At 46.2% G+C, this 499,978-nt stretch overlaps 2 protein-coding genes and 1 non-coding gene across 19 annotated transcripts; all 3 read right to left on the bottom strand.

The window, feature by feature from the left end:
- Positions 1-32,939: 32,939 nt before the first annotated feature.
- On the bottom strand, positions 32,940-103,010 carry ASAH2 (N-acylsphingosine amidohydrolase 2). Of its 3 annotated transcripts, none has more exons than XM_047702952.1 (21): positions 102,860-103,010; positions 100,136-100,267; positions 97,152-97,357; positions 95,388-95,537; positions 88,244-88,420; positions 86,720-86,847; positions 84,576-84,653; positions 70,550-70,670; positions 68,765-68,890; positions 64,215-64,301; positions 62,458-62,562; positions 62,240-62,321; positions 55,171-55,286; positions 54,022-54,116; positions 52,399-52,438; positions 51,532-51,627; positions 48,419-48,514; positions 46,239-46,385; positions 41,001-41,056; positions 37,374-37,466; positions 32,940-35,541 (listed from the first exon to the last, which is right to left on the bottom strand). In XM_047702952.1, the coding sequence occupies exons 2-21, from the start codon at positions 100,260-100,262 to the stop codon at positions 35,352-35,354; spliced, it is 2,316 nt and encodes a 771-aa protein (XP_047558908.1). In that variant the 5' UTR covers positions 100,263-100,267; positions 102,860-103,010; the 3' UTR covers positions 32,940-35,351. The 3 variants fall into 3 exon arrangements, with proteins under 3 accessions (XP_047558908.1, XP_047558906.1, XP_047558907.1); XM_047702950.1 differs by having other exon boundaries at positions 37,374-37,462; positions 40,996-41,056; positions 102,860-103,007; XM_047702951.1 differs by lacking the exon at positions 102,860-103,010 and adding an exon at positions 100,408-100,520 and having other exon boundaries at positions 37,374-37,462; positions 40,996-41,056.
- A 32,296-nt stretch (positions 103,011-135,306) lies between these two features.
- On the bottom strand, positions 135,307-135,413 carry LOC125085350 (U6 spliceosomal RNA). Its single transcript, XR_007122881.1, has one exon. It is a non-coding gene; the product is annotated as a U6 spliceosomal RNA (small nuclear RNA).
- A 14,041-nt stretch (positions 135,414-149,454) lies between these two features.
- SGMS1 (sphingomyelin synthase 1) lies at positions 149,455-418,780 on the bottom strand. 15 transcript variants are annotated; one of them, XM_047703349.1, is made up of 14 exons: positions 418,503-418,780; positions 390,075-390,165; positions 334,149-334,239; positions 331,951-331,998; positions 293,048-293,088; positions 285,797-285,942; positions 259,605-259,753; positions 257,977-258,057; positions 187,906-188,688; positions 184,302-184,379; positions 171,319-171,436; positions 155,116-155,269; positions 151,791-151,957; positions 149,455-151,184 (listed from the first exon to the last, which is right to left on the bottom strand). In XM_047703349.1, the coding sequence occupies exons 9-14, from the start codon at positions 188,508-188,510 to the stop codon at positions 151,005-151,007; spliced, it is 1,302 nt and encodes a 433-aa protein (XP_047559305.1). In that variant the 5' UTR covers positions 188,511-188,688; positions 257,977-258,057; positions 259,605-259,753; positions 285,797-285,942; positions 293,048-293,088; positions 331,951-331,998; positions 334,149-334,239; positions 390,075-390,165; positions 418,503-418,780; the 3' UTR covers positions 149,455-151,004. The 15 variants fall into 15 exon arrangements, with proteins under 15 accessions (XP_047559305.1, XP_047559310.1, XP_047559307.1 ...); XM_047703354.1 differs by lacking the exon at positions 285,797-285,942; XM_047703351.1 differs by lacking the exon at positions 331,951-331,998 and having other exon boundaries at positions 259,517-259,753.
- Between the last annotated feature and the right edge of the window lie 81,198 nt (positions 418,781-499,978).

Raw genomic sequence — 499,978 nt, 5'->3', positions numbered from 1 at the left:
CCAACTTCTCTAGGTCTTTAGGCCTCTCACCAGGAATATCTCATGGGGATTCCAGAGCTACAAAAACTGGGATAGAGGGAACAGAAGGCATTACTTTCTTGCCATACTTGTAAATGACCACTTTTTGCTCAAAATTAGAAATAATTGAGGTCTGAACTCCAAATACCTATCACCACTGCTTCTGTCTCTTTAGCAGCTTAAGACATACAGAACCAGAATTTCCAGTTTAAAAAAAAAAAAATCCCTGTGCACTGGTACAATTTTACAGGACTCGAAGGAAAACATAAACCCAAAGACAGAAAAATTTGTCAACTCTTGAACAGAATCCTGTGATCCGACATCAGCCCAGATTCCAGTCAAAATCAGCTAAATTTCAGTAACAATGAAAAGTCCCTATAACCTTTTAGTTCTGTTAACTCCAATCAGACATCAAAGGCCTCGAGGCTGTAGCTCACACTCTGAAAGGCTTGGTGCTTTTGGCTTTGCATGTTCCTCATAGTCCGTAGGCCAGTGGTTCCCAAACTTGGCTGCACGTTAGGAACACCGGAAGGGCCTTTCAGACCACCAATGCCAAAATGGTGCCCAATCCCCATTACATGAGAATATCATGGGGTGGGAGCCTGGCCCCCACGTTTAAAGATCTTAGATGATTTCAGAGTGTAGCTAACTTTGGGAATGGCTATAGTCTTTCTATTTCAATGTTCTGCCCTAATGTTTTCTTTATTTATTTTACTTGCATTAAATAGAAAAATGCAAAAAATAAAATTTGTCCAAGTTAAAACAGATAGTCAAATCATATTTTTATAAATATTCATCTCATTAAAAGTAGGGATTTGAATTCATATTGGCTTCAAACTAACTCTTGGCCCAAACTAATTCTAAAAATGAGAAAGTAAAAAATTCCTCTGTCAGCAATTCTTAAGGTCCAAATCAACGTTCCCCTACAGACCTGCTTTTATACTCAAAAAGAGTAATGACATTGGGTCAGGCAAGTTCCTACTTAGTCCAAAAAAGCATTCCAAATTCCAAGAGCAAAAGTTTTCATGTTCTTTAAAATCTTTGAAAATAGAAAACAGTGCTCTGAATGTCTAGCCAATGCCAAGTGGAAGGTCTGATCCAGAAGAGTTTTAAATGTAATCAGAATGAATAGTTAGTTAATACAGGAATGTTTTATGAGAAAAATCTTTATTCCAGATTAAATTATTATGATTTTTTTTAAAAGGCTCAGAACAGAAACCTAAATATACAAAAATTGGCAAAGTGTCAAGAAAATTGCCCCCAGAACACCATCTCATTTCTTGCTTAGGGAAACACAAATATTTGTACATTTACCTCCTAAGGACTGATTTTATTCAAGTGAGTAGATGTGGTTTTACTCTATTAAAATCTAGAGAATACTTTGAATTCCACTAGAACATATTCATAGAAAGTATCAATGTGTCTACTGTGTCATCTGTATTTACTTTGCCCAAATTAAGTACTGTAGGGCAACTACACAGCTCTACAACTCAGGATACAGCTATACTGAGTGTGAAACTTTAAAAAAATGGGATTTTTAAAAATCATGTGTAAAAGCAAAAGTTTATTTTGCATGATGTTTATATTTTTAGACTTCGGAAATTAGCACCTACTTATGACCTATTATATCTTGCGCATCAACCTCTATTTTTTTGTTATTTGTTACTTCATTGTTTCTTAGGGAAAAAACTCTTTATATAAAGAGGAAATTTAAAATGAGTCAACCAACCAAAAATAAAAATAAAATGAGTCAACCAACCAAGTGATAACAGAATACCCAAATCAAAAATTTAGAAGCATCCAGCAAGTTAGAACGGCGTTTCTAAGTTTCGGTAATTAACAGCTTAGTGAACATTAAAATCAACCACTGTTACTTAGGAAGAAATGGACAAGCAGTGAGACTGGACATCTATCTTCGTACCTGTAAAAATGCTGTCTGTTCTCAAATTCCTATACTTCTCTCCCAGCCCATTACTGTAGCTAGAAGACCACCTTTAGCTGTAACAAAGTGACCATTCCCCTACATAGCTAGTTTTCTCCTCCTACTCCTGCCCAATCCTGGTATCATGCCAAACCACACTGTGTTTGGATAAAAACACCCAAAGTGCTGCTAGAAAGCTACCTCGTGTGAGGAAAATACTGACTTCAATACATATCTAACAAACCAGAATTCCTTAACTTTTTAATGGTGGATGGAAAGCACAGTATAGCTATGTATAGATAATAGTTGCTTGGGAAGTTAGTTTTAGTTTTATATAAAAGTTTTAAGAAATACACATTCCTCCGATCACATAGATTAGCTTTTCATAAATATTGCCTCAATATAATTTTCAATTTATGCTGTTTTCACTGTATTTTTCAATGACTGTTTTATAGCTCTGCCTTGGACAACTGAGTCACGATTTGAATCCATGGAGGACAGGGGATTCTCTAGGGTGCCTTTTTAAGAATGAGGGTTAGTAAAGAAAGTTATTTTGAGTAAATTGTCTTTCCAAAGCTACAAAGTTTGATAAAATCTATTATTGCTGTCCAACTCCAGGTCTATCCAAGATTTCCCAAAAGTAACTTACAACTAAAATTGAACAATGTGTCCCAGGATCCACAGGAGGCTATGATCTCTTATCCCCTTCCTTGCATTCACACAGAAATTCCCAGGAGATGAAATGTACCTACAACTTAACCTGGACATTCGGTACTTTTTCTATCTTATGGATACATTTTTACCTATTGTAGATGCATCTGTCCAAAATGAAACTTAAGTTTCAAAGGTGACACCTTAAGTGAACTTTGTGATAAATTTTTTTTTTTGGTTTTTAAAGATTTTATTTATTTATTTGACAGAGAGAGATCACAAGTAGGCAGAGAGGCAGGCAGAGAGAGGAAAGGAAGCAGGCTCCCTGCCGAGCAGAGAGCCCGATCAGATCCGGGGCTCAATCCCAGGACCCTGGGACAATGACCTGAGCTGAAGGCAGAGGCTTTAACCCACTGAGCCACCCAGGTGCCCCTGTGATAAATACTTTTAAAAGAAAATATTAATAGCAAAATTTAATGTACTTATTGGAAAACAAGAGAAAGTAGGAAATCAATATTCCTACTTGATGGGTAATAGTTATATGTTTCATTAACATGATCATCAAATTTGAAGCTGAGATTTTACTTCATTCTGGTGATGTCTTGAAAATGCTTCAGGCTTTGCAAGAACATAGCCATAGAAATGTCATGTGCCCACCAGGATATATGTTTATATTTGCCAACATTAGAACAAAGCAAAGCCAATGAGTAAAACCATAAGAAAAATGAGATTTTCTGACCCCCATGCCCTATCACTTTACTTACAGAGTGAAACATTTTTTAAAAATTTCATTCAGTAAAAACATGGATACAGAATATTCTATAGTTCCCAAAATGCCCATTTTAAAAAGCCATCTAGTTCGTACAGTGTTTATACGGAAAGCAAAATATGTGAGTTTAATAGGGACAGCTGTGCATGCCTTGAACAGACAGGCTCATTTATGGGAGAACGCAAACTATATGCATCCCCAGGTCACCTCCGTTCTGTAGGAAAGTTAAAGAAAATATTAAACTTCACCTAATAGTGAAGAGAAATTAGTAACCCATAGAGAAGTGAAAAATAATTCACTTATTTTTCTGGAAATGTGCCTGGAATGAAATCTAGAACACTTCTGCATCTCCCCCTCTCACTTTTCTCCTATTGAATATGCCTTGTTCACTTTTCACAATTGTTACTTTGTCTAAGGGGAGGGGAGATGCCAAGAAACCGTGCTTTAAAGAAGGTAAGCTCCTGGACGGAACTTCTTGGAGCCTGAAGAATGTCAACCCCACCCAGGGTTCAGCAGCCTCTCTGGGGTGACGGTCCAATCCAGCTGGCAGGGATAGCCCCAGCTTATGTCTGTGGTCCCACTTTATCTATTTTTTTTAAAGATTTCATTTATTTATTGGACAGGGAGAGACAGCGAGAGAAGGAACACAAGCAGGGGAGTGGCAGAGGGAGAAGCAGGCTTCCCGCTGAGCAGAAAACCTGACTCAGGGCTCGATCCCAGGACCCTGGGATCATGACCTGAGCCGAAGGCAGATGGCTAATAACTGAGCCACCCAGGTGCTCCCCACTTTATCCATGTTAACGATAGCCCTTGGTAGTCACAAATGTGTCCCAATTCCAATATCATACAGTGACCCCATCTTTACGGCTCCTTTTTATTTTCTCTCTTTTTAAAATATTGTAGAATTGGGTTTATCCTCTCCAGAGCAAGTCCACCTTAAACAAAGAGGCCCAACAATTTCTTTCTGACAGGGATGGGAGCCTCACGAACAGAGGAACACATCAACTTCACCTTCACGATCACCTTTTCCCTTCCATGTTTCACAGGTTTGCTCAAACTCTCCCATCTCACTTCATTGTTATGGTTGCTCATGAACTGTTCCCTACAAAAACCCTCATAGAATCTCTTATAAAGTTTCAAATATTTCTTTTTTTTTAAGGATTTTATTTATTTGACAGAAAGAGAGAGAGAGATCACAAGGAGACAGAGAGGCAGGCAGAGAGAGAGAAGGAAGCAGGCTCCCTGCTGAGCAGAGAGCCCGATGCGGGGCTCAATCCCAAGACCCTGAGATCATGACCTGAGCTGAAGGCAGAGGTTTTAAGGCACTGAGCCACCTAGGTGCCCCTTCTTTTATTTTTCTAAGATTATATTTATTTATTTGACAGAGAGAGAGAGTGAGAGAGAGAGCACAAGCAGAGGGAGAGGGAGAAGCAGACTTCTCACTGAGCAGAAAGCCTGATGCAGGACTCGATCCCAGGACCCTGAGACCATGACCTGAACCAAAGGCGGAGGCTTAACCCACTGAGCCACCCAAGCGCCCCAGGTTTCAAATATTTCTTAATAGAAAATAAGATTGACAGATATTTTCCTTTTTTATAGAACTTCTTTTTCATTATTTTCATTTATTTTCTTCACTAAGATTAACAAACAAATCATGATCCCTCCCTCTGTAAGCCCACAAGCCTCTACTTTGTAGAATGCGTGATCAGTCTGCATTTACCATGCACCTTCTCTTATGCCAGAAACTGTGAATGTGTGTGCATGTTTCCTCAGTGGGGTTCACAGTCTAGCGTTTTTATAAACTGCGTTTTTATAAACTGAGTATAATTACACTTGGTAGTTTGTTTCACTTAGCTGGAATCCCCACAGTTAAACCAATTCTCTAAATTTTAAGCTTCAGCTATTATTGCCAACTGCTAGGCAGGCACAGTGAGGCTTTTTAAAGATTCATGTAACTCTTCACCTGTAATTATTGCTATTCACGTTAGAGGAGTTTTCAAATATGCTCCCCAGGAGAAATACACAAGACAGTGCAAAGAATAAAAAAGAATTAACAATCTTCCTTAACAGTCCAGAAGCTTTAAAATATGCTTGAAAAGGTGGAATCGGCAAGTTCACATACTCACTTATGACATTAAAGAACAGGTACCTCCATGGTTTGTCATTCACTTGAAAACACTGTGGTTAACTATTTCTGTTTTCTAAATACGCCCATGTTTATAAAATTCCAAAATCTTTTTAACAAACCTTATCTACACCTAGTGTTTGGCAATGAATGGCATGCAATGAGGCATACATGCCCCTAACAAATGTCCATTTTATTTTGAAATTTGGTACTTTGTACTGTAATTCCTAAGAGATTTGGGGGAACTGAGCATCTGAGAAGAAGAGCCACAGATAAATGTATTTAAGATCCATCTATCATTGTCCCTGGTTTAAATGTTTCATAGAATTATTGGTATTTTTGTTTCTATTCCTTCATGAGGTCTTTGTTTTCCCCTCCCTACTTTTCTAACTACAGCAGAGCCAGACATCACTGTCCGCTGTCAATGAAAACGATGCTGTCAGCAAAATGCGTTTCTGGTTTCCACGTGATAAACCATCTCTTGCTTCTCCTTGTTATTATTAATGACTTTATTTATGTGAAGTTAGTTAGCTGAGGTGCCAAAAAAGAGGGAGAGATTAAAAACAGTATTAAAGAATGTGCATTGGGCACTTATTTTTGTACCGTGAGTACAGTATTTTCTAGAACTCTGATCGATCTAAACATACCGAGTAAAATCACAACATCCGTTCATTGGGAAAACGATCATGGGTTTGGAAGATGCAAACATAATGGGACCACATAAATAAATCATAAATCACGTGAAATAAGCCATAATACCGTGTAATTTCAGTGACAAGTGTAATTTCAAGATGACAACATGGTTTCGATTGAATTTGGAAGTAACATTATAAAGTTTTAAAAAGTACCAATGTGAGTTGATTTCTTTTTTTCCTCTCCTGAACACCACATTTCTACTCTTTTTTGAGTAAATACCTCAATATTAATGACCTATAATTGCAGGTATCCTTTGGTGACTTTACATTTGCATCTTTTATAAAAGTTCCCGCTGGGGCATCTTCTGAGAGTAAAGGTAACATTTAGTAATTAGGTGCGTTATTTTCCAATCAACAAAGAAAACAAGAGAAATACCTAGAGGCTACAGATAAAGAGAAAGTGTGCCTACAGAAAGGTCAGTGAGCACTGAGGCCAACATTTTCCTATCCTTAGTGGACAAGACCAGAGGTCAGAAACCATCCCTCAAACCCCAGAACCAGCTGCCTTTGTGAGCTTTTCAAAGGACTGAGCTAAGACAGTTTTTACATTTTAAAAGGCCGTTTAAGCTTAAGGGAAAATCTGTGTCAAGACCATGGATGGCCCACAAAGCCTAACATAGTTACCCTCCCGCCCTTTACAATGAGTTCGCCAACCCTGCATAGGCCACACCTCCTATTTTGGCTTCTGTTACCGGTGGCACCCCACTTCTAAGTACTAAGTTCCAAATGCCCTCAGATTGGGTTTGGCGGCCAAAGACACTACCCAAAATGGCAGTGGTTTAACATCAGATAACAGTTTACCCTCCCCCACCCCAGAAGTCCCAGCAGCTAGTACGATGGTGGTATAATGCTTCAAGGCATCAGGAACAGAGGTCTTTCTTCTCATCCTTACCAGTAGGCTCTTGATCTCATGGCTGAGATGGCAGCATGTACATTCCAACTAGGAAAGAGAAAGACAGAAAGGAGAGGGAGGGACCCCTAACTAGCCTTCCCTTGAAGAGACTGACTGCACAGTACCACTCTTCACAGTGGCTGACACCCCACGGGGCAAAACCTAAGCACATGGCCATGCCCAGGCATAAGAGAGGACATGATCTGGGAAACCATAAAAAATCATTTTGCTATAAGAGAGTGGAAAAATGCATATTGAGAAATAGCGGAGCCCCGCACCACACCAACCCCCCCAGGAAAGCTTCAAGGGTGAAATGAGTTTATAACACATTGTGCTTCCCATCGCTCCAGCCTCTCACTGGGTCTTACCTGCTCACTGATAAAGCCAGCTGTTGGGGCCATGCAGTGAGCTGTGCAAAGGCCCAGAGGTCAAGGAAACAAAGGCAGCCTCCAGCCAACAGCCAGTGAGGAACACCTGGCTGCCTACAGCCACATGGTTGGGCTTTGAAAGCAGGTCTGGACTCAGGAGAGACTTGACTGACCACCACCTGGGCCAACACAGCCACTGCAGAGGGGGAGAGCTCTGAGCACAGGCCGGAGCCATAGGCCCCCCCCGATGTCTGCCCTATAGAAGCTGTGGGCATAGTGAGTGTTTTCTGAAGTGACTGGGTTTCAGGATCATGTGCTGTGAACAATAGACAATGGATACAACAGTAAAGAGGTAGAAGGTCACAGGGAAAGCAAATGTGTTTGTCAGCAGACTTACAGAAGCTATTATGCAAAATCAGAAAAACCACCCCAATTTTTTTTTTTAACTCCAGTGAGTTAATACAGTGTTATGTTCGTTTCAGGTGTATAGTACAGTGATTCGGCACTTCTGTACAACACCCTGTGAAATCAACCCGATTTCTGAGTTTACGAATAACTTGCTGGTGTCAGTATGTGGGGCCATAGGCCCAGCTCAGAGGAGAATAAAAGCTAAGGAAGTTGTATGCACCTGGTAGGAGGTGCTCAGAAATGCTGATGGAGTGGGAAGAAAAAAGAAGGGAGGGAGGGAGGGATGAGAGCGAAGGATGAAGGGAAGCAGAGAAGGAGGGAGGGAGGGGAGGAGAGAGGGGAGGAGGGAAGGGAGGTGGGAGGGAGGAGAGAGGGAGGAGGGGAGGAAAGGGAGGAGGGAGGAAATAAGGGAGGAGGGGAGGAGCAAGGGGAGGGGGGAAGAGGGAGGAACGGAAGAGGAGGGGGAGGAAAAAGGAGGAGGGAGGGGGGAGGAACAGAAGGAGGAAAGGGAAGGGAAGATACTAACTTACGTCTATTGTCGCCATATCCTCCTCCTTTCTCAGCAAGCCCATCTATCATTGCTTCTATGGAAATATCAGGCCAAACATCAAATAGACTCCATGCAAGCCTTTCTGGCTCTGGTTTTTCCAAAAGCTTTAGCAATTTAAAGAATTCACAGGGTCTTGGGAGGAAGTTAAAGAGTCAGAGAAAGTGATTTATGGTAGAGACAGAGTATCATGGAAAAGCAAGGGGAAGACAGCACATACCTCATCCCCCAAATGGAATGGGGACAGAGAGAGAAGAAAGACATCTGAAAAACTAGGGACATAGGGAATCTAGATCCATTCCCACCATTATGTCAAGTCATGTTAAAGAAAAAGAACATTCAACATCCACCTCCCTGTAGATTGCTCTTCTGGATCCCACGCCCCCTGGCAGAGTGGCTGGGAGCGGGGGCTTGGGAGCCCTTCAGACCAGAGTCTGTTCCACCAACCACTAATGGCCGGGAACGTGGGAAAGACAGACACTGCTGGATTCTGTTTCCTCATCTAAAGAGAAATTATTGTATCTCTTTTACAGGGTATGACAAGACTTTATTGAGATCACGTACATTAGAATGCTCATCCCGGTGTCTGACATGGTAAAAACCAGGTAAGTAGAAATCGTAGTATTACAAAGATCTGCAAAGAGCACATAGGGCTCTGATGGAAAGTTCCAGGCTCACTTCTCTAAGGAACGAGGCAAAAATCAGGCTCACAGACTCCTGGTGTTGTACAAACAGTTAAACCAGCAGCTTTCTATTTTCCTCCATTGATTACAACAGAAAATGCTAGCAGGCACCATAGGCTGGAAAGGCAAAACATGAGGACTGATCCAAATGGTAGTGACTTTTCTGTTTTGTTTTGTTTTGTTTTCTCTCTCTCCTTTATTTCCTTAGGATTTAATGTGAGGGTGACCTGAGTCACAAAATTTTACAAGCACAAACCCTAAAATCTCTAAGAGAATTCCCCTTTCTAACCAGAGGCCCAAGAAAGGAAAAACCAGACAGTGTGGGGAGGGTGAAGGACTGTCTTCATTTTTTTCCTTTTTTATTCTTTTTTTCTCTCCCAGTCCTTCCCTCCTTGCCAGGATGCAGTGGCAAGAATGACGGCAACAGCGGCACACAGCTGCCTGTTCCCCACACCCCATCTCCTCCTCCCTGACCCCAAGAAGACTCCTCTATCCAGGCAGAAGAGGAAGAGTAGGAAAAAAAACTTCACTGTAATTATTTTCTCTGGCCACTTTACCCAGAGAGCAGACCCAGTGGTATGGAGATGCAGGAGAACACAGGAAGATAAGACTCAGAGAGAAACACACACTTTTAGCCCAGGGGACAAGGCAAGGAGTCCCTGGAAACGGAAAATAAGAGAAACCCCAGAATGGAGAGCGGGGAAGGGAAATCCCTCAATCTGAGTATTAATGGACGTAAGTTCCAGGTTCACCCCAGGCTGCACATACTCAGGAAAAAATCTCAAAAAGGCATGTCAAAGATTATGGCCAGGGATCGAGACATCTATTTCGTAATGATAATGGAGTTAATGTGAAGAAGACAGACGATCTTGAATGTTTATACACTTACTAATAGAACTTCGAGGTACATGAAGCAGAAACTGAGGGAACTGAAATCATCAACAAATTCATGGTTGTACATAGAGATCGAAATGTACTCAATAATTTATGGAATAGAAAATCAGTGAAAGTATGACAGATTTGAAAAACGCTGTCAACTAATTTGACCAAACAGCAGAATATGTATTCTTTTCAAATGCACAAAGAATATTTACTCAGATGGACCATATTTGTGGCCATAAAAGAAATCTTAGTGAGGGGCGCCTGGGTGGCTCAGTGGGTTAAGCCTCTGCCTTCGGCTCAGGTCATGATCTTCGGGTCCTGGGATTGAGCCCCACATCGGGCTCTCTGCTCAGTTGGGAGCCTGCTTCCCTCTCTCTCTGCCTTCCTCTCTGCCTACGTGTGATCTCTCTCTGTCAAATAAATAAATAAAATCTTAAAAAAAAAAAAAAAAGAAATCTTAGCGAATGTCGAAGAAGTCCTGTCATACAGAGTACATTCTAATCACAATAGAATCAGACTGAAAATCAGTAATGGGAAGATATCTGGAAGGGACATCTTGTTCGTTCAGTCAGTATAGAGCATGTGACGCTTGGTCTCAAGGATATGCATTCCAGCCCCACATGGAGTGTGGAGCCTAGTTTACAAAACAAAAAAGCAATTTAAAAAGAGCCAAGCCTGGGGCGCCTGGATGGCTCAGTGGGTTGAAGCCTCTGCCTTCAGCTCAGGTCATGATCTCAGGGTCCTGGGATCGAGCCCCACATCGGGCTCTCTGCTCAGCAGGGAGCCTGCTTCCCCCTCTCTCTCTGCCTTCCTCTCTGCCTACTTGTGATCTCTGTCTGTCAAATAAATAAATAAATAAAACCTTTAAAAAAAATAAAAAATAAAAATAAAAAGAGCCAAGCCCCCCCCACCCCCCGACAAAAGAAAGTACCTGGAAAATACCAAATATTTAGATACTGAGTAATATATTAAAAAAAAAAAAAGAGTCAAAGAAAAATAATTAGGACATAAGCTGAATGGAATGGAAATGAAAACTCAACATATTAAAGTATCTGGGATACCACAAAAATGTACGTAGGGAGAAACGTATAGCAGGAAATACATATATTAGAAGCCCTCAGATCATTTTTTAATATAGAAAAAGAAGGCACACTAGAGCATGCAGAAGGAAATAATGAAGATGAGAATGAAAATCAATGAAACCAAAAGGCAGCTCTTTGATAAAATCAGTAATATTAATAAACCTCTAGCCAAATTGATCAGGAAAAAGAGGAGAAAAAACAAATGAACTAAAACGCCACAGATTCTGCAGATATTAAACAGATAATAAAGAAATATTATGAACAAATATGTTAAAAGAAATTAGGCAGTTTATAAAATAGGCACATTCCTTGAGAGACACAAGTTACCAAAGTCTAATCAAGAAGAAATAGATAGCATGACTTAGTCCAATGGCTATTAAAGAAATTAAACTTGTAAAATAAAAACAAACCCACAAGAAATCTTCATGTCTAGATGGCTTTGCCAATGACCTCTACCATATATTTAAGAAATTCCAATTCCACACAAACTCTTCTGGAAAATCAAAAAGGAAGGAATGTTTTCCTGCTTCTTCTGTGAGGCCAGCTTTGCCACAATATCAAAATCAGACAAAGAAACTCTAAGTCCTTATGATCATAGTAATGTTAACCCCATAGGAATTAAAGAGAACTTCCTCAAAATGATGGAGAGCATCTACAAAAACATCTACGACTAACTTGATATCAGTGGTGAAAACTCCAGGCTTTCCCTGTGAAATCGAGAACAATTCTATCACTTCTTTTCAGCACTGTGCTGGGGAGTGGGGGCGGGGGGGTCCTTGCCAGTACAATAAAACAAACAGAAAATAACAAATAAGATCTGTATGTGAATGTTCATCACTGCTTTATGCATTATAGCCAATAACTAGGGAAAGGTTTTATTGACAGATGGATAAAGGAATATATTGGGTTTATACAAGGAATGTGCTCAGCAGTAAAGGATCAACTATGAATACAATGTATTCTCTATGCAATGACATAGAGGAATCTCAAAATAAGTGTGCTGCATGAAGAAAGCCCAAGAGAAGACACACTGTGTGATTCCATTTATAGAAAATTCCAGAATATGCAGTCCCTCCTGCAGTGAGAGAAAGCAGATCAGTGGTTGCCTGGGGATGGAGTCATGCAGCAGCAGCAGCACATTCTGAAGGGGTAAGACATCTTCTCAGCTGCTATGTTGGTTTTGTGAGGATATATATGTCAAAACATCAGATTATGCCATTGTGTTATGTTTTTATTTTTAAAAATTTTTTTTTAAGATTTTATTTATTTATTTGTCAGAGAGAGAGAGGGAGAGAGAGCGAGCACAGGCAGACAGAATGGCAGGCAGAGGCAGAGGGAGAAGCAGGCTCCCTGAGGAGCAAGGAGCCCGATGTGGGACTCGATCCCAGGACACCGGGATCATGACCTGAGCCGAAGGCAGCTGCTTAACCAACTGAGCCACCCAGGCGTCCCATCATTGTGTTATGTTTTTAGTTTATGATGTCACCAAGACCCCAATATAAAAGTTTTTAAAAACAAAATAAAAAGTAAAAAAAAATAAAGAACAAACAAATGCATATAAAAATAGTAAAAGCAACAGGATAATTAGAGAAGTCAAGAATTGAAGATTCTGGTAATTTGGGTACAAGAAAGTATATTAGCAGAAAAAAAAAAGAAAAGAAAGGGGAAAATATTGGCTCAGCTAATTGTGACCACCTGTAAGTCCTCTGTCACCTATGGACCTGCATTTTTGGTCCTGTAATATGAGATGGCTGGACGTGATGGTCTTCAATATTTGTTCTAGAAGCTCTGCATCTTCTTTCATTGATATCAGGATTCTTTGATAGCAGGCTTTAAAAAGACTGCCAGTGTGCTTTCTTAAGAATCTTCGCAATTCATGTCAACTAGCGAGATAGGCATGGCTCATCCTTCACATTTCCAGCCCCCCAGGAAGGCACTGTATCCTCCCCCAAAATGTGCGGAATGGTGGAACGAGTGCCCTGGGTAATAAAACGTTTTCAAGGGAAGCCTGATTTCCTCTTATCTTGGTAGATCCTTCAGGCGATTGGATTCTGCTGACATAATCCCAGAAATAACCTTCTGCTGTCCTAATGAGAACGCAACCAGGGAAATCTCATTTTGGGAGATAATTGCCCTCTCTGACCTGCTCTTTCCCAAGGCAGTGGGTAGCGTGTGAACACTATTAGCTTATCCTCCATCTGGTAGTTAAGAAAGAGAGAGAGAGAGAGAGAGAGTGTGTGTGTGTGTGTGTTTTACATTGTAACTTATTAGTACCCAGAGTGAGTTCCGTTGGATTGCTTTTTCTGATAAGAGCTGGGATAAATGATGACCCTTGGCTTGTCTTACTGGTTTCCTGTTAGAGGTTGTGGACTTTGTTAGCCTAACAGATCTCTGCTACGTGCCTTGGGAAACATGCTCTAGTGTCCAATCACAGTCCCATCCTCCCAAACAAATTCATGGGCTAAAATATTCATTCTAACACCGATGCTAAAGCCAAGATATTCCGAAGCTCGTCAACTGGACAGAGCTTAAGACAGAACGTCAGCCCGACATGGTTGTTTCTCCCCTGCTTCTGCACAATAGAAATGTCCTCAAGGTGCTTCTTCTTGATTTAGTCAGAAAGTGTCGGGCACCATGTCAGGTGCCAACCTGGGAGTCAAGTGACAGCAGTTCTAGTCCCACAGCTGTGAACTTGGAGCCTGTGTCTTTGGTGAAACCGTGAAGGCAGCTGGGTGGTGAGTTTCCTCAACTATAAAATGAGGTCAGGTGCTCCTCACGTTAATGCCTCGAGCCCACATGAGTGAGGAGCCCAAGGAGGACTGTGGACTGTGGGGAACAGGACAGAGTCTTAATGCATTCAGGTTTCATTAAAACTGAAAAGAATAAAACATGCGAAACAAAACTCGCCTGTGGCCTGCAGCTGACTCTGGTTTCAAGGATCACCACGGTGTACTCCGCCTAGAGGAGCCCAAGACCGGCCCAGCCAAGGTGCACCAGACACTGTGTGGGAGCTAACTTAGACCAAGTGTGACATCCAGTGGTCTACTTGGCTAATGACACTTCAAGACTTTGGACCAGCCTGGGGAATTCTGACCTCAAAGGCACCCAATCTTACTGAAAAGACTTCAGTTGAAGAAAGAGACTTGGAACGAACGAGTATCCTCTACTCGGTTGCCAGACCTTGCGAGGGGAACTTCCCCCTTGGGTCCTACCCACACTCCACTGCTACAGCGAGCCCTACGTCACTATCCACCCAAATGGAGAAGGAAACAGAAAGGCTTGAAGAAGTTCACTAACTCATGCAGCTAACTTGCCAGCTTGCAAGACAAGACATGAGGGAATCATAAACAGTCTGGGACCCCAGTCTGCCTGCATTCTGCACTCTGGGACCTCAGGTTTCTAAACATCTGTTTTCTAGATGCAGAAATTAGTCTGACAAAGGTTGTGTGATGCCAAAAATATTATCTACTTGGGGACGGGACTGAGGGCAGAAGCCAAATCTTGCTAAAGACCGACCTGTTCATTTCCCCATAATTAACTGTCCATGCTAGAAACCTCCTCTAGCTCCTCCCAGGCTTCTGAAATACAAACTTACCACAAAGATGCTTTGCTTTCATTCAAAGACAAGCCCCCACCCTGACAATTGGCATTAGCACTGACCTTACTAGTAATGACCTTACTGCTTCCTATCAAGAGTTGGCAGCAGCAAGGACACAAACAAGAACTAATAATAATAATTTTAAGGAACTTGAAGGTGTAGGTAGCACCATTAGTCCAGGGGCATAAGGTCTGATGCACTTTATTTTTATTTTTTTTTAAAGATTTTATTTATTTATTTGACAGAGAGAGATCACAAGTAGACAGAGAGGCAGGCAGAGAGAGAGAGAGAGGGAAGCAGGCTCCCTGCTGAGCAGAGAGCCCGATGCGGGACTCGATCCCAGGACCCCGAGATCATGACCCGAGCCGAAGGCAGTGGCTTAACCCACTGAGCCACCCAGGGGCCCCGGTCTGATGCACTTTAAACTCCAAACGTTTCACTCTGTATAACCCGGCCCGATAATTAATGTCCGTGGTGATGACCCTGAGCCATTAAGAACAATTCAATGATTCTTAGAATCCTACGCTTAATCAAGTAAGGAAATATGTAATCTAATTTAGAAAGATTTACCCTCCAAAATGATGAGCGTGAACATTTTCTGGATAGTTAAATAGCTTATCTAAAAGATTGGTGTGGGTTTGCCATACTCGCAACCCTGGAAGACTGTCTGCAGCTGTAGCCAGGGGACATGTCCCCTCTGACCAGAGATCCTCCTACCTTCTGTCTCTAGTTTATGCCACAAACACGGGGGACACTGTCAGCAATTGGCGCTATTGCCAATAAATAAATAAACCTGGCCCTAATAAAACCTCGTTCTGTCTCCTAGCAGAGTCACATTCAAGAAACAGCTTATTAGGAATTCCATTCACTCTCTTTCCCAAGTGACTCTGAAGGGCATTCAACAAGTCCACAGGACCTTGGTAAAAAGTATCACCTATCCTATTTTCTTTGCTTACACACTGCACTGGCTCTGCGACTCACCTATTCAAAACCCCCAGGAAAAACTTTCCCTGCCTCTCTATCAGTCAATCTTGTCTTCCCCCTGGAATTTCTCCCCTACACCTACCTTCCTTCTTGTCCTCCTTATCTTGTTAGCTATTCCCACTTTAGGGTTTAGGGTTCAATTCAAATACAGTAAAACCTCGCCCTTGGAGAGCTCCCGGATCCTGTCATTGAAAAAAGTCCCCTTCTGCTGTCTGTATCTGCATGTTCTGTTCCCGCCTTGCCCATTCTCTCATGTTCTCTCAATCATGCCTTATATTTCTTTTGTCTTTTTTTTTAATTTTATTTATTTGACAGAATGAGATCACAAGTAGGCAGAGAGACAGGCAGAGAGAGAGGAGGAAGCAGGTTCCCCACTGAGCAGAGAGCCTGATGTGGGGCTCGATCCCAGGACCCTGAGATCATGACCTGAGCTGAAGGCAGAGGCTTTAACCCACTGAGCCACCCAGGCACCCCTTCTTTTATCTTTTTAAGATTGTATTTATTTATTTGACAGAGAAAGAGAGAGAGCACAAGCAGAGGGACAGGGAGAAGCAGACTCACTGAACAGGGAGCCTGACACAGAACTCGATCCCAGGACCCTGAGACGATGACCTGAGCTCAGGGGAGACATTTCACTGACTGAGCCCCCCAGGCACCCTCAAGCCTTCCATTTCAATTATTCGTCCTATCACTGTATTGCCCAGTTAGAATCTGAGTTCCCTGAAAGAAGGGGAACAAAATGAAACGGACCCCCGCGGTAGCCACACATTCAGAGTCTAAGAGGATTTCAGAGAATTCCCAGAACATTCCTGAGTGACCTGTAAGATGGCACCACAGGATCAGCCAAGTTGTACAGTGCGCAGAGGGCACTCTTAGAATCGTCTGTCAGGTGTCTGAAGAGGAATAGAGTGGACACCCTCCCGGATTTCCTAGAGCAATGGGTAGACTCACAGAAGAGAACAGGTTCTCGAGCCTCCGATCCTGTTTTGTTGATTGGTTCAGCCACCGCTTCTGACAACCCTGCTATGCCCCCACGCTGGGCCCTATGCATTTTCCACCGTGGCACTCATTTTAGCCTCAAGGCTTGCGTGTGAGACAGGCACTCTGAGCTACATGATCTGAGAGGTGACAGCTAGGGCTTACAGAAATTGATCACAAAGGTATCCTGGGTGTATCAGTGGGTTAAAGTCTCTGCCCTTGGCTTGGGTCATGATCTCAGGGTCCTGGGATCGAGCCCCTCGTTGGGCTCTCTGCTCAGCGGGGAGCCTGCTTCCCCTATCCCTGCCTACTTGTGATCTCTCTCATCCTGTCAAATAAAATGAAATCTTTAAAAAGAAAGAAAGAAAGAAGGAAGGAAACTGATCACACGACTACTAAGCGGCACTGTCAACTTTCAAACCTGGCAGCTTCCCTCCAGAACGGAGGACATTCACTTCTGCAGTGGCCATGGAGGCAAGACCCTCAGACCTCCTGTAAGGGAGCAGCAGCCACAGCGGGACCTGCCAGCTGGCTCACGACAGGGCCACACTTCCCCAGAGCTGCTCCCAGACACTGATCAAGCCCAGCAGGAGGCGAGGGCCAGACCATCACTGCCAGCAGGGGAGTCACCTTTCCAGCAAGCTTTGCCCAGTATTTTCCATCAGCCTGATGGAGACTTCCTCAAGATGCGCTGTGATCTTCAGATCTTCGGATGCAATCCCTCTCTCCCCCTCCTCTCCTTTCATAAGCACCAGATTGGCCCTGCGGTCTGCAGCTTCTCCTTCCGGTTTCTGCTCCCTCCCCTGGATCCTCAAGGGATGGTCTCTTGTGTTAGACACACAGGTGATCCCAGAAGCGGGCAAAAAAACCCCACTGTTTTGCTGGTTTGTTCAGCTACCACTGATGATGCCCTTGCCGTGTGCCAATATTGTGAGGTTTCAGGACTGGCCCCATCGTGACCCGACGGACAGGGAGGACTCCATCCTCAATGGCCATAGGGCACAGAGTGTCCCTTGCAGATGGCAGTCTCCTCGATGAAGAGTTCACTTGTGTAACCCTGGGCAAATGCCCTGATGGAAGCGAATGCCTTCGACAGTCCAGTGACCCCGGCATTTGCAGGATATTGGGGAACAAGTGTTGCACAGACAGGAGAGTTGGTGAGTCCTTACCAGGTTGTATTAATGCTGTACAGAAGGACAGGGTGAAACTGAGGCTGGGGGACCGACAGCTCTGGGCTGAGAGAACCCAAGGACCTCGTCAGTAGCTTATATCTCGCAGTGGAAAAGCAAGCAGCTGAGGAACTATTCCAAACGCCCGAGAAAACTGCCGAATTCCAGAGACATTTCAATAATAACGCAGGATTAGTGGCTCTAGAAGCTGTTCTCGTCTTTTCTCTGAGCATACCTATGGCTCTTGGACTATTGTAGAGTGTCCCTTCCTCCTCTTTACCTCACAAACATTAACTGAGTCTACTGTGCACGGTATATGATTTTGCTGGCTCTCGGAGTGCTGTCCTTGAATCCGCACAGTGACTCACATTTAAATACTCACCCAAAATAGATCAGTTGAGCTGAAACCATGTCTCTGATCAGGAAAACATAGGACCCAGGAATATGGGATGGGGACGTCTGGGTGGAGACCCCCAGGGCTCTCGGTCTACAGGTCCCCTCCCCACCTCAACAAAAGTTTGCAGCAGTGGCCCACCCTCCACAGAAGAACTAGCATGTCCCCTGTGTGGAAAGACACCTCGGAAACTTCTGCACCAGGCAACGGGCGTCCCCCTAAGGAGATGCCCCCACCTCCTCACCTGCCTGACTTTCAGGCCTATAGAAAGGGTCAAATGCAGCGTGACTTGGCTTTGGACATGCTGGGGCTGATAGGAAAGAAGGTGCACCCCTACAAGGAGTGGCAGAAGTTACCCAGCAGATACAAGCAGAAGCCAAAGGAGAACCCCTGGGGTTGGACTGTGTGGGGGCCAGTGAGTCAGGCTGCAGAAGGCAGAGTCCATTGACTTGAGGCACTTTGGAGCCAGAGGATTTAACACTGTGGGACGGGTCCCAGAGGAAAGGGCGACCTCACGGCGGGGGCTGTGTTAGCGCTCTGCTGCTCTAACAGATCGCCCCAGACCGTAATGGCTTGAGACAACACAGATCTCATACCTGACAGCTGTGGAGATTACAAGTCCGAAATGGATCTGACTGGCGAAAATCAAGAGATCGGCAAAGCCGTGCTCCTTCTGGAGACGAGGCAGAGATCTGTTTCCATATCTGCTTCTGGAGGCTGCTAGTGTTCTCGAACCCCCCGCCGTGAGTAGCACCCTACCCCCCCCATCGCGCTCTCCAACCATCCGCTCCGGCTTCCGCTAGTAAGGACCCTCGTGATCACGTTGAGGCACACGTGGACAACTGAGGCTCTCCTCCCCATCCTCAATCTTAATCAAATTAAGGTCCTTCATCGCAGCTGTGAACTGCCCGTGGCTAAGGAAGGTAACATTTTCACAGGTTCCAGGGATTGGGACACAGACATCTTTTGAAGGTGGGGAGGGGCATTATCCTGCCTAATTCAGATGACCTTTTTTGGACATATAAATTACATTAATTTAAGGTGTACAACATAATGATTTGGCATATGTATATATTGTGAAATAGTCACAACAGACCTCGTTAATGTCCACTACCTCACACTGTTACAATCTTCTCTTGCGATGTGAACTTACAAGACCGAATCTTAGCAACTTACAAATATGCAATATGGTGTTCTGACCCACAGTCGCCGTGCTGTCCCTTACAGCCCCAGAACCCATTCCTCTTATAACTGGGACTTTGTGGCTTTCAACCACATTAACTGACCTTGCCCACACGCCACTCTTCACCTCTGGTATCCTCCCATCTGTTCTCCAGATCTAGGAGTTCCATTTTTTTTTTCCTTTAGATTCCATATATAAATGAGATCAGACAGAATTTGTCTTTCTCTCTTTGGCTTATTTCACTGTCAAGATCCATCTATGTGGTCGCAAATGGCAGGATTTCCTGCTTTTTTTGTTTTGGTTTGGTTTTGGTTGGGTGATCTTCCATTGCATGTAACAGGTGGCTCTTTTTTTTTTTTAAGATTTATGTATTTATTTGACGGGGGAGGGGCAGAGGGATAGGGAGAGACAGAAACTCAGGCAGTCTCTGAGCTTAGCACAGAGCCAGACACGGGCTCCATCTCGTGACCCTGAGGTCATGACCTAAGCTGAAATCCAGAGCGGGACACTTGACTGACTGAGCCGCCCAGGTGCCCCTCATGTAACAGATGACTCTTGAGCCTCGAGATGATGGTGACTCACTCCGATTGAAATAGAAAGGCCTGCATTGCCCTGGAAAATGCTAGAGGAAATCAAAAGGTTCAGAGGGGTGGCCTGCCAGCTGGAGATACTATGGGTCCAAAGTCACAGCAGCAAAGGGCCCAGAGCACGCACCGTAAGGGATATGCTAGTGAGTGGTCCTCCTCTGCCAGCCAGGGCTCACGGTACGGTACAGCAGGGTGAAGGGTGATGGGCCCCGGAGCGACAGAGGCCAGGAGACCGTGCTCCCACACCCGAAGCCAGGGAGCTGCCTTATCTTAATAACCAGCAACGTCCAACAGGCAGCCCAGAGACCCTCAGCCACACAGAGTTGTGGAAATGGTTAATAGGATATTCCTCATGCTGATCGAATATTCTCTTGTGTCCCCTCAAGCAAACTAGGCAGGTAGTGAGGGTGTAGAGGAGAAGGAGGCCGAGAGCCGTTGCCTCAATAACAAGTCAACATCCTTTGCTCAGTTCCGAGATGAGAAAGAATTTTCAGATCCAAGACCCACTGACCGAGGAGATGGCCAGATCCCCAAAAGGAAAGACCCCCGCAACACTGTGGCCAGAATTCGGTGCAAGGATTGCCTTCCCAGAAGAGACCTAGCTGGCTACTGGGTGACTGCCGGCTGGCGAGGGGAGAACTCAGAGGTTCAGAAGATGATTGCCCACCGGTCTGCCAGGACACTGATGCCCAGACTCCCTGTATCATCACCCAGTATCATCACCAGCTCCTGTTAGAGTCGGGCTTGTGGAGTGTTAGGTAATAAGCAGAGACGGACTCAAGTCTGGCTTACCGGGGCTCTCCCCTATCCACAGGCCATCCTCTGGCCACTTCCGGTCATCTGAGCCTGTGGCGGTAAACACCTGCCTCTCTAGGGGGAAAACATGATGCCTGCCAGGCCTCTCGGGTTCTGGAGCCAGTGCAGCCCACGCTCAGAAATAACATCCTGGCCCGTGAAGATGAACCGCCCAGCACCTGCTTCCGTGGCCGGAGCAGACGCAATCCCTGTGTTCACGACGATCACCAGTCACAGCGCCTGTCCTCCCAGACTCAGGATGGTCCCAGGAGGCTGGGATTGGGTTTCAGTGACTCCCTCAAGACAGAGAGGGGTTTTGTGGAGAAGCTGAAGTCCAAGAGTCAGTTCTCCCTTCCTCGAAGCTCCTGGACTCCTCACGCAAGTAGACCTCTGGCGGGCTTGCCCGTCCATCCCCGGGAGCTGAACCTTTGTTCTGGGGCCCCTGGGGTAGGTCTTCACTACTCCACCATCTGATGCCAGGAAGCCCAAATCCTCCCCGCCCGCTCTCTGTCAAGGCAAGAGCAGCTCAGAGACGGGTTCTGAACATGGAGGGTGACAGGATGACCTTGAAAGTGAATGTGGGCCAGTTCACCCCGAGCCACATGAATCCATAGCTTCTCCCTGAGAGTGTGGGAGCAGAGGATGTCTTCTCACTTGGGTACCCTGAAGGGAAGGGAGGCACCAGCTGACCCATGTGGGCACCTAGACTCAAACCAAGCACACAGTCTGGAGGGAACATAACACACACACATCACTTATATAATACAAGTTTATTTTCGTGATGTGCCGTAATCCTATTTTTTTAAATAATTATTATTTATTTATTTGACAGAGATCACAAGTAGGCGAGAGAGAAGGGGAAGCAGGCTCCCTGCTGAACAGAGAGCCTGATGCGGGTCTCGATCCCAGGACCTGAGCCGAAGGCAGAGGCTTTAACCCACTGAGCCACCCAGGCACCCCCGTAATCCTATTTCTAATCCACATGAAAAGTCTGGCTTTCCTCCTGTCTCCTCAAACTTCTTAAATCCACCTTCTTTTTAAACCACAGTTTGAAGAACGGGGTGGTGGGGAATCCAAAATGTTCTCTAGAATGCGGGTCAGACACGCAGTTTTCCACATCCACTTCAACATATCTTGTCAGCCGCTTTTTTTTTTTTTTAAGATTTTCTTTCTTTCTTTCATGGAGAGGGAGAGAGAACACAAGCAGGGAGAGCTGCAGAGGGAGAGGGAGAAGCACACTCCCCGCTGAGCAGGGACCCTGACTCTGGGCTCGCTCCTAGGACCCTGGGATCATGACCTGAGCCAAAAGCAGACGTTTAATGCACTGAACCACCCAGGCACCCATTGTCAGCTGTTTTTTAAGTGGTTGTCTTTGTTGGGTTTCGTGGGCTTGTAACAATTTGGAACAAGAGAACAAAGATACTCGGGACCTCATCTGGTCCTCAGTTCAGCCTGAAGAATGAGGTACATTTGCCTCCTTTGGCCGTGTGACAAAACCAAGACTCAGGGTCGCAGAGTGTGAGGGAGAGAGCCAAGTTCAAAGAGCCCATCCCGCCCTGCGCCCTCTCCAAAAGCCCTGCTCTCATTCAACTTTCATCTATAAAGCACCCAAAATAGTCTGCCTAAAAATAGCTTCTGGACAGGTGACCTTCTGGAACAGCCTGTTCTTTCACAGCTGCGCCTTGTTGGTAAGGTACAAAAATCTATAATCCCTGCAGGAAATGCCTTTGAACCTGAATCTCAGAGAATCCGACTATAAATTCTGTTTTCATGGCCAAGAAACCCAAGACCAGTACAGACCTGGGAAGGAAGGGGAGCATATGTTGCACAAATGAAAAATTTCCGGAGACATCCTTTCTCTCCAGATACCTTCCAAAATGAGGCCAGCTTTGGAAGGAGATGGCTGAGTTTGCCAAAAATGACACAATGCACCTGTCACAGGCAGGCCACGTCTAACACCCAGGAGAAGCAAATCACTTGCTTCTCCAACAGGAGATTTTAAAGTGCCCCTATCCCAGGGAAAGGCCAACCGAAAATGGGGGCTCTTGTGGCCAGGCTTCACCTTGCCAAGCAGAAGATCCTGACCTCAGCCATGTGGAAACTGCAATGGTGTGTCCAGAGTCCATGTGGTGAAGTTGGGGACAGCTTATACTTAGGCATCAGGCAGGCCTGGCTTTCGGTTCCAGCACTGTTGCTAACAATGTACACTGCAAAAGTCCCCTCAACCCTCAGCTCCTCCTCTGTAAAATCACAGGCTGTAATGAAGTGTCAGTCAGCTCACGTATGCAAAGCACCTGGCACTGCGTCCGGCATGTGAGAGCCCCGTATCTGAAGTGTTTTAAAATAACTAAGTTGTGTTCAACTAAGCTTAGGAAACATTGAATTAGAATTAAACAGACTTCTCGCCATCAGAGAATTTAAAAACCTCTACTATGCAAACATGCATTGTGAATTGGCAAGAAAGGGATCAGTACATAGTAATTCTCAAATTTACTAGATCATGGGACTCTTTTGTGACACCGATGTCAACAGTCCTGGGAATAATAACTTGGAGAAAAATATAATAGACGTTTGACAAACACCACTTGCCTTTTGTTTCTCCCTCCCAGACTTGTTTACTTCCTAAAACCAACATCCCGACAATGATAAGGACATCAGAAGTGTACAAAAGGGGCTTGGGGTGCTTAATCTTCAATTCTATCATTTAAATAATCATTTTTAAACACGAAAAAATGACTCAACAGGTATTGACAACCTACTCACGATTGTTGTTCATATTGAATTCAAAATGTAACAGCTTCTCAAAAGGATTCACCTATTAAAAAATTATCATGTCCATGCAGCTCAATTATGAGCCCAAAACATGTGGTCTTCAGTATAAAGCAAAAGATTTCCCCTCGCTGTGATTGCACATCCTTTCACAGGCTTGGCATTGTTTCCTGGCTGCTTCAGTAGGTGGCACTGACGATTCAGGGGAGAAAAAAAATCCCACAGAGTCCACGTGGATTCATCTGGGGATGACTATCCAGTTTGTTTCGTACCCTCTGAAATCTCTGATGCTGTCCATCAGCCTGGAGGAAATTGGTCTATTTTGCTGGAGGGACCAAGAAGTAAAGTAGTGTCCAAAATGTGTCTCTGTCCCTCCTGAAAATTCTGCCTGTGTATCTAATTCCCTTGAAAAGGGGGTTGGGGAGGGAGATCTGTAGAATTCTGGAGATCAGGAAGGGCAAACGCTGAGCCATCAGTTAGGCACTGGCCCCCATCATGTCAGCGAGTGTTAGTGACTCAGAACACACTTTGCCCGGGACCCAGACACGGCTTTCAATCTTTTCCAACACCCTTCTCCAGCAGCTCCTGTGTGAATCAGGCGATAGAGACGCCCAGTGAAATCCACATGGTTCTGAGACTTGGAAGATCAAATCATTGACAAGAATTAGAGTCTTTAAGAAATGTATCCCAAATTCACCAGATGCTTTGCAGGAGAAACAGGATGGGGACCCAAGGCTTCGGAGTCCCACAGAAGAATTCTGAATCCACCACAATTTGAGCCTCTATCACTGGGAGTCAGGTTGTTTAAACAGAAGCCCTGAGGACAGGCCCAGATGATGGAACCTCGAGGGTCTGTCTGCTGTCTCGTGGCCCCTTCCTCATTTGGAGAAGGGGCAGGGGAGGGAAGGTGCACATTAAGTCCAAAAGCTGTCTGTTGCAGGCAGGGGAAGGCTGTGTCATTTGTGCAAGCTGCCTGGTATGTCAACTTTACTTGGAGAAGCAAGTCCCATTCTGCTGGCCCAGAATGACCCAGTCCTCCCAGTGCTCCTGCCCCAGAGCCCCACCTCCACGCCGAGGCTTTTCACACTTGGCTTTGAAGCCATTCGGGTACCCATCTTGAGCTAAATGGCAGGTCCCTTCATCAATATTGTATTTTTAGGAACTTTTGTATGTTTTTCCCCCATGGTGTTTCAGCTTCGAAATTGTCGCTCTCGAGTGCTGCAGGTAAAGCTGAGCATGAAGCCCGTACACCACGTCCTGCTACTTCTCTTCTCAAACCTACTGAGGATGCAGAATGAGCATTCCTAATGGGCTCAGGGGCACTCGTAGATGACTTCCAGCCAGAATTCCAAATGCCATGCACCCAAAAGCATGGCTGCCACCCTCCGGCTCCTTCCTGATTTTCATGCAACAAGTGCAACTCTGCAGGGCACTGCCATTCACGGGTCACCCAGGTCTGAAATCGCAGCCCTTCTCAGCCCCCTCCTCCCCGCACCCCATTCTCACAGTCACGCTAACCCCCATCTGTTCTGCATCCACTCCTTTTACAACTGCCAGTGCAATCCTTCAAACATACGGAAAAGACCAAAAGAATAATAACATGATGGAACCCCATGTCTCCACCATCAGCCTCTAGCAAGTGGTTGTGCTTTCCCATAATTAGGTCACGTGTCCTTATTTTTTTACTTTAAAATAAACTTTTAATTTTTAAAATTTTAATTCCAGTGTAGTTGCCATAGTGTCCTATTAGTTTCTATAGTATTATATTCGTGTATTATAGTGATTCAACTGTTCTGTGCACTACTCCATGCTCAACGGGGCAAGCGCACTCTTCATGCCCTTCACCTGTTCCCTCCATCGCCCCACCTGCCTCCCCTCTGGAACCATCAGTTTGTTCTCTATGGTTAAGAGTCTGGTGTTTTGTCTCTTCTTCTCCTCCTTTGTTTCTTAAGTTCCACATATGAGTGAAATCATTTGGTATTTGTCTTTTTCTGACCGACTTATTTCACTTGGCATTATACCCTCCAGCTCCATTTACATTGTTGCAAATGGCCAGATTTCACTCTTTCTCATGATTGAATAACATCCCATTGTATAGATGTCACATCTTCTTTACCCATTCATCAACTGATGGACACTTGGGTTGCTTCCAGATCTTGGCTAGTGTAGATAATGTGCTACTATAAACATAGGGGTGCATGTATCCCTTTGAATTAGTATTTTTTTCTTCTTTGGGTAAATACCCAATAGTGTGATTATTGGATCATAATGTAGCTCTATTTTTAACTGTTTGTTTTAATCTCCATTCTGTTTTCCACAGTGGCTTCCCCAGTTTGCGTTTCCCACCTACAGCGCACGAGGGTTCCTTTTTCTCCACATCCTTGCCAACACCTGTTGTTTTTTATGTTGTTGACTTGAGCCATTTTGACAGGTGTGCGGTGATATCTCATTGTGATTTTGATTTGATTTTCCCTGATAAGTGATAATGAATATCTTTTCCTGTGTCCACTGGCCATCTGTAGGTCTTCTTTGGAGAAATATCTATTCATGTCTTCTGTCCATTTTTTAATTGGGTTATTCATTTATGGGTGTTGAGCAAAAGAAGCCATCAAGAAAATGAAAAGGCAACCTACAAAATGGGAGAAAATATTTACAAGCCATATCTCTGACAAATGGTTAATATCCAAAATATATAAACACTCAAAGAACTCATCATCATCAACAACAACAAAACCAATTTAAATTAAAAATGGGTTGGGAAGCCTGGGTGGCTCAATGGGTTAAGCCTCTGCCTTCAGCTCAGGTCATGATCTCAGGGTCCTCGGATCGAGTCCCGCATCGGGCTCTCTGCTCAACAGGGAGCCTGCTTCCTCCTCTCTCTCTCTCTGCTTAAAAAAAAAAAAAAAAAAAAAAAATGGGTAGAGGAACTGAGTAGACATTTTTCCAAAGAAGATATGCAGATGGCCAGCAAGTACATGATAAGATACCACCACCAAGGACAAATTAAAATCAAAACCACAAGATATCATCTCACACCAGTTAGATGACTATCATCAAAAAGATGAGGTAATTTGGCAACAAATGTGCAGAAAAGGGAACCCTCACGCACTGTTGGTGGGAATGCAGACTGGTGCAACCACTGTGGAAACCATTATGGAGGGTCCTCAAAAACCTAAAAATAGAACTACCGTATGACACTGCAATTATACTTCTGAGTATAGATCCAAAAGAAATGAAAACATGATATCCCAAAGGTATGCACCTTCTCATGTTTATTGCAACATTACTCATAATAGTCAAAATACAGAAAAAATCGAAGTGTCCATCAATGGATGAACAGATAAAGAAGATGTGGTTGAAATATGCAATGAAATATGAGTCAACAGTGAAACAGGAGGAAATCCTGCCATTGGTGACAACATGGATGGACTTGGAGGGCATTACTCCAAGTGAAATAATCAAAAAGGGAGAGACAAATACCACATGGTAGCACTCATACATGGAATCTTAAAAACAACAACACAGAAACAGAGTGTGGAATGGTGGTTTTAAGATATAAACAAAAGTCCAAAAGTCCAAAAAGATTCCTTTTTGATAATCCTTAAAGCATTCTCTTATTCACAAAAGCATGTCTTGAAATAGAAAGCATTCATTTATGTCAATATTAAGTAAAACATTCATAGAGAGAAAATCTCACTGCTCCTACTTTTTGCAAAATAACCTAATACACAGAAACAGCCATCTTCTGCCTTGATTTGAAATTGGTACTACCAAATTCTTAAATTATATTAGGATTCCTTTCTAGCTGTGTCTCATGTAAACAGGAAGATAGACTCCATACTGACATGTCTCTCATTTGCTACAGATCTCGTCATACTTGCATAATAGATTGGAGATGAAAAAACCCAATTTAGTTCAATAAGAACTGAGAATAAATATGCATAATTATATTTGTCCTGATTCTGTCATCTTATAAATATATGTAATAGATATTCCTAGTCTCACCCACAGTCCATAAAAGATCAATTCCCAAAATTGAAGAATGTTTACTCTCCATAAAATTTTAGTTAGAGCTGCATCATAACTGATTGATTTGGCTTTTTATGATATGGAAATTAGTTTTAGAATTTACTATAGTCTTTGACAGTGACAGATGAACTCAGAGATAACCAAAGACAGATGAGACCAGTTGCCATAAAATGACCGTATTATCCAAAAGAGTAAAGAACAGATATAATTATTACGTCTTCTAAACTGGATGGCACCCAAGAATCTCTTCTGATGGCATCTATAGTGGTAGAAATTAATCCATTGGCCAGTATGTTCATTTCCCAGGACTGCCATAACAAAACGCCACACACTGGGGGTTTAAACAACAGTAATTTGTTGGCTTACTGTTCTGGAGGCTAGAAGTCCAAGACCAAAGGGTCAGCAGGTTGGTTGGTTCTGAGGGCTGTGAGGGAGAATCTGCTCCATGCCTCTCAACTTGGTTCTGGTGGTTTTACTGCAATCTTTGGGATTCCTTGTGTAGACACAGAACTCAGTTCTCTGCTCCTTGTTCACATTGCATTCTCCTTGTCTGTAGCTCTGTACATGGCATTTTTAAAATAAAGATAACTTTATTAATATTAAGTCATATTGGATTAAGGGCCTTCCCTACTCTACCATGACCTCATCTTAACTAATTTCATTTGCAATGAGCTTATTTCCAAATAAGGTCACATTTGAAGCACCAGGGGTTAGGAAATTTTGGGGGACATGATCCAACTCATAATGGCCAGAGATTCAAAAAACAGACAGAGGTCACCCTACCATTTTCTCTAGGTCAGTTAGTAGAGATCTGCTTTCTAATTTTATGTAAATATGTTGATATTTATTCTAGCCACTGTAGAAGAAAGTGTCTCAATCATAGCCTTTGTGGAGACTACGATCAGTGTAGTAGTTAGAATACAGGTTTCTGCTGTTCTAGCGATGATGTGAATAGTAAAAGATGAGATGGGAATTTACATCCCCTCAGCTCATCATCTGAAATGAAGCCGTTAAGGAATGATTTGACTCTCAGGGACTAGCAAGGACCCAGACATCTTTTATAGGCTTGCCATCCTTGACATGGAGCTTCCATTTCCAGACTCAAGATGGCTGCTCCGGCCCTTGCTACCTTGTCCATTACTAGGAAGGGAACTGGGAAAGGGAGGATAAGACTATCCTTTCTGAGGGCACAAGTAGGGAAATAGAACATACCATATCTATCTTCCCACTGAACAGAACCTAAGTAGGATGGTTATTCCCAGCAGTCAGATTCAGTCCTGGGATACACCCAGGCTGAGAAACAGAGCCCTGCCCTGTGACCAGCGCAAACTCTCACTATGGATAGGAGAGCAGATACAGAATGGCCACTATTTGCCTTTGCCACATCCCACCAACCCCGTAGATAACCACATTATCTCTTGTATATGCCTTCCACATTCTTAAGAAATTGCTTCTCTCAAGTATTAAAGACTTAACTCAATCCTTAACCATTTTAGCTTCTCTACAACCTTTACCAAATTGACCTTCTTGGAGTTCTCTCTTCTTACTCTATGAATTCTACTAATTGTCCTTCTTAGTAATACTATTTTCTGGTCCTCCTTCTCCTCCCCCTTCCTAAAAGTACGTGTTTCCCACAGGCCTGTCATCCGGGGTGTCTCCACCTCTTTGTTCTCTTTCTTGCAAGTCATCAACTTCCTTGATTTCTGCTGTTTGGTTGAAATGGATGTTTCCCATATCTCTTTTACCCTACTTTCTCTGCAAAAGCTGAGCTCCCCCATTTCTCACTGCGCATTGGACTTTGCCACCTGGACACCTTGTCAAGTCCCAGACATACAAACCCAGATCCCTCTGCAACCCTCTTCCTTTTACTATGGTGCTTGTTTCTACTGCTACTGTCACCCAAATGACATTTTAGTGTTTTAAACTATTAAAGCTGTCTTTCTTCTCCTCCCCATCCCATCCATCAGTAAGGCATTTTAACTGTAGAGTTTCATACACTTCCATGTTCTGACACATTCCTGAAGCTGCTTCTGGTTCCACTGACCTCCACTATCTCTCAGGCTACACAACTCTCAGAGCCTCAGTTCTCATGCATTCTGACTCTTCCCATGCTGAGATAAGAGAGTCAAAAGATCAGGAGAAGTATAATGTCTCCCGGGCAAATGATGGATTCAGTTCACAATGGAGGATTCTTTTTTATTTCCTACTCTTTTCTAGATATTTATATGCATAATCTGACATAATACTTAGCGACAGCTAAGTTAATTAGCAGCTAAATAAATAAATTCAGCATATTCCATATGCCAGACACTCCACCAATAACTCTACCTTATTCTAATCTCATAAATAAAGACTGTATGTGTTTTTGTTGTTCTCATTCATATATTAGGAAATTGAAATGCATTAAGAACCTGTGGCTTTAAGAAATTGAGTAAATTACTCAGAGTTGGATATTGGGTAAATAATAGTAGAACTAAGATTTAAACCAACTGATCTCCAGAATTTGTTTCCTATTAGTTTCCAATGAGCTTCCTCTCTCTTTTTTTTTTTTTAAAGATTTTATTTATTTATTTGAGAGAGAGACAGTGAGAGAGAGCATGAGTGAGGAGAAGGTCAGAGGGAGAAGCAGACTCCCCATGGAGCTGGGAGCAATGAGCTTCCTCTCTTAAACATAAATTACTACAGCCCAATATCAGTCATAGAAAGGCATTAGTGTTACACCATTTTATAAACCAGGAATGCTCAGTAACCTTCCCAAGGGCACAGACATAATTCAATCCAAGCTGACAGGACTTTAAAACCTAGGTTCTCTCTTTCACATTATACAAGTTCTCAGTTATATCCCACGGTTAAAAGCTACCCCTTAGTCTCCCTGAGATGCTTTACATCTGTGGACTTGAGACTAAGGGAAACTTACCAGAGTAGCAATACATCTGCAGGGTACCATCCACAGCTTCAGAAAGACAAAGTGCATATTCTCTGCATTGTGGTGATGACAACTTGATAAAATCATACATGCCAGTTGGCTGAAATTTCACTCAGCAATGTTGTGGGTCCATGTTGGACACTTTTTTGACGTTACAATGTCTGGGATGTTAAGTTCTTATGCTCATTCAGCTTACCCTGGTCTTGTATTGAATAAGGAAGTTCCAAGAGAGGGGGGAATATGGTCATGTCACTCTTTCCGGAAAGTGGGGATCCAGAGGGTGGGGTGGGAGATTTGTTTTCTCCTGCTAATGTTAAGCCAATATCCTAGGTTTCTGATAGCTCATTATCCTAAAACACAGCCAAAAAAGAAAAAAAAAATCAACACAGGCTCAGTCTCCGATAACTTAAAATTATGCACACCAAGGTAATTTTGAAGTTCATGTGGGTGGGACAGCTTTTTGGTAGTAAGAAGTACTTACAAGACATAGGCTGGAACTCTGGACTCCATCTCAAGGGAGAGAGTGGTCTTTATTGGCTACACTCACCCATTTAGTAGGCATAAAAAAGCAAAACAAAATCAAGATTTGGAAACATGAGATGGACAGAGCAAAAGAAGTCTTAATAAATTCAATTCCAAGAAATAGTTCTAGCCTATGAAGACAGAAAGGTGATACCCAATGTCACTGGAGACTGGGAACCAAAAATCAGTTTCCTGAGTTCTAAAAGTTGAATCTTACTAGTTTAGCAAAGGGAAAATACATTCAAGTGCATTCATACTATAAGTGAAGGGTCTTAAGGGGGAAATGCTAATACAAATGTAACTCCAAATTGCTTTTATTGAAGGTGAAGTTCAGGGTTACATCTCTAACCATTCCTCCCTTGCACTGTAACTACAGCCTTGATAAACTATTTCATATTCCCCTTACCTGGAAAGTGTAGTCATCCTGCAACCATGCATGGAAACACACACACACACACACACACACACACACACACACACACACACTACCTTCCTTCTAGCTAATATCTTCTGGGTCTTAGCTTAGATGTTATTTTCCTCAGGTCGCCTCCTGCAATATCACCAACACCATCTCCCACAGATTCAACAGCAGCAGTCCAGGTCACTCTGTATGGAGTTGCCTATCTACCTGTCTGCATCTTCTGCCTAAGACTCGAAGTTCCTTGATGGCAAGAGCTTGCTGTCTTGACCATTACCGTATCCTTAGCGGCTAGCACAATGCCCACCAAGGATTCAGGGGCTCCGTGTAAATCTGCTGAATGAACATTGGGATTTTGCTGTGTAGAGCGCGCGTCCTGTCGCCATCAAGGTTCCAAAGTGTGTTCTTTCCTGAAACAGATTTGCTAAGGGAAAAGGAGTGCCGATTAGGTCGAAGAGCTGTGAAGCTGGCTCTGTGACTAGTGTCGCTTGCTTGTCATGGTAACTGGGAGTGTGGCTCACAGAGTGCACTGACCCTCTTACACAGCAGCTACTTGCCCTGTCTCTTTCTCCCTGCTGATCAGAACCTGCCTCCCTGTCCAGAGGCAGAAAATGCCAAATATTCTCTTTCTCAGGCTCCCCTGAAACATGTGACTCAACTGTAAACAAGGAAATGTAAGGAGAATTCTACTAAATATTTTTCACCTTCCAAACATGGATTCTGGGAACTCTCCTCTTCCTTCTTGCTGCTGTAAGACAGGAGGGAGCTCTCTTTAGATGGAGGCGACAAGCCTGAGAATGAAAGTTAGTATGTTAAGGGGGAAAAAAGCCAGTGACATCATAGAATGGTTGTGGGAAAGCTGGCTCTGTCACCTTAAGAATTACTGCTACATCTGATTGTCTATGTCTTTACTATTTGGACCCCTGTTGATCAGGAATGTTTTATAACTTACAGATGAACACATTCTAACTATATCACTAAGGAATATGCAAACTTTCCTCTGTGACATCATATAAGACACAGTATTCCAAAAACCAGTTATAAACAGGCAGGTGGGATTGGGACAGCCAGGAGCCAAAATCTTTATTTGAAGAACTAAAGACAGGAAAGGATCATCTAATGATGAAATCTTTTGGATAAAGATGAAAACCATGTGCTCCTATTAGAGAAGGACAGTATGTTTGTCTACATTGGAGGAGAAGCGTGAGAGGGTAGATCGGAGAAGGATACTTGCCTATTCATTCTTGGCATCTTTATTTGGAATTGGCTAATGAAATGATTTTACGGACAACTACCTGCCTAGGAAGCTCTCAGTTGTCTGGTGGTAAAAAGAAAAAATGTTCGAAAACCATATGTATTTTTCCAACAATAAATCTTTGGAGGGCAGGAAGGAACCAATGAAGGGGACCCCTTATGTCTGGGTGGTTACTTACAGACGCCATTCATATCGCTTTCCGACTTGACCTACGTGGAATCCAGCCCCATTCACTCCATCTCTTAGAAAAAACAGTGTCCATTTGTCCGCACCAGTTCTCAACAGAACATATTTTCCCCATTGTACTTACTATTTATTATTAAATATGATATTGCATATTAGCAATTTGACACAATACTCATTGAAAAGTATAGAGACATCATTCAGTACTTTCTGAGGAAAGTCACAGCCTCCTTCAAACCAGAGAGGACAGATTACAGCAACAGAACACAGATACATTGACATGAGACACAAACCACCTTCCGCAGACACCTTCTCCACCAACAATACTCCTTTTTTCCCATGTTCCCCAGCAGTTTCAGGAGGTTTTGCCACATGGTTTGGCTCCAAAGAGCCGCTCCCAGCCACAAAACAGCTGGGATGTAGGTTTCTATATATTCACAGATCGGATCTGACTCTTTGTGGTGTTGCGTAGTGCAGGTGTGAATAGCTATGGTTTATGATCATGCGGATCTGGTCTTATTTTCCTACACAAACCGCAGAGCTAGGACTGCATGGCTTGGAAGAGACGGCAGCGAGTGAGCAAACATGTTTCTGTGGGTTGTTTGGGGCCAGGGGTCCTGGTGGACGGAGGATGGGTGCGGAAGGTTCAGCACCAAAGCAGTGCCGTGTCTGGCTCGGCACCGTTGCAAGTCATCAACAGGCAATCACAGACCCATGGGGAGCGTCAGTGGGAGGCATTGAGGTAGTGAGAAATAATTCAAAAGCTCTTCTGAATCATGAGACATGCTTTTAAAATCTTATCATCCGTTCTAATGTCATTATCTGTCTAAGGTCAACTACTTTCAGAATTCCCTGCTTCTCAAAGCCTCTGAACTGTTTATACTAAACACCGTGTGTGCTTAGGGGAAATGACCACTATTCTTTGGAATCCCGATTAGCTAATTCTCCAGCAGGGAGCCCCACAGAACCAGAACCCTGGCCCATCAGAGTGTCCCAGGTCCATTCCAATGCGATACAACGTGTCGGTCATATATCAGTGAACACCAGGATTATGGTTCTTAGTATCAGGACTATTTTCAAGCCCTAAAGTTTGTTTTTGAAATAGACGGTGATTTTTCCCCCTAAAATTCTAAAGCTTTTACATACATACAAAAGCATGACTTGGTTTTTGGAAATTACTTGGTAGCCTGGGAGCCAGCGTCTCATTAACTTGGATAATTTAAACAGAATCGGTACTTCTGGGCAATCAATATCAGATTGTCATATCTCATTCTTCCAGACACTGGGCTGGGTATTTCATAATGCCCCCAAATACTATGAAAATAGCTTTTTCCAAATTGTCTGGAGCCTCTTTCCCCTTAAATTAGAGCATCCAACCCAGATTATATATAAACTAGCACTTGGAGATTATGGCTTTTTAAATGTCTTCCAGAATTTTTATACTGAATGAGTGTATTGAATTTTATATACTAAACATTCCCATGAAACAGTCCCCTTTTGACACTTACACATTCATCCCAAGTATGATCAGAATAATTGTCAAGGCCGGGCACTAGTACAGTACTGGGTATGTAGGTCTTAGTAAATATCCTGTGATTGAACAGGTCCCTGAGTAAGTGTGTGATAAAAGAACAGATAAATGAATTTAGAGCTTTTGCCTTTTAAGGACCCCCTTCCAATCCAGTAACACTTTTGTTTTAAATATCTCCACTAATGGCAAATCTTGTGTTTTGGGGGTGAATGTGATTAGTGAAAACAGTCAAAATCCCTTAGAACCAGTCTTGGGAATAGGAGACACAACTCGAAGGGATAAGGGCAGTGAGGGAAACACAAGATCTGAACAAAATATTACAGGTCTGACTTTCTCGTGATTGGCCTCAGAAGGCAATGCCAGAAGGAATTTACCAGCATTACGAGTCCCGGATCAGGCACACTGACTCCAGGATAATGTCTTTGAGAGGCTATGCTCAAGATAGAAGAGGTGGCATGCTCATTTCCGCACTAATTTTCACTAATTGGGCATATACATTGATGGTCAGTATTATATATTTTTAAGCGTGATGGGGGCAGGGGGCGGGGGGAGGTCCTGGACACTTTGATAATCTTAAATCCACGAAACTTCATTGCTCCCATCTGCAAAAGAAAGAATCAAAGTCCACAATCTCTTAATCTTCCCCAGCACTAACAGTCAACAATTCTGTACATAAATAGTTGTACTATTGTTCACGCATCTGCAAGCACTCTCCCTCACTTTTCAGAGGCTTTCTACTGAGGGGATGTGTTTCTTCAAACAGACGTAAGGGAACTCATGCATTAGGGTTAGACCATCAGGCATGCAAAGCTCCTAGAGCAAAATGAACGGGACCCCCGCACACACCCACCTCGGTCCTACTCGCCGTTAACTACCTGTCCCCCAATAGGGACAATTATCGAAGTCATCATCACAGTGTACATTCATGTGAAATCATTTTTATAAATCAGCGAGTGTAGCTGCTGTTTCAATGACCTCTCAACTGTTCATCAAGCAGTTACTACTTGAAAGGTAGAGGAAGCACTTTCAAATGGAAGGATGACCGTCGGCTTGAGAAATTCCTGCTTCCGACTGTGTCCAAAGTATCTTATTCTGTAGATTCCAGGCTGGGTGGTGTCTGGAATGTGCCATTGTATCGTGACATTGCTGTGACCCAGCAGCCCCTTGTGCCAATAGAAACTGTTGGTAGAAAACAAACAAGCCAACAGAGGTTTACTCTTAAAAATGTGTGATTTGAAAAATGAATGAACACTCGGGGAGTACTTAGCCTAACCAAGGCACTAGCCCGGGTATTGGGAGTATAGCAAAGAACAAAACAGGGACAAATACTGACTTTCTAGAAGGGACCTTTTAGGAAATATTCATTTGTAGAAATAGTTCCACTTGTTCTACTTTTCTAACTACCCAAACACTGTCCATCCCAAGGAGCCTCCCTCGCCTGATACTCAGAATATAGGACATCTCTTGTGTGAGAACTGATAGAACATTCTGTTTGCCCTTGTCATCCTGTGTCAACTGACACTGAAAACTCCCATCTAGATTCATTTGTTAAAAGTGTATATTAATGACTGCCTATGCCAGACTATTCTAGGTCTGAGAATACAGTAGTGAGCAAGAGGCATGGCCCAAGTTCCACGGAGCGTCTTCTCCCTGGGGCCAGGCAGGGGAAGAAAAGGCAATAAACCAGAAATCGACAAATGATCTTAAAAGTGCTAGGCAATGAAGCAAGTGGGTAGTAAGCAAGTAAGTAATGAAGCAAGTAAGGCAGAGGTATCTCTATGGAGATGTTATTTAAACTGAATGCACAGTGCCCGGAGGAAAGACATTCCAGGCAGAAGGAACCGAGAGGCAAAGTGGCTTCAGCGGGAAAGCATGGGGTACGGTAGAGGAACAGAACCCTCTGGTAGGATCAGAGCGTGGTGAGGTGTGGCACAGTGGCTGGGTTTACAGAAACAGATGGAGTCAGCTCCTATGGGTCCATGCAGACCACAACACGGAGCTCAGATAACCCTGCTAGTGAGATACAACCGGCTAACTGACTGAGGTCCCCAGTGTGTGCCGAGTGAGTGCTCTGGGCAGAGACGGTGTTCTCAACCTTCTGTGTTTTTCAGGGATGGGCCCAGTGCTCTCACGACAGGCGCAATGATACTGCTGCTGGTGAACAGGACGGAAGCCTATCTGTGTCCTCAGGTTTCACTGCTATTCTGATTTGGGGCTTTTCAAAAAACCAAATCATTTTTTATTAACTGTATGGTCCTCTTTTAACCATAAATATGTATTTATTATTAGTTTAAAAATGACCTATGCCCTAGAGTCCTAAAGATCAGAAGAAAATATCTGCCATATTTATGGGTGATTATCAAAGGGGCGACCGTGTGGTCAAACCTGGATTTCCGGTTAACCGTGGGAAGGAAACCAACATGCAACCCGTCACTTAGCTGAAGGTGATCGGAATTCAACACAAATTCCCCAAACCTCTGACCACTTGTGCAGTGTGAAATGTAGACAATTGGGAGAAGAAATGTCTCTTATTTCGGACAACAGTTTGCAAATCTCCAAAATATGCCTTTGGCTCAAATGAAGGATCCTTGGGCAGGTGTATACAGAGGACACACTTTGCGTGTAGACTGGTGATTGTCCCAGAAGGAGCATCAGGCTCTGTGAAGCCACAGCCCACCCCCAGCGCCTTTCGGCCAGTGTGTAGGAAGCCTCGGCAGTCTGCAGGGGCAATGTCTGCGGCTGCGGAAGGAAACCGAACTAACAGATGTTTACAAAGATGGAGGCCATAACCTCATTAGCACCTAATCTGCCAGAAGCACACACCACCATATTTTGCAGAAAAACAGAATCCAAATGAAGTCTAATAAATCAACTAAATATGGCCAGAAGGATCCTTGGGATTTGATATCATAATATCATGCATGGAGGTGGGCTTCCCATTTGTCTTCCCTGCATTACTAACCAGCTGTTGTCAAGGCTTGAAAGACAAAATATCCAACAGACATGCTCACCGAGTCTCCCAGGAGGCATCGTTATGCACTGTCCACCATGATGCTGAGGTGGCCTCGTACTTCTCGACAGTGAGGAAGGTCTGATGGGTCTGAAATACAATTAGTTTAACTGGTGAGACCCTGCACGGTCATGGAAGGAACTTGTCTGCAAATATGTCCCTTGTGGCGTGCAGGCACACCTGCCAATATCATGTGTGAAAATGTAGTAGAATTCCATCCACATTCTTAGGTGTTTCTCTTACATTCCAGGTAATGTCTTCAAATGTGCGTTTATCCAGGCTATTACAACAACCATGACTTTTTTTCTTTTTTTTAGATTTTATTTATGTATTTTGACAGAGAGAGATCACAAGTAGACGGAGAGGCAGGCAGAGGGAGAGAGAGAGAGGGAAGCAGGCCCCCTGCTGAGCAGAGAGCCCGATGCGGGACTCGGATCCCAGGACCCTGAGATCAGGACCTGAGCCGAAGGCAGCGGCTTAACCCCACTGAGCCACCTAGGCACCCCCACACCATGACTTTTTTAAATTTTGTTTTTTTAATTGTGCTATCTTAGTCCCTATACCAGCACGTCATTAGTTTTTGAATGTAGTGTTCCATGATTCACTGTTTACATATAACACCCAGTGTTCTGTGCACTACATGCCATCCTTAATACCCATCACCAGGCTCAACCATCCCTCCATTCTCCCCCCCACAAACCTCAGTTTGATTCTGGAGTCCACACTCTCTCATGGTCATCTCCCTCTCTGATTTTCCCCCTTCACTTTGCTTTCCTTCTCCTAACGTCCTTAGAAAACTGGGTGATCTTATGGTAGAGTTGATAGCAAATTTTGCCAATGGGGGTGGAGAAGAGATAGAAAGAACTTGACATTTTAAGAAAGGCATAAGTCAAACCTTCTCAAGACATGTTTATTGATGTATATTCCCAGACTTTCTCTAGTTACCTCAAGACTGGGAAGGAAAATGGAAGAGTTTCTTCATCTCTCCTTCTCTGGGTAAATGAATTATGAGTAAATATACCTCCTGAGTAAAAGAACTGAAAAGAATGCTACATCTTCCCTGTCCTCGGCTGCTAAAAGCAATCCCTATACTTTGTCATAATGGATTGCTAGAAAGCACGTCAAAAGCAGGTTATATTTTTCCCATTGGAAAATAGCTGTAATAATTCAGTTCAGACCAAGAATTCTGGTCAAGTAAATCACAGATTTGAATAATATAACAATTAAAAGATACAGAGGCCATAAATCTCCAATTTTCCTCAAAAATCTTTAGATTGTGGGCCCTTAAGGGCAGGACTTGTGTCTGATTCCCTTTACCCATTAAAGCCCTTATATCTGTCACTTACAGGTCTAAAACTTTGCTGAATGAAAAGTTTTATACTTTCCATTACTTATACCTGGGCCGTGGGATTATTTAAAACTCAAATTACTCAACTGATAGGTTATAGTCAATAACGTTTTCATGATTGATGGTGACTTGTGAAGAGAAGGGTTTCTGGCCATTTAGGGCAGAGGGACATTGGAGAGGCTGTGGATGAGTAGGAGATTGGGTGAAACCTCATGGACAGGTGTAGAGTGTAGACCACAGAATGAGTCTAGACCACTGCATATGTGAACTATGTGGCTATCCTTTCCCCCCTCCCAACCCTAATCTCTACCCGAAACACATTAGTTAATCCTAGTTACTTAATCTTTCTGGCCTCACTTCCTCATCTGTAAAGTGGGGACAATAAAATGTAAGTAGTAGGAGTATAGTAGGGAGGATTAAATGAGATTAACATAATGTATGTAAAGCGTTTCACCTGGTGGCTACAAAGAGTAAACTTTGATGAATAGTGGTGAGGATCACTAACATAAAAGGGAAGAAAAATTGTTGTATGCCGAGTCCCAGAGCATTTCTTAGCAGCCAATGCCTATTCTTGTATAGTGCTTTAGCATTTTGTTCTCCCGCTTCTCCAAGGCAATACGATGATGGCATTTCTCCAGCCTAAGGGTATCAAAGGATAGCTAATCCTGCAGTTTTGCCATAATGCTTTGAGATCTTCAGGAAACAATGCTATAAACATGCAAATATTATAGCACAGTTTGACTGCCTAGAGAATTATTTCCATAGGTGCATGTTGAATTTCCAAGCAGGAGAACATTTTTCCCCAGTGACATATTTGACGATGTCATATTGCCACAATTGTTAGCAGAGCATAAGGATATTTCAATGACAGAATGGAAGGCTCGTTTGGGAGAAGGGTGGTTGGGGTTCTAAGTAACAGTGGTCCCCGGGAAGAATGGCTCATGGATACAGAAAAAACAGCCTCTGCCACACTAAAAAATCTGACCTTGAAATCACTTCTGTATACTTTCTTTCTCATCTACATATCTCTTTCTTGTCTGAGTTTTCACAAACAGAATATGCCTAGTTATCTTGTGGACTTATAAGAACATTCTTTTTTTCTTTTTCGAGAGAGAGTGGGGGGAGGGGCAGAGGGGGTGGGAAGAGACTCTTACGCAGACTCCTTGCTCAGCAGGGAGCCTGACACTGAGCTCCAGCCCATGACCCTGAGATCATGACCAGAGCCAAAATCAAGAGTCGGATGCTTACATGACCGAGCCCACCCAGGGACCCCAGTTATAAGAACATTGTAAAGGAGCTACAGAGGAGCAAAATTGATTCATTTATTGATAGCTACATTACCTATGTATACTTTATATATGATTAAAACAGTGAAGTGTGAATTGATACATAACAAACTATGAACAGTTATTACCTCTGAAAAGGTTTATGGAAAGAGAGGCACTTTCACATTCTATTTTAAAGCTCTTCTAGGGGCACCTGGATGGCTCAGTGGGTTAAAGCCTCTGCCTTCAGCTCAGGTCATGATTTCAGGGTCCTGGGATGGAGCCCGGCATCAGGCTCCCTGCTCAGTGGAGAGCCTGCTTCACCCCGCCCCCGCCTGCCTCTCTGCCTACTTGTGATCTCTGTCTGTCAAATAAATAAATTAAATCTTTAAAAAAAAAAAAAAAAAAAGCTCTTCTACATGGTCTGTTTTTACATCAAACATGTATTTCTTGTGTCATTTTTTTTCAAGATAAATAAATAGCCCTTCAGTGCCACAGTCAAGGGTCAGGAAAGGGCAAGATGCGAGATAAAGCTCCAGGGCCAGGGCCCCAAGCCGTGGAGTAACCCCCGCAGGCGCCCATGATCACTCTGGAGGTGGGACCGGAGGCTACCATGCTGGAGTAAGAGGGGAGGCAGAATTGGGGTGGAAGGAACCAAGGATACATTTTATTCTTGGCCCTTTGCTTATTTTACCCAATTTAGTAGAGTTTCTAAATTGGAATACATAAATGAGATTGTGTTCAAATTTCTATCTTCTCCAGGGACAGTGTAACTCTTGATACCTCGTGCAATATGTGATTCTGGCAGACCCTATTAAATGTTTCCTGTGCTTTTTTCCCCCCAGACTGAATTCCATAGTACTCGTCCTACGGAAAATTTCCCCCACACCTAAAAATACGATGAAAAGCAAATTGGAGCATTTTATCATTATGTCATTAATCTCCATAAGGCTATTCAAATGACAACTAAAAGTGGATTTAAATCTGTCAAAAGAATCATTGATGCTTACCTGGTTTTCCTGCTGAGTTCTTCGGGTTGGCGCCTACGAAGGTAACTTCAGCAACTTCTCCCTGAAGATAAAAACTTATCTTATGAGTTTGTTCTTCATCATGCTCATATTTGGGCCATGATTTATGAAATGTTCAAGATGCTGGGCACCCGTGCAGATTCTACCTACTTAATCAAATGAGTTATCTTCGGAGAATATTAGAGAACACACCTTGCAACCATGGGCATGGGAATTTTGGGCTGAGAAATTACTCAAGAATTTTTCACCAACGAATTCGCTTTTAGTACATTCAGAGATGAAGACAATGCATTAAAAATAGCTTTTTCAGCCTTTGATGTTGTCTCACACTTCCCTCTGACACACCTACAGGAAGTGGACTGACTCAAATCAAAGCAGTCGACACTTTCCCTGAATGACTTACACTTACACTGATGCTGGCTCGTGTGAAGTACAAAGTGGAATGACAGGATGTGTACCTACCTCCCCACCTGAAACAACAAACGAGCTGGGCAAATACATATTAAACCATGGCTCTACAGACAGCAGAGCAATGAAAGCAACCAAACGATGAAAACAGTGATCCTGGGGCGACAAAAAACAGACAAAAGCGGCCCTGCCATGGCCCCAGCCTAATGCCCTCAGAGTGCACGTACAGCGTGAGGAGGCAGAGCTTAAGCAAAACCAGGAAGCTGATCGAAGGTAAGGAATAGATGTGGGAGTCCGTGAAGGCCAAAGAGTCTCATATTCACAAGGCAAAGTCATAGAGAGAAGAGCATACCAGAGAGAGGAGAGCTACATACAGAGGGAACACTCTGGAGATCTGCAGAAGGTTCCCCTCAACTCTGCGTGCAGAGAAGAGGACCACCTGAACCCAGGAAAAGAACCTATCAGCAGAGACTGAAATCCTTACTCCCTGAAGCATCTAAGCACACACTCTGGTCAATATTGGGCTGGACATTAAGTTATTTAACCATAGGGACAACACCTTGAGAGCCAGACTTAAATGTAAAATCAAGAACAACAAAAGAAACAGAGAAGACCCAGTAGCCACACATTGCAAGAGAGATAGACTTGACTGACTTGGTCCAGTCTAGTTTTCAGGGCGCAAACGAACAAAAACGACAACTCTGGGGGTGGGGGGGGGGGGCTAGGATCCAGAATTGGTACAATGTACCAAAACATATCCAGTATTCAACAGCAACAAAATGATGGGATTTGCATACATGAAAAGGTCACTCATACTAAGGGAAAAAAGCCCAGTCAAAACTGCCCTTCTGTGTCCTCGGATGTTGTAGTTAACAGACAAAGACTTCAAAGCAGCTGTTGTAAAGGTGTTCTAAGAACATTATAAATCACGTTTAAAGAAAAAAATTAAAGTCTGATGATAATTACTTTACATATAAAGAACCTCAGAGAAGAGACTTGTTAAAAATGGATTGGATTCTAGAGCTGAAAGTCACAACTGACATGAGAAATTCACTAGAAGAACTTAATAGCAAATATGAGATGACAGAAGAAAGGATAAGTGAACAAGAATTTATCAATATAAATTATTAGCCTGATGATGGGTATTAAGGAGGGCACAGATTGGAAGGAGCACTGGGTGTTATACACAGACAATGAATCATGGAACACTACATCAAAAACTAACAATGTAGTATATGGTGATTAACATAACACAATTAAAAAAATAAAAATAAAATCAATTATTGGTCTGAAGAATTGACAGAAAAACATGAAGAAAAATTGCTAGGACCTCAGAAATAAACAGGACATCAAGTATACCAACGTTCACAAACCACAAGTCCCAGAATTTGACGGCAGAGAGAAACAAACAAACAAAAAAACAAACAAAAAATTTGGAAGAAATAACAGATGAAACTTTCCAACTTGATAAATATTACCTGCTGACCCAAGGAACTCAACAAATCCCAAGTAGGATAATCAAAGAGTGCTTCTCATTCAGATACATTGTAGCAAACTGGGGGCAGGCAGAGGCAAATAGAGAATCTTGAAAGCAGCAAGAGAAAAATGATGCATTACATACAGGGAAACTCCAATAAAATCAGCAATTGACTTCTCATTAGACAGTGAAGAACAGTGGCAACAAGAGAACATATCCAAAGTGTTAAAAGAAAAAGTTTCTCCACGAAGAGGGAGCAAAACTATCCTACAAAGATAAAGGGAGAATAAAGCTATTGCAGCTGAATAAAGCCCGAGGGAATTTGTTCTTAGCAGAGCTGTCCTCCAAAAAGAACTAAGGGAAGTTCTTCATGCTGAAAGGAAATGATGCTAGATGGTAATAGTAGTTCAAATTCCTAAGGAACAATAAAGATCCTCAGAATGGTAAATATGTGGGCTGTTTAAAATATTCTATGACTATGCTTTTCCATATCTTCTCTTAATCTCTTCAGAAGGTACGAGATTGTATAAGACAATTAGTTATAACACTGTAGTATTGTATGTATATATAGATTCAACATATGTGACAACAATATCACAAAGGATGGGAAAGGAAAATAGATATATTGGAACAATCTTTTTATATTTTTTGGAATTGTTAGTATTATATTGAAGTAGGGTACAATTAGTTAAGATGTATATTGTAGACCTGTGATAAAATACATATATATTCATATATATATATAGACAGACTAGATAGATAGTCTCTGTCCCCATCTCCTGGTACATAGCTTCTAAAACTCTTAGAATTCCAGAAGTGGTGTGTCTTTTTGTATGTAATGAAATGACCAGTGGCTGAGGGTTTCTGGGTAACATTGGGATGGAGGCTAGTTGTCAGGGAAATCAACCTTGTGATTAGAGGGTTGGAATTATCAAGTCTAACCCCCTGATCTCCAGGGAGGGAAAAGAGACTGAGGGTTGAGTTAATCATCAATAGCCAATGAGTTGATCAATCGTGCCTATATAATGAAGTCTGCATGAAAGTCCCTAAAGTCTGGGGTTCAGAGAGCTTCTGGATGGGTGAATGCATGAAGATTTGGGGAGGGTGGCTTTCCCGGAGACCTCATGGAAACTTGGCCTTCCCTTTCCCCATATCTGCCTCTCCTCCAACAAACAGGCTGTTCCTGAGTTGTAAGCCATGTATAATAAATCGATAACCTAGTAAGTAAACTGTTTTCCTGAGTTCTGTCAGCCTGTTCCAGCAAGTTATTTAGCCCAAGGTCGGACTCCTGGGAATCTCCAATTTGTAGCCAATCAGTCAGGAGCAGAGGTGACAACTTGGATTCATCACTGGCATCTGAATTGTGTGAGGCGGTGGGAGTGGAAGGATACAGTCTTGTGGGACCGAGCCCTTAACCTGTGAAGTAAATGCCAACGCCAAGTAGATAGTGTCAGAATTGAACTGAATTACAGGACACCAAGATGACATCTGCAGAGAATTGGAGAACTGCTTGGTGTGGGGGAAATGTCCACATATACCACTGCTGCCAGAAGTACTGAAAGGAGGGAGTGCGGAAAGGAAATTCAGAATTCTTTTTCCTTTTCAATTCCCTAAAACAACTACTAGGAAAATAATAAAAAATATATATAGAAAACAAAACAAAACAAAACAAAACCAAAAAAACAGAAGAATAAAAAAGGTACACTAACACGTAAGAAGAACCTAAGCTTCCATTTTAAGAATGAGAAGAGGAAAATAAAATCTAGGCAGTCAGAAGAAAGAATATAAAACACCAGAGCAAAATCATTGCAATTGAAACAGGAAAAATGATAGATAAAATCAAGGAAGCTAAAAGCCAGCTCTCTGGAGACACAAACTGTCAAAATCATGAAGAAAGAAGGGTCATTGTTGTTGACCCTATAGAAATGAAAAGGATTGTAAGAACATATTGTGAACTTTATCCAAACAAATTAGACAACTAACATAAAACAAGCAACTTCCTAGGAAGATGCAAATTTTTAGGAAGATGCAGATTCCTCAAGACAAACTAAATGCCAGGAGGGATACATAATGACTCAAGAAAAGAAAAAAGAAAAAACAAAACAAAACAAAAACAGAAAGTCTGAATAGGCTTATGATAAGTAAAGAAATTGGAGCAGTAAATAAAAATTTTGCCAGAAAGACAAGCATAGGTCCATGTGGCTTTGCTGATAAATATGACTGAATATTTAAAGAAATAACACCAATATTTTCCATGAACCTCCAGAAAACACAGGAGGAAACACTTGCTAACTCATTCTTTGATCCGAATGTTATCCTGACACCAGGGGCAGCAAAGAGAACACGCGAAAAGAAGACTGCAAATGTCCCTCGTGGGCATGAGTATAAAACTTCAGCAAAATATTAACAAACCCAATTCAACAACAGATAAAAAAAGATTCTATACCATTAAGGAAGGGTATTTATTTAGTATCTGAAAATCAACTAATACAATACACTACCTTAATAGAATAAAAGACAAAATCCTACATGATCACCGGAGCAGACATGAAAGCATTTGGAACAAATCCAACACCCATACTTCATTAAAAACAAACAAACAAACAAACAACAAAAAAAAACTTGGCATACAAGGGAACTTTCTCAACTTGATTGATTAAAGTCATTTATAAAAATCCTAAAGGAAACATCATACTTAACAACTGAGTCCTCTTCCTCCTGATTAGAAACAAGAGAAGGATGCCCAGTCTCACAACACGTCTTCTACACTGTACTGTAGACTCCAGTGCATTAAGGAAACAGAAATTAAAAGCCTCCAGAAAAGTAATCCACAAAGGAGCAAGTAAGCTTGCTTTTATACACAGACGACATGATAGTGTACGTAGGAATTTCTAAGGAATCCACACACACCCCCAAATCTCGTGGGACTAATAAGTGATTTAGCAAAGTGGAAGGACACAAGGTCAACATAAAATTGTAGTAGTTCAAGTCCTGCCTCATTGCTACGTGCTTTTCTTGTCCTTGATCTAAGAGAACTTTCTGAGCTCTAGTAAATGGTTCCACGACCAAAAATTTGAGACAAAAAGAAGCACTTGGATTTTAGAAATTTGATTTTACATCATCACCACCTGGAAAATAAATATTTCCCCATTTCCACATCTGCAGAGCTCTGCAGTGTCAAGAACAACCATTATCAAATTGTTAGGATTTATCATTGCTAACAGCAACTTATCATTGTCTACAGCATGATTAGAAGCAGGGGTTGACATTAGACAGTGTCTTTTTCTCATCCTCAGACACAGGCTTCTGGAAGATTGCAAGATCTCTTGGGGAGTCTTACCACTCTGTATGTAGGTTGCGTGGGCTGCAGAACATCCCCAAAATTTTTGCCTATTGGTGTTCTATCCGCGATATTAGGAATTAAGGATGCTATCAGATGTTTGAAAAATGGAGGCTCTGGACCTCTGCTCAGGTTGGCTACTGTATCCTAGAACAGAGAGCATTTGCTTAAGGACCACACAATGTAGAGTCAAAGCCCCTTTCCCCAGGCCCCCACCTCCCAGAAATGCCTTCATTAAAGGAAATATGCACACACACACAGCGCCTCTCTAAGAGAGAACAGCTTTAACAAATGTGGGGCAACTTTGCTAAATGTGAGTCTAGATGTCCACAATTCAAACTTTTGTCACTAGAGGAAAGTTCAGGTCATAGACAACACTTTCACTCCCCCAGACCATGCAGTCCTGAGATTGGAGTGTAATTACTATACAAGTTTAGATTCTGGGACAGTCATTTTTTAACTACATGACTCTGGATAGGAGCCTAATCACATGGTAAGCCTTCGTACCATGACATCGTGATTATTCTTTTAATTTTTTAAATGTGCTGACTCTTACCCAGAGTCAACACCAAGCTTTATTTCCCCCTAGATCCTTCTCTGTGCTAATTAAAAATACATATAATAAATATACTTTTAACTTAAAAGTTAAGATCTGAGTATGCCCTGACTGGTTTAATCTATGTTTTCCACAAAATTTGTCATCTTTAATGGTGTCATTACAACATTAATCTCAAATTTTAGGGAATCCTTCATAATGGACACTGATCCTTACTTTTAATAATTTAATCTTCTCAACAGCCATAACATCGATTTGCTGGCCTTCCCTTTCCACAAATGGGAACGTAAGCTGGGAGATACTCAGTATTCTTTTTTGAGATCTCATAGCTAATCTTAGAGAGAGAACCATAACACTGGCTGTGACACAAATTTCTACAAAACGAATCACACTTTCTCCCTACGTGTCACTATAAAACTTGAAGACTATTTCCGTGGGAGGAACTGTAGACATACAGTCATAATGCAAGTAAAGTCTGAGCCTATCCCTTGTAATGGGTTATATGTTTATTCTTTACTGTGTAATCAGAATATTCTAGGAGGAGTTACAGCTCTCACGATGAAAATTAAAGCAGTTCTACTTTGGTTAAAAAAAAAAAAAAAAGGATCAGACCTAAAATGGAGAGGAATGTTATGATAAAACAATCATCAGGCAATTAAAATACATCTTAAGTAGATACCCTGTAGTGAAATTTCCTATGGTCAGCAATTAGGTAGAGGCATATGGAATTGCCAATATTCAATTGTTTCGACCCACAGAAGCAGCTGTATCATTTGTTTCCACTCGATCTAACCAAGCTCTGTCTCTGAAAGGGCTTTGTTGTCTTTGCTATGCGGCAATCGTGTCCCAGGCTTTACTGGCGCTTATAGGGTATTATATAAAGATCTGCCAATGATTTTAAGCCCTTTATCCTGTCTACTAGCTCATCTGCTGAGGCCAGAGTCAGCTTCATTGATACCCGCACTCCCAAAGAAAGAGATCCACAGATGGGGTGCTTCTAATTCAACATGTTGGGGTGTATGTATTCTAGATCGATGCAAAGTGTACGCATTCCACAGTTACACTCCATCATCTCTCGGCCTCTAGTGCTCACAGCAACTGCCTTATTTTTGAGCCACCAAGAAAGTAAAAACATGTCACTGATTATAATCATAAATTTCCTCTGATGGGAAGATGCATCCTTGTTTCAGAGATGCTGCGGTATGGGAAATAGGCCTCTCAGAAGAATGACCTGCTCAACTCATGAAGTGATTGGAGAGACTCTGGCCAGGACCGGAGAACACTGGTCCAGACCCCGGCTACAGTTAGAATAAGCCCAATGACTCGCATCTCCAAACCACTTCACTCATCTGAAAGATGGGGAGAAAATGATACCTCCCTACTTTCACAAGATGATCACGAAGATAATATGAGATCACATATGTGAACAAAGCTGTCACCACCATGAGATGTTAACGGCATCTGAATTCACTGATGGTTTTGTTTCTTAGAGCTATGTTGTAGCTACAAACTTTTTAAATACAAGGGGTTTGAAAGAAACTGAACGTTGGAAGCTCAAGTTTTCTTTTGTTTCGCTCTGCATCTCCCTTCTCCCAAGACACACAAGCATATGAGTTTTGATTACCGTAGCAATGGCCTTAGCAAGGCCTCGGAAGAGCTGGATATAAGCAGACAGAGTGTGTGGTCCATAAATTGTAGATGCTGCCTCATACCGCTGAGCCTGCAGGAGACACAGGACTGAGTCTTACACCATTCTGTGTATCTCCACGCATTCACAGAGGTGCAATGTCCTAGACGAAGGGTGTGAGGTTGGACATCTCACATAATTCAAACAAGATTAATCATGACAGGGCGCCTGGGTGGCTCAGTGGGTTAAGCCGCTGCCTTTGGCTCAGGTCGTGATCTCAGGGTCCTGGGATCGAGTCCCGCATCGGGCTTTCTGCTCGGCGGGGAGCCTGCTTCCCTCTCTCTCTCTCTCTCTCTGCCCTGCCTCTCCGTCTACTTGTGATCTCTCTGTCAAATAAATAAATAAAATCTTTAAAAAAAAAAAAGATTAATCATGACAAAGGACGGTGGGCATTTCCACTTACCAGCTCAAATAAATGACTCCCATCAACAATGGGTTCTCCTGGTTTATACCATGGGGACTCTTGGTCCATCCAATCTGAGAGAGGGGAATAGCTCCTGAGCTTAAGTCTATCTTAAATCTATCTTAAAATATAAATACTGGCCTTCAAGGAGCACAGCAAGAGGGAAAAAATAAGGGAAGTGAGGGTCTCAGTAACTCCTGAGGAAATTGGGCATTGATGGTTCTGTCTGGAGAAGGACATTTAACCATCATACAGCTATAAAACCGAACAAGATACATCTCCTTACACTGAACAGCAAGCCTCTTGTTGTTCCACAGGAATCCTAGACTCATCAGATCTAAAGTGGAACTCATCACCCCAAAGACACCTTCTCTCCCTGCGACGTCCGTCATCCCAGCGAATGCCAACCTTCTGCCATCTTAGACTCTTCCCTCTCCCTCATCCTATATCCTGAAAGTTTCCAAGCGACCATTACTTGGAATCTCTTGAATTCTTTCATTTTCCTCTGTCTCTCCTGATCTTACTGTGGCCAGACTCTTGGCTCTCACCCAGATAAGGACAACTTCCTAATCAGTTCTTTGCCCCCACACTTGGCCTTCTAATTTGTTTTTCAACACTGTCATCCTAGTGACCTTTTTAAATCAAAATTTGATCAGAACACTCCTTCCTTGGAATTCTACTGCCATTTTCCAAAACGACCTCCTTCCTTATTGAGGTCAAGCTTGTAGCAGAGCATAAAAGGTGCTCTACCAATGAAACCTCCCCATCAACCAGCTCTCATCTCCCTACTCTCAACTACTCATGGCCCCTCAAACATACTAACTCAGCACCCCAGACCACTGCACGTCCAGCTTCTTCCTTATGGATTCCTCCCTCACTTTTATTTCCCTAACTAGTCCTACTCATTCTCAAGAACTTAGACAAGAGTTACATCTTCCCAAAAATCTGCAGGTCTCCATTCTCAAACACCCAATAAAGACTAGTGCACTTTCTCTTTCTTTTCCTATTACCTTATGCATCCCTTTTACAGTAATGAGATTACTTGCTCTTCTCTGCCTTTCACTAGATCCTAAATCCTAGTACTCTTGAGGGTAGGGGCGGATTTTTACTTATTGTTATGCCCAGATAGTGCCTAGTACAGTATCTGTCTCAACCCATATCTGTTGGATGAATCAGTGAATAAATTAATATTAATCCTTGAAGGAACATGTCCCTGAGAGACATTATAGGCATTCCTAACCTTATTTGTGCCCTGGACTCCTATAGCAGTCTGTGGAGCCTGTGAACCCCTCTCAGAGTAAATGTTTCTAAATGTATAAAATGAAATACATTGTTGACAAAGGAAATGAATCAGACTGAAATATATTTAATCAAAGAAAAATAAACCATGTTTGTGATAAGATAATGTTTGAAGAATAATGTTTGTCCTTCTTTACTGAACAAGAAGTAATGTTTGTGCTTCTTTACTGAGTAACAAGATCTAGTAGTGGATCTAGTAACTACTATGATTTTAAAATAGTGATGAGAGGGGAGTTGTTTCCAAATCTGCAATAACTCTCTGTGATATAAAAAGTATCTGTGGTTCCTATTGGTGACAAAGTCAGAGCTACTGTTAATATTATTGCCATTTGTTACCTACATTCCTAATTGAAGGAAATTCTACATAACAGTTACAGAGAAATGAAAAAAAAATGGATAAATGAAAAGTATTCTCATCCAAGTTTGCCTCAGTTAAGAACCTTTGTTCAAGAGAATTTCCTAGAAGGCAGAGAGTTTCAGGAAATTCAATAGGGGCCACAGGGCAGATGCCACTGTTGGCATCATGGGACATTTGTAAAAAAGTAGATTGTATGCCTCTGTCTGGACTGCCAAGAGATTCAAGCAGATATATCAGCAAACATGAACTATGGGAACTAGACGGTTCCCTTGCTTCTGACAACTACTGTTAAAAAGTACTTGGGGACACCTGGGCGGCTCAGCAGTTCAAGCCTCTGCCTTTGGCTTGGGTCATGATTCCAGGGTCCTGGGACTGAGCCCCAAATCGGGCTCTCTGCTCAGCCAGGAGCTTGCTTCTCCCTCTCTCTCTGCCTGCCTCTCTGTCTACTTGTGATCTTTCTCTCTCTCTCTCTCTGTCAAATAAATAAATAAAATCTTAAAAAAAAAAAAAGTACTTGAGCTACTGTCTGCACTATTTGCAATCAAAGAAACATCACCTCTCCTAAATTCTCTGAGACTTTGTTTCTTAATTTATGTCATGGATATAATAAAACCCTACTCCAGGGCTTGTTGTGAAGATGACTGAAGATAATATTTGCAAAGTGCTGAGCTAGTACATTCAATAAATAGTAGTATCAGCAGGAGTTTTCTCTGCTTCAGGCACTAAAAGCACTATGGACAGTACCCCTGATGAAATACTTTATTTCAGAAAAAGTCGACATCAGTAAGACCCGAATTCTGACTTGAACTTGGAAAGGGCAAACCTAGAACGCCCTAATACAACCTCTGGCTTATCATCCTCTCCTCTTCCCCAAAACAAAAGCATCTCTCAAAAACACCATTAAGGAAGTCTAGAAGGAAAACCTGCATTTGACCCAAGAATCTTGATGAGGGGGTAGTTCATTTAAACACCGAGAACTTTCCACCTTACCTGGTATTCTTCAAAGGTGGTAATATAATGTGTGTACACATTGCACAGACCCGAAATCACGATGGTCATATTCTCCATCCCATTGGTTGCAAATTCCTAGTGGGGGAAAGGTAGAGCCTGATAAAATTACTCTCCATTGTAATGTATATTATCAGCCCAGTTAAACTTAACATATGATCCTAGATGTGAGCAGTGGTGGTGGAGGGTGTCTCTCCTAACATCACTCATAATGATCAGAACTACCAATGAATGTAGAAGTACAGTGAGTCCTTGAGGAAAAGTTAGAGCCATAACTACACTACAGTTGAGCAAGTCAATGGACCTATGAACATCTTAGTGATTACATTTGCAGGTGGAGAATTGTCTTATTACTGAATGACAGATATTTTATCCATCTCCTAAATGGATACTAACTAACCATAGTAGTTATTTCCAACTCCAAGTAAAAGATCTCTGTTGATTATGTCATTCTAGAACCACTTGGAATGTTTCCTGAATATAAGTAAATAGAGATAAGATACAGAACTCTTAACATGTGTTAGATTTTATTTAGACAGGACTTCACGATATTAAGGTACTTACGGTGATTTGGTATTTAATCCATAAAACCATCATCAACTTCTAAATTGTTAATATATAAAGAGCAATAAATTATTTAAACCTGATTCTAGTTCCTTTATAATCTTTAAGCTTGTTCTTATACCACTAATATTTCATATTCACCCCTAGGTATTACTTTCAGGAACTGTGAAACTCTGGTCATCTCAGCAAAGATTAATTTAAAAGGTATCAGATTACAGGAATAGGGAATTCTTTTCTCTTCATCAAATATAAACGCATAGACATTTAATTTCATTTTTAACTTACAGCTTGAACTGCCTCTCGAAGTCTCCGTCCAGACATGGTCCTGAGTCAAGAAAACAGATTTATCTAAGTGTTTTCCTACTCAGATTGTATGCAAAAACTCAGAGTGAGAGACGGGTGTGATCCTGGCTCATAATACAATATGGTAAGTTTCATAGGAGCTCTACGGCAAAGCAAAGCAAAAATTGAGCTTTTTGTCCCTAACTGTCCTATCTTGAAAATAAATCCCAAACTGAAAACAGACAACTTGTAGCGGGGAAAGGGAATCAATAAATATCACTGGCAAAGACCACAATCATTTTCCATTCTTTGTTTCAGCAGAAGTAAACTGTTCATGTTCTGTTAGTAAAAACTGAGGCAGGTAGAGAATGCATCGCTCCTGCCTAGGAAGAATGTATCATTTCTTTCCTTCATCGAAACCTTCAATAAAACAGAGCACTTACTACGGAAGAGGCCCACTTTGAAATGTTAAGGATTCAACAGGAGGAAACTTACATCCCAGAGAGGAAGATGGTCAGCAAGCAAATATAAGAAGTGAGAGGACAGCAGGTGCTATGGGGAATGTAAGGCAGGGTAAGGATGACAGGGGGTAGTGGTTGTTCTTGTGATGATGAGGCCAGTGCTAATGCTGTGGGAATATGGCCGAGGTGGTGGTAATGGTGGTGGTGGTGATGGTGGTGAGGACAGTGTCCTATGTCAGTACAATGAGCATCTCTGTTAGAGATCCGAGCCGAGAAGCGAAGGAATAGAAGAGCCAGCTGTGGTGACGAAAGGAGGGTAAGTGTTTAGGCAGAAGGAACCAGAAGTTCATAAGCCCTAAAACAGGAGTATGCTTGAAGTGATGCAATGAAGCCAAGGTGGCTGAAGGAGGGGTGAGTAAGGGGGAGATGGGTATGAAATCAGATCAGAGAGGTTGCACAGGGAAAATCTCAATGGGGCCCTTGCAGGATGTTGTAAGGGTTTAAGAATTTACCCAGAGTGAGATGGGAAGCCATTGGAAGATTCTGAGCCCTGGCTAAACTTGGGTTTTCAAGGGATTTCCCTGACTGTAGTATTGAGAAAAGGCTATAGAGGAGTAAAGGGAGAAAGCAAGCAGGTGAGACGGGAGGTTATGGCAGTAACCTAGAGGAGAGCTAATGGTGGCTGGGCGGAATGTGCAGAATTTGCTGTGATACTGAAAGTGGGAGAAATTGAAAAGCGAGAGAATTCAGCAATGACTCCAAGGTTTAGAAAGATATAAAAGGGCTGCTTACTGAAACAGAGAAGACTGCTTAAGGAGCAGATTTCAATCTTTCCTGCTTCTAATACTTCAACTGTTTCCAGTATCTGTATTTTGATACTATTTCAAGTCTTTCTGCTGACATGGTAATGCACATCATTTACATTTGCAAGCAGTTTTTCAAATGTTTGTTTGCTACGATTTACCCACTAGAAATACACAGCAAAAGATTTACTCTTCAGAGGCGCACCGAAAGAGGGTTGAAATATTTGTCACTGTTGCCAAAATGGCAGCATGAGATACAAAGGAGTCAGTTCAGAATTATGGCCCGTGAGAAGAAGCAATTCCAACAGAAACACATACACTATGATTACATTTTTAACTACAGAATAACAAAGGAGACTTACGTAAACTCCCCAGGGATGGCAGTTATGGCCAAGTACCCAATCGTGACAATCTGAACATCAACAATATCTGGGTGCCAGGGGTGAGGTTTTGTCAACTAAAAACCCAAAACATGAAAACTATGTTAGGGATTTTGTTCTTTCTATGGGCAAAAGACAGAAGGTGCTCACACAAGTTCCTTTATGGATAAAAAGATTGACAATGTGTCCAGCTGTTTTGGGTGCTTTAGCCTATCAGCACAGACCTTCTATCTAATGAATGAGTAGTATGAGATCCTCAAACTGGTCATAACATAAGGATCTCAGATGTATTCACCTGACTTCCTTCCTCATCAATGAAGTTGTTGGTGGATCTGGTGTCCTAGAATCACAATGTGTAGCAGGTAACCAAGGGTTCTCTTGGAGCACCGTGGTGACCATCCTTGCCAAGATGGATGTATAATTCTACATTTGGAACAGCTTAACTTAATCATTACTCTTTGTACTCTCATAGCACTTTAAAAATTTGCAGTTACCAAGTCTTGCCTTACTCTTCCAAGTTTTCTCCAAGATAATCTACCCTTTTCCTTAGTCAGATTAGTGTAGAAGCTCTCCCTCTATTCCTTTCTTTCCTCTTTCTTGTTCCTGAAGAATTTCAATTGAATGTTAGGGGGGAAAACTTTACTCAAAAATATTTTCTCCATCAGTAATTTATATTACAAACACTGACACGGACTTTGATGTTTAGAATGTAAAAAATCCATGGTCCAAAGGGAGTATTAAAAGACTATTGCTTTAGTTGATCGTGTTGTCTGAGTTGTGAGAAAACTGATATATGAACATGTCCCTTTTTTTTTTATGACCTGAGGATGTTTTCCTCGGCAGAGAATTATATGTGAACTCCTGTCCTGGAGTAAACAAGAATGAATCCTGAATAAGATATATGTTGATCGAATTCTTCCTTTACCACTGTTTTCATCATTCTAGTTATTTATCATAAATTTTAAGTCACAATACTTAATAAGCATACCCCTTATGCCTTAGATTCTTAATGTACATATTTTTAATATTAAAAATAAGAACTCTATCCATAAGATCTATCATTTGTCTCTGACAAGTTCTGTTTTAAAATAACAATATACTAAGTTTACTATGATAGTCAAAATGCATTACCTCTCCAGTGTGAAGGAGGATTGGCTTTGGTTTATGACACTCTTTGATTTCTTCAGATGGTTTGCCCAGGATTTGATCCCGAAGAGTGTCCCAAAATGGATCCCCTACTGTTGTCCCTATTTAGGAATGTTAGGATTAGTGTGATTCCAACCCTCTGAACAATGCCATCACTTTGACAAAGGTATGACAATGCCTTTATTGCAAAGATTTTATTAAGGTTGTTGCCCAATAATTCCAAACAGTATGAATAATAGAAGAGGTAAAATTTCCTGTGCATCCTAAAATAGGAGTCATTATTGAATTAGATCCCTGTTGTGGCTGATAGAATAAGAGAGAGTATTTTGTTCAATGTCCTTAAAGTTTTGTTTCCATTGCTCTTCCTCATCTATGTTGCAAAGAAAAATAACTATAACTATAACACTATAACTAACTGTAGATCTATGAATGAAATCACCTTTCCCCATTTGAAACACTAAAAATGACACCTCCAACTTGAAGTACTGATTGCTCGGCTTGTGGTCACAGGAAGAGGCTCTCTTAACTCCCCACTTATTTATCTACACAAAAATCACACTTAAATGCCATAATCAGGGGGGAAGTTATGTTAACTCCGAAACCTACAAACTTAGAATCTATAATCCATTAGGGAAATATAAGAATTATAAACATGCATGACTTAACAACGGAGCACCAAAATACAAGAAACAAAATTAACAGAGATGGAGGGAGAAAGAGATACTCCACAGTCATGGTTAGAGCATTAATAACCCACCTGCAGTAACAGATGGGACAACCAGTCAGAAGATGGACCATGGAAATGCAAGCAACACGAGAAACCAAGCGGATGTACGAGGTACCTGCTCGTACCTCCCTCCACGCAACAAGAACATAACTGACACTTCTTAAGCGCATACAAAATACTGCCTGGGACCGACCATACACTGGCCATGAAAAAATCCCAATGAACTTTAAAGGGTACAAATCGTACAAAGTACATTTTCCAACCACAAAGTAATGAAATCAGGAATAAATCACAGAAGAAAATTTAGGAAATTCACAAATATGTGGAAATTAAGCAACACGATCATAGACAGTGGTCAAGGAAGAAATTAAAAGAAAATATGAAAACACTTTTGGAGAAATACAAAGGAAGACACCGTATACCAAGACTTATGGGAGGCAGCAAAAGAAGTGCTTAGAGGGAAATTTATAGTGTTAATGCCCATATGAAGAAAAAAGGGGATAGGGACCTAGCAAGAAGGGAAAGAAAATATAAGCCTTTGTCACCCCACAGAAAAACCACAATTAGCGGTTCACAAATGAAGATAGTCCCAGAAGGGCTCCAGAGTCGATTAAGAACCTATAGCACAAAACATGGAATAATCACCCAGAAAGGACCCCTGAGAGGATTAACATAGCTGAAACAGGGAGGAACAAAGAAGTGCAGAGACTCTCAGTCTCAGCCACATGGTCGATGCCGTCCCAGCACCCAGTGGCTGCTCCGTGGAGGACCCCAGCAGTCCCTGCCACTCCACAGTCCCCCTGACAAACACAGACCCCAGCAGCCTACTCCACAAGGACACCAGCAACTTTCACGACTGGGATCGCCAAGAGCCATCACCGCCATCACCACCACCATGGACTGCCCCCGCCCCAGGGGATGAGCTGTTGCTTCCTCACCCATAAGGAGCTTCTACACACCACCCTGGGAACAGGTTTGCAGCCCCCACCCCCAAGTGCCCCTGTTTGCAGAGCTCCACCTGCTCCATCCACACCCATGTCAGAACCCAACATTGCAGGAGCACCACATGTGCCTGTGCTCCAGACCCTGGATCGGGAACCTGCTCGGTATGTACCTGAATCATAGGCACTGGAGCCACCACTGAGGGCTATCCTGGACACTGTCCCTTGGCAAGCTCCTGTGCTCCCAATCCCTAGCTGCACAGCTGCTCCACATGTACCACAACTCGGGCGTGGAGCCTCTACTGCTGCTGGAGAGCCTGTGGCCCGGACCCTGGAGCTGCCCCTGCTCTATGAGCGCCTCTGCTCCAGATCGCCGACCTGTCACTGACCCATGGGCATCAGCCATCAGTGCCTCTGCTACTGTAATGGCACCCGCAAGCCCGACCGAACCTCAAGAGAGAGCTCCTCAGCCATGGACAACCCCCAGTGGGGAAAGAGATCAGGAGGATTCAGCAGCAGCCTGGAGATCCCAAGAGCACAGATGGCAGCTGCAGACACCCACGGCTTGGCATTTGAGGACCCATGTGATCTTCAACCGGTGCTGACCTAAGCTAAAAAGGACTGCATGGACACTACGCCAATTGCCCTACCTGGATCTGGTAACTACCACGGCTCGCCCATCCTATATCCCTGCACACCCCCCGAGGGTAAAGGTCCTCTCCCCCGACAACCAATCTGCAAAGTCTAAAAGAGGTGGCTTTATCCAATATACAGACAAAATTCAAGGCTCCGAGAACAACAAAGTCAAGGAAACGATACCACCATTGGAACACAATAGTTTTCCAATAATGATCCCAAAGAAATGGAGATCTATGACAACTAATTTGAAATAATTTTTCAAAAGATTTTACTTATTTATTGAGAGAGAGAGAGAGAGGAGCACAAGCAGGGGAAAGGAGCAGAGGGAGAGGGAGAAGCAGACTTCCACTGAGCCAGAGCCTCATGGGAGGCTCCATCCCAGGACCCCGAGGATTGTGACCCTGAGCTGAAGGCAGAGGCTTAACTGACTGAGCCACCCAGGTGCCCCTTGAAATTTTTTTTTTTTTTCAAAAAGCTCAACAACTAGAAGAGAGAGCACAGTTAGACAACAAAACCAAGAAAATAATATATGAACAAAATGAGAAGTTCGATAGACAAAAATCACTAAAAGAATAGAAATTCTGAAGCTAAGAATATAGCAAATGAAATGACAACACAGTAAGGCACACCAATAGCCGATTTGATCAAGCAGAAGAAATAATCTGTCAATTCAAAGACAAGTCATTTGAAATTATCCAATCAGAAGAGGAAAATAAAAATAAAAAAGAGTGAAGGAAGCCTACATGAATTATGGAACAGAAAATGCTAAAGGGAGTTCTTCAAACTAAAATACAAGGATACTAATAGTACATAAAAGATATGAAAGTATAAAACTCACAGGTAAAGGTAAGTACATAATTAAATTAAGAATACTGTAATACTTTAATGGTAGTATATAAATCACTAAACTCAAGTATGAAGGTTAAAAGACAAAAGTATAAAAAATAACTAAAGCTTTGGCACCTGGGTGGCTCAGTCATTACGTGTCTGCCTTTGGCTCGGGTATTGATCCCACGGTCCCATAGTGAGCACCACGTAGCGTTCCCTGCTTGGCAGGAAGCCTGCTTCTCCCTCTCCCACTCCCCTGCTTGTGTTCCCTCTCTTGCTATCTCTCTCTGTGTCAAAAAATAAATAAAATATTTTTAAAAATAAAAAAGTAAATAACTAAAGCTACAATAATCTGTTAATGGATATATAATAAAAAAGATGTAAATTATGACATCAAAACACATAAGATATGAGAAGAGGAAATAAAAGGATAGCTTTTGCATGCAATCAAAGTTACGTTACCAGCTTAAAATAGACTGTCATAACTACAGGATGTTTTATGTAAACCTCATGGTCACCAAAAAGCAAATACCTATAGTAGATATGCAAACCATAAAGAATCAAAGCACAGTGCTACCGAAAATCATCAAATCATAAAGGAAGACAGCAGGAGAGGAAGAAAGAACAAGGGAATTACAAAACAGCCAGAAAACAATTAATAAGATGGCATTAGTAAGTACTAACCTTTATTTAACTACTTGAAATGGAAATGGATTAAATCCTCCATACAAAAGGTATAGAGTGATTGAATGGGGTGGGGGGAAGACCCAACCTTATACAGCCTACAAGAGTTCATTCACTTCAGCTTTAAGAATATACATAGGCTAAAAGTGAAAGGTTGGATTAATATATTCCATACAAATTGAAACCAAAACTGAGGAGAAGCATCCTTATATCTGAAAAAATAGACTTTAAATAAAAAACTGTAACAAGAGACAAAGAAGGTCATTATATAACGATAAAGGGGTCAATTCATCAAGGTGATATGACAATTGGAGATATTTCTGCACTCAATGTTAGAACACGTAAATATATAAAACAAAGATGAAAGGATATGAAGGGAGAAATGAACAATACAAAAATAGTAGGGATCTTTTTATCCCACTTTCAACAATAGAGAGATCACCCTGACAGAAAATCAACAAAGAAACACTGGACTTGAACCACACTTTAGACCAAATGAACCCAACAGACATATACAGAACATCTCATCCAACAACAACAGCAGCAGAATACATATTTTTCTCAAGTGCACACAACACCCTCCATCTGAGAGATCATACATTAGGTAACAAAACAAACCTTAGCAAATTTAGAAGACTGAAATAATACCAGCTGTTTTTGGTGATGAAACTAGAAATCAATAATAGGAGGACAACTAGAAACTTCACCAATATGTGGAGATTAAACAACACATTACTGAAGAACTAATGCGTCAAAGAAGAAATCAAAAGGGAAATGACAAATAACTCAAAACAAATAAAATTAGAAACACAATCTACCTAAACATATGGGGTCCAGCAAAAGAAGTTCTGAGAGGACAATTTATAATGCTAAACCCCTACATTAAGAAAAACAGAGGGGCACCTGGGGGGCAGTCAGTTAGGTGTCCAGCTCTTGGTTTCAGCTCAAGTTGTGATCTCAGGCTCATGAGATTGAGCCCTGTGTCAGGCTCCGCGCTCAGTGAAGACTCTGCTTGAGATTCTTGCTCTCCCTCTCCCTCTGCTCCTCCCCACCATGCTTGACTCTCTCTCTCTCTCCCTAATATGAATAAATACATCTTTTTTTAAAAAGAACAGAAAAAAGAAAAGATAATAAATAAGCAACCTAACTTTACACCCCAAGGAACTAGAAAAAGGAAAACAAAACCCAAAGTTAACAGAAGGAAAGAAATAACAAAGATCAGAGAAGAAATGAATAAAATAGAGACCAGAAAAACAATTGAAACAATTAATAAAACTAAGAGCTGGGGGCACCTGGGTGGCTCAGTGGGTTAAGCCTCTGCCTTCGGCTCAGGTCACGATCTCTGGGTCCTGGGATTGAGCCCCACATCGGGCTCTCTGCTCAGCAGGGAGCCTGCTTCCTCCTCTATCTCTGTCTGCTTCTCTGCCTACTTGTGATCTCTCTCTCTCTCTCTGTCAAATAAATAAATAAAATCTTAAAAAAAACAAAGAGCTGTTTTTAGTTTTGCTTTGGGTTTTTGGCTTTTGAATTTTGTTTGTCACTAAGAAAGGTAAGAGTAGATGTTAGTAAATTCCAGTTCTATAATGTCAAGAATTTTAAAATTTAAGAATGGATTGGTTAAAAATTCTTCATATTTGAAAAACCTGGACTCAAATATCTTAAACTTATTTGTGCTTTCTTCCCCTCCCCCTTTTAGTATAAGGTGTTTATAGGATGAAAAGTTGGCCTGTCTCAACTTTTGAATCTTATTGATAAGATTCTACTCCTTGCAAAGGAACACAGCAGGCTGGGCATGTTTGCGCATGTTTGCCAAGACTGGGGGCCCGTCCCAGAGAGTAACATCTTAACATGAGCCATGTTTTAGGGAGAGAGGCCTCTGCCCATTTCTCTGGTCGAAAACATAACAGTTTCTCACAAAAGAGGAATGATAGTGTGTCTTCCTGTTAACCAGTCAGCACCCCTGAATCCCCAATTTCAAAAAAGTCATAGCCAGAGCAATAAGGCAAGAAAAAGAAAGAAAAGGCATTGAAATTGGAAAGCAACAGTAAAATCATCGGATGGAAAAAAACAACTACTGGAGGTTCTCGCTTCTACGTAGCCAAAATCATAGAAATGAGAGTAAAATGATGGTTTGTCAGGGGCTAGGGTGTGGGGAAGATGGGATTTGTGCAAGAGTCAAAGGGTTTAGCCACAGAAAGGAATGAACTACTGATAAATTGTACAACACAGATAAACCTCGAAAGCATGAGCTAACAAATGCCACATTTTTTATGATTCCACTTACAGGAAATGTCCAGAATAAGAAATCAGAGAGACAGAAAGATCAGGGATTGCTTAGATCTGGAGGAGATGAAGGTAGGGGGTTGTGAGAGCTAAAGAGTCCAGGGTTGTTTTTTGAGGTGAAGAAAATTCTCTGAAATTGGCCATGGGGATGGTTACCTATATCTGAAAATATACTAAAAAACACAGAGTTGTACACTTTAACTAGTACATTGTACAGTATGTGAATGCATCTCAATAAAGCTGTTAAAAATTATTGTTCTAGGAAATTAGACTACCCAGGATGAAATATTACCAGGAAAGATGAGGCAAATGTCTCAAATTGTAACTGTATTCATCAATTTGTCAGTAAACGGTTCCAAAATACAATATATAAAAAGCAGGAATGAAAGAAGCCAAAATGTTTCGTACAGGTGAGACTCAAATATTTTTCCATCTTCCCTACTTCACAGCGCATGTTACTACGGAGATGATCAGGATGAAAGTAGGAAGCCTACAATCCTCAGTCATAAATTTGTGGAAATGCACATAGAAAAAGGACTTGGCAGCCCGTGTCTGGGCTCCTGGAGACCTCTGCCTGGAGGACTCTGGGCTTCCATAAAGGCATTCATTAGCAGACGGTAGAGCGAACTCCTATTATTGAAGGTACAATGACAATCCCACTCTGTACTCCTCCCAAGTCCACCCTCGTCCCAGACCCGTTAAAAACCATCCATCTGTAGACTGAAATGCAAGGGGAAGCTGTCTCCGATTCCGTTTGAATCAGTGGAAGCTAAATTCCAGGAGACACGCATCCCTGGGAAATCTGGATGCCACAGACACACCTGGAAAGCACACACACCCCCATGTCTAAAAATAACAGTAAAAAACCATAAATGCATGGTGACCATTAGACCCTTCCAAACCCTGAAGCTTCAGAACCCAGAACCACAGATTTCATCCGACGGCACCTTACCCTGCGTAAAATTGAGGCTCCCGAATCCATCGATGGTCCCAGCCGCAAAACTGTAGCCCAGGGCGGGTTTACACGTTTTTGCCTAAAGGTGAGAGTTTTAAAACAACACAAAAATACAAAGTAAACACAAACAAGAAGAAGTTAAACTTCCAGTAAGTCATGAGATCAGACCACAGCTTTACCTCTGGGTCATCATTGCATGACTCAGTGATACTTACTGTGTGTGTGGAGTTGAGCTGGACGGTGACATCCGTCATATTCACCCACTGATGAGCTGCAACCAGTGGTCCCGTGACCTCCTGGGAGGCGGAGTCGTACAGTTCCTAGAAAACCCACACAGGCTTACTGTTAGTAGCAAAAGAGCTCAAATGAATAGTACCAACTGTGCCCAATAAGTACCATTTGGAGAAGCATCTGTCCGCCATGTTTTGTTTTGTTGGCTGCTTAAAATGGCCACTACCCACATGGCTCTCTCTGCCCACCCCCATTGCTTCCCAGATGCCCCGCGTCCCTGAGACCTGCACCTGCGTCCACTCCCCCACAAATGGGACAGTCTAGTGATACAGGCTGTGGCACAAAAGTCCTCCCTTGAAAGACAGTCAAGAAAATTTAAGATGAGGAAGAGGCTCTCTTTGCCAGGATGAGAGCATAACCTCAGGGATTCTCCCTCAGAAGCAGGGAGTCCTCTGACAGGGCTGGCACCAAAGGGTGGCCAGAAAGACTCTGCACTCCCCCACCATCCACCCTTTGAGGTTCCTCCTTTTTTTTCCTGTAGGGTTAATTGATGCTTTTTCCATCTCATGGGAAATATGAGTCAGCGTCTTGGAAACAGCTTGTCCCACCTTACCACATGCCCCTTTTCCTGACACCTGCCTGTCTCCCATCCCCAATTTGACAGCCAAGTGGGGGGCTCTTGGAGCAAGCTGTCAGTAATACCAGCTGCCTCCCTGATTAGGAGTGAGGTAGTGCCTTACTGAGAGAATCTGGAATGTGGGACAAATCCCTGTGACTCCCAGGCCCAGAACAGTAACAACATCTGACACCAAACTGTATCATGGGGTCAAATGCTAAATATAATCTATTAATCTAGTACCACTCACTGATAATACCACAGTAATTAGAAAGAAACTGTAGCAATAAGGCTGGCTGGTGCCTCACGTTTTTAAGGGTGCTTTAGTTCTTCCTTCATTGCTCCTGAGACATTTCAGGACCCCGGAGCAAAATATTTACTGAAACACATGCATGGGCTCACACATACGCAACAAAGGTACGAGTTAGCCACGCAAAGGAAGAGAGATCCAACTATGGGAGAGATCTCAGCTTGAAGTCACCCTCCATCTTTTCATTCAGAAATCTGCCTCCAGAAGAGTGGAGGCAAAATATGGGGCCACAATTTCACAGAGGGAGAAGCAGAGAGCAACTCTTCATAATCTCACCGCAGACCAGATTCACTCCTCACCAAAAAATATCTTAAAAAAGAAAAGAGAAGAAAATAGAAGATGGACAGTTGGGGCATATTGAAGACTAGGAACTAATTTGAAGGCAAATTGCAGGCATGGGGAGCAGTCCTGCTCAGTGTGGCCTTGTCACCGAAGATGTTAAGAACAGTCAGGAGACAGGGCAGCAAAAGCCAAGAGAATCTGGATCAGTCCGGTCGTGCCAGACTCCATGTTAGCTGAAATCTTACACTCTCTACCACCGTGCCGTCTGAGGCAGGCACCTGGATGGAAACAGGATGTTTGCCCGAGTCCTTGGTTATAAAAAAGACTTCCTGTAAGAAGTCAGATGAGCCGACAGAGAGACGTTCCTGCATGCTGTTGGAAGCAGCCTTCCTAGAGGGCCGGTGCCAGCCAACTCCGTGGCCAGCACAAGCTCTCGCTGCCTCTTACCATTAAAGACTTCCTCGTGAATGCTGTCGGTGGGTTTTAAAGAACAATGTTAAATGAAGGTGAAGGAAGTGGGGCCCATGGCTAACCTTCGCTCTCTGAAAGATGATCCGTCCTATAATCTGCGTGCTGTGGAGCATGTCCTGTCCGGGTCCCACAGCAATGCACATGCTGGGCTGCAAGACAGGGAGATAAGACGATGGGCGGTGAGGTAAGCCGAGGGTCCAAGCGGCATTGCAAGGGAGGCTAAGTCAGCGGAGTTTCTAAGCCACATGCTAGCACTTCTGGTCAGATAGTCTCTCAATTTACAGATTATGAAAAGCAAAATCATTCATGGCATTGGAGCAGGGAAAGTCTTCCGAAATTGTATTGTAGCAACTTTTTTTTTGTTACTTTTTAAAATTAAAAAATTTTTTTATTATGTTCAGTTAGTCCCCATGCAGTACGTCATTAGTTTTTGATGTCATGTTCCATGATTCATGGTCTGCGTATAACACCCAATGCTCCGTGCAATACATGCCCTCCTTAATACCCTTCACTGGGCTAACCCATCCTCCCACCCCTCTCCCCTCTAAAACCCTCTGTTTCTCAGAGTCCACAGTCTCTCATGGTTCATCTCCCCACTCCAATTTCCCCCAACTCACTTTTCCTTTCCTTCTTCTAATGTCCTCTGTGTTATTCCTTATGCTACACAAGTAAGTGAAACCATATGGTACTTCTGACTTTCTCTGCTTGATTTATTTCCCTCAGCATAATCCCCTCCAGTCCCACCCATGTTGATGCAAAAGTTGGGTATTCATCCTTTCTGATGGCTGAGTAATATTCCATTGTATGTATGGACCACCTCTTCTTTATCCATAAACAAGCAGCACCTTTACAGATTAGGAAACTGAGGCTCAGGTGGGTTGGATGATTTGTCAGGGATGGTACAAGTAGCTAATATCTGAGTTAAGACCTAAAGCAAAGTTCCCCACTGGCTGCATATCTTCCTACGTGTTTGTTCTTGCCTGTGATTGCCTTAAATTGAAACTCAGTTAAAATTATACTGGAATAACTATATGATCTTTTGTGAAAAATCAGTAATAAATCTGGCTCTCTACTCCACTTCTTATACCAGATACTTTTAAAATGGGCCAGATGGATAAATATTATAATTGAAAGTTAAAAAGTATTAAAAGATAATATGGATGACTACCTTCTTAATACCTTTTGATTCATCCATATTGAGTTGGGTTTTTCTCTTATTTGCAGTCAAAGCATCCTATATGTGTGGCAAAATTATCACATTGTACACCTTAAAATTATATAATGTTGTATATCAAGTTACATCTCAAAAGAGGTGAGAGGGAAAAAAGCAAAAAAAAAAAAAATCCTAATGGATACACAATAGAATATAGATGAAATAGGTAATTTGGGGCGCCTGGGTGACTCAGTGGGTTAAAACCCTGCCTTCGGCTCAGGTCATGATCTCAGGGTCCTGGGATTGAGCCCTGTATCAGGCTCTCTGCTCAGTGTGGAGCCTGCTTCCCCCTCTCTCTGTGTGTCTCTCTGCCTACTTGTAATCTCTGTCTGTCAAATAAATAAATAAAATCTTAAAAAAAAAAAAGAAACAGGTAATTTGCAAAAAAGAAGTGCAAGTGGTCATTCAACATAAAATATTTTCAATCTCATGAATAATTAAATATAAATTTAAACTACAAAAAGAGAACTCTTGGAGTGTTGTGTTGGTAAAGACTGAAAGGCTGATAAACCGGGTATCAGTGAGGGTTTGGGGAAATTGTCACTCACGCTCTGCAGTGGGGTGTTGGAGGGGAAGGGACTGATGTGTACCCCCTGGGGGCTGTGCTGTCTTTCTCTTTGACAACAAATTCACTTCTAAGACTTTGTCCTAGGGGCACCTGGGTGGCTCATTAGGTTAAACTTTGGCTCTTGGTTTCAGCTCAGGGTGGTGGGATTGAGCCCCAGAGCCCCACATCAGGCTCTGTGATCAGAGGGGAGTCTGCTTGAGAGCCTCTCTCTCCCTCTGCCCCTTCCAAATAAATAAGTAAATCTTAAAAAAAAAAAAAAAAAAAAAAAAGAATTTGTCTTAAGTGAGACTCATAGGCATGTGAAAATATGTACGACACACAACACAAATAGTGACCAGAGCATGTTTGTGTGATGGAAGGAAGAAAAAGAAGGGAAAGAGGGTGTGAAGGAAGAGAGGGAGGGAAAGAATGTTCTCATCAGTATGGGACTGGTGGACTCATTTATGGCTGAAAACTATGGCATTAGTTTAAGTGATGTTTTCAGGTATATTCACTGGAAACAAGACAGCAGGTTCCAGAACAGCTTTATGGTAGGACCTCATTTATAAACAACTCTACATGAAGATAAGTGCCTGGACACAGAAAATGCTGTCTGTAAGGACGGTCATTAAATTTTTAACAGGTTAATTGTGTTAGCTGTGTTAGGAGCTTCTCGTTTACCTGTTTTGTTTTTTGAACTTTTCAATATTATTTGAATTTTTAACAAGCATATATCTTTTTTTTTTTTTACATCAAAGCTAGTTTCTAAAGTTAAAGAAAAAATCTGCTTGAAGAAGCAGTGTTAAAGCAAAAGACATTGCAACATTGCCCTCTTTCAGTTTCTTAAGCAAATCACGATTTCGTTCAGAAAGCCATCTCTTCTTTAACAGTCAATGATTCCGTTTTCAGTTCCAGATAAGTTTAAGATGATCATGGCCATTCCCTAGGCCTTGCCGAAGACTGGGCAGAAACCCCAGTTCAAGCCAATCAACACATACCATTTCCCCAGCAAGTGCTTTGGTCCAGGAATGAGTATGTACCTCCATTGACCCAATCGAAACCAAAAAGAACTTTTATTCCATGGTTAGAAGAGAGGTTTTCTCTTCTGCCGTAGATGTGGGGAGAAAAGGACACCCTTCCTTTAGTGCTGATTGCCATCTTGCAAACATGAGGGAAGTCAATCTAGCAGATGGAACAGAACAGAGAGAAACAGAATTCTGTTGTGGGAGAGGGTGTGATTTTGTTGTAATTTTTTATGATTACCAAGTATGTTCATGGTAGAAAAAAAATAAAAGTGTATAAATAGAATAAAAACAGTAAATAGATAAACAGAATAAACACTCCCTGTAATAATGCCAAACAGAGAAAAACCAGGGTTAACAATTCAGTGTGTTTCACTTTGTCTTTTTACTGGGACCCATTTATTTTCACAACTACAATCATAAAGAATATGCAATATTAAATGCTGATTTTCTTAATCAAGATCATGTACTATGAGCTTTTTCCCACATTAAGTATTCCAACCCAACACACTGAGTTGATGCATAATATTCTATTGCAAGTAGATCTCAGAATTTATTTAAGAATTGCAACTCTGAATTTTGGAATTTAACAAGTAATCTTCAATGTGAATCATAATGTGTGGAAATTCTTCAAATGAAGAATAACAAAGCCAGACTTTCTATATAAAAATGGTAATATATAATAAAAAGGTGTAATTGTTAAAACTATACTACTCATTGGGTGGCATTGACTAGAATAGAAGAAATAGACCAGAAATGATGTCTAATGAAAGGAATATCACAGTGACATGTTCTATAGACACAAAGAATAGCATCTTCTCCTCAGGTCAAAGCCAAAAAAAAAAAAAAAAAAAAACCCACACAAAAACAAAAACAAAACCTGTAAATGAACATGGCAAGGAAACAGTTAAATAAATGAGGGTACATACACGCGTTCTTGTCTTTACATTTTTTTTTAAGATCTTATTCATCTATTTGGCAGAGAGAGACAGCAAAAGAAGGAACACAAACAGGGGGAGTGGGAGAGGGAGAAGCCGGCTTCCCACCAAACAGGGAGCCCAATGTGGGACTTGATCTTGGGGCCCAGAGATCATCACCTGAGCTGAAGGCAGACGCTTAATGACTGAGCCACCCAGGCATCCCTCATTCTTGTTGTCTTAAAAACCTACCACATAGACCTATATAGGGTCATAAGAAGATTTTCAAGACCTATGAGGTGGAAAACTCAAATCCCAGACCAATAAAAAAATCAATAAATAAGTTACAAAATTTTATCCATGAATACTTAGAGGAGTACATGAGAAGAGGTGTGACAGTCATAACTCTTCATGGAGGTGGGCAGGGAAGGAAGTGAACAGGACTCACTTCCTACTGCTGTCTGTGTTTTCCATGTCGTGTGAGTTTTTACAGCAAGATTTTTTGTTTGTGACTTTAAAGAAAATTTTTTAAAATGTCAATCTTATATTTTTTTAAAAATCTGATAAAATTATCATCAGTGAAAAACATCTCAGGCAGGCAATTTCAGTACTGACTCGGAACATCAGAAATGCCAAGGCGAAATGTTCCAGACTGTCCAAGTGTGGGGAAGGGTATTGTATCTCTGACATTGGCTAACTGTCTCACCATTCAAAAAACTTAGTGGTCAGTCCAATGGGAAACTAGAATTTTACCCAATCATAATTTAGTGGGTGCTCCTGAGAAGAGCTAGAGCTAGCAGTTGGTAGGCCTGTGTACACTTGAGGAAAATATAATTATTAGTTAATGGTGGATATTTAAGCATAAAATGCATATGAGATGCAAAAACAAAGATTTCATGTCACGATTACCTACCCCGCCAATGGGACAAGAGCTATTGGCATTATCACAGGACTCTCCTGTGTTGATGCAATGTGGGCCAAGAACATTGGGGGACACGTCTCCCAGGTTTGATGAAGCGAAGGCTGCTACATACGGCCCCTGCCAAAAGAAACATCCAAGTGTCTTTTATTTCTTATTTCCATAATGATGTCCATTAAAAATGCAGACATTCAGTTCACTCTGGTGAACTGTTCAAATCATTCGCAGACAATTAAAAGAAGGAGGTATAACATTCTGAGAAAATTTCTGAAAAAAATTCACACGGCAGTCTGCATACATATTGTTACCCATGATATTCCAATGATCAATAAAGCCATTTCAAGTAGGAGAGTTTCAAACCTGTGCCACAACAGAAACATTTTTGACAAGGAACACAGCCTACAACAACAAATTGTAAAATGCTGACTCATCAAGCTATTCTCATATGGTATCTGGAGCTCAGAGATTTTCCTTGAAAAATAAATATCCTACTGGCTTAAAAACAGTATAGTGAATCCAGATCTTCCTTTGGCAACATTGAACCTAAATATAGCATCCACCACCCAGATCTCCCTCTGTGTAGCCTCTCTCTTATCCCTTCAACCTGAAGCAACAACACAGAACGTTTCTGAGTGGTGCAAGACCCTAACCTCAATCCAGCTAGCTGGTCTACCATTCCACTTTCAGTGTCTTCAGTTTTCTTAGGGAGAGAGAAAAACAGGTGTCGGAGATCATATGTCTCTTTTTATACCAAAAAGATAACCTATCTCACATTGCCTAGCACCCAGTAATCATAAACAGAAACTTCCTTTCTTTTCCCTAAAACTCAAGCTCAAATGAAAAAAAAAAAAAAACAGTATTGGGTCAACAAAGAGCTTAAAGATCATATCAAATGTACATGGAACCAATAATTTTTATATCATTATACACCTTTTAGATAGTTATTCTACTCAAGGGTCTGGGGCTCTCATCCTTTTCTATTCTTCTCCATTTGGGACTTGGACACCAGGGTCAAACAGAACAGGGTCCCCCCACCACCACCTAGCTGTCTGTAGTCGGTAATTTACACAGTTTTCTGAAGTACATGGACTGAGTTTTGGCCCCCTCTCTAATTCCAGCCCTCATTGCATTTCAAAGTTAAAAAAAAAACAAGTCTGGGGCATTAGGGCTGTCTCTGACTTTGGCCTTAGCGAAGGAAAGTAAGACAAACTCCTTGAAAGGAATTTCGCCATTAACAGGGAAATCCAAACCAGTGAAAAAGATGCATCACCTTGCCCTCAGTCGGGTTCTTAACACTATTCAGAAGGTGCTTAATACCTCCGTAGCTCTGAAAACAGAAGTAAACATCAACACAACTTATCCTATTTCCAAGTTGGTCAAAAACTATTCCATATTGCCAAAATCCTGAACTTGTCCTTCCTTATCCAACCAACTGTAACTGGATGAAACCATCCATAGAAGTAGTATTTGACACAGTTAGCCATTTTTAATTTCTCTTTCCCTGTCAGGGAGGATGGAGAAATCTTCTTCTCCAAGCATGTGAGTATGTGATGTCCATGATAACACTTGACACTGAGGATTTGAATCAGCTATTCTTTATTATTATTATTATTATTGTTATTAATATTATTATTATTATGTTCAGTTAGCCACTGTATAGTACATGACTAGTTCTTGATGTAATGTTCAATGATTCATTAGTTGAATCAGCTATTCTGAGCATGGCATGAATGGTGATAAGTGGGTGAAGAAGATGCTTCCAATGACCCAAATTCTCACCTGTCCAGGTAGATAGCCTTTGTTCTTCTCTTGCTCAAAAAGGTACGAGGCATAGCCCACATTGTCGCTATTGACGAGATGATTGCTGTTGTTCATGCTGACCGGGTGGATGGCAAACCAGCTGTAAAAAGAATAAAGAGCCAGACAATGGGGGCAAAAACAATGACTGGGAGCTTATGTTTTCCCTAGCAGGAAAGGAAATTCGTTTTAATAAGAGGCATTCCGCATTTAGGTTCTTTCATTGTTGGGGAGCCCAAACGACTAGTCATATACTCCAGAAGTCTGATCATTTACTGAAATTTAAAATACAAAGCTCTATTTTTATAAATGTGTCATCATCATCATCATCCTCATCATCGTCCTCAGTATCACAAGATTTAACAAGACCCAAGACTGGTCAGTGACCAGACGATATGGCTAAAACGCTGTATAGGCACAGACCCTGTCCTTTAAGACAGGTGCACATAATAATTATTAAAATCAATCCTATCTAATTCAGTAGACATTTACTGAGGTTCTGCTGTGTGCCAAGCACAGAATAAACTCAGTTTATGCTCAGAATCTTGCAGAAGACAAAAATGTAAACAAATGGCTTTAATACAGTGTGGCAAATGTTATAAAGAGATAGGCATAAAGTGTTTGGGGACTGCAGATGACTAGCAATTAATTCTTAAGGGCATTCCAGGGGAAAGGCACGACAAAGAAAGCACAGAGAGGTGTGAAAGAGGCTATTACACATAATTTGATGTATCCTTGTGCATAGTAATACCTCGTTTAAGTGTAGAGCTACACAGTTTACCAACTAATTTCACATGTTACCTTACTTGAACTTCACAACAACCCTGAGAGCTAGACAGTCATTCCCTCCACTCCAAGGTGTCTCAGAGACGCAAAATGGAAGCCCAAGACTGAAGTTCGCATCTCGGGAAACCTTGTCCAGTGGCCTTTGTAGGATCAAACCTCCACACAGGTGAAAAAGAGACCTACAGAATGGAGAGCTATAAAGCAAATTCACTAGAATGAATGTTCAAGAGAAGATAGACACCCATTCCTAAAGTCTCAGGCCAATTTAAGATTTGTTAAAAAAAAAAAAAATCCTTCATTGATGTAAGTCTTGCTGAAAGCTTTTTAAGCATCTCAGCTTACATTCCTACCGAAGTAATAGCGCTCAAAGCTGAACATTTACTTAATGACTAGGGATGTTTCTAACCCTCAAGGCTGTCATTCAGGATTCAGTCCTCATTGCCCACCTGATGTATATGTAGGTCAGAGACGGCCAGCACCACACGCATGAAAGTTGGGCAGGCAACACGGATGGGTTAAGCTGGTTGATGGAATGGGGACTGGCATGAACTGTGGATACCTGGAGGCATGGTTGGAAGACCGTGACCTCTACCATGCTGCTTATGAGAGTCTAAGCCAATGCTGCCAGCTCTTGCCTACATCCATGGTTTTGTGAAATGTTTATCAATTTAAAAACTCTTAAAGAAGTAAAGGGCATGAGAGGGAAGGATTAGGAGGCTGTGCAAAATGGGGGAAAGGGAGTAGAAGACACAGGATTCCAGTCATGGCATGAATCAGTCATTGGTGTGAAAGGCACAGCACAGGAAATAGAGTCCATGGCTCTGTAACAGTGTTGTATGGTGACAGACAGGAGTCACACTTGTCATGGGCATAGCACATGGCATACAGATATTGTACATGGCATCATTCCATTGTATACCTAAAATTAATGTAACATTGTGTGTCAACTATACTCAAATTAAAAAAACAAATTGAAAAAAAAGAAGAAAAGTAAATAACAGGATAAAAGGAGAAGAATGGTTACCAGAGAAGAACCTTCAAACACATAGGCAGCAAATGTAGTTTGTGAACTCTTTGGATTCCGATTCAAATAAAAGGACTGTGAAAACTCTTTATTGGTACAAACAGGGAAAACTGAATATAGACTGGGTTTGAGATCATGTTAAGAAATTATTGCTAATCTTGTTGGTTATGATAGGGGATTGTAGTTATACTGTTTTTATGTTTTTACTGAATAGAGCTACACACTGAAATATTTATGAGTGAAATGATTTGATATCTGGTATTTGCCTTTTTTTTAAAGATTTTATTTTTTTATTTGACAGACAGAGATCACAAGTAGGCAGAGAGGCAGGCAGAGAGCGAGACGGGGAAGCAGGCTCCCTGCTGAGGAGAAAGCCTGATGCGATGCGGGCCTCCATCCCAGAGTCCTGGGATCATGACCTGAGCTGAAGACAGGGGCTTTCCCCACTGAACCACCAGGTGCCCCCTGGTATTTGCTTTTAAAAGTCTTTTAAAAAACAAAACAGAAGTAGAGGAGGGATGGAAGAGAGTAGCAGAGAATTGCTAATTACTGAAGCAGAATAAGAGTTGCGTGGAGATTCATTAGGCTAATTATGCTAAATTGGCATATATTTGAAAATTTCCATAAGAGTTTTTTTTTTTCATGTTGACATCCATTTTGAATTTTTCTTTTAAACAGCGTTAGGCCAAATCACCAGTCTAAAGCAAAATTCAATCCCCAAGGTATGTATTTGTTACGATGTAAAGGGACGGAAATTTAGGCTAAAGGGAATTCTAAGATCATCTCCTAGAAGTTACTTGCAGAGTTTCTATATTTAAAAAATAAAAAAATTTAAAAAACCCTTACCCTAGTTTCTTTGGAGTGTGTGTGTGGTTTGTCTCCTTCTCCTAAAACTCAAGTGCCAGAGAAAATTCTAGTCAACTAGTATTTTCCAGGTAGCTGGGAGTCTGTTTTTGCAGTGTTACTCCATCTAGTTTGGAAGGGAAAGGGGGTAGAGGCCATGACAGCTCCTTGGCTCCTGGACCAAAATACTTGCATCTGATAGGACTGCGGGGTCAGCCACATTCAGCCAGACTGCAACCTCTCCAGTGTGAAGGAAACCTGTAGAACAATTTTGTCAACAATGGCTATCATTTAGCACTGATTAGGTGAAGGATTTTATGCTCAGGATCTCATTTCATTCTAACAAGAATGCTTTGAGTCAGATGCTATCATTGTCCTTATTGTAAAGCTAAGGAAATGACCTCTCTGAATGAGGCAGTAATCTGACCAAGGCCACCCCCTTGTAAGTCAAGAAACAGGTCCATGAATATCCAGGTTTGTCAGATCACAAATCCCAAGTTCTTATCTGTCATGGGATACTGGCTCTGTTCCTCTGTTTCATTCACTGGCTCATTGAGTACACATTTCATTAACTTTGATTCTGTGCCAGGTGCTGGAGACATGGAGATGAACAAGGCGTCATCTTGTCCTTGAGGAATGCTTCACAGCGGAGGGGACATCTGATCTGGGTCTTCAGAGATGGGTAAGAACTTGGCAAGGGGATCACTGGAGAAAACTCATTCATAGCAAAGGCGTGGGGATGGGAAGGGGTAGAGCAAATTTGGAGGATGGATAGTTAATCTGGCCACAGCACAATGGGTAAAGGCGGGGAGACAGGACATGGCAATTGTTCTATTCATTCAATCGGCATGAATTTATTAGTAGACAAGCATGTGGTTGGATTGTGTTAAATCCCAATGAACACAGAGAGGAATCAGGTATGTCCCCTACCAACAAGGAGCAATAATATCTGGAGAGAAAGCAAATGCTGAAAACTGTGATCTGTTAATTAGACTAAAGACTTGAATTCTTATTGTTTTCATGTGTTTGCTTTCATTTATTTTAGGCCTTAGAAAATTAACAGAATTTTTTTCTCTATGAAACTGAAAAAAATAAGTATTTGAAAAAGTTATTTGATAGTTCAGAATAAGAAGATGCGATATATTTCCTCCTCTGGCCTTTAGAATATGTGCTATTGAAATGTCAGGCTTGTCACAGCAACCAAAGTACTATGGCAATAGATGAATTTTTATAGAGATACACAGAAAAGCAATCATTCTTAGTTTAAGAAAGCTGCACTCATAATTTATTTTATCTGGTCAAAAAAATGTTCTTCAAAGCAAAGTTCAAAAGAGAAAAAGAAAGGTGAAAGTGATTTCAAAAGAAGTTAGAATATGGATATAAAAGGATATAAATGCCCCTATTAATAAAACTCTAAAGGGGCGCCTGGGTGGCTTAGTCATTAGGCATCTTCCTTCAGCTCAGATCATGATCCCGGGGTCCTGGGATCAAGCCCCACGTCGGGCTCCCTGCTCAGCGGGGAGTCTCCTCCTCCCCTTCCCTCTGCCTGCTGCTCCCCCTGCTCATGTGTTCGCTCACTCTCTCTCTCTCTCTCTCTCTCTCTAATACATAAATAAAATCTTTAATAAAATAAACACTTCTAAATAATGATTAGGTCACAGCTAAAGCAGGGCCTTCTGGGGTTAGCAGGATACAATCAAGGTACCAGGGAAGGTCAGAGGTTTGAGATTTTATCCCAGTCTGTAGCACAGTTAGTTAAAATTTCTGGGTCTCTGTTTCCTAAGACTGAACAGTAATAAATTTTGACTATGCTTTGTGACTCAATACAGAGCAAATTAATATAGACTATTCTAAGTATTCTCTCCTCCTGGGTCACTGAGGCATTTTCTAGGGACTCTTAATTCAGACACTCTGTGCTTCTTACTCAAAAACAGAAAAAGAAAAGCCAGATGTGAAAATGGAGCTGCTTCCATATTCTAAAACAGTAACAAACCTGCCCCAAGTGCCATTCTCTCCAACCTGGGCCACCACGTCCAGCATGAAGGTTGTGCCTTACATAGGAATGTGTTCCAAAGGGGTAAACAGAGGCTGAAATCCAGTCCTTGCCCGGCTCACGGAGCTCGGCACCTCAGTCAGCCCAGAGAAGGGAGCGCCTGTGTATGCTGTGTACGAAGGTCTTATGCACTAATGGCAGCCCTCTCCACCCTAAATGTCCACCAATGGGGAAGGAGAATATTGTACATCCATTCAAAGGTAGTGTTCACAAAGATATGTAGTAGTATGGGATTCTTTGAGGTAAATACAATATAGGAAGCTGTAGTGGGTTGAACAGTGCCCCCCCCCACCATATTCACGTCCACCAGATCCTCAGAACGTGACCTTATGTGGAAATAGTCTCTAGAGATATAAACAAGGGAAAGAGCAAATGAAATCATATTGGCCTGGGTTGGGTCTTACATCCAGTGACTGGTGTCCTCATACCAAGAGGAAAGGAACAGAGAGATGCCCTGAGACATCGAGAAGCAGGCAATGTGAAGAGAAGGGTCTACAACAGAAGCTGGGGGACACATGGAACAGACTCTCCCTGACATCCAAGGGAAACCAACCCTGCCAGCTGATTTTGGATTTCTGGCCTCTTGACATGCGAGAGAATCAATTTCTGTTGTTTTAAGCCAGTCAGACTATAAGAATGTGTTAGGACCTCCTTAAGAAAGTGCTACAGAGGCCCTATGTTTTAGCAGCTAGAGTACTAGCTCTAGACTCAGACACAAATTGCTTAATCTAGTGGAACCTCAGATGGTTGTAATCCTGACCCCGCTGCTGTAGCTGATGACGGTGATGGTCAGGAGAAGGGGGAAAGAGATGCAAAGCTCTGTGTGTGTGCATGTGTGTGCGATAAGATTAAGACAACACTAAAACACAGGGTGCATGTGAACCTGGGTATATGCCACCCACATCATATGCACATGAACTAATGAAAGGAAGAAACCTTGCCCTCCTGTGGCAGAATTGGTAAGAATTGGTAAGGGCTTACCAAATACCCAGAATCATCTACTTCCCCATCTCCCTAGCAGGATGGGACCTGTGAAGAGCTCTGGCCAATCACACAAAAGCAAAAGGACCACCCAATTTTTATGGGACTTTGCGTGTGGGGGAAATGTGCACATTTCGAGTCTTTAACAGGTTATGCCACTAGAATTTCATGGTCTGTCTGCTGTGGCTCCCGTGCAAATTACCCTAAACCACACACCCCTTTTCCCCTCCCTTTACAGTCCTCACCCTGCCCCACTACAAAGTATCTGGAAAGGAGAGGAAAGAGTGTTTCATTGCTTTATACTAGTAGGACCCAAAGGACAAGTTGAATTTTTAAACAAGCAGACGCAGTGAATACGAACCAGACTGCTCGGATAAAAGGAAGACCATGAGCTCTAGCCAGGGGAGCCTTCCTGAAGTTACAGGTGAACTCGGTGGCCAGCATCCCCCAAAAATCTTTCTACCATTTCTCTTCCATTCTCAGCTATTTTTGTTGTATTTTTTATATTTTTATTGTAATATATTTTAATATTTTTATTGTCATCTGGGACTTTCATTCGAAAGTCCCAGATGACCCTCTCAATAATGTTATTGGGGAGATAGCTGGTTTCGGGAGGTCCCAGTAAGTCAAAATTCTTATATCGATCTTCTTATATGCAATCAAAATTCTTATATCCTAAAGGGCATGCTAAAGCAATCAACAAAGGCAGAACAAGAAGTGGCCCAGAGCGTATCTTCTAAAATCCAGCCCAATGAACCAGGAACTGAAGGAACTGAAAGGAAGACAGACGTGATTTGGCTTTTGGGATCTATTATTCAGAATAATCGGGGGCGCCTGGGTGGCTCAGTGGGTTAAAGCCTCTGCCTTCGGCTCAGGTCATGATCCCAGGGTCCTGGGATCGAGCCCCACGTCGGGCTCTCTGCTCAGCGAGGGAGCCTGCTTCCTCCTCTCTCTCTGCCTGTTTCTCTGCCTACTTGTGACCCCCCTCTCTCTCTCTGTCAAATAAATTAAAAATATCTTTAAAAAAAAAAAAAGAAGAATCAGATAGCAGGATAATACGAAGATGGACAAAAACACGGAGAACACCCCACTCGTGTTTGGGTAACAGGAGTGAAAATGAGCAGAAACCTTCCAGAGGGCCGTTTGGCCACTTATAAGAAAAGGGGTAGTAACCAGCAGTCCTTTTGAGCCCAGCCATCACACTTCTAGGCATTCAAGCTTAAGGAAATCACTGGCAAATATACAAGATATCTGTTCTGGAATGCTTATCGCGTTGCATTTATGATGGCAAAAACTGTAAACTAAGTATCAAAGGATTGCCGATTTGTTGAGTACCTTGTCATACATACAATGGGCTATCACCCAGCCATTTAAAATGGTGACTTTAAAAAATACTTAGTAGCATTGAAAGGTGCTCATAAGGTGCTTCTAGATGAAAAAGTTACCAATGGTATACAAAGTCTCACTTTTTCAAATAAAAAAAATGTATGGATATGGTTAGGAAAAGATATAACAAGCTATGTAACAAAATGGTAATAGAAGCTATCCTATCCCAGAATTACCAGGTGATTTTTAATTTTCCTCCCCTTTTTGTTTCTTGTTTATTGTTGAAATATTTTAAATGAACATTTTGTCATGAACAAAAGAGAGGAGATTTTAAAAACCACTTGAGGGACGCCTGGGTGGCTCAGTGGGTTAAAGCCTCTGCCTTCGGCTCAGGTCATGATCTCAGCGTCCTGGGATCGAGTCCTGCATCGGACTCTCTGCTCTGCGGGGAGCCTGCTTCCTCCTCTCTCTCTCTCTCTCTGCCTGCCTCTCTGCCTACTTGTGATCTCTGTCTGTCAAATAAATGAATAAAATCTTTTAAAAAATTAAAAGTAAAATAAAAAATAAAAACCACTTGATACCACCCCAAGGGTGAAGTCTGATGTAAACAATGGACTTTGGGTGATAATGATGTATCCGTGTAGTTCACTGAATTTACGTTGTATACCCTCTGGTTCCAGATGTTGATGGGGGAAAGGACAGGCAGATGGTATATGGGAAAATCTCTGCACTTTTTGCTTCGTTTTGTCGGGACCCTAAAACTGGCCTAAAAAATAAAGCCCATTAAAAGGCAAAAAGTTATCCCAACCCTGCCACAGGGTCCCCCCCTGCCACCGTCTATTAGGCAAAACGATCCCATGGCTAGCCAAGCTCAAGGGCTGGAGAAAGCCTCTCCATGAAAAGCCTTTTCATGGGTCCTATCGAGGTCACTTTGTACAGAATACATGTGATAAGAGTTTTTGTTGCCGCCACCCTTGGAAATTATTATATTCCATTATTTTTTAAAAAGGTTTTATTTACCTATTTGATACAGAAAGAGAGAGAGCACAAGCACGGGGAGCAGGGAAGGGAGACACAGGCTCCCCTATGAGCAGGGAGCCTGATGCAGGCCTTGATCCCAGCACCTTGAGATCATGACCTGAGCCAAAGGCAGACACTTAACTGACTAAGCCCCACAGGTGCCCCTATAATCTTCCACTCAAAGATATTTTTTTAAATCTCTATCAATCTTAAAAGGATAAGAGAGGGAGAAAAGACATTGAAAAAGAGAGACAAATAGCACAAAGTGAAAAGATATCCCCAAAGTGTAGATATGTAATAATCATAATTCCTAAAAATAGACTAAACTCACTTATGAAACGATGAAGATTGTCAAAGTAAGAAATAAAGCTATACGATACTCATAAGGGATACCTCTAAAATGTACGAACAAATAAAAGTTGAAAGAAAATGATAGAAAAATATACCTGCAAATTCTAACCTGTAGAGAACCAAGTTAGTGATGCTAACATGAGAATACAAAGTTGTTTTTTTTTTAAAGATTTTATTTATTTATTTGACACACAGAGATCACAAGTAGGCAGAGAGGCAACCAGAGAGAGAGAGAGGGAGAAGCAGGCTTCCTGCTGAGCAGAGAGCCCGACGTGGGGCTCGATTCCAGGACCCTGGGAACATGACCTGAGCCAAAGGCAGAGGCCTTAACCCACTGAGCCACCCAGGCGCCCCGAGAATACAAAGATTTTGAGACAAAAATAAAATTATTACCAGTTGTAAAGAGGATCACTACAAAACACACACACACACGCACACACTTAGTAGCCTTTGGAGAGACACTGTTAATATTTCTCACAGGACTTGATCCTTTGACCCTGAGATCATGAATTGAGCCAAAATCAAGAGTTGAATGCTTAACCACTTAACCGACTGAGCCACCCAGGCACCCCTATAAACTTTTGGTTTTAATCTTTTAAATTTAACAATTCAAATTAACAAGCATGATTTATATCTGTCACCAGTCAGCTATCATCACACTTGTCATCAAAGAGTGCTTAGTAGGGAGCTTCACTTTAAACAGGGACAGACCAGATGCAGGACAATCGCTCACCACACAGCCCTAGGCCTATCCTCTACTGGAGAGGAACAGTACAAGTGCACTGACAGGAAGTTGGAGCAAGAAGACGGCATCAACATAGATGAGGCGGAACAGGAAGAAGAAATTCAGGACATAGAAATAGAGAGTGGGGTTTCACAAACCAGAGTTGACGCTAATGGAGAAGGTATTTGTGCCAACAAAGATGAGAGGAAGTGGAGAAAGGAGAAGTCCAGAATGGCTGGTGAAAGGCAGTCACTGAGCGTTCCTTGTTTGCTCCGTGAATGGGGTGAGGAGACTAAGGGGCGAACACAGAAGGCAGAACAGACAGACCTGATCGTTCAAGAAGTCACGCTCACAGATGGTAGAGAAGATTTACACATGAACACACACCCTACAACCAAGTTCTATCAGTCACCATCATCCAAATAAATTAGCTTAATGTCATAAATCGGGCTTCTCTAAGTGTGTACGCCAATTATTCAAATGGGATGAACAAATCATCCTATTGTTTTGTAACACCCCCTCAGGGTGCCTGGGTGGCTCAGTGGGTTAAGCGTCTGCCTTTGGCTCAGGTCATGACCCTGGGATCCTGGGATCAAGCTCCACATCAGGCCCTCTGCTCGCCAGGGAGCCTGCAACCCCCCTCTCTCTCTGCCTGCCTCTCTGCATACCTGTGATCTCTCTCTCTGTCCAAAAAACAAACAAACAAATAAACAAAAAACACTTTAGAAAGAACCCCTCACACCACCCCTTTCTGCAAGAATAAGAAGGTCTTCAGTGTGTAAAACACAAGGGGGTTGAGCAATCATTCAGAAATTTGCTTAGACCTTCCTCACAGCTCTGGTGACGAGAAGCCATGCCGGACAGAGCCCAATAGGGCTGACAAGATAAGAAAAGGAAGAGGAGAGTCCGTGGCCCTCCTATAAGCTGAAGGAGGAGAACCCGACAGGGGAGAGAGGGAAGAGCAGGGAGACCAAGCCTGTGCTGGTGCCTGGAGCTTGAGGAAAATGAGCCTGGCCCCCCATACACCCCAAGACCCCACCCCACTAACACCCAGAGCCTCAGGTGCAAGGGCTACTGGGAGAAGTGGCTCGCCACCAACCAGAGCTGCCCTTCAGATTATCTGCCCACCCTTATGACTTTCCTGTGGGTACAGACATTTGAAACCTCAGCTGGCTTTCTCCCTTCAGAGTTCCCTCTCACCCATGGTGTCCTGTTCCAACAGGATCTCGCAAGACTTAACATTGTGTTCCCCATTGGAGGACAGACTCCTTCTTTGGGGTGCCTTCCAGAGCCGCCCCAAAGTGGATTTTGTGAATGCCACCCAGCTTCCATTTTAATTCAGAATTCAGAACGTCCCAAACATGTCCTCCACATCTGGAGACAAATCATTTACTGTTTCTGTATGAGATAGCGTCAGGCAAAAAGAAACACTTTCCTGGCATAGATAGACCAACCAAAGCAAATGGTGCCCTCATGAATGCAAAGAACTTAATGACTTATGCAATAGGTTCACACACATAATTCTATCCCATTTTTCAGGTCACCACTCTTCCTAACCCTTCAAGAGCATCCATCTCCCAACCCCAACTTAAAACACTTTAATGATTTTCCCTTCCTCCTGGTGTAAAGACCAAAACCTTTATCATAGCATTTACTCTCTACTACTCACTTTGACTCACAACACTCTCTCCCCCGCACTCCAGCCACACAGGCCTTCTATCAGCTCCTCAAATGGACCACAGGACTTTTGCACATGCTTCTCCATCTACGTTAAATGTTCCTTCACCACCACCACCTGCAGCCACCTCCCCCATTTTGCACTTTAATTCTCACCCTTCCGTTGGTTTTTAGCTCCATTGTTACTTTCTTAAGGAATCTTTTCCCAGTCTCCCCAACCAGGTCAAGTCCCTTTAAGAGAGCTGCACATACCTTCCTTTCATAACACTTAACCCAATTATAATTATATAATCATACAGTTATAACCCGATTATAATTATTTGTATGACTATTTGGATACCTTTTGTCTCTACCAGGAGATTATAAATTCTGTAAGGGCAACAACTCCCATCTATTTCTGCTCATCAGTGTATCTATAGTGCTAGCTGAGTTCAGGACACATATACTCTACAATATTTAATGAACAAATGAGTAACTAATAGCCTGAAGATATTAGATCCACATTTGAGAAATATGGAAATTGAGTATCTGAGAATTTAAAGGATTTGCTCAAGGAGCACAGGCATGGGGATTTGATTCCAAGGTATTTGATTCCTGATTTCATAGTCAGGAAATGCACCATTCCAAGGACTGGGGAGTCCTGCATGCCACATAGTAGGTACCCAGGGCAGACTTAGGGAATGAAGAAATGAAAACAAAAATGAAAGTAGCAGAGAATCAATTGTGGGCTTCAATATGATTTTCAGTGCAAAGAGAATAGTCTCGGCCATGATAACAGACAGATTGCATCCCCTTTCTAGGCCATAGCTGACCTTTGAACTAGATGATACCCATGCTCTGCAAATCTGAGATTCAGACTCCTCCTACCTTGGGAGTCTGCCTAACAGCAGGCACCTACATGTGGCGGCTGAGTTACTGAGCAGCCCAGACTTGACTTTATGCTTTGGATCATTTTTAATGCATTCAAAGACCAATTATCATGATGCAACAAGAAGCAATTGCTGGAGCAATTATATCACGGAGAACATATGGCAGCTACAAAAACAATAGAAAGTTATTGCACTGTGTTAACGCCTAGCAGATGGAGAAGAGCTGTTATAACCTTGACAGTTGACCCTGAGACTTCTAGATATGTCATATAGTCATATGCAAGGAAGCAAAGAACATCTGTCAAAAGGATAATATGTTTTAGCTTTCCGTTGGCATTGCTAAATGATTCGGAAACTAATAAAAGGGAATCACGAACGGTCTCAGTCATCTGGCCAGGAGTTAGGCAGAAACGACAAGGAATAATGGTCCTTCTCCCAATAAATGTGGGATTCTCGTACTAGTCACAGATGACACGCTTGTGTCCTGATGGTCTCTGCACCAAATGTCCCACCAGCATGACTCACAGTCTGGAACTAGCTCACCTTTTCAGGTTCATCCCTAGCCCCCTGTCTGATAGTCACCCATACTCCGGCCTCACAGCTCACCGTGTTTTCAGGACTCCGTGAGAAATCCCCCGGGTCCTTCAGATCCAATATGAACGTCATTTTCTCTATGAAGCCTTCCACGTTGCTCCCGCATCAGTGCCAGCTCCTTCAAATTCCCACAGCATTTATTCATGCCCAGGTGGTAACACTCGTGACCATGTGATTTATGTTATGATTCCTTGTCTGTCTGTCTCTGTCCCCTGCCCCAATCATCCCACTGGTCAGGAATAGGACCTTCCAGATAGGAACCATGCCTTATTCATACCCCCAGCACACAGTCGCAGCCCTGATATTTAGAAAGTCTATTGAGTGAAACACCGGGCCGGGGGCACTGATCAGTAGATGAATTAATCATTAGTGGATGGATGACTCCTATTATGTCAGCCTGGAAAATAAAGACTATTTTATCAGGGACTTTCTAGTGACCTCACCTGAAACCCAAAGAAGTAACTCCAACGCTGAGAATGTCAAGCACTCTGATAAGCCAGTAATGGCGTTCTTTGCAAGTATTACCTCATTTAGTCTTGAAACGATCCTATGAGTTTCAATGGAATTCCCAGTCTCAAATGGAATGGCTGAGGTGTAAGTAGGTAGGTTACTTCCCCCAGGCCTCAGGGTTAGTAAGTAGAAGGTTAGGATTTGAACTCAAGTCCTAAAACCTACATGAACACTAGAACACTGCATCACCAGGCTGACCCCCAACTAGTTATAGTGCCAGTCCTGGTCATGGTCTTTCATGTTTTCATTCACCTCTTATTACTTTTTCATTCACCTATTATTACTTATTACTTTTAATTAACTGTGAATTTGACTTCCATAGAAACTTTCACGTACTGCCTTCACTAACACTTATTAGCAACATTTTGAGGGCTCACCTCATCCCTCATTTTGAAAGCAAGAAAATCAAGACTTAGAGCAGTTTAGTAACTTAGCCAAAGTCACATAGCTCATCACAATGAGAACCCAGAGTGACCCCAGGCCACTTAACCGCAGGGCCCGTGCGCCATCTTGTGCTCCCACTGGGCATCCTCCATCACTTGGAATCCGCATATCAAGGCATCGGCACTGTTACCCATCCAGTAGCCGAGACGGTGCGATTGCAGGGACCAAATTCACACGTGAATGCTAATGCCTTCTTTTTGAAGAAAACAAAATCCACGTTCTCTTACATATAAAACGGGACTCAAATCCATGCCAAGCTGTAGTTTTTGCCTCGATTCTGCTTCCATCACTAGTTAGCACTGTCCTACGTTAGATGTCACTTCTTTCTTGTAGGAAAACACAGGTAAATCATCTCGAACCCACCATCCCATGCCTGGTCGGTCAGAGCATTTTCTCATTTTACCCAGAGAGAGTGGTGCATCTCATTACAGGGGGGAAGTCCCGTATTTGACGTCGTGAGAGAGGAACAAGCACTAGCATGGACTGAATTGACTGAATTCTTACATCACACGCCAGATGCTATGCTGCTTTCTGCACGCAGTTCCCCCATTTACATCGTCCTTTAACTAACCCTGTTTTCCTGCTGTGGAACTGAGCCCTGGGAAGCTGAGAATCTTGCCCCGGGGTCCACGGCTGGATCCCAGATGGGTCTGATTGCCATGTCTGGACTCTTAACCACTCAATAGATTCTCAACCCCTTCTGCCACGATTCTAGTCTCTCCCTCCCCCCTTCCCCTCCGCAGGATTCAGGAAAGTTATCCAGACAGAATGAAAACCAAAAAGAAAAAAAAAGGTGAACAGAGTACCTGAGGAGGCCCAGTTCAGCTCCATTCAAATCTTGCATCTTTAGGACGACCATTTCTTTATCAGTATTTGAAGAATACCTAGTCAGCCAAACAAAGAAACTCAGTCTCACTTCTATTTCAGAGCCTGGCCCTCCTGTGTGACCAGCAGTAGAAGCTGACACAGAAACCAAAACGCCTTTCTGTAAGCCAGGCGCCCTGACAGGCTGACAGTCTCACGAACCACACCAGGGACCCCATTCCTCTGCTAAAGAAATGGTTTGCAAATGCCACCAGAGTCAGAGGCATCAGGCCAGCCAACGAGAGGTGACGTGTATATCTCTATGTCTTACACGTGATCCTCAATAACATACTGGTATTTCTTACAAAAAGGATCTGACCTTGAAATTTCGACTCAGATTAAATTCTAATAGAATCTCTTAAAAATAGCAGGGACTGAAAAACGATCTGAGAATTTTGAAGGGGTGGGGGGTGGGAGGTTGGGGGCACCAGGTGGTGGGTATTGTAGAGGGCACGGATTGCATGGAGCACTGGGTGTGGTGCAAAAATAATGAATACTGTTATGCTGAAAAAAATTAAAAAATTAAAAAAAAAAAAAGAAAGGATGAATACCCAAGTTTTGTAGCAACATGGACGGGACTGGAAGAGATTATGCTGAGTGTAATAAGTCAAGCAGAGAGCGTCAATTATCATATGGTTTCACTTATTTGTGGAGCATAACAAATAGCTTGGAGGACAAGGGGAGATGGAGAGGAGAAGGGAGTTGAGGGAAATTGGAAGGGGAGGTGAACCATGAGAGACTATGGACTCTGAAAAACGATCTGAGAATTTTGAAGGGGTGGGGGGTGGGAGGTTGGGGGAACCAGGTGGTGGGTATTGTAGAGGGCACGGATTGCATGGAGCACTGGGTGTGGTGCAAAAATAATGAATACTGTTATGCTGAAAAAAATTAAAAAATTAAAAAAAAAAAAAAGAAAGGATGAATACCCAAGTTTTGTAGCAACATGGACGGGACTGGAAGAGATTATGCTGAGTGTAATAAGTCAAGCAGAGAGCGTCAATTATCATATGGTTTCACTTATTTGTGGAGCATAACAAATAGCTTGGAGGACAAGGGGAGATGGAGAGGAGAAGGGAGTTGAGGGAAATTGGAAGGGGAGGTGAACCATGAGAGACTATGGACTCTGAAAAACGATCTGAGAATTTTGAAGGGGTGGGGGGTGGGAGGTTGGGGGAACCAGGTGGTGGGTATTGTAGAGGGCACGGATTGCATGGAGCACTGGGTGTGGTGCAAAAATAATGAATACTGTTATGCTGAAAAAATAAAAAATTAATTAAAAAAAAAAATAGCAGGGACTATGCAAAAGCATTCGTGACCTGCAGCGTAAAGCGTTCTTTCATGTCCTTTCAAGGGGTGTCAGATTATGTTTTCTAAAAATCAGCTCCTTTGAAATCTACTGAAAAGTACACAGACAAATGTAAAAGGTTAAGTGGTCACATCAAAACGGAAATATTCTTTTCCCACGTTGTAGTAGGCAAGTGCTTCTCGTCTGTTGCAGACCTGGTTCAGCACGTTAAAAAAAAAAGACAAATAACGATCTCCCTTAGTTGTTCCATTCAACTCTGCTAGTTTTATTTCTTGCTTTTCATTCCAGTTTCTTTACCCTTTTATGTCCTTTCTCTTGCCACAGTCTCCTGGACGAAGATGATTTCTTCTGAATGACATAATAAAAGGAGCTATTCCTTAATTTAACAAATATACGCTGCCCACACTTTGATCTCCACTATACAGAAGAGGCTGAGAGCCCATAGATTAGGAACAAGTAAATAACCAAAGGTCACACGGTTAGGAAGAGATCAAGCTGAGATGAGACCAGAGTCGTGCCCGATTTCAAAGCCGGGAGTCCTTCCGACATTGGCATTGACACCTGCCCCCCCGCCCCAACAGCCAGCAAAGCACCCAGACTTGTGTGCAGGTCCTGACTTGGTATTTCTGCCACTCTTAAACTCTAAGCATGCTTCAAATTTATCTTAGTTTTAATACTCCTTCAGGATCCCACCCCATTCCTTGAGGAACAACTGTGTGCTTAGATTTTGTGACTGACGGCTAAAGGAAACACATGATCTGATTCCAATCATCCCCTCACCTGGCTCGCTCTGACTCGGGATTCTGAAGGTAGGAAGAAGGGCTTCGGTTGATCTGGGCACCTTCCACAATTCCTTTGTTGATAAAGATTTTGCCTGGTTTCATATTTCTGTGCGCCATCTCGATGCTCTGTGGGTTAAAGAGAGAGAGCGCGAGCAAGTTGTGAATTTAGAAATCCTGGTGGGGTACGGACTTAGTCAATACAAAGACAAGGATGCTGTGGACAGTTTCCTTGGTCTCCAAGCTACCCCTGCTAGGGAGGGTCAGTCACTCTGGGGGTGCACAGTTGGCCTCGGGGCTGAGACACAGAATTGCTGGGAACCCAGGAGCTCATACTGATGGGCACCTGAGTGTCCTACGGCGCCCATGTCAGGCACCGTCCTCAGGTTCAGGGGGCCAAACTGGGAGCGACTCCCCCAGCACTGGACCAGAATTGGTAACATGTAGGCGTTTCTCCTCCATACCTACTCCATCCACCCCACCCTCTGACGCAAAGTTTTTTGGAACTTTTCTAACTCAAAACCACAATAAGCAATATATTCTTCATCACAGCCTAATATCCCTCGACATGTGTGTCCTAAAACAGACGTCCACAAGATGAACTACATCCTTATGATGTGTTTGGCACCATGATACTCTCTGATCTGATCTCTGATCTCAGGGCGTATCGCAACCCACGAAATTGATTTCACGCAGCCAAGCATGAACTGCGGGGCAGAATCTAAAAAACATTGTTTAAAGACATGTCTGGGGGCGCCTGGGTGGCTCAGTCAGTTCAGCGTCCGCCTTCAGCTCAGGTGATTGCAGGGTCCTGGGATCAAGTCCCACATTGGGCTCTCTGCTCTGCAGGGCGCCTGCTTCTCCCTCTACTCATTCTCGCCTGCTCATGATCTCTCTCTCTCTCTCAATTAAAAAAAAAAAAAAAAAAAAAAAGACATGTCTGCTTTTGCTGACTAGATTGCCGGGCTTAGAGAGTAGCTTCATGAGAAAAAGCAGAGAGAGACTACATTTCAAAGGCAAAAGCATGAAGAGAACACTAGAAAGGATTCTGTGTGAGAGCTGGGGAGAGAGGAGTAAGAGGCACCCAAGTCAGCAACAGCAGGGGGTCTGGGCGTTCTGGAAGGAGCACCATGTCATCTGCAGTGACCATTGAGGATGTGGGTGAGCACTGAGGGTGTGTGTGGAAACAGGATCCCCCGTCATTGTGTCTGGGAAATAGGAGGCAAGATTACAATTACTCATAATTACTTTAGGGTCCTTGATGGGTTCCTTTCCGTGTGACTTAGCACAGAAAACAGACCGCATGGGGCCCTCTGTGTTACAAAGGTTATGACCGTCCCTTTAGACAACGGCATGAGGCTTCCTGCAGAGAACTGTCCTCTCTCCATCAGTCGGTGCCTGGGAGACCAGAAGCTACATGGGAATCAGGAACGGAGGCAAGGTAGGAGCAAAGACGCTCAGCCCGAGATCCTAGAAGGACTCTCTCCCTATCACAGCAAACCACTCCTGAACCCTCTGTGCCTACCTTCACGATGCCAGTGACCATGTATTCAAAAGTTCGATTGCTGAACCCTTCGCTGGCGATGACAAATACAGTGTACTGGAAAAACCCCGCTGGCCCCGAGTGAGTGTGAGTGCCACTCAGGACGACATTGTCCCTTCTGTACAGGGAGCCGTATTTACTCTGCAGTCTATTCAGGACCTACAGGAGAAAAGAAAAAAAAAATTAGAACTAAGAAGAGGGATAACAGAACAACTCACTATGGAAAAGGCTCATCGCCAGTCCCTATCAATGACATCCCTGGCGGGTGGCCCTTCCCTCCAGGCTGGAGCCCGTTGCCATGGTAACAACATCAACACCAAGGGTCCCTGCCAAGGCCTACATTTCATGGCTCCTCGCTCTGTGCAAGCACTGGGTTGGGTATCACACACATTATGTTGTTTTAGAATCTTTGTAACAACCCCAACAGGTAGGCATTTTTAAGCTTCCAGCTGAGAACGCGGAAGTGTCCAGAAGATAAATACCATGCCTGCTGCTCTCCTAAGTAGCAGGGCCACAATGCAGATCCATGTCTCGAAAGAAAGAGTGCACTTTCCTATTCATTATTCCACATGTAGTGTTAGCGTCCAGGCACTGGTCTGAGCACTAGGGATAGGTGAGGTTCCTACCCTGACGAAGCTTTTTTTCTTAACGGGAGAGAAATGAGCAAACAGAGAAGTGTATAATATTACATTAGATCATGCAGGGGTGAGTGCCATGAAGAAAAATGTTTCTGGGTAGGGAAAGAGAGAGTGACGGATGTCAGCGAGGAAAACCACCTTTCAAAGCGTCATCTTCCATCAGAGGCTTAAAATGAAGAGCCTGAGCTGGTCAGGCAGTGCACAGGGAAAAGTGAACAGAGCGTGAACAGAGTGTGTCCAGGCCTCTTTACTGCCTCCTGGCCCAAAATGAAGAACTCAAAACCGGACACATGGGGTCACACTTACTGGTCTGAGGGAAGCCAGCTGCCATGATGTAAGGACACCCCAGCAGCCCTGTGGGGATGCCCCATGTGGAAAGGAACCCTCTCGTTAGCACCAGCTTGCCGACCCCTCAGACCTGTTGACCCTTCACCTCAGGAAGCCTTCCAACACCCACAGCCTCAGGCAGCCCGGGAGTCCCACCTCACGACACAGCAGGAAGGTGTGGGACTGCAGTTCTCACCTCAGTCGGAATCACCCAGCCTGGCCCCCTGGGATTCCGGAGCCACAGAAAGGACAGGACGAGTGTGGGTTTAGGCCCCTGAGTTTTCCAGATGACTTGTTGTGGAGCAGGAAATAATGCACACAGAGAGACCGGGGAGTGCGCACCGAACAACAGCCCGTGAACATCTCATCATGTGTGATAACGTGTGCTTGTGGGGCATAGACATGTCGAGAAAACGACAGAGAGAAATCCCTGATGGTGCCGGGCACCTGTTTCTGAATCTGAAAGTTGGTGTTATCGTGGCTTCCCTGGGAAAGGTGTTCTGACTTTTTTTTAGGCCAAAAATCATTAAAATGATCTCACGGGCACCTGTCAGTTCCAACTCTTGGTTTCGGCTCAGGTCATGATCTCAGGGTCCTGAGATTGAGCCCCTGGTTGGGCTCCACGCTCAGCAGGGAGTCTGCTTGAAGATTCTCTCCCTCTGCCCCTCCCCCTGCACACTCGCTCTCTCTCAAATAAGTAAATAAATAATTTTTTTTTTAAGTGTCAAACCCAAACCAACCTTCCTCGACATAGGACACTATCACCTAATACCAGGCACAGTGATGAAGTCTCTCCTCTGGCAGGAACGGTGAATACCACTTACATGAGGACCCAGTCCTACTTACTGGTAGCTGCTCTCAGACGCAATGTGTTGAGAAGGATTCTGAATCCAAATCTGGGCTTAGCAAAACAAGAAGGCCTTTTTTGATTCGCAGTCCTGTCTACCTCGAGAATGGCACAGATGGCAGTGTGCTGGGAAGCTGTCATGCAGACAGAAACGAAAGCCCCCCCTTCGAATTGTTCACCAGTGTCTGACGTATAAATACCCCCACCACAGTCCATTTCAAGCTACCAAAATCTAACAACGAGCTCAGCAAGTTCCTGAACATTTAACAGTCAGCCCTTATGAGCTGGTCCAAGCCAGTTCCAACAACACCCCGGAGCAAAAGGGCGTGGCGGGAACTACGGTACGTATACCCAACACACATAAATACATCCATCCAACCTCTTCTGTTTTAGGTGAAGAGCTACACACCCTCATCCACTCGTGTGGCCATTGAATGAGGAAGACCTTACGAACCATCCTGCCTTGTGAACCAATCCAGGCTCCAAACGCTGATTGCTAGGTTACTGCAAGCCAATGTGGAGAGGAAATAGGGCATGACCAGACTAACTCCCTCTGACAAGTAGCCCACATTCTCCATCCCAAGAAGTTTCCATGTCGTTTCTGTGGAACCCAACTCCAGCCCACATGTTTCGTCGCTCTTTTACCTTCTTCCACACAGTGATGACGACACTTACAAGGAAGAGGTGTCTGTTGGGAGCGGGTGGAAAGGTCACTGAGGGGGTACCACAAAACTCACTACAAGCCTGGCACTACGCCCATTTTTATTCCCAGAGAACTATGATGTTAGGATTATAGAAGTCAGTGCCTATCTCCTTATTCTCTCAGGAATCAAGCCTTTAAGCAGATAGAAATTATGGCTCTCGGGGCATCTGGGTGGCTCATTGGGTTAAACCTCTGTCTTTAGCTCAGGTCATGATCTCAGGGTCCTGGGACCAAGCCCTACATTAGGCTCTTTGCTCAGTGGGGAGCCTGGCTCCCTTTCTCTCTGCCTGCCTTTCTGCCTACTTGTGATCTCTCTCTCTCTCTCTCTCTCTCTGTTAAATAAATAAATAAAATCTTTAAAAAAAAAGAAATTATGGCTCTCATGTTTAAAAAAAAAAGACTACAAACAGCTCACAGCCATTGTATCCTAAACTATACTCTCCAATATGAAGTCCAACACATGGGACTTCAAGAAGAAGGGAAGAAAAACTCAATCATCTAATGACAATGCCTGCGGGTAATCATTATAATTAGTAAGTTCCCTATGTCAGGAGAGGAGAGGGTTTGAACAGAGTGAAGAAGTTGTCCGAGGGTCTATAGCTCACCCCTCTGTATTCAGTTTCCTAATACTGATACACCTGAGTTCCTGCCACGGAAAGATCTGGCAAGCCGCTCTGTTCTCCTGTCCTGCCTCACTGCTCAGGGATCTTCCCGAACCTTCGTTCCATGCTGGAAATTTCATCAATCCTTACAGCTGAGACTGAGAAGCTGCCTAAAACCAGATGTTCTAAAGCAGCCTAAGAGCACCTATTTTGCTACATTTATTTTTCACGCCTGCGCTTGGGTTCATCTGGGTGAGAGAAGTGGGTTCGTTGGTAGGCCTTCCCGGTTGGGTCTCAGACCGCACAGGGAAGTAGAAATCGGAAGAGTTGGACAAATGCTGGGTGGACTGCTGACTTCACAGCCTCTGCAAACCAACTGTCTACCTTTGGACACCACCCCCAAAAGTCCACCTCTGAGTCTCCCGTTTCTTCTCATGACCCCACCATTTCCCCGTGAGAAGCACGGCCGACACTCTGGGAAAGCAGGAAGCGTAGTGGTAGCGAGTGTGGGTGCTGACGCCCAGAGGCCGTGGGTACACCCCGCCCAGCCACTTCCTAGCTGGCTGCCCGTGCACGGGTCACTCGATCCCCTGCAGCTCGCTTTCCCAATCCGTTCAATGACATAATGATAACATCTCCCTCCTTCGGATGTTTGGAGGATTAAACCCATTCATGCATATGAAGTAATCAGGGCACGACTCATCGTGGGGACTACGCAAGTGTCAGCTTTTATTTCTATTCACTCCCAAATCTCACTAGCATTTAATGTGACCTCCTACTGCCATGGAGTCTCGCTGCCACCCATTGATTTAAGACCTTTGTGCCAGCCTCACATGGCACAGGAGAAATTTCCAGGCAGAGTTGAAATCCTTCTTGCCACCCGAGTTTCCCTTTCTAGTTCGCTCAGGCTTCCGACCCACCAGAGAGCTCCCGCGGGTTCCATCTCCTGCATTTGAAACACCCGAGCATGATTGCCAGTTTCCCACACGGACCCTCACCGGTACAGCCTTGGCATTCATGGAACCGAACTGCTAATTTGTGTCCTCACCTCCTGCCCCAGTCTGGCATCAAACATCCCTGATGCCTCATCCTGGAGCAAAATTGGGTTTGTGTTACTCCTCCACTCAGAAGTTTTCAAAGAATCCCCAGAGCTTACCAGAGTCAAAATAAGCTGGCATCCCAGGCTCTCTACAATTATGAGCAGCATCCATTCCAGGTGTATTCCCAATTACGTGCCCACATGTGTCCTAATGGCAGCAATCCCCGTCCCTGCAAAGGACAGTCTACATTCCTCCCTGTGTCTCCATGTTGTCACACCGTCTCTCCGTTTGATAGCTCTCTCTCCCCATGTTAGCCATTTAAAATTCTTCCCATTCAGATAAAGAAGATGTGGTATACATATATACATGTGTATATAACATATACAATATTCCGTTTTATATATATGGAATAATATACCATTAGATGCATATATATACATCATATATTACATTATATATAAAATATTCCATAAGAAAATGCAATCTTGCCATCAGCAACAACACGGACAGATCTAGAAGGCATAATGCTCAGTGGAAGAAGTCGGTCCAGAGAAAGAGGAGTACCAGATGAGTTCATTCATGGGTGAAATGGAAGAAGCAAAACAAACAAACACTGAGAAAAAAAGGACAAACCAAAAAACAGACACCTAGCTATAGAGAGCAAACAGAGGGTTTCCAGAGGGGGAGGGGTGGCCTAGGTCAAGGCCACGAGCAGCCCGCTCACTATGGTGCACACTGAGTCATGTGCAGAATTGTGGAAGCACTGTATTTTTACTCCTGAAAATAATATAACAATACTGTTAACTATTCTGGAATTGAAATAAAATAAAATCCTGCCCATTCACATGTCACGTCCGTCATGAGATTATTCCCTGCTTCCCAGTCCCCTTGTGGTGGTTTTTTTGGGTTTGTTTTTTTTTTTAAGATTTTATTTATTTATTTGACAGAGAAAGAGATCACAAGTAGGCAGAGAGGCAGGCAGATAGAGAGGGGGAAGCGGGCTCCCTGCTGAGCAGAGAGCCCGATGTGGGGCTTGATCCCAGGACCCTGAGATCATGATCCGAGCTGAAGGCAGAGGCTTTAACCCACTGAGCCACCCAGGCACCCCCGCCTTGTGGTGATTTTAAACCACTGTGTGTCCACAAGTCCCTTGCTAGCCCTCCCTTTCGGAGGGGACGCTTTGCTTTCTTTCCCCTCCTTCGGTGTGACTTGGTGTCTCACTTCCAATGGACAGAATGGGCTAGAAGTGCAACTTCTGACCCAGGTTAGGAGGAGCACTGTGGCTTCCCCCCTGAGGCAGTGACTCTGGGGAGAGCAGCTGCTCTAGGCTGCGACGATACAGAAAGTGGGGCATAGAGGCCTTTGGCCAGCAGCCACACAAGGGAATCATCTTAGAGGTGGATTAGTCAAGGCTTCCAATGACTGCAGCCTTTGTCAGCACCTTGATTCCAAGACACCCTAAGCCAGAACCACACATCTAAGCCAGTCCTGATTTCCTGACCAAGAGAATGTGCGATGATGTCTATTGTTTTAAGCCATTGTTTTCTGGGACTATTTGTTACTCAGTAATAGATAACGAACTCACCACTGTATGTTACTCCAGTGAGTTACAGAGAGTGTGTTTTCTATTACGGCCCTTCCTTCTCTCCACAACTGGGTAGTGAACTTGTAGGAAATGTGGATTACGACTCAGGTTATGTGCCTCCTAAGTGACCAGCAAAGTACTGTGCAGAAAACAGGTGACCAATGCATTTTTTTCCTCCACGATAATAGAATAATGTCACTTTTAAGAACGAGGGCTCTGGTATCAGGCATACGTGTGTTCAGAACCCAGCTCTACCATTCGCTAACTGTGTGAATTTGGGAAAGTTCCTTGCCTCTTCTAAGACTCCATTATTTTATCCATAAAGTGGGGATAACAAAAACCCATCTCATAGTTTTCTTGTAAATGTAGGAGTGGGGAGAACATGGGATCCCTGCTCCTTGGGTGTCAAGAGATGGGGGAGGTGACATTGGAGAAACGCTCTGAGGCCCCCCTTGTCATCCTTGTCACTGGTCACTTCATGACACAGGAGGAACAGTGTTTAAGAGAGGCTGACAGAACATGGCCCTGACGTAGACATTTAATGCTCGCTTTCCTGGGTGCTCCAGACTCCCTTCTTGCTCACCTTCATCAATATGAGAGCAGACATTGAAAGAGCACGTTCTCTTTCTGTGACCTGATCCCATGCAGACAATACAACTGAGTCAAGGCCAAGAACCTGGCTTAGAAAGACAGAGTTGGAAGGCCATACCCATCACCCTATGTATCCCTCTCCCTCTGCACATCTTACTGCTGCCTTCCCAGAACCCATGGGCACCTTCTGCTAAACCCAGCCTTCCCCACAGAGGGGGTAATACAGTCTCAATTCTGGGAAAATCACAAAAGAGCCCACCATTGCCTACAATAGAGCTTAAAGAGTAAGAAAGCTAACATTGTATTCTTCTTACATTTTATTACGGAAATTTTAAAACATGTACAAAAATCATCAGAATCGCATAATGAGACCCCCATCTCCCTCTCACCCAACTCCAGCCATTTATGGCCAATCGCATTTCAATGTTGTGTTTTACTTCTCATCTGGCCTCTTGTATCTCAATTGTCTAAAAACTTGAGGGAAGGATTACTAAGTCAGAGTCAGAGCTCTCTGACTTCTAACGCGGAGGGTTAAGTAAGAGAATGGATGTGAAGGTTGCCTCAAACATAATAAGCTTGTAAAAAACAGTAACAGCGATGATGAGCTGTCATCATCAAGTTTGCAAGTTTGACCAAGGTGACTGAGACTGGAATTGTTCGCAGGACGATTGTCCAAAGGCTTCTGCAGAGTAGAAACTCACCAGATGAGAAGCCAGGAGGGCTTAGCTCCTATCATATCCACTCAGAGCTTTTGTTTTAAACATGTCCTTTCATCATCACCTCAGCCACTTACCTCCAGCCTGAGGCGTTGGGATACCATGCCTATGTCGATGCTGACAAACACCATTCGATTTAACCCATCGGGCTCCGCGATGACGAAAGCTCGACTGTACAGCCTGGTGAGGATGCCACGTGCGTTCTGACCAGTCTTACTGTAGCCCATCTAAAGAGGAGGAGAGAGAAGTCAGAGCTGTTCTGCCTCACTCCCCCGCCACCAGAGCTGGGTACAACCACACAGGACGAGACCACTTAGGAAAGGTGAAGTACAACACAGTGGATGGGACACTGTGATTCCACCTGGGATAATAATATGTGTTTTCAAGAATAAAGCCAACATCATAAGAGAGACTTTACTCTTCTGTGTGGAAAAATGCAAAGTAACCATCAGTTTGGCAGGAGACATTCACAGGCCTATGGGCAAGGAAGGGGTTGGCTTGGCTCTGGAATTCTGTTACCATGTCAGCGACCTTCCAGGGTTTTCAGTTCTTTTCTCCTGCCTGAGATACTATGGAAGGAAGTAGTTCCCCTACCATCATCCCACATTCCCAGAATGTGCTGAAGACTGAAGGCTCCCTTCCTTTTGGTTGTTTGGTGTGTGATATTCTTTCTTTCTTTTTCTTAAGAAAATGGTTTCCTGGGGTGCCTGGGTGGCTCAGTGGGTTAAGCCGCTGCCTTCGGCTCAGGTCATGATCCCAGGTCCTGGGTTCGAGCCCCACATCGGGCTTTCTGCTCAGCAGGGAGCCTGCTTCCTCCTCTCTCTCTGCCTGCCTCTCTGCCTACTTGTGATTTCTCTCTGTCAAATAAATAAATAAAATCTTTAAAAAAAAAAAAAAGAAAATGGTTTCCTTGTGATTAAATAGTCTTCACTGAGGGTACCTCATGCTGGCTTTTATCTTGTTGGCCATCCCTCAGTTAAGTCAGTCCAAATGTACCCATCGCAAACCCCCCTTCTCATCATGTCCTAAAGCCCACCCACGAAGTCTTCAGTATGCTTCCTCTACTGCTTGCTTTACCCCTCACAGGAGTAGTGGCACTTCGGGTTCTCATTCCAGAGCTATTTCTCAGAACAGACAATGGGAAACAAGTCCTAGAATCTAAAGATTATTTGGTAGGAATGAGAAAAAAATCTCATCAAACAATGCCATGTTCTGTCTTCCTATGGAAGCTATGAATGAATACACCCATCATCACAATCAAGAAGTTGCAGTCCAGCAGCCAAAAGGCCACACCGGACCCACAGAAGCCTCTTCCTTAGCTTCCGCAGTGCTGGCCCACATTAGGTTTCCAGTTTGAACTAGAGTTGCCTTTATTTCCCAACTGAGAGGTTTAGATCCTCAGTCTCTGATCCAGAGGTGACCAGCTTCTCTTGAAAAACCTTTAAGATAGGGCAGCCCTACATGGCAACAATTGCTAAAGCCATGCACTTTCCGGCTGTACCCCTCACTTCCCACTGCCCCCCAAACTGAGGATTCACTAGACACTTATCCGCTTACACTGGCCTGCTTCTGTCATCTGTGGTGCCCCGTGGTATGTGAGTTTGCCAGCCCTGCCCCTGCCATTCATAAAAAAACGTCCAGTCGACTTTACAAAGGAGATGCCATTGAACACATGGCCCCTCGTTATAGTACAATATTCATAGTGTTAGACGGCAGTGACATCAATGAAAAAGTGAGAAGAAGAAAATGATGATGATGATGAAATTATCTGGAATAAGTGTAGGATGCGAGGAATATCATTACCCGTTTCATTCTCCGTGAGGAGCCCATGATGGACCTACCAAGTTGATATCTGCTACTTGTCCCGTGCAGTCGGCTCGCCCAACACCAATATGGTAGCCACTGAAGTTCTGGAAGAGAGGAGGCTCTGGAGTGCTAACCACAGGAGGGGCCTGCGTGGTCGTAGTGCCATCGGTGTGTGCTGGGCCTTGACTGGCTGTGGAGCCCATGGTGACCGGGGAGCTCTGGGTGGACGGGAGACCTGAATCTAAAAGCAGAATAAAATATTTCAGGGATAACGTCTCAGTCTACTTACTTATTGGCATCAATTAGAACACATAGGTTGAGGTTCCTAAGGAAAAATCTATATATTCTCTTATATTTAAAATATATGGTAAAGGGGCGCCTGGGTGTCTCAGTGGGTTAAGCCTCTGCCTTCGGCTCAGGTCATGATCTCAGGGTCCTGGGATGGAGCCCCACGTTGGGCTCCCTGCTCAGTGGGGAGTCTGCTTCTCCCTCTCCCTCAGCCCCTACCCCCACCCCACTCATGCTCTCCCACAAATAAATAAATAAAATGTTTAAAAAAAAACCACAAACTAAAATATATGGTAAGGAATATCTCAGGAACTTGTTGTAGATAATAATCCTAAGAAGGGTCTTTCTCTTGAACTGGAGATACTTCTGACCAATAATCAAAGCCTGCATTAAACATCCTTCAACTTCTCATCACAAGCCATTCCTCGTCAAACGCACGGCTCTGCACTCACTCACCTTGCTCTTCTCCTCCAGCCAAACAAACCCAGGTGCCAGGTTCCTGGCACACAGCCTGCTAACCCTAGCCTCCAGGGACTGGTCTCTACTCTTCTCTCCATCCAGAGACCTTCCTCCTCTCTGCTCCACCAACCAAGCCCCACAGCTCCCTTCTGAGTTGGTTTGTTTCCGTCACACTCTGAGGCAGCCCAACCCTTGTGTCCAGGGATGCCACCCCCGCTGTCTCTACGCTGCCCCCTCTTCTCCGTTCTCAAGTCTTTTATTTGGAATGCCCACTAGACCACTGTCTGCTTGGCATAGTGCTACCTTATTTTACTCATATTACCATCTGCATATGTGCATGTCCACACACATGTCCTATGTGACCACACACACACATCAAGGGAGGCAGAATGGGACAGAGACTACATGAGCAAGTACCAGAACCAAATAGCCTGGGTTTGAAAACTAATTCTACCACCTACTAGCTGAACAAGTCACTTACCCTGTTCTACCCTGATTATTCCCATCTATAAAATAGAGGTGATAATACTCTACTCCCGAGGGTTGTTTTGAACAACAAATTTAGACTAATTGCCGGCATATAGCTTTAGTTCTATTTATATACTGAGATGTTACCTATGCTTGTTATTTGCTCATTTGTTTCCACCCCAAACAACAGCCAGGGTGGCCAAGGCGACAGATGCCACTGTCACAGGCATTAGTGCTAGGAAAGTACTTAGTCAAGAGACTGGCTGCTGACTCCCCTGAGATCCTAGAGTTGAGGGGCTCTCATCTCTTCAGTTTTACATATAATAAAACCGAAGCCCAGAGAAGTGATGGAACTACAATTTCAGGGACAATACGAGATGAAGCCGGTGCCCAGCCCAGGTCCTCTGACTCAGGGTCTGATGCTCTTTCTTCCATATTCGACATGAAGTTAGAATCCATATTTTCTCAACCACAAGCCTCCATCTGCTACAAGACATCAATTATCGCAAGGAAGGAGGCAGGCTCTTTTTCTTTATTGATACCCATGTAGGAACGGGGTGCCAGCCAAAGGCAAACCATGTCCAATGGCCAAGGACAATTCCTTTGGGACCTCAGAGTCTCAGGTTCTATATCTGGAAAATGACACTAAGACCAGCACCTACCTTTATAGAAGTTTTATGAGAATTAAGGAGGAAAAGGAAGTAGACTCTTGACCGTAGTGCTTGACACAAAGCAACCACTCAACAAACAGCAGCTCCTACTATGAGAATAGTTATCATAATTGTTGATCACCCCATGAATCTTAGCCTCTGGATTCTCCAAGTTTAAGAGCTAAAACTAAAGAAGTCCTATGGATGCTTTCCTTTCTAGCAGTCCATGCGCCTACTCTGCGCACTGCTGGAGCAGAGGATCTCTGTCCCTCTGCAGGAAATTCAAAGCACAGGGTCATGGTAGAGAATATACTGGAAGGAAGAGGCCATAAGAGAGAAAACAGAGGTAAAAAATATTGGGCTCCTTCTCTGTTTGGTCTAAAGCCAGCTCTCCCTTTACTTCGGTCAAAGTGTTCAACCCCCGCCTTTCTTCTCTACTTGTTTACCAGTGTATGACCCACCACCAAAGTAGGGATCATCAAAGACTCAGGGGCCCAATATTGCCTGTAATGTAGCCTACATTGTTTTCCAAAACTAAATTAATTCCCAACATTAATACATCAGGAGAAGCCTAAATCATCCATTCCAGCTTCTCTTGAAAACTCTGGAGATCTGCATCCATGTGACACCATGACAACTACCCACCCCACCCACCTCCCCACACCACATCATTTACAAAACTTGAGTGGCCCTCCTAAGATGTTGAGTTCAACGCTCTCTTCTCTAAAGCTTTCCACAGACTCATTAATATCCAGTGTGCCTGTCATTTTCCTTTTGTCCCCAAGAGGAGGTGATGCCCGAGAAAAGGCAAAGAGAAAGAGAGAAGGTTTGGGGCAAATGCTCACATTACTGGGCCTTGAAGAATTCTGAACTGGGCTTAGGTTAGTGGAAAAGTGAGAGATGAATAAACGCATGTCATAATGCCTATCAACTGGCTATTTGTGGACAAAGGTAAGCTTGATAAAAATTGCTATCGATGCAGAAAGGGCAATTAATGTAAAGGTTAGACGACCATCCCAGCTGCTTAAGTACACATTGAACTGCCCTGTTATCAGCATTATCAGCAGACACTGTTCTTTGCCTTGGTGTCCCCGGTAATCAAGAAATTTCCCACAGGCTAGGAAGAACATCCAAGAGAGCCCATGACAACTTGCCTTTGTGATTTTCGATGGTCCCACTGGTGATAAACAGGAGGCTGAGAAGGGCTACTGTGATAGCGGTCATCAACACGAGGAGGAAGATCAGGAACGTCTCTAGCATGGAGAAGGTGCGTTTGGCCATCTCTCCTGAGAAAAAGCAGAAATGGAAGAGGCAGAAAAAGACAGAATCACAAATTAAAACGTATCTGCTTTGAGCTGCCCAAGCCTTAGATGTCTTAGTTCTTCCATCCGAATAGACTACACCAGGAATGGCAAGCACAGCATACCTGCCACTGCTTCTCTATCCCGAGGCAGGGCAGACAAGACCAATCAATCACAGCACTCTTTGGTGAACTCACATGTGGTTTCCAAAGCCTTCTTGGCACAGTGCTCATTCTAAAAGCCACCGCCTATCAATTGGCATTAGCATCTCAGCCAAAATCTATGTGTACTCCTTGGCTGCATCATACCGCTTTCATTTATGGTGGTGATATTATCTGCACACAGGTTGAGTTTGGAGCACTTCCGTCAATAGGGATGATTGCCCTTGGTTAGGGCTGTCCTCTGTGGTCATGGCCTAAGAAAGACTATCTTGTCTATAAGGAAGTGAAACTCACAATTTTGACCTTGAAACTCCATTTGCTAATCTCCAGTTAATACCTAATAGAAAACAATATGGAAGAGGGAATGGCATCTCCGGTCTCAAGCCAGGCATTAAGAAAATCTCCCTCTTCTGTCATCAGAAGGGTCCCACACATTCTGCAAACCCTGTCAAAGGATGGGGACAAAGACCATGCCCCTGTGCTCTACAAAAGCAGAAAGCGTCCTTACAGACTCCTTAAGCTATTTTGGGAGTAGGAGTTGTCGTCACTCAGTGAGACTATCGAAGCTAAAAATCCACTTAATGTAGCAGGAGAAGGCATAATGTGGTGGTTAAAAATTGGATTCTGCCTTCTGACTCCAAGTCCAAATCTCATTGCTGCTACTTACTGGACGACTTAGGGAAATCCTTCCCAACCCCAAGCCTTAGTTTGCCCATCTGTAAGTAGGAATGTGATGATGATGACAATTTTAGTCCCCATCTTAGAGAGTTCTTATAAAAATGAGATGAGAGTAATAATTCTCTCATCCCATAAAACACAGTAGGTGTTGAACATGTTTGCATTTATCATTAGGTTGCCAAACAGCAGACTCTGCTCCTCACTGTCCTCAAAGGGAGTTTATATGAAGCGAGCATTAAAGAATTACTGGAATCACAGGTAGGAACTTCAGAGCCCATTTTCTTAACCTGTACTGCAGAAAGCCAGGACAATGAGATGGAATTAGAGTCCCAGGACTTGCCTCCGATGGGGGGTAATACACAGCTTAGATGTTACTGTCCCCAAGAGTTACAAATTGGCTACAAGAAAGTGTGCTTAGCCTGGCCCAATGTTTCATTTCAACTTGATTTAGTTGACAAGATAGAAGAGCTCATAGTTCATCTGTAAAAAGAGTCTACATTTACTAATCTAAACCCTCAAGTTTCCTTCCAAAATCTCTGATAATCCACGGCAACACTGAGTCAGCCTTCCTACGTGCCAGGAGTTTAGTAGAATTCCATTGCTGCTGTTCCTTTAGATGGGACGCACGTTCTCCCACACACCACCGACTCTTCCCAGGGACCTTTTCCATCTTTTCCACTACCTGGTCTTTGCAGATAGATTATTTTGCAATCGCTGGACTAGAGTTTAAAAAGCAGTCTAACAGCAAACATTTCAGAGGCAGGGCTGAACTGGAAGGGATCAAAGAGACTGGCCCATCTTTCCAAACTTCTTGGATAGCAGGAGGATTTCCTCATCCATTTATCACCACCATGATCACTCTCACTGCCACCATCAGGGACAATTTCAAGTTTAAGGCCAAACAAATTAGTTCCGATCTTGGTCCCAACATCCACCGTCAGCCCCCAGGAGTCAGGAGACCCATCTAAGATATGCCTCTGAAACTTTGATGATCCAACTAAGCTTACTAGTCCTGTCCCAATAGAACAACTAAACATGGCTGACCGACAGGGGGAATTCCCAACCCCAGAGTGTCCACACACGCATTGTGTGTGTAAATGTGACCTCATGGTAGGAGCCTACGCAACAAACAGACATGGTTCAAAATCATACTGTTCTTTTTCTTTCTTTCTTCTTTTGCAAGTTTTATTCTGTTGAACTGATGACCACCACCAGCCTTTTACACAAGTCAACAAGACACTTGATTTAACATTAGCATGTCCGGCTCAAACTCAGATTTCAATGATGTACTTCATGGGGTTCACTGCTCTGTTGCCAGAATTACTGCCAATGTTATTACTCCTCTTTTTTAACCACTTAGCACTATTTATTTTCCACTGATGACTATCATCTGAAGACAAAGCAAATGCCTTGTCTGCCTTCAGAATGTGCCACGGAGAGCTGAGCTAATGGTTGTAAAAGATTTGACACTTCCCACTGGTTCTCACTTCTTCTGGCACAATTCTGCAAGTTCAATGATGAGGTTCTGTGACACCACAGCAAGCCACTTGCCACATCTCTACCACGCTGAGGTCTCAGTTTTTCGAGACTGTGAGAGTAAAAGGTAATAATTTTGTAAAATGGGTTTCCAAGGCTAAGAAAATGGAGGGAAGCTTTTAGGGTTTCATAAGGATCTCTAAGACAGAGAGATGATTCAAGATCCCTCCCTCCCTCTCCAGGACCATACAGGTACTCTTACCTGATTCAGCCAATCAAAAGAAATCCTGCATCCCAGTAAAGCACGTGATAGTCCAGAATCTCGTTTCTTCCCCCTTTCCTGTCATTCAGCCTAGATTCCTCAGCACGTTCTGAAACCTACCAAGGAAAAATGTTCACTGTCATGCCCAGGAGAGTAGAGTTCTCATTAGCATATCATTGTGGGCTTGGTGCAGGATGAGATTAAAGTGTGTTGATAACAAGAACCTTCTAGCAAACTCTGCCCTGGGATGGACTGATACTGAGGTAGAGAAGATCTGCTGGACTGAAGGTCATGGATTTCAGCCTTTACAGGCCTCTCCAGCACAGCAAGTTCCGTGCAAGGTCTATTGCCTGGGTCACCAGAAAAGAGCACCTGCTTTATTTCCCACTGGTCACCCAACAAGTGACCAAGAGGGACCGATGATGTGTACTGGACATTAGTGTGGACTCTGGCTCACACTGAGCTACGTACGCAACGCGTACACCAATTTCAGATAAGAAAAGTGATTCTTAACTCTCAGGTTTTTGTACATTAAAAGAACGCGAAATTTTAGATGAACTAAGAATGTGAATAATGAGTATACAACAGGGCAAGAACGCTGTGCAACCATGAAATAATTTAATGACCTAAGAAAATTACTGTATTAAGTTACTTTAAGCTTAAAAGACATTATAATCCAATTTTTAAAGTAGAATTTATTTATATGTGTGTGGTCATAAGAACTGTAAGAAATCACAACAGGGACACCTGGGTGGCTCAGTCAGTTAAACGTCTGCCTTCAGCTCCGGTCATGATCCCAAGGTCCTGGGATTGAGTCCCTACATCAGGCTCCTTGCTTAGCAGAGAGACTGCTTCTAGCTCTGCCTGATGTTCTCCCTGCTTGTGCTTGCTCTCTTGCACTCTCTCTCTCTCTCTGACAAATAAATAAATAAAATCTTAAAAAAAAAGAAAGAAAGAAATCACAGCAAAATGTTAAGAAGTAATCTGGTGGTAAGATTATGAGTTTTGTTTTCTTCTTTTTGAGTCTTGGTATTTTCTATAAGAGCCTTGTGCATTTTTGTAAGGGGGGAGATAAAATGTTTTACCTCCTCTTGAAGAATGTATACTGTATAACAGTATGACGTTAAATAATGGCACACAAGAGGCAAAAAGAGGAAGAAATAGGCCAAACTTCTCCCCTCCATATGCCACTTTTTTCACTAAATCCAAGTTGTCCAGGAAGAAGTTTGAAGAACACACAGGGCACTTTATTCCTTGCAGGCTTAAAAGAGACCAGCCCCCAAAGTCCACTGGAAATATTAGATCTATAAGTGCCTCCCAATAGTGCATTCAATAATGTGGTTTAGCTACTTCTCTCTGACACAGCAGGGAGCAGGTTAAATTATGGTATTAAACCAGTTTGGGTGGGGGTTTTTTGTTGTTGTTTGTTTGGTTTTGTTTTTTTTTTTTTTTTTTCTTTTTGCATGCATTGATGTTAGAATTCTTGGCGTCAAGGAGCAGAAGCCAAATCCAGCTAACTTAAGCAGAGGAGAAAAGAGAGAGAAGTAAATTCACTGAAAGGCAGCAAAGGAAGTTGAAGATCTAGGCTCTGGAAGGCCAGAGAGCTGGACAGATCTAGGTGGCAGGAGTGACTGCCATGGAAATGCTTTAGGTCTTTATGTCTCTAGGTCTTTAGGTCTTTAGGTCTCGCTACTCAAGATTCAGGGACAGCATCTGACTGGCCCAGCTCAGAGCATAGACATATCCTTTCCCTCGAGGAGATACTTAAACCTCTCAACAAGACCAGAAGGGTAATTCTCCAGAATGAAATCCAGGCAGATAAAAACCATAGACACCCACTAGTGACTTGTCATCAGCCTTCCGTCTCCCGCCCTTCTCCCTTACGATGGAGCCCCCCACTGTCCCCTCCATACCTCTCCACCACTTTCTGCCCCAAGAAAAGGAGCCCTGCCATGCTCATTCTCACCAAGACTTAGCAGGTGACCTGCAGTCTAGTCCAGTAAGATCATTTTAACCAGGGCTTAGTAGATCATATATTATTTCCCAGACAACATTTGAAGAACCATCCCTAAATACCAAGGGGTGAGAATCAAGGGACTGTCAAGCACTGGGGCAAAGCCAGTGGAGCACTGGGGCAAAGCCAGTGGAGAAGTGATGTTGGGCCAAGGGGATCAGCAGTAGGCTTCAAACCAGCTGGCTCCTGTAGCCCGGACCACAGGGGGCGGTGGGGAGAAGATAAAATCACTGCCAGTCGTTTCATGTCTACATAGATTTGATTTCTGTCTGAATGGCCCTCAGATAAATCTTGTTTGCTAGGATAAGGATGACTGTCCTACTCTATGCATTACCCCAGAACATGTGCTCATACTCCACCCATTGAACAGATGAGGAAACACACACAAAAGGGTGACATGGCTTCCAGAACAGGAAAGGATGCTTCAAAGTGAGCGTGGTTGAGCAATTCTTACTGTAGGATGTGAGCCAAGTCTCCAGATTTCTCAACAAGTTCTCTTGCCACTCACCAAATTCTTTTTTTTTTAAGATTTTATTTATTTATTTGACAGAGAGAGAGTGATCACAAGTAGGCAGAGAGGCAGACAGAGAGAGAGGGGGAAGCAGGCTCCCCGCTGAGCCAAGACACTGGGATCATGACCTGAGCTGAAGGCAGAGGCTTTAACTCAGCTACCCAGGCATCCCGTGGAATAAATTACTTCTTAAAAACATATATTAGGGGGCGCCTGGGTGGCTCAGTGGGTTAAGCCGCTGCCTTCGGCTCAGGTCATGATCTCAGGGTCCTGGGATCGAGTCCCACATCGGGCTCTCTGCTCAGCAAGAAGCCTGCTTCCCTCTCTCTCTCTCTCTCTCTGCCTTCCTCTCCGTCTACTTGTGATCTCTCTCTGTCAAATAAATAAATAAAATCTTTAAAAAAAAAAAAACATATATTAGTTCATAGAGCATCCACACTTGATCTTAGCCAAAAGGCCGAGAAGCGATTATTTCATAGACTGTGCTCTCTTAGTACTGTTTCTTGGTAAAAGGGACAGGAGATCCTTGAAGAAATGGCTGATTCTACATCTGGGACAAGAAATACATGAATGAAACCTGCAGCATGTTTTCACACCAGGAATCAAGGAGGCCAAGGTGATGATCACAAAAATTAGAATTGTATAAAAAGAATTAGAGGTTTCCTCTCAAACAGCTCAACTTGGACATCAGTTTTTTTAAAAAATTGCAGTAGAGGGGCACCTGGGTGGCTCAGTGGGTTAAAGCCTTGCCTTCGGCTCAGGTCATGGTCTCAGGGTCCTGGGATCAAGCCCCACATTGGACTCTCTGCTCAGTGGGGAGCCTGCTTCCTCCTCTCTCCCTGCCTGCCTCTCTGCCTACTTGTAATCTCTGCCTGTCAAATAAATAAATAAAATCTTTTTTAAAAATTGCAGTAGATTGACGCAAACCAAATTTGCTTAAATCTATGACATCATACTAATACTTAAAGAAAGTTCAGTTACCTGTAAAAGATGCTACCTTTAAATTAATGAATTCTATTTTGCTTTTCTGAAAACTGATAAGAAAAAAGGGGGAGATCAAGAATGTATTCTACTTTTCCTATGTAAATTTACCTTGGAAGCCAAATTATTGATGGGGGATAGTTTCACACACTTGAAATATTCCAGCGAATAAATGAGGAAAGAATGAAAAACCAAGAAACTACATGCTTTGCAAACCCCTAGTGAAGTGATGGAACAAGACGATGATCATGACTGGATGCTTACATAAGTCACCCAAAGATACACAAATGAAGATTGCAAGCCTCGGGGTGTTGTGTTCTCCTCAAGCACTCTAAACTGTAGATTAAGAGTCTGGGAGATGTGCCCATCAATTCATGCTGTGAGACCCTCATTATTTAGAATCTGATTCAAACAAACTGGTTTTAAAAATTAGGAGATAATTGTGAAAATTTGAACACTGACTAGATACTTAATGATCTTAAGGGGTTATTGTTAAAAATGTTAGCATGCTAATGGTATTGTAGTCAGAGCTTTTAAACAGTCCTTATCTTTTAGACACAGATTTTAAAGAACCTGAAACAGATTTTAAAAAAAAAAAAAAGAAAGAATACCAAAAGTTCAAAAATTGGATGGATGGATGGATAGATACATGTATGGTTGGATAAATGGGTGAGTGATTGATAAAGGGAGAGGTAGGAAGCTAGATGTATGGGAAATAAGCTTTGCTCTTTAGTATGCAAGTGGAGGGAAGAGCTGCAGCTTAAAACACTATTGGCTTTATAGAGGGCTTCTCTCAACACCCTTTCTAAACCCAGCTGGCATGCCAACGCCAGATGCTCACTTGCTTAGAGTTCAAGATGCAGCCTCAGTTCTGCCTTTCAGATGCACTAGGGTGAGAATTTGATTCAGAACTGAGCCACATGGAAAGAGACACTCTCTGTATCACACACCTGCTTTGTTGGTTGGGACTGTGGCGGCATGGCTCTGAGAAAGCAGTATGGTGGCTTCTTCTAAAGGCTGTAGCCACTTCCTTATTCTAGGATCACTACCAAAGCACCCCTTCCCTCAGCAGCTCAGGTCTATATTTAAGGAGAGTTTTTCCTGGAAGTTCAACCCAATTCTCTGTTTTGATCCTTCACAATGATTGGGCAAGTTATCTCTATCCCCTAATAAATCCTGTTCCTCTTGAGCTAGCTGGTGTAGATTCTGTTACCTCTGAGAACCTGCCCAAGAAAAATCTCATGAAAGTGAGCACTGGACCTCCTTTGGAGAACATATGCATTCTAATTGCTGGACACTGTATGTCAAGCTGCCTCTGGGAACATTTTCAAAGTTAAAAGTGCTGAGCACGGGGCGCCTGGGTGGCTCAGTGGGTTAAAGCCTCTGCCTTCGGCTCAGGTCGTGATCTCAGGGTCCTGGGATCGAGCCCCGCATTGGGCTCTCTGCTCAGCAGGGAGCCTGCTTCCTCCTTTCTCTCTCTGGCTGCCTCTCTGCCTACTTATGATCTCTCTATCTGTCAAATAAATAAATAAAATCTTTAAAAAAAAAGTTCTGAGCAGTCTGACACAATGAATTCTTCATTAGGTCAGAAAAGAAATTAGTTTTAGGTACGCAGGGCTGCCATACTGGAACCTTACCACCTTATACGGTTTGCAAAGGAAGGAAAAATCCCATTGAACCTCAAAGTAGCCCCATTATCAGATGCTATTTATAGATTCACCTTTATACTTGGCTGTGTTGAATCTCGACCTCAAACCTCAAGCAATAGAAAAGAGGTCTTTTCTGTTCCATGTTGGAGAGACTGTTTTGTATTAAACCCCTTCTGCACCTGTCATACATTGATCTTGAGAATGAGACTAATGGATGTACTTCACTGTGGTGAAGAGCCCAGTTTCTTTCTGGGAGGGAGGTCACAGCTCTGACCATAGTGGCAGAACACAGGAAGAAGATGGTATGTCACAGAGTAGTACGCCGTGGCTCTCCTTCAGAGTAAACCTGGGGGGGGTGGGGTTCACAAAGCTTTTGTTCCCAAAAATATTGTCCTGGTTTTCTCATAGAAAAAAATAGATACACTCTCCCAGGGCTGCAGAGTTTCTCACCCCAGACTTACTCAGTCCTGCCTTCAATACAAAGAGCAAAATCAAAGGCTAAAGATTGAATACATGGGAAGGAGTGGAATTTGGAATCTGAAGATTGAGACTTTTTTCCCAGTGACCTTAATCCCTCTGTTTCTTTTTTTTTTTAAGATTTTATTTATTTATTTGACAGAGAGAGATCACAAGCAGGCAGAGAGGCAGGTAGAGAGAGAGGAGGAAGCAGGCTCCCTGCCCAGCAGAGAGCCCGATGCGGGGCTCGATCCCAGGACCCTGAGATCATGACCTGAGCCGAAGGCAGCGGCTTAACCCACTGAGCCACCCAGGCGCCCCAATCATTTTCTTATTAGAAAAATAGAGACCAACAAAAACCTACTTTGCTGCAAGGTTCACATAGACGATATTTTTTTAAAGTCCTTTGCTAACCCTACAGCATGATGTGAGTGAGTTATTATATTAATTAGGCCAAATGTGGATGCCCAAGAGTGGTGGGTTCCATGCAGTTAAACCTTACAGCACAGTTCTTTTCTTGTTGTATTCCTCTTGGGCTGTGCTCATGATCTCCCCTTTAGAGTCTGACAGACTCAGCCTTGGGAAGAAGGGGTGTCTTTGCTGTTTTCAAAACATGCAGAGGGTTTGAAATGTAGATAAGAATGGAATTGAAAAATTCCCCAATTGTCCTACTGGTAGAAAACCACCGTGGGTCTATATAACCTTTGCAGAGTATTTGGAAATTATTCTCTGGTGAGTTATCTTTTTCCAAAACCATGGATATGGATTTGTTGCATTTGACCTCCTTGCCATACAAGTGACAAATTTGACCTGTTTGCCATACAAGATTAGGAAGGCAGACTGGGGGGAAACAGGCTGCAGTTGCATTTATCTTCATTTCAGGGACAAGGTGATCTGTTGATGTGATTCCTTCTACATAAACCTCAGAGGCTTAGCATCTCCCACCCAGCATGGTGCAACCATGGAAAAAATACCACATTGTTCACATTATAGGGATCCCAGAAGAAGAAGACAGAGGAAAGGGAGGGGGCAGAAAATTAATTTAAAGAAATAATAGCTGAAAACTTCCCTAATCCAGGGAAGGAAATCAATGTCTAGATCCAGGAAGCCTAGAGACAGACCCTCCTCTCCAAAATCAACCCAAGGAGGTCCACACCAAGACAGGGTAATCAAAATGGCAAATGTGATAAAGAAAGGATGTTAAAAGCAGCAAGAGAAAAGAAGGCAGTTACGTATAAGGAAAATCCCATATGGTTATCAGCAGATTTTCAACACTTGGCAGGCCAAAAGGGAGTGGCATGGTATATTCAAAGTGCTGAAAGGGAAAAATGTGCAGCCAAGAATACTCTATTCAGCAAGGCTGTCATTTAGAATAGAAGGAGAGATAAAGAGCTTCTCAAAAAAAAGAAACAAAGTTTCTCAGACAAACAAAAATTAAAGGAGTTCATGATCACTAAAGCAGCCCTATAAGAAATATTACAGGGAACACTGTGAGTGGAAAGAAAAGAACATAAGTGAGAGTATGAAAAGTAAAAAACACAAAAGCAGCAAAAATAAGTATTCCTATAAAAATGAGACAAGGCATTCATAAAATAAAAGGACGTAAAATATGACAGCACAAACCTAAAACATGGGGAGGACAGGAGTAAAGAATGGGTTCAAATTTAAATGACCATCAACTTAATATAGACTGCTATCTATATGCAGAAGCTATATACAAATTTAATGGTAACCACAAATCAAAATGCAAAATCATAAATATGCAAAGAATAAAGAGAAAGAAACCAAAGTGTATCATTAAAGAACACCAACAAACCATGAAAGAAAGGAAGAGAAGGAAAGACCAGAGTAAAATGACATAAACAACCACAAAGGAGTAACAAAATGGCAATAAATACATATCTATTAATAATTACTTGACTATAAATGGACTAAACTCTCCAATCAAAAGACAAAGGTGACAAATGGGTAAAAATAAAAATAAAAATAAATAAATAAATAAATTAGACCCCATATATATGCTATCTACAAGAGAGTTATTTCAGACCTAAAGACACCTACAGATTGAAAGTGAGTGGATAGAGAAACATTTATCTTGCAAAGGATTATCAAAAGAAAGCAGAAGTAGCAATACTTATATCAGACAAAACAGACTGTAAAACAAAGACTGTAAGAAGAGACAAAGAAGGGCACTATACAGTCATAAAGGGACATTCCAACAAGAAGCTATAATAATTTGGGGCGCCTGGGTGGCTCAGTGGGTTAAGCCGCTGCCTTCAGCTCAGGTCATGATCTCGGAGTCCTGGGATCGAGCCCCGCATCAGGCTCTCTGTTCTCTCGGGGAGCCTGCTTCCTCCTCTCTCTCTGCCTGCCTCTCTGCCTGCTTGTGATCTCTCTGTCAAATAAAAAAAAAAAAAAAGAAAGAAAAGAAAAGAAGCTATAATAATTATAAATAGGTATGCCCAAGCTGGGAGCACCCAAATATATAAAACAGTTAATAACAAGCATAAAGGAAATAATTGATAGTAATACAATAATACTAGGGGAACTTAATACCCCACTTACATTGATGGACAGATCATCCAAAGAGCAAATCCACTAAGAAACAGTGACTTTGAATGACACACTGGACCAAATGGATTTAACAGATACACTCAGAACATTCCATGTTAAAACAGCAGAATACACATGCTTTTTTTTTTTAATTTTTTGAGATTTTATTTATTTATTTATTTGACAGAGGTCACAGGTAGTCAGAGAGGCAGGCAGAGAGAGAGAGAGAGGAGGAAGCAGGCTTCCTGCGGAGCAGAGAACCCAATGTGGGGCTCGATCCCAGGACCCTGAGATCATGACCTGAGCCGAAGGCAGAGGCTTAACCCACTGAGCCACCCAGGCGCCCCAGAATACACATGCTTTTCAAGTTTACACAGAACATTCTCCAGAAGAGATCACATGCTAGCCACAAAACAAATCTCAACAAATTGAAAAATAAGGGAGTCATACCACACATCTTTTCTGACCACAGTTTATAAGACTAGAAATCAATGACAAGAAAAAAATCAGAAGGACCACAAATACATGGAGGTTAAATGACATGCTACTAAACAATGAATCAGTTGACCAAAAAAATTAAAGAAGAAATCGAAAACTACATGGAAACAAATGCAAATAAAAACACAACAGTCCAAAACCTTTGCGATGCAGCAAAAGTTGTTCTAAGAGGGAAGTATATGACAAACAGGCTTACCTCAAGAAGCAAGAAAAACCTCAAGTCAACAACCTAACCTTACACTTAAAGGGGCCAGAAGAAGAACAAACAAAACCCCAAACTAACAAAAGGAAGGAAGTAATAAAGATTAGAGCAGCAATAAATGATATCAAACCTAAAAAATCAATAGAACAGGGGTGCCTGGGTGGCTCAGTCATTACGCGTCTGCTTTCAGCTCAGGTCATGATCCCACAGTCCTGGGACCAAGCCCCGCATCGGGCTCCCTGCTCAGCAGGAAGCCTGCTTCTCCTTCTCTTGTCCCTCGCCCCGCTTGCACTCCCTCATTCGCTGCCTCATTTTCTGTCATATAAATAAATAAAATCTTTAATAATAATTAAAAAAATAAAAAATCAATAGAATAGAGCGATGAAACCAGGAACTGATTCTCTGAAAAGATCAACAAAATTGATAAACATCTAGCTAGACACATTAAAAAAAGAGAGTGAGAGGACTCAAATAAATAGAATCACAAATGAAAGAGGAAAAATAAACAACTAACACCATAGAAATACAAAGAATTATATGAGATTATGAAAAATTATATGCCAACAAACTGGACAACCAGTTAGAAGAAATGGGTAAATTCCTAGAAACATATAATCTACCAAAATTGAAGCAGGAAGAAATAGAAAATTTGAACAGACTAATTATCAGCAATGAAATTCAATCAGTAATCAAAAAACTCCCAACAAACAGAAGTCCATGACTAGAATTCACATGTGAATTCTACCAAACATTTAAAGAAGGATTAATACCTATTTTTCTCAACTATTCCAAAAAATGGAAAAGGAAGGAAAACTTCCAGATTCATTCTATTAGGCAAACATTACCCTGTTACCAAAATCAAATAAAGACATCACACAAAAAAAGAGAACTACTGATCATTATCTCTGATGAACCCAAATCCAAAAATCCTCAACAAAATATCAGCAATAACTGAATCCAACAACACATTTTTTTAAAAAATCATATACCACGATCAAGTGGAATGTATTTCCAGGATGCAAGTGTGGTTCAATATTCACAAAACAATCATCATGATATGTCAGTCACATCAATAACATGATGTTGGGAAAGGATTAAAACCATATGATCATTAAAGTAGATGCAGAAAAAGCATTTGACAAAGTTCAGCATCCATTCATGATGAAAACTCTCAAAAAAGTAGGTCTCGAGGAAACATATTTCAATATAACAAAGGCCATATATGAAAAACCCACAGATAACATTATCCTTGATAGGGAAAAACTGAATGCTTCCCCCCTAAGGTCAGGAACAAGACAAGGATGTCCACTCTTACCACTTTGATTCAACATGGTACTAGAAGTGCTAGTCACAGCAATCAGATAGCAAAAAGAGATAAAAAGTACCCAAATTGGTAAGGAGGAAGTAAAAAATTTTCACTATTTGCAGATGATATAATACTATATACAGAAAACCTTAACAACTCCACTAAAAAACTACTAGAACTCTTGTTTGTTGGGAGATTTTTGAAGACTGCTTCAATTTCCTTGCTGGTTATGGGTCTGCTCAGGTTTTCTGTTTCTTCCTGTTTCAGTTTTAGTAGTTTATACATCTCTAGGAATGCATCCATTTCTTCCAGATTGCCTAATTTGTTGGCATATAGTTGTTCATAATACATTCTTACAAGAGTCCAGGGCGGGATGGCTTACCAGGGGAATTCTACCAAACATTCAAATAAGAATTAATACCTATTCTTCTGAAGCTGTTCCAAGAAAACAGGGAACCTTCCTGAAACAAGGAAAACTTACAAACTCTTCCTATGAGGCCAGCATTACCTTGATCCCAAAACAGACAAATACCCCACCAAAAGGGAGAATTACAGACCTAAATCCCTGGTGAAAAAAGTCTCACCAAGATACTAGCCAATAGGATCCAACAATACATTAAAAGGATTATTCACCATGACCAAGTGGGATTTATTCCTGGGCTGCAAGGGTGGTTCAGCATCTGCAAATCAATCAATGTGATACAATACATTAATAAAAGAAAGGACAAGAACAACATGATCCTCTCAATAGATGCAGAAAAAGCATTTGACGAAGTACAACATCCTTTCTTGATCAAAACTCTTCACAGTGTAGTGTACTTCAATATCATAAAAGCCATATACAAAAAACCCACAATGAATATCATTCTCAATGGGGACAAATTGAGATCATTTCCCCTAATGTCAGGAAAATGACAGGGATGCCCATTATCATCATGATTGTTCAACATAGTACTAGAAGTCCTAGCCTCAGCAATCAGACAACAAAAGAAATAAGAGGGATTTAAATCTGCAAAGAAGTGAAACACTCACTCGTCACAGATGATGTGATACTCTGTAGAAAAACCAAAAGACTACACCCCAAAACTGCTAGAACTCATATAGGAATTTAGCAATGTGGCAGGATATAAAATCAATACACAGAAATCAGTTGCATTTCTACACACTAACAATAAGACAGAAGAAAGAGAAATTAAGGATTCGATCTCTTTTACAGTTGCTTCAAAAACCATAAGATGTCTATGAATATACCTAACCAAAGAGGTAAAGGATCCGTACTCAAAAAACTATAGAACACTCATGAAAGAAGTTGAGGATGACACAAAGAAATGGAAAATATTCCACGCTCGTGGATTGTAAGAACACATATTGTGAAAATGTCTATGCTGCCTAGAGCAGTCTACACATATAATGATGGTATTACCAAAATACCATCAACTTTTTTCACTGAGCTGAAACAAATAATCCTAAAATTTGTATAGAACCAGAAAAGACCCCCAACAGCCAGAGGAATGTTGAAAAAAAACAAAAACAAAGTTGGTGGCATCACAATTCCAGACTTCAAGCAATCTTACAAAGCTGTCATCATCAAGACAGTATGGTACTGACACAGAAACAGACACATAGATCAATGCAGCAGAATAGAGAGCTCAGAAATGGACCCTCAACTCCATGGTCAACTAATCTTCAACAAAGCAGGAAAGAATGTCCAGTGGAAAAAAGACAGTCTCTTCAACAAATGGTTTTGGGAAAACTGGGCAGTAACATGGAGAAGAATGAAACTGGACCATTTCCTTACATCATATACAAAAATAGACTCAAAATGAATGAAAAACCTAAATGAAAGACAGGAATCCAACAAAATCCTAGATGAGAACACTGGCAGCAACCTCTTTGACCTCAGCCACAGCAACTTCTTTCTAGACACATCTCCAAAGGCAAGGGAAACAAAGGCAAAAATGAACAACTGGAATTTCATCAAGATAAAAACCTTTTGCACAACAAAGGAAACCATAGACAAAACCATAAGACAACTGACAGAATGGAAGAAGATATTTGCAAACGTCTTATCAGATAAAAGGCTAGTATCCAAAATCTATAAAGGACTTACCAAACTCAGCACCCAAAGAACAAATAATCCAATCAAGAAATGGGCAGAAGACATGAACATATACTTCTCCAAAGAAGACATCTAAATGGCCAACAGATGCATGAAAAAGTGCTCAACATCACTTGGCACCAGGGAAATACAAATCAAAACCTCAATGAGATACCACCTCACACCAGTCAGAATGGCTAAATTAACAAGTCAGGAAACAACAGGTGTTGGTGAGGATGTGGAGAAAGGGGAAATCCTCCTACACTGTTGGTGGGAATGCAAGTTGGTGCAGCCACTCTGGAAAGCAGTATGGAGGTTCCTCAAAAAGTTGAAAATAGAGCTACCCTATGACCCAACAATCATGCTACTGGGTATTTACCCCAAAGACACAAATATAGTGATCCAAAGGGGCACGTGCACATGAATGTTTATAGCAGCAATGTCCACAATAGCCAAACTATGGAAAGAGCCTAGATGTCCACTGACAGATGAATGGATAAAAATGATGTGGTGTGTATACACAATGGAAGACTATTCAGCAACCCCAAAAAATGAAATCTTGCCATTTGCAACCATGTGGATAAAACTGGAGGGTATTATGTAAATTGAACTAAGTCAATCAGAGAAAGACAATCATCATATAATCTCATTCATTTGTGGAATTAAAGAAACAAAACAGAGGATCATAGGGGAAGGGAGGCAAAAACAAAACAAGATGAAATCAGAGAGGGAGACAAACCATAAGAGACTCTTAATCAGAGGAAACAAACTGTGGGCTGCTGGAGGGGAGGTGGGTGGAGGGATGGGGTAACTGGGTGATGGGCATTAATTAACATGATGTAATGAGCACTGGGTATTATTTAAGACTGATGAATCACTGACCTCTACCTCTGAAACTAATAATACACTATATGTTAACTAATTTAATTTAAATTAAAAAATAATTTTATATAATAAATAATAACATGTAAAAATTTAACTGCCTTTCTAAAATCCAAATAAAGTATAACTGCCATTTAAAAAAAAAAACCTACTACAACTGATAAAAAGAATTCAGTAAAGTCACAGGACACAAAATCGATGTTCAGAAACCTGTTGCATTCCTATACACTAATAATGAAGTAGCAGGAAGAGAAATTAAGAAAACAATCCTATTTACAATTGCACCAAAAATAATAAAATATCTAGGAATAAACTTATCGAAAGAGATGAAAAACCTGAGCTCTAAAAACAGTAAGACGCCAATGAAAGAAATTAAAGACAAGACACAAAAAATGGAAAGACATTCCATCTCACGAGTTTAAAGGACAGATATTGTTGGAATGTCTGTACTACCCAAAGCAATCTACAGATTTAAATCAATCCCTATCGAAATATCAATAGCATTTCTCACAGAATTAGAAAAAACAATCCTAAAGTTTGTGTGAAGCCACAAAAGACCTCCAATAGCCAAGGCAAGTTTGAAAAAGAATAACAAAACTGGAGGTATCACAATTCCAGAGTTCAAGCTCTATTACAAAGCTGTGATCATCAAGACAGCATGGTGCTGGCACAAAAACAGACACATAGATCCATGAAACAGAATAGAAAACCCAGAAGTAAACATATAATTATATGGTCAATTAATATCGACAAAGGAGAAATAAATATCTAATGGAAAAAAGATGCTCTCTTCAATAAATGGTGTTAGGAAAACCAGATGGCAATGTGCAAAAGAATGAAACTGGACCATTTTTTTTTTTTTGCCATATATAGGAAATCAACTCAAAATGGATTAAAGACTCAAATGTGAGACCTAAAACCACAAAAATCCTAGAAGAGGACACAGGCATTGGTGGCTATAGCAACAGTTTTCTATATAGGTCTCCTGAGGCAAGGAAATAAAAGTAAAAATGAACTATTGGGACTACATCAAAATAGAAAGCTTTTGCACAGCAAAGGAAAAAACAAAACTAAACTAAACTAAACTAAAAGGCAACCTAAGAAATGGGAGAAGATATTAGCCAATGACATATCTGATAAAAGGTTATTACCCAAAATATAAAAAGAACTTATACAACTGAGCCACCCAAAAACCACATAATCCCATTAAAAATGGGTAGAAAATATGAATAGACATTTCTCTGAAGAAGACATGCAGATGGCCAACAGACACATGAAAAGACGCTCAACATCACTCATCATCAGGGAGATACAAATCAGAAACCACAATGAGATATCACCTCACACCTCAGAATGGCTAAAATAAAAAAAACACAAGAAACAGCAAATGTTGGCGAGGATGTGGAGAAAGAGGAAGCCTCTTGCACTGTAGGTGGGAATGCAAACTAGTGCAGCCACCATGGAAAACAGTGTGGAGGTTCCTCAAAAAGTTGAAAATAGAATTACCCTACAATTCAGGAATCGCACTACTGGGTATTTACCCCCAAAATTAAAAACACTAATCCAAAGAAATACATGTACCTCTATGTTTATTGACGTGTTATTTAGAATACCTAAATTATGGATGCAGCCTAAGTGTCCATCGATAAATGAATGGATAAGAAGATGGGGTGTGTGTGTGTGTGTGTGTGTGTGTGTGTGTGTGTGTATACACACATATAATGGAATATCATTCATCCATTAAAACTAATTTTGCCATTTGCAACAATATGGATGGACCTAGAGAGTATTATGCTAAGCAAAATAAGTCAGTCAGAGACAGACAAATACCACCTGATTCCACTCATATGAGGAATTAAAGAAACAAAACGAAGAGGGGGAAGAAAGTGAGAGACAAACCAAGAAACCAACTTGTAAGTACAGAGATCAAACTGATGATTACCCAAGGGGAGGAAGGTTGGGGGAATGTACAGGAAAAACAAATACCATATTGCCCTTTGATAGAACTTGTTGGGGGAAGGACCAAGAGAAGCAGAAAGTTTGCTTATATCAAAGTCTAGCCTGGGGCGCCTGGGTGGCTCAGTGGGTTAAGCCTCTGTCTTCGGCTCAGGTCATGATCTTGGGGTCCTGGGATTGAGCCCCACATCGGGCTTTCTGCTCAGTGGGGTGCCTGCTTCCCTCTCTCTCTGCCTGCCTCTCTGCCTACTTGTGATCTCTCTCTGTCAAACAAATAAATAAAATCTTAAAAAAAAAAAAAAGTCTAGCCTGACTCAGTGTTCTCTCCAGCCAATGGCGAAAAGGACAACCTGAGTGGAGGTTGACATGAAAGCATTTTGTCTTTCTTGTTTTGGGCAGAACCAAGCCTGAGGAGGAACCCTGCCTGGTGAAAATTGCTTTCCCCCCTGCCCAGAACAAATACACTGGCAACCCTTCATAGCCCTCCCCATCAGAGTAGCCGAAAAGCAAGTGGGGAGGGGACGTGGACCACCCCCATGCTGGAGAGTGAATTCACACCATTTCTCACACTCTCTCTTGCTGGGATTTGTCTGGCTCATTCCCAAGGACAATCTATGTAAGATCCAGGGAGGAAGGAAGAAAAACTTCTTGCTCACATGTATCCACCTGGAGGGATAATGCCTGAGGGGGCCTTAACATCCTGGGTTTTCACAGGTTTAGGATGGTGATAAGGGTTAGATGGCACCAGAAATGCCCAGGCCTCTCACTAGAGGAGAGGGGTGTCTCATGTTCCCCCTGCTGTGTGGAGGCCAGAAACCAAGCCTGTGTGAGAACCAGAAGCTAAGGCAGGGTTTGGGTTCTGAGGCGCTGAGTTTAGGGTGGGCAACTGCCCCCCTGAGGGAAGGGAGAACTCCAGAAACGCAAGAGGGCAGCCCAGACCTCTCTCGTAAGTCTCAGAGAGAAAGCCAGGGCTCAATGACAGGGGAAGACAGAAGGAGATCTCAAGCTTATGGGAGCTAAAGGCAGGATCCACCTGAATGACAGAGCCAAGACAGAGCCAGGCAGCAATGGAATGTGAGCTAAAGCAGGTTAGACATACCTGCAAGGGGGTCAATGGTCTTGGAAAAGACCCAGATCTCCTACAGAGTTCATGACACTACTTCATGGGTTAGGAGATGAGAAAGACTTGCATGGATTAGGCTGACTAGTCACGCCAGGACATGAAGGACGCCACCAATGTATGGAGCTATTACTAGGTAGACACTTACCAAGCAAGGGGGACAGTCACCTTTTTAAAAATAAAAATTAAAAAAATAAAAAATAAAATAACATGAGTGTACTGATCTTGTAATAAGGTTCCATACCCTGCTCTAAAACACGACATGAGTTGTCTCCTTGAGTATCCACGGCCGTATTTTGAGGATGGCACTGGTCCTACCCTCCATTCTACACTCCAATTAAAAAGAAAAAATAAAGAGTCCAAGAGAAGTAAAACAAATAGCCAAAGATTATATTGCCAGTATAACTAAGCATCTGTCCCGTACTGGTAGTTGTCCGATATCCTTAGAGGGACAGTGACATCGTGTCTACAAAGCAGTCAAATTCACAAAGCTAAGAAGAAACCAGAGATTTAGACTCAGCATGGTGGGAAGAGGTAAGGGTTCCATGGTGGCCCCCCGCCAGATAGAGGAATTCCAATACTTGCCCAAGGTCATGGTGATGGAGCCTTGAAGCTGTCGTCCATATCTGGCCTTCTGCTCCTTTGTGGGGACACAGGGAGGTTATGCTCTCCAGACCCCTGGTAGTCACTGGTCAATGGGCTGTGAGTGGCAATGACATGTGTCACTTGAAGATTGATTTATTTAGTGCAGAGGCATTTAGAGGAGGTGTGGGTTCTCCATGATCTCCCTTCCTCTGCTCTGATGACCTTGATAACTGCCTGCTCCAGATGACAGGTTACATGATCCCTGAGTCACCACTTGGAAAAAATCTGCTCCAGAGAGTCATCAGACCAAGAGCGTACTTTGCATAAGCAAGAAATAAATGCTTCTGTCTTAAGCAATGATTTTCCCACAGCAAGCCCTCCCAACCCATTTTGATTAACATAGACATCTGATGAACACGTTTCATGAAGAGGACTCCTTAGCTACATCTTAAGTCTTCTTGAACGTGTCTCTCAGTCCAGTAAGTGCCACAGATCAGAGAGAGGAGACAAACCCCATGAGACTCTTGACTCCGGGAGACAAACTGAGGGTTGGGGAAGGGGGGGGTGGCATGGGGCAACTAGGTGACGGGCATCAAGGAGGGCACGTGATGGGATGGGCCCAGGGTGTTATACACAACTAACGAATCATTGAACATTATATCAAAAATAAGTGATATGTTGACTAATTGAAATTAAATTTTTTAAAAAATCAAATGGTTTTATTCCTGGATGACCACATAAAGACAAATGAAATTTGACCCCTATCTTACACCATTCACTGAAATTAACTCAAAATGGATTAAAGACTTAAACATGAGACCTGAAACCATAAACTTCTACAGGAAATGTCAGGGAAGAAGCTCCTTAACATTAGCCTCGGCAATGATTTTTGTGGATAGGACATAAAAAGCATAAGCAGCATGAGCAGGAATTAACAGGTGGAATTACATCAGACGAAGCTTCCGCACAACAAAGGAAGCCACTGACAACATGAGAGGGCAACCAACAGAGTGGGAGAAAATATTTGCAAACCATATGTCCGATAAGGGATTCATCCAAAATATATCAAAGAACCCCTATAACTCAATAGCGAAACACCAAACAATCCTATTTAAAAATGGGCAGAAGAACCAGACATTTTTTCCGAAGAAGACATCCAAATGATGAAACATACATGAAAAGATGCTCAATGTTACATTTCAAAATATACTAAAATCTCTCTAATTCAGACATCGCATTTTATGCAGTCTCAGCTCCAAGACGTAATTACAAATGGGAAACAGATAGAAGATGTCTCCAGGCCACAGGAACTTGTGAAATAAAGTCTGCATTTTACCTGTGCAGAACTTGTTGACTTTTAATAAACAAACAATTCTAACCAACTACGTTTTTTTCTTCTGCAGAAAATTGGAAAACTCTGGGTCTCCAGAAGCCAGCACACAGGTAGTAAGAGTACCAAGTAAAGGAGGTTGTAGAGACAATGACTCAGCCGTGGCAATGATCAGTAGTCAGAGCAACAACCTGAGTCATTTTTGCTTAACAATATCTAAGACAGCAGGAGAATATGCAACAGATTTGAAAACATTCCCTTTGAGATTTTTTTTTTTTTTAAGCTTGGGGTTTAAATCAAAGCAGTTCCAAGTTGTAAAGCTGTCAAAAATATAGAGACAGTGAGAAAGAGACAAAGAGATAATTAGACTAATCCATTTTGAAATGCTATTGTGATTTGAGGGAACTTTTTATTTAAATATTTATATTATTTATTTATTGTATCAGCATTTTGCTTAACCCTATTAAAATGTTTTACAATAATTATGTTTTTGTGATACAAAAGTTTTTGTTTTTTTTTTTCCCAATGGGTGAATACAAGATGTGAAAAATTCCCATAGAGTAACCTAATTTCCAATGAGGCTAAAAAAGGAGATGTCAACTCTGCTAGTCTATTCTTAGATATTCTTTTTTTTTTTTTTTAAGATTTTATTTATTTGACAGACAGAGATCACAAGTAGGCAGGGAGGCAGGCAGAGAGAGAGGGAAGCAGGCTCCCTCCCTGATGCAGGACTCGATCCCAGGACCCTGAGATCATGACCTGAGCTGAAGGCAGAGGCTTAACCCACTGAGCCACCCAGGTGCTCCTATTCTTGGATACTCTTAGAGGAAGAATAACCAACACAAAAAAATAGAGTTCCTGTTCCTTCTATTGGCTTTATGAGGGAGATTGTGTCCCCTTTCAGCCTCCATCTTGGTTGAACTCATAAGTCGGTTGTCTGATCCCAAAGGACTTTTATAAATAATGAGGCAACAACTAATTTCATCAGGACTAATGGACCAGAGCGATTTCTACCTGCTTATTCATTTCACTAATCAGAAAACAGGCTGAGCTGCCTTGCCTGCCCTGGTAAACTGGACTTTGGATGCACCATAAGAGATAAAGTTTCTTCTGAATTAGATAATTCAGTTGGTGTTTCCGTAAGAGAACTGATACCACCAAGGGGCATAGCACTGTGACCACGTTCTTAAGCCTATCGCCTCACAGATGAGTCCAAAGGTAAAGGCATAATTGGGGACTAGCATGTTTTCCATTCCAATGTGTTAAGTTCAGGGTTGATATGTTCAAAAGATTTAACTACTGGTTCAGCCCGAGCCCTGACCAGTTAGAATGGGTGCTGGGGTAAACAACCAGTGCGTTCCTGCTGAAGATCCATGAGTTCTAAGCCTCGTAAATAGAATAAGAAATCAATCAGTCAATAAACAAATAAATCAATAAGGCTCCGCCATCCAATAGGAAAGAGACAGGACATCAGAAAGCTGGCATGTCCCCGCATCGCTGGGTGATGATACTACCTCCAGCCAAATGCAACAGAATTATGAGATGAAAGAAAACATCTTGCTCTAGCCGAGGCAGGTTATAAGCCAGATTACCCTTGAAAGCCTTTCAGAGGGAGACTATAACAAACTCAACTCGCAGAGGAGAAAAATGAAATTATGAGCAATGCTTCCGATCTTGCCCTGGAAGACAGAAGTTGCCTCCCGTCACACCCACCCTGCAGGCAGAACTCGGGGAGCGGACACATTTACCAGCAGCTTCCCTGAGCGCTGAGTGCTTTATAGCAGGTAAGCAGCTGAGGGAAACTCGCAGACACAGCAGAATGGCACAGATTCGGCGATAAAGGACATGTAGGTAGGGATCGGTGGGGACTGTCACAGCCAGAACCGTGCACTCGTCTCAAGGGGACAGCCACCACTCGTTGGCGCCACGAGGAAGTGAAGGTCCAGTATCGATGGATCTTTCCATTTCTTTTAGTGAAAAGTTAGTAACGTGAGGCTTATCTTAAATTTCTTGATTTTCCAAATGAAGGCGAAATATTTCTCTTTCACTCTATGTGGGACAAATCGAACACGTGCAGGCCACCAGGTACAGCCTCTGGTTTACTCCATTGCTTCCTTCATTTAATTACATTCCTCAGGCATCTACCAAGTCCCAGATACTGCGCAGGACGGAAAGGATAGAATTCTGAAGATGTAATTCCTGCCTTCAAAAATCTTACAGTCTCATGTAAGCTAGAGAGGATTGCCAAGTAATTATAAAACTGGACTGTGTGGGCCTCACTACTCTGTGGGCTAGCCACGTGGCTGGGCCAACGGGCAGCTCCGCTCATCTGGGGAGCTGCTGGGTGGGCTTGGGTTTGGCTGGAGCTGCCGCTTTAGGGTGGCCTCCACGGGACAGCCCATCTCTGTTCCACACGGTCTCTCATCCTCCTACAGGCTAGCCCAGGGTGGTTCACAGGGCAGCTGGGCCAGTTTGCAAGAAAACGAGTGGCAACACGCAAGCCAGGCTCCCAGCCAGCCTGCTGTAACTTCCGCCCCATCGTATGACCGAGGCAAGTCACGGGGCCAACCCAGCCTCAAGGGGAGGAGAAATGGTCTCCACCTCTTGAGGAGAAGTCACGTCTCAGAAGGTGTGGATTCAGGGAAGGGTGGAGGGCCGTGGCCATTCTGGCAATCTACTTCACCTCATTAGAAGGCATGGCATGTGCGAAGCTGTCTGCCATCATGAGAGAGGAGAAGGCAAAGGGGGTACTAAGGAAAGACATGACCAGGGTGGTCAGAAGAGGCCAGTCTATGAAGGTCCTACCTCGTATGCAGCCTGGGGGAATAGAAAGATTTTTTTAATTAAAAAAAAATAAAAATTGGAGTAAAAAAAATCATTCTCTCTGCTGATTATACGGGGAAGACAAGACAAATGCAAAATAAATACAATGCAAGGTTTGAACATAAGCATATGAAATAAAATGTTCTGGGGACTTGCAAAAAGGTTAGCTCATAACTAGCTTGATAAAAATCAAGGAAGGCTTCATGAAGGGGATGGACTGGCAGCTGAACTTTGAAGAACAAAACAGATTTTCCCAGGTAGCGGTGTGGATGTTGACGTATCAGTGTTCATCCAAGTGCAGGGGAAGGGAAGACCTAAATACGTGTGATAGTCAGCAGAGTGGTTTGGCTACATTGAGGACAGCCATTCGCAATCCTTTTCTACCTTAACCTTCTGGAACATGATGTTCTGTGTGACACTTCCACATTCATACCCCAGGCATGCCAAAGGTAGGACAGGATACAGTGGTACACAAGATGGCCCATCCAGCCTCTCTTGCCCACGGGTCCACTGTGACACTGACCTTGAGACCCACTAATGCAGGCTTTGTCGGAGAGCAATGAAAGAGGCAGCAGAGGGGATAAGTTACTGGAGGTTCTAAATTATCAGATTCTGGGGTGCCTGGATGGCTCAGTGGGTTGAGCATCTGCCTTTAGCTCAGGTCATGATCCCAGGGACCTGGGATCGAGTCCTGTGTTGGGCTCCCTGCTCTGCGGGGGGTCTGCTTCTCCCACTCCCCTGTGCCCCTGCTCCCTGCTTGTGCTCTCTCTCTCTCCAATAAATAATTAAGATCTTAAAAATAAATAAATAAATAAAATGCCAGGTTGGGGAAATCTTAACTTAAAATGCAAGAAAGGGTCCCGGCAGGTTTTTGAATAAGATAAAAACATAAGCCGCAATTTGCCAATAGTTGCTAACAAAATGGAGCAAAATGAGCAGGATGAGGCTCAAAGAGGATTCACCTTCCTCATCCCCTGGTCAGAGCTGACATCATGAACCGATCGAAGGACATCTTCTTGGGACCCTCCAAATCTGTCCCTGTTTAGGGCTCTAACACTGTGGAGAAAGATGGAGCTGGTAAGCACTGGAACCTGATGGCCACTGTGGGGTTGGAGACAGGCAGCCCCCAAAGAGGGGAAACCCCATTTGGGAGGGAAGCAGAGCCAAGGTGGTATTCCGGGGGTCGCAGTGGTAATGTAGAAAGGAGGACTACGTTAAAGAAGTGTGTGTGTGTTATCCCCCTGGGATTTGCCACTCGGGTTGGTCAAGGCGGGAAAAGAAAATGGGAAATTAAACATCACTCCAGTGTTTCAAGGTTGGCAGAGAGCCGTGGTGCCATGCACCAAAAGAAGAAAGCTAGAAAACTGTGCAGTAGGGAGGAGAATGGATTCAGTTTGAGTCGTAGGGATAAACATCAAGGCTCGAAAGCATCAGAGCAAACCTGAGGCTAATGCTTGTAACAACACCACAAAACAAAAATGTCACAAATGTGGCCTCTCTTCCAAGATTCCAGCAACATTGGAAGAGGGCGTGTGAGAGAGAAACTCACTTCTTGTTTCTTCCAAGAATGTTGCAACATTGTTCAAATTTCCTAGTAGAACTCAGAAGAGGAGGAGAGGTGAAAAATTGGTTTGCAAGAGTTTTGTTTTTCATTTGCATAAAGAAAATTCGAAAAGAGTGACTCCTGGGTACTGGCCACGGCTGCACCTGTCGAAACTTGAACTTCCTGGTTCCCTCCTTCAACCTCCGCTTAATGTCTGAACAGAGTCCTGGCTTCATGAATGTAGCAAACCTGATCAAATTATGAGAGCCGTCGTTCTGCTGTCTCAAAATTGAGATCGTTTTTCATGCGACAAAATTGGGGGTCCATGTTCAAAGGAGAGGAGCTGAATATCTAGTCACCCGTCTTGCAGGGAGAGGGTAAAAAAGGGTGGCTGGGAGCGCCTGGGTGGCTCAGTGGGTTAAAGCCTCTGCCTTCAGCTCAGGTCATGATCCCAGGGTCCTGGGATCGAGCCCCACATCGGGCTCTCTGGGCAGCGGGGAGCCTGCTTCCCCTTCTCTCTCTCTCTGCCTGCCCCTCTGCCTACTTGTGATCTCTGTCAAATAAATAAATAAAATCCAAAAAGAAAAAAAAAAAAAAAGGTGGCTGAAGAGGATGGGTTCTAGGGGCGCCAGGGTGGCTCAGTCGGTGAAGCCTCTGCCTTCAGCTCACGTCATGATCCTGGGGTCCTGGGATCGAGTCCTGCATCAGGCTCCCTGCTCGGTGGAGAGTTTGCTTCTCCCTTTGCCTCCTCTTCCCCGCCCCCCACCCGTGCTCTCTCTCTTTCCCTTGGTCGCTCTCTCAAATGAATAAATCAAATCTTTAAAAAAAAAAAAAAGAGGTTGGATTCTAGGTTAAGATTTCTTGAGTCAAATCCCAACAATGCCTCACCGATGCATTGATTTTTTTCATCTGTAAATTGGAGAGGTTCCTCCTCGCCTTCTCTACCCGTGGTTGTGAGGATTCACGGAGAAGTACAGGTCAGGTGTACTTAGGGATTAAATCTGATTGTTTCACAATTCCCTTTATTTCTTTTTTCAGTATAGACACCTATAAAGTGCTAATGAATAATTCCCCTTGTTTGGTGGTATCACCCATGGGAAGCTCTCATTTTCTAAAATTTCCTTTGGTTTAGCATGACCAGGAGAGACTTCAAGACCTATCGATGAATGAATGCCCCTATAGAGGATGTTCTCAGCAACTTCCCTGCTCTCCGAGAAGATCTGAAGTCAGCCGGGCCATAGAGGTCATCAGTGGGGAGTGCCGGTCATACTCAGGCTCGGTCGATACGAAGTTAGTGAGATGAACTTCAACAAATGATCTTCCACAGCAAAGCTTGGAAACTTTCTTGTTTCTACTTGTGCTAACCCTCAAAGGTACATGAGCTGCAAAAGGATTAGAGTGCTCATACACTTCAGCTGCAAAGATTTCCTTATAAATTCTTCCTCTTATTACTATAGTGACATAAACATGGCGCATTGGGATTCAATTAACGTAGTTCCGGGGTCTGAGCATGTTGGACGGTAGTAGCATTTTTTTTTTTCTCCTAATATCTTAAACCAGCACATCATTTCTTTATCAAAGACTTTTCTGCCACAAGTATGGGCAGTGGTGTGCTGCTGTTTATAACAACCTGCTCTCCCGGAATAAAAAACCCCGGGTGTGTCATGCCATTTGCCAAATTCTGTGAAGTAAATACTCTCACCACGGCTAATCAACCATCAGCTGCTGAAGAAGTCACTGAAAAGTGAGGTTGGGCGGTCTCTGTGCAGCGGGCTCCAATGAACCAGTATGAACCTTCCTTAACATTCAATCGTCACTGCACCCAACACCTCGCAAGCCGCCAATGAGACATTTTGTAAGTATCGTTTAGGATAACAGTGTTGTCCTTGGAGCCAGGGGAGCGGGAACTGAATATTCCAGGTGGTGGAGGGAAGCATATCCGGCTGGCACACGCTGCTCTGTTTTGTATCGGAAATAATCATAAATATGCCTTGGTGTGTTTATGTTAGCTGCCCTTCCCAGACCAGGCCTGTTTGTAAATGCAATCGGGGAATATGGATGGCAATAACAACAATAACCAAAACAGGTGCCCGGGGAATTCTCCGAGGCCCGGAGGGACCTCATTCCTTGGCAGAATCCTAAGAAGCTCATTAGCAGATATTAAAATTCTCCCGCATGGACACCAGTAGGAGTCTCCGCACTGCCCTCTAGTGGTTTCAATGGCGGCTGTCACCTAGTGGTGGAGGACTACTTCTGGACCACACTGTCCCCTTCTTCTCAAGTGTGTTCGTGTCACTGAAGCTGTCCTTGGTAAGGTGTGAGGAGAAGCCGCCTGACCACGGATACATGGGTAACTGGACCCCACTTCTTTGGAGAAATTTGATACAAAATTCCCACATGCTGAATGGGAAAATAGGTGAGTGGGACGACTTAGAGTCACAGCCTAAGGGGTCCCTTGGTGCAGGAAGTTTGGGTATCGGCATTCCTTCCCTGCAGGGTGATCCTTGACATTCAGATCTAGGGATACGAGGTGGTTCTTCACCTCCTGTTTAACAGTCTCAGTCCTAAGCCCAGGTAACTCACCAACTCTAAGTTTTTGTTACTATTTTTCCCCAAATCTCCATTCCACCCTGGTGCTAGCAAACCTTCTGGTGCCCGCCCTGAGAAGTGGTCCCGATTGGCTGGGTTTCCTCCCCCTCCCTCCGGACAGTGTATTTGCCCTAGAGATTTGGTAAGTTCTCCATTTTCCTCACCTAGTCTTGACCTTGTAGCTGTCTCAGCAGAGAAGGAAGAGTTTCTTTCTCAGAAAGGAAAAGGAAAAGATTGGCAAAGTTCTCCCTGCAGAAAGGCCTTGGAAAGGTGCCTATTTGGAAGAACATTGAAAGCCAGCTCCAGGCATCTCTGTTTTAACCCACGAGGCAAGGTTTCCAGGTGTCACCTCACAGCAGTAATGATTTCCTTTTGGCAAAGGTGACAGGGCTGGGGGCACGCCCCTCCCCATCCTCCCAGTTGACAGGATTGTGAAGGCAACAGAGAGAGCAAATGTGATATTGCCGTGAAAACTGCAGTGCTGAAAAGATGCTAATTCTTGGAACAGCAATCCCCCACATAAAGGGCATGGCTTAACCCATTTCTGCCTCTGAAACTGCATACATTCTCCCATGCTGGTACTTACTGTGTAATAACGAGTGTGTATCCTCCACTAGATTTGGGGTCAGAGCCTATTGTGTGTCTCTCTGGAGCACCAGCGTCAGTCCAGATAGTTACACACCGGATCCCATATTCACAAACGAAGTAAATGCTCAAGGACGTTTGAAGAGCTAATGCATCGCAGACAGAGGATTTGAACTCACATCTGTTGACACCGGCTGCAGTGAACTCATCACCCTGATCATCAAGGTCATCAATGTCAGTTATTGGTGGCTGATGCACAGCGACAGGACAGACGTGGAATGAGGATTTAATCAGTCATGCCTCTGTAATGAAGCCTCCATAAAAATCCCAAAGGATGGGGTTTGCAGAGCTCCTAGGTTAGTGAACCTGTGGAGATTTGGGGGAGTTGTGTGCCTGGAGGGGGCAGGGAAGCTCTGCACCCCTTCCCCATATCTCTGTCTGTTCCTGAATTATATCCTTTTATAATAAACTGGTAATCTAGTTTTTAAAAAATGAGGAGGGATGGCACCTGGGTGGCTCAGTTCATTAAGCATCTGATTCTTGATTTCAGCTGAGATCATGATCTCAGGATCATGGGATCGAGCCCCATGTCAGTCTCCACACCCAGCTGAAGATTCTCTCTCTCCCTCTTCCTCTGCCCCACCCCCACCCCTTAAAAAAAAAAAAAAAGAAATCGGAGATGGAATGAGATCTGCACAAACATTGCTTAAGTCCCTATATCCTTGGAAATTTCATTCCAAACCAAGTTTTGGAGGGTAGTTCCCATCTACTGAGAATTCCAGCTATTCTGTGAGTGACAGAACAGAGTCATCTAAAGGGGTGGGAAGACTGGGGTAACCCAGGCGAGTAGACTCACTACAAGAACTGGGATCCTCAAAGTGATTTCAAGTCACGTTGCAGATACCTGAGGCAGCAGAGGTCAGCCTGTAAGCAAGACAAGGGGCACCTCCGAGAACGTGCTCTCACTCAGGTAAATTCGGAGACATTTTGGAGTGCCTGGGTGGCTCAGTGGGTTAAAGCCTCTGCCTTCGGCTCAGGTCGTGGTCCCAGGGTCCTAGGATCGAGCCCCGTGTCTGGCTCTCTGCTCAGCAGGGAGCCTGCTTCCCCTCTCTCTCTGCCTGCCTCTCTGCCTACTTGTGATCTCCATCTGTCAAATAAATAAATAAAATCTTTAAAAAAAAATTCGGAGAAGTTTGCTTAAGACTGCTGATACGAATCTTGCCATCCAAAACGGGCCAGGAAAGTGGGGTTTCTGCCCCTCGACTTCACCAACTCAGCTAACAGCTCTTGAAACCGAATCCCTATCTCTGAATGTAGATCTGAAAACTGACAGGGAGAACAAAACAGCAGAAAGAGCCCTTTTGACTCCCCCCTCTAATGCTGACATTCAAATGACCTGATCTCCCAGCCCAGGAATGCAGACAATTAAGGAATTAAGGAAACCTGCCAGGGCTACAGCCGGGGGCCAGGGAAACATAAATGAGGATGAAGACTCTGCTCCCCATCCTCCTCCCCATCTATGATTTATTTCCCCCAAGAAACAGGGGGCTCAATAAACACCCGCGTCTGTGGGCAACCACGATCCCCCATTGCTCCATCCTCCGGGGAGAAGGCAAAACACCATTCATCAAAGCCAGCTACGTACCTAGACCTGCTGCTGTTTTGTTCCCAAGCAGCTCCTCAGTCAGTCCTCCTGGAGAGCCCAGGGCATCAGGACCCCGCTCTGCCCTGCCGAGCAGTGCTGCAGGCTAGGAGGCCGACTGCGCTAGCCCGGGGAGCCCAGCTGCCAACTTAACTACTTGTGTGCTGACTCACGCCCAGGCAGAAGGCGCCCCGGCCGAGCCTGCTGGTGGAAAAACCCGGCCCCAGCCCCGGGAGTCACACCTGGAGCTCATTACTTTGCACACGGCATGCGTGCACGCACACACACGTGGGGAGGAGGCATGTGTTCACTCGGGCACACCTGCTTCTCCTGTCTGATTTTGGAAAGAGTACGTTTGGTGTCCACTGCACCTAACACCCAGGGGAGACTCGGCAGACCAGATTACCCTGGAGATGGGAGTTAGGTTCGTTCTGAATGAGGGAGCTAAGCTCTAGGCCCGGAGGAGGGCCCACTTGCCTGGAAGGGTTGTAACTATATAAAGAAATTGATAGTAGGTGTTTCAGTCTGGGAGTTTAGGGAAGCTCCCGTGGCCTTCCCAGGACAAAACCAAACTTGTTTCCTGCGGTAGGGCCTCTGTTTTAGTCTCTGTGGCTTCTAGACTCCCTAGGGGGATGGTTCGTTCTTCGAACTCTGTTGCAGGCCCAGGCATCAGCGACTGGGAAAAGCAAGCAAAGGTTTCAAATGTTCGATCCATTCTTGGAAGTCAGCGACTGTCCACCCATGTCCCCGCACAGCAAGCAAACGCCTCGACTTCTTAAAGCTGAGGCCACTTTCTAGTGATTGTTGGGGACACTCAGAGCATCAGCTGCAGGGACAGAAGCTTGCCTCTTGGGGCAGGGCAAGTCCCTGGCTTTCTTCAGGCATCACAGGGTCCACCCTGGGGTCCCTGGAGGGGGGCTGGGGAGTGGATGGACAGTTACGCGGGGAGCCGTGCGGGGGTTCAGCACAACCTCCGTCTGCAGCCCACCAACCCCGGCGCCCGAGTTGCTGGCTGTTTATTAGCTACTAATTGGCTAAAAGGCTAAAAGGCTCTGGGGCCTCTGTTGCCTAAAGTGCCTTGACTTTGGGGGCCTCTGAGCTCCGGCGCAGGGAGTGCACACCCACGGGTGCACAGAACACAGCCTGCAGGCTGAATGGGTAATAATAATAACAACAACAACAACACCGGTGCTAGCAATAGCAGCAGCCTCGGTGTGGAATGCTTCCGGAATTGGGGCGGATGGGCTGAAGGCTGTGCGTACAGAAGCCTTGTAGCAAGGACGGCCAGCTCTTCCACAGACTCTGCACACCTTGCTCTGTCCTGGCGCCCCCTGCAGTCAGGAGTGGCCACTCACTGAGGTCTTGCCCAGGCAGAGTGAGCGGACGTGCCCCGCACCCATGCGTCCTTGGCCCAAAACGCCTCCCCAAGGGAGCTCCTTCAGTCTCAAGCACAGACTTGGAGAGGGATAGCCGCAGGGACCGTGGCTGTCACAGAAAGAAGAAGGTGGAAAACTTTTGCTGCTGACCTTTGCAATTACTTTTAAATTATGGGGGGAAAAATGGATATGAACCCCAAAACATGTATTTCAAAATTCCCTTAGGGATACGTAAGCAAGACAGTGTAGACACCGCTTGTCTATACAACAAAGACGAGATTCCTGAAGCAGGTGTTCAAATTCATCTAGCTCAAGCCTTTGGCATTTCCCATTGTCTCTCACACTGGCATCTGGGTCTCTTGGTGGCTCTGAAACGTACCTGCCCCAACCCACCCCCCACCCCACTCAAAGTTTTATCCTCAAAATAGTTCCCCAACTACTTCCCTCTGAACTGAGTCATACCTCCCTGAGGCAGCTCCAAAAACATAGCCGCAAATTCTTTGACGCTCTGTTGGTGGAAATGTGGGGATCTGTGTCATCTCCCTGCTGAAAGCTGGGTAGGCTTGTGACCACCTAAAAGGACAACAGACAACATGGAAACTCTGCCATGTGACTTCCAAGTCTGGGTCACAAAGGCCAGGCATCACTTCTATGTGTTCTGGAGCGCATGCTCTTGGAACTGCTTAAAAAAAAAAAAAAATTTCAACTGAGCCCACTTTGAAGATCTTACTGGCTTTATTCAGTGACTCATGTAGTGGGCAGCAGCCCATGCAGCAGAGAAAGGAGCACCATGTAATATCGTTACATAATAACGAATGAACATATGAATCGGGAGGAACACTGCCCATATGACGGGGAAGCTTATGTACAACTCTAGGACAAAGGAACAGGAGCTGGGGCAGGTGGGGCTCCCTACCTGGTTCTGCTCTTTTTGGGCCCCAGACCCTTGCCCATAACGGTCAGATAGTATCTATGCAACCCAATTTTTATCCATGGATTTATTAAATGCCAACTATCTACCAAGCCTACTCTTTCAGTCCAGAACAAAGTCCTAAGCATCTTCTCATGTTACTTCCATTTTAAATGGGAGGAGACAGACAAAAAATGAAATTAAATGTAATCTGTTCTGTGATACGTGCTAAGAAGAAAGCAGCATAAGGGGTGAGCAAATGTTGTTGAACACGGTAACATCAGAGAAGTCCTCTCTGAGGAGGTAATATTCTAATAGACACCTGAAGAAGCGGGAGAAAGTACAAAGCCATGTTTACGCCAGGGGAGAAGCATTCCTGGAAAAAGGAGGGGCAACCATAAAGATCCCCACACAAGAATGTGCTTGCTGAGTTGAAGGAGAATATGGCCAGGGTGCCCTGAGCATAGCGACCGAGAGAGGAGCTGCTGGGCGTGGGGCCAAGATGCGTGGCGTGGACGGGCAGGGCATGGCGGTCAGGAAGGGCTGAAGGACTTCTAATGTTGCTCCGGCTTTGGTGGGAAGTTGTCAGACATCCGTGGGCGGAGGGGTGGCACGATCTGGTGCATCCATGGCCCAGGCTCCATTGGGAACACACGCTAAGAGGTGAGTTGGAGGCACTGAGACGAGGTAGAGGATTTCACGACACCCAACCAAGAGGCTTGGATGGGGACTGGAGGTGCAGACAATGCAAAGCGGTCAGAACAGGAACGTGTCTGAAGGCAGAGCCAGCAGGATTCCGTGTTGGGCTCAGAAGGGTGGGAGAAAGACAGGAGACAAGAGTGATTCCACTGTCTTCTAGGGTGAAGACCTGATGGAGCACCATCAACCTTGGCTGAGAGGGGAACCCTGTGAGGGACGTGGGTTTGGTTCATGAGAACCAAGTGTTGGGTTTTTCTGAAAAACGTCTCTGGAGACATTCTCCAGCTCAGGACCTTGTGAAGAGAACTTGCTGAGATTGGCTGGGAGTGACCCACGATCTGCAAAGTCAACGACAGGAGAAAATAGATTCCAAAGGGTCGCAGGTTTTCAGTGGCCCAGAGTGGTCATTTTTTCTTTTGATGGTTACATATTACATAGTGGCTTTGATGCCAATTAGAAATAAACGTTACGGAGTGAGGCTAAAGCCATTTTTTTTTAAAAGGAACTCATTGAAGGAAAAATACTAATTAAAAAAAGTACAATTGAGGGGCACCTGGGTGTCTCAGTAGGTTAAAGCCTCTGCCTTTGGCTCAGGTCATGATCTCAGGGTCTTGAGTTCGAGCCCCGCATCCGGCTCTCTGCTCAGTGGGGAGCCTGCTTCCTCCTCTCTCTGCCTGCCTCTCTCTGTCAAATAAATAAATAAAATCTTTAAAACAAAATAGTACAATTGAAATAGTTATGGGGAAAAATCATGTCTGCTATGCACTAATGGATGAGCTTTGGGAAACACTGGTGTTTGATGTAATATCCCAATAATTAAAGTATCTCCACAGGTCAGTCTCTGAGAAGAGAAGCCTTAGCTATTGACTGTTCTGATTCGTCCAAATTTTTCTTCACCTCTAGCTGGCTAGTTGTCTTCCAGGTCTCCGTGACGCACCCCTCCCCCCACATTTTTATTTCGACCTGAGGTCTACGGACCGGTGCTGCGTCCTAGACCAAAAACCAGAAATAGCATCTGTTGCTTATTCTCACTCTGAGTTCATACGTAGTTGTTCAAACTTTATTCTAATTGGAGGTCTTACAATTGGATTGGTGTCTAGAGGAGACTATACTTTCCCTCGTAAACCCTGCGAAAGGCCACTTGTTGCCTTGATGCCCCATGTTGGGACAGCTGAGGGCTGCAGGCAGCTCTGGGTGGGGACCCAGCAGGTGGCCCCTCTGGGTCTACCCTTGGCTCTGGGGACACGGGTGATCTTTGTGCTTCCACTGACAGTGCTCGGTGGGAAGCATTCCTTCCGGCATAGGGTGGAAACTGGAAAGACGCCATAAACCCCAGAACACAAGCCCCCTTAATCCATGGGAGCCCTTTACAGCCCACCCCGACAACCGCCCTAGGAAGTAGCTACCATTATTCTAGCCATTTCACAAATAAAATAACATCCAAGGCCCGAGAAGCTGTGCCCAAAGTCACACAGCTTATTTCCTGGTCTCTCCCATTTCAGTCCATCACGTGGGGACCAGGGGCACATGGTGGGGCGACTCTGTGACAGCGGGTGACCCTCAGCACCCAGGATGCACTGAGTAACCCTTGGTGGTGGCTGTTTCAGACAATGCGGGGGCTCAGCCTCGCACAGCGACCCGGGTAAGCGGAGGGGGATTTGGAGAGAGACTATGGGAGCAAGACCCATGTGGACGGAGTGGTTGCGGGAGGAGGTGTGGGTCTCGGGGAAACCAGGAGAGGAGAGGGGGGCTTTCTAACGGGGAAGTCTGACTTCCTTTGTGTGGGGTACTCCTTACACGTTTGGTGGGAAACCCCACTGAACTCAACTGGGCCTCAACTGTTAGGTGTGCACGTGTAATTTGGAAAGCCTGTGATACAGCCCATTTCCCCAAGGCTGCCCTGTTACAGGTCACCCGTCCCTCCATCTGGAGGCTGGTGACCAACCTCTATCTGGTTTGTGGGAATTATTCTGTATGCCCTTTTCTGTATGTATGTGATACTTCAGTAGAGTTTCTAAAAATATTTTTACTCTCTACATTTTTTAATTTAAATTTTGTCAGTTAACATACAGTGTGATACTGGTTTCTGGAGTAGAATTCAGTGATTTACCACTTCCATACAACACCTGGTGCTCACCCCCAAGTATGGAATCCTTTGAGAATATGCTTGTCATCCTTACTCAGGGGCCATCAGAATCTTCTCTGTATCGTTCCAATTTTTAGTATATGTGCTGGCAAAGCAGCACAAATCTATGCTTTTTTTTTTTTTTTTTTTTTTTTTTTTTTTAAGAATCTCATATTCAGGGGTGCCTGGGTGGCTCAGTTGGTTAAGCATCTGCCTTCTGCTCAGATCATGATCCCAAGGTTCTGGGATCGAGTCCCAAGTTGTGTTCCCTCCCAGCAGGGAGCCTGCTTCTCCCTCCCTTTCTGCCCCTTCCCCTGCTTCTGTTCTCTATCTCTCCATCAAATAAATAAATAAAATTTTTAAAAAGAATTTTTCATGAAGTGACAGAAGATGGTGGAGGAGTAGCAGACTGAAATGACATCAGGTCACAGGGGTCCAGCTAGAGAGTTATCAAACCATTCTGAACACCTACAAACTCAATAGGAGATAGAAGAGAAGAGCAGCAATTCTAGGAACAGAAAATCGACCATTTTCTGAAAGGTAGGACATGCAGGGAAGTGATACCAAGGCGAGGAGAGTGGGAAGCAGGCTCCCTGCTGAGCAGAGAGCCTGACGTGGGGCTCAATCCCAGGACCCAGAGACCATGACCTGAGCTGAAGGCAGAGGCTCAACCCACTGAGCCACCCAGGCATCTCCAATTTCTTCTAATAGATCAAAATATACCCTAAATCTAGCACAGGGCTTTGTTCTAGTCTCCAGCCTGAGCACATTCTCTACCAGCACCCCCTCTTTTTTTCTTCTTTCTTTTTCCAACAAACTTATCAATTCCGTTTTTAGAATATTTTTAAAATTTTCATCTTTACAGTCATATTCCATCCCTTCATCGTGTTTACCCTATTTTTGTATATATGTAAGTTTTTCTTTCTTTAATATTTTGGGAGGTAGTTTCTTCTAAGAGACCAAAATACACCCAAAATCAAATGGGTGGTTCTGTTCTACTCACTAGTCTAATATATATATATATGTATATATATACATATATATATATTTAATTTCATTTTATCCCCCTTCTTCTCTCCCCAGTTTGGGGTCTCCTCTGATTTGGTTAGCGTACAATTTTCTGGGGTCTTTGCCACCCTTTCAGTGTATTATTCTCTCATTCATATATTCTTACCTGGATAAAATGACAAGGTGGAAAAACTCACCACAAAAAAAAAAAAAGAACAGGAGGCAGTACCAAAGGCTAGGGACCTAATCAATACAGACATTGGTAATATGTCAGATCTAGAGTTCAGAATGATGATTCCCAAGGTGCTAGCTGGGCTTGAAAAAGGCATGGAGGATATTAGAGAAACCCTATCTGGAGAAATAAAATCCCTTTCTGGAGAAATAAAAGAACTAAAATCTAACCACGCTGAAATAAAAAAAGGAATTAATGAGGTGCAATCAAGAATGGAGGCTCTCACTGCTAGGATAAATGAGGCAGAAGAGAGAATTAGTGATATAGAAGACCAAACGACAGAGAATAAAGAAGCTGAGACAAACAACTACTGGACCAAGAGCAGAGAATTCGAGAGATAAATGATACCATAAGAAGAAACAATTATTAGAATAATTGGGATTCCATTGGGACGCCTGGGTGGCTCAGTTGGTTGGACGACTGCCTTCGGCTCAGGTCATGATCCTGGAGTCCCGGGATCGAGTCCCGCATTGGGCTCCCAGCTCCACGGGGAGTCTGCTTCTCTCTCTGACCTTCTCCTAGCTCATGCTCTCTCTCACTGTCTCTCTCTCAAATAAATAAATAAAATAAAATAAAATAAAAAGAATAATTGGGATTCCAGAAGAAGAAGAAGAAAGAGAGGGGCAGAAGGTATATTGGTGCAAATAATATTAGAGAATTTCCCTAATATGGCAAAGGGAACAAGCATCAAAATCCAGGAGGCACAGAGAACCCCCCTCAAAATCAATAAATATAGGTCCATACACTGTCAAATAGTAAAACTTACTAGTTTTAGTGACAAAGAGAAAATCCTGGAAGCAGCTAGGGACAAGAAGTCTCTAACATACAATGGTAGAAATATTAGATTGGCAGCAGACTTACCCACAGAGAGAGACCTGGCAGGCCAGATAGAACTGGCATGATATATTCAGAGCACTAAATGAAAAAAATATGCAGCCAAGGATATTATATCCAGCTAGGCTATCATTGAAAATAGAAGGAGAGATAAAAAGCTTCCAGGACAAACACAAATTAAAAGAATTTGCAAACACCAAACCAGCCCTAGAGGAAATATTGAAAGGGGCCTCTAAGCAAAGAGAGAGCCTAAAAGTAGTAGACCAGAAAGGAACAGAGACAATATACAGTAACAGTCACCTTACAGGCAATAAAATGGCACTAAATTCATATCTTTCAATAGTTACCCTGAGTGTAAATGGGCTAAATGCCCAAGTCAAAAGACACGGGGTATCAGAATGGATTAAAAAACAAAACCCATCAATATGCTGTCTGCAAGAAACTCGTTTCACCAAAAGACACCTCCAGATTTAAAGTGAGGGGGTGGAAAACAAATTACCATGCTAATGGACATCAAAGAAAGCTGGGGTGGCAATACTCATATCAGATAAATTAGATTCTAAGCCAATGACTATAATAAGAGATGAGGAAGTATCATCTCTATATCATACTCTATACTATATCATACTATATCATACTATATCATTATATCACTATATCATACTCAAAGGGTCTGCCCAACAAGAAGACCTAACAATTTTAAATATCTATGTCCCTAACGTGGGAGCAGACAACTATATAAACCAATTAATAACAAAATCAAAGAAACATATCGACAATAATACAATAATAGTAGGGAACTTTAACACCCGCGCTCGCTGAAATGGACAGATCATCCAAGCAAAAGATCAACAAGGAAATAAAGGCCTTAAATGACACACTAGACCAGACGGACAACACAGATATATTCAGAACATTCCATCCAAAAGCAACAAAATACACATTCTTCTCTAGTGCACATGGAACATTCTCCAGAATAGGTCATATCCTGGGTCACAAATCAGGTCTCAACTGGTACCAAAAGATTGGGATCATTCCCTGCATATTTTCAGACCACAATGCTCTGAAGCTAGAACTCAATCACAAGAGGGAAGTTGGAAAGAGCTCAAATACATGGAGGTTAAAGAGCATCCTACTAAAGGATGCTCAACCAGGAAATTAATGAACGGGTCAACCAGGAAATTAAAGAAGAATTGAAAAAACACATGGAAACAAATGAAAATGACAACACAACTGTTCAAAATCTGTGGGACACAGCAAAGATTGTACTGAGAGGGGGGCGCCTGGGTGGCTCAGTGGGTTAAGCCTCTGCCTTCGGCTCAGGTCATGGTCTCAGGGTCCTGGGATCGAGCCCCGCGTCGGGCTCTCTGCTCAGCAGGGTGCCTGCTTCCCTTCCTCTCTCTCTCTGCCTGCCTCTCTGCCTACTTGTGATTTCTGTCTGTCAAATAACTAAATAAAATCTTTTAAAAAAAAAGATTGTACTGAGAAGTAAATATATAGTCATACAAGCCCTTCTCAAGAAACAAGAAAGGTCTCAAGTACACAACCTAACCCTACACCTAGAGGAGCTGGAAAAGAACAGCATAGAAAGCCTAAACCCAGCAGGAGAAGAGAAATTGTAAAGATCAGAGCAGAAATCAATGAAATAGGAACTAAAGAACAGCAGAACAAACAACAAAACTAGAAGCTAGTTCTTTGAAAGAATTAGTAAGACTGATAAACCCATGGCCAGACTTATTAAAAAGAAAAGAAAAAGAAAGGACCCAAATAAATAAAATCATGAATGAAAGAGGAGAGATCACAACCAACACCAAAGAAATACAAACAATTATAAGAACATATTATAAACAACTATACGCCAGCAAATTTGACAATCTGGAAGAAATGGAAGCATTCCTAAAGACACATAAACTACCAAAACTGAATCAGGAAGAAATAGAAAACCTGAAAAAAACCCATAACCAGTAAGAAGATTGAAACAGTCATCAAAAATGTCCCAACTAACAAGAGCCCAGGGCCAGACAGCTTCCCAGGGGAATTCTACCAAACATTTAAAGAAGAATTAATACCTATTTTCCTGAAACTGTTCCAAAAAATAGAAATGGAAGGAAAACTTCCAAACTCATTTTATGAGGCCAGTATTACCTTGATCCCAAAACCAGACAAAGACCCCACCAAAAAGGAGAATTACAGACCAATATCCCTGATGAACATGGAGGCAAAAATTCTCACCAAAATACTAATATGATCCAATAGTACATTAAAAGGATTATTCACCATGACCAAGTGGGACTGATTCCTGGGCTGCAAGGTTGGTTCAACATCCGCAAATCAATCAGTGTGATCCAATACATTAATAAAAGAAAGAACAGGAACCATACGATACTCTCAATAGATGCTGAAAAAGCATTTGACAAAGTACAGCATCCCTTCCTCATCAAAACTCTTCAGAGTTTAGGGAGAGAGGGTGCATTCTTCATTATCTTCAAAGCCATCTATGAAAAACTCACAGCGAATATCATTCTCAATGGGGAAAAACTGTCGCGGCCGGCGCGACAAATCGACCAGGGTCGAGAGGGTAAGAGGATGCTGAAAAGAAATTAAGAGACAAAGAGATGGGGGCAGGAGGAGCACCAATGAGGATGTCCAATAGTGCCAATTTTATTCAAGGCAGCAAGGCATTATATAGCTAACAGAAACAATCACAAGAAAGTATCTATTTTTAGCTGATTACTAAAGAGTTTGCAACATGCACAGAAAACCCTTCAAGCTTTCCCATTATCTATTTCCCAAGCACCAGTAGCAGACCCTCTAATGCCAGATGTACTGACTTCAAGGCCACTCAAGACATAGTTTATGCAAGCACAGCACAGTCTTACAGTGGTGTAGTCTATAGCCCTTGCAAGGACAGCAAGGACCAGCCAAGAATTTCTGACCCTGACCAAATCGTCTCTATCTGACTAGCAAATGTGTGGGAAGTCACATAGGCGAGCGTACAACACATAGCACAGACCCTTTCTCAGTGCTACTCGACTTTATCGACCTGAGCCTTTTGTTCGGCTATTCAGCCTTTAAAAGAGGCACAAGTCAGGGCCTGGTTTGGTTCTCGTCTCAAGCCTTACCATGGCCTCCTACAAAAAACTGAAGGCTTTTCCCCTAAGGTCAGGAATATGGCAGGGATGTCCACTATCACCACTGCTATTCAACATAGTACTAGAAGTCCTAGCCTCAGCAATCAGACAACAAAAAGAAATTAAAGGCATCCAAATCAGCAAAGAAGAAGTCAAACTATCACTCTTTGCAGATGATATGATATTTTATGTGGAAACCCAAAATACCACTCCAAAACTGTTAAAACTTGTAAAGGAATTCAGTAAAATTTCAGGATATAAAATCAATGCACAGAAATCAGTTGCATTTCTATATACCAACAAGACAGAAGAAAGAGAAGTTAAAGAGTCAATCCCATTTGCAACTGCACCCAAAACAATAAGATACCTAGGAATAAACCTAACCAAAGAGAGAAAGAATCTGTACTCAGAAAACTATAAAGTACTCATGAAAGAAATTGAGGAAGACACAAAGAAATGGAAAAATGTTCCATGCTGATGGATTGGAAGAACAAAATTGTGAAAATGTCTATGCTACTTAAAGCAACCTACACATTTAATGCAATCCCTATCAAAATCTCATCAATTTTTTTCAAAGAAACGGAACAAATAATCCTAGAATTTATATGGAACCAGAAAAGACCCCGAATAGCCAGAGGAATGTTGAAAAAGAAAGCCAAAGTTGTTGGCATCACAAATCCAGACTTCAAGCTCTATTACAAAGCTGTCATCATCAAGATAGTATGGTACTGGCACAAAAATAGACACATAGGTCAATGGAGAAGAATAAAGAGCCCAGAAATAGACCCTTAACTCTAAGGTCAACTAATCTTCGACGAGGCAGGAAAGAATGTCCAATGGAAAAAGGACAGTCTCTTCAACAAATGGTGTTGGGAAAACTGGACTGCTACATGCAGAAGAATGAAACTGGACCATTTCCTTACACCACACACAAAAATAGACTCAAAATGGATGAAGGACCTCAATGTGAGAAAGGAATCCATCAAAATTCTTGAGGAGAACACAGGCAGCAACCTCTTCGACCTCAGCCGCAACAACATCTTCCTAGGAACATCGCCAATGGCAAGGGAAGCAAGGGCAAAAATGAACTATTGGGACTTCATTGAGTTCAAAAGCTTTTGCACAGCAAAGGAAACAGTCAACAAAACCAAAAGACAACTGACAGAATGGGAGAAGATACTTGCAAACGACATATCAGATAAAGGGCTAGTGTCCAAAATCTATAAAGAACTTAGCAAACTCAACACCCAAAGAACAAATAATCCAACCAAGAAATGGGCAGAAGACATGAACAGACATTTCTGCAAAGAAGACATCCAGATGGCCAACAGACACATGAAAAAGTGCTCCACATCACTCGGCATCAGGGAAATACAAATCAAAACCACAATGAGATACCACCTCACACCAGTCAGAATGGCTAAAATTAACAAGTCAGGAAATGACAAATGCTGGCGAGGATGCGGAGAAAGGGGAATCCTACTACACTGTTGGTGGGAATGCAAGCTGGTGCAACCACTCTGGAAAACAGCATGGAGGTTCCTCAAAGAGTTGAAAACAGAGCTACCCTATGACCCAGCAATCGCACTACTGGGTATTTACCCTAAAGATACAAGTGTAGTGATCTGAAGGGGCATGTGCACCCCAATGTTTATAGCAGCAATGTCCACAATAGCCAAATTATGGAAAGAACCTAGATGTCCATCAACAGATGAATGGATAAAGAAGATGTGGGATAGATATACACAATAGAATACTATGCAGCCATCAAAAGAAATGAAATCTTGCCATTTGCAACAACGTGGATCGAACTAGAGGGTATTATGCTGAGCAAAATAGGTCAAACAGAGAGAGACAATTTTCATATGATCTCCCTGATATGAGGAATTTGAGAGGCAGAGTGGGGGGTAGGGAAGGAAAAAATGAAACAGGATGGGATCGGGAGGGAGACAGACCATAACAGATTCTCAATCTCACAGGGGATTGCTGGGCGTAGGGAGGGTATGGAGAGGGTGGTTGGGTTACGGACACTGGGGAGGGTATGTGCTATGGTGAGTGCTGTAAACTGTGTAAACCTGATGATTCACAGACCTGTACCCCTGGGGCAAACAATACATTATATGTTAATAAAAATAATAAATTAAAAAAAAATTTTTTTTAAAGAATTTTTCATGATAAAATAGAAGAAGGGTTTATATGGAATGGGGTGGTTTTTTTTAAGATTTTATTTATTTATCTGACAGAGATCACAAGTAGGCAGAGAGGCAGGCGGGGGCTGAGCAGAGAGCCCGACGCGGGGCTCGATCCCAGGACCCTGGGATCATGACCTGAACCGAAGGCAGAGGCGTTAACCCACTGAGCCACCCAGGCGCCCCTATGGAATGGGTTTTAAGGCCACATAAATTTGCCAAATACTAGTTTCATGTAATCTAAGGATGCTTCTCTAAGGGAAGATTTGCTACAGCTTGAAATATGCTGATATGAATGCTAAATTCATGTGTGTGTGTGTGTGTGTGTGTGTGTGTGTGTGTGTGTGTGTGTGTCTAAACCAGAACTTAGATCCCATTCCCTCCCTCCATCGAAAGCAAACATCACTGGAAGAGCAACCTGAGAGAGAAGCTCGTGTTCCACGGGACCTAAGGCTCACCTGCCCTCCGGGGTCCGGGCTTCCGTGCCCGCCAGCAAGCACATTCCTGCAGTCCGGGCAAGGGAAGCTGCTGGAAACCAGAGCAGAAAGCAGCAGCCTCTGCTGTAAGCCCCGCTTGCCCTTCCTCCTCTGACCTCCTTTGGCGGTTGGGAAGATTGCCAGCGGTTCCTCCTCAGTTTTGCCAAATGAAAGACTTGGATCAGGGCCCTCTTCCTTCCCGGGAGGAAAATGAATTTCCCTGGGCCTGCACGAATTCATTGTTTTTGCTGATTTTAATTGGTGATTAAGCCCTGAATATCTTGAGAAATTAAGCCAGTTTTGATAGCCGGGATCTACCGGAAGCCCATTTGTCACCGTTCTTCATACTTGGCATGTGTTAAAGTGACATTTCGGATACGTTCCCATCTAATTTCGGTGACTTTTTGTTTGAATTCACACTCAGTGAATGTTAATAGTATGTGGGGGTTCTGTGTACTGAATACATTGACATTTTCTCTCCCGAAGGAAGTACGATGCTGCCGCTCCGTCCCCAGCCCCCACCCCGACCCCTTTTGCTGTGTGTTGGGTGCAGTGAGGACCAGGGATTGTGCACGAACACACAACAGGACTTGTGGCCCTACCCCCTGCTTGGATCTCTCTGCCCTCCTGCAGTTGCTTCCCTCTGCCCAGGAACCAGGAGCCTCCGGGGAAAACTCATTAGGCAGCCTCTTGGACCCAGGGTTTGAAGCGGTCCCTGCAAGCCCCCAGGGCAGAGATAAGCTCTGGGATCAGTTGGGGTCAGCTCCTGAGCACAGCAATAGGCACCCATGGCCCCGGGCCAGTGACACTTCCAGGCAGACAGGCGCCTGCAGCACTAACAGGACCCAGCCCGTCTTGGTGTCATTTGCTTTTCACGCTCGCCCCAGGAACTCGCAGAGCAATGCAGCTAGCCCTCGCCTGCCAGCGTGTCTGCCCGCCTCCGGGCTGGCCCGAGCCTGCTCGGCTCATTGGAGCGTCTGCAGAGAGGAAGCCCACGGCTCACCACAGCCAGAGGTCAGAAGGCTCCTGGGACCACTCGGGCTGGCAATGAACGTGCTTCCCATCAACCTAGCAATGACTGGCCATGGCCTCTTGCAACTCAAAGCCTAGGATTTCAGAGACTTCCAAACAAACGTTCATTGTAACAGATCATGCTTTTTCCCAAGTTGTTTCTTCCCCTGAAAATCCTAAGATATCAGGGAGTATGGCCACACATCCCAAGTGGAAAACCCACCGTGTGCCTTTCCATGGCCACAGGATCGTTATTCTAAAGAGAATGCTTTGGCCAAAGCCCCCTATGGATACTACCAGCAGGAAGCCATGAAAACACCACCAGCTCCTCAGTGGGACAACACAGAGCTGGCCAGGGGAGCAGATCTAAGCGCCAATCAATCCTGGCGCTACACCCACATTTGTGCTTCGTTCTCCCCTCGCTCCTTATCTGGGCTGTGTTGTGCCGTGTCAGAGTCCACCAGTAATCCCGCAACCGTGGTGCACCCCATCAGATGCTCAGGACAGTGAAGCAAGGATCTTACCAAAGATGTAAGCCGTGAATGGCTTCAGTCTCCTGATAATGTCCCCAGAAGTTTAAATAAAGGCTGAGTCTTGGTTTGGTTTCACACGTGGTCCAGCTCCCTCTCTGGCTGGGGCCGGTCTTTCCATCGACTGGGACTTCCACCATGGCTCCCAGGGGCTTCGTCTTCATCTTTCCAGCTCACTTCCCTCCGTGTAACACTAGTGGCTGTTTACTGAGCACAGAACTCGTCTGCGTGCCCCCCGTCACCCTATGTTACACTGCCACATGGGTCACCTGCTGTGATGGCCTCATGATTCATGTTCTTTCAGGAAGTGGCCGGCTATGTGACCATGACTTGTTACGTCTCCCCGAGCACTAGTGCAGCTTAGACGCCAACTCTTTTTTAAAAGATTTTATCTATTTATTTGACAGGGAGAGACACAGCGAGAGAGGGAACACAAGCGGGGGGAGTGGGAGAGGGAGAAGCAGGCTCCCCATTGAACAGGGAGACAGACGCGGGGTTCAACCCCAGGACCTGGGATCATGACCTGAGCCGAAGGCAGCCGCTTAACGACTGAGCCACCCAGGCGCCCTGAGGCCAACCCCTGAGAGAGGAGTTGGACAAAGCCCTTGGTGTGAAATAAAGTACATACAATATCTTGGTGGAAGTTCTTGGTAGACTACGGACCGGGACAGCTTTAAGAACTGTAAGAACAGCTATAAGAACACCACCACTTCCCCTATTCCCTGCTCACACTGAAAAAAATGCTTTGAGCCACCTAATTAAGCTATTTAGAACTTATCTTAGTCCAAGTCAAAAAGATAGAGAAGAAATTGACTAACTCAACAGAACATACTATAAACCCTCTGGCAAAAAGAGACCAAGCATTCCAGACTGTAGGCACCTGACACTTTCTCAGAACATGCTGATACTCCTCGTAAGCGATTATACTTGTTGCTAATACACAGTTTATTTGTCACTAACCAGATCTTTCCCAGGTACCAGCCCGGGACAGGCCACAGCACTCTCAGACAACGATCCACAAAGAGCGGTCTTTAGAAAGAAGGAGAGAGAAAGTCATTCAGGTTCTTCCAGATTCTGGGTCTGCTTTAGTGCTTGGTGCGTCCCAGGTCCTCTGGGCTGGTGGGGGACAGGGGCAGTGGAGCATGTGAAGGGCTCTGGCAAGTAAGCTCGCAGTTCAGGTACCTGAATGTACCCCCGACATTCTCCAATCCAGTGTCAGTTGCCTTCATGTTCTTCTGGACACTCTGTGTGTTGAGAGTCGGAAGTCATTAAGGCAGACTCTAACAGCCATTTCTATTTTTAGTTCTTCAGTTGTCATTAGGACACAAATTTCTATGTCCAGATGTTAAAGGCCCTCCTCAGATAACAGCTTACTCGTTGTCTTCCAAATTGATTTAACAACAAAAACTGGGTCACCAAGGGCTTCTGGTTTCATCTTCAACAAGCAAAGAGCTTTGGAGTCAAGTCACCACTCCCATCCTTACAACTACAAAAGGCTGGACAAACTTTGCAAAACATGACTTCTTTTTGGAGCCATCAGAGGACTGGGGCCAACAGAGCCAACCGCCACTCCCCAAATTTGGAGAGTCCATAGTCACAGCTGGGATCTGCTGACACGGGGTCGAAGCCACTGAAACTAAAACACTTACTAAAAACACTTACACCGTAACTTAGATGGACTATCGTGAAGGGGAGAGGGGCAGGCAGGAGTAAAAAATCCTCATAAAAATTTGGACTCCCCCCAAATTTATCTAGTAATAACCTACTGTTGACCAGAAGTCCTATCAGTAACAAACAACTGATGAACACATATTTTGTCTATGTATTATATACTGTATTCTTAGAATAAAGCTGGAAAAAAAAGTATTAGGAAAATCATAGAAGTACATTTATAGTAATTGACTGAAAAAAAAAAAAAATCCACGGAACCTGCTCAGTCCAAACCCCTATTTTCAAGGGTCAACTGTGTTATCAATTATACTTTAAATGTGACAGGTCTAAATACACCAATTAAAAAGACAGAGATTGTCAGAGTAGATTAAAAACAGGAAGCTTGTTATCTGCTATATATTCTGTCTATAGGAAACCCACTTTGTAAAGATCTAGAGAGATTAAAAATAAAGGGGTGGAGAAAGATAGATGCCATGCTGAACACTCATCAGAAGAAAGCTGGGGTCGTTTATTTTAACTTCAGACAAAGCAGACTCCACAACAAGGAATATTAAGAATAGAGGACAGAGCGATAAAGGGGTCAATCGTCCAAGAAAACACAGCAACTTTAATGTATATGCATCTAACAAGAGAGCGTCACAACACACGAGCTTCTAGGCCACCATGGGGCTGGGAGGGGACTCTGGGCCTGTCCCTCCTGGGTGTCTGAGCCTTCCCTTGTCCTCACCTGGGATGCCATTTTGGCCCCTCAAGCCACTCCCTAGACATCCTTCAACACAGGAACCGGGACACAGGAGTTAGCATAGGCCTCTGAATTTGGACCATCTACTCCTTTAACTTTGAAAAACATGGGAGTCCATCTATCTCATCAATCTCTGCCTTCAAATCTTTAGCAAACCTGTCCCAAGAATTCTCAAGAGACTCTCAAATCTTGGCACTCACCAACCATGAGGCATTGATGGAATAATGAATGACTGAGTACTATTCCTGCCGATTGGATGTCACACGTATGATGTGAATGGTAAACCAGAAAATCTCAAGGGCATCTCTAATCCTGTCGCATGCATTTTCTCAACTGCTAGATGCTCAACGACACTAGTGCCAGGCCAACACTAGAGAACACAAAGGATTTCCCACACGTGCAACACACACATTAGCTCTTGTGATAAACCCTCCCTGTCTTCACCAATGGTAAGTTATGGCCACCTGCACTGTCCTTCTGCCACTCTCCCCACGATCCTGACCTTCTTGTTCCCTCCTTCCAGTTTCCTGCAACCTCCCTTCACTAAGTGGGTCACTCACAGACCATACCCATCTCTGACCTCAGCGGGCTGGAGTCTGGATCTAGCAGGTTGTTTAATTTTCTTTTGACTTCTACTGAACCAGCAGACAGAGGAGAAGTTTAAGGTCCTGATAAGCAGAATATCAAGTCTGGATTTGTTCAAGTTAAGTTTCCTGACCAGAGGGAGCGGGAAAAAAAAAAAAAAAAAAAAAAAAAGATTGTCAGCATCAGCGTCCAACTCCTGGTTTTGGCTTAGGTTGGGATATCGGGGTCATGAGATCAAGTCCTACATTGGCACCCACGCTCAGTGGGGAGTCTGTTCAAGATTCTCTCTCCCTCCACCCCTCCCCGCTACACACTCTTTCTCTAAAATAATCTTAAAAAAAAAAGAAGAAAGAATATCAGCATCCAAGGGATCCAAGTAGCATATTCTATACCTTAGTTATGCCAATACCTGGTTGACTTTTTTTTTTTAAAGATTTTATTTATTTGACAGAGAGATAGAGATCACAAGTAGGCAGAGAAGCAGGCAGAGAGAGAGGGGGAAGCAGGCTCCCCGCTGAACAAAGAGCCTGATGCAGGGGCTCGATCCCAGGACCCTGAGATCATGACCTGAGCCGAAGGCAGAAGCTTAACCCACTGAGCCACCCAGGCGCCCCTCCTGGTTGATTGTCTGTATAATGAAGGTCAAATGAAAGCCAACAGGGATCCTCATTTTATCTTATAAAGTTTATGAGCTATTGATCCCATTTATCAGGTATTTGGGATCCAAATAAACCATTTAGCAGTTAAGAAATTAGTCTCTCAGCTTGTGACATGGATTTCCTATGATGCGGTTCATAGTAAGAGGCGTCCCGCTTGGCTTTACCAGGGTAAGCGCCGATTCTCTCACTGCTGACCCTGACCCTATAGAATTTATGAACACTCAACAGCATTTGGGGGAGCACAGGGTGCTGGAGAGAAGGTGGAAACTGGAACTCCAATCAGTCCCCTCCTGCAAGATGGGGTAATAACTTCTAACCTCATGGTTTTTGTTGGGGTTAACAAGATAACACACGTAAAATGTCCTCCTCGTAAAGAGCCGAACAAAGGAGCCACCGTCCAGGGCTTCGTCTTAGTAAATGGAAGGACAAAAACGTGCACGTCCGCAACCAGACAGGCATTATCAAGTGGACTATGATTCTCTAGAACAGGAGATTTCTCTGTCCTTCCTGGATCTGCAGATAGGGGAGCCATGGGATACGTCCATTCATGAACCAGGGCAGTCAGGCATGAAGTTTTTTAGTACATAGGTAGGATACAAACCTGTGGTCGTCATTTTTTTTTTTTTTAACTACTTGATTCAGGAAGAAAAGATCCAATTTTTAACATGTCCCAATACTTCATTTTCATTCCTCAAGTTTCCTTCCCCTTTGATGCGCCGCACCTGCTTGACAGTCAAGGTCGGGGGAAAGGCTGTACCAGCGAAAGACCCATCCCAGAATTCTGGTCAACAGGCCTCCCCAGAGGCCATCCTGCGTTCTGACGGAGACATACGTCCAGAGTCCCACGCAGGAAACCTCACCAGCTTGACATCTCTAGCCAACAGCTCAAATTTAACTCACCTTCCATTCTGTCTATGTATGTTTGCAAAGACACTCGTACGCTTTCAGAAACCTTAAGGGGATAGAAACAGAATTGCCACAGGCCCTGTCTCAGAATAAACCCTAGATCCAAAACGCAGCATTTTACCTCTGCTTTAATGACTCTGTCGATGACTTCCAGGAAGGATGTGAACACATTAGAAATAACAGCCATCTATTTTAAGTATCAGGTTTTATTAAAAAGTGCATTTTGATTAATTTATGATCTAGGTAAGCCGTTAAGATATCAGTGTACTCTCTGGAATAATAACTTTACAAATATTTAAAACAAACAAAATTTTAAAAGCCTTTTTTATTTCCTTCACCATTATTGTTTTACAATACAAATATCACCTTGTGAATTCACAAAAAAACCCTACGGAAGATAATTCTGCCGCGTAAAATACAGAATGGATATATATACTTCTTCATTCTTAAAAAACTATTTTGTTCTCCACATTGGCAAGTATAGAAGAGAATACTTCCCCAAACATACTCATGTTGGGAGTAAAACTTCGAGTTACATGCAGTTTCTGCACAAATATATTTTAAAGAAATAGATCTCTGTTTTGTTGTTCACCAACAAAATTGTCATAAGAGTACGGATAACTAATTTAGAGCTTTCAAGTTTTAGTTAAGTGATCATTTTCAAAACTCTCTTTTTAAAAACAAAGTTTTCATGGCTGTTTTCATTGTATAGTTAAAATCGAACTACCAAATAGATGATAAAATAATTTAAGTGGTATATGTGTCATTGCCACCTGCTCACAATATGGGAACAGGCTCTGACTTTCTAATTAACTCCCCCATCCTCTAATTCATAGCGATTTAAAAACCATAAGCAGTCTTCTGATTTAATTTAGCTATAAATGCAAAATTTAGTAGTGTATACATACATTTATATTTCCATGGAATATTTTATTTTAAATAAAAACATTTAAGATTGCCTACTGACCATACAATCAAGACAAGAAAGGCACTATAAACATAGACAAATTTCTCTCCCAAGAAGCATTTTTAAATTTTAACTCTCTTCTCTCTGACATGTAAAAATCTTTAAATTTGGTTTTCATAACATTATTTTGAAAAATAAAGTTAGGAAATACTTAGAAAATCACTTTATAACAGAATCTTTTTTTTTTTTTTTTTGCACTTTTTGACACACTCTCTCTGCTGATTTTTACAAAACCCAAAGTTACCGAACCTTTCTGTGTCTGTCATTTTTATTTGAATATCGGTGCAACAGGTAGAAAGATTTCAGAATCGAACCCCATTCAGGTACTTAGAAACCTTCATAGAGACATTTGCTAGAAAATGGCTTACAGCCCAATCTTTGGGGCAAGAGATATGAAAAGTATGTTTTCCCAAGAAAATAATACGCTTTATTTCCAGATGTGCCTGGAAAGACCAGAACTGATGATATAAAAGCTTACATTTATGCTGTTGCATCATATACAAAGGAACATGGTGGTCGCAGGTTATGGAAATCCCAAACTTATGAACAGGAAAATGTGTACAGTGCATGATAGGTTAGATTTTCTTTATTGTTGTCCAACGCAGGTCCTTTGGAGAGAAAAAAAGATCACAGTGCTGACCAGGTAACTCAATAGGTTAAGTCAAGGGAACTGCTGAAGGAGAACGGGGTCAGGGAGGTGTGTTCATGGCATCTTCTCTTGTGCAGTTCTAGCACTTCAGACAGCTCCTCGCTTGCCCGCCTCGTGCGCCGTTACGTGTCGCTCACCAAGCGGCTGTACTTGACTTGCCTGCCGAGGTGGACGACTGGCCAGGGGAAGGGCCAATGGTACGAGCGAGGCACGATTCCTTGGACATTCTTTTCAAAGTACTGGAACGGCCTGTACCACCACACCCTAGCCAGCAGGTTCATCTGGGTGGCTTCTTTTAGCACCTGGGAGAAGGACAGGAAACCTAAGTCAGGGGGCACACGCCACTGCCCCAGCCCCAAGAGGAACACGCATGCTCCTAACCACCCTCCACCTGGAGTCTGGATGGTCCCTTTTCAGGTCGCAAAGGACCCCAGAGACTCCCCACGTGCCTGGTGACACACACATGTTGTCACATGCACTCTGCTAACTGGGCCCCAGCCCAGCAGGAGAACTACGCCAATTCTGCGAGCGCATGGACAACACGAGCCTCACGCCATCTCGCAGCCATCAGTGTATCCTCCAGTCAGGGTTTCGGTGACTTCCCTGCAATGGACGTTCTGTACTCAGTTGGCGGGGGGATGGAGACTGGGTGGGCACAGCTGAGACATTTGTCTGGGTTGGGGAGAAGACGGGGCATAGTGCTGGATGGACGCCATGTCTGTGGTGCTGCACCCACACCTTCCCTGGTCACTTTTTATTCTCCAGTGGGCCGGCATCATGAAGGACAACCCCACCTGAGATGCCGACCCCTCGGAGAGAAATCAACGCTTGTCTGTAAATGGTATGTGCACCACTGGGCCTGGGAGGTGGGCAGGGAGGCTGAGACCCTGTGAGAAGAGGACACTCACTTGCTGATTGGCCATCGTGTGGTACCACCAGAAGAGTCTCGTGGTGATGTAGTAGGCCACCACCACGTCCACAGTGTAGTGGTCGTGCGCCAAGAGGATGCAGAAGATCCCAACCACGCTGAGAAGCCAGCAGATCCAGTGGTACCACCAGAGTCGTCGCGGGGAGTCTGCGAAGACAAGACATTCACGGTGGCCCCGTTGTCCCAGCGCCGCTAAGGGCACCCACCCCACTACCCAGCAACGTGGACCTCTCCTTTCGGAAACACGTCATGTGGCAGCAAATCTAAGGGCTTTTGCTTCTCTGTAACCAAGGTAAGAATGGCAGCCACGTATTTCATGATTTGATCAGACTGTAATTTCTGTCAGGTTAGCACTTGCTTGTATTATCATAAATACAGCTTCAAAGGACAAAAGACAGGACGATACATCATGTTCTATCCAAAAAGAAAGAAAGAAAGAAAGAAAGAAAGAAAAAAGAGCCCACCGACATTTAAGTCAATTTACTTGTGAATAATTTGGAATTAACGCTCTCAACAAAAATCAATACCAGTGGTCCGGAGACCCTTATATGGGGACTTATATGGGGGCAGTCATGATTGACAGAACTGTCTTATCTGCTTTCCAAGCTCTGGGACCATCCCCTAACCTGGAGGTCTTTGAGATTTCCATTTCTCAAATGGGAATAAGAAAGGATCCAGATGCCTGGGGATTTGGGTCCAAGTGCCTTCAAGGCAGGGCAGGGTCAAATAAATACCTGTCCAAACCCCGATTTGGAAGCCCCCTAGCGGAAGCATCAATATCTCTGCAAGCGCAGGCCTTCCAGCCTTGTATTCTCGAAGCATGGGCTGAAGAGGGTCTGACGTTTTATGCACGAACATCTGCATGTGATCCATCCTCCCCACCCCAGGGGGAGAAAGTTCACATTTACTGGATTCGTATGGGGTCCACGAACTAGTCCTCCGTTTAACCACTATTTACCAAGCATCTTCTATGTGCTTGGGAGGGGAGATGCTCTAGCTACTGAGATGAACGAACAAAACAGGCAAAGAACTTGCCCCGTGGGCAGATCCCTTCCCAGTATGGAGGAGAAATGATACAAATCAATTACAGTAAATAAGTAAAGTATACACTATGTCAGAAGATGTGAAATGCCAAGAAAAAATTAAAAAGCTAAACAGGAGAAGCAGGATCAGAAGCAGAGAAGGGGAAGGGAGGTTTGCGGCTTTAAAGGGAGTGGCTGGGCAGGGGAGGGGGCTCTATAGTCCAGTCCCAGAAGAATCTGTATTTGCACCCTAACAACACAACAATTCCTCACGCAACTCTGCTGGAGTCTGTATATGCTGCTTATCTTCATTCCTACCACCTCTCCTCTCCCTCAGCCAGAGAGTGGCTACCAGTAGTTCATTCAAAAGTTGAGGAAACCAAGCCTTAGAGAGGTCAAAGGTGGGCCCCATGGTCACAGAGCTCATGATAGCACCAGGACTCAAAATCCGTGATTGTGACCCCAGTTTTCCCAGTCTCCCTATGTAGCACCCTGGGTTTCCTTCAAGGATAAGGCTTAGCCTCTACTGCAGTACAACCAGCACGGGGCAGGAGCGCTTCCCCAAGTGCTTACACCAGGCCTGCCGGCCCCCACTTCCATGGCCAGCTCACCCCAGCACAAGGGCAAGATGGCGCCTTGAGGGTTCCAAACAGAAGCTGTGAGAATTGGTCACATGCCAAGAGTAAGCAGAAGAACACCTACGTTCCCTCTCCCAGTGCCCTGAAGCACATCTCCTCTTCTCCTGTCTTCCCTATCTCAGTTTAAGACCAAAGCTGGCCTAGGGCACCTGGGTGGCTCAGCTGGAGAAGAGTCTGCCTTCGGCTCAGGTCACAATTCCAGGTCCTGGGATCCATGTCAGGTTCCTTGCTGGGAGGTGGAGCCTGCTTCTCCCTCTGCCCCTCTGCCTGCTCCTCCCCCTGCTTGTGTGTTCTCTCTCTCTCTCTCTAATGAATAAATAAAATCTTAAAAAAAAAAAAAAAAAAAAAGACCCAAACTGGGCTCTCAAGCCTTGCTTCTTCAGTGGTCTCCCATGCTCCTATCCAACCTTGCTCTATGCGGGCTCTCCACTGACCTTTCTCCATTCCCTCCACATCTCACCAATGCCAACACCAATGGGGCTCAGGACACCCCACGTCTTCCCTGGATTACGGCAGCAGCCAGTGACCCACTCCCGCCCTGCTCTCCAGCCCGGCCCCCTCCACCCACCCTGCACCCGTCCCAGCAGGGGATCCTCCTTCTCTGAGGGAGAAACGGGACGGCATGGCCACTGTGTGTGAGAGAACCAAAGTTCAGACTCCTTCTCGGGGTTCAAGGTGCACTCCATGATCTGCTTCCTACTGATCGGTTCATCTGTGGCTTCTCACTACTACCACCGCTCTGAATTCCAACCACACCCAATGCTCTGAACGGTGCCATGCGCTCACTCCCAAGACACGTCCAGACTGCAATGCGTGCGTCCCTCCTCCGAGGTCTGGCAGCCCGGGTCTCCTCATTGTTCTTCACGGAAACTGTCTAATGCTCATTGAGAGACGGTTTTTTAACAGTAAAATATTGAGAACACCTGCAGTTTCTACAAGGAGAAAAATAAACAGCCCATGGTTCGTTACGATGAGCCAGAGCCTCATGTCCCACCTACATCACCAGAGTCAAGACAAGTGGAGAAAAACCAGAGAGAACATAATACCATCAAGCAGATGTGACAAACCATCAAACCATGACACGCAAGCACCAAAACATGACGGAAACGACAGAGGAAAACAGGAGGGGAAGGAATGAGAGACCTTCATCACCTAGTTACCTTCTATTGGCTTTTTAATGGGTTAAACGAAACCGAAACGGCAAATGCCACTGTTTATTAAGTCTGAGCAGTGGATGGGGGCATATTTAGTATTATTTTTTCTATGTCTCATAATAAAACATTTTAAGTACATTTTTTAAAGGGAATTTCTCATTCAGTGCCTGCCTCAGTTAGTGTCCCGAGCCCACGGCTTCTATGAGGAACGTCACTGTGCCCCTTCCGTCCCTGCGCTTAGTGGGGAGCCAGGAGCTTGAGAACGTCCAACCCGGCCCAACACGGGCTGCCTGTGGTCCCAGGAAGATGTCCTTCTGGCTCCTTCCAGCGGCTCGAATGCACCCCCAATGCTACTCCGACACCTGAGGGAACAAGTCACCCCCTCCACACACACACAGGTCACTCTGGGGGCCACTGTGGGGACACCAGGGCCTGGCCTCCCACAGGAGAGTCCAAAGACACCAGGGGCGATGGCAGGGGTCATGACTTACACTCTTTGATAAATAAGTAGGTGAGCGTGAGCATGACGGTGTGCCCGCTGTACAGGTAGTCCCCACACATGTTGTGGGAGCCGGTGATGGAGAGGCCACCGCCGGCGATGAGCTTCATGATTCTCCGCAGCTGCGCTTCCCAGTCTCCAAAAAGCTGGTGGGAGAAGAGAAAACAAGACTCGTTACTGGTCTTCATGGAAGCGTGCCACGATGGCTACTGTCAGGAATTGGCTTTGTGACACGGTGATTTCTAGTCAGAAATACGGATGTGGTCTCTGACTTTGTTCTCCTGGCACAACCTTGGGAATTTCCTGACATCAAGGTGTCTTTCTTCGGTGACTCCCCAAAAGCCGCTTTCTGCACATCAGCGTGCACGTCAATGGGGTGACTCCAAGCCTCCAAGAAGGGGGGCTGGATGCCAGGAGAGACGACCAGACCCCCAGGGGGCTGGACCTCTGAGGAGCGGGGAGGGCCTAGAGGCGGAGGTGGTCACCCGTGGCCAACGGCCTCATCCACCCGGCTTACAGAATGAAGCCTGAGCAAAAACCCAGAAGATGACGGTTCAGAGAATTTCCAGGTTGGTGAAAAGTCAAGACACAGGGCTCTGGGGGGCGGTGCATCCGGACAGAGTGCAGAAGCGCTGAACCCTACCCACACACCTCGCCAGAGCATCCTAAGTCACATCCTCTTTGAACACACTGGAAATCTGGTAAGTTAACATGTTCTCCTGAGTCCTGTGAGCAACGTTTAGCAAGTTAATCAAACTGGAGGACAGGGTCCCCTGGAACCTCCAATGTATAGCTGGGGGGTCAGAAGCCCTAGGGACAGCCCAGACTCGGGACGGGTGTCTGAAGCAGGAGGCGGGGACAGTCAGTGTGACACAGAGCCCTGAGCCTCTGGGACCCGATGCTAACCCCGGGGAGGCCGCTTCAGCGTTCATTCCCTCACCTGTGGTCACAGAAGTGCCCGGTGTGGGTGCTGAGCACAGAGGAGATGCCCAGGAGCGCCCTGCCGTCAGGAGCTCACGCCGAGGGACACAAGAACCCCCGTGAAGTCTGCTGCTCAACGTCCGCCGTTCCCCAGACAGACTCAGGAGGGGTACGGGCCTTGTGATGAAGCAAGTGGCTTCAGAACATTCCTTAGAAACTGCTAGCACTTTCTACAACACGTTTCAGCAGACGCTAACCCAACTTTCAAAATCACACTGACAGAGGGAGAGTCACTGACGGATACACTACCAAAAACATCTGGGAAAACTTCCGGTACTTGGCTTGGGGACAACTGTTCCGCTCACTTAGCGAGAGCGCTGGAGACTGGAGCCCTCATGTGCAAGAAGACTTTGGTTTACGACACTCGGTGGCCCAATGGAGACAAGGGACTGAGGAGGACGTGCCTTCAGTCTTCTCGCGTAACGTGGGTAGAACTGCACGTTCTTCCCTTTCCGTGAGAGTGAGAAGAGTCCATACATAACCCACCCGTCTCCGGCACACGTCTGGGCCGCACACGGGAGTTGTCAGTGGCTTCAATGACTCACTCACTGCAATTTTTATTTGCTCTGTCGAATGAAATGTGTGCCTGCCTGTATTTTATGCTTGTCAGCACACTTTTTAAAAGTCCGGTTAGTTGCTCAATTTAATAATCACCATGATCCTTTCCAGCATCTCACTGATGGTATTCCAGGCTTTGGGAAATACTGTTTTACTACAATTTCCCTTTAACAACAGGAATCCGGATTTCGAGTTAGGACGGCAGGTCGAACACACCACACAGAAGAAATGGATTTCCACATCCAGAAGGTCAGTGAACGTGTAGCTTGACAGCAGCAAACAGACCCACTGCAGGAGACCCTAACGCCTCCAGACGTTAAAAACAAGCTTCAAGCAAGCACCAGGAGTCAGGCTTTTTCCAAAACAATACTGGAGAACAGAAGGCTCTGGAAGAATGCCCCCAAATTCTGGGGGACAATGATTTCCAACTTAGAATCCTATACCCAGCCATATTATTAACTGGCCCTACAGTGAAGGATAAATCAAAGCCATTTGTGCACACACAAGATTTCACAATATCTACCACCTACGGACTCTTGTTTTCAGGGAATTACAAAGATACGCTCCGTAAAGCAAAGGAGTAAATGCAGAAAAAAGAAGAGACAGGACCCGCTGGAACGCCAGTGAGGGGAGAGCCAAGGGGCTGTGAGCAGGGACAGCACAGGGGGCGGGTCGGGAGGTGGGACCGTCGTCCTCGGGGAGGCGACACCAACAGAGTGTTGTCGACCCCTGCCTCTGACAGCCCTGAATGAGGAGCCCCCACGTGGCAATGACTGTGCACACAGACCATTAAGAAAACAAGAAGCAAGTAACACTACAGGGAACAGAAAATGGGCAGAAAAGTAATTACAGGACCCGCATGAGTAGCCAACAAAGAGCATTTACACACGAATAGTGCAAGCACCGAGCTAGTATGGAGCTAAATTGGAAGAGAAAACTAGGGGTGCCTGGTGGCTCAGTGGGTTAATCCTCTGCCTTCGGCTCAGGTCACTATCTCAGGGTCCTGTGATCGAGTCCTGCATCGGGCTCTCTGCTCAGCGGGGAGCCTGCTTCCTCCTCTCTCTCTCTGCCTGCCTCTCTGCCTACTTGTGATCTCTGTCAAATGATTAAAAAAAAAAAAAAAAAAAAGAAAGAAAAGAAGAAGAGAAAACTAGACGGGGAAGAGGAGACAGAAGTGTGACGGCCGTGGTGGGACAGGGCAGGGCAGAAAAGGCACCGAACTGGGGCTGGGGCCCCGAGGAACCTCAGTCCCAGCCTTCACCAGAGGTCAGTTAAGATTGCCACCAGAAAAATAAACAGAACTGCCACGTCACTTACACACACATACACGCACGCACCTGTAAGAGTGAAAAAATATGAAGGTAACCACTACTAGATTCAGTTAAAAGAGCTGCAAGTGTGTTAGGAACATGGGCTGGAGTTGGATCAGGGTTGGGGTGGGGGGCAGCTAATGTTTTTCCTAACAACGTCTGCAGAACCATTTTATATTTTAGATTGTATACATGTATAAACGTGCTGACACTTTTTTTAAAGTTTAGATTGAAAGTTTGGCCCAGTTCTGTCACAACAATGGATAAAGAGGAGAATGATGGCCAAAAAAGCTTAGACAGCTTTTCGTTTTATATTATTTTAGCCTGTCCTTCTAAAACTCTGTTTGTTACACTAGAAATCCTCTTCTCGGGTACCATCATCCCATAATGTGCCCTCCCGTTTTAGCATGAAAATACTTGTGGGGAACCTGTACATGTAGGGAAGAGGGAGACGTTATAAGTAAAACATAACACCAAGAAAAAAAAAAAAACAACCCAGAAATTAATGCTGCATTTCTTACAAGTGCCCTTAAAACTCCTAAGCTTTCTTTTAAAACTATCTTTTCCCGTCGGTCAGGTCTCTGCAAGGGGGCTAGTCTCTTTAAGCTTAGTGGGCAACAGGAAAAGAAGATAGATAGTTACAGCCACGTAAAACATTTTAATGATGTTTAAAAAAGCAAACAAACTAAAAAACAAACTGCAAAACAACAGCAGCAGAAACAAGTTACCATTTTTTTCCCTGTGCATCACACACATAAATCAAGTGAGAATCAGACTGGTGGGAAACACAGTTTATTAGTGGACAAAGGGGTATGAGCCACTGGAGGCAGATAAGTCTGTCAAACAAACAGAAATACAAATGGACATCCCGCGTCAAGTTAGCAAAGCTCACAGAAGCCGGCCACTGCGAGGGCAGGCACAGGGTCACCCATCTCAGATGGGTGGGTGAGGAGGAGGGGACATGCTGGCTGCGGTTGCCGGGGGCTCACGGGAGCAGGCAGAGGGGCTCACTCGCCACTCAGCAGTGTGAGCCCCGGGGGGTGGATCAGTCTAAGCCATAACCTCCTCACCAACAGCCTGGGGACTCACAGCCTTATTACGATTGGCGAAGTCCCCCGCAAAACTCATCATCGTTATTGACCAGCAACATGAACGGCATGGCCTGGGACCCCCATACACGGCTTCTAGAAGTCTACCTCCAAGATATGACCCCAAACAGGAGAGAAAGCTTTACGCACAAACACTGTGATACTATTTATAAAAGCAACAAACTGGAAATAATGCACCCAGTAAAAGCTAGCTAGCTAGCTGTCCCCTGGCTAGTCCAGGCCCAGGCCCCACCCGTTCTGAAAACACTGGGAGTCCCGGGAAATAACTCTGGGATATACGGAAATGTACAGAATCTTCGGGGATGCACTGGGCTTGCACTACAGGGACTCAAAGGCACTGAACTAGGCTGGCTGTACTTGTTTTTTTTTTTTTTTAAAGATCTTTTATTTTTCATTTGAGAGTGAGGGAGCTCGCGTGAGCAGAAGCAGCAGGCACAGGGACAGGGAGGAGCAGACTCCCCGCTGAGCGGAGCTTGATCTTAGGACCCTGGGATCGTGACCTGAGATGAAGGCAGACGCTCAATGGACTGAGCCACCCAGGCGCCCCTGTATCTGCTTAATAAATTATGAAAGAATAAGTTTACAATGCTTGTGCAGTAAGTGTATTTCACAAACATTTTCAACTATGGAGGACAGGACAACACATTTGGGATAATCAACTATGTTTTTTTAAAAAGTCTAGAATGTACATTCCATACGTTCACAGGTTTGCAGGGAAGATGGTAGGATTCCTCCCAGTCTCTGTCCCCAAGGGACTTCCACTCCTGCTCCTTGGGCTGGAAAGAGAGGGACTGTTTTGGAAGTCTGCCGTTCTGCGGTTCAGGTGGCCTTGGCATGCAGGCGGGACATATGGAAGGGAAAAAACAGGAAACTCATGGCTTATCTCTCCCACTTCTCATTTTGGTTTCCTTCCCCAATCTGCCTGCTACTATCTTCTAGAGTCCTCAAAACACTGCTCCGTACATTCTGCCTAGTGGTTTTGATTTGGATTCAGGGGGAACAGCATGGAGTGTGCGCCCCCCCAGGAGAAGGCTTCTGAATGTTCACTTTTGAAAGCAGAGACGTTCGGCAGGACAGTCACATGATCACTTTCTCAGTGGACACTACAAGGCTGTGAAAGGAGATCTCAGATCTATACCACTACATGAATTATGGTCTCCTAGGGACAGAGAAAGGTCATTTTTTGGTGAAAATCAAGCCATTTTCTTCAGTATCTAATGAATGGCTCACAAATTAAGTAAACTGGCCAAATGCTTAAGCAAGAACAAGGCAATGAAAGAAAGCCCAGGCAAGAGAGTAACTTCTTACCAACACAGACCACTCGAGCACAGTTAGAAACCAGGGAGCCTTCGGTTTGTAAAAACAAACAAAAACATAAAAACCCCAGAAAACCCAGTGTTCTCTTCAGTGCCAAGTAACACAGCGCGCTGACGGTAACTCAGTTTGCAGATGGCCCCGCAGACTGCACGTGGAGAGCAGGGACACGCACCGAGCTTCACCCCCTACCGGCCCCAGAGGGGAAACCTGCAGCGAAATCCCATCCAACCATGCTGCATAGATCAGTGTGGCTTTGGTACAACTGTGAAAGGGTTAAAGGTGAGCCGTGGAGCAGACACTTTTCGTGTACCTTCCCCGCCCCTTCCCCAGGAGCCCTGGGAGGTCAGCACAGCAGGTCCTATTCCCTGGCTGCTCAGAGCTGGGAAGGGGGCCCAAGGTCCCGGACACCATCTGCGAACCCTCTGGAACACTGCACCCCACCCACACCCTGCCGGGCCACCCCCATCTCCCCAGCTTGCACCAACCAGGACCTGGATCTACATGAAGTAACTTCCTGGAGCAGCCCAGGACCTCACAGAGGTGACATCCTGCTGTCACGCCCCACACAACAGTCATGACCAGGCAGCTCTCTCCCCAAGTACACATTCACTCATTCAGTGAATCCACCTACTATCACCAGGGCAAGGAACTTTCTGTCTTATTCCTGAAGAACCACCTCACTGCCATACAGAAATCTATCTGTGCGCAGAGAGCTGCTCGGAAACAGGCGGACAGCAGTCCACACCCGCTAAGGAACCCAGCCTCGAGGAACAGAGGGACCCGTGGAACCCCACGTCGACCCGTCCTGGGCAGCCTGCCATGGAGAGGCACACACTGCGTGCTGCCCTCACGGGACAGGGAGTGTGTTCACGAGCCGGACGGATGCTCTGGGGACCACAGCGGCCTCATCATTTCATACCTGTGCCTCTCACCAGCTCTCAGACCTCCTCACTCTCGCCTGACAGGGAGTGGTGGGGTGGTTTTAAGTTAGAAAACATATCAGCTTTCGCCTGTACAGAGACTCCAACTTTACGACAGAGTTTTCCCATTAATTCTCTCGTCCTCTCCTCCCAAGGCTGTCAGGTGGTTGGTGCAGAAGTTATGTCCATTTTACAGATAAGCAAATAAACAGAGAGGCTCTTTCTCCACTTCACGCAGTGAGTCGCCAGGGATCAGATCCAGATCCTTCCTCTCACCTCAGCAAGCCTGCCTCTGCGTCCCAACAGAGAGCCTAGTGTTGCTGCAAACGCCTCGCCTAGTGACGGATGCCGAAGGTATCCCCAGGCTGCTGCCGTTCTCACGAAACGTCACTGAGACGCAGGTGCACACCACTATTTGGTAATGATCACCTCCCCTACCCCCGACCCAACCACTGAGTGTTTTTTTTTTCCTATTAAGAAAAAACTTTCCCATTCCTACAGATGTTATTCTCAGGGAACTCCTTCCTGCACCGATGATGCATTTCGCGCCTCCTCAAACAAGGTGCTCCCACCTGGACTTGAACTCTGCTTGCTCTGCTCTGCCCCATGTTGGAGCGAAGCTCTAAGTGCTCCAAGTGTCTCCGAGTCTGCTGTCGGGAAGCAGCGAGGAGTGCACAGCCCACCCAAGACCCAGGTCAGGCTAGAGCGTCCAGGGGCTCTGGACAAATGCCCTGCCCATTCTAGCTTCCCATTTCTCCCACCTAGTGGGTGGCAAGAACCCCCCCCCCCCGCCCTCAGCCCTCACCACCCAAAGCGACCACTGACGTCATCAAGTGCTCTCCCATCTGATGGCAGCACCCCAACCCCAAGCCCTTCAGGGAGCGCTCCGTGCCTGGTAGCCAGCATGCGAAACCGGGGCATGCTCCCTGAACAGGCGGCCCTTCCAGATTCTCACCCAGGGTCACGAGAAGCTTTTCTGAACTCCTCCTCCACGTGGGAACTACCTCATTCCTGGGAAGATTTTGTCTCACCCACAAATATCATATTCACGTAGACTGGTCTGAAGTACAGAGATTTCATGTCTGAGAATACAGACATCCTCTTAGAACTCATATATGCAACTTTAGAAACGACTTTTCCCTCCATTAAGCCCCGAAGGATTTAGCTCCCTGTAACCTCTCCGTTATCAAACGTATCCGTCCATTCTTCTACTAGGCTGGCTTTTTTATTTTGGGGGAGGGATGTCTCTACAATTATCAGCCATGAAACACTAATCCCCAACCAGCCTCCCTTCCCCTCAGCCCCCGAGTAAAACCTTTAATATTTTTTTCATGACCTCTCGTAAGGTGACTTATCAAAACTTCATGAAATCTCCAAGTTGGCTATGGATTTCCATTCACCCAAATTTCTGCCTGTCCCGTTGAAGAAATCTAGTACTGTAGAAAGGCATGATTACCTCTTTCTTTAACAAAATTATCTTTGCTTCAAGTGTTGAGAGATCCTTTCACCCTACCTGTTCATGAAGTAAAAATTTAAAAAAATTTTAAATTTAAATTTAATTTAAAAAATTTAAAAGAGCTCCCTCAGATTTTTGTTAGGAAACTTCTGGATCTACAGGGTACAGCTCTTCCTCGACTTGATGGTGTCAAAGCCCAATAAACCTATAGTGAGTTGAAAATAACCTAAGTCAAAAATACATCACATAACCAACCCAGTAAAGCTCATGGCTCAGCCTTGCTGACTTTATTCTAGATTTAGTTTAACTTTTTTTTTAATTAATTAATTAGAGATAGAGAACGAAAGGAGGGAGAGGTGGAGAGGGAGAAGCAGACACCCCACTGAGCAGGGAGTCCGACATGGGACTTGATCCTGGGACCCCAGGATCGTGACGTGAGCTGAAGGCAGAGGCTTCACGGACCGAGCCCCCCGGCGCCCCACCCTGCTGACTTTAAACATGCTCAAAACGCTCATGTTAGCCTACAGTTGGGCAAAACCATCTAACACGAAGCCCAGTTTATGACCAAGTGTTGACTGCCTCACGCACGACACTGAGGACGGACCCCCGGTGAGAAGCAGAGTGGCTGCCCAGGCGCCACGGCTCCAGCCTCACCAGAAAGGATTGCTAGCCCAGGAAAGGACATGCATTTCACGCAAGCTGAGGCACGGCTTCCACTGAATGCGCATGGCTTTCCCAGCACCGCAAGCACGGAGCCACCGTGGGCGGGTATTGTCTGTACAATGAACGGCCCCAGACCCTTCACTTGGACTCATCGATTATCAGCATTTTGTTACATCGGCTTTCTTTTCCCTCTCCTCTCTCCTGGACCAGGTGAGGACAAGCTGGATATACCAGGATGCTTCACGCCGTATGTAAAAGCGAGGACGTCGTCTTCCATGGCCACGAGCCTCAATGTGTAACATGGAGGCCCGAGGATCGCAGTCTGCAGACATCCTGACTCAGGCTCCCGAGGGTCTCAGTGCATCCTTCAAAGCATCTATACCCCAATCCAGGGTCCAGCCAGAGAACACATCTCAGGGCTTCTTGACATGGCCTTTGCTTTTAGACCCTGATATTTCTGAAGAGTCCAGTCTAGTTTCTTTATAGAATGCCCCTTGATTTTGTTTCATTGGATTGTTTTTGTGCTCAAGGCCAAGTTGATGTGACTGGCAAGACTATTACAGAAATGGTGTGTCCTCCTTAGCACATCGCACTGAAAAGCATCTGATACCATTTGCCTGTGACTGGTTTGGTCACTTGACTATGGAAGCACCTGCCAGATTTCTCCAATGAATACACATCTCTGTCCCTCTATAATTAATCAGCAATTTGTGTGTGTGTGTTTAAGATTTTATTTATTTATTTGACAAAGAGCACAAGCAGGCAGAGAGGCAGGCAGAGAGAGAGAGGGAGAAGCAGGCTCCCCACTAAACAGAGAGCCCGATGCGGGGCTCGATCCTAGGACCCTGAGATCATGACCTGAGCTGAAGGCAGAGGCTTAACCCACTGAGCCACCCAGGCGCCCTAATTTGTGTTTCTCTTAATGTACGTAAATATGATGCCCCCAACCTTTGACTCAGTGGCCTCGGCACCCATTCTTGGTTCCTGCTGGAATTACTACTGCAGTCACTGCAAATGGTAATTTTCTGTTTCTACTATTTCTTTTCCATCTAGGAGCTGCCCTTAACACTAATTTTTAAAAGGTTTTTTACTAAAGTATTATAATCAATTACCGCCATTATCTCACTAGGATCCTCCAACCGTCTCAAAGCTGGCCGGTGGGAACCTGCCCAGGAGGAAATATGGCTTCTGGGCAAACGGCTGGGCTGGTGATGTCCAGGCAGCTCCAGTGCCCCTCCCTCAGGATGCAAGTCCCACCAGCCACCCACCTGCGGGTGACACATGGGTAATGTTTCACAGAGACATCCATACCGCCATCTCGGAGGCTCCTGAATGCCTACTGGATGCTTTCTGACTCTGGTGACCTCCTCACACGCGATGGCTGCTGCCATGTTGGAAACCTCTGTCCCCTGTCCCATGTCCCCCAGACACAGCGCTCTCTGCCCTGTCCACACCCCCACGCTGGTACAGCCTTACCTGCTTCCCTCACATACACAACAGAGAAGCAGCCCAGCTCCTTGCCGCACTGCTTGCCCCCCGTGGTACCTGGGGGGCAACAGGCCAGTGGAGCATCCCTGAACTACCATCTCCCCCTCCCACCCTGGCTCCCTCGGAAGGACTGAATCCAACAGTGCAACAGGAATCACATGTGGCAGGGAACAGGAACACAGGATTTGGCATCACTGTGGGTCCTCCATCCTCCCTCCAGTGTCCTTCCCGTAATGTGCAGGGGTCCTTCTAAGGGACACACATGACCCCAACCTCTTCCTCCTTCTTCTCCTCCAATCGCTCCTGGCTTCCTTCAGCCTACATCTTACGAAGGGTGACAAGACCCTTTCAAGTTTGTCCACACATGCTTCTCCGGCTTTAGCTCTGGCCACTCGCCACAGGGTCCCACACCAGGGTCACTCCCTTCCCTTGACCCCCTCCACACCCTTCCTGTTCTCCCCACTCCTCTGCTCAACTACCCCCGGCAAACTTCTGCTCGTCCCTCTGAGATCTGGCTCAGAGGGCATCCCCTTGGCACAGTGGACACCCAGTGGTGTCTGCCACTCTCCGGGGGTGCCACATGAGGTGATGGGCAGGGCTTGGCAAGTCAGAGCGATCTGCTGGGTCACGGGTCTGTCACGGCATCTGGGTGCCCAGGAGGGGGACACCTGTGGTATCAAAATCTGTGGATCCTCAAAATTGACCCCACACAGGGCAGTTTCTCTAGAAATACTCGCTCAGGAGATAATCAACCTGCTTGGGCATCATCTACAATCTCCCTGCCATCTAGGAGAGTGAGTCCCCCTGGTGATGGCTCTTCAGTAAAACCATTTGGGGGTGCCAGGGTGGCTCAGATGGTTGAGCATCAGACTCTTGACTTCAGCTCAGGTCATGACCTCAGGGTCGGGAGATCAAGCCCCGCATCAGGCGCCGTGCTGGGCATGGAGCCTGAGAGTCAGGAAAAAACAAAACAAAAAAACATTTAGAAAGTTGGGGCGCCTGGGTGGCTCAGTGGGTTAAGCCTCTGCCTTCTGCTCGGGTCATGATCTCAGGGTCCTGGGATCGAGCTCTGCATCGGGCTCCCTGCTCAGTGGGGAGCCTGCTTCCTCCCTACAGCTCTCTTGGTCTCTCTCTCTCAAATGAATAAATAAAATCTTAAAAAAAAATTTAGAAAGTTGAAGGTTTATAAAATCAGGTAAAACTGCATGTATCAAGCGTAAACTATAAGGAAACAGGAATAACTGTACAAACAGCACGATCAGAAATGCAGAAGACAAATGTACACGAAGGACAAATATGCAGAAGCATCAACAGTAAACAGGGCCAGGAATGATGGTAAAAATTTTCCTCTTTTTATATTTTTTCACTGTATCTATAATAAACCTATAGTTTCTTTAAAATGGAAAAAATAATCTTTTTAAGAGAGAGAAAAAATGATTTTGCATATTTCTATTTATTTTTGCCCCTGAAAAAAGAAAGAGAATTGTGGAGAGAGACAGAAGAAGGTGAAGAAGAGGTCTGGGGGGGCGCCTGGGTGGCTCAGTGGGTTAAAGCCTCTGCCTTCGGCTCGGGTCATGATCTCAGGGTCCTGGGATCAAGCCCCAAGTCGGGCTCTCTGCCCCGCAGGGAGCCTGCTTCCTCCCCCTCTCTCTCTGCCTGCCTCTCTGCCTACTTGTGATTTCTCTCTCTCTGTCAAATAAGTAAAATCTTTAAAAAAAAAAAAAAAAAAAAAAGAAGAGGTCTGGGAAGGGGAAGGCTCAGGAAGATTTGTGCAAGAAACAGAAGTGAGAACAAACAAAAAGGCAGGTTATGCTGACAGTAAGAAATGGGGAGGCGAGCAGAAAATGAGGTCAAATCAGGCATAGACCACTAAGGTTCCACACACTTGAATGGGATGACACGAAGCTGTTCCAGCAACAGAAGTGCTGATAAGGGGGCGCCTGGGCGGCTCGGTGGGTTAAGCCTCTACCTTCGGCTCAGGTCATGATTTCAGGGTCCTGGGATCGAGCCCCACATCGGGCTCTCTGCTCGGCGGGGAGCCTGCTTCCTCCTCTCTCTCTCTGCCTGCCTCTCTGCCTACTTGTGATCTCCATCCAATAAATAAATAAAATCTTAAAAAAAAAAAAGTGCTGATAAGGGTGGCAGCTGATCACAATCCCAAGAGCGCAGAGGGCAGCTTGCCCCATTCACGCTGCACCTGGAGAGCCTGAGAATGCACCAGGGAGCTCGAGTGGTTCCCAAGAGTGTGTGGCCTTCCCCGATCCACCCCCCGCCCCACCGAAGCCTGCGATGGTGCCCGAGAGGAGGCCCCAGAGGAGACCTGGGAGGCTGGGGACCAGCACCGCTCAGCTGCAGGGTGCAGGACAGGCCCTGACTGTTCCCATGCGGGTGACAGAGGACGACTGACAGCAGGAGAGGCAACAAGGCCCTTCTGTCCTCACTCGGTGCTTTCCTGTCCCGCTGAACCGTTACCCCAGGGGCCGCCCAAACATAGCCCTTGCCCTCCGGGGACTCTTCCCAGCTCGGGAGGATCAAGGCACTAAAAACACCGTGTCACCCTGTGCAGTGTCCTGCTCTGATGAAAACCCCTCTGTTCCAAGGTTTGCAAACCTACGGTCGCCATGGAGACCACAGAACCTCACTCTAAACCGAGCCCCGGATTAACTCCTGCAGCTACGGAGATGAGAGCTAGAAACAGCCAAAGTTATTTCCCCCGTCGGCCTCAGGCTGTCTGGATCCAGGCCCAGGGTAAGTGGCTTGTTTTTTCTCCCCTTTTGCAGTTTGCTACAACAGAAAAAACTTTCTTGCAGGAAGCTAAGAACACTGAAGAATTCTCAAATACTTCTGCGGTTTTTTGTTTTCTTAGGTTTTTTTTTTTTTAAGGGAATCCTAAAGAATAGGACCGGGACGACGAGCAGGTGCACTCTGGTTTGTGCACGTGCTCCCCGCAGGGAAGCTCTGGTGAGCGGAACAGGCAAACCCCGGCGACACAGCCCGGCAGCCCCCGCTGCAGGCCCGTCCCGCGTCCCCAGGCCACAGGACAAGCGCGGCCCAGAAACTCCTGTGGGAAGTGAGCGTGCCCGCTGCCCCGTGGCTCCTCTCCGGAGCGGGAGCGCAGCTGGGAAAGGGCCCCGCTCTCCTCCCTCCTCAGTTCCCATGACCGCGACATCCTGTCGGGTGAAGCGCGCGGTGACAGCCAAAGAACGAACGAGCAACGGGAGCAACCTTCGGGGTTCCTCGACCGGCCTGCTGGCCCCGGCTCCATCGCGGTCGCACGGCGTGAGCCTGGCGTCAGGGGAGGAATGACACGCGCCCACGACGGGGCCAAACGGGACGGCAGGACCGAGTTCACCGAGTGTTTTCAACAGGGAAGGTCTGTGCGGCCCAACTCGCCACGCGGGCCTGGGAAGCAAACAGTCACCGACAGGTCGGTCGTGGGACAGGTCAGTTATGGGGGATGGAGCACGGTGAGGACACCAGCTTCTCTTCTGACCTCCACGTGCCATTCGGCACCCACAGAGCCCCTGATGTGTGGCCGCCCTCATTCTCGGACTCCCTGGGACAGTGCTGTGCTGCCCCCCAAGGCCCAGAGGCCCTGAGCAGCGAACACAAGAGCCACATGGCGGGACCAGCGGGGTGTGAGCCCCTGCCTCCGACCTCTGCTCTTCCTGTGACTCAGCCTGTATAAAGATACAGATACGGCTGAGAAGCCGCCTCACTGGGCAATGGTTCAAGGGGGAGGCTGCTGTGGGGAGACCCTGAAGGGAGCCTCTGGGCAGGGATGACTCTCGGGGGGGCTCCCTTTGGTCCTGACCGTTGAGCCCCGGGTCTCTGGGTCCCCCCTCTGGCGCTCCCTCTCCCTCTGCCACTAGCCCGGACTGGCCAGTGGATTCCCTGGGCTTGGGCCGCCGGGCCAGGGGCAGCAACGGCCTCCACGGCCTCCCCCGCCTCCGGAAATCATCCTGTCTCATCTGGGGAGTCTTCCTGCCTGAGGGGTCTCCAGAGCCCACTTTCTATTTAGAGAGGAAATGGAGCAGAGAAAAAGGCTAATCGACATGACAAAGAATCAAACGGGAAAATCCGGAATGTGGGCTATTACACAGAACCACCCATCTGATCTCTGCGAGCTACAGATGGGGAGAAGAAAAGAAAGAGAAAGGACTGCCCTAGAATTAGAGACTGAAGAGACATAGCAACTAAACACAAAGACCTTGGCCCCTAACTTATACAAACCCTTCTTTTAAAAAGGCATTTTTAAAACAATCAAGCTATTCTATGAACTAGGAATCGCCCATGTTCGACTATACCAACAGCATCAGAGTTATCCATAAAACGCCCAAAATATTCAGATTCAGATGCCTACTAAAGCACATAACCATCAAATGACATTGTCTGACATTTGTTTTAAAATAGTTCCAAAAAAAAAAAAGAGAGAGAGAGAGAGATGAAAATGCAGCCAAGTGTTGAGAGCTCCTGGATCTGGGTGTTGGGCTCACACAGGCTCCCCATACAAGCGTCTCTACTCTGAGAGATGCATGTGAACGTTTTCAGAATATAAATTGTTTTCTGAATCCTTTCTTCCAAGAGCCTGTTCTACAAAAGGAGTAATTAGATTTAACAAGTCCCTGACTAACTGTTTTTGCTAAGCTGTGCTTACATTCCATCCCCTCCTGTGTTCCTCTACTTTTAAAAAATCCCAATTTCCAAATGACCGTCATGAAAGGATGGCCCAGGGCAGGGTTTCTGGCAACACCATAAACAAGTGGCACGTTCAGCTGGCTTTTTTTGCACAGTTCCTGCTGTGACCTCTGTCTTTACCAAGAAAAACCATAACTATTTATAGCCACAGGACCTTGGCTGGATTTGCCGGTGACTTAGGAGGGCTCTCTGAGCACCAGTGCTAACCAAGCTTGGGATGGCCGGCCACTCAATGGAGTGGCAGAGAGGTCCTCAGGAGATCGTCCACACGGCACAACCCCTCCACGTCACACCCCTGACTGTGGGCTGGGCCCAGCATGCCATGTTCCCTGGTGGAGAAACTTCCCCATGCACAGACTCCTTGAAGGAGCTCAACTCAACTTGGTCAAACACTCATACTATCCACCTACTACTGAGAACAAGCGGCTTATCAAGCCAGGCTCCCGCCAAGAGTCTCCATTACTGGACCTTCACTGATCAGAAGATACTTCCTACAACCCAGCAGCCAAGGCAGCGCTCGAGAGTTCTCACAGAGGCTGGAGAAGACGTGAGGCTGGCTTCTTTGGAGGAAGAGGGAGCAAGATGGGAGGCGCAGGGTGGGGTGGGAGGCTGCAGATAGAGATTGTGGGACTACTCATTCTCCATACGGCTTCTCCATAGTTCAGTGAAGAGTTTGAAGCCAAAACAGAGTGAAGTAGGCAACCAGCCATCTTCCTGAGCACACACCTCAGTCTAAGAAGGGGCCGCAGTGAAGCCTGTAACCTAGAGGTATCCGAAATTTCAAGTGATAAAGACACCACTTTGAAAACCTGGTGAATTTTTCCACCCCCTTTCCCAGTTCTAGCAGACAGACTTTTCCAGAAAGAACAAAACTTAAAGGGGAAGAAATGAAAGCACATGGGTGTTTTACTGACGCAAAGAAATGATTGCCAACACACCGCAGTGTCCCCTGCATCCTCCTGACCTGGTCAAGGAAGCCGGCTTCTTCTGATTCTTACTGAGTCAGATCTTAGTGGCCAGCAAACATTTGTAAAACTGAATCAATCTTCTGCTAACTATTTCAAAAGTCCCAGTGGTCTCCCTAGTTGGAAGCATCGCAAGGTCAAGGTTAGGGGGTCAGGAGCACTTTGTGGACCCGACGGACAGTCAATGAGAGAGGACTGGGGTTTATTTTAAGGGCAGGTCTCTGTGCTACCTGATTAGATCAACAGGGCAAAATGTGCCTCCAGGGAACAGGGACCCTGCCTGGGTCGGGGAGGGTGCAAGGGAACAGGGATGGTGTCTCCAGCTCTGCAGATCTCCACTGTGGGATTAATAGAAAGAAGGGAGACCTACCACCGGAAGCCCAACTTTCCGTCCAAGAGCAGCAAAAAGCATCTAAAAGCTCCTGGATCTGTGTCAAGGGATCGAGTAATAATATCTTGAATGTCTGGCAGGAAACCAGAGAGCTACACCCACACATGGGGGCCTCCCTGCCTCCAGAACACTAACAGACTATGTACACTCCCAACTGGGGTGCACTGGTGGGCGTGGAGAGTCCAAGAAGGGGGGGCGCGCACGTGCCCTGCCATGTGACTCTGTAACATTCCCGAGTAAGGATGCAGGGCTTAGAGGACATTCCAAGGCAATGGTCTCCTCCAGCCTTAGTTGGAGGCCCCCTGGGCAAGAGGACACACAAACAAGGGCCCAGTTTACCTTCGGAGAGCAGTTGAAATGCATGCCGGGCACCGGGAGGGTGGTCACGTACATGGTGATACAGCGGTACAGGTACAGTGTGCCGACGATGCAGAAGAATCTTCTGCTGATGATGGACCTGGAAACACAGGGAAACACAGGGAAACAGGGCACTCAGTCATGGAACTCAGCAGGCACAGTGAGGTTCTCAGGGGCCCAACACACCAAGCCAGCCCCCCAGGGACTCAAGAACCTGAAGTAGGAACGTTCTAAGCAGAGCTAACAGTAGAGTGCCATGGGGGGTTGCTGACTGTCTCAGGGTGGGCATGAGGTGGGGGGGTGCTGACTGTCTCAGGGTGGGGTGGCCAAAGGAGCATGAAGGGCTCTCCATTGCTGCTAACAAGGTTTCCTGAGGCCTTACGCCCCAGCTGACGTTCACCGGCTGGGTAAGTGGGGCCCCTTCTGAGTCATCCCAGCCGACCCCGTACCTGAGCTTCAACAATGACAGGGTAGAGTGTGTTTTCAGTCATAAAAAGGGAAGAGGTTCAGAACACGAAAATGGCATTATAGTAAGAATTCACAATTTATCTGACCTTGAATGAGTCAAGGAGATCTCTGCGAAAGTATGAGGTCGGGAAAGGAGCCCGTCTGGTCAACAGTAAGTGACCTCCCACCTCTCTCCGAGTGGGAACTCTGTAGCCGTGGGATAGGCCACTAACCGAGGGGCCCTCAGTTTCTGAATCCGCAAATGGGGGACAACAACAGTAGAGATCACATATGGAAAATTCCAGCCTCAAATGTCTAGGTTACGTGTATGAGTCACAAAATAAGAAAGAATTAAAAATCTTTCCAATTTCAGCTGATGAGTCATTCCAATGAAATTATGTGACAGACACATGTGAACAAGCCTGCGTTTGGTAACTTTGCCTCCAGTTCCCTGTTGGTTAACTAGATTAAGTTGTACTAGCTTCGGTGGAACCTTGGACAAAACATTCCCTCCCTTTCTACTCCTGCCCTGTTCTTCGTCAGTCCTGTGGGCTCCTCTCTCTCAAGTGGGAGGAGTTCTCATGTTTCCTTGGCCTGGGACAACCTGAGTTCAATATACAAAAAAATCTTAGAAACAACGGACAGGCTTTTCTCTGAGATACTGAACATTTACTCTGTAAATCACAGGGCAGAATGGACATTCCTACTGAAATGCGAGTCTGGAAGAGAGCTGGTATCACCTGCATTTTTTAACAAGAGGAACAAAGTAACGTGTCAGTTGTGTGAATAAAAAATTTAAGAAAAAACGGGGGATGCCTGGGTGGCTCAGTCGTTAAGCGTCTGCCTTCGGCTCAGGTTATGATCCCAGGGTACTGGGATCGAGTCCTGCATCGGGCTCTCTGCTCAGCGGGGAGTCTGCTTCTCCCTCTGCTTCTACCGGGCCCATGTGCTCACTCACTCTCAAATAAATAAATAAAATCTTAAATAAATAGATTTTTTAGTACCCCCTGCATTTCATTCCTAACTGCAGCAGTTAAAGTGGGTCACTTATAACGTATGGATAGAGCTCAGTGTGTTGTCCCCCCACCCAGATTTCTGAAACTGGGTCAGACCTGCTCACCATAGAGGCATCACCGTCTCCTAGCAAAGTTGTGCGTGCCACCTCTGAGGACAAGAATTAATTCAGCATACAGCTGTCTTGTGAAGGTATGTACCTTTAATTTTAAGTATGACAAAAAGCACAACACAATGAAACAATACGAAGAAGAACAATGCTAGAGAGTAACACTAACCCCTGTAATGTCTGACCAAGAATACTCCAAACACCAAAGTGAATTTTCCATTGTGAGATAGAAGGGTCATCTCTCTTCAGAAGGAAATGCCCTCTCTTAGCCCTCCTGCCTTTCCAAACAAATTATTTGCAATTTCACTTGAACCTCACAAGAAAGATCTAAGACAAAAAGTGGTTACGTTTATCTGGATCTATTATCTCTTCGAGAAAGAAAAACAAGGTGACCACTATCAGCCCACTTGGGCGAAGATTACAATTAAGATTACAAAAAGTTTTAAAAGTAACAAATGCGGAAGATTCAGCCACAATTACTCTATGACTTGACGTAAAAAGTCAAGTGACTTTATCATGTGATTTCATCAATATTAACAAGGTAAGTTGAGAGCGGCTGTTTGCAAGAATGTTATCTTTGGCATTTACTTAATCTTTTAAAAATTAATCTTAGAATAGCTTCAATATATAATGTTAAACCAGGATCTCCTCGCACAAGCTTTAAAAAAAGTAGGTTATGAAAGTGTTCCGAAGAATTCTACGCACTTAAGGCATTTTCTTTATCAAAGATTTCATGCATTACAATTTTTACTTACTCAAGAGATTTAAAAGTTCAAGATGGCATGTGCTGGCCCCAGCAGCACATAGACAAAAATTGGGATGATGAAGGAAGACGTGTTTAAAAAAAAAAAAGGGTTAAAAGTGTTAAAATTTTTAAAAATGTGACAAGGCAACAAAACACCAGAGAAGACGTGTTAATGAGATATTACGAGAGATGAAGTGAATGCCAAGGACAGGACGCTGCTCTAATTCTTAAAACCACACTGGGGTTCTCTGACATGGGGTCCACTCTCCTTTCACACTGGAAAGAAGCCTTCTCCCCAGCCCCTCACACTGTCCAATGACTGGGACCTTGGGGGCGACTTGCACTTGGCCTCAGTTATCTGTCTTGCAAAGATTTGGGTAATAGGCTCTTAACTACTTTTCCTGAGAGAGAGAGAGAGGAAAAAAAAAATCCTTATTTGTTAAATATGATTATAAGGAAACATGAGTAAAACTGTTACTATTTTAAAGATAGTTATGAAAGACTCGTTAGAAGAACATGTTATGGGGCACCTGGGTGGCTCAGCTGGTTGGGCGACTACCTTCGGCTCAGGTCATGATCCCTGACTTCCAGGATAGAGTCCCGCATCAGGCTCCCATCTCTTGGGGAGTCTGCTTCTCACTCTGACCTTCTCCTCTCTCATGCTCTCTCTCACTCATTCTCTCTCAAATAAATAAATAAATAAATCTTAAAAAAAAAAAAAAAAAAAAGAAGAAGAACATGTTATGGCCAGAACGGATGACTTTATTAAACGTTTTAACATCTGTATTTAAAAAGGAGAACGTGAGGCGCCTGGGTGGCTCAGTGGGTTAAAGCCTCTGCCTTCGGCTCAGGTCATGATCCCAGAGTCCTGGGATCGAGCCCCACATCGGGCTCTCTGCTCAGCAGGGAGCCTGCTTCCTCCTCTCTCTCTCTCTCTCTGCCTACTTGTGATCTCTGTCAAATAAAAAAATGAAATCTTTAAAAAAATAAATAAATAAATAAAAAGGAGAACGTGCTCAAAACCTGATTAAATACTACCAAAACTAGCAGTAGGACGTTGTTTTTGGCGTTTGGCACAATGGTCTAAAATTCTAAAGAAAAAGAATGGTGGAAGAAATAACCACAACCACACTACTGTGTAAAATTTAAGTACAGAAAGTTCTTTCGTTTCCCACAAGTTGTCTCTTGCAACTAATCCACAGCCGGAAAACATAGAGTAATTCTGAGCTCAGACCTAGTCGGCAAGCTCTTTATGGAAGCTCCTGGCTTTGGGAGACACACAGGCCCTGACACACAGCAACGGAACGAAGCAGTAATCCTAAACCCAGAGGCAAGAAACAAGAGGGAGCGCACGTAACAGTGGGCACAGAGTCTGGGAGACCCCCGGCTCTGGCACAGTCATGGAAGCCAGGGCCCCATTCAGGTCCGGGGACCAGCTACGGCCTTGGACCAGGCACGGGAGCGCATCGCCACACGGGCACTAGCTCCACCTCTAACAAAGTCTCACACGGTGACCTGGGCAGTCCTGATTACTTTCCTTGGAACTCTGCTTCCTCGCCAGCAAAAGGTTGCCTTACCTCCTCCTTATGAATCAAAGAAATGCTAAGGAGGGGTTTTTCCAAGCTGTTATTAACAGCAGCTAGGGTTCTGCCAAATTTCTCCTCTATGCTGAGCACTGTGCCATTTAGTCCTTAATGTCACCTGCAGTGCAACGTGACCCTGTTTCACAGATGGGAAAACTGAGGTTCCGAGTGCAAGCTGCCTACAAATGTATCACACAACACAGAAAAGACTCAGGAAATGGTGTCGGACTGTGAGGAAATCCCAATTTTACCTGAGACGACACCGTGTGTACTTAGAGATGAGCTGACATCCTAACACATTTAAGTTATGTTTAAAAATTTATTTAAACTCAGGGGTGCCCTGGGTGGCACAGTCGATTAAGCGTCCGACTCTTGGTTTCAGCTCAGGTCGAGACCTCAGGGTTGTGAGACCAAGGCCAGCATCAGGCTCCAAGCTCTCCGGGGAGTCTGTTTGGGATTCTCTCTCCCTCTGTATCCCCCTGCTCACAGGCATGTGCTCTCTTTCTCACATAAATAAAATCTTTAAGATTTTATTTTTTATTTTATTTTTTTAAAGATTTTATTTATTTATTTGACAGAGAGATCACAAGCAGGCAGAGAGGCAGGCAGAGAGAGAGGAGGAAGCAGGCTCCCTGCTGAGCAGAGAGCCCGATTCGGGGCTCGATCCCAGGACTCTGAGATCATGACCTGAGCCGAAGGCAGCGGCTTAACCCACTGAGCCACCCAGGCGCCCCAAGATTTTATTTTTTGAGAGAGAGAGAGAGAGAGCATAAGCTAGGGGAGCAGCAGCAGGAGAGGGAGAAGCAGACTCCCCGCTGTGCAGGGAGCCCGATGTGGGGCTTGATCCCAGGACTGTGGAATCATGACCTGAGCTGAAGGCAGATGCTCAACCAGCTGAGCCACCCAGGTGCCCCAAATAAAATCTTTAAAGGAAAATCTATGTAACTCAAGATTTTTCACTCTCAGTGTTGTAGGTCATATTTCATATGGCACAACTCTTCAAAATAAGAATTTTGATACTACTTTAATAACTGTGTTATGAGAGTACTGAAACAAACCCTTCTAGATCGCTATCATGAAATGTGCCCACTTCCCGTCACTGTTGGCAGACTGCGCTCAGCTGCGCTTACAGCCCGTGTCTACTTGGTCCATCCGAAATGGCAGCCACACCTCAGTTTCTATCTCACCTGGACTTCTCCTTCTCCCACCTGCTGTCCCTAATTCCACCCATGCCACCCTAAAATCCATTCCACACAGACCAGACCAGCATCAGTTTTTGGAAACAGATAAACAGATTGTGTCCTTTGAAACCCTTTAATGGGGGCACCTGGGCGGCTCAGTCAGCTAACCAACTGCTTTCAGCTCAGATCATGATCTCAGGGTCCTGAGATCGAGCCCCACGTTGGGCTCTCTGCTCAGCGGGGATTCTGCTTCTCCTTTTCCCTCCACCACTCCCCCTGCTTGTGCTATCAAATAAAATCTTAAAGAAAGAAAGAAACCCTTCAATGGTTGCCAAATGTACTTTATTTTTTCTTATTTTTTTAAAGATTTCATTTATTTATTTGACAGAGATCACAAGTAGACAGCGAGCGAGGCAGGCAGAGAGAGAGAGAGGAGGAAGCAGGCTCCCCGCCAAGCAGAGAGCCCGATGCAGGGCTCGATCCCAGGACCCTGAGATTATGACCCGAGCCGAAGACAGAGGCTTAGCCCACTGAACCACCCAGGTGCCCACCAAATACACTTTAAATAGAATCCAAATCCTTTACCAAGCCCAGGAGGCCCCAGATGTGTGGGCCCACCTCTCTCCACCTCTTCTCCCACCAGTCTCTGTAATGTCCTCCAGACCAAAGTGTTGCTGGTGCTCTCGGAACCTACACTGCCAAGTCCCTCCCTCCCTCAGGTAGGACCTGGACTCCCAGGGCACTGCCCGTCACTCGGGGCTTGGAGACGAGCCCCTGGAGAAGCTCCCTGGTGCACTTCATCTCAGCCTCCTCGTTCAAGCTCTTCCCTACCACCACCCCACGTATATGTCCCATATGCCGCTGAAGCTCCCTCCACAGAGTTTTCTTTTTTTTTTAAACTGATACTCTCAGATGAGCTTTAATTTACAGTTACATTTTTTTTTTAAGATTTTTATTTATTTATTTGACAGACTGAGATCACAAGTAGGCAGAGAGGCAGGCAGAGAGAGAGGAGGAAGCAGGCTCCCCGCTGAGCGAAGAGCCCGATACGGGGCTCGATCCCAGGATCCTGGGATCATGACCTGAGCCGAAGGCAGAGGCTTTAACCCACTGAGCCACCCAGGCGCCCCACCACAGAGTTTTCAAATGTGTTCCCCTCCCTGTATTTCCTTGCTACGAGCCCTTGGCTTCCCTGGATTATGATAACTGCTCAGTACTCCCACTGAGTTCAAACGCCCCTCAACCTGACCCCGTTACCTGTTGTTTCTTGCAAACATAAAGCCCACCGCCCTGGGCAAAAGAGCCACTCATTATTCTCTCAGATCCTAGCTTCCTGCTTTTGCCCCAGATCTCTTTCCTTGGCCTCTCCCATGATCCTGGCTGCTACCACCCTCCCCATCCCCCCCAAATGCCACTTCTGCATGAAGCCTTCCAGATGTCCCCAAAGGGACAGCCCCACTCCATCCTCCCCAAAGGGACAGTCCCACTCCATCCTCCAAATCACTTCGGAACTTTGGTTCTACCTTGTGGTATTTTCATTCGTGCCGCTGGCACCACCACTGGCAACAGAGTGTCTCACCCCTTCTACAGGAGGAAGCTCTCAACACAGCCCTGCCGGCCTCATCTTGCCGTCCTGGGGAGACTCCCGACGGTACCTGTAGACACGCAGTCTGTCTCTCAGACCACTGCTTCTTTACTCCCTCTGACAGGCCCTTCCTGCTTCTCTCCATAAACGTTTCTCCTTTCAATTCTTTCCTAGATTGGCCAGAATTAATCTGCACTGATGCTTGCTCTGCAGCCTGCCGGCACGTATAGTGAAATGTACATTTGCTAAGATCACCGCTTTCATCCCAGCGGGACTGCAAACCCCTGGCGCCTGGGGACCAGGTCCTCCGTTCTCCTTGCCTGTCTCCTCGTCACACCCACCGGGGTTTCAGCTGCTCCAGGTGGAGGGCCGTGAAAACCCAGGGCTTAATTCAGTACTTTAGGAAAGAGGATTACAAGGAAAGGTCTGTGAAGTAAACAAAAGGGAAGGAATAAATGCTGCAAAACAAAGGGTAAACATGCATCTCTCCTGGGAGACCTAGAACTCATGTAGTACTTCCTACACGCCCTACACGGGGTGGACGGCACCCTCTGTGAATCAGGAGACTGGGACATGCCCCTGGACCCATCCCAGACACGTGTCTGCACGTGCAGAGTACCTTTCTGCCTTGTAAAATCTCTTTGAGTTGGCTTTTTAAATCTTTGGTACTAATTATTTTAACCATGTTCCTGCTTAGCGTCTATTACTGTCCCATTTTACAGATGGGAAAATGAGGGTGCGAAGAGTTTAAAGGCTAGCCTGGGGGCAGAGTTAGTCAATAAGAACCGCAACAGTCCCTTGTGTCCAGACTTTCAATTAGCTGCTCTTTTTACTAACAAAGTTGACAAGGCAAGGGGAAAAAAAGGTTACAGCTTCGGTTTCTCAGCCCCAGGTAAAAGATGAGCAGTACAATACAGTCGTCAATTAAGTGCAGGAAATGGTCCACGCTGGTTTAGGGAATCTGCAAAGAACAGATCACATGACAAAACTGTCCCCACTCAACCCATTTTTTATAAAAATGTATCACTTCCTGGATTAAATGCAGATCATAACATCAAGAAAAAATTTTACTCTACAAGATGTGAATGATAACATCAACACGATCTACTTGAAAGAGCTACAAAGAATTAAAGTCAAGGGGGCTTTGCTGTTTTCAGGCTAGTAACAAAAATGAGTACATATCTGAGTACGTATATACGTGTGCCTATAAGTACAGCACATGCAAACACCTGTATGTGTATACGTAACACAAACACATACCTGGTACACCCGATTTTACATAAACAGCTGTATGTGTACATACGTGATGCAAAGACGTACACATACCGCCAGATCTCTCCTGCACCAGAACCTAACTCAGGGGCTGGTTCGCACTGCTAGCGGAACAGAACAATTCATGTTTGCCCTGGGGCTAACGGATTAACCTGAAAAGTAACACGCTCTCATTTTCACAGAGGGTTTCGAAAACCGTAATAAGCAAATCTACCAGCAGCAGTGATGAACACTTACTGAATTTTAGGCCCAGCAACTAGCACAGGGCAACGCTCATGTGACACGAGCTGCTGCTATAACCTGTTTACTCATGTCGTAAGAACACGGGCACTAGGCGTCACTGTGGGCACTGGCAGCATACGGGGGAGCACAATGGAGACAGAACCGTGGTGCGAGTTTGCTCGTGGAGGAGGCAGACAATAACCAAGGTGAGTAAGTAATAAATGTAGATGTTATGATCTACATTTAATCCAGGTAAGTAAGTAAACACGGAGCGTGTTAGGTAAGAGTAAACGGTAAAACTGAGTGAGGCTGTCACGGGGCCAGGCGATGATGACAGGATGGGACGGGACGACATTCCAGACAGAGGCCAGCATGTGCACGTCTGCTGAGCATGTGGAGGGGGAAGGGCAGAGTGCTTGACGACCCGGGATCTGGCAGGACCTCCCCGGTCACCACCAGCCTTCTGGCCTCCAAGCTGTATGCGCTGGGAGAAGGGGGACATCCACCAACTTACTCAGAGAGTGACAGGTGTGTTCTGCTGAGCTGACAAATGGCACAGTGACTGGCAGGAGGCTCCTGCCCGGCCTGGCTGAGAGGGGACAATGGAGACCGAGGGCAGCAACAGAGATGGCCAGGAGCCCTGGTGGGATTCACAGGCCCCTAATGTCAAGAATGGGGGGGTCAGGCCTGAGATCGAGGAAGGGCAGGGATGCCACTTCTGAAAAGGGCGTGTGGTGGGACGCTGTCAGGCACGTCCTACATGTTACCTCCCTCCATGTGCGTAACAACGTTGAGACAGACGCTACTGCAGGACCCCCATTTCCCAGGGGAGGAAGCTGTGCCACCACAGTCATTCAGCAACTCGCTCAGGAAAGTGAGCAGCCCGAGGCCCAGGTGATCTGACACCAGCAGGGTTTACCGCTTAACCGAGCACGTGGCTGCCTCCATCGCAATGAGGACAGGCCGGTGGGGGACAGACATGACGACTTCTACAGCAGATCATCCCTAATGGATTTTTAAGAGAAGCAGGGAAAGAGGACATCCCTGGGTATGCTATAAAGCAGAAGGCAAATATAATACTATTTAAAAACACACTCGTATAGGGGCGTCTGGGTGGCTCACTCGGTTAAGAGTCCAACTCTTAGCTCAGCTCAGGTCATGATCTCAGGGTCGTGAGTTCAAGCCCCGCATCAGGCTCCGCATTTAAAAAAAACCAAACCAAACAAACCCACAGTCATATATATATTATACATATCTGAGCGTGCACAGGAAAGTATCAGAAAGGTTATAAACCCACTGTTTATGTCTGGCAACATGACAGGTAACTTTTGTTTCCTTTTTGTTTCTCATCTAAACTGCCTGTGGGGAAGCTGCTGGGACTTCCTTTTCTCCGGTGTTATAAAAAAAAATTAACAAATGAAAATGTGTATTGTCCCTATGTACCTGTTTGCTCTCTCCCCCTTTCTCCTGAGTCTCTGTTGAAAGCCTCTTAGAACGTTTCCATTAACTTCAAACCTAAACTGCTGTGGTTCCTGAATTTAGGGAGCTCCTCAGGGTGAATCTAGTTTCCCTAAAATTCCTGGGACCTAGACTAGCATGTAGGTCTTGAGATCCAACCTGGTAAAAATGAGAAATAAGAGGAGTCCACCTGCCAGCTACTGTGGGAACGAGACAAGGGAGGAGCAGGGGAGTGAGTCCCCTCACCCAGCTCCTGGAGTGACGCTTCTTCCTTGGTGATGGATGACGACCCTGGAGAAGGAGGGGGAGCAGGGGCCTGCACAAGCCTGGGAGGTCAGGGTCACAGAGGAAGGTAACAGGACAGGGAAAGGCCCCAGAGAAGGAAAGGAAATAGGATCTCCGCCCAGATGGCTTGCGGGGGGTGGGGGGAGGGTGGGGGAGAGGCACGGGGTCAGGGGTCAGAATCAAAGGAAGAGAACTTGCTGGAAACAGAAAGCAAGAAAATAAGGTTGGGCACTCCTGGTCAGCAGTCTTCAGTGGAGAAGTGTGACTGAGGAACACGACAGCTGACCTGTCAAATAAGGAGCCACGTGCCCCCAAAGGCCGAACAGAGACCTGCCAGAAGACGACCCCCGCGCTCTGCTGTGCCCAGTGCTGCTGGCTCGCCCTCGATCACTCTCCATCGACAACTGAACGTAAAGACGTCCTGACACCCCACGACAGACCAGCCTCGTGGTCCTCAGCACGAGGTCAATTTACAGTAAAGGCAACCCTCCCCTAGAGCGTGAGGAATGGCCCCCACTGCACGGGAGCAAGACGGCCAGCTTCCGGTCAGGTGCGCCACACCCTGAGCTGTGAAGAACTTGACCACAGCCATCAGAGACTTGAAAACAACAGGGATGAGGCGGACTGTAACCATGTCCTAAACTGCCTCGGGGATCAGAGGAGAAGAGACAGGAGTCCTCTGATCCAATCCACTTACTGTGAACAGTCGTGGAGTTAAAACAGGGTAAAAGGAATGAGCCAGCATTCCCAGCCAGCCCAGCCCGCGGAGTGAGCCAAAAGCCCACACGAGCCGAGTCCGCATCAGATGGCAGCAGCTGCCTGCGAGCACAGTGGCACTGTGGGAAACGAGACCCCTCTTGCAGGGGAGAGGGGATGCTGTCCCACGTCCTTAGGTTTGCAGATACCCTGCTGCTGAACAAGGGCCTCAAAGCCAGAGCGTTCATCAAGGATGAAAGACAAAGTCCTTCCCAGAGTGGTCTCTTGAGCGTGAAACACACACACTGCCACCAGCCACCCAGGGTGCCCGTCTGTGCTCTCGGCGCATGACCCTGGAAAAGCCACACAGGGAGCCTGCACGGGCTCCTTCCCGCAGAGGAGCACGGCCCCAGAAGCTCCTCTAGACAGAGAGGTCGTGGCAGCTCTTCAGCGGGTCTGTGAGCACCATTCCCCGCTTCTGCTCCTCCTTCCCTTTGGGACGCCATCGACTTCTAAATCCTACTCCGTGGCTGTGGTCTCTGGAATTCCTTGCACTGTTTATGCCGGAATGTTCTACGCTGGGCCTCAAGGGCCTCAACCACTCAGCTTTTTCGACTCGACTCCACTCTGCATCTCAGCTACCCAGAGGCTCCCTTTCTTCTCTGCCAAGGGGCTGATACATCTGGCAACACTTAACTCGTCCTTAAACTGTCCCCACCTGCAAACCCGACAGACTCACGCGACTCCCTTTAGGCAACCATCTCATCCAAAAGTAGCCACAGGAGAAAACAGCTGCTGGGATACATACGTGATTCAAGCAAGGTTATGGGAACTCGCATTAGTGAATTCGATCTCCTCATTCAATTCTGTAGAAAATTCAGGATTCACAGAGAGACCCCAAAACCTCCTATGAGAAATTCTGCAGTGGCAGCTAGCCCTGTGGCTAGAAAACAGAGGAAACCCCAAATGCACCCGAAGCCAGCCATCCCTCCCCACTGGCCCAGCATAAGACACCCTCAGACGTCCTGTCAAGTCTTAGCCATCGTCCCTCCTGGCGGCTGCAGTGGCATCCCGCCGGCTGCCCCGGCCACTCTGGCTTGTCCGTGTCTACACTGTAGCCAGAGCGGTTCCTAAACAATACTGACCCAATCCTATCACTCTCCTCTGACAACCCACCACCACGCCTGGGACAGTATCCCAGCGCTTCACCCGCAGCCCTCGCTGCCCTCTCTCGGGTCCGCCGCCCACACCCTGCTGACCTCCCGAGTCACCACTTCCTCTCCGCTCGGTGGACCACACGCACCCTTGGCTGTGCCTCGGGGGAGCCGCGGGGCCTCTCTGCTCACCTCTCCCATCTGGATGGCTCCTGCCCCACACACCTGCGCGGCGCCCCCTCATCTGGACTTAGGGGTCTGCTCAACGGTCACCTCTCAGAGGCCTTTCTGAGTGACCGTATCAAACAGCACCCCTCCCCGCGACCCCCAGCATGGAGGCCGGCACACTGCTTCAACTCTCTCCATTTCCCTGAACACCGCCGGGGCCTCAGTCATTCGTTCTGAGTGTCTGCTTCACCCTCGCCAGAGCGTGAGCTCCAGAAGGACTCAGGGCAGCACCCTGGGGGCGGGAGCAGCGCCCAGCACCGGTAGTTTGCTCAGTAAAGACAAAGTGAAGGAACACACGAATGTAAACGAGCACTTTCTGTCTGGCAGCCTCGGTACCCCACAGTGGGGCATAAAGATGAATGACAGGCAGGATGGACTCATTTCCCTGGAGGAACTTTAACCCTCGCACTGAGGGGCAGAAAGCACAGTGACATGAGCTCTGGGGAAACGAGCCGAGGGGTCAGAGAGGAGGCAGGGACAGACGAGGGCCAGATTACGAAGGAGTCTGAATCCACGCTAAGGAACAGGACAGGGACTCCCCCAGAGCACCCAGCACCCAGCACCACACGGGAACACAAGAAGTGAAGAACCTGAAGTCAGAGGGTCAGAACGCAGGGGCTCTCGGCATGGAAGGAAAGGAGACATTGTAGGTTTCTAGGAAAAGCCACTGCCCGCCTGGAAGGGGGAGGAAGCTGGAAGAGAAGCATGGTGACTCGGTGGGGGACAAGTGGAGTCTCTGGCACCTGCGACCGTGGGTCTAGGTCACAGTGCTTTCTCTAGTGGCCGAAGAACCCTGGACAGACTCAGAAATTCCACAACCCTGCTCCCTGACCTTCTTCTCTGTCGGGGACTCACGCCGTCCTGACAGAGCTCAGCCACATGGGTCCCACGCCATGGGAGCGACCTCTCAGCCGTGCACGAGGAGCCCTTGCCAGATGAGTAAGGTTAACATACGCTTTGTCATGCTTTCCAAAAACAAGGGATACCTGTTTTGCAGTGAAGTCTGACACAAATGCAGAGACTCCCCAGGGCTTTTTCCTAGTCGGTAGCTTGAAAGTCCAATTCTAAATGGGGAGACAACATTATTTACAATTTTAAAAATCGAAAAGTTCCCAAAGATGGGCATTATTGTTGTTTTCCACTTCGTAATGCCATGGAAGTCCCACATGAATGTATGTGTATGTACAGATACATATATACACATATAAACATGAGGGGAACATGTTAAGGAGGAAAAAAATGTGAATACAAAGCAAAACTTGTGTTTTAATAGTAAAGGACACCCGTATACAGCGAAGGGCAGAACATGTCTCAAGGTCAAATTCAGCATCAAGGTTTTCCAGCGCCTCACACATCTGGCTGAAGGGCTTGTTACTGGCCCAAATTTTAGTGATCTCATTGCTCAATAAATTATCCTCTCCAGCTTCAGCCTCTAATTCTCTAAGAAGCGTACAATGCAGAAGCAGGAAGAACTAGACTGAGTCCTTTGAGGGCTCGGAGACTCTTAGAGTCAAAGTCAAATGCCCTTAGGGAATTCCTGGCCAAACAAGCTTAACTCCTGGGAGCAAGCGAGCTGTGCTCCTGAGGGGCAAACCTCTGGGGGAGGCGGGGGAGAGAGGGCAAGACCCGGCAGACAAGCACAGAGTGAGACGTCAGCTCTGTTCGACAGAATATCCCACAACCAGAAGTGCGGAGAGCCAAATGACTGGAAATGAGCCGTCTGACCCTATGAAGCATTCTAATCCTCTTGATGAGAGCCAAGGAAAGGAGTTTATTTACAGGAGCTGCTTAGCTGTCAATCTCAATCTCTCCTCCCCCACCTTACATCTCTGCTGTGTCACATTCTCTGAAGAGGGGCCTCCCCAGAAAGGAGCCGGGGAGCCAGGGATGTACCCCAGGAGGCAGACAGGGCTGGATGATCATGACCGCTGGCTTCCCCTTCCTGCGTCCGTCTCCTGCCAACAGGGAAACTCGAGAGAAGACTTCAAAGAATCTTGAGCTGGATGTCTTCTGGACAAAAACCGCTCCTCGGCTAGTACTTTTTAAACATAACTGGTCCATTTGATCATGTTTGAAACAAAACATAGTTGTACAGAATAACAGATATCATCTAGACTAGGAGGCCCTTATTTTATCTGTGAGAAAAAACAAGCTCTGGGGACTTAGAGACTGGCCCATATCACTGGCATGCTGGGGCTTGACAGGGGCTAGACCCAGGTGGCCCTGCAGCCGCGCACTGGCCTGATTCTGCCCAAGGTGTGAACCAATCGATTCACAGCTTAACGCGCTGCGTCATTTCAATGCCCAAATGACTATGGCACTGTCCGTTAATACCAGTAAAACATGAAATCACTACTGATCTGAGGAGAAGTCCCAGCTGAGAGAAACAAGGAGTAATCTGCTTAAAAGAAGCAAGCCGCGGCGCCTGGATGGCTCAGTGGGTAAAGCCTCCGCCTTCAGCTCAGGTCATGATCTCAGGGTGCTGGGATCAAGCCCCGCATCAACTCTCTGCTCTCTCTGCCTGCTGCTCTACTTGTGATCTCTCTCTCTCTCTCTGTCAAATAAATAAATCTTAAAAAAAAAAACAACAACAAAAAAGGCAAGCCCTATTGTGAGGACACTTCCTAGAACAAGATGTTATTTAAAAGTCACAGTTCTAAAAAAAGTAAAATAAGATAAAAGTCACAGTTCTGTGACACATCTGAATTTGCACACAGTATGACTGACAGATAATGTTTTATTCTAGAGCAGTAAATTATTCTCTTGCATGTGCAAATTTTTATGAAAAAAAAAGAGAAAACAAACTCGTAATACACAAAACAACAAAAATCAGGGAAAACCCCAGGAAACATAATTTGAATTGACCCTGCCTTTGTAAAGTAAAACATACTGGCATTTTTTTCTAAAGGGCTTTCAGGGGGAGAAAAAAAAGTTTGAAATCAAAAGCAGATCTGAAGTTTGGTGGCTGAAAGAATGTAACTTAGTAAATTCTGAGCACCTCACATTTCAACACTATCCTACCTAGTTAGCCTGTTAAAACTAAGTGAACAAACCACCAAAAAGTCTTCTAACCAATCAACACAGCCCAGACCATGGTTTCTATTTTAAACTTAGCTTTACCGTGGCACTACCAAGACAAGACAACCCCAAAATAAATACCATTCACTTAAACAACTTCCTTTACAAAGGCTGACCGTCCCTTCTCAGTGCCCAGTCGGGCGCTGTGCTCATTTCCACTTGTGGATATCGAATTTTCAAGGTGCAAACACATTCCAGGAAAAAACTCATCGTTTCTTGGATAAAGTTCGGTGCAGGCTCTCGGTCTGCAGTTTGTTTTCTTGATTTAAGAGGATTTACTTAACATTCGACCGTACTGTGGGTCGTGAAACACAGTCCACTGGACACAAGTGCAGCTTCTCAACACACCAGCTCCCATGCACGGAAGCCACAGCGACAGTCCACTAACGGGGAAAAGCAGACACCGAGGAGGAGAACAATGTTGGCGCTGAGTCGGCCCCAAGCAACCCAACACAGAGCTTGCCAGAGGGGGTCTGCGCGGAGTTCAGAGCTTGGGACATAGCTTCGGCCTGGTAGGGTCCTACCAGAGAGACTCGTTCAAGGCTGTAGGCTTAGCAAATGCCGGGCAACAGCCCCTGCTTGGCAACCGGGTTGGTTTTAAGAGCAAGCAGAACGTGGGGCACGTCCCACTGTCCTTGGACAGAGCCACGCGGCTTGTGGAAGAGGCGCCAGGGAGGGGACCGTTCCCCCAAGGAAGGACTGATCTGTGTACTGCTATCATTAACCACTTCAGAACTGGTTAATTTTGTATCCTGGAACTACCGGACTAATGTGTTTAATCAAGAAATAAAGGTTAAAGTAATCAGTTATAATAAAAAAAAAAAGTGGATCTACCTGAAACTAAAGTGTGCCCGTTTAAAAGCCGAAGAAACTGCAATGCAACAGCCACATGTTCTTTTAAGTGGCGCACGTTCTAGAAGGCAGAAAGCCATGCAGGTTTGTCTGCACTCCACGGGCCTAAACAAAGTCATTTCTTGAGGATGTCTTCTTCCCACGGCCCCCGGCACTCTGGAACCGCTGTTCCGCGTTCTGTGTGTGAGACAGCTTTAAATACGCCCTGCCGAGGGGCCCACTGTCTGAGCCTGCGCAGGGACAGCCACACGGCCACCAGGCCGACTGTTCACAATTTATTTGGTAGGTTAATGACCCCGAGTTTGGGTACTTTATCTGTGATTCGATAGCCTGTGCTCCATGAGGGTTTTCCTCCCCGTGAAAATGGAAGAACATCATTTCCAGAGCCCCAGTCACCGCTCTGTAGGAATCCTGTACCAAACAGGCAGTAAACACAGCATTTTCTTACTTACAACTGCCAGAGCTCTCACTGGCTCAACAGGGCACGCAGTTTAAAATAATAAAATCAGAATTAAAAAAGGAGCTAGTATGCTTTGATTCCTACTGCTTGAAAACGTTCACTTCCCAAAAATGACTACCAGACGTCTGCAAGGCAGACCTCCCCCCTACCCCGCGCCCCGCCCCGCAGCCCCGGTGTCCCACAGCTGTCGCTTTACTTACTTGTATTTTAAGAGCAGCCACTGAATTAGCCAGAGTCCTACGAGGATCATGCCGTTAATTTCACAGATAGAAAAGGCCCACTGCACTCGGTTAAAATGGTCGAAGAACGTGTCCGGCAGCGGGGGCTGCACCTCCTTGGGAGGCACTCGCTCGTGGACGACCGAGATCATCACTGTGGTGAGGACGAAGCAGGCCAGCGCATACAGAAAGGCCAGGCACGTCTTGCCCCACTCCATGGGGTACTGGGAGCGCTCCGGCTCCGGCATGGGGATCTTGATCATCTCCTTCCTATAGCCGTTGGGCACCCCGTTGGGCTTGGCCTGGAGGCCGGGGCCGGCCGCACCTGCGCCCAGGTGCCCGTTGGCATGGCCGTTCTTGTGCGCCTCCATGTGCTGCTCCACCTTCAGGGTCTCGATCATGTCCAGGAGCCGCTGCCCGCTGTCGGCTGACACGCGGCACAGGGGTGGCCGCGTGAAGTCCTCCCGGGTCAGGCCGATCAGGTCCCGGCCCGTGAAGTGCTCCAGGGGCTCACAGTACTCGGGCATGGCGTGCTCCAGCAGCCAGTCTGCCACCTTCTTGGGGGACCAGTACGCCACCTCCTTCATGGTCCCGGCGGGCGGGGGTCAGCGGTCCCGCGGCGGCGCGCCCATGCTGCCCGGCCTCATGCCGGGGACGTGCGTGGCCAGACGTGCGGGGCCGCTCTCGCTCCCGCAGCCCGCACACCGCTCTCGGGGGCTCTCGGGGCCGGCGCGCTCACCTCATGGCGCCCCGGCCGTCTTCCTTCTGCGGAGGCAAGAGACACAGTCAGGAGGGGGCTGTATGCAGATCCCTGCAGGGCGCACGGCCCAGAGCGCGCGCGTCAGGAGGACGCAGGCCCGGCCCCTGCGGAGGCCACATCTGTCCCGCCCCCACTGGCCCTAAGGACTGCAGGCTCCCCGGCTCGCCTTCCCAGAAGGAGCAGCAGAGGACACCCCGCACGACCGTATCACAGCCTCTCCAAAGGCGTGTTGCCTAAGCAAACGCAACAGGACTTCGGATGGCTCAGGGGCTCCCTCCGCGATCACCTGCTCACTGAGATAACCTGAAATCAGGCAGCAAATCTGCCTCATTTACCATTCTAGCCGGTGGAGAAATGTTTTCACGTGTACATAAAACCCAACAACCTAACAGATATAGGAGAGAATCACAGAAACGTTGAGCCTCAGGACCATCTGGTCCAACAACATGCAAAAATACCAATGAATCCCTTTTTCCTCCATGCGGGGCATTTTCTACTCTTGTCCCACCTGTTTTTCCTTAATAAACATGTACAACTTTTGCAACACTTATAATTTAAAACAAGAAAAGTTAAGAACAAAGACCCAGTTCTATAACAGATTACCATGGTTAGTGAAATATGTCATCAGCAGAAGCCAGACCATAATCGGACTCAAGATCTCCCACAGGTAACCCCCGGGTGAGCTGTAGCTTACTCATCTGTGAAAGGAACAGAGTCAAATACCCACTCACAGGGCTGTTGTCAGTGCTTTAAAAACCATACCTAAATCCAGCACTGAGAGGAGTCTGTTGATCCCACATCCTTTTTCTCCTTTCTCAATTCTTCTATCCTATCCAAGAGGTACTGTCTACTCTCACTGTGAAAACACCCTAAGAGTGAGCTTAACTTCTTTCCCTCACAAGGTGAATGTTGTATTAACTACAAAAACACCTGCACGGATCCGTAGGGTTCATGGCTAGAAATCAGTATTGGCAGTATTTCCCAAGTATGCCTTGTAGAATAATCATCTGATAAAATGCCCTTTTCAAAAAATAAAAAATCCGAATTAAGTCTGAGGAACTGCATACTAGAGCATCTTCTAGAGAGGGCAGCATGTATTAGTGTATTAGAAGCTCTAGAAAATCCTCCAGGAGGAAAATTAGATAGCAGGATTTCTCAAATGGATGTCACTAAGTCTGTCCTCCTGGCCACCTCCCCAGTGACTCCCGTCAGCAAACTGGGAGGTACTGGCACAAATGAGACGGAGGCTCCGCTCTACCGAACCCCAAATCTGATTGTGGAATGAAGATGGACAGATGTCCACTCCTAATTTCCCCATCAAATAACAACCAGTGAAATGGCAATAAAGTTCAAGCTAACCCAGATTTTGCAAAAAGGTTGGGTGTTCTTCCTTCTGTGTATGCTGCTGTTCCAGTGCTTTCTATAACATGTCTGTCTGCACCCACCCCCCTTCAGGAGACCATGAGTGACGGTGGAAGGGCTACGGTCTTGAGCACCCGCATTACTCACAATGCAGGGGTTCACTCAACATCTGCTCATATCTCAAGAAATGTCCCTCACATCTGTCAACATGTCGATGGTGGAAGAGAACACAAAATCTACTGGAAATGCCACTGATACTGAAAACTGCTTCAGAGCAATCTGGATGGTCAAGGAACATGATAAGGTGGGCGTTCTTCAGAAATATGAAACCAGAGTGGACTCTGGCCATTTGACAGGCACCCTAGAGGAGCTTGGGTCATCACTAGGACCACCCGGTGGCCAGAGGACACGAGCCAAATGGAAGTCCAGCCAGACGGTCCTGCAGGAGAGGAGATCTCCTGGCATCACACCCTGGGTCTTGCCCCAAACACTCCTCAGTGGATCAGCCCAGGGAACCCTTGCCCACCTTGAAGCGGCTATGAGAGCTTAAAAGAGAGACTCCTGGTGGGATGTTCAGGCCCAAAGGAATGAACGGGCTTCTCAGGTGGGTTCCTTGCTTCCCCTGGCCAATGTGGGAAGTCTAAGTCTACCAGGAGGGGAAACCCCTCAGAACCACAGAGACCAGACCAATGCCAACATGTTATTTCACTCCTCTCTGCTGAGCAAACTGTCAGATAATCTCCTCTTAAGATCTCACCATCTTTACAACAGGAAAACAGCACATGGTCAGAGATGATATGGGACTCTCATCAGACTCACTCACTCTCTCTGTGTGTCACACACACACACACACACACACACACACACACGAAGGAACGCTAACCATACTCATCCAGCAGGCAGCTGCTGACAGCGAGAGTTACTCCGAAGACACAGTGAGATAGGCCAGTGGCTCCCACCAATAACTAGGCCAACACAGAGTCGGCTCCCTAAGAGCCACGCTGGCACTCTCCCATCTCCTCTCCAACAAGTGCCACGTCCTCCCTCAGTCCTGCAGATGGTTCCCAGCCCTGTCCCCTCCCTGCATCCTGACACCACCAGTGTCTGCAACGATGCCCGGGAACTGGCTTGTGTGCCCAGTGCTACGATGCGTGTCAGCCATTTGAGATGGGGAGCCAGCAGCTGAGACCCAACTCGGCCATCTCCCTCCTTGATGGAGCCCTCGAACCCTGCCGAGCCTCAGTTTCCTCTGGAAAACAAGGGTACAGCCTTACCCAGCTTCCTGTGGGCTGCTCCTGCCAGGAGGCTCCCATCAGGGAGAAGGAATGAAAGCTATTCACTACTCCAAGAAATCTGTCTTGTTCTCCTGGTAACGTCCTGCTTTCTTCCTGACACCCGACTGGGCCTGCGGTGACGTCTCGTGAATACGGACTGAAGCTGCCCCTTCCAAAAGCCCAATCATTCCGCCACACGAGTTCAAAAGGCCTTCCAGATTTCATGAGAAAGCAAACCTTTGTTTCTCAAGCAAGCTTTGCAGCTTGAAAATAAAGGTATAGATGCTATTTTTATGCAGATGATACCAAAATCGTATAAAAGGGAAAAAGGTCATTTCTCTGGAAGTAAGTGCTTGGCAGGTACTCGGAACGTCAAAGGCCATGGCTCATGGGTAGGACTTAACTAAGACCTCAGGCCTGGCCGTGGGAGGAGAGGTGGGAGAATCACTTCCTCCGGGTCCCACACACTCACTTCAGAACAGAATCAAAGACACTGCAGCATTTCTGAGAAGTGTTTCCACATCTAGACCCAGAAGACTGTAGGTTAGGCTGAGCTCAAAAAACTACCACCAGCACCTCCGGCCTGAAAAGCCATCCTGAATCCACTACTGGACAATGTTCAGAAACCATGCATAGCTCAAGTCCTCAGACTTGGTACTCAGAACTCAAAAGTCGTAAGAGAATAAAATCTTGATATTCCCCAGTACCAGAATATGAGCAATGGAAAAGGAGCTGGAGGGCTCGTTCACTCACAAGTCTCACCCATAAGTAAGGTGAAGTCCAGTGAGACTGTGCAGTGTCTAAACTCTCCGGCATAGCAGAGTTAGCCCCGGAGAGAGACAAACCCACCATGCTTTCCAGGGCCGCCCGCTGCAAATATTCACAGATGTCCACATGAGTGAAGGGCAGTCTAAGCGTCCTTTAAAAAAAAAAACCAAAAAAACACAAAAAAACCAAAAACCAAAAACTAGCTACAGAGTCCTATAGGATTAAGGGCAAGGACAACAACACCTAGGCCTTATACATTCCAACCTAGCAGGGGTTTCTAGGAGACCCCAACTGAGTGAAAAATAAATGTGCTAAAACAATTTGGCTCCAATTCTTAGAACAGGTATTTTAAGCTTTAATATCATAAAACCCATCAGACAATATGCCACAACACACTATGAACTATTTATAGCTAATTATCAAAGCCAGCTCTCTAGAACCAGAAAAACAGGTTAAAGCAATTATCCTAGTAATGAAAACAAAACATTAGCCAAACAAAATAACTAAATATTTTATGAATATGTGTTTCTCCCCACTCCAAAAGAATCTACTATATTATCTTATTGTCTGGCGTAGTCTAGAAATAAGACATTGTTGTATTAACACAAAGCTACCATATCAATTAAACAATGAACTCAAGTTTCCAAGAATTCAAATGCCAGAAAATGCGTAGTGTACCCATGAAGCAACTGCTCAGAACATCTGAGTTCTAATAACTGCTCAGTACTTTACTCCAATCCCACTGCCTCAGTCTCCTAGAATGGAAGAATTTATTCCATCTGCTTCTTGCATTAGTTTAAGGAATTTATGCACAACTGACAGTGCTTTGGGTAACATAAAGCAAGACATAACAATGGAAGAAATTTTTATACTGAATATTATTTATTCTTTGAAGAGTCAAGGAACTTTTAAAGTAAGTGCAATGAAATTAAAAATTGAATTTTTACAATTTTTTTAAGGCACAGTGGACCCAAGACAGAGTGAACTTAGCTGCCAGTTCAATGGGGAGAAACTACAGCAAAGTTCCAGATGTTTCTACCTGCTGATAGTGGTAAATCAGAGTAGAAAGTAGTGTGCTGCACATTTAGTCTTAGAAGCACATACTGAGTTAAACGTTCTGCTTCTTGTATCAAATCTTTAAAAACAAGAGAAGTAACATGGGCTTTATATGTGAAGTCTACTCTCCTAGCTCAAATAATCAACTCAGTCAAGATCAGAACTGGGGGAGTGTGGAGGAGTTCAGACCTCTAACACGAAACTACCTGTGGGTGCTTTGTTAATGAGCAACACGAATCAGAAACTGACATTATTGTCTTGAAATACACGAACCGCCTTTCAGTAAAAAGAGTAAGTCCAGAAAAAGGTCTTTGCATCCCCGGAACCTTCCATAAAAGGCAGCAGTGACTATCGGACCTTCTAGGGCAATGCAGTCCACTCCAATACTCAGGAGACAGGAGTCCAATTCTCCTCTAACTCAATCTGGTGAACTCTGGAATGCTTTCCTCCAAACTCATTAGCTTTAGATTTTTGTTGTTATTGTTGTTACTTAACACACAAAGAGTTAACCTAAATAGGCAGAATTCATAAAACTGTATTTATTTGAAGAGAAGGAATGGCTATAAGAGCAACAGCACAGTTTCAGCTGAAACACCTGCATATTAACTTCAATCCGCAGTGGAAGAATTTTAGATTGCTCGTGATGCCTTAACCTTTAGATGGTCCTTTTAAATTGCTATTACATGCAGCGTTCACAATTCCAGAGTCAAACTCTGAGTAGCAAACAAAATTGTCCTGTAAGCAGTGGCTCCCTGAACTGCTTGATTTTGCAGAGATGGGAGAAAGACGGGGCTAGGGGCTGCTCAGGCTGCCCCCTTAGCTGGTGCCATCCTCCTGCCCCCCCCACTCCTTGTCTATTTCACCATGTTCGACACTTAGATTTCACAGTATCTGACACCTATTCTTTCTCAGCAGCTGCCCTGTAACTTAACGAACTGAACAACTCCCTTTACGGGGCCCCTCCCTAAAATGACCCATGCAGCAGCCCCACCGTGTTCCAGAGGGAAAGAGAAGAGTCCTGGCTGATGAAAGCAGTGTGTAGGAAATAATAATAGGAAACTGGCCATGTCAACTTCATGCTACGTATCATGGTTCTGTTCCTTCCTGGATTGTTAGAACCGTGTCATCTATCCATTTCAAGGAGAGCCCTACACTACCAGCAAGACCAGCTAATCCCTCTTCCCATACTCTGAGCTTCCATTTGAGTCATTCTGGGACAGACTAGAAACCTTTTGTAGCCAGAAAATTCAATGTATCATTTATTACGCCAAGAATCAGAAACCACCTGAAAGTTACACAGGGAGAATTAAAAACAGTATCATACAACAGAATACTAAGCCTCCATTAAGACAGGACTAGATTTCTATAGCTGCTGTGATACATATGTATACTTTTGTCTCTCAACAGGCTACAGAAGACAAGAATACCATTTTTGTAAACATATATGTATCAAAACTATTCAGAGGAAAGAAGGCTGAAGGCACATATCAACTTCTGTTGCATTTGGGCAATGAAATCATAAGCTAATTGCTTAATTTTTTTCAGTGTTTTAATTTCCCTAATAAACACATACTGCTTGTGTTTATTCGAGCATAATCTATGTTTTTAAACATGGATGCTGCACTGTAAGATTAAACACAGACGCTTCCTACGTTACCTTTCTTTCAAAATAAGAAGTGGGCCTGCAGATTTCTCCAAGTAATTGGAACCTTTGCCTCCTCTATGTAACTAACTCCCCAAGTCCTTCAGATTTCCAAAACATAATGGTCCCAGGAGATGAGGCAGACCATCTACAAAGATAAAGCTCAAATCCTGGAACCCAAGCGCATCAAGAAATTTCTGTCTCAGATACTTCCAATCATTCCAGAGAGAAAACAACAACAAACCATTAGAATTAAAACTGTTCCATCATCTAGATTTTCAATGCTCATCTCTCCAGGTATCTACGGCCAAATGTCAAAGACCGTTGGGAAACTCTGCCCTCTTTTCATTACAAGAAAAACCTTGCAGACCTCTAATGATGAGTAATCACTACGGCTTTCCCCTGGCGTTTTTCTTAGAACCCAACTACCAAAACTCTGAAGATGATCTACTTCTACTTTACTGATTAATAACCACCTGTGTCTGAAACCAGCAGGACATTTTAATATTCATCTGGCCAACCTGTTGTCCTCGAACCCAGACTCACTGTAGCAGCACCCCAGAATGCTGGGGCATCATCAATGTTTGCAGAGTCCACTGGCTCTCGCATCCAGCTGCTGTGCACAGTGGTGATCTCATCTGCTCCACAAGGCCTGGGAAAGGCTCCCCATTTGCTTCTGCTTTACTTTCCACCTCCGGGATTTCTCTACCTTATGGCCTTGCCTTACACTGTCCTGTAGACAGTGGACCTGGGCTATACCCCTGCTCCAGTGGGTAGGAGTTTTCCTCACAAACATTCATCGTACACCTCCCGATTGTGCTTTCTGCCTATAAGGCCCTTCATACCCCCTACGTTCATCCTTGTAGGATTATCGCCTTCAGGAAGCCCAGTTTCATTTGCCTCTGACTCTTTTGAGCCTAACACACACTATGTACTTAATAGATGTTTGCTGAACATGTGAATAAAAAAGAATGCAAAGAGGGGCGCCCAGGGGATTCCGTAGGTTAACCCTCTGCCTTAGGCTCAGGTCATGCTCTCAGGGTCCCGGAATCAAACCCTGCATCAGGCTCCCTGTGGGAAGGGAAACCTGCCCCTCCCGCTGCCCCTCCCCCTGCTCATATGCACACATGTGCACATACATGTTCTCTCTCTCAAATAAATAATAATTAAAAAAAAAAAAAGAATGCAGAGATGGACCCAGTGATGTGTACCTCTTTGTACATCAGCACAGAAAAACCTACATAAATATAACTGTGGGAATTTTAATACAAAACTGAGTTGCCAAGTACAGAAAGGGGATTTCCCATGTACTAAAAGCCAGAGTGGGAAACATAAGAAGCCAAGACACTGAGCCTGGAGGATACCAGCTGTAGATCCTAGTGGCCAGGGGCTGGGGTTTTAAGATTCAAGGGCAGGGGACATGGCCTGAGCCCAGATCCAGACAGGCAACTAGAATTAAAACCTTGAATTAAACCAGAATCCCTCTAGGACTAGAAAAGTTGGGCGTGTGAGATCAGTACACAATAATGCAAACTTCAAACTCACAGGACTCATGTGGTGTGGGTTCCAAGCCAACAAATTAATGCAAATAAAAAAGGCAAGTAACTACAAAACAGCACTTAGGGACCCTCCACCAGCAAGAGTTCACAGCATTCCCATGGAATAAGTCATCTCAGCCAAGGAGGAACAAGAATTGAAAATTACCAGTCACATGAGGAAATAATCCACCACGAGGGAGAAATTTGGCAGGTGCGACAAACAGGAAGTTTGCCAGACCACGAACTTGAGAAAATAAAGTACGTTAGAAGAGGCCATGAAGGGAGTACACAAAAGACGTCAAGGCAAGTTGTAACCTTAAAGAAGGAACCAGACCTAGCAGGAAAAAAGACGGTGTGTTTAAAGAAGGTGCAGGCTGATGCCCCAGGAGGAAGGGGGAGAGAACAAAGGATTAAGTGGGGCTCATAAGAGGACAAGAAATGGGCAAATGTGTAAGGTGTTATCCGTTTAATGTGTTTAAAGGCAAGGGACAGGTTTTTTCAAACCCCAAGCTCATGCCACCCAGCAGCCGTATCGTCTTGGGGTTTTTTTTGTGCGGCGGGGGAGGGGCAGGAAAGTACACGCAGTGGATCAAAAGATGATGCAGACTGAAAAAAGGTGTCTAACTGAACATATGTGTTAGTTTCCACTGCCTCTTCAAGTTCCCCCGACATGAGCGTGCAGGGATTTCTGAAAAAGAGGAAATAGAAGAGGCAAGGAGAGGAGGAGGCCGGGGAGCAGGTAGACTAAGTGTTGGCAGACCCAGGGAGCAGGACCTCAGCCTGGAACAAGGAAGGGTGAGAAGCCTTAAAGGGATGAGGAAGCTGGTGGCACAGGGACCTTGTAAGATGGGGGTGAAGGTGGAGCTAAAAATAAGGGCTGGTTGAAAGACCGTTTAACAAGTTCCCTCCAGCTTCTCAGTGCATGCAGCCCAACCACCCCCGCCCTTGCCCCTAGCTGAGAAGCCTGGACCCACCTTCTGTGGAAGGGGGGGATGAACGGTCGCCAGGATAGGGGGCACCAGAAAGCAGTGGCATCATGGGGCCCCAGCTCTTGATTTCAGCTCAGGTCATGATCTCAGCATCCTGGGATCAAGTCCCACGTTGGGCTCCCTGCTCGGTGCAGAGACTGCCCGGGATTCTCTCTCTCTCTCTCTCTCTCTCTCTCACTCTCCATCTACTCCTCTCTAAAATAAATAAATCTTTTAAAAAGAAAAAGAAAGCAGGGGCATCGCACTGAACAGGGACTAAGTAAAACAGATGCAAACAAATGTTAGTAAGTCAGCCCTGCCCTAACCCTTTATCTCATTGGCTCCCACAGTACTGGCTGCCGGGATGAAAACTTCCAGGCAGGTGAACCGATCCATGTTTTCTGAACCCCAGACATTTTATAAGAACACAGACCGTCTTGTGCTGAAATCCAAACAAACAAGATTCATGAAAAGTGCTTCCAGACAGCATTTTTAGTGCTTCCTTTAAAATATGGACAAATAAAAATTAGCAGACGTCTGAAGAAATTCTCTGATAAATATGAAAGCCAGAGATTAAAACAAAACAGAACACAGAAGACAAAGACCAAGTAGGGAGGTACAATGTTAAGAAAAACTAAGGTTCATATCCTCAAACGGGTGCAATGAGCAAAATGATGCACACACAAAAAGGCATCCAGAGAATTTTAAAAAGAAAGCTCTTTGTGAATTCACGGTAAATATGAGAAATTCACTATATAGTAAGTTAGAATAAAATCTCTCAGTAAAAAAAGACAAAGAGAACCGGAAAAAAGGTAAAAACATCAAACACGGAAGCTAGGAAGTTCCATATGTGAGTGGTAGAAGTTCATGAGGGCACAAGAGAAAACAGATTTCTTGGAACTTAAGGGGATGTGACCAGCCAGATGGAAAGCGGCTGTCAAATGTCCAAGAAGCATGGCCGAAAATACAAGATATGTTCCTGCTATTACTATTCTGTATTAACAAATTATCTGAGGGGTGCTGGGTGGCTCAGTCGGTTACGCATCAGACTCTTGATCTCAGTCAGCTCAAGTCCTAACCTCAGGGTCGTGAGTTCAAGCCCTGAGTTGGGCTCCGTGCTGGGTGTGGAGCCTACTTTAAAAAAAAATCATTCTAAAGAAAAAAGGGGAGCACGATCTTGAAGGATGCTCTGTCTCACTGCTTGTCGCCATCCTGGTCAAACTTCCATCCACTCCCATCTGCACCTGCTTCCAGTCTCCGCCCTCCACCTCCCTTACGAGCATTTCCAGCCCCAGCCAGAAGAGACCCCACACACTTCAAGCACAAAGACCGCGTTCTTGGTGTGGAGGACAGCAGGATATGCAGCCCCAAGATCGGCTGCCTTGGTAGAAGGTTCATCTTCAGGTGAAGGCAATCGAGAGGAAGCAGAGACAAAGAATGCTCTCTGCTCTTCTCCCAGCTGTCCCGAAGCTGGACACAAATTTGTAAAAGTCTCCCCCACCCCTCCACCAGGAACAGCAGACATGAATCGGGAGACAACTTGGGACTCAGCCCAGAGGAATCCATGAAACGAAACCTGCATTCCTTTTCCCCGTGTAATTTGCCTTCTCACGTTTGCTGCCCTGGATAAGCTCCAAGTCTTAGAGCCTCTGTCTTGCCTCTACTCAGAAAATTCAGTGTTCTTTTGTTAAAATGCTGTATTCACCCAGGTTCTTACCATTCTTTCCAGTCATTCATCCCTAAGTGCTCCCCTGTGTACACCCCATAACACTTTCATAAACTCGTTTGCCTTTCTCTAATTAATCTGTGTTTTGTCAGTCTAATTTATGGGGCCCCAGCCCAAGAACCTGAGATGGTTAGAAGAAAAGGGGATTCCTTCCCTCCCTGTGATATCTACGAATGGAATTTTTACTGCATTTTTAGTCGCACTCCTGTAATGGGCCATGGTGCCTCTTTAATACAATATAAATGCCCGGAATAAAAGCACTATAAGATTTTGATACAATTCATAGGCAGTAACCATTTTCCCAAGATTTCCCCAGTTCAGATTTCAAATATATTCTTCCCTTGTCTCACACACCATGAAAACGTCCTGGAAGGCTTAATACTTCAGTTCCTAAACTGCTTCTCTCCCAGAATGCTTCTGCCGCCCAGAAAGGGTTAAAAAGTCTTACTTAGATGTGCGCTGATAATTTGACTCAGAAGTATGGCCATTTTTATTTATTTTATTTTTTTTTAAAGATTTTATTTGTTTATCAGAGAGAGAGAGAGAGAGAGAGAATGCACAAGCAGGCAGAGGCAGAGAGAGAAGCAGGCTCCCTGATGAGCAAGGAGCCCGATGCGGGACTCGATCCCAAGACGCTGGGGATCATGACCTGAGCCGAAGGCAGCAGCTTAACCGACTGAGCCACCCAGGCATCCCTGGCCATTTTTAATAGTCAGTGGGGGCTCTAGAAGACCCACGCCTAACAGTAAGACTCAACTAATTTGAAGTATACCTTTAGTGTTTAAACTGGGGACTGCTCAGTTTCAGCTCAGGCTGAAAGGACACACCACAGTTTCCTGATTAGTCCAAAATAAAAAATCTTATCTGTAAGGAAGAAGGTTTTTGTTTTGTTTTGTTTGTATAGCACCCTGAGGATTAGAAAAACCACGGAACTCAAAACTCTTCCATTTCGGTGAGAAAAGTCTACGCTATCTTTTCTAAACTTAAACTTACAGAAATAAATGTAACTCACTGAGGTAAAAGGAAAGCTAATTTAGGGAACATGACCCCGGAGCATAACACTGAGTTCCAAAATTAGCAACAAGTCATAGGTCCAGATAGGAGAAATCAAGTTCAAGTCTATTTCCCAAAATAAATTTCTAATACTTCCATGGACAGCAAGAGGAGTGCAAACTATTTTCAGACTACAGAGCATCCCAAGGGGTACATTAGAGGTTGATGGCGTTTCCATGTACGTCCGCTGGGCAGCCTTTCCCGTGAGGACACTGCCCACGTGCCTGCCATATTCTCCCACAAAACGCTCCTCTGCCTAGCTCGGGCCCTGGACCCCATCTGGTTCCCTGGAAGTCAACAGAATCAAGGATCCCGAGAAAGCAAGTGGGGGTCTCCTCTACCTTTATTCCCATGCTCAGAAAAAGATGCATGAAGCATTTCCTCCCATCCAAAGCTAAACCAACTCTTAAAAAGTGAGTCTCTATCAGTGCATCAACTTCTCTCTGGTCACCATTGCCCATGACTTCTTGATTCTAACTATCTGATAATTTCTCAAACTTCCAGGGCCCCCCTTCAGTGAGCCTCTTTATTTTTTAAATTAAAAATGATTTTTCATTTGAGGATAGCTGACACACAAAATTACATTAGTTTCAGGCATACAACATAGAGGTTTAACTGCTCTGTAGTTGTGCTATGCTGTGCACTTCTCCATTAATGGACCAGTGGCTCCTAGCACCAAAGTTCAGCTGGAAAAGGGCCTCAGAGACAGCTGTGGACTAAGGTAGAATACCACCAGGGGGCAGCAGAGAGTCCACAAACTCACACACCCAGGCACCCTTCCCAAGCAGTAAAGGATCTGGGAGACATCCTCCAACAGAGATCCCACACCCAAGCAATACAAGGAGGCAATCCAATTACAAGAACTAGAACCTCTCTGTCTTCCAACCCCCCAACTGACGTTACTTCCACCAGACCCATCTGATTCTAACGTGCATTTTGAGACCCTGCCATCAACAATGTGGCCGCGTCCAGTTCTAGGAAACCATGCTGTAAATCAGAGCCATCCCGCACCTCACCCAACAAGACAATCGCTTAGACATTTATTCTTGCTCTACACAACAACTTAATAAACTCTATTCTCTGGCTACTGTAACCTCATGCAACAAAATTAGAACCTTGCACATGATAACCCCACATCAATGACAACAGCTGAACTGTAAAAAACACTGTGTAAAATCACTTAAGTTGTAGAACTGGGTAGCAAGAGGCGTGGTGAAAAAAAGCCAGAAGATCTGAAAAAGCACAGCGAAGGCTGCAGTTCATGCGGTGAAATACAAGTTTTTTTTTTAAAAAAAAAAAACCAAAACGTGGAAGACAGCTGACACACAATGTGACATGAGTTTCAGGGTATGACACAGTGATTCAACCTCTTCATGTGTGATGTTGCGCTCAACTCCAGTGTAGCTCCCATCCATCAGCTCAGGACACTATTCAGTACCAGTGACTGTTCCCTTTGCCGACCCCTTCATGCCCGTGGCTCATTCATTCCGTAACTGGAGGTCTGTACTTCCCACCCTCCTTCACCCCTTTCGTCTATGCCCCAACAGTTTGCTCTCTGTTCAAATATGTTCCTTACTCTCAACAAGCTTCGAAGGTATATCCCTGTGCTGTGTCGTGGTGAAGTACATTGTGAATGGGTCATGAAGTTTCCTCTCAAGTTCACCCGCATTTACGAAGTCTCTAACACTAACACAAACGTGACATCAAGTACGAACCACGGCATTGGACAAACCACCATGGAAACACTCGGCCAAACACTTCACAAGTGAAAACACCGGGCAAAACAGTTTTTATCTGTCCCAGATTGCAAGTACAAAGAACTCCTAAAAAATCAGTTAAGGAAAAGACTTTAAACAAAGAATACAAATAGGCCAATCCCACACGCACAGCCAACCAACAAATGTGGAGGAAAAAAAATTCAATCTCACCAATGAAAAACAATCACAGCTACTGAGCTGCCAAAGATGAAAAAGAACCATAATTAAGACAAAAAACAAAACAAAACAAAACCCTCCAGCAACTGCACATTCTGTCAATCCCACCTCTGAAGTATCCTGAACCCACTCACATCTCCCTCCTTCCACACAACCACTGTGGCTCCATGCCACACCTCAAGGGAATTCCTGCCTCGACCTCCTCTGCTCACCTCCCACCCAAACTCCCAACTGCATTCTCCATAAGGTGGCAACAAGAATTTCTTAAACTCTGTGACTCCTATCTTTGAAATCCTACAGTGCTTCCCGCCACTCTGAGAATAAAACCCACGCTCAACTGTTACATAGCTTACAAGACCCTTCCTGCCCTTGTACAGCCAAGTGCTGCCCCCGCACACTTTAATTACGGGAGTCTGCTTCTAGTTCCTGACGGCCTCAGGACCTTTGAACAGCCATTGCAACCCAGGACCCGGTCACCTTCTTCTTCACTCACCTTCCAGGTCTCTACTCCTACGTGATCTCTTCTGACAACCCTCTGTGATCATCCCCTGACCCACATCATCTCCCTTAGTGTCTTTCTGTCCTACCACCACAGAAGCTCCGTGAAGGAAGGCCCATTGTATTTTTCCGCTACAGTATCCCAGGAGCTAGCACCGTGCTCAGCACTCAATATAAATCTCTGCTCCATGAATGAAAAAATAAATACTGGATAAGGAAGGCAGTTGCCTGTATCTGACTCTAAGAACACTGGTCTTAAATCCAGATTCTTCACAGTGTGACAATAGATTATGCTCCTGAAAACTCATTTTCTCTCACCTATAAAAAGAGAATAAATCCATAAAATACATCATCAAAAAAATCATTAAAAAATAAATAACCTCTTAAAAAGAAATACAGCTAGGATTTTCAGATGGGAAAACATACATCCTTTAATTATACCGCTTTCTCCTTTAGTAGGAAAAGATAATGACACGAGCCATACTGACTTAAGAACTTAAGCATGCAAACATGCAAAAGGAATGCAAAAGGAATAGGCCATCCAATTGTTATGCTTAAGGAGAAGTTTCAAAGAGGTAGCTCAGTTTTTATTCTTTGCCACAGGCAAAGTAAAAAGAAAATCCAGAGTTAACGCCATAAAATGCAAAACTGAACGTAATCAGAGAAAATTTAGAATTTCATATTTACACAATGAATTAGAGTAAAAAGACGACTTTCCCCTCCGAATTATAAACACAGTCATTTCCCACCTAAAATGAAGCCATTCCTTTTTTTTCAAAGTGACCAAAATCCCCCTAGGGAGGACGCTGGGTCAGGTTGGTAAGAGTGTCTCAGTGAGGGACACAGTACCATCGTGGGCAACAGGACACCTTACAGGCGTTTCCCAGTGGCTTCAGAAAGAACGAGAATGAGGTTCTTTATGGATAGACTGTTCGTTCATCTGAAGTCGCAGCTGAGGCCTGGCTGAGGCAGGACAGGGGAATCAGGCAGACCCGAGCAACAGGATGGCGAGATGGCCCGTCGCTAAGCACCTCTCCCCTAACAGAGCCTGGCCACTGAAACAGAGCTGCAGGCGTGGGTCCTAAACTGTGTCTTTTTTAAATGCCCAGATCATGGAATGCTCACTTCCACCCCCAAATTCTGCATGCATTAACAACCTAAACCATTTGACAAAATGTCAGTAACACGTCCAACGAGAACATTATGTTATCATAACCTGAAAAGGGGGCCCGGCTCATTAAAAGCATTTCACCGTCTTGTCAAATGAGCTAAGGATGCAAACTGTGGGATCAAACAATTTAACTTCCAAATGTCACAGGTTATTTCGGCATAAAAGAGAAACAAGGAGCAAGGGAAACTATGGATTTCATTTGTAAAAGGACAAAACAGCAGCTGTGAAGATCGAAACTGGAAAATGACTAAGAATGGCAACTGTACCCTACATTTGGGGGGACAGAATCTCTCGATAAGGAGGGCATTTAGGAACTAAAAGTGCCAAAAGTGGCTTTCCAAATTATTTCTGAAAACTACGTTCTTACCAGTAAGTAACAGGGGCGGTCAGGGGTGGTCCCGCGAGTGGCCACACCATTTCTGCATTGTGTTCCATGCCTATGTTGAGGGAATCAAGTTACTAAACACAGAACGTAAGGTCCTCGTCTAAAATAAGCCCTGCTTATGCTGACCTCGGGCACGTTCCAGAGACTCCCTGTCCATAAAGGGGACTTGGTCAGTGTTCAGAGAGCAGATGACCCACGCACCCTGGCAAGGGTGACAGGCACAGCAACCACGCTGAAGACGCGTGCTCAAATTCACCTTCTATTTATACTCCTAATGAGCTTTTCTCTTTGGTATAAACAGAGCCACGCTAAGAGCTAAGGACTGAAAATTATCCATATCTCTAAGAGCCAAGTCACATCATGAGAACAAGACCATTTACTAATAAGCACGTACTAAGCACTGAACAGTGTCCGGGACACTCTGGGAGCCCCAGGAACACACACCACGCTCCTGGCCAGCAAGGTTCCTCTGGCTCCAACAGTAAACACTTGTTCAGCGAGTGAGCACATTGCCATGACTAGTACCTTGTGTATCCGCACTTACTCGGAACTGACCCTGGTGATGGTCACCACCACGAAGGAGCAGCAAACCCGTGTCCACAAGAACAGCAGAATGAGCCACTGAACCCGGAGTTACTTTGTTATTCCCCGAATGAGTACGAGTTTTGTTTCTACAACTCCCCGCTGTCCCGGGCAGCCATTCTTAAAAAGCCGTGAGTATCTCCCACGGTGAGAACCCATGATCCGGGTAGAGCGACGCGGAGGACACGACAGGTAGGATAAACGGAACCGTAAGTACCAAGAGTGTGGAACGGGAGATAAATACAAGGAATGCATGTAAGGTTCAGCACGAGCAGAAATAATCAGAGACCAGGGAAGACTGTCGTAACCTTCATGTAAGGCAATGCAACGTTCATTACCAAATCCACATCCTACTTGTTGTCGCAGAATTCCTAAGAATCCGGCTTACAGACATATTAACAAGTCGAGACGTTGGTGCAGAAGCATTCACTGCAGCCGTGAGGGCAGAGCAGAAGCATCGAAACCACCTTCATCGTGATCTGGATAAAACAATGTGGAACCTCCTCACTATAGGCCACACGGTTATCGGAGGCCGAGGTGCACCTGTGGTTGCCAGCGCGTCTGTGACACCGAAGTGTGGATTATTTTCATTCTGAAATGCATCTGTGGGGGGGCGCCTGGGGGGGCTCTGTCGGTTTAGCGTCCGACTCCTGACCTCAGCTCAGGTCTTGATCTCAGGGTCCTGAGTTCAAGCCCCACTCTGGGCTCCACGTGGGGCATGGAGCCCACTTAAAATAAATAAATAAATGAAATAAAGTAAAACATATGTATTTTGCTGTATAGATGTACACCCACATTTATAAGCATAAAAAGTCTATAAGTACACACAGTCAGAGGCTATGGGACAGCAATGCTGGAGACTGGAGTGGGGGGGGGCATCACTTTTCCATATGTGATTTCTATGCGATAATCATGTACCACTCTGTGCTTAAAAAAAATAAACATGACAGAGAGTACGAGAGGAAAAAGAGAAAAAAAGAAGGAAGGGAGGAAAGATCACTGAAGAATTCTCAAGTCCAGCCAGTCCCAGACTTCACCCTCCCTGGCCACCGCCTCTTCATGAGGCTTCAGGTTCCCTGTATCTTTAGAAACCCATCCAACCCTGCTGGCAGCAGAAACTCTGGTCAGGATGAAAGGAAAATGGAGCAGACCCTGGCCCAGTCCCCCGCAGGCTCTGCTAACCCACCGTCCCAGAGCTGAGTTGCCGCAGAGTAGAAGACAGACCTTCTCTCCTTAGATCCTCTGGAACTCCCGAGGTCAAAACTACTAGACATACGTATCTGTGCCTTTTGTATTAGGCAACATTTACATGGTAGTTAGCTTGGGAAATAAGAGCTGAGATTACATTTAATTGACTTTTGACCTGTGGGGTCTCAGCTGGCCCCAGTCCATCTCTGGGAAGAGTCCTCAGGTACAACAAGAAACCGACCAGCGGCATCAGTACCCTTAATGAGCAACTCTACACTGTGATAAACGGTCTTCCTGGAGAGCCTGCGAGGGTATGGAGAGACACATGTGATACTGTGCGCTGCCGATTTCAAGCAAGCTTCTGTGCAGTCTGCGTACAGCTCAGTCGTGGGTTCTGTGATGACTGTATCACAGAGAGATCTACACGACTGGACAATGAGAGTTTGGGTCTACACGCCAAACTCATGACAGTTACTCCCGGCGACTTAACCCTCCCACTTTCCTTCTTACAGCTCAAAATTTCGTATCATGAACACTTAATATTTTTCTCACAAAAGACTGTAAAAACCAGTTGCTGTTTGAAAGGTGGATACCCTCCCCCAACACACACACATACATCCCCATCTCCCACCCCACCCTCCCCCAAAATCCCAACACACCCCCTTATCTTCTGTTATCAACGGAGCCCCATGAGCTGCCAGACTGGCTTGAGCAGACAAGATCTAAATTACAGCAAAACCAGCCCTCGAGATCATTCTGGTCTCACGGACTCCCCAGGCCTGGCACCCTGGGCTTCATTTTTATGAGCTACCAGTTTCATCACAGGACCCCGGGAATCACATGCCAGATCAACAGCACCACCGTATGCCGGCTGAAGCAGGCTCGGCACAGAGCAACCTGCTTCCGGTCATTCCCAGAAACACCAAACGCGAGGAAATCAAAACAGCAAAGGTCAAGGTCTTCAGAAGCGGGTTATTAATTCCAGCAGGAGTTACACACAAAGTACAATGGCTTCTTACCAAGAAGGAAGAAAGTGCTTTCTAAAAAAGCAAAATAAAGAAAAATGAATGTTTACAGCTTTTATTTGCAGGTACTTTATAAGCTATAAAATTATCTGATTCTCTCAGCAAAAATTCTAGGTTTATTGTACCTCTATTTTACCAGGGAGGACGTGGAGGCTCAGGAAGGGGTTCCAGGTTAGATCTTCGTACCACACTTTTAATACTATTATATCAAGGAATTATCCAGAATTTCTCATTGAGTTTTTGAGATGAACAGAGCCAATAATCCACCTCTTCCTTTTATTAAAAGGACTTTTGTTGCAATTCTAGTATATCAGGATTTTAAAAATTCATACAGGATTTTCTTTCAAATTTGTATTCTCATGTTTGGCCTGAAGTTTTAGAACAATCCTGTCTCTTTAATTAGTTATTTATTTAAATATTTTATTTATGTGACAGACAGAGATCACAAGCAGGCAGAGAGGCAGGCAGAGAGAGAGGAGGAAGCAGGCTCCCCGCTGAGCAGAGAGCCCGATGCGGGGCTCGATCCCAGGACCCTGAGACCATGACCTGAGCCGAAGGCAGAGGCTTAACCCACTGAGCCACCCAGGCGCCCCCAATCCCGTTTTTTTTTTTTAAACATGTTTTTTTCAAACCACCAATCTTCTAATAAAGCAAGACAGAAGGATGATCTTCCTCCTGTGCCATCTGAATGAAACGGTGTGAACATCACACGTGTAACCGTGCCAACTCCGCAAGAAAAATCTGAAAGAACACCAAGAAGAAAGAGGAACGCAGTATTTTGGAGACACAGGATATAGAAATTATTTGCAAAAAAGATCACAACAGCCTTATAATGAACAGTTTCCACTATCCTTCGTAAAAATTACATAACTTTGACTTGGACTGCACTTCATGTGATTTTTTAAAATTGCCTTAAATATAAAATTCTCTTAATACTGTTTCATATACACACAAAACACATACATACATACATATATACATATAAAATTCTATATTAGTAATGTGCACTGCTTTTTTCTCAATAGGCACAGACACTCTCTTCTGACTGGAGTGTGGTCGTGGCTGCTGTCTCTCACACACACACTTAAACTTGAAGCAGCCACAGGCCTGGTGCTTCTAGTAGGTGCCAGAATGTCCCAGAGCGGGTCTGAATTCTCCCTCCTTCCTTCGCTAATAACGGCTACCGTTTGTGTGATCTTGGGCAGGTTACCAAACATTTTTTTCTTGTTTCCTCAACTCTAAAATGAGAATAAATACTATCAATCTCAGGTGGCTAAAATAAGTATTTTTTTGCTTTTTTGTTGTAAACAATGTGAAATGTAGGGAAAAGCTGCAGTAATAGCACAGAAAATGGAGGTATACCCTTCACCCAGTTTCCTTTCTGTGAACAACTGAGTTGACCAGAGTGCAGTTATCAACACCAGGAAATGAATGCTGTCATGCTCTCAGTGACCAAGAGACGGACCTTGTTTACATTTCCCCCATGTCCCTGCAGTGTCCCCTCTCATCAGTCTCCCCCAACATGTGGTCCATCCTCGATCAGCCCTTGCACTTCCGGGCCTTGACGCCATGGCCCACAGGAGGTACCTGGAAGGGTATCTCTCAGATGCTCTCTCCGGGTTAGCTTGAGGTTGTGCATTCTGGGCAAGAACACCTCAGAAGCGATGCTGTATCCTCTTCAGGGCATCGCAGGACGGGCTGACGTCCCCATGTCTTATTACTAGTAATGCTCGCAGGTGGTAACCTCGGAGAACTGTTGACAAGCCATCGTTCTAGCACACCAGTGATGACTCCAACCATTGCAAGGGTCGGGCTAAGAACACAGATTCTGGAATCAGGGAGATGGGCCTTCTTGTGCCCACTCCACCAGTTCCTGCCATGTGACCACAGGCGGGTTGAACTCCCCCACCTTCCCTGGGCGGACAGTAGAGACGATACCACCTGCGAAGTTGTCACAAGGCCATCACAAGGTTCTGAAGAAGACAGAAGGAGAAACACAGGTAAAGCACTCAGTGCCTGGAAAGATCTCGAATGTTCCATCAAAAGGTGGGTTTGGGGCACTGCGGGGGGAGGCTGGAGGGCTGGGGTGGGGGCGCGGAGCCAGCAGCTCATCTCTCCCTGCAGCAGGCTGCGGCGGGCTGGCCCCTATTGCTGTGGGAGTTAAAATCTATGATGAGACAATCCCCCTTTTAGAAGACAAATCTAATCCCAAAGGAACCAGAAAATAAACTTTAAATGAATCCTGAGGGCTCTGGGTATGCAAGCTGACACCTGAAACACTTCTCCATCAGAGCCTATGAAGAATCGTAACACCAATCACTGCACCACGGCCTCAGCCTCGGAAAGCCACGTCCAACCCACCAACAGGTGAGAGTAACAAGAGACACACTTGTACGCGGGACAGACGGTATGACGTCCTGCTGCTTAGCTGTTAATTACCAAAGTATCAGAGCAACGCGTGTGTTCTTGGAGCAAACCTATCCGACAGACATCGACGCTCAGGCTCCCAGGGGCCCTGGTGACCTCTAAATGACTCTGAAGAGCCCTGAATGTTCAGAGGGCAGTTTAAGCCAAGAACTGAGCAGGAACAAGAATCCAAGGCCACGGGTGCCTGGGTGGCTCGGTCGGCTGCGCGTCTTGACTTTTCATTTCGGCTCAAGTCATGATCTCGAGCCCTGCGTCGGGCTCTGCACTGGGCATCGAGCCTGCTTAAGATTCTCTCTCTCCCTCGCCCCTACCCTGACTCACATGCTCTCTCTAAACAAAAGAACACAACTCCAAGGCCCTTCTTTAGCACACTTCTGCTGTGCATGTGAGAGGGAAGGTCCGGGACTTGCTTTCTCGCTCCCTGCTCCCACCTCCTGGCGAGAAGAGCAGAGAACAGCTAAGTACTCCGAGTTTACTAGGACCTGAGCTTTTTACAGACACGCTCACCGAAAGCAAAGCAATCCTATGAGAAGGAGTAAGAATCCCTATGAACGGGTGAGGACCAAGGCCCGAGACGTAAGCTGCGGTGCTTGAGGTCACACGCCAGAGCAGGGTTCCGACAGCGGGCTCCAACCCCGTGTGCCCTACACTCAGGGGTGTGTGGCCCCAAGCGAGGATGCTGTCCCTTCCCTTCCTGTCACACTGAGGAGCAATGCCGACAGAAGATTCCAGAATGTGTTTTGAGTTCCTCAAAGTAAGGGGGCACTGTTACCACACACCTTGTTATCACAAATTCTTCTCCCTTCCTTCCCTGCCACCTCGGGGGCGTGCTCACGGGTCACCACCACTGGGGGTTCCAAGCACAGGGCCCACCCGCCTTGTCCGCTCCTGGCCCAGGCTCGCGCGTCCACCATCCCCACCCTTGCTCCACAGCTGGGAGACAAGAGCAGGTTTCCTGTCCAGAGCCCAGGCTGTGGACAGACTTCTGTCACCTCAAGCTCCATCTGTCACACAGACCATTCCTGAGCACAAGTCACACCTGTGACAGCAGGGGTCACATCAGGGGACAAACCGCCCAGGAAGTTCCTTCCACACAGTGTTGACTTCCCCAACCTCTTAGGCAAAGGCACACAAACATGACTGTGGTTCTTTCTGAGAGCCCCCTCTCCTAGGTTGAAGAGCCCCTCCCCAGGTCCTACCTTCAGCCCCTAGGTTCCAGGCTCTGAAGAGCTCCCAACCTCCACCCCAGACACAGCCGTGACCCGTTCCACCAAAACACATTTACGTGAGTCTGTGTGAACATGTTTACCTTATATTCTGTCCCTGCTCATTACAGAAGCAACATGTTCCCCTCATGCCAGATTCAAACCCAGAGGCACTTTCAAGGGCAGGAGGGTGGGATGGTGACCCAGCCTCCTCAGCCCCGTCCTTCCGATAACCTGTGCTGTTTGAGGGGCGTCCCTCAGGAGTTAAAAAAAAAAAAAAATGCAAAACTAATTGTTAAATGAAAGAAGTGAAGGGAAAGATGTATATGTATTGTATCATGCCATGTGTGTAAGAGACACACATAAAATACTGCTTGAAGGCTTCAAAGCAGTCCCCGCACACCAACCCCGGGGAGTGGACCTGGGCAGCGAGGGTGGGACCCACCCCGTGCCTGGGGATCCTCTCTGACCGTCTGAATGTGGAACCACGTGAATGTATTGTCTACTCCAAAGACTGGCTATTTAAATTAAATATCAAAACAGAAAATGTGCTGATTAAAAGTCCCAAAGCGTGCCTAGCACAGAGCGGGCACTCAAGGGCTACAAGAGAATGAATGAAATAGTGAGTCTAAGCGGCTCCATCTAACGGGAACCAGCCGTCCAAGTAACCTACAAACACGACGCAGGAAAACAGAGAAAGGCGCCCCCGACCTGTTCTTCCAGCAGAATCGTATCAAGGATGAGGGAAAGAGTTCAGACCACATCTGGCAACTAGAACATTCTGAACACTTTCTCCCATGACTCCTGTGAGCAGAGGGAAGACACAGCCACCCAAGGGTCTGGGTACACGGGCCTTAGGGCCCCTACTGTAAGAAGGGCAAGACTTCATGTTTACAATTTACCATAAAACCACACCTAAATCCTGTGTGTTGCCCTAGACCACAATCACAGCGAGCTTCACACAAAACCATCCCCTTTGCCCGAATCGACAAGAAATAATGTGTTTATCACGTTACTTCACACCTCTTGACCTACCAACTCTTATCTGGGGGATTCAAGCACCTTCATTTGAAGGTCACACTCTAAATGAACCTTTCAGATTTACAAACTGGGGCATCGAAGTGCGTCGCCCAGGGTCACACGGCAGAGACCGGACCCATGGGCCTCGTGTGTGTGTCCGCGTCCCCACGTCTCCCCACAGGCCGGCCACCACCAGCTCCCCCAGATGAAGGCCCCCTGGAAGCCCAGCAGGGTCCACAGGCCCGGGCTCAGCCACAGATCTGCCCTTCCGTGGCCTCTTCAGCACGTGTGCTCCGCGCAGTGTCCCGGTGCCTGCAAAACACGGAACAGCTCACAAGCCCCGTGTCTCAGCAGACTTTGTACGAAACTCTTTGTTTCACAAACAAAACTGCTTCTGAGCACTTCCTTAATTATTTGGTGCATCATTTGCATATTGGTTAATATACTAATTGCAGATCTGCGTTGTATTTATGTGTTAAAACCAGAACCTCTGTTGGAGAACATTTGGCTGACCACCGTTTTGACTAATTTAATGCCTGAAACAGCACAGCCTACCAGGTAACATATTCCATAACACACATCCCGCCCCCGCCCCCGGATTTTAGCTGGCTCTCTCTTAACTTTTTCAAAGCAACTTCTTATTGAAAAATTAGATTGACCTATTTTCTATAAAGAAACCCTTGCCCAATAAACCATGGTTAAAATACCTGCACCAAAATTATGTCTGACTCTTACTCAAATGGTTGGTACTTTAAGTCTGTGTAATAAATGAACGCCTGCTCTGTGTTTTACAAAATTCAGCTGCCGCAGGAAAGACACTTCAGCTGGAAACCAATTTTAACTGATGAAATAAAAATTATCTTTGTGAGAAACAAAATAGACAAATTTTGAAATTGCTGCTGTAAAGATTCCCCGAATAGGATATAAACTCTGAAGAATCATTCTATTCCCTTGGGGAATTTCAGCCAATAAAATATTCACATCTAGACATTTTAAAAGGAACTGGGAAGGGGCGCCTGAGTGGCTCAGTGGGTTAAAGCCTCTGCCTTCGGCTCAGGTCATGATCTCAGGGTCCTGGGGATTGAGCCCCAAATTGGGCTCTCTGCTCAGCAGGGAGCCTGCTTCCTCCTCTCTCTCTGTCTGACTCTCTGCCTACTTGTGATCTCTGTCTCTGTGTCAAATAAATAAAATCTTTAAAAAAAAAAAAAAAAGGAACTGGGAGATCCAATGTTTGCACCAAGTTCTCACGGGGGTGGAGGCACGTCCACACAATGTCTCTACTGGATCAAAGACCTCCAGTTCCCAGGAAAAATTTCAGGCATGTTAGGCTCAAATGAATTCTATCACCAAGGTAACCCGTGCACCAAGGTCAAAGTGGCAGCGGTCATGGTCAGGGTTTGGTCGGAGCCAAGGAGAGAGGTCATGGGAAGAAAACGATCGGTGAGACTGTGATGGCAGGAATCTGCCCCAGAAAGGGGTGTGCTTGCACCCGTGGCCCTTCCCCAAGCACCTCCAGCATGTGGTCCACCGTTCTGTGCATTTCTCCAACATCTGCCACAGCAATGTCCAAGAGCAAAGAAAAAGCCATGCTTCTGTTTCACAATAGGTTCCCAAGCAGCTCAAATCCCCCCGACACAGGGCCAGGGGACCTGAGAACGAACGTCAAGTCGGTTGAGTACTGACCCAGGCAGAGTTCAACACCTTTCCTCACCCAGGGCTCTGCAGTCGGGCCCAATAAGACAAACCACAGGGAAATGTCTCAAAGCCAGGCAACGCTGCCCAAAAGAGATTTGACTACGCGGTTATAGCGACAGCAATCTGCCCCGGGAACTACAGAAATTAAACAAGATCTAGTCGTGCTCCCCAAGGGCGCCTTAGGGCTCAAGGACCATCGTTTCTGTAAGGTTGTCGTTACTTAACACCAGTCACCAGGACGTCGGGTTGGATCTACAACATCCTAAGGACAGGCCTCGCCTTCCACTTAACCCCACCAGCCAGGGAGGCCGCAGTCATACCTCTGGGTTCTCCCAGTAACTTCACGCCACCGAGGTTGTCCTCCTCAGGGTCCCTGACGGCCAGCCCCTGAGCGCTGCGCAAAGGGCGTGGCTGCCAGACATGTGCACCTTTACAGCGTCAGCAGGGGCACAGTCCAAAAGTTATTTCAGGAACAAGAGAAAGAAGAGTCAACAGACAAAAAGTAAATAACTGGATAACAGACATGAGAACAAAGTGTTGGAGCAACATGATACAATGCCTGAGACTGGCTTTGAAATACCGCCCTCCCCGTCCCAGAACCATAGTCACAGAGATCGGACGGCTGTCAACACTGGGTGATAAGGATAAGGAGGTCATTTTACTCCTCACTTCACGTCCTTAAAAATTGTTTGGAAAACTGCAGCAAGAAAATGGTTTTTTAAGCACGAATTTAGTAGGAACCCAGTTTGTTTTTAAAATAATACATGGATATGCACAAAACCAGAAAGTACCCAGAAAAAAAAGAAGAAAAATAAACGCACCTACAAATTTCTGTGGCACGGTGGGATGAAACCAAAGGGTAAGTCAGCAGATTCCACACCAGCACCAGCAGAGCGCCACCGCTCCCAGCACACAGATCTGTCCTACAAGCCTCACTCATTCACCACCAGTTACGGGAGCCAACACGTCTTGATGGCACTTACCTTTCCCAGTGGAGAATATGATGATTTAACACACATACATATAGTAAAACCAGTACCTCTTTGATCACCTGCCCTTATGCACGACATTCCCTGAACAAAGTGCAGCCTGACCCAGATGGTGCACCCAAGTGTCACCCACCTGTCACCCTACACTCAGGTGGGCCTTTGTCCCCTAGCTCTTTGCTCAGAGAATGAGGACATATGTCTGGTTCCTCTACCGGAAGATGCCAGGGCTCATCCGCCAGAGAAGAGAAGGGCAAAAGGATCAGATGCTGATGGGGAAGACTGCCCCCCCAGGAGACAGACGACGGGAACCAGAGGAAGCCCAAACCACCGCCTGGCGTGGACCATGAAGATGCCCATGGAAGCTCCAGTCATGCGGTCCACTCCCTCACTAGCTCCATCTTTCTAGCACTGCAGGCGGACGCGAGGCAGGAAATCTCCGAGAAACATCACCGCAGCGGACAGGGAGCCAGGCTAAGCAAGGAGACTCTGTTCCAGAAACTCCACTTGATAAAGGTACTGAGTTGCGAGACCAATGACTCAAGACAGCTGCTCCACAGACCTTTCCGGACAGATGTCCCTCAATGAGAAAAAAACACTCTCTTGGCAGAATGGTTTTCTATCAGTACGGACACCCAGGAGCGCCGGCCGAGCAGCACAGCCCCTGAAGGTTCGGCAGGTGAGCCGATAAAGGTCCAAGCCCCAAGCCAAGGGGATTCTTTCGATCTTATGTCCTCAGAACACTGGTCATCCTATGCTCTCAGGGCATGGTACTGATTACCCGAAAGTTCAGACTCCTGACCTTTGTTACCTGAGTCACACATCCTCTCTATACAGACACTACAAAAGCAGGGGAAAACTGCCACATCAGCCAATCCTTGGGCCAAAGGGTAAAGCAGATACATCCCCTTCTCATTACCTGTCCACTCTCAGCCTTTTTTTTTTTTTTTTAAGATTTTATTTATTTACTTGACAGACACAGATCACAATTAGGCAGAGAGGCAGGCAGAGAGAGAGAGAGAGAGAGGAGGAAGCAGGCTCCCCACTAAGCAGAGAGCCCCAAGTGGGACTCCATCCCAGGACCCTGAGATCATGACCTGAACTGAAGGCAGAGGCCTAACCCACTGAGCCACCCAGGCACCCCCTCTCTCAGCTTTTAAGAGAAACTTTTCTTTTTTTTTTTTTTTAATTTAAATTCAATGAGCCAACATATAGTACACATCATTAGTTTCAGATGCAGAGATCAATAATTCATCAGTTGCATATAACAGCCAGTGCTCATCACATCACCAGCCTTCCTTAATGCCCCTCCTCCAGTCACCCCACTGCCCACCCCCTTCCCTCCAGCAACCCTCAGTTTGTTTCCCAGAGTGAAGAGTATCTCATGGCTCCTCTCCCTTTCTCTTGACTTCTCATTAAGTTTTCTCACCCTTCCCCTGGGGTCCTCTGCGCTGGTTCTTAAATTCTACATATGAGTGAAACCCTAAGACAATTCTCTCTCTCTCATAGCCTTATCTCACTCAGGATCATCCCCTCCGGGGTCCATCTGTGTCGATGTAAATGCTGACAGCTGAGTGATAGATACTCCACCGTATAAATGCACCACATAAGAGAAGCTCTTCTTCCAAACTGACCAGTCCCAACCTGATGGATGATGCCAGTCCTAGGAGGTTTCCCATTCTGCTTTGGACCAGGAGTCCCTGACCCCAATCTGAAACTGGTCTGAACCTAAAGATCCAAGTGCTAGAACCTATAGAGTCTGAGTGCCCATCTCATGAATCCTACAGCAACATGCCCATCACAGGCTACAGGAATTCTTCCTTCCAGGAAGATGAGTCAGGGACAGCCACACAGGTGACAAGGGCACAGTGCTGACTCCCACCTGACACCTCAGATGATGTTCTTTCTGTTCTGGACCACAGTTTATGACTCATGACAGGGCAAAATTTGTCCAGACTCGATCAAGAATCACAGCCACTAGCCCGCTCCTGTTGCCGCTGGGTTATCCATTAACTGTCCAACTGTGGGTTTTCTCAGAAGCTGTGGTCTTTGAATAGGTCTGGACAAATTCAGGGGCCAGGCACTAGGAAATGGACATCCAAGTAAATCTGAGGTTATGTGAAAATAAACACACAACAGCAAAAAATGCCCATTCTTTAGAGCTAACCCCTGCTTCTCATTTAGGTCATGTCTAACTTAGTTCAAGGGCGGGAAAGCTAATCAAGTTTGACTCCAATGTCCGGGCTGGGACAGCCAATGCTGCTGTGTTCTAGGCTTTTGCTTTTCCTTCAATGCCAAAGAGGGTCACAAGTAGTAACTGGTACGAGCCTTTCCTGCGTGAGAAGAACAGTGACTGAAGTTAAGGGCTAGCTCTTAAAGGAAGTCAAGTAATGAACCAAATTAACAAATCCCTGTATGGACTAATGACACTTCATGAACTAATGACCATAGGCAGAACAATGCTGTCGCCTGCGTGGACGCCCGCCAGCGTTCACAGCAAGGGGGGAGCACAGCAGTCGCACCTGAGTGAGCCGGGCAGAGCACGGGTTCCCAGTGGACCACGGCGCCTCTCCCGCTGGTACGGAGATGGCCGGGGACAGGATGCCCCGCTCTCCCCAGCCACACAGCTACGTTTGTGTGATCACATCCCCGGTAACACCTTCGAATGAGCACGCTGGATGTGGGCGAGTCAAGATGGGATTTGTGGTAACAATCAAGCAGAACAAGCTGCTGGTGTTGTCCCGGGACCCCCCAACCCCGCCATGAACAGTTCCTTTCCCCACCACGGGGCAGGTGTAGTCCGGGCCCTCATGACACAGGACAGCACATGATGGCTGAGCGCCACTCCCTGCCACAGCCACTGGCCACCATCAGCCTGACCAGCGGCAGACGATGCTGACTGAGACTCGGTGATATCGGCCTCCTGACCTGTCCATGCAGGCTGTGCCTCTTTCTGTCATTACCTGATTCAATTCAACATTAACCCACGAACTGGAGTCTGGAAACCAAGTGACCAGTTTCTACACAAATGAAACTCAATGCTTTGGGAAGGCAGGACAAACAGAACGAGCTAGAAGAGACAGGTGCCACCCAAGGTGTCTGAGACCACATTAGTGTCCTGAGGGGAAAGGGGGGCTTCGAGTCCAGGTGGCTCCGTCCCGGGCTGCTCTGGACAGCCGCTGTGCTAGCAGCCCTCTGAAAGAATGAGGACCGAACACTGTTGGTGACACGGGTCGAGTGTGCTTCGTGGGGAGCGACAACACAGAGCAGCATCAGGCATCAGGGGACCCCCGTCCAGAGACACGGCCCCCACACCACATCAAAGACTGGCCACTTCTCAACACCATTATCTCCAGGTTCCATAGATGCTTGTGGTGGTGTATGCCATTTTTCCCTACTCCACCGTTCACGGATTCATCGTGAGACTACAGGTGCCAAGTGTACTTGACAAGACTCTCGAAGGATCCACACCAAGGTCTGGATCCTCGTATTTCCCTCTTTCCCTGATGAAGATCTGGAACAAGAATGAAAGTGGTATAGTTTACCCTGAGGAAATCTCAGCCCCTTTCAGTGGCCAGTGTCCTCCAGGGTCTCACTTCCCTAAGCTCCACAGAGCAGGGACCCAGTGTGCCCCGTCTGGAGGCCAAGGTTAAACACCACCTCTTCTCTTTTCTCTGCATTTTCAACGCCCATGAGCTCACACACACGTGGCCAGCTCGGCATTGAGCAAAGCAAGGCAAAGGTCAATTCAAACGATAACATTCTTTTTCTTCCCCAGGATGCTTTGTTTCAGATCAATCTATGTTCACAGATCTGTAAGGAGCAGCAGTTCAAGCGTACACAAAGAGGGAGTAAAAAAAATTCAGGACCATGGAAGGGGGGATATACTTGAACCAGAGAGTGAAGGAAAAGGCCAGTCTTAACGCAAATCAGTTACAAAGTAGAAAGAACTAGACTTAAACTCTATGATACTGGGAAAGTTAACCACCTTTCCAAGCCAATTTCCTTGTGTATAAAGTGTAAGGATACTGTAACCACCTACTTCATGGGATTAAATGAGAGAAAGAGTTGCAAAGCACTTAGTATAATCCAGGCACAGAGCAGGTGCTCAGTAAATCATGGCTGCCTTCAGTACAGTAGTACCTTCTCTCACCCAAGCCTACGCCGGACCCTAGATGACATCATTTTCCCCATCTTCCCCCTCTTGACTTAAGAACTCAAAGATTCTCTTCAAATCAGCCAAGTCCCCACACCTCTGACTCTCTAAAAGCAGCAGCTCTGAGACTCCATTACAAAGAAAGCTCTGAGGAGCCGCGCCTGGGTGGTTCAGTGGGTTAAAGCCTGTGCCTTCAGCTCAGGTCATGAGGCTCTCTGCTCAGCAGGGAGCCTGCTTCCCCCACTCTCTATGCCTGACTCTGCCTACTTGTGATCTCTGTCTGTCAAATAAATAAATAAAATCTTTAAAAAAAAAAAAAAGAAAGAAAGAAAGAAAAAAGAAAGCTCTGAGGAGTGAGGTGAGATCACTTGTAAGACGTGTCTCGTTCCTCAGCGCACTCTTGGGAGCTCAGCAATTAGGGACACTCAAAATGTGAACATTACTGGCTGATTTAGGTTATTAAACTGACTCAAAATTACTGTGCACTAAGCTCAAGGGCAACAAACACACCCACACGGATCGGTTAATCCTCTCTACATCAATATCCCTGACCCATTCTCTCTGCAGTGAAATCTCATCCTCTGAGCTCTCTGGCGTGGCTGGTGGACTTAGATCCAAGTTGTCCGCTCCGCAGACAGCAGGCAATCATCCCAGCCATGGCCCCTCACACCAGCTGAAAGCCCGTGTGGGGGAGGGTGCCCCGTGAGTCACCGGCAGCGCCTCCTTACACTGTCACTCCCCAGTTCAAGGAGGATCGTGAACCTTGGATCACGCACATCCCCAGTCAAGCAAGATGAAGATGGTGAAGGGTAGAGGCAGGTCTAGTTGTGACACGAGCGCAGACAGCCATGACACACCATAGCAGAAGGTGGGGAGGTGGCGGGGGGGGGGGGGAGGACACAGCTGGGCTGATTTTTAACAACATGCCAGCCACACACACATGAGGTCCCAGCCCCGCCCCCTCCCACAAGAGAGAAAATCTATGTTTAAAAGTTCTGAAGGACACGTGTCTAAGTTTATTTAGATGTCTGGGTCTCTCTGCCTCTGTGCATGAGTTATCTTTAATGTTGTTATAAATGATGTTGATAATGATGTTGATAAACATCAACACGGGTTCGCGGCTTTGAGGGCAAACACCAGCTGAAGAGTCTGCCTTTCCTGTGTGCCAAAGATGACAAAAAACAATAACTGTCACCTAAGCGACCATTCAGGTTCCAGCGGTATTCGAGATAAATCCGTTCTTTCCTTTAAGGAAAAGCTTTCTCCTCAGATGTTACTGATTCACAGAAGCCAGGAAATACAAAGGTGTGGAATCTATGAGGGGGTGACAGGAACAGAACCTGCCTCAAGGGGCTTCCGTCGGAGAACTGTGACCTGAAGCCCTGACCTGGGAACGCCTTCTGCGTGTGAGACACATTTCCAAAGCCTACGCACAGAAACCCTTCCAGGCCAGGATATGCTCGCAAATACTTCACCATCTCGTCAAGAGCATACTGTGTGTGGCTCTCTCATTCATAAAAGTCGCAGTCCTGTTACTTTTCTACTCTCTCTGAGCTTCTTGACAAACAGTCTTCGGAAAATAGTCATTATTCACCTGAAATGGTAATGACAAATAAATACATATGCACCTCAAATGGAAACCGCCCCACCGATCGGATGCGAACAATCGGGGTCGTAACAGCCCCCACGCGCTGGGAACACACATCCAGAACACTTGAATGAACTGGCAGATACTGAAAAGTTAATTACTACCATGAGATCCTAAATTTTTAAATCATCAGCTTTTAGGTCAAAATGGTTTCTGAACGCTATGCAATCATAATTTTAATTTTTAGAATTTTTAGATTGTTTTAACGCCACAAAGTCGTTCAGCCCAGCTGCATGCCTTCTCTAAGTGATGGGAAGTACCTCCCCCGCCCCGCAAGTGCCCTGACGTGGTTCTGGTATCACTTTCCAAAGGTGAGGTTCTGGTCAGCTCCTGCCATGTTCTGGGCAACCAGCATGTATTCCATTCTCAATCGAACCAAGCCAAGAATCTCAATGACCATCAAGTCACCACATGAAGAAATTCACCGAAAAAGCTGAAAACCATCCCACAGTTCTCTTTTGATATAGCAAGTATTGCTGAGCAGGCCCTGTGACCACATACACGTGCATATGTGTGTGCGCACACCGTGCAAGGCATCATGTATGTACATACGCACGTGTGCATGCACAGATATACACGTACGTGCTGGGGAGAAACAGGGTTTGCCCACCAATGTGAAATCAGGGATTTGGAACTATGGGCCCCGAAAGGCTCAGAAGGGTTGTCACCAGCTACGTGGACTTTACCTGGGTATGTTCCCTTTAACCGTTTTCTCTTACTGGAGAGTAAAGTGAGTCCGGTGGTCTAGAGATGGCTGAAGTTTCAATCTTCGCTCTTCTGGTTACAGGCTGTGGGATCTTGGGCATGTGACCCAGCCCCTCTGTGCAACAGCTTCCCGCCTCCACAAGCAGGAGGGTAGGAACACGTCCATGAGCCCGTGAGGATGAACAACATGTGTCATGACTGCAGGCCCTGAGAATAATGCTCCCCATCGGCGCTCAGCAGCATGTGCGCCCATGCCTTCTCAGTACGAAGAAAACATGAACTGAAGCTTTCTTTCCGTGGAACAAAGTATGAGACCAGCGACAACGACTTCTTGTTCCAAGTATGTGCAATGTGAGTGTGTGAGCAGCAGGGGCTGGGCACTGGGCAGACACCAAATGGGGCTCAGAGCCTGTCTTCCGCCGGTGCTGATGCAACTGGCCTCCCCGCGGGCCCCAGCGAGACCAGAGGCTCAGGACGCCATGACCGACTCCTACCGCGGACGCCACCACGGCAACTGTGCTGCCCTGCGGTGACAGTAATTAGCATGTGTGACCAGACCAGCAGCAGACTCCTGAAACACGGCAGCTTCGGATAAACACTTACGCCTAGTAATTGACCTCATTGGGACTTGTGGCCTCATCGTGAGGCAGGCAGCAGAAACCGGGGTCAATCACCTGAGCAGGGAAAAGCATGAATAGTCACACTCGAACACGCACAGCACACCTCTGCCTTCCCACCATTGCCAAGTTCTAAACACGTGCCGTTTCCTGTATCTTTCGTTGGAGGAGGTACTTGAAATGTCAGCATCCATCCCTCACCTCCTTTCCAAGGACACCCTGTCAAGGGGCCCAGCACCCATGACACTGTCAGATCCGGAAGGACCCTTCCATCTGCTGAGTGATCACCATGGACCCGATTCTTGTCCTTCTCTACCTGTAGTAGGTGTTTTCATCTCTGCTTTTCAAAGTAAGAACATGAGGGCCTGGAGAGATCATCTTCCTTTCTTGAGGACACCTGGGAGTGGCAGCACCAAGAATCAAAGGCAGATGGGGCACCTGGGCGGTGCAGTGGGTTAAGCCTCTGCCTTCGGCTAGGATCATGATTTCAGGGTCCTGGGATGGAGCCCCACATTGGGCTCTCTGCTCAGCAGGGAGCCTGCTTCTCCCTCTCTCTCTCTCTCTCTCTCTGTCAAATAAATAAATAAATAAAATCTTAAAAAAAAAAAAAAAGACTCAAAGGCAGAGACGTCTGTCCATCTGTCCGTGTGCAAAGCCTCTGGTTTCCAACCAATGTCCTTCCCAACTGCTTCACACTTTCTATTCTGGCTGCAAAGCATTCCTCCAAAAAGCCTGTACACCCCCCAGAATTCATACCCGCTAACCAAACGTAAAAGACACAAGCTACTGAGCATTCCTTGAACTGCAGGCTTCGTACAACTGTCACAGTCGATATCTGCATTTTACTTTTTACTGGCTCTGTTTCTCCAGGCCTGTCCCGTTCTCACCAGGACACCAAGGTCTTGCCGACAGACCCGTCCTCATCCTTGCTGGACAAAGCACAGACACGGCCGCTTGCAGAAACTCATTTTTCCAAGTACTGTCCATCCGTCGTCATCAGCTATCCTCCGGTATGAAATGTCGAAGGCAAACGCACAAATGAACTTCTGTCAGCCTCATTTAGTCACCTTGACTTATAAGCCATGGCCAAGGAGGCAGGGTGGACGAGGGCAGAGCCAGGAAATCACGCGCAAGCTCCCTCTGACGGAGCCAAAGAGACCTTTTCTAGCATCTCTATGGTTCACTTCAACGCACGTTTAAAGAAGACAACAGCCATTACAGAACCAGCAGGAATTTGTCGGATCGAGGCTCATTAATGACCTCACTCACCAATTACTTCAGGAGCCTGTATTGGGGGCTTCGGAAGCACTGGGATCATTCCAACAGCAGCTGGTTCACTCAAGTTCTGACGTCCAGTCATCTGTGTGTTGAATACCGCTGAACGGCACACTCCGAAGTCCAAGCTTAGCATCGGCTCTCTCAAAAATCAACCCGTTTCATCAGTGCCAACTTTCGGTACAGCACGTTCAAATTAACAGAACCAACAGCCCTCAGAAAACCACGGGGAGTAAATGAAGTCATCGGACATCTCAGCTCGAGTCAAACGGCTTGGGAAGGAAGCTATGGTCCCTCTAGAAATGAAGAGTTATTGATATCTTCAAGGAGCAACACGGCATGTCCACAGAGAAGACACTGTACTGTTGTACTGTCCCTTGTTGGACACCATGAAAAAGCTCTTCCCGTGCAGGAAGCAGCGAAGTCGATAGATACAGATTACTTGAGTTGTCAGGACACCTTTCAGCTCTGCTCTGGAGGGATTTAATTAAAGGAAGAACTAGCAAGATATTTACCCTGGACTCAGGCTGCGTTGCAGTTTACGGAGGATGTGACAAGCCTTCACACACCCTGTTCCTGCTAACCACAACCTTAAATTTTAGACATTCAAAGGAGAAGCTTGTTCCTTGAAGGAATTTGGAGAGAAATCCTTTCCTCTGGCACTCATTATTTTGAAATTCACATTTTTACAATACAGCCCGAAGGAGCCCCTTGTCACAAGGGCACAGATGCGATCACCTGTCCCTGGGGGGGTGTAGACGGTCATGGTGGGAACACGAGGAAATTCGCCTGAACAGCACTTGGACACTTGGCCGCAGTACGCCGTCTCTACCGTTCAGCCTCTCCACCCTGTCTCGTGAGATGAACCGGGTGACGAAGGCAGGGCCTGGACGTGCTCTGGACCCCGGCGCGGCAGCGTCAGGCACACGAGCTCCCCGTGACGGTCCCTCCCCCGTGCTGGGCTTCCTGCTCTGCCTTGTCTGCATCCACTCATCCCACGCGCTGCTGCTCACTTCCTGTGCTGCCGTTGGTGCTGGGCATTCAGGGGCGAGCAGTGCCCACCACTCTGGCTAGCAGGAATGACATCCCCAGGTAGCTAAATTTGGATGTTTGTAGACATGGGCTCGCCTGCTCTCAAGAAGCCCATAAGTTGCTGAGGGCCATGGCCAAGTACAAGGGGAAGGACACCAGCAGTGTCCTTCAGGGCAGTCCTGGTGTAAATAAGATGCTACAGGGTCTCCAGGGCCGTGGGACATACTAAGATCTATAGGTAGAATCATCTGTCCCAAACCACAACCACTCAGTCTTAAAAACAGCAGAAGGCATGGCTGAGTCTTCTCAACCCACATACTTTTTCCATTTCTTTTTCAAAGGAATGGGTGTAAAAATCTTTACACCAAAATAAAAACACTTCTTAATAAGCATTTTCAAAAGATAGGGTATAACATGAGAAAACACACTAGTAACACATATGAAATGCAACTAGTTTCTGTAATTTAAAATGAGCTCACAGAAGTTGATATGATAAACACAAGACCCCTACAGGAAAGGAAAGGAGGGAAAAGAAAATGGAGCCGGGAGAGAACACAAGCCACACACAGAAGCAGGCAACTTACAGAAAGAAATGCAATGGGCCAGCAAACCTATGAGAAGACCCTAAACCTGTAATTAAAGATCAACAAGTGAGAGCAAAGAGACAACATTTTTAACTTAGCAGACTGGCAAAAACACCAAGTGTGGGGACGGGACAGTGCTGGGGGGGGTGGGGGGTGGGAAAGAGACAACCTGGAAAAGAAAATCAGTCTGTAAATTTCTGGAATGCAATTTGGTAAATGTCCGTCAAAGTTTACAATGCATTGATCCTCTGACCTAGCAATCTCACTGTTGGAATTTAATTTGCAGATACATCAGTGAGATGTTTATCTGCAAAGAGGCAAACTGTAGTGACTCCAACAGCTAACACAGCACAGCTCCTCCCCGTAAACACCTGGCAATTACTAAAACACCCAGGGATAAGACACAGGTAAAATCAGTTACTGCCCTTCCATATCCATTACTGCACATGCCGTATCAAAGAGAATAAGGCAGATCCGTGTGTGCTGAGGGACAAGATCTCTAAAAATATAATCAGAAAGGGGCAAAAAAAAGGCTATAGGAAGAATATGTATAATTAATCCCTTTATTAAACAACATAAAAAGCAGAGAGCCGCAGATGCAGATATGTGCCAGAAACATTTCCCCCCCTGGGAGAAACCAAAAGAAATATAATAAAAGTTATATTTGAAGGAAGGCTTTTACTTTCCTTTCTGTGCCTTTTGATACCATTGCATACATGTACTCCTTTATTTTCAATATCATCAGGTGTTACCTACATATAAGGTCATGGAAAATTATCTTCTCTCTCTTAGCACTCTGGTTTTCAACAAAATTTAATAAAAAAAAAAACAACAAGGGGCGCCTGGGTGGCTCAGTGGGTTAAGCCGCTGCCTTCGGCTCAGGTCATGATCTCAGGGTCCTGGGATCGAGTCCCGCATTGGGCTCTCTGCTCAGCAGGGAGCCTGCTTCCCTCTCTCTCTCTCTCTCTGCCTGCCTCTCCATCTACTTGTGATCTCTCTCTGTCAAATAAATAAATAAAATCTTTAAAAAAAAAAAAAAACAACAAAAAACAGGGGCGCCTGGGTGGCTCAGTGGGTTGGGCCTCTGCCTTCACCTCAGTTCATGATCTCAGGGTCCTGGGATCGAGCCCCACATCTGGCTCTCTGCTCAGCAAGGATCCTGCTTCCCCCCCACCTCTGCCTGCCTCTCTGCCTGCTTGTGATCTCTGTCAAATAAATAAATAAAATATTTTAAAAAAAGAAAGAAAAATAAAACTTCAAGTGTCTATAGGCCTTCACATCTGAACCTCCCAAAATAAATTTAGTGAGTTAAAGGCTTTTTAGGAGAGTTCGGGTGGGGGGAGGGGAACGGGACAAGCTATGAAATGAAACTATGAAATGGAACAGACAAGGCATCACAAACCTGGCTCGAGAGCAACAAGGACAAGGCTGAGCACTTCTCCCTTTCTAATGCTTTCAGCTAAATGAGAAATTACACACCGCACGGAGTTCGGTGGCTAGAAGTCACAAAAAGAATCCAGCAGCTCAAAGCTGTTATGGAGGGAACAGTCTCAAGGGGAAATGTTTGAAGAGCTCTTCTGGAAGAATAACTCTTCCAGAGTCACGAGGAAGCAGTAAAGAAATGCAGTAGTAACTAAGTAAAAACCCGCCACGGACACATAAAACAGAGCCCTACAGTATGTCAGGAAAGCCTCTGGCAAATGTTCATAAAGCCTAAGAGACAAAATCTCAAATTGAGTTACTTCACATGCAGTTACAATTCTAGATTGTACCCAGCGTCTTCACCGGCATCAAACAGCAAGCCTGGGGTGTCACCCGGCTTGACAGGGCCTTGTCAATGTGCCATCAACTCCTGATCATCCAGGTCTTTATCCAAGGTTTAAGAGGCAAACCACAAGGGCACCTGGGTGGCTCAGTGGGTTAAGCCTCTGCCTTCGGCTCAGGTCATGATCTCAGGGTCCTGGGATCGAGCCCCACATCGGGCTCCCTGCTCAGCGGGGAGCCTGCTTCCTCCTCTCTCTCTGCCTGCCTCTCTGCCTGCTTGTAATCTCTCTCTCTCTCTGTCAAATAAATAAATAAAATTAAAAAAAAAAAAAAAAAGAGGCAAACCACAGAAAATTAAAGCAGCTTAATCCTCACAAACCCCTAGTGGTAAGTCCTAGAGATAACAAGCTATCAAGCCCCACTCGGTGCAGGGCACAGCAGTGAGGGAGAGGAGGTGAACCCAGCCAAATGTATACACAGATCGTGGCCAACTGCCTGGTGGAACAAAAGAGAAATACAGGCTCTAAGAATAAAGGGGAGGTCTCTCCTCTCTGTGCCCAGGTCTCAAGGTAGTGCCTCTCGGCTACACACTCGCCGTTGATGGCCTGGTCCACACGACTGGATCTGGTCCTGTAAACAGCTGTTCTAGTTTTGTCAGTAGAAGGAAGTTTCTGGAAAGACGTCGCAGAGCAGACAAAAGGAAGGAGCTGAGTTTCTGGTTTCCAGGGTGGCTCCCGCCTCCTACAGCTTTGTGGTGGGGTGTCTCCACTTGGGACATCTCTCTGAGGACAGCAATTCCCCCACACCCAGCAACTTCTGCGCCCACAGCGGGTTCCAGCCATGTCCTCTCCAACACAGTCCAGGTCTGGATCCAACTCTCAGAAGGGCGTGAGGTGTGGCCTCCTCCTTCAGGGGCCCTCCTCTGCTCCCCAGGATCCATTATTTCTATATCCTGTAGAGTTCCATGTACTTTTTATCAGCTAATCCATTTTCACTCCAACCCCTTGTCAAAGCTAATCATTCTTTTAAAAAATTTTTTTTAATTGTGTGTGTGTGTGTGTGTTTATGTCAATGGCCTGCTTTTTCCATTTGGTGGTTATTTTGAGGTTTTTTTTTTTTAATTGTTCTGTTTAATTGCTAATGGCATATATTATGGTTAACCACCCACAGTTCTTATTGTGTCAATATTTTTTCCCTATGCTTTCCCCTATGCTTTCTTTTTCCAATTTTCTTTTACATTTTTACTGACGTACAATGAAGCTACGGTGTTACAGTAGTTTGGGCTGTGCGATATATTGAGTCAACAATTCTGTACACTACCCAGCGCTCGTCACAGTAAGAGTATTTTTTTTTTCAAGATTTTATTTATTTGACAGGGATCACAAGTAGGCAGAGAGGCAGGCAGAGAGAGAGAGGAAGGGAAGCAGGCTCCCCGCTGAGCAGAGAGCCCAAAGCAGGGCTTGATCCCAGGACCCTGAGATCATGACCTGAGCCAAAGGCAGAGGCTTTAACCCACTGAGCCACCCAGGCGCTCCCAGTAAGCATATTTTTAATCCTCTCCGTCTGTTCCATCGATTTTTATCTATGATAGCTAATAATTCTTAAACCATTCCCTGCTCCGACTTCATCTCCGTTTGAACTCCTGTCTGGCTTCGGCTCCCAGATGGCCCTGACTCTGGAGGCACCGATATACCCCTTTACCCCCTAGCACTCCTGCCGTACTTAGGTCCCATGGCAAATTACCAAATGAAAGAGAGAGCGAGAATTGTTCCCGTCCTGTGCCACGCTGCACGGCCTCCACCACTTCAGCTCTCTAACCCTCGGTCTGCCCCCCTCTCAAAAATACTCGCCCTGACGGGTGACCTGCTCCTGACGGTGTCAGGTGGGGAGGACGCAGTGAAGCTGGTACGGGCACGGCATGAGCCCAGTACCCAGCACATCTTATCTGACTTCAAACATGCCTTCGCCACCCCCGCCTGACTCCTGGAGAGCCAGGCCAGACCTGCCGACTCCTACATGCTCCAGGGATCAAGAAAGATGAAGAGTTCAGAAAACAAACACAGCGGGGAAAAAAAGAGAGAGAAACAAAACCCGTGCACCTATCCTTCACTTTTCACAATAAGTAATTTTCACAATAGAATTCTAAATAACAGTCATGTATAAAAAGGGCAGAAAGTAAGAAGCGCCATGATTTTTCAACTGTATTAAAGTGTTCTCTCTTGGGGCGCCTGGGTGGCTCGGTTAAAGCCTCTGCCTTCGGCTCAGGTGATGATCCCAGAGTCCTGGGATCAAGCCCCGCATTGGGCTCTCTGCTCCGCGGGGAACCTGCTTCCTCCCGTCTCTCTCTCTCTCTGCCTGCCTCTCCGCCTACCTGTGATCTCTGTCTGTTGAATAAATAAATAAAATCTTTAAAAAAAAAAAAAGTGTTCTCTCGCTGAAGTTGTGTCTACACTCTGGTCTTCCGGAGGGATTCAAGGATCCCCAGAGTGCCAGAGCGTCTCGGGTCCCAGCTCCTCACAGGGGCTCTGAGCTGGGCCTGAACAGATCCTGTGGCTTCCCTCCCATTCTCCAGCAAGCCCTCCCCACCCTCTGGCCCCTGACAGAGGTGTCTCTGAAGACCAGACTCATTCTCTGAAACGGACCCATGTGCTAGGCCTTGACCGCCTCTGGGGCAAAGACCATGTCATCCTCTTCCTCAGCTGTCTAGCCACCAACAGAAGCAGCAGCAAATTTACTCATGACCCAGAACAGTAGTACCAGCCTCAGAAGGACAGAGGTAAAGGACTGACTGACCACAATGAGCAACTCTCAGTAAATGGAAACCAGTACAGGACCTCATACAGAGAACAAAACACACAGGTTTAAACTAGAGATCTCTACAATGATTTCATGCTGTGAAAAATAACTGAATGCCTTAAATCATAACTGCTCACCATTTGCTCATTTACTTGGTGAACCTGTATTTACTGAATGCCTACTCTCTGCTAGGTGCAAATTTACCGTTATCATAAGTCATCATATGAGTCAGGACAGTGGTGGGGCTCAGGGTAGAAAACATGAACATGAAACTGAATTTAAAAATCTCTATGAGATTTCAGTAAATTTAGGAAATATTGGGAGCAAAAAGTCCACGATCCAAAGCTGATGGCATGTATCAGGAATCGACTTATTTTCTATTTCTGTACAGTCGAGATACAGTATTTTTAGTTGGATGTTCTTTTCAGAGCCTTCTCCTTCTCTCTCATTTTGGCCAAAATGACACACTGCAGCGATCCTGAGAAGACAAAACTCATGAGAACTGGACTAGTGTAAATGGTTATTTGTCGAACCCTAGGTGAACTCCCCCCGAAGATCCTTTACCGATTCTCCAGCTGCAAGCCTTCCTACCTCCCACTCATCCTTCCTGCTCTGGTACAGGGACTTTCAAGATCTTCACCTTCCCTGCCCATTTGGAGAAAGGACTGGCTTCTATCTTTGTAGTTTGGTGGCCACAAATGTATTCTTTAAAAAAAAAAAAAAATTAAAAGTTTGATATTGAGGGGAAAGACAGCAGCACAGTAGGAGGACAGACCCTAGTCTCCTCTTGTCCCACGAACCCAACTAAGTAACTATCAAATCAACCTACAAACCCCAGAAATCAGCGTGAAGCCGGCAGAACAAAATTCCATGACAAAAGGTGGAGAATAGCTACATCGAAGAAGGCTTAGTAAAGACAGGGATAATGGGTGCTGCAGAGAGGAGAGGAGCCGAGCCACCAATGTGGAGAACAGCCAGAGAGCACACAGCAGAACGCACAAGGAGAATGTTTCCCCATAGCCATTGGCTTTGAAAATGAGAGGGGCTGAATTTCATGACTTCCAGCAACAAGCAGGGCTTAGAGCCTGGAGTTTTAAAGGTCAGCAGGCTTGGCTGGAATAGCGCCTGGAGGGTACTGCACTGCTCCCAGGAGAAAGCAGGCAAACAACCTGGGGGCAGACAGCACAGAAACAGCATCTGAAGAGTGCCCGGGGTACACTGGAGGGAGGTGGTTATTCTCTGTGTGGATCCTTGCAACACAGGCTTCAGGGAGGGAGACACCTTTCCAGGAACAAAGCAGCTGGCTAAGGCCATTTCCCTACTCAACCTCTCAGCATAAACACAGGGCCACATGAGGGAAGCAACACAGGCTGCCTAACCTGCTCATACCAAGTTCCACTCCCCTGTGCTCCGGTGGGACTGCCCCTGCCCCCCTCAGTCATGCTTACTCAGACCCAGCACAGTGGGTCCTTCCCACAGAAGACCAGCACAAACCACTACCCACACCACGTCTCCTGACCAGAGTCCTGCAGGGCCTCAGTTCTGGTGGAGGGGGTATCAGGGCTCATTTCACAAGCAGACCAGAGTAGACCCAGCTAAAACTTGCCACATTCAGACCTGGGACCCAACACTGCCCACAAAGGTAAGGAGAGTCTCTGCAGAGGCCTGGCCTGAAAGAGCAGCCAAAACACAGCAGCAGAGCACAAATTTCATAAACCTGAGACGCTGCCAAAAGCGCCAGGCCCTGGAATTACATGACCCCTTCTCTACAAGGCCATCACTTTCAGAAGCAGAAGACACAACAGGCTTTTCTAACACACAGAAAGCAGAGACTTAGACGAAATGACAAGACAGAGGAATTTACCTCAAATGAAAGGATAAGATGAGACCGCTGCGAGACATCTAAGTGAAGCAGATGTAAGCAACATGCCTGATGGGGAATTTAAAGCAATGATCATCAGGCTGCTCACTGGTCTTGTGAAAAGACATCGGTAAGACCATTACCACAGAGATAAAAGAGTTAAAAAAGAATCAATCAGAGACGAAGAATAAATACAATAAAGGAGACGGGAACTTGGCCTGATGCAATGAACAGCAGGCTGGAAAAAGCAGAGGAACAATTCAGTGTCCTAGAAGACAAAATAATGGCAAGTAGTGAAACTGAACGAAAGAAAGAAGAATTACAGAACATGAAAACAGACCTGGGAACTCAGTGACCCCACCAAACATACTAACATTGTATTACAGGAATCCCAGAAGAAGAATAGAGAGAAAGGGGGCAGAACATTTATTTGAGAAAATCACAGCTGAAAACTTCCCTAACCTGGGGAAGGCAATAGACACCCAGATCCAGGAGGCAGAGAGATCCCAACAAAAGCAGGCCAACACCAAGACGTACCATAATTAAATTTGCAAAACAGAAAAAGACCTTAAAAACAGCAAGATAAAAGAAGTCCTTAGCTTACAAGGGAAAACCCATAAGGTGAGCAGCAGACCTCTCCACAGACACCTGGCAGGCCAGAACAGAGGGGCACAATATACTCAAAGTGCTGAGTGGGAAAATGTGCAGCCAAGATTACAATACCCCAGCAAGGCTGTCATTCAGAATAGAACCAGAGATGGAGTTTCCCAGACACACAAAAATTAAAGGAGTTTGTGACGGCAAACCAGGCCTGCAAGAAATACTACAGAGGAAAGGAAAGAACGTAAATGAGAACATGAAGGCAGGAAACACAAAAGCAGTAAAAGCTCATATTGCTATTAAAAAAAAAAAAAATCAGTCATGGCACTCACAAAAGGTTTTAAAATAGGAGAACAGATTCCTAAAATGTGGGGAGGAGAGGAGTTAAGAATGGGTTCACACTTAAATGACCATTGGCTTCACAGAGACTGCTACTGCAGAAGCTGTCGTATGCAGAGTTAATGGTAATCACGAATACAAAACTAATAAATAGGCAAAGAATCAAGAGAAAGAAATCAAGATAGATCACTAGCCAAAAGCAGCAAACCACGAAACAGAGAAAGATAAGAATCAGAGAAAATCTCCAGAAACAACCACAAAACAAGTAATAAAATGGCAATGAATACATATCTATCACTAATCACTCTGAACGCAAATGGAGTAAACACTCTAATCAAAAGACATAGGGTGTTGGAATGGATTAAAAAATAATAATAATAACCACCAAGACTCAACTGTATGCTATCTACAAGACACTTGTTTTAAACCCAAAGATATCTGCAGATTAGAAGTGAAGAGGAGAAACATTTATCACACAAATCGATGTCACAACAAAGGCAGAATGGCAACACTTTTTCAGACAGATAGACTTTAATGCAAAGAATAACGAGAGACAAAGAAGGGCATTATCTAAAAATAAAGGGGCCGACCCAACAAGAAGATGTAACAGCTGTAAATTTTTAAGCACCCAATTCAGGAGCACTCAAATATATAAAACAATTAATGACAAACATTAAGGGAATGATCAATAGTATAAGAGTAGGAGAACTTAGCCCCCACTTACAGCAATGGACAGAGCACCTGAACAGACAATCAACAAGGAAACAATGGTGTTGAATGACACCCTGGACCAGATGGACTCACCAGATAAACTCAGAACATTCCATCCTAAAACAGCACAATACATATTTTCAAGTGCACATGGAACATCCTCCAGAAGAGACCACGTATTAGGCCACAAAACAGGCCTCAACAAATTCAAGAGTATCAAAGTCATACGATGCACCTTTTCAGACCACAGGGCTATGAAACATGAAGTCAACCATAACAAAAAATCTGGAAGGAACACAAATACATGGAGGATAAGTAACATGCTACTAAACAACGAATCGGTCACCCAGAAAATTAAAGAAGAATTTTTTTTTAAAAATCATGTAAACGAATACACGGTCTGAAACCTTTGGGATACAGCAAAAGCAGTTCTAGGAGAGAAGTATACAGCAACACAGGCCTACCACAAGAAGCAAGAAAAATTTCAAATAAACAACCAAACCTTATACTGAAAAGAGCTAGAAAAAGAACAACAAAGCCTAAAGCCAGCAGAAGTTAGGAAATAATAATGATTAGGGCAGAAATAAATGATACGGAAACTAAAAAAGCAATCGAACAGATCGATGAAACCAGGAACTGGTTCTTTGAAAAATATTAATAAAACTGATAAGCCTTCAGTGAGACTCATCAAAAAGGAGAGAGAGAGAGAGGACCCAGATAAGCACAACTGCAAATGAAAAATAACCCACACCACAAAAATATAAGCATTTATAAGAGATTATTACAAAAAAGGGATTATTATGAAAACCTCTATGCCAACAGATCGGACAACCTGGAAGAAATAGATAAATTCCTGGAAACAAATCAACTCCCAAAACTGAAACAGAAAGAAACAGCAAATTAGAACAGACTAGCAATGAAATTGCATCACTAATCAAAAAACTCCCAACAAGCCAAAGTCCAGGACCAGACGGTTTCACATGCAAATTTAAAGAAGAGTTAATACTTATTCTTCTCAAACTATTCCAAAAGTAGAAAAGGGAAGAAAACTTCTATTCTATGAGGCCAGCATTACTCTGATACCAAAACCAGATAAGGATACCACCAAAAAAGAGAACAACAGGCCAATATTTTTTATGAACACTGACGCGAAAATCCTCAACAATATACTAGCAACAAAAACCAAGGATACATTAAAAATTTCGCCACAATCACATGGGATTTATTCCTGGGCTGCAAGTGTGGATCAATATTCACGAGTCAATCAAAGTGATTAATCATCACATTAAAAAGAGAAAGGGTAAGAACCATAGAATCTTTTCAAGACACAGAAAAAGCATCTGGCAAAATACAACATCCTTTCATGATGAAAACCCTCAACAAAATAGGCTTAGAGGAAATATACCTCAGGATAATAAAGGCCATATGTGAAAAAAAACACAGCTAACATTATCCGAAGTGGGGAAAATTTGAGAGCTTTTTCCTCACAGACAACAACAAGACAGGGACGTCCATGGCCACCACTTTTATTCAACACAGCACTGCAAGTCCTACGCACAGCAAGCAGACCACAAAAAGAAATAAAAGGCATCCAAATCGGCAAGGAAAAAGTAAAATTTTTACTAAGAAGTAAATGATTTTTACTAAGAAGCAGATGACATGACACTGTATACAGAAAACCCAGATGGGCGCCTGGGTGGCTCAGTGGTTAAGCGTCTGCCTTCCGCTCTGGTTATGATCCCAGGGTCCTGGGAGATCAAGCCCCCACAATGGGCTCCCTGCTCAGCGGGAGAGCCCGCTTCTCCCTCTCCACCCCCTCTCCTGCTTGTGTTCCCTCTCTTGCTGTGTCTCTGTCAAATAAATAAATAAAATCTTTAAAAAGAAAGAAAGAAAACCCAGAAGACTCCACTAAAAAAAAATTCTAGAACTTATAAATGAATGCAGAAAAGTCACAGGATACAAAATCAGTGTTCGGAAATCTGTTGCATTCCTATACACTAATAATGATGTAGCAGAAAGAGAAATTAAGAAAACAAACCCATTTATAATTACACCAAAAATAGTAACATACCTAGAAATAAACATAATCAACGAGATGAAAGGCCTGGACTCCGAAACTATAAAACACTAATGGAAGGACGTGAAGATGACACAAAGAAATGGAAAAATCCACGCTCATGGATTAGAAGAATACTGTTAAAATGTCTCTACTACCCAAATCAATCTACACAGTTAATGCAATCCCTAACAAAATACCAACAGCAGTTTTCACAGAACTTGAACACACAACCCTAAAATTTGTAAGGAACCACAAAAGACCCTGAATAGTCATAGTGATCCTGGGAAAGAAAAGCTGGCTGGAAGCATCACAATTCTGAACCTCAAGTTATATGACAAAGATGTAGTCATCAAGAAAGTATGGTACAGGCACAAAAACAGAGATCAATGGAACAGAACAGAAAACCCAGAAATGAACCCACAATTATATGGTCAACTAATCTGTGACAAAGCAGGAAAGAATATCCCATGGGAAAAGGACAGTCTCTTCAACAAATGGTGTTGGGAAAACTGGACGGCTACAGGCAAAAGAATGAAACCGGACCACTCTCTTTCACCATGCACAAAAACAGTTTCACCATCAACTCAAAACGGATGAAAGACCTAAATGTGAGACAGGAAACCACGAAAGTCCCTGAAGAAAGCGCAGGCAGTAATTTCTCTGACATTGGCCATAGCAACTTTTCTCTATATATGTCTCCTGAGGCAAGGGATACAAAACCAAGAATAAACCACTGGGACTTCACCTGCACAGTGAAGGAAACAACCAGCACAACTGAACGGCTACCTACTGAACGGGAAAAGGTATTTGCCGATGACATCCAGTAAAGGGTTAGTATCCGAAATACAGAAAGAACTTGTAAAACTCAACACCCCAAAAATGAATAGGCCAATTAAAAGATAAGAAGACAAGGACATTTCTTCAAAGAAGACACACAAATGGCCAAAAGACACATGAAAAGATGCTCAACATCACTCATCAGGGAAATCAAAACTACAATGAGATACCATCTCACACCAATCAAAGGGCTAAAATCAACAACATAAGAAACAACAGGTGTTGGCGAAGATGTGGAGAAAGGGGAACCCTCTTACACTGTTGGTGGGAATCCAAACAGGTGCAGCAACTCTGGAAAACAGCGTGAAAGTTCCTCAGAAAGTTAAAATTAGAGCTACCCTATGACCCAGCAACTGCACTACTAGGTATTACCCAAAGGGAAAAAAACCCAAGCAACCTAGTTCAAAGGGGCACACGCACACTGATGTGTACAGCAGCATTATCAACAGCCAGATTACAGCAACAGCCAAGTGTGCACAGACTGATGAATGGATAAAGAAGATGTGGCATATATATTCAATGGAGTACTACTCAGCCATAAAAAAGAGATGAGATCTTGCCATTTGCAAGGACACAGATGAATCTAGAGGGTATTACGCTAAGCAAAATAAGTCAGTCAGAGAAAGACAAATACCTTATGATTTCATTCATATGTGGAATTTAAGAAACACCAAATGAACAAAGGTTAAAAAAAAAAGAGAGAGAAAGAGAGAGGCAAATTAAGAAACGGACTTTTAATAGAGACAACACAGGGCTGGTCACCAGAGAGGAGGGGAGAGGGTGGGGTGACAATTAATCAGGTGATGGGGGTGAAGGCACACACCTGGTGTGATGAGCAAGGGGGGGGAGGGCTGGATGGAAGTGTTGGATGGATCACTTCGGTGCACACCTGACATTAATATCACACCGGTGGTAGGTTAAGTAAGTGCAATTTAAGTAGAACTTTAAAAAAAAAAACACCAAGGAAAGTTTTCTGTTAAAAAACCTTCCAAACAACACACTTTGGCGAGTTTTCAAGCAATGAGTTAAAGAGCTACAAACGCCCCCACTACGTGCCAGGGGCCTGGACGCCCGCGACGGATGAGACACAGCTCTTGCTCCCAAGGAGTTCGCAGTCCACGTCCAGAGAAACACCGTCAATGCCACGTGCTCGGTGTTCTGTGGAGACGCGCCTGACTGTGCGGGTCCCAAAGGAGGGCGGCAGGAGGAGTGTACCCCACATGAAGAGGTGCTCGGCTCGCAGACACTGGGCCCTGTCGGTCTGGAGCCCGCTGGCCCCCGGCCCGCGCTGAGTGCTGACTTCACCCCAGGGAAGGGCCGGGCGGAGCTGACCAATGGGAGCCACAGAGAATGGAGAGAAGCTGCCAGAAGCATGTCTCACTTCCCTCTCCACAGACCTCTCTGGATCTCCTCTGTGGGTTCAGTCTGGGGCCCCCCTAAGTGCCAACCACACCCCCCATCAGTTCCTCCAGCCCAAGCCACAAGGACCCACTGCTCTTTGACTCCCCACTTCCTCCGGGGGCTGCTGCTCGCCTGCCCAGGGGAAGCAGCCTCACCCAACTCTATTTGCCGACCTCAGACTTCAGGCCCTGACCAACCGGTTTCGCTGCACCTGCCCCCCACCCCCATGACTCCCTCTGGCTGCTCTCTGCTGGAATCCCAACTTTAAATTGGAAGGAACCTTGGGAGTTTTAGTAAGGCACCTTCGTTTGGCCTAAAGGAGCCAAGCTTCAGCCCCAGAAATGTTTTGGGTTTACACAGAATTCCTTGAAAGCCGATCCAATGCCTTCCCACCTATCTTCTTTAAGGCCGCCTCATCTTCCCGGGCATCAGATGATGGAAACATTCTGGGTCTGCTCTGCCCAACACGGGAGCCGCGACGCTTGCACTTGAATGCAATGAGTGCAACTAAGAAACAGATTTTTTTTTTTCATTTTATTTCACTTTCGTTTAATGTAAGTGACTGCACATGGCTAGCAGCTAGGGTACTGGGCAGCCAAGCACCCGTGGCCATCCCCACTGCAGGGAAGCACTCGTGTTGCTGGTGTTTGCGTACTTGGGGTGGTAGGCGGAGAGAGAAGCAAAGGAGAAGCATTAGCCCCTGAACTGATTCAATTCACAATTTAAAAATACAGCAACTCCCAGCCCCCCTGACCTCACCCACACACACAGACCCACAACTTGCTCAGATAATTTGGTTAACACATTTTCAGAGACTAAAGCTCCCTGGAATATGGTGGCAGCAGGGGAAGAAAGTCTGGAGGACATGGGGGCCACTGAGGAGAGGCCTGGAGTCGAACCCAGGCTAGGTAAGGGAGGAGATCTCCGTGCAGAGAGAACAGGAGATTTCTGGCCGTTTTTCCATGTTCTTCAACCCAGTGGGCAGAATGCCTGCCGCTTCCCTGAGGCAGTGCTCTGACCCACTCCCTGCTCCCTTCCCGGGAGGAGTCCCCCACAGTCTTCCTGGGACATACTTCTGGCCATCCTGGCACTGGGGACACTGTGAAAGGCAGTCCCCTCGGTCTGGACTGGTGACAACTGGTTTCTGGGCTGGACATGTTGAATTTCCACATCTCTGACTTTGACAGGGACATGATCAAAGTAAAGGACAGCGGGCTCTGGCCTCTGCTGAGAATTTTGCTCCTGCAAGGAAAGCCTGAGAGGCTTTAAGAAGGTGGCTGGGCTGATAATCTCTCCAACAAATGCTCAACAGTACAAACACCAGTTACTGTCAGCAATGGTAATTGCGGGGAAAGTTTGAGTACATAAATGTGAATACCGGAATATTAAAAGGACAGTCTTCTAGGAATACATTTTTAAAAAGCACCACAGCTTCTGGAACCAAAATGCCCAAAAGGGGGAGGGGGCTGTGCTATTATCTTGGCAGCCAAATAAAAGTAGACTTCTTTTATTCAAAACTTAATTTTATCTATTTGAAATTTGTAAGCATCTTAGCAATGGCAAAACCACAGCGGAAAAAAGTCAGTGAAATTCTGACTAAAAGCCGCTTTGACTGGGGACTTCTCCAGCAGCGTGGTAATCTGAGCGACTTAAATGACAATCACAGGATATGCTAAGCAGCCCGGCAGGACTGAGTTCGTTTAGTTTACTTTGTAACTATAACAATGGACTCTGGTTTGCTTTACTCACGCTCACAGGAGTCACTCGCACCAGAGGACAAGGCATTCCCAGCACGAGTAAGCACTCAGTTAAGCTCCTTTCTCTTCACATTTTCTAAGAAGCAAAGGGAAGTACCAGCATTACAATGGTCATCAGTCCCGGAGGAAAGTACACTGGGGGTGAAGACAAGAGCCCCCAATGGGAAGCAAGCTGGTGCTTCCAGTCCTCACCAGTCCAGCCCCTTAACCTTGGATTCATAAATAAGATAAATGAGGAGTGGTACCTGCCAACCAGGCTCATGGGGACATTAAAATAAAAATACCCATTTAACACCTCGCCGTAGGAGTACGAGAACCACACAGACCGGAGGCTGGAATCTGCTGATCGCAATCCACAAGGAGCCCAAAAAGCACACAGCAGGCATGGGACAGAACGATGCGGTGTCCCCATGTGGCGCGATGCGCCACACGGTGAGGTCGGGGTGGGCTCTGCAGTGTTCGGTGTCTAGGGCACGGCAGAGTCAGGTCTGGAACCCAAAGGCCTGATCTCAAAAGCTCACAGATGGCCCCAGCCCAGGGACAGGGTCCCCCAAAGACTGGCTCTGGTTTCCCTAGAAGCAGGGCACCCTCCCTCCCGGAAGACAGGCCAGGCTGGTGCTGCCAACGCCGTCGCAGCTACAGGGTTCACATCTGCAAACTCCTCTCCAAAGACCCTTCCCCTCTGAGGAACACCTCGCACCAAGTGCTCCCTCTGCCCGAGGAGCCCAGAGTGGCAGCACTTCCTCGGTCTCCCTCCACTGTGCTCCATGAACCCGGAGGTGTTTGTGTCCTTTTAGAACCGGGTCTTATCCAAGTCAGAAAGGCCCCGGGCTCTCCCCAACCCTCGCACAGTGCCCACAGACCAACCATGCTCACAGTGGAAACCGGTGACTCCAGCGAACCGAAGGTCTTAGGAATTTCCAGGAAGGGGGTGGGACCCCTCTTAAAAGCAGCAAACTACACCCACAGAGAATATTTAGATGAGCACATCAAAGAATTCAGGAAACACCAAGTTTAAACTCTTTAAACTAAAAACACAAGCTCACAGACATGGGTAATGAGGTCTACTGTTCCATTCTAAGGTGACCTTTTAAATCTCTTTGTTCCTTCTGTGTCTGTCTACAAGGCGTTTGGACAGGATTCTAGTTTCAAAACGCAAAGAAATCTAGCTTCACATCTGCTGACTCAGCACAAGTCTAGAACTTGGGATTTGGGCAGCAAACAGTGCGGGACTCCACTGGGTGAGCGCCGGAGGCCTTGCAAACACACACTCGGCCTTCGGGCACCTTCCACACCCGGGTCGCAGCAGCTCGTGGAATTTCCAGCCTCATCCACATCTGTGAAAGCAAAGCCATGGGGCTAAGCCCAAAGTGCGGAAATCATCTAATCGGGTTTCAAGAACTGTGCTCACCGGGACCACCTAAAATTGTAATCTGTCTCTCTTCTCTTTCGTCTACAAGGTACCTGAGGTCTGGTTTGGCTCAAATGTCAAACTCTTGCCTTCTGACCCCCTAGGAGCTCTGCAGCTGCGTGTCCCCATTCAGGCTTCTCTGTTAGAACGCCCAAGTGTCTGTCAATCGCCTTTACACCCAGCAACTCTGGGGCAGCTCGAGACCAGGAGAGTCTGGAACATTGCCTTCGATTTCTGCAAAATCGCGAGGGTTCAAGAAAGCCGGAAGGCTGGCTTTAGGAAGGCCTCCGCACACTACGTGAAGGGCTGGTCTGTGTTACAAATGTCTCAGGGGCAGGTTGTGGTGCCCCGATCATTCCTAGTCCACCTGCCGCTGTCTGCTGCGGGGTGGGGGCGGTGTGTAGTCTCCCCACTGCTCCAAGAGGACAGCTTTCCAGATACCCAGAGAGAGGCAAGCTGCTGGGGGCACACACGGATACCTGCTCCACAGGAGGGCTTGCGTCCCGTGTGCGTGCAGGACTTCAACAATTCCCTCCAAATGCAGAGGTCCCGGGACCCGGAAGGAGAAAGTGAAATTTCTTTAAAAACTCACAAACATCTTCAATCCTCCAGACTGTCAAAGAGCCTCTTTCTAAGCCAGGCCACTTTCCAGGGTGCATCTCTCAGAGGTACCTCCTGGATGACAAAGAGAGCTGCAAAACGTTCTCCCTTACAAAGGAAACAGCAGGTAGGTCGTGCCCACAGGGGGCGGAGTGGTGATCTTTCCACCTATGGCTCAGCTCCAAAAATCAATCAATCAATCAATCAATCAATCAGCCTGCAGTCAAATTCATGAAGTTTCAGCTGATCTTATGGAAGTGTCCCAGGCCACCACGACAACAGGAGAACAGTGGGACTCAGGGATGGCCTCTAGACTCCCAGCTCCATGGCTGGGCCACCATGGGGGTGACAGGAAGAGTGACCACGTGAAAGCTCTGCTCTGTCTTTGGTGGGGAGGCAGAGGGGGGACAGGAAGTCAGTAAGACAGCAAGGCTGACACATCTGGGTATACGTGGCTGGGTGTGTGGCTTGTACCTTAAGGCACTAGACAGCCGATTAAGGAACCATCAAAAGTAGGATGAAGAAACAGAGTTCACTGCATTGCTTAAGAACGACGTTCCAAGTTTTTGCAGTGGAGCAATCCACAAACACAGAACTCTTCCTCCTGGCTAGTTCCAGCCCCACATGAGGCACAGGACTCTAGCTCCTTCCCAGCGGGGCCTAAGTTAACACTTCAGAGACAGAACCTCCCCGACTTCTGACTCCAAAACCCTTTTTGGTTTTTATCTTTCAACTATTAGAAACCCACTTTCTTGATTCATCTTCTTTCCAAGTCTTCCATTTTTACAAGCATCCGGCTAACTCCGCTACCAAAAAAAGAAAAGTGAATCTGAAAAACCATGGCTCACTCCTGGGCCCAAGAACGGCACTGCAAGCTTTGCAGGTGTGCCCTGTGGATTATGAAACAGGGACAGGGTGATCGCAGACAGAGAAACTTGCCCCGAATCACAGAGCAGACTAAATGGGTACAGCCAAGATGCCCGCATGGGCTTAAGTGACTCTCTCCCAGCACGGCACTCTCTTCCTCTAGGGGAACGGAGCAAATGCCATCGTACTGGACTGCTGCTGGTAAAATATGTGTGCCGTGCCCTTCTGCAGGCTCCAAAAGACCCATTTCACGGAAACACACAGATGAGGTTCCTCAGCCTCAGCACTACTGATGTTGGAAGGCATGATTCTGTGAAGAGGGGCCCGTCCTATGCACAGCGGCAGTGCCCCTGGCTCACTGACGCCCCCCCCCCCCCGCCCCGCCACCTTGTGAGAACCACCGAGTTTAGCCAAGTGCCTAAGATCACATCACTGGTTCAATCTTGACCAATACCAAGAAAGAGCCCCTCTAAATTCTAATCTGATGGAGGCTTCTGGGAGAGCCAGCGACAGCTCCTGAAGAGAAAGCACTTGTTCCATCAGATAAAATGCGCCAGACAGAGAATGTGACCAGCTCTACCTCAGTGGACTGGAGGCCAGTACCATCCCGTAGCTTCCACACCAGGCTGGACATCCCCAGGGCCGACAACCTCTGTTCAAAGTTTCTAGACCCTCACCCAAACCCAACAGCCCCATTTTGTACCCACAACCGACACACAAACCGAGAACTACACCTAGCAGCGCCCAAAGCAGTAAAAGCACGAGCGACAACAGAAGACCTCCCATCCAACACACACGGTCTACTGCCGGGCTCAGGGCTTGAAGCACCCCCCATGGATTAGCAATCTAATGTAATCCTTCACCATCTTCAACAACCATACGAAGGACGTGGTATTTATCCGCGTTTTATGAATGAAAAGACTAAGGCGCAGATCCCTCAAATAACCCGTCCAAGGTCAGATTTATTTATTTGAGAGAGAGAGAGTGGGGGGAGGGGGCGGGAGGGACAAGCAGACTCACCACTGAGCGCTGAGACCATGACCTCAGCCCAAGTCAGACACACTTAACTGACTGAGCCACCCAGGCGTCCCCAGAGTCCCTGTCCCCTAACCACTATCTCCAATGCCTCAGAAAACCATGGGGCCGTCGCCTCCCTCTCCACCTCTACCAGCATGAGACCTTTTCCGCCAGATGTGTCAGGGGTTGGGGGCTGGCAGCTAGCTCAGGGCTGACACCACCCTACTGACCAGCCTTGCTCAGGAGGGCAAAACACAAACCCAGTCATCTCTACTGCTGCCCACCCCACACATGTCTGCCTCGAGTAACGATCACGCAGCACTTGCTTAAATGCCTGGCTGAAGCAGGCCTGTGGGCACCTGCGGGGATGTTGATACCCCTGTCTGGTAACCAGCAAAAAAGAAGTAAGGCCAGATGGAGAGGAGCGACACTGGACCCAGGCAGTCACCCCACTCTCGAAATCCATCCCTATCCACTTTCTCAAAAATGTCACTTAAAATTCTGCTAGATACCAACATGAACCCTGAAAATCAAGTTTCCAGAATTTACCACGTGCCCTGTTTCGAAAATCAAGCTGTCTGGCATACTTCCTCCTCTCCATGATTTTCACAAGATTACCCCCAAGTGGTTTTATCATTGCACTGGCATGCACTGTCGACATCTTCAAGAACTCAAGGCACTTAATACAGCTAGGACTCCGAGAGGTCTAAGGAGGAGGCCTGGGTGGGTGTTCTGTGTCTAAGAGGTGGTGATGGTGATGGAGGCGGGGGTGGGACGACACCGGGCTCTGGGTTCTGGCCCAGATGCTGTAGCGCACAGCGTTCTAAGACAGAGGACACTATTCTCTTTCATTCTGACCTCGCAGAAGCCAGCCCAGCAGAGGGACCCCCGGTGAATTGGCAGCCCCTCGTGAGACGCACTGAGACTTTCTCACCTTCATCGAACAAGAAAAGTTCCAGCATTCACGAAGTGCGCCACTCGTGACCTCACCATTCTTAACTAACAGGCTCACCACTAAGTGCCAAGAAACAAAAAGCACTTGACGTTGCATAGAAAATACTGCCCGTGTGCGCTCACAGACAATGACCCTGGATGACCACGTCCCCAGCTCCTTAATGCCTGAGCTGCACTCAGTGCATGCGGGATAGGAAGACTACGCCAGTCTAGAACTGACAAGGCTTCAGGGGAAAAAAAGGAGGAGAAAGTCACCCCAAGCCCAGAACGGTGGGGACGGCACATGTGTTAACAGGCTCATCAAGAAAAGGCTTGCTTAGTTAATATTTGAAAACCATGAGCTCCCAGAGTAAATGCACCATTCCTTGAACTTTGATATTCTGGCACTGGGGCAATAAGGAACTTTTAAAATCACACCAAAAAATCTGCTTTGAACAAAGAAAGTCCTCTGGGATTATTTCACTCAGAAAAGTTAACACTGTTAAAGCTGTTGTCTCAACTATAAAACAAAGATAATAATATCTATCTCTCAGCGTGATTGTACAAATTAAATGAGGTAGTGGGTGCAAAGCATCTCGCTGCTTGATAATAAGCAGTTCCTTAAATGGTCGGCTCTGTCACAATGCTAGGTGACACTCAAATCAAAATCTAAATTTAATCATCCCTTTAGATTTTAGACAGCTCAGAGATTTAACAAAGTATCTTTCCCTTCTCACCACCTGACAGGGGCATTTCCAGCTACCCCGGCTGTCTTCAACATCACAGAATGTTTCTCAAAAGAACTGGGATCCCCATCTCACACAGGGGGCACTTGAGTTAAACTCAAAGCAGCTGAGCTGATCAAGCCTATGAACTTGGAAACAGCGCTACTAGGAGGTCAAAGTGTAACTCACTGAAAATTCTATCCAATTAGTACATTTAGAAGGGATTTTTCTTCCTTTCTTTCCTTCTTTCTTTCAAGATCTTATTTATCAGAGAAAGAGACAGCAAGAGAGTGAACACAAACAGGGGGAGTGGGAGAGGGAGAAGCAGGCTTCCGGAGGAGCAGGGAGCCTGATGCGGGGCTCATTCCCAAGATCCGGGGATCAAAACCTGAGCCAAAGGCAGACGCTTAACGACTGAGCCACCCAGGCGCCCCTAGCAAAGATTTCTTTCTAGAGAAGTTTCATTCATAGACAGAAAAAAATCAGAAAAAATCTCACTCTTTCTCTTACAGTCTGCATTAGTTTCTATCTTCATAAATGAAGAAAAATGGTATCATTCATAACTTCGTAATTCATGTCGGTAACTTCATATTGCCAATTTACAATTTTCCTGTCATCCTTCGTGCTACGGATGTCTTCATGTCTTCATGTCTTCAGCCTGCCTTTCCAGTACAGCCAATGTTTCTGATGGTGATATATGTCTGTTGCACTGGGTAGGTCCTTAATCAAAGAGAATAAATCAAAGGTTCTGCTTCTCCTGTCCCTACACCTCCCCATCCTCTTGCAAAAGAAAGAAAAAGACACCATACAAATCTCCATGCGCTTGCTGACTAGTTTCTTACATAGAAAGCTTTTAAAAGAAGATCCACGACTTTATTTCTACATCAGTTTTAAAAGTGGTAAGGCCACAGGATTAAGAATGAAATTGAACTGGTGCTCAGGCCTCTGATTCTTACCCTTCTCTTTGGTGTAACTCCACAAGGACACAGAACAAACACTAATGGGGTGGGGGGGGAGCAAGTCCCATACATTCTTCTCAGGGTATTTATTTCCACAAATTCCGCAAGAGCAATTACTGGCCACAATACACAGAAAGCATGGCTGTGGAGTAAACATGCTCATTCCAAAACACGAGGCGCACGTGCTTCCTCCGGGCCGCAGCAGAGATCTCACTCAAAGCGGCTCCCCGCCAGCCCAAGGAGTTAGCTCAAGGACCTCTGCCACAGAGGGAGTCGAGTTCAGGAGGGGGCTTCCCCCAAACTTAGCCACCTCGCTGTAGATGCAATTCGACTTCCTCCGACACCTCCACTGGGCCTTTCTGGTAACCCCACGGCGAAACCACCCCCTGCTCCTTAGTTCTCCAAAGCACCCCGGCACATTCGGAGTCTTCGCGGCTGCAGCCCCAGCCCCCATACCCCGAGCCACGGGTTCAGCAAAGGCACGGGGAGCGTGCGGGGCTGTGGCGCGGGGAAGGGCAGCCCCCGCGTCCGCCAGGGAGCTCCGCGAGGCCGGCTCTGCCCTCTGTCCACCGGTCCCGCGCTGCAGCCCGCGTTCCCTGGAGTGCGCCCGGGCCGGCCACCCCGCCCAGAGGGCGCACACTTACGTCTCTCCTCCTCCCCGGCGGCAGTGTCGGCAAAGTTCCCGGGGCGCAGAGCGAGTGTGCGCGGCTCCGGCCTGGGGGGTGCGGGAGGCGGGGAGGGCGCGGGTGGAGGAGGGTCGAAGTGGCAGGGGCGCCGGGTTCCGGGCCCCACGCCCGCTCGTCTCCCGCGGCCTGGCCGGCCGGCGTGCAGCCGCACCGACACCTACGCCGCACGGACACCGACACCAACACCCGCGCCGGCTGCGACCCCGGAGGCTCCGGCAGGGAGGCCGCGGGTGTGGCCGGGCAGCAGAGGTTTTTTTGGAATGCAGGGTGTGGCCCTCTAACACAGCGAAAAAGAAATGAGTCAGCCCGTGGAGCCTGACCAATAAGCGTGTTCACTGGCGGCTAAGGCGGAACTTTCCCGTCTTGATTTATATCAGCCCTTAAAAAAGAAGTTGTTTTGCTCCCCCTCAAACTTTAGCCTTTAGCAACTTCCAAGAAAACGTGGATGGCTCAGTAAAAACTCTTTCAAAACAAGAATTAATCTCATCATGACACACTAGGTCTGTGGATGGAGGTTAATTTCTTTTGCTTTCAGAAAAAGTTCCTGAGTTAGGCGGCGATTCTGGATGTAAAGAGCAAGGGGCCTGGCCTCGCAGCAGATTCAGATCCGACCTCTGACACCGAATAACCTTGGGCAAACTACCTGCAATGGGGGTGGGGGGGTGATAAAATGCCCACCTGACACAGTCTGGGGGACAGCTTATATGTAATATTACACGCAAAGCACTGGGCACAGTGCTCCACGTACAGCAGGCACGCAAACAACGCTGTCTTGTCCCTGGAAGTTCTAAACCGACCTTCAAAAACTAGGACAAACTAGCTTATCATTTTTTAAAATTTTTTTTGATGTTAAAATATCCAAATAATTTAAAACTGAAGTAGTATTTTAGTGTTCCGTGGTCTGAGTCCTTTATTTAAGTGGTTAAAAAAAAAAAAAAAGAATAAATTAAAGAAACTTCTGGTTTAGGATTCTTAGGTTTGGTGTTCCTATCATACAACAGGATTTTTACCACACACACAAAAAAAGGCTTAAAATTGAAATGACTTCATTTATGCCATAGTAAACCAACTTTTAAAAAAGTAAGAGTGATTTTGCAAATACTCCATCTGGGTAACTGTGCCCTAACCATTATTATGGAATAAAACTACAGGAAAGTTTATGTAACTAGGAATTGGCAAATCACAGAAGACTCAAGAATGGCTAAGTCCCATGCACCAGTTAAGAAATGAGTTGATGGCTAGTGGGGGTAGAGAACTTTAGCAGAGGAATAATTTTTTTTTTTTTTTTTTAAGTTAAAAACTAAACCTTCTTGGCTTTGGAGGTAATCTCCTGAGTTTAACTTCCTTGTATTTTTTTAAGAACCAATCATTCATTCTATAGGCCAAGAATTCTTCAAAATACTCACTAACCAAAGATCTGATCGAAAGTGAGATCAAAAGGCTCTTTCTAAAATGGGATTTTCTGTAAACCATTATGGAAGAGTGGAAAGAGCACTGTGCCAGGAGTCCAGAGCTCCCGCCCTAATCCCAGCTGTGCCCATATGTGACCAGGAGCGCGGCGCTAAGTCACTGCTTCATCTCTCTGAAGGGCTCCGAGAGTTCTTCCACCCAAAAGACTAACTTATGGTCCAAAAGGGCAGGTGCAAGGTAAGCCTATGACCTCACATTTATCCTTAGCAACAGGCATAATATTGGCCCGTAGTCTAGATGATGGAGCTGAAAATTTCCCTTGACTCACAAAAAGGTAATCTCATTGTCCTAGATGCTTTAAGTTAAATTCTACACTCATCTGAGCTCTCTCTCCCAACTTTTCTCTCTCGAATTCACTATCAACAGGTATGATGACAGCCTCCCACTGTGTCTCCCATATCTCTACCATTCTTCCCATTCCCCCACGCCAGGTCACCAAGGCTGAGTGTCCCCTGACTGCTGTTCCAGCTGCCAGGTCTTCTGTGCTCCCAATGCATCATCACCATCACAGAATAATGACTACCCCATGTGCCACCATGTCATAAACCTTCCCTCTCACTATCAATGAAACAGCTTTGGTTTTATAGCAGATATCAAAAGGAAAACATCTGCTTTGTAGGCAACTTTCCTCAAACGTTCATGCAAATTAATATGTATTTTTAAGCACCGTGATTTTCTATTTACAGAACTATTATCACCGATCATACTGGTCAAACTGATCATATGTTGGCTGTTACACCAAGGACAGCAGCTCTTTTATACGGGAAGGCTGTACACATATATTTTATATATATATATAGTTGTGTGTGCACACAACTCAGGAAACTTACACCTGCAGTGGGAGTAATGCCATTGTCTGCGTGGGTAGACATAAGCAGATACATTGAGATACATGAAAGAGGAAGGGTAAGGTAGCCATCCAGAAAAGGGAGAGATGATTTACTTTGTTTCTACTGCCTAGGATCCAGTCAAGCTTAAAATTCATAGAATGGGTGCTCTGTCCGGAAGAAGGGCTTCATACATATGTCTACCTGAGATCATTAACTCAAACCAGTTGAAAGATGTTTACAACAAACCTTATGCTTCCAAGGTAGGGACACAGTTGCCAATGTTGCTCCAATGTACTATTTCTAGGATGTCTTTTTTGCCTACAACACCAAACTATGGGGCTACGGTTGTATAGTTCAGAAAAAGTAACAATTAGCCCATGGGCCAATGTCCTGATGTTCAGGCAGCAAACGCTGGCCTCCACCTTTCCAACCCCCACCGACCACCCTAAAAACCCTCCATCAAATACGGCAACTGGACTACTTGTTCCCCTAAAGCACAGGGCCCAGTACCACCTCCACATGGAGGCCCACACCACACCTCCTGGCTGCAGACCTTCTCTCACTCTCCATACTAATGACCTTCCAGACCCTTCCTCTTCCTGGAACCCTCCCCACATCTCAGGCCTTGAAGAACTCTTCTTTCCTCCAAATGTCTACAGACTTCCTTCTTCATACCTCCATCTCAACACGGACTTACACAACCTTAGCGTCTTCCTTCCATTTGCAATTCCTCCCCTGACCCTTCTCTCTGGCCAGATGATAAAAGTCCATCTGAGGAAGAGACTGTGTCTCAAAGGCTTCGTCTCCCCCCACACCCAGGACACAGCCGAACACACAGTCTGATATAAATGATGCTCCAGGTCAACAACAGCCACAAAGGAGAAAGGACAACGTTCCTTCTGGCTGCGGATACCTCAAGGAGAAGCACATATTATAGCTGTTCAGACCGGCTGGCACACAGAACTCAAGCGGCAGATGTGTTTCTTTGCTCTCACTGACATGTTCCAACAATACAGAATGCTACTGGTGACAGAGCAAGTTGGATACTTCCTAGAGGGAAGCAGAGTTTACAAAGGAGTGTCATCACATAAAATCTCAGATCCTCCAACACTAACCCACTGAAGAAAACAAAGGCATTAAGTCATTTTCTCTTCCCCTTCTAGTAAGGCACACATACTCACACATGCGGCAGTCCTGCCAAAGCACCAATTCCTCCTGAAAGAGAAACGGCTCTCTCCACGTACACGGGAGAGCCACGAACATCTACTCTTTGCCCACTAGTGCTCCTTGCTACCAAGGGTAGCACAAGGCAGTTCTTCAAGGCAATCTGTGACTACTAGAACCGTATTATGTATTTGTTTTATACAGCTTAAAAGCACACATTGTAAGATGTTTGCATTAGAGCAAACGCCTATCGACTCATTTTTCTAAGTTTTTATTTTAATACCCAGGGTACATCACAAGTACACTCCATCCCTATCACCCATTTCCCCTGTCCCCCCACGCACCTCCCCTCTGGTAACCCTCGGTCTGTTTTAAGAGTCATTATATCTCTCTCTCTCATACACACACACACACACACATACATACTCACTAGTATCCTCTGATTAGTGCTAATACATTTCTGCTTTTATGAGATAGGAATAAACAGTGCCATTGTTCTCGAAAAGCTATGTCATAAACCAGCTGTCCCACTATGTAATTATATTTATTATAATTGCCATGACAAAGGCACAACTTCTTACATATGCCAAGTCTAAACAAATGACTTAGTCACCACTCTCTAGCTTGCGGGTTAACAGAAATGGCACTTGAGGCATCCCCAGTAAAGGCAAAGTGGGCACATGACGGAATGAGCACTGGGTGTTAGGTAAGACTGATGAGTCACTGACCTCTGTCTCTGAAACCAATAATACATTATATGTTAAGTAATTGAATTTAAATTTGGAAATAAATAAATATTTAAACATTTAAAAATAAATCAATAAGAGCAAAGGGGAACATGCTGACTCCGTGTGACCCAGCAACAGGATAGCCACAGGGGTAGCTGGGTTTTAGGACCAACTCAACATGACCCCCACCAGAACCTGATGGCAGATCTGCTTCTACAGACTGATTCCATTCTCCCTTCCTGAAATCTGTCTTCTTCCACTTAACTCCCAGCTCTCCCACCAAGAGGGCCTATTCCACAGCCATAATTGTAAAGATCCTCAGGGAAAACTCACACTGTTCCCACGTGGGGCCACGCATCCACCCAGAGATCAAGGTCTCCCGTTTGGCCATAGGTCTATACTAGAACTACCAAGGTGGGTTGACAGGAAGGGCAGTAAGGTCTCCAGCTAAGTTTACTTCCCCAAAGTAGAAAGGAGGGCTCATTTGTCCCCCAAAGCACTACCACCTATCAAGATATCCCATTTTATGTCCGAGCAAAAGGTTATCTAAACAGCCCTCAGCCTGCTAATAAATTACATTCTAGAGGTTCACTTCTGAGGTCTGAAATAAACGAAGTCTCAGGTGGCACCTGAAATGCATTTCCTGGAGACAAACGTACACATGGGCTTCTCTGGCCAGGCTTTAAAAGCCTACTTAACTTATGATTGATCTCGAGTATAATATTAATGATACTTCTAATACTGTACTCAAACCTCATTCTTAACACTGTTCCTTTGGGAAACTATACTTGAAATTCCACCCAGAACAAGCAAAAAACCTGCTCATTTTAATTCACTAAGGATCCAGTCAGGACGGTGCCTTCTGCTGCATACGCGCTAATGCCCGTTTGTTGTGTACACAACACAGCGAGGTAGGTGTAAACAGTTCGTACTGGGCCTGCTGTTAATGGGAGTCAAGAGGGTTTCGAGCTCGAGGTCAACTGCTAGGACGAGGGGAGATGGCTTCAAAGCCATGGACGTCTGAGCCCAAAGCTGGGGCTCTTGTGTCTAATCCCCACAGCCGCCAGGCAGGCCCAGGCTTGCAACTGAGGAGACCCGGCTAGCATTCTCAACCCTGTGTAAACACCGAGACCTTCACCCTTGGAGCACTGCGTCACAAACTAATGAAGTACTATATGGTGACTAACATAATAATAATAAAAAACAAAAATACTGAGATTTTCTTACAGAAAAGAGAAGGGACTAGTGGCCAGTCATTGTCAATAACCAGACACTAACTTTCTATATCCTTCCTTTTAAAAAAAAAAGGGGGGGGGGGTTATTTATTCAAGACAGAGACAGAGCACAAGCAGGGGGAGTGGCAGGCAGAGGGAGAGGGAGAAGTAAACTCTCCGCTGAGCAGAGAGCCCGATGTGGGACTCAATCCCAGGACCCTAGGATCATGATCTGAGCCAAAGGCAGACATTTCACCAACTGAGCCACGCAGGCACCCCTCTGTACCCTTCCTAACAGAGAATACTCTCTGTGGTAGAACAAGAGAAAGTATTTCTCTGTCTGACCCCTCAACCGTACTAATAACTATATTTACATGAAGAGCCTCTGAAAAATCAAAGGTCACTAAATAATGTCTTCAAAATAAAATTATTGTGGCCTGTAGAGAAAAGAGAACACTCTTTATTAAAAAGTCCATCTAAGGTATTTTAAAAGAAAATTAAAGTTGTAAAAATAACTGATGTGACACACTTCTGCCAATATAAACACAACGGATGCATTTAACAGTGTTCTACACTAAAAAAAAAAAACTTTTTAGCTATAGAGTATTTAATACATATAAGAGAATATATTTAATGCTTCTGTAAGGAAAAATAATATTAAATCATAAATATTTAATATAATATATATTATATATTATATAATAATATAAATATTAAAACCAACAATCACGAACCCGTCACCCAACCTTAAGAGTGGACCATTACACCAGAGCCGTTCCCTGAGTGTTCCTTCCTGTCCGACTGGGGCAGACCTGTCCGTTCTTTCTGTGCATGTTGGACAGAAAAGTGTGAAAGTCCTTGGTCCCAAATGGAACTTGAATAATCAATTAGCCATCTGCCTTTTGAAATCAAAGTGGAGAGGGGGTCCGAAGTAGCACGGCAGAAAATCGCTGAATGACCGAGTAGCTAACTAGTGCATCATCTTAGCCCAGAAACTACTAAGTCAGACTAGTCAATTCTCCGAGGTCTCGGTTGCACGCCATGGTCCAAAGCCAAGACAAGTCAGTAGGAAACATGAAATCAAGAGAGCCCCTGGACACCCGCCAGCTTATCAGACACAGGATCTGAGATACAAGAGGTCAAGCCCCAATTATTCCACACAGAGGTTAAGGTGTTACTGAACCTGCACAGAGCCTTCTCGCATCAGACACCATAAAGGGAAAACGCAAAGGAGCGCTCTGACAACAATAACCTCCACTTCATACATCACGGAAAAAAGAAGCAGTAACTTCAGTGGGGGGTGGGAATCAACGAAAATGGTCAAGAATTTACTAAGAGTTTATTTTGTTGTAATAACATGTTGGGCAATTTATATTGCAGAGAAAAAATTTTAGATATGTCATCTGTGAGGTTGAACAGTTCACAACTGTTTTTTTAGGTTTTCTTTTTTATGTCCAAAAAAAGGCATATACACTAATCTAGTGGATGCGTCTGTACAAATTGCTTCACTACGAATGCAAGATGGGAGTAAGAAAGTCTAACATTCAGCAGCAACTAGACAGTGCGGTAAGCACAGGCTGAGGAGGAGGGGAGGTGAGGGGACATGAGCTTGAGTGACGGAGGCCAATGTCATTCCAAGGGCATCAGAAGGGTGGCGGAGCACAGCCCACCAGTGACCATGTGACACTGGTCTGTGACCCAACCGTGTGCCCCGTTCCACAGCCACTGGACACAGGGCACACAGTCATGCTGAATTCAAAGAGTCCTGACCCTGGGGCCAGGGCTTGGATTATTTGAAACTAAATGTCCAGACCTTGACCTGGGACATGGGCCCAGAGAGACATGGCAGATGGAGGCCTAATGTAAAGCTTCTGCTGGGAAATGTCATCGCTACTCACATTGTTTCAGCCAAAGTAAGTCCTGTGGCCAAGACAGCCTCTGTGGCCAATCCTCACTGGGGTAGGAAAGTGTAATTCTCCCACAGAGATGGAGGGCGGGTAGGAAGGAGCAAGTGTTTTTACAACTACGTGATCTACCACAAAGGGAAGAGAAAATGGCTGAGAAGTGTTTTTTTCCCTTCCGTGATGAGGAAAGAAGTGATTCTAGGACAGAAAGCCACTCTTCCACGTCACCTTGCAGGTCTTTTTTTTTTTTTTTTTTTAAAGATTTTATTTATTTATTTGACAGAGAGAGATCACAAGTAGACGGAGAGGAAGGCAGAGAGAGAGAGAGAGGGAAGCAGGCTTCTCGCTGAGCAGAGAGCCCGATGCGGGACTCGATCCCAGGACCCGGAGATCATGACCTGAGCCGAAGGCAGCGGCTTTACCCACTGAGCCACCCAGGTGCCCCCACCTTGCAGGTCTTAATATGGCCTCACAACCCTCTCAGCCATGTCCTGAGACCTGTCCAACGCCCTAGCAGCCCCTGAACTCCAACACCAAGTCCAGTGTCGCCTCCCCGAACCCAGCCTGGGAGGCCTCTGGTTCACCTGCAAAATGGAGATAATCCTGCCCTCTTCCTGGGAAAACTTTTGAGAAATTAGGTAAAATACTGCATTTAAACATACAAGTGCATAAAAGCACTTAGTAAACAGAAGACAGTATTATTCTTAAATTATGATACTTGTCTCCTAATCCATATCTTTCCCAAACTGTCTTTACATTTTACTCATAGTTTGTTTTTTTTAATATTATTATTTTTTAAAATTTTATTTATTTATTTGATAGACAGAGATCACAAGTAGGCAGAGAGGCAGCCAGAGAGAGAGGAAGGAAGCAGGCTCCCAGCTGAGCAGAGAGCCCGATGTAGGGCTCCATCCCAGGACTCTGGGATCATGACCTGAACCGAAGGCAGAGGCTTTAACCCACTGAGCCACCCAGGTGCCCTCATAGTTTGTTAATAAGTATATAAAGTAGATGAATTAAAGATGTTTCCTTTGCTTTTTAAAACCACAATTTCCTCTAATCTTACAGTTTCTTCTATACACACACTCTTTCTAGCTTCCATTAGTTATTCACTCCCCCAATTTGTTGATGTTTTAAGGCTTTCAAGAAGTTTTGGAAAGCAGAACTACTATCTATTACTACAACTATTATCTAATTACCTATTATCTGTAGTATCTATTATCTATAGTAATTAATTACTTCTTCCCCAGATAAGGGAACTTAAGGAAAACTGAAGATACTCAGAATCTTCGCTTGAACTAGGCTATAGATTCCAATCTGGCTCCCAACTGAGAATGAATAAAGGGCTTGGCATAGGAGACCCCCATCTTCTACCTACAGCCCCAATTAGCGTTGCTTCTCCGCCCTGGAGAAGCAGAGTTCCAGCCTTTCCCCCAGACTGAGATCGTCCATTCCTACCTCTGCCTCTTTGCTCACACTCTTTCTTCTAGCTGGAATGTTCCCTCGGCACTGCCCCAACTCTGTTCAAAGATCCTGCCTGTAGAACTGGGGAGGTCACCACAATGCGCACACAAAGACGTCCACCACGGCGCGCTCTGCAAGAACGAGAAGCGGAGGACGAGCAAAATGCCCACTCCTGGGGAGCTGGTTGGATACACTCCAGGACATCTAACATGTGAAATGCTGTGTAACAGTAAGAAACGGGATGTCAGTATTTACTCATGTGGCATAGTTTCAGCATACTGTCAATCAAATCAGGTGTCAAAACAGTACTTATGACAAACAGTCCATTTTAGGAAGAAAAAAGTATATAACTCACCCAGGCTGAGAAAGAGCATGGCCAAATACAAACAAACCCCCCCCCAAAAAAAAAATCCCCCCAAAACCCAGGTTAATAATGGTAACTCTAGGTAGTGATAACACTGGTGAATTTGTGTTCTTAATAATGTTCACATTTTTAAAGTTCTTTCCAACTAGTAGGGTTAACTTTTATAATTTTTAAAATAGGTATTTTGATTAAAAGGCACTTATCACTGAATACCCACTGCAAATGTCATCTGCTCCTGAAGGTCTCCTGGACCTCGCCACACCTACCACACAGGTAATTTCTCTCTCCTGGTGGTTTCCAGAACAGTTACTCTATCTCTAATGAGATAATATATATATATATATATATTTTATATTATATATATATATTATATAAATATATATATATTTCTGTGTTGGGGCCTGCGTCGGCTCCTGATGTAGAATGAGTCTGTCTTATTTGTACTAGAATTTACCCTCGTAACCCCGACTGCCAAGTACCGAGCACACGACTGAGTGTGCTGATGGAACGCCATCCATGGCTGTGACATTCCCACGTCTCAGGACCACACACTTGACAGCTGTCTAATCAAACACTTGTCTACACTGGGGATGTCCCAAAACAGCAGCAGGTGCCTTCTGGGGAGAGAAATCATAAATCAGAATACTTTATGTGTGGTGAGGCTGTTTGGTCACTTATGTCTCCCAAGTCTGCTTTCACTGCAACCAAAGACACCCTCGTTCATCTTGATTGAGACACAGGTCAGCATTTCTTAATCCGGAGGCAAGTGTCTCAGATTCCCATCCATCTGCTTCAGCGCGAAAGGCACAAGAATCGCTTTTGCAATAGTCCAAGTCCGTCCCTGACTCCGTGGGAACTATAAATATCTATTGTTTTAGGAGGAAATAAGGGAACTAAATGTCTTAAGCTTCTGTAAGTACGCTTCAAGGAATCGACACCACTAAATGTTTTGAAATATCCAAGGCATTTTTTTTTTTTTTTTGGTTCAATAAAGAATGTGTTTTGAGAGCTAGGTGGGTGAGATTTAAAATAAAAACAACCAACACAATCTTAGCTGTTACTTAGCAATTTCAGGCTCCAATTGTTCCCTTCGAAAGGGCAAGCCAGCACGTGGAGGAAACACTGGGCTCTCAGGTCCAGCGTCCGTTCTGCCCTCCATCTCATTCCCCAAGACCTTCGTTGAGCCAGCGTGAACTTGAAACCGCCCAGATACTGTCCTGCTTTGTTTCTCTCTCTGGAGACAAGTCACTTTCATTAAAACTTAATGTCTGAACAAAAGCAAAGCTACATGCCACCGTGGGTGAGGAGGAACGCTGGCTGCTGGTCCCCAAAGTGTCCCCACCTGACGCGACAAAGGTTCGAGGGAGTACAGCGAAGGGACAGCAGACACTCGGAACGGGGCGGACAGCCAGACTATCTGCAGCCCAGTCCCTGCACAGCCAGCAGGGGCCCGGGGGGGACACGGCCATCACAGAGCCGGGTTAACACATCCAAGAAAAGAGGTTGATGCTTGAAACTACTCTCAGGGCTTCTCAGTTCCAGAAGGCGGGTGAGCACGGCAACGGGAGCTACCCAGCACAGACGCAAAAGCAAACCTTGTTTTGACCAACCCAACCAATGTCGTATCACCAGGGCTCAGACAGATACCTGAAGAACAGTGGCTTCAAGATGCCTTTGCCACAGGAAACCTATAACCAGTGCCGATTTACCAGCCCCCCCCCACCCCCAGGGCAGACCGTCAGACCCCCGGGGATTCCAGCAAGCCAGGTGTTCGACACAGCTATCGTTAAAAGTCACAGTGTATAAACACATGACTGAAATAAATTAGACTAAAAACAAAGAGAAGAAATACTCAAATTCACCGCTTCCTATTTTACTAGCGTTTATGCGCTTGACATTCCTTGCACTCCTGTGTGTGTGGCTGGTATGAAGCAGACGCTGGGGTGCACCTGCCTAGCTTCTTGGCTCCGCTTGCACTGACCTTGCTGGGGGTGGGAACCATCCAGGCCGGGAGTGTTCACACCAGAGAAATCAGCAGGCGCTGTAACCTTGTCTTCCCTCTGTACCCCTCCTTCTCCCCACCCACTCCTCTCCCTGTACCCCCTCCCAGGCCAAATCTTTTAACATTTGTCTGCATGGCAGTGCCCGCAGTACTGACGCCCCACAGCCTGACGGAAGCTACGAAGGTCAAGTTGGTCTGTATCAGATTCGGGCTTGTAAACTACACATCATGATATAAATATAAGGAAGGAAAGCAACCACAGGCGACCCTTGAACAACACTGGGACACCCACTTCCCACTCAGTCAAAGATCTGTGTGTAACTTTGAACTCTCCAGAAACTTGACTCCTGATCATGTACCGTGGACTAAAGCCCCACGGATGACATCGAGTCAATGAATGCAGACCTTGTACACTCTATGTATTATACACTGTATTTCACCACAAGGTAAGCTGGAGAAAATGTTTCAGAGGAAATCCCAAGGAAGAAAAGATACATTTCAAGGACCAGATGATAAAAAGTCCACATCCAAGTGGACCTGTTCAAACCCAGGCTGCATGAGGGTCAGCTGTCCTTTCATTGTGGCCCCAGAAGCACCAGTCAGAGCGCGGAGTATGACCCACGGTCTTCCTCTCATGGGAGGGATGACCAAGCCCCATGCACAGAGCTGGAGAGGCTGACAAACTACAACAGAAGTACGAAGGCAAGAATCAGGCCAGGGAATGTCTGACTCGGAAGTATACAATCTTTTCACGTGACAACCTCTCGTCCCAACATTATCATCATCAAAACGAAACTGGAAGCAACCACATTTAACTGTCAAATCATCCGCAACCAGTTGTGGCCTCTGTTGGGAAAAAAATGAGACGGATACTCAAAGAGGGATGTGGGAAGGGAGCAAGGAGCTCAACTTTATTCATACTCGCCACATTTATTCATTGGGACTTCCCAAAACATGCACACCCGAGGTTGGTAAGCCGTGCTGCTCACTGAACCAACGGGAACGAGAATGTCTATTTGCAAAGGGCTAGTCCCAAGTTAATATAAAAGGAGTCCTCCTTTGATCTATTAATTACTCATGCTCTGTCTGCCCAGCTGTGACACCCAACGTAAAAGGACACACCTACCAACACACAAAAACTGCGCAAATGTTAGCATCAATTTTTTGAAGTGTCTGGATATTTACTTTTTAAACATTTTCTCTTTCAGACTTTTAAGCTATCTGATCAAGCTACTCTTCCACCGTTGTCTCTTAGAGACTATTCACCAGTAAACCAAAGACTTCCAGAGGACTAACAAAATTTCACTTACTGATTATTTAAAACAATTCTTGTCATCTTGGCTTCTGAGAAGTTACCAGCTTCTCCCACTGCTCCAGCTCACTTCCATCACCTGTCACAAGGAGAAGGGGTCTGGTTAGTCACAGGTCTCCAAAAGACCACTTCTGGATTTCTACATTCGTCTTTTCCTTTCTTGATAACCAAAACAGAGAGAAAATAGTCATCTCCTCCTTTCTCTTCAAAATAAAAAAGGAAGGACAGAGTAACAACAGAGAGCACCCCAAGAGAAAAAGAGATTTAAAGAGCAGTGTTTCAATGGCTGAGGCTTGGGGCGGACACCCCCTCTAGTGCCCTGCCTTATGTTTTTGGGAAGAGGTTTTGGTCTGTTTGCTGGGAGGAAGCAGTATCAGACTAAGCCAGTTTTGTCTCTCCCTGCCCTCTTCTGGACAGATCTGCCTGGGAGTGTGTGAGGAGGTACTGACTTAGGGCTCAGCCCTACCAAGAGGGGAAGCCCGGCTCTCTCCAGCTCTCCACAAGCCCAGATGCTACCAGAAGACCAGCAGGTGACTGCTGCTGGAGCCAACGCACATTTTAGATTCAGAGATGCTGGTGAGGTCTCCAATCCCACTTTACCAGTAATTAAGTGACCATCTATACTGATTCCTCTTATCCTTGGCTCTATTTTCCATGTTGATTAAAATTTACAGAATAGGAAAGATCAATCGTTAGGGAAACCAACCCACCCACATTCAACAGAAGGACACCACACAGACAAACCTTGGTTCCAAGTCCTACCACTCACTAGCCATGCGACCTTGGCAAAAAGTCCGTTCATCTCTTCCCAGCCTCAATTTCTACTTTTCTGAAAGATACTCCCCACTATACTGTGTGGTTCAGAGAATTAAACGAGACGAAGGAGAAAATCTGCCACGTCAAGTATGCTCTGATCCAACAAGGGTATATCCCAGAACCAGGGACACCTGTGCTCAATGATCAGACCTAGTAACTCATCCCTAAGTCCAGTTCAAATACTGGAGATTCATATACTCCATGGAGTAATATTTTATGCCCAGCAAAGGGCCTTCCTTCTTCCAAGAGCAAGGCATCCTGAACAAAAGCTTTACTTTTGTTTTTTAATTTCCTAACATTTTAGGGCCCACAACCTAGGGACAAGAAGTTCTGCTTTCTTTACCTTCACAGAAGAGCCCCAAATGAAAACACCCCACTTCTACCAGGTACGATGCAACCACTGCTCATTTTCTAGGAAAAATAGATGGCTCCAAGGGGGTCAGACTTACAAGATAGGCACCTGCTACTCTTCCTCACCCGAAGCCTCTCTGTTGTCATTCCGAGAAAAGAGATTCGTATTAATTATAAAAAGAGACTCTGTCACATCAGTTATAGAATAGACAAGAAGTCTCAAGTTTTCCAAACCTGTAGGGTGTGTGTATGTGTATGTGTGTTGTGTGTGTGTATGTTGGGGGAGAGGGGAGGGAGAGTCAGGGGGCCACAGATAAAGGAGAAAATGGAACAAACGCCACATAAACCCTAGTAACAAGGAAAGAACTTACCAACATCAATAAGTTAGGAGTATAGGACTCAGAGTCAGGGACATAAGAGACTGAACCCAACACCAAGAGGAAGGAGCCCCATGCTCACCGGCCGGCAAGAGCTTTCTAGGCTGGTCACTCAGCGCGGAAGACTTTCAAAACCATGGACAGTGGAGAAGGATCTGACTCGGGCTGGACAGACAGGCCCCGCGGAGTGGCTGTCCGTTACTGAATCCTTCCAAAACTCAGTTTCCAGGCCTGGAAGAGAAGGACAGAGACATACTGTGGAGAGAAGTTCTGGAGACTGGAGAGCGCACACATACAGGGCCCACCATGAGTGTTTACGAATGCAGGTATAGGAGTCTTTTAAAGTCACGGCCTCGACTGCAATTCTCGTCTACATCCATCACATTCAGACTCTCTCCCTGTGTGAACACTGGAGAGGTCAAGTCAGACTTCTGACAAGAACGTCAGACTTTCCCAAGTTGTTTGGTGCAGAGCTGCAATAACAGTGCCCGTCCTCGCGGACAGCCTTTACTAATGAGCACACGGAAACCTCTAGCTGTGCCCTGGGGACTGTTCTGCAGAGCGGCTCTGTGTTTCTTTTCTTGATGATAAATTCTTGAAACAGGGAAAGAATCACTTCCATCAGTGCTAATTCTCCTGGGGTGCAACGCCAAGTGCTCCGCGGGCATCTGTGGGGAAGAACAGCCACGCGGACAGCAGCAGGCAGCCTCTCGCCACAGCTAGCTTCCCACCACAGCCTTGTCAACAACAGCATGGACTTGTCAGTGAGGCTTTCAAGATAGAAATAAAAAAGACCCACAAGAGATGCAACAGCAACTTTTTTTCTAAAAGATATTATCTATTCGTTTGACAGACAGAGACACAGCGAGAGAGGGAACACAAGTAGGGGGAGTGGGAGAGGGAGACGCAGGCTTCCTGTGGATCAGGGAGCCTGATGCCGTGCTCGAGCCCAGGACCCTGGGATCATGACCTGAGCCGAGGCAGACGCTTAACCGACTGAACCACCCAGGCACCCCAGTAACAGCAACTTTTAAACAGAACTTTGTATCTGAATAAAAGGGCTCCTTGACCCCTCCTACATCATCCTCTTTGGGACTCACTCTGATGATGCCATCTGCTGGGCACAAGCTGAGCCGTCTGCTTTCACCTTCAAAACCAGCAGACAATGCCCACAAGAAAATCTGTCTCGTTACAACTAGTACAACTACAACCAGTTCTGATCTTTTTAACAAGACCCACATTGTTTGCTTTGATGGAAAATACTTTAATAGGTTCGCAGAGTCAAGTTCCTCCTCCAAGCTGGTAATGTGCCACCACTACGGTCATTCAAAAGAATAAGCAACTTCAACAAGTGGCGTGAATGAACTCTCTTCATCTGGCCCCACGCTCTGTGCCAGGAACTGGGGGTGGGGAAGGGGCTGGGAGGAGGCAGAGGCGAAGGGCATTCATGAGAACGCAGTGCGGTGGTAGCATCGCGAGAATACAAGCATCCGACATAGCTGATGTGCTTGAACAGCATGGTCTGGACGTGAACTCCTGGCTGAGGCCGCCAGCAGCCCCATTCTTCCTAATCCCGCAGCTTACAGATTCCACAACAGTGACGCAGAAACCTGCCTGAAAGGAACGCACTCCTGTTCTGTTCGGTTCAGACTTATTTATTGGAGGGAGTGTGCGTGAGCAGGGGGAGGGACACAGGCAGAGGGAGACAAGGTCCCACATAGACTCTCCGCTGACTGTGGAACCTGACGCGGGGCTCCATCTCGTGACCTGAGACCATGACCTGAGCCAAGCCAAGAGTCAGATGCTTAACTGACTGAGCCACCCGGCGCCCCCAAGCTCCTGTTTTGAATGGACACCCTGTCCTCTAGGGCAAGGCCACACCTGTCCCCGAAGAGGAAGAGTCTCGTGGGCACACAACCCCAAAGCACGTGTCTGCCAAGACACCTGCAGACAGCACTTGCCAAAGGCTGCAGAAGTGCAGAAAAGCACTTGTGTCCTAAGATGTGTCATTTTGGATGCTCAGACTCTGCTCTCCTGGGGAGCTGGTGCACTACAAGGGGTCTGAGCCTGCTCTGTGGGGGACAGTGTCCCATGGTCATTAAGAGCATGTGCTCCATGGTCACCTAGAACAATGCCCCCTCGTCTGCCTGGAAGACCTTGCCCAAGGTGTTCATTTCTATAGGCCTGAGCATGGCAGTCATGGCCGTCCCACAGCCCGGGATCGTGAGAGCGGCTGAAGGACACCACGCCTGCAAACGGTTTTGTAAAACTCACGGCAAACAGAAGCTGTACACGGTCTTCATCCTGAGGAGGCAAAGCAGGTGTCAGGGCAATGTCACCAGAAAAGGGAGGTGTCCTTGTAGGCGCCAATATGCTCCCGCCATTCTTACAGGGAGGCCAGAGAAAGACCTGAAGAAACACTTCATTTTGTGACAGGGCACAAAGCGCTCTGATTATCAGTGCATATCCATCTTGGGAGCAAAGTGGGGGCAGCAGCTGCCATCAGAGGTCTGCTGGCCAGCAGACAACTCAGACTTGTTAATACCTGTCCCAAAGCAAGTGCGATCGCGCACTGAGACTGCTCAGCTACTAAGCGGCAGAGCTGGGATTCGAACCCAGGCTTTCTGGCTTTGCTCGGGTTCTTAACCATCACACCACACCGTCTCCTCAGGGACGACGAAGAGCAGTACTTGCAGACTAAGACAGAGCCCAGGAGCAGGCCGGAAATAGGGCAAAAAACACCCCAGAGATGACTGGAGAGATAATGATACCAAAGATCAGTTAATGGGGCCAAAGCGTGAAGGGACCCAAACCACTAGCGATTCTAAACTACAATCTAAAGCACAGTCATCGTGAGAACCCGTAAGAGGATGACACTGGGAAAGTGAACTCACTTTGGAGGTCAGCACTTGTTTAAAGACAGCACTGATCACAAAACACCGAAGAAAAGACCCCACTCGGGTACTTTATAGAGAGCATATTATGACCTAGAAACACCGGCTAGGGAATGTGTCACACATTCAAATTACCAGCCAACCAGGTAGGATGCTGACAGCCTGGGAGCTGCTCACCAAGGCAGAGCCTCCTGCTACCTTTCCCTTCTGTTTCTACAGCAGAAGAGAGGAGGAAACGCCACCCAGTTACTGAATTCTCTGCAGGCTGGAGGAAGAAAGAAGGGACAGGAAAGAGGCTCCTGGTGAAGACAGAAAATGCACAGACAGGTCAGTGGGGCAGAGAGAATCCACACTCCCAGCCAGCCTCAAGTGTGGTCAACTCTAAAACAGCCCCATGATCCCTGTCGCTCCTCACCTGCGCCTCTGTCACACCCTCCCCTTGAGCAGGGTAGGGTCTGAGACTCTATTGTAACCAGTGGAATAAACAAAAATGGTGGGATACATTTGGTTACCTCACATACCTAAGGCTGTCATGTCCATCCTGCTACAAGGTTCCCTCCCTTGCTGGCTCAGAAAAAGAGTCATGTAACGGCAGCCTCCAGCTCATGGTTAACACGAAACAGAGGCCCTCGGTCTAGAGTCCACAAGAAACTGCCAACAATCACGTAAGCTTAGAAGCAAACCCTTCCCTAGTCAAGCCTCAGATAACACAGCAGCCCTGGCTGCCATCTTGACTGCAACCTTCAACTTGCACCCAGCTGAACCACAACCAGACCTCTGACTTCTGGAACCATGAGACGGTAGATGTCCTGATTAAACCACTCTGTTTGGAGTGACTGTGTTCTGTGGCTACAGAAGGGAACTGTAGTGTGAATCCCTGGTGCTTCCAAGGCCCGGGAGAGGCAGCCCGTCCACTGGGGTGCCTCCTCGCAAAAGCCACTGTCTGCCTCGGACCCTCCTTCTCCTCCCTCACATCATGAGGTAAGAAGTTACCCCGTTCCTGCCATCTATAGGACATAACAGAACATGTTTACCAAGGAAATAACGGTCTTACAAATGGTGATCTGGTCACCCAGACACCCTGCAAAACCACTGAGCATGCCGAACACTGAGAACAGCCAGATGATTTCAGTTGTCACAGGGGCTGTGCTAGGATCCTATCCCTCATAAAACACCTGTAACAAAACAGTATTTTAAAGATGATGTAACACACTGAAACACATCATAAAACTCATGTTCAGACAGACAAGCTGGAGACTTTCTGTATCAGTGGTTTTGAGAACAGAAGAGAAATGAAAACAGAAGAGAAGAGAATCCAGAGTTCCATCTCTTTTGCTAATACGGACTCTTTAAATCTAAATCTAAACATCCTTGTTCTTGTTTCATTTTTGTTTTTTTTAAAGATTTTACTTATTCATTTGAGAGTGAGTGAGTGAGAGAGAAGGAGCTCACATGAGCAAGGGAGAGGGAGAAGCAGACTCCTTGCTGGGCAGGGAGCCCAAAGTGGGGCTAGATCCCGGGCCCCCAGGATCATGAACTGAGCTGAAAGTAGATGTTTAACTGAAACCCCCCCCCAGGCGCTCCCCAAATATAAATATTCTTGAACCTTCTGAGCAAGTGCCAACAGCTTTTACAAACTAACTCAAGTAACAGTTCTCAAGCAGGGCACACAGCTAAGACAAACTCGGTGAGCCAGAGACCTCTTATCTCAATAGGCCATCCTGCTACCAGCAGAAATGCGTGGGGAGGTCTACAATGGCATCATCTGAGAGCTGGGAAATCCTCATGAATCTTCAAGTCCTACCCTCTCAGCGACAGGTGCTGACACACAGACCCAGACTGTAAGTTACCTACCGATTCAGGGTCACTCAGAAGCCCAACCTGGACCCCCTTTTTCCCAGGCTTCTTTATACCTAAGTCCACACAACTTTTGCCTCGAGCCAGAACTAATGAAGTCAGTGGTATCAGATATTCTACAAGGACAAAAATAGGAATGAACTTTCCACAACACTACAAAGCCCTTGCTTATAAAAAGCAAGCTGTGGGGCAAGAGAAAAAAATGACATTGAATATTAGAAGTTCAATTCCTTTTCAAAAGCAATGCATAGTATTTTCTGAGTAAACGGAAATGTCCCTAAAATAGGCTGCCTTTTCTTAGGAATGATCCACTTTTTCTTTTTTTTTTTTTAAATAAACATTAACCAGGGAACCAGATCAAGAGGCCCAGAACAAACACTTGTGCAAGGATATCCATCCTGTTGCTTTACACAGTCGTGTTCTTAAACCCAGAGATCCGTTCCACAGATGCTCTGGGGTTACGTCCTGTGCCAAGGCCCTGTGGTAGGAACTGTACACACAGAGCCTGTCTAGGCGTAAACAAGTCAAGCTTCCTCATATCTCTGGCAGAAGGAACTTCATCTGAACCAGCAAACACTGCAGGCGCGAGATCCCTAATGTGTGGTTTGGTCGGCTGTTAAGAATGTAGATCGGATATTTTTCAAAGAGCTGGAGCAAATAATCCTAAAATTTGTATGGAATCAGAAGAGACCCCGAATCGCTAAGGAAATGTTAAAAAACAAAAATAAAACTGGCGGCATCACGTTACCTGATTTCAAGCTTTACTACAAAGCTGTGATCACCAAGACAGCATGGTACTGGCATAAAAACAAACACATAGACCAGTGGAACAGAGTAGAGAGCCCAGATATGGACCCTCAACTCTATGGTCAAATAATCTTCGACAAAACAGGAAAAAATATACAGTGGGAAAAAGACAGTCTCTTCAATAAATGGTGCTGGGAAAACTGGACAGCTATATGTAGAAGAATGAAACTCGACCATTCTCTTACACCGTACACAAAGATAAACTCAAAGTGGATAAAAGACCTCAACGTGAGACAGGAATCCATCAGAATCCTAGAAGAGAACATAGGCAGTAATCTCTTCGATATCAGCCACAGCAACTTCTTTCAAGATGTGTCTCCAAAGGCAAAGGAAACAAAAGCGAAAATAAACTTTTGGGACTTCATCAAAATCAAAAGCTTCTGCACAGCAAAGGAAACAGTCAACAAAACAAAGAGGCAACCCACGGAATGGGAGAAGATATTTGCAAATGACAGTACAGAAAAAAGGCTGATATCCAGGATCTATAAAGAACTCCTCAAACTCAACACACACAAAACAGATGATCATATCAAAAAATGGGCAGAAGATATGAACAGACACTTCTCCAATGAAGACATACAAATGGCTATCAGACACATGAAAAAATGTTCATCATCACTAGCCATCAGGGAGATTCAAATTAAAACCACATTGAGATACCACCTTACACCAGTTAGAATGGCCAAAATTAGCAAGACAGGAAACAACATGTGTTGGAGGGGATGTGGAGAAAGGGGAACCCTCTTACACTGTTGGTGGGAATGCAAGTAGGTGCAGCCTCTTTGGAGAACAGTGTGGAGATTCCTCAAGAAATTAAAAATAGAGCTTCCCTATGACCCTGCAATTGCACTACCGGGTATTTACCCCCAAAGATACAGATGTAGTGAAAAGAAGGGCCATCTGTACCCCAATGTTTATAGCAGCAGTGGCCACGGTCGCCAAACTGTGGAAAGAATTAAGATGCCCTTCAACGGATGAATGGATAAGGAAGATGTGGTCCATATCCACTATGGAGTATTATGCCTCCATCAGAAAAGATGAAGACCCAACTTCTGTAGCAACATGGACGGGACTGGAAGAGATTATGCTGAGTGAAATAAGTCAAGCAGAGAGAGTCAATTATTATATGGTTTCACTTATTTGTGGAGCATAACAAATAGCATGGAGGACATGGGGAGTTGGAGAGGAGAAGGGAGTTGGGGGAAATTGGAAGGAGAGATGAACCATGAGAGACTATGGACTCTGAAAAACAATCTGAGGGTTTTGAAGGGGCGGGGAGTGGGAGGTTGGGGGAACCAGGTGGTGGGTATTAGAGAGGGCACGGATCGCATGGAGCACTGGGTATGGTGCAAAAACAATGAATACTGTTACGCTGAAAATAAATTTTAAAAAATAAATAAATAAATAATTTAAAAAAAAAGAATGTAGACCAGAGTTCTCTCTTCTCCTAGAAACTTCTGTGTTTAAGGTAAATAGCAACGTGCTTTTGTGTGTATGGACACCGCCCTGACACCAGCAGCAGGAGTTACCCAAACAGAGGGGTTAGACCTCCGTCCCTGGGTTACAGTCCTCCAGAATTCCTGTCACAAGACCCGTTGCACAGCCTAAAAGCAATTAAAAAAAAAAAGTGGTCTTCCACTCCACATTCTCCTCCCCAATCTTTTCCTCAGTAGCAAGAATAACACATGTTTAAGACAAAGCAAGGAGGAATGGAGGCTTCTTTTCTCCCTTGCAGATAGCAGGCTTCTGTCCTCAGCACGAACACCGGCCTCTCCAGGCATGATCAGGGCAGGACCTCATGGAACCATGTTCTACATGCGTGTCAGGGCTCTGACACGGTCCCACCAACATTGCAGACACGCTGTCCACCACACACGGGCTCTGTCCTCAATGTTTCATGTGCCTGAACTCACCAAAGCTGACGTCCCCATGTGGCAGAGGAGGAACTGAAGGCAGAGTGACTGAGAACACAGGTTACTCACATGCCCGCCCCGTTTGCAGAGCGCTGGCCAGAGGCCCCCACACCTGTGGCCTCAGCTTTCTGTCTGGAGCCTTCCCTACATGATGGCAGTCAGCAGAATGGTGGGTTTGGCCCAGACTCCCCAACGCCTTCCCTTTCCAGAGCCAGCCTGCCCACAGATAAGGGGGACACTGGTCTTACTTTCACACCGAAGTTCAGAAAACCCCCAGGGCCCCACTCTTATAATAAACCTCTGGAGGGTTAACTCCCGTGGGTCCGTCTGCTGGCCCCAGGGCCAGCGAGAAGCAAGGGCGTCAGCCCACCGTCCATCCTCTCGAGATCGCACACAAGGACGTTTTAGAGCCCAAACAGGTGCCAAGACCTTTATGAAACAGGTAAATATTTATTTTACAGGAAAGGAAACCCGGACCCAAAGGGCCCTGAGAATGGACGCAGCACAGCTCAGCACAGCGTCTGCGAGATGAGTCATTCGAGAACACTCTTCTCCGTCATTGTCAAGACGCGTCTTAGGACAAGGTCGTTTCTCCACTTTCTTCCCTGCATTGGACCTAAAAACACGATCTCCTTTCCAAATACATAAAATGGGCATGAGGAACCTTTGCTACTGTGGCACGCGAACCTACGTGCGGGGACATCCCGTGGCATCAGAGCCACAACGTGACATGACATGACATGACATGTCCAGCCCAGGCCACCAGCCGTGTGGACGGTCCTCAGGCTGACGGAGCCTGTACGCCCACTGGGCATGCGAGGCTTCCACCGCAGGACGTGCGAGGGCAAAAATACAACCCACAGCCCCGTCAGCCATGAAGAAAGAGGTCTCGGACCTCCTGACTTACCGCTGGAACTCTCGCGGACGCCCAAGGCACAGTGCTTTCACTTCATTCAGGAATAGCGGTTTTTGTTTCTGCTACAGAGAAACTTTAAGGTAGATCACCTGCGATTCAAGCGTTCCTCTTCAAACTGTACTTAATGGTTTCCTTACTGTTATCTAGCAAATTTCAAAATAAAAACAAACCACATGTATTCCACAATATGTTTGAAAACAAAATTAACTTCTTCACAGATGCATTCAGGTGAGTTCAAGAGGCCGGTTGCGCCGCAAGGCCGGCTTTGCGGAGAACGAACCACAGATCCGATAGCATGCATGCGCCTCGCTCTTTTTTTTTTTAAGATTTTATTTATTTATTTGACAGACAGAGATCACAAGTAGGCAGAGAGGCAGGCAGAGAGAGAAGGGGAAGCAGGCTCCCTGCTGAGCAAAGAGCCCGATGCGGGACTCGATCCCAGGACCCTGAGATCATGACTTGAGCCGAAGGCAGAGGCTTTAACCCACTGAGCCACCCAGGTGCCCCAGTATGCACCTCACTCTTGCAACGGTAAGTCAGACAGCTAAAAAAGGATCCCCATCATCAGGAAAAGAACCTGAGGTTCAGAGAAGTACAGTGACATGCCTAAGTCACTGTACTTTCTAACAGCAAGACTCCACTCTAAATAGTTTTTTGGAGGGGCACCTCGCTGGCTCTGTTGGTGGAGCCTCCAAACTCTTGACCTCAGGGTCATGAGTTCAAGCCCCACGCTTTGTGTTGAGACTTCTTAAAATACACAAATAAATAAACCATTGTCTTGGAGCCAAAATTTGTGCTTTTTCTCCTCTAGGCCTCTGTGAAGCAAGAAGTGATGGGGAAAACGGAGAATGAACAGTGGTCAAAATTAAAGTTCAGGGGCACCTGGACGGCTCAGTCGGCTGAGCCTCTGACTTGTGATTTCTGCTCAGGTCATGATTTCAGGTGGTTGGACCGAGGCCGGTGGGTTCCACGCTTAGCAGGGAGTCTGCTTCATCCCTTCCCTCCATGCCTCTCCCTGCTCACTTTCTCTCAAACAAATAAATAATAATTTTTAAAAATTTTCAGCAGAGGAGAGTCGAAAACAAAGGCTGGCGGTGATGGTGTCATGGGAGACGACATGCTGTCAACCCCCTTAACTCACCAGCTCAGCCAGGAGAGAAGGGAGAGAAGAAAGAAATCAGACAATGGAAGGGACCAGCCGCCGAGTGGCCGTGGAGAACATGGGAAGCAATGTGCACCATCACTGAAATGAAGATGCAACGGGGGGCCTCGGGCCTGGATCAAGCCCAGGTCATGCCTAGCCCAGGCGGCAGACACTTTCTGGAGTCCACAGGTCGGGTTTGGTAGGGTTCACGGCATCTTCCGCAACTACCCGGCTCTGCCGTCACAACACGGAAGCACCACGGGGGACCCCAGACGACAGCACCCATGTATAAACACAGGTCTCCGGCCAGACTCGGCCCTCCCACTAATCGGCCAGCTCCTGGTCCAGACGGTCCCCCAGCCTCTGCAGGAACCCCATGATGTACTAAAGAATCAAAGAGAAGGATGCCACAGCCAACCTCAACTCTGGGGGTGACATCCAGTCAGCCAGCAGCAAGTGCCCCAAGGGCCTAGTCTGTGGGGGGGGCTGAGCCTTGCCTCTGGATGAAGACACCCAAGGGATACACTGTTCACTGTTAGTTCCTCCCGAGTCATTATCTGTAAAGCAGCGCATCGATCGGGACTCCTGGAACCACCCAGCCCAGTCTCACCACACAACTTAGACGGGTGCCATGTTTTACATGGACAATCAGGGCAAAAATGGCCCCAATGTTCCAAAAGCAACTACAAAAGGAAACTGTCAAAAAGAGAGGCAAAAAAAGGGAATCCTGGCTTCTGTCCTGGATGGCTCCTCAACCTGGAAAAACGCCCCTGACTTCACCTATGCCATTTTCCTACCTAGCTCTTGCTCCTCGGGAAGGTGCCAACTTGAACATCTTTTCCTCCATGAAGCTCTTCTCAGACATCCACTGGGAGGTCAAGACACTTGCCATATATGCCGATGACTCTGAGCTTTTTCACGACCCTCAGCACACTGATAATGCCTCCCGAGCTCAAGGTCCATTTCCCTTCTAGACTCTAAACTCCAGAACAATGCCTTGTTCAATGCCTGTGTACAAGGCGGGCAATGAGATCCTGACCAAACAAGGCTCTGCTAATTCGAGACCACACTGTGCACTGAGAGGTACCCGGTCATCACCAAGGCAGCAAAGCAGCAGTTTGTAGAGCAGCTCAAGAACTCTTCCAGCCTGTATTGTGGGCAACGTGATGAAACCAGAGCAAAGTCTGTATCCACATGCTGGTAAGCAGAGTCAGGGCAGGAAACCCATCCTGAGGTGCGTCAAAGTAGAAGCTATAAAGCACTTTTCTCTCATGCTTATCAGTTATAAAAACAAACATGGTTTCAATTAATGATAAAATGTCCTCTAGGAGCACCGGGTGGCTCAGCCGGTTAAGCATCTGACTCAACTTCAGCTCAGGTCCTGATCTCAGTGTGGTGAGATGGGAGTCCTGCATTGGGCTCCACGCTGGGTGGGGAGTCTGCCTCGGATCCTCCCTGTGCCCCTCCCCCCTGCTCACATGTGTGTGCTCTTTCTCTTTCTCAAAAAAAAAAAAAAAGTTCCCTAACCTAGGCCCTAGCAAATTCAAAGGCATCTACCTGAATGGATTTTAAAGGAGTATCTGAACAATTTCTATTTTGTTTAAATATATCCACATGGCATATATAAAAACACTGACACACATACAGAACTGCTGGTACTAAGAAAAAAAGATCCTAAAATATATATACTATGATCCATTTTTGTATATTAAAACAGAAAAATAAGCTATAATAACATATGCCCCCCAGTGTGGCTGCACCTGGCAGAGGGATTTGGGTAAATTTCATTTTCTTCCTTTTTACCTATTGGTACAGTTGACCCTCGCACAACAGTTGACCCTTTGAACTGCACGGGTCCACTTACACATGGGTTTTTCAGTAAATACAGTCCAGGGCAGTGAAGGTATTTTTTCCTCCCTTATGATTTTCTCAATAACACTTTCCTTTCTCCAGCTCTCTTTATTGTAAGACACATTGTATATGATACAACATACAAAATATATGTTCATCTACTGTTTATGTTCAGGGAAGGCTTCTGGTCAATAGCAGTTACATTCTGGAGACACAAACGTTACAGGTGGAGTGTCCCTAATCCCCACATTGTTCAAGGGCCAACAGGATTTTCTCTTTTATACAATCACATCTCTTTGTAAAGAGTTTTTTTTTTTAATATATTATTTCAAACAAAAAAAAATCTGCTGATTAGACAATTCTTCAAAGCCTTTTCAAAGAGACATTATAGAAACAGAAAATGTGAAACAGGGCAATGCTGTTACTATTTAATACTGTGTTGCTCATAGAGTTAAAAAAACAAGTTTCCCCGCCACATTAAATATTCACCCATTCCCACCAGTATCATAATGATGATCCGTCTTACCTTGGTGAACATGGGCACACAAAAGCAAAACAGAACCAATGCTGGTGGTGTTCATTTCAGTTTCTAACTACCTTGTTACTTTCCCAGAACAGGCTATATTTTATGTTGGCCTATTTTCTCTCTGGTCTTGGACTCTGCAAACTGTGCAAAACTTAGCTGACCAATTTCAGAGACCAAAAGGAATTCAGGGTGGTGAGAAACTTCAAAAGTCAAGTCTCTCCTCTCTTAAAGGTAATTTATATAGGTCAGAAATTGTGAGGGTAGACCTGAGGAGGGTCCTAGCAGTTCCCTGAGGTTTAATTCCAATGTTTACACTGGGGTCTCCGAGTACAAGCACTAAGTGGGTTTAATTTCAATTCACGTGGTTATCTAACATCAGCCTATGCATAAATCAGGCAGATCGCCGAATTTCCCATCTTGGATTATGTTTTAACATCTTATATTTCTTTTCATAAATACTAAGTATCTCATCAACACGGTCTTGTGCTTAAATAATGCTCTACTGGCCAGTAACAACAGTTTCACCCACTATACATGACTCCAGGGCATTTTCAAGCTCCAAATGAAAGAGGTTCGACACCTCTTCATAACTGACTGAAATAAACCACACACTACAAATTCCTCCAGAGACTGGTTTTCCAATGACAGAGTTGACCTCCACCCAATCCCCATTATAAGTGGTGGATGAATAGGAAAATCAACTCTGAAGGCAGCAGAAGATAACCAGATGGGAAGTAAACTACCTACAAGCCCTGAGAGGAAGGCAATCCCACTCGATAATTTACGTTTGTAGGATTTATGGCATGAGAGAGAAACCAGATGGACCTCAGAAGAGCAAACCACAGCCTTGTCGGGTCAGAATAGGGCCTGCAAGGGTGGCTGAATACTGAGGAATAAAGTCCCCCAAACGAGGAAGTCATCAAGGGTGAAGTCCCAAATGTGTGCGTCAGTGTTACATGCGTTTGCTAAACCGAGTCCAAGGATCGTGAGGAAAACAGCAACGGGTGGGACATTTTTAGGAAGCTGACCAGTTCCAGCAGCTGCCCGGGTCCAGGGAGCCGGATAACGGCCTCAGACTTCCCTCTGAAACCAGAGAAGCACCTTGGCCTAAGGCCCAAAGACCACTTCCCCAGGCGCGCAGACATTTCCTGGGAAAGAACAGGCAAAACTGAAAGAGCAGAGCCTTAAGGATGAGCCTCTGTATGGTGCGAGCTCATCTGCCATTCATTTAACGGCTGGCATGAACAAAATTCAACCTTCCTCAGGGGAACATAACAGGATCTTTGCAACGTAGTATCTGTGATGTCCAGCATACGACCAAAAATTAATACACATGTGAGACAAATAGGAGATTAACTCCATAATCAAAGCAGTCCACAGAAACGAACCTACATGTAACCCAGAAAGTGGAATCAGAAAACAAGGATTTTAAAACAACAAGGCTAAAGACACTGAAGAATTTACAGAATGACAGAAAGGGTAAAGAAACAGGACGCTTCAGAAGACATTTAAGAAAAAAAAAAAAAAAAGAAGAACCAAATGGAAATTATAGAACTGAACTCTACAGTATCTGAAATGAACAACATTGGATCAGATGGAGATTACCAGAGCAGACACAATAACCAAAAAGGCTAGGTGAACTTTAAGACATAGCAATATGAAGACGAATCAGGATGAAGCACAGAGGGAAAAAACAAAACAAAAATTAAAAAACCCAATGGTTTAAGAAGTGCCTCCAAGACCAGACAGGAGTATTAAATGATTTAATTGACAAGTTAGAGAAGAATAGAGAGAAGGGGTCAGAAACATTCAAAACTGAGCAAAAAAGTAATCTGCCAGAGCAGGACATTCAGTTAGTCACAAGAAAATGTCACCTAATCATGCAAACCAAAGATACAACAAAAATGTGTAGACGTGACCAGAGAAGAAAAGACAGAGAATAGTAAGAATACAGCTGACAGTTCATCAGAAAGACAGCAAACGACATCTTTAAAGAACTGAAAGGAAAAAAACAAAACCAGAAACTGTCAACCTAGAATTCTATGCACAACAAAATCCCTTCAAAAATAAAGGAAAAAATAAAGAATCTTCATAGAAATTAAAACTGAGAAAATCTGTGCCCCACATTGCAAGAAATGCCAAAGGAAGCTCTCCAGGAAGAAAAGAAGTAGTACCAGATGTAACTCTGAATCTAAAGAAAGGAATGAAGAGCCTTGGAAGAAGTCAGTGCACAGGTAAACACGGTAGAGCCCTTCTCTTAATTTCCCTAAGACCTACTTGTTACAGATACTGTATTAACTGCATGTACCTACGCATATGTTTATACACACTTCATATATACGGTATGAAAAATAGGAACCTGTGTTAGTTTATAACATGTGTAGATATAAAATATATGAGGATAGTACAATGAACAAGAAGGGGAAAATGAAACCATATTATAGGTTTCATATATTTTTTACACAAAGCAGTAAAATCTTAATTCAAAAAGGATTTATTAGACATGAATACTGTAATCTATACAAAAACTACAAGAACAACAAGGCAAAGAGGTATAGCTGAAAACCTAACAGAGAAATTAAACATATCTAAATTTAAACAAAGATAAGTTAGAAAAGGGGATATGGGGTTAAAAAAACAAAAGTGTCTACAGGCTGAGACAAATAACAACAAAAATGGGAGATCTAAAACTAACCACATCAAATAATTATGGTAAACAGACTAGCCATTCCAATTAAAAAGCAGAGATTGTCAGAATACACAAAAAAGCAATCCCCAACTATGCACTACAACAAATACACTTTAAATGTAAAGACACAGATAAACACTTGGAAAAGCATACACCAATATGATCTCGATATAAAAACCAGATGAAGACAATAAAACTATAATATCACTCAAAAAACATATGTACAGAATTCCTCAACAAAATACAGTATAGGCATAAGGATAGATGAATAAACAGTGAAGTATATAAAACAGAGGCCAAAAACAGATTACACATTTATGGTCGACTGATTTTTTTTTTACCAAGTTACCAAAATAATTCAGTGGCTATAAGGACAGTCTTTTCAACAAACAGGGCAGGAAAAAACTGATATCCACATACAAAGACTGAATCCTCACCTCTACACCTCACACGGAACTAACCATAAATGCCTAAAACTATAAGCAGAAAAACATTATCTTTGTGATGATGGACTAGGCAAAGCACTCTGGATAAAAGAGAGAAACCGTGATAAATAGGACTTCATCAAAATTAAAACTTCTGCTTTTTGAAAGACACAGTTAAGAAAATAAAAGGCCAACCACCAACTGGAAAATATTCACAATACACATATCTGACAAAGGACTTATACCTAAAATACATAAAGAACAGCTATAATTCAAGAACTAAAAAGCATAAAAAGTTAAGAATAAAAAAGTCACCCATCCCAGTCTTTAAAAAAGCAAAAGACCTGACTAGATTACTTCATAAAAGACGACACAGAAATGGCCAATAAGTACGTGTACAATAATGACGATGAAATCATTATCATCAAAGAAATCACAGGAAAGCACAAAGTACCACATGATGCGTACTAGAAAGCTGATATTGAAAAGACTAACAACAGCGAGTATTGGCAAAGGCTTAGAGCATATTGGAGCACTGACAGACATGTTTAAATACAGAGCCCCTTTAGGAAAATGTTTGACAATTTTTTTCATAAAATTAAATATATACTTATCCAGGGATACAATTCTAAGTATATGCAAAAGAAACAAAAACATGTATCTGCAGAGAGACTTGTACATTAATGTTCATGGTAGTTATGTTCATAACAGACAAAAACTGGAGCCCACCCAAACAGATAAGTAGATAAATTCACACCACAGAATGCTACTCAATAGACAGTCACCCGCCTCCTCCATATTCCCTCTTACGTATCCAACAGGTATGTACTTGAACTCATGAGGACCGAACTCCCCACAGCCCTGGCACCCTCTTCCTGCACCTTTCCCCCGCCTTAGTAAAAGATAACTCAACTTACCAGCAGCTCAGGTCAAACTCTGTGGAGAAACCCTGCGTGCCTCTTTCTCCCGAATCCACACCTGACCACACCCCAATCCCACTGCCCTTCTTTAGGAGTATATTCAGAATTGGATCCCTTCCTACTCACTTCTCGCCATTGCTCCCTCCCCCTCTCCTAGCCAAGCGAACATGGCCGGCCTAGACAAAGGCAAGAGTTCCCTAACTAGTCTCTGCACACCCTCCCAGGTCCCCTCCAGGATGCCCTTCACAGGGCAACTAGAAGATTCAAGACACAAGTCGCATCACTCCACTTCTCTGCTTATGACCTCCGGTACCTTCTTGCCTTACTGAGAGCAAGAGCTGGAGTCCTCATGACACCCCACAGAGACCCTGTGCGGCCTGGGCCCTACTTACTACCTCCTTGAGGGCTTATCCTTCGATGCCCCCGGCTGACTCCTCTCCAGCCAAGCCGGCCCCCTGGCAGGTGCTCATGCAGTCTCTTCTGTAGGAGGGTCTTTGCCACGCAGGTTCCTCTGCCTACAACACCCTTCCCTCAGAGAGCCTGGGTCTGAGGCTTGCCCCCCGCCAGCACTCACACACCCCCACATCGAAAGGGGCGTGTGATGGCATTTTTTCCCATCACTCCACACGCCTGCCCTGTTTTATTCTTCCTCCCAAAACTCCCCACTAGCTGGCACATGTGTCTCTTCTCCCCCTCCCCATACAATAGAGCAGGGACCTCGTCCGGCTCCACACTCTAGCCCGCTACCTAGAACAGGGTCTACGGAGCAGACGTGCAAGGCCCGTCATGTGAGTGGATGAACGGAGACACCAGTCCAGGCAGCGTAAGGAAGTGAGAGCCGAAGTAAGGAGGTAGAGAGGCCAGGAGGGCCACATGCAAACCAGCACGTTGCAGGAGCAGGAACCACAAATGTGGGCGAAGTCGCACCAAGACAAAAGGAGACAAGAGCTGTGGCGGATGGCACTAGAATGCAGGCCAGGGGTCTACATGATCACCCGACCTTCACAAATAGTAGCCCCTAAACATCACTCGAAACAGGCAAGCATCTTTAGGCCAAGATTAATGTGCCCTGAATCAATGCAAGACAGGCTTACACTCTTTGTGCACTTACATCTTCAACAACAAGGAACGGCCAGCGCGAAGGAAAACCGTCAGTCTGGGTGGTCTACTTGGTGAACGCTCAGCCCGCACACTGACTTCTCATTCTCACAGACTCGTCCCTAGAGGGGGGCAACACTGTAATAGTCATCGTTACACTTAAGTAGGTCCTCATAGCCACTAAAATTCAGTGAGTCTGCCTAGAAAACCCCAGAGCCGATCGCTCTGGTCAGGAGTCTAAGAATGAGTGTCAGGGTTACTTAATAGTATTTAAAATCCAAGTCAATAAACCATAAACAAATATTTGACAAATATTTTCTCCAAAAAGAAGAAAGAAGTTTCTTCTTTATTCTGAGCAAGAAGGAAGAGTAACACGTATGGACTCAGATCACAAGAACCCCCAAATCCGGCTGGACAGTGTGGGACAACAGCAATGGCAGTCCCTTGCTGTCCTCCCTCCACATGGAAGGCACGGGAGAGACCACCCAGGACTAGTATCTCCTCACCAGGCCCACGGGGGGCCTTCCTTTAATCCGCCACCACCAATTCAAAGTTTCATTATTTAGACAAACAGGACACCGCGCCCAATGATCCAAGCGAACTGCCTTTTCCTGGCTCCACGTCCACCACAGCGAGGAGGAGGCAGTGTCTCCAGAGGGACGGAGGGGAGGAGACGCTGTCCCGACTCTGGTCTCTGTCACTGCCCCACAGTCTCTCTGAAAGCTACACCTTCTGTCAGCTTCTACACAATCCCAGGTGCAACTCTTCCGAAACGTCCCCAAGAAAACGAGAACTGGAACATTTTTAAAGCAAAGTAATTTTGAAAAATCTTTCAATAGAGAAAAAGAAAAGTAGAGAGGGTAGTTACTGATAAGTTCTTTCTTAACTTTCTTGAGAGACTTGAGGAAGGGGGATATAAGTTTGGGGCTCTGCAAGCTGAGTGGAGAAATTAAGTCTCCCTCCCTCCCATGACTCCGGCTCGTGCACAGACACGGTTCAAACCTCATGTTGGTGATGCAGAACACACCTTACTAGGAGCTGGGAAGCTCCCTGAGATGAACAAAGGGGTCCTGTCCCTCTGAAGTCACCTAGATGGTGGAAAGTGCCGTGTGGTTGTGACAAATCTGGCTTTGGACCAGTGCTCTGTGCTCCTGCAAGGTTGAGCCTGCTTTCCCGGGTCTGGAGTAGGGAGAACATCTGGGCCTGTCTTCTTGCCCCCAAGAGAGCAGGCCTAGGGTCTCCTCCTTCACGTCCTCACCAGGAGGTACCTTCACACCGAGGCCTTCCCTGCCTTCCTGACAATGCACTACCGGGCAATCCCACCCACACATGAGCATCTCACACATGCACACATGCCCACTCAAGCGGACACTCGCGACCACTCTTCAGCTATTGTTTGGCCAAAACCCCGATCACTGCGCCCATACATTTCCCTTGTTCTCCTACTAGGCTGTTTATCCAAAGTCTTTCTCCCATTAGGCTATAAGCTCCAAGGCATAGGTTTGGGTTTGGTTTTGTTTTTTTGTTTAAAGTGGTTCAGGGGCACCTGGGTGGCTCAGTCAGTTAACTGTCTGCTTTAAGCTCAGGTCATGATCTCAGGGTCCTGGGATCGAGTCCTGAATGGGGTGGGGGGGTGGTCCCTGCTCAGTGAGGAGCCTGCTCTTCTCTCTGCCCTTCCTCCGCTTGTGCATTCTCTCTCTCAAATAAATAAAATCTTTAAAAAATAAAAATAAAGTGCTTCACTACCTCAAGTATCCAAAGGAGGGCCTAGAATGTAAAAGTGACACCAAAAATTTGGTGAATAAAGGAAACTCCTGATAGTCCCCACAAGGTCCTGGGGTTTTCATTAGCAATGGAGTTCTGAGGACATAAAAAGGCCCTCTGAGGATATACCTTCAGAGAAGAGACGATCTGAGCTGTTTAATAAGAGTATTTTTAAATAAAGCGAACAGCAATGTCAGAGATGACACAGGTAGCTGATTACACAGCAAGGGGTACGGAAGAAACAACTATTATAAACCCACAGGGGTGAGATGGCTCTGGGTTATCCCATCCGGTGAGATGAGACACGTGACACACTCTTCGCAGGAAACAAAGTTGACTGAGCCTGAAAACAGACTCTGGGTTGCAAGTGGACACCCACTACACGTTCTCTACCCCCAGACTTGCCCCAATCACCAGGCCCTTCACCGAGAAAGGGCACTCAGTAGGTTTTATTTTACTTTGATTCGCTCATTTTGACAGAAGGGAAAACCAACAGAATGTGACAATGTCGGGACAATAATCATGCTTCCAAATGTTTTTCTTAGTAGTGGCTTTTCTGACTGTGTGGGGGTTTATAATGACTTCATTAATAATTAACATTTTTTGGGGTGCCTGGGCGGCTCAGTGGGTTAAAGCTTCTGCCCTCAGCTCAGGTCATGATTCCAGGGTCCTGGGATCGAGCCCCGAGTCAGGCTCTCTGCTCAGCAGGGAGCCTGCTTCCCTTCCTCTCTCTCTGCCTGCCTCTCTGCCTACTTGTGATCTGTCAAATAAATAAATAAAATCTTAAAAAAAAAAAATTAACATTTTTCTACCAAACATGTTGGAAGAAAAAGATTCTGTAAGTTAGACATTACTTACATAATCTTTGCTTCTATCTTGGTTTCTTTCCCAAACTATTACAGGGAGAAATAGCTATATACAGTCAAAACAGAAATACCCAACACATCTTTCAGCATGATATAAATAAATTACCAAAGGAAGGGTCCAGGATTAAAAACCCCTGCATAAAAAGCAAAAAGACTGATCCACATCTAAAAAGGCTTTCTTCATTTTACTAGAGGATTTCTTAGTCCTTTTTAAATTAGTGAACTTTCCTTGTCAACCTAAATTAATTCAATTTATTAAAAATATCATTGGTATAATTTTCAGAAATGTGTTCACTACATGAAAAATACAACTGAAAAGAACAAGAAAACCCTGGGAAAAGTCTATGTTATCAAACTTTGAGAAAAAATAATAAATAGTGAATGCTTTGGATTAAATAATTTAAAAGCCTCAAAATATTTATAACTTGGGTTGCAAGCCATCTTCTTCCTTAGAAACCATTTCCACCAATGCCAACTCAAAGTAAACATTCCAGTATTTTAATAACAAACAGCCATTTCTTCGTGACAAAACGTGAAGATCTGCCACACACACACATTTTATAAAATTAAAATTCCAGATCCTTACTCAAAGAACTCAGGATGAATATTAATGCCTCTCAGCCCTTCAAAGATTAATGCTAAAATTTCTAACCATAATATGGTCTTATGTAAACATCTACAGCTAGTAACGCAGCTGCCATGCTTACCATGTTATGTTTCTCCTTCTTTTCACGGCAAATATCTAAAGCACACTATTCCTTTTCAAGATTTCAAAGTCTGTATCTGTCCCAGGCCATTGTTATTCCTACTGGGATCATCACAACTTGAGCTTTCCACCACTCTAAGTCAACTCTGACTCCATCTAACATTTGCTGAGAACCACAACACATCTTGAAACAATTACTCATTAGCTTACGTCATGCCCAATATATTGCTGTTTCCAGGACCCTGCAACCCACTGTGGCAATGCAGACAGGGAGGTGGGCAGGGAGGGCTGGACGCATTAGGTCAGTAACTAAGATGGTGGGTCCTTTTCTGCAACATTAATCCAGGAGATTAAATAAACAGAAGATTAAAGTTCACAACAGAGTATGTGATTCCTTCAGGATCCCAAGGGGCAGACACATAGGTGACACACTCGCATCAGATGGCAATGCTTCTTGCTTTCCATGCTGCCACTTAGGGTTACTCCAAGAGTATACGGCCAACTACATTCTCAAATCCTAAATGCGATCCCGTAGATCCGCACACTGCACAGAAAACCATAACACTCAGAATTTCTTCTTCAGATTGATTCCTTGTTTACATCACCGGCATAGTCTACTATTTGCAACTATTTTCACTTATAAATACTATTCCGCTTACTCAGAATCAAGCAAAATAACACTGAATAAAAGGACCAATGTCATGGATGTCACCATGAGGACCCATGGTGGACATCGCATCAGGAGAATTACTCAGGCGTCACAGCGTACTTAGAAGGGTAGAACTGTATGATATAAAACATTAGGCTGTTAATTAAATAGATGAACAAAAATAAATCTCATTTCAAGAAGTAATGTCTCAAAGACATCAAGGTCTGCCCAACTCAAGAAAGCATCTCACAAGATACTATTCTCCACCTCATTCGAGACCTAATCTGATAGGTTGGAGCAGACACCCAAAATGAAAGAAGAAACTAGGCTTATACCCAAGTTTTATTTTTTGAGCTCTACCCCAAATGCCTTCCCACTTAATCTATTAGAAGCACCTGCTAAGAGGCCCCTGGGCGGCTCAGTCCATTGAGCGGCTACCTTCAGCTCAGGTCATGATCCCGGGGTCCTGGGATCAGTTCCACATCTCCCTTTCCCTCTGTGCTTCCCCCTGCTTGTGCTCTCTCTCTCTCTTTTTTCTCACTCTCAAATAATAAAATCTTTCAAAAAAATAACACACACAAAAAAGAAGCACCTACTAAAAACAAAGCAACAAAACCAGATCCTTCCTTCCCACAGAATGACACAACAGATACCTTACAGTACCCCTGCCCAAATAAAAATAACAAAAGAAGAAGAAGAAAATACAACATCTTCTTAAATGCATTGGTGAGTTGACAATAAAGGAAGAGACAGGAGAAGTGGGAAAGGTGTGGAACCAGAACCTCCGGTCACGCTGACCCTCTGTGATGATCCTTCTGCAGACCAGAAAGGCCATAAACCCAGGTTACTCAGCTGTGAGCTGAACAGACCCCTTCGTTACACTGGACCCCACAGAACTGGGCCCTCGGGATACGGGTGATTTCTTTTTAAAGTGGGTATATTTGGGGTGGGGATGGGGTGGAAAATCTCCCTTGAGAATCTATAACTGGCAACGAGTACTCTGTGGTTTTGTGGTCCAAATTCAAAAAACCACAAGTAGGGAATTGAGTTGATGGTGCCTACTGGTACCTGAAAGGAGCAAATGTAACTACTTCAAACTAGGCCTTAAAGTACTTGCACAGATAAAACTGCTAAGGAACGTGAGTTCACAGTCAATAGACCACAAACACGCAAGGAAACACATCACCATGAACGAGTGCCAACAGACACAGGCAAATGAGTCAGATCTGAAAAGATGTCACATGCTGGAATTCAAATGCTGGAAGGCAACATAAAATAAGCAGATTTAACATATCTCAATAAATAAGGGAAGTCTGAAAAGGAGTAAAATCTCATTTAAAAGTATTACCACATGGACTTCAGAAGGGACTAAAAATAATGGCTAAATATTTCAAAATTAAAAAACCATATTTATTGAGCACCTATATCCTAGGTGTTGTACCTTTGTCTAGTCTCTGTAGACAAAGCAGTAGGGTGAAATAAATAAGTAAATGAATGGATAAATACATAAACAAAATTTGGAAGTGTAAAAATCCTTTTTTTTAATCAAGGACAGTGTAAACAGCAGATTAAAAATAAGCTGAAAAGAAACTGGTGACTCAAAAGACAAATGCAAAGAAATGATCCAGAATTGTGCAGGCAAGGACAAAGACAACAAAAATGAAAAAGGGACACAGACCAGGGAAGTGAGAAACTCTTACCATATGCCCGGTGGGGGGTTCTTATTGAAGAAAATAATAAAGAAACTAGGTAGAGGCATTATTCTAATAAATAATGGTGAAATTTCCCTAATATCAATCTTCGGACTCAGAAAATCCAAAAAGTCCCCATCAGGAAAAGGGGAAGGAGCAAGGAAAGAGAGCTCCCCACTTGGATGTAAGAAACCACGAGCACCAAAGACAAAGCAGAATCTTTAAAGCAGCCAGAAGGCAAGAGAGTTGAGCTATTTGAACTGGACTTGGAACATCACATGGGAGTGAAGCAGGCACAAAAGGAAAGGAATAAGTCTCCCACAGAGCAGTTGTAAGCAAAGGCACAGAAGGAAACAAAAACAGGTAATGCAGATTTCACAAATTGCCAGGCTCCGCCGCACCGTATCGGAAGACAAGAATGTCCTCCCACTGTCCGCATCCACCCTAACACAGAAACCGGTCTCCTACAGCCCCTAACAAGTTCTAACAACCACCCATGCGGACCCAATCGCTAAAGTTACCTTCCACCACCAGTGCTCGTAAGGCTAGCCCTCCGTCTCTCCTAACCTTAGAACTTTGGAGGCCCAGCTACGGAACTGTAAACTTCAAAGCACGTCAGTCTATGGGAATTCCAACTGGAGGGCTTATGTCAAGTACCAAATCCAGGAAGCCTGGTGTGCCTGCAGGAGAAATACAGGCAGAAGGGAAACCTCAAGTAATACCATGTGAATGTGTGTTTTCCTTCTCTTGGCCAACCTCCCCTAGGTTTTCTATGCCATCGTGACTCCCAGGCTTTCCTTCCTGATAGCGACATCTGGAAGAGAAGAAGGACAAGGAGCACTGCGTTACAGTCCCTGCCTCAAGTCAGCCTGTTCTGGGGGGAGCGCGTCTACTGACTGTTCACCCCTCTCAGTTGTAAGTACCTCCGCTGGGGAACTCACGTGAAACAGCAAAAGAAAACAGCGGGGTGGACGCTCGGGGTGGCGGGGGAGATGCTCACTGAACTAGTACATGAAGCCTCGACCACATTAAACACCCAGGAGAGTGAAAATCTGTAAACAAGAATTTGAGAAGTTCAGAGATTCCTCTGTGAATGCCGGAGCTGCCCTGACCTGTGTGATTGTGTGGCCAGACTCCAGGCCTCACTGCTTCGGAAGTAGCAGGAGGAAGCTCATGCCACCATTCAGGGGAATTGAGCCTCGTTGCTGCGAGCAGCGCAGGAAGCTCATGAGGGACAAGGGGCGGCCGGAGCAGATACTCGTCCCAGCCATGCAGAGGTGGCTCGGTTCACCACGAGCCACGGGATGTGGCCTCACCAGTGCGAGCACCAGGCTCGTCCAGAAGCCTCCCCCTCCACGAGGCTTATTTAACTGTTTGTTGTAAGGCTGCCTGTGTAATAATGCAAAGCATAAAAAAACTCCTGGATGTGTCTGCCCCATCAGTGTCCCTGCGGTGTATAACCAGTGAGGCAGGGTCATTGTCAAGAGCACAGTCCGGGAAATCAAACCAATCTGGGTTCGAGGGCTGGCTCTGCCAGTCTCCGAGTGCCCGAGGCCAGGCAAGCTGCCCGACGTCCCAGCCACAGCTGAGTCACACTTCCAAGAAAGCAGACCCCGCCTACCGCCAGAGTTTTGGTGAAGATTCAAAGTAGGTATAGGTACACAGAGTGTCCGATAAGTAAATAAAAATTCTTCAGAAGCCTAAAGAAACAGAGCTTCTAATCATGTAGCCCACTACTGAAAAATAAAGTGGATTCCATTTATTCCCAAACTGACTCACACTGAAAGCTCACATCCTTGAGGGCAACTTCCCAGCAGGGCACACTGACAGGACCACTCAGCCAACGCTGTGCACTTGAAGACATGGGTCTACACTTGGAAGGATCTGGGCTCCAGAACACCTCTGTGAACTACATGAGAAGATTTCTGGCAAAGTGGAGTGTCTCCGCTGTGTTGTCTTCACTAACCTGGTCCTGGAAGGGTCTGGGTGATGGGGACGGCGTCGCAAACATGCAAGCCCAGTCCTCTGCCTACACCAGCCTCGGCATCGACTCACGATTTATCCAAGAACCCAGGACAGCCTCCATTAGGAAAGGGACATTTTTCATCACATCTCAGACTGATAATATAGTCTCAGTAAAATCATGAAACAATAACTCTTGAAAATACTAAATTTCAATAAGCTCATTCAATGTTTAAGTATGATCATAAACCAAGAATCCGGGGCGCCTGGGTGGCTCAGTGAGTTAAAACCTCTGCCTTCGGCTCAGTCATGATCCCAGGGTCCTGGGATCAAGCCCCGCATCGGGCTCTCTGCTCCACGGGGAGCCTACTTCCTCTCTCTCTCTGCCTGCCTTTCTGCCTACTTGTGATCTCTGTCAAATAAATAAATAAAATCTTAAAAAAAAAAAAAACCAAGAATCCACGAAATGAGAACAAGTAGCAGACACTGGTGGAAAAAATAGAGTGGAAGAGTTATGATACCATGGGCACCAGGGTTGTTTCAAATCCTGACAGCAACACGGTCTCCACAGCGCGGAGTGTGAGACAGACATACTGCCCACCGCCCTGTCTGCCCAGCTGCACCATGGGAAATACCCACTTGGACCCTCAGGATCCTCATCTAGGAAACAGGACTTGTTTAATGTTCCTATGATGATGTGATGATCAAAGACATAAATACTTGGCCCAGGGTCTATCTGTAGCATTCTACGTTGGTAGAGTAAAAGGAAAACAAAATAGCCTAATGGACCAAAGTGACACATACAGGACGTGGCCACTTCCATAAAAAAAGAGCCAGCAGGAGCCTGGGTGGCTCAGTGGGTTAGGCCTCTGCCTTCAGCTCAGGTCATGATCTCACGGTCCTGGATGGAGCCCCATATCAGGCACTCTGCTCAGTAGGGAGCCTGCTTCCCTCTCCCTCTGCCTGCCTCTCTGCCTACTTGTGGTCTCTTTCTCTGTCGAATGAATAAATAAAATCTTAAAGAAAGAAAAGAGCCAGCATATCAAGAGACACCCACTGAAGGTCACAGGATAGGAAATAATGGGTGACCCTGACCTTGACAATAAGCGTTAGTTACTGAGAAGATAAGAATTACAGGCTATCAGCAAGGAAATGAAGTAAGCCCACCACACCATCACTGGGTTTGCGGGGAGGGCGCAAGGGGTCAAAGTTCACAACTCACTGGGCATCGGTCAGGGGAAGAATAAAGCCAGGAAGGAATAGCTAATTCAAAGGCCACATCCTCACTGAGCTTCCATACTGGCTGCCCAGTTCCCAGAATCACAGGCTACAAATCTTCATCACTCCTCTCTGCCCAGAGTTGCAAGCTGCCTTTATGGTCTTTCTTGGCCTTTGAGCAACAGAAAGGGCTCTGGAGACCCTGCCTCAGAGCTGTGCCAGGAGGAGTTAAGAGAAACAGCCCCCTGCAAGGTCAAGTTGCTTTTGGGGCCAGAAGGTGAGCAACGCCCATCCCTGAGCACAGAGAGCGGCTCCGGTGGACAGGGGGCAGCAGAACGGGCCAGGGCAGGGTCAGCCCCAGCTCTGGCTCCCACCTACCTCCTAAAGCAGCCCTTCTGCATCTACCGATGGGCTCCTTCCACGTTATTCTCACGCACGCTTCCTCAGGCCGGCTCCTGTCTCTTCCTTCATGACGTTCCCAACCACAAGCTTCTGGGAAACCCCCAAAGATCTCAGTGGTGACCCTGGAAGAAAGGAGCAACATGAGCTCAGCCACGGGGAAAATAGAACCATCTAACCCTGAAGCTCAGAGGCACATTATCAACTCAGGCCACGTCACTGGAAGCGAAATGAAAGCGCTAGATCAGAAAACAAAAAATGCACAACAGGCCTTCCGAACTCCTACCTTCCTCTTTCCAAGCTGTTTTTTAGAGGCTTTTTCTTTTTCTTTTTTTTTTTTTTTTTGGCCAAAAATACACATAACTTGAAACCACACCTTTTCTTCATTGAAAACTCAAGTCTGTAACTTTCTACGTCACAGAGGCATTTCTCTTTTTATGTATTTATCTACATTCTTTGTCAAGGAATAACTGATTTTCACAAATCAACTACAACAACCTCAGTATGAAAACAAACAGTAACTAGGGTTACCCTCTTTACGAGTTGATGAAAAGGTGGTCCCTTCTCTGAGGCCAAACCATTACTCTTGCAAACGCTACCTGCTGGTTACATCCCTGTCAACGGGTTTCTGCATAACCAGGAAGTTAGAGATGTTTTTGCATCTGACAAAGAACAAAGAGCCCTTTTCATACAGTCCCTCATCGACAGCTGCTGGTACTTCCACACAAATGTGTAATCTAATGGCAGCTTGCAACAGAGCATCTCATTGTAGTCGCGCTTCATCAACAGCATTCTGTTTTCTTCTCTCTAGAACCATCTATCAGAAGTGCATCCTCAACCCTTTCCAGGGTTACATAAGCCCTGCATCACTGACTAGCTGATGAAGGCGAAGGCTACTCTGGTATCACTCAAATTTCAGAAAGACCTTTAGCTCTCTGAAGCCCATCCTTGGACACCGGGATAAAAATCCTAAGGCCATGTGCCAAACAGGATGGCAGCCATCTTGAACCTACCCAAGAGGATTAACTTTGTGAGGAAACAATTCTTGCAATAAAAGAAACCACTCTTAACAGCACAGAGAATCTTGTCAGAGACTAAGGCAGTCCCTTGATTACCCTCTCTTTATCCTGTCTATGAGAAATAGGACTATACCTGGAAATAATCAAATACAGGTGGTCTCTGGGTTATGATGGTTTAACTTACGACTTCTTGACTATGACGATGCAAAAAGCAATACACATTCGGCAGAAACCATGCTTTGAATTTGGATTGATTCCTGGTCTAGGGCTCTGCAGTAGAATACTCTCTCATGATGCTGGGTGGCAGCAAGCCTCAGCTCCCAGGCATCCAGCAGACATGAGGGTAACTTACAGCCATTCTGTACCCACACAACCCCTCTGGTTTTCATTTTCAGTACTGAATTCAGTATTGAATAAATTACATGACTCATTCAACACCTGATTATAAACTAGGCTCTGTGTTAGTTGACTCTGCCCAGCTAGAGGCTAAGGTCAGCGTTCCAAGCATGGTTAAGGTAGGCTGGGCTGAGCTATGATGCTCAGTATATTAGCTGTAGCAAAAACGCATTTTCAACTTACAATACTTTGAACTTATGACGGGTTTATCGTGACATAAGCTCACGGTAAGTCGAGGAAGTTGTGTACAGTTGCAAAGAAAGCTACGGTCACAAATTAACTAAAAAACTAACAAAAATTAGGCTTGTCGTTACACTGACTCAAGACTATTGAATTAAAGCTTCGGAGTAAAATATACATAAAAGAACATCATCTCCTGATAATAAAACATACAGAATAGACACCTAAAGATAAAGCAAGGATTTTTCCCCCACAAGAAAAGTGTACCTCAGGAAACAGGTATCATCTTATATTCAAGACCTCATATTATGAACAAAAATCTGTTTATTTTGAATTATAAAATAACGTTCGGGAAAGTAACTTCAACCAATGTTGGCCTTAGATGTTTTCAGAGAAAAGGAAGCAAAGGATCAGACTCAACAATTATTTCTGGAGGCACATCCTGACAAGGGCATTTACAGGATACCATTTTTTAAAAGCCCCAAATCCAGATTGCTTTTTAAAATGATATTTAATTATCATGATTAAAAAATGACATTTAATATCATTTAAAAGAGCAATCTGGATTTTGGAATAATCGATGACCCACAGAATGGAGCTGTTTATCTCTGCTTCCCTCCAAATCCCCCCCGCAATTAGAATTGTAGTAAAGCGAGAAAAAGACCAAAATTCCTAAGGACAAAGAGAAGAGAAAAGTAGGTGAGAGGAGACAACAGAAATCAGCGACACTTTGGAAGCCGAAAGCAGAGATGACCGCCGACCCCCGCAGAGCATGCTGGGACCTCCCTGCCCAGAGAAGCAAACAACCCTAGCCGACTGCTCAGGGAATGGGGCTGGGGTTCCTCAGAAGGACAGGGGAAGGGGCGGGCTGGACAGGGACTGGCTAAAAGTCTGCACAGAGCAGTTAGACCCTTCCCTGATGCCACGCACAAAAATTAACTCAAACTGGATTCAAGGCCTCCACGGAAGAGCTGACAATAAAAACTGCTGGAAGAAAACACATGATGCTGGGCCCAGCAATGATTTCTTGGATCTGACCCCAAAAGTGCAGGCTACAGAAAAAAACATAGACAAATGGGAACAGTCAGTCACAATGTAGACTATGGGGTGGGAAAAAATATTTGCAAACTACATATACGATAATGGGGTTAATACATAGGATACATAAAGAATTCCTACAACCCTGGGGTAAATAATACATTATATGTTAATAAAAATAATTTTTTAAAAAAAGAATTCCTACAAGTTAACCCAAAGGACAAATAACCCAATTTAAAAAATGGGCAAAGCACCTGAAGAGACATTTTTCCAAAGAAGACACAGAGGTGGTTCAGAGGGATAGAAAAGGGGACTCAGCATCACTGATCATCAGGGGAAATAAAAATCCACCTCAGAGAAGCACCTCACACTGTCAATGGCTGTGAAGGAGGGAAGGGATGAAACCACAAGGTGTTGGTGAGCACGTGGGAAAAAAGGAGCCTGCGTGCGCTGCTGGTGGGAAGGCAAACTGGGACAGCCCCTCTGGAAAACAGTATGGAGGCTCCTTAAAAACTTGAAAATAGAGCTACCCTACAACCCAGCAATCGCACTACTGGGTATTTACCCTGAAGAGTACAAGAACACTAACTCAAAAAGCTACGTGCAACCCTGTTTATTGCAGTGTTATTTGTAACAACCAAATCACACAGGCAGTCCCAAGTGTCCACTAACTGATGAATGGATAAAGAAGATGTGACACACACACACACACACACACACACACACACACAGGAATATTATTGAGCCATAAAAAAGAATGAAATCTTGCCATTTGCAACGACATGGATGGAGCCAGAGGGTACAACGCTGAGTGAATTATGTCAGAAAAGAACAAATATCACATGACTCCACTCATAGGTGGAATTTAAGAAACAAAACAAGTGAGAAACAAAGAAAAAGAGTGACAAAATCTTAACTCTAGACAAATGACTGATGGTCACTGGAGGGGAGGTATGGGAGGAGGATGGGGGAAACAGGTGATGGGGATGAAGGCGTGCACCTGTCACGATGAGCACGGGGTGATGTAGGGAACTGCAAATCAGTATATTGTACACATGAAACTAACAGAACACTAAATGTTAATTATAGGTGAATAAAACGTGGGGGGAAATTTTTAAATAAAAAAAAAAAATTTAAAACAAAGATACCTGCACACCCAGGTTCACTGCAGCACTATTCACAATAGCCAAGAGGGAGAAGCAACCTAAATGTCCGTCAATGGGTGAATCGTTAAAGAAAAAGTGGTACAGACACAAAATGGGATACTAACACTTAGTCTTAAAAAATGAGCCAAACTATGGAAAGAACCTAGATGTCCATCAACAGATGAATGGATAAAGAAGATGTGGTATATATACACAATGGAATACTATGCAGCCATCTAAAGAAATGAAATCTTGCCATTTGCGACGACGTGGATGGAATTAGAGGGTATCATGCTGAGCAAAATAAGTCAATCAGAGAAAGACAATTATATGATCTCTCTGATATGAGGAATTTGAGAGGCAGGGCAGGGGGTTGTGGGGAGTAGGGATGGAAAAAATGAAACAAGGTGGGATCGGGAGGGAGACCAACCATAAGAGACTCTTAATCTCACAAAACAAACTGAGGGTTGCCGGGCCGAGGCGGGTAGGGAGGGTGGTGGGGTTATGGACATTGGGGAGGGTATGTGCTATGGTAAGTGCTGTGAAGTGTAAACCTGGCAATTCACAGACCTGCGCCCCTGGGGCTAATAATACATTATATGTTAATTAAAAATTTAAAATTTTTTTTTAAAAATGAGGCAATCCTGTCATGTGCTACAACATGGAAGAACTTTGGGGACATTATGCTGAGTAAGAGAAGCCTGTTGCCCAGAGAGGAAAAGTTTAAGACTCCATTTCCATGAGGTACGTGAAGCAGTCAGGCTCTTAGAGATCGGGAGTAAAGAGTGGATGCCAGAGGCTAGGGCAGGAGGATGGGAGAGCTCCGTCCATGGGTACAGAGTTTCAGTTTCATAAGATGAAAAAGTTCTAGAGGTCTGCGGCAGAACAGTATCAATAGAGTTTACACTATGTACCAGGTACTTAGAAATGGTTAAAATGGTAAATTTTATATTTTTTGTTTTTTACCACAATTAAAAAAAAGATAGGAGGAGATGATCCTGGATTATCTAGGTGGATCCAGTGTCATCACAAGATTCCTAAAAAGTGAAAGAGGGAGGCAGAAGAACTCAGAGAAATGCAGTATGAGACGTATTTGACCTGCTCACTTAAAGCAGCCCCTACCTGAAGGGGGCCAACAACCAAGGATGGCAGCCAGCCTGTAGAAGCTAGAACAAGGCAGGGAATGGATTTTCCTCTAGAACTGCCAGGAAGGAAGGCAACCAGACACCTTGACTGGGGCCCAGTGAGAATCATTCAACTTCTGACGTACAGAACTGTACAATCAAAAAACTACCGTGTTGTTTGAAGCCAAAATGTGAAGGGGCAATTAGAGTCCCAGATCTTTTCCCCATCAAACAAACCATCCCTATTCCTATCAAACAAGAACAGGATCCTCTTTTTAAAAATAAAATATTCAGAGACCAATAAAAATTAAAACATGCTGGCAGAAATTAAAAGTTCAACAATAACAGGAAAATCTCTCAGAAAGAACAAAAACACACAGAGATGGAAAATAGTTCGGAAGGGACGCCTGGGTGGCTCAGTCGGTTAAGAGTCCACATTTTGTGGGACACCTGGGTGGCTCAGTTGGTTAAGCGGCTGCCTTTGGCTCAGGTCATGATCCCAGCGTCCTGGGATCGAGTCCCACATCGGGCTCCTTGCTCAGCGGGGAGCCTGCTTCTCCCTCTGCCTCTGCCTACCACTCTGTCTGCCTGTGCTCATGCTCGCTCCCTCTCTCTCTCTAACAAATAAATAAATAAAATCTTTAAAAAAAAAAAAAAGAGTCCACATTTTGCTCAGGTCATGATCCCAAGGTCCTGGGATCAACCCCCGCATTGGGCTCCTGCTCAGCAAGAGGCCTGCTTCTCACCCTCCCTCTACCCGCCACTCCCCCTGCTTGTGCTCCCTCTCTCTCTTTCAGTCAAATAAATAAATAAAATCTTTAAAAAAAAAAAGTTCAGAAAAAAACATAAGAAAATGAGAGAATCAAACCAGTGGGTCCAAGTATCCAAATAACAAGCTCACAAGAAAGAGGAAAAAAAGAGTGGAAAGGACATTATCCAAGTAGTATAAGAAAATTTCCCAAACTGAAGGATATGAGTTTCAGAATTGAAAGGACCACTGGCATCAAAAGATTGTAAGACCTGTGCCCCAGCTGGGAACTTCAGCACTCTGGGGGATAAAGAAGAGTCAAACATTTTCCAGAGAAACAAAGCAGATCACACACAAACAGCCGGAAAGCAGAACACCCTGAGACATTTCTACGTAAGTGTCACAATGCTCAGCCACAAACAAAACCCAGTCGTAATAAAGCAAACATTAAATACTAATGTACTCACACACAGTAACATGACTATACGCATCAAGTGGAGACAGGAGAGGCAGCGCAAGCTGAGAGTAAGGGATGACGTGTGAGGGCTAAATCCTTAGCAGGAAATCAGTAAAAGTCTAAAATTTCAAGAGAGACCAATAAGTGACACTCAGAGCCTATGGTGTGTTATTTAGAAATAGGCAGGCAAATGCGAGAGAGTATAAGGAGAAGAGTCAGAAAGGGCTGCCTCTGGACACAGGAGTGATGGCAGCGTAAGTGCAATGGGGGATGGCTGTCACCGTACTGTGTTTTCTCTTAAAGATTCATTTATTTGTTTGAGAGAGAGCGTGTGTGAGCGGGCAGGAGAAGCAGAGGGAGAGGGAGAGAGAATCCCAAGCAGACTCAGTGCTGCACGAGGAGCCAGATGTGGGGCTCGAGCTCCCAACCCTGAGATCACAACCAGAGCTGAAATCAAGAGTCAGACGCTTAACCGACTGAGCCACCCAAACATCCCTATTATAGTATTATTTTAATTGTAAACAATGGGCATGTACTTACCTCAAAATAAATATACTAAACAAATGAATAGATGGAAGCAAGAAAGAAGGAAAGAATATTTAACAAAGCCAACCCACAAACCGTCACCCAGTGGACAGCTCCAAGATAACAGTTGTCCTAACACTGGGCACGTGGTTACTTACAGCTTGGAGTAAAACTTCCAATTATAGCCTCACACACGGATTCCCCATGTGCTACATCGCAGCCAACCAAAATGGTAATGTGCTCTGGAAAATGCTACTGGGTGCTTTAACAATGTACCAATAACAGAGACGCCAACGTCAGATATGTACGTAAGGACTGGGAGGAAAAGGGAAGAAAACTACTCTGAGGTAGGAGACAGCATGAGCTATAATATTGTATGATGGAGACACACAATTATTAAATATACAATAAGTGACTAAGTTAATTAAATGGTATAGGTAAGCATTTGACTATTATCTTTATATACCCAAAACATTCTTTATCTATTCAAATTGGCCACAAAAATTGGGTGTGTTTTTTTAAGGTCTTCTCCGTGGAAAAACATGGGAAATACAAATCAAGTCTAAAAGGTACATAAAGAAATTAAAAGCCCATTTACCTGAATCATGTTGCTTTTGTCTTATCAATCTTCCTTCCAACCTAGAAGAAAATACTAAGTAAATTAAAATGTAATGAGCAGCTTATAAGAAAACAAGCTGTTTCTAAGAAAAAAAACTAAAACCCAAGGTAACTACTATTTACTTCTTATTCTCTATCCAGAACAAAAAACTGTTCTTTCCCACTTCCCAGCTAATTTCTGGCTGCCACGGTATACAGAGTAAATTTTATTAGGCGAAGTCATGCAGAAGCAAGCAAGCAAACCCACCACTCATAAAAAACTGTATAACAAGTATACCTAATGGTAGAGCATGAGTTTTTTTGTTTTTGTTTTTAAAAATTTTATTTATTTATTTGAGAGAGAGACAGTGAGAGAGAGCATGAGCGAGGAGAAGGTCAGAGAGAGAAGCAGACTCCCCGTGGCGCCGGGAGCCTGGTGTGGGACTCGATCCCGGGATTCCGGGATCATGACCCGAGCCGAAGGCAGTCGTCCAACCAACTGAGCCACCCAGGCATCCCTAGAGCATGAGTTTTAAAACCATACACTTTTCTGAATTATCTCTTCTCCAGTCAGGCAAATAATTTGCTAGTTGATGATACAGAGAAAGATAAAAAAGCAAGAAAAAATCATTTTTTCAAACTATAAGAATTACTACAGGGTAAAAGGGTAGCAACCTGTTTAAATTCTCATTCTTTATTGAACACAATTACTAGAAGTAGAACATTTACAGACCATGTATATGAAAATGAGTATGATCAAAGAGTTTCTAAGTCGTCTTTGACACACACCCCTTAAAGACTTAGACTTGCTTCCTCATTTAATTTCATTGAAGACTTTCTCAACTAAGAATGAGCTATCACCCTTCCAATACAAGTGTGAATTATGGTACCCGCAAAAAGAGGAAAAAGTTACCCTTTTTTTTAAATTAAAAAAGATTATTTATTTATTTGAGAGAGAGCGAGAGAGCATGAGTGGGGGGAAAGGCAGTGGGAGAAGGAGACTCCACGCTGAGCAGGGAGCCCGATGCAGGACTCGATCCCAGAACTCTGGAGATTGTGACCTGAGCAGAAAAAATAGATGCTTAACTGACTGAGCCACCCAGGAGCCCCAAACGTTACCTTTTTAAAAACTTAAGTATCATTTGTAAAAACTTAAGTATCATTTGTATTAACGTATTGCCGGCATACAGAAAAAGAAAAAAAAAAAAAAACACAGAAATCTTGAGTGACTCGCTTAATTTACCTAAAGCCAACACACCCTTGCAGCCACCACTCTCCCCAGAGGTCACCTGTCAAACACCACACATTAGTTTCGCCTGCGGGCAAGGTCCTGTTATCCAGACATCTGTCTGAGAGCCCACAAACCCCTGTATCCAGACCAAAATAAAATGCTCCAGGAAGAGAGAAGCAAGTCATCGCTGATAACAAGGAGATACTGTCTCAGAAAGATGCTGACACATCAGAGGAAACTGTTTTGGCTGACTGGATGGTTGTTCGAAGTCGACCTGCAGCATCTTGAGACTGTAGGACACAGAAGCTATGATATAAACAGATGCATGTCTCACTGGTGGTTAGATGAGGGAAGGGAGGACAGAGATTGATCTCCTTTCTATAGGTACAAAAAAACAGCTATGAAAATACAGGTAATAACCAGACGAGTTTGGGCTAAAAGCAAGACTAAAGGACAGATACATCAACTCCTCTGATCTTCCAACCGCTCTGAAGCCTGCAGACAGATAAGGAAGCGGAGTCTCCAAGTGGGTAAGGAGGACAGGCCAAGCTCAACAGTAGGTAAGGCCAAACAGTTCCTCCTTTTTTTTCCTAAAGATTTTACTGATTTGAGAGGGAGAGAGAGCACAAGCAGGAGGAGCAACAGACGGAGAGGGAGAAGCAGACTCCCCTCTGGGAAGGGAGCCCAATGCTGGACTCCATCCCGGGACCCTGACATCACGACCTGACCAAAGGCAGGTGCTTAACCAACTTGAGCCACCCAGGCACCTCCAAAGCTGTTCTTTTTCATGGCTTCTATGCAGGGCTAGAGACACCAGAAAACCAAAGGAAAATCTTCAGAAAAGAGGCCAGGCTAATTAGATACAGAATATACTATATGGTTCCTGCTCGTGAGTCATTTAAAGGCAAAGATCAAGCAATCCGGGATCCATAAAAGTCTTCTGAATTACCACAGAGTTGAGTAGTTCTGTTGTTTGTAAAGTAGGCCCACTTATCTTTCTGAGCCTCAAAGGAGAAGTTTCAAAAGAAATCCGTACGCTTCGCAAGGTGTAAATTTCTGTCATGTTCATTTGTTTTATGCTCTGTATGCTTTTCCCACTGCAGCGGGAGAAATCAAAAGAACATGATGTCCGTCAGGAGAAGTCACAGATGCAGAGGCAAACTGCCACCAGACAATTACTGGGGACCCTATGATAGTGCCACCTTCAAACGACACACCATACCTGCACGAATATTTAATTCAATCGTAGATATTTTCAAAAAGCAGGGAACACGGTTCAAAAGAAAAATGTTCTATTCTGCTACTAGAAGACGGAGAGGCAAGAAAACATCCAAGAAGAGCGGAGGTAAGACACCATGTGATGTGCTCGCCAAAAGGCATGTCGCTCAAAGCGCCTTCTGCACCCTCACTGAGAAGTACGAAATAATGCAATAGCTAGGACCTGCAGACACCATATGTAAATCAATTAATTGCCTTTACATTTAATCCAGAGAACTGTGCAAAGCAGGGAGGCCTCAGGATCGCCCGCTGATCGGATGCAGCCCCTAGGCCCAGAGGGATCAGGTTACTTGTCCAAGCTTGCAAACCTGGCCAAGGTCACAGTGCGAGGAAGAAGGAAAGAGTTCCCATCAAGTCTGCAGGGTAGCAGTGACACTGTTCTGGCTTCCAGGTGAAAGTGACCAAGCCTGCTGCTCCATTTAAAAATCACTTAATGATTCTTTCGTATTTCCTGGTTTCAAATTGCTTCTGGTTTATCCTGAATGAAGGGTTATCGGCCTGCCTTTCCCCTGTGAGATGGGATAATGTCTTGATGGCAAGTGGCGTGAGGACAGAACCAAAAATAGGCCTGGACAGTCTCTTTTTCATAGAGGAGCTAATGGTTCAAGCAGCTGAGAGCTCTCTGGGGATCTTCTGTATATGGGATGGGGCCCACTTGCACAGTAAAGCATACAGGGGAAAAAAAATTACACGGGTTGGGCTGTGGCTCTAACTTTCAGTGGAGACCAAGTGCAGTAAGCCAAGGACCTTCGCAGACAGTAACCCAGCGACAGGCAGGAGAATACTGGGGAGAAAGAGGACAGAATAAGGGAGTCTTCCCTTATTTGCTAATTCTGGGGAGCAATACTCACCCCGCTCTGTGTCTCCTAGCGCTGACTTCCTCTCCAGAAAAACCACACTGGGGCAGAAGGCTCAAAAGGGTGAAAAGGAATGAGCACTAAAGAAGCAAGGCTTCTTCAACTGAGGAAGGAAAAGATTCAAGTTCACAGCATTCCAGAAGGCACGGCCAGCTCCCACTTTACAGGTTTATATTTGAAGGGCCAGTCCTGTCAAACCTTATCACTTCCTCCTGGAGTGGCTTCATCTTGGGGGCCAGCCTGAGCGATGGGGAGGAAGAGGCTGCCCACAGGACAACCCCAGGAGACGAAGCTGAAATCAGCTGCCACTGCCCACCACAGACACGTGACAGGAAACTGCGGTGGGCACGCTTCACTGTTGGCAGCCCCAGCCCAACTCTGTAATTATAATTCAGTTATTTCTTCTCAGTGGGACGATGGTGTGTAATTAGACGAGAATAATACGGAGACCAGTAACAGCACAATATCAATTTAATTATACTTTTCTATTTTTATTACATTTTTCCATTAAGATGACACTTTATTAGAATAGTAAAGACCACTGCAGTTTTTCTCATTCTCACTCATAAACAGCAAATGTAAATTAAGTCTTAATCTCCGACTACAAAATCCAAAGTACAAAGCTGGTGCTTTCTTCCTAATCTCTAACAACAAGCACAGTTTAATTGCACGGTTTCTCTCTCTCTCCTGCTTGGAGGAGAACCTCAGCAGTCTCTCAGGAGGGATGGATTCAGGGGCAGGCATCAGGTCAAGTCTACATGACCCGAAGGGGCCGCGGGCACCTGCAGACCCCGCCAGGCTGCCTTCTGGTAGCAGCTGGCATCACCCTCTTCACCAGGGAGAGCAATGTGGGATGACACTCCAGGAAAGCCTTGATCTGCCCCTCACTGCACCGCAGTCCTACTTTTTCCAGATTTTAAGCCTAGCACCAAGAGGGAATTGGATGTCTCTTCCCCACTGCCCCTCAGCCCTTGCTTCAATGTGCAGGACATCATGGTTCTCCCCGGAAGCCAGAGCCCCTTCTCTGAGCTGCTCAGCGGGGTATAAAAGAAAACATAAACCTCCCCACCACACACACACAAAAATCATCCATTAACTACCCTGGAGACTTCCCAACCTGCCTTTCAAAGGGCTTTCCCTTCTCTTCTCTTCTCTTCTCTTCTGTAAAGTGCATTTGAATAGCAGAGTTTGGAGGAACAGGCTCACCTGGAAGAAAAGGACAGGTCTGCAAACTTCAGCCCACCAAAATGTGGGAGCCGAAGGAGAGATTATATTGGGGGGGCGCGCGCAAGCATTTTCAGGGAAATACAAGGCGCTAACCATGCCCAGAGACGACGGAGTGAGAGCAACTACATTCAGGGAAGTGGGGAGAGAAATTAATAGGAACAAAGCAAAATGGTCTGAAGCTAAATTCTTGAAGACCTGAGTATGACCTCAGGCGAAAATCACCCCTTCTCCCCTTCCCCAGAGAGGAGGTAAGTGCCTTCTTCAGAAGGAAGAAGGAAAGTCCTTTTTATCCTGTATTTAGCAAACCTTTCCTGAGTGGGATCACACAGAAATCCCAGAGCAGCTTCGGTGAAGGAGCTCACAGCTCCGCCAGAAGGAACACCCAAACCACTATTTAAACTTGCGTGTGCCAAGTGGTAACGGGGAGGTAAGGAACATCAACCAACATTAGTGCTTCCCTGCCTGAGGCCAGGCGACCACTCCTGGCCACTTCGTGGCTCTCGTTCTAATCCCTGAGACCAGTGAATATGTTCTTGCTACTGATGGAAACAGGGGTATAAGGGACACAGAAAAGAGTCTTTCAAACACAAGTAATAGTTTTTATATTAATTAAATCCTCGGGATACCCCTGCTCCCCCCCCCAAATAAAAAACAAATCTATCCCTATTTCCCCATCTGAAGTCTGCCCAGAAGAGTCTCGGGCGCCTCAAACTTGTGCTCAGACACTCACAAACTGAGGAAAGAATTTTCTGACATGGCAGGTCCTGGTATCAGCAATGCCCTGCCCTGCTTTACTGGAGGGGATCTGGTGGTTACTAAAAACACTACCCATGGATGTGCCAATATAATCTTCCTCAAACGTTATTGAATCGCAGTTCCTCAAGGAGAAGGGCCACACTTTATCCCTGCCAACATGCTCTCGGCACCTACGACGGTGCCGATCATCGTGGATGATCGGTAATCGTCCATGAAATCCTAACAGGTTTTTCTTGACCAATTCCACCAAGTCAAACTTCTCAGGTCAGGTCAGCCACCTTTACTTTGCACACCACAGTCATCATTTCCAAAACTGGAGGTTGACCCACCTTCAAAAGATCTGTTCGTTGTTATTCGAATGTTTGAGTCTGCAATTCTCTCTCATGACCTTCCCTTCTCTGCTCCCTGTCAATCATGCCCACGACCCCGCTTAGAGAGAACAGCGAAAATCAACATATTTACAGTAATACAGGAATTTTCTACATGATCTCTCTTTCACTTAGCAAAAATATTGTCCTCAAGGTATCACATGCGCACCCAGTAAATGCTGGTTTGGTAATTACTCCCACTTAATATCTGATTATAACTTACCTTTCATTAAAACCATCTTTGCACAGTGGTATGTCACTAACAAGAAAAGTTTTGATTGCAGAAGGATCAAAAGCTATAATGCCTTTTAAAAACTACTTAACTGAGGTCTCATCCACTGTGGTCCCAGCAGCCTCCCTTGCAAACACCATCTTCCCAACTAGTCAGAAAGCTCACAAGCAGAGATTTTTATGTCATGGTGACAGAGAGGAACTGAAGGGATCCACAAAAACCTTTTTGCTCCTTTTTCTGCTTCTGTTTTTGCTAGGACTTGCATCCCCACTTTACACACAGGGTACAAGACCAATGGCGTGTGTCTAGAAAACATCTAAGGAAGGACCAGGAGAGGATGAAGCTGTCATATGCGCATTCCAGACACCAGAGCTAGACATCTCCACGCTGGGACCCCTGGCTCCAAGGAGTGACACGTGGGCCCTTTGTTCTCATGGTTCCTGGATGCCTGAAGGGACCCCGACACCAGACCACGGCTAGGACCAGACTCCCTCTTCTCCACTCTGAGCCTCTGTCCGCACCTGCAGTCCGTCTGTACCCTCAGGAAGCCCTGCGGGCAGCTGGGGGCCCGCCTGCGGCACCCGTACACGGACATTGCGCATATGCAAGGCCGGCAATTCCACAAACGCGCCTTTAAAACTAATCCAAACGCCTTGCCTTTAGAATCTTGTTTCTTTCTAGCTACCGAGAAGAACACATATTTAATGAAAATTAAAGGAGCTGAGCACAAAGAGAACGTTCCGATTTCCTCTTTAAACATTTTGTGAAACAGTTCGGACTTGAGGAAAAAAAAAACAGCAGGGCTGGCCAACCCAGCTGCCCTAACCACTGCCGGTCACAGAACCGCCCTTTCCGGAAGAAGGAAAATTTAGCTAACTGGTAAGAATACAAGATGGATGAAAAAGAAATCCCAAACTTAGTCCAGTGTAGGAGTAGATTAATTTATTAACTCCAGTTCCCGGCCAAGAATCAGCCACGTGACTCGAAGCAGATGCGGGCGGAAGCGCCTCAGAGCGTCAGCGCAGCCCTCTGACTTCCGGGGACTCAGCCACGTGATGCAGCTCCATATACACAGCCGCAGCGGATTGGACCTGCAGGAACACCTGACCACAAGGCAGCCACTCATGGGCTGGCTGGGAACCTAAAAAAATGGGGCCAGCCACTCAGATGGCTGCCTCTAAACCTGCACTCCAAAAACCCTAAAAGAAGTTGCTAGTTAGATGCTGGGGTACAAGGCCAAGGGGGCTCCTGCTGGGGGTCTGGGCCAGCGCCCTGGGCCACATGTGTCGTGGGAAGTGCACACCGTCCCGGGGTCAGCCTGCCCTGGTTTCCAGCACTAGCAAATCACCGCAGGCAGAGCTCATGATGGCCACGGACGCTGAACTTACGGGGAAGGACCTGCAATGGACGCGTCCGGGTGGGACAAAACCGCCTTGTTTGAGGTCGAACAGCTCATATCACTTGGTAAGGAACCTGAGGCCAAAGTCTTAAGGAAATGGAGGCCTGTTCAAGTTCCTCTCTCGTCAGGACTGCAGGTTTCTCAGCTAGAAAGGAAGGCCACTTGGGGGAGGGTCTCTAAGTTCTGTCTGTGACCTTTAACCTCGGCCAGCGCCAGGCGAGTCAACAGGCCCCTCTGTCCCGAGGAGGGCTCTACGGGGGGCAGTGACGGGAAGCATTCTCTCTCACCTGGGCCGTCACATGATTTCCCATCCGATTAATTGGAATTAACAAATTTTTCCATAGAGGTTCCTAAAATGTGCCACTTTCCAGGCTGTCCCATTTTCGCTATCTATACAAAGAATACCGGACTTTTTCAGTTGTTTGCAGTTACTCTATTTTTCATTTAAAATAGCCAATGATACAAAATCCCACCTCTCCCTTAAAGAAACTAAAAAGCACAGAGAGTACTATTTGCTTAGTCATTAGCGAGAATATTTGTATCAGGAATAGTGCTACCATCTTAACCACACTTTCAACATTCCATTTGGGTGGGGTAGCAGTGTGGGGACATGGTACCAAAACCAGACACTGGGAATCCAAATACCTACCCTAACTACCTATCTCAGCACGCAGCTTTTAACAAATTAGGCATTTGTCTCAAGGTCTAAAACTGTAAGCATTCAACAAATGAAATTGCTCAAAATATTTTTAGAATGATGTCAGAAAAAAATGTCCAAGATTTTGAAAGGAACAAAAGAAAACTCTTAGATGTCCCTTCAGTGGCATGCTAGACATCACCAGGGCCCACTGGGGGCCATCCCAGTCACAGGACTAGGAACCTCTGACCCACTGTCTATTTCACAACTCAGTGCAACTGGCAGAGTTCCAAATAATCTGCCACAGCAATGCAAGTAAGATTTGACTTCTGCCTCAGAGAAAAGATAACCCAAAACAGTACTTTGTACTGTTCTTTTTCTAACCATAAAATCATGACTTTTTTTTTCCAGTTCCTCAGATTTTCCTTTAATTTCCTCATTGAGTTAAATAAAACCTACATGTTCATTTTATATCTACATGAAATACATTTTTAGCTTTTTGAAAACCATTCCTTGGCTGTGACAATCCATTTTAAACATCATTCCATTATAAACGTCTAGAAAAGGGGGCGCCTAGGTTGCTCAGTCCGTTAAGCGTCTTCCTTCAGCTCAGGTCATGATCCCGGGGTCCTGGGATTGAGTCCCATGTCAGGGAGTCTCCTTCTCCCTCTCTATTTCCCACTCTCTCACTCTTTCTCTCTCAAATAAAAATAAATAAAATCTTCTAAAAGAAAATAAACATCTAGAAAAGTACTCACAGAAACTAGTAACAGTATAACTCACTAGGCTATGAAGTAACTGGTCCATGCTATTTGGGAGTCAGTCAGTGATATAGGGGTAATATACAAATGTCAATGCCATCAGTAAAGCAAGTTACATTCTCAGTTCTTTATGTACACCAGTACGTGACAACTGATGTGAAGCGCTGAATTCCAAAGGCAGAGATGTACATCATGCATCCACTTCTTAATGGATATAATATAAACAAAATCCAAGTCAATGCATGTAGCAGACAGTGTGTGTTTGGTGCACGTGTATATGTGTGTGTGTGTGTGTGTGTGTGTGTGTGTGAAAACATAGCTAAAATAACAGGCCGAGCTATGCAATGAAGACAGGTGGAAGAACGCACAACCTAGAAAGTGAGGTAACTCCATTTACTCAGAAAAAAGTAATCATCTTGGTTTTAATCTGTTGCCCTCGTGCTTAAGTTTTCTGAGCTAAAAGACCTATCCAGCAAAATTAGCCAAGCACGGCACGTGGATGCAGGCATGATTATTTGATTCTTGGAGCCTTCAAACTCCCCAAAACAGGAGCCTGGGGTTCTCTACCCATCACTTGACACGACTTCTTTAAACGAAGAACTACAGACATCAAGCAGAAAACAGGGCCAAATGATTCCACTTTATAGACCCAGTGAGTAGGAGGTTAATTGTATCATTCATTCGTCTAAATGCTGTAAGAAAACCCATGAACTAAAAGTCAGTGGCTTCTTGATGTAAACAACCCCGATGCATGAAACTACATGACTCTAAGGATTTATACAGTAGAAATCACAACGATTCCTGCAAGTAGCAAGTCTCCTACTAAGACTTAAAATAGGAATTTATTTATGTAATTTACAAAATGTGATTTAAACACACTTTGCAAGGCTACCACGTGTTTGGGAAACCATTTCAAGCTTCGTGCACATGTAAAACTGCCCCCTTGAAACCATATCCTTAGGTATGGAGAACGCGAAGGTTTCAGGTCCCTCCCCAATCTTTACGGGCACCTCCTTGACCAGAAAAATCTCCTCCTCCTCTTTAGTGCCTACTCATCCCTTCAGGGCCCATCTGCCTGGCTCTCCACTCCTAAATGTCAGTGGAATTCCACTAGAAACCCTTCTCTGGCTGCAATGATCTGTCTCTTTGCTCCAGAATTTCTCAGAACCTTGAAAATGCTAAGGCACACAGAGACTCTCCAAGAAAAGGCTGTGGGGATGCACCATCTCTTGCTTCTCAGAACTCCACAGACTGCATCTTGGAAATCCATATCCTAGTGAAAATGATCCACTTAGCCTGGCTCTTGAGTTTCTTCCACTGAGAGTGTTCCTCAGCCATAAGCTAAGAATCCATCCAGGCCAGCCACATACAAAGACCACAGGGGCCTTACCCTCCAGCGGTAACCTGAGCCCCTGAATGACCACTAGCTGCCCTGATGTCTTAAGTTTGCATCACTGAAGTAGTAAGGACCGCAGGCTACAAAGCATCACCTCCCTTAGGAGGCCTGTGTTAAAACAAAAATCCTCAAATGGCTCAGTTATCAAACAATGAGATGAGGCTTAGCTGCCCAGATCAAAGAAACATGACTTTCTGGGCTGAATTTCTTCTCTTTCAGTAAGTGAAAATCTCTCTGTAATGTATTATAGTTTTTCAACTTTTCCCCTATTTGAAAAAAAAAATACTAGATGTCTTATTTTTTCTTAAAGATTTATTATTTTAGGGGCACCTGGGTGGCTCAGTCGGTTGGGCAGCTGCCTTCAGCTCAGGTATTGATCCCAGAGTCCTGGGATAGAGTCACACATTGTTCGGTTCCCTGCTCAGCGGGGAGCCTGCTTCTCCCTCTCCCTCTGCTTGCAACTCTGCCTACTTGTGCTCTTTACCAGCTCTGTCAAATAAATAAATAAATCTTTTTAAAAATTTATTATTTTAGAGACAAAGAGACGGAGAGAGCGAGAGCAAGCTTGGAGAAAGGGGCAGAGGGAGAGGGAGAGAGAAACCCAAGCGGAGCCCCATTCAGGGCTCAATCTCACGATCCTGAGATGAGACCTGAGCTGAAACCAAGAGTCAGATACTTAACCAACTGAGCCACCCGCGTGCTCCTATATGTTTTTTGAATATTAGAAAATGAAAATATGCACGGACAAGAAAAACAACCAGTAACTGGCCCTTGATCAGAAGCACTCACCACTTGGAAATACATCTTTCTAATCTCTTTTGAGGAGGACTGGACTCTTTGATCCACTAATGCCTATATAAAATTAAATGAAAATTGTTTACCCTTCTGTATAATTTTTGTGTATTTCTTGTATACTTTTGCATACTGTGTATACTTTTTATATATACTTTTTATGTACTTATTTTATAAGTTTATTCATTTTATAAGCTCAGGACTATATATAGACAGTTTCATAATTACTTTTCTGGCCACAACATGTGGCCATTTCCAGGTTACTAAATTATTAAAATATTCTTCAACATCTTTGCCCCTCCCCCTGATATTATAAAATAGCCAATTCACTGCTTTATGGAGAACTAGGTATTCCCCCAACTTCTAATAATATTTATTTTCTTATAAGAGTTACTTGGGTTTGCCATATATACCGGAAACATGGTTGGTTTTACCAAATGATGGACATACATGTGTACTATCTTGTAACCTGTTTTAATCCACATTGTATCCTAAACACCTTGTTTAAATGTACTCCTCGGGGCGCCTGGGTGGCTCAGTGGGTTAATCCTCTGCCTTTGGCTCAGGTCATGATCTCAGGGTTCTGGGATGGAGCCCCACATGGGGTTCTCTGTTCAGCAGGGAGCGTGCTTCCCCCTCTCTTTCTCTACCTGCCTCCCTGCCTACTTGTGATCTCTGTCAAATAAATAAAATCCAATAAATAAATAAATAAATAAACTCCTCAGATTATTTCCTAGTTTTTGTTAACAACGATCCCCAGAATCAAATTTCACATGATCTTCATGAGTCAAGGTCATCAAGAACGCTGATATCCATGACACGCCATTGCTACGGGGGTAATAATAGGTATGCAAATGAGGATGAACAGACACAGGTGCCCTAAATCTGTTGTTTTGTCAGTTTTATTTTTTAAGAGTTCTCCAATATCAAGCTTTTTAATCAGTGGTTTTTCCCTCATGAAAGTTAAAAAGGCATATAATAGCTTTCAATCAGTTGAAGTGTCTGCAAAGGGAGTTACTGATTCAAATAGACTTTTCCCAAATCACACCCCCAGTCACCATCCAAGGAGGAGGAGAATTATTTTCCTGTTACTGGGACTTGTGTGGTCTCAAAACAACCTCTCCAGTTTATGAACTAGTAATGAAAGATCTATATCAACAGTTTCAACTTTTCTTTCCCACAATCAGTAAGAAATGCATATCCCTCAACACCTGTAAATTTGTGTAAGGGTATCTGGAGAAGGTTTACTCCAACACCTGCAGATTCCTGCCCATCATTCACCAGAGGACATTTCTGGATTTATGAGTTTCCTCAGGTTCTTTGGCTTAACTGATTAACCACAATCCAATTTTTTTTTTGCTGTTTTTTTTAATTGAAGTAGAATTGACATACACTATCCTATTAGTATCAGGCATATATCATAGTGAGTCAATATTTTCATACATTATGAAATGATCCCCATGATAAATCTAGTTACCATACAAAGTTATTACCATATTATTGAGTATATTCTCTATACTGTACATTATATCCCATAACTTAATGTATAACTAGAAGTTGGCCTCTGAATCCCCTTTACCTATTTCTCCCACCCCCCAGCTCCTGCTCTGCTGGTCATCAACAATTTGGTTCTTTTATCTAGGAGTCTGTTTCCATTTTGTTTTGTTTGTTGTTTTATATTTTAGATTCCACATATAGGGGCGCCTGGGTGGCTCAGTGGGTTAAGCCTCTGCCTTCAGCTCAGGTCATGGTCTCAGGGTCCTGGGATCGAGCCCCGAGTCGGGCTTTCTGCTCAGCGGGGAGCCTGCTTCCCCCTCTCTCTCTGCCTACCTCTCTGCCTACTTGTGATCTTTCTCTCTGTCAAATAAATAAATAAAATCTTAAAAAAAGAAAAAGATTCCACATATAAGGGAAATTACACAGTGTCTCTGTCTGACTTACTTCACTTAGTGTAATACTCCCTAGGCCTATCCATGTTAGAAGCAAATGGCAAGATTTTTTTTTTTTTTAAAGCTGAGTAATACTCCCAGTGTGTGTGTCTGAGTGGGCACGCACACACATACACACAAAGACCAAACCTCCTTTACTCATTCATTTACTGACGAGCACTGAGGTTGCTTCTGTATCTAGGCTACTGTAGATAATGCTACAGTAAACACAGGGGTAAAGATATCTCTTCAAATTGGTGTTTTCATTTTCTTCAGCTAAGTGACCAGAAGTGGAATTGCTAGACTATATGATAGTTCTATTTTGAATTTTTTAACAGAACCTCCAGGGGCTGCACCAATTTACATCCCCACCAACAGCGTAATGAGGGTTCCCTTCTCTCCACATCCTCAATAACACTTGTTATTTTTGTCTTTTTGGTAGCAGCCACTCTGACAGATATATGGGTGATACACCTCACTGTGGTTTTGATTTGCATTTCCCTGGGGATAAGTGATTTTAAGCATCTTTTCATGTATCTGAGGGCATCTGTATGTCTTTGGAAGAAAAAGAATGTCTATTCAAGTCCTCTGCTCATTTTTTAATCAGGTTGTTTGTTTTTTGATATGAAGTTGTATAAGTTCTTTATATACTTTGGATACTAACTCTTTATTGGATTTATGATTTGCAAGTATCTTCTATTCAGTAGGGTGTCTTTCATTTTGTTGATAATTTCAACATGATCCAAATCTGAGGCCAAATCAACTCTATAAGGTTAAAGATGCTTTTTAAAAAAAGATATATGATGAACTTCCTTGCATAATGAATCAACTTCTTCATTAAATGTGTTCTTAAAAAACACACTTCATATTCTATAGGCATACGATGAAATGAAGGAGGGCAATATTGGCAGCTGAAGAGAGGGTACGTTTACCGGAACACATCTCTAACCCTGTTCCTATACCCAGAGCACCAAAGTCGTCAGGTCACCTAAGGGGAGGTAGACAAGCAGTCTTTTAAAATTATATTTTACTGAGGATACAGAAAGGGCATAAAAATCTTCAGTACCGGGGCGCCTGGGTGGCTCAGTGGGTTAAGCCGCTGCCTTCGGCTCAGGTCATGATCCCAGGTCCTGGGTTCAAGCCCCACATCGGGCTTTCTGCTCAGCGGGGAGCCTGCTTCCTCCTCTCTCTCTGCCTCTCTGCCTACTTGTGATTTCTCTCTGTCAAATAAATAAATAAAATCTTTTAAAAAAAAAAAAAATCTTCAGTACCATAAACAACAGCCAAAATCTATGCCCAAAGAATCCACAGAACTTAAAATTCTATCTGCCACACGACAGAGATGCAATAAATTTCCTCAACAAGTGCATGTCTTCCAACAATACCATTTTTCATTCTCCAAAAATCTTGATGGGAGCCCTCAGGATTAGTATATGTCAGATAATTTGACCTGCCTTTTATTCTACTTAAGTTCTGGGGCAGCCTACACAAACATCTGCTGGGGTAAAAGGGACAAGTCTCATCACAAGCGCTATTAGTGCTGTTCAACTGTTCGAAGGAAAGACCACGTTCGAAGCCACGTTTCCAAAATCACCACAAACCCGTGCTGCCATTCCGTGGTACGCTTCAACTCAGTCATATCAACCCTCCAGACATCTCCATTGGAAGAGTCAAAAATCACTACAGCTTGCTCAAATACATTGGCCCAAAGCAAACTGCTAATGAGAAGAAATGGTCCACACGTCCACAGAGAGTGAGACCAGCCAGCAGCCACTGTATCCTTTGCCATCTCCATGCCTCTGGGTGAGTGGGGGTGAGTGGGTGTGAGTGGGTGTGTGTCGGTGTGTGTGTGCACACGTGCGTGTGTAATCCGTGAAACAGGAAACCAGGTGAGACGAGGTCTCTCATCTCTGATTCTGTATTGAAATGCTTTGCATTGACAATTATTCCAATTATTCTAACTATTCCAAATCATGAGCAAGAGTCGAGTTTGATTACTGTTGATTAAAAAATTACCGTGGGAGGCAATGTATAATGGTGTGAGACAAGTTTAAAATTAAGAAAGGTAAACGTGACGTCTAGTAAAAGGCATCAGAAATGCGGGGGCGTTCTGGGTGGTACCGGCACTGGGGTGCCTAGTGGCAGCCAGTGAGAGGGGTCCAGAGAAGCCCAGTGGCCTCAAGTATGTGGGACAGGCCCACACAGGCGGTCCCGCCTTAAGTAACAACAGTGAGCAACACAGAGGAATCCGGCTTTCAGACCACATGGTTTCTTAGGAGCTGGGTGCCCTTTAATGACCTATGGTTACATCATTTCACCCTGAACCTCGAGCTCCTCGCGGGTGAACTAGAAATATGGCCGTCTGCTTCCCAGGGTTCTTTCTGCGAGACCACGACGGGGGCTTGGAGTAACTGCCCATGTTCATATCCTGGCCCTACGCTTACGAACTCTGAGCCCCAATGCATTCAGCATTCAGCTGCACCTCCTGGGTCTCCTCATCCATAAACCTCGGGCTGAAAAGCGGCAGGGTTCTGCTGATCAGAGGCGCGGTGCAGGTGAGCTCTGGTGCAGGGCTAACAGGTGCATGTTAGCTAATGGTTAACAGGTGCATGTGGCACTCCTGCTCCACGGCTGCTCAAGACCACGCTAGAGCCCAGTGACACCTTTCAAAAGCTCAGCAACGGCACCCATCTCTGATGACCAGAGACAAGGACAATTAGTTTAAAAAAAAAAAAAAAAGTAGGGGCTATTCATTCGTGATATTGACATTTTAGCAAATGGTCTTTCAAAACCAACCTACAAACTAGTGTTTTGTCTGCCTTTAAAAAAAAAAAAAAGACACACTAATGCCATTGACTAATGAGGCATAATACACTCAGAGGTTTCCAGGTGTGTCCCACAAGATAATCAATAGTCTAGAGGATTAAATGCAAAGCCCAGCTTCCAAACTCCAGGATAAATGCTGAAACTTATAACCAAGCAACTAAAACAACCTTAAACCCATTTCTTCGAACATCCTCACAGCCTTGTGAGATTTGACATTGGGGAGATGATGCAAAGTAGCAAACAACGAGGCCGAAATGCATAGAGATGAGTCAGTTTCAACCCCCTCCTCCTCCGACCTGCCCGCCCTGAGGTTAACATGGAAGAAGCTGGCGGAGAAAGGTCCCATGAACGGGTCACACCCACGTGCAGATGGAAACCAGAGCAATAACACGGTTCTCTGGGTCCTCAGGGGCTCCAGACTGTCCACTAACCAACACCTCAGCCCAGCCCCCAGGCCCGGAGAGTGAGCAAACCCCCTTTCATGCCCATCACTGTGGCCTGAGACTCTGGGATTTCTCCAGAGTCTCCATCACGTTCACATTTTCGGGGCTGGTTGGTTTACAGTGGCCATCCCTATGGCAATGCTTGATTCTTCAAGCTTTAAAACTGGTTAATTGCATTAAATTTTGGTCTCACTTATGCAGTTGGTTAAGAATATTAGCAAACCTGTTTTCTCATGAGGATGCTGAGAAGCAATTCTGAGAGGGGAGTTTCATAGAGCAGCTAAGATTTAAAAGACAAAAAACCAGAAGACTTTGGACACAAAATCACCCTGTATTCCAATCTGAAAGCGCCACTTCTGAGACAGGTAAAGTGCCTTTTCTAAACTTCAGTTTACTCATTAATGAAATCGAACTCATAAAACACTCATCTATGGAACACTCACTTCTAGAAGTTGTCGGGAGAATTACATTACAGAACCGGACTATGCACTTGGCCCGGGCCCAGCACCTCACCAGCACTGAAAGGAGAACAGGTGACGAGGATGAGGGGAGTGTTTCATGACTACCGGAAGGCCACTAGCACATAAATCACAAAGGGTCTCATAGGTAGCATCTTGTGCCTGCATACCCTTTCCTCACGATGCGGTAAGCTGCTTCTGTGTAATTTACACATTTTCTCTTCAAGTCCCAAAGCTGTCATTGAAGTGGTAACGAGAACCTGTCACCTATTTTAAGTTATATCTAATCTAGTTATAGCGGAAAGGTAGAGAACATTGTGAGACAAGAGTGTTCCTCTCTGTTCTCTCAGTTAATCAAGAGTCCATGTCAGATGGCTCTTTCAAATGTGTGGCTTTGGCTAAATCAAGTGCTGTATTAAAGAAACAAGCCTATTCGGGAATCTTCTATTTTGCACCTTTTATCTGACATCTCTTATAAATTCACGGGACTTGAAGACAGAAATCAAACCCAAATTAACCCAAACCCCCACCAAATAACTGCTGTTTGTTCTGTTTCTGTGGATTTTCTAATAACGCACAGTGAAACAGAAAATATTTGGGAAACCGAAGCATATACATGTACTTCACCTTTAAGCAAATCAAACAAACAGAAATGGATTTAAAAATAAAAATTCAATTGAAAGGGGGCTAATTCACCACGGAAAACACTTCTAGACCCCTTATATGTATATGTGCACAGGGCGTTTTTCTAAGCACTTTACAGTTATTAACACTTAATCGCATAGGAATTCTGATTCAGATCCCATTAATATTATAACACATTGAAATCACTCCTTACAATTCTGATGCACAGAGAAACATTCCTGTAAGATTACACTCCAAAACTGTAATCGTGTTACTGGCTTTGGATTTCTGCACTGTCTGCAGCTCTCCATCATGGTAAGCACATGCTAACTAACCTCTCTCTCTCCCACGAACCCAAAGATGTGGGGAACACAGAAATGCCCTGATGATGGTATCTGTTTAGGCTGATTAGTTTGGGTTTAACCAGAAACCGTCTCAACCACTGGTGCATTAAAAGGCTTTAAGTTGCTTTCTAATTTCAGTAACTATGGTATATGGGTAAGTCAGCCTATTTTTGGAAGAATTCCTTAACCAATCCTAAGACAGCCCGGGTGATGCTGACAGGTCCTAGGACAGCCCACGGTGTCCAGAGCGTATCCTTTATGTCTCTTCTGATGCCATGTTCTTGGCTGGGGTATGACCTAAGATCACCACATCCAGGGCCATGTGACACCCATGTGTCACCAGGCCTCACTGGTGACATCAACTTTGACCCCCTGCTTAAGCTGTTGTCCCGTTTCCACAATGAACTGATACTATTTTCTCCCTCTCTAAATCAATCACTAAATTAGTGGGGAGAACAATGACATACTCTGATTTCAGACACTGGTCCCGCAGTTGACGGGTTAATCAATATTTGCTGAGCACCTGTGACTTGCCAGGCAGTCTGGCGATACTGGACACGGCGGTGGGGAAACAGACATCCCTGTCCTTGAAGATGGACAAGACACAGGCAGTGGGCAAGCAGATAAAGATCCACTTTGTGCCCTGGTGACCAGCACTTGCAGGGGGATGAAGCAGAGACAGGCACGGGGGGGCTGGGGGGGGGACGCTGGGGAACTCCAGCCCTCCTGCCAGCACAACCCTGCAGAAGAGCTCCGCCCCCAGCAGAAACTGGGCCTCCTCACTTCCCACTGAAAGCACAAGGAGTAAGTCAAGCCTTCTCTGCAGACAGGCAGGACCGTCACAGCGTATCCTAGCCTAGCCACATTCATCTGTCTTCCTCTCTTGTGACTTGTGCTCTGGCAAGAACACCTACGCTTCCCCAAATGTGCCTGGCCTAGGCCCCCCTTCCCGCAGCCCTCCTGGCACCTAGGGGAGCTCCTCTCCCTTGTCATAGCACCTCCCAAGATGGTCCTTTAGTGTTGGAGGATTGGACCAATGGAAGGAATCTTGCCTACGAATTCTTCCATTCCCCACCCCTTTTTTTTTTTCGGTTTTTACTTATTTATTTGTGAGAGAGAGAGAAAGCGACAACATGGAGAGAGGAGCAGAGGAGCAGGGAGCCCTACGCGGAGCTCGATCCCAGGACCCCAGGATCGTGACCTGAGCTGAAGGCAGACACTTAGCCAACTGAACCACCCAGGTGCCCCTACAAATTCTACTATCCTAACACAAATGAAAACGGGTTTCTAAATTATCTGAAAATTAAGTGGCAACTACTGACAGGTACATGTTTTATACATCATTTTTAGACAAAACTGTGTATTGTATACAAAGTTATTTTGTTACACTGTTTTCATTATCCTAAGCAGAGCACTTAATGAAACATGTTCGAGTTTTCCCTCTTCTCTGGGTTAATTAAGGAAATTAATTTGCGGAGATAATTCTATGATTCACACACTGACGGAGAAAAATTAGCAGGCATTTCTTGAGCTAAAACAGCCTGTAAATAAACATCATGAATATGTGGACACCCACAAGCAAGGAGGGCCTAATTCCACCCACGCATATGGACTGAGTGATGCTTCGGTGCAATTCAACAATTGCTTCTAAAACCTCGTAAGGTGCTCTGTCCTATGTTTGGTGTCGCAGAAGTTTCCAAAGGAGGCTGAAATAGGAACCCCACTTTCAAAGGCGTCAGACAACGTGTCCAAACACTGCTTCCACTTCCAGAGCACAGATTCTGCAGATTTCCCGCTTCACAAGGAATAGCAGTTAATTGATTCCCAAATATTCAAATGCAGGGCATCATTAAAACCTTAACAAAAAAAAAACATCTTAGGACTAATTTCTTAGATAATTGGACATAATTACAGAACGTCTACAATTTTAAGTATGGGTACTTAATGAAATTAAAAATGCACATCTTGCTTCCTTGTCCATCTTTGCTATACATGTGTTTGCTCAGGGGAGAGAGGAATTGGGTTTTGGAGTTTTCTTTTTTTTTTTTTTTTAAGATTTTATTTATTGATTTGACAGACAGAGATCACAAGTAGGCAGAGAGGCAGACAGAGAAAGAGAGGAGGAAGCAGGCTCCCACTGAGCAGAGAGCCCAATGCGGGGCTCGATCCCAGGATCCTGGGATCATGACCTCAACCCAAGGCAGAGGCTTTAACCCACTGAGCCATCCAGGCGCGCCGGGTTTTGGAGTTTTCTTAAGTTTGCTTCTTCAGGCAGAGGGCTTGCCCTTGGGACAGAAACACTGTCTGTATTTCCGAGAACAGCAGGTGCGACGTAGAGAACGTCAGACCCACTTCACGAGACCTCCACCTGCAGCTGTGACTGAACGGGACCAATCACTCGTCACCGTCTCTACTGCGTATGACACATGACTGAATTTCCACTTCCGGCTTCTCCCCACACCCAAATGATTTACAAATAAGAAATTCAAGAGAGAGCCAGGCCAGCAAGAGAAGCCAGGAAGGCAAGCCGCAGGCCGAGGCTCACAAGGCAATCTCCAAGGGGGTTAGGGGAGAGTCCCCCACTGAGGACCTGCTTCCTGCTATCCGTCCACAACAGACAAGCAAGCAAACACTGCACACGGACCACCTCCGGCCCTTTCTGTCTGGAAGGCTCCATCCTTCAGGCTTGTCCACAGAGCAACAAACAGATGCCCACACTTCACATTTTTCTGATGAGTTGTTTTTTAATTCACTGAAGTTTTAGGATTCTATTACTTAATACTGTGTGGATACAAAACTTTGTCACCTGAGAACAGGAGGGCAGGGGGAAAGAAAAAAGAAATACCTGTCTTTCAATCTCCAGATCCTTAACTTTCAATGTATTTAGGGAGATGCCCTCAAGAACTCACAAGCTTCTTTTTTAAGGAAGTAAAAATGTGCGAATTTATAAATATGCATTAACTTTGCGATCTTAACAACAGCTCCCAAAAGGGGGGTTGATTTGTTGCAGTGGTGAAAATGAACTTATGGTCCAAATAAGATTCTCAGCACAAATCAATTTCTGCCACGATAACGCAAATGGATCCAGTTACGTCCAACGTAAAATAAGGTGAACTAAAAGATCAGCACGAAGCCATGGCCCAGACATAGCTGCCGGAAAATTCTCAAATCGTCCTAGAATCCTGTGAGAGAACCACCACCCCCAACCCCAGCTGGGTGGGGGAGTGCCACCTCGCTGAAAAGTGAGAGCCCTGTACTCCTTCCGGAGGAGGAGTGAACTCCCTTGTAAGGTCTGCAGAAGGCTCGGCCCTCTGCGTAAAGTCTCAGACGCTCATCTGCCTTTGTCACTGAGAGGGAAATGATTAGCTACTGCCTGGGCAGAGAGGGGAAATGAACTTGCGGGCTTATGTGAAAACAACAAAACGCTGTTTTTCCAGAACAGTTGATTAAGAACATGCTGTCCTAAGAGCAGTCAAGTGAAACATTCCTTCCTGGTTCCCAGACCTCAGAGGAGGAAAGAACAAAGCTGCTGGCCTGGCCACGGACGAACAAAGCCTGGGGGTCACTTCCCTGTGTATTTACTGTTCCCAGTCACTGTCATCCTGACAACCTGGGGTGGCTGAGGCCGCAGAGACTCGGGAGGACAGACAGCTGTCAGGATACGCTGACTGTTGCTCTTTATATTTAATGCAAGTTATCAAGATCATACAGGCTTTACAAAGAGAAAGAACGAAGGCCAAGAAAGCTGAGTAAGTTACACCAACACCAAGCTGTTTGTAACTACGCATCCTCCGATGTTCCTGGGAACCCAGAAGCATGTTCTATCTGCTCTGATTAAGGAAGATTCTGAATGAGATGGCCTATATGAACACTGACCGTATTTCCTATCTAAAAACTGGGACACAATCTGACAAGCATAAACACGTATCTGGTATCCACCAGGCAGAATTTTGCAACCAAGGACAGGCTCGCAAAGTCCTGGTATGTCACCGCCCTCCCCACCTAGCAAGATTCTCAGGCCCCTCCTCTGGAAACCTGATTCAGCAAGCCTGGGTGGTACCTGAGAATCTCTACTTTTAACAAGCACCCTGAGGAGATTCTTATGCTCAGGCAAGTTTGGGGAACACCGGATTGGACCAATGATACACCCTAACACTCAGCTCTCTTTAAGACCATTCCACCCTCAAATTCCACTTAGCAAGAACATCAATTAGGTTAACTTATAAATGTTAACAATAATGAATATTTGTCTTCTCCTAACCCCTCAAGTCATAATACAATTTTGGTGATGCCCATTTTAGAGGAAGGGGTTGCGTAACTTGTGCAGGGTTACACAACCAGCGGATGACGGGGGGCGGGGAAGGGGGTTCGGGCTCCAACAGCTACACTCAGAACTATTCCATACACTGCTTCCACTTCCAGAGCACAGATCCTGCAGATTTCCCGTTTCATAAGGAATAGCAGTTGATTGATTCCCAAAAAGCCCTAACAATTTAGGAAAACATTTCTGAACTATCGGTACTTTCAAACTGCTGGCTAGGCAGCGACCCAGGGATCCATTAACATCTCTAACAGAAGCGTTTTACCCCGTGCTCCTCTCAGATTTCTCTTTCAGGGAGTTTTGAGCCTAGCCTCCACATCTTTCCCCAGAAAGTATAAAGGAGGCATCAAAGGCCAATGGACCCTTCCAGAAAAACTAGCAATTAGCTTAGAGGAAGCACAAGGTGTTATAATTTCATCCCTAAATCTGAACAATGTGTCAGATAGAGAGCCAGGTGTCTACTGTCTACACTCACTAGTAAAGAACAAAAATTATGTGATATTCAAACATTTTCACAGTTGCTTTCTTCTACCACATCTAACCTAACACTGAATTAAAAAAAAAAAATCAAATATTTCTACTCATTCTGCCTTTAAAAAAAAGGCTTAACGTGTCAAATGAGCAGTAGAGTATCAAATACCAGCCCCCACCCACCACCCACCTCTTTCTGGCCTCTAATTAATTACAAATCAATCAAGTCTGAAAAGATACAAAAACTAGAACCCAAATCAAAGTCACCATTCCTTCAACAAGTACTTATGCCAAGCACTGTCTTAGATACTATGGACACAAAGGGAATAACACAGATTAAAAACTTCTGCCCTCGGGCATCTGGGTGGCTCAGTGGGTTAGGCTGCTGCCTTCAGCTCGGGTTGTGTTCTCAGGGTCCTGGGATGGAGTCCCTCATCGGGCTCTCTGCTCGGCAGGGGGCCTGCTTCCCTCTCTCTCTGCCTGCTTGTGATCTCTGTCTGTCAAATAAATAAATAAATAAATCTTTGGAAAAAAAAAAAAATTCTGCCCTCAAGAAGCTCACATCCCGCTGGACGATAAGGACTGTAAGCAAAGAACAACACACAGTCAGCCCACACAGGCCTATAAGGGAGACAGAGCAGGGGTGGGACGGAGGTGGCCCCGCAGGTCTTCCCAGTAAGGGGCCCTCCAAGCAGAGACCCAGGGGAGACGCGGAGCAAAGCCACACAATATCCAAGGGGAGCGTGCCCCCAGAGGGGAAGGAGAGTGTCCAGCAGACACTCCCCCATCCAAACCATGAACGCACCATGAATGCCCCAATTTTCTCTCTGCCCAGGTGGTGCCACCCCTCTTCCGACAGCCGCGTATCACCCTGTCCAATGAGCGGGTCCTGAACACAACACTCCTCCATGTTCATCTCCAGTGCCCCCCTACCTATCACCCTGTCCAATGAGCGGGTCCTGAACACAACACTCCTCCATGTTCATCTCCAGTGCCCCCCTACCAAGCAACACAAGGCCTTGTCCTCACAAGCCTGGATGCCCGCAGAAACCCTACACCTGTCTCCCCATGTCCTTTACATGCCCGGCCCCCATGTGTACTCACTAAGAAAAAGCCAGGGTCATCTTTTAAAATCTACGCACATATAATCATATCACGGCCTTCTCTAAACAGCCCCACACTTCCCACAGCTCTCTGGAGCGAAATCTGGACCCTCCTCCATGTCCAGGCCCTGCGGGCACAGTCCAGCCCTGCCCACCCCTCTGATCATTCCCATGACCCCACACCCACCCCTGGTCCCAGAGCTCACTAGCCTGCTTTCAGCTTCTCTAAGTTCCCTAGCTCCTTTCTGCCCCAGGGCCTTTGCTGGTGTCCCTGAAGCCTGGGGAGACCCTCCCCATGTCCCCAGCATCCCTCCCTGTCATCCCTGCAGCCCACAGTCAGGGCAAGGTGACTGTCTTGACCTGCATTGCCGCAGACTATATAGTACACACCTGGGATGCCTGCACCCCCCCGGGGTTAAAGCGATTCAAGATCTGCCCCACCCCAGGAAGCTCCCAACCATCTCCACAGGGCAAGGACCACACCAGCATATCCAGTGCCTCAAAACTAGAGAAGTTCAAAAAATACTTGGGAAGAGACTTGGCCTTCCCCTCGGCTCCCCATGCTCTCTGTAGAGGAGAACACTCTGCTGCGTTTTCCCTCTGCGTCGTCTGTGCCTCGTGCCCGCCCGTCCCAGGAACAGGCCACACTGCAATAATGAAGTTCCCAGTGGGTCTGCTTTCAGTTTCACGCCATGTGACAGGGCCATCCCCAAACGGGAAGCCCAGCAAGCAAAAGTGGCCACTCCCAGAGCCCCACAGTTGAGGACAGACCATGCTCCAGCAGCCAAAGAAAAGGAGCTGGAGGAACAGCAGGCCCTGGGGGACAGGACATCCTACTGGTACCAAGTTATCAGACTTAAAAAAAAAAAAAAAAAAAAATCAGAGATAAAGGGAGCCACTCCCTCCGGCAGGAAATAAAAGACCTGTATGCAGCACAGGGTTCCTGAGTGGTGGCCTCCCTCCTCGAGCCAACCTGGCGCAGGTGTCCGCAGAGTGAGCGGCTCACCCATGCCCCACTTACCCTGGCTGTGCCCCTGCGAGAGCCGGGTGACCGGACGCCCCTCGGACCGGTGGCGAAGACAGGGATGTCACGGGCTGGGGCTCACAGAGCTCGGGACTGCTGCAACCCACGAACCAGCAGCAGCCCTGCCGGACTCCAAGATCCCTGCCCAGCACAGTGACCGGCACCCGGTGTCCATACACCCCACGGGGTGTCCCAGCCGCTGGCTCTGCTGCTCCAGTGCTGGCCCCCGCCGGCAGGCCCAGGATGCTGCTGGAACGGGGCAAGAACACGTACTCCCCAAACCCCCCTCCCCATCCCTGTCTGCTGTCCTTCCTCCAGGCCCTCCCCTCATGGAAGGTCCCCGAGACCCTCCGCGCACATGCCCCATGTCAAGCCTGCCTAAGGAACACTGTAACCCTACGGAAACCCTCCAGAAGCTTCTAGAGAGGGGCCAAAGCCAAACAGAAGGGCCCCTCCCCGTCCCTTCTTGCACAGCTGCCCCTGGGCTGAGCCACACAGGCAGCCCCTGTCCTGCCTGCTGTGTAGCCTTGCCCAAGGTCGGAGGCCCCCCAGCACCGCAGACCTGGGCCCCGGCCAGCCGCACTAGGGGTGAACCAGTGGGTGGCCCTGACACTCCTTTCCAGAACACCACTCCCTCCAGGGTGGCAACCGACACAACTGCACACAGCCACAGGATCCATTCTGTATGAGAAAGGAGAGGAAGGCCCAAGCCTGGGTGTCACTGGTCCCCAAAACAGCTTACCTCGGCATCCACCTGCCTCTCGCTCCTCCCCAAATGAGCCGGCTCACGGCCACCTGCCCCCACAGGGCCTGCCAGGCCGACCAAGCCGGCAAGGATGTGCGCTCAGGGCTCTCAGGGAGCAACAGCCCTACATGGCCTCATGCCATCCTCAGGGGCTCTGACCCCAATACACGGAGTGCCCCAGTGGCACCTCCCAGGAGAACTTGTGTTCTGACTAGGGCTCCAAGCCGCAGCTCAGCCGGAGCCTGGACGGGGCCAACTTACGTTTCAACAGATCCCATCAGGGATGACCCCCCACCACAGCCCAGCCACTCAGTCAAGAGCCACTGGCCACCTCAGGCTCCAGGCCACTCAGGGGGCCATGCAGGGCAGCAATTCTACCTAAAACCACAGCCACGGGTGCCTGGCTGGCTCGGTCCAGGGAGCGCGCGGCTCTCCATCTCGGGGTCCTGAGCTGGCACTCCACACTGGGCCCAGAGACAACTTAAATAAAGTCTACCCAAAAAAAAGTTGCTCATTCCGTGAGATTTTTTTAAGTAAAAATCATGTAAGAATGTACCTAAGAGACCCTCCAAAACTTAAAAAGTGTAACAATCTAAGAGAATTAAAAGACCCACCACTCTGCAGCCCACACCGGAGGATGGAGAAGTAGGGGGCAGAAGGGGCCCCCAGTGTCCTTGACACGGATGGTGTCCCCAGCGTCGGCGGGTGGGATGCGGTCTGGAGACTGGAACCTAGAGCCATGACCGAGCCTCGGTGGCTCACTTCCCTGCTCAACAACCTGAGGTCAACAACAGCTCGCCCGTGTCACGGTGAGACAGCAAACGAGAAAGAGGAAGTCAGTCCGGTGGCACGGGAACCACACAGAATGAACCCTCAGCCCATGCTGCTTCCTTCCCGGGTGCTCTTGAAGAACTTCCTCTGATCAACATTCCTTTGCCCTTTGATTCATCCCTCATGTTCTTTCAACGTTAACAACCCACATATACTCTTGTCAGCCCACACAATGTATCTTCCCTATGGACATGTGTGGAAAAATGTGTCAGGACGTACGTCCAGTGACGGTCGCTCCAGCATTATCTGTGACCTTCCAAAAAAAAAGCACTACCAGCTAACTAACTAGAACACCCTTGTCTAGCTTCAAAGGCGGGTGCTAATAAAGGAAAGAAATTTAAGGTATATAACATGACATACTGGTCAAACAGATAAAATTTTCTTTAAATTTTATACTAGCTTTGGTGTCCAAATAGTTGCCAGCAGGGAAGGAAAAAAAAAAAAGAAGAAGGGTGGGAGGAGGTAGCGGGCAAAGTAATGCCCCCATGTCCCCTCCATCCTAACCCTCCCGCAAGTGTAAAGACTTTAGCTCACTTGGCAAACAGGCTTTTGTAGCTGGGATCCGCTGAGGAGACTCAGACGGCAGCAGAACCCAGGATTCTCCCGTTGGCCCTATGTAATCCTATGGGTCCTTGTAATCAGAGACCCTGTCCTGGCTTTGATGGCAGAGGAGCGGTCATGGACACATGGAGGAAGAGGCCACACATCAAAGAAAAGTGGCGAAGGTGGGCAAGACTGGAAGCCTCTCACATGTTGATTTTAACCCATGAGACCCACGTCGGGCCCCTGACCCACAGAAGCCTGATAATAATGGTGTGCTTCCCAATGCAAACACTGCGGTGATTAAGGAGAGCAGCAAGAGAAACAGATATGGATGAAAAAGGGTAAATGACTTAAAATTTTACATCTTTTGGGATACTCCGTATTTACTATAAATGTAATACTTTTATCTTAACTCTTAGGTAGACATCAAGGGAGGGAAGAAATTCTTTGCCCAGTGTCCAGGTCATGATTCCCTGACCACAAAAGCTTTCATAATTGGAGAAAATTGGAGAAAAAAATTAATTAAAAGCAAAACTAAAAGGCTCGCCCACAGCACTCAGGCTCCTTCTGCCTGAACGGCCTGGGCTTTCTCTTTGCTACACCAAACCCAACCCTACCTACACATCAAGGCCCACCTCAAGCACCACCCCTAGGGTCTGGGCCTCCTCCCCCCGGGCTCTCTGCCACGACAGGATCTACGGGGCTGTGCGGGACCTAGGGGATAGGGAGCTCCCTGGGAACAGCGAGCTGTTTTTCCTAGCCAGGAAGAAATGATTACTGGATTATACTAATTCCAAACCAATCTAGGGAGCACCGATTTCTTTTTTTTTTTTTTTTAAAGATTTTATTTATTTATTTGACAGACAGAGATCACAAGCAGGCAGAGAGGCAGGCAGAGAGAGAGGAGGAAGCAGGCTCCTTGCTGAGCAGAGAGCCCAATGCGGGGCTCCATCCCAGGACCCTGAGATCATGACCTGAGCCGAAGGCAGTGGCTTAACCCACTGAGCCACCCAGGCGCCCCGGAGCACCGGTTTCAAATGAAAGAGGCATCTTCTGCTGGGAGAGCCTGCTGTCATCCGACAGGCCCTTCCCACCTGTCGGCTTTGCCAGCGGGCCCTGTACCTGTCACTCCCCAAAATGACAGCCAAGCGCCCACTGTGGAAATCTCCTTTCAAAATCATCTTTGGACTGTGACTTACGAAGGCTGCGGATGACCGGGAGACAGTGCCTCGCAGCTCCAGATCTTCTCATTTCCAGTCTGGACCTTTCAGTTCCAGCGGCCGATATTTACGAGTTATATTTAAATTGGACTAGGGACTGTGGCACTGAGAAGATCCCTCCCCCCTCCCACCACACTGAACCTGATGGGACATTTTATAACTCACAGGGCGGGGGAGATCACAGCACAGTTACAGCTGAGATGGAAAACAATGCAAAACCTTGTCTGCTCTGTTAATGACACTTTTTTTTTTTTAAGATTTTTTATTTGTTTGACAGACAAAGATCACAAGTAGGCAGAGCAGCAGACAGAGAGAGAGGAGGAAGCAGGCTCCCTGTTGAGCAGAGAGCCCGATGCGGGGCTTGATCCCAGGACCCTGGAATCATGACCTGAGCCGAAGACAGAGGCTTTAACCCACTGAACCATCCAGGCGCCCCAATGACACTTTTTTTTTTTAAGATTTTATTCATTTATTTGAGAGAGACAGAGAGAAAATGCACGAGTGTGGGGGGCAGAGGGAGAGGGAAAAGCAGACTCCCCACGGAGCAGGGAGCCTCACACAGGGCTCAATCCCAGGACCCTGAGATCATGACCTGAGCCGGAGGCAAACACTTAACCGACTGAGCCACCCAGGCGCCCCATTAATGACACTTTTAATGGTGAAGGAGCCAGGAGAAGAGACAGAGTGACACTGGATTCATGTTCACATCGTGACGCGTGCCTCTGACTGCCGCCACTAAAGCTCGAACAAAAGCTCTTGTTTGAACCTTCGTGTTTAACAAATAGTAGAGCACTCGCCCCTGTGGGAATGGTTAGAGGCCAGAGTCCCGATGAGGAGTCCTGGACCACAGAGGACCCAGCACGTCCTTCTCCAAACACAGACAAGCAGCAGATGCAGCTGTCCTCATGGGTGTTAAACCAAAGCTCATCGTTAATTATTTACTTTTGTTGCTGCTGCTGGTTTCATCTTAAAGTTAGATTTATTCAGACGTCATTTACGCAGGAACCCATCTTTTTTAGCGCACACCTTTCTGACTTTTGTCCAAACCATACAGACGTAATCACCTCCACCATCAAGATGCAGAACATTTCATTCATTCCAAAGAGCTCCCTATGCCTTTTGTAAGTCAAGCCTCGCCTGCCCGCTCATGACCACCCATCTGTCTTCTGACCTTGTCCTTCAGCCTCGTCTAGAACGTCACGAGACATGGGATCACACGGCATGGATCCTTGAGAGTCAAACAGGATGTGCCTTTCTGAGTTTGGCTTCTTTCACAAAACGGATAATACATGTGAGACTCATTCCAGTAACAGTGTGTGTCCCTGTCACGGCAGAGTCAGCATTCCATCGAAAAACATCCCAGCTCGTGCACCCATTACAAGCTGAAGGAGAATTCAGTGCTTCGCAGTTTGCGGCAGTCACAAAGGAAGCCTCCAGGTTTTCGGGTTCTCCTTCCTCTCGTGCAGGTTCGTCAAGGCAGAACTTGCCAGTTGACTTGGGGTGCAGAAGCTCGACGTGGCCAGAAACCACCTCACTGCCCCCCAGAGAGCAGCCACGGCCACCTGTCCCAGGAGCCCGCCAGCCACACGGACTTATTAATGCCTGGCTTTGTTTCTTCTGGTGTTTAACCATTCTCACGCGTAGGAAGCGGTATTTCGTTGTTTTTCACTTTTGACTTTTGAAATGATTTTAGACTCAAGAAGAAGTTGCAAAAAGAGCAGGGTTCCCACGTGTCCCTCCTCAAGCCCCCCCCCCCCCCACACACACACAATCCTCCACAACCACAGCACAATTATCAACAGCAGGACCAGATGCTGGCCCAAAGCCTTGAACCCAATGACAGGCCTTTCCCAGAGTCTACTAGTTTTGACATGTTCCTGGTTACTGTGCTGTCTTTTTTGTTTTGCACAGTTCTATAACATTTCATCACTTGTACAGATTTGTGCAACCGCCACCACAACCAGGGCATCCATCTCTTCCTTCAAAGCACCTATTCTGGAAAAGACCTTTGTGGTTTTATAACCGTTACTGCTGCTGGAAGACACATTTTGCCCTCTCTCTTGACCAAATTAAATGTCAGATATCTATCCTCAGGCCCTGTGTGCAAACCACTGTTGACAAAGGAGTTCACTTTTCAGGCTGGGTGTCCGTCCTGTCCCTTCTGTATTCTACACCAAGCCAAGGGTGGGTGACAGGACACAAGGGTGAATGGGAGAGCGCTGTGTCCTGCCTTTAGAAGAACACATACGCACAATAACCAACTGTGACCAGTACCAGCCACGAAGGAGAAGAGCACATGGAAAATTCAAACACAGTCTGGTTTGGACCAGACAGGTCCCTGGGTCCAGCTTCATGCACAGACTCGGTGTTTGAGGCCTCACTGTGGGAGCAGGGAATCTAGTACCAGAGCCACTGAGCACTGAGAATGCCACTAATTTTTTTTTTTTTATTCTAGAGAGAGCAGGCGATAACATGAGCAGGGGAGGGGCAGAGGGAGAGGAGAGAGGGAATCCCAAGCAGACTCCACGCTGAGCACAAAGCCCAACACGGGGCTCGATCCCACGACCCTGAGGATCTTGACCCAAGCCGAAATCAAGAGTCACACATTTAATCAACAGTCACCCAGGTGCCCCTACAGCCCACAAATTCTTAAAGCAGAATCCAAACAAGCCTCCAGGGCTCAGGACAGCTGAACTGAGGTCCAGAGTCTGGCCCCAAAAATACAGAATTGACAAGTGCCCATGTGATGTCACCTGAAAGACACCTATGGCCTCCAAAACTCCCTTCCAACCACCTGCCACACTGGGTCAAATTCCACCAACAGAGACCCTTTAGTTACAGAGGCGTGCTCAGCTTAGGCCAGGCGCAGTGGAATCCCACTGGGAAGCGGGGACACAGGAACCCCTCGGGGCTTCTGGCCTGTTGGTGGCAGTTGGCTCTCCTCTGGTGGGAGGGGCTCGCACCCACACGGCCTCCAGGGCAGAGGGGCTCCATCCCCGCTACCTGCTAGTGTCCTCCCTCGAGACTATCACGCCTTTACAGGTGGTGATCTCTACTGCTGCGTTCCCGTGTGCTCTCCCTGCTTCTGTACCAACAGCCCCAATGCTCTGACTCACCTCCACGTCCCCTGGTGTCCGTGGGGAAATGTTTCGTGACTGTGTAAGGCGCAGCTCTGTGCACGGCACATGTGCTCAGGAGGGCCGAGAGGGAGTGGACCAAGACTGACGGGTCTCAACAGGAAAGACCGCTCAGAGCCCCAAGACAGCAGGTCAGTTTCAAGACTCAGCGCACAACGGAGCCAAAGCAAACAGCAGGATGCCTGTGGATCTGGGGGGCGGGAATGGGACAGAAGAGCTGGGACGAGGGGGTGAGAAACAAGACTTGCCCATCGTGACAGAGCTGGGGACCGGGCCAGTCTGGGACCTGCTGGGAAACCAGCAGCTGCCCTGGAGGCGGAGAGGAGGAAAGGAAAGGCCAGGCTCCACCTGCATGACTTCGGGTCTAGGGGCTTCTGACCAGGAGTTCACACGGAGGTGAGCCTTACAGCAGGTGCTGTGGACGTCAGCTACGACACCGGTAAGAAAGGAGAGGTGGAACAGTTCGCTCGCTGCAAATTCTGCCTCTTTCCAGAAAGACCCTTAGCTTGCCTAGACCGTCACATACTGTCTCCTGAACACCCCGGGAGCTGCCTGTGCAGGCAGCAAGGAGCAGGGTGTAGGGGCCTCCGAGGGCCAGCTGCCAGGGCAGCCCCCAGGCCCGCTGAAGAGCTAGGGAGACAGGTAAGACCCTGTTGGCCCTGAACTAGCCGGGCCCCTCACACATAGGATGCATTCACATTTAGTGATGAATGCAGGAACTCCCACATCGAAATACTCTTTCTTTTGCAATCTTCATCGTATTGCAATTATTTGGAAATAACAGAAAACTCTCCCGGTCCGTACTTTCAAAACCACTAGCTGTTGCGATGAATCACTACATGGCTTGTAACCACTGCCTTCTCTTAGCTAGCATCTTGACTCCCGCCGCCCGTCGGCAGACTGGGGGACGGCGGTCATGACCGTAAGCCCCTAAAGAGGAGAGGGGAGGGCACGGCAGTCAGACACACTCTCCCCTCCTGGAAGACCCGGCAAATCTCAGGGAGAGCTGGTGCCCAGTGGAGAACCACTAGGTAATCATGACCCGAAATATAGTCAAGAGCTATTGGAGTCACCCTTCCACTGGTTTCACTTATAATTTCTCTATTGTGCCCGTACACAGGTAACCAAAGCAACCGTGACGAGGCTGGGACCCCAAGTCGTCCCAAGCGAGGTGCTAAGGACTGGCAGGTTCCACCTAAGGGCTTTCAGTCTCGTTCTCACCACGGATTCCACTGAGACAAACAGCAAAGCAAGGAAAACCGCTCTTCTCAGCTCCAGCTCAGAAAGCTCACCAGACACCAGTGAGACCCTCTGGCCCCCAAAGCGCCCACCCCAGTGGGGCTCCCGAACAAGGGCACCTTCCCTTGGCACCTTCCCAAGGGCACATGCATCAGGCTCTCAAATTACCGCCCGTGCTTCTTCTGTGCCCTCCACCCCACACCAAAGCTCCCCTTCCCGGTCTGCTCGTCTGCCCAACGGACAATCCGAGGCATCGAAGACACGAAGCTGCCCCCACCCCAGGGGTCTGGGATCGTGGTTCAAGACCACACACTAAGACGTAAAAGAATCTCCCAAGCTCTCGTGCACCCAAAACCTATCACAGTAATTGATAATTGACTTAAAGATGAGGACGGTGCTGAGAATGCATCAAACATGGTCATCAATTAGTGGGCTAGATACCGAGCCTTGTATCAAGCTCAAAATTAAGTCACTTAAGCCCCAACTGTTTTCATCTTTTAATAAGCTTTTGAACACCAATAATCCTAACTGCTCTTTCACATCAGAAACTGGAACTGGGTTATCCCTCAGCCACGGAATGCTGCCAGGGATCAGCAGGAACTGTTTACAGAACGACCCAGAGGAAATGTCATGCCCCTGTGTTTCCAAACCCATGAAGAAGAACTGTGAATCAAAGCTAGTCTGAATCTCGTTTCAATTCCGCATTTCCTCCTACCCAAGTAAAGGAAGCATATTGTTGAGTTCAAAAGACCCAAACAAGATATCAAAAAGCTGCCTGTGAGCACCAAACAAAAGATGTCTTATGTAATTTATCTACAAATGCTAAAAATGCAATTCACGGCAATTATGCCTCTGCCTACAAACCATTGTGCCCTGTCATAGCTATTTCTAAAGGATGCAGTCGAAGCAAAATGCCCATCTTTCCTGGCAAGGAGAAGGGAAACCAACATTGTGGTGATTACCTACCTACTATGTGCATCAAAATTGGATATAATAAGAATTCAAGAATCCTAAATATGCCTTAATATCCATTCTCCCTTTCTTAATAACAGAACCCCCACTTTTGTAACTGGCATGCAGCATGAGAACATTGTTCCCAGCATCCTCTGCAGCTAGGTGCGGTCATGGGGCACCCGCCTAGCCTGGAAGTTCCCAAAGTGGGTCTGGGGACTTCTGGCAGACCCCATACCCCTTTTAGGTAATCCATGGAGCGAAAAATTTTTTTAAAGAATGAATCTTCTTTTTTTAAAGATTTCATTTATTTATTTGACAGAGAGAGACACAGAAAGAGAGGGAACACAAGTGGGGGAGTGGGAGAGGGAGAAGCAGTCTCCCCGCTGAGCATAGAGCCTGATGTGGGGTTGGATCCCAGGGTCCTGGGATCATGACCTAAGCCAAAGGCAGACGCTTAATGACTGAGCCACCCAGGTGCCCCAAGCCAAAACTATTTTTAATAATAACACTAAGATCTGATCCTCCCTCTAACTCTCACTCTCGTGAGCATACAGGAAAGTGTTTAGAGGCTACGTGACATCTGACGCCACAAAAGACTGAAGGCAGGAGCTGATGTGAGCATCCATCTCCCATTAAGGCCAAATTAAAGAAATTTACAAAATGTAAAGCAGTGCTAGTCTTATCACTACTAGTTAGGAAATTTTATTTTCCCCAAAAAAGTAATTTATGCTAACCTATAACGGTTTGTTATTTTTAAATGAATTATTTTTTTTAAAGATTTTATTTATTTATTTGAGAGAGAGAGACAGTGAGAAAGAGCATAAGCGAGGAGAAGGTCAGAGGGAGAAGCAGACTCCCCATGGAGCTGGGAGCCCGATGTGGGACTCGATCCCGGGATCCCGGGATCACGACCTGAGCCGAAAGCAGTCGTCCAACCAACTGAGCCACCCAGGCGTCCCTAAATGAATTATTTTTTAATTTAAATTTAACTTAATTTCATGGTGGCTTAAAATAATGCAGATTATTTTGTAGCTCTGGAGATCAGAGATCTAAAAACGAGTCCTATGGGGCCAGAATGAAGGTGTCGGTAGGGCTGAGCTCCTCCCAGAGCTCCAGGGGGAAACATACCACTGGCCACTCCCAGAGGCTGCCTGGGCTCCTTGGCCGTGCGTGCCTCTGTTCTAGCAATGGCAAGACCTCGACCTCTGTTTCCACCCTCCTGCCGCCCTCCTGCCTCCCCTTATAGGGATCCTGGTGGTCACGTGGTTACGCAGATCATTCCGGATCCTCTCCCCATCTCAAGATCCTTAGCTGAATTCAGCACCTCTGCGGTCGCTTGCCATGTAAGGTAATACATTCATAGGCTCTGCGCATCAGGATGGGGAACTCCTTCAGGGGAGATTTTCCCGCCAACCATAAATGCGAGATAGAACCCACCTAAGCAAAGCTCTTTGGGGTCCTCAATGGTTTTTAAGAGTATAAAGGGCTTCTTAAGAGCAAAACACGTGAGAACTACTGCTTGAGCACCTGAACTGATTCAGGTAGCTATTAGGTGGGAAAATTAAATCCAGAACAAGCTAAGCAATTAACCAAAGTCCTACAGACTTAGAACAGAACTTCAGTTTGAACTCAGGCTCTCTGGCAACCAATGAACCTAGTATGATTCCCTCCACGCCACGCTGCCAACCCCGGATACCCCGACTGGGAAAAAGGCAAATCAAAATCGTCTGTGGCCTTTCTGTAGGCATCCAATAAAGGATGTGACAACAAGTGTTCGGATGTGAATTTGCTGAGCAGGAGGGAGGTCAAGTTAGAGAAGAAGGTGCTAAAAATTAGACCACTTTTCGAAACCTTATTTAGAAATAGACAAGTTCATTACCTCATGTGGGAATGGAGGAAAATGTTACAAATGGCCGAGTGTTCCCGTGCTGAGTCAGAGAGAAGAGACGCCAACTGTTGGTGGCCTAGACAAGCCCGATTAGGACCAAGGTCAAGAGACATGGGGCGCAGGGCACACACCGCAAAGCACAGCTCCAGGCCACGTGACGGAGCTGGTGAGCAGACTCATCTTGGCAGTGACGGTCAAGGCCCACTCTTCGCACCCTTCCTGAGAAGGACATGTAAGAGAGCACGTTCCTGGGATGTCTCTCTGCATCCCCTGATCAGACCAGAGTCCAGACTTCGCCGCAAGAAACTGCATTCAGGAGAACTGTTAGAATCATGCTAACAATCCAAATCTCAGCCTTCCCAGGGACACATGTTCAGTGTAAAAGAGGAGAATGGGGAAGTCCAAAGGGCCAGTGGCCGCTCCACCTAATCACTCCCCGGGCCGAGGAAGAAGGGAACGGGGGTCGGGGGTTGCTTCCTCAGGAAGCTTCTCCAGCTCTTCTGCATCTCCTGCCCGGCTCTCCGGTAGAAGCTTCTGGAGTGCTCAGCCAACCACAACCCTTCCTAGTGCCTGAACTGACAAGCCAACGATGACCCAAAACGTGAGGACAGAGACTAAGTCACTGCATCCAAGGGAGAAAAAGCCACAAATCATCTGACGCCTCTAGTGTCCAAGGGAAAGTACTGAGCCGGTAGGCATAGGCCGTCCTTCAGAGAATGTCTGGCCACGGAGCTCAGTGCCTCCCGGGAACGATTCCGCGGTCTACCTTTTTATGACTACACTGGTATTACAAAAATCCTCCCTGTAACTTCCATCCCCAAGCTGTAACCTACACGTACCTGTCAGAGTGTGGCTGCCCAAGGTGATTATTCTGCTGCAGAATGAATTTAAAAACTATTAAATCAGCAGCCTCAGTTGGCATCCATTTTGAAACAAAACGTTTACCTGCGCCGATGCCCAAGGCATCTTGAAATGTTACCAATCAAAGACTTCATGCTCTTTTCTGTGCCTATTAAGGGGATGTGCAAAAGTAAAGATGAGGGGGGCTGTGGAGACGATGCTTCTAATCCACAGCAGTAAACACCTGTTTTCTACACGTCACATGAGGAAGAAAGGCATCCACAAGGAGATCCACCACTGAATCTTCTATACCTGGGATTCTGGATAAAAAGAAAAATGATGGGGCATCTGGGTGGCTCAGTGGGTTAGGCCTCTCTGCCTTCAGCTCAGGTCATGATCTCAGGATCCTGGGATCAAGCCCTGCATTGGGCTCTCTGCTCAGCACAGGGCCTGCTTCCCCCTCTCTCTCTGCCTGCCTCTCTGCCTACTTGTGATCTCTCTGTGTCTAAAAAATAAATAAAATCTTAAAAAAAAAAAAAATGACCCACCAACAGGAAATAGACTGGGCAGCAGGAGAAAGGAGTACTGAATAAAACCTCTGTGCTTTTGAGTTTTTCTAAAAGTTGAGATTTGAATTTCCAAGGAAGTGAATATCAGTAGATGAACTAGAATTAGTATATTAGTAGATTAACTAGGACTAAAAAAACAAAAACAAAAAAAACCACCAACCAGGCAAAAGTTTAAGGCTATGAATATGTGATATGAGTGTCAAGACGGTTTAGGAAGCTCTCAAGGAGATGGCTACGGCACTATTTCCTGGCCGTAGGTAAAATAATGTACCAGATAAAGAGTTGAAGAAAATTGATAAAGGGCACATACAGAAAACTGACTGTGAAGTCAGTTCAGTGCTTGGGTACCACTAATTTAGAAATTATGGTGGACTGGGTATTTGCAGGGCCCATCTGCTATGCTAGAATTAGATTCTGGATAAATTAATTTTAGAAGGGCACCTGGGTGGCTCAGTTGGTTAAGCACCTGCCTTTGGCTCAGGTCATGATCTCAGGGTTCTGGGATCAAGTCCCGCATTGGGCTCCCTGCTCAGCAGGGAGCCTGCTTCTCCGTCTGCCCCTCCCCCAAAGCTCGTGTGCACATACCCTCTCTCACTCTGTCAAATAAATAAATAAAATCTTTTTAAAAATTAATCTGAGGAATACTTTTTCGTACATTGGCTAACTCCAGACAAAGAAACAAACACGAGGAAAACACGGCAGGGATGGCACACTGAAATCTGAGCGAAGAAGAGAGCGGGAGTTGCCGTGGAGGTGGGGTGAATACAGCAATGGGATGGGGCATCTGGACCCTCCCATTTTCGGCAGGGAGGGAAAACTCAACCAAAAATCAGGATTCCCAAAGGAAACGAATGTGGTGCTGGTTCTATAGCATCTTCCTGGCTCTGAGGACAAACCCACATATATGTCAATAAGACCTCAGGGGGTGCCTGGGTGGCTCAGTGGGTTAAAGCCTCTGCTCAGGTCATGATCCCAGGGTCCTGGGATCGAGCCCCATGTCGGGCTCTCTGCTCAGCGGGGAGCCTACTTCCCTTCCTTTCTCTCTGGCTGCCTACCTGTGATCTCTGTCTGTCAAATAAATAAATAAATAAAATCTTAAAAAAAAAAAAAAAAGACCTCAGGATTCTGACATAAAATTATCAAACAAATATTAGCACATTATCAAAACTCACCATGGACACAAGGAAACAATCCACAAACACAGATATACACCACCAAAGATTTCAGATATCAGCATTATCCAATACAGAATATGAAATAACTCTGTTTGGTGTTGCATACAGACATGAAAGATGGAGGGGGAAAAAATGAGCAAACAAAAAAGAGACCATTAAATATATTCAGGTAGGGGCACCTGGGTGGCTAAGTCATTGGGCGTCTGCCTGTGGCTCGGGTCGTGATCCTAGGGGCCTGGGATCGAGCTCCCTGCTCGGTGGGGAGTCTGGTTCTCCCTCCCCACTCCCTCTGCTTGTGTTCCCTCTCTCTCTGGGTCTCTGTCAAATAAATAAAATCTTAAAAAAAAAAAAAATATATATATATATATATATATTCATTCATTCAGGCAGACCTGAGGCAGAAATCAAGCTTCTCAAAATGAAGAATTAGGGGCACCTTGGTACCTTGGTGGTTCAGTCAGCTAAGTGCCGGACTTCGGCTCAGGTCATGATCCCAAGATCCTGGGATGGAGCCCCATGTCAGGCTCTCTGCTCAGCGGGGAGTCTGCTTCTCCCTCTGCCTCTATTTGTGCTCCCTCTCTCTCAAATAAATAAATTAAATATTTGTTAAAATACTAAGAAGCATTTTCATTGAAATTAAAAACTCAAAGGATGGGTTAAAAAAAATTCAACACTACTGAAGAGAAAATTATTGAACTGGAAGCTAAATCTTAAGAAATTACCTAGAATCAAACAGAAAAAAAGGACAGGGAAGAAAATACCAACTACAAATTAAAAGACATGGAGAAGTAAAAAAGAAGCTCTAACATCCGCTTATCAAAACCAGAAGGAGCAAAGAGAGCGAGCGGGAGAGTGACAGTGTTCAGAGCACCAATGGCTGGGAAATTTTGAGAGCCAATGAATGGCATGAATCTACAGATACATGACACATAACAAATACAAACACATAACAATACAGAATAAAACACAAAAAGCCGCACACAGATCTCAAAATAAACCAAGTCATTTACCAAAGAATGACCCAAAAAAGACCTAACAGTGGATTTCCCAAGAGCAAGAATGAAAGCCACAGGACAATGAGTGGTATGTCCACAATGCCAGCAGGCAGCGATGGTCTGCTAAGAACCGAGACAGCAACACGAACACACGTTCTCATAAACCAACATCAAGAGAAACTACTGCCCAGTGATTCTGAGGGAAGACAATTCTGAAGGAGGCAGATGAAAGGTACAGGACGGAAGAAGGGAAAAGACACAAGATATGGTGAACGTATGAAGTTAAACATACCATCTCTAAAGGGTGACCATAGTCTGATGTGTCCGGCAAAACATGGAACTGAAATAGAGAAAGGAAGGTATGAGAACAGAGACACTCTTCACTAGGTGTCCTACAAGTTTCGTACTGTTCTCAGAGGGGATGGTAAGACCTTAGGTATGGACTGAGTTCAAAACTATGAAGCAGGCACAGTGTACTTTCACGGCAATCACAGAAGAACAGAAACAGAATGCATTCCAAACCCATGGAGGAAAAAAACACTGACTGAGAACACAAATCAAAAACTTCAGCAGTCAGTTAAAAAAAAAAAAAAAGATTAGCAAAGAAAATGAACCAAACACATATAGTTAAGAGTATATTAGACTATATTTCAAAAACCAAACCCCCCAACAAAAAAAGAAACAAAGAAAAGCACATTAGCCATATAATAAAAGACTGAAAGTTCTGTCTACATTAGAATCACAACTCTGTTCTCCAAAGAACACTAAAAAGAAACATGCTCAATCCCACCATTAATCAAGAAAATGCAACTTAAAACCAGACTGGTATACTATCTTATAGCCATTAGACTGGCAACAAAATACCCAATTTTGGAAGGAAGTGGAGCAACAGATAAAAGGTGATGCAGGGACGCCTGGGTGGCTCAGTTGGTTAAGCGGCTGCCTTCGGCTCAGGTCATGATCCCAGCGTCCTGGGATCGAGTCCCACATAGGGCTCCTTGCTCAGCGGGGAGCCTGCTTCTCCCTCTGCCTCTGCCTGCCACTCTGTCTGCCTGTGCTCATGCTCGCTCCCTCTCTCTCTCTCTCTCTCTCTCTCTCTCTCTTTCTAACAAATAAATAAATAAAATCTTAAAAAAAAAAAAAAGGTGATGCTTTTTTTTTTTTTTTTTAAGATTTTATTCATTTGGCGTGCCTGGGTGGCTCAGCGGGTTAAAGCCTCTGCCTTCGGCTCAGGTCATGATCCCAGGGTCCTGGGATCGAGCCCCACATCGGGCTCTCTGCTCAGCAGGGAGCCTGCTTCCCTTCCTCTCTCTGCCTGCCTCTCTGCCTGCCTCTCTGCCTACCTGTGATCTCTGTCTGTCAAATAATAAATAAATAAAATCTTAAAAAAAAAAAAAAGATTTTATTCATTTCTTTTTGTGAGAAAGAGTGAGCGAGCACAAGCCGGAGGTGGGGAGGCAGAAGAAGAGGGAGAAGCAGACCGCCCGATGGGCAGAACCCTGGGAGCCTGATACAGGGCTCAATCCCAGGACCCTGAAATCATGGCTCGAGCCCAAGGCAGACACTAGACTGAGCCACCCAGGTGCCTGTGATAGATTTTTATAAGAAGGATTTTATTAAACTAGAAAAAATAATTTACTACCATCAAATGCAACAGGTGAGTCTGAACAACACAACTGAGCGCCCTGGGGAAGGCCACGCGTAGTCGAGCGCTCTTATCCAGCCGGAAAAGAAGCAACAGAAGCAATATCCCGTCTGTGTGTGTACACAGAGATGGGAACCGTGTGCCAGGATGGAAAGCAGCCACCATCACAAAGAACGCAGTCCCACGCAGGGGATTTTCACTCTTGGTCAAGACTGTTTCTCAACAGGAGCAATGGCAAGCTGACCTGGTTCTGGAGACACTGCAGGCCGGCATGCCCAGCGACACAGCCCCAGGCGGTCCCAGTGTGGAGCCACAATCTTCCCGGAGAGAGAGCCTCCATCACAATCGATTCCACAGTCAAGTTAAAGTCCTGGCCCCAAATGGCTCCCAAACACCCTGGGCCCTGGAACCTTCCCTCATAATTTCTTCTACAAACAATTAAATTACTATGTGGAGTTTTCACTAAAGGTGAAAAATGGTGTAGACTCAAGCAGAGATTTTCCTGAATCCGGGTGGCTCTTTTTCCTGATAAATGTGCTTGTTAATTATGTGGCTTGAGAGCTCACGACACCCTTCCCGTCCTCTCCAGCGACTCTGGCAGAAGCTACCCCTTGGGCCCTTCATTTTCCACATGTTTATACTCTGGCTGGTGTTGCCTTCCCAGTCCAATCCTGTCTCCTTCCCTCCCCAAACCAGACTTGGCCTTCCCTGGCTGATGTGGAGCAGGGGGCCCCCTCCATGCATCAGGGCCTCACATACACTCTCAGAACAAAGCAGGAGTGACTCTGGAGAACTTCAGACCCATGACAGGTCTGCAAATGGATAAAAGGCAGAGTGTGACTTACGTGTTGTCTTTCGTACGCCCTCTGCTATGCTCCTACTTCACTGCCCTCGAAATTCAGAAGATCTACCGTTCTTCGGTCACTAAGGCTTTGCCTGGAATAGTAAGGGCAGGAAATGAGAAAGGAGGCAACCAGAAGGAACCCCAGGGTCCACTGGGGAAAGAAACTCTCTTGCACAATCACTCTTGACATTTAAAAGGGAAAAGGGCCACCAGAAGTAAGGAAAATCTCCACCATCCTCCGGTCTGAGCCATTTTTCATCCTTAACTAAAACTATTAATAGTAATTCAATGCTTTTAGAAGAAAAACTTTGAAATTTCTTCGTTATTTACAAAGACCTTTCACATGCTTTTTTTTTTAATTTGAGCCATAAGACTTTTGAAATTTTTGAGTAGGAAAGTATTATTTTAAAGGCAGCAGCTGACGTTCCCAAAGGTTAGAGAACTTTCCCACAACCGCTCCTCCAGCGACTATCAGAGAGGAAAAGAACCACGTCTGTGACTCTCGTTCCAACCTTATTCCACAACACCAAATCCTAACAGGATGGTTTCAGGCTGAGAAGCTGTACTATCATTGAATGTACTTCCTCACTCAACACATGGAGAAAGGGCTTTGCCTGTGGACTGATAGAGCAACGGTCATAGGATTAAATGTTCATTAACCACAGACAACTCAGAAGGTAGAACACCCACACCACAATAGTTAAGAAATTCACAGATCTCATCCACACACCCTCCTTTTCTCTTTAAGTCACAGTTATGGTTTTTGTTTTTTTTTTAACATTTCATCAATTATATTCTCACCAGAAAATGTCACCTTATTGTACTTATGGCAATTGTTGCAGACTCTTTAAGAGGTTATGGAAAGCCTTCTTCCTATAAAATGCAGATGATATTCCTGTGACTCCACAGCAAAATTACTTTATTAATCTAACCAGTCCTAAGTGACTCTGTTTCAGACTCAGTGCTAGATGACAGATGCCAAGTTACGAGAGGCCCACCCTTCAACGGATGGGGTGAGGGGGTAGTTCTGGCAAAGGTGAGGCTCCTCTTTCTTGTAGTCTGGAAACACAGTTCCTGAGACAGGACCAAAGCACCAGCCGCCTTTTATTTCTTCAGGCTCTGCTCTTACTGTATATACCACGCTGGCCCCCCAGGGTCTGGACCCCAGCCGGGAAGGTGCTCACACAGAGACCGGGGCCCATGGGGGTCCTCCCTCCTCTCAGGGACCACGGTGCTGGCTGTCACGGTCCAGTTCCCCCACAGGAGGGCAAGCCCAGCACCCGAGACTCGTCTTTCCCTCTTCCTGCTCTCAGCACTCAGTGATGCTTCCGGGACACGGGCTGAAGGATCAAGACACGGAGCATACAGTGAAGGCTCTTCATTTAAGTGTTTCTAACAGCGTTTCTTGGAAGTGTATATGTGTGCTTTCCCTGCAACAACTCCCTCCGTGGCGGGCAACAGGATCCCTAAGCAGTCCAGCAAATTCTGAACAAAGTGCCGGAGAAATGGCTCCATCCCTTCCAGGAGGCTGACCGTCCCTTAGGATGCCAAGCGGCTGTCACTCCGACATGAACTACACTGATGTCCAGGGGCCTAACAAGCCACAACAGACTGCCCGAGACAGAAAACTTAGTTGTTAATTCTTCGTTGTTCTTCTCTAGGTGCATGTACTTAGGGGCAAGGAAAGAGTCCTCTCAACAGATACCATTCCTTCCTACTTCTAACTGCTGATGAGAAAATAAGGAGAAAAATAGTCAAAAAAGGAGCTCCTGGGTAGCTCAGTCTGTTAGGCATCTGCCTTCGGCTCAGGTCATGATCCCGGGGTCCTGGGATCGAGCCCCGCATCAGGCTCCTTGCTAGGCAGGGAGTCTGCTTCTCCCTCTCCCTCTGTCCCTCCCCTGCTTGTGCTCTTTCTCTCTCTGTCTCTCTCAAATAAATAAATAAAACCTTAAAAAAAAAAAAAAAGGTCAAAAGAAAAAAAAAAAAAAGAAAAAGAAACAACCCTGCAACCCCAGACACAAAGCTAATCAAAAGGAAACAATCAAAATTGTTGGACAAGAGTGGTATTTTCATGCTATAGTGGAGATGAGAGGAAACTGGAGATGGGCCTTCCCCAGCACAGGCCAGGAGGTCCGTGCCCACGGCGTACACATGTGCACACTGCACGCCACACTGTGACCGGTGGGAATGTGGCCCGCGCTCTTTCTACTTCTTACGCAGACTTTCTCCTTACCAGAAATCCACACCGCAGCCTGCCCAATCCAGTTTCTCAAAAGGAACATGCCCACCAAAGCACAGCGGGTCCACCGGGCGCCCTCAGGCTCCACCTCGGGCAGTGGAGAACGTGCAGGTGAACCCCGCTACACTGTCAACACAGCGTGCACCTGTCCTCTTGCCCCCGCTCTGTCCAGACAGACCTGTCCCATCAGGGCTCTCAGATGGTAATTCCACCTCCTCAGGTAAGCAGGTACCTGGCTCCTAATCAACCCAACCATCTGCCCCCCAACTTCCCGGGAGCCTCCACGATCTGCCCGCCACCCAGCTTTGCATCCCAGGTCCCAAGCCTATCCACCCATCACAGTGAACGCCCAAAAGCCGTCACCCTTCACGAGACACCCTGCCCTTCTTTTCTTCTCTTGACTAACTCATGGAGGCTTGATGACCTTGGGGAATTTTTCGTGATCCCCATTCAAAGCTGGGTGAGTGCCTCAAACTATCTATTCTCACGGCACCTTTGCTTTTTTTTTTTTTTTTTAAGATTTTATTTATTTGAGAGAGACAGCACAAGCTGGGGGAGCAGCAGAGGAAGAGGGAGAAGCAGACTCCCCACTGAGCAGAGAGCTCGATGTGGGGCTCCATCCCAGGACATCGGGACTGTGACCTGAACCAAAGGCAGACACTTAACCACCTGAGCCACCCAGGCGCCCCCTGTGCTCACTTTTAAATAAACAGCCAACATTCACTACGCACTGATGGTGTGTGCTAAGCTATAGGCATTTACCATGCGTTACCTCACCCAGGGCCCACACTAGGTCTGCAAGGGGGAGGTGGGGAAGGGTGTTCCTCCTTGGGACCAAAAATGGTGTGTTGGTTCAAAGATTAAGAGGACCTCTCAAAGGGAAGACTCTGGAATTCTGTATAACTGAATCAAGCCCCTTCTCAAGAAGCTCTTACACTGTATAACCAACAGGCTCCTCCCCACGGGGAACACATCAGCTCCAACACAGATCAGAGGCAGAATCCCTCCGCGGTACTCCATCGGGCACCCTCCGCAACATTTAGCCAATGTCTTACTGGCCACAGACCGTGGACCTGAGCTGAGGGAGGAGCGGGGACAGGAATGCCGAGGACAGCTGCCAGGCGAAGGCCCCGTGGACAGTCTCGTGAAGGGTGCGTCAGGGAGGACAGGATCTCAGGGTCTCAGGACAGCTCATCACTCGTACAGGCCCCCTTCTTCCAGCTGCAGACCCTGACCGGGCCATCAGAAATGCCGGCCAGGCTCAAAGCCATCTCCAGGCTCTACCCTCCCGGGGAAAATGTTTTTTAAAAAAGGGAAAGGCTCAAAAAGAGATGTGCAGAACTCTCTGAAACCTAACTCAAAGTGTGAAACTCACAGGGCACGTTTAACCGAGGGAAAAGCAAGAGGCACCACTATGGGACACCATGTCAAGCACCCCCACTCCAGGAGCATCCGGCAGCACTTCTCCATTCCCACCGAAGGTAGAACAGAGCACAGAGTTTCGACCTATGAGACTTTGGCTTCATTGTGAACATCTTCCCCAAAGCAAGAAATTTTAACTCAGGAGTATGGCCGTCTGTGTCCCCATGACATGACCGCTCTTCGATTCCCAACATGCAGGGCTCCCATTCCAGTGCTCAAGCAGCGCTGGGGCTGGGGTCCAGGATTCCGCCTCACGGAAGCTGCAATGTACGTACAGACAACACAGTGTTCACGGAGGGCTCCACCATAAGCCACAAGTCACCCGGGGGGACCTATGGGTAGGCCCAGCTGGGCGGCAGGCTCAGCTACAGGATTCACACCCTGCCTCCCATGACTCAAAGTCCCATGTCCTCCTTACAGGCATTAGACTAAAATGCACGAAAACTTAATATCTGTAAAATGGGACAATACTGGCCTTGTGAGGCTCCTGGAAGGATTCAGTAAGTTAATCCTCCAACTTCTAGCCTATGCTTATCAAAAAGCAAGCCCTCTGATTCTATTCAAGCTGAGATCGCCTATTTTCAATGAGTCCAATTTAACTTCAAAATGAGAAAGAACGGGTCCCGTGTGCACCCATTCCGCCCATCCAGATCCATCCACTCCCTCACAGACTTCCACAGAGCGTCTGTCACACACAGAGCTCTGGGGCAGGCCCCGCGTGGGAGGTGAAGACAGGAGCAACAGAGCCCACGGTGGTGCGCAAAGACCACAACCAGGGCATCATCAGCCACAAATACGATGTGCCAGGCCCCATTCTAAGCACCGTGTGTGTGCGTGTTGTGTGCGTGTTGTGTGCATGTTTGCTCTCAAGCCACACAATGACCCTTCAAGGTAAGCAGTATTTATTATTCCAGATGAGAAACTGAGGCAGAGAGGACAAGGCACTTGTTCTAGGTTACACAGCTTCTAACAGGCAGAGTTGGGATTCGTCCCACCGCTGCGTGACTGCAGAGTCCTGTGCTCTTGACCACCCGACACACTGCCTCCCCTGACACCAGACCACAAAGAACTAGAGCAGGGACAGGCTAGGAAACAGGTCCAGCAGGAACAGACAGCACAATGTCATGGATGGCCCGTATTGTCTTTACCCGTAACAGAGAGCACGCGCCCTTTAACTAGAGAACGACACGTTCAGGCACACGGTCCCAGCCCAAACTGAACATCATGCACAGCACCTCGGTGCACACGCACTGAAGGGAAAGGGGTGGGCTAGGCACCTGGGTGTCCATCACTAGTCCTCCCGTCAACAACCTGCTTGACCTCTCTGCGGCACTATCCTCCCTATAGGGATTTAATGAGATGCCCCACGTACAGAGCTTACTTCCAGTACCTGCCACTGAAGACTATCCAAGTCAATCAATCAATCAGTCAATCCATCAAACTGCAAACTCCATCGAGACTCAGTCCTGAGCCAGATGAGAAAACCCCAGCTGGCAGACAGCACCAGTCTGCAGGCTAGGAAGCATGCGGCCCGTAGGATCCAAAATATACTGCAGACTCAGGAAAGTATTAACAGGTGTGAACGGTTATAAGGAACTATAAACCCATGCTACAAAACGCCAAGGAAGGAAAGTCCCCCACAGCTGTGCTGTGCTGCCGGCCTCCTCCGCTCTGGGTCCTGTGATGGGCACTGCATGGAGGTTATTCAAGCTTCAAACCCCTCAGATGACCCTGACGGTACAGACGGGGATGCTCAGCCTCAAAGCGGGGAAGTGAGAGGCTCCACGTCACACCGCAGACAAAAAACAGAGTCTGTTGCTCCAAACTGAAAGACTCAGCTGCAAGGTGAGCAGGGACATCATCTCAGGGTCAGACACGGCCTTGACACCAACACTCAGTGTGACCTGTGTCTCATCCCCATGGTGCGTCCCATGCCTCAAAGGAGCCCAAGTCACTGACAGGTCATGACACGGCACCCATGTATTCTAGTACAGACCTCACTCACCATCCAGCGGGCACACGTCAGAGAGGAGTCATTCACAACTGGCTGTGGTGACCCTGACGTGACCAGACATCCGTACCATGGGTCCCGGGGCTGGGACAACAGTGACATCAGTGGTGCACACAGAGCTTGTGTCTGGCATGAGACTAGGTATAGGAGGAGAAGGTACACCAGGATACCCTCGTCTGGTCTCGTTTACAGCACAGCATCCTCGTCACAGGCAGCACAACCCATGACCAGCAAGCTTTCTCACTTACGGTTTTCTCTGTGTCCTGCCCTCAAGGAAAACAGAAGGCAACCACAAAATTCACTGTAAAAACTGTAAAGACGTAAATCTGCGTCTAATACTTCTGAAGCAGGAACCCTGTCCCTGGGGGAGAGTCCACACTGGTCGACACCGTGTCCTCAGCACAACAGGCCTTCAAAACCTATCGGTGGACGCCTATACCCAGCATCACGCACACCTGCACAGGCGACACGGCAGGCCAGGCTGCCTGACGAAGCGCCACCTACCCCAGTCCAGCCGGCCTCGGCACCAAACTGCTCTTAGAAACTGGACAGTTCGGGGCGCCTGGGTGGCTCAGTGGGTTAAGCCGCTGCCTTCGGCTCAGGTCATGATCTCAGGGTCCTGGGATCGAGTCCCGCATCGGGCTCTCTGCTCCGCAGGGAGCCTGCTTCCCTCTCTCTCTCTCTCTCTGCCTGCTTCTCTGCCTACTTGTGATCTCTGTCTGTCAAATAAATAAATAAAATCTTTAAAAAAAAAAAAAAAAGAAACTGGACAGTTCAAGAAACATAGGGCTACAGGAGATTGGATTTTCTGAGTTTGGGGGTGGGGGAGAGCAGAACAAACACATATTTTAGGCGCAAAAAATGCCCCCAACCCTCTTGGATTCTTCAAAATATTTGCCCATATACTGAAATACTTATTGGCCTAAAATGTGCCCTCTGATCTGCTATTTCAGAAACACGAATCACGGATCTCAAGAACACACTGTGAGCCTTGTGCCGGGTGCCGCTGACAAACGAAGACCAAGGCCAGAGCGCCAGCAGCTCTACTGGAGACACAGGCTGTAAACAAACAACTAGCGTCCTGCACAATGAGGGCTTTCAGCAGAGCAGAACCCAGGGCAGGAGGGCACAGAGCAGGGGAGCGATCAGGGCAGCCGCACACATCAGCCCCACAGGGTAAGAAAGGACGTTCCTCTTCTCCGTGCGCTTTGCAATTTCTTCATCCAGTCCTCATCATTTTCTTCCAAGTGAACAGCAGCCCTGGCCATCTACACACTAAACACTTCAAATCGTCACCAGATCTGCAGTGCTCATCCTAGTCCCCCGTGAAGAACCACACAGTGCCTGAGCCGCCCCAGGGTTTTCTGGCCACAGTGTTTCCGTCGAGACCCCTGGCCTCTGCATAGCCAAACTAAAACTGCATCTCATTTTCTGTCCAAAAGTCTTTTTGTTTTTTTTTTAAGACTTTTTAAAAATTTATCTGAGAGAGAAAGCATGATCAGGGTAAGGTGTAGAGGGAGAAGCAGGCTCACCGCTGAGCAGGGAGCCCAATGTGGAACTCCATCCCAGGACCCTGAGATCATGACCTGAGCCGACACCAGATGCTTAGCCAACTGAGCTACCCAGGCGCCTCTATACAAAAGTCTTACAGATAAAAGCCAAATGAATGAATGACACTATCAAGAGAAATTCACTTTATTAGATTATTTCAATGTTATCCATACCCAAGAAAGCACCCTGTGCACTTGAAAGGAACAGGCATAAATATAAAGTCACAAAATGAACAAAAGAAGTTGATTTTCCAACCACAAGATAACGGTTTGTTGTGCTTGAATATTAAAACAATTTTTTAAATTTCTGATAGCCAGAGCTCAAAGGGAAATGGAGCAGACCATCTAATTCGGATCAAAGAAAGAATATAAAAGGGCTTTTTTCCCTAAGTACTGAAAAACCAAATCACCCCCTTTTTAAAAAAATTTTATTTATTTATCTGAGAGAGGGAGAGAGAGAGGGAGAGCAGGCATGTGCACAAGCCTGGGGAGGGGAAGGGCAGAGGGAGAAGCAGGCTTCCTTCCCGTTGTGTAAGAAGCCTGAGGCAGGACTTGATCCCAGGACCCTGAGATCATCATCTGAGCTGAAGGCATACACCTCACAGACTGAGCCACCCAGGTGCCCCCAAATCATCTTTTTTTTTGACAATACAAGTAGAAGCACTGTTACAGGGTTTCTTACATCCTTACTAAGTAAGAGCTAGGAACACAGTAAAGTGTACCACAAAGAAGGTACTCACGCAGACACTGAAACACAGGAGAAAAGATAACTTCTCCTTCTATCAGGTTTAAAAACATTAAAGAAGAGGCCTTACTGATCTGCTCTTGGTATCACAGAGAGGTTAGTCCCCAAAACAAGGCCTTCTGGGAAAAACCACTTGAATGTGATCTCTTATACAAAATCCCAGAACTAACTCAAATAAAAGGTTTTCAGAAATTTCAACAACTGTTTCACAGCTCAGAAAGCTACGGCCTCATTCGGCTGGAGCAGGGCCTGTTTCTGGGTCAGCCCCGCCATGCAAAGACCCCATCATCAGGCATCTAAGCAGAAGGGGAACACTCACTCCTAAAGTGTGCATCTGACTTTATTTTCTATCTTAAAAGGAATATACACAGGTACCTTAAGTCTCTTTTCTCGGTTTTTATTTTTCTTAATAGTAACAAGCTATTCCATTCGTTTGGGGAAAGTGCCACACTTTGTAACATCCTTTTACCATTATAAACTCCCTTATCCTTGTAATTCCAAGTGACTCCTAGGCGCCACAAAGAAACCTAGAAGCCCACTGCCTGAAATACCATGTTGGTCATCCCGAGGCATTCAGAACGGGGTGCACAATAAAAATGGTACAAGGGTGTGACAGACAGGCACCCCCGTTCCTCCTTCCATGGGTCTACTCGCATGATTACTGCTGAACCAGGGATAAGAGTTGGCCACGACACCACATATGGAAAAGGTCTTCCCAAATCCCCAGAGTAGCAGCCAAACTAGGGTCTGCAGGCTGCACAGCTCTTACCTGCCCATTCCACCGACCGCCCCACAGAGGGGGCACGTGGAGTCCACTCATCCCACCCAGCGACCTCCCTGCTTTCCCTTGTCTGCTGCTGCCAGGACCTTCCCTACTGCAGAAGACCAGAATCTGCCCCCCCAAATATGCCTCTTTGGCCCAAGGGCCATTGTGAGCCAATTATTTGGAAAAACAGAGGACACAAAAGCAGCTCAGAAAACAGAGAAGTTACGCTTTCGTAAGGGAAATGTACATGTACAAAGGAAATCTCCATTCGCAAGGATGTCTCCCTCTATGTACCAGGAGGAGAAGGATAAAAAAGAAGACTCACAGAAGACCCTTACCCACTGAGAGGGTGGCTGGCTTGCTTGCTTCCTTGGCTTGCTGTACTCTTCCTGATCACTTTCCCATCACCCGCCCTCCACACCTGGCTTGCTTTGTTTTAGCTGAAGACGGTACGTAAGCCCAAATTTAGTCACTTCTATGAGCTACTCTTCCCATGTACATATGAGATATACACATTAATACACTGCTTTTCTCCTGTTGATCTGTCCTTTGGTACTGGGGCCCTAGCTGAGAACCTAGAATGGGAACCTAGAAGGCAGAAGGACAAGATTTTTTTCCTCCCCCACACTCATCACCCAAAGATTGCAAGAAACTTCTGGGGTGCCTTGCCGGTAACAATCCCACTGTCTCCACTGACCGAGCACTTGGGATGTGCCAGACCTCAGCCTAGTCCTAGCAACAGCAAGATAAAGTGGGCACTATTCCCCCGATTTTACAGACAGGACCACGAAGGTCAGAGAGGAAGGGTGAGAAACCAGCTTGTAGGTGGCACAGCCAGGACTGCGACCCAGATTCTGCGGCCAGATTCAAGCATGAGACTGAATTACTCACATTCATGTGTGTAGTTAAACTTTGTGTCAACTCCAAGTATTTTTAAAAGCCATAAAAATGCTAGAGCTTTGCTTTCCACATTATCTCCAACAATCCTCCCCCAAATTACTGGGAAGATGGCTTTTACGTATTCCACCTCAGACGGGTCCATCCATCTTTTCCTAGGGCTACCTGGTTCAGGTTTGGATGTCCTGCACTTGCTACAACCGTGGGATAGACGGGTAACTGATCTCTTTCAGCATGAGAACCACTGAATACGTCAGCTCGCGTGGGAATCCACTGAGGGCCATCACTAGTCCTGGTACTGAGTTAGCTGCCAGGACTGGTCTGCTCAGCACTGTCTCAGGGGAGCTCCAAGTGTGCTGGATAAACCCAAAATGCCCACTGACAAAGGAAATTGATGCCATATACACCCAAAGAATGAGATATTGAGGGGCGCCTGGGTGGCTCAGTCATTAAGCGTCTGCCTTCGGTTCAGGTCATGATCCCAGGGTCCTGGGATCGAGCCCTGCCATTGGGCTCCCTGCTCCGAGGGAGGCCTGTTTCTCCTTCTCCCACCCCTCCTGCTTGTGTTCCCTCTCTCGCTGAGTCTCTCTGTCAAATAAATAAAATCTTTTTTAAAAAGCAAATGAGATATTGATCTTGACAAAAAGACGTATGGAGCCTGAGTACAGTGAACACAGGGTCTCGTTAAGGAAACTAACATCTCCATGTCATGTTCTAAGCACAGAAACATCAGGCAACTATTAAAACCTCCCTGGAATCTTTGACAAAGTAAGACGGTGAAAAATAAATGGAGAGAATTTCCTCCAAGAAATGCTTTCATTTTACTTTGGGCTTACATTCTTTTTAAAATTTGACAGAAACAGCACAGGTCAGGATTACAGGGTTGTTGTTGTTTTTTTCTTTAACTCAAAATTTTGTAACAACGAATTCCTTTTTCTTCCCCTTTATATACTAGTGCTCCTTCACTGTGGTTTTTGGCGTAGTGAGTCCGCAGTACTCACGAAATCAGTAAGCGTGCAAGGACAGCACAAGGCTCTGGGAAAGGGCAGTTCACCAACGTGTCTGATAAATCCATCGGCTTCAAATCTGAATGCAAAATTGAGTAACAGGAAGATTCCCCGTTTAGCTCTCAGCTCATCTGAGTCATCAGTTGTCAACATACAATATTTAACCTCCTCAGAGGCTTTTAAAAGGTCATTATTTCTAAATGCATTTACACACATACCTAAGTATACGTTCACACGATTTCTTTATTATTTTCTTTGTAGGGAGTAATAATAGCGATTCATTATTATAACAGAGAACATATATAAACCTGTTAAGAAAAATATTTAGTCTTGAATAAAAAACATAAAATATACATATGACATTGTACATATATATGCACATTTATATGACTCAGATAGGAAAAGGGGGAAAATAGAAATGCTTTAATACATAGCTAAATGAACCATGGTACATTTAATATGAAATCCCATATTCCTGTTAAAAAAGAGACAGTTATCTGTATTTTACAGGGACTTCCATGACGAATTAAAAACTCTGAAAACCACAAATTGCACTCCCCTACACATTCAAACCCTCCCATACTACGTACCTATTTATCTGTCTACACGCATGCACACATAGTGAAAGTCCCCAAAGCCACCCAACGGGAAGTGGTTACCCCTGGGGCTGGAAGGGGGATGGGGGAGAAGATCATCAAGGGGACTTTGTCAGCACTGTTCAAATCTTTCAGGAGATGTACTCATGGGTCACTTGCAGAACTAAAAATAAGTTAAAATAAACCATTTGGCATCCTAACAACTCGCCAAATGGACCTGGGCTTAGCATCACCTGGTATTAAAAGCATGTAAAGTGAAGCAATGCCAAATTTTCCTATTAAATTAACATTAGCAAAAAAAAAAGTGTTCAACCCTAATGAGGATCAGGTAAAACCTCTGACCATCCTGTATCAAGATCATAAAATGCTTCTGCCCTTTGACCCAGCTCCACTTGAAACCTCAAGGAGATAATCAGAAATCAGGATAAAATTTTATGTATCAACATTTGTCATCACTCTTCACAACTAGAAAATGCAAAAGTACCTAATGGATCAACAACTGGGAAGAATTTAAGAAACTAGGAAACAGCCACATAGTAGAACAGTAATCAGCCATTACGAACTATATTCAGGCAGACATCATTAGGATATTGAAGAAAGCAGGATACCAAAATGTTCTTGCAAGCATAATGTGACATACAGACACGCATACACAGAAAAGGAATCGGAAAGATGCGCCAAGTAAGCGGACAGAGCACTGGTGGTGCTTTCCCAGCTCACGGAAGCATGCGGATACTGCTCAGTGAGACACTTACGAGAAACAATATTGTCTTAAAAAGTACCTCGTCATGGGGCGCCTGGTGGGCTCAGTGGGTTAAGCATCTGCCTCGGCTCAGGTCATGATGTCAGGGTCCTGAGATCAAGCCCTGCATCAGGCTCCCTGCTCAGCCGGGAGTCAGCTTCTCCCTCTCCTTCCCTCCCACAACACACTGCTCCTGCTCTCTTGCTCTCTCCCAAATAAATAAAATCTTTAAAAAAAAAAAAAAGTCTTTTATATTTGTGTCCTGGCCATTGCTAAGAAACAGGCCCGCGCTGGTTCAGAAGAGGGCCTGTCTGGAGCAGCGCAGTGGAGGGAGAGGTGCAGTCCCGTCTGTTGGTACAAAGAGCACTTGGCGGGCCCCGGAAATATTCAGGGGATATCCTGAAAGATACTCCTGCTCCTGTCCATCCATGCACCAGTGTGCGTGCGGGCGGACAGCTCCCTGGGGTGCGCGTCGTGACATCAGTGCCCCCAGCGGACCCTGGACCCCACGGAGGGGGTGCTCGACAGGTCTCTCCTCTCTTGTGGCACCCACGTCGGCATCTTCATGAGATGCTCCTTGAGTCGGTGCACAACTACAGGAGGCTGTGTTCTCAGTGTTCCCATCAGGGAGGAAACAGAAGGATGGCTCCTCCCCAAGCATCCCTCACCTGGCTTCCCCACAGCTGTGACCACACCTGGATCAGGGCAGGATTGCCTGAAGAACAACGGGGCGTCTGGACATCGAGTTCCTCCCTGAAGCTGCCTCGCGGGTGCCATGCCACTGTGTCTTACGGGGCTCTTTGGTGGGGCAGAGGGATGCTTTAATAAAGATTTTATTTTTCAAGAATGTTCTTCTCACTGCTCTCCCAGATGGGTCCGATGTGATGAAAACAGGACAATGTCTCTGCTCCTGCTGAAGTCAGACAAGTGTACCCTTGTATTCCTGGGGTGATTTGACCTATTCTGGTGCCCTTCCTTCCGAGAGGGCCACAAAGGAGGGCCTGGCCCAGTGTCCAGGCCTCACGCTGGGGGCTGCAGGCAGGAGGAAGGGAGCCCGGCGTTGCATGATGGCCTTCGGGAGGCTGGACCTCCAGTTGGCCCCCCAGAGGCCTGGCTGTGCCTGACGAAGGCTGCTGCTCCCATTGACAGAACGCGCACTGTCGGAGAGATCATGACACTGGGCTTCATGGGCTTTCCACATTCGTCACTGACACATCTTCTTTTTCTAGACTAAAGAAAAGTCTAGAATCTTCTTTACCAGAGGCCTCTACAACATTTACTGAAAACACCTCCTGTGTATATTCTCCTTCTACAGCCCCAGTCTCCGGCTCCCATGGAGCCGATGAAGGCACAAGTCTGTAACCCGCAAGACGTGGGAAGCCTGACTTCTGAGGCTCAGCCCCACACAGTGACAGCCCCAGAGATGGTGACACCAGCCCCACTGGCACCAGCAACAGGCCTGAACGCACACTCCCGGGCTCAGCAACAGAGCCGGGCACATGGGGAAGTTGGCGTCTCTGGGGCCCAAGGGCATGGGGGGAGCCACCCCTGGCTCACAAGCCCTCCGACCTCCGCAGCACTCCCTCCAGCACAAGGAAAGCAGGGCCCAGGACAGCGGCCAGGGGTCAGCGGCCGCCACCCTGCTCCTCCCAAGAGGAAATCTGAAGGAAATCCTGAAAAACCCCCGTTTTGTTAACAAAATCTGGGGAGGAAGGTTCCATCTGATAATATATGTTCCATGAAGGGAGATTAGAAGAAAGGGGACAAGCACAGATACTATGATGCCTTTCTTGCCAACCTTTGTCATTCGAGATTTCTTTTTTTTTTTTTTTTTTTTTTTTACTTCCACTGTGATTTATTCAGGACACATTGTAGCTCTTAAAAAAATTAACACAGGGGCGCCTGGGTGGCTCAGTGGGTTAAGCCGCTGCCTTCGGCTCAGGTCATGATCCCAGGTCCTGGGTTCGAGCCCCACATAGGGCTTTCTGCTCAGCAGGGAGCCTGCTTCCTCCTCTCTCTCTGCCTGCCTCTATGCTTACTTGTGATTTCTCTCTGTCAAATAAATAAATAAAATCTTTAAAAAAAAAAAAATTAACACATATTTTGAAAAAAAATTTCCTCATAGTTAAAATCTTGATGACATATAAATGTCCATCCCCGAAATACTTCATGGAAATGAGTAAATTTTTAAGGATAATATATTTTTGTGACTTTCTTAAGATACACATGTTTTATTTTCCTGTGTAAGTTTAGTTATTATCAACATCAGGCTTTATATTTGCTAAGTATGCATTATAAGGCAGTGTAAATGCATAAATTATAGACCCATACTTCAGTATATTTTATTACACTTTGGCAGTGATTTTTTTTCATTTGTAATTAAGCCCTAAGATTTTTTTTTTTTAATTTCTTTTCAGCGTAACAGTATTCATTGTTTTTGCACCACACCCAGTGCTCCATGCAATCCGTGCCCTCTCTAATACCCACCACCTGGTTCCCCCAACCTCCCACCCCGCGCCCCTTCAAAACCCTCAGATTGTTTTTCAGAGTCCATAGTCTCTCATGGTTCACCTCCCCTTCCAATTCCCCTCAACTCCCTTCTCCTCTCCATCTCCCCTTGTCCTCCACGTTATTCCTTATGCTCCACAAATAAGTGAAACCATATGATAATTGACTCTCTCTGCTTGACTTATTTCACTCAGCATAATCTCTTCCAGTCCCATCCATGTTGCTACAAAAGTTGGGTATTCATCCTTTCTGATGGAGGCATAATACTCCATAGTGTATATGGACCACATTTTCCTTATCCATTCATCCGTTGAAGGGCATCTTGGTTCTTTCCACAGTTTGGCGACCGTGGCCATTGCTGCTATAAACATTGGGGTACAGATGGCCCTTCTTTTCACTACATCGAGATTTTTTTAAAGAAAGCAGCATCCTAGGCTCCAGGAGTCCTCACAGGCTGCTTATCACCGACCCAGACCGACACTTCTTATCTCTCTGTCAACTTCGTCCTCACCTGAGTGTTCCCAGAGCAGTGAGCACGCCCCACATCGGGGAGAAGATTCCAGATTTCTCAGAGTGCCTTGCCCACAGACAGGGCGCACTCATCTACAGAGTAAAAATCCTTACAAGAAAAAGAAAACTCCAGAGCTAACTACATTTAGCAAACTCAGGGTTTGGGTTACCAGACCCAAAAGCCGGCGCAGCTTCCAGAGCCTCACCGAACTAAACATGAGATGTGGGGGGGCCCAGAGGCTGCCGGACGTGCTCGCCTGTGTCCTCACACAAACCCGTGTGTCCCTCACCCATCTCTCTGAATGCCATGGAGCCTTCTCATAATCATGTCCAACAGACTTTATTCTAAGAAATGCCGCTGCAAAGCATTTGCTTATAAGACCTAAATTCTCTTTTTTTTTTAAAGATTTTATTTATTTAATTTATTTGAGAGAGAGAGAAAGAGAAAGAGGAAGCACATGAGAGGGGAGAAGGTCAGAGGGAGAAGCAGACTCCCCATGGAGCGGAGAGCCCGAAGTGGGGCTCGATCCTGGAACTCCAGGATCATGACCAGAGCCAAAGGCAGTTGCTTAACCAACTGGACCACCCAGGCGCCCAAGATCTAAATTCTTAACAGGCTGATTCACAGAGACAGCTCTGCAGCCTCACCTTTGTGAATCAGAAGCCCCCCCACGTACGAGGCCTGCAGCTAGAAACCTGACTCATCTGGGAGGCAGGGATGTCCCCTGAGACTCTCACCTCTGATTTAGCTGCTTTTTAGGCAAGGGAGCCAAGCCCAGGCTCCGTGGGTGTTCCCCAGCCTGGGAGAGACAGGGGTGTACAACGTTGCAGTGGAGACTTCCCTGGGAGAGTTTCCAACCAGGAAACTGAAGTTAGTCTTGTAGTATTAATGTATTAGACTGACAATACTGATGTGACGTCACCCAAGGCCTCCCCCACCCACATTCATTCCTGGTAATCACAACCCTCGCTTCCTGGTGCCTGAGATCAACTACTTCCAAATAAGATGTGAGCAGCTCATAGCTCCTTAGAATCCCAATACCAGGAATATCTGGATTTAAAAATGATTAAGTACAGGGGCACCTGGGTGGCTCAGTGGGTTAAGCGTCTGCCTTCGCCTCAGGTCATGATCTCAGGGTCCTGGGATCAAACCCCTGTCGGGCTCCCTGCTTAGCGGGGAACCAGCTTCTCCCTCTCCTTCTGCCTGCTGCTCCCTTGCTTGTGCTCCTAGGCTCTCTCTCTCTGACAATAAATAAAAACCTTTTTAAAAATGATTAAATATTAGAATATTTGGGTGAAAGTTTGTCCCTGAGATCATGTTTTTATTTAGTGTATGAAGCTGTCTTAATTACAAAAATTATGATACGTGTCCACGTTAGACATTCTAAGTAGGAAACCCCTGAGGAAGAATTTCGGGTCCCTGGAGTTCGGCCACTTACAGCTAATCCACCTGAACCTTCAGACTAAGGCCTTTCCAGGACTTTCCTTCCATGTTTACAGTTTCTTTACTGAAGTGTTACTATGTTTCCGTATGTTCCCTACAGTCTATTTGTCCTATGCTGTGCCTCATGTCAATACTTTCCATCCCATCGTTGTCATGGTAACAGCACCTTCCAGCCTATAGATGAATTTCGGAACCTATGTATCCAGCCCGCTTTGGGGGGCCATCTGGGCTGCTCCCAATATTCAAACAATGTTCATTCACTAAGCGTTCTTGCAGCTGAACCTCTGGACACAGCGGTGCTCATTTCCTTACAAAGTACTCAGAGGAGCCGCTCCCCGAGTCACAGGAAGGACACATCCATTCACTGTGGCCACAGGAGACCTCGTGGGAAACGGCTGAGTCACGTCAGCCCCCACTGCTCTCAACCGTCTGTGGCTGAACTTCCCCGGTCTATCTCTGCCATCCTCACTGTGAACCTAACTCTTATCTAGTTTCCAAGATACTCAAACCCTCGAGTATTAGGGGACATCCTTAGTTCAAGAAGCTATCTGGCTTATTAGCATAACCTCTGAGTCCTTTCTTAAAATAAGGTCTGAAGCCATCCTGTCCATCCATTTCCGTTCCTAAATGATAAGAGCCACCATCCTTTCTCCAACATCTCTAACTCAGGGACTGATACAGACCAGCAAGTCCATTTGATGCTTTGATCCCATCTGATCCTTAGTCCAAACCTCCTTTTCCTCCCAACGGGAGACGCAGGGGCCACACAGTGACTCCAGAAGGCTTGTGGGCCCCAAATCCCAACGCTTGTAGTACTAAGAGCAGTCACTGGGCAGGTGCCAGGGCTAAAATCCCAGGTCCTCCGCTGCCACTCCTCTCACAATGTGACACCTAATGGACCCGGCAGCACCACGCGCCCGGGGACAACAAGCAGTCAGAGTCTCTGAAGTGGGACAGGAGCAGTCACTCAGGATTATTCTAGCTCAGAGCTCTCGTCTACACCGTGCCCTCCAGAAGGGTGAAGCGGCACTGCAGAAGCCCAGAGGAACAGGACTGTCACCGGCCGAGCACAGCTGTCCCCCCAGGAAGTGGGCTTCAGCCACGTGTCTATTTCCTCGACACATGATTAACCTCATTCGGTGTCTATGGAGCCACACGGGTTCGTTATGGATCATGTGGCGGGCCTAGTCTCAAGGAAGTGCCGGACAAGATACAGAGCTTCTCATGGGGGACAAGTCTTCAGTGCGTGGAACTGTCCCCAAGACCGAGGGGCACTCAGCATCCCACATGCCCACAACATTAAATGCTCATACACACACCCCCACTGTCATCTGGACAACCACACATGTCCTCACAGGTTTCTAGACGTGCACAGCGGGCGATGGTGGACACCATCCCGCAGTGGGAACCCTTTCTTCTCCTGGGTGAGCCGGAACGGACACTCGGGAGATGACAGAAAACCAAACTAATCCGGATACAGAATTGTGCAGGGCAAGTGGTGAGTCCCGTAAAGATTACAGGAGACCGGGAAGGAGGAGGCACAGAGCAGGCTGTGGTATGAATGAGGGGAGAGTAGCGGGTAGCTTCTCGCGGGTCCGGTCCAGGGTTCAAGTTGGCCATGAAATAGTTTCTCACCGACTTGCTGGGTTTCCCCTGCTTTAAGCTGATCACATAAGCAAATTCCAGGACCCCACATTCTACACACTTGGCAACACCAACCTCTGAAAAACACTTACTGCTGCTCCCCACGTCCCAGGCATCCAGGGAGGGCGGCGTCTGGTGAGTCTTGGGGAAGGTGAAGGACAAGGCTGGCCCGCCCACAGCAGAGACTCTGCCCTTCCCTGTAGGACCCAGGAAGCCAGCTCCCTGCCCAGCTCCCTTCCGCCCACTGCAGCTGTGCTCAAAGCACCATTGTTCCCAAGAGGCCCAGGGAACAATGCCCCTTGTTGATCTTCTCTGCTCCAGCTGAACAAGGTCACTGGCTAGTTCAACCTCAGCCACTGCCAACCCCCCCGCCTCTCACTGCACAGTGCTGGCAGGGCTGTTTCCTGTTGTCACCTCGTTACCTCTACGTGCAGGTGAGCCTGCACAGGTCAACGAATGAGCCATCTCGTACAGATCCTGTTGAAAACGGACTCCCGAGAGACCCTCGGGGCTGTGGTCCTCAAACTTCTAGAACTTTAAAATGCAAAAAGCTCAGTTAAAAATGCAGACTTCTGGCCCTGATAAAGTAAAGCTGTGGGAACAGGAAGCCACAATTTCACCCCTGCCCAGTGTCCCTGAAACAGGTGACCCACCGGGGCCCTCCGTGAGGAGCTGCCACAGCCACAAACCCAGAAATTAAAAACAACACCTTCCTGACATTCGACCTTGTCTCCCTGAAATGTATTCTTCGCTAGCAAAAGGAAAACTAAACATAAAAAAGAAATAAGAGATCAACCTAATTCGGAAAGAAAATTAGTCAAGTCCCTACGCTCTTGCGTAGACAGACAATTAAGTTCAGTCTGCCCTCTAGTTTCCACTGAAAGGTAGCTCGCTGCCCACGTGTCCTATCAAAGCACACTGACTGTAACTTTACCACCTCACACTTGAACAAACGTTTAGTAATTTCAGAATACTTTCCTACTGTATCACCAAGAAAGATGATCTCACCTGACCATCGGATTATCTACACCTGCCTGGGAGGCCACATGAAGAGTCAACACAACTGTCTAGAGAGCCATACAGGAAGCATCCAGAACGTTCTGCCACCTTCTGCTAGACAGAAATGGCAGAGAGGTCTCATGCCAGCTCAGACGCGCAGACCGGACCCAGCCTCCCAGACTGCAGCCCCGGGACAGCCAGCCCAGGGGAGGGGAGCAGTGGTACATCCACAGGGCCTGTCGGGAGCTCAGGTGAGACAGGCGGTGGCATCTAGGCCCACGTTTACTGGACGTGCCACCTCTCAGGGTACCCAGAAGCACTTAAAATGCTCCTAAACATCACGGCTCCCATTTCTACCCTCACCACATATGACGAAGGCTCTGCCACATGCAGGGTGGTACGCTAGGACTCAGGACACACCCAAGCATGGCAAGTGCCACCAATGGAAACAGCACAATGTGGGGAGGCAACCTCGATGCTACAGCTTTCCCTGACAGACGGGTGCTTCAGGGGAGACCCAGAGAAAGAAGGGGAGTCAACAAAATCTTGAGGAGGGAGGAAAGTGGAAGTGAAGGGCTCCCTGGGGAACTGGCACCCAGCCACCACGGAAGGCCCCCCAAGAGGGAGACTGACGGGCAGTGCTGGGGACGGCGGGCTCCAGCCAGGCCACGTGGGGCTCTGAGGCGGTGAGACTGGACTCCAGCGGTCGACAGAACAGCCGGGGAACGAAGGTGTGTGTGTGTGTGTGTTTTTTTTTTTAAAGATTTTATTTATTTATTTGACAGAGAGAGATCACAAGCAGGCAGAGAGGCAGGCAGAGAGAGAGAGAGGAGGAAGCAGGCTCCCCGCTGAGCAGAGAGCCCGATGCGGGGCTTGATCCCAGGACCCTGAGATCATGACCGGAGCCGAAGGCAGCGGCTTTACCCACTGAGCCACCCAGGCGTCCCATGAAGGTGTGTGTTCTATTTGAGGTTGTGGGGAGCAGTGAATTACTAGATCTGCATTTCAGAGAGAAAGCTCTAGAGCCTCCTGACTGTACCGGGAGGACGGCAACGGGAAGGGGACAAGTGGGGGCACCTGGGATGCTTTCTGGAGGCACGACCACCAGAGGCTAGATCTGGGAAAGCACACAGGGCAGGACAGACAGGGACAAGACTGAGACCCGCTCTGGCTGAGTGCTTGGGGCATGTCCCCACAGCCACCCCACAAGGCAGCAGAGCAGCCGGGGCAGAGAACCTCTGAGAAGGCGTAAGATCTGAAAATCCAGGGGCACAGGCACAGAGGAAGATGAGCCCAAAAACACACTCACTACCTTCTGCTCTCCGGTCTGGCTGCATTTTACACTAGCTACACTGTTACACCTGTAAAGGCTTCTTCCAACAGAGACGTGATCCCATAAATCTGATTTTCTAAATTACAGCACTTTTGTACTGCAATTTTGTACCTCTCTTAACAACTTAATTCACACAACCAGAAAACTCCTGCTACTGAAAGCATCTCCTAAAGATTCAGCCTTTTCCAGCCTTGTTAAACATGGCACACCAGCAGAATTTCATCTTTCTTCTGCGATTTCCACATCAGCAGGGAGGGCCCAGCCTGGATCGTGGCCTTCAACCCCAGCCTGCCCAGCCCCAGGCTGTGTGGATGGTGAACACCAGTATAGCACGCAGCGTCACCCGTCATCCTGGAAGCGGCCCTTCACAGACACAACATCAGGATCCGATCTCAAAACTGGAGTAAAGACCCCGCCCCCGGCTGAGCTACCCACTCTGGGCTGTCTGGGAAGAAAAAAGCTTGGGTCAAATGCAGTCAAGAGGACAGGCAGGGCCTCGGAAAGCCATGACTACAACGGAACTGCAGGACTTGTGTGTGTAGGAAAAGAACTTTTCTTCCTAGAACTGTCATTCTCTTTTCTGATAAAACACAAATCTCCCAGGGAGAAGGCCCCAAGGCTGGCCATTCTCCACCTCTAGGACGGCTCCAGATTCTTCTCTACCAACAGGGCTTAACAGGAAAAACTCACCCAGAGGTGGAAGAGGCTTCATGTCTCACACCGTGGCCCAAAGTCACCCTTAAAACCCTCCTGCGGCCACCACCTCCCACGTGAGACTCTCAGAATACAGCTTCCAAGTTCCAGCAGCCAAGCTGGAGCTGGGCACAGCCACACCCAGCGGCCGCCACTCGTCCAAGACTTGCAAGGCACACCAGAGAGGTGTGTGTCAACGCCTTTTCCCGGTTCTGTGCGCCTCAAAATGGCAGGAAGCAAGTTCATTATTCTCCCTAAAATTACTTTTGAAAACTCAAAGAGACCTGACGCACACATGTGTTTACAAACCAGGTTCTGAAGGGCTGCCCCTCGCTTACCCTTAGATCTCTGTTTAGGAATGGAGCGTGAGACGCCTCACAGACTGAGATAAAGAGAAAAAGTAGAATTTCTGGCGCCGCCCATCAGGGCAGAGAGCAGGAGACGTGCCTACTTGCCCACAAAAACTAAAAGGCCAAGAGAGTGAGGAAAGCATAAAGGGAATATATGAAACAGATAAGACTATATACAGCTGACCACTGAACATGGGTTTGAACTAGGGGGGCCCACTTACATGCGGGTTATTTCCCACAAACACAGGACAGTGCTGCAAATGTACTTTGTCTCCCTTAGGATTCTCTGAACACTTTTTCTCTGGCTCACTTTACTGCATGAATACGGCATACATATAACATACAGACTGTGTTCATTGACTGCTCGTGTCATCGCTAAGGCTTCTGGCCAACCGTAGGCTAGCAGTAGTTAAGTTGTGGGAAGTCAAAAGTTATATGTGGATTTTTAAACCATGTTGGGGGATCAGTGCCCCTAATCTTCATGTTGTTCAAAGGTCAATGTATTTTATATTTATATAAAATAGGAATAATACATCTATGATTTACATGATGTATATGTCTATATTATATATGCATACTACATTTATTATATACATATTAACATATATAATATAGGACACATATAATTATGTTCTATACATATTATGTATTATATAAAACCTAAAAAGCTATATATTATTTACAGCTTATAGGCTGAAGATAGCACAATGACATACATTATTCGGAAAGTCCCAATTTTTGCTCGCTAGTTGGGTTGTCTCTCAGCAACCATTCCTGCAGACGTCCTGGTGATTAAAACGTAACGGCAAGTGCGAACACAAGGGAAGGGCAGTATTCTCTCATCCCCCAGCTTTCGCTGTTTTTAGTGTGCAACTTGCCGGCTTCTCAGAGCAAAGCCGTGCAGTCACTCTGCAAATGTGGACCCAGCTCCCTCACGCAGGGTCTAACGAGCTCGCTCTCATGCCAGTTTTAGCAAGTGGCATGAGGCAGCCACGTGAGATCTGCCACAACCCCAGGCGCTCAGGGGCACACAGTGAGCACCCAAGCCACCCAGAGGCCTAGTGCAGACTCCACACCAGACAGAGGATGGCTTTCCCGTTATGGGGTGCTCATCTGGAAAAAGACTAGCAACACAGTCTACGAATTACCCTCGAATCTGGGGCTGGTCCTCCCATCACTAGGGAGTCACGGGAAGGGCTGAGGACAGAGACGGACCCAGGGAACTTGTGCACGTCTGCACAGCAGGCCTGTGGTGGCCCGCCGTCAACTGTGAAAGGCCAAGGTGAGCCAATATGCATGGTATGTCTCTAGTCGGAGAAGGTTATTAACCATTAGGACAAAGGGTTTGGGGCTAAAAAAACAAACAAACAAACAAAAAAACCCTGCAAATGAAGCAGAAGAGAGTCCCACGGATTGCAGGAAAAAGGAGGCTCCTTAGGGATTGGGACCTGAACGTGGGCAAGCCTCGGAAATGGGTGTGGGGGACCGGCGCTTCCTGTATGGAGCAGGAAGGGTGGCTGATGGGGCCTGAGGACAAAGTCACCAGGCACGGAGCCACCACTTCGGCAGGTGGTGGCACAAACCAGGAACTCCCAAAGCTCCAAAGCCAAAGATCCAAGAACGTGAGCGTGCTAAGGCCACACACTCAGCAACTCTGACCCCACATCCCCACGACCGTGCCCATGAGTCAACTTTCCAAATACTTTTTTTTTTTTAAGATTTTATTTATTTATTGGACAGTGAGAGAGAGAGAGAGAGAGAGAGAAAGCACAAGCAGGGGCAGCGACAGGGAGAGGAAGAGGGAGAAGCAGACTCCCCACTGAGCAGGGAGCCCGATGTGGGGCTCGATCCCAGGACCCCGGGATCATGACCTGAGTTGAAGGCAGACGCCCAACGACGGAGCCACCCAGGCGCCCCTCAAGTACGTTTTTAAACTAAAACATTTTTTCACTTGATTTGATTCCAGATGCCTTTTAAAGCCTAAAAGGGAAATTAAAAAAAAAAAAAAAAACATCAAACTCAACACCGACTCAAGTGGGAACAACAGAAGAGAATGGACTTCCTCGGAGACTGCCCCATGGGAGCCACCCCCAAACCTCCCACACAGCCTCCAGGGCCAAGTCGGAACCTGTTCCGCTCGAGAGACCATAGTGAGGACGAAAATAGTCCTTTGGGGGCGTAGGTGACGCGCAGGCGTGCCGACGGGACGTGCAGGAACATGACAACAGAAATGACAGGAGGGAACAGTTCCCGAAGGCCGGGGCCGCCTGACGCCTTTGTGAATGGACCTGCTCACCTTCACAGCAACTCTGAGAGAACATTCCTTGTCCCCGGTTCACAAGTGAGGCCGCTGCAGCCCAGGAGGGTGCAGGGAGAGCTCAGCCCAGCAGAAGGGCATGCGGCAGACGGTGTCAAAGCCCCAGGCAGCCCGAGCCCTCCTCGAGGCACTTCTAGATCAACCACAACATGAACTTGCCCCAGGAAGGAGAGCCGGCTTGCGAGCCTTCTCCACGTCATTTGCACGAGTTCCCATCTCTCAGACACATTTTCAGCCACATCTGAGCTCACTTTTTGCTCACATTCGTTTTTTTTTTTTCCTTAATAGAAAATTTAAATCAAAAGTGCTCGCCACAAAGCTGAGATAGACAATACATCAGGTCTGACGAACTGCGAAGGCCAAGTGTAGCAAAAATGAAACAGATCCTTCCTGCAACCTGCACTTCTGGAGCCTGAAGGGTGTTGAAAATGTGAAGGCGAGGAGAACAGAGAGTGTGAGCAGGGTCCGTCCTGGCTGATGGCAGGCGCACCTGCAGCGCACAGCACCTCGATCTACAAGCTCAGTCCTGCAGGCCACGAGCCCCGGGTAGCAGGACGCCTTCTCATCTGCCCCAGAGAGAAACACAGGACACGGACCATTGACTTCCCTTTAGAGCTCGTTCCACTGAAACTACCTGCATCTCCACTTGTGCCTGGTAAATACTGTGGTTAAATTATTCATAGTTTCTGTCTGAAAGAGAGGAAGAGAGAAGCGAAATGCACCCAGCCCTGATGGCTTTCCTCACTCTAGGGAGAAAACGGTGCACGTGTGCAGCATCATGAAAAATCAAGAACAGAGGACACACTAGCTCTGTGGCTGACACGGCAGCGTCACTAACAAGCTCGGTCGCAGCAGTCAGGGGCCCTCTGCCACCGCCAGACGCGGGACGCCCAGCATTACAGGCGCACAGACAGGGACTGTCCCCACAGGGTCTTTACAGGTGTCCTCTCCAAGGGCTGCCTGGGTGGCTCAGTTGGTTAAGCGGCTGTCTTCAGCTCAGGTCATGATCTCAGGGTCCTGGGATCAAGGTTCCCATCAGGCTCCCTGCTCAGAGGGAAGGAAGCCTGCTTCTGCCTCTGCCTCTGCTGCTCCCCTGCTTTACATTCTCTCTCTCTCTCTCTGTCTCTAATAAATAAAATCTTTTTAAAAATAAATAAATACCCTGAAATTACTCTTTAACGAGATGCTGTGTCCGCCCCAAAGTGGGGGATGCTGTGTGGCAGTGAGCCCACCCGAGGCTCCCAGAGGACAGGAACGTGCTGGGGGCACATGAAGGAGGAAGGTCTGGTTGACCAAGCGAAGGCACACTCACTCACAGGAGACGGAGGTGGACACAAGGCACGGCAGAGCCAGACACTGTTTCTAGAGAACCAAACACACAAATCCCAGCAGCGGAGGCTGGCTGAACTAACAACACAGTCAGACTCGACCGCAGAATCAGCGTTCACGTCCAATACAGTCTCAGGAATAAAAAGAGTGATATTAAGTGGTGCCTGGGTGGCTCAGTTGGTTGGGTGGCTGCCTTCAGCTTGGGTTGTGATCCCAGGGTCCTGGGATCGAGCCCCACATCAGGCTCCCTGTTCAGTGGGAAGCCTGCATCTCCCTCTCCCACTCCCCCTGCTTGTGTTCCCTCTCTCACTGTGTCTCTCTGTCAAATAAACAAAATCTTTAAAAAAAAAAAAAAAGTGATTTTCGAAGTTCAGGTCATACCAATTTGCTGACTGTGCTTTTCTTATTACAAAATATGTACATTACAGTAGAATAGCACTTACCCCCTAATTACAAGGGAAAGAAATGACAACTTTGCAATGCCAGTGGGCAACGCCAGACTAGCAGTCGGTGTCCCCAGCACATTCCCTCCAAGAAGCGCGGCTCAGCCAGCATCTCTCTCTGACATCACTGATCTCAGAAGCACCGCAACTTTTCAAATAAAACACCACGCAACGAGGTCCAAGCAGGAAGCTCAACCAGAAATAATTCTGAGATTAACTGGAGACTGCTAGGAAAACTACATTAAAATTCCCATTGCATCGACCTAACCGTCGGGACGTTCCACGGTGGGCAGACCTCACATCTGGCTTTGACTCTTTGCCAAGACAAGGAGACGCCACACGTCAGTAACAACAAGGCAGCAGAGATGTTTCAAGACAAACTTTATTTTTATTAAGTTTATGGTTCGTAAGTGAACAAACTGCTCAGGCACTAATTCCGCTCATTGCTCCCCCGTTGCACACGGCCATCGTTGGTGAGCGAACAGGGTCCCCGGAAGGTCCCGCTTGGCCTCACGCTTCCTGCAGGCGCCCCCTTCGAGCAGTTTCCCAGGGAAGAAGCCACAAACTCTGCTCCCTCGATCTCATCTCTTTGTGGCTGCCCAACTAATGATCCCGAAGCACCCCTTCTCTTGGCTTTCCTACACCCCCTGCCAAACACGGAGTCAGGCCTGGCCCGGGTTCGACAGCAGCGCTGCTGGCCCCCACCTTCTCCCCAGACCTCCACTGCGCCAGACTCCTCTGGCGGCCAGCCCTTGCCTTCCACAGACACACCGCCCGCCGCCAGCCCCGAAAGGTGCACCAACCTAGCAGGCCACCGGGCCCCACCGTTCCCTCTGCACCTCCCCCCAGACTCCTTCCTCAACTTCAGCCTCTGCCCAGCCCCTATACAGGCCCCCATGTCAGGGGTCTGCCCCGTTCCCCCACTTCATCCAAGCACTAGGAGTTTGTAAGACAGAGCCAGAGGCAGTCCGGCCCGACAGAAATTTCAAAATTCACCTTGGCCCCGGCTCCTTGGACAAGTGGCGGATTCCAGGGCTGGAGTGGGAATTACACACGCGCACATGCATGCACACACGTGGGAGCCCGTCTGAGGACACAGGAGCCAGGTGCGAGAGCTCCCGAGAGCCAAAGCCGGGTCGACGGGGGCGTCAGCTAAAGCCAAGAATGCTGCTGATGTAAGCGGATGAGCGACACGCTGCCCTCCAGAGAGGCGGCCTAACTCCCCAGTCCCTCCGGCTGCACCACACACAGTCACCTCCTTCCAGAGAGGAGCGTATGGGAAGGGAAAAATGAAGCCACTGGACAGTGGGGCCCCATGACAAACACGACCTCAGCAAGGCGAGGGGTCTCCGTCCCAACACTGGTAAGTCACACTGACGCTATGGTACTGGAGACAAGGGTGAAGATGGTGTTTCACCTCTGCGGTCTTGCTCAGTGGAACCCAGGGCCCCCATCTAACTGGGGGGACACATCAGACAAATCCCAGCTGGGACACGGTCTACAAAACACACTTAACACCTGACTGGTTCTCCAAAGTACCACGGTCATCCAAAACAAACGTCTGAGAAGCAACCAGAGCCCAGCCACCTGGGAGGCTGAGGAGACAGATGTGCCGTCCTGATGGGGATCCTGTGACCCGGGAGGACACAAGGCAAACGCCAAGGATATCTGAGTGAAAGACGGCTTCACTGACTCCTCCCATAGCCACACCAGATCGCTAGTTACAACAAGCGAACACGCTGACGTGAGATGTAACAGTAGTGGAAGCTGGGTGTGGGGAACGTGAGAACACCCTGTACTATCTTCCCGACTTTTCTCTGAATCTAAAACTGTTCTAAAATTAAGTTTATTTTTAGAAATTGTCTCTGGCTCCTTCATCTCCCTACCCCACAACCAGGCTGCAGTCCAAAACGTCTTTCTGCTCCCTCCTCTCCCGTCTTTGGGGCCACGGTCCTTCCTGGGCCTTGTGTTCTCCAATCCATCCTCCACACACCCCTGAAGATAACACCTCCCAGATCAAGGCCCTTCAACAGCTACCACTTACCCAAATCAGGGCTGGTCAACTCTCCCTGCGTCGGCCCAGAGAGCATTTCTTTTAAGCTTCATAACACTACCCTACCTTACTCTGCCACTACAGTGCTCCAATAGCCATTTACAATATGCAAACAAGGGGCCAGTTTCCATAAAACTTTATAAACATAGGCGGAGGACTGGATTTGGCCCCAAAGCTATACCTAGCATATCAATGCCTGGGCCTAGAAAGTCAAGTCCAAACTCCTTGGATGGACATTCCAGGCAGGAGCCACACGACCCCTGAAGCTTCTCTCCTCCTTCTGTGGGTTATGGAAGCTGCTCCCACGAAGCTGCACTCCCCGATTCCCCTCTACCTGCAGGAGCAAGGGCCCCTCCTCCTTGAAGACTCACCAGATCATTCCATGTAAGAACAGGTTTTCCCTTATCAAAACCTAGAGCACAGCTGGACACTACAACTCCCCTAGTACAACACCAGCTAAATCATTAAAAATCATCATATAGGGCGCCTGGGTGGCTCAGTGGGTTAAGCCGCTGCCTTCGGCTCAGGTCATGATCTCAGGGTCCTGGGATCGAGGCCCGCATCGGGCTCTCTGCTCAGCAGGGAGCCTGCTTCTCTCTCTCTCTCTGCCTGCCTCTCCGTCTACTTGTGATCTCTCTCTGTCGAATAAATAAATAAAATCTTTAAAAAAAAAATCATCATATATTATTGCTCGATTTTGTGTATTTATACAAGTTTTGTTCTTCCCAGTCCATTCCAAGCATGTTTACGTTATTACGTAACACAAAGTCAGTTAGGACACACTCCATGCCTTCTAAGACCAGCGGACAGTCAGTGCTTCCTAAAGCTCATTTGCAGCTCTCAGCACATGCCAAGAGGGGCACCCTCTGCTCAGAAGCGTTCTGTAATCAACTAAGTCCAAGGGAGCCCGGGTTCAACGAAGATAAGCCGCTTTCCTTGTCAGAGGAATTTCCAAGCCGGCACTGTGTGCTGTGAATCTCCTTAAGAGGAATATTTTACACATTCCACCTCAAATCTTTCTGGCTTGGCTAGGGGGTTTTTCCACATTTTTAGCATCCGTGTCCCGTGGAACAATTAGGAAATTGTTGAGATTAAGTATAGTCCTACAAGGTAAAGTTCTAATTCTTTTTTTTTTAAGATTTTATTTATTTATTTGACAGAGAGAGAAAGAGATCACAAGTAGGCAAAGAGAAAGGGGGAAGCAGGCTCCCCGCTGAGCAGAGAGCCCAATGTGGAGCTCGATCCCAGGAACCCGGGATCATGACCTGAGGGGAAGGCAGAGGCTTAACCCACTGAGCCACCCAAAGGCGCCCCTCTAATTATTTCTATATGTCACTGTGGTGGGCTGAATAATGCCCCCCCAAAAAAAGGTACCCAGTTCCTAATCCCTGCATTCTGGGATGCTGCCTTATATGGCAGAGAACAGAAGGGAAAGGGAAAGGGGAGGAGAGAAGAGAACAGAGGAAAGGAAAAGGAACGGAGAGGAAAAAGGAAAGGAAAGGGACTCTGCAGGAGTGATTAAGTGAAAGATCTTGAGATGGGGAAATTATCAGGCAGGGCCCTAAATGCAATCAAAGTTATCCTAACAAGAAGGAGGCCCAGAGTGGTCAGATACCAGACAGAAGAAGAGGCCATGTGAGCAGAAGGCAGAGCCGGGAGGAATGTGACCACGAGCCCAGGAGCGGTGGCAGCCATCATAAACAGGAGGAAGCAATGAAAGCTCCTCTCCCGGAAACTCCAGAGGGAGCAGAGCCCCCCCAGGACAACTGTCTGAGGGTTTCTGGCCTCCAGAACAGACAGAAAATAAATGTGTGCCGTTTAGGTTACCAAGTTTCTGGTAATTTGTTACAGCGGCCCCAACACAGGGACTGTGTCACACAGAAGTCCAACATACCACACCAGTCAGGGCACCATGCTCTTCAAGGACGTTAAACATTCTCAAATGCAGTCAAATCAGCCTTGTCCACTATTAGGTTGCCATGAGCCTGGACCAGTGCGGTTTCATCAGTCATTTACGGGGAAACAGTGTAAGTCAGTGGTTAGGACTCTGGACCTGGGGTAAACCACCTGGCTTCACATGCCAGCTCCAACATTTACTAGTTCATTACAGGGCCTTGGTAAAAATGTTTATCCTCACTGTGACTCAGCTGTCTCATCTGTAAAATGGGGCTATAAAGTTCCTTTGTGAATCAGACGAGGTCAAGTACACAAGATACTTCTTACGGTTCCTGACTTACAATAAACATTCGGGGCATGAAAGCCACATCATGTTATTACATTACATTGTTACTGCTATTTAAAGGCCAAAAAAAACCCACTTTCACCCCAAGCCAAATCTCATATTCTTTTATTCTTAGACTGACAAACTTACATCTTCACCCAATTTCTACCTTAGGACATTTGAAAGTACCTCGGCAAGGTAAGGCAGGTGGAAATGTTCATGCTTGCCTCCCTGAATCACAGCTTTTGGGTCTCTGACTTGATAAATTATGACAGCTAACAGCTCCAAGACCCATACCTAATGTCAAGCATGAAATTCATGTCGCTCAGGAAAATGCCTACAGCCACTCTTTCAGCACGGGTGATCTGTATCAGTTAAGGCCAAGGGCCCCCAGAAAGCCCATTCTTTTATGTTATTAAGCTGCTGATTCTGCATTCACTTGTCTTCCTCTTAACGTCTGGTTATGGTCAGAGCAACGGATGAGCTCATTCTGAGAGGCCCGAACACAGGAATGGAGGAAGACACCTGCAAACAGCAGAGCTGAAGGGTCTTGGTCTAATGCACACAAGTCCTCCCGGCGCGTTGTCCGTCTCCCAGCCACTCCGCTGCTCCTACTCCCCACGGGCCACCTAAGTGCCAGGTGTTGCCACATCCAATGGCACAGCCAGCCAACCTGGGCACCACATGCCTGGTCGTAAACACCGGGTCACCACCACTCACGAAGTGCTTCAGACTCAGACCCCTGAAGAGGAGCTACTAAAATGGTAGCATCCCTGGGAAAGTCAGTGTTTTCTTTCCTGATTAGCAGCACATTCCATTAGCCATTAGTTTAAAAGAGCCAAAGGAAAGGTTGACGTAAGAAGAGAGAAAGATTCTGAAACAAGATACATCCTTGTTGTTCTTCTGGGTGTCATAATCCAGAGTTCTGAAGAAAGCTGTGGCTCCATAAGATAATCTGGATATTCTCTAGAATATCCAGAAGTAGGATGGGCCTTGAAGACTCACACGTGCAGAAGACACCAGTAGATACCACAAGCAAAATGATCAAGACCTCCTTGGGACACTGGAACCAAGAACCTCCAACAACAGTGAAAAAAGCCACCTTCCCTTGTGGGGGCTGTCCCCGGCACAGGGTCCCCACTAACAGCATAAGAGACAGATGACAGATGGAGATCTCCCTTGCTTCAGTAAGAATCACAAGAGTTGGGGCACCTGGGTGGCTCAGCGGGTTAAAGCCTCTGCCTTCGGCTCAGGTCATGATCCCAGGGTCCTGGGATCGAGCCCCACATCAGGATCTCTGCTCAGCAGGGAGCCTGCTTCCTCCTCTCTCTCTGCCTGCCTCTCTGCCTGCTTGTGATTTCTGTCAAATAAATAAATAAAATATTTTTTAAAAAAGGAAAAAAGAATCACAAGAGTTACCAGGTCGCATAAGGCATGGATGAAAAAAGAGTGACCTCAACACAACCGACACATTTCCCACCCAGCCCAGCCCTAAGGCCAGCCCCTGTCACTCTGCCCTGCAAGCAGCAGCCATGAAGCTACAGCAAACGCCGGGAGGCAGCCAGCAGATATGCCCACCAGACCTGAAAGGTCCGAAGTCACGCCTGGAGCCAGAGAAAAGCAGGGACCTAGCAAGAAGCACAGAGAGTAGAGGTCTCAGAGCCCAGCTGGTAGGAGTTCAGAATCAACGCCAGGACTACAGCCCCAGCCGTCTGACCCAGGCAAGTGAGGGGCCGTGGAAGCAGGGCTCACAGTAACCAGTTATGATAGAAACTACACCATTTATGGGGCTGTGGAAAAAAAGGAAAATAAGTCACACTTCTGGCCACACTCAGGACAGAACACCACTCACCGGGCACTGACAGATACACAATCACACGCATACGTGTTAATAAACACACAAGGCCACGCTGTCCTGTCTGTCAGTCAAGGAAGGACCATCTTGGGACACAACAAAACCTCAGGAAAGATTGCAAATTCAGAAAAGCAGGCTTAAACTAGCAAAACGCTGAATGTTAGGGATTTTTAAGAAGCACCTTCTTTATTTTTAAATTTCAAAATAAAGGTGGTAAACCCAAACGCCCGTGAGGCCAGGCACAGACAGGAAGTGGTTACAGCCAGCAGGTCTGCAAACCCAACAGGTGCACGCCTCATCCGGGAAGGCAGCCCCCTCTCAGGCCCAGCCAGCGGCCGCCCCGGGGAGCTGGCTACCACAGCCCCTGGAGGACCCTGAGCTGATGCCAGGGCCACCCCCAGCACAGCCCAGCTAGAGAATCACAAAACCACGGAGCCTGGCTGCTCTTCTTTTAGGGCTAGAAAAGTCATATAACTGCATAAAACATAGTTCCAAGGAATATAAATGAAGGAGTGCCGTCCTTCCCTTCCCTTCCACTCCCGTTACCAGATTAGATCACTATGTATCCTTTTTCTAGGTGCACAAAATGTTCTAGGAGTCGCTTTTCTCACTCAACAATATGTTGCAAACGTCCTTCCACTTGAGTGCATTCAGATCGATGGCTGTTTTGGGTTTCTGGTTTTTTGGTGGTTGTTTTTTTGTTTTGTTTTGGTTTCTGGTTTGGTTGTGGTTTTTTTGTGTTGTTTTTTGTTTTTTGCCAAATGCAGAGTCAGAATACAAAATTTCAGTGCTGGGGGATGATGGGAGAGCCTCTCAGTCAATCCCTTTCACTCACCAGATGGGGTCCCCAGAGGTCCTGGGCACCGCTGGCCACACAGGGACGAACCCAGCCCCCCCCCCCACCTCACCCCCACCCTCTGGGGCTACGCCAGCAGGTGTCACCAGCATCCTGCCATCGACTTTGCTTTCCAGAGGAGCCAAGCCAAAAGGCCAAGCTTCCCACATGGCCAGTGAGAAGGGAGATATAATTAGCTTAGAGCAAATAATGAACTATAATCAGTCTAGAATTTCACATCCTGCAACTTTGGTTGGTTTGTTTGTTTTTTAATTAGCAAATAATATCTAGAATCACTCTGAATCCATCCAGGTTACTAAATTAGACTTCATTAGCAGTCATATTCTACGTATTTCCAAAACATATCTGAAGTGGAGTTAACTCAGATTTTCATGAAGTTCACCCTCATCCTGACTCCAGGCCTGAAAGAAACAGGGCCACCCGGCTAGACAACACCAGCCGCCAGGCCCCACCAGCAAGGCCAGGGCCCCGTCCAGTGGGGTAAGGGACATGGCCAGAGCCTCCCTCCAGGAAAGGACAGGTTTATTAAAAGGAAGAACTGCAAACTTCATATTTAAAATACTAATTCTGTTATAAAGTCAAGGTACTGAGAAGCTAATTAAGTATTCAGACCTTCAGAAACTCCAGTTTAGCTCCCAGATCTAGAAAGAGCACTCCAGCTAAAGATATCAACTCCCTGGAGGTCAAACCCTCCCTACCACTAACTTTTGAAACATTTTAGGAAACTTGACCTCAAACTAAAAATGGCATTTCAGCGAGGGTTACTTGGAGGCTTGGAGAAACTGTATTTCAGATAAACACAAATTACAGAGGTAAATTATTCTTTTACTCTATTAATACAATTGCTTTATAAAAGAATGTCTAAGTGGTGGTGTTTTCTGATACTCTTTATCTCAGCTAAATGGGAAGACACCATCTACCGCTTGCCAAGCTAGAACCAGAATTTTTCAGATTGCTTCCCTTTTCCCTCCTTTCCATTCGTGAAGAAGACCCATCAGGAGTCTGTCCACCCTAGCTGCCCTGTCTCAGGTTCTCAGCAAATCTCAGAGAGACTGTGGCGATCACCCTGACTCATTCTCAGTCACCAACAGTCCCCTCGCCCACCTGTTCCCCACAAAACTGCCCAAGTGATCTCAGTTACTCAGCTGACAACTATGGGCAGAGCCTTGCTAGGGAAGCAACAGGCACCACTCAACCCTGAGGACCAAGCAGGGTGCACCACCGAGTCCCTGCCCTCAGGACCACCCCAGAGTGCTGTGGGAGGAGTGGTCCGTGCCACAGGGAGAAAGGAAGCAGGCAGGCAACAGGGAGTGCTTGGGGCTTAGCTGTTCTGCTTTTGTGGTCAGCCGAGGTCTCATTCCCGAGGGGACAGGTGAGCATGTTCTCAGGGAGGGGAGGGGACACACGTAGCAGGGGCAGAGCATCCCAGGTGGGGAGGACAAGAGGTGCTCCCTGTACCGTGGGGGACCACAGTGACCCCACACAGTGAGCAGAGGGGCGCTCTCCGTGGTGTGACCAGAAAGGGCAGATACCCAGAGCCTCATTGGGAGTGATGTGGGGACGGCGTGTGTGACACTCCTTGCCAGAATGTCTTGGGAGATTTCCGCATCTTCAGTATCCCAAGAAAAATCAGTCACGACAGCCGGACCAGGCACACAAGACTGACGCCAGCAGAGGGAGGAAGGAGTGTGGGCTTTGGCGGCTTGGAGGTTACAGAAGTCATCAGAGCAACCTTACTAAGCCAATCCGTGTATCCCTCCTTACGCAATCCTCACGGTCACACAGAGACACAGGTACCCTCACCTCCCCCCACCCTACAAACAAGGAAACCGAGGCACAGAGAAATCACACCACTGGTCACACGGCTACTAAGTGGTACGGCCAGAGCCAAGCATGGACGCTGACTTTCCCACCTCTGCTTCTTCAGTGGGACCCGATGACTTCAGAGCACAAGAGACAGTTTCTACGTGCTGACGGTTCAGCGAACTCCCAACAACGTCATCGTCGTTACGACCATTTATCTGCTTATATGAAGAACGCTGTATTAAAAGGCCCACGTAAGCTTTCCCGCACACGCTCAACCTGCTTCCCAGGCTGGAGTCTTCCCCATCGACTCCACAAGAAATAACCACGTTACTGAAGGCTGCTAACACCTCACACCTCAACTATCCCAGATGAGCAACGCGGAATGAGTCAAACACCAGGAGGGAAAACAGCATCTGGCATCTTCTCCCGGTTACCCAGAGAACCGGACTCTGTCGGTGCTCAAGGACATGAAATTTTAAGGCTTTGGACCCAGGAATATTCCCCACGTCGGTCTAAGTACATATGGGTATGAAAACCATTGAGGACTTATCCCCCCACCCTCCCCGTGTCCCCCACCAATCCATTCGGACGACACCCAGAACCAGGATTTCTGACTTGAAAGAGACCAGGATGCTGACGGGACGCGGTGAACACGACGCAGGGCAAACAGCACACATCCCAGACCCGTTACTGAAACTCTAGGGTTGGACAAGAAAGACCCTAAATCCTGTTTTCCTCTCCATATGTGATCTTTTTCTTCAACCTGCCCCTGCTTCTCGAAGCAACATTGGTATCCAAACCACAACCATACCCCCATGCAGCCCAGCCCGCTGTCAGGGCCACCCCCAGCACGCCCACTCCCATGCAGTCACTCGTGCTCTGTGCGCAGCCGCATCTGCAAGGCTGCTTCGTTTGGGAGGGTGGGACAGACAGCCCTCCCAGCCTATCCCTGAGCACGCAGCTCCGGGAGGTCGGTACTGGAAATGACCCTACTTCACTGGTAAGGATACCGGACCCAAAGGTCAGTAACCTGTCCAAGGTCCTACAGGACTGTCTGAGCGTGAGCTGCTGTCCTGCACTCACAGCCTCCGATCATCTGGTCTCGCGGGTCTTCTCCCCAGGCTGAGCCTGCTCAAGAACACAGGAAAGAGGGAAGAATCAGGCTCCTCACATAGTGAGCTCTGGGCAGACAGCAGCCCCAAGCAGTGCTTACTGGGCACACAGGGGCTGGTCCCATCACTTACAAGTGCCTACAATCAAATCCAGGCTCTGTGATGCCAAAACTACAAGAAATGTCAAGTCAACTCTGTCAACAGAGAGAAGCTTCTGTTCCTCAAACCTCTTAAAAGAAGGCAAGGTGTTGAAGCAGAAGAAAGGAAAGAAAACGGGGAGAAGAGCCCAAACAGGAACATGGCTTCCTAGTGGGACCGTTGGTCCTTCCTCCAAGCTGTGACGTGAGCCCAGATTCAGACTGAGGCAGAGACGAGTGTGTGTCTGTGTTGTTTTGTATCTTTTCGGACTCTGACGACACAACGGACCGGTCCTCATGCCAGGCACTGAAGAAAACAAGGGGGGAAGGTTAGAGACACCGAGCCAGTCTCATCAGCAGAGAGAAGCCCCCAACCCATGCTCCTTGCAGCCCGGCCCTTCCATCCAGAGAGCCAAAAGCAGTGATCCGAAGAGCGTCCTTCACTTTCACAGAGGATTCCCAGCCCCCGACACCATGGGATCCGTCCCGTGCACGTCCTTCCACTCTGCACATCTCACTATTCAAGAAGAGTCTCTCACACCAAGGCCAAGCAGAAGTTCCTAACTGTAGTGCTTACGCTGAGTGGACGTAAAGGTTCAACTCCAGTCTAAGAATCAGTTAACGGGACAGTCGGCAGGGATAACACCAAACAAGGAGTTAAATTAACACCAGCTTTCTGAACCTTGAACTAGCCGTATGACCTCAGGCAAATCAGAATTTCCCCAGGTCTGTTTTCCCCCATGAGTGCCTCCCAGGCCCGGACACCTGTCCAGCAGTCCGCACATGCTGGCCCAGGGTGATCCCACAGAGATCACTGCCCTACCCCACAGCCGAGAAAACACGAGGCACCAGGTCACAGGTGTGGCCTCAGACAGGAGAGCGAGGAGACAGCGCAGGCCGCGTGGGTCCAGCACACACTGCGGGAAACAGGGCTTCAGGATTCCTTCCAGCTTCACCCTCCACGATTCCTGGATCTCGGAATGAGCTGTGCTCAGCGGATCACATTCATGCCAGCTTTTCGCAGCCGCTCAATACCCTTCACAAATAACAAAGCCTTAATCTTCGAACACTGAAAGATTTAAAGCACCAAAAACACTGACTTTAATAAAAGGTCACCCTGATGAGAGCTAAAAATACACTCGGTGTTTCAAATGCTCCTTGACCATTCCACTCTTGGTTGATGTACGAAGAACTAAGCTATTAGCTAAATTGAGAGGTGGGTGGACATGAAACAGAGAAAGGTTTGGCTGTTGGAACAGAGCTGGTGGACTTCTCCCCACTGACCCCGGCAAGTTTACCCTCCACTCCCCTCCCAGACAAAGCAGGGAAGGAAAGAGGGTACCACTGGAGAGAGCCTGTCTTCATCTGGCTTCAGCATTTCACAGAAAGGACGAGCTGAAATCTGAGACTCTCGCACAGAGTATGGAAAACTCACCCTAGTTCACATGCATCTCAGTCTTACAGATCACACTGGAGGCCCATCCCTTCTTTGAAAGTCTCTCCCTGACCCAACTCAACCCCCACCCACATGCATGAATGAAATGACTGCTTTCGAAATCAGGGATTCTAGGACTCTGCTGCGCACAAAGTTGAACTGTCTCATTAAAATGCAGATTCCTGGCCTCTACACCCATGGGTTACAGTTCAGTGGGTCCGGTGGGAGACTCAGGAAGCTCCATTTCTGACACACACACCAGCAGGCGCACACGCCCCTCACCCTGACGTTTACACAGGCAGCCGACCGTGCCTGTCACCACGCAGAGGCTGGAAGAGCAAAATCACAGCCTAGTGGATGTCTCCATCCCGCCAAGGAACGGGGCGTCCTCTCTGACGCTTTCCTTGTGCATCTGCCCACGACTCTCAGCGCCCCACCCTCGAAGCCAGCCTCCCTGCTGAGTGGTGTTAGGGGAGCTCCAGCTCTCCCCATCCCCAGGAAGCCTCTGCAGCTACGTGCCTGCTCCCGGCATCCAGGAGACAAGGGCCCAGGGCAGGTGGAGGCCCCTGGCCATGGCTGCATCTGAACCCTCATTCTCCATCATTCTCCGGCCACACCCCCACACCGCGCCTGCAGGAAGACCTTCCATCCACAGGCCGGGCAGCCTGCAGCCACCACAGTGACTGCTCATTCAGCGAGAGCAAGGTACTACGAAACAGACTGGTACAGAACAACGAGACACTGAAAACCAATGTGAATCGTCCAGCGTAAGAGGCTCTATTTATGGAGTCGCTCTCCTATGCAATCCGTCCCACAGCGGCGGGGTTCTTGGTTCCCGGGATGCGCGGGCTCAGACAGACAGACCCGCATGTGTTCAGATTGAAGGCGCTGACAGCCAGCCTCACGTGCCACCGGCCACACCAGTGACAGCTCCCGGGGCTCTCACACCGGCCCCGACACGGGACCTGCCACCCGGAGGGCCATAGGAGGACGAGGGGCCTGCCCACAGGACACGCAGGCTCCATCCAGGGCCCTGGGAGACTCCAGGCCTCAGGCCAAATGCAAGAACCTGTGGTCCAACCAGACATCCAGACACCCCTGCACCCACACATGGTCCTGCTCTTGTCAACTGCGCACCCGCCAGAGTGCTAACAACAGGCTAGACAGGGAGTCAGGACGCCGGCTCTCCTGAGCCCGGGGGAACAGCGCGCAGTGAGAGACCCACACAGGGACAGCAAATCTGGCACGGTGTGAAACAGAAAACACACACCACCAGGAAGAGAGCAGCACTGAGTCAGGGCTGTGCTCACTCCTGCGGGGAGGGAGAGCGGCAGGCTGGGAAGGGCATGTGCACCTCTAGAGGGCTGGGAAGGGTCTGCTTCTTAACCTGGAGGCAGAAACCTACATTTACCTGGTGATGGTGAGTTTCCGTTCTACGTACTTTAATGGAACCATTTTTCTAAACACTGAATGGGGCTTTCCAGCAAGCCTGGTGCTCTGCTGGTACTCCTGGGGCCTGCCCGACCCCGGGCCCCTCACTCGGAGGCACAGCCGCCTTCTTTCCCTCGACGGACTCTCAACAGTGCTTCCCCTTTACGGCTTCCTTTCCATTCCTCTACCGCCAGCTTTCCAGTAAATAAGCTCGGTGCTTACGTACCGCCGCCCTACCCTTCTCTTCTCGCTGACACGAGCACGGACGGGCAGCAGCGGTCCCACTCAGTATATCCCTGGACTTAGCACAGGGCCTGGTACCCAGCAGACACGCAGGAGGCATGTGCAGGACACACAAAACACAAAAACCATTCTCTAAACACTGAGCCAGAAGAAGACACGCACCATCCACGCGGACACACGGCAGTCCCGCAGCAGCAAAGCCAACGCCGAGTCCTCTGTGCAGGCAACACGACCTCCTGCCAAAGCTGCTGGCGATCAACACCGCGGGCGTCCGGCTGGAGGTCGAGGGAAGGCATCTTCAACGCAGTCAGGCACATTACATCAGAGACACACCTGGATAAGACGCAGCTCGGGGTGTACACCTGGGAGTCAGGCCTAAGCGGATTACCACCTCTGCTTGACCGTCTACCAAGCAAGCGACTTTGTGGACGCCTCATTCCGCCACCAGGAGCCACGTGCTGGGAGCAGCACGGCATCTAACTCTGGAGCCTCGAGCTGGCTTCTGTGTCTTCCTCAGGGAGGGACGGGGGAGTTAACCTGCCACCGCGTCCAGTGCCTCGTGTCCACATCCACGGGGGAGCGCTGGTGGGATGGGAGTCCACCGGTCACAGACGCTGAGAGGAAGTCAGAATATCCCCCTGCACCACCCCCCACGGGCACCCAGCATGTGCACATGTCCCCGAGGCTGGCACCGTCAGATGCTCCCACCCTGGGCAAGGCAGCCGCCAAGTGACACAGAGAGGCCCGTCCAGCCCGTCTGGCTGGCGCCAGCAAGTGCATCCTCACTGGGGTGCCCACGGCACAGTGGTGGCCCCCTCCCACATGGTACAGTCCTGGCTCGGGCTCCGACCACCCAGCCTCCTGTGGGAACTACCCGATATTCTTCCAACAAATGCTTTTTCTGCTCAAGCTCTTATTTGCAACCAAGACCACATGGACCGACGCCGGAAAATTCTGACAACCTCTGGCTTTCGGAAGTGTAAGAGGAGAACAAAAATAAAACATCAAAAGCAGCTAAACCAGAGAAGCGACGGCTCAGAAAATGAGACTAGCAAAGACTCACACTGCAAAGTGGCATTACACACGTCCGCCTCGTATTCCTTCTCTCACCCTGACCTTTACGCTAGAGCCCTCGTTTCTGCAAACACATGCTTCCTCTGTGTGCCCAACCCAGAGGAGGGCACTACAACCAAAAAACAGACCGAGTTTCTTTGTGCTCCTCTGTTCTCAAATTTCTCTCTGATTCTCAGAAACCAGAAAACCACAGATTATGACGCTTTTTAGCATCACCGCAGTTTAGCCAAACCTCTGTTCAAGGTCCACTGTGTGTGAGGCACTCTGCTCTAAGATTGTAGCTTGAAGTCATGACAAGCAGAGAGAGGACAATTCAAACCCAACTGACCCTTCTGTAACTCAGGCTTGAGAATTTTATTTCTCAATGTAAAACACCCAGGCGATTATTTTGTGAGTGTTCTGGGTTCTATACAATATACTCCAATAGCACAAAACCGAAAGGCTCAGTGAGACGGCCTGCAAGCCAGAAGCAACCACACATGGGTTCTGTTTGGCCCACAGGGCCCTGGCGTTCGGGCTTTCCATCAGCTCCTTAGAAGTCTGGATTTCTATTAGGATGGGAGACCTGGCTCCCCGCCCCCACGTGGGCCACCATATGGTGACACAGGGCGGGTCCCAGCAGCATCTGCTCCTGGGTAAGGGACATGTGGCTTTCCAGTGGGTCACAGGACCCAAGCTCTGCGATTATTTACTATCCAACCCACGCCACCGGTCTGTCACCTGTCTGGCCCCCAGAGGCATGCGACTTCGGGATTCCTGCCCCCCACACATCACAGAGCAGGCTTTAGAAAACAGACACACACACTTATCTCAAATGCTCCCAAGTTTCCTTTTTCCACAGGGAGGAAACGGGGGAAGACATCCTTTCCCACTCAGTCAAACATTCCCTGAATCTTAGACTTTCCAGAAATATTCAATTTCTAAACTACGGTATCTCTTAGTTCATCGTTACATTGTGTATTTAAATGCCTGGCTTCAGGAAATCATGAAACAGCGTTACGTCTCCCCAGCCTCTTCACGCTGCCACCTGTCAGGCATGGGGAGGGGGCCGGGGACGTGAGTCTCGTTCACTCGGGAACAAGCAGGCAAGATCGTTCAAACGCTTTTGCTTGGACCATCACGTTCCTAGAACAGAGCAAACATCATTGTCATTTCATGAGCAAAAAGCATCTGGTACTGTAAGAGCAATATTTTTACACAGCGATATATATGTATCGCTCTTTTCTCCAAATGTCCTTTTCCTCCTATGAAAAGGAAGCAGATAAAATTCCTCACGCTTTTTGTTCCTATGTCGCCCCAAAAAGAGCCTGAAAAGGCCGCTGCTCGGTCCCTCTTGGTGAGCGCTCAAGTGACGAAGGAATGAGCAAAGGAGCAGACGTACAGAGGGACAGAATACCAGCGTCTGGGAGGACGTCCCACCGTCGACACCCCAGGGCCCTGAGCCGCTGCCCCCTCCCTTCACAGACACCAGGACACACACACCCCCACACCACCACCTCCACGCCATTCACTGAGAGCACACCGACCCCCGATCGTGTCTGTGCTCCAGGCTTCCCCCTCCCCTGCGTGAGTAATGGAACCCAAGCTCTATGTGTCGTCTCTCTGTCCGGGATTAGGAAGGGCTGCCTGGGCCACCTGCAGACCTGGCAGTGACGTGAATAGGAAATCTGGGGGTTTAAGGGAGAGGTGACCCACAGGATACCGGGAAATGGGGGCAGAGGGCAGCAGAGAGGGCAGAGATTTCGGAGTGAAAAGCAGGCTCTTCTCTAGCTGGGAGGCCACAAAAGGTGGTGGTAATGACGTGGCCTCTGGAGTCGAGTGGGTCCGGGGTCAGGGCTGACTCAGCCATTGTGACACAGCCTGGCCCTCCTGGAGTCTCCTGTCCCCTCAGAGGCCACAGGCGGATGCCCACAGAGCAGCCTGGTGGCCCAGCCTGGGAGAAGGCCCCAAGATGGCGCCCCAGACCCAGGGCACCACACAGCAACAATGGTGGCGACCCTCTCTGTGTCTCTCTCTTGGGGTTTTCTACGGACCTAGGAATGCAGGGATCCACTTCTTACAACAGTTTTACACTGGCAAAGGCCTGCAAACTGTGAGCCTCCAGGAAAACTGTGGGAAACTCCTCGAGACTCCCTGGCCTCTGCTTCCCAGAAGGAAGCTCAGGTAACAGAAGGTGCTGTCTTCAGTCTTTCCTAGTTCAACCAGCCTTCCTCACCTGCACAAACAGTACCCCAAGAAGCTTCTCGGGGTCTCAGTCCCTCAACAGCACAGCAGGTAAAGAGCTGGAGTCGCTCACAGAAAATCAAGTCAGTCTTATCATCGAGCCTCAGGTAAATCCTTATGGCATTAATGATGCGAAGGAAATGGGCATCCCTTCGGACTGCAGCTGTCCTGAACTTACTATTTTAGTAAGCTGGAAAACACTCAGCATAATCTGGACGCTTATAGGTATAGCTAATGCCACTGCATTACACAAGATTTTGTTTTTAAATGTGAAAACAGGGACACCTGCGTGGCTCTGTCGGTTGAGCACCCGACTTCTGAATCTGGCTCAGGCTGTGATCTCGGGCTCCGTGCTCAGCACAGAGTCTGCTTCTCCCTCCCCCTCTCCTTGCTGATCCCCCTGCTCATGCTCTCTCTGCTGTTCTCTCTCTCTAAAATAAATAGACTAATGTTTTGAAAACAAGTGAAGGTAAAGATGCAGTGAGTGTGCTTCTGTCCTGTGCCCCGCGTTCCCAGGGAGGGTCCTAACGACAGCGTATTGGGGGCCCTTCCAGTCTCTGCCACTTCTGAAAGTGCTAAAAGAAACTGCTTCTGCCCACGGTCCTTCTGGACAAGCTAACTGCCAAAGCAGTCTTCGCCTCGGAATTCGTCAAGCCCAAATGCACACACCAGTCCTCTCTTGCTGACCCAGGCTTTGGTCAAATTACTGACAAAAAGTAGAAAAACGAATGGCTGCCCCATAAATGCAGTTTGTTTCGTGACAAATCCTCTCCCCTCAGTGTCCGTGGAGAGAACAGTAAACCTCAAAACATAAAAAGATAAAGAAAGACCTGTTGATGAGGCTGTTTTGCCAGAGCCCAGGCAGCCCACATGTCTGGCCCCAGAGAAATGTCATGTCCATTTCAACAGTTGAGACTTTAAAAGAATGCACTGAACATGAGAAAAAAAGACAAAGCCTTAAGAGTCAGAAGGAAAAGAAAAAGAACTAAAAGAAGTAAACGGAACCTGGATGCAATTCAAATGCAATTCTATCTGCATTTGTCTACAGCAAGCAATGTTTTGTCTGGGGAGGGTTGCACATGGAGGGCACTGAACAAGCCCAGCCCCTCTCAGTGCTGGGGTGTAACTATAGCAAACAGTATATAACGGTACAGTAACATCCGTTGCGCATTCAGCTCCTACCACATGCCAGGTGCCATACTGAGCACACACGTGTACATGTGCACAGAGAGCGGAAATACAAAAATCTACCTGTTAACACGGACATAAAACTCACATACACACACACGTTTTATATATATACATATATAAAATCTCATTTAATCCCTACAATAACCCAGAAGCAAACAACATCCCCAATTTACAGATGAGAAAACCAGGGTTTGCAAGGTGAAGTAACTTCCCCACAGTCACAGGCAAAAACCTGGAATTTATACCCAGATCCATATAGGACACTTACACGCTATCAAGGGAAACTCCAACAACAACTGAACAGCCACACAGGGAAATCAGAGAGAAACTGCCACTGCAGGGCATTCCGGAGACATTCTGACCACGGAGTCATCTCTTTAACCAGAAATATAAGTGTGCTAGGTGTCCACCAGCCAGCTGACCATGTTGTACTAGGGAATCCAGGATCACGGGCACGGACTACCTTGTCCAAGCTCACATCCTCCTCCTAGTCAAACAAAGCAACTCCTGAAACCACGACTGTGGGATTAGACTCACAGGCGAGGGAGCTAGGATACTACATCATGAGGGGTTTCCCGAGTAACAGAGGAATCAAAGTCTGGACAGCCTCCGTCAGTGGGACCCTTCCTCTGCTTCTACCCCCAACATTCTCACCTGTTGGAACAAAAAGGTCAAAATGCACAGCTCCCTGCCCATAAAATGACAGAATTCACCCGTTTCAAGCATTCTGAACAGTAGGCTGAAGGTCTAAACAGGGGGTGGATGGAGACAGGTGACATGAGGGACCCTCAACCCTGGCTTCACAGTCATCTGCTCTGCATACTGGGTTTTTGGAAAAATACACACACACACACACACACACACACATACACTTAAAGAGGAGGTTCCATTACTAAAACCAAGACTGTGACCTTGCCAGAATTAGCAGGAAACACAGTACTGCAGAGAATGCCCACTTGTGCGTTAATTTTTTAAACAAAATATAAACAAGTTGTAGATGTCCGCCAGTTGGGAAGAGATTGTTTTTGTTCTGCTCTTCTGCCCTTTCTGTTTAAGCTCTTGTCCTATCCCTCCTCATTCTCCTTTTCAGTGTGCACGTTAAGGGAACAAACCACAGGACCAGCCTCCATCATTAAAGCAAAACACTACCGGAGCTTGGAACGCTAACAGAGAACCTTCCAGAAAGCTTTCCTGAGAGCCACTCCCCCGTGAGCACCACTGCAGGCAGCACCACACTCAGGATCCAGGGCCCGCATTCAACCCCGAGAGCAATGGCCCCAGCATGGTCGAAAACATCTCCAGCACCTTCTGAAGGGCTTTTCTAAGTTCTACAGGAAACCAAAACAAAAATAAAGCAAAGGAGTATAACCGTTCATCTAAAAAAACACATGCTTCTGATCTCCCCAGGGCCATTCAGCTCCCATGCACCAGCCCCATCATGCCTCCCACTGAACACCACCTCCCAATAGAGCAAACCATCTCAGGGGCATCAGGCTTCCCATGGTAGAGACTGGGGGACCCCCCCAACCAGCCAGCACTGTCACTGGGCCCCAGCTTCTGATTCGTGGGGTGCCCCATGAGAAGCTGGGGGACAGACATGCTAGCACAGCTCATCGGCAGGGAGAGCCCCCCTCTCTGAACAGAAACATGATGGACTCCATCATGGACTCCCCGTGATGGACTCCACAGCGAATCCATCAATGTTACAACCACGGCCTCCATGAAAGGCACCAGAAACTGGGTTCCTGCGTGAGAAGCCCACTGTCAGAGGACAGCCCTCACCGAGGATACTGATCTCAGAGCCGCTCGGCCTCCCCCTGTCCCCTCTCCAGCGGCCACCACAGCTGCAGCTGGAGGAACACACGCCTTTGAGCAGAATCGCCGAATTCCATAAATGCCACCCTTTCTTCTCCTCCCACTCCGAGAGCACAGGGGGTGTCCCAGGACAGACAGAATATTTCATTCACACTCTGTCTGAAGAGCAATGTGTTCTACAGGGAAGAAACAAAGTGGTTAAAATTCTCAACTCAATGAGGGGGCCTATTAAGGACAATCTGAAATCCAAACGACAAAGCTGTGGTCTGTCTCCTACAGGTTCTGAGTCACAAAGTCACCGAGCTCAGAAATGTAACTCTTCCTTTCCCGACATCACACGGTTCCTGGCCTCCCCCGCATGTGATACACTTTTCCCGTTCCCGGTCTGTGGGATACAAATTGTAACCGAGACACACACCAAGTGCAACATCACCTTGGCCACACAGCCGCATTTTACATGGCGGCTGCCCTGCAGCCACAGAATTTAAAGCACTTGGAAACTGTCAGTGTCTGACTCCTCCCACACTCTCTTCTAACAATCTCCGAACACCACGCAGAGCTGGGGCCTCATGCCCTGGGAGCAAGCGAGCTCTGGCCGAGCCCTGAAACCGTGTTTTCTGCAAAGAAGGGTAGTTCTGCTTTTAATTTAAAAAATTTTAACTTAATTTTTTAGAAAAATTTATTTTCCTTTGCTGACCCTCAGAATTTAAAAAAAAAAAAAAAAAGTCTTTTGGAACACTTAGGGTGCTTCTGTGAAGTTGAGGGTAACTAAGGAAACGTTCTGCTCGTACTCGGGCCAGGGCCTCGGAAGTGGCCGAGTGCCAGAGGCACCAGCTCTGATCGTCGACGAGGATGACCGAACTTGGGAAACCTCGCCCGCATGTGGGTCAGCTCACGCATGATCGCATGCAGGGTGCTCTCGGCCCCACAAGCTCTGGTCCCAGCCCGAGTCACCGCCACGGCTCCAAGAATCCCCTCGCTCCCAGACACATGGAGAGACAAGGAGCCGGCCTGGGAAGGCACGAGGGAGAGACACAAGGACACGGAGGAGGAGAGGGGTCGCCAGTTTCCCAGAAAGGGTCCCTACCAAACATGCAAGAGTCCACAATGCGGTCAGAGCTACTGTTTTTAAAAACTCAGTCAACACGCAGGCATCTCTGCAGGACCTGGCTCCCTGTTCGTTTTAGCTCCACCTCAAGACAGAAATGAAAAGGACCCCGAGACGGGCAGTGGCTTTAATAACAACAGCAAGTAAGAGACTTTTGAAGCTTCAGAAATCCATGAATCTGACTTCCTCCAAAGTTTACAGAGTAATCGAAAGTCAATGCTTTTCTTTTTATTTAATTTGTTTGAATATTTTTTAATTAACATAAAATGTATTATCTGTTTCAGGGGTACAGGTCTGTGAATCATCAGTCTTACACAGTTCACTGCGCTCACCACAGCACATGCCCTCCCCAGTGTCCATCCCCCAGGCACCACATCCCTCCCACCCCCTCCCCTCCAGCCAACCCTCAGTTTGTTTCCTGAGACTAAAGGTCTGTTGTGCTTTTAAGGAGAAAGCAGTGTCTGGGTTTTGCATGCAGGCCTTCCTGGAGAGAGAAGAGTGTCTCGGGCAAGCTTCCATGGCGGTCAGCAGGGAGGCCGAGAGACCTTCCATCCATCTCCTGCGGGTGAAGGCAGTGGGTACTGAAGGGCTGTCACCGCCCAGAGCCACAGGTTCCCTGATGCCCTTATCTCATCACCACCAGGGCCAGAAGGGACTGTCAGGTTATGAGGAAGTGGTATTCACCACTTGGTGGGGGGAGGAGGGATCCACAGAAGACACATCCAACACGCAGGGAGGACCCAAAGCAGCCGCACGTGTCACCACAAGGGCCACATCGTGAAATAATCCAAGGTCATCGGCATCTCCTAGAAGAACCACACTGCCCTCCTAAAAACTGCTTAATTTCGCCAGAGACCTGCTCTCAGAATGCAGATTCCTTCTTTCCCAGAGTTTCTGATCGCCCCTCTGGCGACCCAAGAGTGAGGGCTTCGTTGAAGCAGTCACCAGGGATCATAATCACCAACGCCACCTCACTGTCCAGCCTGTCCAGCCCACAGGCGCGCCCTTCGTGGGTGGTCAAGGACAACTGGCATTAAAGCCCTATTATTCCGCTTTCCATGGAAGAAGGCTTAATGTGTCAGCCGCACTTTAATCTAAGGATTATGCGCTTACGCTCGGAAAATTCCTTTTAGAAACATCAATACAACGTTTTTAAGGATTCTTATTTTTTGTCTCAAAGCCTATTTATTTATAAATGTATTGGTACTTTATATCTAAGATGAAAGCCTTTCGCTGAGGAGAGCAGACAGCTACAGCAGAGTTACCAGGAAAGCCAGGGTCGCTGCTGAGACCATCCAAATATACATCACACCGTAAACATAAGGGGACACCCAGGAAGGCTCACCCCCGCGGGCTGGTGGGAAACACCAAGGCTACCAGGCCCGCCCTGGAGTTTGGGAAGACTTGTACACTGACTTCCTGTTAAAGCCGGTAAAATGAACATGTAAAGCTAGTCGTCTGCCTCCTAAAACCCCCAAACAAGAATTAATGCTTTTAAAGCATAAACCAACAGGGACGGGGACAACAGGAGAGGTTAAAAGATTAGAGCTGGGGGGCACCTGGGTGGCTCAGTGGGTTAAAGCCTCTGCCTTCCGCTCGGGTCATGATCCCAGGGTCCTGGGAACGAGCCTTGCATGGGGCTCTCCGCTCAGCAGGGAGCCTGCTTCCCTTCCTCTCTCTCTGCCTGCTTCTCTGCCTACTTGTGATCTCTGTCTGTCAAATAAATAAATAAAACCTTTAAAAAAAAAAAAAAAAGATTAGAGCTGGAAAGCAAACGGATGCTACCAATAGACTCGGCAGATGCGAGAACCCAGTCTCCCCATTTGTGAAGCCTCGTTCTCAAGCACGAACAGACAGCCAAGGATCGCCAGGCACACACGCAGTATCTAACATGAAAGCCAGAAGCGGGAGGGGAAAGAAAGCAACGTAACAGAAGTTAAATTATGGGGGGAGCTTCAAAACGAAGGAAAAATCATAGGTTCAACCCCCTCGGAGAACTATGAGAAAATACTCTGTCCTGAAATCACAAGATTCAGCAAAACAGAAGCATCCAGAGAACAGCCAGCAGGAGAAACAGAGCAGTCAGAAAATAAAGGGAAAACATTAAGAGAAGATGAGAAAGCGAAGTTGAGAAAATACTCCACGAAAATAATGGGAGCAAAGCCAAGGCGGCCACAAGACCGGTGAGTCTGCACCGATGGGAACGTCAGAGGGAAGGAATGAACGAAGATGGAGGCAGATCAATACTGACTTCGAGAGAATTTCTAAAAATGACAAGAGTTTCCAGCCTGAAGGTGCCCACGTGCATCTCAGCGCAGTAAATGAAAAGAGACCCTCCCCAGCAAGGAATAGTCTCACAAAATTTCAGAGCACTGAAGATAAGGAGAAGAACTAAGAGTCCGAGAGAAAAAGAAAAGTCAGCCTGACAAGGGGTCGGGCTTCGGAAAGCCTGGGGCTTCTCCCCATCTCACCAGCAGCCCAAGGACAAGGCACAAACCTTCCCCCTCTGAGGTTCACAGATGTCCAAGCAGGAATTCCACACCCAGCCAGACTGTCAACTAAATAAGAACGTGACATTACTCAGATACAAAATGACTCTGAAGTCTTCCCTGCCGTATAATTTGTTAGGAAAGTTCCAGAAGATGTGGTCCGCTACAAGGGAGGAAACGGAGAAAGGGGAGAACATGAAGTGAGGCAAACAGAGAAGCGGGTCCAGGAGAAGATCAGAGAAGCCCCAGGGCGGTGTTGAAGGGAGAGCCCAGGCCAAGCCGAGACGCCCAGCAGGGCTGAAGGGGCAGCTGTCTGGACTGCACTGGGCACAAGCCTCAGGCAAGAGACCTTGTCCACAAGATAAAAGTGATCAAATACCTCATGTCTTAAGATATTGAGAGCAGACTCACACGGAAGTTAACCATTATTAGCGATTAGAACACACATTTTTTAAAACAAGACAATTACTGGGGCGCATGGGTGCCTCCATCAGTGAGTGTCCAACTCTTGGTTTCAGCTCAGGTCATGATCTCAGGGTTGTGAGATCAAACCCCACACTAGGCTCCACGCTCAGTAGGGAGTCCGCTTGAGATTCTCTCCCTCTGCCCCTCCCCCTGCGCTCTCTCGCTCTCTCTCCCTCTCTAAAATTAACACAAAACAATGATTAAATCCCAGAAAAACAAAACCTATGTGCAGGAAAGTTCAAGTAACCCATGTATACAACACAGTAAGTCTCTCCTCACCTGTGGGGGATGCGTTCCAAGACCCCAGCAGGTGTCTGAAAGCTCAGACAGTGCCGAACTCGACACCCCGCGTGTTCTCCCACACACGCACACCTAGAGTAAGGTGTAATTTCTAAATCAGGCACAGTGAGAGGTTAACAACAGGAACTCCTACGAAAATGGAACAACTATGACAACAGACTGTAATGAAAGTTACGGGAGCGTGGTGTCTCTCTCTCTCTCTCTCAAAATACCTAGCTGTGCTACCCCCAGACTTCTGGTGATAGTGCCAGATGATAAAAAGCCCGTGGGATGAGACGGAGTGAGGGGATGAACAACGGGCTGTGGCCTGGTGTGTAAGTGACCACTGACCTCCTGACCGCTCCAAGGAGGATCCCCTGCTTCTGGACCATGGCCGATGGCGGGGACAAGGGACTACCATGAGCGCATCTGTGACTCCTGCTCCCGGGGGGAGAAGGTAAATAAATGCCCAACAAGAGAGGGGCTAGGGAGACCATCAGCAGAAAGGGGACATGAAGCGCTGTTTCACGACGAAGCGAATCAACTTAACATGACTGAACTGTACATTCAAAAGTGGTCATGACAGGGGTGCCTGGGGGGTGCAGTGGGTTAAAGCCTCTGCCTTCCGCTCAGGTCATGATCCCAGGGTCCTGGGATCAAGCCCTGCGTCAGGCTCTCTGCTCAGCAGAGCCTGCTTCCTCCTCTCCCTCTCTCTCTGCCTGCCTCTCTGCCTACTTGTGATTTTTTTTTTTTTTTTTTTTTTTTTGACAGAGAGATCACAAGCAGGCAGAGAGGCAGGCAGAGAGACAGGAGGAAGCAGGCTCCCCGAGAGAGCAGAGAGCCCAATGCGGGGCTCGATCCCAGGACTCCGAGATCATAACCTCAGCCGAAGGCAGCGGCTTAACCCACTGAGCCACCCAGGCGCCCCCCTACTTGTGATTTCTGTCCGTCAAATACATAAATAAAATCTTTAAAAAAAAAATTTTTTTTTTAAAGTGGTCATGACAGTAACTTTCATGTTACATGTTTTTTCAATTAAAACAGAAGCAGCATCACCTGAAAGGTTCTTTAAAACACAGCTCACTAGACCTCACCCACAGGACCCTGATCCAACAAGGCCGCTGCGGACCTGAGACTGCCTACTCCGACATTCAACCAGGCCACACTGATGCCACTGTTCCGGGAACCAATTTTAAGAATCACTGTTCTGCTTCTGAGGTTCTGAGACCCTAGACAAAGAAAACAGGAGTATGGGGAGGAGGGTGGGATGGTTATGGACCCCGACACGGCACACTCTGGAAGTCCTGAGGAGTACTCCAACCCCCAGGCAGCTGCAGCGCCCCAGATGGCCCGCACCCCGCCCCCACCGGCGACAGAGTGCGTGTGAGGGGTACAAGCGAGCCTGTGGCCCCTCGGCCACACGCGAGCTCAGTGACGGTGTGGTCGTTGACAGGATACGGTCACGGTGTGGCTGAGAATACTAAGGAGATAATCATCACAAGAACTTTGTTGCTGACATTCAGGAAACAGGGCTGACTGGGATTTCCCACCCACAAAAAGGGGTCAAGTTAAGACAGTGACAAAACTACTAATATTTAATCCCAGACTACTTAGCACGGCAAAAGGCTCCCAAGGAACTGAGAACAAAGCAAGGAGGATTAAATCTCAGAACCTATTACGCTTCCCACAAGCACTTGGCAAACCGAGGGTCGTTTCTCCAGAATTCATAGCTAACCCCTCTATTCTCTGCAAAGGGCTATTCTCTGGAATATCAATGTCATTGTAAAACCAGGTGTTGGAATCAATGCTCAAAACAGCACTGCCTTCCTCCGAAGAGACAACAGAAAGCCGTGTGTTCAGACGCAGGAGGTAACAGAGGGCTCGGAGCTTTAATTCCCGAAGACATGCGCATGGTAAACAGCTTCTTGTTAAGAGAAATGCAAACTGAAGACAAAGGCACAGTTCAGACAGATCTGTTCATTCAAGAAATATCTGAGCGCCTCCCACACGCCAGGCGGCGAGCAGCGGGGGGGGAACACGGGCCAAGGCCGCTGCGGGGCCAAGTGCGCCGGTCTGGCCGAGAAGCCAGCTTTGGAAGTTTTGAGCAGAGCCGTGTTTCTCCAAAGGCCCCTGCAGGGAGGGAGCCCCCCAAACTGTGGGCCCCCGCCACATTTTTCCTTGCGTGGACAGCTGCATATTTGGGGTATGTAACAGATTACCCACAGTGATACTAAGTTTCCAGTGTCTTGAGTCCACAGTAAGTACAAAGAAATCATTGTCTTTGTCCTCAGAAAGCAGCATGACCCTCGTCGGATGTCTGGGTCACACCAAGGTCTGAGCCCCCGGAGGCAAGTCTCCTTCAGGAGTCCATCTGAATAATTTCTCCGTAAGACATTCTCAACGCTGTGGGATGATATTCTTCATGAAGAAACTGGTGAGGCAGCACTCGGCTGGCCCGAGCCCTGCTCCACAGGAGCCATGTCCTCACCCCACACTGCGGGGTCAAATCACCTCTGGGCCACACAAATCTTAGCTTCCTCTGAGGTCCTAATGCTGGATCTGATTAATGAATCAGCCAACATTCCTGGGGTGAGTGCCAACCCCGGACACAGCTGACTCTCCCAAGCACGTGGCCGCCACCGTGGGACACTGTGGGCATGGATTTCCTCGGTGTGATGCTTCCAAAACACGCCCGGGGGCACCCCATGGAGGGAAGCCGGAGACCATGGTGCAAGTGAACCCACGAGCAATGCTTCCTGCGTCACACTTAGGTACGTCCAAACAGCGGGAACTGTTCCGGAACCAAAGAGTCTCCCTCTCTGCTCCCTGGACTTCCTATCACTCCAAACGCCCCCATAATCCTCGCAATGACCAGTGTAGCCACAAGAAGTCAGGAGACCTGACGGCAGCAGGTGTCACTCTTAGAGGTCACGTGACTCTGGACGTCGGCGCCCTCACCTGTCACATGAGGAGGACACTTCGCCGGCAGGGCTGTTTTAAAAATTCACAAGGGACAGACTAGCAGGTATCAGGCACTGTCCTAAGTGCCTGGCACACATCCATTAATTCAGCCCTTCCCAGAGCCCCGCAGTGGACACCTCCATCCCCATGACACCGGTGAGCAGACCGGGGCACATGAGAAGTTAAGTAACAGGTCAAAATCGTCTGTGGCTAATAATGGCACCCATGGAAACTGGCCTCAGCGTCCGAGTTCTTAATCACCTCTTTATCCCGCCTTCCTGGCCAAGAGAACCATCCTCATACGCTTCCCAGACCCCCACTCGCTCTGCCATGAGATGCTCGTGTGCACGTCGGTACGACCCCTCTCCAGAGGCCAAACCGGAGGCTGAGGAAGTCGGTCTTAAGGAGCTGTCCTTGACAAATGAGACGCCCCCGAGGCTGGAGTTCTGGGTAGAAGAGCTCCCTGTCCTGAGGACAGAAGACACAGCTTCTCTAGCACCACAGATCAGGTGATTCCGCCTCTCCTCATTTTGCTTCCGAAACCCTTCTTTTTAGCTGGAAGCAGTTATGTCGACGGTTTCCAGTTTCGTGAGGAAAACAACTGTCATCAGTCTTCTCCATTCTCATTTTTCATTTATCCCTAATTCTGCACCACTGAAAAAAACTACTGAAATGAAGGGCAGGACGGAAGCTGTAAAAACATTTTAAACACAGAAGCAGACCGTGTGAATGCATACGTACCGTCTCTCCCTCAGAAAGAAGAGCCTCACCTTAACTTTATTACAATCATGGCAACAAAACCAACCATTGCAGAGTCTGACCCCCATGCACAGCCCCTCCCGAGAGGCTCCGATTTCAGGGCAAAGCACGGTCACCCAGATCACTGCCCCAGAGGGTGACAAGAAGCATCCTGCCCGATGGCAGACGGTTCTAAGGCAAGGAGTGAACACTGTCGGGATGTCATGCCTTTTGCCATCTTTACATCATTCCACGCAGCTAACCAACTGTACCTCCAACATCCAAATAAATGTTCGACCTCACTTCACTTTCCTAAAGGATGTCTCAGGCTGGAACGAGCCAAGGCAGCCGTGACGGCCCTGTGAGGGTTTGCAGGGATGAGTCAACGGCATTTCCTTTCTGTCTGTCGGAGCACAGTCTGGGGTGACGACAGAGGAGTGACTCACGCCCATAAAGCATCTAGGCACATACATGAAAACACTACCGGGGTTAAAGCAGTGTTAACCGCTTCACCTGTCTCTGTTCACAACAATGCCCTCTATGACCTCCTATCAGGAGAACAAAACTTTTACAACCTCACGTAAGCAAACAGAGAAGCATGCCAACAGCGATGGATGAATCTGCTATACCACATTCCAAATTTTATTACCCTGCATGCTTTTCTTTCTGTTGAGTTTTATTATTTATTATTCATATAGCCTGAGATGGGAGGTCTGCTTGGCTTGCTGGGATGAGCATGTCCAAGCTCGTGGCCCAATGCAGACACGCTGCCTTAGACAGTCGGCTGTCACCCCATGGAAACGAGCAGGACCTTCAGACACACTCAGACACACGGCCATATCAATGTAGATCATCACGTTATGGAAAGTGCTTACAAATTTATAAAATTAAGAAATATAACCAATATACTCAATCAAAACGGAGAATGTGGTCATTCTATTCCATTCCCATTTCATGCTTTTGTTCTGACACGTACAAAGCACAATCCTGGAGTGGAGCTTCAAGTTCACAGGAGCCCCTGGGAAGTTCCACACCGGTGAGAGCCTACATGACTGTCACCATCTTATTATCCCTGACACATAGTAGCTTCTTGGTAAATATCTGTGGGATAAATAAATGAATAAATAAAGGCATTCACATTAAAATTAATGGGCTGAGGCTATTTCAAGATGCAGCGGTTATCACCACTGTGCCCTTGCTTTTATGAAGTAAAGCAGGAGTTGGCAAACATTTTGTAAAGTGCCAGGGGGACACGTGTTAGGTTTTGTGGGCCCTACGGTCACTGCTGGAGCCACCAACCCTGGTCTCTCTCACAACCGTGCGATTGTGCTATTGCAGTACAAAAGCCGTCACGGATGAACCATAAACAAATGAACGTGATCGTGTCTGAATAAAACTTTATTTATAAAAGCCAAATTTAGCCATAAACACATCCAAGTCCCACAGGAACTACTTCCTTCCAATGAACATTCTAGTCCCTAAAGGTTTGAAATCATAAAGCTCGCCCAATTCAGCCAGACACATTTTATTGGGTCAAAAACTGGGCAATGCATATGTACTTGTACCCCACGGTGCTCATCGCCCCTTACGGAGCAAACCCCAGTTCCTGTCCTGGTACAGGCCTGCCCCACACAAGCCTCTGAATCTACGCGCTCAAGTCCGCAGCAAGAAACCTCACTGGCGTCACGAACTCTGTGGTCTAAATAAGACACGAGAATCAAGAAGACTTCCAAGAATCTAAGAAGACATAAAGACTTCTTCTAAAGTAAGGCTCGAAACGGGCAGCTGTAGCTCGTTAACCTCTCCATGAAGAAATGCCTGGATTCCCAGGGCCCACCGAGGGAGAGCCCAGCACTGTGTGGAGGACAGCCACCCATGGGACAGCACAGCCACCATGCAGAGCCACCGAGGGCTACCAGTGATCACGAGGGACTGGTCCTGATGTGTTTCCATCTACAACTAATCACAGCTCAACACATCTGCAGGGTTTGAAGGGAAGTGTCAGTTCGGTAGTCAAATCACAGTGATGGCGCTGGGAGTCACTGACAATGTCCTCAACGCTAGTTTTAATACGGTGAAACCTCAGCTTCACAGGACTGCATCTCCCTGGCACATTCTCCTGGGAGTTTGGGTTAAAAACTCAGTGAAGACCTTCAACCCTGTTCAAGCAAAGACTAGTCTACTTGTGAAGCCCACAGGGCACAGACGGACAGAGCATGCCGAACGAGGAAAACACGGCCGCCCTCTTATGCGGGACCCACGGGCAAGTGTAAAACCCAATCAGTCCTTTATGGACAGACAGATCTCTTTCAAACACGCTCACACTGCCTATCTGTCCATTAAATAAATCACTGCTTAAAGGTTTTTATCAGCTATGAAGGGATCATAAATCCAAAATACACCTTTTAATAGGAAATCATAGTTTAATTCAATGATTTTAATTCAATGTGTTTTTATAATTTAACAATTTAATTTAATAATTTAATTAAATAATTTAATTCAATGTGTTTAATTCAATGATTCTATATATCATAGTTTTTGAGATATAGATGATGAGATATAGAGGAGATATCTCACAGTTTTTGAGTTCTAAGATGCCTCTCAGGGAAGACATCCTTATTTTTAGGAGCTACATCCCAAAGAATTTAGGATAAAATGTCATGATGCCTGCAACTTACTTTTCCTTTACACACATCAGCAGAAAAATGTGCAAGCCCTCAAACACACACATGTACACATGCACACAAACACACACACACACAATGTCGCAAAATGCTAATGAGCGTTAAATGTAGGCAGGGAGTACACAGGAACTCACCGCACATTCTTCTAACTCTTCCATGTGTCTGAAATTCGTAGGATAAAAAGCTGCACAGAAATCTTGACTCACCTCTCAAGCGGACGGTGGTCTTCTTTCTCCTAAAGTAAAGCGAATGGCTAATGCCCAGGGGCACATTCGGGGCTGGTCATGCTGCCTCACCCTGCAAACATAAGTGAAACAACGTGTTACCAGCAAGGAGCTCTATAAGATTCAAGCTATTTCAGTTGAGACAATGTTCTTCAGCAATGACAAGCCTCTAGATTAAAACAGTTCTTGAACTAGTTGCGTTTAAGCAAGGAGAAATGTGAAAAGAGAAAAGATTGATCCCTCACATCCCTAATGTGGGGAACAACCATTAGCCTCACCCACTAGGAAGTTCTAGAACAAAGAAATTCCTTATTAAGTTTCTCTTAACTCACATCAATTTCAAGGCAGTGACACATGACGTCACCCAAACCTCCACTCAGAAGGGAAGGGGAGCTTCCAGGGCCGGAGTGTGACTGTGGATTTCTGAGACCCCACGTGAGGCCCCCACGCACCCTCGGAGCCACGCCAGACCTCTGGGCCTCCTGGATTTCCCAGGCAGACCCGCCAGGTGCCCAAAAACAGCACGACAGCACGACAAGGACACTCAACTAGAAAATAACAGCAGGGTTGAAGCCTCTACTTAGATCTTCCGACTCCAAGCTCAAGGCGTGTCTCACCATACAGGTGGCTCCCCAACCCCACAGGATGCTCTCCTGAAAAGTAACCTCAAGGCCAAGAGGCCAAACACAGTCGCATGCCATCTGGGGGGGAGGGGGTGCACTGCAGTTTGCTCCCTGAAGAATAACCATTCCTGGGGCGCCTCGGTGGCTCAGTGGGTGAAGCGTCCGCCTGCAGCTCTGATCATGATCCCAGGGTCAGAATCACCGAGGAGCATGTAGTTTCCCCACAAGATGATCTAAAAGGGGCCTTTGTGCACTGGTCACCACAGTCCTGCTCGCAAAGGTTTACGGGGATCGGCGTCCAATGGGCGAAGGCACCACATACGAAAGCCTAATGAAAGTGAGTCAAGACCCTGAGCCGTCTTTTTCAGTCCCATCCCTCCACTCGCCGGCTCGATGAAAAATGGAGAGAGCTGCTTCAGGCTGCTTCCTCCCCTGGGGACTGGGGAGCACCTGCTCCCAAGGGTGCTGCAACCCACACGGAGACAGGACAGGTCTCGGTGCCTCACACGCCGGAGCACATGGACCCCAGGAGCACTCACCAGGAAGTTGTGGCAAAAGCTACCCAAAACCAAGGGAAGACACATGACGCTCCTTTGGAAACACCAATTTTACTCCAAGATTTTGGTGAGGATGAGCAAACGAATCAGCAACTGAAACCTTGTTAATATTAAAACAAACGTGTATTGCGAGCAGAATGTCATCACTGCATGAATTTTTAAGCTCCAACTCCCATCCTTACTTGTCCAGCTCATTTCCAGCTACACCCTCACTTGGAGAGGAAGGGAGTGAGGGGTGGGCTCTCCTTTCCCATTAGGGGGGGTTCTCAGGAGATCAAGTGAAGCTGGCAGAGACTTCAATATCACGGGGAGCCCAGGATGCTGCAGATAGCCATTAGTCCAGAGAATTCTCCTCAAAGTCACGGGGCCCAGACTTTTGCCCGATCTAGGGACATGGGTAGACAGACATCGAAGCACATGTGGTCCCATCTGTACCACACATCCAGAGGTCCATACTTCCCGAATCCCTCTCTGCCCTGCCCTGCCTGCCCCCAACCCCGGCAGGTGCTGTCACCTGCCAGGGCCCCCTCCCTCCCAACAGCTCACACCAGGGGCCTCCCTCCAGCCCCACACCGCGAACAGGTGAGGCACCTATGCCCCCCCACCCCCGTCATGTCAGTGAATGCCTGCGCCATTACCAAAGCAAAAATGAGCAAAATAAGCTTCCCAGTTCGGTCTGTCTCCCAATGTCTTACCCACACACAGACCTGTGAGACAATCCATGTTCCTCAGTGTTTTAAACCGCTACGTTTGGGGAACCTTGTTATTCGCTGACCACATGTCAGACTAGAGAATAATGGAAACCAATCCCATGCACCTAATACCCCAGAGGCTGGGTTTGGGGGGTCTTGTGGGGTTTTATGGAAGACGTGTGTGCCCCTTCCTGACGCCCTCCCGTCCACTCCCCCGCACAGATAACTACTAGCCCCAACTGTGATTTAATTCCTCTGCTCATCTGTATGTTTTCATCACATGCGTAATATTCTCAGTAAGTGGTTGCATTTTGCCAGGTTTTAACCAATGAAAAGTGAAACATGGAGTGTGTGAATTCAGACTTGCCTCTTGTGACACGGATTCTGAGACGCACCCCTGGTGACTCGTGCAACTGTGGTTGACATTCATCGCCTTCTATACAGTTCCCTCTGCGTGAACAGAGCCACAGCTCACCGCCCCACTCCGCTGAGGACCCCCTGGGGACTTGTCAGTTTTTGCTATCATGAACAACTTACATTCCAGCGCCTGTCCCTGGGGCACACACGGCGTTTCTCCAGGGTGTTCACCTAAGAGAGGGGGCAGAGCACAGGAGTGCACGTGTTCAGCTCTTCTAAGTAATGCCAAATCGTTTTCCACTGGGGTCGTGTACAATGGACTCTTCAGCCTCCTTTCCAGTCTCTCCCAAATAAGAGGCATACTTGTTTTACTAATTACCAGCAAAGCTCTCAACCAACAAAAGGGAAAGCTTTTCCTGTTTGCAGCATCACTACCGCAAATAAATAGTACTCCAAAGTAGTGACCCAGACAGCTGGAACATATTAGTCACAGGATGTCAGCACTGACTCTGGAATAACAATGCAGACCCAGCCGGCACCACACACTGCCTGCGGGTAGAAGTCAAATTGGATTGCTGGACCAACATTCAATTCCCAAATGGTTTTTCCTCCTGGTTGACTCACATATAGGGTCCCACCCTACTGTGTGCGTCTCAAACCGGGGGAAAAAATTAACTCACATGCGACCCAGCCAAATTCAAGATTAAAGCAGCAGAGTCTAATTACTTCAACGAAACTGTGCCGGGTTGTGTTTTTATCAGAGAGCGGGTTATGTTTTTAATCTTTTCCCCTGTAAGATGAGATTGTCATTTATCATAACTAACTTTAGGTGCAGTAACTCCATAAAAAAATACTTGGGCTTTCTTTATATAAAAAAATGTCCCTCTTGGTTTCACTAATTCCATTTGATAATTATTTGTATTTCTAGATAAAAACATGCTATCAAGCTTTCCTAATGGCATCAATACAAAACATGAGAAATTCTTCCCACGTGGGCAGGAAGGAAAGTGGAACCCTTACCATGAGTCTCACAGAGGCTCACCTCCCACCACTGAAAACACTGGAACCAGACGACCAGAATTGGGTATTTTCAACCCCACCTCTTGATAGTTCTTTCTTTCTTTCTTTCTTTCTTTTTTTTTTAAGATTTTATTTATTTATTTGACAGAGAGAGGCAGGCAGAGAGAGGAGGAAGCAGGCTCCCCACCTAGCAGAGAGCCCGATGTGGGACTCGATCCCAGGACCCTGAGATCATGACCTGAGTCGAAGGCAGCGGCTCAACCCACTGAGCCACCCAGGCGCCCTTTGACAGTTCTTTCTTTACAACCGTTAACCCCTGTGAGGTAGGCACTATCATTACACCCATTTTACAGACAGGAACCTCAAGGTGCAGAAAGCAATTAAGTCGTGCGCAGTCATGAAGCTGGTGACCGGCAGACGGAGGACCTGGCTCCAGGCCATCTACTCCAGAATCCAGAGTCTTCCACGGTCCTCTGGGCTCCTGTATTTCAAAGGCCAGCTCTGCTGATGAGGGAATTACAGACAACAAGAGGGGAATGCAGCCCGCACAAGGTGGGTATCACATTCACACCTGCCCAGGGGAGGTCGATGTGCGAAGTGCCCCGGGTGGGGGGGAACAGGAGAGCACATCGAGCCCCCTGCAGCCCAACCCTTGCTCCCAAGCCTCGCATACCCATAACAGATGACTTGACAATTTGTACACGGTCACTGCTGTACCCTTTTGTTTTTGCCAATATTACAGTCTCCTCTTCCTGTCCTACCCTAAACAGAATAACCTTGACAACCAGATCACCCTTAATGATATTTGTAAAGGTTAGACATTCTTCACCGAAACACTGGAGCAGAAACGGACTCTAAGTAAACACTTGGCTCATTCAGCTTTTCTATTACTGACTTCAGAAAAACTTAGGCACTCCTTTCAAATAGAAACATCTCTTCGAAGTATTTCCAGTTTCCTGGAAATCATCCCAAATGATCTGGCCAATAAAGAAAAAGCCTGATTACAGGACTAGCAAGTGACAGATGAAAGAAATTCCAGGAACAGCACGTACGCTATTGCTCCCAGCACCCCTCTGCCAGACCTAAGCTTAGGTATTTAAAGCATAATGTGATGTTGACCAAATCTGTATGTTTATAATTCCATTAAGAAGTTAAAAAATTAGGGTGGCTCAGTGGGTTAAGCATCTGCCTTTGGCTTGGGTCATAATCTCGTCCTGGGATTGAGCCCCGTGTTGGGCTCCCTGGTCAGTGAGGACTCTGGTTCTCCCTCTCCCTCTGCTGTTCCCCCTGCTTGTGCTCACTTGCACTTTCTCGAATAAATAAATAAAATCTTTTTTTTTTTTAAGTTAAAAAATGAACTGGTTGATTAATTATGCCATTGGATAAATATAAAGGAAAAGTATGAAATGTGGATTTTGGAAAAGCGCATCCAGGTTAGCCACCAGCAAGCTCCAGGGTCACGGGTCCCTTCTGCATCTAAGTGGGGTGGGGGATGCTGAGCAGGGGCAAGTCGAGTACAGGAGGTCTGTCATGCAAAACCGGTGCAGTGCAATTCCATCTCTCTGGGCCAACTGAGGCAGCCTATTCGTAAGCCGCGCAGAGGAAGCAGAGAAGCGCACTTCATAAAAAGAAAAGGCTGAATCTTGTGTCAGCTCTCGTATTTGATCTGCAGCGGAGCATGGGACCCACCAAGGGGAAGTCTTCCAGAGGGAGGTGGTCAGGACAGGCCAGGAACAGCCTCATCTGCTAGGAGATGTTAGAACAGAAACTAATGCTAATGCTTTCTCAGTAAATGCCAAGAGCCAGACCTTCTGCTGAGCAGGCTTCCTCCACTCTGCTTTAAAACCCTCACTCACTAACGCTGAGAGAAAATATCGTGAGACAGATCCCTATTTAGAAGATACAAACACAGACTCAGAAATTAAATGACTTTCCCAGAGTCACAGAACGAGGACACAGGCCTAACGCTTGGCTTGAAGCACATGGGAGGCAACAAATATCCACTGAAAAGGGCTCTACGTATCTTCTCCACAGTAACAGAAAACAATACTTACGTCACCAGGATTTTGTGAGGATAAATTGAGATTCTGTACATAAAGTTCCTTGCTCAGTGCCTCACCCCTAGTATCTACTGGAGCATGTGGACAACCATGTTGACATAAAAAACCTAGGCACAATACCAGCCTGGAATACAAGCGTGATGATAACAACAGGTATAACCAAGAGTATAACAAGACACACAGATACACATAACAGGCAAAGAAAAGCAAATAAGCCATGAAAAGATACTCAGTGTCACTGATCATCACGGAACTGCAAATTAAGATCACACGTGGGTGATTCAGTTGGTTAAGCATCTGCCTTCGGCTCAGGTCATGATCCAGGGTTCTGGGATCGAGTCCCATATCAGGCTCCCTGCTCAGCGGGGAGTCTGCTTCTCCCTCTCCCTCTGCTGCTCCCCCTGCTTGTGCTCACTCTCTCTCTGACAAAATAAATAAAATTAAAAAAAAAAAAATCAGAGAGAGATACCACCACACACCTCCAGAATGGCAAAATTTTTATAAAACCGCCAACATCAAATGCTGACAAAGACACACATCAGCCAGGACTCTCACATGTTTTTAAGTGGGAATGCAATGGGGGGAGGGTAAAAAAACAAAAAACTGTGGTACACCCATACACTGGAACGCTCCTTAGTAATAAAAAGGCACAAACTACTGATTTGGATGCATCTCAAAGGCACTCACGTAGAGAAAGAGGGGAGTCTCAGAAGGGGGTAATCTGCACGATCCCACTTCTGTGACATTCTGGAAAAGGCACAGCTAAAGTGACAGAGAACAGATCCGTCTTGTCAGGAGTTGGTGGGGACTGACTACAAGGAGGCCCTAGGGAACCCAAGAAGTGGCGGATTGTTCCACAGGCTCTTTGCCATGGAGGATACATAGATCAGTGCACGCATTAAAACTCCAAGAACTAAATGTTCCACAAGTGAATTTTACTGCTGGAAAATTTATTAAATCACAGAATAAAATTTTTAAAGCAGAGAAAAAATGGGTAAGCCTTGGTGAATGGCTATTTGACATCTGCTTTGAAGGGAAAGAGGGACACGTGAGGGTTGAACAGCTCTGAGTCTCCTTACCAAGATAACAATAATGGAATAGGACACCATGAGGAGTCCACACGAGGACCTCTGCGGGGCATAGAGGGTCAGGAACCTTGGTTTCTGATCTGACTTCATCGAAGGAGGACTGTGTCAGATTACATAAGCCACATCACCACCCCAAGCCTCAGTTTACCCACTCCTACAATGAAACAACGAAGCAAATGGTCTTCTGCTCCTTTCCCACTGCAAACAAGGTCAATTTGTCTTCAAGTCATCGAATCTGGGCAGACAGTAGGACCAATAAGCAGAAATACCACATACAGAAAAACAGCCAGGCAGCCACACAAATGCCAACAGGGAACAAAAATACAGTGAAAACCACTGATGTGAGTGGACGTGGGGGAAATCATCAGTGAGGGGCAGACAGAAGATGATGCAAATTAGCACTCTCTCACACGACAGAATCCAAGAGGAGACGGGTCTCCTTGGGGCAGAGGACAAAACACTGGCAGGGTCGAGATGAGGACTGATAAAACAGGCAGGCCCAGGGGCGCCTGGGTGGCTCAGTGGGTTAAGCCGCTGCCTTCGGCTCAGGTCATGATCCCAGGTCCTGGGTTCGAGCCCCACATCGGGCTTTCTGCTCAGCGGGGAGCCTGCTTCCTCCTCTCTCTCTGCCTGCCTCTCTGCCTACTTGTGATTTCTCTCTGTCAAATAAATAAATAAAATCTTAAAAAAAAAAAAAAAACAGGCAGGCCCAGCTTCCCTTCAACAGGCCATGGCAGAGGCAACAATTTTCAAAATTTTAGAAATTCTTGGAAATTAAAAACATGATTGCTGAGCGCTACTGAGCTGTCTTCTTATCTCGCAGAGACTCCAGAATTCTAGAATGGAAGAAAACATTTCATTTTCCAAAGGGTTCAACAGAGGGGCACCTGGGTGGCTCAGGAGGTTAAGCATCTGCCTTTGGCTCAGGTCATGATGGCAGGGTCCTGGGACTGAGCCCTGCGTAGGGCTCCCCGCTCAGCAGGGAGTCAGCTTCTCCCTCTGACCCTCCCCACTGCTCATGCTCACTCACTCTAATAAAATCTTGTAAAAAAAAAAAGGATTTAACAGAATGTAAAGAATGCAACTTATTAAAGAAAAGGACTAAGATTTTACTGTTGTCACCTTATTAGTTTGTGGGGCAAGGAAAGCGCTTGACGTCTGTAAGATGTGGCAAACCCCCAGGCTCCGAGCAGAGCAGAACCCTGAATGACACTCCTGGGCCAGGCCCCTACGACCAAGGAACCCAGGGAGACACAACATCTGAGCACTTCACCAGCGCTGAAGGGAGGACAGGGAAGTGGACAGTATTCTCACAAAGTTCACAGAGAACTTTTCTAACATCACACCTTCTGCCCATTCTCATTTCTGATGCTGACATGTGTGGGAGAGAACGCACAGGGGACTTCAGCTCCAAGTCTGGTCTCTTCTACCACCAGCAACCCCCAACTTTAGGAGCACTGCTTCGCTGCTCACTTCCCTTTCTGCCCCCACAGGAGGGGATAGCCGCAGGTCCCCAGCCAGCACCAGGGCCAGTGGGGCCTCACACCTGCTGGGTGACCCCATGTCCATGGAGGCACCTGAGGGGACACACACACAAGGTGTTTCTGCCGCTGCTCTCCAGGGCTGGGCTGTGACCACATGTCCTGTGTGCACACGCACATCCCAACTGCCCCCTCCAAGTAGCCACTGTGCTTAGGGGAATGACCATGGCAGGTGCAGGGCAACACCCAGCCCAAGGTGGCTGGGGCAGGGGGAACACGGCTCACCCAGGAGACCCTGAAAGAGGAAACTAAGGCAGACCAGTGCAGCAGAAGGCATTCGCGTGGGCACAAAGCTCAGACATAAGGAATCACTACCAGGGAAGTGAGAGGGACCGCAAGGGACTGACCACAGACACATTCAACTGAGGCGCTCAGGCTTTCTCCTTGGAGCTCGGGGAACCACAGGCACAAGTCAGCAGGACGTTACCACTTCCACCCCTGCAGCCCGGGAAGGGGACTGACAGCAACCGGGAGAGTGGAATGAGGTCAGGGCAGAAAGCAGACATCGACTTGGAATCCTGGCAGGAAGGGATGCAGGCCTGAGTCGGGAGGAACGCAAGAGATAAAGCAGAGACCAAATGCCCTTTCTCTGGTGACTGGAAGGGGACGGGGTCATGGAAAAGCAACCGGGGACAGTCCCGGGTTCTGCCCTGACGACCAAGAGCAGGATGGTCTCTTTCATAAGGAACTGGAGAAGGGCAGTACTGGTGGCTTCCCCGTGTGCAGGGCTGCGCGTACGGAGGTACCTCCACACATCTGCAACCGACCAGTAAGTCTCAGGCTTCTCCTCGTGGAGCTGTTTACTCCAAACCCCCACAGGCCACAGCACCTCAAAACTGCGCAATGTCTAAAAACTCAACTCCTGCTCTTAACCTCTCGGCAGCCGAAGTAAGAACGGACCTCACATCAGAGAGGGTGAGGAGCTTACTCCAGGCCACACAGCCAGAAGGAGAGGAGCTGAAGTTTCATCCAAGATGGCCTGCTTCTGGGATGCCTGCTGCTCTTCTCTGCTGTCCTGCTCCATTAAGGGCCTAGAGCTATCAATTCTGTAAGGTGAGGGCTCAGGGGTATTGCTCTCCGGCCACGGACTTCTCTTGCTACTCCTGAGAAGAGTCCAGGCAGCCCTGAACGACCTACTCTAACCCCTAGGACCACGCTCCCAGGGTGGAACTCTGGCCCACCTGCCCCATCTCCGTGTCTTCAAGTTCATCCCAAGTTCATCCCAACAGCTCCTGAAGCCATTCTGGTTTTCCACAGGAGCCGCTTCTTTTTTTTTTTTAAGATGTTGTTTATTTATTTGACAGAGAGACAGTGATAGAGGGAACACAAGCAGGTGAAGTGAGAGAGGGAGAGGTAGGCCTCCCGCTGAGCAGGGAGCCCCATCTGCCTGATGTAGGGCTCGATCCCAGGATGCTGGGATCATGACCTGAGCCGACCAGAGGCTTAACAACTGAGACACTGAGGTACCCACAGGAGCCGTTTCTGAATGCATCTGCTCTACCTTGTGTAGGGACAAGTTCCCTGAGGGCAGTCCTCATTTAACTCACAATTATATCACTGTCTGGGCCCAACAAGATACTTTCCCCTCCCCCAAAGCCAGCTGTCTGTGATACTATTACCTCCACGAGGAAAGGAGGGGAAGAGGAAAGGAGGGGAAGGCGGGAAGGCCAGGCCACTGGAGAAGGATACACAGTGTTTCTGCAAAGCCTGCCACTCCCCTTCCCACTGTCCTGGGCACCAGAGACTCCACAGCCCCTGAACTTCCAGTCCTGTGGAAATGGGGTGTTTTTTTAAAAAAGAAATTATGCACATACACACACTCCCCAAAACACATCAAATATACAAAATATTTGATAAAACTGAGGGCTTGGGTGTACAAGTTCATTAAATTATTCTCTTATGTTGGGGCACCTGGATGGCTCAGTGGGTTAAGCCGCTGCCTTCGGCTCAGGTCATGATCTCAGAGTCCTGGGATCGAGCCCCACATCGGGCTCTCTGCTCAGCGGGGAGCCTGCTTCCGCCTCTCTCTCTGCCTGCCTCTCTGCCTGCTTGTGATCTCTCTATCAAAATAAATAAATAAAATCTTTTTAAAAAAAATTATTCTCTTATGTTTTTCTACATGTGTAAAATATTCCATAATAAAAACATCTAAAACTGAGGGGAAAAATCACTGTCAAGCCATAGTACTCTGTGCACAAAGAACTGGCTGGTCAGACTGATTGACTTGCAAAGGTTCTAGACAGAGATAATCCTCTCGGGATCTGTTGTGTTTTTCACAAAAAGATGGAAATGCAAAAACTCAGATGATATGAATGCAATCGAAAAACAGAATGAGGTTTCCCGTCCACCAAGACGTCCCTCATGCTACCGCCAAATCCTCTGTAGCAGTAAATAATGAAAGAAAATAAGAGGATGACATAACCGCTTTCTTTTTTTTTAATAAAGAAAGAGATTTTATTCTTTTCGAGTAAACTCTACCCCCAACATGGGGCTCGAACTCACAACCCCAAGATCAAGAGCCATGTGCTCCACCGACTGAGCCAGCCAGGTGCCCCCATAACCACTTTCTACTACTTTCTGGCCTCAGAAAGAAGCCCTACCTTCTTAAGAAGTTAATAGGCACTACCATGTTCTCTACACGTGCTGGGCATCCACAGACCCAATGCCATAACGAACCCACAAGAGACGGGCACTGTTCTCCCCGCCCATCACCAGTGGTGGCCCCATGCAGGCACCCAAACCCGTCTCCAGCAATAATCCATCCTCCATGATGTATGCTGCCCAGGGCCTCGTGTTCTCTCACTCATTTTCCATAAACTTTGGCATCACACAAAGGAGCGAAACCTCCACCAACTAGTTCAGCAAGCCAAAAAAAAAAAAAAAAAAAATCCAAGAAATCACAATCTTAAGATATACAGTCTCGGAAACAGTACCTCCAAATGTTAAGGCAATAAGGAAAACCAAGTAGTAAAGAAAATTAATTGTGCGATCCTCTAGAGTCCCAAAATAAATACCGCATGAATATTCTAAATCAAACAGCCATAGAGTTTGAAGGGGCCTTAGAGATGCAACTGGCAACAAACCCATGAGACCAGAAAAGTGAGTTCTTGAAGTCAATTTCTAATACTTTTTATCTTTAATCATGTGTTACTGTGAACAGTGTGCAAAATGTGCGTTCTCCGCTGAGACAGAGGAATAGGACAGGCGAGAGCACATGTGAGCAGGGTGAGATTTTATTTACTGAATTTTCAGAAGAGACGATCATAAAACTTGAAATACATGCCACTGTTCATCCCAGCAGGGGGCTTAGCCATTCTGGAAACAAAGTACAGGTCGGTTGGAAAAGGTCGGGTTTTATCTTCATCAGTACTTCTGAGCCCTTAGGGTTTTGTTCTCCCAGCAGAATCCTGGTTCGGAAAACGCTCCGTACTTCCCCGATCGCTCCCCAACACAGTTTAAGTTTTAGGCGCTCAACTGCTCTGACCATGCCTCCCAAACAGTAAGGAACCTTTTGAGCCCAAACCCAATAATCGGAGCCCTCTCCCACCTGGACCCCAATCCACACAAGACCCCAGCTGGAAGAGAGGAGACCGCTCCCTTTGCCCGCACAATGCAGGCATAAACAGTCCGGGGGCATTGGCCATATTCCTCTCTTGATCTTAACCTCCTCAAGAGTGGGGCCCGCTTTCCACATCAGGGATCACTGGTGTCCCCGGCCCATCAGGGGACACACAGGCAGGAGGCCCACGTCTCTGCCACACTCTCGCCACCCGAAGGGAACCACGACGACGACGTACGGGGGAAGGTAACAGAGCATGTCCCACGCCACTTTCAGCTGTCAGGCACAGAACAGAAGGCAGACTTCAGCTGTAAACTGTCTGCCTGGGGATCTGAGGCAGCATGTTCATTAGCGGCGCCCAGAATGTTCGGGGTACAAAAGCGCCCCAAATTGTCTTTCTCCCCAGATACCTATCGCTGATGATCTATAGCACGTTGGACAAAAGCATTGATGCAGACGGCTTTGTGGTTATTTTCTGAAGTAGAATATTTGACTGCCAGTGTCTACCTAAACACGTAATAATAGGGCAAAGTATCAAACATGCCGGTTATTTGCTCCCAGCCCCGTATTTCAATCAAGGCCGGGGGGCACGTGGGTGGCTCTGTCAGTGAAGCATCTCAGGTCATGATCCGGGGATCCTGGGATAGAGCCCCATGTCAAGAATTCTCCCTCTGCTCCTCCCCCATCCTGTCTCAAAAACAAATAAATAAAATCTTTAAAAAAGAAACAAAGTTTAAAATCAAGGCTTATTTTAAACCCACTCCACAACTCTGCAATCCACAAACACGCCCCTCACTAAAGAGATCATGACAGATGCCAGAACAGGATGAACCAGAAAGAGAGACCCTACAGCAAAACCCAGACTTCCACTCTGAACAGAGTCCACAGTACAGAGGGCAACCGGAAGGACAGGCCGCTCTCCTCAAACAAACAGACTCGTCCACACTGCTGAAACCACGGGTCATCCCACTGGATTCCTGCGGGCCCCTGAAGGTACAACATGTTTCCCTTCTCTTACTACAGACAGGAAGCGAACCTCCGTCTCCCGAATCTTCACAGAACAGTGCCCGGCCCTGTGGCTGCAGGACACCTGTGCCCCTCGTGGCACGGGCACCACACAGCAGAGCTGGAGGACAGTCTGTTGTCCCACGGGCTCCCCCAGCCTCTCCTACATACAGGTGCACACCCAGAGCTGATACCCCAAAGGAGCACGCACCCAGGCCCAGAACCTCAGCTCCTCTCCCAAACACACAGCAGTCCCTCCACAGGTAAGCCCACCCCGCCAGGAACGAGCTCAGCGACTGGCAAAGTGTGGACAGAAGTCGTGATCTGCGCACCCAGAGAGGACCGTACCGGCCAAGGCTGAGCAGCTGAGCCGGGGGGCCAGCCCCGCTGCCAGCTCTCCCTCCTGCCAGGCAAGACCGATCGGAGCAACAGACGTGAAAACCCCAGGCTGTTTTCCAAGAACACCGACAGGCCTCAGGGAAAGGTTGCTGCCAAGTTCACGGGCATCACCCGCTCTCATGCAATCTCCTCCTTGACTGATGGGGGTTCCGGCCCAATAAACCTAATGTAACGGGCACTAACAAATAAATAAAAGTTCAAAAAAAAAAAAACCTACTTCAAGATGAAAATGAGCCACACACAGAAGGACAAATGCTGTATGGTTCCACTTACATGAGGTCCCTAGAGCAGAGAAAATCACAGACAGAGAAAGTTAAGAGCGGACACTGGGGCTGAAGGGCGGGAGGAAGCAAGGACAGACTCTCAGCTCCCAAGGATGAAGGAGTCCTGGACACAGATGGCGGTGAGGGTTGTTCAACAAAGTGAGTCCACTTACGGCCACAAATTACCCACTCAAAGATGCGGCCCATTTTCTGTTACGTATATTTTACTATAATTAAAACAAAACAAAAGACGTTTGTACTCTTTCAAAGCAAATTACAGATTTGGGACATGCTCAGTCACATCTCAGAAATGGAATGCTCTGCGCCCATACTAACAAAATAAACAGCACAGCTATGTACGTCAAAGGATCCCCCAGAGCTGTGTGGCCAAAATCTGAGACTGGGTATCGATCTGGAAGGGCGAAGAGCAGATGCTTCTGGCGTCCCTGAACCAATGTGTCATCATGCGTCACTAGTCAGCGCAGCAACATCAGCAACGCGAGCCTCATCCGAATATTTACCGTGAGTGTCAGCAGACCAATTTCCCAACGTCGTGAGCCTTCTGGATGATTCTCAGAATAAAAACCTCTCTCACCTACACACAAACGATGGGACACCTGAGGGCTTCTGTCCTGCACTTATGACCTACAGGCGCACCTATGTACTTATGACATGACGGAGACGTCCCGAGATGGTCACAGACAGGCTGGAGCGGCTGGTTAGTCAGGACCTGTCTCAAAGGGCTGCCTGAAGAGAATTCCAACACTGTAGTGCAGAGAGCAGAACCCACGGAGCGCGCTGGCCGACGGAACCAGGTCCGTGCTGGAGCCTGGGGTGCCGGAGGGAACAAGCATTCCTCACAGGCTACGTCTCTACAGACTCCGTCATTCTTGTCCAGGGAAGGTGCTGCAGCTGGCGTGCAGGCAGGGAAAGTCGAGATGCCAACGGAGATCTGTGATCTCCAAAGCCAATGACACCGCTCCATGCCACGCTTCTAGAAAGCCACGGCCTCAGGACCATGGCTCTCTCAACTGGCAATGTGAGGCAGCAATCATGGACCAAACTACCAGCAAAAAATCTGTATGAAGGCAACCACCTCACTTCCGCTCCTGAGATTATCCCGGTACCCTCTTTTTCCAGCATGGCACAAAGCTGGGATGACAGCCACTTTCCACAACGGCTGAGCAGCTGGACCCTCGTCACCAAGGAAAGTGGCAGGTCCAGGAGTTAGAGACACTGGTGATCTGACAAAAGTTTGAGAAGTCGGAGAAGACCTCCCACTCGTAGTGTGTTATCCTGACAGCTGGCCGAAACAGTAATTATTCAAAAACCAAAAACACAAATAAAGCCTTACTGTCCCCTCCTCCCTGGCTGAGCCATTGCCCACCCTGTACCACAGACCTTCACTATGCAGACCACACACTAAAAAATTAAGTTTCCTGTGCTGTTATCATCTTAATAACATTGTAATCATTTTCATAAAGCTTCAGACTTCTCCTTGCATCCCAGAAGCCCATTCTACAGGCTGTGAGATTTCCTTTTGGCAACACAGGTCCTGTTACCATTCCGTCTTTTGGCATTCGGCCACAATGTTCATTGAGCACACATTCAATATTTATATAAAACTGACAGGAGGGAAACACACGAAAATGCCAGCCGTGGTTATCGATGGGTGACAGGATTCTGAATGATGTTCTTTTGCTTATGCAGTTTCTAAGCAGAAAAGAAAGATGAGAAGTAAGGGAGAAAGGGAGAGTGGGGGGAGAGGGAGCTGAGGAGAAGGCAGGAGAAAGGTTTTCTAAAGGAAAACCAAACCTAGCCTAAAAGGCAAAGGCAAAGCAGCCTTCAATAGCCAAACCCCAAGGGACCATTCAGAGGGGGCCCTGGCGACCCAACCCAGCCCACATCCATCCCCAGCACACACCGGCCCTCCCGCGGACCGCCTTCCTGAACACGTTCACTCGGCATTCCATCACACGGCCTTGTCGGGAGGTCCATCCCCAGGCTCCCCTCCCCGGAGAGGAGAGCCCCAGCCTCCCCAACCTTGGGTGCAGCTCCATACGGCCAGCGATGGGAACTGCAGACTGGTTTTTACCAGAGTCACGTCTGTGTGGAAGAACCATCCCCATGGTGACTGGAGGGGATATGGCTAAGAGGCCACGAGGAGTCTGGACACCCCGATTCCGATCCACATCCCACCAGGCTCCGAGAAAGGATTTAAACCAGGTGATTTCTAAGACTGGAGCTCTACTCCACACGGCTGCCAACACCACAAATAATCGGATGTCAGAGGCAAAGACTTGGAGCGACATGGGGCCCGAGAGAGGTGACAGGGAGCAACCAAAGGCAAGAAGGCAACCAGACACGGAGAACAGAAGCCAAGGAGAGCAGGGGCACACCCCCCCCCAGAACCTTGTGCCACCCTCCCTTTCCACCCGCAGAGCCTGGCACAGTGTGGGGAAAAGAGGTGGCTGCAGAAGCTCAACGGCAGGCACGGGCAGGATGACAGTGCGATGACTGCCTTCTGACGTTCTGGAAAATCGGTGGCTTTGGGTCAGGCATGTGGCCAGGAACAAGCAGACAGACAATGGATCAGACTTGACAGGATCAAACTGCCTGTTACGAGGCATTCTTTGCACAGTCCTCTGCAAGTATTTAAACACTTCTTTATGAGAAATTCAGCAAGGCTCCACTCATCCCCAGCGGACCACAGGCTTGCTGAGGGAGGGGACCATATCCGCAGCCTCCTGACCAGGCCTCCTGGCCCACAGCAGCCACCAACCAGGACTTTCGGAACAGCATATCTTCTACAAAAGCACCACAGACCTTTTTTTTTTTTTTTTTAAGATTTTATCCATTTATCTGACAGACAGAGATCACAAGTAGGCAGAGAGGGAGGCAGAGAGAGGGTGGGGGAAGCAGGCTCCCCGCTGAGCAGAGAGCCCCAGGCGGGGCTCTATCCCAGGACCCTGAGATCATGTCCCGAGCCAAAGGCAGAGGCTTTAACCCACTGAGCCACCCAGGTACCCCCACCACAGACCTTCCTGCACACAACAATGTCAGAGGACATCTTTCTCTGGGATTCTTCTAGATAACGTTCTCAAGGGTTTCCTAGTGCTCCGTTGTGTGGGCACACGTCATTTGTTCAGCCAGTGCCCTAGTGCTTGATATGGTCTCCAACCTTTCCAGTAGATAGCTCTGGGATGAATGATGGGCCTGATTGTTTCTTAAAATAAAGTCCTGGAAAGTATGTAAGGATCCAGGCCAGCCCTCTCCAGATCAACCCTCCACACCCTGATCTTGAAGGACAACGGTCATGAACTTCTCACGCAGGGCAATCTCCGAAACCAGGCACCTCCGACAGCAACAGCCGAAGCACTAACTGTCCTCTCCTGACCCATTTCCCCTCAGATGCAGGAATCGGAGGGAAGCCCCTGTCCCAGAGTCCCCCGCCCGCCTCCTGGGGCTCACCTTCTCCTCGGGCTCCGTGGACAACGAGCCACATGGCTGCGTCACACGTGCCACCCGCCTTCTCCCTCTGAGGTGGCCAGTCTGTCCCGATGCCGGCTCTGTCCCTTTGTTTCTAGGTCCTCAGAGGAAGAAGGGACCCCGCCACACCCCTGCGACACAGAAACGTCAAGTCCTCCGTACCCATGAGAGGCTCCTGGCTCCTAGCAGGCATCCACCTCCCCTCTGTAGTGGTCTGGTCATATCACTCCCTCCAACAAGGGCACAGGCAGCAATAATGAACCTCAATTGTACAGTCTTAACTCTTTATCCACTTTCTTAAAAAGGGACCATTCAGAGGTTTTCCTGGTGAATTTCATGAACGCTTTAGACTCACACCCGAAATGATGAGTGACTTGAGCGGCTTCGTGAAACCCGCACAGGGACCCCAGCCAGAAACTGGGTGCGCTGCCAGGGCCTTCACACAGACGGCCACAGGGGGCTTGAGACATCTCTGTCAGCTCCCACCCCCTGGCCTAGGGCTCTAAAATCAGAGAAGGGGAAAGCAGGCCACGTGCAGGGCACCGTGGAAACTTGGCACACGGCCCAGCGCAAGGGCTGGTAACTCTGTAGGCCCTGTCAGAGGAACTCCGGTGTCACCGCATGGCCATGAAACAAATATCAGATCACCAGCCTGAGAACCGGCAGCAGCACCGAGCAGAGGCACGGCCGAGGCTCTACCTCCGAGCAGCAGCGAGCTCACGGCTGTCCGACATGAGGACTGCGTGAGACCCGTTGGTCTCCCTGGAGGGAGGACCCAAGAGGGCTCCCTGCGGGCGGAGCCTCTGCTGCGCTCACACCTGTCCTCAGTCTGCTTGTCCGTGTCAATGACCCTGAAGGCTTCGGCCGAGACTGGGGCCACCTGTGAGGATCTCCACAAAGACGACGGCAAAGACGGGATGTCCTGCGCACCTGGGATCCCAGGGTAAGGAAACTGAACTCACAGCCAGCGGGGACAGGGACAGGCTCTGGGATGAGATCAGGGAGAAACACAAGCAAAAGGACAACAGTCCACGAAGCCAAACAGCAGGAATACCGAGGCCCTCCAGAAGTCGAGCTAAGGCCCCCAACCACCCAGGGAGCACGGAGGGAAGCCGCACTCCCTCTGTCCCACAGGACTGTTGAGGGGGGAGCCCAGGACGGCCGCCGTCTCAGCCGGGAGGACCCACCTGACCACCCCGCGAAGCAGGGACCACGATTCCCCTCTCACGCGACACAGCCGGTGCCTAGAACCCAGCTCACTGCCCACCCAGCACTCCCTAACAGCTCTCCGCATCCGTGCTTCGCGGTCCTTGCCTTTCCTGGTTCTCATCACGGAGGGGCCCCCATTGTCGGGCGCCCCCACTCGGTGACTCAAGACAGTGGTCCAGCCCTCAAAGGAGTGCGCCGGCAGCCATCACACCTGTCCCCACCTGCTCGCTCCGTCTCCGTCTCCGGGGAGCCGGGCCGCAGCGGAAGGCCCTGCACCGGCCCACACAAGATGCTTGCTTGTCCAGCACTCGAGCCTGCCAGCGCCTCGTCCCTCCTCCACCTGCCCGCACACCTCAGGAGCCACATCCACTTCTCCTCACACCCCCCGCACACAAGCGCCCCAATCAGACGGCCGCCCATTGGCCTGCGACTGTCAGGAGGGGGACAGCTCTCAGCACAGCGCCCCCTCTGCTCTTTCTCTGGCCTCCGCAGCTGCCCCCACTACTGGGATGGGGGGACGCCTCAGGCAGTGCACCCCACCTTCTTAGGGAGCATCTCTGCCAAACTCTGCTCTCCACCTGAACCCCCAGGACGTGTCTGCCCTACTCTGAACCTTCCCTGAGCCTGTGACTCCGGGGAGCCCCATTCCCAGAATCTACGTGGCCTGGTAGGGGGGGCCTCCACCCCACCCACCATCTCAGGCTGGTCCTGGCTTCACACAGTGCACCAGATGGGACCGAACATCCATGTTTTGTACCTTGAACAGAGACAGCCTGCCAGGAGGGGCACCATAAACCGTGACGAATCCACCAACCACTGTTGTTGCTACAGCGCGGTCTGGACACACAGCTCACCGGGACCAGGAAGAGGCACTGAAAGGAGACTCTTTTCTGTGAACAGGATGATAAACACCAGGTGACGTGGGGCTCGGGAGCCAAGCTTTCGGGTGTTGTGCAATCTGGGAGCCGATGACTAGGGTCTGCAGGCCCAACTTCTCCGTTCACAGGTGAGGAAGCAGAGGCGAGAGCCGGCCAAGGTCACAGCTTGGGCACACCTGGCCTTGCAGGTATCTGTAAGCGTGTCCAGGAAGTGGGGAGGGGAAAGGGAGAAGGCAGAGGGGAGGACCACATGAATGAAAAATGCAAACCACTGAAAACAAACTGAAAATGGAATTTCGAACTTTGCCAAAAATTGCGGGCAAATAAAACCTTGTTTCTAATAAAGAATCTCTCTTTAAAACACTGATTCACCATAAAGATAGTCATTCATCTTCTCCAGGTTTTACATTCCAGGAGATAGTGAAAATTGAGCCACATTTTCTAGAAAACTAACTGTCAAGGGTCCCTTATGACTTCCTATGTAGTTTCCAAGCGCGGTTCCAGTTCCCGGTTGCCCTTCGAAGGCTGACCACGCGCAGCCGCCTCTTCCAACACTCCCTCTGTTGAGGCACGGCGCTAAACCCGGCAGCCCCAGAAACAAGGGAGAGAAGACAACAACACCCAGCTGCCCCACTTCTAGGTCCATCTGCCCTAGCCTGCCACCTGGGCTACCTGTTCCCTACAGTGCACAGGGAGCACCGGCAGGGGACCCTCTCGGGCCAGCCTCCCACCCTGCCCCCACAGGGGCCGCACCCACAGGTATCACACTGCCTTTGCCACAGGGTGATGGCATTTCTCTATGCACAGATCTGCCCCCCCACTACCCCCCAGACCACATCTCACTCATCTCTGCACTTCACAAGGATTAACAGGGTTCCAGCCACTGCAGACCCGCAACGTGCCTTTACTGCCATTGTAATGCCCGGGCTACAGAGACCAGACATCAGAACATCTCTCGTGTGGCTCCCAGTGTTCACCTGCCAATCCCCCATCCCCTCTGCCTGCCGCCTTCCCTCCCCGAACAATCCTCCACTTCGAGGTCATGGGAACGCCCCAACAACCAGCACAGGGAAAAGTCTTCCCCCCCCCAAAGACAATCTACTCATGAATTCTCCTCTGAGTTAGAATCGAAGTTCCCATTTCCTATAAAATCTTTCAGATCTCAACATGTCTCATTCCATGGACGTGATTCTCATGGAGGAAACACAGCCTCCATTGCCAAATGGAAAACTCTGGCCATTCGAACACCATTTCTCCTTCTGGGGGCTTTGTGCACTGGGCATGCATGACACGTGGACACACGTGACCTCACCACCGCTGGGGAAGGGGCACAGCCCCGTCTTTTCCTTCCTTTTTTTAAGTGCCTTCCTCCAGATAATTTTTTACTACAATTAGCTCAAATAAGACGATCTTCAGCCTCTCTACTGTCAGGATATCTTTAAACACTTCTAATTCCTCTGTGCCTAATCTTTCCAAATGATAGATGATGGGACAAAGCCTTTATGTGCCTCTGGCAGGGAGTGAGCAAGGTGGAAAATAGCAAAAACACATCAGGGCATCTCCCTAAGAAGGGAAGCACAACAGGGCACTTTGCACTAACGAGTCTCAAACTGCACTCCTGAATTTTCTCCCCACCCTGGATTATCACCCATTTGGGCCCCTGTCAGGAACACCGGCAAGGGCAGAAAGCAAATTCCTACCGTGCACCGGCTCAGAACCTCTCCACTGGCGTAAACATGACCATGTGCGTTGGGTCTTTACTCGGAAAGGATTTAAAACTTCTGCATCTGAACTCATCCCACCCGATCGGGACTAGAAGCTGGAGCGTGTGGCCCCTCACGGACACAAGTGTTGCTGAGGGCAGGGGCTCTCCAAGAGCGGTCCCAGGCCAGCCACGTCCACAGTGTCCGTGAACACATCACGCACGGCCTCTTCCCGGGTGTCCGTAACCAGCCTCCAAGTGCTCCTAATGCCTGTGACACTCGAGACTCTCCCGCCTGGGCTGGTGAACCTCCAGGTCACAGGAACGCCCTGCTGGGCTAACCCGCATGTCACCACGCTTACCTATGACGGTTACCCACCAACACACCTACGCTGGCAACCGGCAAAGGCCCCAAACATTATGATCCCTTGGGGCATTCCTCCTACTTTGTGGGCAACTGACTTGTGCCTGCCTGTCCTCGGGCCTGAAACGGGAATGAAAGAACCACCGTCTCAGAGGACACTCGTAAGGCGCAATGGCTTAGGGGTCTCCGATCATGCGGTGAGACCTCCATGAACATGAGTCCCTGCGATTAATACCCCTTCACCAAAAGGGGTATTAACCGCCTGCTGTTTGCCCTCCCCGTCCCGCAGCCCCGATGGGGCCGCCGAGACCGCACACGGTTCCACAATCGGCCAAGGAGTCATTCGCTTCATTTACAACCCGCGTGCCCACCACGAGCCTGGCAACAAAGAGAGAGAGTCCCCTCTGTGCACCTGTGCCCCCAACAGGTTCTTCCGGACAAAAGCCACCCAACCCTGGGCATAAGGCCCGATGCACGTCAAGGGAGACACAGGAGGAATGCAATGAAATGAACAGAAGGAGTCCTAAGAGTGACTCACATTCCAATGGTGATGACCTTGTGCCCGGCTCTAAGCCCCCGACAAGTGCAGTCCTCACAAGGATGTGCTGAAGTGTCTGAGGTTATGACACCCAATGAGCCTCCCTGATGAGGCTCAGGGAAACTGAGGCACAGAAGGTTCACATAACACGCCTGAGGTCCCACAGCTCCTAAATGGTAAGGCCAGACCTGAATGCACACACTCAGGCTCCAGTCAGGGCTCCTAACGACTGTACTACACGACACAAAGCTACTAGTTAGCTGAGCATCTACTACCCCCTTGTTACAGCTTTTCCCAAAGCAATCATCCTGAGACACTTAAAATTAGGCCTACAATCCACGGCCACAGGGTTGAATACTCGGCCCTCCAAGCCCTAGACAGAAACGCTAGCTAATTATACTCGGTTTCTCCCTCCTTCTCTCTCCTCTAATCTGATTCCACCCGAGTCAAATGAAAACTCACAGAGCAGCATTTCCCTTTTCTGCCAACTCCCCTGCCGCACCACTTAACCCCTGATTACAGACCATCTATGACACCAAGTTCTCTAATTGTTTCTCCCCCAGGGGATGCCGAAGTCTTTGGAAGTAACCACCCTTTCTGTGAAACCCCACGAGAGTGGGTAGGAGCACAGCCGTGCTTGTGTGGACCCCGCAAGGGTTACACAGTTCAATGGTTGGCTTCGCTCCGCTCTGCTGACACGTGTCGTCAATCCCCGAGGGGCGGAATGAAAGCACTCGGTGGACCTATCGGAAGCCAGCACACAAGGGAGGCCTAACACAACAGGCTCTGAAGGGTGACTCTGTTTCACAATCTATAGGCCCTGCCTCTCCTGCCTTATCCCCTGGGAGCCTTCAGCAGCCCCTGGGGGAGGCTGTTGGGGTCCAGGTGGAAGAAAGAAGCACCCCCAGGGACAAACAGTGAGTAACTGCCTAGCCCATGCCACTCAAGGCTGAGGAATGGAGAAAAATCCGTCCCCAAAGCCCTGACCCTGCCCACCTGAAAGGTTAAGACTAAGGAACTACCCAAAGCAACTCGTTATCTTTGTAAAAAGGAAACAAGACAAAAAAAGAAAAAAAAAAACACACACACCATGACAGAAAATGTTACGTTCTGTTAAAACATCATTTGTAAAAGATGAGATAACCACGCTCATGGATAGAAATGCAAGATTAAGATACAAAATGTGCCATCTCTCCCCGTGTGAGACTACAGCACCAGTCCCATTTCCAGGACTTGTGGAGAACTCGATAAGCGTTCAGAAAAGTGTACGGAAGGACAGAGGTCCACGAGGACCAAGTCCAGAAAAAGAACAGCAAAGGGGAGGCTCACCCTGCCAAGCTGTGAACATCAAAATAATCTGGCAGAGAAACAAAGAATCTGGGAAGAATCTCAGAATCATTACGCGAGTGTAGTGGGAACAGACTTTCGGTTTGGGGTGATGAGAAGGTTCTGGAGACAGAGAGCAGTGACGGGCTCACAAGACTGTGACTGCACAAATGCTGCCTGCCTGTATGCTTAAAACCAGTACGTTCTGTATCTATTTTGCCACAAATTAAAGATTTAAAAAATCAGTATGCCGAGTGGAAGGAGCCAGATACAAATGTGGCTCCGTTTACAGAAAACTCTCGAAAACATGAGCACTCATCTACAGCAGCAGAAAGCACCTCAGGGGGCTGCCTGAGTCTGGATTCGAGCGCAGACACGCTGCCAGGGGGCCTACAGGAAGCTCGGGGTGATGGAGACGCTTGGGATCCTGACCGTGGTGGTTTCACTCTGTCAGGGTTCAGCAAACTGTATGCTCGGAACGGAGGTAGTTAACTGTATATAAATTATACTTTAATCAATTTTTAAAAAGAGGCTTGGGTGCGTATGGGGGAAACCTCAAGTATGACAGAAGTGGCTCCACAGTCTCCCCCGAAATATTGAGGAAAAAATACAGGATTTAATGATGTGGGAAAAACTGGGTCACAAAATGGAAAGGAGGACCGGGGCCCTGGATCCCTGCTTGAGGCCATGGGTGACGATGAACCACACATAGCAAAGCCCTTCCCGTGGGAACAAAAGCAGGGAACACCCGGGTAAGCCCAGGGCCAGAAGAACACCTTCAGGCCCCTGCAGCGCCACATAAGGCAACAGGTAATGAGGCTCTATCGAAACAGAAATTCTGGAGAGTGACCACTGACAAGGTTGACATACCTACAGTAGGAGGGAATTACACTCTAGAATATGCAAGAAGCACCTGCAAACCAGCACAGCAGAGAAACAGACTACGTACGGCGGGTAAGGAACTCTAACAGCTAGCAAACATATTAAAAGATGCTCAAATTCACTAAGACACAATACAAGCTCCCAGGAAAACGAGAAGATCCCTCATCCTCGCCAGCAATTCGGGTAAGATTAGAAAGAGGCCTCATACCAGCCACTATCGAGGATGTGGGGGATCAGGAACCCTCGTGCACCCACGCGGAGAACAATCTGGCAGCATTTAGGAAAAACGGGTAAGCTCACTCCCTTTCACCCAGCCACTCCGCCCCTGGGCATGCGCCCTTGCAAAAGCAGGTCTCACACTGTCCCAAGCATCGCAGTCTCCAGATCCGGCATTCTACAACACCAGCTGGTGGGGGTGTGCCCCTAGGGTTTCTCACTGGGATATAGGCCGGGGCCCCAGAATGTGCATTTCCAGCAGGGCCAGGTGCTGCCGCTGCTCCTGGGTGCAGCCACTTGCAGAACCACGACCCTAGAGACCACCTCAGGTCCACCTTGGAAAGAACGTACACACGATGTGCACCACATCACGGAGGGGAGGTGAGCTCAGTGTCCCTCGCCAGGGAAACGGGTAATAAAACTACAAGAGGCACCGCAAAGCACCCGATGAGCCCACAGGTACACAGACCTCACAGAGTCTTGAATTAAATTCTTCCCACTTTCATGAATGTCTGAAGATTTTCACAACAAAAAGGTTTACTGTTGAATGAAAGAGGAACCCAGTGAAACCTAAAGCACGGGACCACTTACATAAACTAAAGACACGCAGAGGGGCGCCTGGGTGGCTTAGAGGGTTAAGCCTCTGCCTTCAGCTCAGGTCATGATCTCAGGGTCCTGGGATCGAGTCCCACATCGGGCTCTCTGCTCAGCAAGAAGCCTGCTTCCCTCTCTCTCTCTCTCTCTGCCTGCCTCTCTGTCTACTTGTGATCTCTCTCTCTCTGTCAAATAAATAAATAAATAAATAAATAAATAAAATCTTTAAAAAAAAAAAAAAGACACGCACAAAATAACATCTTTAATGAGCACACAGACATATCTAAGAATATATTCAAGCCAGGAGAGGAGGCTCCTCGGGCGGGGAGAGGAATGGCAGTAGAATGTAGGGGAAATGTCCGACAAGAAAGGGCTTTGCACAGGAGAAGGCCTTGTGCCAACAACGGACGGACGCCAAGTCCCACAGCACCTCGATGTCCGAAAGGTAAAAGCCACAAGAGCAGCTCTGGGTGCCCCCTCGCCTGCCTCTGCACACAGTGGAAGCCCCCAGCCGTTTCCACAATGGCTATAGGGACAGATCCCTTTAGCACTCAGAGAGAGGGGGGTATCTTTCTGATGGACAAGCTCGGATGAATTCAGACCCGAGAACCCAACCTGCCCCCGAGTCCTGGAGTCTCCCTCTTGCTCATTAGCACATGAAAAAGCTGAGATTCTAGGTGTTCTGCAAAGGGTGTGTGTGTCCACACCTGTGTGTCTTCTCAGTGTGCATGTCTCTCGTATCTGTGTGTCTCTCTGTTGGGGGAAGCAGGGAGTAGTTTATTTGTGGAGGTAAAAAAAAACCTCTGGAGGGGAGAGACTCAGCCGTGCTGCTGGCCAGCACTCACTTCTGTTTCAGTGAAACCAGAAGTCAGCGACAAAACCAACCCCTCCTCCTGGCCCACAAGCCTTCTCTTCCCCTTTCTTCACCTCCCCTACCCCCACATCCCACCCTGCTTCCCAGCTCCCAAATCCAGAGGGGCCCGTCAACTGGGACAGGATGAGCTTATCAAGTGAGAGACTTTATGGCTACGACTCTCAGAATGTGGTCAGAGACAATAACTGACCATTAGTATCTCTGACCAAGGGCCTGTAACAGAAAGGCCGAAGCCTTTAACACCAAGCATTCCAAAATGGGCCTGGTTCTAGCTCCATTCAAGAAAAAAGGCCAAAGAAAAAGCCATCTATCACCTGTCATGTCCCCTCAGGGACACACCAGACAGAGCTTTTCCCAAGGCCCAGAGAACAGTTCAACTCACAGAGTGGCTGCCACAGCGTAGGGGACAATCAGAAGAGAAAAACCACCACCGATGGAACTCATGTGAGACAACGCAAGAGATCCTTCTGGCAGCAGCTCTAAGCAACGAGCCCCCCCCCCCCCAGCAAGGACGGCTTTAGGGGAAGCAGCAGCAGATGAACAACTGGAGGAAGGAGCAGAACAAAGTTAAACGGCTGCAGAAGCCTGAGTGGGTCCAACACTGACACATCCGCCCAAAGAACAGGGAACTCATGCCAGGCGAACGATCCCGGACTCTCGTTCCCCAAACGCAGTTCCACAGCGGCCCTTCTCACCAGCCCAGAAAGGCTGAGGCATTCAACCTTCCTGAAATGCTTTGTATAAAGTAGTGAGTTTCACAGAAGTGTATCTGATGTGCAGCAGGAGTATGTTTCAGTTTTTTAAAAAACATATAACAGCTCTATGGAAGAGTCCTTCAGATTTTCATGAGATACATGAGCAAAGCATGCCGTTTTCCTTTCCAGAGAATACAGGATCTGCCACAATTTGAAAATTAAGGGACTTACCTAGGGGGGCGGGTAGTAAAACGATTGAGTTTTGAAGTGAAAATTGAATGTCTGTGGTCCACACAGGCCATTCCAACTCCGGAAAATAAAGTTCTCGAAGTGCCACACTTAATGACCAAATTCTGGTTTGTTTTTAATTCAGCTGAGTAAGCATTTCTTGAGCACCTACAAGGCAGGCCCTGTGCGAGATGCTTGAGAGCCTCCAAGGAGAAAGATACTGTCATAGTAACTGTGTCCCTTTCATGTTCATTTAATCCATCCCTTAAATTAATTTCTTAAAAAAAAAATGGCGTCTGATATCTTAAACAGCTTACTACCAGCACTGAAGAGTTATAGAAACACAACTTACTACTTCATTAAAAATGTAAATTTCCAGTCTCCGAAGCAGAACCAAAGGAAAAGCTTTCCCGGCTTTCCAGATCACTATCATTTGCTGTCTAATAACTCACTACATTTTCAGCTATGCACGGCAGCAGCGGTAACTCAGCAGGTCACAGAGCTGGCAAGAGTCAAAAACATGCCTCCTGGCTGAAGAGAAACAGTGAATTAAACCAAAAGATCAGGGCCTCCAGACCCAAACAAACAGCAAGACAAGGCAAGGGACCTGAAACAGGCAGAAGACAGCTTCCGGAGGTTCCCTCCAAGCTGGAGCCTCCAATAGGAGGCATAAGCCGCTGCTGGCAGGCTTGCTGGTCGGGCCAAGGCATGGATGGCTTCAGAGCTGGAAGGCTGCCACCTGCTGAATCACCAAACATCCCGGGGCTTTCCCTGGAGCACTGACCAGGCAGGGACCCATCCTTTGCCTGGCTTCTCCCACGGATTTCCTACACCCCAACCAAGAAACGCCCAGCCCCAGCCCCTTCCACACAGGCCCAAACCGATGCCAACCACCCCGGTGTTGGGGCGGCCCCTGGCAACTCCCCCCGAGTTGCTTCGTCACCAGTCCCACTCCTCTCTTTCTGCCCACTCAGTCCTCCCTCCCTGTTCAAGCCTCGGGACCAGGACGCGTGGGGGGCTCCCCGGTGCACGGTGACAGGCGCCTACCACTCCACAGCCAGGCAGCCAACCAGAAACACCCCCTAGTCCGACAGCAGAGTCACCTGTCCCAACAGCTTGAAAGGTCCAGGAAGGTAAATGCCTAGGGAGCTAAAATAACAGCCAGACCCCTAACGCAGAAAATGAACTTCCCTTTCACAAAGCAGGCTTCGCTCTGGGTTTCATAAGCGGGTGCCTCCGAATGAAGTCTGCGCTGCCTGAAGGTGAAAAGAAACATCCGAGCTGCACCTGCAGGGATCCCTTCCACTCCCTCGGGCCAGGATTTCTACTCGCGACTCCCAAGAAGGAAACAGGCGTTGACCAGAACGCGCCAGCCTGAATCCGTTGGCTGGACCAGGACGCCCTCCCCGGCCCCCCGGCAGCCGCAAGCCCCGTTCGGAGCGGACACGGTGCGGGGAGACGGCCGCTACGGCCGCCGCTCTGCCCTTGACAAGTCGCCTCGGGATAGCAGGACCCCTCACTCGCGGGGACGGCCGCGTCCTGGAGACACTGTCCAGTCCCGGCTGCGCCGATGGCTCCTCCAGGCCTTGCCCACTCCCGCTGCTCCTCCGGCGGGGGCCGCCCCCGAATCTGCAGACTGTTCTGCGGCCTGGGGAGGGCAGCTTGCTCCGCAGGAGAGGGGTCCCACCTGTTATACTGTAGCCGAGGTGCCGAGGGGCCGCGGAGAGGGTGGGGGCGGGGGGGAATCCCGAAACCCTGGGCGGCCGGTCGGCTGCGATCTCGCCCGGAGGTGCCAACTGTCACGCCGCCGCCAGGGCCGTGGGGGGTGGGGCCGTGATTTGGTATCGGCCCCAGCGGGTCTCCGGACCCCGGCCGGGCCACCCGCCGAGGCGCCTCGGCAACTCCCCCGCCCCCCGGCTCTTCCGCCCCGCCACCCTCCGCTCGCCCCAATCCGGCACTAGGCAACCTTGCAGCCCGCACGCAGCACCTCCGAGAGGCGCCCACGGACGCCCCCGCCTTCCTCACAGCCCAGACCAGGTTCCCAAGCCCCGCGAGCGGCCCGCCCCTCCGAGCCCCGCGCCCACCCCGGGAGCAGCCGCGCCGGGGGAGTGCCCGCCAGGTATGCGCGCGGCTCCGCGCGGGCTGCGCTCACGCCCCCTCGCCCCCGGGCCGCCCGCACGCCGCTCCCCGCGTCCGATGGGCCCCAGGGGATGGACGCTCTCCACCCCCACCCCAGGGCCCCAAGGCTCACTTGCACGGGAGTCGCGGCCGCCGCAGGAATTCCGCTCGCCGAGCCCCCCGCCGCGCACTGAAATCCGGGGCAGGGCAGCGTCCGGGCTCCGCAGCGGGATCGCGCTCTCCGGCTGGCTCGCCGTGCGCGAGGGAGACGGCTGCCCCTCCCGGCCCGCCCTGCCCGCTCCACCCGCTCCACCCGCTCCGTCCTGCCCGCGGCCGCCGCTGCCGGGTCGCTGCCTCGCTGGTGCGAACGCTTCCGACTTGCCACCGCGAGCCTTGGGGCTGCCGAGCATGCCCAGTCCGCGGCCCGCCCCGGCCCGGCTCTCCGCGCGCCGCGAATCCGCTCCTCCGGGTGTTCGCGGCGCCCGGGAAGGGAGGGCGGGCCGGGCGGGCGGGGTCGGCGGGAGCCTCGGGCCGGGCCCAACGGGACCCGGGCACAGGCTGCGCCCCCGAGGGACAGCGCGACTTAGCCCCGTACTTTGCTTTCAAGGAGCCCGGGGCTCGGAGAAGGGCCCGGCTGCGGATCTGGGGGGGTGGGGTCGCTCACTGAGACCCGCAGGGAGCCCAGGTTTATGGTCTGGCGGCGTGCGGCTGGGGGCGGAGCCGGAGCTGGTCGGAACTGGGAGCGCAAACTCGGCCTCCTGGAGGCGGGCTCGGGGGAACAGTTTGCGACCCTGAGCACTGCGACACTGGGGTGAGCTCCTGGCTGACTCTATCTGTGCAGACTCCCACCCCCCAAACAGGCCGTCTGCGGGGGACCCTAGCGGAGCCCTAGCCCCGGGCTGGGCGGGGACCGGAGAAACCAGGGCCGTACCGCCCCTCCCCGGCCCCACCTCCCGCCGTCGCTCCGAGTGGCCGGGAAAACCCGGAGACCGTTCGCCCTGGGACGGGAGCACTGCGCATGCCCAGTAACACGACCTGATGCAGGTCGCCCCCAGGATGGTTTCCCCGGCTCCGAGAGTCCGACCCCCGCGCCCAGCCTAGGGGTGGGCAGCGGGGAGAGGTGGCCTTCGGCGCGGGGTCCCCTGTCCCCGGCCAGACCTCGCGGTAGCCCCGTGGTGAACAGGCGTCCGAGGCTGCGCCTGTCGCGGGGTCGGAGACTGGGCCAGCGCGGGAGGGGGCGCGCGGCGGCGCCCGGGCACGTGACTGTCCGCGGCGCTCGGGGCAGCCATCTTCTGGCCGGCGGGCCCGGGGCGCGCGCCCAACGCCGTCCCCGCGCCACGCCCTCCGCGGCCACAGCTCCGCACCTGCCTCCGCCCCACGGGGGGCGCGGAACCGCTGCGCGGAGGCGGAACGCGGAGAGCAGGACTGCGGGGGCGCACTGCCTCTGCCTTTCCCAGCTGGGGGAGTTGGGGCAGGGGTCCGCCTCCGCGCGGCGGCGACCCCACTTCCCCAGCGGCCCCGCCGAGCTCCCCCGCGGCCTGCGGAGGGGCGGGCGGCGCTGGCGGCAGCGTCTGCAGCGAGGCCGCGGCTGCTGGACAGCCCGGACGACGAACCTCGGAGCGAGCGGGGACGCGCGGCTCCTGGGGGCCGCGGGCAGCCCCCACCACCCCGAGAGTCTGTTAGCGGTGCGAGATTCCGGGTCGGCCGAGCCGAGTGTACGGCTGGGGCCCCGCCGTCCCAGGAACACGCCCTCCTGCTTCTGGCCGACCTTTCAGGGCTTTTTGTCAACCCAGCCGGAGGCGCCGCGCGTTACAGAGGAGGCGTGGAAATCGCACCCTGCAAACCCGCGGGGGGTCGGGGATGTGCACCGAGGCCGCGTCCCCCAGTGCGCCCCCACCGCAGCGTTCCTGCACCCCTCCACCACTGCTGCCCCGCTGGTCTCTGGGAGGCTAAGAAAGTGCAGTTGTCACGTGCGGCTTGAAAAGAACAGCTCAAAGTCCGTTAAACTGCAGCCTTTGAGTGTCTACCCAGGGCAACTCTGTGAGTCATAGTAGCCCTACCGGTATTTTCGTCAGTTTGCACCTAAGGTGGAAAAGAGGCCTTGCTTTCTTGTTATGTCAATTTTTTCCGACTAAAGGAATGCCAGAAAACTGCTGGCTCGTTTCTCAGAGGTGCTATTTATGCAGGAGTGTCCTTTAAACTTGGACTTCCAGGAAAAAAAAAAAAAAAAAGATCGTTCAAGTAAGCATCTGGTGTAGACGATGTCGAGGAGTCTTTAAAATATCCCCCCACCCCCAAAAACGTAAAGGTAAACTTAAGTTTTGCAAAATATTTATAGTGCTTGATTGGGGTGCCTGGGTGGCTCAGTGGGTTAAGCCTCTGCCTTTGGCTCAGGTCACCAGGGTCCTGGGATAGAGCCCCACACGGGGCTCTCTGCTCAGCAGGGAGCCTGCTCCCCCCCCCCCCGCCTGCCTCTCTGCCTACTTGTGATTTCTGTCAAATAAATAAAATCTTTTAAAAAAAAAAAATAGTGCTTGATTGTAAGCGGTTCTTCTAGAGTGCTCATTGTAATTTTTTCCCTTAATGTTTTGCATGAAGTTTTTCATAATAAAAAGCTTTCTAAATTGTTCCCATGAGTAATTTTAAGACTATGTAAGACATGGGGAAAAGCAAGATATAAAACTATTTCCACTTTATTCCATTTTGATAAAATAATTCAGAGAGAAAGTTATAACCTAAAAATCTAAGAAGAAATTGCAAAGGCAATACAAGGAAATTCTCGGTGAAGTGACTAGAAGAGATTTGAGTTGGCTCTCCCTGAAATTAAATTGAGTTAATGGTCCTTAAGTAACTACTGTTTGTGACCAAAAAAGAAAAAAGTTTTAATAAAAACAAATTTTTTCTTTGGTCCACCAACCCTAAAGAATTTTATCAGTGTGGTCTTTTTTTTATCAGAATTTTAATAAGCAACACATTGATTGTAAAATTTTAGGAATCTCAAGCACATAAAATATAAATTACGTTATTGTCAAGACAGCTATGAAATAAAAATGAATCGCTTCCAAGTCACAATCTGTCATTAAAATATGTTTAATACTAGGAGCAAATACTGGGGACAATGGTTCATTTGCCAGAACAACTATTCTGACCTGGGTGGTTTAGTTGCAGATGAATGAGTCTTCTATCTTTGGAAGGCAACCCAGCTGATGAAGAATATGGTGGTTCTGTCCTGCAGAACTTAAGGAGCGCCTGTGACTCACCAAGCTGCAGTCAAAGTCAAATAGTGCTCCAGAAGCAAGGAGCCTTCTGTGTGTCCACGGCAATTTGTTTCAGTGGGAAGAATCTGGAGCCACAAAGCCTGAGAAGCAACAAGACCTCACCTGCTCCTTTAAACTCATCTGTCCTTTAAACTCATCAGTCCTTTAAACTCATCTGGCCAACCCACAATTTGGTTTCCCAACCAAGGCTAGCCAGAAAAGCCAGCTGCAGACGACAGAGCTGGTTCCAAGGTTTTAACCCTGGGGCTTGGATCTGGTAAGCCACAACCCTCTGTGCTCATTCCTTTGCCCACGGCAAGGATTCCTGGACTCCATAAAGGCTTACGTCTGCTGTTGGTCAACAAAAAGCTGGAATTTATTCGAAGACACGGGTAAACGAAGGGGGCATCTGAAGCTCCGGCTGAGAGGGCACCAGGGGCTAGGGTATTAACAGGAGCTCAGGAAGTCTGCTTCTGTCTTCTGAGAGTTTGTTTACTCTATCTCCTTACTCTGTGGCTTTTTTTGCCTTCTGTCCACCTAACAGGAAATGACCATTTGAGAGCTGCTAAGTTTATTTCTCTTCCAGAAAGTAGTAAGAATGACCCCAACTCGGGCACCTAGGCGGCTCAGTCATTACTCATCTGACTTCGGGTCAGGTCATGCTCCCAGGGTCCTGGGATGGAGCCTTGCATCAGGTTCCCTGCTCGGTGGGAAGCCTGCTTCTCCCTCTCTCCCTGCTTGTGTTCCACTCTTGCTGTGTTTCTCTGTCAAATAAAGAAACTCTTAAAAAAAAAAAAAAAAGACCCTTACCTCTATTCACTCACCCTTCTGTCTCATGGAATCCTCTTTTTCCAGATTCCTACTGTCCACTTGAACCAGTCCTACTACCATTTCAATGCTCCTCTCCAATTCTACCTTTTTCATAAAAACCTCCTTGCCTTCCAGAACAATGCAGCCCCATATACACACATTGTGGCACGCGTATATGTTAGTTATATCTTGAGTTTTACAGTTCTCTGTATGTTTCTTACTGGTAAGTCTTGAGTCTCCAACTTACATCTGAACTCACATCTCGAGGATGTATATTTCTATTTCATCTTCCGTGGTTTCTAGCACAGGATTTGGCACCAGGGAGCCCAGAGTAAATATTTATTGAACTTTAATTTATACTCTTCCCCTTTTTACTTTTCCGTTGCTGCATTTTTGTTTAAAAAGGGTGAACTACTGGAAATGGAAATGTCCTTGCTGTGTCGTCCTTCTCTAATTAGCAACCACCCTTCACAATATGCTGTGTACATTTAAAAAGGATTTTGAGGGGCTCCTGGGTGGCTCAGTTGGTGAAGCGTCTGATGCTTGATATAAAAGCATCAAGGTCGTGATCTCAGGGTTCTGAGACTGAATCCCCCCATGAGGCTCCGCTCTCAGCAGGGAGTCTGCTTGAAATTCTCCCTCTCCCTCTGCCTCTGCCCTTCCCTCCACCTCTCTCTCTATACCCCTCCCTCCCTCTTTCTCTTGCTCCCAAAATACATAAATATACAAATCGTTTTTATAAAAAAGGGTTTTGAAATTGGACATTTTATGTCTGGATGCTCATCAGGGTCTGATGAGTCAATGCCACCAGCAGAACGACCATCAGGAATTGCGCTGTCCTCCTAGCTCTTCACATGGTCAGTGTGTGGCTCCGGGCTTAATTATCACCTCTTAAAGTGGGAAGAATACAACCCACCTCTTCTTTGCTTCCCATGAGTGCCATGGGAATTAATTAGGTCTTTAATAAGAATGTATGTCTATTAAATGCTTTATAGTTAATTAGAGGTAACAAAATGAAATCACGAGGTATTGTCAGGATATCATGAATGTTCCTTGTTGCTGGATTTAGCAATCGGTTTCTTTCTGAATGCAAGGATTATAGCAACAGCTGTCATACACAGAATAACGAATAGGTGTTTGGTCAGCGTCTCCTCCAAACAAGCCCTGGATGGCCAGACCTAGGCGGAGGGTCAAGACAAAAATGATGTCTCCCACACTGGAGAAGGGGAGAGTTAATGGAGTTTAATCACCTGAATTTCAGAGAGCGTGCCTGAACTCTTCAAAGTTATCAAATCTAGGCCATGTTGGGGAGAACGGCAGCAAGAGAGGACTGACACTTTTTCTGGAACCTCTACAGCACTTCTCTCGTTTTGTAAGATCTCAAGGGAGCATCTCAAAATCCTTCTACCCATACCTTTACAAGACAGCAGGTAGGAGGCATTCTCTCTGCCCGACCGACACCTGGGAAAAGTAGAATGTCCTGACGCTCCAGGACATGCTGGAGTAATCTGACACGAGTTGCTAAATCCTGCAGGGTCAGATCTGGACCAGAGTTTCTCAACCTCAGTTCCGTGGATGTTTGGGGCCAGAAAATTCATTACTGTAGGAGGTGGTCTAGTGCAGCGGCATGTTTCAGCTGCACCCCTGGTGTCAAACAGCCAGATGCCAATGGCACCACCCTTCCCAGTGGCGACAGCCAAACGTATCTCCAGACACTGCCAAACGCCACAGAGGACAGGAGAGTCACCCTCTGTGGCAAACCACTGGTTTAGACAAGAACCCAACCAGAAGAACCGAACCACAAGAGAAGGGATCCTGAGTCATCAGCATCCTCTGTGAAGTCACTCCACAATTGTATATACTGCATTTAGATCTTAGGTATCCACAGTGCATCAATATAGCCCATGGCGGTTGAGCTCTCGAGGGGCAAGCCTCAAGATCAAGTTCTCCCAAATGTCTGTAAGCAGAGATGGACGAATATGTTCCATTTCTCCACAGTGATGCCCTCCCCAGCCTCATATTTGCCCCATCATCAGGACTATCAAGTATGACATAGGACATTTTTATCTTCAAAAATTATTCATGATTCATCTCAAATTCAACTTTAACTGAGTGTCCTGAGTTTTGGTTGGTTTATTTCTGTTTTTTGCCAGCTCTGCCCCTACTACCCTGATACATCTGAAAACATGTCCCCATCTCTTGAGTTCTGGCTCCCTAAACTTTGTAACTTCATTCAAACTGATCAAGAGGAATTACCGCAGAGGCTTTGAAAAGACAAGAAAAGTATCATTGATAGAAGCAGTAGCACAACTAAATTTCACTACAGTAAATTTCCTTCAAAAGACATTTATTTTCCTACTGACCATTGCGATGAGCTCCTTAGAATCTATTCGAGGCCTGATGGAATCCATTGCCTGATTTATTTCAAGATCCTGCTAATGCTGACAGGTTGTTGAGCATTCCCACAGCCAGTGGTGTTCCAGTAGCCAAGCTGAGTAAGTCAGAGTGCGGGGAGCCATGCAACAGACTGAGACACAAACCCCTTGTCACCTGACAGGCAGGGAAGAAGAGACCAGACCAGCTCTACTTCTGTGCAATCACCCATCTCCTGGGAGCATAGACATGCACATCTTGGGCCCTCACCCAGACCTACCAAATCAGAAGCTCTACCAGTGTGTCCCAGCCATCAGGGTTTTAACAAGCCTTCTAGGTGATTCTGATGCATGTCCAGACTGGGGAACTGCTGCTTCAGAGCCCTCATTTTCGACTATGGCCTCAGAGCAGAAACATCCATAGGATTTTTTAAATACCGACCTCTGGATCCCACCCTGCAGATGTTCTGATGCTTTTGCTCCTGGCCCAGGTCATCCTCACACAAAGGTAGAACGGACAGGCCTTCCATTCTTTCATCTGAAGAACACCCAGATTCCAAGCAATCCAGGGAGGTGGTCGCATCCTCAAATCCCCAAATCCAGTCTGTAAGGGTCTGCCAGAGTTGATATAATATAATAGAGAGAAGATGATCGCCTGATCCCCAGGCCCTGTCCAAACAGTCATGAACATCCTGGGGTCACATTTTCTCGCGTCTACTGTCGGAATGATATGAACTCTCCATGGGGTTTGGGGAATGATTTAAGGAGACCATAGAGGTAAAGAAGGTAGGAAATAAATAATCGATAACCATGTCTGGACCTGAGGGGGCTTTGTGGGAGGGGGACATTGAAAAGACAAAACTCGGTAAGTGCACAAATTTCAATGTGTCTCTGTATAATTATTAATTATTTTATCTTTTATATTCCCTCACCTGTTGATGTATCTCTTGAGTTGTGGCTCATACTTTATCCTGCTTCCCTTTTTTTTTTTTTCTTAAAGATTTTATTTATTTATTTGAGAGAGAGAGTGAGAGAGAGCACCAGTGGGCGGGCAGAGGGAGCAGCAGACTCCCCACTGAACAGGGACCCTGATGCAGAACTCAATCCCAGGACCCTGAGATCATGACCTGAACCAAAGGCAGATGCTTAACTGACAGAGCCACCCAGGTGCCCCAATTTTTCCTGTTTCCAATGCAGGTAGTTTGGTGACCCACCTGTTTTGGGCTCAGCTACCTCAGTGACACTTTCACCCCCAACTAGAAAGAGATTTTGTTTGGATACAGGGAGGAGACACAGAAGGAAAGGGGTGCTAGATCATCTTTCAAGCACATAGCTGTCAGGCAAAAAAAGCAACACCAGAGAAGGGAGGGCCACTGAGACATTTGGGCAGATGTGAAGATAAGCAGCCTAATGAAAAGTCCCAAACCCAAAGCATGGATCCAAACAGTGTTGCTGTCAGACATAAAGGGGCTTGCTTCCTTCTGCCTATATGGAAAGGAGATTCAAGGCCAATGCAGTCCCAATCCTCACAATGCTTTACCACCTTTAAGCTTGGCAGTTCCAGGAAGCACTTGAAAAACACTCCACCAACCAAAAGTCAGGATAATAAGGTCTGCTTCCCACCAGCTAGGTAGAATGGGTAGTGGTGGTGGTAGTGATGATGGTGCTGATGGTGGTGGTGGTGATGGTGGCGGTCACAGTGGAGGTCATAGTGGTGGTCCTGGTCATGATGGTGGTGGTGGTGGTGATGGTGGTGGTGGTCCTGGTCATGATGGTAGCAGTGGTGGTGGTCATGGTGTGGTAATGGTGGTGGTCATAGTGGTGGTTGTTATGGTGGTAGTGGTGGTGGTGATCATTGTGGTAGTCCTTGTGAGGGTTGTGTTCATGATGGTGGTCATTGAGGTGGTGGTGGTGAGTGGTGGTTTGTGGTGGTGGTCATGATGATGGTGGTGGTGGTTGTCGTGGTCATGATGGTGGTGGTCATGATGGTGGTGGTGGTGGTCATGGTCATGGTGTGGTAATGGTGGTGGTCATAGTGGTTGTTGTCATGGTGGTGGTGGTGGTTGGCAGTTTGTGGTGGTGGTCATGGTTGGTGGTTTGTGGTGGTGGTCATGATGGTGGTGATGGTGGTGGTCGTAGTCAGGATGGTGGTGGTCATGGTGGTGGTCATGGTCATGTGTGGTAATGGTGGTGGTCGTAGTGGTGATTGTCATGGTGGTGGTGATGGTGGTGTTCATGGTCAAGATGGTGGTGGTGCTGGTGATGGTGGTGGTGGTGGTCATTGTGGTGGTCATTGTGATGGTTGTGTTCATGATGGTGGTCGTTTTGGTGGTCATGGAGGTTGGTGGTTATGGTGGTAGTGGTTGTGATGGTGAAGACATGGAAATTGAATGTAGTTACTGAGAATAAAGTTACATTTCCCCCACACTGGTGTTTGGGAATTTATGGAATGAAACTTGTATAAAATTCCAGAACTTGAAATTATCTTGAGGTAATTGTTTAAAATCTTAATTATTGTGCTCACACTGTGAATGCTCATATAGACACCGAGGGGCAACAGGACAAAATCAGTACAAGCCTTAAGAACACCTTGGAGGGGCGCCTGGGTGGCTAAGTGGGTTAAAGACTCTGCCTTCGGCTCAGGTCATGATTCCAGGGTCCTGGGATCGAGCCCCACGTCGGGCTCTCTGCTCAGCGGGGAGCCTGCTTCCCTCTCTTTCTGCCTGCCTCTCTGCCTGCTTGTGATCTCTGTCAAATAAATAAATAAAATCTTAAAAAAAAAAAAAAAGAACACCTTGGAATTTGCTGAACCCGGTGTCTGTTGGCATCATTGTACTCACTTATCAACATTAAATAAACCATTGTGCCTTGCTGAGCAGCACACTTTCTATAAATGGGATGACAAGGTCAAAGGCTGGGAGCCTCCTTTCCCCAGACTCTCTCCCTCCATAAAATTTGTTGTCATTTCTTGGCCAATGCCTTTAACTTTTTTTAAGCTTCATTAAAGTATTTTCTGTTATTTCTGCATGAGGAAGATTATGTGTCATTCCAACCTCCTCGCCAGCTTCTGTTTCACTTTCATTACATTTGCTGATTGAGTGTGAAGAAGGAGGCCCTGTCATCATTTCCAGATCTTATACTCCAGGGATGGATCTCCCTTGGATCGATGCTGTGATCCCTGCTGTGATTTTGTAATGATGCGAGGGGGACAGAGAGGACACCAGGGAAGGCACCTTATCCCCTCCTTCTCTCCTTTCATGGTTCTGGGAGGCAGCAAAACAGGGGAGGAGGATCCTTCTATTTCCCCTGTATTCATTCATTCATTCATTCGTTCATTCACTTCACATATGTTCCCGGAGCACCTCCCAGTGGGCAGACACTGATTTCGAAGCTGAAGCCACAATAGAAAGCAAAAACAGGGGCGCCTGGGTGGCTCAGTGGGTTAAGCCGCTGCCTTTGGCTCAGGTCATGATCTCAGGCTCCTGGGATCGAGTTCTGCATCAGGCTCTCTGCTCAGCAGGGAGCCTGCTTCCCTCTCTCTCTCTCTGCCTGCCTCTCTGTTTACTTGTGATCTCTGTCTGTCAAATAAATAAATAAAATCTTAAAAAAAAAAAAGAAAGCAAAAACAGGCCTCATGGAGCCTATGGTCTGGCAGTGACCAGTAATCAACAAAAATGCTAATTACTGCCTGGTTACCCCCAGAGATTAGATCCTGATGGAACTGAGCTGGGGTGCTGCTCAGGTATTAGTATTTTTTATAAGCTCCGTACCTATTTCTCACAGGCTGCCAGGGCTGGGAATCACAGGGGCCAGACCAGACAAGTTCTCATCAAGCACCATGAAGCATTTTGATGTTATCTTACAACAATGGTGAAGTTACTGAAGAGAGGTGATATGGTAAGATTTGGGTTTCTAAATTATTAGTATTAAACTCTTTAATTTTGAAATAATTGTAGATTCACATGAACATGCAAGAAATCATACAGAGAGATCCCACGTATCCCTGGCCCAGTTCTTCCCAATAACAACATCTTGCAAAACTAGAACACAGTATCACAAGCAGGATATTGACATTGGTACAGTCAGGACACAGAATATGGCTAACTTCATTAGGATCCTTCCAGCTGCCCTTTTCTCTCCATGACCACGCCCTCCATATTCCAGCAACTCCTTAACTCCTGCTGACCACTGTTCTCAATACTCTCTGTTTCTAGACTCTTGCCCCTTCAACAATGTTATTTAAATGGAAAAATATAGCATTCATACACGCCATTGCATGTATCAATAATTTGCTCCCTTTTGGACTGAGTAGTGGTATTCCATGGAATGGGTGTGCCGCAGTCTGTCCACCATTCATACGTTGAAGGGCGTCTGAGTCGTTTCCAACGTTAGGAGATAATGCATAGAGCCGCTATCAAACCGGGTAGGTTTCCACGGGATGAATGCCCAGTAGTGTAATTGCTGGAGGGTGTGGTAGTAAGCAACAGAAACTATCATATGTAAAGGAGCTAAAGAAGGTGTGCGGTAATACCTTGTTGTGATTTTCGTTTGTGTTTCCCTAATGGCTAATGATGCCGAAGATCTTTTTGTCTGCTTATTTGCCATTTGTATATCCTCCTTGGTGATGTGTTTTTGCCTACTTTCTAAATAGATCGTTAGATTTTAATATTGAGTTTGGGGGGGTTCTTTTTTATAACCCAGCTGTCAGGCCTCTTTCTTGGGTATGTGGTTTGCAAACGTGTTTTCCCCACTTGCTAACTTTTTTCAAGCTTTCAACAGTCTTTTGCTGAGCGAAAGTTTTCAGTTGTGTTGAAGTCTAATTTATCAATTTTTCCTTTTATAAATTTTTGGGGGTCAAGTCTAAGAACTGTTTGCCTAGTCTTAGCTCACTAAAATTTTCTCCTATGTGTTTTACTAAATGTTTTGTAGTCTTGTGTTCTACATTTAAATCCATGAATCATTTTGAGTTAATTTTTGTATAAAGTCTGAGTCTCAGGTCAGGTTTCACTTTTTTGTCTATGGATTGTTCAACGCCACTTGTTGAAAGGCTATCTTTTCTCCATTGAATTTCTTTTGCTCCTCTGTTAAAACATCAGTTGTGTGTATCTGTGTGAGCCATACTCTGGGTTTTCTGTTCCATTAATCTACATTCCTATTTCTCTGCCAGTATCATCCAGTCTTGACTATAGTAGCTATATAATAAGTCTTGGAACCAGGTAGGCTGGTTCCTTTCACTTTACTCCTCCTTTTCCAATTGTTTTAGCTATTCAATTTCTTTTGTTCTTCCATATAAATCTTAGAAAATGTTGTCCTTATGTATAAAAAATTTACTGGGATTTTGATAAGAATTGCACTAAAACTGTGTATTAATTTAGCAGAACTGACATCTTTACTATATTGGGTCTTCCAATCTATGAACTCTCTCCATTTATTTGGATCTTCTTTAATATCATTCAGCAGCATTATTTAATTGTCATCTTACAAGTCCTGTAAATGTTTTATATGTAGATTTTTACATCTAAGCACTCTCCTTTTTTTTTTCAGTGATTGCAAATAATTTTACATGTTTAATTTCAGTGGTCATATGTTCATTGTTAATACATAGAAATACAACTGATACTTGTGTATCCATATGGTATGCTGCTTTTTTTTTGAGCTCCCTTATTAGCTATAGAGGTTTTTTCTACATTCCTTGGGATTTTCTATATAGACAGTCATGTAATCTACAAACAGGGATCACTTTACTTCTTTCTTTCTCATCTGTATGCTTTTTGCTTTTTTCTTCTCTTATTGCACTGGCTGGAACTTCCAGTGATATGCTGAATAAGAATGGTGAGAGTGGACACCCTTACCAGTTCCTGATCTCACCATTAAGCGTAAAGTTAACTGTAGGATTTTGGCACTCGCTCTTTATCAAATTGAGAAAATTCCTTCCTATTCCTAATTCTCTGATAGTTTTTTTTTTTTTTTTCAATCATGACATGGGTGTTCAATTTTGTCAAAATTTTTCTGCTTGCATTGATTGATATGATTACTTGTTTTTTTCTCTTTAACCTATTAATATGGCAAATTACATAGTCTTATTTTCAAATACTGAGCCAACTTTGTATCACTGGAATAAACCCCACTAGTGTCATGGTGTATAATTATCATATATGTTGCTGAATTCTATTTGCCCCTTTTTCTGGTTGTGTTGTTGTTGTTCTTCTTCTTCTTATTTTGGGGAGGTTGTTGTTTTTTGTTTTTTGTTTGTTTTGGGTTTGCTTTTTTTTTGCAAAAGAGTAGGGGCTTTTTTTCATTGGGGCTTTATTCGTCTGAGCTCATTGGCTTTTCTGGGATGCCACCTTCTTTATCTCAAGGTTCAGAATATATGGTCCAAAAAGATAAGCCAGGTAACCCCCTACCTTGTTGTGTCTTGGGTCCTGATGCCCGTTGGGTCTACCTTCTTCTTTTACCTTTCAGAGGCTAATATTCATTTTAAATCTAATGCCTGGGGTTTTTAGTTGCACCTAGGGCAGGAATAGGAAAAAAAGTAAGTCTACTCCATCTTCTCCCAACAGAGTTTCAGTTTTTAAGATGTCTCTCTGAGCCTTGATATCATCCAACCCGAAGGTGGCCGTTTTTCACCATTTCATGTCCTTGCTTTGCTGTTTATCATCCCTCATTCAAAAACATCCACTGATCCTCTACACCTTGGACATAATCCAAGACATGATCCTTGTCAAGTTAGACTGCATCTTATCCGCCTTTGACCCCCAACATCTAGATCTGTGACACATTGTCCAAGCTCTTACAAAATGTCTAATGAAAGAAAGAAAGCATACTGAACAACTAGATAATATCATGTAGAATAACGTATGTAGAAGTTTCATGATCTTGGGAGAAATTATTGGCCTTAAATAGTTGCTACTCCTTCATCAAAACAGCACATTTTATGAACAAGGATCATTATTCCAAACCATTGGCAATACCAAAAAAAAAATCCTTATCCTTAGCCGTGAGTGAGCCTTTGAGCAGTCGATATTTTTCAAAGCATGGCTTGCCAATCATCTGCATGAGAAACATATGGAAGCCAGTTAAGGAATAAGGACATTTAGTCTGAAATCCTCAAATAATGAATAACTCTTTTAACCAAGGGCATGCTATGAGCCACAAATCCCAAAGGCGTTAACGGAAAGACAAGTCCTGACGCACAGAGGACGATGCAAGCTATCGAGGGCTCCTCCCTGCTGCAGAAAAACTGTTCAGGACCAAAGGGCAGAAGAGCAGGCAAGGCACAGCCTCACTGGAGAAAAAACAGAAATAAGGGGTAGATTTTAGCAAGGGAAATAACACTTTCCCTCCAATGGAGCAGCCCAAAGTAACTCACAATAAATATGCCCTACAGCCACTGAGAAAAACTCCAGTATTGGCGACTGGGTGACAGACTGTGGAGGTGAAGAAAATTGTTGCATTAAGATACATTCCTAACACCACTCCTCTTTTCCCTGAGTGCAAATTGCCAACGTGCGAGGACATACCTCCCAGGTACCGGAAGTTAGATTAAGAAGCCTGTTCTAGGGGTGGCTGGGTGGCTCAGTGGGTTAAAGCCACTGCCTTTGGCTCGGGTCATGATCCCAGGGTCCTAGGATCAAGCCCCACATTGGGCTCCCTGCTCAGTGGGGAGCCTGCTTCCTCCTCTCTCTCTGCCTGCCTCTCTGCCTACTTGTGATCTCTGCCTGTCAAATAAATAAATAAAATCTTTTAAAAAAAGAAGAAGAAGAAGCCTGTTCTAACCAGGACCTATTAATGTGTAACATAAACAAGAATCAAACTATTATTAAACCAAACTCCATTTTCAAATAACAAGCTTTCATGAATCATCACATGGAGCTTGTCCAGCTCTCCATGTCAAAAGACTGTCACGTGGCCGGGTCTAGGGAACCACGGAGCAGGAATCTGTGAGCCTGGCTGTACATTGGGACCACCTGGGGAAAGAGACCAGCACTCATGCCAGGGCCCGCCTCTCAGAAATACTCATTCAGTGAGGCTCAAACCTGGGTATTTACTTCCCAGAAAGACATCACCATTCACTGGTTACCTGAAATGGAATCATTATGTCTAAGAGGAAATTACCAGCAGCCATGGAGTTGCGGCCAAACCTGGGAGGCCACAGACCTTTAAAATTCACACCCTTGTCTGCTGCTTTCCACTGTGTAGGAGCTTGTAAAGATCCCGAGGTCCAGGCTGCGTCCCAGACCCGTTAAATCAAAGCCTCTGCGGGAGGAATTTAGGCATCAACTTCAAAATACTTGGGGCCGAGGTCCGCAAGCAGGCTTTCCATGGGGTGGCTGTGCTGTAAGAGGGGAAGATGGTTGGCTCGTTGGTCCTGGGGAAACTCATCAATCAGAACATTGAGTTAAACTTCTGCTGAGCCTAACTGCTTCCATCTCTCCATCTTCAGCCTTCGTCTAGGGTTTGTGAGAAGACACTGGTTGCCTGGAATGACACTGCTCCTTCCCATCCCTGTCATCGGAGGTCATATCCCAATATAAAGGGTCTGGGCTACAAACTCTGGATTCTGTTGTGGCTAAGCCGTGAGACACATGTATCTCAGCCTTGACCGAAACAAGACCTCCAGCAGGGCATTTCAAGACCGTGTGTGTGTGCGTACGTGTGCAATTGAAGGACAGAGTTGTCTATCTTATGAAACAAGCAGTAATGAATAGAAGTCTCGTTTCAAACAAACAGATATTGCTGAATCCATGACTGTAATTAATGAAGTGCTAACACTTCACTAGTTTTTAGGAACAACTAGCATAGCACTAAATCTCTGATAGAGTTTCCATTTTTTTTTTGAAAGGGAACATTTCTTTGGAAATGAACCAGAGTGTGTGTGTGTGTGTGTGTGTGTGTGTGTGTGTGGGTTTTAATACTATAAAGCAATTTTCCACAACCTTGGTTGCTTGGGACAAGCATTGTTCGGAGCTGCTTTTGTTCTTTTCAAAGCAGTCAACACATGTTATAATACCCCTGAAAATCATTTGAAACTCAATTTATTCCAATTCACTGGCAGACCATAAATATAGCTTTGTCTGCGTGCAACAGTGAAAACAAAAGAGCGACCCATTAGTGACGATATCCAATAACTTGGATTCCAAATTTAAAGAAAGGAAAACAGATAGCAACGCACCTGATTTTACTGAGAATCTTTACCACGGATGGCCCCAAGCAAAACTGGGAAGTAAATCTACACTGTCCTGGGGTTTCCCAGGCTTCTGAGAGGAGCCATTCAGGTGCTCTGAGCCCCTCTTTCTGCTCCCCCTCTCACTCCTGAGCTAGTTTCCCCCCTTCTCAAATCTTATCTTTAGAAAGGGATGAGTTACGTACTGTCCATTTGCTCCTTAAAAGGAGTGTTCATTTTTTCTGATGAATCCCCTTCCAAGGAATTTACGTTTTAAGGCTTATTTTTATTATTCTTAAACGGATAGTAATGGTGGTGGTGGTTGTCATTAAGAAGGAAAACTCATACCCTGAAGGAAGCGGGTTAGAGTCATGTTGAATCAGTGGATATGTTTGTACTCCCAGACTCTCTTGGGAAAGCAAAACAAAGCAAAACAAAACAAAACCCATTCTGTATACTTATGGCTTAAAGAGAAATAAATTATGAGAAATTATTATACAAATGCCCTGTTGTGCCAAAAGGAAGAGAAATGAATTTAGAATTCTAAAACAAAACCAAACCAAAGACAGATCAGTCTACATAGTTTAAAAACGAGAAAGGAAGAGGCTACTAAGGCTACCGGCCAACTGAGGGGCTCAGAAGCGAGGGCTCTGGGAGCCCCAGCAGGCGGCTGCTCTCACGGGTTGACCAGTGGGAAGATGGCAGGGAGCCGTGAGGACACAGTTTAAGCTCTGATGGGAGAGCAAGTTCATTTGACAGTTCAGGCCATCAGCACATGTGATTTCACACAGTCAGAACATCTAGGTGATTGACTTCTTAAACCCCGGATAAAACGGATTTCAGGTTTGTGCTGTTTTTGCTTTCAGAAAATGCCATCTTGGAAAGAATCAACCAACCGTTCCCTCGAAGACAGAGGTCTTTGGATATGCAGAGATATTGAGGGAGTTGATTTTGAGTAGCTTCCAGGCTATTTAAGGAAGACTTATAAACTGATTTTTTTTAAAGATTTTTATGTATTTATTTGAAAGAGAGAGACAGCAAAATAGAGCAAGAGTGGGGAGAGAGAGAAGCAGACTCCCCAGTGAGCAGGGAGCCCAATGCAGCGCTTGATCCCAGGATCCCGGGATCATGACCTGAACCAAAGGCAGGTGCTTCACCACCTGAGCCACCCAGGCCCCACTAACCTGATCATTTAGTAAATTTCAACCCTTGCGGTCTTCTCCCTAACTTCCTGCAGGCATTGCGTCCTCACAGCGCCCCCTAGCTTCACTCCCTCTTCCAGACTGGGCTTCCTCCCAGAAGGCTGACTCCAGGATGAGGTGCAGACCTGCCCTCTCCTCCTCTCCCTTCACGGACGGTCACCGCCCCTGCTTCTGAGTCACCCTCATGTGGTGGCAGTCTGGCCGGCAACTGTCACCCATGCTCTCTGAGCGTTGTCTCCCCAGAAGCGCTGTCCAGAACCAAAGGATGAAAAGACATTGCCAAGACTCCTAATGAAGGGGAAGGAAGAAGACAAGATGCCCCTCTGGCAGGGGATGGAGGCTCAAAACACACATGTTGGGAGCACCATGGGGTGGCAGGGTTGGCTGAAGGACTGTCCCATGAAGCAGCCGGTGAGGAAACAAAGCTGAAGCAGCCCTCCCTGCAGTTCTACCCAAGCTCAGAGCCTGCTCCTAGACTTTCCCGGCGCTGCCGGAGACTCACCCTGAGCCCTGTCCCTGGAGCCCTTGTCATTGTGCACAATTTGATCCCGGTCTACTCTGCTGGCTTTCTCGCTTTCTTTCCTCCTTCTGAAAAAAATTTTTTAGATATTTATTTATTTATTTATTTATTTATTTGACACGGCAGGGAAGGGGGGTGGGGGGAGAGCAAGCACAAGCAGGGCGAGCAGTAGAGGCAGAGGGAGAAGCGGACTCTCCGCTGAGCAGAGAGCCCGAAGCTGGACTCGATCCCAGGACCGTGGGATCACGACTGGAGCTGAAGGCAGCCACATCACCAACTGAGCCACCCGAGTGCCCTTCCTCCTTCTGAAATTCTCGCTGAAGAAAACAACTCTTCACGCCCCAAACATGAGCCCCAGTTCCCCCATTTTGAGGTCTCTGCTCACTACAGATTCCATCTGTGTCCATCATCTCCACCTGTCAAAATCCCACCCACCCTTCGAAGAGGCCCAGCTCTACTCCTTACCGGGCATATGAAGAGCTGAATGAAGACCCAGGACAATCATGATCATGGTCATCACCTGGATTCTCAGGGCGGCCCCAGTCTGCCAGTGGGACCGCTCTCTGAACAGCTTAGCACCGCACACTTGTAATAGACACCCGAGAAATTCCTGTAACTTAGCTTATCAAGCGTTAAAAGGAAAACATGTGTCTGAAGTTCCCATATCCAAGTCACAAGTTTCTTTTGCACCTGTAGCAGTGACCAAAAGGTGTCCGAGACTTCCCTCCTGAGCTATATGGTCAGTGTCCCACCTGCTCTCTGCCCTCTGGCTCTACGTTGTCAACTTTCTCCTCTCTCTCTCTCTCTCTCTCTCATTTATTGATTTTAGTACCCTTCCTGGCACTGGTTGATGTAAAATAATCCTGCAGGGAATCAAGTAGATGCATCCAATTAGATGCATTACAAGTTCCCTGAAGAGCCGATTAGGAAGGTAGAGTCCCAAGTGGCCGATTCCCTCAGTAATCCCAGTAGCATTTTCGGGGTGCCTGCCAACACCAGCCCAGCTTTTCAATGCCACACTTACTACTCTATCGCCAAGGGACCCTTGGAAGTTTGCAAAACGGTGTGCAACTAAGCATAGAGTGAGGCTTTACTGAATTCCTTCAAATGGCAATCAGGAGGAGGCCAGAAGTGGGAAAGCCTTGTGGAAAGGCAGTAAAGGGGACTAGTTAATTAGTATGTGATCTCTCGAGTCAGATGGGGCTGGGTTTCAAGTCCCGTGACACCATTCACCAGCTGTAAGACTTGGGCCAAAGTACCTCTCCAAACCTCAGTTCTCTCATCAGTAAAATGGGGGTAATGAGTGGGCTCTGGGGAGAACTAAATGAAGTTAGCCCAAGACGTGGCATCCCATGTTGGAATAAGTGGCAGCCATTATCATAACCACGGAAACCGGGGTTTTCCAGGGAACTGCAAACCGCCTCCCATCTCCAAAGCCATGACCTTGCAGTTGCTAGGCTCTCTGTGAACTCTTCAGGCTGCGAGGAAGATGGAAAGCAGGGAAGGGAAGATGGGAGAAAACGAGGTTTTCCTACTACCAGTGGGCTCCAGTGGCAGCCAAACTCTTCACACACGGATCACAGAGATTATATTTTGAAAATATTTTTCTTTCTCTTAAGTTATAAATCGAGTTCCCTGCAACCATTAGGGTAGTAGAGCCCAAGGAAATCCTTACCCAGGATAGAGGAAAATCTGATGTAAAGGAAGTCCTTCTTTCTGGCCTGGTGGGCTGTGCAGAAAATCACAGAAGGCAAAAGGACAAGCCAGTGGCCTGTGGTCTCCTGGTCACAACCCAGAAGAGGGGAAAAGGAGAGAGGCACAGGGGATGTGTGCCCCAGTCCTTGTCAGAGCTCTGAGAGGAGGCTGCCGTGCAGAGGGGCTGACACCCTGGGATACCATAGCCCAGGGAAGAGGGGCAGGGGGCACGGTTCAGCAGAGAGAAGGCCTGGGCTCCCCCTTCCTAGCCTGCGCTGGCTGGTCAGAGGCATGGGAAGTCTCCAGAAGCTCCCACCAGTCTCCTATGGGAGGCCAGGGAGGTCACAGGGTTGGCGGCCTCAGGGCCTGCTCCGGTAGGGCCTCTGCAGCCTGACAGCAAGGCTAAAGGGCAGACACGGACACCAGAAGCCAGACAAGACCCAGCTAGACTTGGTGGGGTCTGCAGTCCCAGCAAGTACAAGGCGGGATGAGGAGTCTGGGTGAGCCAAGGAGCAGCAGCGAACTTGGGGGAGCAGCGTTGCAGGATTCCAGGACCCTGGCTGGAGCAATTGCCTGAGGCATGGGACAGATCAGGGCCTGCCCTGAGATCAAGGACCACCTCTCTTGTCACCGCCGGGTCTGCATGCCCAGATAGCACGCTGGCAGACAAGTGCAGATGGAGAAGTGGGAAGTGGACCAGGAAGGAACAGGAAAGATGGTTCCTCTACGGGGGGTTGGGGGGGTGGGGGTTGGGGAGGATCATTAATTTTGCCCAAAGAGAAGCCTGGCCTTTGTCCTGAGAGGTACTCCCTAAACCCTTGGAAGGTCCTGCCTGATAAGAGCGTCCGTGTTTCTCTGGGAGTCTTAGCATTGTCCGATTTAAAAATGTGATTCCTGTGGGGGCTTTGGGCCACCCCAGGGGCTCAACCTCTGGAGGGCTACAAGCTAAGGTCTGCAGGGGGTCAGCCATCCCTACGGGACAGAGCCCCAGTAGACTCGGGACACTCGGGACACCATGGGTCAGGTAAGCTCCCCTGCTGGCAGTACCCTCTGTGCGGTGGCCCAGGGCTGCTGGGAGGCCTGAGCACTGTCAGATCCTCCACGGGGAGAAGACAGCTGAAGGCCTGGTGCTTGGAACATTCTGGATCTCTACCCCAGCTGTTGCTTTCCCATTTTAACCTGTAACCATTGGCTGAAATAAACCATAATTGTGAGTGAAAGAGTGTTCAGTGAGTTCCGTGAATCTTGTAGTGGATTACTGAAACGGGGGTGGCCTTGGAGAATCCCCACCTCTGCCTCCCCCAGAGAGACCGAGTTACCTGGCATGATCAGGGCGGAAAATGACATCCGTTAGGGAAGATGAAGAAGCCTCATTGTCTTATCAACTTGGAGGGACACCCGTGAATATGTGTTTGTGCTGCCCAAGGGAGTCAGGACTCCTTACCACCCCAAATAAGGCAGGGCTGAAGGAATCGGGGTGGGGGGGTGAGTTTTCCCTCAGAGTAAGGAAGGGGACGTGAGCACCGCCTTCTGACACTGTGAAGCTGTCATGTGAGAGAGGAGCTAGAATTAGTTTGTGTGGCTGGAGTGTTACGTAACGTCCAACTGAGGAAGTCATGGAGGGCCAGATTTCAGTTTCTTCTCAGCACAAACTCGGTGACAACCAGCAGCCTCTACACACAGAAGGGGCTGGCTCAATGTGTTGCTCCCCATCAGCAGACATCTACAAGGAGAGGTGGGAGGACCCTTTCAGACTGACTGTGTGTAAGAAGTAGCAGTTGACTCCACTGTGCTTTAAGTGGCCTTCCAAGCTGAGAGGCTATGGTTGGGATGGACAAGAATGTGACAAAATGCTGAGGCCATATATGGGAATGTTGTTCTTTCAATTCTCCTGTAGATATGAAATCTGGTGAAAGTTGGGAAACAGAAAAGGGAAAAAAAATTGGAAACTGGTTAGTGGCTGAAAATCTTCCATCATTCTAGAAAGAAACACAAGGGTTTGTTTTTGTTTTTGTTTGCTTCACACGCTAAGATTAGACTAGAGGCTGACGGTGTTCTGTCTGATGAGTACGTGCGACAGCGCTCGTGTTCTACTGTTTCTGGAACATCTCTGTGTTTAGCCCTTTCGTCTTTACTAATTGCTATGGATTGAACTGTGTCTCCCCAAAATTTGTATGTTGAAGCCCTAATGCTCAAGGTGACTATATTTAGAGAGGAGGCATTTAGGAGGTAATAAGGTTGTTACCTTATTAATAGTGGTACTGGTGGAGCCCTAATTGGATAGGATTGGGAGCTTATAAGAAGAGGACGAGAGAGGGGGAATTTTTTTTTTTTTTCTGAGAGAGAGAGAGGGAGAGAGCAAACTGGTGGGATGGGGCAGAGGGAGAGGGAGGAAAATCCTCAAGCAGACTCCACACTCAGCATGGAGCCCGACATGGGATTCGATCTCATGACCCTGAGATCATGACCTGAGCTGAAATCAAGAGTCAGATGCTTAACCAACCGAGCCACCCAGACCCCGAGAGAGAAAGATTTCCCTCTGAGGACACAGTGAGAAGGCATCTGGTCACGAACCAGGAAGGGGGCTCTCACCAGGAACAGAACCCCAGCTGGGCCAAAATTCTACTGTTAAAGCCCAACCCCCAATCTATGGTAATTTGTTATGGCAGCCCTAGCAGACGAAGACACTGACCTTTCAGTGATGTACTGACTCATCTCCTGCCGTTATATGGCAGATACATACTAAGGTATGTAAAATATATATACTCTATTATATAATACAAAACACACATGTGTAATATAGAGAGGTAGACAAGCATTCACCGTAGCGTTTCTGGAGATAGTGTTCAGAGTGCTGCCTTGTAAGCACACAGGCCAGAGGCAGGGAGAGCAACAATTACTGCGGGGCTGCCTCCACCGCCCCTCGTCCTTGCTGGAAACAGCAAGAGAGAAACAAGATCTTTGTAGATGATAAGCCACTGTCTGAAGTCAGAATGACCCAGGTAGGTTTCACCCATTGATGAAACCAAGGCCGGGATTTGCTATAGACACTAGATTCTGTATACATATTAACATCTGAGGACACAGAGCTGGAATTTTACTATGGCTAACAGTTTACCCAGGCAGAATTGTAAGCAGGATCGACTGCATCCAGGGAAACCGACCGATCTTCCTGCTCTCCACCAGAGTGGCACCATCTGCTGGACTCACTCAAAATGCAAATTTCCCAGCCCCGCAGGAGCGAGGAGAGTCTCGGGGCTCCTCCTCTCCTCTAGCTGTCCTCTACTCTGGACCCTAACATTCCTTTTCTTGCTTCCTGACCTTGGCTGACACTCTCTTCCTGTGCTCGTAAATATAGATGCCCTATTTATATTTTGTGTTTCCAACGGGTTTCCTGCAGATTTGTTATGCCATAGGTAATGGATGTTATGGGCAATGAATGTGAGGCATCTCGCGGGGAATTTTTAATATGAAAGTTAGTCTATAATTTTGCAGAGTAGTGCCTTGGAAAGGGGAACTAATTCAAATGTATGGTGCTCCTTAAGCTCAGTCCTTTCCCTAACAGTAGTGGGGGTGTGTGTGTTTGTGTGTGTGTGTGTGTGTGTGTGTGTATGCAAATGCTGTCTAACTTGACTAATTTCCTGTCTCTACATCTAACCACTGACCAGACCTCCAGAGTCCAGACCAGACCTCCTTTTTCCTCCTCCGACTTCACCGTATCCCCTTCTATCTCTCCAGACTCTGAGACCCTAGCCGGAGGACCTTTAAGGAGCTCCACACTCAGCACTAAATCTATTGCCATTTCCACCCCACCTTTGGCGCAGTTCTAGCTGAGGGCCTTCTGCCTCCAGCCTGAGCCCACTCCCCAGAGCTCAGTCTCCAGTTCCCAAACTGACCTTGACCTTGTTTCCCTACTGCCTGCTCATCTTTCCAGATTATCTGCCCAGATCCTCCTTGTTCGGGGCTCTTGTGGGAGAAATTGTGGGGAGACAGAGCTGAAGGAAAAGACAAGTGGGGCCGGCCGAGAGATGGTTGACAAGCACAGTCAGGGATGATGGAGAACAGCACGAGGTGGTGGTCCCTCGGGAGCCCGCTCTGAGACCGAGGTCAGTGTGTGGGAGGCAAGGGTGCTGAGCCAGTCAACGTGGCCCAGAGAAATCCCAGTGCAATTCAGTCACAACTGAAGCCTCAGAGGATCCTGTGGAGGGTTCGAAAATGGGATGAGCCTTCAGTGATGACCAGACTAGGGGCAGGAGGGCTGAACCTTCATGCCCCTAGCCCATCAACCACTGGATGCCTCCCAGGGGGCATGACCTTGAGTGTGGGGTCGTGAACCTGAGGTCAGGGCGTGACCTTGGGCATGGGGCTCTCTTCCACTGAGGTGTCTTCCAGCAGTCCTCCTAGCACCTAGTTGAGTAAGTCTCACAGAGACTCAGCCTTTCCTAAAGGAGAGATCTGGGCAGCGCAACTTGGTGCGCCCCTGTCCCCGGTCATCTCCTCCGCCCAGCAGAGAACTCTTCATCTCACACCCAGTCTGGGAGTGGCTCTGAAGCCCTACCCCAGACACAAGGAGGACTAAGTCATCCTATGACAAGAAGCCCCAGAAGAAGCTGGAGAGAGAGTGCCAGGCAACAGAGGGAGCACTGGAGGAGGACTGAGGGAAGGAAAGCATCAGGAAGATCAGAGCACAGGCCGTGCAGGAGAAGCCAGGGCGCGGGAACCGGGCTGTGAGGGGCGGGGACGCAGAGCCCCCTGCAGCTGGACAGCGACTGTCCCAGCAGACGACAGCCTGGAACATGGCTGTGATTAAAAAAAAGAACAAAAACAAAAACCCTCAGAACAACCAGGGAGAATATCAGACCATAAAATATCGAACAGAAACCCATCCTCCTCGCCACACTGGGCTAGGGAAAACCCCAGTTTTCTTAAAAAGAGAGCAAGAAAGATAATTCATAACTGTTCTTGTTCCACATATGGTTTTGAAGCATCTGCCTTCTGCTCAGGTCATGATCTCAGGGCCCTGCAAGACCCACATGGAGTTCCCTGCTCAGCGGGGTCTGCTTCTCCCTATGCCTGCCGCTCTGCCCCGCTCTCACGCTCTTGCTCTCAAATAAATACATAAAATATTAAAAAAAAAAAAAAAAGATTTCCCGTGGCGGATCCTTAGTGAGCAGGAAGAGAAAATTTATACCATATTCTCCTACTTGTTTTAGATAATTCCAGGTAAATTGGACATAATTATCTCCCTTTACTATAGACAAAGTAGGGGAGTATCTATAAATCCTTTAGTCATGTTATGGACTAAATGTATCCTCTCCCCTCAAATTTCTGTGTTAGGATCCTAGCCCACAATGTGAGGGGATGAGGAGGTAGGGCCTTTGGAAGATAACTAGGTCATGATAGAGGGGCTCTCAAGAATGGGGTTCATGGGCACCTGGGTGGCTCAGTGGATTGAGCCTCTGCCTTTGGCTCAGGTCATGGTCCCAGGGTCCTGGGATCGAGCCCCACATCGGGCTCCCTGCTCAGTGGGGATCCTGCTCCCTCCTCTCTCTCTGCCTGCCTCTCTGCTTGCTTGTGATCTCTGTCTGTCAAATAAATAAATAAAACCTTTTAAAAAATTAAAAAAAAAAAAAAGAATGGGGTTCATGCCCTTATCAATAAGGAAGGCACTCTGGAGAGCTCCCTTACCAGCTTCTGCCATGGGGGACACAGAGAAGAGATGGCTGTCTCTGAGCCAGGAAGCGGGTCCCCGCCAGACCCTGAATCTGCGGGTGCCTGGAAGTTAGACTACAGCCTCCGGAACTGGGAGGAATAAATGTTTGCTGTGTAAGCCACCTGGTCTTGGTATTTCTGTTACAGCGGCCCAGGGAGGTTAAGACAATCATCTTATAAAGTCCTGAATTAAAGTCCCCATCTAGGATTTTATGCAGCTCTGATTTGGATTGCTCAGTAATTATCTCCAGTGTCTAGAGACCATCTATCTGGTGAGCTGCTTTGCTGCAGATGAGAACTTCCAATGGACTCATTCCTCCCAGAGGAGGCTACGTCGTCCGCAAGCCAAAAAGGAAGGTTCCAGGAACAAAGTTGCCAGAAAGGATCACTTACAAATTAATAAGGGAATCAGAAAGCCCAGACTTGGCCATCACACATGGCTGCAAGGAAGCTCAGCCTACATACAAAGGTGAGAACCACAACCCGAATGTTTGAACTCAGGGGGCTTCGCCTACAAAAAAGCAGAAGTTAAAAAAATAATAAATAATTCAATTCTTAAAGAAACACATATTACGTGCCACCTAGGAGAGCGATCAGGGGATAAAACCAGACTGAGATCTCTGTGATGCAGCTGCGTCTCATGGAGGAAAAAAACCATGGGCAAATTAAAAAGTGGGATAAGAAGTGTGTTGACATGGGACTCAATCCCAAGACCCCCGCGATCATGACCGGAGGCAAAGGCAGACGCCCAACAGACTGGGCCACCCAGGCACCCTACGGGTAATTTTTGCACCACAATTTGAAAAGCGCTGGTGTGGAAACTTGAAAACAAAGCAGGACGTTGGCTAACTCGGGGAGAGAAAGAGGGCATGTCAGGGTTTGAAGCAGGGAAACATCAATGAGTGAGTGACAAAAGGAAAAGAGATGGAGAGGAAAGACCCCTTATAAATTCAGGAAAAGGAGACTCGGTAAATGATGGTGACTGTTAGGCTGATTTCTCCTGATACCCGAAACGTGGGGCTTAGAAAGCTTGACTTGTTTCAGGAGCCTTTTCTAGGAAGCAGGGGTGAAATGAATGTGTTTGGAAATCTTTGTGGTAAAACGAATGACAGAAAACTTACCATTTTTAAGTGTACAATTCAGGGACATTACATACATTCATGATCGTGTGAAAACTACCACTGCTGTTCCAAGAGCTTTTTCATTATCCTAAACTGAATTTCTATACCCATTAAACACAAAGTGCCCCGACTCCCTTCACTCAGAGCCCCTGGTAACCACTAGCCCACATTCCGTGTCTAGGAACTTGCCTGTTCAGGTACGCCTACCTACATGCATTAGAACTCATCTAAGTGGAACCACAGAGTATACTGGTCTTTTTGTGTCTGGTTTATTTTATGACACACAGGAAGGAGAGATTTAAGGAGACCTTCTCTCATTTTACAGATGAGGATATTAAGGTCTGGAGGGAGAAAGGACTTAGCAAAAGTGCGGCCTTGAGTAAGGGCCAACCTGGGCCCTGACACCAGACACCAAAAAGTCATAGCTCATTAGCTTTCAAAGCTTTTGGACTGCAGCTCTAGAGAACGTGACCCTGGATCATTGACACGCCCAAAGGAACTGAAGTTGTACAAAACAACTTAGACTAGGTGTGACACAACCTGACTTTTCTATCCATTTTTTTCAGAATGCTGATTTAGACCCTTTGCATTAATTTCATAAACAAGAAGTTAGAAATTGAGGGATGCCCGGGTGGTTCAGTTGATTAAGTGTCTGCCTTCGGCTCAGGTCATAATCCCAGCGTCCTGGGATTGAGCCCCACATTGGGCTCTCTGCTCAGCAGGGAGTCTGCTTCTCCCTCTACCACTCTTTCTCTCAAATAAATAAATAAAATAAAAATTTTTTAAAATTGAAATTTAAATTAAAAAATTTTAAAAAGAAAAAAGAAAGAAACAATTGATACCCTTAACTGTGCAGAGTGTAGAGTTTTGACATGAACCTGACCAGTATCTCAGTAATGAGGATAAAAGCCACTGAGTGGAATGTAAGGTGTGTGGTTCGGAAATGTAGGTCCCCAGAGTCTTCAATAATGCAAATATTCACACAAAGCTCACCAGAGCCATAGACTGAAGATTCTAGCACACAATAACTATGATTGTTTAAAACTACCATTAAAGGGGCACCTGGGTGGCTCAGTTGGTTGAGCATCTGGCTCTTGGTTTCAGCTCAGGTCATGATCTCAGGGTCCCAATCTCCAGGTTGTGAGATCAAGCCCCAAGTTGGGCTCTGCACTCAGCAGGGAGTCTGCTTGAGAAATTTTCCCTCTCCCTCTGCCCCTCCCACTCATGTGTGCACACGTTTGCGCTCTCTCAAATAAATCTTTAAAATTAAGTAGACATAAAATGTAATAAAATAGTTCACATATTAGTGTTTACTACATGCAAGCACCCTTGTAAGATTCTATGTCCACATCTATAATCTTTAACCTTACAACAAGCCCAGGAGGCAGATCTGAAAAATTCCCATTTCGCAGATGAAGAAATGAGTAAACAATATAGCATACAGTCAATGTAAAATTTCCCACGTGTGCAACTAATTTGTTCCCAGCAGCACAAAGGGGAAAAGTTCGGTATCGTTGCAGACCTCGGCTAAAGTCTTGACAGAGGCATGTGTTCCATGTCCCTAGCACCTCTGGTCTCCTAGTTCCCTGCTGGACACTGAGAAAAGCGGCCTTGAGAGCAAACACAGTTTGATTGGCCCCCCAGGGGTGAGGGATTGTTGTTCTCTTCATAAGAGAGAGTGCGTCAAGGGGAGTTGGACAACCCATCTTTGTCCTACTTCCTGCTTCCGTGTTCACCAAGTACAAGCCCCGTGGGTTCTGCACACTGACCACCTCCCCGGTTCCTCTGGCCCCATTCCTCTGGCCGAAGCTGGTTGCCCTGTCTTCTAATGCCTTACTGCTCTCACATCCTCTCGAAGTTTTAACCCTTTGCTTTCCTAAGGACCTTCTTTCTTACCTGACTGTGAGTCCCTTCAGAGACATTACTGAGCGCCGACTGGGTCTACGGTGACTAGGATGGCCCGATGTTGAAATGTTCGAAAGGACCCGGATGTCTGTCTGCCTGGGCAGGCTAAACATAGGCCATGGAAGATATTCCCTTGGACCCCACCGTCAGGTGACTCCGCTATTTATTTATAATGGTCTGATTTCAAAGTCTCAGCGGAAGGGGGATAACCGGACAGGCAGCACAATTTATGGTAAGGAAGTTGATCCCAGTTATAAGGTGTTGCGTCATGACATCAAATAATATAGTGAAATCCAAGTGTGTTCATCGGGCATATTCATTTTTCACTTCTTACTGGGGGGAAGAGGATGCGAGAGAAACCTTCTTTTATTTCCCACCATAACAATGCGGTAATTCTGAATCTATCAGGCCAGCACACAATTCTACTGGTTGATTATTTTTACATCAATTCTAGCCTGCCAGAAGACAAATAACTTCTCGAAACTTCAGTTTTTAGTCCCGGGAGTTTTTACAAATAAAATGACACATGTGTTGAGACAAATTACATGCTTAAAAATCTGTCACTAACATCAGTTTTGCATAAAAAAAGTACTCCCAGCAACTGTTACAGTCGCATCTCTTTGTTGGGGCTGGAAATGATGTGTGAATAGTTATGCTAATTTAGGGGCAATTTTCAAGTTTCATGACTACATAAAAAAAGCTAAGAGCTGTTCAGTAGGGAATGTTTTGGGGTGGAGCTGTTGGGAGACTTCTTTGTTGATTTTTATATCTTGACAGACTGATATGATTGAAACGAAGTAAATATTAGACATGCTTCATGTTTCATACATGATGTCATCATAATAGCAACATACATAGATCACATTATTGACTGCCTTTGGATTTTAAAAATCTAGATTGTTATCCAGATGAATACCATTTCATTATTGCCTGCCTTGCTCTGTCCATTTAAAAAAGATAATAATTGCCCTTCTGCCCATTTTAAAGCATGGCAGTCATCAAACATGTTGAAGCTGTTTTTGTAGGTTTTTAGAGAAACAGCAAGGACCCCCAGTGAGAAAGTCAAGGCTCTCCTGGAGATCTCCTAGCCTTCCTGACACACCTCCGCATCAATGTCCCCACATTCCCAACTCCATGTTTGTTGCCAGATGCTCCTTAGGCCAAACGCCTACAGGTTTCAAGAATTTGGGAAGCGGGGAGGAGCTATTAGAAGTATCTATTTGGGGACACCTGGGGGGCTCAGTCAGTGAAGCGGCTGCCCTCGGCTCAGGTCATGATCCCAGAGTCTTGGGATCGAGTCCCGCGTCGGGCTCCCTGCTCAGCAAGGGGTCTGCTCTCCCTCTTCCTCAGCTCTCTCCCTCCGCTCAAACTATTCCTCTCTCAAATAAATAAAATCTTTTTTTTTTTAAGTACCTCTTTGTCTTCAACAGGGTACTTCACCTTGGAAGCAGCAGACATCTACTCAAACTAGAAAAAAAATTCATTATAAAGATACAGGAACACTCCAAAGAAATGAGCTACCAAGCTATGAAAAGACACGGAGGAATCATAAACACACACTACTAGGTGAAAGAAGGCAATCGTGCTGTACGATTGTATGGATTGTAGGAAGGCTACATATTTTTTTTTTTAAGATTTTATTTATTTCTTTGACAGGGAGACACAGTGAGAGAGGGAACACAAGCAGGGGGAGTGGGAGATGGAGAAATGGGCTTCCTGCCGAGCAGGGAGCAACGGCTACATATTATACGATTCTAGAGACGTGACATTCTGGAGAAGGAGGACGATGGAGACAGTAAAGGATGGTGGTTGGTGGGGAGGGTGAGTGCGGATGGTGGTTGGTGGGGAGAGTAAGTGCGTGGAGAACAGAAGATGTTTAGGGAAGATTCGCTGCATGATATAATGGTGGACACACATCATCACTACACCAAGAGTGAACCCTAATGCAAACCATGAGCTTTGGGTGACGATGACGTGTCAAAGTAGGTTCATCATTTGTAACACCTGGACCGCTCTGGTGGGGGATGGTGACCACGGGGGAGGCTGTGCATGTTGGGGGGTTGGGGGGAGGAGATATATGGGAAATCCCTGTACCCTCCTCTCGATTTTGCTGTGAACCAAAACTGCTCTGACAAAAATACAGGAGTGTTTCTTGGGTCCCAGGAACTGGAGGTGTAGTCTGGTCTCATGAGCGATTAAAATCTGGAACTCTGGGGCACCTGGGTGGCTCAGTGGGTTAAGCCTCTGCCTTCAGCTCAGGTCATGATCTCAGGGTCCTGGGATCGAGCCCCACATTGGACTCTCTGCTCAGCAGGGAGCCTGCTTACCCCTCTCTCTCTGCCTGCCTCTCTGCCTACTTGTGATCTCTCTCTCTCTCTCTGTCAAATGAATTAAAAAAAAAAAAATCTTTAAAAAATCTGGAACTCCAAGACCAACTCAGGCAGATATATCTGTCTTTGTGTCTTTGTCTCTGGGACTACAGACTCTCTTGTGTCTGACTTCCTTTGTGAAGGGGCCTTATTCTCGCTCTGGGAAACAGCCTCCTTTTTGCCTTCAGCAGAAGATAGCTTTACTCTGTTCCAGGGTATAGCAGAGCCTAACTAGCGCCGCTGACTATGGGGCTGTCTTCTCACTTGAGATTGTTCTTAACCTGGGGTCTGTGTCGGGTTCTGTGAATCTGGAAGGGATATAAAATTTGCATGTTCTTTTTCACTAACCTTTAACAGCAGTTTGTTATTTTTTTCAATAATAAGCCCAGGCAACAAAGCACAGTAGAGCCTGGAAGACCTGTAATTAGTCCCTGTGATGTCTCTCAGACTCTGTTTCAGGAATGAGGACTTAGCCACCAGGTGCTCGGAAAGCTGTTGGGAGGGTGGCCCTTGGGGCTGAGTCACATCGCCCTGGGTCACAGCTTCCTAGGGTTGCTTAGAGCCAACGATTGATTGATGCCAAGATACATAGGCCTTGGCCTCTCCTCTGATTCAAGACAGCCTTGACCTTCCCTTCCCCTCCCTTTCCTTTTCATTCCTCTCTTCTCTTCCTGCCCCACCCCAGGTACACTTTTCCCAGTACACCTCCTGAATGCCAGTCTCCAGCTTAGATCCTGATTTCTAGGGCAGTCGCCAAGAGGAAGCACGGGTATTTTCACATCACAGCTGTTGCCGATATCCTGAAACATTAGAAACGTTCATTCCCATCTCAGTATCACAGGAGTTATTGGGCTGCTGGATCTTGTTATTTAATATATTAATAAAAATATATTTTATGATATTAAATTTGCTTTTCATATTCTGATAACTGCATTTCAATATAATTGGGGTTTTGTCATGTCATAAATTTTCATTTATGTATGCAAAGAATGGCAGAATGGGTCACCCTAAACCATGCCACTTCGATATAAGGATTGTTTCGAGTGACCAGGAAGATCGGGGTTAGTTTACAAGGGCTCTTTGTATGGATTTCTCTAGACTCCGACCTCTGTCCCTGGTGACTAAAGTTACTTTTCTCCTGGTGCAGGAAGGACATCTTCCATTTGGGAGTGTCACCTCTTGCTTTTGAGAAGAGAAGGAGGGAAGTCAGAGACTCCTTCTTGCACCCACTGTTTCTCAAGTGCCTTTAGCTCAAAATAATCCTGTCCAATCTCCACACAGACATAGGATGTGGTTTTTAAAACAACCCAGCAGGGGATCCTGGGTGGCTCAGTCGTTAAGCTTGCGCCTTCGGCTCGGGTCATGAGCCCAGGGTCCTGGGATCAAGCCCCAAGTTGGGCTCCCTCCAGCGGGAAGCCTGCTTCTCCCACTCCCCCTGCTTCTGTTCCCTCTCTCACTGTGTCTCTTTCTGTCAAATAAATAAATAAAGTCTTTTAAAAATAATAATAATTAATATCTAAAACAATACAACACATTGTTGGAGTAAGAACTAAAATTATAGCTAACATCTCCCAAGTGTTGACAAGGAACCAGACTCTGCCACTATCGCACTCAGCCCTTGTAACAAGCCTGTGAGGACGTCGTACCGTTATCTCTATTCCACACACGGGGAAACCAAGCACTAGAGAAGACAAAGAATGCCCCCAAATCACACACTCGTAGTAAGTGGCAGAAGTGGGATATGGTTTCAGAGCCAAAGCTCCCTCTTTTTCACATTATGAAATAACTTTTTAAATCATAAAATTTTTCAGCTATGCCCCCAAATACAGAGACGTATATAATAAACTTCCATGTGCCTATCACCCAGATTCAACACTTTCCAATTTTCTACAATTTTATTTTGCTTATCACTCCCCTACCACCCCCACATTTTTTTATTCTTCTTTATAGCTGGGGTATTTTTAAAAAAGATTTTGCTTATTTATTTATTTGAGAGAGAGAGAGAGAAATCAGGGAGGGGGAGAGAGAGACAGAATCCTAAGCAGACTCTACCCTGGGTGCAGAGCCCAACACAGGGCTCGATCTCATGATCCTGAGATCGTGACCTGAGCCAAAATCTAGAGTTGGATGCCCTAACCGACTGAGCCAACCAGGTGCCCCTATTCCTGGAGTATTTAAAGCAAACACCAGACATCATAGGATTTTATCCAGCAGAATAGTAGAACCCAGAAGAACACTTTGGTAGAATGATGTTTTAAATATGCCAGTATAGTTATACCATTCTCTGTGTGAAACACTCAGCAGATTTCTCTTCTACTTTGGGTAAAATCTTAATGTGATCTGCACACCCCTGAGTCAGGGGCCGGGGCTCAGTCACCAACCCTGTCTGCTGACTCTCTGCCTTGCTCAAGAAAATGCTAGCAGACTCCCCTCCCTGCAGTATCTCTAGCTCCGCGTCATTGGCATGGCCTTCCTCCAGCTTTCCATAACCCTGAGCGGCTTCTCCTTTCCCCGTCCTCCTGTTGAAATGCCCCTTCCTCGGAGAGACCACCCTATGCTAACTAAGCTTCCAAGCTCTTCCCAGTCTCTTGCTTTCTTACATCATGCTGGGCTTTGCTTTCCTCTTGCTTCTCACAGTGGATAATTTTGCTTGTATTGACATGTGTGTCAGTGTCTGACACAGACGCTGTAAGAGTCTTGTTCACTGGTCTACACCTAGTCTCAGCATGGCGTCTGGCACAGTGCACACTCACGAAACTGTACACGTGATGTGTAACTTCCAGGTAAAAGTATAAGTATAAAAGAGAAACAATAAATTGTGAAACGATGGCCTATTTTACTTCCACATTTAATTTCCCAGTGCTCCTGGCTGCTTAGTGGATGTGACCGGTTAGTGGCACCGACTGAAGGACTGCTAAGTTACTTCAGATCATCCCCCCTCAAAAGACACCCTCTTCCCACCATATAAAATTTGTCCCCATTATCCTCAAGAGCTAGAACTTTATAACATACTCTTCTTTTGGTTCTAAATACATACATCAAAAAAATGTTTTGGGGACACCTGGGGCTCTGTGGGCTAAGCTTCTCCCTTCGGCTCAGGTCACAATCCCAGGGTCCTGGGAGCCAGTACCACATCGGGCTCCCTGCTGAGCAGGGAGCCTGCTTCTCCCTCTGCCTGCTGCTCCCCCTGCTTGTGCTCTCTCTCCCTCTTTCTGACGAATAAATAAATAAATAAATAAATAAATAAATAAATAAATAAAATCTTTTTTAAAAATAAAACTAAATTTAAAATAAGTAAAATAAATGCTTTGGAGGTCTTGAGATCATAAACGAGAAATTCAGGCGGTTTTCTTGGAGATGTTAGGAGTCAGATCCTAGGAACCTGTGCCCGAGGTCGTGAGCGTAACAGTCGTTTCCCCTCACCGTGAAGCGCGCGTGGTCTACCATGTGTTTTATCTGCGTCAGCTCCCGCGCCATCCTGCGATCCCGAATTAGGGCTCTGGGCCGAATCTCTATCGCAGTCAACGCCCTGTGAATAAGACAAGAGTCAATGCCCACTGCTTCCTTTGCTGTAGGGACTGACGGGAGGGGCTCAAGGGGCTGGGCCAGAATGCGTTTGGCCCTATGGTTGAGTCAAGTGGCCGAAAGAGAAACATTTGTTCCCTATTTGTCCTACAATAATGCTTTTATTAGAAAAGTCATATATATATATATATATATATGGTGAAAATGGGAAAGGGCTGAGAAGCATAAGGAAGGGAATGAACACTGCTGATGATCCTACCTCCAAGAAATACTCACCATTAATATTTTGGCTTATTTGCTTCCGATTGTTTTTTCCTTTGTGAAATTGCTGAGACTTCATCTCTTCGACCTACAAATGTGTTAATTTTGTATGGTCAACACTAATTTATCACAATCATGCCCTATACACATTCTTTTACATATGTAAGAGCAAACTAAACACATTGGTTTCTAGCTTGCTTTTCTCACTTAACATTATAGTTCGAACGTTTGTTCATATATAGAAACTTTTAGACAACACTGTGATGAACAACTATTATATTCCAGTGTATGGATGTGCCACAATTTACCCAACGATTTCCCTCCTAGACCCACCAGTTGTTTCCATTGGTCACCAATAGGAATCATGCTCTGATCAACATCTCTCTGTATAATTATCTGTACTTACTTTAGATTGTTTTCATTTTTAGAAAGCAGATTCTTGGTTACAGTTTACACATACAGGTTTCCCTCGTTGTCCAAAAGTTTGGTTTTATGCCGCTTCACTTTTAAAACACACTGACAGGGGCACGCAGGTGGCTCAGCCGGTTAAAGGTCTGACTCTTGATTTCAGCCCAGGTCACGATCTCAGGGTCGTGATCACGATCAAGCTGAGTTGGGCTCCACACTGGACATGGATTCTGCTTGGGATTCTCTCTCCCCCTCTCCTGGGTACCACCACCCCCTGCTCATCCTCGCTCTCTAAAAAATTAAATAAATTAAATTTAAAAACACCGATATTACTATACATGGTTTTTTGCTAACACGAAGAGGGATTTGCTTTTACTAAATAGTAATTGTTTCTTTGCTTTAGGCCATTATGGTTGACAAAAGCTTTCAGAGGAACGCTCTACTTTTGGATAAAGGAGGAAACTGTATTTTAAGGTCTCTGTACACATACTGCCAGAAGAAACATATGTTTTGTGAATCAAGGGCTGTGTTTGCTCACCCCTGTCTCCCCAGTGACTAGAGCATTACCCACTTTGAAGGTACTTAGTAAAATGTTTGTTCAGTGGATCAACATATGGCCCCAGCCAGTGAAAATACAGGAAGTTTCAGAAAACAGCATCTGCTCCCCGGCAAAATGTCAGCCTCACGGAGATGTAGTGAGCGTTAAATCAGGTAATTTGTAGAGATGCATTGAGGTACCAAGTACACAGCGATTGCTCGGTGTATGTCTTCTACTATGACTTTACATAACTGGGAGATCCTGAAAAGATTTTTTTTTTCCTCAAAAGGAACATAAGGCTGGTGGTGGGTATTATGGAGGGCACGTATTGCATGGAGCACTGGGTGTGGTGCATAAACAATGAATTCTGTTACACTGAAAAGAAATTAAATTTTTAAAAAGGTACATAAGGAAAAGTGATGATTCTACGTAAGCATCTATCTCAACAAATGAGTCAAGAAACACAACTGTGAAGATGTTACGAGACTTCATGACTTTTTAAATTCCTTGTTTGTTGTTTTTTACTACCCCAGGCCTATTCCTCTTGAGTGGCTGGCAGAAAAGTCTTCACAGAAAAAAGAGCTCCTCTTACAGCAGAACAAGGGATGGGCAGCCGGAGAGACTGCGGTGAGGGGGGCGGGGACAGCCAGCCATTCCAGGGAAGCGTCACCCAGTGAAAGAGGGGAGGACACATACACGGATTCAGAAGGCAGGGAGCGGGCCTAGACTGAGAAGGGCTTTGAGACCTGAAGACTGTCAGACTTGGACGGGCTGCTCTGTTGTGCGGCCGGGCTGGGTCATGGGCAGCGGTAGTGGTGTGGGTGCTGAGTGAGCATTGAGCAGGCGCTGGGGTCAAGGCCAGGCACTGTCTGTCACACTGAGCACTGACTGCAGGAGCTGTGCTATGTTCATTTAATCTACAACCATTATCGCAAGCCTGCCATGTGCTAGGCACTGGTGTAGGCTCAGGGCGGTCAGCAGTGAACGAACTAATGAATGAACAAAAAACACTTGGTCTTTTGTGGAATTATATTCTAGTGGGAGGATACAGACAGCAAACAATAAATATAATTTATATGTACACGATATAATATGTAAGAAGTTGATAATGCCTTGAAAATAAGACAGCTGAATAACGGGGATGCCGAGTGCAGGTGGTGGAGGGGAAGTCTGTGATAGTCAGTGGGGTTCATGCAGGTAGACGGTGCTTGAAAAGCGATGTTGGGGCCAAGACTTAAAGGACGTAAAGGAGGAGGGTGCACAGATACAGGGAAAGTGTGGTTTAGACAAAGAACTGGCAAATGTGAAGGCCCCAGGGTCAAGTGTATCTGTTTTTGAGTAAAATCAGGGAGGCCAGAGGGGCTGAACATAGTGAACCAGGGAAGAGCGGGAGGAAGCAAAGGTAGAGAGATTAACGGGGGGCCCTTCAGTGTAGAGCCCAGGAGGCCATCAGAATGTGGGGGAGTCCTTGATCAGAGCTTCTCAGTGGTGGTCTCTAAATAAGAGGGGTTTCCTTGGGCCGTGCTCAGGCTGCTCAAATGGAATGTAGGTATGAAGAATATACTTCTAATGACCACCATTCAGGTGTTCTCCACAGTTCCTTCTCCCTGGGTGGAGGAACTTGTGGGCAGCCCCCAGGAAAGAAGCAGGAGAGGAACGTGGTCCCAGACAGGCACTCCCCAGGTACTGGCTTTGGGGACCTTCGGATCTGTTGTAAGAGTCTGGTTGCTGGGTCCAGCCCTCCTGCTCCTGAACCTTCTACCCTTTCAAGTGCATAACTGGGGACTCCCCAGTTCTGGGGAGCATATGACTCTCCCTACAGACCCCAGCGTGGAAAGAGCTTGCCGAAGTGGGAAGCTCTAATTCCCCAAAAGGAAACCAACACTGTGGTAGGGCATTTCCACTAAAAGGATCCCTTTAGTGATTAACAGAAGTACTCGTGAGGTGCCTGGGTGGCTCAGTCTGGTAAGCGTCCACCTTTGGCTCAGGTCATGATCCCAGGGTCCTGGCATTGAGCCTCATGTTGTTGGTGGGCTCCCGGCTCAGTGAGAAGCCTGCTTCTCCCTCTGCCCTTCCCCCTGCTTGTGCACACGCGCACTCTCTCTCTGTGTCAAATAAATAAATCACTTCATTCAATAATGAAGAGGAGGAGAGTATGATTAAGGACTATGATTATGCAGGATCTCTATCAGTTAATGTATCAATTCAACATTGCTCAAAGTACTCAAAATTCTCCAGCTTTAGAGTCAAAAGCTAAAGCATTTATTTATATTTTAAGACATTGAGGAGTGAAAACATTATCCCTTTAATTGCTGCTTATTTTTATTTTTTAAAGATTTCATTTACTTATTTGAGAGAGAGAGTGAGAAGGAGGGGATGGGGCTGACTTAGTCGGTGGAGAATCCGACTCTATTTTTTTATTAACATATAATATATTATTTGTTTCAGGGGTACAGGTCTGTGAATCATCAGTCTTACACAATTCACAGCACTCACCATAGCACATACCCTATCCAAAGTCCATCACCCAGCAACCCTATCTCTCCCCGTGTCCAGCAGCCCTCAGTTTGTTTCCTGAGATTAAGAGTCTCTTATGGTTTGTCTCCCTCCTCCATTGCATTTTGTTTCATTTTTCCCTCCCTTCCCACCATGAACCCCCACCCTGCCTCTCAAATTCCTCATATCAGAGAGATCACACGATAATTGTCTTTCTCCAACTTATTTTGCTTAGCATAATACTGTCTAGTTGCATCCACATCATTGCAAATGGCAAGATTTTGTGGGTTTTTTGATGGCTGCATAGTATTCTGTTGTGTATATATATGTATATATATATGTGTGTGTGTGTATATATATATATATATATATATATATATATATATATATCACGTCTTCTTTATCCATTCATCTGTTGATGTACATCTAGGTTCTTTGCATAGTTTGGCTATTGTGGACATTTGCTGCTATAAACGTTCAGGTGTATGTGCCCCTTCAGATCACTACGTTTGTATCTTTAGGGTAAATACCCAGTAGTGCAATTGCTGGGTAATAGGGAAGCTCTATTTTCAACATTTTGAGGAACCTCCATACTGTTTTCCAGAGTGGCTGCACCAGCTTGCATTCCCACCAACAGTGTAGGAGAGTTCTCCTTTCTCTGAAACCTCGCCAATACCTGTCATTTCCTGACTGGTTAATTTTAGCCATTCTGACTGGTGTGAGGTGGTATCTCACTGTGGTTTTGATTTGTATTTCCCTGATGCCGAGTGATGTGGAGCACTTTTTCATGTGTCTGTTGGCCATCTGGATGTCTTCTTTGCAGAAATGTCTGTTCATGTCTTCTGCCCATTTCTTGATTGGATTATTTGTTCTTTGGGTGTGGAGTTTGGTAAGTTCTTTATAGATTTTGGACACTAGCCCTTTATCTGATATTTCGTTTGCAAATATCTTCTCCCATTTTGTCAGTTGTCTTTTGGTTTTGTTGGCTGTTTCCTTTACTGTGCAAGAGTTATTTATCTTATTGAAGTCCCAATAGTTCATTTTTGCTCTTGTTTCCCTTGCCTTTGGCAATTTTTCTAGAAGAATTTGCTGTGGCTGAGGTCCAAGAGGTTGCTGCCTGTGTTCTTCTCAAAGATTTTGATGGATTCCTGTCTCACTTTTTTTTAAAGATATTTCATCCATTTTAAGTCTATTTTTGTGTGTGGTGTAAGGAAATGGTCCAGTTTCATTCTTCTGCATGTGGCTATCCAATTTTCCCAAAGCCATCTGTCTTTTTTTCACTGGATCTTCTTTCCTGCTTTGTTGAAGATTAGTTGAGGGTCCACTTCTGGGCTCTCTATTCTGTTCCATTGATCTATGTGTCTGATTTTGTGCCAGTACCATACTGTCTTGATGATTACAGCTCTGTAATAGAGCTTGAAGTCAGGCACTGTGATGCTACCAACTTTGGCTTTCTTTTTCAACATTCTTCTGGCTATTCGGAGTCTTTTGTGATTCCATACAAATTTTAGCATTATTTGTTCCATTTCTTGGAAAAAAGTTGATGGTATTTTGATAGGGATTGAATAAATGTGTAGATTGCTTTAGGTAGCAGACATTTTTACAGTATTTGTTCTTCCAGTCCATAAGCATGGAACATTTTCCCATTTCTTTGTGTCTTCCTCCATTTCTTTCATGAGTACTTTATAATTTTCTGAGTACAGATTCTTTGCCTCTTTGGTTAAGTTTATTCCTAGGTATCTTATTGTTTTGGATGCAATTGTAAATGGGATCGACTCTGTCATTTCTCTTTCTTCTGTCTTGCTGTTGGTGTATAGAAATGCAACTGATTTCTGTGCATATCCTGATACTTTACTGAATTCCTGTACAAGTTCTAGCAGTTTTGGGGTGGAGTCTTTGGGTTTTCCACATAAAGTTTCATGTCCTCTGAAAAGAGTGAGAGTTTGACTTCTTCTTTGCCGATTCAGATGCCTTTAATTTCTTTTTGTTGTCTGATTGATGAGGCTAGGACTTCTAGTACCATGTTGAATAGCAGTGGTGATAGTGGACATCCCTGCCGTGTTCCTGACCTTAGGGAAAAAGCTCTCAGTTTTTCCCCATTGAGAATGATATTTGTTGTGGGTTTTTCATAGATGGCTTTGATGATATTGAGGTATGTACCCTCTCTCCCTACAGTGTGAAGAGTTTTGTTTTTTTTATGGTTTAAACATATAATATATTTTTATCCCCAGGGGTACAGGTCTGTGAATCACCAGGTTTACACACTTCACAGCACTCACCACAGCACATACCCTCCCCAATGTCCATAACCCCACCTCCCCTCTCCCAACCCCCCTCCCCCCATCAACCCTCAGTTTGTTTTGTGAGATTAAGAGTCACTTATGTTTTGTCTCCCTCCCAATCCCATCTTGTTTCATTTACTCTTCTCCTACCCCCTTAACCCCCCATGTTGCATCTCCTCTCCCTCATATCAGGGAGATCATATGATAGTTGTCTTTCTCCGATTGACTTATTTCGCTAAACATGATACCCTCTAGTTCCATCCACGTCATCGCAAATGGCAAGATTTCATTTCTTTTGATGGCTGCATAGTATTCCATTGTATATATATACCACATCTTCTTTATCCATTCATCTGTTGATGGACATCTAGGTTCTTTCCATAGTTTGGCTATTGTAGACATTGCTGCTATAAACATTCGGGTGCACGTGCCCCTTCGGATCACTACGTTTGTATCTTTAGGGTAAATACCCAGTAGTGCAATTGCTGGGTCATAGGGTAGTTCTATTTTCAACATTTTGAGGTATCTCCATGCTGTTTTCCAGAGTGGCTGCACCAGCTTGCATTCCCACCAACAGTGTAGGAGGGTTCCCTTTTCTCAGTGTGAAGAGTTTTGATCAAGAAAGGATGCTATACTTTGTCAAATGCTTTTCCAGCATCTATTGAGAGTATCACATGGTTCTTGTTCTTTCTTTTATTAATGTATTATATCACATTGATTGATTTGCAGATGTTGAACCAACCTTGCAGCCCAGGAATAAACCCCTCTTAATTGTGGGAGAGCCGTAGAAGCAAACAACCTCAGTAAAGGACACACTATTCTGGGCTTTGAGTCACGAGACAAGTTAACAGAGAAGGCGATGGTCAAGCAAATAGACTAGAAATAGAGGCTATTTTTACATTTTAGGCAATCCCCTTTGTGAGTGAGGTCTCGGTTTGCCCCTGCTCTCTTTAGCAGTTTTGGTGAGTTCCTTGTTGGATTAGATGGGCAGCTTCTGGCTCTCTAACCCGCAGACACACCGCGGAGCGAGGCCACACTGCCCCCTAGAGGTCTGCTGCGGGAGCGCCCAGCAGCCGCCTTCGGGCGTAGCGCCTCGGGGAGCTCCCGGCGGGTGGGACCCTGCGGGAGGGAACAGCGCCGCCCACAGCCGACCTCCCTCCTCGGCGGACCTGCCGCGTAGTCTTGGGCTCCTGAGGGAGGCTGAAGTCGGGGAGAGTCATCAGCCCGCGGGAACACACTGTGAGGGTGGCTGCTGTTGGCCGTGTGCCCCACACAGGGGCCAGAAGGAGCCCTGCGGGACTGTCCCCTCCCGCTCCTGCCTCTCCTCCCCCGGCCTGGGCGTAGCAGAGCACAGGGGCCACCAGAGAGGCGGGGGAGCTCTCCAGCTGCGGCGGAGAAGAGGAACCCCGAAGGAAGCTTCCAGGCGGGGTGGCGCGGCGCGGACGCGGGGAGGAAGCAGGACCCGGGCGGGCACAGTAGAGGGGCTGCCCCGAGTACGGGGAGCTCTTCTGACCACCCGCGGGAGCCAGGAAGGGGCTCTCTGGACGGGACTAGCGGCCTCTAGGGGGAGTGGCATTTACGGGTGACGAGGCCGTGTGGCTGTGCTGTTCCTGCTGCTCCGTGAGGTCAGGAGCATCCAGTTCCCACAGAAAAGCCCGCCCAGTCACAGCCACACCGCCACTTTCTACCGACTCGATCCGTGTCCTTCCAGTCTTCTTTCTGTGCCTCTGCTGTGTAGACAAGTTCATTTCCTCCTTTCTCATTTACAACAAAACCTCTTTTCCTTAGTGCTTTTGAAAAAAAAACAGTGCCACCGCTGGGTATTTATCCCGGGGACATAAACACTGGCGCCCACACTAAGTCCTGTACACGCGGGTGTGGCAGCGTCACTCACCAACCCAGATGCCCCCAGCGCGCATACAGCGGAATACCGCTCAGCAAAGAAAGAGGAAAGAGCTCCAACAGGCACCGCAGTGAGGATAAACCTCAAAGGCCTGCCAAGTAAAAGAAGCCAGTCCCAAAAGATCCAAGACCAGACCCCAAGTACAGAGAACAGTCCCGGTGGCCGCGCGGGGGAGGGGGCTGGGGGGTACCGCGCAGGATGACCAAGGCGGTGTTTGGGCTGATGGAAGGTTTTCCTGTCTTGGTTTGATGGTCGCTACACAAATCGATAGAGATGCCAGTACTCACAGAACTGTGTACACAAAAAGTCATTTTTCTTGCATGCTAATTTTTAAATAGGCCAAAATACCTCTAAAACATAATTTTAAATAATTTTTTAATAAACATTCCAGCAAAGGGCTTGCATTATTATTTATCTACCTCTTTCCCTGCTGCAGGACTGTTGGATTGTTCCCGATTCTGCATAAATTAAGCTCTACTGCGAACTTCAGGGGCATACATCTTTGCTCAGATTTAGGATTTTTTCGTTAGAATGGAGTACCGGAAGTGGGATTACTGAGACTGAGGGGCATGAATATTTTTACAGCTCTCCGTATCTGCTGCCAAATCGCTTTCTGTTCAGGCTTATGTCAATTAACCCTCCCACCTGCAGTGTCTGGGATTCACTGGGTTGGACATTGTTAAGTATGTGAAATTAGGAGATTTATTCACGGTTGTTTGGAGAATCCTTGTAGGGAAGAAAGAGGAATAAGGGAAGCAGAAGTGGATGAACTTCTAGGACCAGAAGGCAAGGCAGACCTGCAGATCTGAAGATTCTTTGCTTCCTATTTTTGTGCTTTTCTGGTAATGCCACCCTTTCTCCTCACCTTTCTTACCTTCCCAATAGCTTTCAGGATTGATTTCTGTTTTCTAATTTCTTCTTCTCCCTTTCTTTTAGCCCTAATGCAGGAGCAAAGTTAGGTCACCCAAGCAGGAAGGCTATTTTATATAATTGACTAAGCAAACTTTTTAAAACGCCAGACTTGTGAAAAGCACTATTCTAGCCACTGTGAGTCTCGGTGCAAAGTGAGAAGAATGGAGTCTGCCGTCCCCAGACATACAGCAGGACAGGGAGAGATGAAGATAGTATCACTTTCCAGCCCAGGACCACCTTTCCCTCTTCTGTATTGATAAAGATGGCACCAAACACAGGAACACCAGCACATACTGTGTAGCTCTTGGAGAAAGAGCTACGGATGGCTCCAAGTGCTGTTCATCAATTTCACAAGCCATGTAAAATTAAGCTGCGGCTTGTAAGGTGGGAGTGTCCACGTCAGTGCACTCCAGGTAGGGAAAGCAGAGGTGGGAGTAAGGAAGTGAGACTCCTTCCCTCTGATGTGCTTGTATGTAATCAAACAAACAGCAATCGAAAACCTCCTCTCCCGAGGTAAAGGGAAGCTGACCCAACAGCCCATTTGCGTGTATCAGCTTGCTGGGGAAAAGGGGAAGGCCTATTCCCTGAAGCAGGCTTCCTCTAGCACAGATAGAGATATCTTGTATAATAAATTGGGAAAACTTGTGAAATGAGACATCTGTTGTGCACGTTCAAGCACAAAGGCACTCTCAAGTTATGAATTTCCACTCTGTATTCTGGGTGCTTGTGATGATGGGCTGAGAATGAGTCTGGAAGGTTCATTTCTCTCCAATAAAAAAGGTTCATCATCTCTCTCCAACTTGCATAATAATTATTTTACAACGCTTTAGGTAGGAAATTGAAAGAGATCGGAGGAAAGGAATGATGACAGAAAGGAAGAGGAATCGATGGAAGAGTCGATAAAGCTAAGAAATGTTGGGAAATGAATATTAATGATGAACTGAATAATGCCTTCAGCTAATTTAACCAATTCAACAAAGCCAGTATATTCTATATATGGTTCTTATTTTGCCACAAATCTACGTAGACTGAAAAGTACATTATGAAATGCAAAAACCTCCTGTTCTCAGGATCCAAACAAATGCCCAGATGTCTGAGAAGATAAAATGTGGATATTCTGTTATTTTATGTTTTTAGAAAAGGATGCTTTTTTCCCCCTGTAATAAACATTTTATTCTTTCTGGTTGCCATCAATTTCCCCTATAAGGCAGCAGCTGGGTATGATTTTCTAATGTACTATTGGTTTTCAAGTTCACTCCTGACCTTGTAATATACAATAATAACTTATAAGTCCTGCCAGATGGCCAAGGTTTCTGCATAACAAATAATTAACAGGATGAAAAGGCAACCTATGGAATGGGAGAAAATATTTGCAAACTATACATCGAATAAGGGGTTAATGTCTAACATATATAAGCAATAGCAGAAAATCAAATAACTCAATTAAAAAACAGGCAAAGGACCAAATAGGCTTTTTTTTTTCAAAGAAGATGTGCAAATGACCAAGAGATATACGCAAAGGTGCTCAACAGCACTCCACATCAGGGAAATGTAAATCAAAACCACAATGAGATGCCACATTACACTAGTCAGAATGGTTATTATCAAAAAGGGTAAAGATATACGTTGGCAAGGATGTGGAGGAAAGGGAGCCCTCATGCACTGTTAGTGGGAGTGCAAACTGATATGACTATTATGGAGGGCAGGATGGAGTTTCCTCAGAAAATAGACCAAGCTACCACAGACCAAGCAATCTCCCTTTTGGGTATACATCTAAAGGAAATTAAATTTGTATCTCGAAGAGATGTCTGCATTCCTGTGTCCACTGCAGCATTATTCCTGATGGTCAAAAAATGGAAACAACCTGAATGCTCATCAACATGAATGGATGAAGAAACTGGGTGTTTGGGGCGCCTGGGTGGCTCAGTGGGTTGAGCCGCTGCCTTCGGCTCAGGTCATGATCCCAGGTCCTGGGTTCGAGCCCCGCATCGGGCTTTCTGCTCAGCAGGGAGCCTGCTTCCTCCTCTCTCTCTGCCTGCCTCTCTGCTTACTTGTGATTTCTCTCTGTCAAATAAATAAATAAAATCTTAAAAAAAAAAAAAAAGAAACTGGATGTTTATCAACACTGGAACATTATTCAGTCTTCAAAAAGGAGATCTTGCCATTTGTGACAGCCTGGATGAAACTGGATGACATCATGCTAAGTGAACTAAGCCAGGCACAGACAGACAAATACTGCATGATTCACTTACATGTGGAATCTAAAGTATTCAAACTCTCAAAAGCAGAAACTGGAAGGATGGTTGCCAGGGGTGGGGAGGAGGCAGAAATGGGAAGATGTTGGTCAAGGAGCACCAAGTTTTATTTATCCAAGATGACTAAATCAGGGAGTCCTAATGCATCGCATGTGAATACAGTTAACAACAGTACACTTGAATTTTGCTAAGAGGGTAGATCTTAAGTGTTCTTTTTTTTTTTTTTTAAGATTTTATTTATTTATTTGAGAGAGAGACAGTGAGAGAGAGCATGAGCGAGGAGAAGGTCAGAGGGAGAAGCAGACTCCCCGTGGAGCTGGGAGCCCGATGCGGGACTCAATCCCGGGACTCCGGGATCATGACCTGAGCCAAAGGCAGTCGTCCAACCAACTGAGCCACCCAGGCGTCCCAATCTTAAGTGTTCTTATCACACAGACACACACACATACACGCACACACAGAGAAAATAAATAAAATAACTATATGATGCAATGTATATGTTCATTAACTTGATGGTGATTATTTCACAATGTGTACATATACACCAAGTTCTATATCTTAAGAAAAAGAAGTCTTAAAAATATTAGACATTCTTTTTAAAAATATTTTTAAAGTAAACTCTTCATTCAACGTGGGGCTTGAACTCACTACCCCAAGAACAAGAGTGATGCGCTCCACTAACTCGAGCCAGTCAGGCACCCCTATTAGACATTGTTTTTAACTGAATAAAAATGAAAACACAACAAACTAAAATTTGTAGAATACAGATAAATCATGACTTAAATGGAATTTTTTTAGCTTTAAATACTTATATGTTAAAAAATGGACAAAGAATTTGATTAGTTGTCAGAAAAGCAAAACTAAAGGGCCACTAAACCAACAAAAGGTTATCAATTATATTTATAATCACAGAAATGCAAATCAACATGTCACTTATTTCAGATCAGAGAAAAAAAGGAGGACAAACTTAAGTGTTGGTCAGGATGTTGGGATTTGGTGGCTTTTTTTATTTGCACAATGGTTTTGGAGCAGAGTTCAGAAAAATTGCTAAAGTTGAAACCTACTTGTAGACACCCGCCCTGTAGAGACACTTGCACAGGTCCACAAGGAAGCCAGGATAAAATGCTTATTTCAGAAAAAACATGTTTAGGGGCGCCTGGGTGGCTCAGTGGTTAAAGCCTCTGTCTTCGGCTCGGGTCATGATCTCAGGGTCCTGGGATCGAGTCCCGCATCGGGCTCTCTGCTCGGCAGGGAGCCTGCCTCCTCCTGTCTCTCTCTCTGCCTGCCTCTCTGCCTACTTGTGATCTGTCTGTCAAATAAATTAAAAAAAAAGAAAAAGAAAAAACATGTTTATTTCAACACAGTAACAGTGAAAATGGAAAACTATTTGAATCGGGGGATTATTAATTCAAAACACATGATAAATTATATAATGTGTGTTCTATTCACAGATGGAATATGACATTACAGCTGAGTAAGTGAATTTGATCTACATCTGTCAGAATGGATACTCCCAACACAGAATGTGAAATGAACATGCACAGTAGTGATTATAGACAAATAATGCAGATGTGATGATCAGAAGCACAGAGCAGCCAGAAAAGAGACAATGAAGATGTGAAAACATGGGTGGGAGGTTTTAGAACAACCTTCCCCGGGGAAGGAAAGCAGATGAACAGACTCTAGGAAGACCACAAAGGGGGGGTGGTCTCAATTGTTTCCTCATTTCTTTTCATTGTAGTCTTTACCTTAAAACATAGGGCAAAATGTCAGCCACATGGAGGTTTATTTATATGCTTTTCTATATGTGTGAAATATTTCATAATAAAATGAATAGATACAAAACAAAATAAAACCGTTAGTGGGCCTGTGAATCACCAGGAACCTTGTTAAAAAGCAGATTCTAATTCAGAGATGGGACCTGAAATTCTGCATTTCTAACAAGCTCTCAGACAATAAGGATGCTGTTGGTACATAGGGCATGCTTGGAGTAAAAAGATTCTTAGGTGATAGTTCTTAAACATATTCTTTTTTTTTTTTTTTGATAGAGAGAGAGATATCACAAGTAGGCAGAGAGGCAGGCAGAGAGAGGAGGAAGCAGGCTCACTGCTGAGCAGAGAGCCTGATGCGGGGCTCGATCCCAGAACTCTGAGATCATGACCTGAGCCGAAGGCAGAGGCCTAACCCACTGAGCCACCCAGGTGCCCCCTTAGGTGATAGTTCTTAACGTTGGCTTCCCATTAAGGAACTTTTATTTAGCAAAAACTATTAGCTCTTAGCTGTTGAAACTAGTTCAGTATTCTCTTTTAATTCCTGTGCTGAGTCCTGGAATGGAAAGGCATTTCCAAGTGATGTTAATGGATAGCCAAGGTTGAGAAGCACCGGTCTACTGCAAGGTCAAGAATTCAAAGCATCTCAATGTAGGAATTGCCTGTAAATGACAATCACAAATGAAAAAAAAATGTGATTTTTAAAACTGTTGAAAAATAAAATTGTTACTCAGAACATATTTGATTAACGACCCAATGAGTGATACACATAAATACTGTTTAAAGTATTCAGAGGAGAGCTCTATTAGTCTGGGATACTTAAGGAATGGAGGACCGGATGAAGATGGGAACAAGACTGTGCCCTCCCAGAGTCCCAGGTGTGGTCTGAGCACAGGTGACAAAGGGAGGGGGCCGCTGAGCTCACGTGAGCTCTTTTATTCCTCTGGAACTGTGCTTTTTCTGGAATTGAAAGCCCCTGAAGCTTCTTGTTTATACCTCTGGCTAGATGAGGCTGCTTTGCAACTCAAGGCAATCAACACTATATTGTTACAATTTTGCCATATTCCCTCCTACTATAATCTCATGGCTGAGTTTGAATTCTAACTGATTGAACTGTATTACTTGGAGCTAATTCCCATTTTAAAAAGGTTAAGGTTCTTAGCCATTTTCTTATTTGAAACTGTTAAATGTTGCTTTAGGTATGCTGTGGGATATGTGCATGATGGCATCCTCCTCCTTGGCCTGGAATACCTTCCCTCCCTACTGCATTCCCTCATTTACCCCTCATTTACCCTCCTTCCATCTTAGCATTTCTCAGGCTCGCCTTTGGCAAGGGATCATGGTATTTGCTTTATTTTATTTATTATCAAGATTTTATTTGTTTGGGGGGGAGCACATGCATGAGGAAGGGAGAGGGGCAGAGGGAAAGGGAGAAGCAGGCTGCCGGCTGAGCAGGGAGCCCGACACCTGGCTCAGTCCTAGGACCCCAGGATCATGACATGAGCCAAAGGATGACACTTAACAGACTGAGCCACCCAGGGGCCCCAGATCATGGTATTTTATTTATTTATTTTTCTTTTTTAGATTTTTTTTTTTTTTTTTGACAGAGAGAAATCGCAAGTAGGCAGAGAGGCAGGCAGAGAGAGAGGAGGAAGCAGGCTCCCTGCTGAGCAGAAAGCCCGATGCGGGGCTCGAACCCAGGACCTGGGATCATGACTTGAGCCGAAGGCAGCGGCTTAACCCACTGAGCCACCCAGGCGCCCCCAGATCATGGTATTTTAGAAAGAACTCAGATTCTCTGTGGAACTCAGTACCTCCAACTGTGTGGTGGTTTTAAGGATATGTCCACAAATTCTTTGATATTCCTCCCTAAAGAGAAGGAGCTTAATCCGCCCTCCTGAGTATGGGATGGACTTAGTGACTCAACTCTAAGTGACGGACGTGACAGAAGTCATGGACTTTTGCAATTTGGTTTCTAGGAGACTGTGGCTACTGTCTCGGGGTGCATGTTCATCCTTCAGCTCGAGAATTGCTCACACTGGAACCAGCTGCCATGTTGCGAGGCAGCCTGTGGAGAGGCACACAGTGAGGAACTGAGGACTGCCAACAGCCACGGGAACAAGCTTGGAAGGAAATTCTTCCCTGGAGGGAAGCCCGCAGATGACTACGGTCGTGGCTGACACCCTGACTGCAGCCTTGTGAGAGAGTCTGGGGGAGAACCAACCAGCTAAGCGGCTCCTGGACTCCTGACCACGGAAACTCTGAGATGATGTTTGTTTTCTTAAATTGCCAAGTTTGGGGTAATGTCTATACTGACTACCAGAATGGAAAGGAATGCTCAGTGTTAGCGTGAATCCGTGGATCAATGGGCCAAAGAGAAATGAAACGAGGGTGTGTGTCTAAAATATATCCCACTTCTTTGGAAGAGAAAAATGGATTTTTGAAAAAAATAACCAACCAGGTTCTTTGTTGTTATGGAAACCATTTGATAACACTTAATCACCCCCCCACACACACTCAATTTCTCTCTCTCTCTCTCTTTCTTTCACACACACACACACACACACACACACACACACACACAGTCACACTCCCAAGAGAGTAGAGGATAGTATTTAGAAGGTAAGAGGATGACTAGTTGAACAATTTAGGCCCATGAAATCTTCCCTGCAAGCAAGAAGTACCATAAGTTAAGAGCTGTCTGGCTTTATTTTTTTTTAAGACTTTATTTATTTATTTGAGAGAGAGGGAGAGTGCACGCGCGCATGTGCATGTGCACACAAGTGGGGGAGGGGCAGAAGGAGAGGGAGAAGCAGGCTCCCCGCTGAGCAGACAGCCTGACACGGGGCTCTATCCCAGGACCCCAGGATCATGACCTCAGCCGAAGGCAGATGGCTTAACTGACTGAGCCACCCAGGCACCCTGAGCTGTCTGATATCAAAGGACAGAAACCCAATTCAAGCTAATAAGCAAAAAATGTAATTTATTTCTTCACATATATGGGATCTGGGGATAGAATGGCATCAGGACTCTTGTTTACATGGGCTCAGCTGATGTCACCAGTTCTCTGTCCCTCTTATCACCTCCGGTTCTGTCTGTTTCATGCTTGATCTTCTCCTGGGGCAAATGCTTTCCTTGGCCACCAGCAGCCCAACTTCTCATCCCAAGTTTACTTCCTTTAGGGGGAAGAGCCCATCTCTCCTGAAATCTATTCATCCAACTTTGGGAACCCTCTGATCCATCAGCTTGGGTCACATTCCTTTATGGGAAGTGGGGTTGGGGTTGGGGTTCAGGGAATATGCTGTGATTGACAGGCCTGTCTGGATCACAGACAGATAGGGTGAGTGCCTAAGGGACCCGAGGTGGGAGGGAGAGAGGGCTGGGCACATAAATATATAACCTCCACACTGCCCTACCATCTGGAGGCTTGTCAGAAAGAAGCCCTTCTAGAATGCATTTGCCGTTCTTAAGGTGCTTCTCCGAAAATGCGATTTTCTTCTAGAAACTTCCAGAAATAGAAGTCCCTGGAGGCCATGGCAGGGCCTCAGGGCATTTCCACTTACAGCTTTTCTACTTGTAAGTGTGAGAGGTTAACTGTCCTCCATTCAGCAGGAGAGAAGAATTAGGTCAATTTGCCCCTATATTTTGGAGAAAGCTCATTTGGAGTTTCAAAACACAGAGAGACTGAGGATGTAGGAATGTGTGGAGGTGGTAGACATCTGCTGATTTTTTTTTCTTAAGCAAGTTTGAGTTGGGATTCCAGCTTATGCAACCAAAAGATGCTAATAAAGCTGGTTTTTGAAAGATGCAGATTTTTCTATCAGAGATATGGTAAATGAGATATAAGTGACTTTATTAAATCTTGTACTAGAGATTAAAATATTTTGCACTGGAAGGTGAATCCAAGAGCAAATATATGCAAAACTGTGCCAGCGGAATCCTTATATTCAGAATCATAATGTGTTAGAACTGAATGAGGCTTTAGAGATCCTAATTGACCGGTTTTCTTTTAAATAAGAACAAGTATTTTTTCATATGTGTAATGGCTGTATTTCTTCTGCAGATTGCCTTTTTAAATTCTGCTGTCTTATGGGGCACCTGGGTGGCTCAATTGCTTGAGCATCTGCCTTCAGGTCATGATCCTGGGGTCTTGGGATCAAGCCCCACATCGGGCTGCTTGCTCAGCGGGGAGCCTGCTTCTCCCTCTCCCTCTGCCTGACGTTCCCCCTGCTTGTGCTCTGTCTCTTACTACCTCTCTCTGTGTCAAATGGATAAATAAAATCTTTCAAAAAAATTTCTGCTGTATTTTTTTTTCTTTTTTAAAGATTTTATTTATTTGACAGACAGAGAGTAGGCAGAGAGGCAGGCAGAGAGAGAGGAAGGGAAGCAGTCTCCCTGCTGAACAGAGAGCCCGATGCGGGGCTTGATCCCAGGACCCTGGGATCATGACTTGAGCCAAAGGCAGAGGCTTAACCCACTGAGCCACCCAGGCGCCCCCAAAACTCTGCTGTCTTAAACCATGAGAGACTCTTAACTCTAGGGAACAGACTGAGGGCTGCTGGAGGGGAGGTGGGTGGGCAGATGATGTAACTAACTGGGTGATGGCATTAAGGAGGGCACTCGTGATGGGCACTGGCCACTGTTATATGCAAGTGAGGAATCACTAGATTCTACCAGTGAAACTAATACTACACTATATATTAACCAACTTGAATTTAAATAAAATCATGAAATAAAATAAAATTCTGCTGCCTTTTTTCTATTAGAGAATGAATTTGTTAGCAATTTGTGTTTTTATATGAAAAATATAAACATATCTGTCATATACAGTACACACTTCCCCCCATGTTGTTATGCTGTTTTTTATATATACAAATAAGTTTTAGATTTTATGTATTTAAACCGATTCCTATCTCTTTTTTATAGATTATATTTTTGCACTCGTAATTAGCAAAACTTCCCAATCCTGTAACACAGTTAATATTCACTTATATTTTCTCATAGTTATTTTATGATTTACTTTATCTAATGCAAAAAATTGATCTGTAATTTAATTATATGTAAGTTTAATTTGTGAAGTAGGCATCTAACTTTATTTTTCCCCAAATGCTTAGCCAAATGTCACTGTACAATTTGTTAAGTAATCCATCTTTTCTGTGTTCATTTGAAATGCCACCTTAAGTTAGTATTGTCTTTCATTTATGAGGTGACAAAACTGCTCAAAAACATTTATTAACAGAGAATAATGTTTTATGTAATTAGCATTTGACTTTATAGTTCATCTTCCAGAGTGGGAAAATAAGGGGAGGAAAATGACAGATTCCAACACCATGAACAGTGTTTGTTGGCATTTTTGCAATTACAGAACTTGAAAAAATTTTTGACGTTGCTTTATTTCAGAGTGGGAGCTAGGTGCACTTGAGAACTTTATCCTCTCTGCATTTTCCCTCTGCCATTTGCAGATTTTCTAGAGGACTTAACATCTGGTATTGAGAAAGCCTGAGGAAGGAACTTTGCTGTCCGGAAATTTTTCTAGCAATTTTAGGATTGAAAAGTTGGGATTGTGCATTGAAGATTTGAAAAGGGATACTTATTCTTAAGATTTTAAACTCTAGGGATGCCTGGGTGGCTCAGTCGCTTAAGTGTCTGCCTTTAGCTCAGGTCATGGTCCTGGGGTTCTGGGATAGGGTCCCCTGGCATCCTGCTCTCGGCTTAGCAGGGAGTCTGCTTCTCCCTCTGCCTCTCCCCCTGCTTATGCTTCCTCTCCCCCCCTCACTCAAATAAAAAAAAAGATTTTAAATTTTATCTACATAGCCCCTATTTGGGTTGGGTTATGTACCTTCCACCAAAAAAAAAAAAAAAAAAAAAAAGAGAGAGTTGTTCAAGTCCTAAACCCTGATACTTCAGAATGTGAACTTACTTGGAAACAAGATCGTTGAAGATGTAATTAGTTAAATTAAGATGGTGTTATACCATACAAATAAATGGGAAGACATTCTATGCTCATGGAGGAAGAATTAATATTGTTAACATGTCTTTACTACCCAAAACAATCTACACATTTAAATAAAATCATGAAATAAAATAAAACCATCCCTATCAAAATTTCCATGGCATTTTTCACAGAGATAGAACAAACAGTCCTGGGAAGGCTGGGTGGCTCAGTCAGTTAAGCATCTGCCTTTGGCTCAGGTCGTGATCCCAGTGTCTTGGGATTTAGTCCCATATCAGGCTCCTTGCTCAGCAGGGAGTCTGCTTTTCCCTCTCCCTGTTGCTCCCTCTGCTTGTGCTCTCTCTCTCTAACAAATAAATCAAATCTTCAAAAAACAAAACAAAACAAAACAGAAAAACAAAGAGTCCCAACACTTGTTTAGAACCAAAAAAGACCCTGAATAACCATGGCAATCTTGAGAAAGAAGGAAAGCTAGAGGCATCACACTTCCTCATTTCAAACTATATTGCAAAGCTATAGTCATCAAAACAGCATGGTGTTGGCATAAAATCAGACACACAGATCAGTGGAACAGAATAGAGAGCCCAGAAATAAACCCATGCATGTAGGATTAATTTACAACAAGGTAGCCAAGCACATACAATGGGGAAAGGACAGTCTCTTCAATAAACGCTATTGGGAAAACAGGACAGCCACATGCAGAAGAATGAAACTGGACCCCTATCTTACACCATACACAAAAGTAAACTCAAGACAGGTTAAAGACTTGGACCTAAGACCTGAAGCCATAAAACTCGTGGAGGAAAACATAGGCAGTAAGCTCCTTGACATCAGTCTTAATCTTGGCGATAATTTTTTTGGATAGGACACCAAAAGCAAAGGCAACGAAAGCAAAAATAAACAATTTGAACTACATCACAATAAAAAGTTTCTGCACAGCAAAGAAGAGAAGGCAACCCACCAAACGGGAAATATTTGCAGATCATATATCTGATAAGGGGTTAATTTATAAAATATGTAAAGAACTCACACAACTCAATGGCAAAAAAGAAAAACAATCAAATTTAAAAATGGACAGAGGATCTGAATAAACATTTTTTTTTCCAAACAAGACATACAGAAGGCTAACATGTACATGAGAAGGGGCTCGACATCACTAATCATCAGGAAAACACAAATCAAAACCACAATGATTTATCACATCTATTAGAATAGCTATAACCAAAAGGACTAGAAGTAACAAATGCTGGTGAGGAAGTGGAGAAAAGGGGAACATTTGTGCTCTGCTGGTGGGTACGTAAATTGGTGCAGCCAGTGAGGAAAACAAGAGAGAGGTTTGTCCAGAATAGAAAATAAAAATAGAAATACCGTATGATCTAGCAATTCCACTTCTGGGCATTTTTGTGAAGGAAGTAAGAACACTAAGTCAAAAATGTATAGGTGCATTCGTGCTCAATGCAGCATTATTTAAAGTAGCCCAAACAGAGAAGTAACCTAAGTATCCACTGATGGATGAATGGAAAAGGAAAATGTGAAATGTGGAAAGGCAATGGACAAGGGAAATATACACACAAGTTTACAGATGTGAGTGTATGATCTCAGTTATATGTGTAATCTCAAAGGCAAACAAACAAACCTGGACTAATTGATACAGAGAGCAAATTGGCAGGTTGCCAGAGGCAGTGGAATGGGAGAGGGGTCAAGTGCGTGAAGGGAATCAAAAGGTACAACTTCTAGTTATAAAATTAGTAAGTCAAGGGGATGTAAGGTACAGCATGGTGACTCTAGTTAATGACATCGTATTGTATATTTGGAATATTTGCTTATTTGTATATTTGCTCCAAAAGCGAATCTTTTTTTTTCTTTTTAGATTTTATTTATTTATTTGACAGACAGAGACCACAAGTAGGCAGGGAGGCAGGCAGAGAGAGGAGGAAGCAGACTCCCTGCTGAGCAGAGAGCCCTATGCGGGGCTCGATCCCAGGACTCTGGGATCATGACCTGAGCCGAAGGCAGAGGCTTTAACCCACTGAGCCACCCAGGCGCCCCCAAAAGCGAATCTTAAAGGTTCTCATCACAAGGGGAAAAAAATTATAAGCACATGTGGTGATGGATGTTCCCTAGACCTGTTGCAGTGACCATTCTGCGGTCTGTTCAAATATTCAATTGTGTGGTATACCCGAAACTAATATAATGTTAGATGTCAATTATACCTGAATAAAAAATGCTTTATATCAGTTATAGCTCAAGAAAAAAGATGAGGTCATCCTGGAAGAGGGTGACCTCCTAATCCAGTAGGACTGATGTCCTCCTCTTAAGATGCCACGGGGGACAGACACACAAGGAGAACGCCACGAGACGACAGAGGCAGAGTTTGGAGTCCCGCAGCCACAAGCCCGGGAATGCCTCCTTACGCATACACTCTGCGCCAGGGTTGGCTAAGGGGCCAATATGGATTTTTGGCAAGTTACTAGAAGCTAGGGAGAAGACAGGAAGGATTCCCCGAGAGCCTGCAGAGGGAACAGGCCTCTGCTGACGCCTGAGTTCTGACTTCCAGCCATCGCGTTTGGGGTCTTGGCTACCGCAGCCCTGGGACACTACCATAGCCCCCACGGAATTTCATGGCCTCATGGCTTCTGATCCCCAAATACCCAGTGACATCTTTGATCTGAATTTTGCCAACTTCTGAGCTCTCAGAGATGACATGACTGAAAGATCCTTGCTAACCACAGTCCAAATGACTCCATGGAATGGAAACAAGTATTAAGTAGGCTGCTTGAGGGCAGAGCTGAAACAGGGTTCAGTGCAGCCCGTTGAAGCCGGGTGTCGCAGGGTGGGGCCCTTTCCTGCCACTTACAAACACGGTGACCTTGAGCGAGTTATCTAACTGCTTGGGGCCTGTGTTTCCTCTTCTGTAAATAAAATATCTGCCACAGGGTTGTCGTGAGGCTGGGCTGAGGACTTCAAGGCAATGGTGCTCACAACAGCACCTGACCCAGACTCGTTGAGTCATACTGTCACTAGACCATGCTTGTTGTCAGTACCCCCAGCTGTCGCAAGGGGAGCTGACCCTGCCTGCGGGATCTGGGGATGACGGGTGATGGCTGACACTCCCTGTAGTGCTGTCAGTTTGCAATGGCAGTTTGGCCACATGGCAAGACTGCAGCCACGGTCTGTATCCTGGTCATCCTCATGCCTACCTACAGGTTTCTGGGACTGAACTGTGTCCCTCCTACCCCTCATCCATTTATTGAGGCCCTAACATCCAACGTAACTGGATCTGCGGATAGGACCCTTAGGAGACTATTAAGGTTAAATGAGCTCCTAAGAGTGGGGCCCTAATCTGAGAGGACACTGGCCTTATATGAGGAAGATATGTCTCTTTTTTTCTTATTCTTTCTCTTTGCATGTCTCTGTCTCTGTCTCTCTGTCTCTGTCTCTCTCTTCACCACTGGAGGACGCGGCAAGAAGGCAGCCATCTGCATGCCAGGAAGAAAGATCTCACCAGAAACCATGGGGACACCTTAATCCCAGATTTCCAGCATTTCCCGAACGATGAGAACATACATGTCTGTTATGCCACCCAGACTATGGTATTTTGTTGTAGCAGCCCTAGCTAATACACACATTCAGCACTCAAAGGGTTAAATATACATCCCTCTTGGGACTTGGCCATGTGGCTTTCCCTGCCTGGCTGTTTCCTCCTTGCCCACCAAAACCCCAAATCTGGAGTATTTCAGGGTCTTCCTCTCTGCTCGACCTACATCCTTTCCCTGGACCTTTTATCTCAACCAGCTCCAAGGCTTTAAACACCATGGAAACACCGAGGACACCCAAATCCAGTCCTCCTCCCTTCCCTCTGTGGTAGGCTCATATGTCTGACTGCCTCCTTAATGCCTCCACTTGGATAAATAATGGGCACTTCAAATATATAAAAGTCCAAAACAAACCCTTGATTTGCCAACCCTGCCTCATCCATGCAGACACGCGCTCCCCACTCCAACAGTCATCCCCGATTTCCACTTCCTGATTCCCTCCGCCCACATCCAGCCCAGCAGCAAGTCTTGTGGATCTCACCTCCGAATTCGATTTTTACGTTCTCTCCATCTCCGGCTTTCCTTGTCACCACCCTAAGCCAAGCCACTGTGATCTCTTGTCAAAGTCCTCTAAATGATCTTCCTGTCTCTATTCTTTTACTCTATTTTATAATCTTTTCCCCACTCAGTAGCCGGAGGTATCTTTTTAAAATTTGATATTTTACTAAAAATCACACGTGCACAGAGTTTAAGCAGGCAGAGTGATCAAGAAACAATGTCACCAAAGACAAACAAACCCAAGCCCTAACCTCCTCCCATAAACATTTTCCAGAGAAATTAGTTTTAGTGCGTCAGCTCAGAGATGTCTTATTTTTCAGGGTAGGTTTACTGAGGTATAATTTACATAGAGTAAAGCTCACCAATTCACCATTAAAAAAAAAAAAGGTATATAAGTCAATGGCTTTTGACAAACATACATCGTCATGTAACCACCACAATCAGGAAATAGTGTATTTATTTCTTCCACCCACAAAACTGTATTTTAAAACATAGACTGAATCATCTTAACCCTTTTGGTAAAAAGGCCTTCAGTGACTTTCTCTGAATTTGGATGAAATCCATACTCCTTCTCCAAGCCGTCAAGGCTCTGCAGAGCTCACTTCTGTTTATTTTTCTGAATCCTTAAAAACAAGCCCCCCCACCCAGCACAGTGAGTGAAACCTCACCTGGGTTTTCATCCTACCTCAGCCTCGCCCACCTCACCGTGCCCCTTCCCTAATGCCACCTTCCACGGAAGCTCCGCCTCAGTCTCTCTCCTCTTCTGTTCTTCTCCCAAGTGGCTTTCCCCTCATCCCAAGTTAAGTGCCAACCATTTTATCCTGTTTATTTCCTATCACAGTCGGGAAGGATTTTGTTACTTTGACTCTTCGCTTACTCATGTCTTGCGCCACCAGAATGTAAGCAAGAAGCAGCCTGGGACTTTGTCCGTCTTACGGAACACTCTCGCCCCAGGTCCCACATCTTACCTCAGCACACAGAACACGCTTTCTATGAGGCTGAACCATTTGGAATTGCAAAGTATGACCATGTTTGAGCTACACAAATGGCCGTTTTAAATCATTCAACACAACGGATATTTGCTGAATGAAGAGATGCAATGACTTATGTTGCTGCCACCAGGAGGCCATAGATAGTTACATTTGTGTGCAGTTCCCTCTTTCGGAGTTCACTTGATCTCTTTTTATCTAAACAGCCTCCAGAAGAACCACTGTAGTTTCCAAATAATAATTTTCCATTATGAAAACCTTCTTCTTTACTCAAACAGATACCACTAATAACTTGAATGCAAAACTTTAAGGTAACACTTCTTTGAGGAAATTTACTAAAATAAATGGAAATTTCTGTGGTTAGTTTGATTGAAACTTATTTTATACACAATAAAACCCACCCATTTCAGATGCATAATTAGATGAATTTTGACAAAATTGAGTTATTGCTACCATACCCATGACATAGAATTTTGCACCATGCTAAAAATGTCTTTCTTTTTAAAAAGTTGGTTCCCGGGGTGACGGGTGGCTCAGTCGTTAAGTGTCTGCCTTTGGCTCAGGTCATGATCCCGGGGTCCTGGGACTGAGTCCCGCCCTGGGCTTCCTGCTCAGTGGGAAGCCTGCTTCTCCCTCTGCCTCTGCTTATGTTCCCTCTCTTGCTGTCTCTCTCTCTCTCTCTGTCAAATAAATAAAATCTTAAAAATAAACAAATAAACAAACAAGCAAAAGTTGGTTCCCTTGTCCCCTCCTATCCCCAGGCAACCAGTAATCTGCTGTCATTATAGTTTTGCTTTTTCTAGAATTTGCCTTCTGAGGATTTACATAAATGGGATCATATGTGTCATCTTTTGTGTCTGCCTTCTTTCACTTAGCATACTATTTTAAAATAAATTTTAGGGACGCCTGGGTGGCTCAGTTGGTTGGACGACTGCCTTCAGCTCAGGTCGTGATCCCGGAGTCCCGGGATCGAGTCCCGCATCGGGCTCCCAGCTCCACGGTGAGTCTGCTTCTCTCTCTGACCTTCTCCTCCCTCATGCTCTCTCTCACTGTCTCTCTCAAATAAATAAATAAAATCTTAAAAAAATTTTTTTAAATAAAATAAAATAAATTTATTTAAATGTAGTTTGTTAACATACAGTGTAATATTAGTTTCAGGTGTACAATGTAATGATTCAAACTTCTATACAACACCCAGTGTTCATCACAGCAAATCATCCCCACACCCACCTCCACTCTGGTAACCATTGGTTTGTTCTCCATAGTTGAGCCTGTTTCTTAGTTTGCCTCTCTTCCCTGCCCTGCCCCATGGTCATTTGTTTTGTTTCTTAAATTCCATATATGAGTGAAATCATATGGTATTTGTCTTTCTCTGACTGACTTATTTCACTTAGCATAATATACTCTAGCTCCATCCATGTTGTGCAAATGGCAAGATTTCACTCTTTTTGATGGCTGAGTAATATTCCATTGTATATATATGCCACATCTTCTTTATCCATTCATTAATTGATGGATACTGAGCTGTTTCCATAATTTGGCTATTGTAGATAACCTGCAATAAACAGGGGTGCATGTATTCCTTTGAATTAGTACTTTTTCTATTTTTTGAGTAAATACTAGTAGTGCAATTGTTGGATTATAGGGTAGTTCCATTTTTAACATTTGGAGGAAACTCCACACTGTCTTCCACAATAGCTGCACCTTTGCACTCCCACCAATAGTGTAAGAGAGTTCTCCTTTCTCTACATTCTCAGCAACAAGTGCTGTTTCTTGTGTTGTAGATTTAGCCATTCTAACAGGTGTGAGGGGGCTATCTTGCTGTAATTTTGATTTGCATTTCCCTGATGAGTGATATTGAGCATCTTTTCATGTGTCTGTTGGCCATCTGGATGTCTTTTTTTAAGTAGGCTCCATGCCCAGCATGGAGCCCAACATGGGGCTTGAACTCATGACCCTGAGATCAAGACCTGAGCTGAGATCAAGAGTCAGATGCTCAACTGACTGAGCCACTCAGTCGCCCCATCATTGGTATGTCTTCTTTGGTAAAATGTCTATTAATGCCTTCTGCTCATTTTTAAATTGGATTATTTATTTTGGGGGGTGTTGAGTTTTTTAAGTTCTTTATATATTTTGGATACTAACCCTTTATCAGATATGTCATTTAGCATAATAGTTTTGAGGTTAATCCACTACTGTATTAGTTTATTTCTTTTATTTCTGGCTAATTCTTAACTCTTGTCCTTCTTGGTAGCAGGCATCCTGTGGATCATTCTCAGCTTTGCAGAAGGCAGATGATTTCCTTCTGAGGTGACTTTGAGATGACAGCATCAAGAGGTGGTAAGGCACAGGGAGAGAGCCACCACCTGTTGCAGAGCAGGCACACAGACACGTTCCCTGTACGCTCACCTGAGAGGAGACCTATGGAGGCTGCTGGCCTCCCTCAGCCTTTCTCCTCAGCTGGAACGAGGCTGATAAGGCTACCTGCCTAAGGGTTTGTGTGAGGAGCACATCAGTGAGCGTTGTGAAATGTCAGCACAGGGCCTGTCATGGAGAAGATGCCTGATACATGGTACCTCTCAGCATTTGGGGCTACAGGAGATCCTACTGCTCCCAACAGGTCTCTAGCTTCACTTTTCTTTTCTTTTTTCTTATTAAAGATTTTAATGTATTGAGAGAGACAGAAAGAGGAGCACAAAGGGAAGGGAGAAGCAGACTCCCTGCTGAGCAGGGAGCCTGATGTGGGATTCGATCCCAGGACCCTGAGATCACCACCTGAGCCAAATGCAGATGCTTCACTGACGGAGCCACCCATGCACCCCATCTAGCTTAACTTTCAGTTTTCTACTCAACCTTTTACTCAACTCAGCTTCTCAATCCCTAAATGACAAAGCCGTGGAAAGGGAAAAGAAGACCTGAGTTGAGGCTGCCATTGGCTCTTGGAGAATTAAGCTCTATGTCTCCCTCCTTATCTGGGCTGACTTGCAAAGCAGCTTCCCGTGCCTGTTGCCCCATTCTGTGACAAGGGGCTCTGAATGTGGGCTCTCTCGTCCACATCTGCTGATCTACATCCAGTGCCTCACGGGTAATGAATTTAATGGCCAGCAGCAACTGGCCCTCAGGTCCCAAGTTCATGGTCAAAGCCTCCCTCTGAGTGGACCAGCCAAGTGAACAGGGCAGGCGGCGATCCCCTCCCGTGTACCCCAGTTCAGTGCATGAGCAGGGGAGGCAGGACACTTCAGGCTGGGGCCCTGTTAGAGCAGCACGGGTGGGTAGCTCTGCACTTACCTCCCCTCAGGCTCCTCTGCCTGGAGAGGCGATGACACTGGAGGAAACCCTGTGTCTCTCCTGTCTCGCACCAGCTCCCTCTCACCGACCCCTCTCTGCCTCCTGAGCCGGCTTCTCTCCCCTTCTCCCACCTAAACCACAGGCCACCTCCCAGGCACAAGGCAACCCAAACCAGTGCTTGCTTTTGTGCAGATCATTCCCAAATCCAACCCTGCTGGATTTCACTCCCGTTTACTACTATTTGATAAATGTCGCATTAAAATATTAATTCCACATGTCCCAGACTGGTCTCCTCTCTTCCCCCACACTCTAGCTACTGCTCTGGCTAGCTGCCCTCCTTCTGATTTCTGAGGTGAGAAGCAGTGAAGGCTGGTGTGACCCTCCTACTCCATTCAAGGAAGCAGACTGTTACCAGGTTCACTATCCATTCTTTTCGATTCTATCCCGAGTCCCTCTCCTCTCTCTTCTCACTGTCACTGTCATCCCGATGGCTAATACTTCCTGCGTGTCTCTCTTCCAGACACGATGCCAGGTGGATCACCTCACTTAATCCATGTGGCCACCATATGAGCAAGCCAGGGTTACCCTGTCTCGCGAACAGTTAGAACTGCTGTTGACAAGCTCCCTCTCTAGGATGTCCTCTGTCCACATCGTTATGGAATGTCCCCTTCCTCTGAAGTCCTTGGGGAGCCCTCCTCCATCTTCCCCATCTCACACGAGTCCCCTTTTTCACTGAAGGCCCATCACACTGCATACCACGACCCCAAAGTCAAGACAAAATTCTTCTTTGTCTGTCAAAAATATTAAAACCAGTGAAAGTTCATTTTTCTCCCATTATGAGAAGGACACATCCTCATAATAGTAAATTTAAAAGACAGGAAGAAATGATTACTATCTACCCTGCTCTCCATGTCATCTTTCTGCATGCCTTTTTCTGCTCATGTTCATCTTGTGTTTGAGAGTCACAATTATGAAATCTGTATCCCTCTGTTCATCATCAACATCATTTGAAATTACTGAATAATATACCATCAAGTGAACTTACACATTTCCTGTACGACTGGATTCAAGGAGTTAGAGTACATGAAGTAAAATGAGTTATCTGACACATAACAGGCCATAAAAAGATTATCACACAGTGTATCAGCTGATTTATGTCTTACTGAAGGCTTCAAATGGGAAGAAGTCTGTTCTTTTTATTTTCCCGATTACTTAGTACATTACTGCACTCACAAAATGCTCATTTTGGGGGAAATGACCTTTTTTTCCCCTTCTCATTATGAAGTAAGGTATGCTGACTGCAAAAAATCCAGAAAATAAAGAGTAACATATTGAAGATGGTCTCAGTCCTCAGAAGTAAGCACTTCAGGGGCACCTGGGTGGTTTAGTTGGTTAAATGTCTACCTTTGGCTCAGGTCATGATCCCAGAGTCCTGAGATCGAGCCCCAAGTAGGGCTCCCTGCTTAGTGGGGAGTCTACTTCTCTCTCTCTCTGTGAAATAAATAAATGAATAATCTTTAAAAAAGAAAGAAAGAAAGGAAGAAAGAAGCACTTTAAACATTGTCAGTGCCTCTTCTTTGAATCTAGATTTCCTGTTTTCTGCATGTACACAGGTACACATGCAAAGCTTAAACACATACGAAACAAATATCAGACACTCAAAATTGTCCCCCCAAGACTTCACGAAATCTTGCAGGGTAGCTCCCTCCACAGTGGAAAATGTCTTCTGCTCCATCTGAAAAAAGGCACCATGCAATAGGGTCAGGCTCTCCAACGTATTAACTTGGTAAATATTCTCAATGTGAGAAAATAAAAACAGAAGACCTTCCATCCTAGCACATCTAGATAAACAAATTTATCCTAGAACTAGAGGTTCAGCAAGCTTAAGGTGAAGAAGCAGGTAGGGGACGTGTCAGATCTTACATTTTTAACATGTTAGAGCGCTGGGTTTCTGGGCTCCGAGCGAAGTGGAACGGACTCCCCAAGGGCACGGGCAGGCTGGTCCCTTGCACACGGCGTGCAGTGTCAAGTGCAGAGGGAAGTGGGAGCCCAGGGAAGAAGCAGGTCCATTCAGTCTCTCACCTAACTAACGACCATGAGTGATACTCCCAGACAGTTGCTATTAATAGCTGACAGAGCTTTTTACTTCATATATTACTTTCTTTTCACATAGACCTCAGAAAAAGTCTCAGATAAAAGCCATATTCATTTCCTAATACTTAACAATAACTAGTTAGAGAAGCCTAATATGTTCTCATATTTTTGTCTCGCTCCAGTCTTACAATTTCCCAAAATAGATATATTATTGGAAGAAAGAGTTCACGGGCAAATGTCACACTTGGCTTGATTCAGCTAATTATATTTCTGCTTTTGCTTAGGATAAGATTAATTTTCCTATTCTGTTAATAAACCATGTGATAGCAAAACGCCTTTAGTATTTTTATGCTAGGAAATGCCTGTGACATTTTAAAGAATCGGGAAGCTATTTCAGATAGGCCATCATGTGCATAAAGATTAATTTATTCATGTGAAATGTTCAATAACCAGAAAAGGCTGATTTAAATAATACCATTTTGCAGTCATTTTTTGGTTAAGGACATTAATTTCTTGTAAGGAATAAAGTACCCAGGTACATGAAGAAAGGCTCAGACAATGGTAAACACATATTGATTGCATCTATCCAGTAAGCACCGGCTTTGGTTTTACAGATGCTGTTAACCTGTCATTAACTGTATTTAAATGCTTATGATGAAACCTTGAAGTTAGACAACAGTTTTGTTCCTAAGTCCCATGAATATTTTCTAACTCCTTTTCCCTAAATTCCCTGCCTGCTAATCACCATTTTCAGGGAAGAAGAGGCCATAATACGTGATCAACCTATATTGAAACATTTTTTTTAATCTGAAAAGTTCATACACATCTTACTTCTAGTAAACCTGCAAACTGTAGAGGAAACTAGAGGCATTAATTAAAACTTTTAATAAGGAGGGGCACCTGGGTGGCTCAGTCAGTTAAGTGGCTGACTATTTTGGCTCAGGTAATTATCTCAGGGTCCTGAGGTTGGGCTCCGTGCTGGGCCTGGAGCCTGCTTAAGATTCTCTCTCTGTCCTAGAATCAGAAAAGACCCCGAATAGCCAGAAGAATGTTGAAAAAGAAAACCAAAGCTGGTGGCATCACCATTCCAGACTTCAAGCTCTATTACAAAGCTGTGATCATCAAGACAGCACAGTACTGGCAAAAAACAGACACACAGATCAATGGAACAGAATCAGAGCCCAGATATAGACCCTCAACTCTATGGTCAACTAATCTTTGACAAAGCAGGAAAGAAGATCCAATGGAAAAAAGTCTCTTCGACAAACAGTTGGGAAAATTGGGCAGCCACATGCAGAAGAATGAAACTGGACCATTTCTTTATACCATCCACAAAAATAGGCTCAAATGGAAGAAAGACCTAAATATGAGACAGGAATCCATCAAAATCCTAGAGGAGAACACAGGCAGCACCCTCTTCGACCTCAGCTGCAGCAATTTCTTGCTAGACATGTCCCCCCCCAAAAAAAAGAAAAATATTTTGTGTTGCAAACTTAACGTTTTCAAACATTTAATTTCACAAACACAATGTATTTCCACTTTAAGAAGCAAAAAGAGGAATATGCAAAGATTACAAATTTGATAACAGAACTTATTTTCAAGAATGATTACATCACAGAATTAATGTTTTCTTATCATTGCTCATGTTCCCATTCTGATTAACTTCCCAGGATCAAAGTTTGACCATCTTGGCTCCCTTCCTCCACCATTGTGGTGTGTATGACTGTCCTCACCGAGTCTCCTCACAAGACTTTCAAGATCAAGTGATTCCTGGCTAAGAAACAAATACAGAATCATCCCATTCCCCAGTGGGTTCAGACGAAAACAGGTAACGTACAACTCCAAGAGGAGGTATTGGAGGAGACCCAAGCTGGGTCTGCGAGGGATCAATCACACATGACACAGCACACGTATTTATGCTGCACAAAGTTCCCCTGCTTGCATCACATGCTCTGTAAAGTACATCACTGCTACCTGAGCAATAGACGTGCTTTATCAACAAAGTGATTTTTCTCTCTTATACAGTGCTTCTGCACCAGTAGGTTGGTACAGTAATAAATCTGTGAGACCTTTTGTTTGGGGAAAAAGAAAAAAAGATTTTTCTTTTTTTTTTTTTTTTACTCATCTGAGTTTCAGTAATCTTATGAAATTCCATTCACATAAGGTCGTCTGAATCTATGCTTCATTTTTTGTTGACTTGTCATTCATTACTTTTACTTATTTATATTCGGCTTTGTGTGACATTTCCTTCATTATTCTTCCACGTCATTTTTTTCCGGTTCTGCTTTATAAACTTTATATTTATATATATATTATGTATATATATATAAATATATTTATATTTATATTATGTACTACTACTTGGAGGTAAGGAGTTTCCCAAATTTACTACTCTTTTTTTATTTACTCAAAAATTTATTTCAAACTCCTAGGATGCTCCTTTGTCTCATTATTCCAGGGTTTGGTGAGAAGAATGTGTGTCTCCTTGTGTCCACCCTTTCAGAGCTATCTAGAGTGACATCACACCCTGAGATCTCCACTTTTCTCATCAGTGAGACCCAGTGTACAGGCTGCCCACAAAGCCAGTTCCTAACACCCTCCTCAGTTCTCTTGGTTGAAGGACCAACCTTCAACCTTGGTTGAAGGCCAATCTTGGTAGGCCATGACGTCCTTCTCAGGATCCCAGGGATATGAGGAAATAAAGACAGTGATAGTAACCCCTTCACTTGGTAGCCCGAGCCGCTCTCACCCCTTAGGTAACTCTCTACAACCGGAACGGAGCATGGCGGCACTGAGATTGCATGGGGCTTGGTGGGATGTCGGCTGAAGTTCTTGCAATCATCCAGGGCATAATCTTTTCTCTTTCACCTCTCCTTCAGAATGTTCTTCCCCAAAAGATCCCTTGAAGTGCAGAAGGAAAGCTATTTTGAGCATTCAGATGGTCCTGCAGTCGTGCCAGGGGGGAAGCCCTCAGTGAGCTCCTGCTGTGGGCACCCATCGGGTGCCCAGTGCTGACTCCCCGAAGCTCCATGCTCTGAACACCGGCCCTCATTACTTCCTGCAAATCCCAGCAAGTAACCAAGGATCAAACTTTAGAATTTCCCCTGTGCCTTTCTCTCCAACCTTCCCTTCTTCCCAATGTTGCTGGCCTCATAGCCTCAAGGGTCCAGCCCAGAATCCACAACATACCTTATTCAATAAAGCCCAGAAAATGACAAACATGATCTCAGTTTTCACTTTGGCTTGGTGAAAATTAATAGGTACTCAGGAATTTTATAGGTATGACTCCAAGTTTCAGTTTGTCTGTCTAATTCATCCTGACTTCTACATTTACAATCTAACTCTAGAGCACTTTCTTCCAGCTTCCTTGAGGTAAAAGGCATCAGACCGCAAGTGTTCCACTTGGTTCCATGATGAAATGATTCTCTCTAGAGCGAGCTTCCTTACTGCAGGTCGAGAAGCTCCCTTGTTCCCGATGGAGATATTTTCTGTCTTGGACTTTGGTCATCTTGAAAGCAAGGTACTTCATTCATGTCTGTCTCCATCTTCTGGTTGACACATTTCCCATACTTTCAAGCCATGGTATCTCCAAAACAATTCATATTTATTTTATTATTAAACTCCCTTTTCCAAAGTTCTCCTCTGTAGCCTATAATCCTCCTTCCTGATGTCTTTAAATCCTCAAGGAGGCCTTAGACCCTAAGTATACATTTCCCTTCATCATTCCTCATTACCAAATTTAGAATGACAGAATATTTTATTTTTCACATCATAGATTTTTTTTAATCTTTTTTTTTTTTAAAGATTCTTACTTATGTAACACACAGAGAGAGATCACAAGCAGGCAGAGAGGCAGACAGAGAGAGAAGGGGAAGCAGGATCCCTGTGAGCAGGGAGCCCGATCCGGGACTCCATCCCAGGTCCCTGAGATCATGACCTGAGCTGAAGTCAGAGGCTTCATCCCCTGAGCCACCTAGGTGTTCCCATCATAGATCTTTTATTCTTTGAAGGGGAGGCATTCTCAAGTGGTCACAGGTACCCAGAACTGCTCATAGTATTCCTGGGAAGGGCACATAATGAACAGATTAAGACATTGTTTGGCATTGATTTTTACTTTTCTTGACAATACTGGTCCAATTTTAAAAAACATGCTTATCTAATTAAAAAATAATACAATAGTAACAGATATTAATTGTATATTATTTAGAAAACTCAGCTAATATCACCAGCCAGAGAGACTTGATCCCAGGACCCCGGGACCATGACCTGAGCTAAAGGCAGATGCTTAACCGACTGAGCCACCCAGGCGCCCCCTGATTACATTTTAAAGTACAAGTTTAAATACATGTGTATAGAAAGGAAGATTGAAAGGAAAAATAAAAGTCTCTCTGAGTGGGGAGCCTGCTTCATGCTCTCTCTCAAATAAATTAACCCTTTTAAAAAGGTCAGTGGCATTAAGCACACTCTGATGTACAATTGTCATTACTGTCTCTTTCCAGAACTTTTTCGTCATCTTACATTGAAACCATGTACCCGTTAAACCACAGCTCTCCATCCTGCCCTCCCTACAGCCCCTGGTAAACTTTATTCTTCTTTCCATCTCCATGAATGTGCCTATTCATGGAGGTGCATCGTATATGTGGAATCACACAACATTTGGCCTTTGATGTCTGGCTAATTTCTCCTACTATAATGTTTTCAAGGATCATCTAGGCTGTAGCATGTATCTGAATTTCACTTCCTTCTAAGGGTGAATAATAGTCCACTTTATGTGTACATGTTTATCCATTCATCTGTTGATGGACATTTAGTTTGTTTCTACCTTTTGGCTATTCTGAATATTGCTGCAAGAACGCTGATGTACAAGTTTCTGTTTGAGTCCCTGCTTTCAGTTCTTGTGGGTTTACCCCTGGAAAGGTAATCTCTGGGTCACATGGTACCTCTATGTCGAACTTTCTGACGAACCCCAAACTTCTCTCAGTGACTTCACCATCTTACATTCCCATCAGCAATGCACGAGGGTTCCAATTTCTCCACATCCTCGCCAGCACTATTTATTTCCTAGGCTTTTTGTTTTGTTTTGTCTTAATAATAGTCATACTAACGGGTGTGAAATGGTTAGATTTTGTTTGTAGCAAACATTTATTTATTTATTTATTTATTTATTTATTTTAAAAGATTTTATTTATTTGAGAGAGAGAGTGAGCGAGAGAGAGAGAGAGGGAACACAAGTGGGGAAAGCAGAGGGAAAGGGAGAGGGACAAGCAGACTTCCTGCTGAGCGGGGAGCCCCGTGTGGAGCTTGGTCCCAGACTCCGAGATCATGACCTGAGTCAGAGGCTGTATCAAACTCTTAAAAAGCATGCAGTTTAAAATGTCAAATATTTTCTTATGGTTCACTAAGGAAAACATCAGTCTTAAATCCCTTCTCCCTTCCCCTAGGACAATCATTTTTGTTTCGTTTACTGGACATGTGGGTATCTATTTCCGCATCTCCAAAGAACAAGCATTGACTGGTATTTCTGGATCTGCGGTTTCGGGAATCACCCACTGACTTCCCACAATGGGTTATGACGGCCCCTACCACACCTTTACTTTTTCACCCACATGATATGGTTGCAGGAAATTTTCTTTTGATTATATCGACAGGTTGACAGTAACATGACTATGTGAAAACTACTCACACCTGAGCCAGGTAAGAAACTATGGTTGATTTTCCCTTCCTGAACAGCTTTTTAATTGCTCTGCAGCAAATTGTCTTATTTTATCATTAGTCTAGTTTTTCAGGTACATGTCACTAATTTACACACCAATTTTTTTTAACCAGTTCTCTAAATCTTAAGACATTTTGATTTCATTTTCCCAGTAAAATATCTTTTGGATTCTTCTGACAGCTCCCGTGTTGGTCATCGTGCCCGATCTACAGCTGCCATCCTGGGACTGTGCCTTCACTCTCCTCGTGGGCTGGCTTTCTTTGCTCCCTGGTCTTCCGTGTCCTGGGTCTCATTTCTTGTTCTGGTGAGGCTCTAACCATCACTGTGGAGAGATTGGGCTGGGAAGTTCCATTAGGAAATCTCTGAGGTCACTGCTTTTGGGTTTTTCCTCCTGGGCTGGTCAGCTAAGATTCTTGGAGTCCTCTGTCTGGAGAGTAAAGTGGCAGCTCCCAGCTCCCGGAGCTGGGGAGAACGGGTGAGGGGAGGGTGAGCAGATATGGCTCCACATGAAATCATTCTCACTGTTTCCCAGGAGATCCCCCCAACTTGGACTCTGCTGGGGGTCCCACAGCCAGAAACCTGTTTTACTCTCTCGACATACCCCCAGTGGAAGAGGAGCAGTAGGGCAGCTTCTCAGTCAAAGGGATCTGGCATTCTGATTCTTCAATAAACTTTCAATGCACCTTCCTTTTCCAGTCTTTCTTCTTCACCTCATTTCCTGAAGAATCTGCGCCTGCTAATTCCTGAGACTTCGAGGATTTTCAGTATAAAACAAGTTGCCCCTTGGCTTTGCCGATTCCAGCAAAGTAATTTGGTTGTGGGAGGCCTGCTAAGTCATCCACAGCCCATGCACCGTCTTCCAAGTTTCCCGTTTTGTTCTTGTCATTTCTTCCCCCCATTTCTCCTATCTTAGAGGATTTAAAAATTCAGTCATTAGTTTTGGCTCAGGTGATGATCTCAGGGTTGTGAGATGGAGTCCTGTGTTCGGCTCTGTGCTGGGCGTGGAACCTGCTTAAGATTCTCTCTCTCTCAGAGCGCCTGGGTAGCTCAGTGGGTTAAAGCCTCTGCCTTCGGCTCTGGTCATGATCCCAGGGTGCTGGGATCGAGCCCCGCATCGGGCTCTCTGCTCGGCAGGGAGCCTGCTTCCCTTCCTCTCTCTGCCTGCCTCTCTGCCTACTTGTGATCTCTGTCTGTCAAATAAATAAATAAAAATCTTAAAAAAAAAAAAAAAAGAAAGAAAGAAAGAAAGAAAAACAAATGGAAGAGGGCCTCTCCTTGATAGGTACAACGAACACCAGTGTTCGGTTTTACTGGCCAGCGTCTAGCAATTCTCTTCTTAAGCCCAGAGGATGCTCCTTCAACCAATCAGCCCAGGTTTGATTTGGAGGGCAGAGCGAAAACAAAACCCAGCTCGGTTTAAGTTAAATTCAGCAAATGACAGGACCAGGAACTGATCAGCAATAACGACAAAAACAAAGTAAGACGATATTTGAAGAAACTTGTCAGTTTTTTATATTCCAAAGGGATGCTGCCAGAGACTTACCAGGGATGTCTGGAGAGCACCAGAACAGAATTTACAAATCACACTCTCATTTTAAGGGCCAAGCCAAAGGCTAAAAATATAGTCACTAAAATGCAGGCATGTGTAAACATATAAACAAGCAAACCGTATTGTTGCTAGGCCTCCAATTTCTTAATTACAGAGGAGAAAATCAAGGTTACCATCTCGAAACCCCTGGGATAATTACAAAGGACTAAAGGAAGGCAGATTTTTGGCCCCGAAATATGATTGTCAAGTTAGCGCAGGATAAAATTCAAAGGCTGTTGCCTACATGCAGTGAGCACAAGCAATGAAAGGGTGCATCTGGCCAAATGATTCAAGTAGCGGAGGAGACGGGCTGTTTCAGCGTGACGGTGAGGAGAAGAAATGGCAAGGGGAGTCTGTCTAGTCCAAGTGAGGAATCCATTCCAAGTCCAAGTCCAAGTCCAGTGACTCCTGCTCCACAGAGATGAGCTGATAGACTCGCGCACCTGGCAAGGCCGGCTGGAGAAAGAGGCGGACGCTGGCTAAGAGGAGCCAAAGAGACACTTGTTCTCAGCTGGACCGTCTACTGCTCTGTGGTCATTTTAAGGAAAAGAAAATGTATGCCCCAGGCCTCATCCCAGACCAAATGAATCGGACGCTCTGGGAGTGGGGCCTAGGTATTAGTCTATTAGGAGAACCCATGCCTGGCTTACGCTGAAAATCACCAGCTTAAAGGGACTCGGGGCTATGACGCGGAGTGGAGAGATGACAGAATGTGCACGCTGGGAATGAGTGGCTTTGAGAGGCTAAAGGAGCTGTGTCCCTTGGTGGGGTACAGGACAGGGAGAAGAGAATGAGGCACCACTCTCCACCCCCTGGCTCCCCGTGGACTTTGTATGGTTTAGGAGATAGTTCCACCAGTTCAAGGAGTGGCGCTCCTTCCACACCGTTGGTGTGTGACTAGCTCAGATAACCAAGTGCAACACCAAACTGCCCCTCCTTCAAGTGCATGGTACCGATACATTATTCTCCAGGGTTGTTCTTACAACGGAAGGAGAAAAGTTTCCGATGGACTCACTCTCTCTGCAGCTTGTCACCTGTCAATTACTTCAGTTTGAGCTGATGTCTGTGGACCAGCGGGGCGTGGTCGCTCAGTGTTGATGGTGAGCGGGCCCCTCACAGCCTGATCTGGGAGAGTTTAACAGAGCTACCTAGATGTGGTTGTTGGAAAAACATTACAGCGACTCCGTCACTGCTACTAGTGCCTATGAAAAGAAATTCTAAGAAAACAGAAAGATGTTTCGTCTTCAGGCCTTGAGTTAAGGCAAATTTCAAGCAAGTCCAGATTAAAGAGGAGACCAAGAAGCTGAGATTTTAAGGATCTCAGGACAGCTTTTTTTCCCCCAACATAAATGTCTCTATGGGTCCTGATATGTCCCATGTTAACCATTTAATGGACTCTGTACAAATGCAAATGTTACCTGAGCTAAATAGCAGCATTCACTCGATTTATCACGTTAGCCAGTCAGCTGGCAGAACCCCAGGAAAATTGAAAAGAATCAGTAAGTTCTAATAAATAAAAAGAGAGACCTTCAGGGGCCCCTGGGTGGCTGTCAGTTGGGTGTCTGACTCTTGATTTTAGTTCAGGTCATGATCTCAGGGTCATCAGATCAAGCCCCACATTGGGCTCATCATGGGCATAAAGCTTCCTTTTGATTCTGTCTGTCCTTCTCCCTCTGCTCCTCTACCCCTCTCTCTGAAAAAAAAGAAAGAGAGAGAGAGAGAGCACAAGGTTTGGTTTGGGATGCTACCTTGGGCTGGTAGACTTCAAATTGGGAAGCTCCAGACTTAAGCAAGTCTCCTGAACTCAGTGGGTACATATGGCTCCCAAACAAAGGGAGTGTGGACAAAGGAATAAAGAACATATATTGGCTGCTTTTTACGCTTTGATCTAGAGTCTTCTTGAACATGATAAATCCTGCTCAACTAAGAGGAAAACATTGACAGAGCTAGGATGAGGTCTTTTGAGTTGTGTTGCCTGAGTTTCGTGGGAAATCTTAGGAAAATGTGCTAGATACTCACTTTGTATCAGGCTTTGAACCCCTCTCTCTAAATCATGTATTTCACTGGAGACCTGAATAACAGATAAGGTGATTATACTTTCCCCTTTGACAACATTTCAGTCAAATATTCAAATACTCCAAAAGCCTCTTTATGGTAGGCATGGAAATATAGGATTACACAACATTAAACACCAATCTTTAAGGAGTTCTAACTCCACGGGGAGCAGACTGATGTGGAAGCAACATATTATCTGCCTAATATTCCATTCGTCACACATCTATCCTGCTCTTTTTTGACATGCTGTAAGTTTTAAGATTCTCAAGCACACTGTATTTGCTATCTAATCAAATAGCTTTAAGAATGCGTTTTGTGGTAAGAATCTCAGAAAGAGAAGGAAATATTCCCTTAGATTCGCAGAAGAGCACATATTATCCCATATTGTAAAGCCAGTTCTGATCAAGTGGAGAATTCAGTCCATTCACAAAATTATTGCTCTTATTCTCAAGACTTGTATAAAAACTATATATTCTTTTTCTAATCTTCTTTGGTTTAACATGAAAGTCTTTTAATCATTTTTTTTTAAAGAAAGAGAGAGCGAGCAAGAGTTGGGGGAGAAGGGGACAGAGGAGAGGGGGAGAATCTTAAGCAGGCTCCATGCCCAGCACAGAGCCTGACATGGGCCTTGATCTTACAACCCCAGATCAAGACCTGAGCTGAATTCAAGAGTCAGGCAACCAACCAAATAAGCCACCCAGGCGCCCCAATAGCAAAGTCTTTCAAAGACACCTAGACTTTTGAGTCTATTGCTGCATCCTGTGAAAAGAACCTCCTAATTGCAAGAATTCTGTAATTCTGAATGGTTGACTTATGCAATAATTTCTTGCTTGAAGAAAAATGTTGAAATTGATCTCTCTTTTCTGAGAAAGATAAATGGGTGCAAGATTACTTCACTAAGCATGAAGAGCTTCATAATGTCCTTTTTCTCCCTTCATATACAAGAAGGTAATAAACCTATGATTTTGTTGCATTCCTTATTCAAGTCAAGAGCTTGAGAGTCTTTGTCTCATGTTAATTCACATTGCTAAGTGCTCTGATGGAAGTTAAACTAAGAGTCATCACAGTCAGGGCAGGGCGCCTGGGTGGCTCCATTGGTTAAGCACCTGCCTTCAGCTCAGGTCATGATCCCAGGGTCCTGGGATCCAGCCCCACATTGGGCTCCCTGCTCAGTGGAGAGCCTGCTTCTCCCTCTCCCTCTGCCTGCCTCTCTGCCTACTTGTATTCTCTATCAATGGGTCAAATAAAAAAAAAGAGTCATCGTGGTCAAGAAGAAATAACAGTCCCTTCTGAGGACAGGGACCTGAGAAAGCTTCACACAGGAGATGACATCTAAGATATTGTAATAGAAGAGTCGTATTTTTGCAAGCGAGCAAGAAAGGAAGGTGTTGGTGAGGTAGTGTTTCTGGTGGAGGGAGTGGTGAGGCCTTGAAAACGCAAGTGCTGAAGGAGCACTGCCTGTTTCGGCATGGGGAGGAGTGGGAACTGCTTTCTCAGTGAAGCTGGAAGAGGTGCTTGGATCAGATCAAAAGCTGAATGATGCATTCTGGGACTTTAAGAAACATAAGCAGGCATGTGCAGTAAAATACTTGTGAGTAGGGGTCATGTGATTTGCTATTCACTGAGAAATGTAAATAGCAGGAGGATGAAAGATGTATGGAAGAGAGGAAGACCCAGGTACAGGGTCACCATTTAGGAAGCCACCGGAATAGTCTCTGTGAAGGATGACAAGGTCCGTGGCCACGGAAGGAGAAGGTGAGCAGAAATTCAAGAGATGTTCTAGAAGCGTAATTCTCTGGAAATGAGAATGAAGATGGGAGCAAGGTTGGATATGTCCTGTGTGTCTACAGGATGTCTCAGAGGTGAGAGATAGGGGAGTGAACTGCATAATTGCTGGAGGTTTTTCCCTAATCCTATTATCTGTGAACCTAGGATCATCAACGCAATCTATTTCAGAGGAAGCCATCATCAACAACTGAAATGTACTCTATCTTTCGTCTGTGAAACCACCACAGCATTTCTACTCTGGAGATGCAATAACCTTGCCCTGGAATGCTCCTCTTCTTCCAGAACGACTTTGCTCAGAGCCCTATTTCTATGTGAATCATTCAAGCACATCTTTACACATGCAGAATGAGTTTTTACCAAGACTCAATGCTTGGACAGTATAAGATACTTCTATAAATCCTTCATCTGTTCTTTCTGAATCAGTGGCTCCCATCCTCTGAGTACTTTCTCTTTAATTTTATGATTTTTCTTTGTCAAGTTTCACTCATGTCTATGGTAAACACTTTTGGTAATTTTATTCACAAAGGATGAATTATGAAAACAAATGATACAAAGTAAGTCATCGATGTGTCATGTCACTAGGATAAATGATGTTAAGGACTTTTACAGTTCCGGTTTGATGAAAAGGGTCTCACCCAAGCGATAAGCCTCAGCATTAAGGTACTCCAAGTTTTTATGTATTCAGATTTAATTTTAGAAAAGTTACGATCATGAAATATGCATCAACCAAATGAATTGATAAATTACCTTCATCTCCAGTCAACCATATTGTGTCATTTTCCAAGAGATGAATTTTGAAATAATGTAGAGAAGCTCTATTCTTTGAGTTATCTGTAATACTTCTTATTACTAGAGCCAAAGACCTTATTGGTATTTTCATTATAAATTTCAAACTACCAATAAAAATTTAAAAGTCAACACCAATTTATAAAAGAAGGAAGCAGAGAGGAAACATATATTCCTACATATTTTGGAGTAATCCAAGAAAGAAAATAATTTTCTCTGGAAAGGTGAGACTGACCTGGGTATTTTGAGTGTGTAATTTTGAGATAAGCAAAATGTTTGGTTCTAGAAGCTGAGAGGACTATTACTGAATGCTTATTTAGCCTGAGAGGATTATCTTCAAGGAAGTCTTGAAACAAGAACATGTAATTGTTATTTACTTCAATCTTAGCTGAATGGGTTTTACCAAATATCACTCATGTGGACATTCACTAACTTATCAAAAATTTACACAACATCATTTATGAAGCAGGTCCAGTGTTAGAGAGAGAAGTGACCCAGGTAAAAGATCCCTCATTTTGGAGGGATCTGGAGCGTATGCCCTAGAAAAGGAGAGAGGCGTTGGGTATGTAATCCCTAATTCATTCATTTATTTATTGACAAGTATTTATGGAGACTCTTTTGTGTGTCAGGCATTGTTCTAGGCACTGGGGACACAGCAATGCACATAACCTAAAACTCAAAACCTAAAACTGCCTTCATGGAGCTTAACTTCTACTTATGGTAAGAGGTAAATGCAGGTTGCTATGGAAACGCATTCAACCCAAGCCCCACAGCTAGTCTGCTCACTCAAAGGCCTCCTGAAAGGGGCTGGGAACCTGAGCCTTGCTGTGTTTCCTGAGGGGTGGGGATGGGCTATATGAGACCAGAGAGCAGGAGACTGATGGAGGACGGCTTTGTTTATGCCTGTACCTGCAATTACATTTCCTTGCAAAAAAGACCCTGTACTTGCAATTACATTTTCTACAACATGTTAACCACCCGATGGATGAGGTGTACCTGGGTCAGTTGAGGGGGTCTCTGATGATCACCTAGACTGGGCTACTTGCAGGAAAATTCCAGCCTTGTATGCATGCCTGTCTGGATGGATGGATGACTGTACTTGAGGAGATTTCTCTGCTTCCAAGATATCTGAAAGGACCTCACTAAACGGGCATTATCATCAGCATATATCCTCTGGGAGGCAGCTGGGACCAGGAAGCTGCTCATTTTGATTTGTTTTGGAAAGTTGCCCATGTATTTTACTTGTGTTGACTTCCTTCGGTGTCCTTTAGGTGAATTAACTCTTATTGTCCAGGTGATGTCCATGTCTGATCTTTCCTCCCATCTAAACATGTTACTGAAATCAGTCAATCTAGGACACGTGCAGCTTCAGGGAGATTTAACAAATATGATACATCATCTGGATGTACCTGCAATTTTATGGGGTTTTCTTTTAAGATTTTATTTATTTATTTATTTGATAGAGAGATCACAAGCAGGCAGAGAGGCAGGCAGAGAGAAGGGGAAGCAGGCTCCCCACCGAGCAGAGAGCCCGATGCAGGGCTTGATCCCAGGACCTTGAGATCATGACCTGAGTTGAAGGCAGATGCTTAACCCACTGAGCCACCCAGGCGCCCCATTACTTGCAATTTTAAAGGTGATGATAAAAATCATGAGAGAACTTTTAAAAGCTTCCTAGTTTAGGCATTACACGATATGACCATACACTACAGGGGCCATGGAACAGGCTCAGCTCCAGCCAGCTCATTTCACCATGAAGGCCATCAGAGGGTAACTGTGGACTCATCTCTGCATGGACCCATCAGCTGCCTTGACAGGATGGTTTGAGGGAAGCTGGAGAGGACTGCTTTTAACCAAAACTGTTCCATTACTTCCTGCTCAGAATCCAACTTCGTACGTGATAAGTATCTTAGTTTGAGTTCACCCTAAAGCAGACCACTCAATGAGGACCTGCGACCAGACATTTCATTTAATGGTGATCCTAGGAATTAGATGTGAGGGAGCAGAAGGAGTGAGACATGGAAGAAAGCAAGCTCTGGAGAAACCTGAGAACAGAACATCCGTCCTTATCTCACCTCATGTGAGAGCTCGTAGTCTATAAACCAATTTGCTGCTCGTCTAAGAGAGAAAAATACCCCTACGTTATTTTTCACTGAGTATTCTGATTTAAAGGAACTTAGGCCCATTTAAGAGAACGTAACAGTTTAAAGAAAGGGTACTGAGTAAACGACTAGAGCAGATGACTCACACTCATACAGAAATAAAGGAACAGGCAGAAGAGCTCTTCTGCAATGTAATGAGAAGTCTCAGGGAGATGGAATCCGAGAGCACAAAGTAGTTCCTGAAACTTAATACATGATTTCCACTTAAAATTCGGTAGAAAATCTGTGGAAAAAAGCAGTACCGGAAAAAAATGACATGGAAGAATAATGAAGGAAATGTCACACAAAGCCGAATATAAATAAGTAAAAGTAATGAATGACAAGTCAACAAAAAATGAAGCATAGATTCAGACGACCTTATGTGAATGGAATTTCATAAGATTACTGAACCTCAGATGAGTAAAAAAAAAAAAAAAAATCTTTTTTTTCTTTTTCCCCAAACAAAAGGTCTCACAGATTTATTACTGTACCAACCTACTGGTGCAGAAGCACTGTATAAGAGAGAAAAATCACTTTGTTGATAAAGCACGTCTATGTAGCTTGTGATGTACTTTACAGAGCATGTGATGCAAGCAGGGGAACTTTGTGCAGCATAAATACGTGTGCTGTGTCATGTGTGATTGATCCCTCGCAGACCCAGCTTGGGTCTCCTCCAATACCTCCTCTTGGAGTTGTACGTTACCTGTTTTCGTCTGAACCCACTGGGGAATGGGATGATTCTGTATTTGTTTCTTAGCCAGGAATCACTTGATCTTGAAAGTCTTGTGAGGAGACTCGGTGAGGACAGTCATACACACCACAGTGGTGGAGGAAGGGAACCAAGATGGTCAAACTTTGATCCTGGGAAGTTAATCAGAATGGGAACATGAGCAATGATAAGAAAACATTAATTCTGTGATGTAATCATTCTTGAAAATATGTTCTGTTATCAAATTTGTAATCTTTGCATATTCCTCTTTTTGCTTCTTAAAGTGAAAATACATTGTGTTTGTGAAATTAAATGTTTGAAAACGTTAAGTTTGCAACACAAAATATTTCTTTCTTTTTTTTTCTAAAGATTTTTTATTTATTTATTTGACAGAGATCACAAGTAGGCAGAGAGGCAGGCAGAGAGAGAGGAAGGGAAACAGGCTCCCTGCTGAGCAGAGTCCAATGCGAGGCTCGATCCCAGGAGATATTGAGAGGAATGTTGATTGTTTCGTGATTTTATAAATGCTAGTTTTTGATAGATATTCATATTAGTTTGCTAGGATTGCCATAAAAAAGCACCACTGACTAGGTACTTTGGGTACCCGGGACACTATTTTTTTACGCTGTTTATACAACAGAAATTTATTTTCTCACAGATCTGGAGGCTGGAAGTTCAAGATCAAGGTGTCGGTAGTGTTGGTTTCTTCTGAGGACTCTCTGTTTTGTGCAAGTCTTCTCCTCGTATCTTCACAAACCCTTCCCTCTGCGCTTGTGTCCACAAACAATCCACCTCATTATTTCTTACTCAGTATGACCCAAGAGAAAAATAATGCCATCTTGGGCAAGCTAAAGTGGCAAATCTTGAGTTGCTGACTGGGTTGAAAGTATTTTTGAGGAGGGGTTGAACCGGAATCAGAATAGGAGACTTGTGAGCAGGGTCACATATATGCCACTCATAGATTTTTATTACAAAGTTTCACTTATCACAAGATTTTTTCCAGACCCATCTGTTGGTTTCTTATTGAGGTCTCACAAATGACCACAAACTTCGTGGTTTAAAACAATAAAAATCTGTTCTTTGACAGTTATTGAGTTCAGAAGTCTGAAATCACTTTCATTGAGTTAACATCAAGGTGTTATCAGAGCTGGTTCTCTCCAGGGGTGCTGAGCAGAGAATCCATTTCCTTGACTTTTTTTCAGCTTCTAGTGGCCTCCTGTATTCCTTCGCTTATAGCCCCTACCTTTGTCTTCAAAGCACAGTGCTCCATCTTCTGTCCCAACATCCCACCACCTCCCCCTCTGACGTGGACTCCTCCTCTGTCCATCCTACAAGGAGTGTCGTGATGACACCAGCCTACCCACATAATCCAGAATCATCTCCCGTCTTAAGTTTCTTAATCCATCTGCAAAATCCCTTTTGCCATATAAGGTAAAATTCACAAATTTGGCAGGATTAGGACATGGACCTCTTCAGAAATCATTATTCGGTTTACCACACTATCTCTAAAACATTTCATATGTATAGATTTAAATTTTAGAAAACTGAGGGTTTTTACTAGAATTGAGGTGTTCTGTAGGCTGGCTGCACCTAATTTTTATCCTTTCATAATGATATATGGACATAGTCTGTCAGTATCATTGGAAACTTATGTATGTCTTATCAGTACTTCACTATAATTATAGGGTCATCTAAATGTTTTATTTCCTGGAAGATGAGAAAATGAGTGTGTGCAGTTAGCTTTCTTTAGGGGGGGACCTCTGTCCAATTTTTCATCTTGAAGCACATCTTTAAGCATACCACTGGGCTCTCATTGAAATGGTTACTGTGTGTGACTAGAGGTGATGATCGGCTATTACCTTCTGTCCCCCAGGGAGATCCCACTTGCTGATTAACCCTTCCTTGATACAGGCTTTTTGTTTTGTTTTGTTTTGTTTTGTTTTTTCAGAACTGTTGGAAAAAATTCATGAACATCAGTTCCCTCTTTCTGCCCATACAGATAGAAACAGGAATGTAACTTCTTTATGAATGGATACACTTACTAAAAATAGATATATTATATTCTATAATAAACATTACCCTACTTACTAAAATTAACAAAAGCTAAATATAATCTATTCACCTTTTTATGTATTACAACTATCATTTTTATGCCTTGTATAAGTTTTCCTTTTTCACATCATTATAATCTCATGGTCTCTTAAAAATTCAATGAGTTCTAATTTAACATAATTTTTATAATTTTTTGCAAGTTGGCTCAACTTGGTGATAGGGAACCCCCTAAAATCGGCCTCTTCATCTTTTTAGAATTGTCTCCAAAGATTTCGAGAACACCCTGACTTCCTAGAAAAATATAGGAATTTCTGGATGCCTCCTGATTGTGTCCTGCCCCTGGACATTAAGTTAACTATCTGCAGGAGCCTTGATTTCCTCCAGTAGAGAATGATGTCAGCAATTGAAATGTGGGTTCCAGAGGTGTATAACAGAAGTGGTGGTAGTGAGCGGAAGGGCTGCTTCTGGGGCAGCTCAGGACGGCCACAATCAAGATTTCTTTTCAGGGATCTCATAGGGTTCACACGTTCCAACTAAGCACATTCTGTACTCTGCTTATTGGTATATGGCTTCATCAGTCACCAAGAGTTTCCCGTGTTGACACTTGTAAACAAAACAAAATAAAAGCCAGCAGTGGGATATCATTTTTCATCTTTCAAAAAGGAAAAGATTATGAAGATTAATGATGCTCAGTGTTGGCCAAAGGGAAGGAAAATAAGACATTCCATGTAAACTGGTATAACACTTGGGTGCCTCGGTGGCATGTCAGTGAAGCATCTGCCTTCGGCTCAGGTCATGACCTCAGGGGCCTGGGATCAAGTCCCGCATCAGGCTCTCTGTTCTGCAGGGGGCCTGCTCTTTCCTTTGCCTCTCTTTCTTGGTATTTCATGAATAAATAAAGAAAAAAATTTTAAAAACCTGGTATAACACTTTCAGAGAACAACTTGGCAACATTTATTGACAGTATAATATTCTTTAGCCTAAAAAATTTTACTTTTAGGAATTTACCTTACATATAAATTCCTATGCAGGATGTATGACTACCGAGGCATGGCCTGTGCTGGTGTATAACGGGAAAACATCTAAATGCCGTCATAAGCAGAGGGGTTAAATAAATCATCATGGTACAACCATATATAGTGAAACACTATGGAACCATTAAAAAGAAAGAGGCTATACATGTTCCTATGGAAAAATACCTACAATACATTTATGGGTTAAAAAAAATAACGTAGAGAAAAATTAGTTTAGACTGATCCCATGTGTGTATGTGTCTGTGTATTTGGATATATACATAGATATATGGATATATACATAGACACATTTGCATTCTAAGCAAATGGCTGGATATATAAGAAAAAACGGTTTTACCTCTGGACATCTAAATGGAGGCGGCTAGAGAGTGGGAGACTTTCACTTTACAATATTTTATAATAATAAACTTTCTAAATACTGTCAATATGATCTCGGGGAAAACAGTTTTATTGTTGGGCTCATCAGTTTATGTTCTTAAAAAACAAAATGCAACTGAGTAACCTTCAAAGACCTTTTGGTTGTATTCAGTGATTCATGGATTGGGCAGCATCCCATGGAGCAGAGAGGAAAGAGCTCCCCGAGGAGCTGCACAAAATCAAAGGCTTCTATAGCCAGAAGGGAGCGGTAATAAGACAGTGACACTAGCAGGAAGTGGACTGCTTTAGGGGATGGCAGGGATCCATCAGGCAGATTTCTTCACTAGGGCTGATCAGGTGATTCCTGATTAACTGGTGTGAGATTCCATTTCTGGGAGAGATCAAAACTTGGTTTAATTAAGTCTTGGTTTGGTGACCCGGGGCTTAGCACAAGTGACTCCATTTCGGTTCTGTTGTCTTGTTTTTAACAATA

Source organism: Lutra lutra, chromosome 14, assembly GCF_902655055.1.
Source record: "Lutra lutra chromosome 14, mLutLut1.2, whole genome shotgun sequence".
NCBI classification, from domain to species: Eukaryota; Metazoa; Chordata; class Mammalia; order Carnivora; family Mustelidae; genus Lutra; species Lutra lutra.
The sequence above is the reverse complement of the archived record's forward strand: the minus strand, read 5'-3'. Positions and strand labels throughout refer to the sequence as shown.

Bases quoted from the DNA above. Each gene is read 5' to 3' on its own strand.
- SGMS1 (XM_047703349.1), bottom strand. From the start codon at position 188,510: ATGAAGGAGGTGGCGTACTGGTCCCCCAAGAAGGTGGCAGACTGGCTG. The intron at 171,437-184,301 runs GTATCCCTTGTT...CTGTGTTTCCAG, and splicing joins CAGACTTCACTGCAAAACAG to GTCCATCATCAGCAGAAGAT. The intron at 151,185-151,790 runs GTGAGTGTCCTC...TCCTTCTCCCAG, and splicing joins ACACGATGGCCAATCAGCAA to GTGCTAAAAGAAGCCACCCA.
- ASAH2 (XM_047702952.1), bottom strand. From the start codon at position 100,262: ATGGCCAAACGCACCTTCTCCATGCTAGAGACGTTCCTGATCTTCCTC. The intron at 97,358-100,135 runs GCAAGTTGTCAT...TTCTGCTTTTAG, and splicing joins GACCATCGAAAATCACAAAG to ATTCAGGTCTCCCGTCCACC. The intron at 37,467-41,000 runs ACCAGGTAAGCA...ACTAATTGTATT, and splicing joins CCGAAGAACTCAGCAGGAAA to TCAGACCCATCAGACCTTCC.